At 43.6% G+C, this 574,060-nt stretch overlaps 6 protein-coding genes and 3 long non-coding RNA genes across 20 annotated transcripts; 5 read left to right on the top strand and 4 right to left on the bottom strand.

The window, feature by feature from the left end:
• Window positions 1-7,221: 7,221 nt before the first annotated feature.
• Window positions 7,222-13,854, top strand: LOC116453798. Its single transcript, XR_004243939.1, has 3 exons — window positions 7,222-7,419; window positions 8,880-9,060; window positions 9,270-13,854. It is a non-coding gene; the product is annotated as an uncharacterized LOC116453798 (long non-coding RNA).
• An 891-nt stretch (window positions 13,855-14,745) lies between these two features.
• MED13 (mediator complex subunit 13) lies at window positions 14,746-69,076 on the top strand. Its single transcript, XM_032129654.1, has 30 exons — window positions 14,746-16,773; window positions 18,648-18,882; window positions 28,180-28,348; window positions 39,566-39,711; window positions 40,741-40,938; window positions 41,790-41,984; window positions 42,840-43,002; window positions 43,308-43,418; window positions 45,364-46,047; window positions 48,608-48,824; window positions 49,653-49,737; window positions 50,084-50,205; window positions 51,378-51,468; window positions 51,647-51,861; window positions 52,277-52,473; window positions 53,645-54,561; window positions 55,983-56,150; window positions 57,230-57,453; window positions 58,010-58,199; window positions 58,685-59,150; window positions 59,779-59,998; window positions 60,583-60,774; window positions 60,896-61,119; window positions 61,565-61,707; window positions 61,814-61,972; window positions 62,060-62,245; window positions 62,459-62,607; window positions 62,827-63,000; window positions 64,067-64,167; window positions 64,815-69,076. The coding sequence occupies exons 1-30, from the start codon at window positions 16,708-16,710 to the stop codon at window positions 64,945-64,947; spliced, it is 6,540 nt and encodes a 2,179-aa protein (XP_031985545.1). The 5' UTR covers window positions 14,746-16,707; the 3' UTR covers window positions 64,948-69,076.
• A 133-nt stretch (window positions 69,077-69,209) lies between these two features.
• INTS2 (integrator complex subunit 2) lies at window positions 69,210-84,006 on the top strand. The gene is made up of 24 exons (XM_032130036.1): window positions 69,210-69,577; window positions 70,052-70,190; window positions 70,824-70,926; window positions 71,097-71,210; window positions 71,549-71,679; window positions 71,766-71,939; window positions 72,451-72,677; window positions 73,191-73,316; window positions 73,875-73,946; window positions 74,048-74,162; window positions 74,800-74,868; window positions 75,034-75,168; window positions 75,585-75,761; window positions 76,000-76,108; window positions 76,815-76,919; window positions 77,396-77,560; window positions 77,708-77,909; window positions 78,437-78,562; window positions 79,168-79,357; window positions 80,286-80,528; window positions 81,525-81,632; window positions 82,028-82,133; window positions 82,303-82,479; window positions 82,706-84,006. Exons 1-24 carry the CDS (start codon window positions 69,285-69,287, stop codon window positions 82,873-82,875), a joined length of 3,576 nt encoding a protein of 1,191 aa, XP_031985927.1. The 5' UTR covers window positions 69,210-69,284; the 3' UTR covers window positions 82,876-84,006.
• Window positions 84,007-84,501: 495 nt separating this feature from the next.
• Window positions 84,502-135,199, top strand: BRIP1 (BRCA1 interacting protein C-terminal helicase 1). 2 transcript variants are annotated; one of them, XM_032129992.1, is made up of 20 exons: window positions 84,502-84,575; window positions 85,448-85,575; window positions 86,167-86,278; window positions 86,683-86,877; window positions 87,156-87,283; window positions 88,113-88,247; window positions 93,250-93,540; window positions 93,996-94,217; window positions 94,514-94,713; window positions 97,544-97,676; window positions 98,201-98,352; window positions 98,438-98,609; window positions 98,723-98,860; window positions 99,217-99,378; window positions 115,681-115,840; window positions 116,189-116,310; window positions 126,414-126,526; window positions 127,975-128,057; window positions 129,287-129,604; window positions 130,309-135,199. In XM_032129992.1, the coding sequence occupies exons 2-20, from the start codon at window positions 85,483-85,485 to the stop codon at window positions 131,160-131,162; spliced, it is 3,783 nt and encodes a 1,260-aa protein (XP_031985883.1). In that variant the 5' UTR covers window positions 84,502-84,575; window positions 85,448-85,482; the 3' UTR covers window positions 131,163-135,199. The 2 variants fall into 2 exon arrangements, with proteins under 2 accessions (XP_031985883.1, XP_031985882.1); XM_032129991.1 differs by having other exon boundaries at window positions 88,110-88,247.
• Window positions 135,200-176,609: 41,410 nt separating this feature from the next.
• On the top strand, window positions 176,610-187,994 carry LOC116453963. The gene is made up of 3 exons (XR_004243976.1): window positions 176,610-180,238; window positions 181,822-181,953; window positions 182,269-187,994. It is a non-coding gene; the product is annotated as an uncharacterized LOC116453963 (long non-coding RNA).
• TBX4 (T-box transcription factor 4) lies at window positions 187,989-220,940 on the bottom strand. The gene is made up of 8 exons (XM_032129993.1): window positions 220,674-220,940; window positions 219,741-219,835; window positions 207,934-208,053; window positions 206,178-206,325; window positions 195,169-195,321; window positions 192,533-192,621; window positions 191,957-192,198; window positions 187,989-190,692 (listed from the first exon to the last, which is right to left on the bottom strand). The coding sequence occupies exons 1-8, from the start codon at window positions 220,887-220,889 to the stop codon at window positions 190,070-190,072; spliced, it is 1,686 nt and encodes a 561-aa protein (XP_031985884.1). The 5' UTR covers window positions 220,890-220,940; the 3' UTR covers window positions 187,989-190,069.
• Window positions 220,941-226,263: 5,323 nt separating this feature from the next.
• On the bottom strand, window positions 226,264-248,481 carry LOC116453962. 2 transcript variants are annotated; one of them, XR_004243974.1, is made up of 5 exons: window positions 248,407-248,481; window positions 246,797-247,040; window positions 232,777-232,898; window positions 229,259-229,551; window positions 226,264-227,319 (listed from the first exon to the last, which is right to left on the bottom strand). It is a non-coding gene; the product is annotated as an uncharacterized LOC116453962 (long non-coding RNA). The 2 variants fall into 2 exon arrangements; XR_004243975.1 differs by lacking the exon at window positions 229,259-229,551.
• Window positions 248,482-248,609: 128 nt separating this feature from the next.
• Window positions 248,610-258,996, bottom strand: TBX2 (T-box transcription factor 2). Its single transcript, XM_032129581.1, has 7 exons — window positions 258,140-258,996; window positions 257,148-257,415; window positions 254,466-254,612; window positions 253,248-253,324; window positions 253,001-253,170; window positions 251,090-251,703; window positions 248,610-250,218 (listed from the first exon to the last, which is right to left on the bottom strand). Exons 1-7 carry the CDS (start codon window positions 258,502-258,504, stop codon window positions 249,772-249,774), a joined length of 2,088 nt encoding a protein of 695 aa, XP_031985472.1. The 5' UTR covers window positions 258,505-258,996; the 3' UTR covers window positions 248,610-249,771.
• A 13,189-nt stretch (window positions 258,997-272,185) lies between these two features.
• BCAS3 (BCAS3 microtubule associated cell migration factor) lies at window positions 272,186-572,495 on the bottom strand. Of its 10 annotated transcripts, none has more exons than XM_032129570.1 (26): window positions 572,394-572,495; window positions 570,945-571,032; window positions 568,128-568,182; window positions 566,700-566,772; window positions 565,783-565,889; window positions 558,290-558,371; window positions 551,911-551,983; window positions 538,770-538,877; window positions 536,118-536,194; window positions 525,463-525,539; window positions 523,717-523,800; window positions 518,607-518,777; window positions 509,562-509,655; window positions 498,565-498,698; window positions 490,855-491,119; window positions 475,455-475,605; window positions 468,485-468,529; window positions 462,671-462,795; window positions 461,924-462,089; window positions 460,694-460,794; window positions 448,688-448,788; window positions 445,408-445,604; window positions 444,075-444,172; window positions 293,474-293,641; window positions 287,968-288,033; window positions 272,186-273,073 (listed from the first exon to the last, which is right to left on the bottom strand). In XM_032129570.1, the coding sequence occupies exons 2-26, from the start codon at window positions 571,013-571,015 to the stop codon at window positions 272,925-272,927; spliced, it is 2,838 nt and encodes a 945-aa protein (XP_031985461.1). In that variant the 5' UTR covers window positions 571,016-571,032; window positions 572,394-572,495; the 3' UTR covers window positions 272,186-272,924. The 10 variants fall into 10 exon arrangements, with proteins under 10 accessions (XP_031985461.1, XP_031985462.1, XP_031985464.1 ...); XM_032129571.1 differs by lacking the exon at window positions 572,394-572,495 and adding an exon at window positions 571,135-572,100; XM_032129576.1 differs by having other exon boundaries at window positions 272,987-273,073; window positions 293,427-293,641.
• Window positions 572,496-574,060: the final 1,565 nt, after the last annotated feature.

Below are 574,060 nucleotides of genomic sequence, written 5' to 3'. Positions count from 1 at the left end.
TCACTATATATTAGCTTTCATTGCCCTTTTGATATATTTAGGCTCATAAACTTCTCATTGACTAGACTGAATTTACCATGATGTTGTTACTTTTTATGAACAGAATGAATCAATAGCAGATCTGTTGGTTTGCACTGAGTTGTTTAAGGGATGCTTAAACTTTACTGAGAGAAAATGGAAGGGCTGATGCCCAGTCCTCCCCTTTAATACTTTATTGGTAACACTGAGTACAGCCTGCCTCAACCAGCAAGTGCTGCACACATTATCCAGAGATGCAGGGCCAATAACATTTCCTAGCATTCTTTGAAATGTAAAATATTTTGCAGTGTTCCCAATTTATGGCATGTAATGCTTGCAAATTATTTATTGTTGTAGTGGAAAGCTTTCACTTCATTACTAGGGAATATTCTAGAATAAGACTACTTTTTTTCACTGAAAATAGTAACTTTGTCTTGAAAATGTCTGTCTGATATCTCCTTTTATGTGTACTTTTATATATTTTTATATATTTATATATGAGGAAATAGTAACTTATTTCACTGTACTCCTCAAATAGTCTGTACAAACCAGCTGACTTCACCTATGAATTTGAAGCACAGTGTTAAGAAATATCACTGGGTTCATTTTATCACTGAATTTTAGGGATTTGGTTTCTTGCCTTTTTTGTTGTTGTTGTTGTTGTTTCTGTGTTTGTTTAATAATAATTAAAGCCATCTATTAATCAAGTTCCACATGGACAAGTGCAAAACTGTGCCTGGTGGATCTAAAAACTTGGGAATTCTTACATCAGTGTAGTTGGGTGATAACAGCCCAGACTTTGTGCTTGCTGGAGGGATTTGGATTCACTGTTGCCTCTGTGGGCTTCTTCACCCATTATTTATGCATCTTTATTATTGTATTAAGCGGTTAATTAAATCTGGTCAGGTTAACCTTTCTTGATGATTAGAAGTAGGCATCTCAGCCATTGGAAAGCAAATCATTTTGGGTGGAACATCTTGTTCTTGTTTGAATAATTATCTTTGTTTACATTCACACAGCATTAATCACTTGAACCAGACATTTTTTGGGAAAAATGGGGAGTGCCCAGAGCAGGTTTTCAAATGCTCTGTACAGAAATTATAAAGGAGATACATTTCCCTTCCTTCTCCTCCATGAGCAAAATAGGGAAACATTTTGTATTAATAATCCAGAATTCAGAGTACACAACTGTAATTTGTTGTCGAATAACTTTTAAAACCCAAACCTCCAGGCTGACCACCTGAACTGAGTCCTGTTTCCTCGGTGAGAATTCTTCAGCAGTAGTATTCCAGTATTTTCCTGGTGGAGTATTTCTCATTCTTTTCCAATTATTACTGTTATTTTATAGTTCTGTTTATCGTTGTTCTGTGATCTTTTTTTGAGAGCTAGTGAAAGCCTCTTGTCATTTTCGCTGTCCTTCCCCTTGGTTTGGTATTTTCTGCCAACTCCTCTACCCTAAAGCCTTTTTTTTCCCCCTTTTTCTCCATGCAATGGGATCTTGCCTCCATAAAACCATTGCCTTTATTGCTCATGGGGGGGTGAGTTTATCCCAGAAAAATGCTCTGTATGTTGTGGCTTCTGTCATCAAGGTGGGAAAGACCAAAAGGAGAGATCGCAAAGTGACCTGGCAGATTTTCTGATTCTTCTTTGGGAAGAGCTCAACAGCTCAGTCAAAAGATGTTCATTCTGAAGATAATTTTGTTTTGATCATGAAATACTGTTTATAAACTGTTATTTCTCAGGAACCAAATTGTGGGATCATAGGAGAACTGTAAGCTCAGCGTGGTCCGGGAAGTGGGATGGTAGGAATTATTAGAGAAGAAATAGAGTAAAACCACAACAGATTTCTTGGTACCACTGTAAACTCATCATATATCTGTGTGAATACTCTCTGCTTCAAAAAGATGTTAAAGCAGCAAAAGCTGTAGAGAAGGGCAAAAAATGCAATCAAGGATATGGCAGATATGGGGAATGTGAACCATATTCCCATGTTCCTTCTACAAAAGGCCCCAAAGTCATTTAAAGATGTAACTTTCTTCTATGCAATTCCTTTTCTGATTAAAATGGTCTTCTGTAAGTGATTTTATGATACATATAAATATTATGGTTATCAGTTTTCACAGTTAAAATAAGGCTTTTTTCTTTGGCAGGAGAAAGGCTGTACATGCAAATTCAGGTTCCTGATGCATTCCCACTAACTCTGCCCTTCTGTTCTGGCAGAATTAGGAAAAACTGTGGGTTTTGTATTTTCTTTTATTTGTTTCTTTATGTATCGTGTGTTCTCTGATTCTCACTTATTTCATTATCTGTCCTGTTCTTTTTCTTTTTTATGGCTACATTTGTGGCTGCATTTTTTTCTTTTATGTGTTTATTTTGCCTTGAACTTTCTTCCAAATCCTTAAATTCTTTTCTTTTTAGCCAGACCTGAATAAACACATTGAAGCATCATTTCCCTCTCCTTCCATTTACACTTCCTTTCCTCTTCTACTTCCCTATCTTTTCCCATTTCCCCCTAATATTATCATTTTCCCCTCAGCATTTGTTGATGTTTTTCTTTTCCATGAACTTTCCTGCCCTTTTTTTGGTATTTTATACTTCAGCTCAGGGGAGACTCAACAAGAATTTGGGCCTTTTTTCCTTAATAGTGCGAAACTGGATAGAAACTACCCTAAAAATGTGTGGGACAAACTCTGTCCTGACTGTCCTGTGGCATGAGGATGACTGCGAGCAAATAAATTCCTGTTTAGCAAATTTAACTTCTCCTAAAAATTCAGGCTCCATCCTTCCAGCTGGAAACTGGATCATATCATGGGTTATTACAAGCTGTTAAAATTTGAGACCGAGGAGGGGGAATAGGCTGAAGTTATTCCATGGATTGTTCTGTTCTTTGTGGGAGGCTGTTAAAATAAAGCAACAGTGTAAAAGATGAATTATATACAATTTAATGGAAAGCTGTTGGAAGTCATTATGATATTTCTTCCTTGATTGTCTAACATTTGTGTACTTTTAAAAAGTTTTACATTTTTTGGTTCTTTCTGAACATTATGAAAATTGTACTGAGAGGAGTAAATTCATCTGCATAAAATTGACTGCAAAGAGCAATTAGTCCTTCATTAATATGCAAATTTGGTCCAGTGCAGATTCATCTATATATGAGGCTTAAATATGCAAGTCAGTCTTGCTGTGCAAGAAGCCCAGATGCTTTTATTTACTTTGAAATTGAGGGATTTGGTTAATGATGTTGTTGACAGGAAAACTTGAATAAATTTGATGATCACCATCTTTCATATTAGACGAGGCCCATGGAAAAAAATTACCAAGTAAAATACCAATTTTATTTGGTAATTTCCTATTACCAATCTTGTAATAAAATGTAAGATACAAAGTAATAGAGTTAGATTTCCTAATGTAGTTATCCTGAGACTTAAACTGTTCCCCAAAGATAGAGCCATTTTTCTTAAACTTTGTTTTTCCAGAGGGTAAAGACATCTCCATAAGCTGTATGAATAACACACTGCCTGGAGATTTAATATTGGAAAGTTGGTTCTGTGACTTGTCTCAGTTGGTGAGAGGCTATAAGCCTGAAATGAAAAACAGGAGCTTTGGAAATGGTTCTTTGTCATCTTCCATGATTTATCTGTAGACTCTTCCCAGGAATTAGTGTTGAGGCCTTTGCCCTGAACCTGTGGAACCACCCTGGAATCTGTCTGAACATACAGCCAACTCTATTTGGATCACCTAAGCTCCTTAATAATAATTTTCCTAAATATCTTTAAATCTTTACAGCCCTTGGTAATGAGACTTTCTTCCTGCTGGCACCCACCGTGGGCTGGCTCAGAGAAGCAGGGTTTTTCCTTACCAATAAATCCAAGCTGTGCTGTTTCTTGCCTCTCTCCTCTTTTCCTGCCCCACAGTTCTTTTGGCACATCCAGGATGTCCAGCAGCCATCACTCAGCCACGTATGGGAACAGTTCCTTTGCTCTTGTCAGTCTTGATTCACCTGCAAGGTCCCACAAGTTGTTCCTCCTCGTGTTTCTTCCTTTTTCTTTCTCTGCTGTTCCCTCAGGCCTAAATTTAGCTTTGGCTTAAGCAACCTGGTCCGTGAGTTCAATCATGCCCACTTTTTCCTGGACCAAATCTGCTCTTCTGTCTTGCCTCAGTGAGGCATTGGCAGTTCCAAAATAACAGAGAAATGTAGTTGAAATGGACTGAACTGTGGGGTAATTTATTAAGCTCTAGTTGTAGCTACCTGAGGACAAGTTAATAGATGAGACCATTTGATTCCTCTCAATTCTTGGCACAGCTGTTTGGGATATAAATCCTCACAACAGTTGGTTTCCAAATCCTTAATATGCTGCACTAGGCAAAAAGTTTATACAACCATGTTCATGAAAGAAAGAAATTCAATGAGACCCCAAAATTGTTGATGTGGTCGTGGTGTGGTCTTGCAGGTGAATCCAAAAGCAGGAAAATAGAGATGGAATTGATTATTTGGGGGCAACAGAGGAGAGATCTGTTAGTCTTGTAAAGGGTCTGGTTATCCTGCAAGGGAATCTGTGCTTTTTACCATCAGAATGAGGCACTGGCAGCATCAGAAGGCAGTTTATTTGCAGTGCTTAATAGTTTAGGAGGTGATAAATTGATTAAAAGGTGAAACTTTAAAACCACACCATCTGCTGAGACTTAGATAGCCTTTGCCTTTGAGAACATAGCATGGTTGGACAATTTCTAGTATTTTTCAGTACCATACACAGAAATCTTGGCTTTCTGATCTAGCTCCCAAAAGGAGGAAAATATTAATTTTGAAATACGTAAACAACAGGCATCTCAGCACAACCTGAGGTTGTCTCCTATCAACTATGTAATCTTTATATTCTAGATTAATAAACACTTCAGCCTTGGAGTTTATTAGTCCAAAATATATTTATTACCTCATAAATTCAAACCCCCTCCAGTTACCATCTAATTAAACTCCAGTGCTGTGCATGCTATCTTTGGGTATGTATTAATAATGGAATTATCTTGTGAAACAGTAATTACATACTTTGTGCATTCTTTGCCACACTCTTTCTTCAGTGTCTGTGTGATGAGTGGGGCACACAGTGCTCCATTGTTTGGAGCTCCTCCAAACTCTCTGTGTATCCAAGGATAAGCAGATTTTTTTTCCCCTCTTAGTAGAAGAGGGGAAAAAGTTTGTGCATTTTTTGTACTCAGGAAGAACCAACACCACCAGACTAGGAACAGTTATGAAACATGATTGTGCAAGTGATTTTTAGCTCGTGCTTTCTCCTCAGTCTTTGAGGAGATTACTCTTAGGAGTAAAACCTCCTGGCAGGATATGTTTTGTCCTTATTGCAACTGCCAAAAGGTGAAGACAACCACTTCATCTGCAAGAGAATATTCATTTATGAGGCTTCGCTGGTGACATAGGTTTGAAAAAGGAAAATAGGCTTAAAGCTTTCCTCAGGAGAGAGATTTACTCACAGTTTTTTCCAATGGTAAGTGTACTTGCTGTATTCTAATTTATAAATGTATTGACTCTATCTGTGCTTGTGCTTTTTAAGGTTGTCCCCCATCTTCTACTCTGGATAATTTGTATTGACAAGAATTCTTTTGCTCATTTTTCCTTACTTACTGCAGAATTAGGTGTCTGAATCCTGCCTGGTGTTCCCTTCCCTGCATGGAAAGAGGCACAGGAGGCAACACCTTTTGCACATAACTTCCCTGGAGTTTTGAAGTGCCTTATCTCTAGTTCAAGTACATCTGTTGAGCAGCAGTGGGAGTGTGTGGTTCTTGTTGACACAGGCTCTGCTCTACCTGACAGGAGGGGGTTTATTCTCTGTAATACTTCCAGATGCTGTATTCCAGAAATTGTGGCTTTAGGATCCATATGTTGTGTTTTCTTGCCTTTTATTTGTTCACTGCAATTGCTGGGGCTGTGCAGTGTCTGCATGGAGAGGAAGGGCACTTCCCACCAGTTTCCTCACTAAATCTTTCAGATCTTTCCAGCACGAGTTTTGCCCTCTCCCTGGTTTTCTGCTCCACAAGTTCTGAAGTCTAATGCCAAATGCAATATGGAGCAGTGGTCACTCACTTCATACAAAGGGGTTTAACTGAACTTCCAGCTGGAACTCCATCTCCACTCCTACCCTGTGATTGCAACTTAATGCTTTACTTGCATTTTGCAGTCATTCAGAGGCTGTTTTCAAGTCTTCCAGATTTGGACTTGTTTTGATATCACTGCAGAATCCTGCAAGAATTCTGCCAACAGCAAGGCCAATGTGTTGGAAAGCAGATGGCATTTCTAGTACCTAAAGCCTGGTCAAGTTTGAGTATCTCAGGAGTAAGAGTGACTCAAACTTGTAGCTTTGATTTCCAATAAGGCTCTATTCGCTTTATCCAGTAATTTTCACCTGCCAGCACTCACAGTGATTTAAATCAGAGTTTTCATGGGTGAGTCTTTTTCTTTGGAAATAAAGAATGCGTGACAAGCTCCTGTAGTTTCATGAATAGCTTTTTGTAAACCACAAAATGAAATGTAATTACTGTATGATATATATTTTACAGAATCTAAAATGGCTTTATCAGCCCAATGTCTAGGAATTCACCTCCTGAGATTGAACATCTTGTGCTTGGTGTCTTAGTAAAAATGGTGTCTGATACCACTTGGCCACACTGTAGAATGGAACAGTTTCCATTGTAATGAATAGCCAACATCTACAAAGAATAATTATATTTATGAGATATTGCTCAAACATATATTATTATTGTTACAGCTCAGGGTTAATTACTGGTTTATCAAAACCTGCTGACCTCAGAACTTTTGGTTGTCTAATATTTCTTGTGGCTGCTGATGAAAATGATGGTCTGTTTGTCCCCAGAAGGGTTCCAGGTTGTGTCTCGCCTGTTCTGTCACTCTGGTTTTTTGTCACTGGTGTCTGATTTGGAAACTTTCAAGCTAGGCACCTTTCTGATGTGTTTTTCCTGATGTGAATAAATTCACTGCAGAATACTTGCAGAGCAAGAGATGTTTGTTGTCAAGCAATTATATCAGATGAAACATACAGAAGGGTAATATTTTAGTCTTTTTTTTTTGCTACAGGCATGAATCTGAAGATGAATTCTGGGAATTTAGGGAAGGAAAAAGAAAGGGCTTTTATTTTCTTAACTTTTTTTTCCTTGTCCTCTGTATTTTGCTGTGATTGCTTTGAGTCTGTGAGGTCATCATGGTTGAAGGCATGAAGATGAGGACATTAAAGCCTTTGCCCACTTATGACAATTATTCTGGAGACAAACACAGGTCAGAAGACAAATGTTACGAGCTACCTGTAAGTTCTGGTTCACAAAACAGATGAGAATCCAGACATACTTCTGAACTTGGAAATGAAATTTATTCTCAAGGTAATGGTTGAGCTCATTATCTGCAGCTCTTTCTAAATGTAAAGTAAGGAGTGCAAAGCCCATATATTCTATCTATAACAGCTGACATGTTTTCTGCATTCCTGTGTTTGCCTAAGAAGTCATGGATAATCAATTTGATGTGCAAAATATACTGCATGGATGAATTCTGATACATATCACTTGCCATGGCTGTGCTGTTATGAGAGGCAAAAACTTCCAGAAAGGAAACAGCAAGGAAAATCTGCCTGATAATTTTCTCATCAGTTTTTCTCCAAGGACATATCTGTAGGTGGATTCTATAGACAGTGTTTGGGGGTTTTTTCCCCCCCTGAGTGACTGGTTCGCTGTGTGTCAGTTATTTTCTCTTGCTCTATTAGAAATCAAAGCTACCTTATCACTTCAGTATAAATATATCTGTATTTATATCTCTCTCTATATCTCTCTCCTATAATCCGAACTAGGAAAAGCTAACCTGAAACATTTCATTTTCAGCCTTTGTTATTATTTAAATACATGCTTAAAATGATTTTTTAAATTCCCTACATGTATTACAAATAACTTCCCATCTTACTGGGAAGCAGAATAGGCAGGAACCAGCAGCAGACAGATGTGATTATAAAAGATATTCTGTTTTATAAATAATATTCTGGTTGTAATGAGACTTATGGTCTTAATAAACTCTTAGAATGTTTTCAACACAACCAAGTTAAGTAAGTTTAAAATCTGGTTTTCTAGTTCTAACCCCATCAGATCACTTTTTGCCTTATTTTCGAGGACAATCCCCAAAATTTTTCTTATTTTTAGAGAATTTCTCACAAAATAGAGTAACTCTAGTTCCAGCAAAGAAAAAAGGGAAATTTGTATGGATAAAAAGCATGAATGACAATCCTGATCATGTGGAAAAAATCAATCTGTGAGCTTAGACATAGTTCCATATTAGTCTCCTCCTTTCTTGGAAATCCATATTTTCCCCAGAATATCCAGCAGCATTACGTAGCCTGTCAAAATTTGGCCATAATATTTCATGGAGTTGGTGCATCCTTCTGCTGGAAAGAAACAGCTGGATATTTTGTGTCTTAATGTGACCAATCCACCTCTGTTGTTGTCATTTTAATTGCTGGGGCTGTTTTTTTAAGTCCTCCACAGAAGGTCTTTGTAGTGACAAGCGAAGGGTTCACGCTTCGTAAGCAAACATAAAGAATGCTGCTGCTAATTGGAGAGGGAGTAATGCAGTTATGATTCCATCAACATTTAAGTTACATTGGGAAAGGACACGTTTTTTGTTGTGGTTGTGTTGCCACATAAAATTTTACTCGGGGTGGATTTGGTGGGGAAGGTTTTAGAACAGAAAAGAACTAATCCTAGAATTACAGGGACGGGAGAGATGGAAGTTAAATTGTTCTAAGCTACGTCTACAGTATAAAAATCAGCATTTTGTTACTCTTTCTTTAAAATTCTAGTTCTTAATTGCTGGCTTGTGAAACAGCTTGTCTGTGAAAATGGAAAGAATGGACAGCCTTGAAAAACTCCCTTTCCCCTGCCCTGAAGAACTGCAGCCACAGTGTTTCATGTGGAAGAGGATTCCTCAAAAATCACCAGTTTCCCAAAGGAAGGAGGTTGTTATTTGGTAATTTAGGCCTTGTGAGTGTTTTCTCCTTGATATTCTGCCTGTTGTACCTGTAGCCCTCCCAGTTTCTAAAGTCTGATGGACCTTATGTTAAACCTTGGCTTTTTTCCTGAATTACATTTCCATGGAATATTTGGCTATGGATTAACAGTTTTACAGTTATGTGCCCAAAGTTCTTTCCCTTTAATGCTGATTTTTTTTATATTCACATCTCTCTTCTCAGGTGGACCCTCAGCTTGAGTAGCCCTGGGAGGGCCAAAGGTGCTTCCTTTTCCAGTTCACTGCCTGGATTTTAGAAGATGTCATTTTTTAGCATCTAAACAAGGAAATCACAGCTATTTACATGAGAAGAATCACAGAGATGACAGGGCTTCCCCCCAAAACACTGCCTGTGTAATTGCTGAAGACATTCCAAGCCACTCTAACGAAGTACTGTCTGCCAGTCATTATGTTCTCCTTGGAGGACCATCTGTTGCACTTCAAATATGTAAAGGTCTGCTATCATTTATTGCTCCAAACAAATCCAGGCCTTTGTCTGACGTGCTGGAGCTCCTGAATGGATTCTAAAGGTGGTTTCAGTCACAAAGGGCAAGATACTCCCTTTGGTTGCACTCTAAGTGAAAGGTACTCCTTCAGCTCAAATTTCAGAGCACAGATATACTGATTAAACTGATTTCTGAATGTTTTCAGTTTATTTAGAAATGAATTTTGAACAACAACTATTAAGAATATCTGAAATACATTTTCTCTTAATTCAGCCAGGAGGACATTGGGAGATTTTTGCTCCTGGTGAGCAAATCTTTCCATTGTAGTGGTATCCAGATTTGATATATATTGAGATTGGAATGAAAATTACCTTATTTTAACTAAATTCTTTAATTAGCTTATTTATATCTGAAACTAGTGATTCAAAGAAATAGTAAAAAATAGAGTCAGCAGCTCAAAATGCTCAAACCTTTCTTAGCACATGTCCTTTAAAAGGATGTAATAGTTGGTTGTACAGTCATTATTTATAGGTTAATTAGGATCCTTTCCATGAGTAAAATGAGCAAGATCAGGCATTAAAATATGCTGATTTTTGTTTTTCCTGCTGCACATTTTAAAGAGGCTGTACAATCAGATTGGAGAACATGAGCATTGTATTTCCACAGCAGAAAAGTTCTGTTCAGAGATTTCCAGCCAGAGAAATCCATAACAATTTCTCTCTGATTAGGGAGTGGTCCTATCTTTTTCCCTTTCTCCTCTTTCCCTTCTCCTTCCTGCACAGCAGCTAATGTTCTGGTCAGAAGTAATAATATGTTAGATCTTGAATGTCAGTAGCCCCAGAGATTCTGACAAGACTATTCATGTGCATTCATACGTCTTAAGCAAAGCTGACACTAAAGAGACCAAGAATTCTCATATTCCTCTTTTTATTGCCATGCATTAAACTCAAATCTTCTCTTGGAGACCTCTGCTAGAAATGACATATTCACCATTTGAAAAAGGCATTTTAGCAAGATCTAAACAAAGCAGCTGGACATCAATCTGGCACAGCTCAGAGGCTCCTGTGAAAGCTCCCAGTGCAAAGCTGAACTCTGGTTTACACCTCACAAATGTTGTGAGATAAATACTAATGGGAAGTAAACATTCCTCCTAATCTTTGTAATTTTTTTTTTTTAGTTAAGCTGTTTTTCTAATTTCTTGGAACTAGAGCCCATGTCCTTAAAGGGATACTTGGATTCTGGTAACTTGAGGTAGTTTTTTCCTGAGAAACACACACTGAGTGAATATTCTGCTCTACCTTTTACTCAGGACATATTTTACACACACTTGCAGGATGGTGTACAGCACATGTTGGGGTAATTTTGCAGGGATCTGATTAAGTCATTAAAGCCAGGTAGGCAATTTTGCCAGCAATATTTTTAATCTTCTTTTTTAAAATGGTTTGGTAGTAGTGACTAAGGCAGACTAGGTGACTCTGGGCAGCTCGCCATTTTTAGGTAGTTTAATTTGTTAAAAATTATCTTTCTTCCCACCCAAATCCCCTTGAAACCATTTGGAGAAGAGAACTGTTGAACAGTTGCCAGTAATAAGTCCTGCTGAGACCTCTGTATCCTCCTGACAGAATTGTTGGTGCCAACTGGAGACTGACTGGCACGAGTTTGAACTCTACACTACTTGATATATTTACTGCACATGCACCAATTCCAATAATTACCACCTCTGTAGCTGAAGTTTAAGCACTCGGTCTGCACTTCATATCTCAGGTTGTTGGCAATATGTTCAATCCTATAATCTCAATTTTCTTGGAATAATTAAGTAGAAAAGAAATACTTCAAAAAATTAGGAGACAGAATGGAAATCAGAGGCTGAATAATAGAGTTGTTTGTCATGTTGCTATTGTTAAGCTGCATTTATTTCTAGTTAATCTTTATTTCTAAAAAGGCAGCATCTTCTTTTGCCTGCAGAGATTCACCATGAGATGCTGTAGTCCATTGACTTTTATATTCAACAGCAGAGTATCTCTTGATGTGAATGAAAAAGCAACATGAACTCCTACTTTGTTTGGATGTTTTAAAAATATAAATATTCCTTTCAAAATAAATGCTTTTGACTAGAAGGGGAAATCACACATCCCTTACTTCTTTTGGCTGCATGTTTCCATGTGAGATTGGAGGGATGTAATGCCAGGACTGGCTTTAATTGCCCAGTTTTCCTGGCAATTCCACTGGTTTAAATCTGATGCAATGGGGACCATCTCTCCCCCACCCCTGTTGTCTTTCCAAGAGACTGGTTAATTTTTAAATTGGATCAGCAGCATTTTTTTTAAACTGGTAAAGTTTCTATTACACAAAGATAAACCTTAGACTGAGCACAAACTGACTTGCCTGTAGCTTTCCTAATATGATTGCACTGCACAGAGTAGATACTAAAATTTATATTAAAATTTCTTCATGCAGTTTCCCTCTAGGGAGAGGAAGAGGGAAGGAAAAAGCTTCATGTGACAGATGCTAATTATGCAGCTTAATGCACTTCTGGAAGTTGCAGAGATGAGAACTCTATAAGAACCTATCTATAAAACAGAGCGTGTTTGCAATAGCATTTTTTCCTCTTTTTTTTATTTTTTTATCTGCCTCTTCCCTGTTTTCCAGGAGGTTTTATATCCCAAAGAGTACAAAGGGAAAGCAGTGTCTCAGGTCCAGAATTTGCCAGGCATGGCTATAATTGTTCTCCATTGTGTCTCACTGTTCTGAGGTGCTGTACGTGGAATTGGGACAGCTTCAAGGTTCTGAGTCAGGAAGACTTCTAGTTGATGTGTTAGTTTCCTTTCCTCTTTAGTGGATTATTTTATTAATTCCTTATCCTGTGTTTCGGTTTGCTGGGCAAATTATGTTCTGCACTTGTGCTGGGATCCTATAGAAGGATTTATTGGGATGAATGCGTCAGGACTGATGAACTGGATCCCAAAATGCATTTTATAGAGAAGTGACCTGAGACACACAGAGTTCCTCCAAACTGGGAGGTGCATCCACACCAAACCCAGTGTTAGAAACTAATCCTCTCTTCCAGACACTGAGCTGTGCTGTTAGAAGGAAAATAAATTGATTCCCAACCAGGGAACATTCGATGGTGTCCTGAAATCAGTGGGACATGCAAGAGCCATTGTCCTGGATTTCCAAATCTACCAAATCCCTTTTACCAAATGATTCTTTTTCCTCCTAGCAGTAAATCCATACCAGCTCTTGTGTACTTAATGCCAAATGCTGCTTTCCCTAATTTCCTTCAAATCCTTGGATTTCTCCTTGGGGAGGTGTGACTTGAGAACCTCTCCTGCAGGGACATCTCGGTGGCGCTGGAACTTCCGAGGGGCTTGGCTTGGCCCTGGGCACCCAGGAATGCTCCTCACAGCCCTCGGCTGCAGCCACCGCAGGGAAAACCATCTGTTCCCCTTGGAAAGGGGTTTGCTTCCACCCGGAGCCCTCCCCCCGCATCCCAGCTCCGGCCCCAGCTGCCGTGTTTCGATGAGCACTGAGGGAATGAATCTCCTGCGTTTAAAAATACTCTGCTTCTATTTAGATGAAAAGAAGAATCTTGCTTGCCTACACTGACATACAAAAATAGGCTCAGTGTGAGTAAATCTTCAAAGTTTCTCTTGGTGAATATATCTAGCCTTGCTTTTTTTTTTTTTTTTTTTAAACTTATCATATAAGTTTATTTATAGAGTGTCCTTCTTTCCTCCTACTCTATCAAGACATTTGCAGAAGGTTGTCGCTCGTCTTGTTCAGGAGTCCTGAAATAATTTGCAGGGCCTTTGAAACATCATCGTGTTGCATAGTTGTGATCAACGTGCTGCTGTTGCATGAACATATCATATTTTAATGTGAATGTCAGGTTAGATGAGACATTCAGGGCTTTCTTTTACTTTAGGTGCTTTACACTGGTTTATGTTTTCACTTGAACATTGCAGTAAAAATTCTGCATATAGTAACTTAAAATTTTCCATTCTACATGCAAGGCATTGCCTAGAAAATTATTGTGTAATATGAGAGGATTAGTAAGATGCATACACTTTCCAAACATCTCTTAAAAATAGCTTTCACTGTCACTGTAGCATCTTAATTCTGAATAATCTCACAGTCCTTCTGCAAATCTGTGCATATAGTAACAGAGAAACCACCTACTTTATCCTCTTGAACTGCACAATATGGATCTGGGCATGAAAAAAACTGGGTTTTGGAGTAGGGCTCTGCTTTGGCAGAGAGGCTGTCTGGGGGACTAGTGAGAGCATTAACGCTTGCATTAAATATTAAAGTCAGCTTTCACAATACTTGCTTATCTTTTGAAAAAGGCTCCGAGATCCTTGGTTTGGAATTTGCTCTGTGGTGCAAAGCGCCAGCACAAATCTTGGGAATCCTCTGCCAAGAGGTGGAAGTTGTGGAAGGGGAGCCAAGGCGAGTGTTCCCTGTGCTGGGGGACAGTCTGTGCCCGGACTTTAGCCCCAGGCTGACCAGAGGTGCCCTAGGGTGAGCACAGAATCCCAGGATATCCACAAGGACCACTGACTCCAACCCTTATGGCCCATATGGGGATCAACCTCACATCCTTGGTGCTGATGCCCAGGAATGGATGGGAGCCCTGGCAGGGATAAGGGAAGAGCGAGCCCTTGTATAAATATCTAAATGGGGGTGCCAAAAGAGGGAACAGGCTCTGCTGCGTGGTGCCAATCACCAGAACATGGCACAATAGGCAGAAACTGATGCCCAGGAAGTTCCACCTGAACATGAGGAAGAACTTGTCCAAGGACCAAGCACTGGAGCAGATTACCCAGAGAGCTTGTGGAACCTCCCTCATGGGAATATCCCAGACGTGCTCCCGTGCTCTGTGCTCGGGGCTGACCGTGCCTGAGCAGGGCGCTGTGCCCAGCTGCCCCCACCGCAGCCCTTCCACCCTGACCCGCCCCGCGACCCCGGGAGCCGCGGGCCCGGCCGGGGGCGGGACTCGAACCCGCAGCCTCGACGCCGCCGCCGCGTCGCCGCCCGGCGCAGCCGCTAGATGGCGCCCCCCCAACGAGCAAGGCGGGGGCTCCGCAGCGCCCGGGACTCCCCTGGCGGCCGCGCGCGCCGCCGCACCCGCCTTCCCCCAGCGGCGCCGGCGGCCATGGCGGTGCGCGCCCACGTGACGGCGCGGCGGCCAATGGGAGCGCGGCAGGGGGGCCCCGACCGCCGTCCCTGTGGCCGCCATTAAAGAAAAAGGGTCTCGGAATTACCCGGGAGCCGGATCCGCTCCCGCTCCGGCCATGGGGGACCCGCGCTGAGGCTCCCGCCGCCACAGGATGCCGCGGCCGGGCAGCCGCCGACAGAGGCACCGCTGAGGGGAGGCGACGCGCCGGCGGGGGCTTCGCGGCACCGACTCCGCCAGCAGCGGCAGCGGCGGCGGCCGCCGCGTCCCTGTGTGTCGGCGGCGCCGGGAATTGCGGGGCTCCGACCCCTTCGGGCTGAGCAGAGCCCGGGGCTCGGCCGCCGCCTCCCCGCCCTGCCCAGGAGCCTCGGGGAGGGGGCCCTCCGCCCACCGCCCCCGCGGGGACCCGCACCTGAGGAGAGCGAGCGGTCTCGGGGCTCTCCCGCCCCCCCCAGGACAGACCGCTCCGGCCGAAGACGATCGTTCTTTATATTCCCCCCCCCCCGCGCCTTTTTTTTTTTTTTTTTCTTTCCCCTGTCTTGTTGTTTTTTTTTTTTTTTTCCCTTTTATTTTTAAAGGACCGGCCTCGCAGCTGAGCTGGTCCCTCCCCGCCTCGCCGCCCCCCCGCGCCCGGGGGTCTGGCGGGGGTCGCTTCCCCCTCCCCGCCGTGACTCGGCGCGGTCCGGGCTCCCCTGAAGAGACTTTGCGGGGTCCTCCGGCCCCCGAGGACAGCTGGGGGGGACCAGGCTCCCCGAAGACACTCTGCGATTTACCGCGTCCTCCTCCTCCTCCCCCGAAAAGGCTGGGGATCGGCCTCCCGGAGACTCCTCCATCCTTCCCCGAAGAGACTTCGAGGGTCACCCGCAATTTCCTCCTTCCACCCTTTTCCCCCTCCCTCCTTTCCCCACGGAAAGAATTTTTACCCAGCGGATGATATTTTGGTTTCGCCCTCGCTGCGAAGAGTATTTCGTTTTGGGGAGGGGGGGTTTCCACACGGGAATTTAATCCCCCGCTGGGCTGCTAAGGAGACTTTTGCGGCCTTTCTCTCTCAAGGAATACCTTCCCCCCTCCCCTGCCCCCGCAGATGTTTTTTTGGGGTACACCCCAGGAAATTTTTCTTGCTCTGCCTTTACGAATTCTTCAGACTGGCCTTGCTTCTGGCCCCTGAAGTTTGTTTTTATGATTTTAAATTTTAATTTATTTGGAATATTTTTGGAGCAGGGGAGAAGAATCTGACCCCCCCACACCCTGTTGCCCTCGGACTCCGAAGAGACGAGCCTGGATTTTTCTCTCTCCCACGGCCAATCGTTCCCAGTCATTCCACAATTTGCCCCTTTCTCATCTGATGACTAAAGGAACAGGAGGAAGCGGAGGGGGGGTTCTGGATTAATTGCCCCCGCTGGATTATTTATTTTTTTCCTGCTTCTCTTGCTTGGCATCTGAGAAGAGAGGAAGGAGGGATGTCAACTGATTTTTACCCCTAGCCCCCCTGGATTAATTACCCCATTTTTATTCTCTTGTTGGATCAATTACCCCTTCACCTTACCTCCTCTCCCTCCCCTCCTTATGCGAACGAGAAGACAAGAGGAACAGGGAGGATTTTGATCTTAATCTCCCGTCGTTGGATTACTTACCACCTCCCTCTTTCTGTTCTCCCCTTCCACGGCGGCTTTACACCCCCGTTTGAGCTCCAGAAGACGAGAAAACGTTCTGAGTTCCTCTTTAATTTTTTTTTTTAATTTTTTTTTAAATATATTTTTTACCCCCCTCTCCCATACCTCTCTCTCTCCTCGCGGGTTATTTCCCCTGCCACTATTTCGTGTGCGTGTGTCTGTAAATCCCTTATTTAATTGTATTATTATTTGTGCGTGTGCAGAGCCCCCCTCCCCCTTTCCCTCTCGCTGTCTGTCTCTCCCTCTCTCCCTCTCTCTCTCTCTGTCTGTCTCTTTCTTTCTTGTCGGAGGCTGTGGGATAATGGCGTGTGGGTTGTGGCTGTGAGGATGAGTTCCTGCTTCGTGCCGAACGGGGCCAGCCTGGAGGATTGCCATTCCAACCTCTTCTGCCTGGTGAGTGTCGGCCCCCGGCGCACACACGCCCGGGGCCACCGAGGGAAGGGCTCGGAGCTCTGGGGGAGGGGGAAGGGGCAGTGGAAGCAAAGCAGCCATTTTTAGCAGAGCTTCTGCTGGATGAGCCCTCGGAGTAGGCCCTGCCTGGAGCAGCCAACTCTCCCATGCCCCTCTGGTTCCCCTCCATCGCTGTCTGTCTCGCCTCGCCCCTCCCTCCGCTTTCTTCCTGGATAGTAGCCTCCCTGCAACTCGCCTTTTCCTTCCCTTTCCGTGCCTTCCAACTTTTCCTCCTTTCTCCCTATTCCTGCCTCTGAGCGTGGTATTTCTCGCAGGGGAAGGGATCTGCTGCTCCTGCTCCTCCCAGCCCCACATCTCGGGGAACTTTCTCTTTTCCCTCCCCACTCGTGACATCCCAGGCAAATCCGAGGCGAAGCCTCCCTTCTTCCTCGCTTTTAAACGAATCCCTTTCCCTGCTTGTGTTTATTCTGGAGGGCTGCTTTTGGTGATGCCCTCCCTGTCTTGTGTTTTGATGTGCACCATTTTGTAGTCTTTTTTTAACCCAAGTATCAAATCGTTCACATTGTTGAATTTTGGTTGCTCCGAAAGTAAATTCGATATAACTGGACTGTGATGCAATTTTTTGGTGGCTGTGCTGAGCTGTTTCATCAGCTTTTAATGCAAATGAGCTAATCTTAGCTGCCTGCCTGATATTTATGATTCTAGAGATTGTTACAACAATCCTGTGCCAAGCTGTGGCACTCATATTTTTGGACAGAGGGGAATCTGGACAGCCTGACTGTGTCTGCAGCCTGCATCAGGCCTGCAGCTCCATCTTAATAGTGCAATTTTAAATCTGAAAGTCTTTCTAAAGTAGCAACTGTTGCAGGCAACCTTTCCTCTAAATTGCTCTCCTGCTGAAGGTAGGGAGGCTGCCATGTTAGGTTTAAATGTTGCAGTAATCTTTTGTGTGTTGTCATATTGGGAAGACAAAAAATAGTAACTTCTTCACAAATGCCAGCCTGCCTTGCTCTCCCTTCCCAAAGAGAACCCGGGGCAATGCCTCCCCTACCTGCCTTAAGGTGAGGTGCTCGAGTGAAAAACTTAGTGCTAAAACTTGGTGTTGTGGTGTAGATAATCCAAGAATCGTCTGCTTCCCATTACACAGAGTAGTAACTCTTTCCCTGTGTAAAGTCAAATTAATTTTTGCCTAGAAGGTGGTTTAGTGGATCATAATCAGTGTGGATGCAGGTCTAACGTGTAATTGAATGATAAAACTAGGATTTAAATTCTTGAAATGTGGTGTGAGGAATGAAAAGTATGATAGCTCTCCGTAAAATCGGTGAACATGAGAGCCTTCCTGGGGGAGATACAGAGAATTTTTTACAATGGAGAAACTTATGAATTTTTCCAGAGTGGTAGATGGCTGGAAGAATGTGTGATTTACTGTATCACCTATTTCCATGGAGTAATCTTGGATGGAAAAGGCAGTGTTTGCATAAATAAGCAAAAAGAAAGATGTTCCTTGACAAGGCAAGCGTTCAGGAGATTGGACAGTTGCAGTCTGTGAATAATAACATTGCTCACTTGTCTTTCACTCTTTTACTTTAAATCAAATCTGATTTTTCTCTGTATAACCTTAAAGCTGCAGTGAAAATGAGCAGCTCTTGCTTTACTGCAGTTATTTAATGAGCTATTAAACCAGGATGCCTGATTGTTCCCAGTTTATCTCCTAAGGCACACAAAATTTACCAACATGGTTCCCGTTAAATTCTGGGGGGTTAATCCTCCCTTTCTCCCCGTGCCACCTCCTTGTAGCAGGATGTGCTTGCTTGCTGGAGGTACCTGCAACCTGATTGTTCTTTTCTCTCCCCCAGGCTGATCTAACCGGGATTAAATGGAAGCGCTACGTGTGGCAGGGCCCAACATCTGCCCCCATTCTCTTCCCTGTCACGGAGGAGGATCCCATCCTGAGCAGCTTCAGCCGCTGTCTCAAGGCCGACGTGCTCAGTGTCTGGCGCCGAGACCAGAGGCCTGGGCGCAGGGAGCTCTGGATATTCTGGTGGGGGGATGACCCCAACTTTGCTGACCTGATCCATCATGATCTCTCAGGTAGGAGCTTGGTCGTACCTTCCTGTGGTCACTGAAACATCCTGGTACTCCTGACATCTGTACGAGGTGGAATGTTGTCTCTAGAAAAGAGACATTGCTGTTACCCTCACCAAATTATTACAGCAGTGATCAACCATCGGCTCTGTGTTCAGCTCACCTTGGACTGCTGGATTTTCAAGAAACAGGGGGTTTGCTCCCCACTTGTTTCCTTGAAAAAAACAAAACACAAGCCTGTGAGTTTTGGCAACTACTTCATGAGAAAGCTGTGCTGAAAGCTATGCCTGTGATTCACAAGTGATGGCTTAAACATGTTTTGATAAGATCCCTTTGGGATCTTGGGCAATTAGAGTTTTCAAATTCAAATAGTAAAGTTCATTTTATTATGTAATAACTGTAGAGATCTGGGCAGCTCTTGAACCATTTGGAATTGTTTTGGTTGGAATTCACACCATCAGTGAGAAGCCATCAGTCAGAAGGAGGCACCTGGAACTAACCAGCTGTTTCCATGCAAGAATCTGTAAACCTTCAGTTTTTATGATTCCTCTTCCCCCTTTTCCTGGTGCTCTGAACCTGCTTTCAAACCCAGCCTTTTGAAAGACTGACAATATTTGTATTTCTCAATAATGTTGTAGTTCAAATTTGGCACCTTCCTTTGGAAATGTTTACTTGTTGAGCTCAATTCCCCACGTAGATGGTTTCCAGCTGCTTATCAGCAAGGTGACGGAGTTAGATATTTAAATTGGGTGAGTCTAAAGGTGAGACTAAACTAATTCTAGGGAAGAAAAAAACCAACCAACAAACACATCACTCTAATTTCCTTTCAAATAATGTACAGTATTCAGATTACTGAAGTGTAAAATGAGACCAAGGTTTGGTGACCTGGTAACCAGAAATTGTTAATGCTGCCTGTGTGTGTGGATAAGCTGGAGAACAAACAGGAGTTTAAAGTGCCACTGAGGAAGTTGATTTGAAACAATTTAATAACGTGTGGAATTTTCATACAAAAATACTGTGATCTGGAAAACAATTGACGCACTGAAATGATGTTTACTTCTTTGAATAGTTGACTTCAAAGATTGGGCTGTTGCTCCTATTCCTGTCTGTCCTGGAACTACAAACTTTGCATTTTAAATGGCACTTACACTGGAGTTTGCTTGATGTTTTAGTGCATTTAAGGCTTCCTTATTTTGACCTATAAATAACCTCAGTTTTGACCTGCAGGGAACATCCTTTGTGTGTCTGAGATCTAACTTAGACCCAGTGCTTGGTGTTTTTGGCCTGGGCCTGCCCTGAGCCAAGACCAACACTTGTGTGGAAGGACCTATGTGAATTTTGTGTGCTTTTGGCTGTGGGATTAAATCAAGACAAGTACGTTTTGAATGGGAAATCCAATGAAGTTTAAGCCATTTGGAAAGTGCAATTTTGTGCTACCTAACCATTAAAATTATTTGTTTGAGCAACTTTCTTTGCCTTCTGTTGAATCTGTCTCCTGGTGATTTAGCACAGAGGGACCTTTTGAAAACAGTGGTGGTTTGTAGCTGGAGTTTGAGATCAGCATCTTGTTTGTGCTTGTACAGAATTACCCTTTTGCACAGGCAGATAAGCAGGTATCATCCCAGGGACTTACCAATTCTTAACCTCTCTTAGGGTATAAGGGAGAGATAGTGGAGGATTAGGGTCTCCCAGCCATGTCTTTGGGTATTTTCTGTGTTCAGGTCACCTGTGGGTGCCTGTGCTTCCACAGAGCTGTTCCACACGTGTTCTGTGTAATGCTGGTACTCCTGAGGCTGTCACCTGTGTCTGGGTGTGGGTTTGTCTGACACCTTGGGATTTGCAGACACGTTTTTGTCCTCTTTTAATGGAAAAGAGACATCATAATCTGTGAGTGTGTGTGAGGCTCTTCTGGCCAGGAGTTGATACAGATCCTCATCAGATGGATTGTAGAGGAGGTGGCTGAGGGGATGCCCACATCTGCACTTTTTCTCTTTGCTGTTACACAAAATCTTAACGTGGATCTCATAGAAGAGAGAATTATGGCTGAACCCAAACAATGTTATCTGACCTTTGTCGTAGCCTAATGGATTTTTTCATCGGTGGACAATTTCTACTGGTAATTCACACTGCCTTGTTCTCCCAATGATTGCTTGTAACATTTTCAATGGGAATGATAAATGACTTCTTAGCACAGGCTTGTTACCTGCAAAATTGATTGGAAATTGTTTGCTGCTGGAGGTTGAGGTGTTGCCTCATTTAGAAGTTTGCTGCTGGATAGGTGAAGGATTGTCCTGGAGGATGGAGAGAAGGAGCAGTTTGTCCCTTAGTGCCTTTGGACAGATTTCTCCTGGGGAAGGGGCCCTTGAGAGAGCCCTGGTTAAGAAATCTGCCAGAGCCATGTTAATAACTCTTGGTTCTGGCTCCCTTTGGTATGAAATTCTGCCTGTTAAAGAGAGGTTGGTATTTTGACAGTTTGTGACTTTTTTGGTGATGTGTAGTTCCAGTGAACAATGGGTGTTCAGTGACTGGAACACATCTTGGTTATCAGCCCTGGGGGATTTGAAAAATGTCAGCCTTCCAGAACCCTTTTGTCCCCTTCCCAAGATCCCTCCAAAAGGGGATGTACAGGGTTGTGAATGTACATCTATGTTGAAAAAATAAATGCTATCTCTGTGTTCAGCTGTACCTTCTAGAAGTTCACTCTCTGCCCTGGAGTCGCGTTTGAATCCTGCTCATGGCTGTGTTGGAGCTCTCATTCCAAGCCTTGGCTAAGTGTCTTGTTGATGGTCAGGGATTGTTGTTGCCTGGGGGCATGTCAAAAGGAGACTTGTTCAGAGATGCTGATTGATCAGGAATATTGACTTCACTCAATCATTTTTTTTTTTCCCTTCCCTAGGAACCTACTTACTGTACATACAGCCGAAAAAACAGAGGTCTATTTCTAACCCAACGTAGCTAGAGGCAGACAGAAGTTAGTGAAATGTTATTTTAGCCTCTAACAACCTCAAAGGTTATGTTTTTGTTCTGACGGTGAGGCTTGATTATAGTAATTCTTGCAACTCAAACCTTAAAGTAGGATATCTCTTCCAATTTCAGAAGGCAATGGTCTCTCACTGCTCTGATCAGCAGTTGTTTTATTAGAAAGGTTCTTTCTTATTTTCATGTGGCTACCTCTACACTTGGATTATTTTTTTTTAAATTGACTGTAGATGATTTTAAACCTGAGAACAGTCGGGTATGAATTATGTACAAGACATAGTCCCAAGGAAATGGTCACAATTTGATTAATGCTGGGATAGGGGAATGCTGCTATATGGCTTTGACCTTCAAATTGCATCTTTTAAATGGTGAGCTCAAGATGCATCTTTTTCATTCTGGTGTCTATTAGATTTGGTTAATTTACTTTAAAGAGTTGTCTGTCATATATGAAGATAATCAGTTTTTGTTTGCTGAACAATCTTGCTCATGCTTCTGTGAGGGGGAAATGTATAAAAATATTGCTGGTTGGATGAGATCTTGGAAGAATCCTGATGCTTGTTTGTGTGGTAAAAACAGTCATGGCACCAAAGACTAATATGTGTTGTGTAGTTCTTGATGCATGTGCATTATAGATCAAATCCCTGTCCCCAAAAAATCAGTGAGATTGTGCTGATGTCAGCACTGAGTGTCTCATTACTCCAGGACAATGGAAACCAGAGGATGAGCCAGTTATCATTCCAAGGGGCTGCAAACCCTGCCAGTTGCAAGGAGTTGGCAAAGGCAGCTTGGAAAAGAGTTCAGCCAGTGATGCTTTTTTAAAATAACTATTGCTCCCTAAGATCGTTTAACTCCTACAGGAAAAAAAAAAATACAAAAGGAAAGGATGCTTTTAAAAACATTTTGCACCTGATGTGAGCACGGTGAGCTGCAGCCCCTTGTCTGGGAAGGATCTGTGTGTTCTGTGTCAGTCAGGAGAGGCATTCCAAGTGTTCTTGCTGCATTGATGCTTCAGCATTTCTTTAGTCCTCCATGTTAGAGATGTAGCCACTTAAGCAAAACTGCTGATAAGCATTATGCAAAAATTACTGGAGCAGTTTTATCAAACTTCTGTGACGTGCTGTGAGCTCAAAGGTGACAAAGATTTAACTTTTTTCCCCCCTTTTCTTTCTTGACCAACATGTGTGTGAAATCTCTGTGGAGTCAGGTGAAAAATGCTTTGTCACAGGCAGTGAGGATTTGGCATCATGTCATGTTGGTTGTGTGAACAATGTCACATGCATAATGACCTGGATAAATCAGAACAATGAAATATGTTACTTACACTGTTACATGTACCTGCATATGGAATTACTCAGTGAAGGAGGAGGTTGCTGGATCATTTAGCTGGCAAGTTCCTCAGCTTTTCTTGTGGCAGTGTAGCCCAGAGCAGCCAAACTTACACCCCACAAAGAGTGAGGGAGAGCAGTTACCTTGTTATCCTTTTAAACAGCCGTGGCTACACTCTTACAGAAAGGTTCTACTTTTAAATTGTCAGTTTTTAGAAAATATTCTGCTGGGTAGAGAGCATAAAACCTCTATGTGTGATACTGGTAAAGGGCAAGCAGCACAAAACCTAACCTGGAATGGTGCTGAGTATTTTCAGTGTGGTATTTTGGACAGTTTGGGTATCCAGAGTCTTGTATTGAGATTCTGTTCAATGACTGGAGAAAAGAGATACCACTCTATTAGGAACAAACTTCAGTTGTCTTACTCAGATTCTTAAATTGATATTTTAAAATTGTATTGGTCTCCTTTTTTCCTGCAAAATCTGTTGCTTCTCACTTGTTTCATAAGGGATGTAGGCCCTCAAAACAGTATTTCAGTAGCTTTGCTGTGTAAGTCTCACTTTGAGCAATTTAAGGTATTTCAAAAATCTGTTTTTTAAATAGAAAAGTTTTACTCAAAGTGTTTCTGTCATATCGTTACAATATTGTGTACTGCAGCAATTTCACATTGCTTTGCTTATTTACTTCCCTTGGAATCTGAGGTTTATATAGGAAACTTAATCGTGTATATCAGGTTTGTCAGTGTTTTTATAACTGGCAAAGTCACATAATGGCAAAAAGGGAGCCTGTGAGGTAAGAAATGCTTCCAAAAGACAAGTCTCAATCATGATATGAAAGAATGGATTTTTTCATAAATCCTGTGTAATTGAAGTAATTGAGGGGGATTGTAGTCCAAAGTGGAGGCTTTGTTTCTTTGCATAGTTTATTTTAGAGGTTCATTGAGCATTAGGAAGATATTTTCAATGGTGTGGTAAACACTCAGCCTGTGTGAGAACTGGTGCTTACTGGTGGTCTGTGTGTTAAAGGAAGGAGGGAAATCCATGTTCTTAAAAGTCTTGTTAAAAATTGTATTTTCAAGTCTCTGTATTTACAATATAGATTTGTCATTATATAATATATATATTACTTCTTAGAAATCCTTGATTAATAAATTTGGCTAAAGATCTGTGAATAACAATAGGCTTTAAAAAACTGACATGAATTAAATTGTAAGGTTTAAAGATACTCCTTTTTCAGAATTCACTAAAAATTGCAAGAGTTTTATATTCTCAGGGTGCTCCAAATTTTTTCTTCACTTCTCCAAGAGCAGCACACAGACAGAAGGGCGTAATCAGTAAAAATGAACTTTACTGGTTCAGGTTAACTGTAGGAAGAATGGAAAGGAGAACATAGAAGTACTGAAGGCAAGTGGCCTCCAATAAAATTGGAAATATCAAAAAGGTGCTGACTGAAAAAGTTTATTTATGTGTAGCATGCAAATTGCTTTTTCCTGGCCATTGTTTCCATAAATTCCTCATTCCCTGATAATTTTTAGCTTCATTTGAGGAAAACTGTCTAATATGTGATATAAAGAGAGAGGGAGCAGTGGGATATGGGTATAAATTGTTTAATGGAGTGACATAAAGATAAGTGTGCTGGGGAAGAGTTGAGTGCTTTGGACAGCTGAGAGAACTCATCAAAAATAAAGTACTTGTAACCTTCAGGTTGCCAGAGCACTTTTGTGGATAACACTTGTCCATAGTGAAATTGTGGCTTAGCACCTTTTGAAAATGAGCCAGCAACTTATTTTGGTTTGTTACCATTATCAGATTGAACATTTGAATTTATTGTTTAAGGAAGATTAGAAGACAAAAGTGCCTCTTCCTCTCCCCCTCTTTTAATGAATGGTTTGCTGTGTACAGTTTTCTATTAAGTGGGAGGGGTTTTCTCATGTTGAGAAACAACAGTTTGAATTAAGAAGAAAAATAGTTGGCAGATGTGAGCAGATGTCATGTTTGCTTCTCTCCACCACTAAAAATGGGGGAAGGGGAATGACTAAATAGATTTCAGAAAGTCAGAGAACACTTACTGCTGGGTTTTTTGCATGAATTTGAATAATGTTCTGAAATGAGGGTTTCTTGAACTGACAGCTTCTTTTACCTTCCCTTTCTGTGGCAAGGTGCACTTCAGTCAGAACAGGTGGTCCGGGTTTGGATCCTGGTGAGCAAACATTGGAGTTTTAATTGTGATTTCCATCTCATGCCTTACATTTTCCCCACATAACACACTCAACTAAGGACTCTCTGGTTCAGTAATAATCTAAGGGAGGAGAGCTTTCAAGAGTTACATCTTGAGGCAAGTTCTTGCCTGGAAACTTGCTTGTAACTTGGTGGTCAGCACAGCTGATCACAGTAAATGAAGCACCTGAGTACAGAGAATGGAAACCTCTCCTTTGTTTCCACAGTGTGACCATCAAAACACTGTCACTTCAGTCTCTGCAATTTCGGCATCTTCTGTGGCATTGCTACACTAATATGCCAAAACAAAATTAGGCATAGAACTGGAATTAGCTCCTTCCATTCCCTCTTCTAGAAGGTCGTGGATGCAGGGGATGTGCTTGGAACGATTCCTTGAAATGACAAGAGCCATGTACAAACCAAGTCCGTAACCTTTGAAATGGTGTGGAGTTTATTGTGCAGGTAAAGTCCAATATGACTGAGCTCTGGAGTTAATGTTTGCTCTGCTGAGCTGCTTTTTGGCCCTGCTCTGGAGCAGAGTTGCTGCCTGTGGGACAGGGCTGTGCCTGGGCATCCACCAGAGCTGGAGCTGGGGAACAACCTCTGTGCTTGGCACTGGCACTTTACACCCTTTGACTTTGGACTTTTGTTGCTTTTTGTTACAAGAGTGGTGTATGATGTTTCTTTAGTGAGTTACTGTGTTATCTTGTAGCTTTGCAGTTTTTGAAAACAAGCTTTTGCTGAACTCCAGGCTGGAGTAAGGTGGTAGGGTGGGAAAGGCGTGGTGAGGTCTCTGCTTTGGGAAATGCTGCTCCTTGTTTTTCCTTGTCTTACCCAGAAACTTATTTCATGGAATGATTCATCTGTAATGATGCACACCTCCTCTTTTATAAATGATGGGGCAGGTCTGTTTATTCTTATTCTGTCCCTCAGAGTTACCGGGAGTAACTTTCTTCTACTCACAATACTGCTCTTGTGTGAAAATGTACTTTTGCCTGTGTGGAATATAGCAAAACACAAACATGGTCACCACATTCTGGTTCCAATAGCATTGAAATTCCCTTCTCTGTCATCCTTGTCTTAAATATGGTTTATTGTAATAATCTGTAAGGTTTTTTTCCTAATTAAAACTCTTAGGTGTCTGGTTTTCTAGATGCTCTCTAATTTAAGGATACCGAGACTTTAGTTAATAATATTGCAACCTTTTAAGCTTGTAAGTGGCTTCCAGAGAAAGGTGAAGGGGCTTATTTCCAAGGAGGATTTAAAATGCAAGGACTTGGCTGCGTTGCTGAGGTTTTCTGACCATGGAGCAAAGCAGTGGAGCCAAAATGCTCTGTGAAGGAGAGGTGAGCAGGCAGGGCACTGCTGTCAGACCTGTGGTGCTGAAGCAGAGCTGGACTCAAGCTCCAGTCCCTGGAGATGTGCAGGGACAGTGAATGTGACAGATGAGCAACCTGTTCTCACGTTGGGCTCTGTGTGGAGGTTGGAGCAACGACCTCCACAGGTCCCCTCCGACCTAAATTATTCCATGACTATCCAGAGACTGGAGTAAAAATATGTCTCCTTATCTATGTCAGACAAACTTCTCATCTCTGCTGCTACCTGGAGTATAAAAGCAATGGCATTTGAAGAGTAACTCTGCTAGGTTAGTCCAAGGATACCAGGAGCAGATCCTTAGGGATAGATGTAAAACACAAAATATGAGGAATTAGAGCCATAAAGGTAAGATCTGACTGCCAGTGGTTTAAGGACAATATCTCAAGCTTTATTATATTATCCTCCTTATTAGTGTTGCTGGGGATGAGTGATATCAGATGTATCCTGAGAGACATCCCAGGAACTTCCAGGTGTTCCTTGTTTTACCTGGGTAAGGGAATTCTAGTGCCAGTGCAGCTCTTGGGACCAGTGCTTGTGCTTTGAGGGCCTCTAGACCCCGTTCAAACGCTGAGTAGGAGCCAGAGTGGTGGAAGAGTTTGCAGTTTCTTGTCATAAATCTTGCTTTTCCATTTGGCAAATCAACTTGGCTTGTGCAAGTTGCATTCCATGCCTGTGTTTGATTTGTGGGGCACAGAAGATGTCAGTGTTTGACTTCAGAATCCCACTGGTAGGAACTGGGCTTTGTCTTGCTGATTTTTCTCTTCTGTGTGTACACCAGAAAGTAGGGCTAGGCTGCTTAAATATCTTCATTTTTAATGTTGAATTAAAGAGATTAATGACAGTTTTGAGTCTTCTGAGGAGACTCAGATTGCTCTTACCAATATTCTGAATCTGAGTATTTTTTGTCATCTCTAGTAAATTGTTGATCATTGAGGGTCAGTTGATTGCTGACTTTTGTTCCCAGCTTTCCTCAGTCAGTGCTGCTCAAAAGACACCAGGATATGTTAAAAGTCTGTCTTTGGGAAATTTATTTTTAAGCCTAATTGTCACCTAACTCTGCAGGATGAGTAATTCAGACTACCCAAAACACGAGCCACTTCACAGACAGATCACACAGTGCTTTTGCAGGCTGAAATATGTAACGTGCTGGTGCTACTTGTTTCCTTTTGTGTACAAATAACTTGAATCTTCTTTCCTTGTGGGGGCTGAGATATTTTTATAGCTGATCACTTTTAGCAGCTCTGTTATAAAGTAAGTAGAGTTATCTGAACATTACAGGCTGGTTTTGGTTGCATGTTATGCTGTGAATATCTTAAAAACTTGTGGGAGAGAAAAGGGCATTGTGATATGTCTGAAATAAGAGGATGGAATTCAGTGCTGATTTCTGTTTTCCCTGTGCCTTGCAGAAGAGGAGGATGGGGTTTGGGAGAATGGGCTCTCCTACGAGTGCCGCACTCTGCTGTTCAAAGCCGTGCACAACCTGCTGGAGAGGTGTCTGATGAACAGGAACTTCGTCCGCATCGGCAAATGGTTTGTGAAGCCTTACGAGAAAGATGAGAAACCCATAAACAAAAGGTAGGAGGCTTTATTTTGCTTTATTAGAGAAGTTGGAGGGTCTATTCTTTGTGATAGAAGAAAGGTTTAATTAAGAGACTCCTGTGTATGATTTATTCTGGAGCCTGGGTCTCTGCTCTTTCTTATTTTTCTGCCTTTTTGGAGTTCTTCAAAACTTTCTTACAATGGAAGGAAGTAATGCTAAATGTGGTAAACAATATCCTCTGTGCTGGTGCCCATGTCCAGACCACGGATAATGGGGAGGTTGGGAAAGAAGGTAGAGCCTTCTAGAAAGCAAGAAAAAGATACCTGAATGAAGAGATACCTGCCCTGGACCTGCAGGTTACTGGGACTAATTCTGCCAGCAAACACCAAGAAAGACTCATTGTAGAGAGCTCTTTGCAGATCCCACCTGAGCTTTGGATAAATTGCATCCTATGGGAGATGCTGAGCGTTTGGAATGTCAGCTCCTGGTCAGAAAGAGGGTGGTGTCTGGGAATGCTGGTGTTAAAAGAATCCATGTGGCCTCCACACTGAGGGGGAGGAGGGCAAGGAGAGAATTTTTGATCTAAATTGGAAGGACTTCTTCTCATGGTTCTAATGTGGTTTGACACGGTCTATGTTGCCTAGCAATAAATAATGAAATGAATAAAAACTAGGTTAGCTGGAACAAGTTTAATCGCTGTTCCCAAATCAGCTTTTAAAATCCAAAGTAATTTAAAGCTTAGATGATGGGGTTTTTTGTGTGGCTTTTTTGTGTGTGTGTGTGTTTATGTATGTGTTAAATCTTGCATGCAGGAAATTTTAAGATCAGTGGCTTTGCTTTTTGGGTGTGGAGTTGGCCATTGTTGGCATCTTCTGCAATAAATTTAAACTTGAAAGAAATTTAGAGGCTGTTTTGGAGCAAAAGAAGCAGAAGCACATGTTTGTGTGTGTTTCTATTAGTAGTTGTGAACTGCTGCTTTTAATTTATATATAAACTTGTCCTTTAGTTCCAGGCATTTCTTTCTCCACCCTGGCCAGGGCAAATGTTTCCTCTCCAGGGTGTCCTTGCCCATCCATTTTTTTCCTGTGTGTTGTTGCTATAAATCAATAGTAAGAAGTTTACTTTTAACTATTTTGGCCAATATCGTGTTGGCACAGTCTGGGCTTTCCTCCTTTGAGGAACTGGTTTACCAAACTGCGATTTTAAACTAGCATTAGTTATGTCATGGATTGTCTTGGAGTAATTCTGTAAAGCTCTCTAGAGCAGCTGGAAAAGCTGATGAAAGCTTTTAAAATAAAATAGCAGTGTTTGTTTAATTTGGAGGCTCTGCTTCTTTTTTAAAGAAGGTCAGAATATCAGCATGCTTGATGAAAATAACTGAAGGAATTGTGTGCTTACTCACACAATTTCATAATGTGTAGCCCAGAGCTACTGGAAAAATATGTAAAAAGCTTTGGCAGATCTGTGTAAGATATTTTATTGTTGAGAAATTTCAGTATTTCTTACCAGATAGCTCGATACCATGTGATGCTCCGAGCACTGGCTTTTATGGAATGAAGTGGGGGGAATGGTTAACAGATGTGTATTCTCGTGGCAAATTTGGCTCATCCCTTCCAGGAATATCTAGAATTGGGATATTCTCTGCTCTCAGGAAAGTTGGGCTCTTCAGAGGTGTCACTTCAGGCCTGTGGGAGAAACCCAAACACTGCCATGGGTGCTTTGTGATGCCACCTCTGTAGCTCCAAAGTCTGGAACACTCTTCTAGTAAAAGGAATATTTCTCTCATGGCAAAAGTTAAATGTGACACTGCAGCAAACCCCACATAAAGAGACTTGCAGCCAGCCTGGAAAAAGCTCTGAATGTTGCACCTAGGGTGCTGATATGTTTCCTACCAGACAGTTGGTCTAGAACTAACAGAAACTAAACCTTAATACAACCTCTGCATATTTTTCATTCCTTAGGATCCATTTAATCAGCCAAACCTATACAAAGTTTATAATTTCTTTTGTAGATGTGGCTGACTTAATTAAAAACCAAACTAAACTCCCAACAGCCCCTCTTGTGTTTGTGAGTACTGATGCACATATCTTAAGAATCAGTTTTGAAGCTGTATTTTTGTCTTTCATCTCATATTACTTGTGGTGTCTTTGGGACTGTTCTTTGCATTAAGGTTCAGAAACCCTGTGAAGGAATTCCTGTGCCTGTGTAATTTGAGGTAATTCGGTATCCTGGGGATGTGAAGTTTGCTACCAGCGTGCTTTGGATCATAATTTATCTCACCCTGCACTTTGGGGCTTGGCCAGCCACTCTAGAGACTTGTTCCCCATGTTTTACAACTGCAGATTTCAATCAGGTTGGTTGTTCTTGATGGAAATCTTTAGTTTCAAGGAATTTGACTGGAAATGGAGCAGTCAGTGCCCTTGGTATGGAGGTGACTCCTTCCCCTGGGCTTTCTGGGGCTGTGGCTGAGCGACCTGCGGGACCTCAGCCCTGCTCTGTCCCCCTCTGTCCCTTTGAAGGATGTGCAAATAGAGCTGTTTCTTTCATTTGAAGCTGATCCCGTCTGGATTTTTCCGAGTTCTGTTTAAAAGCATGGGCTTCCAGAACGGGAGATTTTCTGTGCTCTGCTCTCCCAACAATAGCCGTCGGTGGTGGCGCAGCAGCCAGGAGGCTGTGATTCTGATAGGTGTTGGGCTGTGATAACAGCTCGTCCAGCAGCTCTGGCTTCCTGTCTGTTGCTGTGGTGGGGTTTTTTTCCTCCTTGTGTAAGGTTATATTGAAAAAAAAAAAAAAGTCCAGGTCATTGTACATTTAAATTTTAAAAGGTCAGTCCCAAATGTTCATAATTGATGCCGGTGTGGCACATGAGCAGATGACAGGGAAGTCAGAATGAAATAGTTTTGAGTGTTCACTGTTTAATGATGTGAGTCCTAAACAAATAAATTTATTAAACTAACCTCTATTATATGATATCTCTTAAAAGTTTTGCTGTGGGAGCCTCAGCTGTTTGCGTTGTGCAGTCACGTGCTGCGAGGTAACAACCGTGACCTGCTCTTCCCTCCCTCCCCTGCTGCTCCCCAGTCTAAAACCAGCACTGAGGAAAGTGAGACACTCGTGGATGGGCTGAAATTTGATCTCTTAGAACAAGTCACACGGTTACCCTGCCTGGGGAAACTCTCTGAGGTTTTCACGTCTGCTGGTTCCACTCCTGGTTGTAGATGGGGCAGGGATGGAGCAGCTCCCTGAAGGGAGGGGGGCAGTGTGTGCTGGGGTCTTGTTTCCCATTTTTAAGTAGGTGATTTCAGTTTTCCAGATGAATAAAAGACTAAAGAGAGGATTTTGCTAATGGTCTTTGCAACTAAGCAAAAAAAAAAAAATCGTCTCTGTCACAGCCTGTTTTGGTCACTTGGAGACTACAGACGCTCAGTAATGTGGTTTAAATGACTACACATTAAATTAAAATTTGACAAATAGGAATGTCATTCTCTTTTCTCCTTTCCAACCAACTGTGTTGGTATTGCCACTTTCAAGAATACGGTTGTGTATGGTTTATTCCAAAATCCCCTCAAAAATGTGAGATGGAGACTGTGATCTGCTTCATCCCACAGTCTGTCTGCCTGTGCTGGTTGCACTTCCTTTGGGTGAGACTGTTCCTCTTACTCATTAGTGCATTAGTGGGGTATACCTGGAATAAATATGATTAGGAAACCTGTCAGATTAAATACTAGTTTAGATACAATTTAAGTAGATCAAATATGACACTCCTAATGAAGCACAAGTACCAAGTGTTTATGTGAGGGGCATCTCTTGAAGTTTTTTGTAATAATTACAACTTGCTAAACTTTAACACAATTGAAATAGCAGTAAGCAAACAATTGAGTAATCCTGAATTTGTGGGTGGATCTGGTAGACAACTGAAAGTCTAGAATGCTAAAAGCTGCTATATTACTTTCATGGTTGCTTTTTTTCCCCCCCTTGTAATTGGGAAATAATGTAGCCAGTTGCAGTGGGTGGCAAAGCAGAACTTGTGTCTGGTAAGTTCACTTAAAAATTGTGAAAAAGCACCAGAGAAAAACACCACAGACCCAAAACAAAAAACACAAAAAAACACCCCACAAGCCACTTGGAAATTCATAAGTGATAAGGTTATCATAACTTGCTGTACAGGTTTCAGGGTAATTCTGTTTAGCACAAGTCTGGGTTCAGGATTTTAGAAGGCCAGGGCACCATTCTCTTTTTTTTTTTTTTTTTTTCCATGGAAATACTATTTGAGCTATGTAAATAACATGTTATGTAAATAATAAGTATATAACTTCATGGGAAATGACTGCTGCAAAATATTCTAGATGTCAGTTTGGTTTTATTTGACACCTCTGTACATGTAGCTATCTTGTTTTGAAGGTGTGCTTATCATGGTTCTGTAGAGAGGTTTTTTTTTCCCCTCTTTACCTCATCTTGCCATGAGGAAGAGGTGGAAGTGTGGGTGTGATTCCTGAGTGTGGTGCAAGCCTGGTGGCAACCCTGCAGTCTGGAATTGGGATGGCCATGGCTGCACTGTGTGTTTGGGGGGTATTTTTTTAGTTTGGGCCCTGGAAATGGTCCTGCTGTGCCATCAGAAATATCTGTGTTGCCATTGAACAGCGTGGACGGGATCAGCTCTTGCCTGGCTGGTCTTCACTGCCCTTAAGACAAAGGGAATGTTGCTTTTGGTCTTTTTCAACCCACATTTCTGCCTCATCCCCATTTACATCCCTTTTTCCCAGTTCCCATGGTCGTCTTTCCACAGGAACAGAAAATTTTACTTCTTGATCCCCTGGGATGCTGCTGGGAATTATTATTAAGGAATAGAATAAGATTTCTGGGTGCTAAAGCTCAACAATTCCTTCATACTTGAGAGAGTTAACTACCAAAACAAGGTTCATCCACAGGTTTTGGGTGTATTTCTGTCTATTTAGTCTGAAACCAAGTGGCTCTTCCCTGATAGTGCTGGAATATTTTCTTTTAAGGCTGCTCAAGTCTTTGCAGTGTAAATTTCCTCCCTATGTTAATCTTTAAATCAAACAATGTCAACATTTTTTTACAGCAGCTCTAATGAGGCTGTTCTGGCATCATGTCCCGGCAGGAGAGCAGGTGATGTTTTTCCTTTTGCTGTAGACAGCTGGAATTGAGAGCTGCTGTAAGTAGGACAGTGCAGGATAAACAGCAGGAGCTGAGAGCATTGATCACATGATTGTCTCTTTGGAATATTGGGTTGCTAGAGAGACTACAAGCAGACAAATTTAGCACTTTACATCACAAAGCAGTTTTCTCTTATTTAGCTTAAATTACACTGGTAGTTGGTTCATCAGGAAAAAGGAAAAAAATGATATGGCTCTTGGTTTTTAGTTTTCAACCATAAATCTGCTCTTTTTGTTCACTAAACAATAAAATAATACAAAAGCCATACAGATACTTCAGATTTTGTTAGATGACAATTTTATAATGCATTTCCATTTTGAACTTTGAAAAAATCTGGCTTAACAAGATGTTTGTAAATGTTTCAGAATGGGAAAGAGCAATACAGGGAAAGCTGTTCCCCTGACTTTGGGACACAGGGATGTTCAGCTATTATCCTGTTCCCAAATATGTTCTGGTTCCTTATTCTTTATAGCACATGTATCTTTCCCTGTGAAAGCTCAAGCTCAGATAATTGAGATTTGCAGCCTCAAATTAAAGGATGCTAAAATACAAGGTGACAGGTTTATTAGCCTCATTTAAGTTCTGAAATACAGGAACGTGAACAAACTCTTTTTGTAGTATTGTTTGTAGTTGTATCTAGAAAAATTTATACCTTTGTCTGTATATATAACCTTCTTGCTGCCCTCTGAAAAAAATCAGTTTGCTTCCTTTTAAAATATCATGCTGGAGTTTTAGTGTGTATAAAAGTAAAATTGTTTCTATTGGGATGAAGCCAAGCCCATTAATAATGAAGTTAATATAAGTTTAGAAGTCTAAGGCAGCTGTGGCTTATTCTGGAATACAGGTTGCTTGCTACATTTATATTTGTTTTAGTGCACATAACTCAGTTATGGAATAAATAAATATTTTTAACTCAGGTCTAAGTCAAATCAAAACATCCTCAGCCACGAAGAATGCTTTGGAGAGCCTTTTGACAGGAGTCATTAATGATGTGCTTTGAACTGGAAGGGTTTTTTCTACTTTGCTATTAGCTATGTTTTTCTGCTTTGTGTTATCATCAAAATCAGCTTTCTGCTGTATTTCCCTTCCTGGCCATGGGGAATTACTCAGGGATGCTTGGAAGAACATCTCTGCTCCATGGCTTTGTCCAGAGTGAGAGAAGCAGCTGGAATTTCAGCTCTGGATGCTTCATTTATGATACGGAATGTGCAGCTCTCTAGCTGCTGTAGCGTTGCATTTGCTGAGGTTCTTTGCACTGGTTTTAGTGTTTCACTTATTTCCTATTTTGCTGATCACAGCACAAGCACACTGAATTTCCTGCTCCTTTGTAGTCAGAATTAAGACTTGGGGGGGGTTGGCAATTCAGAATTGTGGATGGTGAGTGAGAATTGAAGATGCCCCATTTGAAATGGGATGGGATTTTGGAGCAGCAGAGGAGGGAAGGAGGTGGAGAAGAGGCTTTTCCTCAGTACCTGCGACGTTCCAGCCGCACCTGGAAGTGCGGATAGTCCCAAAGAACTGTTCTGTTGTATCCCAGCTTGGTTAAAGGGCAAAGAAAACAAAAAACAAAAGAAGGGTCTTAGGCCTTTGGGGGGGGGGGGGTGTCACCTTAAACCTATTCACATTTTTATTTCTGTTTAATTATAAGACTGTGTTTTCCAGCCCAAGAATTTACTATAGAAGGGAAGTGTCACATTTTCAAAAGGAGGTTCTTTAATGCTTTGAGTTTATTTAAGTGGCACCCAGAACTTGTCTGTGGTGAAGGACAACTCTTGGGGTGACTTGAGAGTTGGGAACTCTCAGGTCTGTGGCTGCTGCTGGCAATTATTGTCAGCCAGTCCTGGTGTTGATTCTTGGGGAAAATGCCCCAAGGATTCTGGGCACTGGGCAAGATGTACCAATTTTTGGCAATCATTTTATAACAGAATGAAATAATGGTGCAAACTAATTAATTACATAGAGCCTTACCTCAGCTGATGTGTTTGTGCTCCTAAACAAACTGTGTGTTCTGCTCCACTGGAAGGGAAATGGTGGGATCAGAACTGGGACAAGCATTAGTCCTGGGACAGAAATTCCAGTCTGCACTGTCTGTTTCCCTCGTGTAGGGAGTGGCAGTGAGTGTGTGTAGTTTATAAGGATTCAGTAAATATTTTGGTTGGGTTAGCAGTGCTTTGGCAGTGTAAGGTGCTCCCACTTCAACTCAGAAGTAATTCACAAAGACAGTCTAGGAAAACAGGAGATAGTAATTACATAAAACAAACATTTTCTCTTTCAGATGAAACATTTGGATGCCTTTTTTTTTTTTTTTTTTAATTTACTATCAAAATGTGCTTTTAGTTGGAGCCTTCCTTGTGCTGGTGCTGTTGGTGTCGAGGGGAGGTTATTTGAGTGTGGATTAGTGGGGTCCTAATGCAGCCGATGTTTGGGAAGCACTTTAAAGATCTAAAGCTCTACAGAAGTCCTAATGTGGAGACAAAACCAGACCTAATTACCTTTTTATCAAGAAGATATTTTCAGATTTGCTAATGGAAACCTCCTGTAGATGTGGATTTTAGTGTGGTTTCCCCTCCTACCCTTCAGTTATTCTTAAAAAGGTAGAAGGAGAAATTGTATTGAATTTGTCCACAGCAGCCTCTGGTTTTTTCCCCCCATTAAATCATAATCCTTTGTCTCTGAAACTAAAACATCTTTGTTTTGTATGATTAGAGGGAAGAGGGAGCATGGGGGAATCAAATGGTTTTACACAAATGTATTTTAATGGAGTGTAGGTGAGGATTGAAGGTTGCTTCAAATAGTGTTATTCCCAAGGAGTCTCTTTCTTATTTTATCTTTTATTTGTTTTTAAAGTTGCTTTCAGGATTGGACCTCAATCTAACTGAATTCTGGTGTGTTCAGATCAAAAATCATAAAGAATGCTTTTTCTGATGGCACTTCATATCTATTCAGAGATCAGTTGGAAACTGGATTATTGATACTTAAATTCTGTGATGGGGACTTGAATGAAATTAATTAGAAATGTTAATGGAGCAACTTGATGTTTGGGGTCAGACAAGAAAAAGAGGTTTTTTTGAGAGTTAGGATTTTGTTTTCAGAATTTTCTGAATAAAAGTATGTGCAACAGTACATGATGGTAGTGGTAAAAGTACTAAAAAGGGGGTTATCTATGCTGACTTTACCATCAGCTATGTTTTTTTTTTCTATATCTGACCTTAAGGACGTCACTGATTCTCTCTTTAGGCAGAATAAAATTTCGAAGTGTTGAGGTGTAGGGATTTTTTTAATATTTCAGACGTGAGATGCTCTGCACAAATTACCAGTGATCTTCTGAGCTACCTAAAATAGTCTGCAAATAAAAATAGGATGAACTCTCCGTTAGCAGGCAGGAAACCACCAGCCTGATTCTGTTACTGTGTCCTTGACTGACTTGTAAAGATAATTTGCCTATTTACCCCAAAGTGATATGAGGTGGGTTTTTTGCTTGATGAGGATTTTTGGCTGTGAGGTGAGTTATTGAGGAGATTAGAGGCGGACTTAGGGAAATAGTAGAAATATATATATACACACACACCTTTTTTTTTTAGTAGATTATGGTAAGGTTTGGAATATTCCTCCTAAGCTGAGGTTGTACACTGGCAGCCAGGCTCTAGAAACTTAAAGAATTGGAGGATGTTCAAATGTATTAACTAAAAAAAAAAAACAATAATAAAAAGCATGCATGTTTCTAGAGTTTTTTGCTAACTCCATAAAATAATGTGTGTAGGGGCATCCAGTACCATAAAGCTCTGGTTCTTTGTGTTCCTTCCTCCTTTTCTCCACTCCCTCCAAAGAGCTTCCCTGTGGTTTTGATTTTTGTTTTAATTAGGATTCTTTATTTGTATTTCTTGTGATTATTTCCACATGCATTGATATTTCTTAGGTTCTGTAACCTAAAAGAAATTAAATGTGAAGAAGCAGTTTCTGAGCACGACTGGCTCAGAAGAAACAAACTGTGTTTGAGTCCATGAAGTGTTAAGTTTGCATTTCAGGTTAACCTTTAGTTTAAAGCAAACTCCTGCTTCCAGGGGATACTTTTTGTCCCTGGTGGGATGTTTCCCTTATCCTGAGTTTCCCTGTTTCTACTGTGTATTTGTCCTGTGAAACATATTATTCTACTGGCCATAAAGCGACTTTGCTGCACCTCTGAAAGAAACCCCCACGGTGCTGTGCATCATTCTGCTGTTTAACACTTAAATTTATAACCAGGATTAGTGGAAGTGAGGTGATACTTGGGTTTTCCAGGATGGATTGTAGCAGTGGATCCTCTCTCCATGCCATGGATCCAGGGCTGGGAACAACGCAGGTGCCAGCACTGGGTGCTCTCTCACTGGATTATGTTGCTGGAAACCTCTCCCCTGCTGAGCTGGGGGAGAAAAGAGATCTGATTTGGGTGGGTTTTTTTGTTTGTATTTTTGGATTTGGCTTTCGAATGGTGACCTTGAGTTTTCCTTGCTCCTCCTTAGGACTGGTTTTGCAGTGTGATGAATTGAAATGCTTCTGTTATCATGCTGATGCCTCCCTTTGTCTTGGTTTATCTGAATTCCATCAGATTATGCTGTGATTGTCTGCCCTTTATCTGGCTAACAATGGGGTGTTTACAAGAGGTGAAGCTTAATTGCATTTAAAGTGTATATAGGGAATATGTGCTTTTATTTTTAAATTTTATCTTGCTGATACTGAGCTTCTGAATTGTGTCTGTCACTGGGAACCAAGACACTGCCAACTCCTTCACCTCAAAACATCCAATATGGTTTGGAAAATAAAATTCAGTTTGGAAATCAGTCTTCCACTATTTGCATAAGGATTAAAGTTTAATCAGATTTCCATACAGGAATTTAGTGGTGTGTCCTGGCCACATGACTTCTCTTCAACTTGAAATCATCAACAAGATGCTCAGCTCCATCCTCACTGCGTTTTGGAAACTTAATTTTCCTGAGATTCCTGAGCAGTGTGGGATTTCAGCTGTTATGGAGCAGTTGATAATTCACTCTGCTTGGTTTTGCCTTCCTTTCCTCCTGCCCTTTAATTAAAGTTGGTGAAATATATTTCACATAAACCACGGAACTGATGTGGATGCAACATAAAATGTTTTGCTGGTTGTCCTTGCAGGGGCCAGCTGTATTTTTGTAACAACAGCAGGGAGCAGGGCCCCCAAAATTGGGAATTCTGTGCAGCGTGATCTTGGGGAGCTGAAGGTTTCATGTAGGTGCTCACCAATAACTGTGCCCAGCACTGGCAAACAGCATTTAGCCCAGGTGTAGGAAGGAGAAATGTTTATGGTTGGAGATTTTGTTGCTGTTCAAGCCTTTTAGGTTTTTTTCCCTAAAACTCTGGACCATGAGAGACGCTGTCAGTGAAGCATCTGCTATTAAACATTGACACTTGCCTTAATGACTTTAATTAAGAATGTCTTGAGCCTTGGTTTTTTTTAATTGATTGTATCTTCCCTTTTGTGTGTAGGTATGGGATTTCATTTTTAGTTACTTGATTGGCTTCAAGACCATGAAGATAAGATTCAATTTAAAGAACAAAACAAAAGCACTTCTCAAAGCTGTTGCCATTCTTCTTGCTCTTAAATTTAAGTGACTTGTTGGCTGTTATTAAATTCTGCTTAGTGGAGCTGTTACAGGAGAACCTAGACATGACCTCACTAAAAGTAAAATACATTCAGAAATATTTCTAGAGATTTTAAATAAATGCATAAGGTATAAAAATATTAAGTTACAGGTTTTTGTCTCATAAAAGATTGTGTTTTAAATTTCCTCATGACAGCAAAATATAATGTGTCAGGCTGAAGAAATGGAAAACTTAGTGCCTGTTGTTTTCTAACTGATTTTTCTTTGGGTTTGACTCTAATGCTGGAATGCCTTGTAAAGGGAACACATATTTAGCATTTTCTTGCTATTTAGGTATAAGAGTGTTTCAGTTACTTCCATTAATGAATATATTGTGAGGAAATGCCTTCAAACTGCTGAAAAAGAGACCAACTTATTTGAAATTCTGTACTTCAGACTTACTTTCTGCCGTTGCCTTTGCAGTGAGCACTTGTCCTGCTCGTTCACCTTCTTCCTGCACGGGGACAGCAATGTGTGCACCAGCGTGGAGATCAGCCAGCACCAGCCCGTGTACCTGCTCAGTGAGGAGCACCTCACCCTGGCCCAGCAGTCCAACAGCCCCTTCCAAGGTGGGATTGCTGCCAGTGCTGGCTGTTACACCTGGATTCATCCTCTGGGTGCTCACTGAGGGCTTGGGGCAGGCTGGCAGTGGGGGCAGAGCATGTCCTGCTGTCCCCAGCTGTGCCCTGTCCTCACACAGTCAGGCTGCTGTGTCCTGGCCCTTCTGCAGGTGGAGCATTTGCATACTCATCTCTTGGCATGTAATTGAATCATTTGTCCTCATGACACGGTTTCCAAGTACTGTCCTAATGGTGACTTAAGTATTTTGCCGTTTCAACCCTATAACCCCCACATACCTTCACCAACCCTCTGTGAGAAACCCATTTCTGACTCAGTGTATTTAACCTATTCACACCCCCTTCCCTTTTTACTTGGCTCTTCCTTGCCTGTAAATCCCTGTGGTTCCCCCAGCAGATGCAGGTTGTGCTCTGGAAGACAGAGGAGTGCTGGGGCCTGAGTCTGGTCAGTGGGGCTGTGTGATCCCTCCCTGTGTCAGACCCTTGTGCTGCTGCAGAAATCAAAATCACCTCTCCTGCATGACCACACACCTTTAGCAATGCTCAGTGTCCAAACTTGCTTTTTTTTCTGAATGCAATTTACCAGCAGCTGTGCTTCCCTACTATGGACAAGACTAAACATGAAACAGATGATTCCCTGTGTATTCCCTGTTGTTGTAACAAGCTGAATGAAAGGATGAGGAAACACCTTAACTCTGCCAGGATTTGGAAGTGTTTCTTTATCCCACCTGTATCTGAGACTCCTTGCAAGCCAAGATGAAAACTTGCCTGTTGCTTGTTTGAATTGATTAATTTGTAGTTGTTATTGTGGTTCCTCAATTCTTACAGTACATATAAATTTAACAATGTGAGCCTATTGCCAAAAACTCACGTAGTGTAAATCATGATTAGGCTGCATTTTGACTTACCCATGGTAAGTTGTTCATTTGGCGTGGCTGAAATAAGAGTGCTGCTATTTCAGGGGGGAAGAGGGAATTTGGGGTGGATATCATCTCCAATGGATTTTTATTTCTGTTTTAGTTATCCTGAGCCCCTTTGGGTTGAATGGCACACTCACAGGGCAGTCCTTCAAGCTTTCTGATTCATCCACAAAAAAGCTGATTGGGGAGTGGAAGCAATTCTACCCCGTCACATCCAACTTGAAGGAGGGATCTGAGGAAAAACAAGAAGAAATGGATTGGGAGGATGATTCTTTAGCTGCTGTTGAAGTTCTTGTTGGTGAGCTTGATTACCTTTTAATTACTGAAATAAACTGGCTGATTAAGTCTGCAAAATTCTGAATGCAGAAGTGACCCCATTTGATTCCTTTTGCAACAATGGTTGTTGGGTTTTGTTTTCCTGTTTGGTGCTGGGGACTATCTACGATGAGTTGCTGCTCAAAATAGATTTTGCAGACCCAGTAGTAGGAGGTCTTATTCTTATGTGCCCTGAGAGGCAAAATTTTTTAAAAAATAAATAATAAAGAGAATAAAAAACCATCCTGGATGATCACTGTTGACATCTGAGCTGCATCAAAATCAAGTTGTGCTGTTTCAGAGTCTGTGCAAATTCAAACAGAGCACTTGCCTTTTAGTGATGTCTTTAAAACCACAGTCCTGGAGAACCTGATGTACTCAGGCACTGCCTTTATTTGCCATTTTTCCCAAAATCCCAGCCCCTGGATGCAGTAGTTTGCCCTGCTGTGGGCTTGTGACCTTTGATTTGCCAGCTAATGCAATCCCTTCTCTGTGAGGAGCTCGGAATGCAATGAAGGCTGGAGACCCTCGTGCTGACGGGGATGTTGGCAGTGTTACATGATACTAAAAAGGATTTTTTCAGCCTTTATAAAACAAAATGATAGAAGCAGGCAGCAGCGTGTGGATGTCTCTGCCTGTGTATGCAAAGCCCAAATCTTCTGTATAAAGCAAATCAAGTAATGATGAAGGTGACAACAGAGGTCTTTTGTCCAAGGAGATGCTTCAGTAGGTAGAAGAGGGTCTGTAAGCTTAGGAGTGAGTGCTAAAATGATCCATTTGATGACTTTGAGTGTCAGCCTTGGTAAGTAACTGGGAAATGCCCTCTCTTGGCAGCTGGTGTGAGGATGGTGTACCCTGCGTGCTTTGTGCTGGTCCCTCAGACAGACATCCCTGCTCCCAGCTCCGTGGGGGCTCCCCACTGCTCCACCGCTTGCCTGGGGGTCCACCAAGTGCCTGCTTCCACCAGAGACCCTGCCATGTCCTCGGTCACACTGACTCCACCCACGTCCCCGGAGGAAGTTCAAACAGGTGGGAAGGAATTGGCTCCTGCATGAGGGAATCATTTCCATGGCATCTCCTTCAAACCCAGCAGTGCTTGCAGGGGATTCAGGTGCTCAGTGTGCAGCTGGCTTGGTAGGAAAAATCACATTTCTTTAGTCCTAAGTTTGTTGTAGTAAAACCAATGTTGCCAGTTGTGAGCAAAATAAACTCTTCTGTAAGCTACTGAAATTAGAACAGCTGTTGTAGCTTGGGTTGTTACCAGTCCTTTAGATTGCTCTGAGGAAGTTTTGGGGGCTTTTTCCCGTGTGTCTGTCTGTGTTCTGACACAGCTTCATAACCCCCGTTGTGCCCTTGGTCGTTAGTGAGAAGGTGATGCTTTCTCACAGTCCAGGAAGATTGGCTGTAGTTAAGTTTCCAGCAAGGCTGTGTGCCCTCTGCCCTGGGTGTGAGCAGTGGTTATGGGGCGCTGATTTAGGTCACAGCAGGTGAGACTCACAGATAGTTTCAGGTGACTTACGTAAGTTTTATTGTGCAGAAGAGGTTTTGTTTCTTTTCTGCTTCCATGATCTTCTGTTACCCAAGCTTGACCCTTTTTTTTAATCATAATGTTGGCTTTGCTCAAGTTATTTTCCATTTCAGGTGACTTTCATCAAAGATAAAGAATAGCCAGTCCACTTACAACATGAATATATATATGGTGCTTTTTAAAATCTCCTGTAATAATTTCCTACTAGTCCTAAATTTTCTGTGTGTTTTTATTTCCTAACATTGAGTCAAGAAGATACTTTTCTTCCTATCATGCTCCTGTGGTGATTGATTTGGAATAATAGACACTGCATTGTCTCACAGCCTAAATCTGTTTCCTCTGGTGCTGCTTTTCAGTTGATGCTCAATCTGCCCAGAAATGGGTGAAGTTTTCCTCGGTTTCAGACGGATTTATCTCGGACAGTACCAGCCATCACGGTGGCAAAATCCCCAGAAAATTGGCCAACCAAGTGGTGGACAGAGTCTGGCAAGAGTGCAACATGAACAGAGCACAGAACAAGTACGTACTCATCCTCTGAAGCCAAAAATACCAATATTTTGTGAGTTCCTTGTAGCAATTAGTTCTGTTAAAGGTGCTGCTGGTGGAATGTGCTTTACTCTTCTAATAAACCATTTTTAAAGAAGTTTATTTTTTCCTAACTATTTAGGAATGATTTACTTAGTTCTCAGTTTAATATGTCAGGAAAAGGCTATTTATCATTTCTTTGCTGATTCCCATGTCACCAAACTGCTCTTGAGCTTTGCCAGAAGATAAGAGAAGAACATATGTTGCTCCCAAATAACTCTCCTGGTATTGAATCCTAGGAGGAAGTATTCTGCTACATCAAATGGCTTGTGTGAGGAGGAGACAGCTGACAAGGTGGCATCCTGGGATTTTGTTGAAGCCACGCAGAGGACAAATTGCAATTGTTCAAGGTACAGCACTTGGCAGAGGCGCAGCCTCCGATGTTCACCGGGGCTGAAGTGCTCAGGAGAGGCTCCTGATCGCTCCTGCAGGGGTAATTAAGCAGTAGCTGCTCGTAGGAAAGCTGTAACAAAATTTGTATCTCCTCTCCTAAATGTCATTGGAGGTCTTCAAAGTCTGCCCAAGAAGTTACAGCAGAGGTTGGAGTCAAGTGAATCAGCTGAGGGGACCTGCTGCCAGTGCAGGGACGATTCCCGAGTCCTGGGCTGGAATTCTCTATGGATATGGGCAGCTTTCTCAGGGAATGGGAAGCGAATGCTATTTATTTAGGATTTAAGCACCTCTTCTAGAGGGCTGTGGCATTAGCCTTGAAAGGACAAAGCTGTTAATCATGAGCTGGATAAATAGGAATAAAACCCCCGAACCTGCTGTCTAGGAAGGGTGGCATTCCATGGGTGGCTGTGTGGAAAACTACTTCTCTGGGAGTGGATGCCAGTGTATGTTTTTTATATTAGCTGGGGGAAAAAGGGATCAAAACAAAGGGCAAAAGTCTGAGATTAAATAAAAATATATAATACAGCCTTTTTTGAGGCTGCAGTGCCACAGACTGTTAATACAGGTATTTAAAATAAATGGAAACATTAATTTCATTGAATTCTCAATTTTTGTACTTATGGTAGAAAATTAATCTTGAGGTGACTGAAGTGTTGCAAAAGGTTTAAACACTTTCTCTGATTTAAATGTTACACTGATTACCTTGCAGTGAATATTGATATCTTAGAAAAAAATTAATGTCTGGAGGATGTAGCATTTTGAGAGAAATGCATTTTTTAAACTCACTTATTGAAATGGTTGGTTAAAGTTCTGTGGAAATACTTGTGTCCTGAGAAGAGCTGGGATGTGGAGGAGGATTAAATGTTCTTTTCAAGGAGAATTTAGCTATGATAGCACTAGTTAAGAGAAAACTAATCAATTAACTATGTGAGGTGTGTATTAGAGATATGCAATTGCCTAAAGAGAAATTGCAAAGACCTAAACTCCCCTATTATTCCATGTGTTTTGAATTCTAAGTGGAGAAAAACATTTGGATGTGTGAGAGAGTTTGAAGTAAAAATAGATTTTGATACCTCTTACCTTTTATCCCTGCCTAATCCTGTTTTTTCAATACAAGTGCTGCTTAACTTTGCTAATGGAAGAGTGGCAAAGAGTTCCCAGGCACTGAGGATGTACATGCAGTTCAATGGCTTAATCATAAACATTTCATTCTACACTTCAGTATTTCATGTGCCTCATTCTGTCAGATGATCCTGAAAGTTGGCATCTTGAACTTCCAGATGAAATGTTCTAGCTCAAGTGCATTTTCACTGAAAAAACCCAACTGTATTAATGCAGTTGAGACACTGAGTTTTTCATATTCCCACACTTGCTAAACTTGTAGGTAAGCAGCTACAAAAGCCTTGAAATAGCTTGGAAAGAGCTTTTGTAGAACTTAGTGTGGCTTCTTAGTTCTTGATGTTAATTTTCCAGTCAACCCTCTGAGGCTTGGGCAGGTCTCTTGGTTCATGTCAGTGTTTGAATTCCAGAAGCCATTCACTAATTCTTACGTTGTTCTACTGCTTCATCAGTGCTGGCACAAGTTAAAAGTGACAAGGTATTCATGTGACAATCTATTTCTGCTAAAGCAGTTATAAAGCACTGTCTTAATTCTGAGGATAATTTGTGTGTTTGGCTCATAGAACAGATGTAACAATTTTTAAAAATCTTACAATGCTACTCAAGTCACTCAAATTCTGGTCAGAAAGAAGAGGCAGCTTCACTTCGAAATGGTTTCAGTTCCAGACGTCTCTAATGGGCTGTTTAATGGCCTAGAAGCAGGTTCTTATCTAGTGAAAAAGAACACCACAGACATATTTGAAAGATTAATGTGGAGTCTTTTCCCCTGTATTAATTCTGCAGGCACAAAAATCTCAAACCAAGAAATTCAGGTCAACAGGGGCAGGCCCCACCTGTGGGCCCCCAGCAGCCGGCGGCTCCGAAGCACAAGACAAATGAGAAGCAAGACAAAGGGGATAAGCCACAGAAACGCCCTTTGACTCCTTTTCATCATCGTGTATCTATCAGTGATGATGTTGCCATGGAGGCAGATTCAGCGAGTCAGAGGCTTGTGATGACTGCACCAGACAGCCAAGTGAGGTTTGCCAATATCCGAACTAACGATGTAGCAAAGCCCCCCCAGCTGCACGGGGCCGAGCTGGCAAACTCGCCACAGCCGCCGCCGCTCAGCCCCCACCCCTGCGACGGCGCCGACGAGGGGGTGCCCAAAGCTCCCTCCACGCCCCAGAGTCAACACTTCTACCAGATGCCAACGCCAGACCCCTTGGTTCCCACAAAAGCAATGGAAGACAGGCTCGATGGCTTGTCCCAGCCTTTTCCAGCTGCGTTCCCCGAAGTTATAGAGCCCACCATGTATGTCGGCACTGCCGTGAATTTGGAGGAGGACGAAGCTGACACGACTTGGAAGTATTATAAAGTTCCAAAGAAAAAGGATGTGGAGTTCTTACCACCCCAGCTTCCAAATGATAAGTTGAGAGATGATCCAGTAATACCCGCTGGACAGGAAAATGTAACATCAGTTACAGAGTAAGTGGTGCTTGGTACTGGAGTAACACAAGAAGTGAGGGAACAGGAAGGCCAGAGGCAGGAGTTTCTCTGTATAAGGAGCAGTAATGCTGAGGGTGTGAGCACAACTCTGGGTACAAGAAGTTAGTTCTTGTGAAATTGGAGCACAAAGCACAGTCAGATCTGCAGCAAGACTTTCCAGTTTTTTCTCATTTTAGCTCTGATTTAGCTGACAGCAATAATATTTATTTTTATACTATAAAATTAATCTGTAGCCAAATGATGCCTATTTGGGACTTAAGTCCCTTCCCTCCCCCCCCCCCCCCCCCAAAAAAAAAAAAAACAAACCAGAAATAACCTTTTCACTTTAGTGTGTGCTTTCTTCATTATTTGAAGAAAATATGAATGGTCTGAGCTGCAGAGATCCTGTTAAAAGTTTCTTCTCTCATTTCTGCTCTTGTCTTCACTCAGAAGAGCTGGTGTTACAAGCCCCAGCTTGTAAAACATTCTGCTCTGCTGCTTGCTTCCATTGGGATAAAGGAATTGTCTACTTTGGATATTAAGTTTTAATAAATTCTGGAGCTTAAGGGCAGTGGAGGAAATAAAACTCTGGTGGTTTTAGTGTTAAAGCTTAGGTTTGAGCTCTGTTTTACTGCAGAAGGAGTTAAGATGAATTTGCTTTACCAGTTAGAGCAAAAACCAACTCCACAAAAAAGATCACCACCACCAAAAAACCCAAGCCATAAGAACAAAAAACCTGAACCAGAACCCCTTGGCCTCGTGGGCTGTGTCCCTGTGCTGTTGCAGTGAGTAGGAAATTGTTCCTGTCATCCCTGTTTCACAACACTTCCCCGTGAGGACACACCGCCGCAAAAGGACAGCCATGGGAAGTAACAGGTGCTGACAGGGCTGTTAATAGCAGTCAGAGCTTAACAGGATTGGGACGTGGATGAAGAGGTGACAAACTTGGGCTCGGGGCTGTGATCGAGGAATTAAGAACTGCACCCAGAGCTGCCTCTATCCGTGCACTTCTGTTGATTATTTTTGGTCCAAATTTTTATATTCCTGTTCAGGTGAAAGGAGACTCTTACTGTGATGAGGATCAAATTATTGAGAGCTTTGGGTTTTATTTTAGGAGCTAAGGTGCTGAATTTGTGGTGGAAGGCAGCTACTCACAAGACAGAAGGTTGGAGTTGGTTTTTGTCCTGTTGTTGGCAGTGGGAAGCCACTGGTGGCAGCACTGGGATGGCTGTGCAGGAAAGCTGGGAGAAGGAGTAAATCTGTTGTAGCTGTTGGTCTGTGCTCACAACATAGTTTCTTATCTTGTGGTCAGTGTTTAAGAGACTCTTTCAAGATGTGCATTTATAGGATTTTTTAGTGCTTTTTTTTCTGTGCTTTGAATTTACTTCAGCCAAGCAGATAAGGAAAAACGTTTCCTTTTTTCTCTTCAAGACATGGTCTTTCCTAGTTTGGTTTGAAAACTTACCAAAACCAGGTTTTTTCCCCCTAGAATATCTGGCTGTTTAACTTCTCTTCCTCTGGTTGACTCATGCCGGTCAAAAATACAGCAAAGGCCTTTAATTCCCCATTCCTAGAAAGTCGTTCCCATCTCTTTTTTTGCCTTATTTTTTTCTTTTCTGATGGCAATTTTTGCAGGATTTAGAAAACTGGTTTATTGAGCATGGAAGAGCAGCATGGATAGATTTGGCATTGTTGTTGGCTGTGAGGTGTTTTATGGGACAGTTTGTTTCTAGGAAGTGTCTTTGACAAAGTCAAACTGTTTCTATAGTTGAGAGGAATGTGCAGGAACTACTCATCTTGTTTGAGGGAGCACCTTCCTCTCCTGGTGCCTTTTGTATGTTGGGATACAGAAAATAAAGCTGGTTCAGGGGCAGATCTACAGCTCATAATCAGAACAGTTTTCTCTTTGCCAGTATCTTTTTTTCCTGGTGCAATGTTACATTTGTGAAACTAATACTCCTGAGAGAAAACCTTAATTTCTGTGTACTTACCAGCTCCAATTTTGGCTCAGAATGTTAACAAAAGAAAAATGCTGATAAAGGCAAATGTGGTTTGATTTTTCTCATTAGTAAATTAGTTACTGGTGTGCTGCAAGCTTCATTTGTATTGATCTAAGTGATATAAGTGGCTCCTGAGCACAGTGGCATTTGTGTGCTTTACTTGTGATTATTGCTTGGGCTTTTTTTGGGAATGCAGTGAGTAATTCTTTAGCCTGGTGAGTTTCTTTTAGTGGATGTGGAGAGTTGAATCCATTTGTGCCTTATAGTAAATGACAGCCATGACCTGGGATAAATTACTAATCTTTATGTGAATTGACAGTGCTTGAGGAGAGAGGGGCAGGATGAATCACAGGGCTGGGTCTGATGTGTGGAAGGAGGTGATATTAAATGAGTGATGATTTAATCTTCATCCCCAAAAGTTTTCTGAAGCTGAGGTGTGAAGGAAGGAAGTGGGAAGACGAGGTTGTTCTTGTAAAGGCTGTGTGATAGCAGAAATATTTCCACATAATAAATGCTAAATAAATGATTTTGTGATTTTTTTTTTCCTTTCTTCTGTTCAGATTAATGGTGCAATGTAGGAAACCTTTGAAGGTTTCAGATGAACTGGTGCAACAGTATCAGAGTAAAAACCAATATTTAACAGCTGTAGCAACGGAAGCTGACCAGGAACCTGAAATTGATCCTTATGCCTTTGTGGATGGAGATGTGGAATTCCTATTTCCTGACAGCAAAAAAGACAGGCAGAACATTGAGAGGGAAGTGGGGAAGAAACACAAGGTGAGCAAAGGAGTGAGGCTACGAATCAGTGATGAGATTAAAACAAATTGCTTTAGGCACTGGATAGAATTTAAATCCTTCTTTATGTGTTTAGAAGCAAATTAAAAAACAAATTATATTCTAGCAGAAATGATCAATGAAATTAAGCAGCATGTCTCTAAAAGCACCTAATTTTTTTTTGACACACTGGTGGTGCCATTGCATCAGGGTTTATGAGGAGAAAGCTGCTGGATCAGTCTGGCTCAGTGGCCTCCCTGTGGAAATAGGTGCTGGCAGGTGCCTGGGGAGAGAGGAGGAACAAGGCAAGTGCTTTGTTCATGAGTGGAAAGGTCTAGGGGTAGGTGAGGTGAGCCCTGACTCGTTCTCTGGCCAGTGAATTGCAATTTTTATTCTTTTTTTGTGCTTTAGTGCAGCTACATGAGACTTGTACTTAAAGTAAAAGGGCACCTACAGAAAAGAAGAAAATATAACAGCACTGGGGGCTGGTCTATGAAATAAATTTGCTAATTAGAATTAGTTGTGTGTGGATGCATTCCATTCAGGGACTGGCACAGTTAATGTGTAGCATTTGATAGCAAGGGTTTTTCCTTAAGGTGTTGTAGCAAGAATCCACAACTTGCTTTGTAAATTTATCCCCAACACAAGCCCTGTGTTTGCAGCCCAAGCTCTGCTCTCCCTGAGCCAGCACCAGCCCCCAGCCTGCCCCTGCTGAGCTCACAGGGTAATGAGAACCTGATACTTCTCCAGGTACAGAATTCCCACAGGGACATCAAATACCTCCCACCCCACCCATTAATTTAAACAAACTTTTCTCTCTTTTTTTAATAGGCTGAGGATGGGACATCCAGTGTTACAGTTCTGTCCCATGAAGGAGAGGATGCAATGTCTCTGTTTAGTCCTTCTGTCAAGCAAGGTAAAGAGGCTTTTTTTCCCTCTCTCTATCTTAATTGTGCTATATTAATGGTGTCTTGAATAGTCAATAAGTTCTAATAGGCTGCTAAGTTTTGTGTTTTATTGTTTGTATTTCCCTTCAGTCTGCTTGGAACATTTCTTTGTTGCACCTTGCAAACAAATGTTGGCTATAAAATCCAAATGCTCTAAAATCGAAGGGCCCTCACATCTGTGTAAGATGGACGAGTGGAACCAAGGACATCTCACCCCCCTTGGTTTCCATTCCCCCCAGCTGTGGAAAGAGCTCTTTAATGAAGTTTTTAATGAAGATGCATTGCCAGTGTTGTGATGTTGGTCTCTCTCCACAGATGCCCAACGTTTGGCTGCCCACGCCCGCACTGCCTCGACCAGCCTGTTCCACGAGACAGACCTGGTGGTGTCCTACACTGACCTGGACAATCTCTTCAATTCTGATGAAGATGAACTCACAGTAAGTGATGTGCAAAAAGTCCGGGCAGGTGCCAGCCAAAAACCAGCAAGGAACAACTCTTGTCTTTCTGTGGTTTGGGGTTTGATTTTTTTTTTTTTTTTTTCCTGGCATTTGTAGGAGAGGTTGCAAAACATGCACACAAACAAGAGCTGTGGCCCCTCAGTGGCAAACGGACTGTTCTGGTTGACTCATGCAGGCAGATTTTTGATGCAAACAACCTTTTGATCTTACTTCCTTACAATCCCCACAGTATGTGCTGCCTGAACATACCTTTAGTTAGAGTTGTACAGATTCAGCAGGTCCTAGTGTGTTCTTTTCCTGTGGTCTGGGCTCTGTTTAACTGGTTCATCAAGGTAATATTGAAACAAAACAGCAACTTCTGAAAGAGAAAAGGCATTTAAATACTGGACATTCTGCCAAACAAGCTGCTTCTCTGCAGCAGCTATTATCTTGGAACAGTTTCTCATGCAGTCTCTGATGGCTCTGAATCCATTATCTTTCTAGTTTCTATTTCAATACTGTATGTAATCAGTTGTCTTTTCTGAACTGTGCTTTGGTCCATGTTTAATCCTAAATCCCCTTACCCAGACAAAATGCCCATCAACTTTAATGGGAGCTGTAGCTGAGTAAGGGCTGAAAGATCTTAACAGCCATCAAAGGTCATCAGTGTGTAAAGGAAGTGTGTTTGCTCTTAAACATGAACACTTAGTTCTGTAGACATCTGAACTGTTTAAATATGGTAAAATATCTCTTATTCTTTTACTTTTGACAGTTTTTCTTCCCTGTATCTCTTGTTGCAGGATTTGTGTTTGTCTTTTCTCTTCCTGTGGTAACACCAGTGATGTTAATGTGGCTCTGGGTGTGTTATGGTTTGTTCTGGTAGACTGTGGGCAAGCCTAATTTAGCTTCTTTTACTGGCTGCTAACAGGCTGAGGGTTATTTTGTAGCTGCTCTTTCCCTTCAACAACATTGTGACCTGTTCGGAGAGGTCCTCTGGGTTCCAAGAATTAAGAACAAGTGTAACCCCAACCCCAGGCTTCTGAGCTATTTTAATTTTTCTAAATATTATACAATGTCCCAGCTTTGTATGTGCAGGTGAGATTTCCTGTTAGCAGGAAACATGAGCATGTGTTTATGTCTGAAATGATTTTATGACAATACTTCTTTCTTAGCCTGGATCTAAACGAACAGTGAACGGCACCGATGACAAATCCAACTGCAAAGAGGCAAAAACAGGAAATCTAGACCCACTGTCATGCATAAGTAAGATTTATTTGTGTTTTCTTTTTGCCTAAAGAGAATACTAGCCCTAAACATTTGACTCTAATATGTTGTGGCAATTTGGAAATGTTCCCTTCATTTGCCTTTCTGAAATTTTGAGAGTCAGGAAGCACTTCAGAAAGTTTTCATGCTCTAAAGTCTGCTTCTGATCTGAAATTAGGCACTGCAGATCTCCATAAAATGTATCCAACTCCCCCTTCACTGGAACAACATATTATGGGGTTTTCTCCAATGAACATGAACAATAAGGAGTACGGCAGCATGGACACTACACTTGGAGGAACAGTGCTGGAAGGGAATAGCTCTACTGTGGGAGCTCAGTTCAGAATTGAAGTAGATGAGGGCTTCTGCAGTCCCAAACCTGCTGAAATCAAGGTAGGTAGTGCTGATAGTCCTGATCAATGCTTGTGATGAGTATTGATCAGTTTGTTACTTAAATCTGAGTAGGAATGGGGGAAAGATAAAGTACAATCTGTAACTGCATTATTCTGGGGGAGGTAATACACTTTGTAGTAAGTATGTAGTGTTTTACTACCTAAACTTTAAGAGAGAGTAATACCTGAGTAGCCATTAGTGAGCTGCAGAAATTCCTTTCAGTCACTGCAGTTCACTGTTGTGTCTTGGTGTATTGTGAATATTGTGTGTACACATCTCAGCTTTCTCTTGCAGCTGTGTCAGGATTTTGGATTAAAAAGCTGCTGCTTGAACTTAGTCCTGTTTTTTGGAGAAGCATTTAATTGCTGCAGTGATCTAATTTACACACTAATGCTTTCCCATGTCTGACTTCCAGGATTATTCTTATGTTTATAAACCTGAGAACTGTCAAGCTTTAGTGGGATGTTCCATGTTTGCACCACTGAAGACTCTTCCCAGCCAGTGTCTTCCTCCCATCAAACTGCCCGAGGAGTGCATTTACCGCCAGAGCTGGACTGTGGGAAAGCTGGATTTGCTTCCTCCAGGCCCTGCCATGCCTTTCATCAAAGACGGGTATGACCACGGGGAGTTAAGCTCTGTGAGGTGCTCATTTTGCCACCCCTAAATATTTATTTTGTCAAGCAGTAATGGGAATATTTGTATGTACTCTGTGTTTATACAACTGAAAAGTGCCTTTAAAAATATCCATCTGGTTAAACCTACTGCAGGAGACTCTCTTCTCAAAGAGCTTCTTAACTGTACATACATTTTATTTGTTGTCTCCTTTAAAGGTTTCCTGGGGAAGCTTAATGGTGCAAGTCCAGGTTTAATAAGTAATGAAGATGGTAACAATCAAGATAAATGTAAACTTGGGACCTTGTTTTTGCAGTGGTATAGTCGGTACTGGAAGGGCTTAGTAGGTGGTGCTGCTGTTTCTTAAATTATTTTCTTAAGTAGCAGTAAACTCAGCTGTGCTGGGACTAGGAAAACATTTCCTGTGCCCTGTGCGACTGGGCCTGGTCACAGCAGAACTGCAGGGGACATTTCTGTACCCTGCATTTGGTAGGGATGGTCTTGCTGCCAGCTCCTCTTGAGGAAAAGATTTCTTTCTTTTTTTCTTCTGCATTAGTAGCTGGTATAAATGGATTAGGCAGCAAGGAGGTTGTGTATTTCTTGATAAAATTATATGAAGATTAAATCCTGATGTTGCTTCTCTTAAGGCTACTCATAAGCAACATGTTTCCAGGTCTCATTAGCCTTACAAGTCTTTGGAGATACTCAGGTGCTTAGGAAAGAAAATGTTAAACATTTCCAGGTGATACTTTCCTCGTGGATTCAGCTGAATCTGCTGTCAATAGACCTGGTCTATTTTCTTAGTGTGTGTCAACACAACATGTAAATAAAACATGAATGAGAAAGGTGTCCTTTAGACTCCATACAACCACAGAATTTATAATTTATTCTGACCACACTTGTTTCCTGGGAGCTTTGTGCAAAGGAAAAGACAAAAGGAGGCAGAGAGAGATTCCTTAACGGTGCTGTCAGTGGGAGTCCTGCAAAGTCATTTAGAACAAATGCTCTTGAAGTTCCTCAGGGAATGAAAATCTTGCTGTGGATTATGAAAGACTAGCTTAAAAAAGCAAATATTAATTAGGAAGGTCCTTCTTTAGAAATCTGAGTCTTAAACTTCATACCCAGTATGTTGTGTACTTAAAGCCTTTCCTTCTCTTGTGGCTGCTGTCAGTGATGGGAGCACCTTGGATCAGGAGTACGGCCCTGCCTACACCCCACAGACCCATACTCCGTTTGGGATGCCCCCGAGCAGTGCCCCTCCCAGCAACAGCGGGGCTGGAATTCTCCCTTCTCCTTCCACCCCTCGCTTCCCAACTCCCAGAACACCAAGGACTCCCCGAACGCCCCGTGGAGCTGGCGGGCCTGCGAGTGCCCAGGGCTCAGTGAAATACGAGAACTCGGATTTGTACTCCCCAGCTTCCACGCCCTCCACGTGTCGGCCGCTGAATTCCGTGGAACCTGCAACGGTGCCTTCCATCCCCGAGGCACACAGCCTGTATGTGAATCTCATCCTCTCTGAGTCCGTCATGAATCTCTTCAAAGACTGCAACTTTGACAGCTGCTGCATTTGTGTTTGCAATATGAACATCAAAGGTGCTGATGTTGGAGTTTACATTCCTGATCCAACACAAGAGGCCCAGTATAGGTGTACCTGTGGTTTCAGTGCTGTTATGAATAGAAAATTTGGCAACAGTTCTGGGCTGTTTCTTGAAGATGAGCTGGATATTCTGGGGCGAAACACGGAGTGTGGCAAAGAAGCAGAAAAACGCTTTGAAGCTCTCAGAGCTACTTCCATTGAACACGGCAGTGGAGGGCTGAAAGAACCCGAGAAACTGCCCGATGACTTGATACTGTTGCTGCAGGATCAATGCACCAACCTGTTCTCACCCTTTGGAGCAGCAGACCAAGACTCCATCCCCAAAGTTGGTGCTGTTAGCAACCTGGTACGTGTAGAAGAAAGGGATTGTTGCAATGACTGCTACTTAGCCTTGGAACATGGACGGCAGTTCATGGACAATATGTCAGGAGGGAAAGTTGATGAAGCACTTGTGAAAACTACTTGCTTGCACCACTGGTCAAAAAGAAACGGTAAATATTGAAAACAGCTTATTTTCTACTTGTCCCCCTGTTTGGGTTTTTGTTTTTGAAGGGTCGTTTTTGTGGTTTTCCTTTGTGGATTTTGAATGCTTCAGGCTGTTCTTGCCACCTGTGTGCTCGTACAAACTTCTCTTTGATGGTGTTCAGAATAAGCAGCCCTTCTATGTCCTGTGCTGATCACCAAGCAGAGTAAGGCCTTGGTTACCCTCAGTTGTAAATTCCCAATATATATCTAAAGTGTAACATGAGACCAGTGTCAGTGTCCACAACACTTCACCGGGTTTATCCTTTTAAAGAGCTTTTGGTGACTGGCTCTACAGAGGCTCTGGAATGATTGATGCCTGTAGGAAGTGCAGGGGGTTAAAGTGGTGACCGTATTGTCAAGGCCACTGTGGCAGAATTAAACAACAGCTCTGATTCAGTTGGCTTCCCCCCTTCTTTAAGGAGGAGAAGGGGGCAGTGGGTTAATGGCATATGTGGCAAAAAAAGCATTGTTGTAGCCTTCACTGTATGTTGGGTCTGCCAGAAATCCTTGGATTTTTCCTTTGAGGGCCTGATTAATGATGCAGTGTCTCCTGGAGTACCCTTTATTATGTGTATTTGCTTACTGTTCTCTAACAGAATTTTCACGTGGCAATTCTTAACAGGGTTAGGGTGAAAGATAAAGTTATGAATCACAGGTAGCTGCAATTCATAGTTGTAAGTGAAGATGAGGAGAACTCATGGGAGAACACGAGCCAGGCTCCTGTGCCTTGCTGGGGGATTAACTTGGAAAGCCCAGGCTGTAGATAAATTGATGTTTTCAGGCACCCAGGAGAAGACTCCGTGGTACTGTGACTTTGGTATTTGGGATAAAAAGATGTAAAGATACTTTAAAACAGAAGACTTGGAAATTGTAGCCGTGCCAAATTTTGTGTCAGTTTTTCACTCTAAAGCCCTGTACCTGAAATGGCCCGGTGGTGGCTCTGGATGAAATGGGCTGAGTCTGCTCGAGGCTTCCCTCGACTTCTCTGAAATGAGCACTGGGTGGCAGCCTGCAAATCCGCCTTTGTTGGGAGGGACAATCCGGGAGTTTCAGGCTTCTACAACTTGTTTGGGGGTTGTGGGTTGTTTATATTTGGTTTGGTTTTTTTGTTTTTATTTTAGGATGTTTTCCGTTAGTTTAACTCATAAGATGGGAGCCCTTTCAATGGGAAAAGCTCTAGAGCAAAAAAAAAAAATTAGGAAAATAATCCATCTGTATATTTTGTCAGGGGAAGAGGGAGAACTGTAAATCCATGCGTGCTCAACTTTATATATCCCAGCCTTTGGGTGGCCTGCATGTGTTTTTTAGAAGAGAATGTTTAACATGGAGCTGGTTTGGGATTGTGGGCTGTTGTGCAGCTGCCCTGACCACGTTTGTGTCCCCGCAGTGGTGGATGTGAGCATGCAGTGTTCCCAGGACATCCTCCGCATGCTGCTCTCGCTCCAGCCCGTGCTGCAGGACGCCATCCAGAAGAAGCGAACGGTCCGGTCCTGGGGGGTGCAGGGACCCCTCACGTGGCAGCAGTTCCACAAAATGGCTGGGAGAGGCTCCTACGGTAATGGCTCCATGGAATCCGGCGGCTCCATGGAATCTCCTACCTCTGCTCCAGCCACCCCAACTCGGTGGCTGGTGCTGCTCAGCCCTATTGGAATTCTGAACAGCACTTGACCTTTCTTTAAACTAACGAGAGCTATTAGACAGAGGAGAATTCTTCTCTTTAGAAAAACAGAAAATATTTATATTCCTTAAAACAGGCAATGAATTAAAGATGTGCATTTAAAATTTACAACTTCAGTTGCACTGTTTGTATACACCTGACACTTCACCCAGTGAGGGACTGAAATTGCAAAGATGGGTTTAATGTTAAAAATAGAGTAACTGCTCAGGGTTTTATACTCAAAATTCTTCTAGTCACCCCATTTTTATTACTCTAAAAATAGGGAGTTAACAATACTGATTTTGAAATGCTTGACGCAGTGTGCTCTATTGCTCAGTACTGTCAGAACTGTGTTCAAGAGCTGGGGTTATTCAGTGTCTTGTCTCTGATAAATGTTTGGAGTGGCCAACACGTGATGCATTTACAGATAGAAGGTGAATTTTGTGCACTCACGATTTAATGACTTCATTAGCATATGAGATTGATTTACCACTGTGTTACAAGAGTGACCTTTCACCAACAGATCTCTTGTAGCTATATTTAGAACGTGGCAATTATACATTTACAGTACATGTAAATGCGTGTTCTTAAGTTTGTTTCTTTCTCTGGCTCTTTACCCATCTGCTTAGAATATTTACATATTTTCCCTGTCTTTGGTCCCTGATTGCTTTGGCTCTGTGAGAAAAGGCTTCCTGAACAGTGCAGATCTGTTATTGATCGTCTGTGTACTGACAGAAATATAAAACACTGTGGAACTTTTTCTTGAGGCCCTGATATATTTCAAATAAAAACAATCAGCTGATGGGTTTTTTGCAGAGGGTTGGATCCTACACTTTGGATCTGTAAAATGAGAACTATTCCATTGATAGCCAGTGCTCCTTCCTGTGAGATGCTGGGAACACCAGAGGCTGTTCTAGTCATGTTTCCGTGAAGTTAATTTTAAGCTTTCTGCTTAAAAACGTGTCTTGCTTTTCCAGGAACCGATGAGTCCCCGGAACCACTGCCAATCCCAACATTTTTGCTGGGATATGATTACGATTTCCTGGTGCTGTCTCCATTTGCATTGCCCTACTGGGAGAGGTTGATGCTGGAACCTTACGGATCTCAGCGAGACGTTGCTTATGTTGTGGTGTGCCCGGAGAACGAGGCTCTGCTCAATGGAGCCAAAAGCTTCTTTAGGGATCTGACTGCAATATACGAGGTACAGGATTTGTGGCAGTTTGCAGTGAAATGGATTTGGGAAAGGCTGTTTCTAATACGTGCTCATAAGGACTTATCAGGCTTGTCGGAGCTGATAGCGACGCCTGCTCAGAATGCTATCTGGGAAAGCTGCTCGGAGGGATTTTAGGAATGGGCACTTGGAAGATAAGGGCTATTCGTGCTGCTCCCCGTTCCTTTCAGTATTCGCCGTTTCCATCCGATAAACGCCACCCGGTGGCACAGCTCTGCATTGCCACGCTAATTGTGTTACCTCCATTTAATTAATTAATTACATGCTTGTACTGCTTGGATTGGGATGAAGATTGGAGTAGGTGATTATCAACCTGGTTCGCTTGCATTTAGGAAAACGCTGAAAATAAGCCATAAAATCACTATTCAACATTTCCTACTGGTGGAATTCTAGAATTATAATGTTACTTTGGAATACTGTAAATAAACTGAGAATTTATATATCTATATCTATCTATATATATATCTCATATATCCTTTGTGTGATATTTAACAGCTTTTAAGGCTTTTTTTTACCTTTTTTGCAGTCCTGCAGGCTTGGTCAGCACAGACCTATCTGTAAGTTACTGCCTGATGGGATCATGAGGGTTGGACCTACAGCCTCCAAGAAGCTCTCGGAGAAGTTGGTCACGGAGTGGTTCTCACAGACAGCCAATGCCAACAACGAGGCATTCTCCAAACTCAAACTCTACGCTCAAGTTTGCAGATATGAGCTGGGTATGACGTTTTTTTGATGTTCCTTATTTCATATGATTGCCACTTACTCCTTTGTGTTAGAGAAGAAGGAATTATAGCTTGTGGTCTTATTGATTGGGGCAGTTTTCTGGTTTTAAGCTATATTTGAATATGTGCTAAAATGGCCTCTTACCATCCAGCAGTGCCCTTAGGGAATGGCAGTGTGGCTGCCTGACAGGGACTTTGGTTGTCTTCTTGTATTGGTGACTTTGATTCTGAAGCAGTGATTTCCAGCAATTCAACACATCTGGAAAAAAAAGAAAGTTAAAAATAGATTTCTTGATATTTCTGAAAGGCTCTTATGAAAATATTAGAATTTGAAAATTTAATATGGGTATTTTAATTTAAGAGGTAAAACGTATGCTCAAGGTTTGCTCTGTTTTGTTAGAACTGTAGACTTCCATAGGTGACATAAGCATCAAAACAGGTGCAATATAAAATTTATGCTTTTTTTTCCCTGGTTTTAGGTCCTTATCTTGCTTCTCAGCCTTTGGACAATTCTTTACTTTCCCAAACAAACCTGGTCCCTCCCTCCAGCCAGGCAGCCTCTGCTCTGCCCCCAGTGACAGCCCCTGCTGCAAATCCCAACACTCTGTCATCAGCTCCTGCAGCTCCCACCAGCAGCACCATCACAGTGACCTCCACCAGTGCCATGTCCTCTGCAGCCACTACAGCCAACTCCACCCTGACCACCACTGCCCCATCCTCCTCCTCTGCCAGTCTGGGCAGTGGCATTCCAACGAGCAAGCCTTCCTCATTCCCACCTTTCAGCAATATGAACAATACCACTCCTGCCTCCCTGCCCGCCCAGACTGCACCAGTCCCAAATGGGCAAACTGGGGGGCAGCAGCAACAGCCAACACTGCAAACAGCAGGGATGTCTGGAGACACGGCTGCAGCACCTGCACAGCCCCATCCAGAGATTTCTGAAAGGTAGGGAACTGCAATCACACCTGCAGCTGAAAAGTCAGCTCAACTAACGTGAACTTATGAATGCACTTTCACCCCCTCAATAAAAATCCTGTAATTATTTTCACCAAGCTGTTTTTTAGGGAGAATGAAGTTCAGTTGTGGTGGAGCCGAACCTTTTGGTTCCACTTGTAGCTGCAGTTCTAATTGCATCTCAGTGTCTGCTCTGGTACAAAAATAAACTTCCTTTTTTTTCTTCTCTCTCTAAAGAGAGAAAATTCACCAAACTACTCACTTCAATATTTTAAAGGGCTGGGGAAGGAGGGGGAGATGGATAATTGGCACCATCTTATAGTTCTATTTTCTATAATCAAAGTTAGAGTGGTGAAGACAGCTCTTACTGTAGATATTCTTGTTCCCCAGTTAAGCAGTAGTTGAGCTGCTGTAATAAAAAAGGCTAAAGGAAAGAAAAGGGATTCAGAGTTACTGATAAGCTCCCACACAAAAATGACATAAAAAGACTGTTTCTTACACCACAGTTGACTCAAAGGTCTTTCAGATTAATAATTGACAATTTGATCTAGTTTTGAAGTGGAACTAAATCTTTATAAAACTCAGCTGTTTGTAACTGGTTTCAAAATTTCATTTCCAGCACTATGGATCGTGATAAAGTCGGAGTCCCCACAGATGGAGATTCACATGCTATCACCTATCCACCTGCAATTGTAGTTTACATAATTGATCCTTTCACATATGAAAAAAAGGATGAGAACAGTAGCTCATCTAGTTTGTGGACACTTGGACTTCTGCGCTGCTTTCTAGAGATGGTTCAGGTTCTTCCTCCCAACATCAAGAACATCATTTCTGTGCAGGTGAGCCAACAGAAACAAACAGAGTATCCTTGGCTTTGGCTGTGTTTTGGGAGCAATAACACCCTCAAGGTAGAAGTTTCATTTCCTTTGCAAACATTACTTACAGTTCTCCAGCTGTTAAATCATTAGGTTATAGCTTTTAGAGCAGTTTGAGTGCTATTAACCAAAGCTGAATCCTGTTGTACATTCCAAACTCACCAGTCTTATCTCAGAGGAAATGTAGTGCCCACTCCAATGAGGAGTGAAGCAAAGGAAAGCTGCTGGTCCTGTACTGGAATCTGCTGCAATTCTAACCCTGCTGGGCTGTAGGCAGAGCTCCTTCCAGCAGGAGCTGCAGGACCAGTTAATAGAGGGCAGCTTTTTGGAGGGATCATTAAGATTCTCTTCTAAACAAATTATTTTTTCCTCTGAACACAATTTCAATGAGAATAATTTCTTGAAATCCCATGGGGCTTTAGAAGAATTGGAAGAAATTTGACTGCAAAGTAAAATTCAAAAAGCAATGTACCAAGTACTGTGTCAAAAGCCATTTAATGTATTGATGAAACAATGATTTATTTTTTTTCTCCTCTCCTCTGTTCTAGATTGTCCCATGTCAGTACCTGCTCCAGCCTGTGAAACACGAGGACCGGCAGATTTACACTCAGCATTTAAAATCTTTGGCATTTTCAGCTTTCACTCAGTGTCGGAGACCTCTCCCAACTTCCACCAACGTGAAAACCTTAACTGGCTTTGGCCCAGGTTTAGCCATGGAAACTGCTCTTAGGAGCCCTGATGTGAGTATTGTTAATGGGATTGTGGAATTACCCAGATCAGAGAAAGGTCCCTGCTTATCAACCAACCATCTTTCATGTTAGGAATAACCAAACTTCATTATCTGTTCTGTCATCTTTCTAGAGACCTGAGTGTATTCGACTCTACACCCCTCCTTTTATACTGGCTCCAGTAAAGGACAAGCAAACAGAGCTGGGAGAAACCTTTGGAGAAGCTGGCCAGAAGTATAATGTGCTTTTTGTGGGCTACTGTTTGTCTCATGATCAGAGGTGGCTGCTTGCATCCTGTACAGACCTCTATGGAGAGCAGTTAGAAACTTGCATAATTAATATTGATGTACCAAACAGGTAAGAACCCAGCTGTTTAATTCATTTTTAGCAAGTGTATTTTCTTTCACTCCCTTTGAAGAATTGGATTGGGTTTGGTGCTGTAAGAATAACTGACTTTTGTAGACTTGCTGTGTTGCAAAACTGGCTAAAGCAGATGAATATTTTCCTTATTATGTGTATATTGTTTTGAGTTAAATTTTTAGAAGACCGTTGTTTAGTTTCATGTGATTCTTGAGTGTTATTGTGTGTGTCCCCTCCTCGCTTACTGGCTTTTAAGGTCAGTTTTGGAATGTGATTAATTTAAAATACCCAAAAAACCCTGAAGTTGCAGCTGATGGACTGTAATACCAATGGTCTTGGGTCCTGTGAATGTTCAGGTTAATACAAAAAAGTTCTAAATGTGGCATTAAAAATTTGTTGCAGGTGGGTTTTAGCTTTGTTTTCCCTTCTTTTTTAACTTTAGAGCTCGCAGGAAAAAGGGTTCTGCCCGCAGACTTGGTCTCCAGAAACTCTGGGAATGGTGCTTGGGACTTGTGCAGATGAGCTCTTTGCCATGGAGAGTTGTAATTGGCCGCTTAGGAAGAATAGGACATGGGGAATTAAAAGGTAACCGTAGCATTTTTTGGAGTCTAAAGCTTTAATTTTTCAGTAATATCAAGTGTCTATCCCTGCTTCTGGAAGAAAACCTAAATAATGGCATTTCCACCCTCAGACTGGAGCTGTTTGCTGAGCCGCCGGAACCTGCAGTCCCTCAGCAAGAGGCTGAAGGACATGTGCAGGATGTGTGGGATCTCTGCCGCAGACTCCCCCAGCATTCTCAGTGCTTGCTTGGTGGCCATGGAACCCCAGGGATCCTTCATTATTATGCCAGGTATTTGGGAAACTCTCTTTTTTTGGCACGAGAAAGAACAGTTCAGGCTTTGCAAAACTAAGAAAATGCTTGATTTGTCTCCCAAAGATTCTGTGTCCACCGGCTCTGTGTTTGGGCGCAGCACCACCCTGAACATGCAAACGTCTCAGCTGAACACACCCCAGGACACGTCCTGCACTCACATCCTGGTGTTCCCCACGTCTGCATCTGTGCAAGTGGCATCATCCACTTACACTACTGAGAATCTGGATCTGGCCTTTAACACAAACAATGGTTTGTACTTTGGATTTGTTCTTGCCTTCTAAAAACCCCTCGTCACTCCCCCTGTAATAAGAATAAACTGTTCATTCTAAGAAACCATTTCCTTAGAATAATTTCCGAAGAACCATTTCCATTTCTATGGAAATTCACTTTTTTTCTGGATGTATCGTCATGTTCTGTACATAGTGAAACTGTGGGAATTCACTGGTCTTGTTCTTTTTCAAGATGGAGCAGATGGAATGGGAATCTTTGACTTGTTAGACACTGGAGATGATCTTGATCCTGATATTATAAATATTCTTCCTGCATCTCCTGGTGGATCCCCTGTGCATTCTCCAGGGTCCCACTACCCCCATGGAGGTGATATGGGCAAGGTAAATATTGGAATAAATACCGTTTTGTGTGTGTGTTTTGTCTGTTTTTTCTCCATCTGTTAATTTCCTTTTGTGGAATGAAAGGTGTTGAATCACTTGGATATTGGATTGTCATGTCATGCTTGGATATTTCAAAATGTTTTGTGTTTCAGAAGCTACAGATAATTTCTATTAAATTTGTGCCCTCCTAATCCAAAACCATTGCCTGTTGTGTTCCAGGGTCAAGGCACAGATCGATTGCTTTCCACAGAATCTCATGATGAAGTAACAAATATACTGCAGCAGCCACTGGCCCTCGGTTATTTTGTGTCAACTGCCAAAGCAGGTCCATTGCCTGACTGGTTTTGGTCAGCGTGTCCTCAAGCACAAAATCAGTGTCCCTTGTTTCTTAAGGTACTGTACTGGCACAGAGACTTGTGCAGCCTGGGGGATCTGGGGGTGAAAGCTGTTCTGGTGAAACCAAAGTCAGTGCCTGTCTCTGGAAATAGTCCTGCTTTTGCTTCAGGAGAGGCCAAGTGTGAAATTTTTGAGATTTGGCTGTTTGGAAGGTTCTGCCTTGCTCGTGGTTTCTTCTTGGTAGTCTGGACTCTTTTTGCCAACTTTATGCTCCAGGATTTTGTAAGAACAGGCTGAGTTCCTGGACAGAGCTCTGGTTAAGGCTGGACTCCGGTGGGGACTGGTGGTAGAAAAGGAGGTACACAATGCAATGCAGTACCTCAGTTGCACTGGGTAAAATAAGGAATCTCTTTCTGTATTGCACAAAGCATAAAACCTGTTTTTTCAAAGTTGGCTTTGCCAAGTTATGGCCCTTGTATCATCTGTCTGGGTATTGTCTGAGCCCCTTATCTCCTTATGGCACAAGCAAGACATACTGGGCACATTTAAGGCCATACACTGGGATACAGAGAAACTTTCTGTATTAACAAATCAGCATCTCTAATATTGTGCTTTGTTTTCTTATGATACAGATATATCTTCTGCAGCCTTGTTTGTGTCTGGATTAGCAGTTCCTCTTGGCCTAAGCTCAGCTGTGGCTTTGGTATAGGTTATCATTTTGAAGAGGGGATTTATTATTTACACTAAGCAGCTCTATATATGGAATATAAATAGACCAGGCCTATGGAAAATAACTGAACTTCCAAGTCTGTGTGTTATTAGACATCTTGAGCCACTTGAGTTGCTTTTTTAATAATCACTTAATGTAAGAAAGGGATTAAAAAACCCACTAAAATATATTGCACTACTAGCACTGTGCTTTTAGGAGAGATCTGTGTGAGAGAATATAAAGGAAGACCTTATAGTCTGATAATTCCTGAACTTGTTGATGGCCTAAGGATAAGATTTGTTTTGGCTTGTGTGTCAGACAGAGAAGGAGACTGCAGGCTGCAACAATATGGGGGAAGGAAATACGGTGTAGTTGATCAGGCAGTAACTTCTGGCTTCCTTCTTCCTTCCTCAGGCCTCTTTGCACCTCCACGTGCCTTCAGTGCAATCAGACGAGCTACTCCACAGTAAACACTCCCATCCACTTGATTCTAATCAAACTTCTGATGTGCTCAGGTATTTATCATTGATCACTTGCAAAAATATTGTGCATTTAATTTTAAATGCTGCTGCAGGGAAGCTGCATGTTTGTTTTTCCTGCTGTGAGTTTTTTTCTTTGCACAGCTGATACCCTTAGTGCAGATAAATTGCTGTGCTTTAAGTGATTAAGTGTCACAGAACAGTGGAATTAAAACCAAACATTTCTAAGCCCTTCCTTAACTAATCAGTGTTTGAAAATGTTTGAAAAACAATGAGTTCCTCAAACTAGAAGAGAGTTTGAGGTCTAACACAGAAGACAGTAATAGTTAAGCAAGAACATTGCATGGCAATCTCATGGAAAATCAGAAATGCTGAAGGACGGGAGCCCAGACCTATGTAAACATTGGATAGTAATTGAGAAAACATCAGAATTTTTTTTCTGGTTTTTTTTTTAATGTGAACCTCTTGATATGAATTAAGCATAGACTATTACAATGATAGTTTTCCACTGAAAGCAAGTTTAGCTCCAAACTGCTTGTACTAGTTCAGAAGACATGTTATTTCTGAATGTTAACAAACCTATTTTACGTTTTGATGCCAAAGAAAGTGGATTATAGTAAATTAGGGCTGTAAAGTTGTGCTGAGAAAATGTGTTGACCTGACAGAAGGCTGTTTGTTTTCAGGTTTGTTCTGGAACAGTACAATGCACTCTCCTGGCTAACCTGTGATCCTGCAACCCAGGACAGACGGTCATGTCTCCCAATTCATTTTGTGGTGCTGAATCAGTTGTATAACTTTATCATGAATATGCTGTGATCTTCATCTGAATTTTGCAAGACAAAAATGAGGAAAAGGGATATTTCACTGCAGGACTAAGTTATAATTCTTCTCAGTGCAAGTTGTTTGTGATGGGGTATGAATCTTGTTACTTCCAGCAAATATTGTTTTGACTTGTGAGAGGGGCACCCATCGCCCTGCTGTCTTTGAGTCACTGACTATGGGGGACGCTTCAGAATGATGATCAGAAAGTGTATTATAACATTTTTAGTAGCAAAATTAACCATTTTTCCCCAGCCACAGTATTTGTGAAGAGTAATGAGCCATAGTACCCAGTCATGGTTAATGAATTTTAAAAGCATGGAGATGAGAAGAAACATGAGGAACAATTAAGTTTCAACCTATGGCTTCAGAACATCAAGATGTTCTTGTATTGGATTATAGTACTTAGTATTCAAAAATGCCTGCATCTCTTATTTATTGTAAGTTTTTAAATGTATAAATTGTCTTATATTTCTTAACCTCTTTTATAAAAATTTTCCTAGAAGGTTTATACTGCCTTCTTGCTTTAAAGCAATTGGTCTAAAATATATGTAATCGTCTTAATTAAAAGTTGCAGTAGGTTGCTTTTAGAGTATTATTTTTTTGTAAGGGGTGGGTGGGGACAGTAAATTTGTATTGTCTCGATGTACAGTTTAATGGGGATAGAGGGGTTAATGTCCATACCATTGTGTGTGGGGGATTTACAGCTAAGCTGTAGTTGCAGAGTACATGTACAGTAATGAAGTTCACTGTGTTTATATAAATTGAAAAGGTACCGGGTCTTACAGCATTTTATATCACACCTTTAAAGAGTAACAATGGCAATATATAAGTGATATTGTAGGTGGTTTAACTTGTAGTGAGAATAAAACGAATAAACTCTTCAATTGAAGTTTGTGTTATGGTTCAGGGCTGTGGCTAGATTCTCAGATCCGCTTCCAGGACACAAGTTTTAATATCACAAGAATATCTCTTGTGCATTGTTGCTCCCTGGATATTCTTGGCACTGTGCTCATTGCATTGTTTGCTTCCACATTTGTCACAAAATGCGAATCTGAGGCGGAACACACAGAAAACTCTGACCTTATCCAAAGTCTCCTGCCAGGCTGAAATTTAGCCCAGCTCTAGCCATTTTACAAATGCAAAAATAGTCAATCTTGACTTTAAGATTGGTGTGTGTTTAACTAAAATGTGGTGTATATAGATCCTCAGTGAATTCTGGTATTCAGATTTTATTCCACTAGTAAAAAAACAGCACGAAACCCTGAACATTTTCCTTTTCCATGTATTTTTGGCACTGTGGTGAAGGTCCCAGGTATCAGTGTATGGCCTTCCCCATATCCCGTTTCCAGGCTCTGGCTGGGGCATGTGCCAAGGAGGCTTTGCCCTCCCCAAGGAAGGGACTGACAAACCACAAGGCTTTCCTAAATGTCTCCCTCTATCTCCAGTCACCATTGTTTCTCAGTAGTTTCCTTCCTTTTTCCTAGCACATGCCAAATGTCTGGTGCTGCTTTAAAATAGCCCCTACGGGTGCTGAAGAGCAGCTGCAGATGCTTTTTCTGGGTTCCTTATCTGACTGCCAGATGAAAAACTGAACTCCTGCAGCGCTCCTGGGAGCCTGTCACTATAACCCAAGTCCTGGGTCTTAATACTGTCTGTCTCGCTGGTTTAAACCTGTAAAGGAGCAAGTTTTAAGATCCATCTGTGCACCTGCTGTTAGCCCTCTACAAGGAAGACTTTGCTTGCATTTACCAAACTTACTGTGTTCATGAAAATCTCGTTTTGTAAATGCAAAAGACCTGCCTGAGGTGATTTTTTTCGTATGAACAGTCTCACTGAATCGTGTACATACAATATTAGCAACTTTTTTGGTTTTGTATAAAGAAGTTGTACAATTGGTGATGAGAATTTTCAGTCATTTCTTCAGAACAACATGAGTGCAATCAGAAGTTAGCATATTTTGATAAATAGAGTTAAAAACTGGGTCTGTCCATGACTTTATCTCGGTAATGCACCACAGATTAAACGGCACATTATTGTCTTACAGAAGGTTTTTTTCTCATTTGGTTGACATTTTTGAAGTGGAAAAGTGCTCCTAAAACTGGAATTTTCAAAGTGTATGTCCTTTTTATTTTGAGCTTTGTTGCTAAGTGGTTATTTCTAACCCTGGCTCAGTTAACCAAGTTCCAAGGGCTGGGTTTTGGTGTGGCTTTGTTTGTGTTCAATCTGACTTGTATTCCTAAAGGTAAGTGAATCAGCTGCCTGAATGTTGGTGTAACTGTATTCTGTTACCTGGACCAGCCGTCCGTGTGAAACTCCTACTGTGAAAGCTGCCAGTTTCCCACTCCTCCCCCCATCAAATGCAATTAAAGTAAATTATAATATTATAACCACTATAAAAGATTAGAAGGGCCATTTCTGGAGTGATAGTCACAGCCGGCAATGTACATATCGAACCTGCCAGCACCACGGAGCCAACTACTATATTGGGCATACTTTTTTGTTAGCTACTTTCATTTAACTATTTTAAGTGCACATAATAGCTGGTTTATAAATAAAATTGTCACAATCCAATAAGTCGAGGTTGTTTAGCAAGTACAAGCTTAAACAGTTGAAAATTTCAGCTACAGCTTTTCAAAATGGTCTTGCAAGAAAATGTTGTTTCTGTCAGTGCTTTAAGTAGCTGTGGAGGTTTATCTCTTCCAATGAAAGAAGAAGCTGAGAAGCTTCCATTCCAATTAAAAATACATATTTTAACCCAGATATTACTGCATTTAAGCCTTTTAGTCACCTTTGATTCACTACTATTTGAATTAGTTTTCTGAAAACTGTTGCTAGACCAGCAAGGCCACCAGCCGTACTTGTAACAACCCTCACATTTTAAAAGTAGCTGTAACATTTAGATCTTTCTAACATTCTCTGAAATAATTAAAGATAAATGGATTTATATTTAAATCCTCAGCTATGTTCTTACTTAGCTGTCAGTTATGGCGCAGATTATTGTATTTCTATATTTACCTCTGATGGTAATTTTAACTTTGTGTGTTGCTATGAAGACTTGCTGGTGTCTTTAATCAAGCACTATTTGTTAATACTGTAATATCAAAATATTATGTTGCATTATTTTAAGGCTTTCAAAAATAAGAGTAAAACATTTAAAAAAAAATGCTATTGCACCATATAATTTGCTGCACAACAGTATGGCACAGCATATCAGTCTGTTGGGATAGTAATGCTGCATCAACCTTGGTTTTGATCTGGGTTTCTTTGGAGAATTCATTAATGGGGTGACATTGTACAACATTACTGTCTCGCAACCTCCAGCTGGGAAGGTGGTTTTGTTTTATTATTATTTTTTAATTTTTTTTTTTTAAGTAAAGGGCCCAGGACTATGCTTCATACTTAAAGGGTTTTTTTATTATTATTTGTGGGTGTACTTTTTATTTTCAGTGGAGTAAAGCTTAATTTACAGTAAAACTGGATTTGGGACCTACCACAATCCTCAGGGTCACTTTTTCAGGATGCTACTCATCGAGCTTTAGGTTTTTCCGAGTCAACTGGACGTGAGGACCTTGCCGAGCGCTGGCTTGGGATGCCGCAGCCTGTGGCCTCGTGACTGGACATGTCGTCCCTCTGGCACGGCTGGACACACCAGGGAGCCGCTCCATTGCCCCGATGGCGCGGCTGGACACACCACGGAGCTGCTCCGACACGCCGCTGGCATGGCTGGACGCACTGGGAAGCCATTCCAACACCCCAGCTGGACACACCAAGGAGCTGCACCACCGCCTCTCTGGCACCGCTGGACAGGTCCAGGAGCTGCTTCAACGCCACTCTGGCATGGCTGGACAGGTCAGGGAGCTGCTCCCACACCCCTCTGGCATGGCTGGATTTGCCGGGGAGCCTTGCACAGCCGCCGCCATGTGCCCTCGGCCAAGCTGCCGTCGTATTTATCGTGACAAAACACAGAAACAAAAAGCGATTTAAGGAACAAACACTATTGCTGCCGAATGCCATAAACACTGAGTTGTACAAATTGTGATCGAGGAAATGAAGAAAAAAAAAAAAAGGTTTATACTTTTTAAAAAAAAAAAATTCAAATGGAATAAATTATTCATGAAGCCTTGATTGTGATGTGGGTTTATTGAGGGGGCGGGGCGGGCGGTGCCCCTCAGCCTTTCCCGCCCCTCAGCCTTTCCCGCCTCTTCCTTTCCGCCCCTCAGCCTTCCCCGCCCCTCGGCCCTCCCGCCGTGACGTCACTTCCCGCTTCCCCCGGTAGTGGCGGCGGCGGCGGGTGGGCGCGCGGGAGCTGTGAGGGGGCCGCTGCCGCCGCCATGTCCGAGTGCTCGGCGCTGCAGTTCGTCAGCCCCTACGCCTTCGAGGCGATGCAGAAGGTAGACGTGGTGCGCCTGGCCGCGCTGAGCGACCCCGAGCTGCGGCTGCTGCTGCCTTGCCTCGTGCGCATGGCGCTGTGCGCGCCCGCCGACCAGAGCCAGAGCTGGGCGCAGGATAAGAAGCTGATCCTGCGTCTTCTCTCGGGGGTCGAGGCGGTCAACTCCATCGTGGCGCTACTGTCCGTGGACTTCCACGCGCTGGAGCAGGACGCCAGCAAGGAGCAGCAGCTCCGGTAACGCAGAGAACGGAGATCTGTGGCGGAAGCGCTGTGTGGCTTTTCCAGCTCTTCCAGTTGTTGCAGCTGTTTAAGTGCCGGACGAACCCGGCCGTTCGTGTCCCTTGACAATCTCCTAGGAAAGCCCTGGGGTTTAATTGTCTGTCCTAGGGATCTGTTCCCCCGCCGTGCTCGGCGGAGGGTGTGGGGTGCACTGGGAGAGCTGTCCCGGCGGGGAAGGGCTGGGGCGGCTCTGTGGGATGAAGGGACAGGTCAGGTGGATGCGCTTTCCTGACTGTGCTGCTGGGGAATAGAAGCGCTTGAAATTTTGATGATCTACTGATTTAGCCGTCTTGTACTGAATTACAACAGTCTTTACAGGTCTTTGGCGGGATAGAAGAGATCCCTGGAGAACTGCTGCCTTCCTTTAACCGAGAGTATTTCTGTTTTTGCAGAAACGTTTAATAGTTGTTGTTTTGAATTGTGTGCCAGGCACAAGCTGGGAGGTGGCAGTGGAGAAAGCATCTTGGTGTCACAGCTGCAGCACGGGCTGACGCTGGAATTTGAGCACAGTGACTCTCCTCGGCGGCTCCGGCTGGTGCTGAGCGAGTTATTGGCCATTATGAACAAGGTGAACTTCTTCACAGCTGGGTATTTGTGAGTTTTAGGTTGCACACTGCACTGGCTGACACACTGGTTCTGTTTCTGGTGCTGCTGGTAGTGTGAGCACTCTTCTCTAGTCCTTACCTGCTTTATCAAGATTCAAAGTCTCAGTCTGATTAGACAGTGGCTTGTGCTTAAACTCTTTGTGACTTCCTAAAGGAAGTCTTTGCTGGTGTTACAGAGACTCTATAATACGCTGTACTCAAGCATAATGTGGTCTGGTGACCTATCAGTGCAGAAATAATTTGGAAATGAAGTGATGACTTTTCTCCATCCCATTCTTTGCTCCTATTGCAGGTGGTATTAGCCATCATATTTCCCTTTCCCCACTTCCTTGCTCACCCAACATTTTATTTTCCTTGTGTAAACTTAGAATGTCAGTGGGCTATTTTTCTGTCTTCTGAAAAGAAGCAATGATACCATCTGTGTTGAAGTATTTCCAGTAGTAAATATTTCTTAATCTACAAACTTCCTGCTTATTCTGTTTTGATAGCTCTATGCTTTTGGCAGTTTTTAATCTATTAAACATGCTGAATTTAAAGCAGATTTAGATAAATTGTTTCATAAAACTTGTTCAGTGATGATAAATATTGTCTTGCAGGTGTCAGAATCAAACGGCGAGTTTTTCCTCAAGTCTTCTGAGCTCTTCGAGAGTCCTGTTTACCTGGAGGAGGCAGCAGATGTTCTCTGCATTTTACAAGCAGGTGTGGTGTTCTGTATTTATGGTATTCTCTGCCTTCTCACAAGCGCAACAAAAAACTTTTGGAGCTGTCGTGACAGATTTAAGGTTAATCTAAGCTGTGCAGCTCTTGGAAACGGGGTTTTTTGTTTCCCAATGAAACATTGTGACTTTCAACACCTTCTTTCCGCCCAGAGCTGCCCTCACTGTTGCCAATAGTGGATGTGGCCGAAGCTCTGTTGCATGTTAAGAACGGAGCTTGGTTCCTTTGCCTTCTGGTGGCCAATGTCCCTGACAGCTTCAACGAGGGTGAGTTACAGCTGCTTCTTCTCCAGCTTCTGAAATGATTTCCATCAGTGTGGTTAATTCTGGGCTAACCCACGAGTTACACAGATTTGAACTGCTGGATGGTGCCATCTGATCATGTTGATTCCCATTTTTTGCAGCCTGCTTATAGGCCAGGCTCGTTTTGTGTCACAGCTTTTCATCTGTAGGTCACCGTTACAAAGGCTGATTGGGCAGGGAACGGCTGGGGCTAAGAACCTGCTCTGTCCTAGCTAACAGTTCTTGTCCCTTCCACTGAGACATGAGGTGAAAATTTGTATTAGGAAGGGTGGATTTCCTCACAGCTGCTTTCGGATCTTTAGTCTGCAGAGGTTTGATTAAGAATGGCGAGCGGCAGGATGAGGAAAGCGTTGGAGGCCGGCGCAGAACAGAAGCTCTTCGGCACCTGTGCAAGATGAACCCTTCCCAAGCCCTGAGGGTCCGGGGCATGGTGGTGAGTCTGTCACGAGAATCATCATTAAGAACCTTCCTGAAGCTTCAAACCCAACAAAGATGGCTGAGCCTCAGTGTTTTATCTAGGTGGAAGAGTGTCACCTACCAGGTCTTGGTGTGGCTTTGACCTTGGATCACACCAAGAACGAATCCTCAGATGATGGAGTGAGTGACCTGGTGTGTTTTGTGAGTGGTTTGCTGCTTGGAACAAATGCAAAGGTCCGAACATGGTTTGGAACTTTTATCCGAAATGGCCAACAGGTAGGAAAATCTTTGAGTATTCTGCTTTTAAAGAAATATTCTTGTAGCTTGCTGTAACTCTTCTGGATGTGGGCTGCATATTTGTCTGAATGCACATAAATCCTTTTGCACGTCTTGAAGGACCTGTCTTTACAAGGCAGCCTCTTATGGGGCCCTCAGGTCTACAAATAATGTCCCTTGAATGCAGCAGCTGTTTGGTTGTTCCCCTGAGAGATTTTTAGGCACGGAAACCAGGGAATTGTATGTTTGTAATATTTACCTGATATGTATGTTCATCCTCAGTGTTCACAGTAGGAAGATGCATCTTGACTTGCTTAGCTGACTTGGTTCAAGCTAGGATTTTGGTGTAAGAAGCTGTTCTAGTATGGTCACATGTTGCCTGTTGCCCTGCTACTGAAAACTGTTTAAAAAAAACAACCCTCTTCCCTTGACTGTGGAAACTCTTACGTAGTAATGCATTGTTCGATGGGCTGAACTTGTCTTGTTTCTCATCTTTTAACCCCTTACACAGAGAAAAAGAGATAACATCAGCTCTGTGCTGTGGCAGATGAGGAGGCAGCTGCTGCTGGAGCTCATGGGCATCCTGCCCACAGTGCGCAGCACCCACATTGTGGAGGAGGCCGATGCTGACACGGAGCCCAACGTGTCTGTGTACTCAGGGCTGAAGGAGGAGCACGTGGTGAAGGCCAGCGCCTTGCTGCGGCTCTACTGTGCTCTCATGGGCATTGCTGGCCTCAAGTAAGGAACCTTCTCATGTGCTGGGGTTCTGTTCATGGCTGTCCATTTCAGCAGAGGATGAGGGCTTTGGGCACTTCTGCCTTAATGCCACTGTGTCCTCAAAACCTGCGGCAGGACTCACCAATTTCAGTACTAGGGGAGGCTCTGTTGCTGCAAAATCACTTCTGCAGACTTGTTAAGGGAAGTCTAAACCCACATGGTTGGAGCAGTGTGTAATTGTATGGATTTTGAATTTCTGTTCCTTTGCTTTCACTTTTTAGAGAGTACTAATGTAGCATCTTTATGCATTGTTAGTTTCAATTTAAGTAGTTTGTACTAATAGGCAAGATTATATCCTGGGGAAGCTTTCTCACTGTTGTCTCTTAGCAGAGATTTTTACGTCTTTAAGTTCAGAGAGAATGACCAACTTGATAGATTGAATAACAGGGAAAACTCAGTCTTTAACCACTGTGAGAGACTGGAAATCTCTTCCCTGTTAAATCCCAGCTTTGTTTTGTTCTCTGTCCTGCTCAGGCCCACTGATGAGGAAGCTGAGCAGCTCCTGCAGCTGATGACGAGCCGCCCTCCCGCAACCCCGGCCGGTGTCCGCTTTGTGTCCCTGTCCTTCTGCATGCTCCTGGCCTTCTCCACTCTGGTCAGGTACTCTCAGTACAGGAGGAGCTTTGGAAGATCTGACTGTTTTAGCACCATTAAGGCAATGCCCTTCCCAGACCTGCACAGTTTTTTCCCCTCTAATTCTTTATAAATCTCCGTATGTTGATGGAAGGGATTTGTCTCACTCTGCAGTGAGTGAATGGATATTTCACTCTTGTTTTATAGCAAGTCTTTTGAGAGGGGAGCATTAGCATGAACTTAGTTTGAGTGGTTTTTTGAAGACTAAAGTAGGCCCGACTAGTTCACTTTTCTATGGAACAAGCTCATGGCTAAATTCTTTAGAGTCCCTGTTCAAAAGAGAAGCAGTGCAGATAATTCAGGGGGGTAGCTTTCTGTTGGGTGCATTCCAAAAAGGAAGTTGCCTGACAGTTGGACTGACCGTTGTGCCAAATATCACTGCTTCTCAGCAGTTGGATGCTACAGTGAAAGTGACAAAAAGTCTCCTGGTGTAAGATTCCTCAAATACTGGCTTTTCTGCAAGTGATAGTGAAACTAGCACTGGTTTTCTGGGAAAAAGATCTATTACGGATTTTCTTTGTGCAGCACCCCGGAACAGGAGCAACTCATGGTGATGTGGCTCAGTTGGATGATAAAGGAAGAAGCCTACTTTGAAAGGTGAGAGCAGGCTGGATTTCTTTCAATGATTCCAGTAATCTCACATTTATTTATGTCCTGTTTACCTATGTCCTGTATTTCTTGCTCTTTGTTACCATCAGCATTTCTGGTGTGTCTGCTTCCTTTGGAGAGATGCTCCTCTTGGTAGCCATGTACTTCCACAGCAACCAGCTCAGTGCCATCATCGATTTGGTGTGTTCCACCTTGGGAATGAAGGTAAATCCTAAACTATTTCTAGCCTGTACATTTGTCTGTTAAAATCAACTTTTTGCTGTGTTTTGATGCTTTGGTATTTATTTTTGATATAAAGAACTTTAGTTTTGTAATATACCTAAACTAAACGTAACCTGAAAAATGGGTAATAATTCCTCTGAAAGAGCATTAAAATGTGCATAGCTTTTGATACAGAAGTATATTATGATAAAAGTATCTTCAAAAAGTGCTGCCCTGTTGAAATCATTATTTCCAAGAAATGAACTTCTTAGAAGACTGATTGAAGTAGTTTCCTAATGGAGCTACAAGGCTTTTATTTTAAATCATTAAAAGAAATACCTATATATCTAAAAATTAATTTCAGTAAATTACTAAAGGACATTTGCCAGCAATTCACTATTGTGAAACAGTGTCTCACCGGATGTAAAAGCTGGGTAGGGAGTTTTTAGGACAAGGAAGACATGGGGTGATGAACTTGTGACATTTGAAAATATTTCTGTTCGACATTTGGTACAAATGTGAACATTTTCCTGGTATCCCAGTCAAGACAAGTTTTAAAGGGCTAAAAGTTAACAGTTTATAAAATAAATTTAGTTGTAAGAAGTACTTTCAATTCTAAGTACTTTCTTCTGAATTTCAGATTGTTATTAAGCCCAGCTCGCTCAGCAGAATGAAGACAATCTTCACACAGGAGATTTTCACTGAACAGGTATTTTCAACCTAGGGATTTTTTTTCCCCCCTCTGCCCTTTCCTTTCCCTTTGGGGTATTCTGCAAAAATAAAGAGATTCCAGTCAGGACTGTGGCTCTGTGACTTTTACACCTTGTGCCTTGTGCGAAGTGGTGTTTTTCTGTTAATTGTATCTTTCCTTTAGGTGGTTACAGCCCATGCTGTCCGTGTGCCTGTTACAGGCAACCTCAGTGCCAACATCACTGGCTTTTTACCTATTCACTGCATTTACCAGCTTTTAAAGAGTCGTTCCTTCACCAAGCACAAAGTATCCATTAAGGTATGACCTTTGTTTTATTTCTGTTTGTAATTCTGAATGCCGATGAGGTTTTGCAGGCTGGTTCAATTATAGGAGCAGAATTCTTGATGAATTTTGTGCCTTACTACCATGTAATTTAAGAAGGAACTGTGTTTTAAGTCAGGGTGCCCATTTTTAGCTCTGTAATCCAGAGACCACAACTTAGTGAAGTTAAAAATAGTAAGTTTCTCTCCCCCATTTGTGCTTAATCGTAGTCAGAATGATTTTCCAGCCAGGACAAGTTCTGTTTGTGAATCAGGATCCAGGATACAGGGTTCATGACCAATTCAGAACTGATGTTGCACTTTCCAAAGTCAAAGCCTCATTTATTAAAAGGGGTTTTACTTGCAGACAAAGCAAACTGGCAGCTGCTCATGTCATGGGATGTTCTCTTCTAGGACTGGATCTATCGGCAGCTCTGTGAAACCAGCACCCCGCTCCACCCTCAGCTGCTTCCCCTTATTGATGTCTACATTAACTCCATCCTTACTCCTGCATCTAAATCCAACCCAGAGGCCACCAATCAGCCTGTCACAGAACAGGAGATCCTTAATGTTTTCCAAGGACTCTCTGGGGTAATGGACTTGTTTGGATCTTTCATGTACTTTATGTGAACGTGATTCAGGATTTTGCACTTATGTTAAGTTGCCTCACTTTTTGTCTTTACTGCCTGTAAACTGTTTCCTGCTACAGTCATGTGTTTTTAAGTGAATCTTGTTACTCAGGTATTCATCATATTTGTAGGTAAACCCAAATTTTTCTTCACAAGAATCAGGACTGCAACCTGACCTTTGTGTATGGTTTTATGTGCAGGGAGAAAATACTCGTCCCACCCAGCGCTTCAGCATCACCACACAACTGCTCGTCCTCTACTATGTCCTGTCCTATGAAGAGGCACTGCTGGCCAACACAAAGATTCTAGGTAAATGTGAGAACATCAGGGGGGAAACAGATTAACTGAAAATTAGGTGCAAAGAGAGGAAAAAGTCATGCTGCTGTCAGATTCAAGCATAGCATAAAACTTTTAAGAAGTTTGTATTAAATAAAACATTACTGTAGAGATTTAGGACATTAAGTTCCTGCTAAAACTCTGTAGTTGAGTAATTTGTTTTGCAGATTAATAGAGGTCCAAGCTGGCCAAAGAGTTACAAGAAATGTTTATGAGCATCTAATGAATGTAACAAAAATTAACAAAGACTTCATAATTGAGATCTTCCTTTATTCACGTGTCATCAAACTTGCACACACTTTTCTTTGAGTTGGCAATTTTATAGTTGGCAATACTTAATGATCCCGTTTTTGCCTTTGAAATGGAGACTTTAAATCAGTGCTAAAAGACTGCTGTGTATTTTATTGATGAAATTAAACTTCAGTGAAAATTGAGTGTTTATATCTGCTGTGTGTTTTTACCAGCCCTTTTAAAGGTGCAAAACTTCCAGCATTCTTCAGTCTTTTTTCTTCATGCTAATCAAGGAAGCCTGAAACACTGTAAAATCAATTACAGATATTTTCTCGATTTTACCTGGATAGAGACCAGTGCTTTACATTTTCTTTATTGATCCAGTTGGGGAAATACTTGTTTTTAGCTGTAACTGTTACATTTGGTTTCTTGTCCCGTTCCCCTGTAGCTGCAATGCAGAGAAAACCCAAGTCCTACTCTTCAGCATTGATGGATCAGATTCCAATCAAGTACCTCATCCGGCAGGCACAGGGGCTACAGCAGGAACTGGGAGGTAAAAATGTGTGTGAAGGTCTAAAGTGCATGAGAAGGAAGGCTGAGTGTTCTCAGCTCAGTGGCTGTTGCTTTTTTCGTAGCTTGCTTTCATTTTTACTGCTTTAAAAATCTCTCAGGAGTAGCTACTGAGATTGCAGAGATGTTTGAAGAGTAACAGTGAAAGTGTGAGGAAAGCAGTTCCTTTTAGAGTGGGTCTTACCTCCCTAGGGCAGGTTTTAGGGTAGGAATTACATGAGAATGTTGAATATTCCAGGCTGAGTTTAAGAGTTTATACTGTAGAGTCCTCCCACCTTTCCAAAGGGTAACTTCTCCTCTCTGTTGGAGTTAGAAGATCAGGTTATGAACGTGCACCTCACTGAGCTGCTTGGCAGTGATTCACTACAGGTCAGTGGTTGAAATGAAAGGCCCAGATGTGTTCAGGTGAGAGATGCAGCTGCTCAAATCTGAGCTGTGAATGTCCCTGATGTCCCCAAGGGTTGCACTCTGCCCTGCTGAGGCTCCTGGCCACCAACTACCCGCACCTGTGCATCGTGGACGACTGGATCTGCGAGGAGCAGATCACCGGCACTGACGCCCTGCTCAGGAGGATGCTCCTCACCAACATGGCCAAGAACCACTCTCCCAAACAGCTCCAAGAAGGTAAATAACTTCATTCCAAGTAAATTCTTTCCAAATGGGTTGGAATATAGTGGATTTGGAAGGGTCATTATACTGCATTGGTACAGCAGAAATGCTTCAAATATCAGAAGTCCAGTTTTACCAAGGTCCTGTTGTTTTTGTTTGCAGCATTTTCCATGCTTCCTGGAAATCACACCCAGCTGATGCAGATCCTGGAACATTTGACCCTTCTCTCAGCTGGAGAATTGATCCCCTATGCAGAAGTGTTGACCTCAAACATGAATCTCTTGCTGGAAGCTGGAGTCCCACGGGGGATTCTGCAGGCTGTCAATAAACTCTGGATGGTTCTGAACACTGTCATGCCCAGAAGGTATCAAGGCTCAGAATACTGTTTGGCTTCTTGGTGCACATAGGTGGGAGGCCACTTCCCCTTTTAAAAATAATGATACAATGCCTTTATCTGGGAGATTGGAGGCTGTGACTGAATAGATTGTGTTGGAGCTGCATTTCTTTTTGGTTTGTGGACGTTTTGAACCTTTGCATTTAAAAGGAAGGTGGTTCTTGTTCTCAGGGGAAAGGAAGTCACCAGTTCAGTTTAAAATACAGGAGTGTAGTTTTATACTGTCTATTGTTTATGTGAATTACTGATGAAACAGGAACTCACTTTGGTAAAAAAAATGGCTTTTTTAATGAAGTAGATACTCTACTGCAGTGAAAACTGCTGTGAGTCTGGGGAGTGTTAAGTTAACTGCACCTTGGTTAACTTCAAGGGCTGAAAATAGGGATTTTGCTATTTGATAGGCCTAGAAAAATATGGCTGAGTGACCAAATGGTTAGGGAACCCCTTTTCTTATAAAAATTTTCTATTAAAAAATCATAAGAGTATTCTCATTTTAGGTTGTGGGTGATGACTGTTAATGCCCTGCAGCCTTCCGCAAAAATAGTCCGACAGCAGAAATACACCCAGAATGATCTGATGATTGATCCCCTGATTGTACTGAGGTGTGATCAGAGAGTTCACAGGTGAGTGTCTGTGCTGCTACACAGTGAATGCTAAACATAAAGGTGTCCATCAGAAAACTTCTAAAAGCTTTCAGCACTTCAAAACATCTTTGCAAGCTAATCACAGGAGCTTGGCAATTGCATCTGTGTTGTTTTAAGCTTGGCCTGAGGACTGAGGAGCTGGGCCTGCTGTTCCAGCATTTAGTCCTGTCCAGCTGAGTGCCCAGCTGTGTTTTGGAAACTTTGGGATTTGCACATGGCTCATCCATTCTGGATTTGGGTGTGTGAATTTGTGGTAAATGGCTTTGCAGCGTGTTTGGAATGGCTGCTCCATGTGGTGGTGGGTGAGGTTGTAGCTGTAACATCCTTCCAGCTCTTGTGCCATCCCTCTTGGGCCTGTAGGTTTTCCATCCTTTTGGGGAACAGTTTCTGGCAGTGGGTGCTTGATGGATGTGACAAAGGCAGATTTGCTTCATTTCCCAGGGAAGTCTTTGCAGTACTTAGAAATTGGTTCCTCCAGATGTCAGCAATGCCAGAGGAGGAGCTGTGGTGCTACAGCCTTTGGGAGTGCTTTTAGTTTGTTCATGTTACTGAAATGTCTTTATTTTACTGTGTTCCCATATCAGGAGTCCTCCTCTGATGGATATCATTTTGCACATGTTGAATGGGTATCTTCTTGCTTCAAAAGCTTACCTTAATGCTCACCTGAAAGAAACAGCAGAGCAGGACATTAGGCCATCCCAAAACAATGCAATGGGTCCAGAGGCCCCAGAAGTTACAAGAGAAGAACTAAAAAATGCTTTGCTTGCTGCTCAGGTAAGGGAAGAAATGGATATTACGCAATGTGAGGAAAAACAGATAAAAGAGAAATGCAGAAACAGGAAATTAAAAAAGGGGACCTTTTAAATTCATTTGGTTTTTTACCAACTTCTGTTACCATGGAAAAGAAAACTGCCTCTCTATTCAGATGGTTAAATATTTTCTTTTTTCTTGTCTGAAGCATTGTGCTGATTTACTGCTTTGATAGTGGTTGTTCTGTCAGAACAGAAGAGTTCTGCTTACCAGCCCTTTTGCCTTGGTGCTTGTGTGATCCAGAGGCTGTTTCTGTGCTTGGATTTGGAGCAGTAAAACATCAATAAACGTGACAGACCTATGTCTGATCATCAGAAGGATGTTTCAGGGAAGCAGCCAGCACTGGGAAGTGGGAGGCTGAAGGACGGTTCACTTCTTTAACTTGACCTTATGGAAATTCTTGAGTAATCCTGTTTCACAGACATCTCTTCATCCCTCTGTCTGGAAAAATGTCACATAGGAAGTTCCCATTATAACATGATTTTTGAGTTAATAGGAAGTTTTATATTTAAATGAGCAAGGTGGTCTCCCTTGAATACTGTGAATTACATGGCCTTGTGCATATTTTGTCTGCTCTGGATGCTTTAAGGGACCACTGGATATTTATTTTGAAGTAATACGAGATTCCATTGAATTGACTCTTTCTATCTGTGATTATGTTAATCTGTTGGATTCAGCCTTTTTAAATTTGAGTCTTGATTGAGATAAAGTGTTGAAGTTTTTAAAACGTTCTGATTCTACGGCTGAGTCATTTTCATTCTGCACTTAAAAAAACTTGTAGGTAGAAATCCTAATCACATGGCAATCTTCCATTTCTTAAATTGTCCTTATTTTGTATTTGATTTATTTCACTAGGAGTTTTTTAAGCATCGTCTGTGGCTTTTCTCCACAGGACAGTGCTGCTGTGCAGATCCTTCTGGAGATCTGCTTGCCTACAGAAGAAGAGAAGGGCCAGAGCAGCACTGCTCATGATTTACTGAGGGATGTGCAGAGCCCCCCGAGCCCGCAGGGTGCTGAGGCAGAGGAGGAGGAGAGTTTGCTGTGCAACCTGCGGGAGGTGCAGTGCCTCATCTGCTGCCTGCTGCACCAGATGTACATTGCTGACCCCAACATCGTCAAACTCGTGCACTTCCAGGTCTGCTTTGCACTGCTTTAGCTCTGTTTTGGTTTGTCAGGTTGGCAAAGAGCCAAGTGGAGTGGTTGGGGGCTGCTGAATGTTCCTCAGAAATTACAACAACCCACTTTTCTCCTTCCTGTCTCCTCCAATTTGTAGAGCTCACACTTCATCCCTATTTCAGTGCTTGGTGTCTTGGTTGTGGTAAGAAGGCAGCACCTGAACTCTGCCTGTTCCTCATCATTAAACACCTACTTTGTGCCTCTGCCCTTCTTAAATTTGTCCATCTAGGCCAAGGAAAACTGCCCCAATCATCTTATGATTACTTGTTCCACATCTTTTTTGGGTTAGTTTTTTCTGGCCATGTTTTTAAATTAATATTCCCATTATTCAAATCTCATTTGGCTTCAAATGTAAACATCTTATCTTTCCTTTTTGTTAGGGCACAGTTTATCTCTTTAGAGTGGAAGGAGAAAGGTTGGCCCTGCCAAAGCAGCTGAGCACCTTCAAAAAATGAAGAGGGAAAAGATTAGCAATTTTTAAAATAGAAATGTGTTTTTAATGCATATTAAATTACTCCTTGCCAGATGGCAGACTCTTTACAAGGAGTTAACTTACCTTGACCTGGAACTGATTAAGTGATAAAAAAGTCATTATGAGGCAGTTGTGAAATGAGCAGGTTGGGGCTGATGGTGAAATTCAGAACACAGGAAAGACACAGAGGGAAAGGGTCACTGCAGTCTGGGTTTGGTTGGGGGGTGGAGGGAGAGTTTCCATGCAAATAATTCATTGAATATTGAGGGTAAAGAACTGATTCAGACCCTGGGTTTGTACCCAGCCTGCCTCTTGTTGCCTTGGCATTACAGGCCTGCTGCAACCTCTGAACAAAAGGGAGTTACAAATATATTCATTTTTAAAAAAAGCATTAACACAGGTATAATTTAAAATCTTCTTTGAAGCAGGATTTTTAAAACACGCCTGTGACGCATTGGCACATCTGTTTTCTTAATCCCACAGGGTTATCCATGTGAGCTTCTGTCACTGACAGTGGCTGGGATCCCATCCATGCACATCTGTCTGGATTTCATTCCTGAGCTCATTGCCCAGCCTGAACTTGAAAAACAGGTACTGTGCAGTCACCTGGCTGGAGGATCACTGTGGGTGTTAGCCCTGATGAAATACTGGCTGAGGGGAGGGAATAAAATAGTTACTAAAAATGTCCTGTTCCAACTTGTCTGGGGTATTAAGGTAATATTTGTAGCACTTTTACCTTAAATTAAAGGCCTGGCATTGCAGACAACTGGAATTTGTTGGGCTAAAGATTCCCTGTTTCTGTATCAAACCAACTTTGTAGTTGCTCTTATTTAATCCTTTCTAGTATTGAGTTACTGCTGATCAACTAAGGTTAAAACTGGAACATATCAGACCTAAAGATCTTTTATCAGGGTTGCATTGTAAATTGTGTGGTGCTTTGTTGCTCATCTCTTGCTTCTGTCTCTTGCCTGTCCCCTACTTGACAGATCTTTGCCATCCAGTTGCTTTCCTATCTGTGTATCCAGTATGCCCTGCCCAAATCCCTCAGCGTGGCTCGTTTGGCCATCAACGTGATGGGGACCCTGCTCACAGGTATCACCCCAGCAACCCCAGAATTCACTGCTGTGGGAGCCAGAATGATTTCTCTAGGCTGAATGCAGTTTTATCTAAGTGTCTAATTGCTGTTGTAAATGCAACAACAGTTCTTGATTGGATTTCATAATCATTTATTTTTACTTCTCCATTTTCTTCTGCTTGGCAGTTCTGACCCAGTCCAAGCGTTACACGTTTTTCATGCCCACCCTGCCTTGCCTGGTGTCCTTCTGCCAAGCCTTTCCTCCCCTGTATGAGGACATCATGTCCCTGCTGATCCAAATAGGACAAGTTTGTGCCTCCGATGTTGCTACACAGACACGGGACTTCGACCCCATCATCACCCGTAAGTCAAGAACCTTAAAAAACACCCCAAAGGAGTCAGACCTAGGCAACTGAAACAGAAGTGTTGTGGTGTCTCTAGAAATAACCTGTGGGGTGAGTGCTGGTGCCTGGAATAGTGCTGGCTCAGCTTTGCACTCTCATGGCATCCATATTTGTGTTATGGCTGTAAAATAACAACTGTCAATACTTACTTAGATGTATTTTGCTGCTTCTGCTTCATTTGCTAGGTCTGCAGCAACTGAAGGAGAAGCCACATGATTTCTCAGGACTCTGTAAAGATTCCTCCAGCAAAAGCTGTTCCAGGGACACTGCAAGCCTGGACCCCGATGTTCGGCTGTGCCAGTGTGTGGAAAACACCATCATTGAAATAATTAACATGAGTGTCAGTGGAGTTTAGGAAAAACTCCAGGGAAGCTGTACTGTAGCTTTCCCCTCTGTTTATGGTGCCTACATTTGGAAAAAGCTGTGAAAGTGGACTGAGGAACTGGAGCAAAAGTCCACATTTTTCATTAATTTCATTCAGTCACAGCTGAGAAGAAAATCCTTTCAACAGGATTTTGTTGCTTTCAGTGAAAACTTCTGAGGCTGATGGGATCAGTAAATAGTTTCCAGGGAAACCATGATTTTCAGGCTTGCTCAGTTCCTGAAGTGATGCAGCAACACACCTGGAAGGGTTTTATAACACTGAAAAGTGAATATTTAATTTGTTGGGCAAACAGCAAAATGATGGGGAAGAAAAATTTGAGATTGAAGTGCTTTGCTTGAGTTAAATGAGCTGCAGTTCCAGAGCCTTGCAGAGCAAGTTGGAATAAAATACTCCAAGGAATACTTGAAAAAGTGGTGTCAGTAACTTGCACCATCACACCGAGTTCTAAGAAAATGTTTTCACTTTTATTTGTGTATCAAACCATTGGTCAAAGCTTAAGTTCATGAGATCAGGAACTTAATTTAAAGATCAGCCAGCCTTCATTGAGAGTTTGAAACTGGTCTAAAAGTTTCTTTTAAAAAAAAGAAAGTACTGATAGTAAAAATGAGCTGTATAAATGTGATTTTTTTAAAGAATGCACCTCAGATGGTTTTACATTTTTTAACTTAAAAAAGTTGAAAAAGACTTGAAGAAATGAAGAAATGGTATCTTGAGCTGTCATCAGGATAAGATTAAAAAAAGAAATGGATGCTGTGGGTGACTGTGCAGAGGAATAAGGAGAGGAATTACAGGTTTCAGCCATGCCAAAGCACTTCCAAGGCCAAATCCTTTGTGCTCCATCATGGAGTTGGTTGTTCCTTTGCATATAAAGATGGAATTACCACATGGAAATGTAGGAAAACCCCTGTGGATTTGTGTTCCAGGATTCCTGGCTGTAACACCCCATATCACCATCTGCCTACCGAGTGTATTTTTGTCATTTTAATGTAAATTATGTAAATAATCTGAATGTATGTATTTTTTTTTCTCCTCAGTTCCAAGTGTAATTTTATATGCTGTAGTGGTATTTAAATAAAAAAACCAACAACAGTACGACTGAAATTCAAAGGGGTTGCCTGTATTGATCTTAAGTTTTCCAGATTCATCCCAAATTTCACCTGAGGAAAACACCTCGGGGTACAGACACCTGACAAGAAGAGAAGAACTTGGGGCTTCTGTGTGTGGCAGTAGTGAAAAGACACTGGCTTTATGAAAACTATTAATTTTTTCATTGTGTTTTCTGTGGACTTAAAACAAGGATGATAATAATAGTAATAGTAATAATAATAATGATAATGATGCCAAATAATAGTATGCAATGCTTATACAATTTATTTATAATAAATACAAACCCAAATAATAGAATAATATGATAATATAATTCATAATAATCATGATAAAGGCCAATAACGAGTATTCGAGTATTTCACAGGGCGCGCGGTTGCCTAGCAACGCGTACAACCCGGAAGGCAACAAGGCGCCCTGTGATTGGCTTTCGGCGCGCAGAGCTGGGGGCGGGAACGTTCCAGTGTGCGCTTTGCTGAGTGGCGGCGCGCGGCCCTTTCCTGTCAGCTGATTGGCTGGGGCGGAGGCGGGAAGGACGGAGGGCGCTGAGGGGCCGCGCTGCTCAGGTGCGGGGCCGTGAGGGGCGCGGGGGGAAGCGGCTGCCGGCGCTGCCGCCTCGCCGAGCACACAAAGGAAGCGAACGCCCAGGTGCCGCTGCGTGGGCTGGGCTGGGGCGGCCCCACTGCTTCCTGAGCTCCGCCTGCCCTCGGGAGGCAAAACAGCTCTGCCCGGACCGAGATGTCGCTGGGGGGAGTGCCCGGTGCGCTCCTGGTGGATCTGATCACACCACGAAGGGTCTCTGCAGTGTCCCGGGCCTTCCCTCCTCCTCAGGGGCAAACTTAATTCGGAGTACTGCTCGTTTAAGCGAGTCACCCTCCCAGAATGGGTTGGGGAAAAGCCTTTTAACGTGGTGGCCTTTGCTTTAAGAAGGAGGGGTTGGATGTAAACTCATGTCAGCGATCTCCTTTTGCTAGAATTGCTTTTTCCTGTTGAGGAACTCGGTGATGAAGCCGAATCATGCCATACATTGGTGGTCTTTCGATGTATATGTTTAATTATTAAAAGGCAGATGAGGACACACATGTCAGTGAGTTAATTTATCCCAGGGAATCTACCAGATTAAAGTTGCTCTCTTACTTTGTCGGTGCTGAAAAGCTATCTCCAGTCTGACTAATAGAAAACTGGTGTGTGCACTTCATCGTGTTTTTATTTTAATTGCTGATGCTACTCTTTAGCTGGTGACAACTTGCTCTTGCTTGTAATGTGGACCAAGTCTGAAATAATTATGTGTGGTATAAATTCCTGTATTCCAATTCTCTTAATATCCTGAGCTGTTACCAGGTTAACAGCTTCTCCTTGTTTTCATTTGGTGCTGCATTTGTTTCAGGTTTTGCCTGTTTGTTAGTATTGAGTTACTAATTCTGTATTTTAATTGCAGTTCTAAACCTGAAGTAAACAGGAGAAAAACTTGCAATGCCTTCTGATGGGGCAGAATATACAATTGGGGGGGTGAAGATCCTCTTCCCCTGCAAGGCTTACCCCTCCCAGCTCGCTATGATGAATGCTGTGAGTAGAATTTGTACTGGTATTTGCCAGACTAAGAGCTTGTGTTTTCCAATATCTGAAATTCAAAAATCTCTGTCAGCATTTAGAAAACTGACACACATTAAATTCAGAGCCCGCAGTGTCTTGAGAATTTCAGTGGTAGCAACTCAGTGTTCTCTGTGCTGTGCAATATCTGGACCATGGTTAGGGAATGCAGAAGTACATTTTGGATTTGGGAGCATTTATGCCAAGAAATAAGTTCCATGTGTTGTAAATGTATGGTTATTTATCTAGGTGTACTGTAATAACAGTTGTCTATAAATATTCAAGTTTTCAAGGGGGGAATGATTTAGTAAAACACGCTGTTTAAGCAGAATAATTATATATAGCAATATTTCAATGTTTTAATTTTTTGAGAACTTTTTCAAAATGAATTATTGCATTTATATTTAAACATTTTTGAAGAATTTTAACCAGCAGCAGGATAAGAGGGCACAGAATTAAGATGTGCCAGGGGAAGTTTAGGCGGGACATTAGGACGTTATTGCTAAGATCAGCTAGAGACATCTGCTTTGTTTTCTGTTAATTCTGTTTCTTTTATTCTCCTTAAAGATTGTTAAAGGCTTGAATAACAGGCAGCACTGTTTGCTGGAGAGCCCTACAGGAAGTGGCAAAAGCTTGGCATTACTTTGTTCTGCATTATCGTGGCAGCAGTCTTTGTATGGTAAGTGTCTTAGTGTCTGCGTAATTTTTGTTACAAAATGAACAATAGTTAATTATTGTTCATCAGCCTTTAAACATTTGGTTTCAGGTCTTTGTCCACCATTGGACACCTTGCCTTAATGGCAGCATAAAGCAGTAATGCTGAGCTGGATCCATAAGGGAACGTGGCTGTTGGAACTTTGGAAGAAAATCCTTGAGGGTTGTAGTTGTGTGGATTGAATGGAAAGGGGCAGGTGTTTTCCTTTCTGTGCACTGCTGTTCTTCAGAGGGTGACCACAGATTGCTCAGCACTGTAGAGACACCAGGCTTCTAACCTGAACTTCCACCTTCACTGTTCTGCACCTCTGGCTCTCGTGTAGAGTCTGGGGTGGTTTTTAATGACAGACAAATGACTTTGTCCCTCAGAGAAATCAGTGCCAACCTCATCATGTGAGAAGGAAGAGAGGAAGGCAGAGCCGTCCCCACCGTGTCACTGCAAATGTCACTCCCAGTCTAAGAGCAACGAGGCTGCAACGAGCGGGACTCACAGTGCTCCTTCTTCTGCCAATAATCCTGACACGGGAACTTCCAGGAAACCTGGAAGCCCATTGACAAACACAGGTAACTTCATACAGAGGCAGCTAAAATTCTCTTCTGGAAGTAACTGCTGCTTTCAACCAGGAATGTTTTTTTACCATCATAGTAACAGGCATGGTTCTGCCCTGTGTGAAATCTCTCTGGTGGTTGATGTGTCTAGGAATGTCTAACACTGTTTCCTACACCATATATATTCGTAGTAATTCTAGCAGTTACTATTCTGCAGTAATTATACTTTAAAATGTTGCTCTTATTTAATGCATCCCTAGTAATGGACATCCATTTTATTTTGTTAATTACAGAATGTAAGGAAAATGAAACACTAGCTTCAAAACTGTCTGCCAAAAAAAAGTTATCTCTTCGTGACAGTGAGAATGATGACTTTCAAGTAGACAGGAAAAGGATTCGTCCTTTAGAAACAGAGCAGCAGGTGAGCAGAGTTTATTGGCAGCGAAATCACCTGGGTGTAGCTCAACCAAACTCAAATCCCAATTAATGTTACAGAGGAGGGTGTAAGAAATAACTGAGTCATGTCACAGTCACAGTTTGGAGTGACAGGGTTTTGTTCATTTTTATTGTTACTTCTTACGAAGGAGCCCGTTGTTGCACTAAATTGTTTGTTATACCCTGTCCTAAAATCTCTCACATTTAAACAGGTAATATCCCCGAAATATATTTATTCCCAGTACATCTCTAATATGAAGCCAAAGTATGAGAGTCTAGAGTTGAAAGTGCTGTTGTAAATATGTATTAGGAATACAAATACTGTAGAGTTCTGGTTTCTGTCCTGTCAGATGTAGACATCTCTGGCTGATCTGTGGAGCGCGGTGTTTCTTCTTTGTTTTCATCTGTGTCACTGTTGGTGTCACATGGCTGAGGACTTCTGTTCAGCTGTGCCCTTAAATAGCTTTTACATTGCTGCGCAGCTGGTTACTTCTGGTTAAGTTTTTACATCATTGTGGCTTGAATTTATTTCTCGTTTTTGTTATGGAAGTGTTCAGCTTATGATATTATAATTTCTGTGAATTTTGTAACAGTGGGAAAGCAAAGCAGAAAAGCTCAGTAATAACTACAGATTTTTTTAATAATTAAAACTTTATAGCTTTTCCCAAGTTACTTTTGTGTGGCTTAGATTTGGTTAAATTGTTAACAAACAGTGTTGCCCACTATAACAGACATAGCTGAAACAAAACCAGGACTGCCAGTGTGAGCACATCCCTCTGCCCGGTGCATTTTTACATTGTTTCTTTCCCCAGCAGGTTAGAAAACGTCACTGCTTTGCAAAAGGAGTGCAGCTGGTTGATGCTTTAGAAGTTTATCACCAGAGAAAAAACGGAGAGTTGACTGTTCACTCTGAAAAAAGCATGAAAACCACTAGTTTTGCTCCCCAAACAGTAAGTAATACAGTAGTATCTTTTACATCAGGAGTGTTAGTTCAACAGCAATTTTAAACAATATTTTATGTGATGGGATTTTGCATGAAATGCAGCTTAATGAAGTTTCAGCAAACATTGCACGGTTACAGCTAATGCAAAGGTTCCCCAGTGTTTTGGTTTTTATTACCACTTTCTATAGCAGAAATATCACATCAGAAGTTGAAATACAAATTTGCACCTCTTTCTGCAGCTTTGTTAGGCATTTTCTGCATTTCTTACTCTTTGAAAATGATAGATTTTACATAAATGTTTGTTGGAGCAAAAGCAGTCGAAGAAGAAATGTGGGGCAGTAGAGAGCTGAGTGTGAGATGCCAAGTTATGTTAGTGATGTAGTCACCACAAAGGAAACCAAAAGCTATAGGATTACTGTAAGATACTGGCAGCTAAATATTTTCTTGACAAAAGTGAATCTATGTTGTAGGCCATTTGATGGGAGGTAGTTTTTATTAATTTTTGAAAGCTCTGTAGATTTTTGAGTAAGATACGAAATGCATTTTGCCACTGAGCTTCAGTTGGTAGTCTGAAATCTAAACGCCACCAGAGTGTGCTATTGATTTTCAAATAAAAAGGCCTTTCATCCTTCCTGATTGTAAAATTTCCTGTGGTACTTTGGTGTGGGTACATGAAAAATTTGCTTTAAACCTTCTAGAAATTTCTCGTATAGAAGAAAATTGAAAACTAAACTATATACTGTTAGTTACATCTTTAGAAAGATGTAACCTAAAAAGAAAGAGGGGGGGTTATTTCTATTAAAGTTTCTTTCTAAGAATGAAAGAATAAGGTATTACTTTGCTGTGAAGAACTTTTCCTTTAGCAGACTGAGAACTTGTCTGGTATCAAGAAACAATTGCAGGAAGTAAAGCCTTATTTCTCATTTAGTGGTTCTGAACCTTAACTGCATTTAGTTTAGAATAGGAAGGTCATCACAGCATAGGCTGTTAGGTGTAAAAATGCTTTTATAGTGTGGCTTAGGAGATGAAGTCAACAGAGCTTATGTTCAACACTTACCATAATGGACTGTGTATTTAGGGTGATACAATAATGGGATAGCAGCATTGTCTTGTTCACTGAGGTAACCCTGCCTTTGAATAACCTGTGTTTTGCAGTGGTCAGTTCTCTGCTCAAAGCAAATTTAGTTTCTTGTCAAGTCCTGTTTATACTCCCAGAAGAGAATGGGGTGGTTGTTGTAAGAGCATGAGAGGTGCTGCCCAGCACTGCTGCATCACAACACCTGCAGATGTGTGGGTGAGGATCCAAGCCTGTTCTCAGCCACTTTCAGTCCAGAGCCTGGGAATCCATCTCTGGCCCTCTGCTATTAACTCCTGCAAGGGAGGGCAGTTCCAGAGTGGGGTTAAAGGGAAAATTATACCCTCAGGGTACTCTCTTGATTACTGCTGTCAAAGCATATGGCCTGAGAAACTGGGGCAGCTGCGTTAAGGAATCCCCATTTCTACCAGGGAAAGAAAGTAAACAGTAAATGGAGAGTAGTGTAACAAACACTTGGGGTATCAAAAAACAACTGTGAAAAGAATCTGTCTTAATGTGCTAGCCCATTGCAGTTTAACATATTGCTTACAACCTGCACAATGGGGTTTGAGTGACTTCTGTTACACATTCCAGGGGACTGGCAGCCTGTTACAATCAGGGTCTGGACTCCAGAATGGGCTAATTTACCACGATGGGATGAAGAAAGTTGTGGATTTGTATTACATGCTCTCACCTGACACCGTATCTGATCCTTTTCCTGCTGATTGACGTTTTGAATGAGCTCTTTGAAGCAAGTTCCAGCTTAATTAAAACGTTTGCTTGGTTAGCAGTGATCTGTGAAAGCCTATGATAAATATTGAACTGGGTTCACCTGCTGGTGACTGGGGGAGGATAAACAGCTGCTTTGTGTGCTTTAATCAAGAGGCTGCAGCAGCAGCAGAATGCTGGGCTTTCTGAGAGCTTCGAAAGGAGCAGTTGAAAAGCTCTGGTAATGTCACTGCTGATATCTCCCTAGATTGTGCTTGTGTGATATTTCACACAAGAGGCATTCACTGCTGCTGCATTCAGGCAGCTTTGTAACTGGGAAATGTAGATGGAGATATGAAGAACTCCTCTTACCTCTTTGTGTTTCAAAGATCACAGCCCCAGTGTTTGTTTAGCTCTATTTTACACACAGGACAGGGTGGTGGACTTGATTATTCCTTTTTTAATCGGACTTCCACGTTTTTGCCATATAAATATTGATGTGATACGCTGTTTTATCTACCCCTGACAGAAGTACAAACAAGCTGCATTAGCCTAAGGTCCATATAGGCTGATATCTGATCTCTAATGGCATCTGTTACTGGGTGTTTCTGATTAAATACTGCAGAAAGTACAGGAGGATCTCTTTTTGCCCTCTTCCAAATGAAAATCCCTCTTTCAGATTCCGACAGCTGAAAACAGGTTTAGTTCTGAAGCCAGAGGGTATTATGAAATGCAGTTCTGTTGTCTTAATATGAATTATTTCTAATCAGCATGAGCCCCAATTCCTTCATAAATGAATTGAAATATTTTCCAATTTTTTTACAGCTAAACCGGTATCTCTGTGGTATAAGTGTAAAAATTTGTGCTTTGAGGCAACACTGACAAGGAAACCCCTTGTTCAGTGGGGAGTTTGCTTTCTTTCTCCTGTAGGAATGGGAGAGGAACACTACATTAGGTATTTACTATGTGATATCCACAGTCAATTCTTCTCAGAGAAATACAGAATTAAAATAGTTTGTTGTTAATAAAATTTAAAGATGTATTTTAAGAATACAAGTGCAAATCGACGCAGTCAAGTAATGTGCAAAGAACATGAAGAACTCAACTTTTAAACTGTATTTTAACCAATTTTCTGAAGTTATTTTTCATTATGAAGGACTTTCTAAGGAGGTTTTATTTGTTAATGTATTTGGGGCTAATGGTGTCTGTGGCTTTCAGATATGCTGTGACTACTGCAGGCAGTTTTATACTCTTAACTACTTACTATAAAATCAACCTGAGTTTACAACTTTCTCAGTATTGTGGGTTTGAGTGTTTTTTGAACGTGAAACTTTTTTCAAAGTTAAAGGTAACATTTTAGTACTGGAATAATGGCTAAAGTGCTTCTTAATGCCAGTATTATACCAATTCCAAACCTCTTAAACCAAACTTTTAAGCCCCCCTGTAAAATACTGTAATTTATAAGCCTCACACATAAGAGCACTTTATTTCTTTTTTATGAAAAGAATAATATCTGGTGTTTTAAGCCCATCATAGGAGAACCTTCTGTTCATGTTTTTATATATTAATTTGAGCTGCATTTTCCTGTTGTTCTAAGAACTCTTGCAAAACAGCTGCCTGATGGTTCTTAATATTTTTCTATTATTTTTATTTGGCTTAGCATAGCAGTGAAATATTAGTGGTAAAGGATCATCTTGGTGTCCTGTGTATTGTTTTTACCTCTGAAAACACAATCTGACTTGGATTAAAATTAAAAGATAGATGTGTTCTTAAAGGCCCTGCACAGTCACTGCCTCAGTTATATTAATTTTTAGAGTGGTAATGTGGTTTTCATTATTTCCAGGAGCAAACCAGAATATAACTGATAGAAATATCAAGGTACCATTTCCACTGGAGCTTTCTGTGTGAGCACAGAGCTGGGCCTTGCACATATGTAACATATACCATATGTCAGCTGTTTCCTGCTTGCCTGTTGACAAGAGCCCCATTCATAACTCTTCTTTTTATCCTTTCAGTGAATAAGTAATTATTCAATATAGAAGGCAGGATATTTGGAACTGGCTATTTAATGTGGCAGCACAGGGTAATGAAATCTGCTGTTACTGGCAACCTGAGAGGGGAATGTAACAATTCCAGCATGGGTGTAACTTTATCTGCTTTGAGGCCTGTTTATTTGGCACATCAGTGAACCTTTTATCCCAGTGAGTGGCAGCTCCAGAGGGTTACATTTACATGCTTTCTATCATGTATTGTAATATTTAATGGCAGACAAGGCTGAGTGGGCTGAGGGTAACACGAACTTGCTTTTCCTTGGAGTGGAAGCTAAAGACAGCTTGATCCCCAGAATTGTGGTGTAACACACAGCATGACTTAGCATTTGTTTATAATGGATAATCTTACTGATACAACAAAAAGGGAGGGAGCAGTGGGCAGCTACATGTTGTTACCTGCACTACCACCTGGAGCCCAAATACAAACTCTTTGACACTGGAAGAACTCTTTTATTTTTCACGGGAGGTGTGTTAGGACATGGTTATGCTTGAGTTCCTTGTTTCCTATGTGTCTTTTCAAATTCATCATGACAATTTCATGTCATTTGTTCCAGTATTTAATGTTCTGAAAGATGGTGCTTCTCAGGAAGAAAAAGATTGGCTTTTAACAAATATTTTACAGGATTAGGTTCTGTTTAGAATTATTCCCTGTGCTTCTTTTATTCTCCTGGTTCCTCGATGGCCTTTGGCAGAATGGCACAGCAAACATGTTTCTAATGGAGAGTATGTGGTGTAGTCTGTTTTATCTGCACACAGAGCTCCTGAACTGTCTACATTTCTTCTGCTTGCTTTAAGGAAAAAATTTATTTTGAGTGCCTGTTCCAAGTTTTCTTCATTGAAGGTGTTGGATTCTTGCTCTGTAACTGGAGTGTCCTGAGCTGAAGCTTCAATGTGAGAAGCTTTATTTGCATTATTCATGTGTAAATATTCCACTGGATTAATAATTCTTTCTGATTGGGTTATGATAAAATTATGATTGCTGGGAGGTTTTTTAGAGATTTCCAGGCAAAAGGATGTGGTGCTTTAACATTTTAGAACTTTTTGCAGCTTGATGGGCTGCCCTGGTGACTGAACCAGCTATCCCAGAGGGCACTTTCCTACCAGACCAGAAGCAGATTTAGCACATTCATCTCTCAGTGGGATTTTGTTAATCATTTTTTTGTCTTGGTTTGCAGCCTCCTGGCCCTTGCACTGAGTGTTCCTGTTCTTTTGGAAAAGAACCTGATAAAGATCCCAGTCACGCAAAGAAGAAAGAAAATGGAGATCGGTTGTGTGTTCCCAAAATTTTTTTTGGGACACGAACACACAAGCAAATAACGCAGATCAGCAGGGAGCTGAAGAGGACAGCGTATTCTTGTGTCCCCATGACAATCCTTTCCAGCAGGGATTATACCTGTATTCATCCAGTGGTATCCCACAGTAGTAACAGGAATGAAATGTGTGTAGAATTGCTGGAAGGAAAGCAAGTGAGTAGTTTTGTTTGAGAAAATGGGCATTCATTAAACAAAGTCAAATTTAACAGCTGGAATGAGTAACATTTTCTATGTCTTTATATTATGTTGGTTAAATGCCACCTGGTGATTTGGTTAAAATTAAATATTGTTAGAAAACGTTGATACACAGTAGCAATACCGCAAAAAATTATGATGACAGGAATGAGATTTATGACTGCCAGGTTAACACTGTAGTAAGACTTAAATTATCATTGGGTTTATAGATGAAGATGAAAGAAGTGTCCTTTATTGATGTACATTTTAGAAACATGGATTTACCTGACATGATGTGTTATGGTCTGGCATAAAAAGCAGCTGTTAGAAATGTTTCCAAGAAATAGCCAAATGCGTGGAACATTTGGAAGAATTAAGCCTACTTGGTTTTCATTATTTCTTGTACCCACGAAGTCTCTGCACTTTGCTTTCAGGGCAAGTCCTGTTCTTATTACCATGGTGTTCATAAGCTCAGTGAGCACCATGCCCTGCAGTCTGCATCCAGGGTGTACCAGGCTTGGGACATTGAAGACCTGGTGAGCCTGGGCAGGAAGCTTCGTGCCTGTCCCTATTTTGCAGCCAGAGAACTCATGATGGAGGCAGACATCGTGTTTTGTCCTTACAATTATCTCCTGGACCCACAGATCCGGGAGAGTGTGAGTATATTTGTGAGAAACAAGGGAAGAACTGGAGTTAAAAAGAAATTACCCACTGAATATTATGTTTCTATGGTCAACTGATATCCCATTCATGTCCAAAATAGTATCAACAAAATAACTCCTGGGGTTTTTTCACCCTTGGATATTTTCTAGATTATGGAAATTGGCTTGAAACCTGGAAAGCTTCATTTGCACTGTGATGCAGAATATGCATTTTTTAACAGGATCCTGTTAGTTGCTGTTTCTCATGTCTTTCACTCTATTTTACTAGACAATAATTATAATTTTTTTAGATGGACATTAAGCTAAAAGACCAAGTAGTCATCTTGGATGAAGCCCATAACATTGAGGACTGTGCTCGGGAGTCCGTGAGCTACGGGGTTACCGAGAGCCAGCTCAGAGCTGCCCGAGAGGAGCTCGATTTCATGGTCAACAACAACATCAGGCAGAAGCATCATGAGCCCCTCCGAGCTGTGTGCTGCTCCTTGATAAAGTAAGGCAACTTTATTATTGCTTTATATCAATGAATATTTTTTAAAATTACCTTTCGATTCCCTTTGATGGCATAAGTTACTCTGTCACATCAGATAAAATGCAACCAAGATACACTTGAAACTATGCAGTTGTTTGATTTATGTTCATTTGAGGAATCCACAGGGGTTTGATCTATTAAAAAACTACTGGTCTCACATGGAAACATTGAAATTCTCTTTTGAAAAGTGTTACGCTTTTGAATGATGTGCTGCTCTTTATGGGGCTTTTTTGGACTCCTGGTTTACAAAGCTTGGTATGAAAATTTTTGGAAGATAAATTTTTGTATTTTACGCATTTGTTTGCTTATTTGACAAGTAATAATAGCATTGTTTTGTCAAAGAATTAATTAGTTCGTGTTTATAGAATGCCTTTAGAGCCTTGGACAGGAGGTATTTGGAAAGGGTTGGAATCTTTTCTTGGAATCAGATTGGAATCTACCAAATTCTTCCTAGTTGAAAGTGAATTTGTCAGTCATGCCCTTTGTTTTCCCTGGGAAACAACTTCTTGGGAAGAGGGGAACATAAGTTGCAAATCATGAGAGGAGATGGAACAAAAGAAAATGCACAGAAGCCCAGGAGGAAACAAGAGGTTCAGGGCAAAGTCTTTTGGGTGAAGTGAAAGTATCAAAGTCAGCAGAAAAAAGTGAATAATGCTACAAGTGGCTTTGCAGTTAACTGAATTCTGATTCAGTGTGTGAAATATCTTCATTTTGCTGTGATGGACTGTGGAGCACAGCACTGGAGCAGTTCATTCTCCCATCCTCACTCTCTTCTCAGAGTTAATGTTTGTGTCACACAGAGACAAGGGACTTCTGCTTGGCAGAAGCCAATTCTCCTACCTTGGGTATTTCAAATGTTAAACTTTAGTAGAAGATAAGAACAGCATGGCTGGAGATTTGATTGCCTCAAGCTTTTTAACCTTATCAGGAAAACTAAGGTTGATTGTCTTGGCAAATCTGCCAGCAGCATGAAAAGCAGTTGCTGGAAAGCAGAAGACTGGGTGTAATAGCCAGTAATAGGTAAAATGCTCCTGCACAGGGACATGGCTTTGCCAAATGCATGGGTAGCTAGAAAAAAAATCTTATTTCACTTCCAAAGATCCTGGGCGCTCATTCCAGAAAGCACTTAAGGATGGGCTTAGTGCCACAGAGGTGCTGCAGTGACCTTTGTGAGGAATTTGAAGATAGACCAATGGAGGTGTGCTGGCAGGCTCTGCTGATGAGATGCACATTTACCAAGGCTAATCACTTTGTTCAATGGCATATGCTGTGTCAACAGTGGAATTTTCTGGTAGTGAGGGAAGCAGCAAATACACTTCCTGCAACTGAAGGCATGTGTGCAACATCCATTCATTCTTTTCCTGGAAATACTGCATACGGCAATTTTCACCTCAAAACCAGAGATACCTTTCTGGGAATCAAGCTAATTTTATTTATGCTTCCTGCTTAGCACTAAAAATATTTTAACAGGCATTTCAAGTAAATGCTTCAATGTTAGATGGAATTTATTTGAGATTTAGGGTGGTTTGGGGTGATATTTGGCTATTGTGTTAAGTTTGTATTTGTATTTTTTATTTCAAAAGTATGTGAGGGTGTTTGAAGTTCATAACAGGGGAACATTTTACATTTCCTGAAGTGTTTTATCCATTGTAAATCTGTTTAATTTCTGTTGTAGGGGTCTTGTCCTAATTTTGGTTCCAGGTCTTTTTGATATTACATTTGAGAAATTGGGGCCAAATTCTGCCTGTGTTAGTGATCACTATTCCTTAATGAGATATAGCAAATTATAGCCAAAGAAGTGATTGTTGGGGCAGTATTTATGGGGTTTTGTTTGCATTTAACCTGGCAGAAGGGAAGTTATATTTTAATTGTTCCATGGATCAGATTATTTGCGGTGACAGGGCAGGAAATCTAGAACTGAAACAGTCACAGTGCCTTGCTCTTGAGTTGATAATGATGAACTGATTTTGCAGGTAAATATTTTGAGCTGTTGCAGCACTGACAGCTGTCTTTTTGATGCCTTCTGCCTTTTGATGGAGCAGACAGCTCCGGCCTTTCCTGGAAGGGACGGAGGGAGGGAGCTGCCTGCTTTTGCAGACAGAGACAAGGTCTTGTGGTACTGCAGGGACGAAGGAGGACATGGTCACTTAGAGAAAATTTCAGCTCTGCCACAAATTAGATAATCTCCATGTTTAGCTCGTGTTTTTAGCAGTCAATCACATTTTGCATTGTGTTACAATTATAATTCTGCTTCCCCTTTAAGTTGCAGCAGTTGCCAATACCTGTGGGTAGGCTTAAATGTGCACTTTTTATTGCCTCACTTTCCTTTGTATGTGTAAATATTAAAAGTGTTCACTTCATGCCTCAGGATTTGTTCTTAATTGGAAAGTCAGCAGTTGACAGGGATGATAAACCAACCTGCATCAGTTGGAGCAGTGATGAGTGGCTTTAGATATGCAGCAGAAGTCTTGCTTGAATGAGCCTGACATATCATAAGAGAAAATTATATTTTGATTCCTTTTCTTTATTATAAAGGTATTATATAAAGTATAAACATGTGGGGAGACATTTTATTCTCACTTCAATGAGCTGCATTCAGAGCAGTTCTGTAGGAGTTCAACAGTGAAAAGCAGGCATAAAGGAAAAGCAGAATCTCTCTACTTCCATGTAGTAAAACATTTATCATCATCTTAGAAGTCTGGTGCAATTTTTGAGGTTTGGTTTGTATGTGGAAAGTATCTCTAAATCTCTGAAATCGATGCTGAGATGATTGCTGCTTTTTCTTTTTCAGCTGGTTGCAGGACAGCTTTGGGCAGCTGGTAGAGAGAGCCTATGAAACTGCCTGTAAGGTGTGGAGTGGCAAAGAAATGCTCAACTTTTTGCACAAAATGGGAATAACTGGGATTAGTTTTCCCATTTTACAGGTAATGTTGTGTGCTGTATAAACGAGCACCACAATGCATAATATTGGTGGTGTTAAACATCTTAAAATGTGCATAAGTTAAATGCAAACAGATCTTTTAATTTACTGCAATGCTGAAAAGTTGTCTGAAAATGATTCCTGTTGAAAACTGGGAGTAATCCACTCAAGCTGCTGGAATTTGTGGAGAATCAATGTTTTGAAGGATACAATTGATCACATACAATTATTTAAATTGAACCATTTGAGCCAGTGACAGTTTTGCCTGTTTCTATCCAGCATTTTTATTGACTGTTGAAATGGTTTTACCCTATTTTCAAGTTTACCGCTCCTTTCTGTGTAAGCCAGATATGTTAAAGCATTGTTAAGAATTGAGAGCATTTTTCCTTTTCCCTTGGCCCTTCTTTGCCCCTTTCCCTCTGACTTTTTAGGTATTTAAAATGAACTTTTAAAGCAGTGAGCTGACAGTTAACTTTGGTTTTGAGAAGTCACTTAAAATGTTGTTAATATGGAATTTGCCTCTTACAGAAACACCTTGCTACTGTCCTGGAAAAAGAAGAAAAAGTGTCTATGTATGGGAGAGAGGAACTTATTGAGGTGCCAGTTGTGAGCCCTGCAACACAGATAGTGCTCAAAGGCTTGTTCATGGTCCTTTCCTGTCTCTTCAAAGATAACAGCAGGTCAGGTCTAACATTTATGAGCTGAATGCTCACAGTTTGATTGCTTAATTGTAGTTTTTACTGATATTTCTCTATCTCTGTATAGATTTGCAGATGATTACAGGGTTGCTCTACAACAAACTTACACCTGGATGAGTGAAAACCAGCATGATGATGCAGATACAAGTTCCTTCTTCACAAGGCCTAAGCACAAAAAGAGTTCAAGGCAGAAAACCCTTGTCCACATGCTGAATTTTTGGTGCTTGAACCCTGCTGTGGTGAGCTGAGTGTGAAGAAAGCCTAAAATAATCTGAGTGATAACAAATACATATCAGATCTAAAAGTGATTGTGTTGATTTTCTAAATTTCTGCTTTTCTTTCTCCCACCTAGGCTTTTTCTGACTTAAATGAAGTTAGAACAATTGTTCTGACGTCAGGCACACTCTCTCCCATGGATTCCTTTTCCTCAGAGCTTGGTGTGAAGTTTTCCATTCAGCTGGAGGCGAATCACGTTATCCGGAATTCCCAGGTAAACTGGCCGTGGTTTTCCCTCTCCTGAGCTCTAATGCTGCCCATGGTACAAAACCCAAGTAAAAGTGATGACAAACCCCTTCTGTCAGTTAAAAGAAATGTCTAGACTGTTGCTTGGCTTAATGCAATAGAAAAGGACATTTTCAAATGAATAAAGAGACACATTTTCTTGGAAAAGGTAAAGTTATGCTATATTGGTAACAGCCGTCTCATATCAATTACTGCACTTTAAGTACTGAAATGAATTAAAGAAATAGCTCAATATTTCTTTCACACTTAAAATGTCATTACTGAACCTGATGTAATTTATCCAGCCTGGTTTAGAATTAACTTCTTCCATGTGGAACACCCCAGGTTTGGGTTGGCACTGTTGGAGCAGGCCCCAATGGGCGGAAGTTGTGTGCAACATTCCAGCACACAGAGACCTTCGAGTTCCAGGATGAGGTGGGAGCACTGCTGCTTTCAGTTTGTCAGACAGTTGGCCAAGGAATTTTGTGCTTTTTGCCATCCTATAAGGTAAGGAAATCTGAATTCCCATTCTTCCCCTGAAACCACACACCTTTGAAAATGCACTGTGTGATCTTCAGTTTCATGCATCAACATAGAGAAATGTTTATCAAATAAATGTATTGTAATAATGCAGTGGGATTATATTGTTACTTCTTGGCATTCAGGTTTGTTTTCATGGGTGAACATGTTTGGTTTTTCTCAACAGATGTTCTTATTAACACAGATAATTGTTTCAATTAGCATTAACAAAAACCCAGCCAGATCCATTATTTTTCCTTATGTTGTTTCCCTGAAGGTTTGGAAACTGTTTATTAAGAAAAAAATTAAAAATCACATCATGAAATAATACTTTCTGTATAACTCAGCAGCAAGAATGCCTTTGCATGTTCTTTCTATGCTATCAGAATGCAGAATTCATCCAGTTAATTTCTCCTTCCCTTGTTTCTTGTTCCATTTCACTGCATTGGAGATTGGAGTGTATTTTTCTTTAGTCAGGGGAATTGCTCACTGATATTGGCTGAAAGGAATCAAATTTCTCCATTTCAAACTTATGTAATATCTAATTTCACTGACAACAGATATCTAATTATGGTTAATCTGGATCTCCCAGTAGTTCTGCTTTCTTCTCTATTTGTTGTTACTGTTGTTTATGGTCAGGAACAGGAATATAAACCTGCACTATAATTCTGTAGCTCACACTCATTTTTCTTGTAGTGCTTGCCACAGGTGTGACTTCTAAAATTTTAAATATTTATGATTTTTAAAAATCATCTTAAACAAAACACAAAAAACCTCTCAAAAAAACCCCCCCAAAAAAGTCCTACCAAATTATTAAAAACCCCAACATGATGGAAATAGAATTTTAGACTTTCCCCTCATCTCTAAGGTTCCTAAACAGAGAATATTTTACAAAATGAAATAAAAACTATTTGTTCGTTTTTTGCAAACCCTTAATATTTTGTTATTTAGCTGGCAGGCTGCAAAGGGAGGGTTGTTTCTTGCCTGGGTGTCTTTAGGAATTGGAACCACAGTGCAATTCCTGACAGTAACCATTAGGTGACCACATCAGACCGGGTAATGTAAGCCACTGAAAAAAGCAGATTACTGACCATAAATTTATTTAACCCCACAAAACTGTGCACTTTCATGCAAAGGAAATGATCTGACAAGAAATCTCCAATTTATTTAAGAATGTAACTGGAGCATCTTTCAGTTTCCAGTGTTATCTTTCCAAGTGTGTCATGTTGAACAGTTGATCTTCCATATCCAGACCTGACAAATATTTATGAAAGTTTTTATGAGAATAGTAATGTGAATTGCAAGTAGAGAGAGACTTTGTAATGACATTTAATAAAGGAGGAAAACAATTGCTGGCCAGCTCTGGAAGCCTTCCCCCTCCCCTGCCCTTCTGCCTCACTGAAAGGTCACCCCGGACACGCTGAGTGTGTTCTGTTCTTTGTGGGAACACTTCCCTGAGCCCAGCAAAGTATTGATAAATAGAAATTGCAGACAATTGAAGGATGATATTTTAAAATCACATTGCCAATATTTTTCTATGGATGCCCTTTTTCTTTCTACTACTTTTATTTGGGAATGGGTTGCCTTTAAGTCTGAGATTAATATGTTGAAAATACAGAATAATGTAAGTATATTAGTACAGGGAAAACAAGGTATTTTTCTTTCATCATCATACAGAATATTTGCATTTCAAAAGTGATTTTCACAGGAAATTGCTGCCTCTCTTTAAAAAACTGCAGCCTTCAAAGGAATTTTTCAAGGCTGTCAAGATCTGATTAATACACATGGTCATGAACCTCACTATTATGAGTTAAGCAGATTTTTTGATGGCTCAACCTGTTCTATGAATTGAAATTTCAGCTTTGGAATAAGTGAAAAATAAAGGGTTTTTTTCATATCTGGAAGGCTGAGGACAATGCTCTGTATTTTAAGTACCTTCTATCCAGGTAATTTGATGGAGCTGGAATTTAGTTAGGTATGTACGTTGCATTTCAGTTTGGAATTACTAGATGCAATATGAATGTGGAAAAAAGCAGTAGTAGAGAAATTTCCCTTTATCTTAATCAGGTATTTGAGTAAATATATTTTTAATTGAAGAGTGATTATTTAAAATAGATGTATGGCAAATATCTGGAGTTAATAGTGCCATAGAGAAAAATATATGGATGGGAAAACAATTCATTAGCTGTACACCCCCACATTTGATAGGTGTCATGGTTCACTTGGGAAAAGTCACAAACAACATGGAAATTTTTAATGTCACTGTTGGAGTTGGGGCACACTGACTTTTTTAAAAATCAGCTTGATCTTAACATTCACTAAATTCCAAACTTTGATCATTTTTAAGGCTCCTAAAACTGGTGATACTATGCAACAAAAATGCATTTATGTGAAAATCAGTAGCAACTCCAGCAAAAACACTCTATAAAAGAGAATATCAGAAGGTGAAAAGATTGCTCAGAAATCTAAGATGCTTTTAAACAAGATTAAGATAAGGCCCATTAGGGCTCATGTTGCCGACCTGTCTGCATTAAGATATATCTTGCCTGGTGCCTGCATCTTAGATGATTCATTCAATATGTGTCATATCAAAGTCAGGGTATCCAGCAAGGAGAAAAATGCTAATGCTTATAAATTTTAGTGATAATCCATCATGATGAATTAACTGACCTTTCTTAGTAGTTTTGTTGTTTTTTTTTTTTTAACGAAAGCAGCTTTGGACAATGATGTTAATGTCGGTGGGTTTGGTTTGTTGTGTTTTCCTTCAAGGCTTTGTTGGTTAATTCAATCTGCTAATTGAGGAGTCAACACTTGGAAGGAAAATTTTTACAGTTGTTGCTGGAGAGGGTTTGAAATGAGTGTGTTCAACAGGAAAACTTATGAACTGATAAGAATTCTTTGCTTGAAAACCCAAGCTCATTGCAGGGAGGTTGGACTGGATCACATTTAAAGATTCCTTGCAGCCCAAACTATTCCATGATCGTAAATTGTGCCATGTGAGTTAGGAGGGTGGCATAATTTGCATGAATTAGCAGTACCCAATTAATGCTGCATTCCACTGGCTGTTTCCCTTGAGAATTTTAGGGTGAGGTTGTAGTGATGATATACAGCAACTTTTGCCACTTGCAAAAATAAATGCCAAATTCCACATTTGAATTTTTATTTGTCTCATAATTTTAAGAGCTGCTAGTTCAGAGTTCAAGCTCTGTCAGTCTCATCCCATTTTCCTGCCCTCTGGGCTGATCATGTTTTCTTGAGTGGGAACAGCCAGGATTGGGTGACAGCAAATCCCTTTGGACTGGAACTCCTCTCTTTGTTGCTTGGCTCCCTTTCCCTGTATAAGGTATCCACCAAACCTGCAGTGGAGTCTCAGGCAGGTGTTGTTTGCCCTTGTGCTGACAAACCATTCTTGGCACCCTCACACAGCTCCAGACAGGCAGGAATTAACAATATTAATTAACTCTGTGAGCAGTGTGGAGCTCATTTCAACAGATTGAGAATCTTCAGGTTCAGGGAAATTATTTGGAATAAACAGGAGGGACCTCAGTTTAACCTCTGGCTGTATCCACATGGATTTAAACCCTGGCCTGATGTAAATGTGGCACCCTCAGATATGACAGGCTGAGGGAGGGATATCATTTCGTGATTAATTCTCAATGTCTGGCTCTTCATTTCAGACAGAGCCTTTTCTTACTGAGATACATGAGATTGGTAGAAATCCTTTTTTTCAAGAAGTGTTTCAGTGACAGACAATGAATAGAACTCTGAAAAAAACAATAATTTCATTTCTAAAACTTTCCTAAAGCATGGGTTTGTAAATAAATTATAAAAAACCCAGTTTTTCTGCCATCAATAAAACAGCAATGCTGTCTTCAGACAACTTTTATTTATTTAATAAATTACTTCAATGAATTTCCAAAGGATGGTAGTCTGTTTAGCCCAGCCTATTAAAAGCATTAGGATTTGAGCACTGGCTGTTAAAATGAGTAAATGGCAATATCACGAAGTTAAACAAATGCCAAAAAACATTTTCCAGAGTACTGGGATTGTAACAATACCATTAATGAGGGCAAAGAGGTTTTAATGCAATTTGCACATTCTAAAGTTTCAAAAAGAGGTTTTGAGTTAGTGCATTATTAATGTTCTGAACATCTGGAACTATGTAAGAGCCACAGACATTGAGCAAGTGCAGAGTTTCCCCACTAGGTCTGATGCTGACTGATTTCCTCCCTAGCCAAAAGCTTGTTTTTAGAAGTTTGAGACAGTAAAATGACAATATCCAGATAAGAGAAAAACATTCCACAGCGTCTTTTTGCTTGTAATGTGTATGGAGGAAAAATTGGAAACCATTAGGTTTGTGCAGTTAAAAGGTGAAATTGAAATTAAATAGGAAAATAGTTCTTTGCACCACAGATGGGGACTCTGTGGTGCAGGGCTTATGTGAGGAATTATCTACTAAGTTCCATGGAAACGCTGAACTTTTTCTCTTAGGTGTATTTGTCCCTGTACTATATGCAGGGATAGGTGCTTCATCAAGAGTAAAATTCTCCTTGATGTTCCTGTTGACAGCTGTAGGAGTGCTTTGAAGAAGAGATTTACTCCTGTGTGTAAATATTTGCAGGGTGTAGGGATCTGTTCACGTGGTTTGTGACAGAAATTTCTTCTTTAAAGTTACATCAGCCTTAACTTTCTGCATAATTTTAATGTTAGAAAATGTAATTGACACAGTTACAGCCTTAAAATGCTACAAGAAACAAGAATGTTTCAGTGTGTCATCCAGTTTTAGATGTTTTGACTGCAGCTAATGCCCAGCATCACTGGGATGGAAAGGAAAGAGGCCTTTAAACAGGTTTGGCATTTCAGGAGTAAGTTACGAAATAATTGTAAATTAATAATGATGCTCACTTTCTGCCCAGCATTTGCTTTCTGCTCCCAAGGGAGAGGTTTCCTCTTACTCCAGAAGCCTCATTGGTTTGAGCCAAACAGCTGCAGTGGTGCTGTGACAGCAGGTGAGAGACCCCAAAACCAGGAGAGGGCTTTAGGGACAGAGTCCTGGCATCCTTCTGCCTCTGCGTGGAGCCTAAAAGGAGAGCAGACTGAGGGAGCAGTAATTAAACAACCCCTGAAGAGCACTTGGGGCTTGTCCTGGCGCTCTGGACTGTGCAGTGCCTTGGAAGTGCCAGGAGTTGTTTTGGTGGCTGCCCCTGAGAAGGGCTCTGACACCACCATGACCCCTTGGGGGTTTATTTCTCTTTGGAAGAAAAGGCTCCTTGCCAGGTTCTAAAGCTGGGCCTTTGGCCTGCCTCTGATGGAAATCTTAGGGAAGTGATTTCTATCTGATGGGACATGATTTGGGGAAAATGTGCTCTAGAAAAGCTGAATTCTAATGGCTCCCACATTACTCATTTCAACATTTGCACCTAATAAACATAGATAAAATTTCGTTTTACTTGTCTGTTATTATTTCTTCATTGCTTGTTTTTTGCTCTTCCCCTGCACTGGTAGTTTTCTTTTTGAACTTTATCTCAACTTCTTTATGTTTTATGGGGTTTTTTTCTCCCATTAATCATATACAGTATCTACTTTCAGTTTAATTCTCTATTTTCCATCATTCCAATATCAGTCATATAAACTGTCTAGCTATTGAGGTTCTCACAGTCATCCAAAAATAGAATTATCTGAGGTGTCTTCTGAGAGCTCCAAGAGCTCCTGTAAATCTTAATGTGATTCCTGAAGTCTACAGTTTTCCCATTGACTTGGGCATAGAAATGTCTGTAAAACTCCCTGTGTGAGAGGGAAGATTTTAACCATTCCCTCACAACACTTTGCTGTCTTGGGCACTATCGTGAAATTGGTTCAAATAGAATAAAACAGTAGCAGAAGGAATAATAAAGTCCATACAAAAATAATTGGAATAAGAGTTTTTGTATAACCAGGTATATAATATTTATCTTTAATGTCATCAGTTCAATCAAACTCTGCCAAACTAAATTTGCAGATGGAGCTGGCAGTTCACACCCTGGCAGGATCATTTCTTGTGGAATTGCAGAGGCTACAGCAAACTCACAGCCAGAATAGAGCTGGATTATGCAAAGGAATAACTGAAGTGTTGGGTAGTTGAAGTTCTCCTAAACTTTTATAGTGATTTATTACAAGGTTTTCACTTAGAATTTTTTGACCTTGAGTTGTCTGAATTTTGTAATTTTTGGTGGTTGTTTTTTCCCCACTGCTTGGTTACCAACAGCAGGCCAAGGTAAAATTTAGCCTTTGGGGATAACTGACAATCTGAATAATTGCAAAATGTGTTTTCCTTCTTAAATTGTATGACAGGATCATAGATGTACACACCAATTATGGAGTGATTTTCCTGATTTCTGGGAAATTAGAAGACAATCCAAATGTTAGAGATGCTTTGAGACCTTAGAGGAGATGATCCAGGAGCCTGTGGCTGAATGTTTAGGTTCTTCCCCCTTTCCCCGTGACTGTTCTTGTGCTATTCTGTGGATCTCCTGAACAAAGGAAAAGTTTTTATCCTTTATATTCATTTTTTTCCTAGTTAGTTTCCAGGTGGCCTTGTGAACTGAGGTGGCTCATCAGGAGGTCAGAGAAGTGTCAGACAGCTCAAGGGAAGAGATGATATTGCACATTCAAGATTTTTTTTTTTTTTCCCCCCAGTCTCAGGGATGAAACATTTTCATGTTTGTTTTCTTTTAAATATGTTTTCCAGTGGTTGACGGTAATTGGAGAATCTGTAAAGATCCTCCTTTGGAAATTCTGATTTTTTTCACTATGGCTGATGTTCTGAAGCTGTTGGTGTGAGTTTGCAGCATCCTTAACTGGCTCTGTCTGACTGTGAATTAACTAAATAACTGGAGAGGCACTTGGGTGAATATTCTGAGTGACTGGAAATGTGGGTGAGGTGATATGAAAGGAATGACCTGTTGTGACTCCTGGTGCTGTGCAGAGCCTCAGCAGCAATGGGATTGGAGCTGTTTGCTGTCCATGTGCACCTGTCCCTGCCCTGAGACCCTTCCCTCCCACTGTGTTCCTCCTTGTGCTGGAATGTTCTCCTCGGCCCGGGGGAAATTCCCATGTCTGCTTTGGGTCCCACATTCTCTTTGTGAATTACAGGCTGCAAGGAATGAACAAACAGGCTGCTCATGACTTGCTGAACTGCTGTGGTGACCAGCAAGGGCTGTGCAATTATTCAGGTGCCCTGTGGCGCTTGCTTTTTACACAGAGCAGATCCTTGCTGCTGGTGCTGCTCATCAGATAAAGCCCAATCCGGAGCGACAGTCGTGGCAGATTATTGGATATTATGTCTAAAAAAATTATCTGCCATGCTGGCAGATGAGTGTTTGGCCTGCGGATTTCACACCCTGAGAGCTGGGCAGTTTAATATTTTATTACACTGTTAATTTAAATACCCTGAGCAGACAGCATCAGGAAAGTAAACTAAAAATCTATTATTGTTTCTCACTTCTGAGCTCTGACTTGTCAAAGTGCTGCAAGCTGAATTGTTGTAGCTCGTTAACACATGCTCCAATTTCCCTTGTAATTAACACTTTCTACTTGCATATTTTTCCTCCCATTTAGGTAGGAACTGCATTGAAAATGAGTTTTCACTGTCAAGAAGTTTGCACTCTGTGAATGATGGAGTCCTAATAGTAAATAACAGAGTGAACATGTCTTTTTCCTCAGGAGCTTTTAATTAGAGGGAAAGAAGGCGGTTGTGAACAGGGAATAATATCCATAATCAATTATGGTTTTGAGAAGAAGGTGATGTTGCCCTGGTTATTTCTGAACCTTTACAACCTGCAGAGTTCTTGGTCCCTTTGCTATGTCTGTGAAAGATTCACTGCCTGATGTGGGAGAGATGTGACTTCTTCATGTGTGAAAAATACCAGACATGAGAGAAAATAACTGGAAAGGTTATATTTAGGGAGCACGTTCTGCATCAGCAGTGTAACAGCTTATACAAAAATCTGAATATTAAATGTATTGAAAGGAATACTTGGGCCATTTTAAATGCAGAGAAATTCTACATCATTGGGAGGTCTGGGAGCCATCAACTTGTGTCTTAGAAAATTAGAAAAATCATGCCTCAGTTTTAGTTCCTGATTGGGTAAGCAAGCTTCTTGGTGAGAACATTTAATTAGTGAGTGATGTATTCTGAAGAGTATTCGTTGCATTTTGATTCATTTTACAGCTCATTAGTGGCTTGATTTTTAGCAAAAATATTTCGAAACAACCAACTTGCAGTGTGCTATTAAAAACTTTGTCTTCAACTTTTACGATCATGAGGTGAGAAATTATTTTCCTAAGAATTACAAAAGTCTGTTATTTATTTCTAAGTTTTTTTTAGGGTGACAGAAGGGAAGGAGGGAGGAGGGATAAAGTTGGCTACTTGGAAGAAATACCTTACTTATTTATTTATTTGGAATTGTTTAATATATGTGGTAGAGGGATATTAAGCATTTCCTGTTGGGACACGGGGCTTGGGGAAGAGAGGAGAGGCAGCTCAGAGCTGTCACTCTGCCAGGCTGGGGCAGGTTCCCAGTGACAGGAGCTGCCTGTCTCCAGCTCCTGGGGGAGCAGCGTGGCCGTGCTTGGCCCTGGGCTTGGGATTAGGCTGCTCCTCCCTTTGGATCAGTTTTCCCAGGGGTTCTGTGCTTCACCGCTGATGTGCCACTAAGACAACCTTGTATTATTTTTTTTTCCTCTATTCTGAAAACACGAAGAGGTCAGAGATGACTGAGCTTGGCTTTTGGCTGGGGAAGGGCAGCAGTGGAGATGTTGACTTCATCCATGGCCAGTTAATAATTTTCTTTTTTATTCCAGACCAGGACCTAAACCATCCTTTTAAAAATTATTTTTTTTCTGGAGAGGTCTCTTTGCATGAAGGCTTTTCTCTCCCTGGAATGGGAAGGTGTAATGATAGCCTAGGGTGGATGTACAAGCAGTTCCTGGAACACAGAACTTGTTATCTTGGTTAGTTTTAAAACCACAAAAGAAAAACCCTATTTTGAACCAGGTTGTTCCTAAACAGCTGCCACCAAGCTCAAAGACTGGACAAAGACTCTCCAGGTTGTTTGGGGGGCAAACATGTTGGGTTTTTTGGGAGAAGATTTCTATAAAAAAGCTTCTTTAGCTGTAGAAGCAACATATTAACTGTGTTATTCTAAAGTCTTTGGCGTGCAAAACATTTCATTTTTCATTACTGTTGTCGCCGTTCACGTTTTCCATTATTTAAGGGGGTTATTGAAAAATTGATGGTATGTTGGTACCAGAGAGACATCCTGTGGCTGCAGTGTTGATTTATGGCACATGGAACACACTTCAGTGCTTCAGTTTCCTGCTGGTGAGCGGCACTTTGTCATTGTCCCCAAAGAAAAATCCTACCGGTGAAATCCCCCGTGCTGCCCCCAAGTTGAGTGATGCATACTTTGCCTTTGAAAATGATGATGAATTATTCACCTTTTATTGTGCTGGAGTGTGCACATGGTGATCAGAATCTTGTTCATAATACAGAGTTTTTCACCATGGTCAGGGTTTCATTGAATTATGGAGTTGAGTTGCACAGTAGCTTTATCTCTTTTTTTTTTTCCTCCTCCTTTTTTTTCATTTCCCCTGCAGCGTCTGTGTAGACGAGCACAGGTTTTACCCCACATTTCCCACCATATGTGGGGATCTCAACACCATTCTTGGTCCGAAATATTTGGGTTTATTTCATGTTTGTTTAAAATTCTCCTTGAGAAAATAAGTACAGTGCTTCTCAATTTAAAAAGACACCTTTTTCCATGGAAGTTCTTGAAAATCACACTTCCATGGTTTTAAAGTTCTATCCTTCAAACTCATTTTCTGCTGTGGGGAAATAGTGAGAGAGATTAAGTGAAAAATCTCCTGAAATAGCACAGTGCTACGGATTTCCAATCCAGGGCAGCTTTTTCCCAGGAGATGTGGTGAGGACGGTGATTAACAGTGGGAATTTAAGGCTCTGTTTTGATAGTAAATTTTAGTTCAAAAATGAAATATTTTGGCACAGATATTTTTACTTTCTCTTGAAATGAAATTTGTTAGACTTGGAAGTTGAGAAAATGAAATTTGAAGTTTAAAATACCTTTTCTTGTGAAAAAATGTTTACATTTCGTATTGGCTCAGTCGTTCAAATGAATGAACTTTAAATACCTTGTCCTGTGTTAGAACCCTCCCATAACATGAGGAGGGGCTGTGAATCAGTCTCTTGCTTAACCTTTCATGAAAATCTAATTGAGTGCAAACAACTGCTTAAATAATTCAATGGCCTCAGTTATTCTTGGCTGGTGGAGTCCCAACCCAAAGCAGTGCAAATGTCTGGGTGTTGAGCAAAATTGAAGCTTTTCTCTTTTTTTGATGAAGAATATGATTAAAATGACCTTTTGAAAAAGTGTATGGTGTGATCAAGAAGGAAAAAATATGAAATGTAAATTATTTCTACCAGTTGGGTAAATGATTTGTGGCCCAGAGGTGAATATTCTTTTACTCCTTCTCAAAGTGTATAATGTTTTTGGTGATTTTGATAAATGTGATTGGGTTGTTTTGCTTGCTTTCCATCCCTTTTGCTCTTGTTGAGCTTTTTATGGGGCTATTTTTAATAGTTCGAGGGTGCTGTTCCGAATTGATTTGACAGATGGGGATAATGGACATTAGATTTTACTGGTTCGTTAGCCCAAATATTTTCCCTCGTATTTTTGGAAGGAAACTCGGTTTTCCTTTCACACCAATCCTTCCAGGCAGTTTGTTCTTGTCCCTTCAATCTTTTATTCCCATTCCATCACTCTCTTTCCTTTCTTCCTTCTGTTGTTTCCTTTCTGTTCACTTTTAACCTCAAAGGAATATTTTGTTGTTGCTGTTGTTGGCTTTTGTTTTGGGGTTTGTTTGTTTTTTTAACTAAAGATGAAAATGGAATAAATTAGTGATCCTATGACCCCACAGTGGTAAACTCATTGTAAAGTCTTCTTTTTTCCCCGAAGCGAAGAGTTCCAATATTCCTGGAGTTCAGTTTCCTGTAGGATTCTGGGTCATTTGGTACCAAGTTTTGGCAAAGTTTTTGTTCAAGAACTGTCAAATAATTTCTGCTAATTCTCTACTTTTCCGAGCCATCTTAATGCTTGAAAAAGCTAATTTAATAGGTACCTGTAATACCAGAAAAAGTGGGTGAAGTCTGGCCAGATACACTCTCCAGGGTTCCTTTGAAATAACAGGAATTTAGGGCCACTATGTTTAAGCAATGCCTTGATTTAATGACTGAATATGTTTTAGGATTATCACTAATATAGGGACAGTTCCATCCTTTCATAATGGAAGTAGAACATTCATCCAGGTGATTCTCCTGGGACCGGAGGGAGAGGGATTGGAACAAAAACTTCCAGCTGCAGGTAAGCAGCTGACTCAGCAAATATCCTCCTGGCAGCTTTTGAAAGGGAATGCAATACCTCTGGAATTAGAGCCATTATAAAAACATCTGTGCCTTGAGATCATCAGAGGATTACTTGAGTGGAAAATATGATGTCCTCCAGCCTAACAGCTTAAAGTTGCAGAAGGGCCTGTCAGAGTGGATAGGGGTTTTTTTGTTTTTATATTTATTTTTACTGAAAGGAAGAGAGGAGGCAGCTGATGCAGGTGGAGGTTGAGTTGTTCTGTGATACAAAAAAACCTGTACTTGGTTTTTTTGCAGACAGCTCAAATGGTGGGAAACATTTTGTAGTAAAACAAGGGAAGTGCATTTCTTTTTAACAGTCTCTCTGAATTTCTGGGTTTTCAGTAGCTGCAGAGTTAAAAAAAGAAGCCTCTTTGGTTGTGACACCTGTTATTTTTCTGGCAAGATACAAACATTGCAGAGCAATGGTTAGAGCAGCACTGGGAGTCTCTGTGGCACTTTCCATGTTGGTGGGTGGGATGAGAGCCCTGGTTTGTGTCAGTGCTCCCTTTCAGTCCCAGTTGCTCCCTTTTATTCCCAGACGGTGCATGCAGACAAAAATGTTGGCTCTACCAGAACCAAGTTCTCCTGGAGGGAGCCCAGTCTGGAGTAGCTCAGCCACAGCTCCTGTTGCCATCTCTGAAGTTTTGTGCTGCCTGCCTGTAGAACTTCTGTTTGACTCCTCAAACACGTTTCCAGCCCACTGGAGACACGCTTGGATTTGAAGCAGTGCTTATTCACAAAGAAAATCCTGGGAGCAAACGCAGGAAGAGCTCTGCTTGGGAAAAGGCTTTTAGATCAGTGGTGGTCCCTTGGGAAGCTCTGACTTTTTGCACTAACAGTGGTGCCAATACTGTGATTTTTATTAAGACAAACCTAATGGCTCTTCCCTTTCTCTCCTCCAACTACCTGAATATTTGAATAACAATGAAAAGTGCAACTTCATATCATTACATAGAACCAAGATGAAAAAATAGCAAAGTTTGAAGAAGTGGGGTTATTTCAGTGTATAATGGCAGATTTTTAAGAGGGTTACAAGACGTTTGGGGTAAGTTCTGTTCACCTTGGAATACCTTTTGTCCAGTTGCTGTATAAATGTAGGGGAAACCAGACAGCTTGTGGTTTTACAGGTGCACAAGGACACAATGCAGTTGTAACTGATAATTGTTGTTAAATGGTTAAGAGTTGTTAAACTATCCAGTAAAGTCAGAGCTACTTTACTCTGCTGTCAGGTGCTGCTAAGGTCATTATCCTTTTTGTCCTGTACTACTCTGGAGCTTCCTTGGATATTTTTAGGTGTTTTGTTGCTTCCCCAAGAACTTTTTGATGGAGGGATTATTTCTGTGATATCTTTTTTTCTCTGCTGGCAAGGTGTGATCGATGTGAATCAGTGCTAAAATATCTAAGGAATATTTTGTGTAAAGAAATTAGCAGGACAAGAGCTAAAATAAGCCAGAATTTTTCTGTTAGACTTTCTCTCTTCTCAGCTAATTTCTACTTCACAACTCCCTGTCAGGAGGTGATGGATCCTGTAGGAAAAGCACATCCCCAGCAACCTGAAATTAACTCCCCAAGTTTGATCCAATGCTGGAAATTACAGTCAACTTGCCTTAGGGTAAAATACATTAAACGAATCTCTGGGTTTGTTTCATGACCTGGGAGCCCCCCTAATGTGATTTTTGGCACTGTGTAAAACAAAGCAGCAAATGGAAAGGGGCAAAGCTTCTCCTTTGTGGGCACACATGGGAGGGTTTGGCCTTGGAGTGCAGCATAATGGAAGGAGATGGTGAGAAAACAGCTCCCCTCCTCCCCAAACTTCCAGAATACTTCAAAAGCTGCTTAAAAAGGGGATTCTGGCATAGATGGATGGTAGAGCTAAACACTGAGCTCCAGGTTTTTATGGATCAGAGCTTACAGGTGTCTTTAAATTGCAGAAAGGAATAAAAGGGAAAAGCTATCCCAGTAAACATCCTTCAGTGCATGGGAAGATGACAGATTCTTTCTAACAAGATTTTCTGCTCTCCTGAAGGAAGACCATTTGTTAATAAACCATTTGAGAATCCATTTTTAAGGGATTTAATAAAATATACGCAGGCTGCCTTCCAGTGCAGGAACTATTATTCCCTTGGGTAGGAGGAGTGACTGACTGGGGGCATTAATGGTTCCTTCCTGTGATTCCTGGCATTAGATCTTGCTGCCATTTGCACTTTTCCAACCCAAAGTGAAATAATTTTTTATGAGAAACCCGCACTTGGTTCCTGGCTCTTCTGAGGCATGTGTGTGTTCTATATTTTATTTATTTGTATTCAGTCAGCTCCGTAATTCTTGTTGTTTTAGTGTCTGTCCATACCATGGGTCCTGTGTTTTTGTGGATACAAGGAAAGTTTCCATATCTAGCAAACTCCATTAATGGAAGAGGTAATAGCTGTTGTGTGAATTAAATGAATTGCTCCATTCTTGCCAAAGATTTCATGAATAATTCCTATATTTCCCTCAAAAATCATAGATTTTCTGTTGTGATGGTTGCTGTCAATGAAACAAGAAACCTGAAGCTCTTGTGGTCCAAGAGAGACCTGCCTGGAGGGGCTGGGGAACCCACAAAGAGCAGATGTTTTCTTAAGAATTTGGGTAAAGGTTTTCTCCTGCCATCTTTGCAGCTATGAATACGAGTTTCACTTCTTTCAAATATGAGAGGAATACAGTGGAATTGAGGGTCTAAGGAATTTTTGTGAGGGATCTTGCCCTTCTGGCAAGAACATTTCATAGGGGTGCATTGGTGAGAAATACCACTGGGTGGGATGAGAGGAGAGGAGAAAATCAGGGTGAGTGACCCTTAGAAATGAAAGCATGGATAATTTTATTATGAATGTAAATGTGAAATTCAGCTCTACCCAAGTATCTGCTGTCTGTGTTCTCTCCCTGGGCTCCCCTTGGCATGCCTGGCAAGCAGCAGGCAGTGCCAGGAGCCCTCTCAGCAGGGATTGCTGAGTGGGGGCCCAGGCAGCCCCCAGTTCCACAGGAGGAGGAATGAAATCTGGGAAGTTAATGATGTTACAGGCCCTGGCAGATCCCAAATGGATGTACTTAGAGCTGTAATATGTTTGATTCTTTGCTTTCCCAGAATTATCTCCACATCACATCCAAGAACTGAGGCCACAGTGGCAGGCTGGGATGGCAAGATGGACGCTCATTGCTCAGTCACAGTATTACAACCTTTGTAGAAAAAGAGATTACAGACAGGATGCTGCCAGGAAATGATAGAGCTGGGAGGGAAGGGGACAAACAGGAGCACAGACACATTTAGCAGAGATGATTTATTCTGCAGTTACAGCTGTGTGTGGGGGGAAACTGTTCCTACTACTCATTACTTACTCTCTCTATGCTTGCTTGCTAATGGTGTCACATCAGTAGTAAAGCAAGAGTAATTCCCTGAGCAGAGGCTGGGGCAAAGCAGGGAAAATGCAGAATAGCAGACTATTTGTCCCCTCTTGTGAGGAACCCATCCAGATTCTTAATGTCAGAGAATGAGTTCAAATCTTTAATGCTGAGGACATGAAAAATGCAAAGGGCCTTGTAACCAGTTTCCTATAAATTTTCAAATGTGACAACAATTAGTTGTCATTAGTTCTGCTTCACAGTAGCACTTCAACTGTGTATTTGGATGTGGGACAGATTATTTTTGTAACAATTACCCTTTCAAGATCCTGAGATCTTGGCTGGAGTGCACTGGAAACAAGTGGGCTGCAGTGAAGGGATGCTGTGGCTTTTGGAGGAATGCACCAGGGCAAGTGCAGGTTCCAGATGGAGAGTTTATGTAGCCTGGAGCAAAATATGGAAAAGTCTTCAGGAGGGGAGTTGAGGGAAGTGCAGACACATTAAGAGCACAGCCCTTATTGAAGAATCTGTGAATTTAAACCTCTGTATATGAACCTCAGTAACTGCACTGAGTCAGTAACATGCTAAAGATCACTGAACAGCAAAAGGGTGAAAGAAAGGATTTAATCCTGTCCATTGAACCAGATCTCCTTGGTTCACTCTGGAATGTGTTGCTTGCCTTGCTCTTGTCTCAAAGGCAGTGCTGTGCAGCTGAAGGAGGGACTTGTTTGCTCCCTGACTTGATAGAACTCATTGTAGAAATGGATGCATTTGCTAAATGACCCCCACCTAGCTGACTTCAGGCTCTGTGTTAATTTTAGCCTTTGATTTTTATAATGCAGCACACATTTTCACTATTTGCATTAGATGTGGAACATGTTTATTTGCTTGCAAAAATTGAACGTGTTCTGGTTTGGAGTGAAATGTGCACAGTTCAGAGTTTGGTAGGTGTAACAAAGCTGATGAGCTCTTCAAGAAGCAGAGAGGCTGATAAATCCTACATCAATATTTCTTCCCCCAACTTCTCTATGTAAATTTTCAAAAATTGAAATGTTTTGGAAATTTAAGATATAAAGGCTTGTTTCAAATTAATTTGGAATTTGTTCCTGATCTTACTTATGGATCTCTTGGTAATCAGAGAAACAGGTAACTTCCATTTTTTTCAGATAACATTCCTCTGCTTTGAGGAATACCACAAGATGCTCTTTAGTGGCCACTGTCACAGGTTTAGAGAGTTTTTCTTTGATAACTCAAAAATCTGCATTATTTCTAATTAGCAAAATAAGTGCCCCCCCTGTTTCCCAGGTGCTGCACAGCTGAGTTTCTGTGCATGGTAGGAAAACTTGTATTTACAAATTCAAAAGCTGAATAATATAACTTTACTGAAAGAAATATGTTTGTTTGCTTTATTTGAGCAGTTCCAAGGGGTTGGCATGGATTTTTCTGTTGGTTTTCAGATGCTGGACAAGTTAAAGGATCGTTGGATGCACACTGGCTTGTGGAGAAACCTGGAGGATGTTAAAACAGTCATTGCAGAGCCCCAGGGAGGGGCCAAGAGTGACTTTGATGAGCTGCTGAAAATCTACTATGATGCAATCAAAAGTAAAGGAGAAAAAGGTACATTTTTCAGACGTTCAGAATAGTTGATGCAGACTCTTCAAGTAAAATTCAAGGTTTAACATTTAACGTTTTGTTGTAGATGCACATTGTTCTGGCATATTTAATTACCACTGTATTATATAATGTAAAATTATTTTGCTATTTGATAGTCAAAATCAGAATATTATTGATCAAACTGGAGATAATGTCATCCTTCTAACAAGTCTCTATTTTTATAGCCACTCACCTTTTCCAGCCAGTATATTATGCTATATTAAGTTTAGCTCTTTGAAACATTTTTGTGAAAGCTTCTCCTGATCCTCAGCTCCTCCCTGGAATAATCTGTGTGCTCCTGTCCTGTTGCAGATGGAGCTCTCCTGATAGCTGTGTGCAGAGGGAAGGTCAGTGAGGGGCTGGATTTCTGTGATGAGAATGCCAGGGCAGTTGTGACTATCGGAATCCCCTTTCCAAACGTGAAGGACCTTCAGGTGGGACACCAGAGTTGCACTTTATATCATATTTAAAACTCTAAATATGCACAACATACTTTTCCTCTATGTGCACCCTTGAACTTGTCTCAATGCCATTTGAATTCTTTGAGTTACCTTGCACAGGTAAGAGGAGGAGCAGCTTTAAATACTGCTTTAAATAAGGCAGGTTATTGCAGAAAACAGGTGCAAAGATAAAGATTGTTGAATTATGTTTTTATTTTACAATATGACTGTGTATGTCCCACTGCTTGCAGTATCTCACCTTTCTAATCTCATTGCCTTGTTTAGTGTAATTATATGTCCCCACTTCAGCACAGAGTGGAACTGGAAACCTTTTCCAAGCTTGTGCTGCTTTATTAGCTTGCAATTTTGAAGCATGAATTTATGACATAACATAAACTCTTCCTGGATACTGAGGACAGCACTATTTGGAATATTCAAGCTTTGTGTAACTTTAGGCAGAAACTTGTAAGCGCCTTGTAAAAACAGCATTTGGAAATGGCTCCAGTTAAATAAATTTGAAACTATTTGTGTTTTTCAGGAGGTGGTGAAAGCAGCATCCTGTTGCACTGCTGTGTAATTGCCCACCTCAACACTTCCTTCCTTTTGACTTGAGCAGGGCTTGTCTGACAGACAGATGATGTTCCATTAGAGCAGGCACTTCATAGCTGAAAGGAAAAGAAAGCCAATAAATATATAGAAAAGTATTTTTCTAGGCTTTCTGCTTACTGAAAAAAAGGTTTATTATTGGCTAGTTTGTAATACCACTTCCTCCTAGTGGTCTGTGCCACTGAGCTGCTGCCACTACTCCCAGTCACTGTCACTACTCTGTCCTGTGTGTTCCTTTGCAAGCTTTTGGGATCACTCTGTGAAGCCAAGATACAAAGTGAAGAATCAGAGAATAAATAAATATCAGGAGCAGCTGGATTCTGGTTCTGACTAATGCCAAATCAAACAGGAAAATGATAGGTTCGCACTTGAAAGGCCAAACAGAGTCAGCTTTGGTTTGAGAGATGTGTTCTGAGCTTAAGTGAATAAGCAAAGGCTTCTTTGTTGTCTGCAGCATGTGCCTAATTCCAGCCTTGCTGGGAAAAACCCACATCCTACAAGGACCAGGGAGGTTGTGTTAGTGCAGCGTTCTTCCAATGTGTGCAGAATTCCTTGGAGCACTTATTCAGCCACAACGTTTTTTGTCCTTCTGAAATATAATGCACTGTACTGTAGTGTAAAAACATTCGCATTCAAAGGCTACTCTGCACTCTTTTTAGAGTTAGAAGTGCTGTGTTTTAGGGGCATATGCTGACATGGTATTTTGGAAATCCTTTGTCTGTTTTATGGCTGGAACTTTACCATTAATGCCAAATGATTTCCTGAAAGTCAGTGGTTTTGGGTTTTAAATGATACAAAATTAGATAGAAAAGAATGTGTCATGGATGAATTATCTTCACAGTGGATTATGTTTTGATTTTACCTTGAGTTCAACCAAATATTTCATATAACAGAATCACAGGCAGTACAGCCCATTTCAGATACCTATATTTTAAAAATCAGAGTTCTGTTGAACTATTTTTTTAAATTAGACTGAAGAAAATCCCTAAATTTTTCAGTAGGGCTAGAAACAGTAGCTGCCAAATTGCAAGCAGCTCAAGGTTTGAGTGTGTCTATTTAGAGATGGGAATGCCCAAAGCTCTGCAGTGATCAATTCTGGATGAGAGAAGGGCAGGCACCAGTCTCTCAGCATGAGATTTGCAGAGCTGCTGCATGGCAGAGCTCCTTGCAGGATGCTGGAGGAAATGGTTTTTATTTTAAACATCTTTATATTGAACAGGGTTTTGTTTTGCTCAAGGTTTTAGGTTTATCAGATCCCCATAAATTCTGGATTAATGCCCATTTGTTTTACCAGTTGAGTTGCAAGAAGGATAAAGTGAAGGAGGGTCACGCTGAAGAAGGTTATTAGTACCTTTGTAGAAATATAAATGAAAATTGGAAGATGAAGCATCTTTTTCTGCTCAGGAAAGGACTTGGAATTCCCAAATGCAGCAGTTAAAAGTTTACAGGATAGTTACAACTTTTGCTGTTGTGATACAGTTGGTTGGTGTTTCTTTGGATTTTGTAGGTGAAGCAGAAAACTGGGTAAACCCTGGAACTTTTGGAGAGGGACTTGAGTTTTCAGCAGATGTAAAATTCAAAATGCAGTGACACAAGTCAGGTTGGATTTACACAGAAAATGCTGCACACAGGTCCATCTGTGGCTCTCACACAGCAATAGGTGCTCAGTAGAGGTACCAGAGAAGGAAACTGATAAGATGATTAATAATGACATTCCTTTAAAAATAGGAAATGCAAGTGATTAACAATTCCCTTGGAATATCCATGAATTATATCCTTCTGGGATTGGTTTAAATCACTAAAAAGTGCTCAGCTTCTACATGAAAAAACACTTGAATGTCTGCTTTTTGGGTTAATAAAAGTCCTCTTAAGCCTCAATTCCATAACCCCTTACTCCTGCACAGAGCTTTTACTTGTGTGAGTAATCCCTTTAATACTCCCAGGACTGAGCACAACCAGCAGGGTTTGTGGAATTGTACCTTTGGAGACCGATATTTTATGTTGGCAGTTTGATGTTGGCTCATCTCCATTAATATGACTTGTCTGTGATCAACCTGCTTTCTAAATATGTTTTATGATTTGTAACTTGATTGAATAGCAGTGAGCTGTAATATTAGAGAACATAAATAATGTGACAGCAAGAGATGTATAATCCCACATATGTGTTATCTGATGCTAACATACTCTTAATTAACTTCTCTTAGATATTTTGAAGTGTAGTATTTTGGATCCAGACATCAATCTTGGGCAAGAAACTCATTGTCAAGTGTGATGAATAATATCCAATTTTAGTTTTTCCATATGTTTGTGCTAAATATATGCCACAGATCCTGGTATTAAATGGCAAACATTTGGATTCCTTAAGTAACTGTGTGCTTTTATAAGTTACAGTATTTTCTGTGGAGGTTTTAAAGAGAGTAATTTAGTTTCACCTCAACATTTTAGGCACACTGTGTCTTAGGTTCACTGGGTTTCACAAAGAGAAGAATCTAAAACACTTTGTCAGTGTTAGGGAGAAAGAAGTGATTCAGGTTCAGAAGCAGACCTGATTAGAAACAAAACTGATTGAAGAAAGAGGCCAAACCCCTAATTCTGTGTTATTGCAAAGGGTTTCATATTGCTGAAGAATCAGGTTGCTAAAACAAAATAATAGAAATGTTCAAGGATTGCTCAAAGCACTGGTGCTCTCAATGGTAGAGTTTGGCTCAAGTGAAGCAGGAAAATTTATTTCAGAGCCAAAAATGACTTCTTTGGCTGTGACCAGGATTTCCTCTGCCCACCTCTGGGACCTGAAAGTAGAGGTAGGAAAATCTGATTTTGGAGCCAAGTGTGACTTGTTTAGTTCAAGTCATAATTTACTGTTCTTACCTTGGGGAGCTGAAACTAAAGCAGCTCTCTCCGAAATGTTGATAATGGGCAGCTCTGAAGTGCAGGCACTGAGCTCCCCATCCCAGAGAGCATTTCTGCACTTCCACCTCTCCAGATGCTTTTGATCCTGCTACAGTAGAGTGAATTAATCATGGAGCAGCCAGGAGAACTTGACCAAAATACAGCAGAAAATGCAGAAAGTCAGACTCTTTCACATCAGCAGAGGTGCAGGGCAAATAAACTTGGTAAGGCTGGGAGTTCTGAGCAGTGGCATTGCTCAAGTTTGCCTTTAATGGGAATTATTTCCCATGGCTGCCATAGGGGAATATTTCCTTTGTTGTTTCCAGTATCGTAACTTGTAACATGAAGGAAAACATCACTTCAATTACAATTTTCTGGGGTTTATGTAACTTAATGATACAAAAATTTTGCAGCTTTTTGGCTGAAGTTTCTTCTTCTCCTATCTCAACAAATCGAGATATTTCTATCATTTCAGAATAATGGCATGTTTCAATATTGAATTTCTAGTCCTTGTGGCAGTTTTTAAGCCTATATGCTTTGTGTCCCTTGAAAGGAGAAAGAAACTTGTGCTACATAAGTGGTTGCTGAAATAATTAATTTCTTATTTACCGTATTCGAGGAAAAGCAAGATTTCTAAGAAAATTGTTATTTTAATATTTGATTTAATTAAATTATTATTATGCTAAACCAGAGTTGAGAAACATCCCTTGCACTGTATTAATTTCCTCTTGCTTTTGCACCACTTAAAAATGTATTTTCACTTCTTAATAAAAAATACGGGCAAACTGGTACAGAAAACTACATTTTATGGGGAGGTCATTGTTGTGTTATATTTAGTAGAAAATTCCCTGTGAAGTTAAGAATTTTTTAGAGATAGAAGACTTTTAATCTCTTCTTTATTCCAGTACTGTGAGAAAAATTACAAATAGAAAATGGGGAGCAGAAAACCATTTCTGAAACTTTCATGGGTGCTGTGGTAGCACTGAGATACCTTAAAAGCCCTTAAAAGTTCCCACTTTTCTGCAAATAACAGTGGTCATAAACAGTCCAAGCCATCCACACTCTTCTTGCATCCAACAGAAATTGTGTTAATTAAGAAAACAAAACTATTTGAGAGACTGAATTTGTGGGAGCAGCTATAAGATCCTGTGGAGCACAGCGTTCCTGTGGCTGGGAATGGGGACATGTGAGTTCAGTGTGACAGGTAAGACAAGTGGATGGCATTTCTGTTCTGCTGGTGCCAGGCTAATGTCAATATGTTGGCCCAGATCACAAAATCATCCCTGAATATATCCCGAAGTTAAATAATCCTACAAATCAAAACTTTCCCTTTGCGTTTAATAGTTCACTTTTCCAATCCATACAAAAAATTTCCAAGTGATTTTCTTGTGTTTATCTTGTCCTTAGCAAGTAGTGGTGACCTTTAAGTTTTTCCTTTGCTGTCAGAGTGTGTTGAAAGCTGTGAGAGTGAAGCTCTCACCGTGGGGATTTGTAGGGATGAGTGACACTCACACTCCAGCTCGGCCGCAGCATGCGGAGCACAGGCACCAGTGCTGGACCTCAAGGGAACCTCCTGGATTTTTTTCACTTCTGCTTCACTGGAAATGGATTGAATTTTCTCTTCAGAGCGGAGTTTTGGTTGCATTAGATTTTAATCAAGTCACTTGTTCACAGCCCCTCAAAGCCTGTGAGGCTGAGATGAGTAGATGGGCCTGGGGTGAATGTGCCACGAGCTTTGTCAAACCCAAAAACTCCCGGATCTGGGGATGCCGCACAGCGTAGCTGACAATACTAAAAGTGTTCAGTGCTTGCAGTGTTACATAAGCTTCCCATCTCTCCCAGACTGGGATTCAGAGTCAGAGTACCGGGCAGGATATGGCCATGAAATACCTGGTGAGTTCAGGATAAGAGGAATTGAGCTTTGCGCAAAGCAGGAAATGCTGCTTGGCTGCCCTGGGAGATGGGACTGGCCACTTCTGATGGACAGGGCTTTGTCTTTGGCTTGTTTGCCCTTATCTTGAAGTCATATCTCATATTTAAGCTTTTGGGTTATGGGGAAGCAAGCCAGCAGTGTTTTCCCATATATAGTTTATTTGCCACTTTTGTGCCATGTTTTTAATCTCAGTAATTTTGGATTATATCTCCATTCACGTTGCACTGTTCAATCCCAATATCTTTGCATGTCCCCTGTGAGACAGAGCAAGTCTGAGATCTGGATTGCTTCCTTTTTTTATTCAGTGTTACCCAAGGAAGGCAATTTTTAGAAGTGCACATAGAAATTTTCAGGCAGAAAAGGTCACTTGAACAATTTCTGTGTAACAGCATCCTGAGGATAATTGAGCAGTACAAAGTATTGATCATGTCTCATTCACAGTTTGGGGGAGTTGTTGATGTTTCATAAGGAAATGCAGTATTTATCTGTGAAAATAAAAGTGTTATATTTGTGTCTAGTGACCTAATTTAGGTATATGAACTCATTAGAATGACCTTAATAAATTACTGTAATCTACAGATTCTAGTTTGGTAAAATACAGCTAATAAGCATTTTCTTATTCCTTATTATTTATGTATTAATACTGCACTTGGAATACTTGGAGCATTTAAAGATAAAATCCTGCCATAATATCTTTTTCCTGTGGGTTAATAAATGGAAATACTGTGTTTAGAGACAGCTTTGAGTGGGTCTGTGAGGAGTGAGGATGTTTGAAGCTTGTTCTGTGACTCACCCAGGCCTTTACGTGTGCATTATTTGTCTTAAGCCTCACAGCCCTTGTTACTGCTTTTGAAGTGAGTGAAATGCTGCACTGTTTAATGCTGCTTCTATAAAAGAATTTTCAGATGTAAAAGAAAAGAAATGGGTTTTCATGTCTTAACTTTCCTCTACTCACAAACTTTTATGGTTCCTTGGCATTCGTCAGGAGGAAAGTAGATGGCAAGCGTGTTCCTGAAAAATCCTAATTATTGCTATTTCAGGTGGAAGAGAGGCTCTAAGTGGACACGTGAGGTTTTTAGGATGGGAGATTTGCTTAAAAAACATTTAAATGTCTTTTTTGGGGTGGAAGCAGGGAGTGACCACCTGGTATTTTTTCTGCTTGTTTGTTTTTAAGACGTTGGGAATTAGTAGATGTTAAACATGAATGTGGCTTTTAACAATTTTTTTGGATGATGTGAGCAATGGTCTTTGTTTTTATTACTATTTTTCCTCTCATAAAACCAGAGAAACAAGTTAGTGGAATGGCAGAAAGCATTTCTGTTCATTTTCTAGTTTTTCTTTCCGCGGAGGAGAGTTTTGGGGAGGGAAGGGCATGGGCTGATCCGGGTGTGGATGTGCCACCTCTGCCTGTGGCCATGCAGTGACACAGGCCCAGCTTTATTGGCCTTTTCCAGCTGTTTTCTCTTCCTTTAACCTACCAGAGAAAACAGGAGGCAGTTGGAGATGTTCGTGAGGTCATGTTCTGTAAAGAGTAGGCCTGACTTGTTCAAAAAAATTTCTAAACTGTTACTTATATTTGTTCTTAAAAAGCAAAGTTTGCATTTGATTCAATGGAGCAATGTGTTAAAAATAGCCCTCAAAACTTTGCCAGTTGAAGTAATAGCAAACACAGTTTATTTTGCTGATTTAAATGGCACAAAATAAACAAATGGACTTAGTCCCTTCAACCTTCATGTCGTAGTACTGGCAGTGATAAATCAGTTCACAATATTCAGATTAATTTTTCTTTAGAAACAATTAGTCCATAATAGATCTATATTTGTATACCTTGCTGTTAAAGACTGTTAATTCTGAATAAACCTGGTTGAGCCTGGTGTGTTGCTAAAAGGCTGCAGGTTCTGTGTGTGAATTTGCAGGTTATTTTGCGAAACAAAACCAAGCTGTAGTTTTTGAGTTACTTCTCTCAGCTTTGTGCCATGAACTAACTCATATTATCCATGGTCAACAAAATGTAGATCAATTTATGTATTTATATATCACTTGAATCGTGAATAAGTCTGAGTTTCTTCACGTGAAAGAATATCACCACAGGTAACTTATTTTAAAATTGAATGTAACAAATGTCGTTTAATGTTGTTGTCATTGGAGAAAAACCTCTGTTGCTAATTTTGTTTGAAAAAATACACTGGAAAATCCTTTTGAGTTGTAGCACAAACTGCCTCCAAGTATCTTTCCAAGCCTTAAAAAAAAAAAAAAAAAGGTTCATGGCATTTATCTGTTTTCACTGCTATTTCCCAGTTAATATTCCAGAGTGAAAGATGTCGAACTAATTAAGCATTAAAAGCTGGAGAGGTTTGCAGGTAGAACGTGGGGAGATTTGAGTGAACATGGCTGTGCCCATGACCTCCCAGACAGATCAAAGCCTAATCTGGGTGACAGCTACAGGATGGCAGAGCTTGCCAGGGGCCTTGTGCAGCTCTTTGTCTGCAAATCCTGCCTGAGAGCTGGGAGGATGTTTTTAAGGATGAACAGGTAAAAGTAAAAGGCTGTCTTTTGACATTTTAACTAATCCCTTCTAGCCTGTGGTTTCCTGCACATTGTGGATATTTGCTAGCAGGAGGCACTGGCTTTTTCACATATGTAACATGTCAGCTTGAATCTGGCGTGGGGTTGATGGGGGGGAATGCAGCAGTTCCACAATGAAATAGATTCTGATTGCATTAAAATGACAGGCCCTGGCCTTTTACCTGCAGCAGCCTCCCCATGCAGACTGAACTCACAGCAATGCAGGTTGTCATCAGCTCCTGCTGAGACAGGAGCACTGCAGTGATAAAATAGAATGGTTGTTTTCTGGTAACCCTTTCAAAATCAATATATGGGAGTTTTAAAGATATGTTACACACTTAGAGCAAGGGATTTGGGTTAAAAAAACCCCAAACTCATGGGGTTTTATATTAAAAAATGGGTTTTATATGATTTGAGCAATGAAATGTCACTGGTGATGTGCATACAAGCAATAAACACTTGATAGCACTGACATGTATTAGAAGAGTGTGAAAGTAATGTATTTTATTTAGATGATCTGACTGGTTTGCATTTTACTGCTACTTCTGTCCGTTTATGCACATATTTAAAAATAATGTCATTTTTTCAGCGTAAGACACAGGACCACTTATTCCAATACTGTTTGCACAGTCTGCAAGAGGCTGATGAACCTCCATTTGTTCCAAATGGCCATAATCTTACTGATAACAAAATTCTTCAAAAAATGAAATTGTTATAAAACTTATCAGGACTAGAAGACAAGTGCAAAACACATACAGGAATATATTGTCAATGGTTATGTTTTGAAGGCTTCAGTGAACTTTTCCAACATCGTTCCTCATTTCCAAGGGTGAGCAGTACCCTTTTCTTTCTCCAGGTAGTATTTCAGTTTGTAGAAATGCACAGATAAACTCAAGTTCCTTTTTGAGGAATGGTTTTAATGTTCATAAACCATTCAGAAGAAATAATCTTCTGTTTGGAAAATTATAAAGGAAACCTCACATGCCAGTCAGTAAATTCTGAGTGACTGGAGCAAATATTAAATCTGTGAAATCAAACTGAATTTACTTTCTGGCTGTAAAGATTGAATTTGTAAATTTGACAGGCAATTTAAAGGGCATAAGTACATAAAATAAAATTTCTTATCCAAATGCAACTTGAAAGTTACCTGTCAGAAGAGGTTAGAAGTCTGCTGTTTTCTCTCCTGAAGCGTGTCCTTTCACTTGTCAGTTTAGAAAGGTTAATACTGTACAAAAGAGCAACAGAAAGACCCTTTTTGGTGTAGTTTTATGTTTGTTAAAAAAAAAAAATCTTGCTGAATAGTAATGATAAATCTTTTTGATATATGTAATGTTCTAATGCACATTGTTCCAGTTCAGACCAGGCACTGTGTGTGTGGTTATCCATCAGACTGGGAAGGAGAGGCAGGGATTTCTTGGGCAGCTGGTTCCCAAGATTTTGAAGCATCAGGGATGTGTTTTTTAAAAAGGGGAACGTTTTTCCCTGCCTGATCTCCCCATGGCCTGCAGGCCTTGGCTGCCTCTTTCTCTGGTAAAAGATTTCCAAACCACAGGAGGTGATGCCAAGCTGGGAATTAGGTTTGGTGTTGCTGACTTCTGGTCATTGGGAGAGGCCACTCTGTCTCTAAAGCTTTCTCAGCTTCTGTAGAGGAAGAAAAGTTGTATTTGCTTAACCCTCACTTGGGAAAAGTAGGGTCTGGTCCCAGCTCTAGATGAGGAGTCAGTTTTGTGATAAAGGGAAGGATGGAGATCTCCAGTGGGTCATTTCCTTCCAGAAGGGCCAATAAAATGGGGTTTGGAGTCCATCTACCTGCACCAGATGGTTTGGGGTTTTTTGCCTGTGTGAACAGTTTGTCCTTCTCTTGCTGGCACAGATTAAATGAGTGTGTGGTGCTCATGTCAATACATTTAAATTATTGGAGCAGATTACAGCTAAGAGCAATTTTAGAAGCCAGAATTGGTTAGTGTACAAAATACAGAGCTGAAACACCAAAGCAAGATTTATATATTCTCTTATTTAATCAATGTTTGCTTGTTTTCCCTTTTTAGAATATCTCTTTTTCAACATAATTAATAAACCCAATATTTTATGTTTTCTTTCTTAGGTTGAATTGAAGAGGAAGTACAATGACCAGCACAAAAGTACAAGAGGCCTTTTATCAGGGAGTCAGTGGTATGAAATTCAAGCTTACAGAGCTCTTAACCAAGCCCTGGGAAGGTGAGATAAACATAACTAAAACTATATAAATTTGTAGAAGGTATTTTTGGGGAAATCTTTAAGGATTTATTCCCCACTTTTAGGACAAAGGGGATAAATAAGGCCAAACCCCTCATATTGCAGATTTTGTCTCGTGAGCTGTTCTGTGCTGACAACTCCCTGCTTTTCAGCCTGTTGTGTATTTGAACGTTGTTATAATTCAGAGATTTTGTTTTACATTCAGAATCCACTTCAATTTGGTTGAAGTTTTAATGCTCATAGTCCAGATATACAGGGGAAAAAAGCATAAGCAGAGACAAATAGTTCTTGAGCTTTAAAGCAAATGAAAATCCTTAGGACTTTTCCAATACACTGATTGTTCACACTGTCAGTGGGCTCAGAACAGTTGTTTGATATTTAGCCTACAAGTATTTTTGAAGGGGAGAAATAGCAGTGGGGTTTTTCAGACCTTTGCAAAAGGTCAATTCAATTATTGTGCTCACTGATCTCTTCCCAGATTTAGAAGTAGTGGTATAACTTCCCTTTCCTAGATGGAAAAATTCTCCCAAATGTTATTAACAGGGTAGAATTAATTCATCCTCCTTCAACAAAATTTATCATAGAAATAAAGATTAGAACTGTCATCCATATCTGTCATAGGTGCTGTGCCTCTGTCATAGATATGCAGAGCCACAGAAACATCAGCTGGAAAGCTCTTCTTGTTTGAATTAGTCCTAATGCAAATGTGATGACATAAATGAAGGCTTAGAGAGAAAACTGAGAGAAATTGAAACATTAGGAAATCTCATTGTGGGTTCTTGTTGTTACAGGTCTGATTTCTTAAATTCCTCTTTGGAATAGAAGAGCATTAATTAAAATTTCTTAAGAAAAAGCTCAGTTGTGGAATACCAATAGTGAAATAATAACTGTGAAATCAGCTTGAATTTAAATCAAGTTTTAGTGACAATTGCTTATTGTACAATTTATCATTTGAATGGTCTAAAATGGAGAAAATAGACTTCCATTCTGACACAAAAGTACAAATTCCTTATAAAACCAGGAGCCAAAGCCCTTGCTGACCTGAGATGTGGGGAAGGATGAAGGTGTATGAGGAGGATTTTGATAAAACCAGAACATTCCACTAAGCTGGCAGGAATGTCTGTAATATTTACATTGCCCAGTTATGAGTGGAAAACAAATGATGTGGTTTGATTGGCTGTTGAATATTTGTGTGCTTTTTTTTTTTTTAATTTAACTGTTTTCATGTAGTAAATTCATCAGTTGAAAGAAAATTAAGCTTCTGTGGCATCCATAACAATTTTTGGTGCATACAGTAGAAATGCACTTCCTGTATAATTTTGCATGTTCCAGCTGATTTACTGCAATCCCTGTTTCCTAATTCCCACAGATTTTTGCTGTGGGCCCTCTAATTACATAAACACTCTTTTTTTTTTCCCCCTCACTTTTAGGTGTATAAGGCACAGGAATGACTGGGGGGCTCTTATTTTAGTTGACGACCGCTTCAGGAATAACCCCACTAAATACATAACTGGTAAGGGGTAAAATCTTTTGGGGAAACTTCCTAATATTGAAGAATACTGAAAACTCAGAATTACAGTAATATGATTGTACAAATACAGGTGAGTAGGAGGGGTCAGAATGTACCACAACCAAGGAACAGAAATTGAACTGCTGAATATTCAATATACAACAAGGGTTTTCTGTTTATAGTTTTATACTGGGTAGAAATAAATGCAGATGAAGTAAAACAAAACATGTGCTGCATACAGCCTGAAAAAATAACTAAAAATTAGGAAATAAACTGCTTGGGAATGAGTTCTTACCTCTGTTCCTGCCCTTTTTGCTGGGCAGAGCTGAGCTCACTCAGCCCATGCTGGGCGTAGTCAGCAGGTGGAGCTCAGCTGCTGCAGTTGAGTCCAGCTCCTTCTCTGATGTGTTTGTACTAAAAATACATTGAAATTATTGGAGTAAACACAGATAATTCATATAGGAACACAATTGATCTCTATGTTCAAGACTTGGTAAGATTCCTTTCTCTAAAAAGTAAAACTTCACAGAAGAATGAAGTTCTCTGTTGTGGGTTTGGGTTTTTTTGGGGTTTTTAATTGATATTGAAAGGATTTTTAAATGGGTTCAAAATCACTTTCTAAAACTGAGGAAGTCAGTTTTTGCTTCACCCTTGTGTGCTCCAACATTATCTAAAAAGCTGTTATGCTCAAGACATCTCGTATTTGAGAATTTTAAATATTCTTTTGATAGGAGCAGGTTTTATTATATTGTAACCGTGGAGCAGTTGTGATTCTTTCTGAGTTACTGTTACTTAAACTGAAACAAAGTTGTAAAAAGCTTCATTATATTCAAATTTTTATCAGACCCTGTTCATATGATAATAAATAGCTGTACTCTGTGAAGGTTGCTTTTAAATAATTCATGATAACAAGCAGAATGAACACCCAGGCATCAAAGAAATATAATGATGTTTATGCAAGGCAGCAGTTTGACCCTAACAAAAAGACTAGTGAAAAAGGAAAAGGCTCTTAATACAAAAAGAAGGATATTTTTACTGTTGCTTATCAGAATACTGCCATTTCCAGCCCTGGAAAGGAGGAATTGCATTGTTGTAGTTTCATGAGCAAACTCGTGAAATCTTTGAGGCTATACCTACACAAAAATATTTTCACTCTATGGTGCTATTTACTGATGTGAAATACCTGATACAGCTGCTGTCATTTTGGAGTCAGATTTTTTTTTTTCCCCTAGGATTATCTAAGTGGATCCGTCAGCAGATCCAGCACCATGGGAATTTCGGCAGCGCTCTGGAATCCCTGCACGCGTTTGCCCTCAGAAACCAGGGGACTGGGGATGCTTCCTCAGAGCACGGCAGGGAATTCCCTTCCCATTCCAGGGACCTGTCACAAGGCTCGCAGCAAGAGGCAACCATTCATCTGTCACCAGATGTTCCTGCTAAAAGTCAGGGGCAGAATTTGGGCTCAGAAGTTCATTTTACTGCAGCCATCAGCTCAGTTCATCCCACAGCATCAGATCAGCCAAGTTGCAGCACGGCAACAGTGAAACAAAGTATGTTCATTTCCATTGGCAATTTCAAATGTGGAGTTCCATCTTTTGTGGAAGAAACAAATGTTTTTTAAAATTACAGAAGTGCTATAGTGGAAAATGATAATTATTCACAAATGTGGATGAGTTGTGCTCAACAGACTGAAATTAATTCTCGTTCCATCTGGTTGTCTGAAAACAATAATGTTTGATAAGTTTATAGTACAATCAAAAATGTTTTCATTTTAATTTCCTTTTCCATTGAACACTATGAATATAATTTAAAATATATTTGAAACACATCAAGATTAGCATTATTGCAAGTTGAGTGCCCTGGTTCAAGCTACATCTCTTGTTTAGACATTGCTGTGAGACACCTTCCACGTGATCTCCTCTAGCTCCGGCTTCACAAGTAAAATCCATCCCTAAATTTTAGGAAAGCTTACGATTTCATTTCAATCAAGAAAGAGGTGAATAAGATAATAGCACAATAATAAAATACTATAGATTTCAAATCCAGTCATACTCTACCTTTATATGCCTGTTAATCTATTCATTTAATTAAGACAATTCATGTGCAAGGATAGTTGTAACCTCTGTGCTTTTGTTTGTATTATTGTTTTTAATGAGTATTATAAAATCACCGTAAACCTAAAACAGTGGTGATTTTGATGTGCTAAACGTGCTGTAAATCAGATATAATTCATTTGTTTTGTGATTTTTCCCAGGTGACCAAAAAGTTGATGTAGAGAGCCGTTCTCACCATGTAGAACAAAGAAGGAAACATATGGACTCCTCCCCCAAAATGCCAGCAATTAAAATGGAGACAGAAAAAATGAATGGATGGACTAATGCTGATATTGTGGAAGAGAATTGCTGCTCTAAACCACTGACTTCAACTCCTGTGGCCAAGAACTGCAGGGCCACAGTGAGCAGCAGACAGGAGCATGTGAATTGGCCTAGTGACCTTAGTGATAATTTAAATCAATGCCAATCATCATTAATTGCAGAACATAAACCAAGCGGACCAGAATCATGTTTGGAAACAACTCATTTTTCAGTTCAAAATGCTGAGGCTCCAGCTGCTGAAGGACATCCTGATAAACTCCAGCTTCCAGCTGAGCCCTGCAGGGATTTCCCTTCAGCAGCAGGGAGAGCTGAGCCTTCAGCATTAAATGTGGCTGAGGATGAGGATGAGAGCATTTACTTCACCCCAGAACTCTATGATGATGCAGAACCAGAGGAACAGAGAATTGAACCCCACCTTCCAGCCTGCTGTGCTGTTGGGAATTGGGTGGAATGTGGGAACTCCACAGTCCCTGCTGATCTTTTTGCCATCAACGCCGCAGAAACACTGAACGTGACTGAAAAAACTGAGGCTGGCAGGAGAAGTCCCCATGGAATTATGGAAAATGAGAGGAGCAGGGACAGTGCAGTTGATGCTGTAGAGGTGGCTGGTGCAGCAGAAGCAGAGCAGGGAGGATCTCAGGGGATGGACCCCCCTAAAAGGAAAATCAGCCTTTCCAGATCCCGAAATAAAGGTGTGTCATCCTTTCTGCTGGGCAATAGTGGCACCAGGTGACAATTTCTGTGGGAATCATGGTGAGCAGCCCTTAAAACACCACAGGGTAGCTACAGCTTCCTTGTCCTCATGGATCAGAAGCTACCCTCAGGTTCCATTTCTCATTATATTTTTTGGGTTTTCCCTGGGAGAGTTTTGCAATGTGCAGTTTTGTAGAGATACAATGAAGATTCTTCATCCTGACTTCATGGCTAAAGGATATCATGCCTGGAAATTCTAAATGGAAACCCAAGTAGGATCTGACTTGGAATTATTGGTTTGTCCATTATGGATTTAATTAATCCACCATTAAATACAGTCAAATAATTGTGGTTTTCCTCAGAAAGCAAAACACCCATTTAACCAAATGATGGGTTTCTGTACTTGTTAACATTCTTTTTAAATAAAACATATAGAACAATATCTTTGCAGATCAAGTAATAGATAGATTGAGCCTAAATACCAAAACAGGTATATTCTTCAGTACTTTGATTTATTCCAATTTCTTACGTCAAAATGTCCAGCAGGAGCTGTGCACATTTTGATATTTGTTGAGGATGAGAGGCTTCTTCAGAGAAAAACTTGAGGTTTCTTTACGTTTTCCTTTTATGAGAGGATCTAATTTCTGTTGGTTGGATTCTGTGTTTATTTGTGTCAAAACCTGTTATTATTTCTGTGTCCTGTGAGCACATTTTACATGTAACATATAAAATGTAAATTGTACACAAAGGTCTTTGAATCTTGCCCAGTCTCTTTTTTTTGAAGTATTTTAAGTATTTCTTTCATTTACTGCAATGAAAACAGCCAGGATTTTTCTGTAATAAAACATATTGACGTCTCAAGAAAAGATTGTTCATTGCCATCCTAGATTAATATGAAGATGCAGGATTTTTGCAATCTAAAGATTGGCTCATAGGTATTGATATTTTTTGTCTGAGAGTAGAAATGCAGTTATTAACTGTTTATTTTCCACAGAAATTCATCTAAATAACATTTTGAACCCATCTCTACAGAGTTGTGAATGTGCTCATATCAATAGGATTTAAATTGTGCCCTTTCTTTACACAATAAATGCACCTTTATGAAATTGGGCACTGTTTGCAAGAATGGCAAGAACACGTGCATTTCTTTAATTGGCAGTATTTAGCATGAGGCATTTGGTTCCATTTTTGCAATATTGATGATCAAGTTTCCTTGGTTTAGGTTTCCTGGATTTCACTGATGGCTTTGGTTTAGTTGGGATGGCAGAAATTCCAGTATTGAAAACATCTGACCATGTCTAAGGATAAATATTCTTCATTTCTATTTAAATAATGATGAAGTTACTGTTGGTTACTGGCCTCTAGAGCTGTCCTGGCAGCTGTGGCAGGTGCTTTGCAGCCACATTTCCCAGACTGCATTGGCTTGATCCTCAGTTTTCCTAAAGCAAATCTTCTGCACCAAACCACTTTTTGCATTTTGTGTATCTAAATAGATAACAGAAATCACTTAAGCTTTGTGACTTGTCTGCTCATCCAGTGGCCCACAGCCACAGCCTCTTATTTGTCTTTCAGAAGATTGTCTGTCTTTAAATCCATAACACTCAAAAAAAAAAAAAAAAAAGAAGAAAATCCATCTACTTTTTCTTATCTGGAGCAGATTGTTCCTTTCTTGATCTTGTGGTGCCTCTTCCTTTGATCAGAAATCCTTTAAGGCAAGGCCTGCTCTGTGTCAAACCACACTCATCTAACACCTACATTTTGTATCAAATGAACCATTATTTTAAAAATATGTATTGAAACATCACTTGATACCGTGTTTTCTTGAAAAAATTTCTATCCTCTAAAAACTCAAATCAACAGGTGGATAAAACCCCTTTGTGTTCTGCTGGGTTTGGAAGGTAAGGGGTGGACTGTTTCTTTTGGTGCAGATTCATTCTTAATTTATCTTTCTCTTTAATAACTGTGTTATTTGATATTTTAGAGGTAAGGATATCCTTTATGGTTAATATATTTATGGTGATTCTCAGAATTAAATGCTGCCCAGCCTGCAAAATGTGGTCAATATACCAAATTTCCTGGAGTTATTTTTTTGGATTTATCACATCTATCAAGGCCAAAATATTGAAAATTCTTTTCCTACTTTGATATAATTGCTCACTATAATCTCTGTTGCCTAAAATAATAACAAAATCTTGAATTTATTCAAGGATTGAAAGTTCAGAGGAGATGCAGGAGAAGGAAAGCTGCCCTTAGGCAAAGTGGCTCCTCCCAAGAGAGAAAGGTACCACATCCATGGATTAAAGTACCTGTTCTGAGTGGCTGCTGAATGTTAAGGTGCAAGGGAATTAAGAATGATTTATCATTTAATTTTTCAAGTGAAATAATACAATGAAATAGTTTCTTCCTGATCTGCGGATCTCTGATTTTCACGCTCAACAGATACCTTTGTTTCTCCTGGGAAACAGGCACCAATCATCCCAGACTCCTTTGCAAAATTCCCAACAAATTGATAGCCTGCAGTGTTCTAGGCCATAAAATACCTCATATTTTATATGACAGTGTTTCTATTTAAGTGAGGTTAAGCATTTTTAGCATGTTGTATATTGAATTATTAACTAATACAAATGATAAACATTGACCAGATTCCTTTGAGTATTTCAAGTGCTGTAGTTCTCTGAAGCAATTTTAATAGATTTAATTTTATTTATATTTAAATGTTCCAATCTGCATAGTTAGAGTATGCAAACCAGTATTTACATGCATTTGTGCATTGCTTTGTTAGAAGGAAACACACAACCAGCCTCGCAGGAAAGGACTTTATTGTGTTGTCTGTGGAGCTGAAATCCTGCCCAAAGCACAGGGTAAGAACAGTTGTTTCATTGGGAAGGATGGGATTTCTGATCCACCCTTTTACTTTCCCAGCTTTGGATGCTGGAGGGATATTTTAGAATAATTGGTTCATTTCTCCACTGGATAAATGAGTTATCAGGAATGCACCAGAGACCTGCAGAAAGCCTTCTGGCAGGGAGAGAATTTAAAAGAAGTTATTTTTTCTGGCAGTTTTGTTGATTCGGTAGTCCTGCCACACTGACCCGTCTGGAGCTACAAGGGGCATCTGATATTTGGGACTTAACTGGAGGCAGCTTCTCCTGCCATTATGGAAGGCAGGAAGGAATTATGTGGAGCATAGTGGCCCATTCATTGGGGTTTGTTCCTTCTCAGGATTAGGTGTTAATTTGCTACCAGTTGCTGTGAGAAGTTGGGGAATATCTTGGCACAGTAATTCAGTGAATGCAGTGCATGTTTGCATGGAAGTATCAAAAAGCCAAATGATTGCACTCCTATTCTTTAATGTGTTACCTACCTTGTATGAATTTGGTTTTTAGTCTGTGGTTGGCACATTGAACAAAGTGAGGACGAGCTGCTTTTGGAATTCTTTGTGGTTTTGTGAGACACTTTAATTTGGGAAGGTCTAAAGGCTGATAAAAGTAACAGCAACTCTGCTATTTTTTAAAATAAGCTTCATCTTCAGGCCACTGGGCCGTGTGTGATAATGATGTAATTACAAGATATTCTCATCAGTTACATGCAGAAACAATTAGAGCTGCTTCGTGCTTAAACAGTCTTCTGGATATGATGAAACCAAGAAAGGACAAATCTCTTCAGCAAACCAAACCCATGTCTGAGGAGTAGTGGGAGATATTCCATATTCTGGACCTATTAAAATCAGGCCAGTTAGAAAAGTCCACATTGGATAAAGGCAGGCCCAGGTCATGGAGGCCACTTCTTGCTTCCCTGTTTTCCCTAAAGAACCTTTAAGATTTGGGTAATCTCATCAGGAACCTTTTATTCTCTCCCTTAACTTATCAGTATCATCATATCTCTGGTGCAGAACTTGTGAAATGGAACCCCTGTGTTCAGTAAAAGCATTCTGAGGTACAGGAATGTCTACACTTACCAGGGTGTCTGTTGTCAGCAAGAAGTTTTATGTTGTTTAAACTGAATCTCAGATGCCAGTTGATCGAGGAAGGTTAAAAAATCTGAAAACGAAAAATAAATGGCTTTATTCAAAGTGGATTCAAGCTCACTGGTTGATTTGGGACTAATAACAAGGGGAAAATTATCTGTTGAAAAGTAAATTTTGGACACATTAAAAATTTTAAATAAGGCCTTCTTCCAAGGGCCATTTACAGCAATAGAAGTCTTTTCACTGCCTGCAGTGGGTATTGGATCAGGGCCTAAATTACCATCTTGTAAATGTGGAAAGTTTGCAGCGTGGTTGAACAGTACTGTATTCAAAACCATGTGTGTATATAAGTCTTACACCCCACTTTTTAAATTATAGGAATTTTGAGAAAAGCTTGCTACAGTAATAGTGAGCTGAAAATAATCTGGAAACTCTTCAGAAATGCCAATGTAAGAAGTAAAGAACCCATTAAGAATTGTATGTGTAAACTAGATGCCATTTCAGAAGATGATAATGTCATACTGGTCATCTCAGATGCTGCAAGTCTTGGTCACGTTAAAGAAACTTTGAAGATTTATCAGATGCCAGTGAAAGGTAAATTCTTACTGATAAATACCAGCTAACATTTGTCAAACCCTTTTGCTGTAAATGAAATACCACTCACAACACTGACACCCCTCCCTTGGACCTTTTGGGAAGCTCATGATGAGATTTTTCCTTCCTCAAAGCTCTGTGGGCTCTGCATATTTAACCAGACACTGAAGGTGAGCTCCAGTGTCCCCTCCACTCCCAGATTTGTTGGGTCCTTTCATATGATCCTGTTGAACAATAAAAGAAAAGGATAATGAGAACAGAATCCTTTCCATTTCTTACAAGTTAAAGTCCTTGAATTGGCCACATGTGCCCTGTGGTTAAAGCAGAAGTGCTGTGTTTGATGGGAAATCATTCCAGGTGTCAGCCCATGGAATGTGGAACCCTTTGGTCCTTCAGGTGGCAGAGATCAAATATAAAGTACTCATTTTATTTCATATGTGGGCAATTCTTTTCCCATCCAGTGGTGTTACGATGGCACAGTTAATGAGATGAGATTTTTGCCACAAGGACTCATTTTTGGAAGGAATTAATGAGCATTCTTTGCCATCTTTCTGACATTTTGAAATGTGAAATGCAACTTGTGCCTTTATATCTTAAAAATCTCTCTTGATGCCTATATAAATCACTTTTTCATTCTCTTTGAAAGACTCGAATGACAGTTTATCTTTAAATGCTATTTGGAATGAGAAGGAATCTTCTCTGACAAGTTACTTGCAGTGCAGGAGCTGTGTCCTTCAGTCCATTTCTCCATGTCCTTTGATAGGAGCTGAGGTTACTCATTTCAGAAATAAAGTGCAGTCCTGGGTAAGTCAGATTGGTTTGTTTTGTATAATAAAATGCTCATGGAATGATTTGTACAGGAAATATTAAAATACTATTTTTGTAAAAGGTAGAATGAATATTTACTAGATCAATTTTACATGATTTATCTAATTTCTACCACAGAGATTTTAAATGATAGTGAAGAACTGAGTTCAGGTCACTGAATATATTTGGAACTGTCTATACCTAATTTGTTGCAATGTCTGTAGTATTACATCTGAAAAGGGATAGGAAAATAGCAACCATCCATGTCTTACATGAAAGGAAAACCAGAACAAAACATATTTACACAAGTGCTGTAGACTTGAATTTTCAGACATGTAGTTTTATGTTAGTTTTGGCACTAAAAAAAGAAGTTAATCAGCCCCTGAAGGATGAACATGGACACGGTTTAATGGAGTCAACAGGAAGAAATTTATTTGTAAGTATTGTATTTCAGTGGGAGCAAACCGAATTCTCAATAGGACCCGTTGAAATCTAGATGAGAAAACTCTGTATTTTTCCTGTACTCTTAGAAGTGGAGGGTGAGGCTCCATCCAGAGTGAGCCATGCAGATAAGCCCAGGGCACCTCTGCCTTCCCTGCATTTTCCTTCATTTATTCCTCAGATATAAAAGAGTTGAATTCAATGAGAGATTTCCGAGACTAAAACTTTGCCAAGAGCTGAATATGATCCTGATGTTTTGGCCTGTGTGTCATTTTCAACTGTTCAAGCTGTTTGAAATGCAGTGGATGACAGTGTGGTGATGGGACAAGGTTTGTGAAGCATCATTTGCCATGAATGTTGGGATTTCAAACACCACCACAAAAGTTTCATGGCATTTCTAGCATTCATTTTGTATCAAACAGAATGAAATGTTACATTGAGGGAATTTATACTGGCAGAGTATGAAATAAAGGGATCCTCTGAGGTATAATGAGTTGGTTTTTTATCTTCTGAACTGTCTTTTTCTGGCTCTTCCATCAGGTGTAAATATGGGATCAGCTGAGTTTAGCTTAAAAATGTAAAAGCAGTGTTTTGTTCTCAGCCCACCTGTAGATTGAACTTCTGGGGTTTTTAGCTAAAAGGACACTGTTTAATCTTGCAGGTTTTTTGAATGAGTCTCTTCCTTTCCCATTCTTCCCTTATATTCTTTCTGTACCCCCTAGAAAGAAACCTTGGAACCTTGTAGGCCTGCAAGAGGCTAAACCCCCCCATATCTGGCTTTGGAGAGTCATTCTGAGATCTCATGGCTTTGGTAGAGACACATCTTATCTCCTAATGCCTGTCTTTGTTTTGGGAGAGGCTTGGGGGTAAAAAAATATCCCGTCATCTTCCAATGAGCTGGGAAACCATTGTCAGAGCTGGCATCTCTCCTTGGAGCTAACCATGTCTTAGGGGTAGATTAATGTGCCAGGTGACTTGAATGTGGAGTTTGGGGGGGGGGAGGGGGTGAGGAAGGAAACCACTTTTTTGGGGGGGGGGGGTGGTGTTTCTATTTTGTGTGTGAAAATAATGTCATTTATTTAGCAAGGTAGGATGGACTGAGGATGAATGATGGTAGAGGTAAATACAGCTTTAATTTTATCACCTCCTTGCTTTAGATCCACTGGCTGTTGTCTTGTAATTGGGAATATATTCATGTAAATGAAGGCACACAGATCAAGTCCAAGGAGTTGAAAATGATTATTTATTATGTGCTATTATTTACCAGAGCAAACACAGATGCATTAAAGTGAAGAAGCTGTGATTCAGTCAGTCTTAGCTCCCAGTTCTATACTCTTGAATCCAAGCTCCTGCTGTTGCTGAGCAATATATTTGTGGAGATAAAATCAACATTATAGTTTCTACTGCTGCCCACCCTGTGTTAAATCATGTACATTGTCATGAGTTATTGTGTGTCATCTTAAATTACTTCGTGTCATGTGCTGACTATAAATCAAGTACAGTTGGTTCTGGAAGGCAAGGAATTGTTCATTTAATAGAAATCACATTGCTCCAGCAAAGCAAGCTTAAAGTAGAATCCCTGGATTTAAGAGCTGTTATTTACTCTTAGATTTGGTCACTGTTTAAAGAGGCAATGCTGTATTTTCATGACTTAAATTTAAGGTGGGATTAACAAATTGCATCTTGTACATTTTTTGAACCTCCTTTTTTATCAATTATTTCTATTGAAAATCAGATTTTTGAATTTACTGCTACATTTTGACAAATTCAGTCGCATCATGTGTTCCCCATTGACCTAGAAACCTTCATTAATGTGAAATCAGTGGCATATAAATTATTATTTTTTTTTATTATTGCTTAAAATGCCCTAAATAATTGTACATTCCTGTTTGGGAATATAGTTGTGTTTGTGAAGGAATAGAAGGCAGTACTTTGGAATTAGAGAGAATATTTAGGTAGCGTAAATGTAGGGGTGCTTTAAGATGTAGCTTAGCTAATGTACTAAATCGTCCTTCATATGTTAAAAGGCAAACGAAACCCACAATTAAAATTTTAAACTTATTAAGGAGTTGTTGCTATCACTGATTAGACAGTCAGCTGTTGAGACAGTAGCTTTTATATAACAGGATATTGTTTTGTTCATCACGTTACCACATTTGGCAAACTTTTATCTTAATGCGCCTATCGGGAATTCCAGTCTGACCTCAATCTGAGTAAAGCCTCGGAGGGGCCGGAGCGGAGCTGGCGGGAGGTGCCAGGGCCCTGCTCCCAGACTGTATATTTGTTATCACATGTTAATCAGATTCATCATTCTGTTTAATAAAGATTTCAGCTGCCACGCGAATGCATAATCGGCTATGTCTGAGTGCCCGTCTTTTGTCTCGAGCAGATTGCTCAAACTGTATTAAGCATCATTAGACAAAAATGACGACCTTATTAATTTGTCCTTTATGTGTTTTCCAGCAGATTGGGCCTCATTATTATGCAAACACAGTACACAGAGCGGCTCCTGAAGTAGCTCATTAATGTTTCTTTCCCCTTAGTACGTAACAGATTATTATTGTGAAGTGTGCATGAAATAATTGCTAATTATGAGCCTTAAATTGTACAGTGATTGTCTGTCTCAGGGTTTTTCACCAGGTTTAAGAGCACTGTAGAAGGCTGTCAGAAGCTACAGGTTAACAGTGCTGAAGCAAGTAAAGGGGAAGGGAATCACAAAACATGCATTTTATCACACATTTTCCTGCCTGTAAGGAGTAATTAGGACAGCTATGGATTGCTTTGTAGTTACCTCTCACTCCACTGCTTATTGTAAAAGAAATTGCTCCCAGCTGGCAAATAATTTAATAGATCTGTCTGCCCGTGAATAGATGCAGGGGAGTTTGAACCGTGGACTCCAGCAGATTTTGCAGTGGTAAAACTTGAGTTAGTGTGGATCCCTCATTTACACTCCACTGAAATCATCTGGGTTTCCAAACACTGCTCTTTCCACCATACATTTTCCCAGCTCTATTTTGCACTTCCTACAGGCTCTGCATTCAGCATAATTCTCCTTAAAATTTGTAAGCATTACAGAAATTGCATGTCAGGATTTGGCATTGGTCTCTAGTTTGACAACTTTGTGCTAAGTGTGTAATTGGTTTAAGCTGGGAGTGCCTCATACTTATCCATGGCACATCTCCTGTAATCTGGCTGCCACTGTAGCTGATAAGACTTGGCCACAACTGAAGTTTTTGCAGCACTCGAAATAAAATCCTGATCCATTAAGGGTTTGCATGGATTTAGCTTTATAATCTGGTTTAGAAATTGTGAGTGGTCAGATCTTGGATCCAGGCTTTGTTGTTGAAAAGATGCCATGAAAACCATTACATCAGCTTGGGTTTTCCTAACGTTGCTTTTGTTGACAATCTAAACTAAATGAAGAGTGGCTTTTTCTGAAGCAAAGTATTTGTGACTGGTAATTATTTATTATATATGAGCACTGAAATAGATATCTTGGAAGGTTAGGAGGATAATAACATTCATCTGACATTAGTTACATTAAATAATTTTAGTGTCTGACTGCATTTGGTTGATGTTAAATAGTTGCTTATGTCAGCTGATACCACCAGTTAAATGTGGTGGTGGCTTCATACAATATAAGTTAAAATAAATGAAGCATGTGAGCTGTAAAATATTCTTTAAACATTTCACACATAGATTGTAGATCATTACTGAGTATTTATGAAGCACAGACCTATATTACACTTCCAAAAAATCAAAAAGAAATTGTTCTCTGGAAACCAAATTCTCTTTACTGCACTGTTCATTGTTGGGCACATGGATATTGATTAATCACTTGACAGATAAAAATTGAAAATAGTTGCAGAAATAAGTATTTACTGGCGTTGTTTGAAATGAATATATTGCTATGAACAGGCTCAGCTGTGCTATTAATGTACAGGTTCTGCAACCATAATCATCATTTTCTTTCTGAACATCAGTGACAGTATTGCACACTGATGTTTGTCTCTAATAGAACACCAGTGCATATAAACGCTCTAAAACAGTGCTCAAGCATTGCAGCCAATTGTCAAATCTGCTGCAAAGGACTCTTGTCCATGGTGTTTGACACTGAAATTGTCACATTTCTTTTGGACAATTTTCCTTTTCCTTCACAATTTTCCTGTTCTTTTTCTGCTCTGCATTTTGTCTTTCCCTGCTACTTTGAGTTTAACTGATCTGTTTAGTTACCAATTTTAATTGATTAATTTAAATCAAATTATGTTTTTCAGTGTGTGATTGTATTTTGTATGAAGGGCTACGGCCCACACATCAACTCTTGAGCACTTGCCTTTTGAGAATTTCCAGGAGGTGATGTTCTGATGGCCAGGGAATATTGGAACTCACCTAAGTTTGTGTCAATGGATTAAATATTTTCAATGAGTCTGGCTTTCCCCTTCTGATGGTGTGCATCAAGAGATGACCTTGGAAAAGGTTTTTCGTGTTGCTTCTTTCTGCTGGTGCCAGAATCATTTGTCTCCCAGGAATTATCTGTCTGAATTGCTTTCCTTGTGCTGGACACTGAATATAGTTCTTTTCACTCAGCCACAGTGTTTGTTCCTCCTGTTTCCATAAGGAGATCCTCACTGGGATCAGTGCTGTTTTCAACTCTCTGGGAATACTGTTTGCTGAAGCCTTATTAAAGAAGAGAAAATGGATCTGTAACTCTGGGAAGAAGCTAAGCAGTGTTTCAGTAAATGTCTCTATGTGTGTTTGCAAAATCTACCATGTATTTATCTTCACAGCCATGATTGCCCTGTTCTCTGGGAAGGCTGAGAGCTCTAGGTGTCAGCGACTGAATATTTTATTCTTTAATTCCTTGAGGGCTATATTTAAGTGAAACTGAATCCTGCTGAGTAAGAAATACATGTCAACCTTTGAATTCTGTCTTGCAGTTACCAGTGCTTTTGATCCTTTATTTTTTAAGACATGAATTTTCCTTCTCTTGAAGGAAATGTAAAAACATCTTATCTTTCCCACCTGGAAATTTATTTTTGCTTTGTCTGGGGTATGCATGAGATGTGTAACTTCCCCTAAGTATTGTAGGTTTATCCTCAGCATCTGATACAAAACTTTTACCAGGATGGTTTTTATCGCTGGTGCTGACAGACAGATATTTTCTATTTAGATGTACTACTGGGTCTATAATCTTGTGCTTGTTTCACTTTAGGCCTGCCCTGCTAGAATAGACTTGTCTGGAATAAGGCACCTGTGGCAGCAGCTCTGTCTGTGGGGCTGCTGCAAACGGAATCCTCTGAGCAAACCCACACACAGCAGAGACAGCAGGGCTTGGTGGTCATAAACTAATTGTTTTTTAAATTCAGGGCTGGGCCTCCAGAGCCACTTTATGTAGGTTGTTTGGGGGTGTTTTTATAGATTAATTAGTGCTTCATTTATGTTGTTTTATCTCCTACCTCCCTCCTCATGCCTGTCAGAAAAAGCCTGATGTAATCTAGCAGAATTACTTGATTCCACTCTATTGCAATTTGCTTTAAAATATGTAATAATTTCTTTAAATATTCTTTAGAGAGAGAGAGAGAGATTTAAAAATACAGGAACAAAGCTGGTATAAGGCTGGTCCAATGTATATTAATAATAAAGTGCTGGGACAGTCACAGCACTGTGATTTATTGTCTGTCTGATGCTGATAATCAAGTGATCTTTCATCAGGCAAGGCCAGTGCTCACTGAAGCTGTGAGTGGCAAAATGCAGTCATTTTACCTGCTTCCTGGAGAAAAATAAAGTTTGGCTTAAATAAACTCAGGTATCTTTGCAGATGAGACTGGCTTGAAAGGAAAGCCTGAGCTGGGAAGGCTCTGCCTTTTCCGTTCTCCTGTCTCACCCTGTGCTTCAGGCTGTTCCTCTGTTCCATGAGGGCAGCTCCTGGAGAAACTGCCTTTGCAAAATGCATGTCTGGAATGGTTTGGATTAGGAATATTGCCATTTTTGTGGGATTATTTTTATACTGGCTTATATCAGGCATCTGACTCGTGGTACAATCCCACAAATGTTTTTTATCACTAAAATGAGAGCTGGGGTGCAAAGACGCAGAAAATGAGTGCACTGATAGCTGATGCTTCAAAGCTATGGAAAATGTCCAGTAGCAGCTGCTGAAATTCCAGATTCAACATTCCAATTGTTTTATATTCCAATGAGCAGCTATTGTTGCAGGCCAGTATTTTATAGTGATTATGGCAGGCCCAGGGTGCAGCTGCCACTGACCCCTCCAGCAGCCGTAACAAAACCTCTCTTTGTTATCACTCTGGGAAATGTCTTGGCCATTGTGGGGCTGAATTCAAACCAGCATTGCAGTCATGCACAGGGAAATTAAAAGCTCCACAATTCACTGACAGGAGTCTAAATGTCTATATTAATGATTGTATTAGGGTCTTTTTTTAAAATTGTACTTTGGTATCTTGTTACGTAATTAAAATAGAGGTGAAGTTAAAGCATCTAAACTCATCATAAATTTTATATACTGAACTCTCCCTTCTTATAAATTTCTGTGCTATTATAAAATGTAAATCTCAATCAAGGTAAGAACATTTGCAATTTAACTTTTATTCTCAGAGTGAGTGTGCTTTCAAGTAGTTGGACACCAGCTTTACTAAGTGATAGCCATTTTTCACACTTTGGGAGCCAAGTGGCTGTAGAAAAATAAATGAATTAGATTTGTTGCAGATGTTTTCTAACTCTGATACCTCTGGGTTCTGTGAGCCTTTCCTCCTTGCTAGGAAATTAGAATAAAATTGATTTATATAACGTGAATATGGTATTCTAGATTTACATAATTAAACTCCCCACAGCCTGTGGTATGCAGGGATACTCCCTGTAGTAGTTATGTCTGGCTTGCTCACTGTAGGAATTCTACTTTGGGAACTTTTCTACTTCTTAAATTGCAACCATACAGCAATAATATAAGGTAGGGGGGTGAAAAGACAGACAATTACCACCATTCTTCCATATGTAATTTGTATATGGTATTGGTTATTTTTATTGTTGAAGTTCATCGTTTCTTCCTCTTGATGGAATACAAACATTTGGCCAAATTCTTTCCCAGAAGTAAGTGGAGCCAAACATAAATTTGGTTCGTTCTCCTCTCTGAATGGCTTGAAATAATAATAATAAAAAAGAATTGGCTAAGATTTGAAATTTTCCTGGTGTTTATAGAGAGACGTGTGGCTGTACAAAGATTTAGCCTTGTCTTTCTTCAGGGGAGGAAAAAGGCTATCAGATAAAGCAATACCAATACCTCAGCACATTTGAATTCACATAAATCCTACGTGACTCCAACCAGATTTGAGCTTTCTGTCCTACAGTTTCTCAGTATAGAGGTGAAAAAAATCTTCTCTGTAAGTTTAGCCTATGCTCATTAGGTGCTCTGAAATGCTCAGGTTAAAGTTTATATAGTCTGCATTATTACTGAGTAGGGGACTGTGTCACTCTTCTGCCATCTACACGCTTCTGGGGGTTATTTTTAAATAATAATAATTCTTTTAAATGGATGTTTTCCTTCTAATTGATCTGGAATCTTCCATGTATATGCAAGACCTCTTGTATATCTTTTTTTTTTGTTGTTAATACAGTGTAGAGAATGGTGGCTTTAGCTTAAGATAAAAGTAAAGAACTGTTCCTGGGCAGTTTTGACATCGAAGTTTTCTATTTTATAAACCTCAGCTGCAGTTCACACTTGTGGAAACTCTAAGTGTCCCTCTTATTTTTAACAGCAGCCCAGGGTATGGTTGAAAGAGGCATATTTCCATTTTGGCTTTTGTTTGAGCAGCTTCCAAAACATCATTCTACTTTTTTTTTTTTTTCTGGAAAATTTGCCAGGTCTAGCTCAGATTAAGTTTCTTTGTTAGATTTGTTCTTTTAAGCATCTGGATCAGAAATTGTATCCCATACTCTGTAGTAATGAAACATTTGGAAATCATCTGAGAAGTCGTCGTAAGCCATGATAGTCCTGTGCATTCTTTCTTAAAGTAAGAAATATGTAGCTTGCAGAGTAGTTTGGGGTGGGGTTTTTTGGGTAAATGTTATTTTGTTTGAACCACCCCACCAAGAGCTTACACCTCATTCCCCTGGGGCACAAGCAGGTGTTGTTATCTCTGAAATTATTCCCATCCTTCTATCAGTGCATGATACTGATTTGTGAGATGCAGATAGATTCTGTGCCAAATTTTAACATTCTCTGATATTTATGGGTGGAAAAATAAATAAAGGTTGTTTTTATTGTAACTCATAAAGCCACAAGCTGGGGAATGATTTGGTCTGGGTTTTTCTGATGCATTGTGCTATTTATGCTTTTTAAAGATGAATCCACAGTGGATGTGTAAGTTCATCAAGGCAGCTAAACCCCCTGTTTTACTGGTTTAAAATGAATCATTAGAGTTTATAGTAATAGAGAAAATGGTTTTCTCATGTCATAAATGTGAGAGCCATTGTATAAAGCTGGTCTGCTCATGCTATACTTTGAATATAACTTTTATGGAAGAAGAGAGTTTGTTGAAGAGAAACAGATCTGGACTCCAGGGGTAAAGAACTGGCACATCCTCTTAATTAGCTGGAAGGCCATGGAATTGGAGCAATGTTTGTCCATTGAATACAGCCCCTCAGAAAGGATGGGGAAAGGAAGAAAAGGCACTTGGGGAATTTGGAAAGGAATATGTGTGTTTTGCATTACTTTTTAGGGGAATATATTTATTCACTGCAGAGAATTAGTGCTGTAGCCAAAACACTCCTTGCATTCCCCCACAGTCTGCTGTCCACATGATCCACTGGGATTAAGACCCAGGCTTTGTTTTGGGTGGTTTGGGAAGTGCAGATGTCTGACTGTTAATGAGTAGTTCTTGAACTTTTATTAATTTATTTCCCAGCTATTTTGTTGCTTTGAAAGTCATGCAAAGCAACAAGAGAACTGCCATGAATAGAAGCAGAATGTTGCCTTTCTCACAGTCAGATTTCAACTATCAGCTGATAAAACAGACCCCAAATATAAACCACTTGTTGCTTTGGATTTTGTTATGAATGTCACCTTCAGGGAATGAGTCAGAGCCAATTTTCTTTTCAAGAGAGTGGAATTTTTACTCCTGTTGTCTTTTAAACTTGTGTTATCTACTGCACTTTGTTATGCGGTGTCTCTTGTAAAATTTCTTCCCTCACAGTTTGTATTTCAGCCATTGTTTTAGAAATATTTAGCCTGGTGGGAAAGACACTGGAGGAAAGACACTGGAGAGTTATCAAAGGGGACAGGTCAGAGACACTTATCAATAATACAAATTTGTCCTTCACCTCCAGATTTATTCAGCTGCAATCACTGAAATCACATTTGTTTGACATTGGCTGCCATAAACCTTTAGCCCACTGCTGTGTGGGATAAACTTGCAAAAGAGTTTATAGAAATATTTAATCTGTGTGTGTGTGAATAGTCAGTTTTCTCCGTGGGATGTGCCTCAGGCTTGTGGATTCATTCCTTCCCCTGGCACTGGAGGTATTTTGTGCACCAAGGAGTCCTTTCTCTGCTTTCCAAATAGTGGCCTGGCTTGGGTTGGGCTTTGTTTTAAGGGCTGATTTCTGGCACATTTCTGTGTCACCCCAGATCATTTATTTTTCTTTTTTCCCTGAATTTTGGGCCTGTTTGCTCCATTGTGAATGTCCTTGTATTGATGAAGGAGAAAGTAGCCTGGATGGTGGTACAGGACGTGGGGAGCAGGAAAAGGCAGATGGCTGCTCTGCTAATGGGGCTTCTCCATTTGATCTCACAGGGAGAGGGACCTTTTCATTGTCAGAATTTCCCAAAGCTCATTGATTTTTCATTCTAGCAGGATTTGTTTGCTTTTGAACCACTGCTGTGCTTTTATCATTAGATGCTGAACCTTTCACTGGGCTGCACATTTCACTAGTTTTTTTGATACTTGCTCTGTTAGGATTCCAGCACAGAACTTCTTCCTTCCTCCTTTGCATTGAGGACACTCATTAGATTCTAACTAAACCAGGCACAGTCATTCTTTTTTATTGTTTGGAATAATCTAAATGCAATACGATCTCTTTTCCAGTTTTAGCTTAGCACTCCAAAATATTAAAATAAAAATTTACCGAAACAATTTGGCTTTCTAATTCTGCAGCTATGTTTTATTATATACCAGGGGGTTTTCCCCAAAAAATTATTTTAAAAATCATTTTCTTAATTTAAACAAAATCAAACCCACAAAAGAAACTCTGGATGAAAGGTCAGCTGTGTTCTACAGCATTATTCAAGGTCTTCATCCTCTTCTGAAGGAAACCAGGGTGAAATGCCTGGAGATCAAGGTTGCAAAACTGCACAAAGTTTTCTGAAGCTGTGCTTAAGCAGGAACAGCTGCACTCTTGTGTTGCCTCTTTTTTAATTAGTTGAACCCACTTCCTCCACTCTTTACTTCCTTATGGGCTGGATCTGGAAAATATGAAGATAAGGATTTAATAGAGATCCATGTTTACTTACTTCAGCATTTGGCTTTAGAGCACAAAATAATGTTACTAATTTTTTTCTTCTCCTCTATTTATCATCTTATTACTAATATTTTTAGAATAAGCTGAATCCTGATCCTTCAAAGCTTTGTTTTCTGCAGTTCCAGTTGTGCCAGCTGGCTCTGGGCATCAGCCAAGATCTTTAGAGCTCTTCCTCTACTTTATAGCTGATATTTTACTGTATTAACACAGCCCTGCTCCTCTCACGGGAGGGTTCTCAACCAGTTGTTTGGTTTGATTGCAGTTGATTGCTACTCATTAAAGATGCTCTTGCTTTTCTTTTTGGCAGAAGCTGGGAATGTCAGCCTTTAGAGCTCATTTGTCATCACTGAACTGGAGGCTGACTCTCCCTTCATGACTCTTTCAGTGACACGAATCTCAGCTGTGCTGGGTTTATACTGTCACAACTTAATCTGCATCAGAGCCCTTGAAAGGTGGTTTGGAAAGGAGCTGGAAGCAGGGATGTTCTGCTTCTGCACAAGAACACAAATACCACTTGTTTTGATGCTTCATGGCATGCTAAGGAAAAAACTTGAAATGTAGCATTTGAAAGACAGTTTATTCCTCTGCATTCCATATTAAACCATAAGTACCACAGTAGACCTAAAAATTCAAAACATAACCCAGGTCTACCTCTGTTCTATGGCTTTTATACCTACTCATGGTATCTTTTAGAATTATTTAGTATTCTCTATGCCATACATAGAGAATTCTAAAAGCTTGTGGTGGTTGAGGTGTTCAACATTCCCTTAAATCAGCCTTTGTGCCCTGGTGTAGATCAGTGTGTGACAAAAGGTCCTGATCACATCCCATGGCAGGGACAGTTATGGGAACCTCTGGACAAATTGTTGAAATGCTCTTTAAGAGTTACTTCCTAATATCCAGGAGTGTGCATGTGCATCAGGTAGATTGATGGTGGAAAAACCCATGGGGATGCTTGTGTAGGTAAAAATTTTCTAATTAGCAAAAGGTAACTGATGTAGGAAAGGGTTTGAATGAGTAACAGGTATGTAAACAAATGGAGAAATTGCTGCTTATCTTGTCCCAAATTAGCTTAAAAGGCTTCCTCTAGAACTGAGTGATAAGAATTTATGGGAATCTCTGGTTCCATACTAATATTTTTTAGGTATAAAAGTGGAAATACGCCTGATGATATTAATTTGCTGTTAACTAATATAGTACAACATCAGTAAGTGGCAGTTAATCTATCAAACTCATGCCATGACATCTTACTTGTTGTTTTAATGTTATAAGCATGAAATGTGTTTTTCAGGTATGTTTTACATTTGCACCAGGTAATGGAAAGTACAATATATTACGTGCTTGTGCCCCAGAGGAAACTTTTAAACAAAAATAATTGAATGCAATAAATCAGCCCCTGCTCTGCCCTCTGCATTGCATCTCTGAGTCCATACTTATAGGAAGCCTTGTTGGGAGTGACAGGATAACAGTGCTGGTGCAGAGCCCACTGCCCTGGCCCACCAGATATTTGCTTTGTGTTACAAGATTGAAGAATAAAAGGAGAGAGAAAATGAAACCATTTCTTCAATAAGTGACTTCTTTCTTTTCTAAGATTTAGGGTCTTATTACAGATTGCTGTTACCATTGGTAGTAAGCCTATAGTTCTTCAAGTAATTAGGAACATCCACAAGCTAATAAATCTGCCCTGAAATTTTCATTTGGTTGTGGACATTGTATAAGTTTGTATTTAACTGTGTCTCTGCATGGATGATTTATCAGGTGTTTATTCTCCAAAGTTTCCCTCGTAGGCACTGTTGAGATGATTTGATGCACAGTAGGTTTAATAATTGAAATGCTGAGATTATTATTCCTGTTTGGTGTAGGGTTTATTTACTCCCTTATCAGACACTAATCTGAAAGATTTCCTTGTCTTGTGAATGTGCAGCTTGGTTTAGTTGATACTTAACAAGTATGAAAATCTCCTAAGTCACCTTTTATAGCATCGGGTGCAGCACCCTGTGGTGAATAAAAACTTAAATATAGTAAATATTGCCCTCTTTTTTTGTAAATTCAATATCCCAGTTGATCATTCTGTGGCCACTTGGGCTGGGTTTCTCAGAAGGAGTTTTGCTGCTTTAAAAGTGGTGATGTGTTGTACTGAACATTTCCAAGGATATCTCAATGGCAGAGTTTTAGAAAGGAGGAATGGTGTGGATTATAAGTAATCCAGCAAAAATAAATGTAGCCTGGGCTTGCAGCCCTGGTTCATCAGCTGCTTTCCCCACCCAGGTGTTTATTTAGGAATGTGTATGTTTAGGAAGAGATGATGAGAGAGGAATTTCACTCCAAGCTGGTTGGACAAGTCTGGTGTGGTTCCAATGGCAGCAGCAGCCAGGCTTTGTTGTCAACTGGTGCTTTAAATCAGAACTTCACACTATTATTGATCTCAGTACAATGAATGGTCTACTGGGCAATATAGAAATATTAAAAACACTCTAAGCGGGGCTGTAACTTCCCCTGTGCTTTTATCTTTAAGAACTGCAGCTATAGAAATGCTTTTATTCTGATAATAATATGGAATGAAAAATCAAAATTGTTTCTCAAAGTATTGCTGCTGATTTAAACCTGGTTTGGAATCTTCTCCTTTGTAGAGATCTGTTTAAAAAAAAAAAAAAAAATCTCAGCTTAAGACCTACTTAGCTTAGAATTCAAAATATTACCAGCAGACTAAAGCATGGTAGCTGAAACCAATTGCAAACAGATGGGATTTTCTTATTCTGATTGGCCATATGTTGCCAGAGGAAAAAAATTGAAAAATCCAGACAAAACATAACTCATCTAAAGGAAATGACCTTGATAGTTCTTGACTGCTATATGGATCTTTTTTAGAGCTAACACATAGAATATTTCAAGTATTCTGTAAGGATGGCAGTATTTGCAAAATAAGGGGTATGGCGCTTGTTGAGGTGGTTCAGAGGGAAAATGCAGCTTTGGAAATAAAAAAGCCACAAAAACCTCACCAAAACCTCTGCCATAGACACAGGTGTAAACAGAAAGTACAGAACTGGTGCAAGTCTAAGATGAATCGTTCCAAGCCATTCTCCTGGGCATTCCTTCATGGAAATGAATAGTAACTGGAAGTGTCTGAACAATGTAAATCACACTTGCACTTGGAAAACCTCTTAAAATACAAATGTGCTCTCTTTCTAATAGACTGGGAAGTTTATGGCTTTAAAATGTGCAGCTTTATGTGACTAACTTTAAGCATAGTTCATATTCACTTACTTTTTGGACCTTAAATTCCCATATACACAGCGATTATTTGTAACAGTTAAAGAACTAAAAATTGCTTTTGCTATGTAGAAATAGACATGAAACACTTGTAAAGGCAGATGGACTTATAATGCTGTAGGTGCTTGTAATCTCTTATTGTGTCTTTTATCTATAGGGTGTCTACATCCATTAGGACTTGCCTGATTTGTCTACAGATATGATGTATATAATTTTTATGATGTATTTATAAATGTGTACAAGTCATACAGGTACACAGTGTTCCTGTATTTCAGATTCTGTATTATTTCTCTGTCATCTTTAGAGCTGGTCCGTGGTCCTACAGAATGTTTTTAATTGCATTACACATTTGAAACTTGCCATAGGACAAACTCCATACCTTGGCAAATCCATTTAGCCTCGATTTTAAACACCCTTCCCAACATTTGAGAACTGATTGCACCTTGGGGAGCACCTCAATGGGCTTTGGATGGATTAATAACAGAACATGCAAAGTAAGTTGACAGTAAAACTTTCACTGGTGTTTGGCTGAGCTCATGTAAATATGATACTGATGAAGTGTGACCAAATCCCTGGTTAAAAACTTCAACTCCTTTCCTATAGAAGTTTAAGATTATTATGGAGTGGTATCATGCATGCAGAAAGTAATTGAGTATTTCTCCCAGTGGAGGTTTATATGTGGTACACAGGGGTTCTGCTTAGTTTAAATTCTATTAAAAATATGTTCTAGTAACATTGAATGCATTGTTGAAAGTATCAATGAGCTTCATAGTTCAGTTCTTCATTTTGTTCTTAACGTGCCCTATTTTGCCCCCTTGATATAACTGTTAGTTGTAGTTGTCTAAAAATACTTCTAAAAGTGTTTATTGTGATTACGACAATTTCAAAAAGGTTTCTTAAGCAGTTTAAAGCAGTTTCTACAGAGGTAATTGAAATAATCTTCCCATTTCCCAAATCAAACTCTTCTGGTTTTGGGCAAACTTTGTAAATATTGTATTTTCGTTGCTCTCTTAAAAAAGATAAGAGAAGTGACTCTCCCAAGTTATCTCATTTGAAAATTCACTGTATAGATATAAAAAAATGTATGCCAAGTTATAATAATTTAAAACAAACTTCAGCAAGTAGAAGAAGGGAGCCCAGGAAATGCCATTTTTTCTGGAATTAGGTTTTAAAAACTTGTGTCTTTCTAGTGTGTATTGGTCTCTGCCTGAATGGAAAATGAAAGGAGTGTATTTAGATTATTTTAAAAGGAGAATAAGACAAAAATCTGGCATTTTGTTAAAAAGAAAAAAGCCCCGTGATCTGCTGGAGTTGCATAAAACTTTAGACATGGTTATAATTTACTGTACTTGCTTAGGTCTTACGGTGTGTACAGACTTTACAGTCTGATGAATGAGCAGGAGAACGGAGTGGTTTGGAAGCAAAGCGATGTTTGCATAATGCACAGAAGCCAAAATTTGAAAAAGGATCCATCAAGCACAGAAATCAGTGAAGGATGGGACCAGAGAGACGTTCTGGTTTGGGCCCTCACACAGAGAGAAGCTCAAATACAATGAGACCATCTTTGTGAAATGTTTGTCGTCTTAAAAACCTTCCCTGGAAGAGATTCCAGAGGCTCCTTGGGCAGCATTGCTTGAGTGTTGTGCTGCTCTTGGAGCCAGGAAGGGTTTTCCATGTGCAGCCTTAATCTTTGCTGCTGGTTCAGCCCATTCCTCATTGTACCCAGCAGCAGAGGAGGAGAGCACTTATTCAGTGAGGGATCATCAAACACATGTTGAAAGGTTTGGGAGGAGACACCTCTGGTAACAATGCACAGTTAAATTTAGTGCAAACCTTCAGAAGAGGAGAAACATCTGCTGAAAGACAAGGGAGGGCAGCCCTTTATTGTTCTTAAACTCTCTTCTCCGGAGCTGTCAGAATGAGAAATATTCAAAGTAAGAATTGCATAGATATCAAATCCTGAACAGCCATGAGCTTCTGTGTCCAGACCCTGCCCTCCTGGAGCCTGGCTCTGCCACGCAGCAATGAAATGCCTCATCTGGCTGGAGGTGCCTTCTGGTTACAGCCAGACCTGTGTGGAGGCTTGGGAGAGAAAAAAAAAACCAAACCTGAAAAGGACATTTTTATCACTGCTACCTCGGTTCCAAAAGAATCATTGGAAGCTTGATTACATTTGATTACTTTGTTTGAAAATAATAACAAAAAAAAAAGGGTTTCTAATGAGGGAAAAAAAAAAGAGCTCAGCAATGAATGAGAAGTGTTTGATGTACATGAAAGACTCTGGTACTTTTCCTGCATTGTTGGGTTGAATTGTGAGACTCCTTGGAGCAGGTTGTAGCATGTGCCTTGTGCGTTAATGGATTCCAAAAGCAATTAGAAATACTCACGGAAGAAAGCTCTGCAACAAGAATTGACTTAATTATTCCAAGAATTGAAAACAAAATGTTAATAGAGACAGAACACCCTACCAGCTCTGGAAATCCATAAACTGGATGAGCCTGACCTGTGAGTCATCATAATTCTCCTGAATTTTTTCTCTTCCTGGTCACTTATGGTCAGTCTCTGAAGAATGGTCTTGTGGATTCAGGTGGATGTTAAGCCTGGCCTAAAACATCTTGGTAGAGACCTTGGGAGATCCACAGTCCAGCCTCCTGCTCAAAGCAGGGTTTAATTGAGACCAGCTTGCTTGGGAATTTGTCCAATCTCAAAAACTTTCGAGGAAGGGTGGAGATTTCCCTGCCTCTCTTGGCCCATTGCACTGCTCAGTTGCCCTCAGTGAGGACCTTTTGTTTGTTTTGTTTCTTTCAGTCCAGTGAGAATTCCTTCTGTTTCAGTCTCTTGTCCCACACAGCCCATCCATGAGGAGATGGCTCCATCTGCTTGGGAACCCTGGGGGGACCAGGGAGCTGCTTCTGTGCCCCCCTTTAAACTTGCCCTTCTCCAGGCTCAGTGAGCCCATTCCCAGCTCCTTGTCCTGGACTCTGTCCTCCACCTGCCCTCGCTGGTGCCCCTCTGCTGAACTGGCTCCACTTTATCCAGTTTATTACTGGGGATCCAGAACTGTGCCCCTCAATTTTGTCACTCCCTGCCACCTCAGGTGTGACTCTGAATCAAATAATGCTGGACCCTGTTAGAGACAGGGCATGGGATTAAGCTGCTGATTGGATTTACCTAATTTACCTGATTTTCTGGTTACCTGAATCTTTAAATTCTTGTCACCTTAAAGCACTGTACAGAGGCTGCCCAGAACATGCCCATGCAGGTCTGCCCATGGTTTTAAATTATTCAGTTAAAAGGACTTTCAGAATTTGGCCCCTTTCAATGAAAAATTTCCATCTACTTTCTAAACTCCCAAATCCAACTTAGAGGTAAAGGTTCTATATAGAGAAAAGAAAATAAACCCATCAGAGTGAGGCAGTAAAGAAATAAATATACTATGGGCTGTAAAAGAGTGTTAGTATTCCAATGCAGTCTTTAAAATTTTTTTTTTCCTTTTACTCTACCAGCTATTCCAATTAAATTAAGTACTTTTTATGTGTGGTATCAGCATAGAGTGGATATTAATTTGTCTCTTGTGTTTGAATAAAGAATGGAGTTAATATACTAACTTTATAGTAAGGTTTTGCTATAAAATATTTATCTCTGGAATGAATATGATTATTGTAGGGACAGGGTACTTAGATGTTCATTGAAATGGAACAAATATATATTTTAGTAATCCTGCAGTGGTTTGTTTAAATAAATTAAATCAATAGAGGTGTAGGTGGTAGCTTTAGTAAGGTATGAGACTTTCTAGATATCAAATAAGTGACACAAAACCAAGACTGTCTTAATGGAAGGGAATTTTTTATACTTTTTGTAGTGTCCCAAATTCAATGTAATTTTTATTATTCTGATCTTTTTCAAATTTCCATCAAACATCAAAAACATTTGACCTTTGAAGAGAGGGTTTCTTCCCCAACTTTGATTTCAATCATGCTGTGCATTATAAACCCCTCCTGTTCTTTAACCTGTGTTTTGCTACAGAATTACCAAAAGAAAACTTTACTGGGTTATCACAATTATAAAGGTGCCACAGGGTTACTTTAGTTTTAATAAATTCTTTTCCTGCTTTTCCTGCAGTTCTAACCATGGTGGGGAGGGGGCTTTGCTTTTCCTTGGCAGTTGCCAGGTATTTGTCTAAACAATGTTTGGAAACATGGCGTTCTCTGATGTAGCACATTCGAAACTCATAAATAACAGAAATGGAGCTGCGTTGGGCTGGTAGCAAGGAAATACTCTTTTTTAAGCAGCCCAAATGCTTTAAAACCAGACTTTGCAGGGCTGCGGGTCCCTCCAATTTCTTGAGTCTTTCTGTTAAGAAAAGTGGGCTTTTTGCCTTATTTAGTTCTGTGGGCTGGGAACATTCATGCTGTACCAGCACAATGAAAATAATGGTGTGGGGCAAGATTAAGAGGGAGGGGGCCAACCTCCACTGCCTTTCCAGCCCCCTGTGTGTATGTATTTCAAATACAATCATTAGCCATGTTTCATCAGCTCTGTTCCTTATTGTACTTAACCTGGGGTCACTGTAATATTTCTTAGTTTTAATGCTTCCAGATTTATGAAAGGGTTGCTGATAAATTCTTTTAATCCAATATGGCTTATTGATTCATGTATTTGAAAGATCTTTAATATCCTCTTTGTACCTTTGATTCCTTAAGTGTTGCAAAAAGGCAGAAATTGGTAATTGTTGATAACAAGATCTCTGGGCCTCAGAACTGTGTCTCATTCATTTAAAGAGGATTAGGGGAGGCAGGAGCTCACAGAGCAGGAGCCAGGACAGAACAAAACCACAAATAGAATTATGGAGAGAACACACAATAGGTGGTTTAAGCATGTCTGTTGTAACAACAGGACTTGGGTAATCACGTGTCCCACCCTGGGAGAGGGCAGCTCACTTGTAAAAGAGCCCCTGGCTTCAAATGCAGTGATCAAACGCCTCCTGAATTACAGATGTTTACTTTCATCAGTTTATTTGATTAGGGGCACAATGGAAGGATGGCGTGCTAAAGGGAAAAAACACTTTGTGCAGGAAGGAAAAACTTGCTGCTACTGGAGAGCGTCTTAATTCCTATCCAAACGAAAACTCTGCATCTCTCCTTCGTGAACTGAGTCAGCACTGAATTGCATTAAAGCCAGTAAAAGGATGAAGGAATTAGATAAGTACAAAAGCAAAACTTGTCCAGGCACAGAGCATTTTTGATGAACCAATTAGTTCATGAAGTGACCATCCAGGAAGTGCCAGTAGCTGCTACAAGACAGAGCAGAGAGAGCTCAGGCTCTTTTTTCCTTGCTCTTTTTCTAATTTCTTTTTCATGTTTCCCGGAGTTCTAACATTTTTTCCTGTTTTTCCATCAAAAAAAGTTCAGCTTGGCAATGTTCTGCTGGATAATTCATTTGGTCTTATGTTTAGATCCATCCCCAGAGAGAGCTGGGCAGTCTGACAGCTCTGCACCTCCTAATGAACGGCCCAGGTAGTGCTGCCTCTGATGTGAGTGTGCTTTGCACTTCTCAGCTGGGATAAAGAGTCACATCCAGCTCTCCAGGTATACACCTGATCTGGAAAAACTGGCACTGGCAGCTCTTTTTGACCTGTTTAGCAGGTCACTCATTGGAGAGATTCCATGTGAAGAAATACAAAGAAATAACCAAGAGAAAGGAGGAGTTGCACAGTCATTCTGCATCCCTGGGGTATTTTCTGTGTGTGTCAGGATAAGAATGCTCAGATCCACTCTGCCAGCGTGTGGGCATGACTCAGAACATGAAACTCACTTATGGAGGGAAAAGCTTTATTGCTCTTGCAGTGTACCTGGGTAAATTCCTCCTCAGCCATGGATAAGAAGGGTCAGGATAGTTTGAACCTCTCTGGGTGCACAGAATTGCATTACAGGATGGTATAATGCCCAGCTATGATTGTTACCAGACGTGTGCATTTTTTTGCTATCAAGAATTTGCAGTAAACCCAGCATGAGTTCATGTGAGTTGCTGTGGCGTTCAGCCAGAGTGGTTTCCCAGGGAACACCATGCCAGATATTTCAAGCAATAAGGATATCTGCCTGATAAGTTATTTTTCTCTCTGGAATCTAAGGTTCAGATCCTTCTGTCAGCCTGTGTGTTCTCCAATTGCATTCCAGATTTAGTTAATGGTCTTGCAATGCTTCAGACAGAAAGTGGAAGTGAGCACATGAAGTGCCAAAAAAAACTCTAAAAGAAGTCTCGATGTTGCACAGCAATAATTCATGGCTGATGACATTAGCAGAAGTGATGAGTTTCACACACACACTCTGAGAGGAGATGTATTATTTCATAAAATGGAAAGCTGCAAAATAATAGGAACAGCTTTCGGAGAGAGTGCCAGGACCAGCCATGGCATCCTCCTGGAGTTTAATAAGCAAACATTGCCTGATGGTTTTGTTGTTAGAGCACTGTGTTCTCAAACCCATCAGAGCTCCCCGTGATCCACTGTAATTCCCACATTTGGGAATATAGAACACGAATCTCGTTTCACTGGTGTCAAAGCTGTGCTAAGATACTGCTATCAGCTGACTTTGATCACTGTAAACCTGTGCCAGGGTGGTTCTCAGGGACTGATATGGCAATGACAGCAGAGACCCAGGCCCTGTCAGTCACTGCCAGCACGGCAGCCTCCCTTCCTGGGCTCCGAGGAAATGAAAATGCCACGAGGGGCTCACTCCATTTTACAAGAGAAGAGCAGAGGCAGGAGGGTGCAGAGAGCAGCTCTGACACTGGGTGGAAGGAGGCAGCCAGCACTGGGACAGGCAGTGCTGTTCCAGCCTGTCAAATGGGACACCCGGACTGGGAAACACAGAGCAATCCCTGCTCCTTTTTTGGGCCTCACAGGATCCAGGGCTTCCATGCACTGACACCACCTGTCACTTGGTTTGATGGCTGGGCACATTTCTGATGCTCAAACTCATGCTACTGAGATAAAATATTTTTTCAAAAGATAATGCTTTATTTCCATTTCTTAGCTATTCCTCTGGTTTAATATTGACGTCTGTTTAGCTGACATCTAGACCTTCTAGAAACAGCATGTGATAAGTTATGCAGGATATGACCAATTTAATTTTTTTGGCCATTCATACCTTGGATCTGCATTGCTTTAGGCAATACCTTTATATCTTTTATTTTAAAAATAGATGAATATGGGTGCACACAAACACTTGTAGGTATACACACATGCATTAAGACATGGATATGTGTATTTAAGTGACTTCCATTCTATAATAATTCTATATAAATTCTATAAGAATTTAGGCCATTCAAAGCTGGAGATCTGTTACAGAAAGTTTCTGGTTTAATCTCCAGCTTTCCAAGCCTCTCTTGGCAATGGCTTTGTTTATTTTAAAGATTACAGATAAATTAGGAGCATTTTCCACAATGCTGAAAGATCAGTGGGAGGTTGTTCATTTAATTTCTGTGGCTGTGTGATTCAAGTCTTGGGTGACTTCTGGATGTTAATAAATATTTAGAAATAACATACCCAGAGAAAGGGATCAGGATGTGGTTGGAGGCTGTAATAGATCTTTGCTGCTGCCGCATTCCTGGAGGAATGACCTGTAATCTCAGGAAGCTATTTGTATAGATTGTGGTGACAAGGAAAGCACAAGGAGTTGTGACAAGTGTGTTTGTGATGGCTCTAGAAGTATTTGGAGTGTTTTATTAATGAAAGGTTAAACAGATCCAAAGCTTGTAGAAATGATGAGAATAACAAGTAGTGAATACATTGATTTTTGAACATTCACAGGTTTAAAACACAGCATGTTTACTTGAGGTTTATTTCTTTACCCTTTTTTTCTTAATAGCTTGCTCTGAAGAAGCAATTCAGTTTTTGTGTTACCTTTTTTATCATTGCCCACACAGAAGAGCAAAAAATTCTTGTATTTTCTTTTATTTGCTCCTGATTTCCATATGGGAAGACCAAAAGGAGGCCTTACAGCATGTTAAAATACTTTAAATATTAAATAAAGACCAGGTTGAAATATTTTCTGCAAGTATTGAATATTCCATGCTTAAGAGATGCATATTCATACTCTTCAATGCTTTAATACATTTATTCTCCTGAATTACTCAAGTATCTGCATCAGCCTTTTGAATTTCTCACCAGTTTTCTCTTCACTAATGCAAGATAATAAAACTCATCCAGATTTGGGGATAATAACCCTGGATATATAATATTCATTGTTGAGTATAGTATATAACTTCAGGCACACTTGGGTTGCTGCTGAAGAAACGAGGCCTCTTGGTTCAGCTGCAGGTGGCAGCAGAACACTGGTGTTATTTCCACCCAGCCCCAATGTCTAAATGAACTCCTAGCCAATTATTAACATAAAAGTTGATCATGCTGTTGAAAAAAAATGATTTTTTTCGTTTGCAACTGGGAAATACATATTTTTAAAATTATTTTTCAAATAGGAGTGATTTTTCTCTTTGGTATTACAGAGCATTCTGGTCTGCCAGAGTTCAGAGATTTTCACTCTTTGCCTGCAGAAATACAAATATTTACTTAACTCCAAATCACTGATATTCTATGTATAAAGTCAGAACAGAGAATATTAAGCATTAGTAAGATTAACACTGTAACTTTAAATATAAGCAGGTGATTTGCCAGATATGTTTGGACAGAATCCTGTAAAATTTTGTACAATAGACAAATATTTGTAAGTGGCACCATAATACAAAATATAAGCTGCTTGTGAGTGAATATTTTATATTGTTTGCCTTCCTTTCTCTGAAGATTGTGTGAATAATTTGTATTATCAGAGGTAGGAGATGAAAAAATGAATCTCTGACAAACATATAGGCAGCTTCTGCATGTGTTATTTGACAGTAGTTTTACATTCATTTTCACTGGAGCTGCTACTGAGAACAATAATACCGTGTCTATCTTTTATCAGAATTTTTTTTCCCCCTAAAAATCTGAAATACTATAGAAATATTTATAAAGTAAATACAAATTTCTTGTTGATGTGTGCTGTGGATAGACTGACAATGCTGTTATGAGAATTGGATCAAACCTTTCCATGGCATAAAGGAACTTCCCCTTAAATCTGGAGTTATTCCCAATGCAAAGGTGGGGAAAAAAGCGCCGTTGAGGACAATGGAGCTGTAAGTCAGAAAATGGGATTTGTTTGCTCTTTCTCCCCTTTCTCATGTTCTTCCTGGTCACCATTCAGAGAACAGGGGAGTTCAAAGCACACTTTGAGTATGTTCTTCAGAACAAATAAGCAATTCACAGCTTCCCTGGGCTGTTTGAGGTGTTCATTTTCCTCTGCCTGAGTCACACATCAGCCTGGGCTGGGACTGTCAGTGCTGTTATTCAGAGGAATAAACCCAGGGCTTTAGAACACCCTGAGCACTGGAGGGGCTTTTCTGTGCTGATAATGCTTTCCTACAGAATTTATTCCATCAATGTGCAAAGCAATGATACATAATAGTGAAGAGCTGCCAATTTTGGGTCACACCCAGTGCCACAGGAGAAGCTTTCATTTGATCTTTAGTTAAACTAAGCTTCTCACAGCTTCTCTGAATAGCCAGTTGCAAATAACAGCTCCTTTGGATCAGCACAGCAGAACAGACAAAAGCCCAGAGCAGCCCCACAGTCAAATGCTGGTCCTTGAAAGGGAACTACTGAAATAACCTTTTCAAATTACCTCTGCGGTGTTGTCATAGCAAGAAACTGCAACCCCAAACTCTTATTCCCCAAGTAAACATTAACTGAAGAATAATGTTTCAGCAGGTGTGCTTATACTGCTGTTCAAACTGAAACCCTCTGAGCACTGCACAATGCTTGGCCCTTTGAACGGGCCATCAAAACAGTTCCTTTCCCAGATTTCTGTTGGAATATGTTCTTAGGAGGAAGGCAAAATGGGCACTAAACTTATATGCTTTCATCTTTGCTTTAATTTTCATTTCCATATGAGGAACTTGGGGCTGTTCCAAGTAGTTTTACAAATAAATACATTGGATGTGCATTCACCTCTATTCTAAACCATTTGAAAGTTTCTTTTCTGAGGTGCTGCTTTTCTTTCCAGCCATTTCTTTTTTCTGGAGAAGGAGGGGAGCAGAGGTTTAAATTCTGCACAGTGGTGTCAGCCCGAGCAGAGTTGCTCGTACACCGAGGTGATTATTGTTGGGCCATCAAACTGGTAATAAAATTCCTGCTCAGTGTACAGAACTTTAAGACAGAAGAATATTTTTGCAAGGAAATAGTCCTCTTTGACTCTAATTAGGAGTGGTTTTTAGGATCAACCCCAAATTTGCTTTCAGAGATTTCATTTGCATATTCCCTAGGCTGTTTTACTTAAAAGCTTTTATATATTTATCAGATTTTGGAAATCCATTTCTTTACATACATATATATGTCAGCATTTGCCTTGATACGCTAAATTCAGCTCTTCAGTTCTGGTCCTTTGAGTTGGCTGCAGGTTCAGTTTTGTCTTTTTTGTCCTGCACAGGGGTTAATTATGAAATGAAAATTTCAGTTTAACAAAACAGCTTCTACTGGTTTATTGGAGACTTGAGTTTTATTAATTTGGATCAGCTGGTGCTGTTTTAACTGGGCAGAACTGTACTGCAAGTTCCAGCCGATTTGGGAATGCTGAGTAGAGCCTCAGTTAACAGGGGATGGAGCTTGGAGTGGGTGGGATGGAGAGTGGGTCTCTGACGAGGCAAAAGACAAACATGAACCTTCAAAAGCTTGGTACAAATAAATTTATATTTTAATTGAATTGCATAGATCCCATTCCCCTTCTCACCTCCTGATTTGCTCACTGTGAAATTATTTATTAAATCTTTGCTTTAAGTCCTAAACAAAAGGTAGTCTTGTCTTTATCAATGTTTTATGGCTTCTGTAAGGTCAGTCCTACCCTTTTATTCTTCAGACCCTTTGGATTCAGTTCCAAAAGGATGGGGATTTGGCTTCATCATAACAAGAACCACCCCACTTTCTCTTTGAATTTCTGTAAATGTTTGTCCTAATGTATTGAGATGACTCTGTGTTTTCTCACAATAACGATTTCAGTTTTATTTGATTTTATAACATTTTTGAAAGTGGGACAGAAAATCATTAGTTTAAGTCTCCAACACAGAAGCTATAAACTTAACCTTTCAGATCTGTGTTTTCAGTGCAAAATCTGACCATTTTTTCCCTAATAGAAGCTCAGACAAGTCTATAAAGCTTTTATAAGTTAATGAATGTTTCACACCAGCTGCTGATTCCCTAAGTCAGGCAGTCTCCAGTGAGGGAGACACAATCTCTCCTCGGGATTGAAGTTTGCTGCAATCAGATTGAGACTTTCCAGACTTGAGAGTGGTCACATTTTTCATAGCTTAACTGTAAATCATCTTTCACTTAGAAGATTTAGAGACAGACTGAGGAGCTAAATCTTTGAGTTTGCCTCCCTGACTAGTAGAAGCCATTAGATGAGCCTCATTATGGTGTTTCCTAAAGGATTAGAGAAAACAGTTTGGTAATGTTCAAAGTAGGACAAATACCATTACAAGTATAACAACTTTATCCTTCTAATGATTTAGATGTAGAATTAGGCGTGATTACAGGACACTTGGAAATTGTTTGAAGTGACAGGGTTGATAATCAAAACCTTTCAGCTGTGAAATGATTAGGAATAAGTGATATTGGAAATAATTCGTTGTAAAATGTTGTGACTGTGAACTGAAATATGTTTATTGTGCTATCAGTCATTGACCAAAAAGTGCAATTCTTGGTGTCAGCGCTGGCCCTGGCACTGTGTGAGTGCTCCTGTCACTGAGCCTGCTCACATCCTTTATAGAAAATGCCCTTCACTTCAGAATTTGGGCTGCTTAAATATTTGCTGTACAAAGTATATTTATAATTATAGATATTTGCTGTATACAAGTGCAGACTTCATATTTCAATATGAAATAGGAATTCAATTGCTGTTAGATTGTGATAAAAATGAGAATAACATTAATTGCCATCAGCTGCTAATAACAAGTTATTGGCAATTCTAAAGGTGCAATATTTTTCTCGATTAAGTGCAGTTCAATTGACATTTTGATTCCTATTTTTTTAAACACTAATATTAAAGTTGTGTTCCTTAGGCACCTTTATTGCTTCTTCAGCCTGGAGGTTTTGTTATGTCATTTAAATGGTGGAGAGCTCCACACTGAAAATGCTGTTTGTCTGTAGTTTGAATATGTCTGCTTTTAATACTGCATTTGTATTTATAGTAGTATTTAACTAAATCTAATTTAAGTTTACTTTGTTTTGTTAGAGAAATGTGAAGATATTTACCATATAGAAATTGGTTACAGAGCTGTGGATTTTGTATTAACCTTAAAGCAGAACCAGGAATAAATCTTCTTTTTTCCCCTTCTCAGATTTTCCCTTTTGAAATCAAGAGACCTTCATGAAAATGAATTGTTCTTTTCTTTGTCATATAAAACAAACTGAAAGGAAGGTGTAACAGGACACTTCTCACTGACCTTCTTTAAACATAATGCTGTGTAAATGAAATCCATAAGTGAGAAATGCACAACTCTGCCAGATTACACTAGAATTGCTTTATTCTTGCATTTATTATTATTTTTTTTTTGTACAGACTCAAAGCTAAAGCAATGACCACATACCCTTGGTGTTATCTCAGTACAGAAAAAGGGGTATTAGTGGGTGGGTATTTTCCTGGAAAGAACATTATATTTCTGTTTCTTTTAGATAGCAATTTAACCTAAAGGGACAGATCTTGTTATCTATCTAATGACTCTACGAGCATATATTGTTTAAAACAAAAAAGCTGCTTTATGTGTCCTGTATAGTGAGATTTGGCTGCAACCAACTCCAGCCTCAGCAGTGTAAGGAAAAGTCTCTGGGAATATGATTTAATGTTCCAGTTACAAGTTCTTCTGCTGGAAAACAGCAACTAAAAGATAATTCTCCAATGCATGCTTATGGATTTCCCCTCTGTAAAATGGTAGTGTAATTTATTTGAAAGCTGCTTTTGTTTTATTTTTGATAGTATAGAGAAGCTCTTAGCATTATGAGCTTTGTCTGATTAAGTGCACAAAATGACAAACAAGGTTGTCCTGTGCTCATCTTCTTCCTTCTTTAGGCAGATAATCACCTTTAGAAGCCTGGATCCTATTCAGCTACTCTGTCAGTCAGCAATACCAAGACCCTCGTAAGCCGCATTTATCAAACTAAACACTTGATCTGTATCGGCACATCAGCTGCTGCCAGGGCCTAAGACACAAGATGAAAGTTGCAATTAGGATTTAGGAGGACATTTTATTATCTGAGATTTGAAATAGGTTTTCTTAGTTAATCCAAACATCTTTCCACTCAGATATGTTGACAGAGCCCTTCTGTACATGTACTTACTTCAGCTTAAGTGGGAACTGCAGTGGATGTTGCCAAGATTTAATACCTCTAAAAGGAGAATACTTGTCAAGGGCAGGACACCGAGGGAGGGGACGGAGCAGTGCCTTGGCAGCCTCCCTTCACGTGGCATTCAGTAGTGCTGGGGCAGCATTCTGCTGGCCAGCTTTTCCTGAAAAATAAAATCTATTCCTTAATAAAGGAAAATTAGTAGCTTAACCAAGATTAGACTATACCCCAGCTGCTTTTATAAGTCTGTTGATTGTGTATGAACTCTGCATGCCCAGGGCTCACATGTTACACACAGGGGAATCTCTCCAAAGCTTAAAGGGCAGAATAAAGTGCTTACCTTTCTCATGCTCCCTAAAATGCCTCCTTGCTTTAATAGCAAGGCGTTCTTTTCCTTACTGACATTTGTAGCCATAACTTTTCTATTTCTCTTGTACATAAGAGGGATTTGTGTCTGTGAGAGTCAGTGGGGGATGGATCCCAATGGTTTTGTGCCATTTGAGTTGCCTTGGGGCTTGTCCCACTGTCTCCAGCTCTTGCGTATTTTGATTTCTCCCAGAAGATGGAGATTGCTCCTGTGCAGAAGGAACTCTCTGAAGGTTCTCTCTCCAGCTGGATTCACCAGTGTGCAGCTCACCAGGCTGGAGCTGCTGTGTCTGGTGTGACCACACTGGATCTGCTGGATCTTCGGTGCTTTGGTGTCCCCCATGTCATCTGCAAATTTCTTTTCACTCTATTTGAAATTGGGAAAGGAAAATATCCACAAATCCCTAAGTTTCATCGCCAGTGTACAGATTTAAGCAAGTGAAGCAAAATAGTCCTATGGCAGTTCTCAGAGTCTCTAACTTTATAAATGAGAGATGGCTGAGCCACTTTTTTACAGAAGTACTGAGTTTATTATGCTAAATGAACTAATTTTTACAAATTCCCAGTGATTGTACAGGCAGAGGAATTGCTGAAGACAAGGGAAGGTTGTTCCCCGTGGCTGCTGAGCAGAGCTGGTGTTGGGAATGTGTGGCTGTACAGTCCCTGGACAGCAGAGGTCCTCCAGACCCAGCTGTTCATTCCCAAGTGGGAATTTTGCAGCAATTACCTTCGATTAGTCGCTAGAAAATAATTTTGCTCGTGGATTTGTCATGGAGATAAACAAAACAGTCATCTAGTTTGCCTTGATTTTTTGTTGTTGTTGTTATTATTGTGGCATATTTTCTGTTATTTCCTTTGCAGTGTTGCAGTAATAATTAGGGAGACACTTGGAGGGTTTAATTCCTCCGTGGAGTCTTTTGAAGACACATCCAGCAGTATTTTAGCAAAGTAGTTCTTGTGCCTCATCTGTCATTTTGCAGCAGTGCTGCTGTCTAGAAACACAACTTTTTAATTATTATCAGAAAACACACAAACATGTGAAATGTTATGGTTAGAATATAACTGATATCTAGCAATTATCAGGTCACTTTCCAGTAAGATTGTAATTAATTTTTACCTCAGCTTAGAGATTCTGAATTTAATTATTTGAATGCGTACAGCAAATCAAGAGCTGTCAAGGCCTCTTGAATTTATGGGCATGGAAAAAACTTAAATATTTATACACTTATAGAGGTGACTATTATCAGCCTCTCATTAGTCGATTATAAAAATCTTACCAAAAAATGGACATGAAATTATAAATATCGAGGGTGTTTTTCTCCTACATACTCGACTGACTGAGCACCTTAACAAGCTCTGTCTGAAAACCATTCCAACTTTGTTGCTGGTAACTTCCCTGTAACCTGGGCAACTAAGCTTTGAGGAGAAAATAAGAATATAAGTTAAAGTAACTGCAGTTTATTTTAAAATATTTTCCATTATTAACACATTTTTAATAGCAGGAAACGCCCAGATTTTGGCTTCATTATTAAACATGCTGGAGAATGGGGTTTGTGCTAGAGCAGCTGCCAGCTTTGTGTCTCCACTCACAATTATTTCCAAATTGTTACCCTGCTACCGCTGTTAACTGGGTTGGTCATTCACAGGTTTTTAGAAGGCCAAAAAAAAGGGCATTTTACCATTTTACTTCAATTTGGTGCACTACTGTCTTTAACCTGTCGTGTTCTCTGGACAATCTCATGACGGTGCCTTTTTGTAAAAGCCCTCAGAATGATGGATTAAGATCTGTCTTGGATTTTACATGGATTAAGCTTTAAATTAACATAAAAGAATAACAATGTGAATCAATTTGATCAAAGAAAAAGTGTCACTAATTATTTAAACAGGACACTTAGTCCCGAGGTTTAAAGGCAAAGGAGCGGATTTCCCTTGCATGTGGATCAAATCAGAAGTATCCCATAATTGACTCTTTACAAGACCTTTCTGCAGAGTAATGGACTAGATATTAAAGCCTTAAGTATTTAAAGTGAGTTTCCGTCCTTCTCTAAATGGAGCTGCAGCACTAAGAGCTATTTTACAAGTCTGACACATTAGTGCATCCCTGGGAAATCCGCCGGGCTCCGGCTGCTCCGGCCCCGGACTCCGAGAGCTTTCAGTCCTTGCATGGTGTGAAATGGGGAGCGTTGAACCTGTGAGGAGAAATGAGCATCCTAACAATAAATTCCAGATGGGCTGTTGGCAAGGAGTAGAGATAGTGGATGGGGCTATTTTTTATAAGCATTTAATTGGCTTTATCTTTGCCACCTATTTCGAATTTTGTTGATGCCTCTTGGGAAAATTCATTCCCTGGTGACAAAGAGCTGTTCTCCTTTCTGGGCTCTGGAGATGTCCTTCTGCATTTCTGTCTGTTCAAAATGGATGAGATGAATGCTGCTACAAATAAAACACTGGCTTGTACCTGAAGGAGTTCTCTATTCTCTCATACCAGTTTTATTTTGGAAGGGATGCAGTGAAGTCATTCCCAAAAAAGACACTGCTCTCTCCTTGGCCAGTCCTTGTTTGCGTGAGGGTGTTGCAGAGCTTATCCTTTCAAACTGAGATGTTCTTCCTAAGGAAATTAAAGCTAGTACAATTTATCCAATCTTACAAAATCACAAGTAAGACAGGAAAACATGAAAATGTTGTAGGTGCTCCCATTATTTACAGAGTTGAGCCAATCCTTTTTTTCTTTTTTTAAGTATTACTACATGTAAAATGGCATGTGTTATATTAGGGAATATTTCTGTCAATATAAACTTTTATTGATCCTTGTCTAAATTGTTACTGTGTTTCGTCTTAGAGTCCATGAACATCCTCCAGCTCTTTATTTTCCATTAATCTCAACTCTAAGTGTTCTCTCCCACCTTGTACCCCAGGTTTCACCTTTTCAGCCAGCCCCATGTATGTGGTACAATAATGAATTAAACCGATAGGAAAAATCCGTTTCTTTTTGTATGGAAATAATTAATATATAAATTTTGCTGTAGAGGTTTATACTGTATAGACTTCCAGGATAATGTTACTTGGGAAGCAAAATAATCCTTAATATGACACAGAATTTACTTTTAGCCACTTTCTGTCTTCTACGGTCAGGTAGAAGCCAAATCACCCTGAAATCAGTGGGAGGTCAGTCAGGGAAGGAGCCTTGGGAAGGCAAAAATTTTGTCCCACATAGGCACAGTTTAAAATTCCAAAAGATGTGAAAAATCAGAATATCTGAACTTCAATTTGTAACATCTGGGACTTCAAACCAGACATAAACAATATTGAATGAATTATATTTTTTGTGTTTCATCAAAATAACATTGTAAATACTGAAGCCACAAATTATACTTTAAAATGAGAGTGGACATTGACCGTGATTACCCTGAAAATTGAAATATTTCATAGAAAAAGATCAAAGAAATGCTGCTTAACTCTTGCAGAGGAGAAATAATTTATAAAAGTTAGTCTGAAACTTCGGGTTATAGATTTAACTGTTCCTTTTTGTGGAGGTGAAGAAAGAGAGCCAAGTTTTGAAGTATTTATTTTCACAATTATTCCTGGGCTTGTCCTCTGCTCCGGGGAAAGGACCTCCTGTGTTTTGGGAAAGCCAAGTGCTCGCCGTGGGAATGTTGGGGTTTCTTCCCTCGGCTGCAGATGGGGAATAAGGGGCTCAACAAAGCCTCATTTTCTGGCTTTGGCAGGATAGCCTCGTCCCCCCAGGCTGGGTTGGGATTTTGGGCAAACGCTGGTCCTGCAGAGCCACGTCAGGGCCGGGCAGTGCAGCCACAGCCTCGATGCAGTGTGCCCAGCCCTGGACACGGCCCACCTTCCCGGAGTCTGGACACGGCTAAGGAACAGATGCAGCTTTGTCTCAGGGACTTTAGGGCTTCTCTGCTCCCTCCAGATTCTGTGGGACACATTCACAGGCCCTGGATCTGCTGTCTGTGCAGTGCCCAGGTAAATGGGGTTTGCACAGTGCTGTGAGTGGCTGACAAAGCAGAATTCCCAAATTCCCACCACAACCCCGGAGCTGCAGCAGCTCCCTGACTGCTGCACTCCCCCTGCTTGGGGTTGTGTTTGTACTCATGGCTTCCATCCCTTTATTTTCCCCATGTGATTTCAAAATGGAACAAAATGGAGTTCCTATGGCACAGAGTTTTTCCGTTGACCTTCCAACTTTCCATATCCTGCTCCCATCCATAGAGGGAATATTGGAGCTCTTCTGCTGCTTGGACTGTAGGGGTCTGAGTTGTTAAACTTTTACAGCTCAGTGGTGGAAGTTGTGTATCTGTCTTGAAATCTAAATTATTTAAATCTAATAATTAAAATTATTTACAAAAAATCTCGTGATTTAAATCATGCCAGAAAGTGATGCTGAGACCCTCAAGGGTCCTGAGCATTGTTGTACCAAAAAAAGGGTTTGTAGGTTTCTGTTGCTTCCAAAGAAAGTAAACCCAAGAAAACCTATAACTTCTAACTTGGTCTTAAAATCTTACCAGTCTAATTTTTCAGTCATGAGATTTCTGCCTGAAGTACTTTTCTTGGGCTATCTTTGTTTTACACCAAAACAAATATTTTGAGAAATCCAGTTTCCATTGATTTTCTTCCCCAGAAAAGCAGCTAGGAGCTAATAAAAGGAGGGAAGCTGGTCCAAGGAAAGCACTGTGGCTGTTGGAGATCTGCAGAGCTGGGCTGGAGAGCAACAAGAGCTGCTGTCAATCCCCTTCCTTTTCCTCATTTGCGAGGCACAGCTGGGCTTGTACCCACCCTGGGGTTCCTTTCCAATAGCATCCAAACAGAGATTAAACTAATATTAATTTATATTTTAAAATTAACCTAAGTAATCACCAAGAAATATATGAGACTAATCACAAAGCAAAGCCTGATCTCCACAAAAATCGAAGTAAACTCTCCAGCTCTTGTCCCAGACACATTGATGCTGTTCCTCAGCTCACCAGAGCATTAGAGCTGATTTTATAGGTTAAAAATTAGTGTTAATTTCTAACTTTGGGCACCCAAAAAGCTTTACTGAAGGAAATAACCGAAGTACAAAAGGCACCACTTGCTCAGAAGACACAGGATGAGGGCAGGATCCTGTGTTTGTGCTGGTGACAGAAGTTTGTGTTAACGTAACCTCCGTCACCAAAATATTAAAAATACCCTCATTCACCTTTTATCATAAAAGAGCCACTAAAGTAATTAACTTAGAGGTGTGTAGATACACAGATATTAGAGATCCATCAAGGGAACAGTAACGTGCTTTGTGCCGCGTTTTAAACCAACATTGGCTGTGAGTGATAAAAGGAGGGGCTGTGTTACCTTACAACGATCTCCTAATCCAAGGAGGAGCCGGGCCATTTCAGTGCCACATTCCAGCTGTATTTCCAAAGGCAAACGCCAGAGCCCAGAACCACGGAGGTGTTCCTGGTTTGTCTGTCTGGGCAGGGTTTAGCTCACCCTCCTTCGTGTCCAGTGTGGAAAGCACAAACTTGTCCAAGCATTGACTTTCTTCAGAATTTGCAGCCCTTTGAAAGCTTCAAATTGCCAAATTATTGAGGTGTCTCGGGATATCTTTGTTAAGATTCCTTTGTGTGCTGTCTCTCCATCTCCATCCCATTCTTGCCCTGTGTTCCACGTTTTGTTTTTGTCCTGGAGTGGTGTTTCAGTCCTGCCTTCAATCATCACGGCAGCATTTGGTTTTTCCAGGAAGTTCTGTGGGGAACCATGGAGCGTTTCCCGTCTGAGACCAGCAGCCTGCTTGTGATTTCACACACAACAATGGCTTTTTTTAGCTTTGATTTAATTTCTAGGCATGCTATAAATGCCCTTAGAATCCACCAAGCTAAGCCAGTGTACATTTGTGAATAATACCCTCAAGATGCAAGTATAAATGTCTTTAAGCTCTTAGACTCTCCTAAAGACTGCAGCCAGTTAGTGTGCCCCAGGCTCTGCTTCCCTGGATCCAGCACACCCTCCAGAACTTTAATTTAATTGTGTTAAATTTCCTAGGGGTGTTAATTGAAGATGCTGGAAGTAAAGGTATGAATTCTGCTTCATATTCACAAATATTTTAGTTCATCTCCAGACAGATAATTTTTAAGTCATGTGTGATTTGGTTTTCATTTTCTCTTCATTTTATTTAAAAGAGCTTCTGCATTGTTCTTTGCTGCTGTAGTTAATCTGTGCATTAGGAGGGGCAGAAGCTAATTTACAGCATAGAAGGCATTCATGCTACTTGGGGAGTTGAATCCATCACCCTGTGTTTATTTGTCAGCTGTTTAGATTTCCTTCACTTTGACTCCCAGCCTTTTCTCTGTGCCTGCTGTGTGAAGTATGAAATAAGTTCAAGCTGTGTGTGTAAGTGTGTGTACACAGGTCTCTGCTTCCATTCTGGCAATCAAAGGTTGACTCCTTCCTTTCTGGGTTTTCCTGAAGAACATGACTGCAAATCAAGATGTTTGGAATGACAAAAGCATCCAGAACCTCCCTAATTATATTTGGAAACCTCAGCTTCCTACATGGCATACAGAGAGATCAGATCTAGAGCCAGCACACACCATTGTATTGAATATTGTCAACTGGATATATCTAATTCTCCCTCCTGCTTTCCCCATCATATATATTTATATGTTGTAAGTGATTTATTGATGGGAGACTGCTGGTATAGGTGACCTGTTAGAACATTCCTGTGGGAATAAAACTGTCCCTCGTCTTTTCTCCAATTGAACTGCCTTAGGTATAGTATTCATTTGTGTGATGTTTCTGCCTTACAAAATTCATTTTACTCCTTTCTCATAGTGGCAAATATTTTCTATTATTATCACTCTGACAGCTTATCAATGATCTTTCTGCCTGTATAAACTGATAGAGTATCCTAAATATTGCTCCAGGTTGCTTCTTTCTCCAGGGCTCATTCTGATATCAACAAGTTTCCAGGGATGGTTTTTGGTTTTGATTGACAGCTCAGTCCCACAATTCTTCCTGACTTTGTCTCCCTGTGGGAAGTGCCACTCAAAAGGAGCAGTGGCACAGAAAACCTCCCATCTTTCAGCTGCTGAAGGCTGCTCTGCCTGGAGCCAAGTCTGAGCTCCAGCACACTGCAGAACTCTGGGAATCCCAGTTGTTGCTTTTCCCTGTAATCAGCCAGAAAAAGGGGGTTGAAAGGCTCCAGGATGAACGGCTGAGTAGGGCTGGACCCATCTGCCCCCAAACCATGTGACTGAAGCAGGATGAGATAAAGGAGGAATCCTCCCATCAGGATGGATTGTTCAGGCACTGCAGCTGACAGGTGAGTACTGCAGCTGTCAAATACTTACTTGCCACAACCAGTACATTTCTGCTCTTAGTATTAAAAGTGTGTCAGAATTTCCATTATAAACCACTTATTTTGTGGGTTTATAGCTTTGCCATAAAAATACACCTTGGGTTGAGCCCTGGCATGCAGCCATTTGGCTTCTTCTAACACAATATTAATTCAGAACATCCAGACAGTGTTTTTAAACACCAGTATCTGAAAAGTTGTTGCTTCTTTTTTCTCTCTTTTTTTTTTTCTCAAGTCCCTTGTTTTCTGCAGGACTCACTCAGAAATCAAAGGTGGCCAGATGGAATTGCAACAAGAATCTGCAACATCTGGAAGCCGTTTTTGGAAGGACTGAGACCTGTGATAAGAAAGAAAGTTCTGGGGACATCTAGAGAATTCCCAGGCCAGGTGGGAAGGCTGGATACAGACCCCCAAGGCTGAACTAACAAGGTCTGACTGCCATCACCCAGAGAGCTTCCCAGAAAATTGCAGAAAGGAGGAAAGTCTTGGTCAGATGAAGATATAAGCTAAAATACTCATTTTGGAAGCAAATCAAAGAATCTTGGATCGCATTTGAAGCCCACAGTGTAACAAATGCTTGTCAGCCAGTGATCCCTGTGAGATGAGAAATTAGGAGGAAAAACAAACTTCTAATCTGAAATTTAAGAATAATTCTGATGGGATATTTCAGATCAACCTACAAACTAACAAACCCTCTCCATCTGAGCTCTGGGCTTCAGGAGGAGCACATCTGGTCCTTTCAAATCACAGCCCTGATGAATGACTGGAAAGGTGGGCAGAAACTGGAGCTCCTGGCAGCCAAATCCTGTAACTCAAGTCCTGTTTGTAAAATGAATGATGAAAAGGGGCAATCCTAATCTGATCCCTGGCCTCACTGTACAATTAGGAAAAGTGATAATCTTCGTTTGTAAAACAAGGAGAATTGGCAGCTGGGAAAAAAATAAAGGAAGTAGTTCAGTTAAATATTCGACTTATGAAAAAATTGGCCATAAAATCTGTTCTGAGGCTGGCCAGGACAGAGCCTCAGAAATGTCTGGGGAATGTTCTTCAATCAGTTCAGGGAATGTGAGGACATGAAGCTGAAAGTGCTGAGCTCCAGAGGAATAAGGATAAAGCTTATAGCTTTTCTCTAGATTTGGTCAGTTTACTTTCTGAATGTATATTGGAATCTGGGAAAGGAATGGAATAAAGTCCCTTTTCTCAAACTGGAGTTATTGGACAAGGTGGGCTGAAAAAGAATAAATTGGGCTCAAGCAGGGAGAGTGACTGCTGGCAGACATGGGGCTTTCCAAAGGTGGGGAAATTAATTTAGAAAAGTCATCCTCTCTGAGCAAGAAATGTAACTAAAATGATGGATAGGCTATGGAAGGATTTGGAGATCATTATGGCTGGTAATAGAGTGATACAAGCTGGAAGTATTGTCTTACAAATGAAATCCCTGGAAACTTTCTTTAATTATGTGGCTCAGATGAAGCACAGAATTTGCAGATAACTGATTTGGAGTGAGGAGATTTTCCTAGTGCAGCAGGCAACTACTGCAGCAGCTACTTGTGGCATATCTTCACCAAAGTAAAGGCTAAAGTGGTGGGAATTGTATTTTAAGGGCGAAGCATTTGCAGAAACTTTTGCTGCTGGATCTGAGGGATGTTTTTGTCTGGCACTAAGCAATTTACATTCTAAATGCCTTTAAAGGCAGAGCTGCAGCGAGATTTCAGGTGATTTCCCTGCAGCATATGATGCTGTAGTGGGTATACTTGCTCTGGCTTTGCTCCAGCTTTCACAACTAATTGTAACTTTGAAAATACAACAGCTTGGAGGTCAATACAAGTCCTAAAGGTCCAGGAAGTACCTCCAGGATCCACAGAGCTTCCAAGCTTCTATTGAAGGTAGAGGTGCCATCGCTGCTGGTACTTGTGTGAACAGGGCTAAAGTTACCACAGCTGTGCCACAATCCCAGTTCCAGGGCACTGTTTAGATTTCCAGAAGTTTTTTCCAGTCAAAAATCAGTTCTCTGAATCCAATAAACACACAGGCTGCACACAGTGGTGTACCACAGATGGATTCTGAGGGAAACCAACCCATTCCCAGCACCTCGCTGTCAGAAAAGTGCTACTGGGCATCAAGGGAGTGAACTGGGATGGATAAATGAGCTTTCAACAATTTTTGGACCTCACTCACAGTTCTGATTAAAGTCAAATGGTGGCTGGAGTGGATCCTGCAGAGCCAAGTTACAAGAAAAAGGGGAGGGAACAGCTTCCAGGGCAGGACAAGACCTACTGCAACTTTAAAAGATGACGTTTGGCCCAGCACCTGCTGCCTTTTGAGGATGGGGAGGAGCTGTGCTCCAGCCTGCCTGGATCAGATTAGCTCTAGATGGTATCTTGGTACCAAGCACAACACTGAGGTGCGAACTGATGTATTTACAAATGGTCTGTAGTACACTGAAAGCCATCAGCCTGCCATCAGTTCCAAGGGCAAGGGAATCGTTGGAAGCAGAAGTGGTTAATTGTGAGTACACAGCCAGCCAGGGAATGGTTTCACAGACAGAAGGACAATGAAGGCAGGACAATCCCGAGCAGCTCCCCAGCAGTGCCACTCAGGTGAAGGCTTTTTTAAGGATTTTTTTCAAGGATTACTGCTATTTCAGGCGAATTTTTTGTGGCTTTGTTAATATTGTAAAACCACTGCGTGAGTTTGGTGAGAAGGAAATCATTTCAGTGGCTGGCACAGTGTGATTTAACGTTTTCAAAAATGTTTTTAAACAAAACCTCTTGTAACTGCTCCCATTTTCACCTCCCCATGTTCCAAACACCTTCCAGGCTGGACACAGATGCCAATGCTCACGGCCTGGGGGCAGCACTGCCAGAGGGAATCAAAGCACTGGAGGGGATGGGGGGCTTATTACAACAAAATGTTCCTGTTCTCAGGAGAGAAATACATATTCTGCTCAAAGAACATCTGACAGTGGTTAAATCCAGAGAAGGTTTCACTGTGGTTCCTTTGGAGAGGGATGTGTGGGTTGGCCAAACCCTGGCAGGCTGCAGGGACTCTGCAGGATGTGGAAGGCAGGAACTGGGATTCTGTGGTGTGAGACAGGCTCGGGCACAGCTTCATCTAGAGAGCAACCTTGGAGGTTCCTCCCCAACGCTGCCTATCACAGAACATCAGGAAAAGGTCACCTGGGAACCCCTGACAAAGTCTGATGCCCGATTGTCCAAGTGGCTCTCCTGGAAGTCTTCCCTTTGGGACAGGAATTTGGAGCAGTGGGTGAAGACAACAGCTCCTGTTCTGGGATTCCAGCTGTGGACTTTGTTAAACAGCATGGTTGTGTTGGGGAAACACGTGGCTCTATCCTCCACTAGTCTCTCCTGACATAAATATACAGCACAAAATTGAAATTATTAATTTTTTTGTGTTAAGGAAGATTATTCTGCTATTAAATTCTCCATCTCTACTGTTGGATGAAGCAAAGGAAATCTGTACCTTGGTGGAGGGCTGTAACAATACCATGTGGCAGAAACAAATGTGTTTTTATCCCTGTTTATATATAAAATATCATATGATTCCTGGTGTCAATGCATGTGAACTAAGTAATGGACTGATAATTGCTACATTAAACCAAGTGCTGTGAAAATTTGAGGGGATTTTGCTACAGCAGAGATTCAGCTTTTAGATTTTCGTATCTAAGCTGTGCTTTCCAAAATGTCTTATTTTTCTGTACCTAATCTCCCCTGGAGATGTCATGTTACATTTCAGGTGTCTCACTGACGTGCAGCAACAGATACCAGAGTTACAGAACTGAGGGGAAAGGGGTTTGAACACATTTATGTTAAACACTGATATCTCAACTTCTGCACATCAGTGTGGCTGGAAACTGCAAGGAAAAAAGCTTGGAAATTGGGTACTTACAAATAATCAGATTTTAACATCTTTGTTTCATTTTAAAGCTGTTGGAAGCTTTCTTCAACCAGTAGGAAGGGTGAAACACTGGAAAATCAGTCCTGTAAAGATCTTCATCACTTTATAAAACCTCTGTTGAATGAGCTCCCATGTAAATCCATGGTCCTGCTGGGTTCCTCTGGGTTATCCAGGAATGCTGACCTGCATCACAGGGGCACATTTCATGAAACCTGAGGCAGGGATGTTTTTTTCATGTACAAGCTGTTGATGTGGGTTTTATACAGTGTAAGTGCCAGTTAGGTTTTAAAAACAGGAATGGGAAGAAGAGCACTGGATATGGGAGATGGCCCTGCAGAAACCAGCACATTGTCATGAAATAGCAGACTCAGGTGTGACATGTGCCTGATATTGGGGTCTCTGAATCAGTGACCCCACATATATAGGTGTGTATATATACATATATATGTGTATATATATTTGTACTTGAGAGGTGCTTGGGCCCTGTAGTAACACGAGGTCTGAGCACCTACACAGAATTCAGGCAATTTTTGTTTTAAAATTTGACCTGCTGGGGGCTGCCTGCAAGAAGGTTTGAGGTTGCTGGATGTTTCTGATTTGGGTGACTCGGTCTCTGTTCTGATTTCTCCTTTACTGAGCTGCTCAGTATAGCAGCTGCTCCTCAGAGTAGCTCCTCCCCAGGAGCTCACTTTTGTGTGTCACGGACACTGCTCTGTGCCTCACTGAGTGTCCAGCTCACAGGATTTCTTCAGGATTCCTTTAAATCTTTACAAAGCTGGGCCTTGCAGGGCTAATGGTCCATTCCAGGGAAGTGCTGAGCTCCCTCAATTCAAAACATCTTGCAGAATGAGGCCGAAGACTCTGAGGTAGGAAGAGGTGTGAGGAGAGCTTTATTAGTATGGCACATATTTAACCCATAGGAAAACCCACAAATTTTACTCATTTTAAGTGTATTTCACACTTTTCGACTATTTGAAATAACCACATTTGTAAAAACTTCTTTTAATGAATAGAGCTCTTTATGTACAAAGGCAAACCCTTTTTTCTCCCTAAGTACAGTCCTCTTAAAATACTATTTCTTTTGTAGGTCTGGCTGCTTCCCTCATCTGTTCATTATTGCTTGCTGCTACAGAACCCTCCAGAACTGAAACCAGGCAATTTAGATGATATTTTGTCTTAGAAGAGTTTTGCTGATCCATGCCATGCATTCATCAGGACTAATGAGACAGATAAGTAAAGGACTTTAATTAATTAATGCCAACCCCAACCAAGCTGGTGTTCAGCACCGTATTTGTGTGTGAGGGATGGGAAGGAGCTACCTGGGTACAAATTCTGGCCCCATTGAACTCAGTGGGGGTTCTGCCATTTGACTGCAACAAAGCAAAGGCTTCACCATATGTTTAAAAGAAATATTTCACTGGGATTTTCTGAATGCTGGTAGACATATTTTTATCTTCCTTTCCACTTTTGAATGTTTGTTTACCTTACATGCCCTTCAAAGTAATTGAATATAAAAACTTCTCATCAATTCCATTTTATTCCAAGTTTGAATTGCCTCATTTTTTAATTTCTTGTGCATTTAGAGAGCCCACATGGCAATGTCTGGGCTGCAAACATGGTAGGGGGAGCCTTGGCATATTTTGTCTTGCTGTGATTTCAACTGAATTAAAAAAAAAAAAAAACAGAAATGAAAACATTTCCATTTGTTTATGTAACTAAAAAAGCCCTATAAAACTGGGCCCGAGCTAGCAAGAATATCCTTTAATGAACACAAACCCTTTTTGCAAGCAGGCCATAAACAGAGGGACATACACACACATCCATATCCTATCTCCCCTATCAATGGCAAATTAGAGCAGGTAAAAACCTCCCACTATTTGTCTTAGGAAATATCCACGACTTTTACAGGGAATTTGGAAAATATTTCTTTGGCCAGCGTGGAAGGTGAAATCCTGCAGCACAAAGCACAGCCATGGGCACCGAGAGCGAACAGACGGGCTGCTGTAAAACAACCTTTTAATAAGGCATTAAAATGCCATCGACTTGGACACATAAAAAAAAAAAAAAGCTATGAAAACAAATGCCTTTCAAATAATTAGGATCTTATGCCTGAGCCCAGTGTTGATCTCCATGCAGAGATTTTCCTGCTGAAATCAGACCGGTCTAAGGCTGATCGTCTAAGGGAGGAATTAGCAGCGCATAAATCGGCTGCACTCGTGCTGTTCCTGCCATGCACAGCCAACCCTTAAACCATCCTCCAGCCCTTCTAGCTCCTCCTTTCTGTCCCCTAAAGTCTCCTTTCTGTCCCCTAAAATCTCCTTTCTGGTCCCTAAAGTAGCTTGGAATACACTTGGCTTAGGAGGCCAGAATATTTTTTTAATTGAATGTCCGGTTTTTATCATGAGCGCGTGAAAGGGTTGAATTTACTGATTTGTAGGAAATTCTGACTGACTGATTCAGCCAGAAATAGCTGCAAACCCTGTTTCTGGTCTTGAAAATCTACTGTGGGTTTGTTTTCACTTCAAGTAATGTGCTTGTATTCATTTAAAGGTTTAACTATAGCTTGTAGTGGTTGCTGGTGTGTAAAATGCATCCAACTGTTGTATAAATTTATCCTTTAATGCAATAAAATAATTCTTCAAGAACAGTTTTATCACCTGTAATGTAGAAATACAAAAAAGAATTATAATAACTGATCATTTATGTCTGTGTGTTTCAGTCACAACTGTTGTGATAGTTGTTATTAGCACAGCTCAGACAAGCTACAGTATTAAAAAAAAGTATTTGGAAGGATGTGCATCTGTGATTACATCATTAACTTGATAAATTAATAAGGCTGTTGCCTAAAAGTTGGTCAGATTCTCAGCTTTTAGTTGGAATTTAATACATATTTTTACTAAAACAGCCTTAAATGAATATTGGTTTTCTTACACAATAAAATTGCTGTTTTGATCTCTGTTTTACAGAGCACTAACATCAATAATTCAGAGAAATTAATGGATGTCCCTTCTGTATTTCATGTTGTTTCCTGTTTTGTCATTAGGTAACAACTCCCCCTAAGGAAGTTTTTAAACTTCCAATCCCGCTTGTGCCTTTCTTCCACATCTGTAATTGCAGATCCTTTTCAATTTTGTATTTTTCATGCCCAGACCTGTGCCCATGATAAGAGCCCTGTGTGTAACATTCCCAACCATCAGAAGAGATCTTGATACTGTGATTTTATCCATTAATCAGTTTTATATGACCTCCTGCTCGCCTGGCTTTTCAAGGTGTGAAAATTTGCACTGCAGAGGAATTTTATGGATTGCAACCCTAATTTTTGGAGTAAAATTCTAAATAACTGGTCTGGTTAGAAAGCTTTGGGCAGAATTTTCAGGTTGCTGTGAATTGCTGTTAAGCCTGTGTTGCCTTTTGGCTGGAAGTACATCCCAATTAGTGACCCTTCCATTGAGCAGTAGCAGCAGAGAAGGGATTTGGATTTTTTTTTCAAGTCAGTTGTAAATGATTAGTCCAAAAGAGTAGCATAAAACTGCGAGTCCCCTGCAGGAGTCGGCTGGAGGAAATTAAAGGATCAACAACAGAAGGGAAGCACTGAGGTAGGATTGTTCCAGGCTGCAGCCACAGGCTTTCACATGCACTCAGGAAATTGGCTCCATCAAAAGCTGAGGATGCAGGAGTGAGGATGAGGAGGATCATGCAGGTGATGGTTCTAAATCATGGCTCAAGATCCCAGCGTTTTCCAAGGGAGAGGTTTCCTCCCCTCCCCGAAAAAGCAGCGTTTTCCAGGTAAAAATGGAATCTTCTCCTTATGAATCAATGAAAGTTCGGCAGAAATGTGAGCTATAAATCTGATAGAACTCAATAAATAACAAAGATTCGGTTTCCTCAAAATAAGATCAGTTGGATGGGGATTTTTACTGTGCTGTGCACTGTGTTTGTGTGTGAGAGAGCTGTGAAACCAATGACTTGGGAGTGCCTGGCAGCCAGGTAAAGCTTTTCCTTTAAAGTCTAAAGTAAATTCATTCTGCAGAAATTTGCATCTTCTGGGCCTGGGATGAAGCTGAAACCTTGCTGGTGGAGCAGGAAAGGATCACAGGAGGGGAAATGCATAAATCTCCATCTGGAGCCAAGTATGCTGGGAAGGAGATGGGGGAGCAGGAGAGCCAGAGCAGGCTGAGAGAGCGTGAAATTCCAAAGGAAAAGTGGAAGAAAGAAAGAGGAATGTCCCAGGAATGAAGCTCTTCTAATGCTCAATACTTTCATCAGAAGTAAGCCACTGGAAAGCTGTAATCCAAATAAGGAAATTAGAGCAAAAATTAACAATATTCAGCTATTCAGATGTCAAAAGAACCAGCGGAGTTATTGGTGTTAGAGGTTATTGCCAGAGGGGAAAACTCAGCATGTCCTGGGTAATTAAGCTTCATTGGAGAGCATGGATCCCTTCTCCAGGTAAGAAAGGCTTTTATAGAATGGCATCTTTGCTATTGTAATTAAACACCATGGGCTATTCTGCATATGAAGTCTTAAACACTTTAGTCCTTCACCAGGGGATTTTACTGGCCAGGCATGTGTGTTCGTATGGCAAAAAAACCCCGGCTGCTATAAAAAAAGAAACCCAAACATTTCTTTTTATTACTCGACTTGCTGTATTTTTATATATATTGAGCCAAATTCATCCCTTGTGGAGCTCAGTTGAAGCCAATAAGGGCAGATTTGGCCCATGTCTATATGAGAAAGGTGGTGACAATTAAAATATATTGTTTAATAATGAGAGCTATGGTAGTGAAGTGTCTTTGTGTCTATGAAATTATACACCACGACACCCAGCCAGTGTGGAGCTGGGACTAGCAAAACATATAAGGCTGGTTTCTGATGGAAAGGCAAAAGCACTCTGACTTTTATGATTATGATTAAATATCACAAAGGCATTTGAACGAGGCTAATTTAGGTAACATCTCCAGAAGTCTCATTTATAGTGCAGTATTTTACCATTTGAAAATATTTCTTGGCTGTTTTTATATGTGGCTCTCAAGGACAGCACGACTGGCTGTTATTAGCAGTAAGTAAAAGAACAGTTTTTATTTCACTTATATTTGAGGGACTTTCAGCAATATTACAAAAAGGAATGTACCCTATTAAATGAAATGTGAGGACAGCCTTTACTATCACTTTACACTGGCAATTCCCAGTTGTTCCCTGCTCAGGGCATGGTACCAACACATGAAAGGCATTGTTGATACCCTGAGAAGCTGAAGATGTTGCCAGTTCAGCAACAAATACCCAAAGCAGAGGAGCCCTCAGTGTGCAGGGGACAGAGGAGTTGTGGTTGTGGGTCCTACACAGCAGCTCCTCTGTGTATCCCTGTTGTTAAGTTTGGGTGACTTTTGCAAGCTGGAGTTTGCTGTGCTCTCTGCTGACTTCCATCCTCCCGCTGCAGTTCTGGGCAGTGGTTATCCACAGCCAGGAACCAAATCCCTCATTCCAGCTCTCCATCCCTGCTGCCAGGGAGGCTGGCTCAGCTTTGCTCTGCCTTGTAAATGTCCCAAATACTGGCTTGAACACTTTCCTGTTGGGTCTTCACCTTGCCAAGAGGGGAGGTAGGAGGCTGAGAGGCATCACCAGGAGATTTCCCTTGGGGGAAAGGCTTTTCCCCTGGTGGTTCTCTGTCCTGACCCTTGGCAGCTGCCTCTGGCTCCTGGCTTTAGGAACTGAGAAAGGTCAGAGGAATAAGAGATATTCTGTTGAATCAAGAACTAAACTGGCTCTTGATGCCCCTGCCCAGGAGGATGAGGAAGGTGGAAACACCTCCCTGCTTAGCTGACAGACCAGCAGAAAAGGCAGCTCTTAAACAAAACTAAAGTATATCAGTTCTGATGCCACTGGTCTTCTAAGGAGTCTCTGACCCTCAAAAATGAGAGTGGAGGGGGAAACACAGAAGAATAAAAATCCTTTTTGCTGTACTTATTTCTCATTCTGAATCTCTTTCATGGAAATCTGGCCTTTGGCATCGGACTCAAATAATATTTTATTAGAAGAAAGCATGATTCATTGAAATGGTGCACTCCAGTATCTGTGGAAAGGAAAACTGGGAAGGACACAAAAGAAGCTCAGCTGTGGAAAACCAATTCAAGGAGCCACTGCCACACAAAGGATCTCAATCCACAGTAAGAAACAACAGAAAGGAACAAAGTATTTCCAAGGAAACCTTTGAATGTGGTGCTGGAGCCAAGTAAGGAATTATTTCTGTATTAGCCTGTCAGAAAAGGGTCATACAGGATCTGTGGAAGGAGAATATCCTGTCATTTGGAAATTAATAAGATTTTTTTTATTAGCATCAATGTGATAATCAGGACTGGCCCATGTACCTGCTAAATTGAAACTTAACCGAAGGAGTAATAAGAGATCCCAGGAGGAAGGGGATGTTTAGTCTGTCTTAAATGGGATAAAAGTTACTTTTCTCATTTTTTGCACATTTTCAGAGACCTGTTTTTCAAGCTGTGAAAAGCAAGGCTGTGTTACCCATAGGATGAGAAGAGAAGCAGCAAAAAGAAGTGAGCAGAACAACCTCAGCCTCTCTGTATCACTGACGTTTTTGGCTCCACACTCAGTGATGCACTGAACACAACTCATAACCCATCCAACACTGCAACTCCTTTGCCTGTTGCTTTTGCTCCTGGGCAAGAAAAGAGCATTTATATTTAATTTTTTTATTTTTATTCTTCCCACTTTCTCTCCTCCTTTAAGTTTTCCAGCTCATATTTTCCCTGTATTTAATTCCTAGTCCCTGACTTCCTGCTTCCCCTTCTTTTGCTGTTAGTAGGATGAAAACTGATTTTGGGACAATCTAATTAACTACTTCCCAGAGGTGAGGGGATGTTATTTCTGTGTTATGCATGAGAGAAACAAATAATTCACTAAGGGCTGGGTCATTGCTGGGGGTAGGAGCATTTGTAAATCCTGAATTTCATGGAGTCCATAGCCTGCCATGGAAGCTGGTTTGCCCAGCTGAGAGGAATACAGGTCAGTGTGGGGGTTTAGCTCCACATCTGCTGGTTTTCAGTTTTAGTTGGTCTAAATGAGATCTTAGTAGAGACTTCTTTGCATGTTTAACCCAGCATTTGGTAGGGGAGGGGGCTGTGTGCAGCAGACACTGAATACAGTGAGCTCACAGCACTGCTCACTCAGCTCTTACTCCCCTGAATTCTCAGAGCTTTGGGGCATTTCAGTTTCCACATTCTGGATTTAATGTCTCTGCTGCTCTGAGATTTCTGTGTCACCCCGGGGAGGATGGTCAGTGGATCCACAGGGATATCAGTATTCCAACCCTCACTGCCTCATGCTGAATGTCCTGTATGTCTTAAAGGACAGTGTTTGCTTTCCAAGCAAACCCCTCCAGCCCACTGCACTGACACCTCCCAGGCTTGGAGAGCTTGGGCAATGTTCATCCAGAGTTAAAATCCCTTTCTCCCTTCCTGTTACTCATGGGGAAAGGGAGAGGGGCTACAGGCATGTGCTCAGTTCTAATGCTGGGCGTAAATCCAGCCCTGCGCTGTGATCCTGGACAGAAATCCCAGTGGAAGCCTTCCTGCCCCTAACCTGTCTCCTTGCCTTCAGAATGATAAATGGTGGGAAGGAAAGGGTGAGGGGGAGTGGGAGGATCTCTCCAAGCTTTGAACTGGCTGTGTCATCAGAAAGATGAGAAGGAAGAACAGACTCATTTCAAGCAGAATTTTTATTTGGCTAAAATCCTTTTACTCTTCATCGCTTTTGGTGTTCTCTTGAGTGAGGCTTAGACCAAGTCCTTGCCCAAAGATGTCTGATCAGGTGAGCCACTGTGGCTACTTTGATTTTTCTAGTGTAAATGGAAAGGATTCCCTGTTCCCACTGCCATTCCTGCCCTGGACGTGGCTGCTCAGGAGCTGTCCCCTCTGCCTTCAGCCTGGGCAGCCCTCACACACCGACTGTTTCAGATTACTCTGATGCACCAGGCAAGTTCATCACCTTTCCAGGATGTCCCGTGATTGATTCCTCATGTCCAGGGCAATCTGCTCCAAAGTTTCAGGCTAAAATGAACTCTTGGATTTAGAGGGGATAATCAATGGTTTGAGTATTATTCTGTTAGGTTTTCAGCTATCCTGTCCTGTATTTGATCCACAACTGATATTAAACACGACACAGTTTTAGATTCAGACTTTTGTTATTCTCTCAGTAGCTGCTCAGATACCCTGGGCATGAGTAAACTGCAATTTTCAGTGTGGCTGTGTCATCCATCAAACTCAAATACTCCGTGGCTCATTCCTAAACTGCACTGCACAGCCAAGGCTGCAGGCTGGGCTTGCTGAAGGGAAGATTAAAGGGCTGGTCCTGCTACACTGAAGTCTATAAAAGTTTTCCTATTGACTTCAACAGAAATAGGACTGAGCCTTAGGATTTTGGCATGTAAACACAAAAATACTGCTTTTCATCTCTGCTGAACTGGATCAGGCATTGCTGCCTGCCTGACGTAAGGCTGTGTAGGGCAGGAATGGTGTTGCACACATTGTTCTCTGTACATGTTGTTCTCCAGTAAATACTTGTTTGAGGATGTGTCCATCCCTGCTGGCAGGGGCTGAGGATTAGTACACAAATCTGGCCCCATGTCCTGTTATCAGTGTGAACCTCCCAACTAGAAGATACATGTGTCAAATTTTGTCTTTCAGGACTGTTAAAATCGTTGCTGCCCAAGTAGACAGTACTGACATTCCACCTCATTTTTCTTATTAAAAAGTCAACTTTCCACCAGTTTGTAAATACAACCCCACTGAAAATGTTCCTCAAAACTGCAGCAGTGCATGGTTCAAAGCCAAAAATTAGTGTTTCCTGAGAACTAGGGGAAATTAGAACAAAAATAATTAGAACAAAAAAAATATTGGCCTTTACCAAGTATCATTCAAACCTCTTCCCCATCAGTATTTTTCAGTGGAACAAGAGCCTTGTGACCTGTTGTAGTTATTCCCCCTCTTCTCATTCCAGTGGGGTTTGCTTTTCTTTTATTAAATGAGTTTCTAATTAACAAAAGTTGCAATTATCCTGAATTTAACTGAATTAGCATTACTAGCACTTTGCACTAATTAATCTACTTTTTATTTCCTTCTCTCAGGACCCAGTTCCAAAGGTGGGCTGGGGCTCAGGAGGGCAATTTCCATCCTGGAGGTACCTTGCTGCAACTCTTTGTAAATCCACTGTGACACCTGACCTGGCGTTCCCAAAAGGGCTCAGACAGGAACATTTGCTGGCCATGACCAGGAAAAGGATCTTCCTGGCAGGAATGGGGGTTTGGAGGCCACAAACACCCAGCAAGGTGCCACAAAGCCCCAAGGGCACCACTTTCCCTTGCTGTTACCCCAACCATTTCTCAGTGAGGCTGAGCAGCCCGTGCCAGGTTTAAATTTAATTTTGGTTTAAGTAGGACACAGGCTGGGCTGTCCTGGCCAGTGCTGGTGCAAGGAGAGGCTGTGAACCCTGTGATGAAACCACCACCTAAACCCCAGCATCTGCAGGGAGGTTTTATAGGCATTTCTCTCTCGTGGCAGTGTTTTCACAGTAAATAAGGTTCATGTTGGACAAGGTTTTGTGCTTTGTTTGTACCACTCCCAGTATTTTATTTTCTTTCATTTTTAATCTTGATCCTGTTCTTTGCAGAGAGCAATTCAGTTCAAAACGTGATGTTTTCTATCAGCAAGTCACAGGCTCATGGTTTCTCTTCCAGCCTGCTATCACAGGAATAAAACCCCTCCAATCACATTGAATTTAGGCTGTCTCTTGTCACAGTCAAGTGCATGGCACCTCCTTAGAGCAGGTCCTTAAATTAAAATACTGTAGATTTTTTTGCTGTTGAAGCACTACTGCAGAAACATGAGTGGCCAAGGAGAAAGGAGGGGTTTTTTTTCCCTCTGGCTGGAATTTTTCACTATAACCATCCTCAGGGGAGTTCTCATCTTCAAAAGAAACATTCTTTCTATACAAGCTGCAAAAAGAATTATTTAATGACATCATAAATTAATACGGAGAGGCACAAATTTTCCAAAATGTGGAGAGAGAGAAAAATAAATTCATGTTTGCCAAAAACACCCCAGCTCTTCCAGACTTAGGCCCCTCTTGAGCCTGCGAGCTGCCAATGATGCCAAATTGAATGGTGGGGCTTTTGGCAGGACTGAAGTTTAGCTTGTTTAAATTTTGGCAAATTTTCCTATTACTCACATTCTCAGCAAGCTGATACAAATATTTGTTCTATTTAGAGGGAAGTCCAAGCTCAGTGCTGGCACCGAGTGCTGCTGGGCTTGGTGGAACTGAGGCTGCCTGAGCCAATATTAAATTTGGACATCTACCTTAAAGAAAAACAGAATTAAAAAATTCCCTGGGCCTTTTAGTACAGATTAGAGCACATCAATGGAAAACGGTCCTCGTGTGTATTCAGGTTTTTCTCACTTGCTAATTTTTGCTTTAATCTGATTTGAAATGGGCCCGGTTTCCCTGAGCTTGGATTGCCATTCCCGGCTGCAACTCCGGGGCTGGAAAAGCCTCCACACACATGAACCTCCACATTCTTGAGAATTAAAAGCTGTTTAAACTGTAGTAAATCAAACTGGGACACAGTAAGCACACTTGATCTCTTTTAAAGCTGTGCAGGTTGTTGGGATTTTTTTTTAGTGATGTCCCCAGTTTAGTGTTTCTGATTTGAAAAGCAAACAGAGTGGATCCTCCAGGACATTCGGGATTGCTGTGCTCTGGTTCTTCATCCCTGGGAATGATCCTGCTCAGCCAGGATCTCGATCAGGATCAGCACCTGCCGAGCCTTTCCAGGTGGGAAAAGCAGGAGAAACCAAATGGAACCCGGGTGCCTCACCTGGGAGCCTTGGCTTGGGATTGGGACTGGACACATAACCCAGGTTAGAAATCTTGCAATGAAAACAAAGCAAACTGAAAAAGAACAACCTGTTTCCATCCCATAAATGAATATAATCAGCTTTTTTATTTTTCCTGTGCTCAGGTTGAGTAGGATTTGTAATGTAAATAATTCAATATTGCCTGAATGTTTTTGTCAAAGTCACACAGGAGGGGGATCCCACTAACATGACTTTTTTAGTCATTTGGAAATGGGAAATCTGCTTTAAGTGGCTGAACTGGATTCCTCTGAGTGGAAAAAGATCATCACTGGAGAATGATTCATCCCATGTAATCTCAGTGTCTGATCTCTCTCCAGTGCCTATAAAAGGAGCCCAGATGACCAGATTAGCATATGTCCAAATTTTGCACATTTTTATGCTAACTCAGCCTTTCCCAATCAGGTCCTGTGCTCACAAATGTCCTGTGCTATTTTTATAAGGAAAAGCTCATTATTTGGCACAGGGATTCCCGGGGCACTCGCTCAGCTCCAGTGGCTGCTTTGGGACAGAGCCTGGGCCGTGCCCTTTGCAAAGGCTGCCAGGTAAAACTTGCATTAATTCCATGACCAAGCTTTTTCTACACCCCCTGCTGAAAGGTTCGGGGATGATTCTTACAGGAATTATTTTTTAAACTGCCTTAAATCAGTAAATACTGCATGGATGAGCAGAAGGTACATGAAAAATGGTTAAAAATAGCAGCAGTGATTGCTCATTAAAAATGGCATTGTTATTGTGTTGGTCACCTTTGTGAAACAGGCAGAAGATCCAGGCAGCTTTTCCTTTGCACCCTGGGCTGCTGACCCCACTCATTTTGGGGTTACAGTGGCAGCATTTGTCTGGTTCAGTGTTGATCCAGTGTCACGATGAGAAATGAACTGAGCACTTCAGATTCTGGGCCGTGACACCCCCAGACCTCTCCCCCCTCCCTCCAACCTTTGATTCTTTACCATTGTCACTGTCACTGAGCTGCCCCTGGGCACAGGGACGTGGCTTTGGTGCTCTGCTGATCAGTGGTGCTCTTAACTCGGTGCTCAGATCAACTCACGTGTCCTCTAAAACAAACACCAGAAAAATGCCAAATAAACCCAAACCCCTGCCATGGGCACCTAAAATCCGATGGTGGAGCTTTGAGATGGTGAAAAAAGGGTCAGGTGTGCACCTTGGCAAGTGTGAGGTTGGTGAAGTCAGGCAGCAGGAGACAGAAGAGAGACGAGGCATCTTAATTCACCATGGAACATTTTTATACTAATTATTGAAATGCACCCAGAGACAGCTTATAGTAGTAAAATGACTTTATGTTTTGATATGTAAAATAAAATGTCCATGCTATGTAACAAACATTTAAAAATTTCATACTGCCTGTATCTACTGTGGTTTCTAATAAAGATTTATCTGTAGTATATGTTTTTTTTATCTAACCAATTCTTAGTTTTTACATCAAAGGTGTGTAATAAAAAAAAAATCTTAAATAGATGTCTTTCCAAAAAAAAAAACCCCTTTGCAACATTCATTTTTATTAAGTATTTCATTTGTCAAAAGCAAAGCTGAATTGGACACGTGGCCTGCATTTGTGATATATATAATTTTATATATATATATATATATAAAATATATATGTATATAAATAGCTATTCAGCATGCAAACATTGTAGTGATTTCCAAAATCTGGTTACAAAATCCACACCAGTCACACACGAATTCTGCTGAGTGGGTGCAGGGAACTGTCCTGGTTGAAATGTGACCTCGGGGCTGTGTCACGGCCACCCTCATCCAGCGGGCTCCTTCCTGGGATGGATTCACCAAAACACAGAAGCACTTCCCGACTTCCAAACCTGGATTTCAGCTTTTTGCCTTTGCTCGTTTGGGAAGCAGTGGGAAGAATTAAAAAAACCCCACTGTGCAATGACTAAAGCTTGAATATTGTGCTCTTCAGTGGAACCAAACTCCAGCATCACCTCTGTGTCACCGTCCCTTGGCGGCATTGCCTGGGAGCTCAGCAGGATGGACACTGCAGGCCGGACTGGGACAGGAGCTTTGTGAGTGAAGGCAGTGGAGTTTTGTCCCAGAAGGAACGCCACTGCCTCGCCACGTGAGTGTCAGCCTCCTTACAGAGTCACTGAAGTTGGAAACGACCTCTAAGATCATCAGATCCAACCAATGTGACCGACCCCCCTCAACAACTCACAGGGACACTGCAGAGGGCAAAGCCAGCCTGAAGGAATCAGCTCTGGACACTTCCACAGTAAACAAAAGGAGCAATGAATACACTGGTTACAGATTTGACCTGTTCTACAAAGATTTGTACACTGTAGAGCCTGACAGGTCTTGGGAGCTCTTCCTTCCCCACCCCGCCATTGAGAAAACATTCCTCTAGGCCTCCTTTAGGCTGAAAACAATTCTGTCTGAGTTAGCTGCAAAAGAAAAGAACATAGCACAAAAGGCACATTTCAGCTGAATACGAAAGAAATCAAGGACCAGCAAATACAGAAATTGGTTCTGGAAAGTATTAGCGACTTTTTAAGCTTAAACTTCATAAATATATTGCAATAAGCAAGTGTGATTCAATCAAGGGATGGGAGTCTGAAGACACTGGGTCTGTTCCTAACGCTGCAATTAATTTGCTGTTTGGCCTCGGGCTTAACTCTTCACTTCTTCGCTTCCCACAGCCAGGACCGACGGCGGTGTGGGGGCAAGAAGAGACATTTGTGCATCCGTGCCTTCTCCTCTGTGCCCGTGGCACGGACCCTGCGCTGCCTGGGAGGCGCCGGGGCGGCACCGCAGCTCCCTGACCCCGCAGCTCCTGGACCCCGCAGCTCCCGGACCCCGCGCTCCTGCCGGCCCCGTGCTCCCACTGCTCCCTCGCTTCCAGAGGAACAAGGAATCTCTACAGATCAAAAGGGCTACAGAAGTGCTGCCATGGCAGTCCTCGAGTTATGCAACCGATCAAATGGCTTTTTCCTTGGAGTTTTGGGAGATTGTGGCTTCATGAGCCAAGGACCGTAAAAGTGAAGCTCATATTTTTCCCAAATAGCCAAAATTTGCTCACGGATGTTTAACATTACAAGCAAAAGAACATGACTAGCTACATCACTCATTAGTCATGAAGATGGTTTCTACCGGATGAAGACACGAGAATGAATTTATTTGGGAGTTAGTAAGAGCCTGATGAATCCAACCCACTGGGACAGGAGATGGAATTCTCTGTGTGCCTGAAGATACAAGCTCTTCACCCACACAAATCCCTCTGGAAATGCACATGTGTCTCACTGAAGTGCAAGTTACCCACAGGTATCAACACTGATTAAACACTGTCCTGGAGCAGTAACGTTGGCTGAGGCATCGCTGGGCCCTGGGGTCACCCGTCAGTCCAGTTCTCCACAGTCCCCATCCCTGAATGATACTGCAGCGACGACTCCCTGGACAGGGAGAAGCTCTGTGAGTACAGGAACTCGTTGGCCGCGTTCAGGTGCGGGGAGGGGGGTTTCCTCTCGCACACGGACGGGTGCACCCTTTCCCTGGGGAAGGACGAGGCGGGAACGCGCTCCCGGACCTGAGACTGGGACAGCTGGTTGTACACGCTGAAGGGGCCGTTGCCCGGCGGCTGCGAGCCCTGGCCCGCAATGGCCGGGAGCCGCGGCATCATGGTGGTGGCGGTGAAGTGAGGAGGGAAGGGCTGGTAGGGGACAGTCTCCATTGTCTGGACGCTGTAGCTGGTGTAAGGTGCGACTGAAGTCCACATATTGCAGCTCAGGGGGGGCGGCGGGGGCGGCAGATCGTCGACGGCCGAGACGGCGGCGATGTCGGCGCCGGAGCCAGAGTACATGCAGGCCTCCCGCGGGGCCACCTCGCCGCAGTAGGACGGGCTCAGCATCTGCTGCTCGTAGGGCGGCGGCGAGCGGAAATAGTGATCGTCCCCCACCGAGGATGAGGCGTCCAGGTAGGAGCGTTTGCAGGGCAGGTCCAGGTGCCGAGCGCTTTCTGCAAAAACAAATTGAGATTCAGGAGCAGCTCCCGGGTTTGACAGAGCTCTGCTGGAGCTGGGACTGGGGCGTCCCCTTGGAGGCCGAGCATGCGGCCGCGATTATTTCACTCAGCTGGTGCCCTTTCTCAGCTTAATCCAGTTAAACCATTTTAGTTTGGGCAAACAATGTACAACATCAAAAAGACATTGTGCTGCAAATGTCAGGTTAATCCCCCGCCTCAAAGCACTCTGGTGACATTTGTCAGCTTAAGTGAGGGACTGGGCTACTCTTCTCACATCAGGGATTACTCCACGTTCATCCAGATAACAGAGGGCCCTGACACTCCTGCACGGTTCCTCCTGACAAATTCAAGAAGTCTCTTAAAGGGTCTTATCACAGCCTGCCTTCCTGTCACTGCAAAAATGGCTCTACATTTCCCAGATATTCACGTCAAAAGCTGCAGAAATATTTCCAGATAAAGGACCCTTTTCCCACTCAGCAGCCCTTCCTCAGCTTTGCACAGCCCCTCTCCTGTGAGGACCATGGCCCTGTTCCCCAGCAGCTTTCTGTTGCTTATTAGGAATATTCTCTGGATGAATTAGTGAATTCATCTGCACATTAAACATCTGCTAAAATTACACATTTGCCTTGCAGCCTTCATTACTGGTGCTGTTAGATTCTTCATTTGGCCATGATCAGAGGATTCTCCCAGCTTAAATAAATTAGCAGGCAGTGAGACATGCAAATAGAAGGATTTTTTTCTTCTGTGCAAAATTTTTCCGTTTAATTTAAAACATGCCATGATCTCATCTGATGCTGGACTAAAAGGAAGAGAATGCAGTCACAGCTCACTTAAATTTGGGAATTAGTGGATGAGAGGAAAGGGCTGCTTATACCAAGCTCCCACAGTCCCACTGGTCTGCAGACGTTGAGGGAATTGCGCATGGTTTTGCCTTGGAAAGTGCAAAATTTTGGTAATGCTAATGGCCTCCTGCAAACAATTTCTAATTCAGCTGATCATTTTCCACCGGAGCTCCATGCCGTTTGAATTATACATTCTAATTAATTGTTTCAGCTCTGACTCAGAGTCTTAATTTACCTTCTAAGGGACAAACTCACTAAAAACTGCCCCAAACAGCAGCTCTTGGCTCCTGACCCTCCAAATCACTCCAATCAGAGCAGTATTTTTGAAGATCAAAGCCCAAGAGACCAATCCAAACCGAACTCATGCTCTCAGGTTTATTTTCTGTAATATTTTTCTAGCTGTGAACTCGAGTTACCTCTTCTTTTTAGACAATGGTAGAAGAGCCCTGAATCTCTCTGTGCTGTGAAGGTGTTGAGTGGCAGATCTTGAGTATCCGAAGCTGCAAACTGCATGTGAGCACCATTCTCATACTGATAATGCTGAAGGGTCTGGTGATTCCCATGGAGTGGGTTAACATCTGGCTTTGCTGACAGCTGGCCATGACTGGACACCAACCTCTGCCTCATGATGCTTTTGGAAATGACTGGGTATTCTTTGCTAAAAGAGGTGAGAAAAATTAAGACTGGTTAGGCAGCGACCAGCATCATCAGAATTTCATCAACAGAATGATGAAATATTGGTTTGGCTCCCCCAGAGCATCTCCAGCCAATGACTTCACCACCCTTTGCTTCAGACGATGAACTCACCGCACTCCTCTGGGTGTGGGCAAGAACTGACAGCACAGAGTGTGTCACAGCGTTACAGGGAGAGCTTTTGAAGGAGATCAATGGCATTCAAGCACAAGCAAACACAATGCCCGTGGCTCTGGCACCTTTAAGCTGCCTCTCCGAAGAGCTGCAGCCCCTGAGGAGCAGGACAAGGAGTGCAGTACCTTTGGAGCCGTGCCACGCGCAGGTCACTGTCGTCACTGCCCCGGAACCCCTTGGCAAAGGGATTGTTTTCAATTTTCAGCTGGGTTATCTTTAAAAGAACAAAACCAAGAATGAAGTGTTTGAAAGCAAATCAGACCAAAAGTGCAACAGCAGCAGGGCTGAGCTGGTGGGTTCAGTCCCGATGACCCCTGAGAAATGCAGAGTCTGAGTCTTATTCTGGGCCCTGTGTTCTTTTTCTGGACTCCTGATAGAGAGAATGTATTTGTCTGATTTTAAAGGTTTCCTATGTTTCCATGGCAGAGAGCCCTGCTTGTCATGGTGTGGCTCTCCCTAATTCCCATAACAATTTCATCCACCTTTATGGCCACCATTCACACATTTTTCCTCTGTGAAAAGCACCCCAACTCAGTGCACAGCCCCTCTCCCTGCTGTGAGCCCCCTGCATCCCATTTTAGTGCTGAGGAGAGCAGCCAGTTCTGCTTTGGGATGGTTTTGCATGAGTGTTGCTGTTAGTAACAACTACACTTTTAGCAATGTTGAAAAATATCCCTCACCAAAAAAGCTCCTGAGAACACAGCTGGCCGCTATCAGTGATGGAGGGGAAGGTGGTGACATGTGAATTTAAGCAGCCTCCAGGGCTCGGGCTCTTCCAGGGAAGCTCAAGCAGCTGATGAACCACAAGAAGCACAGGACCCTTCCAAACCCACAGCCTGACAGCAGGTTTGTATATCTTCATTTCATTTTGTTATTTAGTGACCGTGGTTTTCCTCTGACGTGAGCAGGATCAGGACTTCAGTCCCTCCTTGTCACCCTCCCCGGCCTCATCCAGCCCAGGAGGGGATTTGGGGTGAACACACACCTTCCTCCCTGACCTATGCTCAGGGGTAGCCTCTATCCTCAGCTTCCTCATTTTTTCTTTAGGAATACAATTATTTACAACCACACTTCCTGCTAGCAGGAGATTTCTGAGCTAAAAATAGTTCAGTGGTTTGTTTCTCCTAAAAGATACCCAGACCAGGTTTTTAATTGTTGATGCCCAAGAGAATAAATAAAACCATTCCGGTATTTTTTTGAGGTTGAGGTTTTTTCAAGACCACAGTGAGGTCATGGTGAGACCTCCTGCCTCTTGTCACCTGCTGCAGGTCCCTGTGTCCCCTGCTCAGGGCAGTGTCCATCCCCCCCAGCCTGCAGATCCCAGGGCAGGAGCTGGGCAGCACCACAGAGGCTCCTCCCAGGATCTTCAGAAAAGAATTTGGGCTCATCTGGGACATTTTCCCTAAATCTGTCAGGCTCACCCTGTGCTCCCCCCAGCCACAAACCTCCCCAGCAGCAGCTGTACAGCAGTGACAGTGCAAGTACAGAGTTTATGGAGCACTTTGGGAAGTTAAGGGATGAAAGGCACCATTGACACCAGACATTTTAAATATGTATTAAATATAAGCTCTTGTGAGTCTTTTTGGTTAACCATGTTTGGGCAATTGGTCATTTTACATCAACAGCTACAACTTTTCTACCTTCAGTGTCCTAATGGGCACTTTTCCCCCACCCTGCCTGGCCACACCACATCCCTGTTTCTGCTCTGAGTCTCTTAACTGGCTCACTAATTGCAAAATTTTTGCAAGGACTCTATGCTTCAGGCATCAAAGGGCACACAAGCATCCTGCTTGGGAGGAAAAGCTCTGGTCAGGTTATTGGGGAGGAAGAATTTCACACTTGTTCCTGTTCCTGCAGGATTTTCCTATGAATGTGTAGGAAAGGAACTGGTACAGTAACATATGGCAGATTTCACATTCAGGGTGACAGGAGGGCTCTGGCAGCACTACCTCACTCTGCACCTTTAGTTATGAATCTGATCCACTTTAAAAATTCCAATTAATTCATTAATTATTCCTCATACAGCTCTGCAATTGCACTTTCCCATTAGGAAAATGCCTGGGAGCAGGAGCTTGTGCAAAGGCAGAGCAGTAGCAGGATAGAATCTGAAGCCTTTCCATTCCCTGCTGTCATCTTCCCCTGTCCCTGCCCTGGTGACAGTGCTCCTGCTGCCACAGGGAGGTGACAATTTACTGTCCCACTGCTGTCAGTCCTGCTGGGATCCAGCCCTCAGACAGAACTCTGCCCACTGCACAAGTAACACCACACTCCGAGCAGAAACCAGCCCCTACAGCACACAGGTGCCCCTGACACCCACCCGGAGCACAGAACTGAGCCCTTTGTACTTTACACCCCCAAAAAACCCTCCCAGACCCCAACCCCCTCCTGCCTGCCCGTGCAAACCACAGAGCCAGCTCCGAGCTCCGTTTTTATGGTTACATTCCTCGTCTGTCTCACTAAACACACATTCTATAATTACTTTTCACTGCAGATTTATGAGCAAGCTTTACTGGTCATTATTAGATGTGCTTTGCTGTTTGAATGACATCTCAGCTCTATGAGCACAGCAAGTCAGGAGAGCCCAGGCTTTGCCAAAATATTGTTACCAGTAATATCCCTGCTCCTCCAGAGCTGCATCCTGGCTCATCCCTTGTGCTTAAAGCCAGGATGGAAACTTGTCTTTTAAAGCAGCAGAACAGGGAGATCCTCTCTCAAAGTTCCTGACCAGAAATGAAGCATTTCTACCCAAAAAGCTGCCTACCTTGTGGTTCTGGTAGGAGGTGACTGAAATGAAGGAGGTCTCTGGGAAAACGTGGGTGCAGAAAGCCGTGTTCTTGGAGCCGAACGCGTTGTTCTCGTCCGCCTTCACAATGTGCAGCCGGGGCTGGTATTTGTGCATTGAATTAAGGATGATCTGAAAAACAATTGATGCTGAAGTGAGAAATCCATTCAAAAAAGAGAAGAGACAAGCCATGGCTGTTGGACACTTTGCAGCAGGACCCAAAGCCCAGCAGAGCTCAGCTTTAGCTTTGCTTGCGAATTAAAAAGGAAAATTGACATTCTAGAAATGCACATGAACCAAGGCACAAAAGGTATCTGCAGCTCTGGCAAGCAGAGCTGAACTTAAAGCTTTCCTGGTAAACCCTCATTTTCCTATTGCTATTGGATAGAATCAGTCTGGGTGGAAAAAATGTCATAATTTTTTTTTCCCAGCTCACGCCGAAGCTGTACAATATATAATTCACCAGCAGACTGGTCTGTAAAGATTCCTAATAAATACTTTACTGAGCTGAAAAATACACAGTTTAGCAGAGGAAAAAAAAACAACACAGAAGCCACAGGGGAAAGAAAGCTAGAAAGCTATTTTTCTTTTATCTGCTGGTAAAAAAAAATAAAACTACAAAGCAGCAGATTGGGTTTTCCTGCTGTTTGTGGAGTGGCTGAGTGTGGGTGGCTGGTCCAGGCACCTCTCCCCTCCTCGAGTCTCAGCCAGTGAAAGGCAGGACTGGCCAAGGGATTTTTTATGGAGGGTGCCAGGGGGGCTGGGGAAGGGCTGAGGTCCAGCAGGGATCAGAGCCTGGCTCCAGCACAGGGCCCCTCTGGTGGAGCTCTCAGGGCTCAGAGGGGCTGTCCAGGCTCATCCCGTCCCAGCACTGAGATTCCACAAAGAAGGGATGTGCCCAGACACTGCAGAAGAAAATGGCTTCAAGAAATGGAATTTCTTTTAAGAAGTGGGATGGTTTTAAGAAAAGCCTTTATTCCTTTTACTGGGCAAAGAAGAAATATTGCTGCCTTGTTTTCTCAGCATAATCCTTTCCAATCTCCTCTTTCCGCTCCCAAATGGGCTAATTGAGCCCGGCTGCTCCGGGGGGAGAGGGATTCCAGCCAGGCTGTCACCCCTGGGGTGCCCAAAGCAAGGAGAGAGACAGGCAAAGAGCCAAGAAGGGGACACTGTGGTGGGTGGGGTCTTCCACTGGTGGTAAATAAACGGGTGGATGGATGAAAAAAGGGAGGGATGGATGGATGGATGGATGGATGGATGGATGGATGGATGTGCACAGTGTAGCAGAGCACCATCAGTTCACACTAATTACGGGTTTAGCCAGTTTTAAATGAGAATTACCAAGAAGCAGAAGGTTTTTGTTCTGTGATTGCTCTTTGTGTTCAGGAACCCTTTCTTCTCCATGATTCCCATGCCCAGGAGAGCTCACAGCAGCAGCTCCAGGTGCTCCAGCCGGGATGGGAGGTAGTGCATGGAGCTTGTGCTCTCTAAACCCCCTCTGCTGCTGCAGGTCCCCCTGCCCACAGTAGCTGCTGCATTATGCACCACTTAAATGCAATTTTTACTGTTGACGTTTTCCAGACAGCCCTCCCTGCTCCCCAAGAGAGAGAACGAGGAATTTTTGGCATTTTATCAGCTTTGCATCAAGCCTCTGAACCACTTTGTGGCTGTTGAGGTGCAGGGGGTAGATCTGAGAGGGTCGGCTCAGGTTTTGGGCTGGAGCTTTTTCGCTGCTTTCATGTACCAGCCACTCATAAAACAAAGTAACGCCCGAGGGACAGGACTGTCATAAGAAGGGACATTTCAATTCTCAGTAATTAAGGGTTGAGCCATGCTGATAAATAATGGTTGTCTGGAGCAAAAGCTGGGGTTTGCTGAGCTCTCCTCACTGTCTGTCCCACACTGCCCAGGACAGGTGACTTCTCCCCAGAGCCAGAGCAACTCAGCCTCAGGATGAAGAAAACAACTTTAAACTGAGATTTCTAAAGGGAAAATAAGGACCCCAAGTTTTGATACACCCTGCATGAATAGCCTGTGTTCCCCCTCCAAAGCAGGATCCACTGGGCTATAATGACCCCTTTAAAAAGGTAAGTGTATTTTTAATAACAGCTTCAAAGCCAAGGAGTCCAAACAATTTCCAAAATGAACAAATGAACTTCTTGGAGCCTGATAGAAGAATTCAGGAAAGGGTTTCTGACAGATGCTCAATGTTTCAGTTGTGCCTGCAAATCTGCCTGGAGGTTCATCATGGAAAAAAACCCTAAATGGCCTAATTTTGCCACTGCATTTACAAGGTTGGGATTTCTGTCCCTTGCACCAAAGTGAGTACTTGCCCACCTGTCTCAGTGTAATTCCTGTCAGAATTTGAGTGTGTGGCTCCCCACCAGCTGCACAGGGGATTTCTCACATCTTTTGGGGGGTCAGCAACAACTCTCTGCATAAAACCAACGTTTCACAGGCTTGAGAACAAGAACTCCACACACCTTCCTCACCTGTGCTTGCTGTAATCCCTGTGCCTTCAAAATCCCTACAAACCACCCCAAAAACAACCTTTAGCCACAAAACACCGCGTCTGTGCAAAGTGAAATGCCAACAATTCAGGCTAAATAGTTTTCAAGGCTGCTTTGGAAAGCTAAAAATACACAAAACAAATGTAAATTCCACTCCAGTGACAAATATCAGTGGAAAGATTAACTTCAAGAATTGTGTCAAAAATGAGAAGTATTTTAATGGATGGGACAGAGCACTGAGCAGTGACGTAGGAGCCCTCAGCCTCAAAGGTGATGCTAAAACAATAACCTTGTGTTCTCCTGCACTTACCTTTCTCATTGCAAGGTCATGGGGAGCTTAATTCAGTGTCAGACACTGCCACAAACATTTTGAAATTGTTTTTGTACAAAATGTAGAGAGTTTGGGATAGGCTGGATGCTAAAAAAGAAATGGTGTTGCCTCATCTTGCTGCTGGTGTGTTGGTTAGAAGGGAATTTGAGCATGATGAAGGACAAAGACAAAATTAGGAAGGGAAATGAGAAAAACAGTTTCCTGAGGAAATTCAGGAACTGAAAGCTTCTCTCTGCAACTTGGTGTTCTTGTGCATTTGTCCACAAAAGAGCAGCCCAGACATGGATAATATATATAAATAAATAATAATATTTTTAATGTATTAAAACCAAAACCAAACCAACAAATGGTAAGCCAAACAGATATCCCAACCAGAATCCTTAATGGATGGACCATGCCTAATTTAGGAAGTATTGGCTCAACAGTCTGCCACAGACCCTGTGGGGATTCCATCTCCCACCACCACCACCCCAACACTCTCTCTGCTTGGAAAACACACATTCCAAGAAAAAAATCAATTTTAAATATGAGAAATGGCATCTTTCATCTCTAAGAGCATCACTGGCGAAGCACCAAAAGGCTGCAATGAAACCACCTGCAGGGACCCAGTAGTGGGGACCCTCCTGGGCTGCACTAAGAGCTCCTGGATATTTTGAGAAATGTTTTGCACCTCTTGGCTGCTCCCCTGCCCCTGGAATTGCCTCAGTGCTGGCAGAGGAGCCAGAGCATCCCCAGGGTGATGTCACTGCTACCCCCTCCATGTCACACGTGCTGACCAGGCTGTGAGACAGCCCAAGCCCAAAGTCCAGTGTGAGCTTACACAAACATCCTTTTAATTTTTATTTTTACTTTCACCCCCATCTCCCTCCTTTGTGCTGCTCACACACTTGCACCTGGAATTTCAGCTGTTAAAGAACTCAACTTCTTCATTTTTTTGTCATTCCCCAATCAGCAAGAAATGTCAAAAAAAAGGGTGCCATTTGCTCCTCTCACTTAATTTTACTTAGGAAAACAAACTCCTCTAACTTCTAATCTCTCACACTGCTGAGTAATGTCAGCTCCAGGGCTCGAGGGCTTCACCCAGTTTGCAGGATGGGGCCCAAAGGCCGGGAGCTGAGCAGGGGAAATGGTGCCACATTCTTTGTCACAAGGCAAACTCGCCTTGAAATCACCAGTAAAATGTATTTACTTTCATATGAAATTTGGGGAGTTGATTTAAGAGCTCCCTGTTTCGCCAAGGTATCAGATGTCATATGATGCAGTGGTTGCTATGGCAACCCCCCTTTTTATATTGAATAGTAAATGGCTACGAAAAAGCCACATAATTTTATGGTTGCTCCCAGGGGATCACATAACTAATATAAAATCCTGCATTTCAATATATTTTCTGCTTCTTTCTTCCTTCCCTCTATTCTTTCAAAGTGAAAAAGCCTTTGAGCTGAGGCTGGCCCTGGTCCCGCATTGGGACTCGGAGCTGGAGCGCGATGGCCCAAAACAAAAACCTGACAATCCCGGTTTTTTGCATGGAAAAAATGGTGTTTTAATCAAGGAGGCTCTGCAGAATCATCTCAATTAATACTTAGAGCATTTAGTGGTATAAGGCATCCCAAACTGAAGGGGTTTTTAGGAGTGAATGGTTTGGAGGTGCTCCATCAGCACCGGAGCTGACCCAGCTGTGCTGCCCGGGATGTGTCCAGGGGGATGCGGGATCACAGCTCCCTCTTCTCCTGCATCCTGGGACTCACAGGGACACCTCACCCCAAAGCCAGCCATGAAAATCACACCATCATTTACATTGGGGAAGACCCTTAAGATCCTCTAGTTCCACCAAATAAAACATTATATCCCACACCCTCTCCAGCAGATAAAACACGAGGTCTAAAATTCCCTGAATCTCATCCCGTGGATTTTCCCTTTCCAGGGAAAGATTCCCTTTGCTCTGCCCCAAGGCAGGGACAGGCTGCAGCCCCCACCAGCACAGGCTGGGCTCTTCCCAGCCAGTCCCAGTCCTGAGTCCAGCCAGGCTGCTCCTGCAGGGCTGTGGAGGAGCCTCCCAAATCCACACGTTTGTCCTGGCCGTCGGCACAGCAGGGAATAAAAGAAAGGCTGGAAAATCCTGGGAAAAGGTTCAACATGAGCTCAGACAAACAGTTCCTCACAAGATGGCCAAAGCTGGGATTTCTGGGTTTTTTCTGTCTCGGTCCTTTTTCATCTCCCATCAGCTGGAATTCATCAGGTGTTTCCTGGCCTTGGGATACAGCTTTGGGGTGGATTCCACCTCCCCTCTGGCACGGGAGGGTTTTTCTGGAGGGACCCCAGGTGTGACATCCTGGGACACCCCAAGTGTCACCCCCACGCTGTCCCCTGCCCTCCTGCCCTGCCCAGACAGTGACCTCTTCCCCTGCCCTTCCCCAGGCCGGCTCCCACTCCAAACTAGACCATTTCAGGATCCGATTCCAGTTAAATTTTACCAAAATCCACTGCATTTGACTCACATAAAGCAGCAATGTAACAACAAAAAGATTTAACAGACAGAAGTAAATCTTCTTTTCAACCACCAACTCCACTGGCCACTTCTTCCCCAGCTATTTAAATGGAAACCCTGGATCCATTCATCCCTGTGGAACACACGCCATTCCCAGTGGCACACAGTTCTGCTCCGCTCCCTTTTTTTCTCAGCAAACAATGTAAAACTTCGCATCAGACTTTGTAATTTATTTGGGCACCACTATTGCTCTGACTTCCTAAAATGAATGGGTACCAAAAGAAAAAAAAAAAAAAAAAAGAAAATAATCTTTTCATGGATATTCTTTCAGCAGAAGGCTTAGTGATGCTCTGAAAAAACTGCCTGCAAATTTAGGGCTGGACAAAAGGGTTTTCCCAAGGTTTAAATGGACTGAGAAAAAAGGTGGTTTAGTACTGGGAGAGATTTTATATATATATATATATATATATATATATATATATATATGAACTCTTATACATCATAAATATAAATATAAATATAAATATAAATACATATTGCATATATTCCTTATATATATATATCAGAAATCATATATACTATTAAAAAGAAATCATATATACACATATACAAAATACATGTCATATATATATACATATAAGCCATTTTTTACTGAAAATAAGGGTGTGAAAGTGCTCTCCTGCTACAAAGACACCACAGCATTGCTCTGAGCAGGACAAGAGGGGTGAGGCTGTGTCCTTTCCCCCCAGGCAGGATTGCCCCTGGGAGCTGCTGTGGCCCCATCCCTCCCTCCCTCCCTCCCTCTGGTGATCCCAGTGCCGGGGGGAAGCTGCTTCCAAGGCAGCACATAAACCTCCCACCAGCACCCGAGAGGAAACTGCTTGGCCACAAGTCATAAAGCAAACAAATAAAAAAATTATGAATCAAAATTAGGGTTTTGCAAGATTAGCAGGACGTGAAGCTAATTAAAAGCGCCTGAGTGCGTCTGACGGGCACAGGCAGAAAAAGGCTGAGATTTAATTAATAGAAAAATGAAAAGGAAACCCCAGGACTAGGGGAAAAATTAAGGCTTTCAGTGATAATCACATAAAACCAAGTGTGCAAATATTAAATCTGAAGAGAAATAACAAACTCATCAGCTTTAAAGAGTAAAGCCAGTAAACAGCCGATTTGGGTCAAGAAAAACAGGAATATCACTTAAAACGCTGTCATGAGTGACAGGGAATCTATAATATCCTGTAGCTTTAAACCTCACTTGGTTACATCTCAGAAACTACAACGAAAGCTTTATTTTAAAAGTAGATACAGTAATTAAGGCAATTAAAAGGCACCAGCAGCAGCCCAGGAGCAAGGTAGGTACAAGGCTTGTAACAAAACCAAGCCCTGCAATGCTGAGGAGGATTAAATTAAATATTTACTTTTATTTGTCACAACCTCCACTTCTAATCTCCATTTATTACTTATCTCCTTATTTGTTTGCTTGTTTCCCTGCAGGAATACCTTTATACATTCCAGAATCTATTCTTCATATTTTTTTCAAGAAAATAATTTCCAATTGATCTGGTCCCAGTCAGAACCTCTCAGGAACACTGATGTGATGCTCCTGCCCTTTCCAAGCTGGCCTGGCTGCAGGAGCTGAGTCCTCTGGCAGAGAGGTTTCATTTCAGTGGAGTCACTGACAACAACAGCACAACAACAGCACAAACCCCTCCTGGGATGCTCTCGCTCCTCTCCCATTTTCCAGCCAGTGAGCGCTGCCCTTACGTGACTCTGAGCGCTCACAGCCTGCCCAAAACCAGGCAAGAGAGGCCTGGGAGTAAGGCTGGAATGTTTTCTCCCAGCTGCCATCCAGCTCATTGTTAACTCCTCTGGGTACTAAAAGCCCCATTCCTCAGATCCTCAGAGAAGGATCCCGGGCTCCTGAGCTGCCAGCACATGTCTGGAGCCACCAGTTGTGGTCAGTCCTCCAGCCAATGCCCAAAAGGCCTCCCCATGTCCTCCCTACAACCTCACTGCAGCTCTGAGCTGCAGCCCCTCGGCCACCCCCTCATGGCCCTTCACACCCCCCTGTGCACCCTTCACCCGCCGGGGCTGGGAGCTGCCCCACAGCTCCATAAGGATGATCTCACGGGCACCTTCCACCCTCTGTTTATGTACTTTAAAGCTCTGAATAAAGTGGAATTCCATTCCTGAGGATTTATCACTGTGGAGAGACACACTTGCTATTTTCCCATATTGCCCTGAATCGACTTTCTAAAGAGGTACAGGTGTTATGTTCCCCTTTCCAGCAGAGATGGGATTTTTGTGCATCCTCTACAGCTGAGATTAGCACAAAAAAACCTGGAGTGATGGAGCAATTCCTGTTTTTTCACCTGGAAAACACAGCTAGGCATTTCCCAGGCAGCATCCACTGGGTAAGGGATGTGCCACCCTTGCTGGCACTTACAAGATAATTTTCACCTCTGCAAATGCCCTCTTACTCCCGTGGCATCAGAGAGCAAAGCACCAGCCCTAGCAGCATCCCTCAAGCTCATAATCACTCACCAGCCCCACATAAATCAGAGGCTCTATCAGGCTGATTATCTCTGCATGTAATGCTTTGAAAATACATAAATTCAGATTTCACTCTAAGCATAGGTGGCTTACAGTGCTTTCTTTGGGATCAGATAGACCTCACTGTAGCTAAACATTACAGTGGCTGCTGATTTCTTAATCCATTCTCAACATGAACGTTCCTCAGTTGTTAAGCCTGCTGTGAAAGAAGCCTTTCATGGATGAAAAATCCCCCCGGAGCAAAATATACAGCCCACGTTTTCAGGCTGTGATGTGTGAGCTGGGCACAGGCTTACCTGCCACAAAACCTGCTCAGCCACAGGGGTTTGAGGCAGATTACAGAGCTCTGAATTTGTTCTGATATAAAACCTGCTCAGTTTTACCTGCCTGTATTGACAAATGCCTCCCATGCCTCTGGCTGTAACTAATAATTTACCACAACAGGTAACAGGCCAGGGGAAGCAGCAGGAGTGAGGTTTGTGAGGCTGGAGAGGAAGGGCTGGGTGTCAGAGAGTGAGGCTTTCCCACATCCCCAGCACGGTAAATAATCTCCAGTCTAATTCCATGGATTGCAGCAAAGGCTTCAACTCCACAGTTTATTAATTAAGATGTTTATCTTACTTATTTTAAGCCTCAAATGTGCCTCCACTTCTTATAAACTCCATGGGGCTGCTTGTCCCTGGTATTAAGCAGCTATTGCAGTGCACAGAGTCAGGGCATGGATTCATTTATCAACGGAATAATGTGAAATTTCTGCCGCCTTTCAGGTGAGATCCTGGGAGCTGGCTCAGAGGAGCTGCACCCCATATAGGGATGGGGACACTGCAGTGGCCAAGTGGCTGGGCAGCCGCCCACACACCCAAAACTGCCCCAGCCAAGGCTGCAGAAATCCTCACTCCACGTGGTTTTGAGATTTGGAGGAAATCAAAGACAAAAGGAAAAGCAGGCAGGCTCCGCTGGCGCATGGGAAGGCAAACAAACCCTGTGGCTTTTCTGACTTGTTTTTCTTAGGGAGCTTTAAGAAAGTGTTTGCAGTCGCTGGGAACAAATTCCTAGAAATGAGAAGCTGTTATTATTCCTAACGTAATGCCTTCGCGGGACAGGCCCTGCCTGGCCCCGGGACATCGGCCACCCCTGCAACAGCACAACAGCTCTCAGTGTGAGTTGATGGGAGCATTCCCCCTCTCCTGGTGCAGGGTCCAGCTCTCCCCCACATGCACCACAAAAAGTGCAGCACCACGTCTCTAAAGCAGATTATTAATTTAGAAGCCTAATGAGGAGCTCTCTGAGAATGGGCTCAATCCCACTTAGGCAGGTTGTCAGTGCCTGAACTGAGCAGCAAACCAGGCACTTCAAATAGATTATTTCAGGCATTTTCCCATTAATGAGAGAGGAAAGGTGCTGGGCAGTGGTACAAGGCTGGCATGGCTCAAGGGCACTGAGCAGGACTCATCTGGAGCCATGGCATGGTGGATATTACCCCAAAACCTCAACTAGAGTCCCTACTGTCTCACTAGGGAAATCTTGTGGGAAGACAAGCAGGCTGTTCATTGGAAAGGGGGGGGGGTGTTTAAAATCTCCCCTGTTAAAATGCAGCATTAAAATCTCAGTTAAAAAATGACAAAGTCAGGAAAAGCAAACGTTTAAAGTTGCAAAACCAACACGGCACATCCTGTTTGTTTTACAGCCACATCGCACATCCTGTATGTTTTATGGTTTACATTTTACAGCATAAACAGTCGTATATTAAGCTGCAGAGTTAACCAAGAGAAAAACAGAGAGCAAAAAGTGCCACGTGCGAAGCCAGGGGGTCGGGATGGCTGTGGCACCGAAACGGTGGCAGGAGTGGCTCTGTGACACTTTTACTGTGCGAGCCCTGATGCAGTTGTTTCATTTCATTTCCGTGGTGCTTCCCCCCTTCAGGGGGAGCAGAGATGGGCTGTGATTAATAACAGCAGCATTAAACGGTGCCGGGGAGCCTTTGAAGTTCACACATGTTTCAGTGGGGTCAGTAGGTTGGGGAGGGGGTCAGGGCCCAGCGCGGGGCTGGGTTATCACCGGGTCCCTGCCAGAGCCCGGCGCGGCCGCGGCACCGGCGACGCGCGGCACCAACGCACGGCTTTCGGAAGCTCAAAATCTGCAAAAAATTACTAACACTGGCAAAAATTCTGGATTTTTAGCAGTGTTTTAAGCTGGTGGGGTCATCCTGCCTATGGAGTCAACCCCCTAAAGCTCCAGCTGATTTAGCTGTTTCAGAATTGCACTTTCTGGACAGCTTTGGGAGGCATCAGGATGTGGACTCCAAATGAAAAGCTGCTCTTTAGAGGCTCGATGCACAATCACTTTAAGCAAGACAGATACACCCCTTCCCACTCTGCACCCTTCTCACAGCCTCCCTTGCCTCCCAAACTGCTGCTGCTTAAAACACCATCAGGTTAAAAATCACATTTTGATGATATAAATTAGATTCTCTTACCTGTGGTACAAAGAGGAGCTGATGGCTCTATACCTAGAAGAATTTTAAACTCTCTTCCCTTCCTCTCACCAAGGACAGTTTATTTTTATGTGACTTTCAGCTCAAATTGTGCAAACCAGACAGGTCTGTGTTTTTATATGCAGTATCTGAGCACTCACTCTCCTGGCAGGCTGGAAGGGTCCTTGGTCTGAGTTATTAAATGCATTGGGGAAGATAACTGTGTGCTCCCCACCTCTGCGTTCCCAATACACATGAATCAAGATTTTCCAAATAAAATACTTCATCTTTTATAGGGCTGCCAAAGCCAGCTTGGAAAATCAGGAGTTTATGCAACCTGTTTCTGTGAGCTGCATGTACCACGTGCCGGGCTCAAAATCCCACAGCACTGCCTGGAAAGTTCCTGGGCACAAAAGAAAATGTCGGTAGCATCCAGCAGGACACAACTGAGCCAGTCATGGCTGTGTTTCCAAGAGCAGGGGGAAGCCCATGGACCCTTCCCTTCGCATTAAACACCTCCCACAGCACAAAACACTGTTGTTCCTTATGATTAAATGAACTGTGACATCCCGCCCAGCAGCCCAGACACAAATACAGCATTGCAGGCCCAAACCCCTTGCAGAGTGTCTCTCTTACATGTCCAAAGGGATCCAGGTGGTTGTTGGTGAGTTTTAGCTTCTGGAAGGACACCAGCTGCCGCATCCAGTGGGCTCCCGTGGCCGGGGAGTCGGGGTGCACGTACAGCCGGCCTGGCATGGCCGGCTCGGCCTTCCCGGCCACCATCCTGCAAACACAGAGAGACAGATGGCATCACCTTGGCACAGCCCAGGCACAGGAGAGCTTTTTGTCCTTGGATGCATCCCAGCGACCCTCTCGCCAGCCCTAGGGGGATGCACTGGGACACGGGGACTGGGGGAGGCTCCTGCTGCCCATGGGGTTTTTGGGATCCTTGTTTCAGCATCACAGGCTGGCAGAGTAACCCCATCCCTGCTCCCACGTTGAATTTCCTTGGGGCAGTGTCTCCACATTGGCACTGGTCAAGGAGGAGATCTTGTCTGGGTTTTTGGAAGCCTTCAAAGAACTTTCTGCAAAGGGAGATGGCCCTGAACAGCTCCCCAGGAGAAAGTACCTGTGGGCAAGAGTGGAACTGGTGTGGCTGCACCCTTCACAGCCTTTCCCAGTGGGAAGGGGCTGCTTCCCACTCTGGGGCTGCTCCCAGTACCCTTTTGCAGCTCCCCTTGCCCCACACCACCACCAGCTCTCATGGACACAAGGCCCAGCCATGAGACATCATTTAGTGGCAACGCCCTCATTACTCCACATTGTTCTCCTCTTATAAAACCCCAATAAAAGTAATATTACCAAAAACAACAGAAACTTTCCACAGCAATAAAAGGAAATGGAGAAACAGCTCTAGGGCTGGCAAAAACTAAATTAAATAGAGTTAACAACTATCCATCATCTCGGGTTCAATGTCTGAAACACATGAAGTGGCCACTGTGGCACAGAGACCCTCATTCCACTCCTCTTCCCCAGCGGCATTCCAGGACAAAAGCACACGGAAAAGGGATTTTGTTTTTAAACTGGAGCAGCCAGTTTAAGTGCAAGTAAATTATTACTGCTTTCTGGGATGTCACCGGCCTCGTTCCCTGTGAAATTTTCCACTGTTTTTCACCAGGCAGCAGCCGGTGGAAGGGTTTGGGGAAACCACAGCGAATAGTGGCAGTGAGGGAGGCTGCCCGGCATTTTGTGGGGGGAAATCAAAAGAGAAAACAACACGTTTCCTTTGTCAGAAAGCAAAAATCCCAGCTGCCTCTTGGGTAAGTAACTTCACTGGGAAAGGAAGGGAAAAATAACAGAAGACAATCAGGGCTCTGAGTAAACCACCCCACATTTCACTTTATAGCTGCTCTCCTAAAAGCAAAATATTACTATAGAAGAAAGGAATTTAAAACTTTTCTTGAGTCACATAGAGACCTAATTTTGAGGGCCAAAATGATCATCCTGTCCAGCCTCTGGTACAAGGCAGGCTGTGGTTTTACCCTCCTACACTGCACGTGTAGGATAACCTGTGCTTGTCCTAAAGCATCTTCTCCAAGAAAACTCCCCAGCCTAGAGCACTTTGGGGATGGACAACTCACCATCCCCAGCAGCACTTTTTTCCAGCAGTTAATCACCCAGCCTGTTAATAATATTTCATTTTCTATTTGTCTCCTTTAAACTTCCAGCCCTGGCTCTTGTGTCCATCATTGCTCCACCAAAAAGAGCTCCAGGATGTTGGCATCCTTCCCATGGGAAGGTGTTTATGCCGGTTTCTAAGTTTGCATGACAGACGGTTGATCCAATTGCAATTTTCCTATGGAAAAGAAGGCAAACAGAAGTGTTGTCTTACCATTTATTGTCACAGAATTTGTACCGGTGGTCGTCGGCCGGGACGATGTCGATCAACAAAATGTACTTGGTCTTGGGGTTCATTCCAGTCACTTTGACCTTGTAACTGGGAAACATCCTCCTTAGGAAAAGCAGAGGGGTATCACGTTAGCACTGGAAGCACTGGTACTCATCACGAAGCACTGGAACGATGGAAGCGTGGAGCAGCAGCCCAGAAAACAGATCCACCATCAAGTGAATTCACGTGAGGACAAATGAGCTACAAAATATTGCTGCTTTTATGTCCCCTGAATTAAACTCTCTCTTTCGAGAGAGTGCAAAAGGGGGCACAAATTTTGATGAGGGTATAGTGAAGGAGGGCTATGGGGCAGTGCCAGAAAAAGGAAAGTGCAGAGAGAGATATGGGGGGATCAACACACCCCTGTTTGTGGGAGGCTTGGACAAGGAGCCCTCACTTCTACAGGAAGCTCTACCTGGCTTATGGCAGCATCAAAATTGCAGATTTCTTGCTGCTGTGGAAGTGTTTGGAAAGTCAGGAGACCTGACTACATTTCAGAGGAAAATGAGACATGCTTTGTCATTCACACGATCCCAATATCAACCAGGTCCCCCACTACTCCCGTGTTCCCTCCAACAAACTGAGAACTGAGGATCAACAAAGCCTGTGGGAGACAAAGGGTTAAACCCTGTGGTGGTGCAGACAGGCTCCTCTTGCCCTCCCAGATTTCCCAAATGCACAGCACGCCCATTAAACCTTGCTGGAGCCACGAGCATGGCAGAACTTCCCACCAAATGTGCCCATCCCACTGGCTTCAGCAACCAACACCAAACCAGAGAGCCACACAAACCAGGGCATCACTACAGAACATTTACATGTCTTACAGACCTAAAGAGTCTTTGTGATACTAAATAATATCTTTTTATAAAGCTGTGGCTGGGAAAACAGCAGATTCCATCACAGTCTGGTCTTGCAATCCAAAGGAGATGGCCCAAAGGGATACTGACACTGCCATGGGCTTCCCAATCCCTTGAGACTGTGTCAGCAGCCAGGATTTGCAGGATTAGGCACTTCACATCCTCCGAGTAACTATTTTCTTGGCTCCATCTTCCCCACCTCCTCCTCATCCAGTAAAAACACCCAAGTCAATAGAGCAAACTGGCTCACCACAGCTTTGCAGCCACCGGCCAGGACACAAAGTTCTCCTTCCCGTCGGCACAAGGGGATGGAGGATGAGAACTGCCTCATCCTGGACTCCTTCTATTTACGTGAATTAAGATGGGCCCAAATCCTGATGCCATTTCTCCATCAGACATCGAGGCCACTTTGTCCCCCACTTTATCCCTCTTTTCCTGAGCTGGTCCAGGTCTGCAGCAGCATTTTGTCGCTGCTTGGGGAGAAGGCAACAAAATGGGCCCTGTTCAAATTCGTTTCAATTGACTCTTTTAACCGCCCTGCATAAATTCCAGATGTTTACCATGTAATTAGCCTGGACTAAAAAGGGGTGGTTTACCAATGTCCCTCTTTGATTTTCATTCATAAACTCTGCACTCCTCTTAACCTTGTCCTCCTACAGGTAAGCACCTGGGTAAATACAGTAGGACATTTCAATTTGTGAATACACAGCCCAATTCACACATTGAAAAAAATTGTATAAGGAATCCAATCTGAATGCCAAGATTTTTTTTTTTCTTAATTAGGTCTTAAAATGGCATTTAAAAATGAAACAAAAAAAGAAAAAAAAGGGGAGAAAATTATTAAAAACCAGAAATGAGATGGACACAATTTGACAGTTTGTCATACCTGCACTGGGGATTTTTATAACATTGAGCTTCTGAATTTCTTTTTTCCTCAATCATTTCATTTACCGTAGAACATCCAAGCTGCTAAAGTAGCTGAACTGATATATTGTAAATGTTAAGTGCTTTTTTAATGGCATTTAAAATTAAGCTTCAGCATATGGAGTTCATATAGCATGGACATGCCTGAGTTTATAATGTTCTTTAGTATAGCCCTCTAAAATAAATACAAAGAGCCAAAGTACTACTATAATATATACAGCTGAAATTCTTTAAGGATAACAAATGGGGACTCACATCTGATTGAAGGCGTTGCTTAACTTGCAAACCACTCACTATCTCGCAGTGGTAGCATTGTACTCAGCAGTCCACAGACCCAGCTACAACCAAGTTTGCCAACTCTCCACATTCTTTTCCAGGAAAACACAGGGTAGATTTTAGTAATTTGGCTGTGCGTGGACATTTCATCATTATTATTAGCTGCTGCATTTTGGCCTTAAATAAAAAATATGCGACTAATGTGCTGTCCAGGGACTTGTCAGTTTAATTTTCTTAATGAAAACATATTTCTCAACCCCTTGGCAGAGGCTCGTTTAGTAAATATCTCTTTGCAATATGATACAAACATGGGTTGTGCATTTCTGGTGGGAAGGCATGACAAACCCGAGAGCTGGGGCCAAGGAAATGCAGTCATAGAGACTGAATTAAAAAGAAAAAAAAAAGCAAGAGACAGCACCTAATATCATGTCCTGGCCCTTATTAAATGTCCCATTTGAAAGAAGGGAGCAGAAAACCACGATGGAGGCACCGGGCTGCACCAGCCCTGCCCGGGAGCGAGGCTGTACCTACAGTGGTTCTATAGAGCTCCCTGTCAGCCCTGGGAAGGGGCCAAAAACCTGCCTGCTTCCCCAAATTTACTACAGGTCAATGGAGCTACTCACAGCCACGAGAAGCTGCAGCTCAGCAGTAGCTTTGCATGAGCAGCCCCTCTGGCAGCTCTGTGCCGGCAGGAGCTCCAGGGCGGATGGGCGGCTCCGCGGAGGATGCTCCGCTCCAGCCAGCTCCTGGACAATAGGTTGCTTCATCATCCATTGCTCGGGGACCAGCAGAGGCACAAGAATCACCCAGTGCTGCAATAAAACTTGCCAATGTCTTGCCAAGCTCTGGGAAAGCTCAGCCTGGCTTTGGTGGGAGGTCTGAAGCAAGACCCAGGCAGATCCGTTTTATCCACCCTCCTTCCTGCATGGCTCCAAACTGGGGGAGAGCTTTGCTGCACAGAAACTGGGGACAAAAAATGGGAATTTGGGGCTTCCTGAGGAGCATCTGCAAGCAGGTGGCATCTGCTCCTCAGGGCACCTCCTGTGCCAAGGGGAGCTGCAGCCCTGCCTGGGCAAATGGGGCAGCTCAGCGAGGTTCAGTGTTGAGCACGAGTGCAGCACAGCAAAACCCAACTCTCTGGTGAAGTTTGAACCACCAATACTGAGGATATTAACTGCAGCAATTCCTGGCTTCATCATCTTTTGTTCCGACCCAAAACCTGTTTGGACACAGGGTCCATGGGCTGGAGCAAATGCCCTGAACAACCAATGCCAATGACAACACCATCCCTGGGGTGGGGACATCCAGCACTGGACCAATTTCCTACCAATTTATACTGCTTTTTTTGAAAGCCACACCAGGTGTGTGTCCAACCCAGCAGCACACCTTAGACAGAGACAGCAGGGCCACTCAGGGAGCAGGGCCCAGCAGCCACCACCAGCCCCACAGCTCCCCTGCCCACCCAGGGACCGGCCACGAGCCCTCGGAACACCCGTGTGACACACAAGGGATGCAGCACAAGCAGCCAAGCACCAGACCCAGCAGCCTCTTCTGCAAAACACCAAATTGGTAGGACCCCAATTATAGGCACATTCAAACCCATTTCTCCCTCCCTCCCTCCAGCTCCAGCCAGAGCAGAAGGGACCATCCAGACCCGTCCTGAGGGCCTTGTGTGCCCCTCAAAGGTCTCTGCTGGGTTTAGTGGCTTGGACAGGCACGTTCCTGTCCTACTCCCTGCACTGCAGCTCTCACTGCCCTTCACAGGTCAAACCTTACATCAGTTTTTATGCTCACAAGAGAAAGGCACCCTCAAAGAAAGCGATCGTGGGGAAAGGCTACGGTGCCTCCTGTGTGAGCAGGACACCCCACATGGCATTAAAATCTCACAGTCTGGCACCCAGTGATGCTCTGGGGAGAGCAGAGGGGCTGAGCCTGGCTTTGGGGACCGTGGGCAGTGAGAGCAGGGTTGGCATCACCAGAGCTTGGCACCACACTGCCACAGCCCCAGCTAAACCCTTCCCTGCAGATGAAATGTAGCAAAAACAGTAAAAGCCAGGAAAATAAACAAGCAGCACAATTCCACAGGCCTCCCAAGCTTCAAAGATGATGTGCTAGTGAATTATTTGTTCTGATAATGAAGCAGTCACTGCTTAGCTAAGTTTATGCTAGGCACATTTTATCTCTACATGATATTCACAAATTGTTTTAAAATGAACTGTTAGAATAAGCATCTCTTGTTTATTTATTTATACTATTACTATCCAATCCCCTTAACCGTGGAGCAGCTGCTGACATGGAGCCAAAGCTTCTATTATGTTCAAACAAAGTTTAATTGATGTGTAATTGGCTGGTTGGATTTGGAAGTGAGCGATAAGAGGAAAGCTTTGCTTTCCTTTGGGGCAGCAGTTCCCAGCCTTTCAAGCTTGGCCTCTTTGTGGGCATCTCACGTGTATTTTAATCCCCATATGAGCAGGTCTGGTTGATCCTGGAGAGATGGGTGGCTGCAAAGCTCCCACGTGCAATAAAATCTTATTTTTTGGGCAGCGGAGAGCAAACCAGAAAAGTGGAGAGGATCAGAGCTGACTGAGGAGCTCAAATACTCATCTGAGCCGTGGCTGTGCTGTGCCACACTGCACATCAGCGACAAACCCTCACTGGCCTCCTGCTCACCAGGATTTAATCTGGCCTTCACTTAGATGCCAACACCATTCCTGATGTCCCTGTGGATGCATTAGCTGGGAAGGGATGTCTCTGACCAGCACAGGGTAAGGAGGGAATTCAAACAGTATTTCCATAGAGGAAACTGCATGGAAACAAAACACCTGAGCAACTCAAGCCATGTCCTCACCATGGACAAGGCTGTCAGTGCTCTCTGAGGCCCATGGGTTTATGGGGACTGGTGCTCATTGCACATCCCTGAATGTGGATGGTCCTTCAGATACTACAGCGTGCTTCTTTCTGTCCTTTCAAGGGGCTAAAAACATCCCCAAGCACTTACTAGCTGAAGTTCTATTTTTTAAGACAGTAAGACAAAGATTTCCAAAGACAGACAAAGATTTTACAGTCCTTGCTTTTGGGGTGGTCAAGTAAATCAGTGACTGATTTTTGGAAGCTCCTGTGTGGTGCTGCCTGGGAAGGTGCTGCCTGTGGCAGATCAAGCTGCAGAAGGATCAGAAAAGTACTGTTCACTCAACATCTTGGCTAACAAGCCATGTCATGGCTGAGCAACCACCTCCTCAGAACCTGCTGGGCATGCTGAGATGCCACCAGAGATGGTTTCAGAACACCGAGGCAGATAACACACCTGCATCCCTGAAAACAACTAATGTGGCCCCAAATTCTTCTTGAGAATTGGCCATGGCTGCTTGAGGATGCTTCTACTTGTCTTCATTGTTAGAAGGGAAAAGAATGGTGTCCGGAGGCTTCAAGAACTATGTCTCCGTCCTGATGACCTTTCTTCATTTTTTTCTAATTGCCCTTCTTTTGACGAGTATTTCTTCCACTGACTTAACGCATCTTTAAAAATAATATTCTCCAGGGCAGATTGAAACAAATTTGGGGATGTCAGCTGTTTCTTTTAGCCTTTTAAATGGCATTTCCTTTTTGATAGATTCTTGCTTTCAGAAAATACTTTAGAGAGATCAAAGAGTTTTTCAACAGGGTCCCATTTTCCCAGTATATCCTAACCCTCAGTCCCTTATTTCTCTTATCACCCACGCCACTCCGTTATGACGCTCTGTATACAAAGTAAGGGCAGTTAACTTTGAAGTGCTGGATTAGCCCATGCCAGATCCTTGCCTCAGAATAACAAACAATACAGGTTCAACAGGAGTTCTCATCAGTAGTTCATTTTTCAGCCCCAAATTCACTGTCACTAACACAAGCAACATTGAACTCTCAGTCTATGGGCAGATAGGAGAGATTTATCTGGTGGCAGGACCATGACCTAGTGATGAGAAGGTCAGACAGTTAAGGGATTTTTATATTTTGGAATGGCGAGGTTGTATTTTTTCCTTCTGGCTAGCACATCTAATTTTTAAATAAAACATTGTTTCTCACATACTTGAGAACTTGGTTAGCTGGATGGCTGCTTTCATGGTCTAGAAACATTTCCTCTCTTTGCCCCATGGTGACTCGAGGCACAGGCAGGCTCCTGGCCACGGGCTGCTTCTCTGGGCTTTCATTTTGCCGCAGCTGAAGGTCCCAACGTGCCTGAGGATGGGAGAGGTGGTGCCAGCAGCACCAGCAGCACAGCACAAAGGTGCCTCAGAGAGAACCTGGGCAGGAGCGTGGCCACCAACAGCAGTTCAGGGCAGGTTTGCTCCCTCTCCACCCCAGCTCCCTCGGCAGTGCAGCCCCTCCTGCTCCATGTGGGCTTCGGAGGAGCCGAGGCAGCCTCGGCACTGGTGGATCCATAGCCCCAGTGTCCAGGAGCCTTTGAGGCAGCAGCAGAGCCCCAGCAGCGGTTGGGACCTTCCCCAGCTGGTCTGGCCTTGACCAAAGCCTCCCCTCACCCTGCCACAGCTCCAGTGTAAGGACAAGCAGGGAAAGCTTTGGGAACACCCTTAACCATGAACATCCCATGTCTTTAAAAAGCAGGGATTGCTGCTTGAAGAGAGAAGTGTATTAGGAACTAAATTCCCATCCCTGCCCTGCTCGGCGTGCACAAGCCCTGTCTCCCTTGCCAAAGCTGTCGACAACTTTAGCAGCACAGCCAAGAGCCATGGGAGTTTGCTCCTGCTTTTTCTCTAAAAGCAGGAGTTTGCCCGAACAGGATAATTCCAGGACCCCAAATTTAGGAGCAAGCAGATCAAACATTCCTCAAATATCTATTTTATTTCTATGTTTTAAATTGACGGCTCACATTCCTTCGTTGATCTTGGATATTAAGGTTTGCTTTTGGATCAAAAACCTTCAGCAGAAATTCTTGTAACTGCCTCAAAAGATTCTGGACAAATATTTCCCTTTAATTGTAATGAGAACTGGGCATCCATATGCCCCACAGAGCCATGGAAAATTTAACTTTTAAAGGATTATTCACACAGGAAAGCTGCACCAGCTTAGCCAAAGCATTTATACTTCTTCAGACCTTGATGTCCTAAAAACTAGTTTTATTTTGGTTTACTAAAGTTGATTAGGAACAGATTTTTTTTCAACTGAAATAAGCCACTTTTAAAATGAAACTTGAACATCTAAAGAGGATTTGCATCTTTTCCACACATGCAAGCTGCTTTATTGATTCTATTTTTTTCCTCTGCAGCATTTTCCTACATACGCTTCTTAAAACCTGCTACCATAGAGACCAAAGCTGTCTTTGTACCTGTGCACATCCTGCACTCCAGCCAAAACTCAAATTCAGTATCTCGAGCCTCCTGTTACATCTCAGGGATGGTTCTGCTACCACAGAGAAATGACATGTTATTTTCTCTTCAGGAACTGCTCACAAAAAAGTGACCAGGCATCCTGTGAACTGGCATTTTTTACTGCTTAGACAAAAGCTTTATCAAACTGTTTGTCCTTGGCAATACCTGGATAGAAATTGCAATGCTGCAAAGACTGGCACCATGGCAAAAAACCTAGGGAACAGCTAAATAAATAATCTAACAGAAAGAAGAAATCCTGAGCCAGGAACACTGTGGAAGCAAAGATTAACTTCCAGCAGAAATAAAGTCTGAAAGATGAGATTTCACAAAGAATGGTTTGCCATGAGCTACAAAAAAATTCACAATTGTTCAGTTAAATAATAGCACATAAAAGCAAGAGAACGAAATCGGAAAGCCAGATTTATAATGAAGTCCCTCATTTGCTTTCTGCTTTCCCCACCCCTTGTACAATTTCACAACTATGGAATTCCTAAAATCCCACAGGAAAGGTGTGCACCCTGCTAGGACAGAGCGATGCCCCCACAGCAGGGCGGCCAGAGGGGAGGACTCCAGATGTGCAGCTGCATCTGCATCCTCTAATACACCCTGTGCCCTTTATTAGCATCTAGATTGATTTGATTAATTTGATTGAACAGGACCTCATCGACTGGAACTTTTCAGTGGTGGTGGTTTTTAGGGTATTTTTTGGTTAAATATTTTTTCTAGGGGGAGGGATTTTTTTGGTTGGTTTGGTTTTGGAAGGTTTTTTGTTTGTTTTAACACACACATATGTGTATGTGCATATATATACACGGGAGGGTTTGTGAACAATTATTTCCAAAACCAGGCATGCACAGCTCGCTGTGGGTGGTGGACTCATTCCCCCATCCCTGGAAAGTGCCCCAGCTGGGTGAGAGCAGGGATGGAACCGGGATGCTGGAGCGTGGACCAGGAGCGGCCGCCCCGCCGGGGTTCCACGGAGAGGGGCTGCTCCCAGCCCCCCGAACAACGGGATTCCCTCTGCCTCCCGAAAAACCTGCCCTGCAAAACGCCCCTCGCCAGCGGGGCAGTGCCTGAAGGGATCACCCGTGGCTGCCGCTTTTCCTCCCGTTCCCCTCCGGTTCGGGCAGCCCGCGGGTACCCAGCGCTCCAGGCAGCGCCGGGGACGCGGCAATCTCTGCACCGCATCCATTCAGCCTTTTAAAACCATCACCGGATAATCCTCTGGAGGAGAAATCCGTAATTAGAGCAAACCTCGAAGAGGAGGAAGGAGAGGAAGGCTCTGAGGGATGGAGCCGGCACCCATCCTGCGGGCGCTGCCACGGGTGCTCTAAGGGATCTGAGCGCTTTTCTCCAAAGTTCAGGAAACTTTGCTAACATAAACTTTTTATCTTTTGATGATCCTTTTAATATAAAATAATCTCTTTTTTTTTCCCCTCCCACAATGAAGCAGTCGGACATTAAAAAGATAGCGAGTGCATTTTAAAGATGTTTCCACTTTATAAATCAAACTTTCTTGGCAACAACATGATTTCTATTTCAATGCTGAGCTTGCTGTGTTCTCCTAGTATCTCCTACAGATCAGTCCTAAGAGGCAGTAATAATCCCGTAAAGTAATTCTCAGCCCTAAATTCTCGATAATTTATAGTTGGCTCGTTCTGTGGAGCTCTACAAAGAATGAAACAAATGACTCCCCCTTTCCCCCCAACTAAGTTATCAATATTTGCCTTGTTTATACAAAAAAGCTATTTTACACCATTGCCATGGAATTAATGCTTCCGCTGAGCTTTACATTTCCTCTCCATTGAGTGAACTTGTCATTAAAGTCACTCTTTTTTTTTGTTGTTTGAAATTTAAAAATCAGGCTTCCATTTCTTTTCGTTTGTGCCCCTTGAGGTCAGACAGACCTACGTTTAAATGATTTCAACTAACGGCATTCAGGGGCATCTCTGTGCCTGCTGGGAAGGGGATTAGAGTCCTAATTAGTGCCTGCAATTAGCCGCTTTCCCTCTTTCCACACCCTCCCAATGCTAAATGCAAGTGCACACAAATCTCCATTAGCCATGGGTTTTTTTAATTGGGTCAAGAGGAGGTTTATTATTGCGACTCTCTGTTTAAATAGCTTGGGTAAAATAAAATCTGCATGAAGTAATAATTTTCATTTTGTCCTTTGCATGGGGATTACCAGCAGATTCCAGCTCGTGGGCTGCCCTGCCCTCAGCACGGCCACGCGCGGCATCGCTATGGACCGAGACTCGAGCCGCCACGGGATTTAAGCTGTTCGCTGTTTCGGCCATTCTCATGCTAATTATTTTGTGTATTTTTGCTGTCGATGCTGCCTCAGAGCCCAGCCCGGGCTGGGAGACCGAGCCCGGTCCTGGCACCGGCGGCGCGGGGGCTGCGGTCCCGCTGCGGAGGCTCCGGGGCTGTGCCTCGCTGCTAAAAACCTGCTAAAAACACCGATAAAAGAAAGCCCTCGCCCTGTATTTTGACACCATTTGCAGCCCAACCCAGTGAAAAAAAAAGGTCCTTTTGTTTCGTATTATTCATCAGCATTTCAGCCATTTCTTCCTTCTTCTTTTTTTTTAAATTCAAAACTGTTTCTAAAAAGAAATTTAAATTTCTCTTAGCTCGATGGCGCTGCACTGATTTTCGCAATTGGAGAATTTGGCTCGGGTAACTTAAAAACCACGAAGTTTTGTACATCTTGTGGTCTACTCCCCATCCCATCCTCCTGAAAGGTGCGCTGCCCGCTGCCAGCTCCACCGGACAAGGAATGTGGGACTGAGCCCTATACATATGGAGTTGTTTAAACAACCCACGTTAAGACTTACGAAGAGATAACATGCACGTTTGGGATGCTTAAGGTCTAGAATTTGGTAAAGATATTACACGTTCCCCTCACAGACACACTCAGATACTATAAATTAAGGGTGAAATATCTGAGGTCTTGATCCCCTCATCTGAGCTGACTCAGGGAGCAGACCTATCCAAATGAATCCGGCTCTTCCCATCAGCAGACGCTGCAGAACAAGCCCTGAGATTTTATACACCAAAATAGGGTGTGATAAGGACAGAGTTACCTGCACAATCACTTCATAAACAGCCACACAGCAAATAAATGGAAGATTCCCGGGACGTACACACCCTCTCCAGGGGGACTAACGGGAATATCTTGCTTATTAGAGTACAACTTCCCTACACCGACCAGCTGCTGCATAGAGCAGCACTGCCGGGACAGAGGAAAGCAGAGGGAGAACGCTCACCAAACCCAAAAATCCAGTGCCGAGGGCTGGGTTCTGGGTCTCACAGTGTGAGCAACAAACAGGGGAGGAAAGTCACACACACACACTCTATGAGCACCCCTGGCTGCCCTGCACGAAGGATCAGAGACAACAGAGAAATAAAGAATGCATAGAAATTATTTGTGGGGTTTTTTCTCTGTTTTCTCCCCCCTGTTTGAGTCTGCCTGCACAGCTCGCTAGCACGGTGTGAAACAAGCAATCGCAGGGCATGGCAGAACTTCTCAGCTGTGCTGGAATTAAATTTTAACACCTCAGTTTTTCTTTCCCAGCAGCAGCGAGGCGAGCCCGCTGCCGCAGAAGCCAAGGACAGATACTTTGGTGCCCACGGTGACACCCGCCTAATTTTCTTGGGAATTATCTGATTCCCGAGCCAGTGATGGTCTGAGGTGTAATTCTGATGCTTAATTTTCTGACATTAATTCTGCTATCTCCCACCAGAGCAGCCCGGGCAGGAAAGGAGCCCTGAGCAGATGCAGGGCTGAGTCCTTTGGGGAACTGAAGCCTCTGTGAGACTCTGGTCTCCCTCCCTGGGTGTGCACACTGAGGGGGCTCTAATTTGGTAAAAATAATAGATTGTTTCCAAGGGAAAACAGATTTTTTTTTTACCCAGAAGTGGCACCCATTTCTCTTTCAGTTTTGAGATTAAAAGAACCTTCGTACTGCTAAAACTCTGGTGTAAAATATCCCAGCACAGGTCTTGATACACGACACAGAAAAGGGAAAGGGGTTTGCTTTGTGGGGAAAAAAAAATAAAGCCACAATTATGCTAATATCCTAATTAAAAAATAATTTAAAAAAAATTACGAGAGAGAATCGGGACTAACTATTCCAAACGACTCCACATTTTCTTGCATCTACAGTCCAATTGCCACACTCAAACATATGTACAGTTTACACTGAGAAAATGATCTTACTAAAATCTGCAATCACAGCTCTGCAAAACCCAGTCTTGGCAATTCAAAACCCAGTCAGGACATTTCATAGAGATCAGAAGCAATACATGTTTGCAGGGAATTTTTACTAACCTGCCTGCTTTGGTTATTATCATTTCTGTGCCAGCTTCATGAAATTTCTTCCATAGCTCCTTCTCATGGAGATAGACTTTGATATTTTCTATTGTCTGTAAAAAAATAAAGATAATGAGAACAGCAAGAAACGATGGAGAAAACCTGGGAGAAGGGCTGGGAAGGGCCGTGGAAGGGCTGAGGCTGGGGACACCCAGGGCCCACGCTGCAGCCGAGGCTCCAGGCAAAGCCACCAGCCTGTGCGGGAGGAGGATGGAGTCTCAAAAATTCCACTGCCCTTTGCCAAAAGTAAGAGAAACAAACGGAGGCCGGTTTTAATTGCAGACTTTCACAACCAGGCAGGACACTGCGGCTAAATGGAATTTTTTTTTTCTTTTTTTTCTTTTTTTTTCCCTAGGGGAAAAAAAGTCTGTTGGGGTAGACTCGCCCTAAGGCTCCCAAAAACCAGGGCCAGGAGCAGCCGTGAGGACACCCACAGGGACAATGGCTCTGTGTCCAGGGCCGCACTTTGTGCGTTCCACGGGATGCTGGGAACATCGCAGAGGCATGGCTGTGCGCGGGGCGAAGTCACAGAAGTCGCGTTTCATTTAGAGATTGGAAAAAACCCCAGTGAATACCCTGCCGAGCCGCATCCCCGGGAGGAGCGGCGGCGGCTCTGCCACCCGTCGGACCCGGCTGCGGCTCTCGGTGCTCGCTCTTTACCGCCCTGCGCACCGACAGCAGGCACGCGGTGGCCTGCTGTGGACAGGGAAAATAAAACAAAATAATAACAACAAAATATAAAAGCAAAAAAAAGTGAAGAAAAATGCGCTTTCCTCGCAATCCCTCCCCGTGTCGTCGCCAGGGTAGATGCGCGGTTACAGGCCGGGCTGGTGGCGGGGGTGAGGGCGCAGCTGGCGGGCAGGGCAGCACGCGGGGCCGGATGGTCCGTACCTGCTCAGGGTCGGGGAGCTGCGGGCTGCTGAGCGGCGTGGTGCTCCCCCCGGCTACGCCGAGGACGGGGGAGCCGGCGGAGGTGTCCGCATGGCCGGGCGCGGGGGCTGTTGGAAACCCTTCCTCGGTTTCAGACAGGCTTTTCTCCTGGAGCATTTCCTTGGGGGAGAGAGGTGCAACGTTAGCTCGCGGCACCAGGGGCCATGTCCAACCCATGCCCCTCGCCCAGCACTGGACACAGCCACCTGCGAGGTCAGGCCCTCCCGATCCGGCCCGTGGTCTTTCCTCGGGCGGCGGCACTCGGCAACACTGGGATGTGACACCGCCGGCCCCGGGGGAAGCCGCTTGCCCGGCAGAGCCAGGCCGGGCCCGCTGGCCCCCGCGGGGGAGCCGCCCACGCGTGGCTGCGCTCCCGCTTGAGGCCAGGGCAGCTCATCTCTGGTGTGGCCGCAGCCCCCCAGCCCCAACTCTCTCTCCTCTGCCCTCCTCCTCTCCCCTCCGGTACCCGTTGGGGAGGGCAGCCCGGCCCGGTCGGTCTCTGTGCCCCGTCCCGTCGGAGCTGCGGGGGCTCCACGATGAAGCGCTGCGGCGGAGACGGACGGTGTAAACAGGGGGAGTGCTGGGCTCCGAGATAAAAGGGCCCCTCTTAAACTTGGACGGAGACTGGGAAAAGCCAATAAAGATAAGGCCTGACAGCTCCGCCGGGGCTGCCGCGCATCAACGCCGACTTTTACAGCGCGGAGGGACGCGGCTGCCCGCCCCGCTTGACGGATGGATGGACAGACAGACGGACGGGCAGCAGCAGCATGGAGGGGGAGCAGCTCCGAGGAGGCTGTGGGGTGCCGATCCCAGGGGCCAAAACCAGCGCTGGCCATGGACCTGCGGTGCCTGAGGGAGCGCTCCTGTCCCCGGCCCACAGCCCCAGTCCCTGCCCCGAGCCGCCAAGGCCGAGCCGCTGTTCAGGACAGTGGTGGTCCCGATGTTAAATGCAGGGGGAGAGCAGGGCTGGGACCCCAAACTCCAGCTCCAGCAGAGCTCCAGGGAGAGCGGGGCTAGGACCCCAATTTCCAGCTCCAGCAGAGCTCTGGTGTGAGCAGGACTGAGACTCCCAGCTCCAGTCCCACCAGAATTCCAGTGAGAGCTCCCACCGAGGAGCCAGACAACCAGCCCGGCTGTGTGCGAGTGGACACACATACCCCAGTGACCAGCCGCAGTCCCCGGGTCAGGGAGCGCTGAGCGGGGAGCACGGTACAGGGCCCGGTGCCCCGAGAGCTCCGCAGGTCCCTCTGCCCGGCTCGGGGTGTCGGGACTGGGTGGCCCCAGCCCGGCCGAAGCGCCGAGGTTTCCCAGCGTCCAACCGCACCGCGGAGCTGGGTGACCGGGAGGGCACAGGTGGGAGGTATCCTCGGCGAAGCCCGAGGGCAAAGCTCCAGCCCCGGACTGGGACCCCGGTGCTCCCGGCACGGAGCAGGTTGGCTGGCGGGGAGCAGCAGGGAGCAGCGGGGCAGGCTGGCGGCAGTGTCCCGGCACAGGCCGGGCTCGGCGGGCTGCAGGGAGCCCCGCACCCTTGGACCCCCGCTCCTTCCCGTCCTTCCCCCCGCACCCCGGGAACTCACACGGCCGGCCGAGGGGCAGGAGGCGCAGAGGGGGGCTCCGGGCTTGGCCTGGGGGCGGCTGCGGCATGAAGGGCATCCGCGGGGCGCTCAGGCCGGGAGCGGCTCCGCGGCCCCCGATGGCAGCGGCGTGCGGGGCATCCCCCGCTGCGCGGATTCACTTTCCCTTGATCTCGGCGGAAAATGTTCCATAAAGATCCAGTTTGGGGCCTTTCGACTCCCTCCCTCTTTGTCTCCCCCCCTCCCTTTTCCCTTCCCCTCCTGTTGCTGACGTTGCCGCTGTCAATCACATCCCCTTACACCGACTCTGTCCCGCTCCGCCCGGCCCGGCCCGGCCCGGCCCCGTGCCCGCCCGACGGTCCGCACCGGGGGGCACCGGCGGGGGCAGCGGCCGCCCGGCCCCCGCGCACCGGAGCCGGCCACGGCCTTCCCCGGCCTGCTTCGGCGCTGCGCCGGGCCTGGCGGCGAGCGGAGCCGCTCGCTGCTCCGGGGGGAGCCCGGGGAGAGGGGACATCCTCGGCACCACCGCCCCCACACAGCCCCGACGGTCCTGGCGCTCTCCACTGCCAGCCGGGGAGCCGGGCCCGGCGGGGGCTGCAGCGGGGGGCATAGGCCGCGCTTGGAAGGGCACCTGGCTCGGCGGGACCCTGCGGCGGGAGCCGGAGTAGCCCGGGAGAGGTGATGAGAAAGAGCCGGGATCAGGCCTGGGCAGGGGTCCCGCCTCAGGAGGGGCCTAAAACTCCTTCGGGTTCCCTGACCCTGCACTGCAGCCGAACCATCCGTGTCCGCCGGTCTACGGCCTGCCTTCGGTTGCGGGTCTCCCTGCGACCCCGGGGACGAGGACAGGACTCCCCCTCCTCCCCATGTGGCGACAGGCAGCCCCGAGCCTTGCCACAAGGCAGGCAGGAGCTGGGCGGCCACAACGGAGCGACGGCGAGGCCAGGCTGTCAGGGCCTCCCCGAAGTGAGGGCGGCAAGGGGAGAGGCGCGCGCGGCCTCTCACACCACCCAGATGGAGCTCCCTCACCCTACGGCACGGGCACCGCCTGCTCGGAGCTCCCACCACCACACTAAACCCCCAAATCAGGAGAAGAACCCACTCGGGAGAGTCCCCGCGTGCTGTCGCGACTGAAAGGGCCACTTCAGCTCGGCTGTCGCGATTACCAAGCCACACACACTCATACCCCCGCAGCGCTGTCCCCCCTGTGCTAAACTGACCCTCACATCCGAACCGCGCCCAGGCCCCCGCGCTACCCCCTGTACATACGCCTGTCGCGACAGCTCCACTGCTGTGCCCCGCGACTATATCGCGACAGCACCGCCAGGCTCTGCTCTGCACAGCGCCCCCCGAGCCCGTGCGCATCCCCTCCGCCCCTCTCCGCGCCCGCGGGCAGGAGCCCTTACCCGAGCCGGGGGTCCCGGGCGGGCGCCGAGGCGCCGCTCGCTCCCGCAGCGCCGGGCTCACAGGGACCCCGCCATGGGCCGGCGGGGCTGCGCGGGGCAGGGGTCTTATCGGGGTTTTCTTGAAAGTGAATTTAAACCCAAACTCACTCCCACCGTCACGTGGTGCCGAAATTGGGAACAGGAGCAGAATAAAAAGTAAAGTGGGGTCAACCTCGTAATGAACCTTTTCCCCACTCCTACAAAAAAAAAAAAAAAAAAAAAAAGAGAAAAGAAAAGAAAGAAGGAAAGGGAAGGAAAAAAAAAAAAAAAAAAAAAAAAAAAGAGGACCCCGGCGGGCCGGGGGATGCGAGCTTGGGAGCGGCGAGCGGTTTCCGCAGGAGCCAGCGGGACGGGGCAGGTGAGACCGGGCCGCGGCGGGCACCGACGGGGCCGGGGCGAGACGGGAGCCGCGAGCGTCCCGCCCCCGCACAGACCGAGCAGGGGCTGAGAAGGGCCTAAGGGTGAGGAGCCGTCCCGGCGAGAGGCAGCGAGAGGCCCGGCGCAGCCGGGAGCTCCCGGGAGCGCTGCTCCCGCCGCTGACCTGCCCCGCTCGGTTCCCCGCTGGTTCCGCGGTCGCAGCTGCCTCTGAGCTACGGGCCCGAGCCCCGACCCCGCCGCCGCGGAGGGTGCGCGCAGCCGAGCACCGCGCCCGCCCCTCGCTTGGACCGCTCCGTCCCGCCGCCGGTTCCCACCTGTGGGCCGGGCTCTCCCCGCGGGCTGCGGGACCGGGGCGGCTGCCGAGGGCCGGGCTCCACGGCAAGGTGAATTTTGGTGTGACTGTGAGCCGGTACCGGGGGCTCGGCTTTGTCTGGGTGAATCTCCCTTCAGCCCTTCCTCCCGCAACCGCGGCAAGGACAGGGGAAATACTGGCCTGATCTTCCCGACCTTAAATGCAGTCTTTTCCCCCTTGAACAAAAAAAAAAAAAAAAAAAAAAAAAAAAAAAAAAAAAAAAAAGGCGGAGGGGGCAATCCCAGGTGGGGAGGATTTAATTAAAGCAAATCCAAAAACTTTCAGGCCTCCTTCCAGTCTCAGACTTCCCCGTCGGTGCGTACGGGGATGCTGGAGCGGTGGGGTCGGGCCCATTCCCCGCCGTGCGGCCCCGGTTGAGTCCAGCCGCGCTCGGTTCACCGTGCCCTGAGCCCGGACAGCACCTGCCCGTAGCGGGCTCCGGGGTCGGTTCCTCCGGGAGGGCACAGATTCCCTCATCCCCCGGCCGGGGGACGGGGCCGCCACCGAGGGGCGAAACGTCCTCGTCGGACGGAGTCCCCGACTGCGGCAGCTCCGTGCGCTTCCCGAAGGCTCCGGCAATTGACGGCGAGGCGAAACCAGCCCGACTGTCATCACCCGGCAGATAAACGGCCGGATCCCCGACGGCAGGGTGGCTCCTATTCACGGCTCATCAACGCCGAGCCAAGGGAGCAGTGGGAGGATAAGCCCCGCTTTCAGGGACCACCGCTCCAAACCACTCATCACTGTCACCGAGCTCGCTCATGCCTTGGCCCTAAACACCGGCGATTAATAAAAGTTTACTGTCGCTTTTTCTCCAAAGTTACACTTAGTCCGCGGGCCGGGGAAACCCGAGTGGGATCCGTTCCGCGGGATGCTCCAGCACTCTTCCAGCCGCCGCAACCTTTCAGCGGCTCCTCTTCCCCCAAAGAAAACCTGCTTCTCTTCCCACCAGGAAAAGCTGCCAACCACGACGGAGACGAGGGGAGAAGCGAGCCCCGAGCCCGCGCCCGACAGAACCGCGCAGCCGGGCGGCCCCGACGGCGGCGCCTCAGAGCCCCGTGCGAGGCGAAGGGCGGCAGGGGGAAAGTCAGGACCGAGCCTCGGCCGCATGGGTTGGCGTAGATTTACTGACTTGAGAGGAAACTCACCGGTTTACACTGCTGAGAAGGGTTTGAATGGATGAGTACAAAGAAAAAGTTGCCGAATTTGGCCAGTAAAAAGACTGGAAGAATGGAAGGCTAATACTGAGATATGCACGGACTCGGGAGGAATTACACAGCATCAGAGACTTGCTTCTAAACAGCGACAGTGCCAAATTTCTAATAACTGTGTAATATGCTTATTTATACCATACAAGGACTTACAAACCTCATTGTGCATAGCAGCTGGGTCATATTTCTTTACCCTTCCATTCCTCAGGCTCTTTTGCCAAGAGACTGGTACCAAACACTTCTAGGCTGAAAGGAAAACACAAAATTTAATCGCAAAGAAACGATGACAAGGAAGCGTGGGTAAGATACTGGCTGACGTGCAGCCCTTTAATCTTAAGCATCTGCCTAAAATAGATGCACTAAGGGGGTATTTGAAATATGCACGGTTTGAAATGCAAGTGATTCTCTGCTCCTAAATCGTTCAGCCCAATTATCCACATGTATTTCCCTGACCTGGGCACGTTTGTGGGCTCTAAGGCTTTGTTTTAAACTGTTAAGTAAATATTTTAACGAATGTTTTAAAACGTTGTAAACGAATGTGCTGCTCAGTCTCGCACCAAGCTCCACTGGAACCGGGTAAATCAAACGAACAACCATATTCCAATTTGTTTTTAAATATTTGGGGGCGTATTTGTTAATTTTATCCCAGCGTACCAAGTGTACTCACCCCTTGTAATTTCAAACAAAGCTATGAGAGTTGCAGCCCGGCAATGTTAATCCTGTGTCCAGCAATAATTAAACTATGAACGAATATTCATGTATCTAGACATTTTTTTAAAGCTAAAGTATTTTTGAAATAAAATCCAACGATTGTGGAATTGGTCTAATTTTTAAAACTAACCCTAATTTTGTCTAAATGCTCTGGATTTTTGTTTTTCAGTATGCACACTTACTATTTTTTAAAGTAGCATCTAAAACACGAACGTTTCAAATCCATTGCACATTTTTTAAAGGAAGAGATTTTACCATGAGCTCGGCAAAATCTTTGTGAGAATGAATAATCCAGAGATCACTGCCCTGGTGAGCGTCAGACTGAGATAGTCCCCAGTGGTATTTCCCAGCCAAAGCTCTGATTTAACTTCAAGATATACATACATACAAAAAAACCCAAAACTGCAATTACTTTTTTGGTTTTTAATTAAAAGAGCCCTAAAGCTACAGCATGCTGGAGGATGGGAGCAGGCAAATGGAGCCACGCTGGAACGGGAATGATGGTTTAAAAAATAAAAGGAGAACAAAGCCAAGTGCTCGGCGCATTGCGGTTTCTCTGCAGCCTGGCTTCCAGTGCCACAGCGGCCCCAGCTCTGCTTCCTGCACCCTCCAAACTCTGCTGTGGGATGGGGTCTGAGCAGGGCCTGCCACTGGCACGGGATGGGGGCCAAGCAGGCTCTGCCACCGGTGCTCTGCCACTTACAGCGGGTCAGTGGCTCTGGTCACACAATCCCCCAGTGGTCACCGGCACTGCTGAGGCCTGGAGGACAGCCTGGGAGAGAAGGGACTCAGGCAGTGGTGTGGGTCAGGGTGGCAGCCAGATGTGTGCATGGAGAGGGGACAGCAGCCCCAGGGCAGCTTGGTGTCCTGTGGGGACGTTGGTGGAGTTGGTGAGGACACGTGGAACCTCCTGGGTGAAGCCGCTCTGGAGCACTGGAGCTGTGGTCAAAAAGGGGAGGCGCATCAATCCACCAGGTGACACCACGGCAAGTCACTTCTCACCAGGCAGGAAGAAAAGAGGAGAGGCTTGTCTCAAGCCTTGCATCCGAGCAAGAAACTGCCTTAAGGTATTGCAAACCCAGCCCGGCACACTGGCAGAGCAATGTGTTGTGGCTCTGCACGGTGTCCTTGTCATCGTCCAACCATCACCGTGCAGGGGATGGGGGACTGGGAGAGTCCTGCCCAAAGTGATTTTTTCAAAATTTGTGCTGGGGATGAGGAGGGGGTTATTACTATGGGAAGTCACTGTCCTCCAGGGTAAACAGAGGAAAATGCTGGTCTGGGTGAGAAATTCCCAGCGGGAGGAATGAAGGCAGCCAGCTGCCAGCTGTGTCTCTGCCCTGGATCTGGGCATAGACACTGTCCAAGCCTCCATGTGGCACAGCATGATGCTCTGCCACAGCAATCGGAGCCAGTGGGGCCAAACAACCATATTCAAACATCAGAGCCCCCTCAGGGGCCAGACCCCTCTGACCCACAGCCTGAGCAAGGCAGCACAGCAAGCCCTCGCACCCCACCAGAGCCTGCAGCTCTCTTTGGCCAGTCCCTTTTGACCACGGTGCTTCCCAGAGGGAATCTTTCCTCTTTCTCCCTCATCCAGGGCCAGACCTGCAGTGTGGCAAGTGGTCAGAGCAGGGCTCAGCCCTGGAACTATGAGGAGGGAACAGAAAACACTAAGCCAGGAGCAGACAGGGGCCCTGGGGATTTAAACCCTTGCCAGATGCCTACGAGAGCCGTGCATCACCCTCCCAGAGATCAGTCCTGTCCTGGGTCCTGGCTAAATGACCCAGAGCAGGTTTAGGGGCGTGAGGCTTTCGGAGCACGGGAAGGCAGCCGGGATTGAAAAGGACAGAGGGGAGCAGTGAGCAGTGGGAGCAGTCGGCCGGAGCGTAGGGGCTGGAGCAGAGGCACAAACGTGCACCCGGATGTGGAGCTGCTGGAGAGGAGGCAGCACAACGGGATGGAGGAAGGCAAGGTGAGAGGTAGATGACAGCAGAGAGGAATGGAGCTGTGGGGGTCTGGGGAACAGGAGGCTGGGGGAAAGGGGCCACCTCTGGGAAGGGTTTTGCCTCCAAGGGCAGCACGCATCACCAGCCAGCCTCTGGGATGTGGCAATTTGCTCCCTGCTCAGTCACATCCCTCCCATGCCTCCATCCCACTCCCGGGACACTGACGTGAAACACATTCCTTGGGCTGCAGTGGGGCAGGGCCAGGCCTGGGACACATGCTGTTCTTCATTTTGGGCATTCTCCTCCCTGCCCAGGGAGAGGGCTTTCTCTGAAAGCAGGGCTCAACCTTAGGGATGCCTTTGCTCCCCAGTAAAGGGACAAGAACTGCACAAAGGCCCCACATTCCCATTCCTGGGGAAGGTTCTCAACAGAAGCAAACATGAAGGGAAATAATAGCCAACTGAGATGGGGCCCAGAAGCTGGGAATTTCTTCCTCGTGGGACATGACTTGCTGTGGGACCCCAAATTTGCTGGAGGTAGAACGAGGGAAACTGGAGAGAGAGGAGGGATGAAATTCTGGAGCAGCATCTGCCCCTGGCTCCAGCAAGGAGAGAAAGGATGGCTGAGATTCATTAAATAAAGAGACAGGAAAACCTTGCTTAAGGAGCTGTCTGGGAAAGGGGCCATTTCAGGCCTGCTGTATACAAGTGCCAGTGATTTGGGGCCAGAACAGACAATTGCTAAAATTTCCTCCAGGCTCTGCTGTGCAAGGAGCTGCTCTCAAGCAAAGCAGTTACAGAAAGTCACGGGAGCTTACTGGTGCTTTTCTGCCTGGGTTGAGGGACCAAGCTGGCTCCGTCAGGAGAAGGGAAGGAAGAAGATCCCCCAAATTAGGAATTTTTTCTCACACAACAGCTCAGAGCACTGACCTGGTGGTGCAGAGAGGACAAGGCAGCTCCAGCTGGAAGGAGGGCACCTCTGCCACACGATGTTCAACCATTTCCATGCTGGAAAATGCTTGCCTGGGCTGGGAACATCAACCTGAGGAAGCACCTTGGCCAGTGGGGTCCAGCACTGGCCATGGAGCCTCAGGGACTATGGGGACAACAGGGCACAGAGCCAGCAGCAGGATGGTCCTCTCTGATCCTGACACAGAGAAATCAGGAGCTGGGGGGTCCCATCCCCTCTCTCCAGTTTTGCCATGTTCCTTGGAAGATCGAACCTCAGAAGTGTAAAAAACATGGATAAGAAATGCTGGTCAGTGCTTTCCATACCAGCATCCTTCATGTACAGCACATTCTCAGCACCTCCAGCCAAGGAGAACGCTGTGGTTTTGCCTCTGTGCTGGTGGCACCGACAAAGCACAGAAAAGCCTCAGAGCTCGAGATAAATGCCCTGAACCAGATGAAATCAGCCAGGAACACCTGATCCTCATTCCCACAAGGTTATGGTTAAGGTTGCAAAACGAAGGAAGTGCTGCACTGGCATGCTGGCAGCAAATCAAAGCAAATGACATTAATTAAAGCATATGTTAGGAATAGGAAATTAAGCTAAAGCAACATTTCATCTGCAGCGTCTTCTCTGGGCACTTTAGAAAGGGTATAAGTTTACTGTAGAGAAAGAGAAATGAGGAGGCTGGTGCAGAGGATAGATGTGCGGGAAGTTAAAAGAATTAGAGGAGAGTTTTAAAAGCTTTAGACTATACACTCAAGGTCATGTTCACTCTCTGTATTTATTTTGAATTGTGAGTGAGGGGGAAGGCTGAGAGTGCTGGCTGGCACTGCAGGAAGACTCAGGCTAACATGGACCATGCATCCTTGACGAGGGGGCTCAGCCCCGAAATCGGGACCCTCGGCACTCCTCCCTGCATGGCTGCACCAGGCACTGATGGACTTCAGCACTGGTTTTGCAAAAATACACATAATTTCCCAGTTTTGCTTTTCTCAGCTCACTCAGCCCAGAACTTAGCAAAGCTCAGTATATTTCTCTGGGCAGCTGGGAACAGGGGCACCACTGTCCCCTGCACAGAGGGGAAACTGAGGCACGGCATGATTAACAGTCTTGGAGCACGGAGCAAGCACAGGGCTGGGAACACTGACCAGAGCTGCACTCCAACCCTGTGAGGAACCACGAGCAGGCCCCCCAGGCCCTCTCCCACAGGTCTGTCTCAGCCATGGGCCCTTCCTCCTGCTCCTGCCTTTGGGGCTGGCAGCAATGCTGCAGTCCCGACCCATCGGGGGCGTTCCTGGGGCTGCACTGACGCACCAGCCACCCGTGTCATCCCAGGTCACCCAGCTTTTTTCAATCAGGGCCACATGCCTCACTGTGCTGGGGCTGTGAATGGGGCCAGCCTGTGGCCACTTCCACGTGGCCTCTGTGCCAGCTCACACGGTGCATGTAGGTGCCTGATGGCATCAGGGCCCCATGTCCCCGACGGAAGGGGCTGACATCCCCACTGCCCAAGCTGTGCCAGGAGCTGTGACACGCAGTGGGGCAGGAGCATGGCAGGCTTTCCACCCAGTGCCCTGCTGCACGTGTGCTCCCCACGCTCCCCTGGGGTGACCATGGCACGCACAGGGAGCGATGGGCAGAGTCAAGGCGCGAGTGAAAGGAACTGGGCAGCCGCCTGACCCCAGGCGCTCTCCTCCTGCTCTGCTCCGCTCCCAGACCGGCTGCCGTGTTTCCCTGGAGCCATAAATTGCTGGCCGGGCCCAGCGCGGCCGCTGCGGCCTCCCCACGGCGGTGTCTCCGCGATGAGTTACGAGGAGCGAGCGGCGCAGCCAGGGCTCTGCTCCAGAGCCCCAACGCGATCGAGGCCACGCCGCTCCCTTCGCCTGCACGCTCCAGAGCCCCTTTCCTCCCGCTCCCACCCGGCCCACGCTGCTGCCCTGGACGGGTTCACCCCATGGGACCCATGTGCTTCCTGGTTTTCCAAGGAGGGCTGGCTGGAGCGCGGTGTTTACCCAGGGCGAGCGGGCAGATGGCTTGCTGACAGCTTCAGGAACACCTTGTAGCAGTTGCGGTGATTCCCGAGATCCGTTGCTTCCCATTTCAATTCACACATCATGATTTCTAAACCTCAGCTTGTACCTTCCCAACAGAGCTCCCCACCTCCATCCTGGCTGCACGCTGTCGCTACCGGCTCGGGAATGACGGGGAAGGGGATCCTGTGGCAGCAGCAGCCACCCTGTCCCCGACACTGCCTCCTTCAGTGGCCTGGGGCAAGTCCCTTAACATGCCAAAGGAAGGGGTACTAGCAGCACAGAGGCTGGAAATTACTTTGAGGATGTAAGTACTTCTTAGGGATGAAGAATTCCTTTTCCACCCCCTTCTCCAGCTGAATAATGGTTGTAAATATATGGGCTGGAAACAAGGTAGTGGGGTCTGAGGTTGGCATGTGTGAGTCCCTCCTACTCATGGTGTGGAACATCGGCACTTGGGATGAGTCCCTGCCATCTACTGCTGGGGACCAGCATTGTCCCCACTGGGCTGTGGGAGCCTGGTCAGCCCCTGATGCCATTTGGGAGCAGCTCACAGAGGCCAAACTGAAGCTGGGACCAAGCTTGGCTGTGGTGGCTCCTATAAGCAGCCTAAGTTTGGTCAGCAGGAGGCTCACACCCAGCTTCCCCACCTGGAATAGCTGCTGGCCCCCACCTTCTCTCGAGGAATTGCTTTCTGGGCCTGGTGGGACCCCAGAGCCAGTTGTGGGGACCTTTGTGCTCCCAGTGAATTCCCCAAGCAAGTGTGAACCAGAGCATCTCGCACTTGTGTACATTCCCCTGCCCTCCTTGTGCTGCTGTGGTAGAGCCTTGGCCTCAGGGTGACAAAAGGTGTATGTTTTTCCAATTAAAAGAGCCAAATGTGTTTTCCTGCCAGTATTTAGTCCAGCCTAACATGCAATGTCTACACTTTAACCTTGAAGAAGCCTCTGGAGACACTGCAAAATAAATCAATACTAGTCCACGAGCTGGAAAACAGAACCAATAAATAACTTCAGAGCAGCTTTTCTGTTTACCCTATGAAATTCCCACTCTTGGCCGTGCGCTTCAAAACAGCATCTCAAAATAAAATAGAAAAGAAAAACAACCCCCTGAACCCTTCATTAGTGGCGCAGCATGAGGCTCTCCAGCCAGGCAGAGCTGGTTTCAGGTTGCAGGTGCAGGGCCAATTCTCCACTGACCTCTGGGCTGGGATTTGGGATTGAGGTTGCCTGTGCAATGGTTTAAAAATATTAAATAAAAAACATTTAAAAAATATATATACACCCTGCATGGTTTCTTATGGCATGGAAGGTGCTGGAAGAGAACAAGCACGTGGGTGCTTGGATATGAGTGTCCCCAGCCTGGTTCCTGAGCCTGATCCACAGCTCCAGGTGCTGCAGCCAGGACCCCTTGAGCCCATTCCAGGCATGGGGATCTGCACCCCACCAGCAGCCCAAGGTTCTTACCTGGTGTCATTGCTGTGTCCCCAAATGAGGAGGGATAACCGTGGCTCTCAACCTTCTCCCTCAGCTCTTTCCAAGTCACCCGCTTTGGGGCCAGCCAGGGATTCACCAGTTCTTCCTCCTTTCTGACAATAATAAACGTGTCTTTAGCATTAGCATAAAATAAGATTTACAGGAGCTATTAAAAGGCAACTGAAAGGCATTTTTCTGCATCTTGTTGAGGAAAAGTTTCATGTGGGAGGCAGGCGAGTCTGTAGGACTGGGCACACGTGTGCAGGGACACACAGGGATGCATGGGCAGCGGGCACTGGGGACCCACCTGTGCATGCAGAGATCTGCAAACCCCTCCTCACACAGTAGTGGGGTGAACTACCAACAGCCAGGGGTGCCATCGACAGCCTGTGCTGCTGGCACCAGCAGTGACACGAACACACAGCAGGGTCAGGATGCACAGGGGCATCCCCCGCACGGGGCAGGTGCCACACGGAGTGACCCCGTGCTGCACTGACTGCCCTGGGATGGACAGACGGACACAGAGCTCCAGGCAGCTGCAAATGGAAGGGTGGCAGGAGGCAAGTCCAGCTCCCCAGCACGGCAGGGATGTACCACAGGGAAAACCCATTCTCCGGCAGGGGACAAATTGAAGCAATTTCCCTCACATCCCTCTCTTTGTGCTCGCCTCCCCTGAGGCTCGCTGTTGTCAGCGTGCATTACGCAGGCAGGACAGCTCTATTAGTCATCCCCTTAACCACTGGAAAAACACACGGAGCAGCCGTGATTAGCAGGGCTGAGCCGCACACGCACGGTCCGGCCGGGAGAGCAAGCCCTGGGGCACGGGGTAACCTGCTGGAAAAGCATCCCGGGGAGCCAATCCCAGAAGGAAGCAGAAGGGGTTTTTTTACGTGGTGATTCAAGAGCAAAATCTCTGCTGTCCCATCCCCACTCGGAGCTGCTCCTCCTGGAGTGGGATATGTGTTTCCTCGGGGGCAGAAGCAGCTGCCACCTCCCTGGGCTGGGCTCTGCCTCTAAAGCACTGACCACATCCCAGGAACTCCAAATCGCCTTCCCTGAGAACTAGCAAGGAGGAGCAGGACCAGGAGTTAATCATGCTGGAAAAATCAGGGCAGCCATTTACAACTTCACACTGGTCTGGCACCCACTCCTGTGGCCGGTTTCTCAGAGCAGCTCAATTTTCACTGAGGCACTGGAAGTGTCTCGGCTCTCAGGGAGCAGCAGACTCGGTATCAATCTCCAAAAAGCTTCAAGCTCCAAAGCATCCACCAGGAGAAGGTGGTGAGCACCTGAAATCACAGCGCTGCACCCACCTGCCCAGATTTATCCCCAAAGCCAAGGTCAGCAGGACATCTCGTGCCTGCTGGAGCACAGAGCAGGAGCAGACATTCCCACCGTGGGGGCAAAAGTGGAACAAGTTCAGGGTCTTGCATCCAGAAGGGTGCCTGTCCCCGCAGTGACCGCGGCAGAGGATCTGTGCATAGGGGTAGGTGTGAGCTTTGCTTTGGGCTCGGCAGAGGAAGGTCTCTGTGCCGTGTAGCAGCTCCAGGAGTTCTGTGGGAAGTGGGACGCAGGCAGTGTTGGCTTTTTATAGTTGGACGCCAGGAGAGAAACACAGGGGAAAAGGGATGCACAAAGCTGCAGCTCATACGAGCTGAACCCCAAATGCATCCCAGACTGCAGCTCACACATACACATCCCTGTCCTGCTTTGGTGCCACTGCTGCAGCCCCAGATCCTGGTGCCACCACTGCCACCTCCCTGCTCCTGTCCCTGTCCTGGACCATGAGGGGAGAGGGCACGACCTCGCCGTGCCACAGGCAGGGTGTGTGTCACACCCATCACTCGCCTGCAAAAACGTGCTTTGGGTATGAACTGGGCAGATTTAGCAACTGTAGGGCCTTCTGTTCTTCCTTACATCTCTGGACCATTTCCCCACCCCTTAAATGCTTTACATTATTTATTACATTTCATTTAACCCCAGCCACGTCCTCCAAATAAAATTTATTTTGCAGCTGTCATTCAGGTTTACTCCGGCCTTAACCTCGTAATCCTATTGATTCCCTCATTATTCTCGGAGCGCGGGATTGATTTCATGCCTTCTGTGTTATGGAGAAGCCTTTGCTCATTAATCTCACACACATTTATAAACAGTCCATCCTTCTCATTCATTATTTTCTCATTCCCTGACTCACGAGGTTCTCAGCTTGTCTGCTTTGCCTCCTGATTTTGGGGTATGGATGGAGAGGGAACATGACCCCTCTCCTAAAGGGCATCCACTCTGCATGGAGATCCTCAAGCCTGGATCTCCATGCCCAGAGGCAGAGGGTGATGGGCTCCCATGCAGGGAATCACCAGAAAATCCCCCAGACTTGTGCTCTGCATCACCTTTGTGACATGCCCTAGGACTGCATCCCGCTCCGGAAATCACTGAAACCAACTGGGCTGGGAAAAACAGAGAACCAGAACAAATCCAGCTCAGAAAGGTCTCCAGATGCACCTCCTGCACACACCAAGGAGTACCCCACAGCCAGGCCACGCTGCTCAGGACCCTACAAGGGCATTGGACAGGTACAAGCAGTACCTGTTGCTGGAGTTTGCTGATGTACACACACGTGCATGCCTCCAAACACACCAGAAGTGTGTTTATAGGGTGTGATTAATCATCCTGAGCATTTCATAGAGCCCCATCGCAGTGCACAGCACTGTACAGTGTATGGAGGAAGACCTGACCCCTGTCATAGAGGCTTAGAATAAAAAAGTAGGCAGACACTATAGTTCAGACACGTAATAAATCCCCCAGAAGGGCCAATCTCAAATATTTCAGCTGTTTCCCCCTCCTCCCCATAATATATGATTGTCTTTGTTGGATCAATACAGAGGGGCTTTGTGGAAGGAGCATGTTTTAAGGGAAGATTAATGTACTGAATTATATACACAGCTAGGAAGAATTCTAATATTCAACTTCCAGGAGGAGAAGGAAGGTCTGTGGCATCAAATCCTCCTTCCAGGATGGGAACACAGCTCCTGGTGGTGCAGGAAGGCAGGGAGGTGTGAGCACCTCTTGCTTCCAAGGATCTGCTCCTGTGGGATGGTGGCAGGAGCCTTCCTGAAGGGATAGATGGATCTGGCCAGGATGGGTGGATTCAATGAGTGCTGCGATTTCAGCATGGCATAAACCAGTGTGCCTGGGCTGCCCCACCTGGGGTTTGGGGCACGTTTTGTCCCACCACAGCTGCCCACGAGGCCATGCACCACCTCACCCTCCAGACACAGCCAGCAGTGAGCAAGCAGGGCCCTGCAGCAGGAGCCAGAGGGATATTTGTCCCTAAACACTTATTATTTACCCACAGCAAAGCCCCGTGATCAGTTCTCTGGGTGCACAGACACCCCCCCCACCCTCTGTTCAGAGCATCCTGCACAAATGGATGCCCCTAATCTCATTAACGTGTAATGACACAGGGTTGAGCCCTGGCTCTGGTGAGCAGCACAGGGCTGGCTGAGCCTCACCAGCAAGGTGTGCATCCTGTGAAGCACAGGGCTATCATATGGAATAAATTTAACTGAATCAAGTTTTGATTAAATGCCATAAACATGATTGATTTGGTTACATACCCTCTGTATGACGGTCTGTTTAATTTATTTTTTCATTCTGAGAAGGGATGTTGCATTGATCCCAAACATTAGCTTTGACTACCACCATAAATTCCCATTTTAGGGCGACCTGCAGCAGCCTTATTAATATTTTTACACTTACCCAGCAGTTGCCAGGGTTAACCCTTTCAACAACGTGCCCAAATTGTGCAGTGCTGTGGGAGCAGAGGGTGACCTCAACCAGAACCAGGGGCTGCAGCCAGCAGAGGAAAGCCACCACCCCTCCTAAACCTGCTTCCTGGACGCCTCAGGGCCAGGGGGATCAGCAAAAACCCTGCGGCAGCATCTCCACAAGCACTTTGGCAGTGGAATTGTGCCCCAGGCATTGCCACAGCATGTCCAGAGTGGGCTGTTTCTGAAATCCCACAAAACCCAGCACACCTCTCACCCTCCTCACCACGCCTGCCTTTGGACCAACACTACCACAGATTTCCTCACAACAGCTTCTATATCTTTCTTTTTATCAAGGGGGGGAAAAACCTGCCCAAATATTTTTTAATATTACTAATAAATTGGAAGAATGCTTTATGTTTTCAATATATTTTCAATTTACTGCCATGGTCAGTATCTTGGTTGCTATGTGTATTTTATAAGCAACGTCAATGATAACCAGATTTAGCTGTTGGTTTCTCCATAAATACTGTGTTATCCACCAGAAGTGATCTCTGGTAACACAGTGTCATTAAAAATAATGCTGGAAAGCGTCAGGGAAACACCAAAAGCAAAAAGAATAAATCACTTCCAAACACGTCTTGGAGATACTGGAATTTCTGAGGGCTTATTTGGAAGATAAACTGATTTTTAACACATATTTTGGACAGATCCTGCAATCCCAGTATCCACAAAACCCTCAAGTAACACATGAGCTCATTGCAGGCTCTCCCTGCCCAAAGCAGAATGGGTTTCTGTGCACTTGCACTCAAGACAGTGACAAAAGACACTTTGAGCCTGTCCAGGTCTCATCCCTGGCAGGTGGGGACTCTCACAGCACACAAGTCCATCAGCTGGAACCTACCTTATATCATTCCTATCTGCTGTGTGGTTTTATATCATTCCTTTCATAAATCCCAGAATGGTTTGGGTTGGAAGGGACCTTAAAAATCATCCCCTTCCACCCCCTGCCATGGGCAGGGTCACCTTCCATTATCCCAGGCTGCTCCAAGCCCCATCCAAGGATCTGAAGAGCTGAGCAGGACGTGCTGTGAGGGTATCTCTAAATCCTGAATTATTTAGCAGAAACATTTCTGCTGTCCTCCCTCTAACCCAATTAAACTATATTTAATTGCAAACTACATTCCCTCTATTTTAATCTCTCACTCACCTCAGCTCTCTTTTAAGAGCTGGACAGTTTGTTCTCACTGAAGTCATGTCCATCTCTCCAGGGTGCTCTGCAGTCAGGGAGGTTAAGGGAAAACATCCAAATCACTCAGCAAATGACCCAGCACAGCCTGAACCACCACAACTCCATGGCACATAAAATCCCACCAGTCCACAGCTCCCCCCAACCAGCACCTGCAGTAGGGCTGTAATTCTTTAATTAATGAATTAATGAATGCTCTGAGGTAAATTCACTAATTAATGAGTGCCAAGCTTCCCAGGACCCTGAAAACATGACACAGGAGTTAAATCACCACATCACCAGCCACCAGATACATGGGAGAAGTGTGGATGGGTGCTGGCACCCAGCAAGTCGCAGTGAGCCTCGTGCTACAGCCCTGGAAATACAAAAACCAACACCAGACCATGGCAGCACGAGGGGTTTGTCTCCCCTCACTCTTGGCAGAAGCCAGGAAAACCTCAGCTCAACAGCAGCAGAGTATTTTCCCATGATATGCCGGCTTTCTTGCTTTGGAAAAAAAAAAAAAGGAATTATTTAAAGGTTTCATAGCCCCTTTTCATCTAATATTTAACGTGCAAGAGTTTCTGCATGCCCAGGTTAGGTAAACGTTAGAGAAGATTGTTTATAGAAATTATATACAGAGCGGTGCTGGTTTAATTTATCAAAAAAGGTTTTGTTGAAATAAATTCATTTTACAGTGAAACCCACTTAAACCTGTTAAAGGAGTGACCTCGTTGCAGTGAACCTGTTTGTGCTTCACCTCCAGGGACAGCTCGAGCAGCACCACGATAGCATCTCCCAGTGTAAATATTCCCTGCTCTCCCAGAGTGTGGGACAGGGCTGGCAGAAACTGTGCCAAGGAGAGGGATGCCAGGTGCCTCAGGGGATGGAAGGATGCGGCCTTTCCCTCACAGGCAAATTTGGCCACCACTGCCAAATTTTTAGTGGTTTAGTGCTGCATCCACCCTGCTCGTGCGAGAGCTGGGAGCAGGGGGTGGCAGTGGGATTCGAGGGCTGCACTGGGATGCTGCAGGAGAAATGCAGGAGAAAAGCAGCTCTCAGCAGGGGTAAGGGATGGGGAAAACCCTCCATCCTCTCCCTGCCCCTCAGCTTCGTCTGCCACTGCTGCTTTGCCATGGCGTCGATTGCTGTTGACACCGCTGCCGTTATCAGCTCGACCGCACCGCTCTTATTTGGGGAAATTGATAGAAATAACCCAGTAGCCATTTTTCCCTTCCCCTGAAATTTATTGCAAAGTGAGGAAAGGCAGAATCTCTGCTCTCGCCTCCCCTCTGCTGGCTCCAGCAGCAGTTGGCTCACGGCTGGTTTCGCTCCTCTGCTTTAAAAGTTAAGCTCAGTGAGGACAAACCAGGACTGCACGAAATAGAGGGGGAAAAGCCCACCAGCATTCCTCCCTCATGGCACAGGTCAGATTAACAGGGGGAAATTAATGCTAGCAGGTTTAATGGAGATGAAATGCTTTAGGAATGAGCAGATGCATTAATTTGTAGCATGTGGCTTTGAGAGTTAATCTCAGTACGGAGCAATACCGGGAAGAACATTCACTCATTCATCCATTCAGGAGGCATCAGCCAGGTACAGGGCTTTGTGCAGTTCCCACAGTCTGGCCTAAAGGTATTTATAGTCTAGAGCTGGGGGAAAGAAAACACAGAAAAAAGGGATGGGATAAGGGAAACTGTGCTTTGGAAGCAGTCTATGCAAAATCCACCAAGGCAGAATTAATATTGTCTCGTTAACAGAGGGAGCAATTTGAAATTATATGGGAAAGGTGGATAAAACCTGGAAAGCATAAGAGCCAGCTCTGATTTCAAAGTCCATGGGAGCATTCCAAGGCAGAGCTTTAAAATTAGAAACAGCATGCAAAGTTACTTTTCCATTGAAATGTCATGTTTTCCTTGAAAAGAGCTTTTTCCATCTCGAGAATGTGTTTTGTCACCGAGCAGTAAGTGCACTTCTCCCGACAGATCTGCTGAAGCAAAAACTCTGGGAGAAAATGGAGAATCACATCCGTGGGCTTGGCAAACAAATAAAACAACAACAACAAAAAAAAGAGATTGGGCAGCACATTTCCATCAGAGAGGTTTGCAGCTCATCCTGGGTTTCTGACACGACTTGGCCCCTCCTCTCTCTGTTGCCAAATTCAGGTGTTGCCTCCGGCTTCTGCCCGGAGCGCTGGTGGGGTGAAATCACTTGTGCGTGATCTAGGAAGGAGCAGATCCCATTGCCAGCCGTCACTTGGACGCAGGAGAATCCCTGTCCTCCAGGCAGTGGTCCCTCTGTCATAGGGGGGATCCACCGGCCCCCCCCGAGCTGTGACAGCCACAGCCACCACCCTGGTGGCCAACACAGTCACAGCTCTGCTGGACACTGTTACCCACCACCCTCTTATTTCCAGGTGGTCCAAATGCCGAACCCCACAAACACACTCTGTGGGACTCCCCTGCATCCCCCCCAACACTGGGTGTGTGACAGCGGTGTCACCAACCACTCCTGGTGTTGTCCCCAGCCACACCACAGGGAGCCGCAGGGGAGAAGAGGAAATTTAGAAAAGTGGGAATGTAAAAAGGGAATGCAAAACTCCAAGAAGTCCCTGGTCCCCGGCTTAGCAGTGACCCCACTCCCCAATGCAAAGCTGAGCTCACCAGCGGGACAAAAAAGGTCTGGAGAAAGAGCCCCTCTGCCATGTCCCCCACAAGCAGCCCGGTCCCACCACGCTTTCCCGAGCGGCCACAAACACACGGAGGGAAGAGCCTGGCAGTGCAGGGGGGTTGCTGCAGGGCAGCCCCTCCCCGTGCCCGTGTCCGGGGCTGGCAGGTGCCGTGGGGACGCGGCCCCTCCCGCGCCGCTCCCTCCGGGCCGCCGCAGACAGCCCCGCTTTGAAGCCCTGCCGAGACTGGCGGCAGCGGCGGGGCTGGAATAAGATGGCTTTTAAACTCGGAGTGAGATGAAAAGCAGCCGGAAACGCATCTAAAGGGTGACTGGAGGGCTAAGCCTGCTTTTCTCATGCTCGTTTATCCCGGGCTGCTCCGCCAGAGACCGAGTCCCTGGGGAGCTGCTTTCTCAAGCTCTGCTGCCTGCTCCTTGCTGCTCACATCCCTCCTCTGCCGAGAGGTGAAGCAGCAACAGACTTTCAGCAGAGATGTAAAAAACGGGTTTTTTGTCATTAAAGATCCCGTGGCGTCTCCTGCCACGACTCCCAGGAGCCCAGTCCTGAAGCAGCAGCCGAGGTGCTTCACCCCAGGAGCACCTATGGTTCCGGAACAAGGGAAGGAAACTTCTGTGTTGCTTCTTGGAGTGATTTGAGAGGAGAAATGGGAGACTGGAGAGTGGCGCTGCCCGGGAGTGGGCAGCATTCAGCAGACATGCACAGCACCAACAGGAGAAAAATCCCTTCCCCAAAGCACTCCAGGCTGAATCTACTATTCCTGTGTTTTCTGGGCACCGACCACCTCTTCCACTACACTCCTAACAGAACATGCTATAAAAACGTGCCCAGACGCCCATTCCCCACGGTGCCAGGCTACCAGCCAGCCAAGAGCAAGAGCCAAAGGAAAGCAGAGCTGTCTGGGGCACATCAGAGCAGAGACATCACCGAGTCCCTGTTGCTTCACAGGGGAGACACGTGGAGCACCTCTGGGCACCATCAGCTGAATCATTGCTCTAACAGAGCAGCCGAAACTTTAAATCAGGTTTAAAATACCCAAGGACCTTGACTGGCTTTTTACCTATTAGATTTCTGCTCTCCTGTCCATTAAGCATAATGGAAATGGTTCTGAGAAAAGCAAACCCAAAATGCCACGGCTCTTTCCTCTTGGAAAGAATTTCTTTGGTCATCGCCTGCACAGGACCCTACAAGAGGCATTAGGAACACAGGAGAAGCACGGATCTAATGAGATTTGTGCTAATTCATGTGATTGTTTATAAGAACTATGCTGCCCTAAGCCTGTTAAGCCGCTCTGGCTGGCCAGGACTATCCCAGCTCCGGGCCGGCCTTGGCTGTGCACCCTCCAGAGGCTGAGGTTTGCTCAGAGCAGCTGGGCACACATTTTGCCTGAGAGAATACAGAGAAATCTTTGCCATTCCTCCTAACTAGAGCCCTCAGAGCACTCTCAGAAAAAAGTCTCACTCTGTTTTGATGAGGATGCCCTCCCTGCACAGCACCAGGCTCTGTGATTCATGTGCTGCACCCGTGTAAGCTCTGCACGTGCAGCCGGGACAGCAAAGCAGGAGCAGCCCCAGGGCTTTTCTGCATCCTGCAGCTGCCAATCCACCACCTCTGGGCTTCTCACTGGGTTCTCCATCAAGAATTTCCAGTACCAAGTGGTTGTTGAAGAAGAACACAGGGACAAACCCTCCCAGTTACTCACTCCCTGGCTCAGATCACACAAACTGGGACCATCTCAGAGCTGTGCCTGAATTTCCTCCCAACACCCTGCTGGAATAAACTGTTGTTGCTGTTGTTGTTGTTGTGTGTTCCCTTCTCTTTTTTTCTTTTTTTCTATCCTTGACTGAAAATTGTCTGAGCCCTCCTCTCTTCTCCCAGCCAAGGAAAAGGTTACCCCAGCAATCAGCCCCGTGGTGCCAAAGAGTCTGCACCGAACTCAGCTCCGGCCTCCCCGGCTCTGGGGGAACCAGACATAAAGAGGGGTCTTTAATCTCAGACGTGCTCGCTGATAATCTGCTCTGCTATTTGCAGATAGGGTAGTCTAGGCTCTCCCAGGCTCCAGGGACACACAGGGAGGGCAGCGGGAGCCAGGACCAGGTCCTCTCCCAAGCCTCGAGCTGGCCGTGCATCTTCCTTCCAAACCACCCACGGCTCATGTGGCCACCAAGGCACCAGGACATGATCCTGTGCCCCCAGAAGTGGGAGTTTTGGCCTTGGATTTGTAGCAGTCACTTGGGAAATTATAAACAGCTTGTTCCCATTCTAGAAGGATCACAAGCATTGCTGGGGTCTCAAAGTGACTTGCAGAGGGGAGCAGTGAGATGGGGAGGGGTGGGATCCCCCTCCCAGTCCTGAAATGAGGGCCCAGCAAACCACCCCAGGCCACAGGCCAAGTGTGTGAGCTGCCAAAGCCATTTTTTTGCCACAAGAAGCCACACTGGGGTGTCCCAGGGCCAGGGTCCCTCCAGCCATCCCTTCCTGGGGTCAAGCACTGAAGCACATTCCAGTGCTCCCCATGGTGAGGGGCTGGCTTGGCCACTCATGCCCTGCCCCACACTTGACCAAGACCACACACAACATTCCCCAGACAGCCTAGTAAGAGGGACTTCTTCCTCCCTGCAGTAGGGCCAAAAGGAGGAAAACATCCATCCTCCTGTTCACATGGGACAGGAGCCTGCCACCCAGCCAGGGAAAGAGCAGTTTCTCCTCATGTCACCAAAGAGTTTCCCCTCATGTCATGGCACTAATTCAACATGACATCTCTCTCAAAAAGAAAAGGAAAGCTGAGAGTTCTGCCCAGTTCTCCCCCATCCCAGGAAAATGGGCATTTCATGCAGGCAAAGGGCTCAGACAGCCAGAGGGATGGTCTGTGCTTGAAAACAGGGGAAAACCAAAACAATCCAGCTGGAATAAAAATCCCTGCAAACGCTCCCTCTCGTGGAGGCCGGCTGCTCTCGTGCTGTCTGGCAGACCAGGAAAGGTCTTGTCCCAAAACTTTCCCAAGGCTCTGTAGGAATGAGGGGAGCTGGTGACACCCTCCCCTGCCATCACTACACAGCATCCCTGTAATGCCAGCCTTCGGTTCCCACTGGGACCTTTGGAATGAGTGAGACACAGCAGGAATGGGATGGGGTGAGCTTGGAGCTGGGGGCATATATATAAACATAGATATATGTATATCTATGTCCATCATCCAGGATCCTGGATGCATTTGAGGGTTTAACAGCCAAATGATTTCCCTTCTTGCTGATGTGGGCAGACAGGAGTACAGGGGGAGTAGAGGGAAACCCCAGGGATACCTGCTGGCATTGACCTTGGCTGAACCCCACACGGAACTGGCCTCTTTTAAAGCCATTTTGAGGGGGTCCCTGAGGCCTGACATGGTCTGGAAGGGGAGGACAGCTGGCCCAGGGACAGCAGTACTGCAGTGTCTCCACCAGCTCATTATTTCCCAGCCTGGGGAATTATTTCCCAAAAGCCTTTAACTGATTCCCCCAAGCCTCACAGGATTTTGCACTGACAACACCTTTCTGCTGGGAACCAAGCCAGGATCTCCACAACGTTATTTTGCAAAGACAATTAGGTAGTCCCTCAACAGCGCTGTCTCATTTTAATTAGATCTTATTTCCAGAGAATTACCGAGCATGCCAGGCCCAAGGCTGGAGGCAAAGGCCATTTACAGGAATCAATGGGAAGCGAAGGACAGATGTACCTGTGCTCACGTCACCAGCTACAGCAATGCCAAAGGGAGAGGAGCAGCCTTCCCCGCATGATTTCATCCCTTAATTCCTCGGGCAATGTAAGACCTTCCGTTCAGAAGACAGAGCATCACTGCTTCAGGCTGCTTGTTGGGCCTCAAGTGCCTTGGAGTGATTATTCTCTGCATTCTGAGGGTCTCTGGAGGTGTAGAAGGTGCACTTTTGGCAGAACCCACAAAACTGGGGAACAGTGCCAGATCCTCGACAATCAGCTGGGTGGCTGCTCACATGAGCACATGACAGGAAAAGTGAACAGACACCCACACAAACGCCCTCAGAAAGGTGCAACATGGCCATGCAGGTGGCAGGACACAGGTGACAGATGGACTGGAGGGTGGGCACAATGCGGGGTACCTGCCACAGATCCCCCACTCCTGAGTCTGTAGGAAGCCAAACCCCTGGGATCACTGACGGTGCCACCTGTACGGGCTGCTGCCTCCGAGGAACCGTCCGGGGACCCCCGGGACTCCCCCCGGGACCCCCGACACGTCCGCGCCCCCGGGACCGCCCCTCGGCGCGGCGCCGCTGTTCCACCTGGCGGCGAGCTCAGGGAAGCGCCGGGATTCTCGGGATTTGGGGCATATCCCAGGCAGGGAAAATTCCGGGTTTAGGTTTGGGTTTTCCTGCGACCCCACAACCAAGCGGTGCCGTTCCAGTGCCACTGCCCTGAGGCGCGGGCTGGGAGCGGTGTGGCCCCGCTAGGAGAGCAAAGGAGGGGACAGCTGGGCTCCCCCCGCCGGGAGCCTCCGCTCCATCCCGTCGGATGTCCCGAGCAGAGCCTCCTCCCTTCCCGGCGCGGCTCCGAGGAAGGCTTGGGAAAAGGCCCGGGCGGGCGCCGAGGGGCGACGGACCTGGCTGTCCCTCGGCATCACCCGCCGCTGTAAACAACCGGAATAAACCGAGAGCCTCCCCTTTCCCCTTTCCCACCCTGCCTGAAGAGCACGGACGGAGCAAACGGTGCCTGCGGCTAAGAACCGGCTTCGTATCAAAATAAACAGCTGCTTTTTCACTGATAATGTTTTTACCCCCCCTTCCCTCCACCCCCCAGACACCCACACGGATCAAAGTGGCTCTGGGAACCTTGTGGCAGGGAACACCCTGGACGGCTGCTGCGTCCTTCCCACAGCCCCGGCCCTGGACAAGGACCGTGCCCCCGCGGGGATAGCGGGCCAGAACCGGATGAGTGGGGCTAAAAGCCTTTGAGATGCCGGTGCCCGGAGGAAGGATCCAAGCAGAGGCTCCGGGGGCTCAGCCCTGGAGCAGGCAGAGGGGACAGTCATCGGCAGAGACCGGCTGTATTCCACACCGGGGCTCAGCCCCGCAGCCGCGCATCCCGCCCCGAGCGCACAGGTGCGGCGGGATGCGCAGGTGCGCAGGGATGCCCGGCCGGGATGGGGGGCGAGGCTTCACGGGGAAGGGGGGAGTGGGTGTGTGCAGAGCCCGCCGGGGCCCCGCCGCTGCCCTTTGTCTATTGATCCGCGATCGGGAGCCGCAGACAGAGCGGCGGCCCCGGGGGTAATTGGGGCTCCGGGGCCGTGACCGCGGCTGCACCCCCCTCGCCCCTGCGCTCCGCGGGGGGCAGGGCCGGCGGTGCCCTAATTGGGAGCCGGGGCCGGGGCTCGGCCCGCTCCGCTTTGTCCCGGGTGCGGAGGAGGCGCGGCGGCAGCACGGCGCCAGCCCGACATAAAGAGCTGCCGCCCCACCGCCCACCCGCTGCCGGTCCCATCGGACCGGGGCTCCCTTCCCCGGCAGCCGCACCCCGCGCTCGCGCAGTCGAGGCTGGCAGATGCTCATTGAAATGTTCTAACGGGAGATTTGGTCCTCTGTGTGGCAGCGACAGGCCTTGGGATTCCCCAGGGCTGGGGGAGCTCCTGATGTGGGGCAGGATCCTGGCACCACGGCATGCCCAGCCCCATGGCATCATTCTCGGCCCTTCTGCAACTTTCAGTACTTAAGGGGGACTTATAAAAAAAGGAGAACGACTTTTTACACAGGCAGATGACAGGTCAAGGAAGATGGTTTAAAACTAAAAGAGGAGAGATTTAGATTATATGTTGCTAGGAAATTGTTCCTGTGAGGGTGGTGAGGCCCTGGCACAGGGTGCCCAGATAAGCAGTGGCTGTTCCATCCCTGGCAGTGTCCAAGGCCAGGCTGGATGGGGCTTGGAGCAACCTGGACTCGTAGAAAGTGTCCCTACCCACAGCAGGCGGTTGGAAAAAGAGGATTCCTCCCAACCATTCTTTGATTCTCTGGGATAACAGATGAACGCAGGGCTGGCAGCCCAGATGAGGGCCAAGGGGTCCTGCAAAGCCCCCCTGGGCTGCACAGGGACAAGAGCTGTGGCAGCGTTCCCCCTCTGCAGGGCCATGAGATGCTCTGGCAGGAGTTCATGTTCCTGTTTACAAACACCCGCCCGTGGAGCCCTTCCAGCAGCACTATTGTGCTGCACGGCAGCTCAGCGGCCAAGTCGGCCAGGGTTTGTCCACCAGGCCCACGAAGCCCTCAGGGCAGCTCTGCTATTTTTAGTGTCTGGCCAAGCACCTCGTGCATTTAGCTGAAGAGATTCAGAACTCACCACTAAACCTAGTGAAAACTTCGGTGTTTGAGGACCTCGCAGCTCTGGTGGCACAGCACCTGTGTTACCTGCTGGTTAAACACCAGTTCATGAAGTCACCGGAGCACCCAGCACTTCACCTTTGTGACTTGATTGTGACCGCAGTGACACAGCCAAGCCAGGTCTTGCCAGGTGCAGAGCAGCAGAGCCTCGGGGGTGCTGTGCTGGATGTGCCTCCGCAGGGCCTCTCACGGCCTTTTCATAGCTGAGGAAAAGAAATCCCAGTACAGTGCGTGACTAATGGGTAGCTGCTCATCGAGCTGCTTGAATAGGGTTTCTCAGAGCCTGGGGATGGCAAGGGCAGACGTGGAGCAGCTCAGCTCCTGCTGAAACACCCTGGCTGGGGGGCCCAGGCCCTGCTCCCTGCCTTTGGGCACTGTTTCTCGGGGTCACTGTCATGAGCCCACAGAACACTATTCCCCTCCTCAGTGAAGAGTGGCTTTGTGCTCAGTGGGTACGTGGGGATGTCCCACTGGCACCAATGCTTGGTCCGCAAGCCGGGATGGATGACAGGGCTGTTCCTGACCCCCTAGGACGGCAGGAACCCATCGTGAGGCTGCCCCACCACGTCCTGCAGCATCGTCACCTTCTCCCCCCTGTGATCGTCCCAGCCACCTTAGCCTAAATCCAGCATGGTTGGATTAGAGAGAAAAGGGCCAGAGGAGCCCCCACACTGGCACACGTTGCGTCCCCTCACTAAAAATAGAGCCCATTAAATTGCTGCACATCCTGAGTGATGTTTATTTGGAAATAATCCTGCAAGCCTAACTTTAGTCACTACACGTCCCTCCTCCAGGGGAAGACTTTCCCACCCTGCTAGTCCCCCCTGCAAGTGGAAATTGTCACAGAGGCAGCATCTCCTCTCCCGTCGCCGAGAAACTCAGCCCCAGCACCTGTCCTCAGTCACTGGGGGGGTTCAAAGCCCCTTCCCCGCCCGCAGCCCCCGGAAGGCCGGGACGGGAGCGCGGGGGAGGCCGAGGAGGGGCCGCGCCCGCCCCGTTCCCCCCGTCGGGGCCGCGCGGCGGCGGGAGCGCGGCGGCGCCAGCAGAGGGCGCCCTGCGCCCGGCGCTGCGCCTCAGCCCGAGGGGGCCGCGCCCCCGCCGCGCCCGCGGCCGTAAATCCCGAGTGGGAGAAGGGTAATTGGTGAGGAAAAGAGCTGCTCGTTCCTCCGCGGCCGCGCCCCGAGACGCCCCGACCGGCTCCGGGCGCCGGGGGAGAAGTGGGGACTTAAAGCCCACGCCCCGCGGTAGCCCCGTCCCTGGCGGTACCCGCGCGCTCGGGTCGCTCCGCCACCGTCCCGGACGGTCCCGGCGTGCCCGGGTCGTCCCTTCCCCGTCATCCCTTCCACATGACCGACGGTGCCGGTCTGCCCCGCTCACTCCATCCCTGTCGGTGCCGGTGTGACCAGAGCTCGCCTGTCGCCGCCGGTCCCGTCCCCGCCGCTGCCGCGGCCCCGGCGGCCCCGGCTTTTCTTCCCCGGCTCGCCCCGGGGACAGGGCTGGCACCCGCGGAGGCTCCCGGTGCCACCTCCCGCCGCACCCGCAGCGCCTCCGCGCCCCCTCCCCGCGCACCTGCCGCGCCCCTCCCGCGGCGGGGCGAGCAAGGCCCTGGAGGCGGCCGCGCAGCCCGGGGTGTTCCCATCTTTCCCCGTCAGCCACGGAGGCTCCGCGCACCGCGGAGGGGGCGGCTCTCAGCACCGCGCACCTGCGGAGGAGCGGCGGGCCCGGCGGGGCGGAGCGGCCGCGGGAATGAAACAGGCGGGAGCCGGCAGGACTTCTCCGAGTAGATTTTTTTTTTTATTGAAAGATGTGAGAATTCATCAAAACTGAACAGACAGATACCCGAGTAACCAGCACGTTGCAAATCATGTATCTTTTTATTTTAAAACAAATATAGAGCACAGTCCTGCCATATTTAAATTTATTATACTTTTTTTTTTTTGTTCTGGAGTGAAAAATAAAAACCTGAGGTTTATTCCTGCATTTTCTATACCCCGCACTGTAGCAATATTTTAGTTACATTTTGGATTCGTTAGTTTATTTTTTTTCTTGCAAAAGTCCGTTAAAGGATTGAAATCTTAGTTTTAATGACTCCAAAAATTGTTTTATCAGTGGCACATGATTGTCCTAGAGAACAGGCGGGATAAACAATATTTTAAAACACAGAGAAACCGATATCTCCTTCAATCACAAAGAGCTAAATAGTTTTCATTTACAATATATATGTTCATGTAAAATGAAAAAAAAAAAAAGAAAAAACTTAAATGCAAGGAGTTAAACTCTAAATATTATGTACACACCAATGTACAACTCTGAATAAATTAATACCAATTTGCATATTCTGGGATCCTTATAGCTTATTTACACAAATTACCATTTATTTCATAAATATCTGCCCAGGTACCCACGAGGCTCCCCCCGCCGTGCCCGCCCTGCGCGGCGGTGGCTGCCGAGGCGGTTTGGTTTCCATCTTCTGTTTCTTATCTCTTTTTTTTTTTTCTTTTTTAATTACTTTTTCCTTCCCCCTCCCCTTGCACAGATGAGGGTTTGGCCCCTCTCACCCCCCCACCGAGGCAGGGGCTGGGGCTGCCCCGTCCATCAGGTGTCTCAGCACCAGCTCATCACCCTCCTCCGAGCTGCCCAGTACCCGAAGCGGGGAATTGAAGGGGTCCTGGGGGCTCCAGGGCCTCGGTGGAGTGAGGGGAGCCGCTCCCAGCCCCACAGACGAAGGGGTGGGCAAGCCCTGCGCTCCAGCTGCTGCCTCCTGGCTCCTCTGGGGTGGTGGGTCCGCTTGGTCTGTGAGGTTCGTCCCTCTGCTCCAGCACCCTGCTCCCTGTCTGCTCCCACCCCTCGCTCCACAATAAATATTTATACTGTGCTGTACAAAATACCAGTGCTTCTCGCCCTGCCGGGAGGGCTCGCTGCCCACCCCGCCGGTCACTTTGGCGACTCCCTGCCGGGTGACAGCTCCCGCTGGCTCTCCAGCCCGCTCACCAGTCTCTGGATGTTCTGCAGTTCATTGAGGGACTCCTTCAGGGAGCCTTTGGGGGAGGCAGTGGGGCGCTGGCTGCCCCCCTTGTGCAGGGGCACCTCGGGCAGGGGACTGGATTCCCGGCTGCTGCCGGCCTTGGAGCCCTCGGAGCTGGGATTGAGGCTGGTGGGCAGGCCGGTGGTCAGCAGGTTGGTACTGGGCGGGATGGTGACCGGGAGCTGGTAGGGGCTGAAGCGCAGGCGGGGCCGGCTGCTGCCCAGGAAAGGGTTGCGGGACAGCGGCCCAGCGGCGGCCGCGCTGGTGGCCGGCATGGCCGAGGCGGCCGCTGCGGCTGCTGCCATGTAGGTGTAGGGGTAGGGGAAGAGTCCGCCGAAGGTGGGCACTGGGATTCCCTGTGGAGAGAGAAAGAGGGGTCAGAGCTGTGCTGGCGCTTTGCTGCATCCCCCCTCCTGCCTGCCCTCCCAGCTATGTTTCCTCAAGAAAGCCAAGGCAAATCTGGAACAGCCAGTGTCATCCTAAAAACAGAGTGTGGGGATGTCCACGTGTAACAGGCTGAGGGAGGTGGTAGAGCCCCATCCACCCCATCCCGACCCAGGCTGGTGACACCGAGCACAAACCCCTCTCTGAGATATACCCTGTCCCCTCCCTGCACGCTGCATGTCCTTGCCTGTGCAGCATCACAGCCCCTTAACCACATTAAAACACATTGTTAAGCAGAATCGATAAATTAGGGGAGTTCAAAGACATCTTTATGTATTTCATCAGAGGGGATGGGAAAGGCAACACCAGCACAGGCATTGTGGGAGCTGTTTCAGAGCTGACAGGAAGACAGGGAGCTGCTGGATGGGGACAGCCAGGTCAGGTAGGGCCACAGCTCCTGACTCTGCCCTTGACTGTGGAGGAGCCATAGCAGCTGCAAAATAATCAAGATTCCTCCTCAAATCAACCCTGAAGCCACCTTCAAAATGTCCCCCACGTTCTGCCTGTGCCACATCTGATAACATGTCAGGGGTGTGTCACTCCCTTGTCCCCATGGGCTGCAGAGGGCCTGGGGGAGGCTGAGGACACCAACAGCTCCTTCCCTGCAATGGGGCCACCCTGCATGTCTCCACACTGGGGGTGACACTGGCCAGGCCTGAACTGCATCCCCAAAGTGCTCCGCTCACTCAGGGAGCTTTTTGGGAAGACACGAAGAGGAGATTCCAGGGCCCAGCTGGGCAGCAGGGATAGGGACAGGGATGTGGGGCAGGAGCAGGGCCTTACCTGAGAGGCCAACATATGCTGGGAAAGGTGGAAAGGGAAGGGGGTGGCCGTCCCTGCCGCGCCCGGGGCGGACGAGAGGGCTCCATTCTCCAGGCTGCCCCCACCGGTCACAGAGGCCAGCAAGTGTCCCATGCCCATGGCAGAGAAGGCGCCGGGGGCCATGGCGAACTGTCCCGGGTGGATGAAGAGGGGCTGCCCAGCGCCCAGCGGGCTGAAGAACTGCTGCCCGTGGAGGCCGGAGAGAGCCAGGCTCTGCAGGTGCCCGGCACTCAGGTGCGGGGGACTGTCCGTGTGCACCATCAGCGGGGCGAAGGCCTCCTTGCCCAGCCCGCCGCCCTCCGTGTCCTTCTTGCCCGGGTCCGTCTCTTTCCTCCGTCCTTCCACCTTGTCCTTCTCCAGACTCCGTGTGCCGAACAGGCTCTCGCCAGGACCCTCCCGGGGGGATGCACCATCCTTGGCTTTCTCTGGGCTGTGCCTCTCCTTGCTTCGTTCCTCCAGGCACCGGGGGCTGCCACGGGGCGTCCCGTCCTCCCCGCTGGGGCTGGCTGCTGCCACCGGCCGCTCCTCAGGCGCCTTCTCCACCTCCGCGTCGCTGTCAGCCCCTGGCTTCTCCTCTGCAAGGGGATGGAGGGGCAGAGGGTCAGAGCAGAAGCACCCAGGGGAGGTGAGGAAGGGGTCACTTGCAAGAGCCCTGGTGTCAGGGAGAGGTTGTGATGGCGAAGCCGTATTGTTATTAATGGGAGAGACACATTTTGGGGGCAGAAATGGACCCTCATGCAATGGTCGCTCTGGGGAAAGGGGATTAACAACAGCAAGTCCTGTGGCTGTGCTAAACAGGAAAGACATGCTTGATGGAGAACCAGACTCTATTACAGCATCGCTCTTGTTAGCTGGAAACTCCAAGCGGGCTGCAGAGCGGGGATGAGGAGAGCAGGCAGCGGACAGCACGGGAGGAAATGGTCCTGCATATATTTAATTACGTGGAGCTGATCACCAATGTGCCGTGGATTTATTCCAAATGTGCAGGTTGAGACAGGTTAAAGAGGCAGTTTTAAAGCAGGGAGTATGGTACAGACTTCCCAAAAAGGGGCTTCAATTTAAAAAACCCCATTGAGCTCTCAGAGGAGGAAGGGGGATACGAGGCGAGGGGCTGGCAAGGGTGAGGGGAGCCGAGGCCCTGCTGGAACGGCTGCACTAAACGAGAAAAGCCTTTTGGTGCGGGTGAGGTGAAGCTCTGCAGGCTGGGGCAAATATTCGGGGAAGCCTTTGAAAGTGGAGAGGGGTGTAATAAACCCTGCCTCCAGCTCGGGGTGGGGGGTTGCAGTTTTGATAAAGGTTTGCAGGGAATCAAGTTGGTGAAAAGTTTAAAGAGCAGATTGATAGTGCGGCAAGACAAAACCCAGCATCGAACAACTGCAATGTAGGAGCTGCTGGTTTATTTTCATTTACCAGCTTGAAGCACTGGAGTTACAACATTTTTTCCTCTTTCAAATGCATTAATTTTTTCTTTTCTTTTCTCTTTTTTCTCTTTTTTATGGGGAAGTGTGAGATTCCCATGGAAGGCAGGGCACGCACCGGTGAGGAGCCGGGCTAACGTGGCAAGCACATGGGCTGCTTTGCCATTTCTTCTTGTATCATATAAATACAAGATGTCAGGTGTATAGAGGATCAAATATATATTCAAGATAAAATATATAAAGAGAAAAATATTTCAACTCGTGAATGCCATTTGCGTTTGCTGTTTTTGTCCTTTCAACCCTTGTGCTTCCCTGCGCGCATCCCCGTCTTTATTTTCCCCGCTGTTTTGCCTCAGTGCCCCCAGGAAATCAGCACGCAGCAGCCCTGAGGGAGCAGAACCGCGACTGTCTGGGGACATCTGGGGACATTTGGGGACCGCGACTCCTGCGTTACCTCTGCCGCTGCCCTTGAGGCGCAGGGGGCTGGGGAGGGCACCCACGGGCGAGTGGAGGGCATCGCGCACGGCCGAGGGCTCGCAGGAGGAGGCGTCTGACTCGCCGCCGTCACGGTCGGTCTTGCAGGGCTCCTCGTACATCCGCAGGGACGGCAGGGACAGCTGCTTCCTGCGGGCGAGAGGCAGCGTCGGGCACCGGCCGTCCCCCCGCGGGCACGGAGCCGGGGGAGCAGGCGCACCCCTTACCTCTTCTCCCGCCGGCCATTGCCCGTGTCCCGAAAGCCCTTGGCGAAGGGGTTGTTATCGATTTTCAGCTGGGTAATCTGTGAGGGCGGAGAAGGAGAGAGAGGGCGGCGTGAAGCCCTGGCCGCTCTCCCCAGCAGCCGTCGGGGAGCCCGGGGTGCGCGGCGCAGGCTGCGGAACCCGCGTTAACACACCGCATGCTTTATTAAAAATGATGCTGAGGTTTGGGCTTGAATTATTAATAGCGTCTTAATGATAGGAAGTTATTTTTCACGGCCCCCCGGAGGGAAGATGGCGACTGAGCTGCGCGGCGCTGGTTAAAAGCTATTCTTATCCCTCCCTGCCACGGGCTGCTGGGGCCGGCGACATCAGGGCGCTCAATAATGCATGGCTCTGAAACACGGCCCCGAGAGGGGTGCTGGAAAAGGCCCGGCTGCCCGGCCCCGCCGCGACCCCCGGCCCGGGCATCCCCCGGCCCGAGCATCCCCCGCCCGACGGGGCCCACGGCCGGCGGCCACCCCGCGCAGCTTGCGGCGGGCGAGCAGACAAAGTGCTCTTTAATCGATTGTGACTCTTCGCCATAAACTTTACGAGGGAAACAAGCCCACCAGGACCCTCAGACAGAGCTGTCAATTAGCATCAGCAGCCAGGGGTGGAGGTGGGGGTCACCTTTTGGGTTAAAACACACACACTACTCTTGGAAGGGGATGGCAGAGGCTCTCTGCTCCCCATCGTGCTCTCCTGGCTCTGCCTGCTTACAGGGTGACACTTGCTAAATCACGAAAGCAACTAAAATTAGCTTATCTGGCTCTATTTTTTGGCTCCTCCAGAGCCCTGGGCACCTTCTCGGTGAGGCTGCCCAGGCCTGGTGCTGCTCTCCACAGCCTGGGCCTGCAGCAAAGACTTCCACAGCCCAGAAAGGTGCAACAAACTCCATGAGGGAATTATTAATAGTAATAATAGAAATACTGACAATAGCATTGATATTAATACTAAAAATAGCAATAATCATACAAGCAGTATGAGGGTGCATCCTACTCTGAGGGCTTGAGGTTTAACCTTTCTCCTGTTGCTGCCTTTTGGCCGCTCTGCCCTGAAATATCCTCACGAACACACACACACACACAAAAATACCCTGATCCTGGGTAGGGGATGGAACAGGGGTGATGGGACAGGGACAGTGAGAGGGCAGGGAGAGGCACAGGGGCTGCCTGGCCATACCTTGTCATTCTGGTAGGCAGTGACGGCGATGAAGTCGGTCTCGGGGAACACATAGGTGCGGAAGGTGCTGTAGGGCAGCTTGAGGATGTCGTTGGCCCGGACTATGTGGAACCTGGGCTGGTACTTGTGCATGGAATTCAGGATGGTCTGGGTGGGCGAGAGAGCACAGCCCGCGGCTGCCATCAGCCCCACACTCTGTGGGACACACGCATCCAGCTCCCTCCCTAAAAAAAACCCTTTTCTCCCGAAAACAACCAAAAAAAGTGCACCCCACAAATTCACTGGCAGATGCCAGAGAGGAGGATTTCTTTTTTCTGTTGTTGATGCCATTGCAGGATCTGTCCCCAAAGAAGGAGGTCAGGGAACGCAGGCACAACAGCATCTTTGCGGGTGTTAAGCACGGCAATAAAGCAGCAAAAGGGATCTCCCTGTTTTATTACAGCCCTGCAAACGCGAGGCGACTTTTTGACAAGTTTCTCACCGCTTTTCATATTTCCGTCCTTAAAAATAAATTACTATCCCTCACCACCACAAAAAAAATAATGTTAAAAGGCTCTGGGTTAGTGTCGGGGGCGGCAGGAGACGGTGCCAGCCCCAACCAGAGCCTGCGACCTGAAAGGAGCGTTTCACCACGAGCCACAGCAAATTTATGTCTCGGAGCAACGTTGCAGAAGTAACAGCCTTTTTTTTTTTTTTTTTTTTCCAACCAGGTGTCTGAAAGCCTCGCCAACACTCAAAGCCGTTCTCTACCCTCTCGTTTTATTTTTTGAGTTTGGTTGGTTGGGTTTTTTTTTATAAAACCCGAATTCCCCGCGATTTGGCTGAGGATTTTTGGAAGCGGCTGAACACCCCAAGCCGCGCCCCTGGGGCCGCTCCGACCCCTTGCCCCTCGCTGCCTGTTTTCCTGCTCGATAACGTTGAAATAATTCCCCAACCTGCTGTGGTCGGATTGAAATGTAGAATTCACTGCCCAGAATTCGTAGAGGAACGGCGAAAGCCTGAGTAATTATTGTCAAATAACGTCGCCCAAATGGCTAAATAATTATCACTTCATTTCGGTTTAGAAGGTAATAAAAAAAATCCCCCCCCTTTTTTTTTAACCCAAGCAATAATCACCTGCTGATGAACTGTCGGATCGCTGTTCTATTGATATAATCTAGACGGGATTTATCATGAAAATGGTGCAAAAAGTCTCATTCAGGCGTGCAAATCTGAATTCCTTTAAAAAAAAATAATCATCCCTCTCTGACCAGATGGGCACTGGCTAAACCCTCGTCTCCCAGATTTAACACAGTCCGGATTTTGGACAACGACAGATACCAGAAATCTTTAACTGAAGGAGGCAAACCGTTAAAAGCACTGAACCAAACTAGTTTTTCACCAGTACAAAAAAAGAGGTATTTTTTAGACTCCTTCTCTATCGATTTACCTTGCTGGCTATAAATAACCCCGCAATGTATTATTTAACAAAGACGCTGTTTCCTGCCTTAAGAGAAAAAAATAAAAGCGAGAGAGAAAAAAATTAAAAAAAAAAAAAAAAAAAGAGAGTGGAAAAAATAGAGAGGGGAAAAAAATAAAAAGAGAGGAGAAAGTTCTCCGGGAGTCGCGGAGCTGCTCCGCGCTCCCCACCCGAGCGGGGTCCCGCAGCCCCCGCAGCGCGGCTGCCCCGGGCTCCGCCGGCCCCGGCTCCCCGCTAATTACCGTATCAGCAGCGCGGCACGATGAACTTTCCCTTTATCGCCCTAAATGCTTGCTCAGAGGAAGGAGAACTGGCTGAGGCGCTGGGATTTCCCCCTCCGTGCATTCCCGCAGGATCGCGCTCCCCTCCCGTTCTGACTCTGCTTTCTGCGGGTCTCTGCAAATGCCCAACACTCTTCGCTGTCTTTCTTTTCTCTCTCCCTCTCTATTCTTCCTTTCTTAGTATTTTTTTTTTTTTTTGGTTGGTTGGGTGGTGGGGGTTTTTTTTGTTGTTTTTTTGGGGTTTTTTGTTAGTAGATTTTTGGCTTATTTTTTTTGTTTTGTTTTGCCACCTTTAGGTGATGCAGATATCATCAACAGGGAAATAAATAGGGGCTTTCAGAGGCAGATGGTCCGGCTGCCAACGACTCCAACGCTTCTCCCGGCTGCGGAAACCCAGCGCAGGTGCCGCCGGCCCCGGCTCCGCTCCCCCCGGCTCGGCCCGGCTCGGCTCGGCCCCAGTGGCAGCGACAGCCCCTGTCCGCCCGCCGCCCCGTCGGGGCTTCCCCGGCTGCAGCCCCCGCACGGCCTCGGCTCCGCACATCCACCTCCCTAAATTCCTCTCCCCACGGAGCCTCGCAGGCTGGGAAGAAGCAGCAGGACCGGCCGTGGAGGCCGGGGATGCGGGAGCCAAGGGAAGCCCGAGGCCCGAGGCAGCCCAACCCTCCTTTTTCCCCCGGAAAACGGGAGCTGCCCCTCGGGGCCGGGCAGGACCAGGGGCTGGGGGCTGAGGGACAGCCAGGCCACCGCAAGGCCCGGCCAGGCCCCGCCGCCCAGCCCGGCCCAGCTGAAGGAGGCTCTGAGGCCCCGCGGTTCCCCCGGGGAGATCACGGGCAGCCTCCGCACCGGGCAAACCCCGCACCGGGCAAACCCCGCGCCTGCCCGGGGTCCCTGCCCGGTGATCCCTGCCCAGGGGGCTCCGCTCTGCCCCGCAGCCGCACTTACAAAGCCATGCTTATCCGAGATGTTGTTGGTGAGCTTGAGCTTGTGAAAGGCAACAGGTTTGGCCATCCACTGCTCCCCCGTGGCCGGGCTGTCGGGGTGGATGTACATGCGTTTGGGCATCTCCGGGTCGGCCTTTCCAGCCACCATCCAGCGGGAGTTGTGGAACTTGTACCGGCAATCGTCGGCCGCCACTATATCCATCAGCAAAATGTACTTGGCCTTCTTGTCCAGGCCGCTCACCCGCACCTTGAACGGGGGGAACATCCTCCTGCGGAGAGACCCAGAGTGCTACAGGGCTGCCCCCGCCCGCCGCCGACCCCTGACGGCTGCGGCCGCACCGAGCCCCCGGCACCGCCCGGCCCCGGCCCCACCGAGCCCCCCGCACCGCCCGGCCCAGGCTGCTGCTCCCAAACCACCATCTTTTAGTTTAGTTCGCTGAGGATTGCCAGTCTTCCTCACGTGCCCCCTCTTCTCATCCCACGGTGCTGCCCACACCGTGGCAGAAAGCAAGGAAAAAGCTCAAAATTCCCATTTCGGGAAATAAGGGGCGAAAACATATCCTTGTTTTCCCCTATTTCTCTGCCCTTCGCCGACTCGCTTGCTCAGCACTCCCGGCTGCCTCCCCCGGGCCCGGGGCCACGGGCAGGGCCGGGGACGACCCCGGACGTGGGGAAAGTTTGGCAGAAGGGAAGGAAGCGGCGGAAACAACGGGAGCGGGGGATTCCGAGCGCTCAATTATCGTGCAAGAATTTAAATTCGGGATCGCGCTCGGAAAAGTAATAATGGGGGGGGGGGGGGGGTGGAGCGGTGACGGGAAAGCTCGGAGAAGGGGTGAAACACCTCCGAAAAACTCCAGGGATCGAAACTCCCCGCGTTAATTCATGGGGACGGATGGGAAGCGGGATGGAGCGAGGGGCGAGGGCGCTGCGCGGCCGCGCAGGTGCGGGGCGGGCTGGGGGGGCTGCGCGGGGCTGTGCGGGGCCGGCTCTTACCTCCCAGACTTGGTGATCACCATCTCGGTGCCCAGCTTGTGAAACTGGTCCCAAAGCTCTTTGGCTTCCAGCGTTACTTTGGGGTCGTCCTCGACCTCCTCCTCGGGCTCCAGGCTTTTGAGCGAGCGCAGATGGGCGGCTTGGTGGTGGTGTCCCAGGGCCGAGACGTGCAGCCCGGCCTCGGCCGCCCCGGCCAGCCCCGGGTCCGGCATGGGCTTCGCCAGCGCCGCCGGAGGCAGAGCCAGAGCCGGGAAAAAGGACGGCTGGGCGGCTGCGAGGAAAGCGGACATGGGGAAGTCAGCCGGCCGGGGTGCGTGGAAGGGGTGGTAAGCCATGGCAGTCCCTGGGAAGGCTGGATCTCTCATCGGTGCATCCACAAATCCAGGAGAAAAAGAGGGATTCCCTTTACAAAAATGCGTGTGTGTGTATTTGTTGTTTTTTTTTTTTTTTTCCCCTCTCCTACCCAGCGAACTCGCTCGAGTCTCTGGAAGAGGAAGGAAAATCAGCAACACACACGCACACACTCTCCAAAAGAAAAAAAAAAAAAAAAAAAAGCATAAAAAAAGAGGCGAAAATCAGCCGATCTAGATTCGGGAAAAAGAAAAAAACAAAAAGAAAAAAAATAAGAAGGAAAAAAAAAAGGAAAAGCGAGGCAGTTCCCGGCTCCAGGGACTCCCGGTCTGCGGAGGGGAGACAGTAGGTCCTTATTTTTTGTTGTTGTTGTTGTTGCAGCGAGGGAGAGCGAGCGAGGGAACGAGCCCTCCCAGGAAAGTCCTTCCCGACACTAAAATAGAAACAAAAGCCGGGTCGGGGCTGCGCGGGGCTGCGCGGGGCGCGGCGGGGCAGGGGCGGCCGCGCTGCCCTCACACCCCCGCGGGCCCGGGCTGCGCCCCGGCGGGGCCGGCCCGGCTCCGCGCTCCGCGCTCGGCGCTGGGGCTCGGGCTGCTCATGGCCAAAGGAGCCGAGTGGGAACGGTGAGATCTTGTCCTGATCTCTGTAAAACTGTGACTATCTCACATGTCCTTCCTGCTCTGATCCGCTCGCTAATGAGCCAAGCCCCCTTGATTGCTGATTTTACGCGTTTCAGACCAATTGTGGATCTGCATAGGCGGGGTTTTGACAGCTCCGGCCAAGCTCCGGGCGCGGGGGGGCGGGGGGCGCGGAGGGAGGGAGGAAGGGAAGAAGGGAAGGAAAAAAAAAGGGAGGAAAAAAAAAAGAAGAAGAAGGTGTCGGAAGCATCGGCAGTAAGAAAACATGTCAACAGAATAAAATATTAACCAATGACAGTGAAAAGTGCTCGAAATCCCACCCCCGGCTCCTTTCCGCATACCGGGTCAGCCCCGGCTGCGCCGCCGGTGCGGGGCCAGCGCGGAGCCACCTCGGCGGAGCGGGGAGCGGAGCCACGGGGGCGGGGGGCGGCGGCAGAGGCCCCCGCCGGTCTCCGTGGGGGCGGCAGGCCGGGGAGGGGGGGAGAGGCCGGGGGAGCCCGGCTGCGGCCGCCTTACGACAGATCCTGGAGAGCGGATCGCGGTGGGGCGCGCCCCGCCCGCCGCTCCGCGCACAACCGCGCACAACCGCGCAGCGCCGACGGGGCGGCCGCCGGGAGCGCGGCCCGGCGGAGAGTTGCGGGCGGCGGCGAGGCCCCGAGCGGCGACCTCCAGCGCGGGTGAGTCGCTCCCAGCCGTCGCCCCCCACCCTGCCGGCAGCCGCCCCGACCGGGGGCGGGGGGGTCCCGCCCGCAGCTCCGCGCCCGCGGCGGAGGCGCAGACCCCGCCGTCGAGGCGCGTCGGTACGCGGCCGAGGGCCGGCGCGGCGGTGCCCGGCCGGAGGGGCTGTTTACCCGGGCGGGGGGAGGCAGATAAGGAGGAGGGGGGGACACTCCGGGGCTGTTTGCTGAGGGATTAGGGCCGGTCCCGCCGCGCCGGGGCCCGGGGGGGGCGGCGGGCGCGGTGGGTGTCCCCTCGGAGAGGCCGGTTTGGAGATCTGCGCTGATTAACTGAGGGCCGCGGTGGCTGAAGAGGGCCCTGGCGCCAGGCGGCTGAGCCCTCACAATAAAGACCCGTCTCTTGTCACTTCATATTTACCCCCAAATCTTCAAAAAGCGCCCTGCCATCCTTCCAAGGCTCCTGCCCCCGCCGCCTGCGCTACGACCAGGCGGGACGGGGGGGTGGCCGCCGGCCCACTCCTCTGCCCGCCGGCCTGTCCCCCCCCGCCCCCGGGCCCTCTCGCTCCACGGATGCGCAGCGAGGCGCGGCCGCAGCAGCTCGGAGCCCTCGTGGTCCTGTGTCGCTGCTCCCCGCGCAGGGTGGGATGCGGGGACCCCCGGGTGCCCCCTTCCCATCTCCGCTTCTCCTCTTTATTCCTCCGCCCCGGTTCATCCTGCTGATAGCGACCCTCGCTCGCAGCCCCCGGCGGAGCCCCATCCCCATCCCCGGGCTCTTCTCGGGGCCGATCTCCACCTGCCCGCGTCCCGCGGCAGGTTCACCTCTGCCCGCACCGCGCCCGGCCTCGCACCGCGCCCTACGGGGCGGGCACCACACGTCACCCCCCGAGGCTGCCCGGGGCGGCGGGGCCGGGGGGGTCCCGCTGACCATTGAACGGGCAACGGGGACTGAAATTTAAACCCCGTTTGGACTTTGCTTCATCGCCGCCGTGGAAAACTGCTGACGGCAGCTTTGGCAAAAGTGGGGCTTGCTTGTATATTTTTTTTTCCAATTTCTCCCCCCTCACGAAGGAAAAGTGGAGCCTTTCATTTTCTCGGGGCGAATCTCCCCACCCCGGGACACGGTTCTCCCGCGGACACCTCGCCCGCTGCTCCACGGGGAGACGCGGGGCCCGGCCCTTCTGGGCCTGGAGCAGCCGTGTCCCCGAGGGGAAAGGTCGCCCGTCCTGCCGGCCCACCGGCACCCCGCCCGCGCCCCCCGCACCGCTGTAACGCCGCAAGCGGCCTCGCCTGCAGAATAAAACCGATCCAGAGAAGCCTCGTCTCCCCGACCTTCCGTAGCGACGGCCGCCGGCGGGGCTGCGGGGATGGGGGGCTAAGGGGGACCGGGTACCATTGGGGACCGGGGTACCCACTGCGCTGCTACCCCTCGCGGCCCCGGTCACGACAGGCGCAGACATGACCCAGGATCCTGCACCGATGGACGGGCCATGCCCGCGCATCGCCCGTCGGTGACCGAGCACCGGGCAGGGAGAGAGGAGCCAGCGGACTCGGTTCCCGTCCCGAGGAACGGTGACGAGAAGTGTTTCCGCGCAGTCCCCTTCCAGGGAAGGTTTTCCAACCTGCCCCAGGGCGCTGCAGCGCTCGGGGCCACCGTGCCCGGCTCCTGGGAGCCGTCCCTGTCGCCCGCGGGCTGGGCTCTGCGCTGGCCAGCGGTCCCCAGGCTGGGCGTATGGAGACCCGGTTTGTCTCGTGGATTCGTCCCGGGGATCCGCCCTGGGATCCGTCCCCGTTCAGCCCGGGGAAATCGTCCCGTCGGGCCGCCCCCGCCCCCCACCCGCCCCGCATCGCGGCCCTGCTCGCTCTTCCCCTTTCATCTCTGCCCATCTCCACTCATCATCCCTTTTCTATTTTTAGCCGGTAGACTTAGGCCTTGGCGCCAGGCCGTTTAAGACCTGTCAAAGTCCTTCATATTTCCCTCATGTCACATGGACCTTTCGCTCCCTTCCCCGCGCCATGCGAGGGCCGTAATTTGGATCTGTGAGCTGGTGAGCAAATGCAATTTGCTCTTCTCCATCGCTGTGTTGTCTCCGTGACCCCAGCCAGCAGGACGGCTGGTGTCCTGTCCGGGGCACTTACACAAATTGCGGGTGATTGATGAAAAATAACAATTCTCACAAGCAGCCGGGCCTCCGCCTTCCCCTCCTCCCGGCTCCACCGGGCTGCGGCGGCCCCGTGCCCCGGGGAGCGCTCGCCCCCAACGGGGTGCGCCGGCCGCGAAAGGGGCTCCAGGCGAAAGGGGTTTTCTTGTGCCCAGGGCGAGCCATCGGGCCCCCCATTCCCGGCGGTGATGCCACGGCCAGAGGAGACCCCCGGGCCCTTGGGAAGGGCGGGCCGGCTGCTCGCACCTTCCCAAGCTGGGGGAGTCGAACGGGGGTGGAAACAGGAGGGAGAGAAACGGTGCCCCAGGGTTGGGCTCCACGATCCTTCCCCGGGAGCTGCCGGACAGACAGACCTGGGGATGTCAGAGACGCCCCGAGCGAAGCCGCAGGTGCGAGGTGGGGGAGCTCCCTCCGTCCCGAAGGGGACCGGGTCCTCGCGGGACTCGATTGCCCCTCCAGCCCCGGGGTGCGTCCCCCGGTCGCCCCTGCAGCCTCATCTGGGCCGTGGGGCAGGCGGGGAGGAGGCGAGGGGCGGCCCCGCAGCCTCAGCAGCTTCCTCGGTCCCTCTTTTCCGCTCCACCTTAGAGAGGAAAAGAACCCCACGTGTGACGAAACTGTCCTCGTTTGATCTCACCCACCCGCGCCCAGGACACCCCTCCTCCGCTTTCCTTCTCCGGGGCGCCGCATCTCCCCTCACACCCTTCGGCGGGGTGGAAATCCCCTTATCCCCGGAGATCCCGGGAAAACGACTCTGCCCCCCGCCGTGCTCCGGTGCCCGCTGGAGGGGACGGGAAGGGGTCACCGGGCACGGGGGCCCGGCTGATGCCCTTTTACCGACAGCCGCCGAGAGATGCTCGGTCTGACACCGCCACCCTCCTTTTCCTCCCGCTGCGCGGCCGCGGAGCTGCGCGCCCCTTCCGTGCGCAAGGAACCCCGCGGAACCCCGCCAGCGCGGCAGCCCCCGGGCCGCCCCCCCATCTGAGATCCCCCTGCCCTCAGACTGTTTAGATTTCTCTCCAGCTTTAAAGAAAATATTTCCAGTAATCCAGATTTCTGGAAAATAACAACATGCGGGGAGACGCAGACACAAACGCCGCTGAAGTTTATCCAGAGTTTGAACAATTTATAAACACATTTCCCAGCCTGTTTGGCAGGGCGGGCGGCGAGTGACCCCGGCCCGGCCGGGAGGAGACACACGCATCCTCCATCCCCCCGTTACTCCGCGCCGCTTGGAGCTGTGAGCTTGCTCAGCCCTGCGCTAAATTGAATTTTAAATTATTTTATTATGTTTTTTAGTTACGGAGCGCTGTCCCTGCGCGGGGGCGGAGTGACCCCCTCCAGCCCCGCGCACCCGGGGCTCTCCACGTCGGAGCGCGCTGCCGAGCCCGCACTGAGCCCGCTGCCTTAAAAGGAGACGGGAGCCCCGGTCCGGGTCGTGCCAGAGCGGGGGGACCTGCCTGGAACCCGGGCTGGCACCGAGGATGGGGATGGGAACGGGTGCGGGGATGGGGATGGAGGGGCGCGGTGCGGGATCATGCAAATCCCTCTGTTTAAAAAACTTCCATTTGAGAAAGTGTGTCACATCCCGGCGCAGGCGCCTAATCCCGGGCTAATGGCATTATCGCCGCCTCATCGCCGTCATGGGATGGGGCCGGGGGCGAGCACCCCCCGCCCGCCGCCACGCGTGACCGCGGCTCGGTCCTGCGGGGAAACGGAGCCGCAGATCCGCCCCGCTCCTTCGGGGTGCTCCTTGTCGGGAGCCCGGGGTCGGTGTCGCTGCCCCTCCCGGGTCCCTTGGTTCCCCCTCGGAGACTCTATCGGCGCCCATCGATAACCGGGGTCCCGCGGTCCTCCCGCGTTCCCCGAGCGAAGCCGGTCTCCGGAGGGGCGAGCCGGGGCTCGTCTCTTAAATCAAACAGCTCCAGCAAACGGCGTTATTTGATAAAATGATGCTGTTGGGGTCCCTGCCCTGCTTCCTCTCCGGATTAACAGCGAGGATTTGGGCTCGTTCTGCTGCACAGTGCCCGGAGTGGCCGGGACGAGGCCGCCTGACTCCCGCAGCCAGAGACGTCCTGGCAGAACACGGGAAAAGTGACAGAATCGGCGGTTCTGGGAGAAGAGAAAAAAATCACTGGGGGGCTCCACACCCGATACAACCTCCCCAGTCGCCACCCCCACAAAGCTGCCCTCTGGGAGGGGACCCTGCCTGTACCTGGGCAACAAAATCCTCGAGGACAGGGGACATCTCAGTTTCTCTCCCTTCTTAGTTTTATTTTTCAAACTGCTCCTGGTGGATGCAGTCCCCTCCTGTTGCCTCTGGGAGGGGGAAGGTGCAGGGTAGCCCCCAGCCCCACGAGGGTCACTCAGCCCTCCTGGTCCCCAGGCCCCCTTGCATCCCCAGAATCCCTTTTCTCCCTGTTTGGGGCCAGGAGTTTGGCAGGAGTTACAGAAACAAAGGAAGGATGAGTGAGCTGGCCCTGTGTGGGCAGAGCTGACAGGGTCTCACATCTTGGCCTGTTTGCCTCAGACGGGATCTGGGAACTTGTCTGGAATCACATCTAAAGCAGGATCTGACGCCGCTGCTCCCACGTCACGTGAGTTGTGGTTTTGGTCTAGGTTTGACTTTTAGAATTGCAGAAAATCACTGTCTCGTGTTTATAGGAGACAGCATTTCACTGGCGAGAGAATAAAACCAGCCAGAATAAATCACGAGCTGGTCTTGGGCAGGAAAAACACTTTTCATTGCACCTGTCCCTTTCCTGGGTGTTTCATCATGGACAAATTTGATGTGTACCAGCACTGCATGGAAGGGCCAACTCTCATAATCTTTATTTACATTTCCTCCAAACCCCAGTGCTCCTCCAAGCCACTCTTTGCCAGAGGCAGAGAGGTGGAACATGCCTTTGCAGGCAGGACAGGCTCTTGCCATCTTTCAATTCTTGAAACCAGTCTGGAAATTCAAACTGCTCTGGGGCAAGGCCTCATCTCAGCCCTGCATCCAGCACCATTCCTGGGCACCTCTCCATTGCACTTAATTTTCTCATTGCCCAGCTTTTTCCTCAGTTCTCTGTAGGTGCTGGGCTCTTGCACTGACCATCCTGGGGAATTTGGGGGTCTTGGCATGGGCACACAACACGCTGAAACCTGCCACCCTCAAGCCCCTCTTTTCCAGCTCCTCGCCCACACGAGCTCTGCAGTGCTGGCAGATTGCTCTCCAGGGCGTTTTCCAGGGATACCTCAACGGAGACAGCACCAAATAACAAGTAAATAACAGCCCCGACGCCGAGCTGCCGGCACAAAGCAAGCAATTGCCCTTCACGTAGGTCACTAATCTCTTGACACATGGTCTTTGAGACCTGGGCCACGGGGAGGGAGGCTGAAAGGGAAGAAAAGATAGTGGGGACAATGGCGGGGCCGCCGGCTGGCTAATAACCCTTCTCCCAGCTTTGTCTGGGTACACTCAAAGTGATGCTGGGATCAATTCACCTCCCCTGGAAAAACCACGCTCCTGCCCCCGCCGTGGTGCCCGGGAGAGTCCCGACTCACCGGGCTAAGTGCAAAGCTTGAGTTGCTGCAGGTATTAATAGCCCCCATTTTGTAGCCAGCAGTAATTCCCTCCTGTGTTTTCCCCTCCACGCTGAAAACAAACCCTTCACTTGATCCGTTTGTTCTCTCCAGTTGCCATCTGTCTTCCATCCTTCAAATCTCACCTTAAAAACAGTGCCTCTTGAGCAAATCCTCCCCGCCAGCCCCGCGTGCCGTCTCGCCTGGCGCAGGCCTGACACTACAAGCGCTCATTGAAGTGAAGGGGATTTGAGAGCACACAGGACACGGCGGGATTAAGGCCACAGATTGTGCTCCCCCGGCTGCAGCTCTGCCTGCCTGGAGCTCTGCTCTCTCCCCTTTGCTCCAACAAGGTGGCCAGTGAGTGGGCATCCCCATCCCTCTGCCCTTCAGGTGCTGGTGGGATGCAGGGAAGCACCTGAGCTGGGCTCCCTGGATGCCTCCAGGTCCTTTGCTCTGCAGGTGGAAGCAGGAGAGGTCACACCCTGGTGTGCCCTGGTGAGGAGGCACAGGGGGCTGCTGTTTGCACAGGTGCTGTCTCATCTCATGGCATCCCACCCCATCTCATCCCATCCCATCCCATCCCATCCCATCCCATCCCATCCCGTCCCGTCCCGTCCCGTCCCGTCCCGTCCCATCCCGTCCCGTCCCGTCCCGCACCACCCAGGGGCAGCATCTGCGGGGCGGCCGCGGCCAAGCCGTGAATCACACGCACATCAAAGCGCCGGCAGCAGCACTGGAGCGCTCACAGCCCCGGCAGCCGCTCCGAGAGGACAGTGCCTGTGCAGATGTCCAGCAGCAGCTTTTCGCAATTACAGAGAGCTGCAGAATTTACCAGAAAACCCAGGGAAGGGAAGGGAAAGAGTCCTTGCTGGTGGAGGGCCGGAGCAAAGAGCCCACACATCCCTTGAAGCTTCAGACAGTACATCACCAATTCCCTCCATTTTAGCCCCAGTACTACATTGCATTACCTCACATTCCCCTCCAGCCCTTGCTGTGGTGGGGGTCACCTGCTCCCATCAAAATCTTGGTCTTCTTTTGGAAAACCCTTCCTTGCTGGGATTCAGGGGCATAAAGAGGAGCTCGGACACCCGATCCAAGCCTTTGGAGCTGGTGAGATTCCTCCTGGAAAATAAACCCACATGATATCAAAGCTAATCATGTGACCCACAGCAGGGTGACACATGGTGTTTTTTGGTTGAGCCTGGCAAGGGCAGCCCCGATCCAGCTCCCACGGACACTGCGGACTACCAGGAACGGGAGTCTCATAGTCCAGTCAGTCACCCGGGCAGGACAATGGCATCACTCCCATGTGACAGCTGGACTTTCCCCTTTCGACAGCAAAAAGAGCAAAATTCAGTGTACCTTGAGAGGTGGCTGCAGTGTGGGCACCCTGGGTGGAAGGAGAGGCAGTGGGATGTGCCCAGTCTTTCCACTGGGAGTCATGGAATGGGTGCAAGGTGGGAAGGGGAGCAGGGTACAGGGCCAGATCTTCACCCTGGGCTGCAGGTGCTCTCTCTGGTTTTCTGCTTGAATGAAGCTGCTGCTCTGAACATGGTTCATAATCTTCAGCCCACGGCAGACCCTTGCCAAAGTCCTCTCCCCAGATTGCTCAGGAAGGAATGCACTCGTCCATCGTTCCCACCCTGCCACCTATGGCTCATCCCAGGAGAGTCTCCTCCTCCTTGGGGGATGCAGGGATGCTGTGATCCCTCCAGAACACATCACGGGGTCCCTCCTCCCACAACCCCACTTTTTAAGTGAAAATACACTTGGTTCTCTTCCTGTCCTGCTTCCCATGGCCCCACGAGCTGACACTTCCCACCTCTCCAGAGAAGGGTCTGGAGGGAGAGGAGCTGGATGGGAGTGGGATTAATGCCCAGCTGGCACTGAGCTGCCACATGGGCAGTGGCACCACCTTTTATTAATGTCCTGTAATAATATTGTAAATACTCACTGGGAAATAATTATATCCTATAAGAGAAGCAGCAGCCTGTGGTTTGAGCCAGGACTGGTTCGCAACACTTGTTTTAAAGAGACGTTTCATGTCTCGTTTATAGATTAGATTTTAACCTGACAACCTTTTAACATTGTATTAAATTAGAAATTAACTTTGTATGACTGCTCACCGTATAGTTGACCCTCTGATAGGCTGAGTGCTAGGGAATATTTCAGATACCTTTCAGACAGCAAAGTTCCCAAGAAAATTCAGAGCCTCCTCCTTGACTTAGACCAGGGTTTTGCTATTCATTAGTATTTATGATCAGGTGGCAGGAATGCTTTCCATGGAGGGAGGGCTTCCAGGGAGCAGCATCCCTGCACTGTGCTCATCCCCTGGGATGTGATGGAGGGAAGGAGATGGAGGCGACAGGGAATGCTGCAAGCCCCTGACTCTTTTGTCAGTATTTTAGTGTAATTTCCTGTGGCAGAAATTCCCAAGAAAGGCAAAAAATTTCAGCCTGGGAACTCACTGACAGATGCACAGCTTCAAATTAGGTCTGAGCCCAGGGAGGGATGGGTGGCAATTGGTGGGACAGTGTCAATGCCCAGGCACAGCCAGGAATGGCCGCGTGTCCCACGGGCAGGGGGGACATGTGGCATGTCCAGCAGTGCCGCTGGACAGGATGGGCTTGGCCTGGGCAGAGTTGGAGGACCTGGGTGCAGCCAGGGGACAGGGAGGCAGCGTCCCCGCCACGTCCCCGGTCCAGCTCCGGCGCTGGTGACTCGTACCCCGCTGGGTCCTGCCCTTCGCTTCCACCGGGATAAAGGCATTTTGTGGGATAATTGAAACCTGTCCCCAGCACGTGCCGGAGGCGGGGGCCGAGCGGGGACAAACCCGGTGACATCAGTCAGAGGAGGTCTCACCCTGTCGGGCTCGGAGGACTCTCGAGCACGAGCCCAAATTTACACTGGTGTTCCATTAATGTCACGGGACAGCGGGAGACCGAGCAGCCCCTGTGCCACGATTTTCCACCGCGGGGACAGAGGGGATGCTCTGCCCGGCTGTGCGGGGCAGGGACAGGTGAGGGGCACAGCTGAAGCCTCTTGTCTCTTCCCAGTTCTGCTCCCAGCAGCTCTGCCCCTACACTCGGGGAGCGGAGAGCTCGGAGAGGGGCTCCTGCCGTCCCCGGGACAGGCGCTGCCGCAGACAAATGCTTGTCCCGGTGCCTTTTCCATCTGTGAAACAGGCCAAGCAGTGGATTCAATTATTTTTCTTCCTAGCACACAAGCCACTAATCATTTATTGCATTAAAACTCCCCCCGTCTCCACAACTTTTGTTCCCGTTTTATCCAATTAAAACTCAGGGTAAAAGAAGTTTCGTTTTCTCCTTTTTGCAATCACAAAGACCCGATCTCAGCCCCATTGACTCGCTAATTGTAAGCACTCAAACGGTTGGGTTTAAAGTTACACTTAGCAGCTGTGAAACATTAGGGCGAAGTGATTACAACCTACTGGAGGATACCGAACATTTTTACAATATCTCAGGAGCATAAGGGAAAGACAACAGGAAATGGCGCAAACTTTCCTACCCTGCACAGCAACAAGCCAGAGCAAAGGAGTGAGAAAATAAATGTAGAGACGTGGCGCAGACGTGGTTTGGATCCTCAAAAAATTACTAAGGAAGCCCTGGTGAGAGCACCATGGATTTACCCTCTCGCTTGGGCGGTCAGAGAGGACGGGGAGCAGCGTTCAGGGATTTGACAGCTGCACTTAGCAGCAAAACTCTGCTCTGGGCTCTCAGCTGAGGAAGGAGGATGGAGAGCTTGGCAGTATTTTGCCAGTCCTTCGCCTTCTGCCTGCCTCGTCCCCAGCAAATGTTCTGGGTCTGGGGAATGCTGCTCAGGGCAGGACACACCAGAGTCTGTCCTCTCAGAGGGACAGGGACAGGATGGGTTTTGCCTGGGCTGGGGCTCAGCAGGGCTCAGCATCCCCAGCAAAGCCACCAGATCCTGAGCTCCACGCGCTCTGCAAAGCACCAGGAAACCCTGATGGTTACACCCAGGCCCTGGACTGGTCCTGAGATTTGATTTCATTTGAACTCCAAGCTGTCACATTTGGAGAACCTTTGACTTCCCACTCCTTTTCAAGCAGCCCAACATCTCCCTCCCATGATTTAAGCCCGCTACACGCGTGTGTTTATTACAGAAACCAGGGTAGGATAAGAAAGCAATATTTCATGTTAATTCATGAAATCTGAACTCAACTTTAATAGAGGAGCCCCACTTTATGCCCAGAATGATATACAGTCCGCCCTGCTTTAAATGAGACGTTTTGCCTTTTGAACTCAGCAGGAGCCCTCTGCTTACGACTACTGGAAACAGTTTAAAAACCTGCAAGTCCCTGTGTCTCTTGGGCTCTTTGGTTTATATCATGGCACAACATTCTTGCTGGGCTGCCAGCTGCTGTGCTTGAGAACCTGGCATGTCAGAAACTCACCTGGAGAATTTCCACAGCGACGGGAGCCGCTCGCCCGAAATCCTGCAAAGACCATGAGCCTCTGGTTATTTTTAAGTGGGGTTTGGATCCAGTCCCTAGACTGAAAACCTGGTTGGGTTAAAGTCAGGGGCAAACCTCCTTTAAGAGCAGCTTCTAGACTCATCAAGGAACAGAAATATTCCATCCTGGTGCCTGAAAATGAGTTCTCACATTGCTGCTGAGGTTGAGGAGGAGGTAAGGTTGTGTGGCATGAGAACACCTGGCACCCAGTTGAAATGGGGGGCTTTTAGGGCCATGGGTGGGAGCAGGAGTGTGGTGTGAGTGAAGAACACGGCACAGGGATGTGTTGCATCAAATAGAATTATTGATGAATCAGACCCCATAGAGTTATTCTTGAACCAAATCCTATAAAATTATCATTAAATCAGACCCTAAAGACCTTAGAATTAGTGATAACTCAGACCCTATGGAGTTATCAACGAATCAGATCCTATACAGTCATCACTGCAACACACTCAGTTTTCTCTGGCTCACAGAAGAGCTGGAACTCACTGGTTATTCTGCTGGGTCATCTGTGAAAGTATCAAATTAAAGTTAAATTAGCCACCTCATAGCAATGCTTATTTTTTTTTTAGGCTCTAGGCTTTCTTAACAGTTTGGCTATGGGGCGATCGACAGCAGGGAATTTAGGACATTCTTTTCAATGAACCAGACTGAAAATATTTTGGTACAGCCCCAGTTTGTAGGGGTTTTTTTAATCTCTCCCCCCCCCCCCCCCCCCCCCCCCCCCCCCCCCACTTTAAACAAAACATCCTGATTCAAAGGAGCTTCTTGCAGACTGGGAATTTCCACATGGCCATATTGCAGCACTTATAAAAAGTGATTTAATGCCTGCCAACAACAAATACATTTGCAATGACACCACTGTGTGTTATGTGCTATCCTACTTTGTGTGCTCAGTCAGAACCAGCCAGGCTGTCCCAGGCAGGAGGGAGAAGAGCCTCCTTCCTTCCTCTGCAAGAACTTTGTCCCTTACCCTGCTCCTTGGAAAGCCTGAAAGGAAACAAGCATCACGGTGACAACACAATCCCTTCTGTATGTGTTAATCTGGATTTTGTTTGAACTTTTGGAGCTGACCTTGGCTTGAACTGTGTGAAAAACCCTGACTGGTGTGGACTGACTTGACCCTGCGGTCCCATTTGTCCGCGGTGCCAGTCCTGCCCTCAATCCCGTACTTCAAGCCTTTATTTTACAGACAAAAAGGAACATAACATTACAGCAGATATAGCCAGCGGGCCGGAGCTGCAAGTACTTACTTAGAGGCAAAACTCTCCTCTGATTTCATCCCAAGGAAGTTATTTTTTTGCTTGAGAAGAGACTGACTGAAAACCAAGCAAGAAACTGAAATTATTGCTATAAACTCTCGCTTTTTATTAGCGGTTTCCAAGCCTGAAGAAAACAAAACCTTCTGAGTGGCTGTGTTACAGTTAAAAGCAAAGCAAAAAAAAAAACCCCAAACCAAGCCCAAGACTGAACTGGGTGTTTGGGGATGGAGTAGGAAGAGGGTGGTTGGTTCTGCATCCCTTGGTGTAGCTGGCTGGAGCTGTAAGATTTGTGGGTTTAGATAGTTTCCTCTGCTTGCCATGACCCAAACGGCTTCTATTAAAAACAAGTAGTGGGAAGGGAATTTCATAAGCTGACAGTCCCATCTCACTCTGCTTCTAGACACAAGTTGGCTGAGATGTAGGAATTCGTGTGGTTATGATGTGTGAGCCCAGGACTGTTTTATCAGCAGGGTTATGCAGTGCTAGTTCTGACTGTGCACGTTCAGAAGGTTCAGGCTGTTCTGCAAAGCCGCTGATCCATGATCCTACAACAGAACGGATGGAAGTGGGTGCCTCTGCTTCCACCGCTTGGTCCTTGTCCACTGAAATCAGTGGGATGAAGAAGCAGTGCCCCAACCAAAGCAGGGAGCTGGGTGCTGGTTTTCAGAGGTGCCAAGAGGGTGCAAGGCACACCACCTAAACACCTTGTTTTTAAAAATCCTGCCTGTGCACACGAGGACAAGGAAATGGGGAGGCAAAACCATGCTAGACTGGCTGCATAACAGCCACTGATGGCTTTAATTAAAGCCCTCAAGTCAGTAAATACGCAGAGTCTGGTCCAGGGAGATACACAAAGCCCACAGTCAGCCCAGTAACGCTCCACGAACATTGCCATTTAAGCAGTTTCTTGTTTAACTTAGATTTATTCAATGACACATGCATTTCTGGACAGATATCTGAGTTCCAATGAACAACTTTTATAACCAAATATGAGAAATCTGTGACTGCAGTTAGTCAATTAAGTACATTTCTAAAATACATGACTAGAAGAAAAACGGAGAAAGAGAGAGAATTCTTCCAAAGAACAAAAAGAAACATTTCCATTTGCAATACTCCTGGCATTGATGAGTATCAGAGGGGAAGAAGGGCAGCAAGGAGACGTGACGAGGAAGGAATAACATCATCAACCCTGTCCACAGAAAGTCCTCCAGTTTCCAGTCTCTCCAGTTCATCCATTAATGCTCGGCACTTTCACGAACGGCGAGAGCTCCTCTGAGTTATGGAGATTCATCTCTCAGCATGAAAAAAGCAGAGAAACCAAGCTGTGAAACCATGTGCTTGACCCAAGACGGTTTAGGAATATTTCTCCTCACCCAACCTCTTCCTGAAGACAGCGAGAAAAGAAGCCGCAGAGCTATCAGGACTGAAGATGGAGCCTCTTCATATTGCACAGGAACACAGAGTCAAGATTTCATGAGTATGTTTCAGGAAGGTTTAAGAGTCGTCAATAATCATCAGCGTAACGAGAACCATCCCATGCCGCGGGAGCTGGCAGGTGACAGACACAGCGGGATTGTTTGGGGGAGAGGCGGCTCGTTACCCTGTCTGGATCTCTCCCTGATGGGCGGCTCGTTTAGGGGAATCCCGTGGGGAACAGGCTCAGGGGCTGGTTCTCGTTAGTCGGGAGGGGTGACCGGTAGCCATCGAAGTTGCGGGGGATGCTGCCGCTGGTGGAGCCGGAGCTGTTACTGAGCGTCTCTATGCTTCCCTCTCGCTGAAGCTCTGCAAGGGAGAGAGAGAGCAGGTCCTGGTTAGTGTTTGGGATAAACCCCCGGTGTCAAGACAGATGCTTTACTGACAAATCCCTTTGCTGCTGCATTGCTCAAACGTTTGCTCATCGTCCTTCTTTTTGGGGCTGATTTGGGAATTGCTCCTGAGGAATGCCAGCTCCTGGTTCTACTTCTCTCCAGCTGGGCTCACAGCTCAGCTGAGCCAAAGATGGAGACATTACCTGCTGCCCTTCCCCGGGGTCGAGGCTGCTGACTGAGGACATATCAGGCCTCCACAGTGGGGATCTCATGGCTGAACTGAGCAGGGTATGAAGGGGACAGGGGCAGAAGATGGAACATCTTCCCTCCCAATGATGCTGGGAAGGGGGATTGGCAGAGTGTGCACCAGCAGTGCATAACCACTGCCATTCCCCACCTTGGGAACACCAGGGACTTTCCACAGCTCTTTATCCTGCCCAAATGGACATAAATAACTGCTTTTTCAAGTCAAAGAGAAAATACCCCTTTTCTCAGCCGTGCCTCACAGCAAAAGAGAAAGCAGCCACGCTGTGGCTGTCCCTCTCCTGGTCACACCCACCCAGACATCTCCCCTCTCTGACCTCCCAAAGCCTTTAGTGCTCCCTAATCTGCAAACAGGAGGATTTTTGGTGTGCAGGGCATCGTTTCCAACCGTGGCCCCTCTGTGAGCCACTTGAACCCCGCAGTTGACTCGGTGGCCACTTGCAGCATCCCCCCAGCAGCACTCAGCAGTGGCATGCAGCAGGGACATGAGGCAGAGCCCCAGGGATGGCACAGGAATCCTCCCCCAGAGTGATGGTGGTGACAGGATACAAGAAATATTCCGGGGAGTTGTGATGTGCGACGCTGAGCAGGACTTTGTGCAGCCTGGGCTGGAGGGGACGGGATGGGGACAGGAGTTTTGGGCAAATTCATCTGCTGCCAAGGGGGAAAGAGGACCTGAGGGGGCTACAAGAGGGCTGGAGAAGGACTAAAAAGTCCTATAAAAATAAGGGCACAGAGTGACAGGACAAGGTGGAATGGCTTTAAATTGGAAGAGAGGTTTAGACTGGATTTTGGAAAGAATTGTTCCCTGTCAGGGTGGTGAGGCCATGGCACAGGGTGCCCAGGGAAGCTGTGGCTGCCTCATCCCTGGAAGTGTCCAAGGCCAGGCTGGATGGGGCTGGGAGCAAACCTGGGATCATGGAAGGTGTCCCTGCCCATGGCAGGGGGTGGAATGGGATGAGCTTTAACGTCCCTTCCAACCCAAACCTTTCTCTGGTCCTATATAAGAATTGGCTGGGGTGGAAAGGAGCTGCAGGAGCTGGAGGAGCAGTGCCTGCTCTGCTCTCTGCTAAATATTCCTGCACCTCCGCCACTTCCACTGCCTCACCTGGGATATTTAACCTCCTGTAAACACCACAGCGGTCCTTTGGCTGCAGTGGGACTCCGTGATAAGGACAGATCTATACACAAAGTACAGGGAACAGCAAAAAGTCAGCTGTTCCCTAAAACAAAAAGCATCCCACTCCAGCATCCTCTAGCACTGCCCTGCTCCCCTCAACACCTGGGCACTGCAGGGCCAGCAGCCAGGCGAGCACACACCTAGCAGTGAGGGCTGTGGGATTTAATCCCTCATCCTGAAGGTAACCTGCAACGGAGATAATCTGCCCAGGATACAAGGAAAACAAATCAGCAGGAAGCTGATCACCCTGAAAGCAGCGCTGGTAATGACCTCAGCTGTATTCATCACCATTTCTTGCCAGTATTTTGTAAAGGAATGTCCATGTCTAAACCTCTTCATTTTCCTCACATCCTTACTCTCCCAAGAGTCCAGGAAGTAAAAACAGTAATTTAAATCAGAAATGAGTGGCGTATCCCACACTAATACTGCGCTTATCCTGTCTGATTTGGGGCTTTTATCTCCCTCAGCACACAGCTGGCTTTGCTTAAAGGTCCCACGTCAGAGCTGGGGGTGCTGGGCAGCATTGCCGGGCTCCCCCAAACCCCGGAGCGGCTCCTCCCGGGGTGACTTCACTCTCTTTTCCAGCTATAATTGATTTCCAAAGCGTTTCCAGCAAAACAAGGGAGAGGGACAGAGAGAGGAGTTTTGTTTTCCTGCGGCTCCTGCGCGGCTGTTCCTGCCCCTGGGGGCCGAGCTCCTGCCCGTCCCTCAGCGCCTGGCGCGGGACCGAGCGCCCCGGCCGGGTGGGATTTGGGGGGGATTCGGGCTCTTCTGGGGTCTGCAGGATTTCTGCAGCCGGCAGCTCCTGTCACCTCTGCGGGGGCCTGCCAGGGGGTGGCACTGCAGAGACTGATGCCAGCCAGGGAAAAAGCAGGGAGCAGGAATCAGGGATGCAGAGCGGCGGGCACAGGGCCTGGATGGAGCCCTGACCTGGCTGCGTCCCACAGCTCCGAGCGCGGCTGTCCCGAGCTCCCCTCGCTGCTGTCCGGCAGGAAAACCTGACAATTCCTGACGGAGAGGGACAAAAGACAGGGTACCGGGGGTGCAGAGGCTCTGGAGGGACTGGAGGGGATTTTCCAGCTCAATCTAGGCGAGGGGGTGTCAGGCTAAAACCCGGGGAACTCCCACATCCAAGCTGCCATCCCGGGGGACACATTCCCCGTGGAATACGAGTCCAGGTGCTCCCAGACAGCTCCAGCTCGCTCTGGAACTAATTACCCGGCCGGGCAGACGAGCGGTGTATTCTGATACCTGAGGAAGCCCTGTAAAAGTGCCGCGGCTGCCGCTGTGCTCAGGAAATTGGGCTCTTGCCCTCACCCTGGGCCGGCTCTGGAGCACGGCTGGGTCACTCGAGGGGGGCAATTAGCCATTACATGGCCACCAGGAGCTACCTGCCCGCACAGCTGACCCCCAGCACCACAGGCAGCACATCTGCCTGCGTTTCCCCCAGTTGGACTGTTTCATTAATAAAAAATAAATAAATAAATAAATAAATCCAGTGTGTACTGTTTTTCTTCCTCCCAGCCCTTAGAGCAGATCAGGGCACGGCAGAGGAACTTCAGCGCCATTCCCATGGGAAGCCTGGACAAGACTGGGAATGGCTCCATGACATGGGGACACCCTTCCTGTTAGAGTGAAAACTGGAGGACAATTTTCTCATAGACCCAGCACCTGGACAGACCAAACAAGTGTAGAAGGAGTTGCATGGTGGGGCTGTTGGCTATCAGGAGAGGCAGGTCCCTAAAGCCACCCCGGGATGGGACAGCCAAGCCCCTGTGGCACAGCTGAAGGAGCTGAAACACTTCCCACCCTAAAAAGACACATCACACAACCGGTCAGGCCACTGATGTCCTCTGTGCTGGAAACATGCTGAAAAACACAAAATAGGAGCAAACCTCCATGGAAAGATGGGACTGGGTGTCAGCAGAGCCCAGAGCAGCAGGATCAGGGAACAGCAGCACTCCAGCAGAGCAGGACAGTGCTGCCCAGGCAGCGATTCCGTTCACGCCAGTGGAGTTACGCCAGGAATGGACGTGGCCCCAGCAAGTCTGAGGGTTATTGTATCTGCATTCCCCCATGCATACACTGTCGAGATGTATTAACTTCCTTAAATGTACCAGTAAAACAACCTCTTATGATACACTTTAATGAACTTGTACAGTAGCCAACAAATTGTGCATCATATAAAACCCATTCGGCCTTATAGACTCTCTGGCTATTTTGTAATAACTGCAATTTGCTTCTGCTGAAGCAAGATAACCAGGGTTGAGAAGTCAGGCTTTGCAGAAACCTAAATATTTGATTTGGGGGGGAGTGGGTGGGAGAAGGAAGAAAGGGGCCTCTGGGAGCTATTTATGGGGTCAAAATAACATGAGACCTGCTCTTCTCGTAGCATTTCCACCATCAAGGAAATGAAATACTGTGAGAAGACCAGCACTTGCATTATTTTGGCCCCATAAATGGTTCCCTGAGGCTTTCAGAAGCCCGTGAAAAACAAACACAAATACAAATAAATGCTAATACTGGAAACGTAAATACTAAAACCTGCCCATGTCCCCGGAGGAAACGATTCACAAAGTCCTGCCTGCTCTAAAATAAAAAAAAAGAAAAAAAAAAAAGGAAAAAAAGACAAAGGAGCTGGAACATCTGCTGAAGCCATGAGGAGAAAGTCACTTCAGGGGAGCTGGGAACAGCCCTGCCTGTGCTTTTGACAGTAACAGTAATGGGCACCGCTGGCATCACCCAGGGTCCCTGAGTAACAGGATTTTCAGGGCACACACACTTTCCACAATGGTGGAGGCAGCAGCAGCAAAAATCCTCGTGGCTGCTGGCGTGGGATGGCAAGTGGCTATCCTGAGTCCCTGGCCCACCCCAGGGCAGCCATCCCCTCTCACAGCACAGCCCCGGGCCTGCGGGAACACTGGGACAGCAATGGGGCACCAGAGGAGCTGGGAGCAGATGCTGGCTGCTCCCCGCTTGGCATCGCTGCCAGCGCTGCCCGCAGCCCTCCTGCGGCGTGGACGGCGTTCCACGAGGAACTGAAAATGAAACCTCCCAGGAAACATTTCCTTCTGCTGACATTCCCGACCACCATGCTGCGGCCAGGCTGTCCTGTCCCTCAGTCCTCTGGTGAGCCACGCTGCTCTCCCTGAGCTGGCTGCCAAGGTGGAAGGAGAAGGAGGAAGAAGAGGAGGAGGAGGAGGAGCTGCTCTGGGGACAGCTCGGGGTCCGCAGGTCCGGGGGAGTGGTGCTGCTTGGGGTCCAGTGGGGCGGCTGCACCCTCCGTTCCAGAAAGCTCCAGGAGCTGTCAAAAGGACCCCATCAAATCCAGAAAGGTACAAAGCCCTGCCAAGCCTAAATGTGAAACCATTTTATAGGGCACATTAATTCAATGCCTGAAGAAAATCTATATAGCCCTCTTTTGCCCGGAACACTCATAAATTATGCTGCCTTTCTCAGCCGTGCTCTCCTGTAGTGGCCCACTCGAAGCCCTGGTATCTCCTTTACGTCTACTCAAAAATCTCCAGTGCATTATTTCTTCTAATGGTTTTTCCTTCCTCTCTGTTTGCCTTCCCCTCTTGAGCACAGTTTCAAAATACCCTCCCCAAATCATTTTCTGGAAGAGCCGACCCCTTCCTCTTACCTACAGAGGGGCTGCCCGGGCTTCGGCGGAGCCGTGGCCGGGATAACTGATACAATGACAGCAGCCTGATGTGTCAGGGCAGCGGGGAAGCGGCAGCAACTCTGAATACAAGAATTATTCTTCATCATCTCAAACTGTCACAACACATTACCCTCAAAGCTGCAGCTCGCTGAAGGAGTGACCCTGGACTGAATGGGAGAGTGCTCGGGGAAAGAACTAATTGTAGCCTCTTTTCACACGTCAGTCACTTTTCACAGCACCGAGCCTTTCAAGCTCAACTAATGTCAAGTTCCCTTTTCCTTTTGCTGGGCTGAGTATTTCTGATTTTTAAGGATGGCATTTTTAAAGGAACAAGGTCTCTGGTGAGGGATGAGGCCCGGGAGGGGAGGGAAGGAAGCATCGGAGTGAGCACACATCAGAAAGTCCATCAGACGCCCGAAGACTCGTTAGGAATTAAGACAATTAACAAGTAGGAATGCAGGAAGTGGGGTAATGGCCAGCAGAGCTCGAATCGCCTCGATTTCATTTCTGTCATTCACAGCAATTATTTTGGGGAACTTCTCAGGCTCTGCCGTGCGCCGAGGGGGCCACAAACGCAGGAATGCACTCGGCCCCTTCCCGAAATGAGGATGTGGGACAGGCATTTTCCAGGCATGGGGAGAGACACAAGGTGCTGCTCACCAAACCTACCCCTCCCCATCCACGGGGGCTTCTGAATAAACAGCTAAAAGGCAAAAATTCAAGCCTCACTTTAAAATCCAAGACAATTCCCTCCCTTTTGGAGAAGTTTCCCTGCAGACAGGGCTCTGGGAATGCCAGCCTGGTCCATGATCTGGGGCAGGCACACATAAGGGCCCTTCATACCTCCTTGTCTTTGACTGAAATCCTGACAGATTCTGTGGCAAGGACTATTTTTTCACCCTTACATCTACACAATGCCCATCACGGGGGACTTGCAGAACTGACTGGGGCTTCCCGAGTGTTACTTATTAACTGTAATGAATAATAATTATGGAGCTTCTGCCATCTGGATTCTCACTCAAAAGGGCCCTATTTAAAGGGAACGCTAAAAGGCAATTTGTATTAACACAATGGAAGTCTTAAGGATCTCTTAAACTGTTTGTAATTTACACAACGCTCCCCAGTGAATGGGTGAGTTAAACATTTTAATTTCACTGATTGCTGCTGAAGGGAGCGGGATGTGCTCCCCGGGAGGAGCTCAAACAGGGCACTTGTACATGGAAACACTCCATCTTTCAGGATTTAGACAACATCCCAAGCTCTGCTGGATGCTTTTGGCACTGTTTCTGCAGGAACACGCACTCTGAGCATCACCACTGGTGCCCAGGGCAGCTGCTGCTGCTGCCTGGGACACACAAGGTGGAGAAGAGCTCGAAAGCTGACGTGAGTTTGGAAAATACACTGAGATGCAGAAATACCGGGATGCCTAGAAATTACATCGCTGCTGCTGCACTTGGAGGTTTTTCTTGAGTATTTCCCTTTATTTTTTGTTATGAAATGCAATTATGCTAATGAGGGAGCTCTAATTATAATCCATCTCCAGCACCCTCGGCGGCTGCTCGGAGCGAGGGGCTCCAGCCCTGCTGGCAGTTCCAGGGACCCGCTGGCAGGGAGGGCACAGGGGGGCACTGCACCCCCGGGGGAACCGGTGCTTTTGGGTATTTGGATGAACAAAGATTGTTAATATTAAATTCCAGCAAAACGAAAGCACCAAGTCCTCATTAAAAATCTTAGTTTTCCAAGCTGGCTTTAATTTGAGATGGCTGAAATTTCCGGGCAAATGTGCGTTGCTCCTTTCCAAAGGGAGCACAAGCAAAAAGACAGTTCTCAGTTTTATATATTGCTATGATTACAATTTCATATGGTTATGATAATGCTTAAAAGTCAATTAAAGCTGCTCTCTGCCCCAAGCCTTGTGCCTGTTCACCTGCACTGACACCCAGTGCAGTGGGACCAACTTCCTGCCGTGCTCTGGGTGGCTGTGACAGACCTGCTCCTCAGAAATGTTTCTTTTTCCTTTTTTCATAAACTCAGCAGTTTCAGAAAACAGATTTTAAACTATTTTCAAATGAGGAAATTAAAAAAAAAATAAAACGATGGCATTTGAACATTGAAAATCAATTCCTGTGTTAGAACTGTCTCATCCTGTCACAACCTGGAAGATGCTGAGGCACCACAAAAGCACCTCCATTAAATTTGCAAGTCAAGAAGACTGGGAAACACTGCCTGAGCAACTTCTGTGAAATCAGGATTCAATGGCCTATGTAAAATATTAGTTCCTGTCAAACTACCTTACAGTAACTCCAGTGCTGAATCCACACAGAGTTGGCTCATGCCATGCACCTGAAGATGAAACCTGGCATCTTGGAACAAAGGTGGCAGGATCCAGCAAGGAGATGGGGAGGTACAGGAGGCAGGAGAGATCCAGGGGAAATGAAGACTGAGCCTTCTGAACATCAGAGTCCCTCTGAGACCCCAAATCTCATTTCTAGTGCCTGATTTCACTGCGGAGACGCCAAACAACTTAACACTTACAAAACAGGGCGGACGCCTGAGCTCACAGAAATGTCTGGGTCTGCTTCAGGCACAAAGAGATTGCTGAGAAAAGGACAGAACGTTTTCCTGCACAAACTTCTAAACAGGTTGTTTACTCCTTTAAAAAGAGAACCCAGAAAGCTCCATGTGACTCCAGCCCATGGAGTGGGAGATCCAAGACTCTGGCATCTTGCCAGACTTGACTCTCAGCATTTTATGGAAGGTTAAAAGTGCACCAGATAAAGGACTGGCATTTAGAGGGAGAATATTCCTCAAGATAGGCACTTTCACAACGACTTCCAGTGCTTTAAAAAAATAATCTCAATTTTCCTAGAGCTGTATATTTTTGTAAAGAGGTTTAGGATGTTTTCCTACATAAATGGCTCTTCAGAAGGATGAGTTGCCGATTTTAGCCAGCATGTGAAAATTTCAAAAGCTATGACAGTCAAACAGAAAATCATTTCTGTAGCCCATCACATCCTGCAAGCCTACGGCTCCTTGTGCAAGATTTACAGATGAGGTTTTTCACTGAACATGCAGCGATGGTTGCTTGGGTTTAAAGGAATTCTCTCTTACCCCATCCTGAAAGTTTCACTATGCTGCTACTATAGATTCCTGTAAGATATCCTATGTGGAATACATGCTTTCCTGTGCCAACCAGTGTGTGTAGACAAGTTTTTTAATGCATTTAGGCAGAACTATCTTGCATCTCCAGTTACGCAAGCAGCACATCTGTGTATATCAGACCAAAAGCATTTGCAGAGAAAACACTGTATTAAAATTCCTGGGTTTGGTCTCTCATTCCCAGGGTTATAGGAGTGCCTCCGATTGCTCAACACTGACCCCTCTGTCAGCCTCTATTGCACGAAGGAAATTACAAATTCAGAGTAAAATGCGTGTTTATGACACCTACCACGTCCTGCACCCACTGAACTCTGGGGATATTGCTCAGAAATGTTGGAGGCAATGCTCCTATTCCTGGAACATTTTCTATCCAAAGCAGGTGTGGATCTGGGCATCCCTCTTCCCTCCAGAGCTGGAGCCACTCGAGTCTCAGGACAGGGGGGTCCTGTCCCAGAGGTGGCTGAAGCAGAGACAGGGATGGTCAGGAGCCCTCAGGGAGGGCTGGGGGTCCCCTCTCCTCCTCCTTGGGCTCAGCCAAACAATCCCAGCAGAAAAACTGGGTAAGGAAAAGCTGCCTTAAGGTCAAACCCACAAACCTGGTGATGACCTCAGGGTCTGGGCAGTGACTGCTGACACTCTGCATGAGAATTTCACACCTGATCCTCCAAATTTCAGCTCCTTTCCCATCTAAGGCCTAATTCTCTCCTCTCTGTGATGCCACCTCAGCACTGGGCCTCCTTAAAGCCTCTCAGGTAGGAAGACAAGCCCTGGGGTGGACTCCAGTGCTGAGTGTGCCTCTGTGCATCTCACACGTGTGCTCTCTGTGCTGCTGACACAAACACACTGCAGAGCTCATTGCAGAAGTATAATATTACAAAGCAAAGTCATTCTGGCACAACTTCCAGTACTTCTGACACAGAGTGGCCTTTCAGGCCAGTGAGAGGCTCTGGGCTGCTCCCCCGGTGCAGATTGATGCTGAGGAGGAAGCTAGACCAGACTGGAATTTGGGTTTGATTCAAAGGAAAAGTTAAGAAGTTTGGGGGGGAGCAGATGCTCAGCTGGTCCAAATCAGGGGAGTTTTGTTGAAGCTCACGAAATGATGTCACCACAGCCTCAGCCCTGTCTGCTCATCTAAACAGTTCAAGGCTCTCGAGTTGGGAGAGCTCAGGTGGAGATCAGGACCAGAGTCTCCTCCTCCCACTTCCCTGGCAGTAGCTCAGTGTCACTGAGAACTCCAAACCCAACCAAATAATCCCAGTTCCGAGTGCAATTTATTTAGTCTATTCACTCAATTATTTTAAAGATTATGTTGACATGGCTGCTTCAAGCAGACCAGTTTTGTAAACACAGCCCTAATTTTACAAAGCACTCGGAGCTCACAGTCATTCCCTTAAAATCACAATTCTACCTTGACTGAGTATTAACCCAGCCTGGAAAAACAACAGCTCTGTCTCGTGGCCTCACTCTCTTGCAGGGCTGCTTGAGGCTCTTAATACACTCTCTCTTATTTATACAGCTCCAAATTCTGATGTTAGACGTAAATATGAAAGAGCCTTGATAAAAATGACATTCAAAGCTTAATTCGTCCCTTTGTTAATGGAGCTGTTGAACACAGCAATTCACATTTGTGCTCCTGAATACAGAAGGCAGCTGGAATAGTAAATTCAACATTTTTCCTTTTTGAAAGTCGTATTTTAAAAATTGTTCTAAGCACTGATTCTCTTACATTTCATCTTTGTAGCTGCACTCACAAACGTGTGGATGAGCTGCAGCTGGTGGAGGAGCTGGTGGAAGGTAACCCTGTGTGAAATCTGAAAGACCTAATGGCAAACCAAGGCATTCCTCTGGTCACATCCCCCAGAAAAGGCAATTTAAGTCATCTCAGGCTGGACAGATTCTGCCTTGGATACGGGCACCTGGCAGTGAAGTTCACATCACTACCTGCTCCTCGTGTTGTGCTCTTGTGCAGACCTTTTGCTCATATTTTGATGGGTGACTAGCCATCTTTTCAAAAGATAAACCAAAAAGACAACACAGTCCTGGCATGATATTATCAAAAGAGTTTTTACCAAAGGGTGTGGATAAAAGTAGCCCTTAGTAGACGCAAAAAAGCACCCCCAAATTTCAGATTAGGGATCTGTCCCTGCACAATTCACCTCCCACTGCTGCCTCCATGGCTGCAGATGAGGGAAGGAGGCTGCAGGGTTAATTTGTCTCTTGATTTATGCTTCTAAATGCCATTTCCACCTGACAAGGTGGGAGCACCCAGTGGGAATAGCTGTGGCATGTGGGAATAGATGGGAGATGCCATCCATGGGAATGCTGTGGAGAATTCCAGCACAGCATCCAAGCATCCTCCACAACACAGGGCATTGGAATCTTTTTAGGAAACTGCCACCATTTCCACGGCACTCATCCCAACCAGATCTCTCCATCCCCAGCCCCTCTGGCTCCTGGATCCCCACTGAGCTGGAGCAGAGGCAGCAGGGCAGGTCCTGGCTGCTGACCCCACCAGCACCTTCCTGCCTGCAGCCTTCCCAGAAAAACATCTTTGGAAAGAGTCAGAGAAGTGATACTGAGCCTTTGTCTTTCACAACACCATCAAATTTTGGTGTAAACACAAAGTTCATGTGTTGGGCCGTTACTGAGAAAGTCAATGACCAAGGGAATAACAAATAAATATCCAAAATAAATAAAGAAATAAATAAATAAATAAAGAAGATGGTGTTTTAGCTGCGGGGGTCTTTTTGGAAAATGGGATAAAATGGGTCACACAGAAAAAGGCAGCAAGCAGTTCATGTCCTGAGGTGGACTCAGGGAGGTGACATGTCACCAGCCAGCCTCACGAGCTCCCAAATTCAGGATCTCTCCACAACAGCACATAGTTGCTACTAAAATTCCCCCCCTGTCTGCATAGAAAACTAATTCCCCCTTCCCCAGGATGCAGGACAGATTGAAGGGAAGCTGCTCCCTGCCTGTGGTGGGAAATGCCTCGGAGGGATCTCCGAGGCTCTCGGTGATGTCTGAGGAACACAGAGCAAAGCCAGAGAGCACCAAAGTGCTGCTACCCCAGTGAAGGAACAGCACTGAAAAGCAGAACAGAAGCAACAGGAGTGAGGGAAAACCTATTTACCTTTTTTTTAGCAGTTTTTACTCTTTTTATACATTACCTCACACATTCCCAAGCACAAAACCACCAGATGTCATTTCAGAGGGCACCAGCAGAAACACAGAAAAAAGCAGCTGCTTTATGATCTTTTTGTCTTTATGTTTTCCCTCAACATCTTTTTCATTCTCTGTGAATGCACAACTTTTACGCAGCCCCATTTTTACTGAAAGAATCTCCCTTTTGGAGGCTCAGCTACCTGCATGAACCTCTGCACGGCCCTGAACCCTTTCCCCTTTCATGGGGAAGCTGCAAACAGGGTTTCTTCATCTTCAAAACGCTTCCAACCAATTTGTCATTTTCCTTCCTCTTCATTTTTTTGGTCAGTGGATGGTACACACGATATTGAGCAATAATAACTAGAGGAGGATGAAAACTGCTGCAGCTTGGGAAGTGAGCTCAGGATATGATTCCTCCTCACCGGATGCCTGGAAGATGTCACTGAAATTCTCTCTCCCTTCGTGCAACCCGTGTGGAGCCAATATGAACTCCCAGCAAAGTGCTTAAAACCCCATTATTTATAATAACTGTTAAATGATGAGACATTGTTTACCCAGATCGCAAGATAAATTCTCACTTACAGAATGCTTGCCTGACCGTCCTGAACGTCATCTGGTTTTTATTTAAATGCAAAATGAAATTAGGCTCCCAATAACACAGCAGAAGAATTCAATAAGATAGGGCTTTTCACTTACAGTTTAATATTAACATTTTCCCATAAATGTTAATGAATAAAAGTCTACTGTTTTATATATTATCCATGGTGGGGAGACAACAGGCTAGGAATGGAAGGAAAGCTAATCTTTTCATACCACAAATTAGGATATATACTTCAAGGAGGACTAAGTATTCCCAGCACTGCCAGGGACCTGGCCACAACCCTCCTTCCTCTGGGGGCAGCCAGTGGAGCTGATCCCATGGGGATGCTCCAGGGAGTCTCCACTGATCACCGAGATCCTCTCCCAGCCAAAATCCCCTTTGGGTTTGTTTCCCTTTTTCTCTGGCCCTCTCTTTCATCCTGACCATACCCCTGAGGCACACTATGAACATCAAAAATCCAACACCATCACTGTCCAGCAAGGCCTGATCCTCTCAGACTCCACCAAGGAGAGCAAGGCAGGATTACTGAGAAAATCAGGTGACTCTTTGTGGGAAATTCTGTCAGAGAAAGGTGCAGGGGTGCTGGGAGGTGAGGGCACAGCTGCAGGCCACACCACAATGACAGGGAACAATACAACATCCGAAGGGAGAAGGACCTGGAGCTGGCAGAGGTGGCACTTTGGAGCTCCCCAAAGGACCTGTGCCTGCTGTGCAAAGCACCAGCAGCAGATCATGTGTTGGAAGAGAGGCTGAGAGGGCTGGAAGCTGCAGGACCAGAGGGTTGGCTCACACTGGAACGTTTGCATTGCTTTGGCTCTTGACTTCCCATTTACTGCAGAGGCTTTGCTGTGTTGATGTGGATTTTGCTGTTTGGTGACTCATACTTCATCCTACCCCTCTAATAAGTGTTCATTTAACAGTTTGACTGCTTAACAATTTATTGCACAAATGTGTTTCCATCCCACAGCCTCCTCCCCCATCTCCCCTGGAGAGGGCAATGCATAGTTTATGAGGGCTTTGTGACGGCCTGTGCTGCACATCCCAAAAATCAGCAAATACTCAATGGCTCTCTGGGGCTGCTGGGCTTGGGAGGAGGGACAGGAACTGTCTTGTCTTTATTCTGCCACCACCTCAGCAGCTGCAAGAGGTTTTGGCTCACAAAACAGCTGTAAAAATACCAGTCCTGGTTCAGATGCTGGGAGATGAGGGCTCTTATACTTACTGAGAGAGATATGCTTGCCATAAGTCATAGCCTACACAAAAACACCATAGAAAGACTCCTAAAAGGAATGACAAGGTAATTATAGGAATTACAGATGGAAAAATCCTGTTGTCTCCTGCCCCCTTCCCAGTGTGGGACCACTCGGTGTGGGGCAGGCTTCAGGCCTCGGACTTTTAAAGGGAAGATTTAATAAACACTGAGAAATATTTCTAAATATTTAGAAAACCCAAAATAACAGATTTCCAAGCCAAGCTGTACAAACAGAAAATGAATTTAGAAAACTTGTTAAAAACCCAACAGCTTTTGCGTGCACCAAAACATATTTGGGTAGCAGGAATCGCCTCCTGGGCAGGATGCTGCAAGCAGAGCTGGGAGGATGCTCAGCCCTGGCTGCAATACCTACCATGGCTCTCCTCTTGTTCCCCCTGGAATCAACAGCAGAACCCTCAGGGATGCAAACAGCTTCATGCTTTAGGAGGGACTCAGCAGACAATCAAATGTGAGCAAAGCCAAGCTAGACAGGACAGAGCTTTGAATTTTCCTGTGAAATTCTGGAGTGCTGCAGTTAATTTGCTTAATCATTAGGAGGAAAAACCACAACCCCAAGCAAACAAAAAAAAAAAACCCCAACACAGCAACAAATCTCTATGGAAAAAGGGAACTGTGTCTCTGTTCACTGCTTTTGAGACAAAGCATGGGAAGAAAAATGTCCAGTTCCAATAATGTCATAACCTGATTACAGCCTGACCAGAAGAGCTAAAACACTTGCAGAACAATAAGTAAGAAATTAAGTTTTAAATTGAGTGCTGGCCCTATCTCGTGTCACTTCTTTATATTCCAGTAGAAAGGACACTGCTGAGCTCATTTCATATCGAGCAGAGTGAGATGCCTGCATGCAGACACCATTTAGTCATCTCCTATATGTTCCTCCCCATTTCTTTCTCTGGGAGGAATGACAAATCCAGAAATGTGACTGCACTTTGTTTTATTATGATATTGATTTTTCCTGCCAAGGGAAAGTGCATTTATCCCCCAGGTCTGTGCGCTGGCAGGGAAGGGTTAACAAAATGTTTATCACAAAGCTGGCTTCAGAGTTGAAAGTAATGTGATCAGTAATGAATTTTGTGTTACATTAGGTTGTATAAATGGACAGACAAGCGCAGACAACAAGTGGCCAGGAGTCGGGGCTAATCTAATGATGTAAAAATAGAGACAGCACCAATTATACTTGGGGCCAGCTCAGAGCTCCTGCAGGGACTGCAAATGAATAGGTACAAATCAAATTACTGACTAATAGACGCACTACAAGAGAGGGCAGTCAATGCTAAATACATTAGGGCCTTGTGACCTCTCTGCTCCGAACAGCAGAATCCTAAATTTGACTTAAAAAAAAAAAAAAAATCAAAGAAACTCTTGTTCATTTAAGGAGAGCAACAGAACAACGTTATTTGTGAAATGACTTGAGACACTTTGATATTTTTTGGTGTGTCCCCCTATGGCCACGTTAGGTATGTGGCTCTTGGAAAGATGAGAGAGGGTTTGCTTTTAGAACAAGGGAAAATACTCTTTGTGCAAAAGTTAAGACCTGATAACAATACAGTTATGTTACATACCAAAACATTTCAAAGCCATGTGCCTCTTTGTGGTGATGTTTTTTACTGCTACTTCACCGGCTGTGTCTGTATCGAAAATAAAATATTTCTTAAAAAAATACCTTGATTTAATAAGAAGAAAAAGAAAAGGAATCTCCCCACACCACAATTGATAAAAAGCAAATGCAGTTGATCAAGTTGTTATCAAATGGCAGAAAGTCAGAGTTGTCTTGTGGCAGCAGTGCTCCCTTTACAATTTTTCTACAAACAGCAAGAACCTGAATTCACACTAGAAATATTCATGGTATCAGCAGTCACACCCCTCCTCCTTAAATAATGTATGACCTGGAAGAAATTCCAGTAAAAACTCCCAGGGCTGGTGGCAAGATTGGATTTGGAGACAAGGGAAATTACCGGGAAATTAAAAATGCCTTTGTTGGGCCTGCCCAGGGCTGTGTGATGGGGCTGCTCAGGGAGACCCTTGGACAGGAGAGAGCAAGAAACCCACACTGAAGTGCTTGATATCCCAAAATGTGTGCAAGGCCAGTGCTCCTCTTATCCAGCACTTCAGAAATGGTGGCTCCTAAAGAGCCTGAATTTTCCTTTCTTTTCAACCAGGCCCATCCAAATAAACCTTTTGTAGGAAGAACTGCACTGAGCTCTCAGACTTATTGGAGGGGGTAATTTAATCTCTGACCCTGGGATGAATATTCTGAAAGTTCAAAGGCTGCTTTTAGCATCGATGTTATTTGATCCACCAGTGGGTTTGCCGCCCAAGCTGGTTTTGCACCGAACGTATGCAGAAATCTCCTGGCAGAAATGCTCTTCAGGGGAAAAATCATTTGCTCTGTGTTCCTGTAGCCCATGTCTGAGTTAGGATGAAAACCAACTGAGGAGAGAGAAGGAGAAAATTGCCTTGGAAAAATTAAAAGGAAGAGGAAGAGAGGAAGAAAGGAAGAAATGAAAGAAGGGAGGGAGGGAAGGAGAGAGGGAGGGGAAGGTACCACTGAAAGCTCTGACTCAATAAAGGGCTAATCCTATTCCTGAAACTGAATGTACAGCTACATCTGTGTCCAGGTGGCTGCTGATCTTTGAACACAGCTTGTGAGTATGCATATTTCCTCCTCTGGAAAAAACCCCAGGAAGGCTGGTCCTTGCATAGAGCCACTGGCTTGCCCTCCTCCCTCTGCTTCCCACCTCAGCCAGGCATGCCAGAAAACGTGTGACTTCCCTTCTCCAACCCCCAAATTTCACAGGAAGATTTCAAAACCATCCCTCTGCAAAGCTCAAAGGTGTCCAGACCCAAGTTAGGCTCGGGCTGGTGTAACAACACAGGTTTGGCTGGGGACCAGGATCCAAAGTGCCTGGAGCCCCAGTGCAGGGTTTCCTCCCGGCCATCCCCTAACAGCACGTCTAATTAGCTCCACTTACTTACATCCCATTAATCAGGTTAAAGAGTTTGCTTCAACATATGAGCTTCCTTCAGTGCATTCTGAGTTTGTTCATGAAATTTGGAAGGAATCCAGACGGTCTCCTCCAAGGGCCAGAGGTGCACCTCACTGTGCCACGGGCTTCCCACGGGCGAGAGCTGACAGACTCGGAGGTTTGCAGGAGTTTTGGAAGAAAGATGCATTTCCAAAACCATCCTGTTGCTCAAGCTGTAATGGCTTGCTCCCCTATTATAGACTGATTTTAAATATTAAGCCTAGAAGTGATCAAAATACATTGGAAAGCTTAAAAAGCCTATTTGCTGAAGGAATAGGTGAATCAGAGGATTTACTAATTACAGTATCTTTGGAGGGAAAGATTTCTAGCCTAGGCTGGCAATTTCCTCCTGTCCAGTTTGAGTGGAATCCTGTCAGAGATATTTGTCTGAAGCAGAGTTTCATAAATCACAGCCCTAGGGTGGTTTTTTGGGGGGGGAGTGCAATATGAAGCTCCAGCACACACTTAGGAACTGCACTGCAAATGTAAATATTGTAGCTGCTTGAAAACAAAGCTTTGCAAGCAAAAGAGGGCACTGACCACTAACATTTGTGTCTAGACTTTCATAATTTCTTCTTTTCAGTGAGAGTTTGACAGAAACTGAAACAGCAAAAGCATCTTTTTGCATCTTTGCCAATTTACGCCTTCCTTGGAATTAAATGTGTATCTGGGCTGACAGCTTATGTACAGCAGACTCCGCTTGAGATAGACATGGGTCGTCTGAATAATTGGATAACAAGGGGAAAAGCTGTTTTCCCAATCAAGCCAACTAGCTGGACGACTGGAGTTATCACTTAGGTCACAAGGAAAGGAGATTTTTGGGGGGGTCACTTTCCAGACCTGGTTCTTCTCCCACCCACTGTCCGACAGCCCTTGGCACCCAGTCGGAGTCGGAGGTGGAAAAGCCTCATCTAATCCCCCTTTCCTGCGAGTGCCAGATTGCTCCTCATGTTTTTAGCACCCTCCAGTTTGATGTTTGTGGTATGACCAATCTCTGGGTCATTTTCTGCCTCTGCCAGTAGCCAGAGCCAGGGTTAGTGTTGCCATCCCTGCTTTGCAAAGCAATGAGGCAGGTACAAAACAAAGATTCTGGGAATATCAGCTCCCCAAAGTGGTCTGTGCACCACGAGCACACACTTCCTCCACACCACTGCAGCCTATCAGCCCTGATTTCTATATAAACCTACGTGTCAGCTATGCCCTAACAGTTAAGGCATTAAAAGAATCTATTTATCTCTTGCCATTAAGTGCATGTCAGGACCAGTTGAGCACTTGACAAAGTCTCACTGTCCACTCTACCGCCCAGTTTTTGTCCACACGTTGGACCCCAGCCTTGCACATGCACAAATCTTCACATTCCCAGTTAGAAATGTTCATTAATTTGTGCTGAAGTTTGAGAAAGACTTTGCAAGTTTTGTTAAATCTCTGCAAAATCTATTTAAGGACTGAAGAGAATCCAAGGAGCACAAACAGGGGTTAAAGCATGAGTAACATAAAGGCATAAATAAATTAAAATAGTTATTTTAGGATTATTAGAAGGATTATAAATTCCACAATTTTGAGTCCAATGTAGAAACATAAACACTGATTTTGAAAGCAGCAGCAAGATAGAAATCAGCTACCAACAAACAAACCTCCAGTGCCCTTTTCTGCTGAACTCTTTGCTGTCATTTCACTGTGGGGAGTGGGCAGCAGAGAACCCAAGGAGGAAAACTGAGTTTTTTCAAAGATAATTCAGTTCAGCCGAGCTTGGTTATAATGTAAGTGGTTTGGGGGAAGTGAAAACCCTCCTACTTGTTATGAGCCAACAAAGACACCTCTTTTTTGAAGTGAGGGTAATGCAGCTCCACACTTATCTCTGCCCATTTGTTAAGCAGCAGACAGATGTGAGCCCTTCCCTGTGCTCCCCAGCCTGAGGAATGGTGCTGGCAGCCAGCTCCAGTCCACTCCCTCGGCAAGAGCAGCTCTCCAGGTACATCTGAGCAGCAGAGAACTTCTCCTGTCTGTCTGGTAAAGAGGAACAGCTCAAGAGCTGTTAGGGGATGGAAGTGGAAAGGGCACGGGAGTTCACTGTCTTATCACCGGGTTTTCTCTGCTGCTCTGAGTCACCACATGCCCAAATCCTGAGAATAAAGGGTGTTAGTGGTGGAGAGAATCCCACGACAGGCAGGGAAACACAGAGTGTTAATGACAGGGAGAGGAGGATGGTGGGATGGGGTGAGTTGGGTCAGTGCTCATGTTACTCATTATTGCTGCGTACAATCGCTGCTCTGAGATGGCATCTATCTTACACTCATTAGGGAGATTTATGGGTCTGGAGCAAGAGCTGGGAGAAATCTCTTTGGATGAATATTAACTCAGTGATGGCATCTCTATAAACAGCTCCTTTCTGTCTTTACACCTGCAGTACTGCAAGCCTCATCTTATGCCAAAGAAGTTGGCACTCGCTGCCATCAGCTGGATTTGGTGAAAATGGAAGGGAAATACAGAGCTCTGTCTCTGACAAAGTTCTTGGTTTACAATATAATATAATATATTCAATATAATGTAATTACAATATAATACACTGTCAAGTCTCCAGGGCAGTCAGTCGCCCTAACCTGGCACATCTGGAAGGCTTCAGCTTTCAGAGGAGGTATTCCACTCACCTTTCCCCTTCCATACACAGCCTGAGGGGTGCTGACCCATTATCAGCAGTGGATACCCTCCCAAAGTTCACACTGATCACAGCATGGGTCAGTAAGTGATGAAATATGTGCCCTTCTCTATTTTCACAGCCTGCTTTTTCTACCTTCCCAGCCCTTTACAGACATGAGCTGATTGAAGTCCACAGCAGCAATGTGAGGCATCTCTATCCTCACTGCACTGATGGAGCTCTGGAGTCATGGACATGTGAAGTGTCTTGTCCAAGGCAAAAAGCTGGTGAGGATTTGCACCAGATCTGCAGCAGACCCACACTTAAGTGTTCAACCAACTCCTCCTGTTAACACCAAATCTCAACCCATCCTTTGATTTCATCTCTCTCTCGATGGAAATCAGAGGGAGGACAGTTGAGAAGGTGACCAGCTGGGTTATGAAGGTGCTTCTGCACTACTCAGCCTGGTTACTGCTGCATGTACCTACAGACAAGGGCTAAAATCCTGCTCCTCTGCATCCTTCTCCTCCAGGCTGTGGGAAGCTGCTGCAGTTTGCTACCTGCTCCACAGTGACCCACCTGCAAAGCAGGATGAGCCCTGATGGGAGAGACTTCTTGAGGAGCAGGGAGAGCTCAAAGCAGCACAAGATCCTCAGTGATACATGAGGGCAAGAGCAAAAGGAAGAGACAGCTCCCGCTCTTCCTGAAAGATCCATAGGTTGGCATTCCCACACCTTTCTGCTGGTTTCTCCTCTTTTGTCTTCCCAGGAAAGCTGCCAGGAGAGTGACAAGTGAGTTGGCAGCTGATGTTAGGAGCCACCATCACTATGAGGAGTTTTTACTGGAGGTGTTTTTTGGAACAAGTGGAAATTAATGGAGACAATAAACCTGCAGTAACCGCGCTTTAGTTTCTGAGCATCTCCTACCACGGGGCCCCTTCTGACAGCCTAATCTCTGATGTGCCATTCCATTTACTTAAACAGATGATACAATTTATCAATATAATGGACACTGATGAAGATGGATTAATTTGGATTACAGAACCAGCGCTTCACAGTGGCTCTATTCAGGACACAAAATGAGGATACGTGTGATTATTGCATTGTTTGGAGCAGGGTGGGCAAGGGCAGCAATCTGCACAAGGATGCTCCTGAGCTGGCAGGAGGGGAGGAAGGAGAGCCCTTGTCCCAGCTATACGATAAGGAAGCTTCATGTGCCAACATCTCAGACCGTATCCATGCGATCTACTGCTTCCATCCCACTGAGATCCCCACAAAAGTAAATTAATCAGAGAGAGAGAGGAGCGTACAGAGAAAAAGGAAAGGCGAAACTAAAAAAAAAAAAACAAAAAAAAAATCACCATTGGGTGAGATGTACGTGATCTCTGATCACACCTCTTCTTTGTACCTGTTCCTGATCCCACCATGTCCCTGCTGGGGGATTCGCACATGGCGTCGGCCAGGCGCTCGCGCAGCCCCTCCTCGCCGTGCTCCATGGAGGACATGTGGCGCAGACCGAAGTTCTCGGGCCAGCTCCCACACACCTCCAGCAAGGTCACGCTCCGGTCGAAGGCACCTTCAACAGACAAAAGGGACACGTGTGGGACACCCTGGCACCAACCTCCTTCCATGTGTGGTGCATTTTGGGTGCCTGAAAAGCTGATTTTTAGCACAGGAGTTAAAACGTTTATGTTACCAGCACAGCACAGCACAGCAGAACCCAAAGTATGGACCAGCTTTGACCAAGCAGCTGTAAGAAAAATGGTTAAATTAAAATACAGACCCAATTCTGGTCTCACACTGGTGAAGAGTCAGGAAAGCAGCGCAACAACACAAATGTGAATGGCATACATTTATTTTTATGTTAGACAAGTAGAAATTATTTTTAAAGTTGGTTAGTCTTCCACTGGGCTGCTGCTGAAATCCTTCTTTCCCCTCCTCATCCTGGACAATGGAAACAACAAAGTTATTTTGTCTTTGCTAATGGGAAGAAACTTTAGCTAAAATCCCTTTCTTGCTCTGCAGCAGAGAAGTGCAGAGCATGGCAGGGCTGCCTCGTTTCTGACAAAGGAACAAATGGATCCCTTCCCTCAGTCTGGGATATCTGTGGGTTTTCTGTGCTCCTGCACTGGGAAATTTTAGGTCAAATGTGCTCTAACAGAGACTCTTTCACCAGCAGCGCCTACTGAAGGCTCTGGCTCCTGTGAGGGAGCGCACGTACCTCCAAAAGATACTTCAAATAATTCCTTGACTTGCAGTTATTACCTCATTCACAGCAGGGTATGATGTTCTGCCGAATGCAAAGATTAGATTCTGAATTCAGGATCACTTCAAAGTACAAATTAAAATTATTCTCCTTTATTATACAGCAAGTCTTCTGCGAAGGCTTACTTAAATCATTCCCACTTGGAACAAGATTACAGTTATGCTTTGTTGCTTCAAGTACATACCATTTACTCCACTATTAGGTAACTGAATATGCAGCGTTTATTGTGCCTGGTTTCTGCCAGCCTACCGAGGGGAAAAAATGCAAATGCCAATGTTTCTCAAAGTTAAAAGTACATGAAACACGTCCTTGTTATCAGGCCTTTGGTTTTCCCCTTTGATCAGCCGTCAGAAACTATCTACACTTGTAGTCTGTGACTGTACAGCTTCACAGCACACTCCCTGCCACTGACAGGTGGTAATAGAAAGGGTGAGAGACCAAGCCCCGCGGCAGGCGGCCCTTCCTCTGATAACGTCCAAAGTACCGGGTGATAACCGTTCGTAAACACTCGGCCAGCCAGTTAATCCATACATCAGCAAAGAGGGGCAGATAATTCTGAACTCTAATGGCACGGACAAAAGCACCAGGGCTGGCATTCAGGGATTTATATGGGCTGCAATGGTGACTTCTGGCTCCTGAATTTCATCGGCGCGCACGGCGTTGATTTATCTCCTCAGCCTGGCTGCGGAGTGGATTCCTGGCACTAGAAAACCATCAACACTAAAATGGACCTCTACAAAATGGGACCGTGGCTCTTGTGTGATACATGCACTTGAACTCTGGATGAATCCCAGTTTAAACCGAGAGGAGGAATGACCAAATATTTCAACTTTTAATGGCTCTTTGGATTTATAAGGTTGCTCCAGTCCACTAATTTGTTTTAAAGCGAGGGTTCTTAAAGCTTGTTTGAGAAAATGCAGGGAGGAGGCAAAGTAATTTCGATGATGTTTAAATCTCTACAACATTTTCATGATGTCAGCTCTCCTAAAGGCAAGAGGAAAAGCAAAATCTGGGGGGTTTTTTGAAGCTTTTTTTCCCCAAGTCATCCTTCTACAGTTTCATGCAACCCTGAGACCCTACAGACTTCAGGTGTTTTTGACAGAGCTCTTAATATACCCTGAGAATGATCAGGGGGACTTTTAAACCCGCTTCCCAAACCTCAGGGAAGCAGCAGGGACATGATGAGCTCCCACAGGTTTGCAGGGCTGCGCCAGAGATGAGAACTCTCCTCTTTTCTGGTGTCAGCCCTTATTCCAAAAGTGAGAAATGGGAGCATTTCTGCTCCTATAAGCAGACATATGAATAATAAGGCAAATGGCTTTTGAAGCTCTGCCAAGATGCCTGCTTGTGTGTACAGGGAGAAACTTCATGGAGCGCCGGGCTCTGGCTCCTGAGATACTTGAGTGAGAGCAAAGGAGACAAGTGCAGCATTACCTCCGCAATCAGAGCCAGGAGCTGCCAAAACTTCTTAGCAGCAACGTGTGAGGCTGCAAGTGTTAATGCAAATGCAGGTTAGAGGGATTAACTGCACTGAAAACTTGCTTGTAAAAAAACTGTAGGGCTGGGGAAGCTGTAGTTTTATCTTTCCTCCCTTTTCACTCCTTCTCTGTGGTAGCAGCGCACATCTGGCAAGATATCCAGACATCCAGCTGGGATTCAGCAGCCACCGCTGTAGCCTGTGGGTGATCACTGCCTGTAACAGGCAGAGGAGGTCCTTGCACCGTCATCTGCTCTGTGCTGCCCTGGAACCCACAAATTCCCCCTTACTTCAACACAGACACTGACAAAGTGCGTTCCAGGTAAAGCTGAACACGCAGAGTGTGACTGAGGTTATTCAGGACATGGGGCTAGAAAAGGGGACCTTGCTTGAGCAGGCAAATCCTCTCCTCCTGTAAATCCCTGGCTCTGTCCCTCTCTGATGCAAAACAAAACTATTTCAGGAAAAACAAGATTAATTGTCATGGACCTTCCTGTTGGTCTCGCCAGTGCATCAGCAGACAGCACACATATCAGAATAAAATAATTAAATAATTTTTTCAAGGTAGAATTAAGTTCTGGGTATTTTTACACCTTGGAAAGTGACTCTGGAGTGTGTGACATGGCAATGGGCTGGTTGCTCCCAGGAGCCTTTGGCTGCTCTGCCCTGCCTACATCATTCCCTATGTACATCATTCCCAATGGTGCAAGGGCTAATGGCATTAAACTTCCACTGATAGCAGCTCACCCTATCTCTGCTATTTATTATATTGTAATCTCTCCTCCTGGCTGCCTGGCTCTCCCCTTTTCAATCCCAGTATCTCACTTGATAAGGTATCAAATTCCCCATCGCCGGCCAGCGAGGAGTTTACAAATAAACCTCGGTGGAGCGTCCTGCTCTCAGAATCGCCAAAGCCAGAACGTAACCACAGAACCAAAGGGCTGAGAAAGCTCCTGCTGATTCCAGGGATTACTGAGGGCTGAGGGGAGGCAGGCTGACAGCCTGCTGAAACCCTACTGACAGCCACCAATATCAGCCCCTGACGTGTGAAGCCCAGACTTTCCCCTGTCCCCCCGGCCCGGATACAGCTTTGGCTGGGGAACAGGTTCCACCTAAAAGGAGCAATTCATTTAGGAACAGCTCAAGAGTGAGCAAAGGACCCATTATGTGAGTCAAGCAATTACTAGTGAAATCCTGGTGAAATTTCATTAAATCACCGAAAAAAAAAATCTTATTGACTTAAAACTGTGTCAATATTTCATCCTATTGCACCATGCTTTCAAGCCAGCAGAGCACTCACTTCTCCTTTATTTATTGAAGATGAAACTGGGTGGGAATGAAGACCACCAGCCTCCCCTGTGTGATGTCCAAGCATCATCCCAGAACTCCACATCAACCCAAAAGCAATGAGCAAGACCCATGGCTTGACCATATAGGTCAAAAATGCTTTGTTTTGCAATTCCAGCCCCAAATGCTCTGAGCTAATTCTGCTCCACACACAGAATTTTTCTCTTCAAACTTCAGTTTTTGCCTGAAAACAATCTCTGACTTCTCTCTTTCCACAGACATTTGCCTCCCAAGGAGCACCACCCTTTTCTCTTGCCACTGCTGATGGAGCAGAATCAGGTCCCCATCTTTCTGCTTAGCATTTCTTGCATTTTATTAATGGCAAAGGCTTCTATCATTACTCACAACAAATTACCTTCCTTAGACACACAGGATTTGTATTCAGCATTGCAATTGTTTCAAGGCTTTTAATATAAAAGCAAAATAAATTCTAGAGAAGAAAGGAAAAAAACCAACACCCTAAACCTTGGAAATGTCCTTTCATTTCACAGCCCCACCAACCAAGAGTGAGAAAACCAGAGAAACTTCTTTTCTTCTCTGAAAAAAAAATCTAGTAGTAAAAAGTATTTTTACAAAATGTTTCAATGCTTTGAGTGTGTTATTTTTCTAAGTCAAAATAGCTAAGCTGAATCTTTCACCATAGCTCTTTAATTCGAAAGCCAGGGGAAATTTTTTTCATTAAACCTCTGGACGGCTTTGTTTTAAATATGAAATCAAGTAGCTCCATTTCCTGTCTTCTAAGGAACAGTAAATCAAAGAGAGAACGTTGTCCAAAAATACAGTAATGGTTCTATTAAAGAGCTTGACAGTTTTGAGCCTCACCTTGCATATTGCAACATACGTGTGAGCAAAAACAACAGAGTGAAGAGGAGGAGAAATGACCTGGCAATTTTAGTTGGTAAAAGATGCATCCTGATCAACGGGATGGGGCTTGACCCCACGTGATGGTGGACCCTGAGGTGCAACCAAGAGGGACAGAATGGTTGCCCATCACCTCTCCTGCTACTCCTGGCCTTTTCAGAAGCAGGAGTGGACTCTGAAGGGAGTCCTGACCCTCCTGGCACTGGCCACGCTGGTGACCACAGGGAGCTGCCCAGAAACTCCTCGGCCGGGAGTGAGAACCCCACAGGCGTGCGAGGAGCCAGCACACGGAAACTCCTCGCCCAAAGCAGTGAGTCAAACTGTAACATACCCCATTTAAACATTAAAGGTTGAACTTTCCTACAGGCTCTGCCAACTCCCCTGCAAGCCCTAACTTTGTGATTCCAGCAGGAATGCCACAAAGCGGCCGCTCTGAACATTTGAAGGGGGATGCGGGCAAATTCCTTACTTGAGTGTGGAGAAGCAATATCCCCCTGACCTGCCCTGGATCTGGCATGTCTGTGCTCATGGCACGTGCTGCTGATCCCCTCCTGTGCATGGCTCACACGCTGCCAGCCCACTCTCCCATGGCACACCAGCTTGCATGGGACAGAACGCGGTTACACCAAGGTGTGAGTGTTAATTATTGCCTTTGGAAACCATGGCAGGAGCCACAGCCTTTGGAATGACTCTGCTCCCTGTCATCTTCCCTCCCACGGAGTTTCTTTTTTTCCAGAACCACTCACAGTTCTCCTATAAACAGGACATTACTCACCAGCTCTGTATCCTGTGAGTGCATTTAATTAATGGAGACTTCGGCCGGGGTACCCAGTCCCACAGGCAACCAACACTTCCAAATCCCTTTGAACTCTTGGCTAAGTGAGGCTGAGAGGTTGCTTGTCCCTCCTCAGCACCACAGACTTGCAAACAAAACCGCTGTTTATTCCTCTGTCAGGATTTCTAAATGAGTTTGGAGCAGAAGTGAAGCTGACGGGAGGAGCGGAGCAGCCTCGGGAGCCCCCGTGCCCAGCAGCTCCATGGATGGTTGGGAAGGAGGTTGCCCAACCACTGCCCATGTCCCACGTGGCCACAAACTCAGGACAGTGGCCCAGGCAATGATGGCAATGTCCAGGATCATGGTGCAGGTCCTTAGTGACCATCCCACCCTCCTGCTGCTCCCCACATCCCGAAAAACTCCATCTCCTCCACTCCTGCACAAGGGGGTAACCAGGGGCTCAGGAGAAGCATTTGGGATGATCAGGAGCATACCCAGCCATCACGGCCATCCTTGAAGGCTTTCAAATGCGAGCAAGGCTGCAATTTTCAGAGCTGGAGCGGCAAGATATTTTTATAAATACATAAATCTTTTCAAGGAAAAACAAATATAGAGAAAAGAATGTAAACATTATTGTAAAATGCATAATAAAATGTGTGTTGTTTGTTAATTTTGCTCCTTATTATACAGCCTATCTGTACCACCGATGTTGAAACATTTGCCTTTTAAATTCTTTTTTTTAAACTCCCTTATTCATTTAAAAATAGTTTCCTGCATGTTATATGAATAAGCAAAACCTAAGGTCCTAAATCCAGGGGAACTTTGAAGTATGAAACCCATGGTCTATGGGAACTATGTTTTCATTAATCAAAGTAGATGTTTCTAAAGCCATCAGATTTATCATGACTGGATTTCATATGTGAAACCCAATATACACACAGACATACACTGCTTGTCCTTTCGGATTAGTCCTGACCTTTTACTCTCCTTTCTGAAGGATCTGCCTTTCCTCAGAGCGGGGCTGCCCTGCTTTGCCAAAGGAGCCTTGACAAAGTGCGTTTCCAACTCTCCGCTTTCTGTGTCTGAGTACGAGTCTGGGCTAAGGTCAAAACATAAATGATTAAGTGTATTTATTAAACCCTGCCTTTGCCTTGAATGCTCCCAGAGCCTGTCAGATGCCATCCAACTGCAGATCCCTGCTGGCAGCACACCTGGCCACCGAACGAGGGGCCCGGCGCTGCCACAGCCCCAGGACCCCAAAAGCTGAATGGAGCCCCTCAAAGCCCCCCTCCCCCAGCACTGCCAGGAGCTCCTCCAGCACTGCCGAGCTCCTGGCTTCCCCAAGGCATGGAGGTTAGTGGAAGGACACGAGATGGTTTAAAAACTGGAGGCAGAATGTGACAGCCGTCCAAAGCAGGACTTCAAAAGAGAAAACGCAACAAAACGCGCGCTCGGTGTCAACGGGGAAATTTATGCCGTGGTTTTGCAGTACCAGAAGCACGAGGCGTTGTCAGCTTGTCTGAAAGAACAACACAGGGGCTGGGGCACAGGTGGGCACAGGTGGGTGCTGCCACAGGTTGCAGCCACAGAGAAGATGCAGCTCATCCACAGCCTGAGGAGCACAGCGCACTGAAAAATCAGCTGAGCGTATTTTTCCAACACTGACTGCCCTTTATTTAGCTGCCCAAAAGCAAGAAGAGATGGAATCTACAGTATAACTGGATGCTATTATGATTTTGAAAACAAAACATCCCTTTGTAATAAAATTAATTTCCAAGAAAAAACTTTAACCCCCCCCCCCCCCCCCCCCCCCGAACAGCAAGATTCGTGCATATTTTAACGCTTCAGAGAATCAGAACGCCTGGAAAAAATCAGGAATGCTACAGCCAGCCCCAAGCCCCCTTAGAGATTAACATTTCTTTATATTTAATCCTGGCATAAAGCAGAGTGTCCTGAAGAACCCAGGGCACGGCACAAGCTGGGCTGGGGGTGAGTTACCAGGTACGAATCTGCACAGCAGAAAAACTTCACCTGATGTTCTTTCAGCCTCCAGGTCTGGAAATTTCATTAAAAAAGGATTCGCAAAAGATCTTCAGCACTTTTTCGTTTTTGCAAGGTTGGAAATGTTTTCTTGTGGTATTCACATACTTATAATTCTCAGTCCTGCTTAAAATTAGAAAATCCAGTAACGTTTTTTTTTTTTCTCCTAGTAAAATTTCCCACTCTCTGAAGATCTACGACTTAGCTAAGCTTACAATAAGATGATTATACAGATTTTCAACAATGCCTAGGAAATTTAAACACACAATGAATTCCATTAAATCTCAGTGGAGGCTTTTTTAGATGAGTCTTTATTTTGTTTGACTTCTGCTCCGAATAGAAGTGGTGATTTTAGGATGCTGAAGCCTTTCGTGTTGGCTTCGGTGAGGAAAACGCTGTGTGAGATGCAGGAAGGATACATCTGGTATTTCTGTGACACCACATAATGATCCTTATTTCTTTATGTGCCAAATCATTTCTGAACTCTTGGGAAGAGGTTTGCAGGCGTACCCTGTCTTAACGAGGTAGAAATATGCCAATTCCACTGCAGGGGCTGGAATAATAGATTACTTCCCTTAAGAAAACAGATTTATCTTGCTTACTATCAATCTCGTGGCATGTGCAAATGCATATCTATATACACATGTACAAAGGACCCATAATGGATTAGAAAAGGCTCATATTTACCCACAAGTAAGGAAGGATCTGACAACTCATCAGGGTTTTCGGGATAACCGAGATCTTATGTTACACTTCGAGATACAAGTGTGGATTTGTCATCTTGCTTGAGACTTAGTGGTGACTGTGTGAGCCAAGGAATTTAATTCTGATTGTTTCATTTGAATTAAAAAAAAATCTTCGTGTTGAAAAAACATTGGAACTGTGCTATGTCCTAATATATCACTCAAATTGTAACAGGAGACTCCTTCTTGTGTAATAACAACAGAGAGTGTGGAAAAGCCAAGTTCATTGTGGGTACAGCTCATCTGCAGCTGAATATTGGGGATACTGGATTTGAAACCTGCTGCAAAGGAGGGGTGAAAGCTTCCCCATCCCAATCCCAGCTGGCTGGAGCTGCACAGCAGGGGGGGATGTGGCTCAGTGCCCAAATCCTGCCCCAGTATCCTCAGCATCCTCCACACAGCATGCCCAGTCCGCCAGAGACACAGAATTCTGCTGGGCTTGGGGTCATTTCTTCTTTTTAAGTAATTTGCAGGCTGAGAAATGTCCACAAACGAGGGGAGATAATGGGCAGTGTCTTGTCAGTCAGGAGAGAGCTTAGGGCAGAGCATCTATGGGGAAGCAGCTGAGCACCGAGGCTCTGGAAACACAGAATTTGGTTTATATCACTAACAACCCGTTAAGAGAGAAACTGGAATATTTTTTGCATTATAAGAGCAAATATTTCTCTGGTCTCATATCACCTTTCCCAGATGAAACATTTCACAACCCATCTGACTTATAAACAGAAACCAAAATATTTTCCTAAGGTGGATCACTGATCCCACTCAGGGCTTCCAAGTTGTAATTTATTTGTCTTACCTCAGTATGAGATAATGTGCATGCTGGTTCCAAGCTACTGTCTAATCACCACTTGGATTTGGGATAAAGAAATCTCATTTGCAAACACCAGGCACTAGCTGGGTGTTTGGGAATTGGTCACAGGGTGACTTTTCCTGCTGGTTTGTGCCCAACACACGGGTGGCAGTGGGTAACCAGCTCCTGCAGCACAAGGTATAGGATTCCAGAATGGTTTGGGTTGGAAGGGACCTTCCAAGACCATCCTATTCCATCCAGTCATTGTCAGGGACACCTTCCATGATCCCAGGTTGCTCCAAGCCCCGTCCAACCTGGCCTAGGACACTTCCAGGGATGGGGCAGCCACAGATTCTCGGGGCAGCCTGTGCCAGGGCCTCCCTACCCTCACAGGGAAGAGCTTCTTCCTAATGATGAACCTTCTGACACTTCTGTAGCAAATCTCACTGAGTTACCATTCAATTTATTAGGGTTATACCCAATAGTACGAGCAGGGCCTGCTGGAATCACAACTTCCCCTCAGTATTTCAACATATTTCACAACCAGCACGAGATGGATTCAAGTGTTAAACCAGAGTGATGGAAATGTTTGTTTTTGGGGCAGCTGAGCAGCTGCCACCAGGATACAGCACCATTAACATCAGGAACTGGCTTGGAAACTCAGCAGCTTCTTAACTGAGTGACAAAGATCAGGGAATGGAGGAGAGGCTACAAAACACACCTAAAGGACTGAGGCAAAATGAGTTTTCAGGGCTGATACAGAGAATTTTATTGTTTACACCACGGAAGAGCCGGAACATTGAGGTTCAAGTAACTCACCAAGGTGACCACAATGAAATCTTCTACCTGACAACAACCCAGTGCAACCCCACATCTTCCTACAAGGTGTGAAAACATGGATGGGACCTCCAGAGCCACCACATCCTGCCCTGGCCAGGCAGCACCTCGCAGGTACTACTCCATCAGCTCCGAGCATTTTGGAAATTGCTCCAAGTCTCTACATCCCCCCAAGAACACTAGAAAAATGTGTTTCTTTAAGGACTACAGAGAAACGTGAAATTTTATGTTTAGAAAGTAATAAAAACTCAACAAAACCTTAAACTTGTTTCCTTGTAAGCTTTCCAAGTCAGGGAAGATAAATTTTTTTGGCCCGATTCTGAATTCATTAAAAGCATGTGCCAAGTTGCACGAGCAAATTTTCTGAGCTCCAGCAACGACTGGACCTACAAAGCACTGAAATCTCTGGTTCTGAGCCAGCTTAAGCATATACTTACTTTTAAGCATGCAAACAGCCCCAGTGACTTCAATGGGAGTATATATATGCTGAAAGTTAAGTGTGTGCTTAAGTGTGCTGCTGGAGCGGGGCCAGAGCACTCGGGAACTCACAGCACCAAGGTCTGATCTCCTCCCAAACCCCATCCAAGGCAGGGATTTCACTCCAGCCAGGAAAGACACAGCTGGGCAGGAGCCAGCAGCCCCTGAAGTTTTCCTCTGCATCCACCGAGGAGGTTTTGCCCTTGTCACTTGTGTTATCCATCAGGCATCTGGTGGCTGGATAAGGCAGAGCGACGTCGCAAGGTGAGATGACGGAGTGAAAAAATGATTGCAGCTGGCACGTCCCAGCCTAAGGCTTTCAGTCATTTAACTCATCTCCCTCTCATCCTCAGCACAGCCTGTACTCAAAGGGCAGGGAATTCACCCTTCCCCAAGCTCCATGCTGGCCGCAGCAACTCCAAGTGCAAAGAGGTATCAGGCAGCCGTGGCTCCCTGTTCGTGGCTGACAGCAAAGCTCTCAGGAACAAGCAAGAACTCCTGAAAAAAAGAGTCACACAAGGTCTTTGACTGCCTTGAGTGACAACACCATTTTAGCACTTGACAACAGCACTGACCTCCTGCTGCAGCAAGCACTAAAGGTGACTAGCAGGGTGTGCCTGTAGGGCATCACCCTAATGGGGATGAATTAAAAGGCAAATTTTCTTACTCTTTCTTACTTTTCTTCCCACAAAACCAGAAAAAAGACGAAAGTGGGTGCACCAACCCAAAATAATGCAAAATAAATCACAGTTAAAAGGAAAGTCTGATAATTCATACTGTTAATTCATGAATCACAGTGAGCTCTAAGTTGGAAGGACAAGAACTGGCTTTGTATAGTCAATTTTTTCTTTTCTTCCTTCAATAAACCCTGTTTTGGAGCACTGATGGCAAGGACGTGTTTTGCTCTGATTTATGATGCAATGAAACCTCTAATGTCATTTGGGATGGACCATTCCACCAGGAGTCACCTGGTACAGAGAGAGGGAAGAAGGAGACATTTCAGTGGAAGTCCAAACCACGACACCCCAAATCCCTGCCTCACCCAACAGGCTGATTTCCTTGGATCTAGAAAGAACCATTCCAGTTTCCACAGCACTGTGGCCCAATCCCAGGATGGTCCAAGCGGGTGTTTCTCACTTTCCACTTCCCCAGGAGGTCCTGATTCAGCTTTATAGCACCTTCAAAATACACTTTATAGCACCGACTGGCTTAAGGATGCCAGGAAATGTGGGATCATCCACACCTGGAGCTGGAGCTGCCCCAAAACACAGGGGAGAGGAGCCCCAGGTCTCTCCTCATGGACCAAAGCATCAAAAACCAGCACTGTGACTTTCTGGGTTGCAACACCTAAATCCTGCTGCAAAATCAGCTTCAACCCACTTGAATTATTTGATAATTATAAAGATGCTGCTTGCAAAGGCAAGATGGATTCTGAGAGCTGCAGTCAACCATTCTGGTGGACAATAAATATTCCACTTAAATCATGGCTTGTACATATTTGAAAGGATAAACCTGCTACTAATAACCACGAATCAAAAGAGAGGATTCCAATTTTAATGCCAGAAAGCTAACAAAAATCTTCAGTGTGTTATAAACAAATATCCATCATTACAAACTAAGTTCAGCATGTAAAAATCCAAAGATGGAGTTTATTGTCTTTAATGGCTGAGAAATGACAAGGGTGTTTGGTTGAAGAGGAATTTAGCAAGAAGTAGTTCTGTACAAGAACCAAAATCTGTCTTTAAACAAGAAAATCACTGTTGACAGTTTTACAGTAGAATTAAGCTGCGGTGAACTCTCAGAAGTGGGGCTAATCACAAGTTTCTGGGGAATTTAATATGGAAAAGAAAGCTGATTATTAGGGAGACTGATATAATTCAGGTAGAAGCTGATCCCATACCTTTTCCAGACTAAAATTATGAGTGAAACCACTGATGTTTTGCAGAGGGAATTGCTTTCTGCAGCCTGCAGAACCGCCTCCTTTGGGGAGGATCTGTGAGCCCATTGGATCCAGTGCTGCTCCAGCTCCAACCATCCTCCCATCAGCTCAAGGCTTCAACAGGAAAAACTTACTCTAAACCAGAGAGAAGCAAATCCAAGGAGGCGAGGAACCTAATGAAGATATGAGAGGGATGCAGCACTCGTGATGATGTGGCTGTGTAAATTCAAGGGGAAGTATTTCCTCCAGTGGGCAAGCTCAAAGGTGGAAGTTGTCCAAGGGGAATCTCTCAAAAGCCCTGGACAGCAGCAAAAAACATGACAAAAAACTTGCCAAATGTTTTAGTGCTGTGCTGAAAGATCAAGGTGAAAGGAGCCTCTGCGCTGGAAGCCTTGGAACAAAGACAGAATTTCCTGGAACGGAGCGTGAAGCTGTTCAAACCCATCATCTCAGCTGTGAACTGAAGAAATAACAATAATAGTTTTATAGAGGGAGAAGGAAAAGGGAAGAGGGAGAAATGAAATAAAATCATTTGCCAGATCCAGGTAACACCGATGTCCCAATCTGCAGATTAATTTAAATCAAGGAATGAGAAAAAAACTGCGGGACACGAGATGAAGGAAAGGAAATATTTCTAAGTCCATTAAGTGACCAGACTGGGAAGGTATCCTGGGAGAAGTCACTTTTCCTAAGCACAATCATTACCTTTGATACATTAAAAGCTCAACAGAGGCACGAGGAGTTTCTTACATGGAGAATAGATTCCAAAAGTCTGTGAAGGCACGTTCAAAGCACCGGGGGAACAGCGGGGCAGCTCTGGTGTCTATCAAGCCATGTTTATTGATGTTCTTGCTAGCTGAGGCAAGGTTTGGGAACACGGATCATAACACCATTTTTATACCCTATAAAATACACTGTGAAGTGATGAGAAATGGGAATTGCTGAGCTGCACCAGGCAGGTCCTTTAGAAAGGAGTGCCCTTTTTCGTGAGAATTTTTACAGTGCAGAGAGCAATTCTCTTCTTGCTGTGAAAAAAAATTGGGAAGCCTCCAACGCATATGTTTCACAAATCTCCAAAAAGTGGAAAACAAGATTCCAAGAGGAGAAGTGTGAGAACAGAAGTTCAGGGTGAGCTTCCTGTGTGTCCCACACTGGGGACTGACGGGGCAGGGACCAGCCCAGGACATTTGCAGCCTCCCCAGGCTGTTTGCCTCATAACTGGTGCTAGGATGGGATTTAGGATTGCACTGGAAGCTGGTTATCCTGCTGCAATCACAGGAGATTTTATTTAATTGTGTTCAAAACAGAAGGCAAAAATTGAGATGTTTAAGCCCACCTGCATTTTCTGCTCCATCGAGCAGAGAACTGCCCTCCCATTCCAGGGAGAGAATTAGCATCTTAGCACCTTGTTTCTCCAGGACATTTGACCTTTGTAGCTCTACACACCAAGACACTGGCTAATTTTCATCTAGTTGGACACTGTTAGGAAACTACTGAGGAAGTGGGAGACATTGGAGGTGTTTTGGTGAAATATTTAAACTGGAGAGTTGCCACTGAGCTGAAGGCACCCTGTCCCCAGAGCCCCTGAGGCCCTGCCAGGGCGCTGTGGGAAGATGGCCTGGAGATGATAATGACCTTCATGGGCATAATTCCATCTTTTCCAAAAGTCAGAGCCAAATCCACGCCCAAAACTGAACACTTCAGTTCATCAGGTGGGACAAGGAAGAGCATCACCTGAGAAGGTTATACCAATATGATCTTTTTTGGGGAGATGCAAATATGGCTGTAAGGATCTCCTTACCGGAAATGTTTCCAACACACCGAATACTGTGGAAACCAGAGCAATGGAGGTAGCAAGATAACTCTCCAGTTTAATTCTGAGTCTTGTTGATACTGCTCTGACCAGCCCAGGGAAGTCACCTGTCCATCTTATGCCTCAGTTTCTCCATCTGGCCAATAGATAAGAGCTACTTCACTTCAGTTTTCCAAAAATAAATATCTGGGAATGCTCTGAGGTCTCAGCAGTAAGTCAGTGCATATTGCTGCTCACAGAAGACCCCCTGTAGTTAACAATATGACTCTGGAACACCTTGAAAATCCAAACCAGATGAGTACTGTGCCCATCTACATCAAAAAGCTGCCTTTTTCCAGACTGTGCTGTTGTTAGGTCAGAAAGCTGCAAGGCCCTGGCTTCTGAAGGCTGAGCATCAAAAGTTTTCAGCAGGTTTAGAGACCCCATCCTAATTCTCACAGCAGCAGACAAACAGTTTAAGCTGAACTGGAAATCTCACTGTTCACACAGAATGCACTTCACCTCTGTGCTGAGAAGGCCAATATAACATTTAAGACCCATTTTCAGGGCTTAGCAAGACTTACATGGTACACACACCTAAGGCCAGCCTTCGGCACAGGAGGGGATTTTACTCCCAATAAACTACCAAGAGCCCACAGTGCAAATTTCTGCAGGACCCTTGACAGGATGACAGCTACAGAAACATAATAATCCAACAGACTTGTAACCACCAAGTCCACCTACCCTTCTCCTATAAATAACAGGTCCAAGACAAAGGAAGTGGGAATTAGATGCTTGTGGTGAATTGCAGAGAGCCAAAGACCTTATACGATACCCAGTACTTACATCTACACTTAATTAGGAGTGAAACTGCAGACATGAGACCTCAACATGTGGTATTCACATGTGGGCTCAAAAATACTGTCAGAGCCAGTTTTCTTAAGGTTGAAACATCGAGGATATGATGCAGAGGGAAAGTCTGGAGATGCCTGATGGACATTCCCTACTGCCTGGGTAACACACTGTGCCCAGCAGCTCCAGCTCTGCGCTCACATCCCCTGCAAGCCACACAGCTCCAGAGAGGTCCTGAGGTGTCTGTTGTATGCACTGATTGAGCAGCTCACCCTAAACAAGATGGAATTTGAAATTCAGATGTTAGTGTCAGAACTAATAGGAAACAGGACGCAGCTACAGCACAGCTCCAGTGGTCCAAATTCTGGTCTCAGTTATGACCTGGCGAGTCCAGTAGGAGCTCAGGCAACCTGCATTCTGTTGTGCTTTAATGGTTTTGTCTTGTAGACTTAAAAATAAACTTGTACCTTTTTTTTGACCCTTTGTGAAGCCCCAGCTAGATTTTCTCCAGGAATAGACACAGATTTGCTTGTTACCCTGACATTACCTGACTTCAGAGATGCCTGCAACCGAGTCAGGGGTCTACCAGTGAAATCCCAGTTCCACCAAAACCACCAGGGGTTTTGCCAAGGCATTCAGTGAAGGCAGGGTTTCAAAGAGAAAAATACATTAAAACACAAACAAAAGCTTTTCTACAGATATTTTAAATAGATTTTAAAGCAGGTATTCTGAGAGTGCAGCTCCATGGATGTCACCATCACGTTGTGTATGAACAATTCATTATTTCTACAACACTGTAGTGAGTTGGACAAGCTCTCTGCAAACAAAACCAGAGACATCTGCAAATCGGATTTAAAACCTTTTTTTTTTTTTTTAAACAAAATGATTAAAAGTTGAAGAAACACTTCCATATGGAAGAATCTTACCCCAACAGGTCACCACAAAGACACTTCAAACACAATAAAACAGGAAGTGCTAAAAAAAGCATAGCAGCTCACAAAAACCCCCACAACCTTTTCCACAGAAAAAATATATGTCACCCTGTGTAGAAAAACCATTTGGCAGCATAATGTGTCTTTAATCTGCTCAATTTGCTTATTATAGTAAAGGGTTAGAGGAATTTTCAAGCAGTGGCCAAAAATACTACAATGATATCCTCCCCTTGAAAACTAAACTTACTTAAAGTGAATTAACTTCTTCAGCTTAAATATTTCAAAGCTGAAAGTGCCCCCACTGAAAAAAACAAAGCTCCTGGCCACAAAGGATGGTTTAACTGCTCAAAGCCAGGACCAGCAGCATCTGTCCAAGCTGGGCTGTGCCAGGCTTTGCTCTCAGACAGCCCTGCAGAACCTGAGGCAGGGGAGCAGCAAACACCCAGCTGAGCTTTTCATGTGCCTCTTACTGGACTTTAGAAAGGCAGATGCACTTTGAGGGAGCAGGAAAATAAAACATCCCATTATTGTCCATCCCTAATCCTGATGGTCGCGTGCATAGGGTTGGGAGCAGAGCTCTGCTGGCACCAGAGCCAAACTCAGGATTACCCCGTGTCAGAAACAAATTGATTTTGAGCCCATTGATCTGCCAAATCACTTATCAGGTTTGAGAGCCTTTAAAAGTCAAGATAATAGTTAGAGGGGATGGAGATAACCCAGGGAAACCGTGTTCCTTTCGTGCCTACCCTGACACAAATGGGGCACAGGGCGATTTTAGTGACCATTGCTCCTGATCTCTGCTCTACTGACCCAAGTGTCTGGTCATGTTAAAGCTGATAATTTATAAAAATGCTATGGCAATTTTCCAGCTTATCTACAGTTAGGAAACTGTGCATGTGACCAACTTGCAACTGCCTGTGGCACAGCTGGGCACAGCACTGACCCAGGGCAAAGCAGCATTCCCTGTCCTGGCACTACAGAGATGACTGGAGGAGGCCAACAAAGATAATAAGAGGAAAAATTAAGGAAATTAAGGCTGCCTGCTCTTGATATTTAATATTCATGAGCTAAATACACAAAGGTGCAAAAAGCTTAATAGTATTTGTGGCTGAAATTAAAACTTTAGAAGAAACTTATAGTGAGCAGTAATGTATGCAATGACATCTGGGGCTGTAATCAGCAAACTCCTTTCAAGAACTGCCAAAGCAAACAGCCAAATAACAAATCCACTTTACAGATCATCAATCTGGTCGGGCACTTGCCAAGGTAAATAGTACAAGGCTGAAGTTTGCTTTGCAAACCAGTGAGCTGGGAGTTTAGCAAGGCCTGCTTCCAGGACAGCCAGGCTGGGGCAGGGTCCTCGAGGGCTGGTGTGGGGAGAAGTTCAACACTCTGATATTCAGCCAGTGATCAGGGGGTGTAGAAAGATCAAATATAACAACATCAGGGATTAAAAAAAATAATAAAAGAGATTCAGGTTATGCTCATAACTCAGTTGACAGTGGTGATTATTAGTGCTGGTACAACTCAAACCCAAAGCCTCAGCTAAAGCAGAGTTGATTGTAATACTGCTCTGCAGATTGGGCAACACTTCATGGGAACTCCAAACCTAACACTGAAAAAAATTAGTAGGAAATGAACCTTCTTTTATTTTCAAATGAGATAAAATCTGGCTCCAACTACCATATTTTACATTTTAGTGAAGAGGATATAAAACATCAAACAGTGATTTTTTTTTTCATTATGAATGCAAGAAAGATAATTTATGGCGGCTGCAAAACATTTATATAAGAAGTAAAGCCTTTATGTTCTGTATACAATTTATAGGGCTGTAAAAGAAAGAAGTGAAACAACTGCAGCCATAACCTGTGCATTTATGAATAATAATTGTAAGTCCATTTTCCTAAATACAATTTCTGCTTCAGAGTTCATTCCCCAGTGGATTGGGAAGTCCTCGAGTGCAACCTCAAATTTTTTAAGCTTATACTCTTGGCTAAAAAGGGAGGTCAAGACAAAATTGCTCAGCAGTTTATGTCAAGAACTGGACAGAATAATAGCACAATGAATGTAGAGTATTGTTCAAGTGGTGAGAGATGGTATATTCCTGGTGGCAATTGCCTCAGCTCTGTCTTTAAGCACAAATATTTTATTTTTGCTGCAGTCAGAGGGTTGCAACACAGACTGAGGAGCCTCCAGCCAGGACACCCCACGCACAGCTCCTCATCCCTCACCTTGGGGCGAGACAGAGATGGACTCATTCCCTCATTGCAGCCAAAACCCCATTGCTTAAGTGCTGTGTCAAACATAAGCCAAATGTGATGAAATGGGCCCAATATTTACCACAGGAAAGGTGACCATTAGCACAGCTGGAACATGATGGGGACTCAGGGGCTGGGGCTATGCCTGCATGTTTCCATGGGCAATTAAAAGCACAGTTGTCCTTTTTTTTGGCATTTATTTGCCATTTCTCCCAGGGAACAACACACAGCATGGTGAGAGCTGCAGGTGGTTTGTCCTTCAGTGCTCAGGAACCTCTAAAGGGGTTGCTTCCAACCCCATCCAAGCTCTGCACCCCAAAGCCCCAGCAGCTCCTTCTCCACACCCTAAATCCCCAAGAGTTCCCACTCCACACCCTGTGGTTTGATCATTGTCACCTGTTTTTTTTGGTCACGGTAAGAGCCTCAAATAGTTACTGCAAGATTTTAGCTAATCAAAGCACGATGAAGCATGGGAACAATTTAGAGCTGAAGTTGGAAATAACTAAGTGGATCCCCCACAGGCACAAAAAAATTTCTGGTGACGAATCTTTCACGCTAATCAAGAGGTCCTGGATCCGTAATGAGTCGAGTCTCACCAACGTCCGTGCGGCGGGGCCAAGTTCCCAGTGGGTTTTTATGACACCGCCTGCTTTGAAGGGCTCAGGCCTCCTCTGCAAGAGAGGCATTTTCCTCCCTTTATCCCACAGACTGTTCTGACCCCAAAGAGCTCCCTGCCTTCTGTCCAGTGGTCATCTCCCAACCATCCATCTCCATGCTTGCCTTAAGCTCCAGCTCCAGCTAATGCTGACCCTCAGCTTCTCTGGGTTTTACTGACAGGGCTAGTTTCTATTTTGGGAATTTTCCCCTTCTCCTTCTGTTCCACTGAAGAAAGCCAGCATCTGGTATCACAAGACAAACAGATATGGCTGCCCCAAACACGGAGCTTTCAGAGGCTTGGCAGGAGCCCCGCGCCGCACCGCAAGGAGCTGCCGGTGGCCAAAAACACTGATAAAAAGGATGTGTAACTCCTCAACACTACCCATGATGGAAACAACTGCAGCTCTCACTGGAGGTCAGGACGCACACGAAAACAAGCCTACATGTGTAGCAGATTACAACAAACACATGGCCCGAGATGGACTCGACAGATCAAATGCTGGAATCGTACGATGACACATGGAAAAGTGGAGTTTAGCAGGGGGAAGAAAGCAAGGGAGAGCCCACATGTTCAATTAGTGAGATACAAAGCTTTTGTTGTATACCAAAAATAGCAAATAAAAGTCTGTTGTCATTTTGGGATAGCCAGATGTGTTTCATTTCCAGCTTCACATCTGAACGTGTGGACCTGCCTGGAGATGAAAGGGAGGAAAGTGTGGCAATGGCTGAAGGGTATAATTACATCAAAACTCTTCCTTCCAAACAATGGGTGATCACGCTCCCCCGCACCTTACGCGGCCCAGCGCCGGCTGCTCGGCATCCAGGGGATTTTACAGGATTTTACCTGCTTCCCAGAGCAGGGACTGCTCCTTCCAGACCTTTTTTCACCAACAGGACCCCTCCTCATGCCAGCAGCTGCACAGGCTGCCTGTCATGTGCTGCCAGCCCATTGCCTTGGCTCCTACGGTGGTGGCATGACATCCCATAGGAGACATAGGCTGCAAGTGGGAATTCTCAGCGGCCAATTCAGACTCCTTGTTGATGGTTGCTCTGAAAGATCCCACCTTTTCAGAGAAAAGGACCAGGATTTGTACCTCCTGAGCAGCCTCTCAAAGGGCAGAAGTGGATGCCAGGTCACGAGCAGAACAAGAGCTACCTGGCCCGTGAGCGTATAAAGCAAACACCAGTCTATAACCAATAAACACAACTCACTTAGGTAGCACTCAAACAGAACCAGATGGGCTCATCTACTGCAGGTTTCCCTTTCCTTTCCTTATTTTCCCCCCTCACTGCCTTTGAATTTAAATTATGTTCAAACAAGGAACGTTTGCCAAGGATGTGACTTCCCGGAGTTCAGGTGTGCTTCCCTGGTTTGACAGACTAATTAAGGCAGGAGTTTATTCATCCAGCCTTTGGAGAAGGAGTGGAGAAACTGAATCCCACTGGCAGTGGAGTAGCATGTGCCCGCAGCAGAGCACCTGGTCAGACTTTTCCTGGTGGTCACCAGCACCATCTCCAAGCCCACACCTCCCACGCAGCGTTTCCCCTCCTGGCACGGCTTGGGGCAGTGCTATTATCTCTCATTCACAAATGGAAAAACTGAAATATGCAGGGATTCAGTTACATGCCCAGGATCACCCAAGAAGCCTGTGGCTGAGCTGGGATTAGACCTTGGAGCTCCCCAGTCCTTGCCCAGCTCTTAACCACAACACCATCCTTCCTGAGTGCTTTTATGTAGTTATATTTATCTTTATGTAGGGTCATCTTGGCTCCCATCATGAAAAGCACATATGGTTTCCAGTCCTCAAATTGCCTGGGTAAGGGTTAAATATTCAAATATAATGTTATTCCTGGCATTTATGGAAAAGTTTCTCAGTGCTGATTCCAAAATCCCATGGCTTTTTTGGAGCTGCTGCTCTGTATCACTGATAGTTATAAACAGGCCTGTCACTTCCATGCCTGTGAATTGATAAAAACAAAGTACTTTATCCAAAGGATTCAAATTAGGGTAAATGACGAGAACGTGGCCACACATTTGCATTTGCTAATGTTCTAACACGAATTTTATGATCACATAACTGGGATCCACAGAACTGCAGGAAGAAGGAAAGCGAGTGAACGCTGCTGCAATAACCTATGCCCACCCAGCTTAATCCAGCTCCAATTCCTCGTGTTAGAGCACTTTATCATAAATTCCCAACTCATAAACCCCCTCTGGATTGCAGTGAACAGTTGTAGTACACAAAAGGTTAATCAAAAAAGAAATCACACAAACACCAAATGCAAACAAACCCCTCTTACCACCCTGATCTCATTGGTGCTGCTGCAAAAAATGATTACTAAAAGAAATCCAAATGGCAAAGCCACTGGTCCCAATCTGTACTTAGGGGATATTCAGGGCATTGCCTCCACCTGGGCCTGTGGTTAAGCACTTTATTCCTGATTCAGCTAAACCAGAACTGCTACACTTCACCTCACAGCCCCTTTGGTTTTACCCAGACCATTCCAGTACCCACCCTGGTGTGGCCACTGGAATGGTCTGGATAAAACAAAAAAACCTTAATTCTCCTTGTGTTCCTACTTGCTGCAGTGCTGGGTGTAAAGACCAGAAAGAAGAAGACAAAAGAAGATTTACTGTCTCAGTCTATCTTCTGGGTTAGTAATGACTGATGGACTCTGTGCTTATATCTGATTTTTGTTTCCACTCTGTGCAATGTATAAAGGAGTAAGAGGAGTGAGCAATAGATCTTGCTCCCAGGGAGCAGCAGACAAGCAAATCCATGATGGGCATTACTGCCAACACTGTGCTGGGGGACTCCAAGGATAGGAGCTCCCCACCAAAGGCCAAATTGCCACCCCAGGGAGGTGGCATTCCATGTCCTCATGTTTTTCAGCTCTTCTAGAAAGGCTGTGGAATGCTATCGGCAGCAGGATTTGGGGAGCACTGATAACCACACCACAGCTGAAGGAAGTTCCCTGTTCCCACCTCATCTGCACCACGTGCAGGTCCAAGATACCACCACGTTGTGTTGCTGCTGCAACTGTTCAGTTCAGTATTTTCACACAGATCAGCCACAAGACCCATCCAGTCAAAACAAGGGGAAAACACATTCCACATACTGAAGGCAGTTGGATAAAAACCCTTCCTGCACTCATTAAATACTGTGTCAGACACTCACCAGGCACCACGCTTTTCAAAGAGCTGCCTGTTTACTCCATCGTTGCTAATATTCAAGATACATTTAAAGTAAATAGGTTAGGAAAGCATTTGATCTCATTGCTGCCTAGTGCAGAGTCCGGGCAGGCTGGATTTCCTGGTAGAGTGAAGTATTCCGAGATTCCTTGAAATCTCCACTCATTCTCCTCTATTCCAGCACTAACACCAGTGCTACTCTGGGGAAAGGAAACTGCTGTGGAGAAAAAAAAATCTGCGTGATTCACTTCATAACTCATAGCTGTGGCCCCAACTCAGCAGAGCTCCAGGAACTGACTGTAACTGTGCTCCAGCTGACTCCAGGAGCCAAAGGGTTCAGCCAATATCCAGGTTGCCCAAGGAGGTGGAAGATGCCCCATCCCTGGAAATGTCAGCCTGGGTGAGGCTCTGAGCAGCCTGGTCACTGCAGGAGCCTTTAAAGGTCCCTTCCACCCAAACCATTCTGTGATTCTGGTGGGGTGTGAGCTGCAGGCAGTGCCCACTCAGCTGCTCACCTGCCTGGCTCTTCAAATAAAGCCCCCAAGGTCACTTGGGTTTAGTGGCAGCTGCAGGAACACCCGTTCTGGCACCAGAGTCCATCTGAAAAATGGCCTCTGCTGCATCCTTCCCAGCCCTTCCCCTTGTCCCTCATGGCTTTCCCTCTGCTGCATCACACCACGTGCTCCATCTCCTACTTGATCACTGAAACAATGCAGGAAACACAAAAAAACACCCAACCCAAACCCACAAACACCAAGAAGTTGCAGCAGCAAAGCTGAGGGGAAATGAAGCGTGGGGTTGGAAGGAGAAGGCAGGGTCAGGGAAGGGCTGGGAGCCTCTTAAACTGGCTTTGCTGCAGGATAAGATGCTCATGTAACTACACCCTTATTAGTGTTATTTTTTTAAAGCTGGATCATTTCACAGATCTGCTTTAAAAACATGTCATAAATGAGATCTGCTGCAATGGAGCAGTAATATGTGCCTACAGCTGGAGCCTCAGCAGAGCTGGGCTAATTTAGCCCAGCTGAAGACCTGAGCCTGCACTACCCCAAACTTTGCTTCACCACTCTGAAGGGGGGAAGAGTCCTAATTGCCCGTGCACTGCTCTTCCCTCAAACGTAACCCCTGTCTGGAAGATTAATTTTCTTGGTACTAAAGATTAAAATAAAATTAAACAACCCCTCCAAGCCATCGATTTAATTTAAGGTTGCATTTCGAAACAGTTGGACAATTTCCAGACCTTCAGAGTTTTGACCAAAAATAGAAAGCATATTCTGCAACTGATTTTAAAGATCTGTTCTGTTTATTTACTTATTCTAATATTACCACAACTGCTCTTTAAAAAAAAAAAGAATCCCAAGAGTTTCCTTGCCATTCAGCCCCTCACAGGGAGGCACCTGTACTCCTCATCCTCGTGCAGGTGGTGATGCCCTGGCAGGGAAATGCCCCTAACTACATAAAGGGATTACCTGGCACTCTTTAATGGGGTGGACGAGAGCCCTTTGGCTTTTTAAATACCTAAATGCTTGAGAAGTGCCTGAGAAGAAAGCCTGGCATCCCTGCAATCCCAGCTTCCCGCTGGACAGCAGGCAGAGAGGCAGAAGGATGGGAGCTGAAGCCGTGGTGCAGCATGGACACGGCTCAGCTCACACAGCCCATGGCATTGATGCTCTGGGACCAGACAGGTCCCTTCCTACACACAGACCCCTGCAGAGGGGGAAGAGAAGAAAAACAACACTCCCAGACAGACTGTCCTGTCAAAGCCTCTGTATTTTCCCTCTGGAAGAGGCACAACTGCAGCTCCCGCCTCTGCCACAGCATCTGAAGCGCAGCCTCGGGCAGGTCACTCCATCTCCGAAGCTGTTCCGCAGCTGTCTCAGCTGCACAGACAGTTAATACCTCCTTGCACTGCAGAGCATAACTCACTAATGCCTATAAAACAGTTGGTGCTTTCCACATGCAAGTGTGAGGAGGAGGCGGGGTGGTGCTGCTCTTTCAAGGAAATGTTCTGCGGCAATTACACTGTGAGAGACACCCCGGCCCTGCCAAGTGACAATATTAGGAAAGTATGTAGACAAAAGCCAAAAGACAAAGCCTTTTTAATTACAATTTTGGCACTTGAGCAAGGATTCATATTTACAAGCCTCTATGCAAGTGACTCGTGCTGCTGCTGAGGGATGCAGCTTGAATGGGGCTTGCACGGGGCTGGGACCCTCACCAGTTACCCTGCTGGGATGGGAGATGAACTTCCCGCTGCACAGAAGGAGGAAGAGGGGATGGGGAGGGCAGAAGAAGTCCTGTCACTCCTGCTGGATGGTTTGTAAGTGGGTGATGGAGTCAGGATCCAGGGATGCTCGGCAGAACCCTCCCTTCCCCATCAGCGTGAAAACTGCTCCTTAAATATTTATGATCCTTGTTTTTCCTGACCTTCTTGTTCATACCCTGGTAGCTGCTGGTCTAACACTTCACATGTTTTTAAAGCCATTCCAGTATTTATAGGTGTTCTGGTACTTCTGAGGGACTGAGCTTCCACTGGGAGAGTCCCATCAGCTGCCATGGGAAGGAGCACTGTTCCCTTAGGAAAAGCAGGAATGTGACCAGAGAGAAGAGCCTGGATCCCAGCTGGTGTCTCTGCCACCCTCCTGGGCAGCACCATGACCTCCCCTGCCTTCACCCACCACAGCAGTAACTTCTGCTGCTCTGCCACATCTGCCTTTATGACACGTTCTGCATAAATAATTTATTGTGGAGACAGAGTAAAGTTACAAGGCATTAAATCTTGCACTTCCAGCTTCACACAAGTTTTCAGAACTGCTGGGCCTGGGGCTTGTTTTGAGTAGCCCAGAGGGGGAAAAATCCACAGCGTTCCCATGATATATGTTAAAGTAAGCTGCTTTTTATTTCAATTTGGGGAAAGTTAAGTAAAGCAAACCCTCAGATCTAAGCTACAGGATTGAAGGAACAGGTCACAAGGAAGCGAGGAAATTCAACCGTATCCACATGAATGACTTAATTTTGGTTTCTAAACCCATATCTGATTAACCAAAGACCTCCATTTTCATCTAGTGACTACATTAAATATAAACAGACATCCATCACAGAGAAAAAACAGTAATTACTATCTGTTGAAGCCATCACTTCCGTGCCATTTGGCAAAGACCTTTTCATGACATCCCCATAATTTCGCATTTTAGGGCAGTGAGAGACACTGCTCGACTCTGCTGCTGTGGCAACTCACTCTACTCACAGGCAGAGCCAAAAGGCATCTATTTCTTTAAACCCCTGAGCATCAGTAGAGTGTAGTAAAAGCATAAAACTCTGGCCAGATGCTTTGAAAGCCACCAAGCCACTTCTTTTTTTTCCCTTTCTCTCTGGAGCAACTGCACCCAGTGAGTTCTCTGCACGCTCAAGAGTCAGGCAGAGATTTTCAGGCTGACTGATGCAAAATATAAAGACTTGTCACCAAAGTCATCCTCTGGGAAGTCTTTCAACACTTGGCTTTTGTGCTTAATATGATCCTTTTCAGACCTACCATTATCTGTGAAAAATCAGCGTATGGAGCAATGCTTCTCAGAGATGTTTAAAAAAGCAAAATCCAAATGGGGAACCTCTAACAGATCAAAATGTCACTAATACAAATATATTCTAAGGAACAATTATACTGGGGTCATGTAATATTCTTCAGTTTTACATTTCAAAAGGTTTTTCACAGTTGTCATTAGATGGCACTTTCATTTGTTGGCTGAGCAGAGACCACCAAAACCCAAAGAAATTACACAGAAACAGGATTTCAGGCTATTTCTCCCTCTAAAACTGGTCCCTGCACACTGGGATGGACCCCTGCACTTGTCCCTCACCCAGACAAAGCCATCCTGTGCACAGGGCTACCAACACAGTGCTCTCCTGACCTCCAAATCCACTTATTTTAATAAAACATGCTACGCCAGCCATCTGACATTTATTATGCTTAAGCAACATAAAATAGAAAAGAAACATCTATGACCAGAAACAACCCTTCGACTCCCTTTTATTGCCAAGGTTCTGAAATTCTTTTTTCCTCTTTTCTCTCTGCTAATAACAGCCTCCCCACTCCACCTTGGTGCTGCAATATTGCAGGAAATTCCCCAAAAAAACCCCTAATGTGGATGGCAGCTGTGCAGTCTAAAGCTGAACAAGGCTTTTATTTCAGGGGTTTGAGCTGGACTGTTCCTGTGTCCCATTCCAAAGGTGCAGACACTTTGCCTGCTCCTCACAGAGCTTTCCTCATGGAAAGGGTGCTCCAGGCTGTGGAAGGTGGTGGAGTTCCCATCCCTGGAGGTGTCCAAGGAATGACTGGACGTGGCACTCAGTGCTGTGGCAAGGTGATGACCAGTCTCAGGTTGGATTCGAAAATCTTGGAGGGCTTTTCCAATCTCAGTGATTCTGGGATTCAGAGCTCCATGAGTGCACAGAGAGCCACTCTGGAAAACCCTGGAGTACCAAGGAGATGGTGCAGGACGTTAAACCTCACTTTTCAAAGCCATCCTGCTTCAAATTTGGGAGCCAGACAGGTGAGCAGAGGAGCTGTGACTTTAAGATCCCAGCCCTTTTCCCTGTGCCCATATATCACCACTCCATGCTGCGGTGACTTTCCTGCCTGCTGCTCAAATTTGTCCAATTAGACACGGCCCCACAGGGTGGAATTCAGTGTGAAATGTGTCTACTGATGTCTGCAAATTAACCAACACAGACATGCTGCTTTAAGGCCTGGAAGTGACAGGCAGAAAAATGCCTGCCCAGGACAAAAGCAGGAGGACTGGCTGTGCAAAAGCCCGGATCAGCCTGTTAAGGGATTCCCAGACTCAGCAAGGTAAAGTGTGTGAGCTGCTGTGGCACTTTGCACCTCAAGCTGTGCTGTCTCACACCACTGACCCCTCCATGGCGACATAAGTCTCAAGAAGAAGCCAGGATTATCTGTCTAAGAGTCTTACATGTGTCATGTAAGGTCAGGTGCCAACTGCAATGTAAATTAGTAGTTAAGAGTATTGGTAGCTAGACAGATGCTGGGAGCCTCAATTAGAAAGAAAAGTCAGATTATAAGTAATTAAGAGATACAAAAAATGCTTCAGGAGCTAAATACCTCAACTGCCTCCAGCGTGTTTTTTTTTTTTTTTTAATAAAGCACACATTCCTGAGCTCTCCCAGATTCTGCTTGGAACATCTCTGCAGACTCCAAAGCTGGTCTCCATGCAGACAAAAATCCCTGGCGTGCTGGTGTCAGAAGGAGCAGGAGGGGAATTCTGGAGGCAGGTGTCTTTATTGGGCAGAGCTCACCACCAGCCACGGCTTTTGCTGCACAGCTGCTGGAAAAGGGGGAGCTGTTCATCCTCTGCCATCAACGGGCCAAACAGCTTTCCAAACACACGTGTAATTCAATAATTTCTTGTTTGAATATCGTTAAAGAGGAAGAGTGACAGCTCTACCTCCCTGGAGAAGAGCTCCTGCTCCTGCTCCCCCTCCCAGATCCAGCTAAATATGGGCACATGCACTTACAAGTTGCTGATGGCCTGGTGATCTGAATCCCTTTTATAAACACCTACAATATCTGCACCACGGGAAGAAACTAAAATCAGGAGTCTCCTTTCAGAGACGTGGAAAGTCTGAATGCCACTTCCAGGGGCCCAGGCAAGTTTGTGGATGAGCTGGAAAAGGTCCTGTAGCGTCCCACCTCCCTGCTTTAGGTACACAACATTTGATTTAAGACCTGTGCTTAAATGCTTTCCTCAGCCTGGAAGAAGCTAAGCAGACACTTAAGGACACTCTGGATGTGGGGGCAGAGCGATGACCCCGTGGCACGGAGCCTGTGGGGACCACTGGCCCCATGGGGTGTGTCTTACATCCAGAAAGCGTTAAAACACATGGAAAACCACACACTTGGGCTCCTTATCGGGGCGCTCCAGCTTTGAAGAAGCCACTCATGATTTTAAAGTGTTTTTTTTTTTTATTTTTTTCCAGGCCAAAAGACTGTAAGGGGCTCCTGAGAGCTCTGTGACACTACAGCAGCACCTGCAAAGGACTAAGGAACACTTATGTCAACAGGGAGTTCAATGCTAAGGCAAGCACTTCAAAACCCTGAGAAAATTCTTCCAGAATAGTTTTGTGTTTCAGTTTGCTGTGTTTTCAAAATACCCCATTGGGAGGGGGGGGGGGGGGGTTGAGGGGGGGTGGGATGCTCCTTGTTATTTTACAAATCATTCTGTATTTTCCCAACCATAAATCATGGAAGGAATTGACAACCTCCTGACGTTGATTAAATGGCAGCTGATCCCTCAAATTGTATTACCACTGTTTGTACAACACCTCAGGATCCCAAATGCTGTTATGCCCTGGACAGACCTATAAAAATCTTCTGGCCATGGACCTCACTCACATTTTCTAGCACAGCAAACGATCAGGAACAAATAAGCTCAAGCAGAAGAGAGTGGACCTGAAAATGCTGTTGCTGCCATGCAGATATAACATGTGAATGGGGTAAAAGAGAATCATGTAAAATATATGGTCCATGTCAAAGGATAACTGGATTTTTTTCTTCCAAAAATAAGCATATTTATGGTAAAAGTATTACAGTGCTACTGTATGACCTTCCCACCAGAGGCAAAGGCCCTGAACTGCCCTGTGATGTCGAAGGATGCCTCAGACAGAAGCATCAATCACTCAGATAAATGAAACTATCTCTGTGTTTTTACTTTTTTTTCCTGCCTGCTATTTAGAATCACAGAATAGTTTGGACTCGAAGGAACATTTAAAGGTGATCTAATCCAACCCCCCTGCCATGGGCAGGGACACCTTGCACTAGACCAGGCTGCTCCAAGCTCCGTCCAACCTGACCTCGAATGCTTTCAGGAACGGCACCAATTTTTCACCAATTTCTTCGTGAAAAGGCCTTTTTTCTCCCCAGATTAAAGCTCTGGGAAAGTTCTCCATCAGCAGAGCCCCTCTAAGAGCCTGGACAGGGAGCAGGAAAGAGGAGACTCGGAGGAAAATCCGTTTGGGAGCCGGCAGGGAGGAGGAGCCGCTGGCACGGGCGCTGAGCCCCCTTCCTGCAGGAACAAGGAGCCCTTGGTTATCAGCAGGGACAGGGCTAATTGAAGACCCCATCTTATGCTCACAAGTTTTGCCATAGGACATGGAGCACAACAAACTTCTTTGTAATTTAGATCACAAGTTACAGAGATATTATCCTGTGACGATAAAACTTCCCTTCTGCGACCAGCCAGGGCTGAAGAAAGGCAAGGGAAAGACTGGGAAGTATTGTTAACATGAACCTTTGGAAGGGCTTCCACATATTTTTGTCACCCTTTTGTCCTTTCAGAAGCTGTGTGGATAGTTATGGCAGGGCTGACTATGTTATCTTATGTACTAAATCCGCCTAGATCTGTAGATGATGTCTTAGGGGGTGAAAAAGATTAATAAGGAATCACTCCAATGGCTTTAGGACAGCTAAGAATCTTAACCCATTTAACCTCCCCTAAAACACACAATCAGATCAGAGGAAGTTGTAGGAAACTCATTTCAAAGACTCCAGGCGACACTTTTTAGGTCAGATTTACAAAGCTCATTAGAATGAAGGTCTGTTACTTTAGATTTTAATACTAAGACACACTAAGAAACCCTCTTGCCCCATTTAGGAAACACACAAAGCAAAGAATGCAAATTTTAAAAAGAAACTTAATCTTAATGCATGTGTTCTGCCACCAAATCTGTGTAAAACCCTCCTAGCTTATGTTCTTATGGAAAACAAGAGAAAACACAGCAAAAAGGGAAAACAAATGCCTATTTATTGACATCTTTTTATCCATTCAAGTAGGATGTACAGAGAATATGATTCTTTGCAAACTATATTTGTTTGGGAAGAAACTGTACTATTTAAGTACTGATTTTTCTGGTCCCTGTCACCTTCCCAAAAATCTGTTTTTCCTAAAGGGGTGAGTGTGGAGGAGCTGGAAGGATGTTCCTGGATTCACGGCCACCTAACTGGACCCTGACTGGAGTTGGGTCCAAACCCAGCTACAAAAAGAGGGGAAAGAATGAGGGTGGTCAAGGCTCCTGCTCTGTTTTGTGCAGAAAGCACAAGAACTGAGGGCAAGCTCTTTCTGATCTTCTTTGTGATACGACAGCGCCTCTTAAGTAGAGGAATTAGGACAGAAAAATGGAAAAAAAAATACAAGAGGAGCCTGTCATTTCATAGCTTAATATAATTGTACAAATCTGGCCAGATTTTGGTTAAAGGGAAATGGTATCCTGAACTTGAAACAAAAAGGAAGAGATTACTTTGTGCAGTATCAGAATGACAAGCCATCAAAATTCTGTGGTTAATTAGGAGGAAAAAGTCCTGTGTAGAATGAGCTAGATGGCTTGGCAAACTTTAATTTTAATCTTGTGATATCTCCTAATAACAAAAGGCCTCCATGATATATCAAACAAATTTATAAATGTATGATCAATGCGTTTGACATGTTATTTAATTAGGATTCTTCGTGACAGAGACAATATGAAAAACTAGTGTCAACATTCTGGCAGTGGAATAAATAAATAGATGTAATTATTTTTCATACTGATCCCTGATGAATTGTAATGTATCAGGCCAGACTGCAGACCAGAGTTCTAAGGTTTCCCTAATATGATAGAGTTTGATGTAAGGGGTGTCATGTATCCAATATTTTGCTGTTTTATTAGAATAAAAAGCTCTCTGGGGATTTCAAGTTCAAATGGTCACAAGTCTCCCCCCCTCCATTGCTATTGTGCTTAATACAAGGATAAGCACTGAAATATGTTTAGAAAAATGCTAGTGCAGCTGGAAAAAGCCAAACATTAGCCTGCAAGAATCTGAGGAAAACCCAAAACACCCTGGGCTTGCTCAAAATTTACCCCTTAATGTGATATTTTGGTAATTTTTCTCTATGCTGAGCCTGTGCCAGTCTTGGAAGAGAGGTTTGGCCATACGAGATAGGGGATGTGTAAGGACAGTTCTCAAGGCTAGGCTGAGAGTTTTTTGCAGGACAAACCCACTCCCTGCAGCAGAGCTGGGCCTCGAAATTCCTTCTGGAGGAGAGCAAGGATCCGGAGTGGCGGGAAGGGCCGAAGGCAGCCAGCACACTTGTGGCCATTATCACACAGACAGGAAAGAATGCACTATCTGTTCCCTTGGCCAAGAGAAATTAGAGTTAACATTTAACATGAGGGAACGGACTTCAAAGGGAAAGCCAGCTGGATTTGAATAATGGGAGATGAAAATGCTAACACCAGCACAAACTTGCAGGTGGTCGTGTTTAGCTGGAGAGAACACATCTGCCGCCGAGGAGCCTGCACGGAGCTGCCCTGAGACAACACTGCTGGAGAGGGAGAGGAGAGGGCTCTGGGGAGCTGCTCTGGGGTGGGACATGAGGGATGGAATCACAGAACATGAATGGTTTGGGTTGGAAGGACCTTAGATAGCGGCTGGTCCATGGGCAGGGACACCTTCCACTAGAGCAGGTTGCTCCAAGGCCTGGAGATAATCGGTATTTCCACAAAATTCCCCACTAAGCCCCACAGAACCACACCTTCCTCATGGACTAAATCCCAAATCCAACTCTGTGCATAGCATCAGATCTGGAAGGAAGGCCTGAGCCTTTCTACCTTGGTAGGAAACAACTTGAGCTGGCAGGGATGGTTCAGCTGGTTTATTTCTGAAGCTGAACTACCCCAGAGATCCTTCCAAGCCTGCTGATGCAAAACCATGGATGTGACACCTCCTTTCCCTGTCAGCTGCTGCTTCAAAGAAATCAACGGTGTTTAAGACAAATACTCACATTCCCATAAATTACATCAATTAACTTCGCTCAATTTAACACAGGTATTATAATGATACAGATAATTACTAGGAGAAGGTGCCAGAAGCAGTGAGATTATGTAGAAATCATCCTCTCAAGTTTTGCTGGATTTTTCATTATTTTTAAAGGCAGCTGAATGCTCTGACATCTCTGTTGACATCGACCTTACCAGAGAACTTATAAACAAATAGCACCTATAAAACTGAAATAAAAGTAACTACTTGCTGCCCATTTATAGTATAAAAACATATAAAATTTAAACAATTTTGTTTCTCTTCTTCAACTTCAGCCTGAATACAAGGGACAAATGGAAAATACAGGGTGGCACCAGCCCCTGAGGGAACATTTCATTCTCAGCCTGTATTGGAAGCCAAACAGACCTAAAATACTGGCTTACAGAAGGTCCTGATAATGGGAAGAACCTGCACATTGAGTACCTGGATTTACCTGTGGAGCATGGGCTAGTCCTGCCCTCAGCTCCCTCCAAAGCAGCCAGGATGCAGATAAATAAATCCTCGACCTGCTGCACGGACAGAGCAGGGCCAGAAATATCTGCAAAGGGAAGGAAAGTGCCACAGTGCTGCATGGCAGGAACTTAAAAAGGACTGTGAATAAGGAACATGAATAAGGACTAACAGAGAATAGCAATATTGCTGCAAAGTGAGTTTTAGACAATCCTGCATGAGGCAGCAGCGGAAGATTTGCTGCGGTGCCTGTTTTGAAGCGTTCCCAGTGTTCCCTTAGTCCCTAAGCAGATGATGCTAGTTTTAACAAATGAAGCTGGATTAATTTAAAGTATTTAAAGTGATTAGCAGACCTTAGGTTAACGAACATATGTAATTTTCTTTTAAGTTTCTGTTTTGATGAAAACATCCTGCCAATCTGGGCTCCTGGGCAGGCAGCTACCTGAAGCCTTGGCTACCTGCCCCGATACCTCGGAGTGGCTGCACCAGCAGCTGCTGTGGGATTAATGGACAGCAACCTTCAGGGAGATGGATTGGGGAGGTCAGGGAGATGCAAACGGCCGTGACACGTGCCATGGATCACTGTCTGCCCTGCCCGCTGCCGCGCCGCTGGGAAATGGCACAGCTCGGCCCAGCGAGCCCACTTAAAAGGGCTAATGGGTAAATGCATAAAACTATTAAATGCATAAGAATCCTCTTCACCAAATGGCAAAATAGAATGAAAGTTTAAACGGTTAATTGAATAAACCTCTTAAAGACAGAGTGCATCAGCGCGGGGTGTTTAACAGTTTCCCCGGGAGGTGGTACGGGATTCCTGAGGATGGAGCATGCCTGGATCACTCTCCCTTCCCAAAAATCAGGCTCAGCACTGTGATTATCACTGTCAGCTGCCTCCCTTCGCTTGCTTTTAAATGCAGAAAGGCCAAAAAATGTTATTAACGTTTAGGTAAAGGCAATGAGCTCTCAATTCCTGCTGCTCCAAGCGCAGCGCTGCATCAGCAGGAAATCCTCCTCCTGCAGCCTGAGTTAAAGACACAACCAAGGAGATAAGAAACCAGGAATTCTCTGCTTGGTTCCAGGAGGATGGGTTGTTCTGGTTGGCTTTGGGGATGCTGGAGTCCGAGGATGCTCTGTGAGCAGAGCTGCATGTGCAGCCCTGAGTAACATCCTGGGATTTCGGCCTTTGCTAGTGAAACAAACTTACTTCAGAACCCTGGGAACTAATTGCAAAAGAATCCGCCAAATATTGCATTTGGGTTTCATTCTGGACTATTTTGGACACAAAATCTCACTGCTGCTGTTTCAGAGGGTTGGAACCTGCGATAATTGATGTTTTGTAGAGATTTCCTGGGCAATAACTGGCTTCTCCAGAGATAAGCACTGCCTTTGGCCTCACGCTTTATCCTCACAGCAACAAGATTACAGCCTCATAAAACAATTGCGAAGCTACAGCACTATTATCCTTTAAACAGTAAAAGAAGAAGGGGAAAAAAAATGATTTATGAAAAATGCCATGATCCTCCCTAACCAGGGCCTGAACGACAGCAATTCCAGCGACAGTAACTAATCTAATGGTGCATTAGGAGAGCACAAAGAAGTAGATTTGGCCACTGAACCGAAGTCATTAAAGATTAGAGCAGCTGGTTTCACAGTTGGGAAGTGCTTTTGCCTATCTGAGCACAGGATACAATGGAAGTTGTCTGATGATTTAATGTCTCCGCTGTAAACAACGTGACTCCTTGGATAAATCAATGGCTGACATCGACGGGACAGAAAACTTATGGAGCTGAGGGTGGCTTTGAAATGCAGCTCTCCAAAGCTCAGCTAAGAAAAACAGTCAGATTCCAGCCCCAAATAAATCTGCATTAATGTATTCTACAATAAATGTATGCAATGAGAGCCCAAAACATTGCATCTTATTTTTAATTGATGCAAAGGCTGTATTTATTTCTATGGAAGGAGAGCGTGCCTGGCTACCTTCTATACTAAAAAAGAAAAGGCAAATAAGGGGAAGAAGAAGGAAATTAAGGGGTAAATAGGAAAAGAAGGAAAAGAAAAAAGGAAAATAAGGAAAAAAAGGAAAAGAAGAGAAAATGGGGGAAAAAAAAAGAAGGGAAAAAAGGAAAATAAAGGGAAAAGAAAAAAAAAGGGAAAAACAGGAAAAGAAGCGAAATAAAAATAAAATCTAATCTCCATCTCTATATTGATACAAAGGAGAGCAGCCTTGAAGGAAGGGTGCCAACACCATGATTCTTTTTCCCTGTGGAAAGCTTTTTGCCTTTTGAGAGCCACATAAAGTTCTCAGTATATTCAAATAGTGCACATATAATAAATCTTTGCCTGGTGGTCAGGAGCCCCACCAAAATGAGACCTCCTGGATGTGTGGAAGAGTCACAGGATAGAAGATAAAATCTGTGAGTATAAGGAGTGGAACTCCTAGTCCTGATAATTATTCTTAGTTCAGATTCACAGTAAGAGGAGCTCCCTACTGAGCAAAAAACGGAAAAAATTGTAAAAAAATAAAGGACAGGAAACTATTTTAGTGCCCAAAAAATAGAGCCCCTGGGATGGAAGGTCACTAAATAAGACCGATTAGTTTGTGGCACTTAAGTGACCAAAGGGGAATCCAGGAAAACAGTGCTGGATCTGGATCAAGATGCTCTGGTGCCAGGAGTACACTGGGATATTGTTAACGGGACACAGGGAACTCAAACATAAATAGTGAGCGGGATTTTCCTTGCGTTGGCTACAATACATATGTTTGTCCAAGAAAAAAATAGCTGGAGCAAGAAGACATGCATGTCTGGTGCCAAAGAAAAGCCTGTTTGTGTCACATACAGTGGAGAAATTGTTCAAGAATAGCTCATCTTTAAAGGAAGATCCCCCCAATAACGTTGCCAAGGTCCGTGGCACTTGGGTTTTTGGCTGTGGAAGTGCTGCAGCACAAGGAAAATCCGCCATGGTCTGGGCTTTAAATGTGGATATCTGACATTTCACTGCCTTTTCAAGGCTTGGTTCAACTCCTTTCTTTGTCACCAGTGGTGCCATTGAGCCTCGTGCTCCCTCAGTTCCCTGGGCTTGGCTGGCCGCCACCTACCCAGGAAAAGTGACCGCGGTAAAGGCGATGCCAGGTAAGAAACCAGGAGTTCAATCCCTGTTAAATAAAGAGCTGGGAAAGAGCAGCATTTGTCAAACGTTCAGAATTGTGTTCTGGGTCATGATCAATGAATACAGTTAGGAATCTGAGAGCTAAAATGTTTCCCATCTTTATCCTGTGTTGACTATGAATCCACTTATTCCTACAAATGTGTCTCTCCCACCACCACCACCACCGACATCTCCTTGGGGCACTGCAGTCCCTAAACCCCTAAACTCCCTGCCACACTCACACTGCTCCAACACCTTTGGAAATAAAAGGGAAAGACTCCCTTCAAAAGCCCAAGTTTTGGTCTTCATGAGACCAGAAATGCCTGTAATTCACTACCAACATTTTTCACTCATGACCTCTTTATTTGGAGTTCCCGATTTTCTTCATTATGTGTTTCTAATTTATCACAACCTCAAGTGCTTCAAAAGCCTTGCACATTCTGACACAACCACGGGCGAAGTATTCCAATGAAATCTCGGAGCTGATTCATTTTCTCTCCCCTCTGACACCAGAGGTTTATGTAATTTAGGAATAACAGAGCTGCTAAAATTAATGGCTGAAGGGCAAAGCATTCTCCTTGTCACACTATATATAATGCTCTGGTTCAGCAAAAGAGTAGCTGGATTATTTTGATTCTTTACTTCTAGTTAATTACAATTAAAAGTAAGACTGTAATTACCTTTCTTGTAAACTTTGGCCTTAACTGCTGAGCACAGCAAAACAGGAGGAGGCTTGGTTAACCTCAGTGGAAAAAAAAAAAAATAGAGGTTTTCTTCTGAAATAGCTGGAGCCTGGGCATTCAGGAGGAACGTTCCTGGGAGGGTGAGACAAAAGGCAAACCGAGAGCCAGTATCAGACAGATCATTTATAAACCAACACAGCTTCAGGTGGGAGGGGGCACAAAGGACTTGCTGACCCCTCGTGGGGACACACCGGCCCCCGGAGTTCCCAATAGCTGATTTTCAGCCAAGGGAGTTCAATACAAAACCTCCCCTGTTTCTACTTCTCACTTCTCATTTATTTGAACAGTTCACTGCTATTGTCTGCCTGGGGAAACCTGCAGGTCCCTGTGCCTACTGCACAGATCTCCAAGGGATTCCCTGCTCCTCTCTGCCTGGAAAAACCCCGCACTTCGTCCTGACTTTGCTACCACAGGACTTCCACAGTCCCCATTTCCCTTATTTCCCCATATGATCCCTTGTTTCTCTCCCTAAATACAGCAGGGACATCTCAAGGTGTTTCTAACTCCAGTGAAAGGATTTCCCTGTGCACATGGAGGAGCTTTCTAGAAAAACAGATGTGTCCACGCTGGGTTGTTCTGAGCAGACCCATGGAGAGGCTCTAAGTGCACTGGCTGAACTGGCAGGCCAGGAGAGAACAATCCATAGGGAAGGGAGACTGTGTTATTCCATGGCTATGTCTGTGCCAGCCCAACCCAGCCGGGATGCCCGAGCCAAGTGCTGGCACCGGGGGCCGGGCGGGGGAACGCTCAGGGGCTGCCATGAACTCCCACCCACGGTGACAAATGTGCCATTGTGGCTCCATCGCCTTGAGACAGAGGGACAGACAGCAGGGAGGAAGGAGGGAAGGAAGGAAGGAAGGAGCTCTTCCAAAGAAGATGAAGTTGTTCTTTGGACAGCAATTATGGATATTTAGAGCTTTGAATGGACAGTCGTAGGATGAACTTTTGATTTCGCAGTGTGTAAACACTTCCCCATCTATGATTCAACACTGAGGATTCTGGGGAGCACAGTTAAGCCTTGGAATAGCCTCTTGTCTTAAGCACCATTATTTTTTATTATTATTGAGAGAATATCTGAAATGTAAGCACATTAAAAACTCCATTTCTCCAGAATTAATTAATTTTTCAAGCATTCCATCTTCTCCAGAACATTTTCCTTGGTGTCTTTTTTTAATCTTTACAATCACTTGTATATAGATTTAGTAATAAGTGTAGGAGGAAAGAAACATAAAATAACCCAAATCCCTGCCCAACAAATGCTGCTAGTACATAAACTTTATAAATACAATGTTGGCAGATTCCGATATATAAAAAGGTAGCTAAAAAAAAGTAAGAGCCATAAATAATGCCAAGTAATAAAGGAGGTGAATGTTTTTGTTATTAGATTCTTTCATTGTATAAATCTGTTTAATAAGCTGGCTAGGAATCACTGATAGAAAACAGACTGCTCGTGGTGTTACAGATCAACCTGTTCTAAATGTTCTTTCCTACACTCCATGCCAAGCAATACTTTTTACAAATACAATTTAAAAATTGAATGTTCTTTCATCATCCAAAGGGAGCAAATAGCACTAAAAGTCAGAATGCACCTTTTGAAGAAGGCATGACACGTGTCTGTACCAGCAAAGCAGAAAATCTTTGTTTTCTAAGTGTTTAAGTCTGCTTTGCTGTGATTCAGAGTAATTAATACCATACATCTGATTCGTCCAATGTGATCAGTGGATGTGTAAAACTCTTGATTTAGAAGTCTTATTTCCCAACATGTGTGTATTTTTGGAAAGCCCTATCATATATTTTTCTTCAGAAGTTCATGTAAAAAAGCCTGCAGTAACATTGCACTGTAATGAAAACTAAATGTTGTGAAATGTTATTGAGGTCAGTGATGGGTTTGTGACGTTAATCTTTGTACACTATTGGTTCTCATTACTGTGGGGTATTTTTGGTTTTCATTATTCCTAGAGGAAAGGAAAGAAAAAAAATGAGATGCTGTAACTAGAAAAAGGAATAAACACTCAAATGCAAAAATGAAGATGATAATAATAGTAAAAAAAAAAAAAAAAAAAAAGAACCCTCTAGGATGTTACTGGTTAATAAATTGCTGAACTTAAAAAAATCACCCACGTTAAAATGTTAAAATGCAAGACAGGCTTTTGTGTATTATTATCCCACAGATATCCTTATTTCTGCTTTACATTTTTTTATTGCTGCATCAACTTCTAGAACAGGTGGTTCAAGTGCGCAGCTTTCAATAATCCTCATAATCATTTCAGGTTCTGATCTGAGGGAATACAGCCCAAAGAGCTCTGGTTTCCATGGCTCCTCAGCTTTGGGAACTTCATTCAGTGATTCACCAAACGGTGCTCAGGAAGACACTGAGCTCTCCAGCAAAGACTCCATTCTCGGAGTACATCAGAGAAATTAGAGAGAAAATGAAATTAAAAGGGAAATACATAATCAGAAACAGAAACATCAGAAACAGAAATGGTATCATCAGAAATAGAAATTCAGACAGGACGTGATCATTATTTGAATTTATGGGGAGTAGATTTGCTCCCAGTGGTAAAACCTCAGCTGAAGTGAGGGCAGGAGAGCCTCTGCCTGCGCAGCCACCCCCTGAAATCCCTGACACGCCCAGGATTCCCTGAGCATCACATCCAGCCAGGCAGGGCAGCTCCCAACCTCCCCAGCCACATCCTCACACCCTGTGGGGACACACGGTCCCACAGCATGAAACAGGCTTTAAAAACTGAAAAGAGCCCTTTTCCAATTCACCTGAGCTCTAATGAGATGGAGAATTATCAGAGGGATCCCTTGGAGAAAGCAAATGGGACAGAAAGGGCAGAAATCGGCAAACACTGGGAATCAAACCCAACTCTGCCCATCAAACTAATGAGGTGTGCCCGAGCACAAACTCGAATGCTCAGGGGCCAGGACACAGAGATTTCAGCTCTAAATCACTGGTTTAAGCCAGCCCGGTTTGCTGTGACTGTGAGCAGCCACCACCTGTGACCACTGTGCCACAAGGTTCCCTTGCCCGTGCCTGGCATCGCCCGTGCCTGGCATCGCCCGTGCCTGGCATCCTCACCCCTGGGCTGGGCTGGCATGGATGGAAGTGGGGGATCAGGGGCTGATCCCGCTCCCCCAGGAAGGGAGAACAGCTCCTTTTACCCTCCTGCAGTGCCCCGGGGAGGCACAGAGACCTCAGGGTGCTCCAGCTGCCACTTTCACAGCTCCCACTGAACTGTTCTCCCCATATCAGTGAGCATTGTTTGTAATACTCCCAGGAATGCAGAGATTTCCTGAAGTGTTGTGCACAAACATCATAATATAATCCTCAGGGCTTCAAAGCCAATCCCAACAACTAATCCCACAGATAAACAAAGCTAAATCTCCATTTGCCTGCAAAAATAATGAGCAAACATTAGGGCTATCAGTGCATGGAGGTCCTCAATCTTCTGAGGGAAGATCTCAACTTTCACCCGATTTGTACAGTGACACTCTGATCTACTGGAAATTGCAAAATCTAATTAAAATCAGGGAAACTGAGGTAGGCAAACCCTTCAGCGCAACTCTGCCAGGATTCATAGCTGTGCTATTCTTCATTTCAGAGAGATGTTTGCAAACCTTGTACTCCTAGCATGGCACATCATCTCTCTGCCTGGTCTAAGTGTTTCTCCATGCTATATAAAATAGATTTATAGCTGGAATCCCTACTTAGGGTGCAACATTATTCATCAGGTTGCCTATGACACATTCAGGCTCCCTCTAAAATAACAGCATTAAACTTCTTTCACTCCCAAGAGACACTGGGATGGGTTTAAGCTCTGTTTGCAAAGAACCCTTCACACAGACACCAACCTACAGATTTACTATGACTTTAAGGCATTAACAGGAAAGAGGAGCCACACTCGTGTGACACTACGGCCATAAGGAACTCCTGGGGAAAAAGAAACTGATCTGCATAGGTGTAACTCCAACTGATGATCACAGCTTCTACAGCAGCAAGGCAAAGAGAAGGTAACTCAGGTGGTTGCCAGAGGTCTGCTGAATAATTAAAAGAAGCAACACACTGCAAAATAAACAAAGTTTTCATTTCTTTCCAGATACTTGCAGTGCAAGATAGCTTAAATCCTAAACCAAAGCACTCGAGCAACTTCATGCATCCCCCTAGGACTCCTCGTGTGGATAATGTTCCTCAGTGGAGACACCACCACTGAATCTGCTGTATTTGTTTCAAGATTTTCCAGCTGATGAGACTAAGAGCCTGTCTGAAATCCAACCAGGACACAGCACTCACCAAAGCATTACTGCACGACTCCCTGGCTGGGAAGTTAATCCTTCGCCTGCGTTACTCCCTGCTCTTACCAGTATCATTCCATCCTCAGATTTTTTTTTTAAATTAACATCAAATTCCAATGGCAACAATAAATATCAATCCAGCTGCAACATCAGGGCCAGAAAACCAGGAGACACAGCAGTACCAGGGCCAGAAAAACATCCAGCATGACAGTAGAGTTCACTCCACACTCGGGTAAAGGTGCACACACTCCTTCATTCCCACCGTCAGCTTTGGGTGGGTTTCTGAAAGCACCCCTTAAAACCACCCATCTTTTGAGGAAGATTCCTTGAAAACAGCAGTTTCCACCATCCTTCACAACCAAAGCTCTGCCTAAAGGCAGCTCTTGGAGGGTCCATGGAAACCCAGCTCTGGCAGCCGTGAGTTCCTTCTTGTAGCAACAAATCCTCGGGGCATGAGCAAACACTGGGAGCTGCTGACGTGTCAGATATATGAGTGTTTTCTTTATCAGTAAATGTTTGCTGACTAGGACTCCCCTGAGTTGGGGTTTCCTCCTTTTCCTCCTTCAGATTTATTGATCAGAGCTGATAATGGCAACTCAACTTTATTTCATCGCCAGCAACCAGAATCAAAAGGGAAAATTCAGTGAACAAGGAAGAAAATTGGTGTTGGTGGAGCAAGGCTTGCCTTAAGAATATGAGGGTGGGAAGTGCCAGTGTGTTCAGGAAATTACATGTCAAAACCAGTAAAAACATGCTGAAGTGGATATTAATGGATGCTTAAATCACCCTGAAATTCTGAAAGAAATACAGATCTGTGTTACTAGGAAAATGTAAACACAGTTGGAGAATAAAGCAGTAAGGAAACTACTTTTGCCTTCCTACTATTAAATGAAGCCTAAACATTCAGTAAAATTAGATACAGAATTATTCTAAATTCAAGGAAATAATGGAATGGAAAGAATGGCTCTGAATAACTTGGTCCAGTGGGAGCTGTCCCTGCCCATAGCAGGGGTGTTGGAATTAGACGATCTTTAAGGTCCCTTCCAAGCTAAAACATTCTATGATTCCATGATTGAAAAGCCTCTATTTTAATTTGAAATGGCAGTAAATTAAAATCTAGGGTTTTCTGCATATTCTAATTATTTACTGAAAAAATGCCCTCAAAAACCCCAAATAAAAACCAAATTAAAAAAGCTTTTTCTGAATCCAAACTGATACATTGAACTTTAGGTAAAAGAAGGACCAGTAGGATCAGTGATGGCAGGACCTAGTCTGCATGGAAAAGGCACATGGACCTGGCAATTACAAATGGGTTTAGAGATCAAATGGAAGGAGTTTTGTTGCTGAGATTCAAGTTCAAGGCTCTGGGAGCTGTGTACAACGCAGAGTTTAACTTATCTCTTCCAGGAACAGCACAGTAGAAGGGAAGCATAAAGTAAATCCCCATTTGCTAATCTGGTAAATGTTATAAAAGAGTAAAAAAAAAGGGAAAAAAAATCCTGATATTTGTCTGGTTTATCTCACTTCAAAGATCATGGAGCAGGAGAAGGGATTTTGGAGATGTAAGAAGAAGCTATTTTTAAAAGCCATCACAGGACTGTGAAATAAGATGTAGTTTTCATGGAAAAAGTGTTACAGAGCTTTTGGCCGCCGTACATCTCCAAACTTGATTATTTCAAAGAATTCTTAAGGAAACTTAATAACAAGTGACCACGAGATTTTGACCAAGATCTGATTAGGAAATGAGACAGAAAAATTTGGCACCAAATGGGCGTTGAGGCTTCAGCCACCATCAGGACTGGCTGGTGCCCCCCAGGTTTCGTCACCCACCTGTTCATGCTCACGTCTGCTTGTGGCACAGAAGGAAGCAAGGGAGAAGGAAAGAGAGGAAAGAAGAGATTCAAAAATGGAAAGGCAGAAGTGGTTTTACCAGGTGGCCCCTCAAATGAGAGCACCCAGCTCCCATCAGAGAGGTTCAATCCCTTTTTTCTCGGCACCAGGAGCTGAGGATGGTGCTCGGGAAGCGCCCGGCGCCTGCCGCGCCTGGCTTCCAACAACATCAACAGCAAAGCTCCCCCGACTTCAAAGGGAACTGAATTAGGCCAATGTCAAGAGCTTTCCAAAGACTCATCCTTAAATCCTTCGTGCTCGTAACTCTTCCTGAAGGAAAGCAGATAGGTCTGTGTATCCACGCAGGCACTGGAGCCCTCAGTTAAAGGGGCTGAACCTGGACGAGCCCCACAAGTGAGTTCACCCTCTGAAAAAGCTTAATCCTGCCCAATTTTTAATCCTGCCCAAGTTTAGAGCGTGAGAAGAACCTGGGAACAGACACACCCATCAGGAGAGGTTGCTCAGGGAGAGCAATGTCCGAGAGTGCTGGCAAAGGGTCCCTCCGGCCCTCGCAGGGTGCAGGCTCCAGCCCCCTGCCTCCCTTGGAGGAAGACACCCATGGAACAAAAAAAGTTACAGAGAAAAGTCATTAAAAACCAGTCTCTCTTTGGAAGATCTGCTGCAATTTAATTCCCACTAAAGGCCCTTCCCCAGGGCTGGACACACACCTGTCCCTGGGGCTGCTTTCTGTGACACATCCAGAGGTGTGTGAAATCCAGCCACGAGCCTGCAGCCAGCGCGGTCTGCAAACAGCAGGAGGGAGACTCCGGGGTCCAGTGAAGAGGCTGCACACATCTGGCCTTTCAGTTTGAATAAAATTGATTTTCTTTAATGTAAAAATCTACATTAAAGCCAAATCAGACATGTAAACATCTGACTAAAAACGCTTCCTCACTCGAGAGCCAATTTGCAGAGAACAACCCGAGCGTGGCTGCTCTGCAAACAGCTCTGAGCCCAGCAAGGCAGCAATCAAAGCATCTCCGCTCCTGAGCAACCTGAGAATCACCACCACGACTTTCAGCACTGAATTTGCCCTATTTATTTCATAAACCACTCTGTTCCCAGCCTGCCAGGGCTGCCGGGCACTCTTCACGCTGCAGCAGAGCAGAGCAGTGCTTAAGTCCCAGGTTCAACTTGAGAACGAGGGCATTTGTTTTCTTGTCTGATCAAGGTCAAAACTATTAAAATACCCTTAGGTTCTCAGTCTAGTGAAATGAACTGGTAATACATTTGGCAAGTTAATCTGTGGATTGCCTTCTCACATGAGACCAGCTGTTGTGTTTCTAAGTACAAGCAGTATTTACCTCCAATAATGAAATGACTGAATGTAATATGAAAAAAAAAATTAAAAACCCCCCCAAAACAGTGTTCCCTTGCCTACTGCACAGCCCTGGGTTACACTTCCAGTCCTAATAAACTGATTTGTCAAACCCATCAGAAGCGAGGATGATCATCTGGATACCAGATGAACTAAAATACATGTAATTATAAATTGCCCATTTGTTCTCTTTTATCTCCCACATATCTCTGCTTTGCTCTCAGCTACGTGTGCATGTTTATGTGTAACCAAGGATTTAGCTACAGGCCTAAAATCCAGGCTTTCATTACCACTTTTACTGTAGTCTAACACGAGAGAGTTCTTACTTCATGGCACACCCAGGCAAAATAAAAATCTGGTGACGTTACTTTTGTATTTTAATGCAGAGCACGTGCACATGGACACACTGTGCATACCTGAACAGATAAACAGTACACCTACAGTCAGATATAACACATTTCCAGCCCCAAATACAGACTCAGCTTGTCCATTAAGCATGTCCATAGCTGAAAATGATAGAATCAAATGCGAATTGATTCTACTTCACTTAATTTCCTGAACAGTAGGGGCTGCTTTTTTCATAATATTTATTATTACGCAGCTGTAAGACCCCGCTGCTGTGCAGGAACTGGTGCTTTCCTTCTACCCTTTGAATTAGGATGGTATAAATCACCAGAGGTGTATTGGTGAATATTTACAAAGGCAAAAGATTCTCTTTTTTATTTCATTGTATGGACAATATTTCATAGCATGTATTAAAATATATACAGGGTAAGGAATAATCTGAACAGACACAAAAAGTCTGACAGGAAAACAGAGAACAGGACATAGGAGCAATGATAAAGGAGGAAGTAGGAGAGATTACAGTGACAATGGAGGAGGATGAATTTCCTGGAAGATGTTAGCTTTAAGGAGGGATTTGAATGAACAGACAGAGAGCTGCTGGAAAAGTGGTGGGAAACCTCCTGCAAACCTCAGGAAATGATACCTGAGGGTGAGTAAAGAATGCCAAGGAGAACACAAATGAAGAAAGATTTGGAAATAAAATCAGGCATGAAAATCAGTCTGGGAACAGACACCAGGACATGACAAATGAGCTCCAATTCTGTGGGACTCAGCCCCTCTCTAATAAGGGATTGGCATGTTATCCCAAGGTTTCCTGCTGCCTGCCCTGGAGAAAGGGGAGGGCTGGAATACTGCTACCAGTGGTTACAGTAATGAAGGGCTTTTGCTCAACTCCTCAGTCAAAATAAGCCGATTTCCATGAACTTGGGGTACCAAGCTCACTCTGTGAGTCCACCTGAAGCAAATACAGACTAAATTGACCCCAAATACTTATGTGCAGGTGGGTTATTCCTCCCATAAAAAAAAAATCTGAACTCTTTGTGTGTTGGAATTGTTCCAGACTGCTTCTAAAAGCGCTGGCTGAAGAGAAATCCTTTTTAACTTTTTTTTTTAACTGATAAAGAAGATGTCTCTATACAGCATCTGCACAGAGTCACCAGGGGTATCCAGCTGGATTATAACATCCTGTTCAGATGAGCCATAAAGATTTCAGTGGCCACTGCAAACAGCATCTCCTTCAAGATATTGAAGATATTCCTACTTATGAAGCTGTTAGAATTGCTCTGAGACACAACTGCCCCGAATTTAAGGCAGAAGTTTTTAATCTCCTCTATTGAGATGCTCCAAAAGCAGAAAAGAGTTTGGCTACTGGAGGAAGCTGGCATTTTGGACAGTGGGATTGCACACCAACTCGTCTAAAAAAGAAATGCCCACTGCTGACAGACAAGAAAATAGACACTTTTTTTGCCTGCCTTGTTTGAGGCACAGAACTGGTGACCAAATTAGGGCAACAGTTCCTGTAAGTTTCTTAAAAAGTCAGTGGAGGTGATAGATCAATTCAAGCTCTTTTTCTCAGGTGCTGAATCCCATCTGGGATGGATCCCGGCCTTCGGGCATTCATCATCACCCACAATTTTTTCCAGATATAGTAACAGTTCACACTTATTGCCTCCCATATGGTCATTTAAAAACACTGAATGGAACTAAGTCTTACTCTCAGTTTTTAAGGGAAGAGTGAGTTCAACCATGTACCATGAAAAATAGTGGAAGAATCACGAACAAAATTCCTTTTTCCTGCATCTCCCTTCTGCCCTCTAGTTCTCTCTTCTTGCCCCACATCTCTGAATTTTAAATTTAAGTATCCACACACCAATTAACAGCCTCAAAATCCAGTTTTTTGTCCATCTCCCTCCTCCCAGTAGTGAAAAATCCCTGTGTTTGTATACAGACTTGGGAAGGTAGTTTTCTAGTCAGAAGAAATTTTCTCTCTCTCAACATCCTGAGTGGGAAGATGGAAGCAATGCCAACAGGAAAGCTGCACAGGGAGCTGAGAGCAGGGCAGGATAAGGCCTGGATACAGCATCTAAAAACTGCCTCCAGTGCAGCTCCTACAGGGCTTCTCTAAATAGATCTTTTCCATGCACGAATCCCAAGTTTCTCCCTACACCTTTCTATATATTTAGCTCATTAGAAAGGCCCTTTGCAGAGGTGCTAAAACAGAAAACCAGGATGGAATACTTCAACCCTGGCAGATAAACTGCGAGACTGAGCTCCCCAAACTTCTCCAGACTTCAAAGCCCTGCAGATATTGTTTAATCAATGATAGAGCTGGAAGGCCAGCTGTGTTCTTCTGTTTGTTCTTACATGCTAATCCAAGTTTACCAAAACTGAGGGATTTTGCATCTGGGGTATTTGGATCCAGGCCCACTCCTCTGGTAACCTGTCCTTGGCCTCTCCTTCCGTCTCCGTGTCACGTTCCACCCCTCTCTCTGCTGTCCCTCGTGCTTTTTTAGCTCTGCTTTCCCTGTCAGGGAGATCAATAATTGCTTTGTCACGCTTCAGGACAAGACCCCTCTGCTCCTGGGTTCCTGTGAGAGCCCACTGTGGGTTTGGACAGGGATGACATTTATAAACAGCATCTGAAAGCTCTGCGGGCTCTTCCTTCACAAATCTCACCACAAATCTCAGCTCTCTGCAGCTTCCTGCTCTGTTTGAAAACAATGAAGTGCTTCTAAGCTAATTATATGCAAAGCTGAAATATATAAAACCTGAAGTTTTTGGGTTTCAGAGACCCTTGTGGGCGTCACCTCTGTCCCCAAAGCAGCATCAATCTTTGCTCTGCTCTGCTTTGCCCTCTGCTTCTTTGTATTTTACCATTTCCTATTTAGTTTGTGAGAGCCTGAACAGACACAAAGCACCACCAGAAGAAAAATAAAGCAAAAGTGGGTGTTAGGTAAACAAGGCACGGGGGTCCAGCGTTGTTTGGGGTTGATCTCCCCAAGAACAATGTTGTTTGGCTGGGTGGCTGTGGGGCAGGAAATAACCTTTGGGAGCCTGTGACCCCACTGCTGCCATAGAGCAAAACAACCTGGTAAAACCAGGTTTTTGCCATGATTTGCCCCAACAAGGAGCTGAGGGCTCTGGTGAGGGCAGGCAGCCTCTGCTCAGAGCCTTCAGCAGAAGTGTGATCGCCAGTTTTGGCTTTTATCCTGTTTTTTTTTTTTTTCTTTTCTACAGAACTAGTCTAGCAGAAAGCAGCTTTTTCTCTGAGTGTTTCACATTTTTCAAGTTTCAGTCAATTGTGTTTCTAAATCCTCTCAGGATCACCATTCTGGGAGCACAGGTTGCCTCTGCAAAGAGGATTCTTTGCACAAAGCTGCTATTACCATTAGAGCATGAAAAAAATCACCAATTTCATGGCTTCTGGAGTCAAGACTGATCTCCCCCCTATCCCACCTCATCTCCTGGCAGAGGAGAGGGAGCAGGGAGCAAGATGCAGCCCTCTGCTGAGCAGGGAGAGCAGTGGTGGCTCGTTTGGAACAGATGCCACCACCACGGCCCTTTCTCAGGGTACTCTATCTGAGAGGAAGGAAATTGAGATTCCACCCCAAATCCCAGCACACAGTTTTGAGGATTCCCACATCTTCCAAGGATTAAGTCACCACATGTACAGCCTGAAGCGCCTCGAGGTCTAGAGCGAGGCACTGTTTTTAGAAGGCTGTGTAGGAAGAACTGCTAAGAGGCTAAAATCCTTCATAGTTTGCCCCAAAGACATTCACAAAGGGATTACAAGAGGAGGAATGAGAGACAGCTCTGAGGTGGGGTGAAGGAAGGATCCAAATGACCTAAAAAGAGCATGTCCTTTGCCTGACAAGCAAGGCGGCTCAACAGAAGTGGAGGGTTTATATGAATTTATCTTAAATTTTGACACCAGGCCTGCTACCTACACTGCTCACAGAGAAAATATTCTGCCCCCTACACAAACACACTGGATCCCCTTCAGCAGGACTCGTGATGATGGGAAGTACAGGAAGGTCCATGTCCACTACACCATGACTCAAAGCTCCATGTGGATTCTAAAACAAATTTCCTATTTTCTAAATAATTTTTGAGCCTCGTGAATATTAAGTTGCCTACAAGAGAGCAGAAGACAAAAGCAGAGAAGAACATGGTATTACTTTAACAGTGGCCAAAATGTATCCCTAATTTAAATCGGTGCTTTTAAGGCAGGGATGGAGTTTTCAGCATTTCTAGGCCATCCTGCCATACCTCTCTCACCCATCCACCCACGAGGGCAGGCTGGGGATGGGCTGGACACTCCAGGAGTCCCTGCCAAGCTGGGTAGGGAGAGGAGAAGCCCACAGGAAGCAGTCGGTGCTACCACAGCAGGATCACGCTCGTAATCCCAACGAGATAATCACAGATGTTGTGACCCACTTAAAAAATGAGTTCATTTTCCACATATCCAATTTCAGTGGCTTTTTAGGACATTACCCCCCTGTAGGTTTATGGGCAAATGAGTGCTCAGCTTATTCTCCATCCATTTTCTGCACCAGTAATGCTATGCCATAGGAAGTGTGAAATTAGTCCATAATCTTTAAGCCCCTTGTTTTCTGGATGACAGATACTTGCTTTGCTAATAACCCCAACCTCCTTGCAGGGCTGCATTCCCTGGGAGCCAAAGCAGCACATGGAATTTTATGTTACCTTGCCAGGCATAAATATGGGGGGGAGACAACAACAGCAAATAACCCCCAACTTTTCACACCCCCAGAAGGGTTTTTTTAAATCAGCCATTCCCATTCGATCCATCTTTGGCATGGGATGCAGCACCTAAGAGAAATCAGGGAATTCCAAAAGGAGGGCAAACTAAGGAATCAAGTGACAGAAGGAGCACAGAACATATATTTTCATCAAGTTGTCCTTGCAATTGCACTCTGTGGTCAAACCATGCCAAACTTCGAGCGCTCAGAAGATGCCACAGAGGGCAAGGAAGCTTTGGAAACCTTTTGCCACTCCAGAGCTCATTTTTTACCTCTCTGTGTCAGTGTCACCAGGTGCCCTATTTAAAGTCAATTCCATGCAATGCTGAGGCTGATGGGGTAGCCTGGATTTCCTAACTCTACCCATGCCTCTGGTTTTTTCAACAAATACAATCAGCATGGAATTTTTTAATAAAAAAAGGAATCCCAAACACTTACTGTAACTATTTTGATTCTGCTCCTAATACAGGTAAATTAAAAATGAAAGATTTGCTTGTTGGAGGGATTTTTTTCACTGCTGGCTACTTCTTCCCCCTCTATAGAAGCATCACAAACCTGTGTGTTAATTCTGAAATTTCCTTTATGCAGTATTTGTGTTGCCCCTGTAGAAGAGAACATGCAGAAATTCCTTGCAATTACTCAGAAAATCCAGTGATATTTGTTTTAATTGTGCTTCTCGTCTCTGAGCTCCTTTCCATGCAATGTATTTTTGTGTGACAGAACCCTCCATAATAACAACTGAAAAAAAAAAGCTATTTATTCCTAAATTAGCATTACCTTCTACCAGGGAGAAGATGACCTTTTCTTACATAAATGACACACTACTTCCAGCCAAAATATCAGTTAATTTCGATTATGATCATAGTTGAGTAGAAATTTGGCCAACTTCTCTCTAGACAGAGACACCACCCTTGCTGATACTGCTGCCCTTGGAAAATCCATCCCTTGCAAAGTCCATCCAGCTGTCAATCAATTCCCAGTAAAGCCACATGAGAACAGGCATAAAGCTTCTCGCAGAATTCTTGTAAAAATGCAAATTTAACAATCTTTAAAAATACAGTCTTAAGCTCTACACACTAGAGGATCCTATTTCCAAATGATTTCAGCTTACCAACTACTTGGGTTTAAGCAGTCCCAAACCAAACCAGTTCTGGCACAGCAAAGTTTATACTTTTAAATGTTCCAGTCTTTGCCTTAGATTTAGAAGGGCTTTGCACCTCTCAGGACTTGGCTCATGGGCTTCAAAGGAAGAGAGATGAAAGGCAGTCAGTGCTGATCATGGAATCCCAGAATTATTGGGGTTGGAAAAGACCTCCAAGATCATCAAGTCCAACCTTTGAACTAACACCCCCATGCCCACTAAACCACACTGGGAAGTGCCACATCTACTGATTTTTTTGGACACTTTCAAGGATGGTGACTCCATCACTTCCCTGGGGAATGTTCCATCCAGCAGAGATGACCCAAAGAACAGTGACTTACTGAACTGCCAGACAGCAGAAAAAATTAAGGGGGGAAAAAAGTAAGATTTTTTTATTTCATTTTAAATTGCATTTCACTTCTTCACATATCGTTAAAAACTCCCTAATTGGAGCACTTTCCCTTTTCAAAATGGCTCCTCTTGGAAGCATCTGCTTACACCAGCAAACCCCCTCCAGAAGGACACGCTCCGCCACCTCGTAGCCAACGCTTCATTCCCTCTCTTTCCAACCCAAACCACCAGACTGGTCATTGCTTCCCACTTCTCCCCAAACCACTTTCAGCAGGAAAAACACACACACAAACACGGGGCGAGAGATCTTTCCCAGCCCTGCCTGTGGGTGGTAAGCAGGGCCCAGCCCAGCCCGGCCTTTCCGTGCGAGGCGACGGCTCCGCTCGGGAACGCGAATCCGCAGGGCTGTGGCAGGTTCTGCTTTTTTCCAAAACGCTCTCCCCAGCTGCAGCACATTACTTGTGGCAACTTTTCTTGGATCTTAAATGGGTTTTGAAGCCATGCTGTCAGCTGCCTTCATGTCACCCCGCTATATTATGATTGAATCTCCTGTTCCTTTTATAGAGTTGTTCTCTCCTAATAAAACACCAACTGCTGGTCGGAACGTCGGGATCGCTGCTCTGGGATGTGATAACCTCCTGCTCTGCTCCCTGCTCGGTTACGCCGTGCTCTTGGGATCCTCCAATGCATCCATCCAGCCCCAGAAACTCGCCCTGTTTATACAAAATCTTGACCCCACCCCCATTTCCAGTTATTTTAAGAGCTCATACTTTGGGACTGGGCAATATTCCTGAACACATGAAAGAACACACGGAGTACAAACAGCTATAAATGAATATCTGCAGTTCATTGCGGCAGCCGCCTACAAAGGTGATACCTTCAAGCTGTTTGTCAGAGTAAAGCAGCAAAAAAGCTGTTACTTGTCAACTTTTGGATAAGATGCATTGCAAAACAATATTCATTTTCCCTGGCAAATGCAAAACCGCATTTTATAGGTGTGAACTATTTCCAAACTTCAAAACTGTATCGTAAATGAACTGTGAACGGGTAGAAAAACACTCCGGGTACGGTGGCAAAGAAGCAAATGACTTCAAATGTAGAGAATTAAAATAATCACAGTTTATTTTTAATACGTTTAAAGACTAAAAATATTTTCACCTTCCATCCTACTGCATTTGAACAGAATCCATCAACAAGAGCTTATAAATCTGTTATTCTTAATGGGTTTCATGCCAATGTTGTGTTTAAAGTCATGAGACTAAAAGAAAAACTACATTCCTGGGGCATAATGCTGCACAGTGAAACAGAAATGCTTCGCTGAAATCTAACTTGACAACATTTGTTGTTAGGATTTCCAGGACTTTCATCAGGGATGTTTCTCAAAGAATCCTGTCTCTCAGAAATTGTTTTTGTCGTGGTAACAGACTCGACTATTAATGAGAAAACAGTAAGAAGCTTTAGTGTCCTAATGGATACTAAATGACCTGGAGGATCTGAAACACTTATGTGCAGAAAAAATACATACGTGCAATTCCTCTGGCTCGGGAGATTTGTTAGGTGGGATGCAATGCACTAAAGGAGGTAACTAAATACATGTGGAAAAATAACAGTGTTTTACATAAAAACAATCCCATTAACCTCACACTTAAAAAAAAAAATCATATCCTGCCTAATGTGACTTTCACAAATCAGAAGAAATCAGGTCATAATAGTAGATAAATATGCAGTGCCTCGAAGCCTCTGAGTGTCCTCAAGACAGCGAGGCTACGAGCAAACACTGACATTTGACACAGATACAGCTGTTTAAAATATGTCTTCATCATACTCAGATGGAGATAGAGACAGAATAAAATTCCTCCAGAATAAATCCAAAGGTTAAAAAAAAGTAATCTAAAACCAGATGCTGCAGAACGTGCAAAAATGAAGATGCAAATTTAATTTTGAAGACCTGGAGGGAAATCCCCACCGGCGTTCACGCTCAGTCCACCTTTACTGAGGAGCCCACAAAAGTTCCTCAAAATCAACAGCAATAAATATTTTGACGGAGGCAAACTCTGTAAAGTCTATTCATTTTACTTTCTGAAATGGTGCAAAAACGTTACCTACTCCCTGTGCAGTTATTAGTCTCTGTAATGTAACATAACAGATACTTTCTAAATCCTTTTAGACCTTCTCCCCCTCACTGGAAAGATCATCATTTTTTTATTTCAAAGTGGATTTAATAAAGAAAAGGAGTGCTGTTAAAGTAATACGTGAGGCTTTGACATTAAGCAGTGCAACCCTGCAGAGTCGGCAAGAACAGGGTCTCTAATCTCCAGTGATTTATAGAGGGCTCTTCCTTCATCTCTGCACTCAGGGAGGGCCAAAAAGTTTAGAGACAGGCTGGCGTCCCCCTTGCTCCACACCGCCAGCTCCTGCTGGCCAGGCTGCCGGCACAAACCTTTAACCACTTCGCTGCTGGCTTCCCCTCACCCATTAAAGGGCCTTTTATTTATTTGTATTTATAGAACAAAGTGATCTCAGAGTTAAGTAATGCCCACGGAGGTAAATGTTTATGTCTGTCATCAGAAATTTATAAGCAGAGGGGGAGAAGCTAATAGGCAGAGAGGAAAGACCAAAACTATGGAGTGTTTGATGCTCCTCTGAATAAGCTCTGAAAAGCTCTGAGTAGAAACACATCTTAATTAAAAACTTACAAATATATACAGTTAATTTTAAAGCTAAATAACTGAATTACAGACACCAGACAGCCTATTACCAACTGAAGAAGAATGTTTGCCTTATACTGGCTGAACGTTACACAAAAGTTCAAAGAATATGTTTCCAAACACAAATGCAAGAAGCTATTAAGCTCTTGTCACAAGACAGAAATATCTCATTTGAATGGATTTCAAATCCATCATTTTTTAGGGAAATGACCAGTTACTTCTGCACTGTAAAACCACAGAAGCCTCTGCTGCTCATCCAAAAAATTAAGCCTGGGTCTAACATGAACTCAGTGCTGGGAGATTTGCATCACCAGCAGGAATTCCATTGGGTCAAGAGGATCAGATGTGCAAAGAATACAACGTCAGGCATTGGTGAAGTCATGCTTGGGCACTCAGGCACCTCCCCCTGCACAGGTGACCCTTCTGAGACCAGGGGAGATCACAGCCAGGTGCCCCTAAAGCCCAGAAATGCTCTTCCCTGTCTCTGTGTTTGTATCTCTTTGAGGTCTCCTCTCTCCAGAATCCCAGCAATCCCAGCACAGCAGGACTCCACATAAGAACACAAAAATCAAACTAAAATTCACCACAATGTTGATAGGTTTTGATGTTCCCATTTGCAGAACACACAGAGAAGCCACGAAACACGTGCAGAACCACCCTGCACTTTCCCAGACCCACTGAGGTGACAGTGGCATCTTTTAGCTGCCACTGCTTGGACTGAAACTTTCTGGCCAGATCAAGCTGCCCTTGAAACCTGAATCCTGCACAAACATGTGCTGGATGTTTCAGGGCTTTTTTTTTAATATTCATGCAAAATTACCCTAAAAGGTTGGAGAATGGACATATTGACATCCTAATCCAACATTCATTAACCAGCATCTTGCAACCTATACAATATAATGGCATTGAAGATGCATTATTTGAAAGTTTGCTGAATTCTCCTTTGAGTGACTGAGCTCATTCCTCACCCCTCCTCTTGCCAGTGAGGCTGAAATTCCTGTGTCTTGGGGACAACCTTTGGGAATAAAATTACTCCTATATGGATGCTCTGCTCACAGGGCACTTTTCCTGTGTTTCCATCTTAGATTTCAGATAATCACAGGATGTTCCTTTATCACCAAGGTTTTCTGTAGGCTGTTTCACAACTCTACATGTTGGATCTTTGATATATCCATGGATGCTCGAGTGGGGTTGTTGAAGGGTGTGTAAGAACACCCAGAATGTTCAAAACCACATGCCACTATGCTACTTTTCTTCCAATTTAGGGAAAAAACAGCAATCTGAGTCTGCTGGGTACAACCAACTCTTCTCATATGAGTATGAGAGGGGTTTAAAGCTTTGGTTAAGATTTGTTTTCACACAAGGAATGGTTTAGGAGCATCCCTCACCCTCTGGAATGGTGTTTAATGAGAATTTATTTTAAGGTTTCTTGGTGTTGCCGCAGACAGCACAGAGGCAGCCACAAGCTGAGGAAGATGGAAGAGAAAAACACCAAGGAAAGAAAACCCCTGTGGGGACAAGGGGAAGGGGATGGACTCGCAAGCTGTGTCCCACACCACCTGCACACACACACACACCTGTGGAGGCTCATCCTTCCCCTCACGTGTGAAACTTCCAGGGAAGGAAGGGTGCTGGAGCTGCCCTCAGATCCTGCCCTCTCCCTCCCATCCCCAGGCACGAGCATGTGCCTACAAAAGGAGTGGAAACTTGGCAGGCTGGGAGCGAGGAGCGCAGTCAAGGGTCGGGCGCGGAGCTGAGCTGCTCCCGTTCTGCTCCGTGGGAATGACACCAAAGAGGTAACAGAGCCTGGGGAACGAGCTGGCTTTTCCTTGGAGCCTCCAGCACCATCCCTGACAGCTGAACAGGGATGGGCCCCATGGTCTGGGCAATCTGCTCCACAGCCCAGCTCTGGGGACTGAGCACGGTCACTGCCACTTCCCTGAAGTGTCCAAGTTCCCTGTGATGGGCAGGGTCACTCCATGCAGGCACCAGATTCTGCCCTTCATTAGGTTCAAAAAGGTGTTTATAGTTGAGAATTCTTCTCCCAAAGTGCATTTTCAAATTACTTAATCCTTTAACACTTCTGCTGCCTGAGGGTGTCTGCGGAGGAGACTCTGAAATGGGAATTTCAGGTCCTGAGCAGGCTGTAGGTGATGGCATTTTGATTTTCCCTGCATGAAACCCTTGCAGCAGTAAGCAGGATAGGTAATCAAGCCTTCAGTCGGCCCGTGCTGATGCTCAGCAGGCCTGGGACAAACTGATGTGGCAGTAAACAAGTCTTATCAGGGCACCCACAATTAACTGCTGTAACCAGAGAATGTAAATCACTCCACTCCAGCAGACTGTGATCCCAATTTGCACCTCATCCAAGTCAGCTCGCCCTACATTATTTACACAGCCTCGGATCTCAGTTGTACCTGCTGGGGGATGAATGTCTGTACTTAATGTAACAGTTAAAAATTTAAAGAAATATTAAAGTGGGGGAAAAAAGAATTTCCTAAGATGCCTCCTAGGGGGTCCCACTAGGTTTTGATCATGACACACCTTCCAACTCCATTCTTGAAGTAATTTTTACTGGCCAGCAGTGAAGGGACAAGGTCCCACATGAAACACTCTTTTATTCCCAAATACAACCTGGGAAGCCACAACTTCCCTCAAGGCTCCTGAAGCAGCAATAATCTTGTTTTCTCTGTACAGCTCCTGGCACATGTGAACCCAGTGTACAGCTGGTGCCTAAAGACACCACTCCAAAATAAATCTGAAATGCAAATAACTTATTTAAACTATAATACAATCACATTTCTTTTTATAGTAATCATAAATCTCTTTCTTTATTATAATCACATCTTATCACATATAAAGTAATTTAATACAAGACCTACCTTCCTACATATTATTGCATTAAAGAGAGCAAACTTTTTCAGTGTTATTTATTACCAGGAGAATCTGCAGGAGGCACTCTGGCTCTGGAAGGATCATGGCCTAACTTATATTTTAGAGGAAATTCTTTAGCCTTCATTAGGTTCAGAGTTGTTAAATGAGCTTTAGTTAGAGCTTTTTGTAAGTGAGAAAGTTCCTGAACACCCAGAGCTATCTGGGAGATGACACATGGGAGAAACCACACAACGGATGGAAACAGACTCCCAAAACGCATCTTTAATTCAGCTGAAATTTCGGTAAGTGTTCACACAACTGGTCTGAACAGGCTACAAACCAGAGCAGCTCCAAGCCAAAGAGAGGTTAAAGGGTAAGGAGAGCCCTGCAGACCTTTCCCCACCAGCTCCCCCCAAACAATCTGCCACGAGAATGAGCACGACAAGCGGCCTTGACACTGCTGTGATTCCATTCCCAGTCCCTGGAGCTGCTGCAATTTGCACTGATTTTTGAAGAGGGGAGGCTCTGGGCAATGGAAGAGACTTGAGCAGAGCCTAACAGGAGCCTCCAGCCAAGCCAAGCAAACGGGTAACGCTGAGGGAGCGGAAAGCAAAGTCCTGCCCTGCCACAACCATCCAGGCTCCCTAAAGGGTGGCCAAGGCTGGCTTGTGGTTACCTGCCCCACGCTCTGTTGCACAACAGGAGATCCCAACAGCCCCCAGTCTCTGTGGCACCACGGGTTAGGTCACCATTAGGAACATATTTTGCAACCCACATAATAAACACTTTATCCAACTTACTAAAACAAGCCTGGAGGCAAAATGAGTGTAAACACAGGCACAAAACTACTGATATGTGGACAAATACTTGACAGAGTGAGGACCAAAATTTGCCAAGAGTCATTCTGAAAAGCCCATGGCTTTCTAAAACAAGCTTTGCTTTTTATCTTTGGTTTACCAAAGATTATGTGCAGCAGCCAATACAGCATCAAAGCTTAAACCTCAAGTCCCTGCAACCTCCTCCCCATCAAAACATTTCCCATGGTTTTATTAGCACTAACAATGAAGTCAATGGGAGAAGAATCTGGCCAAAGCCAAAACAAAAACCTCACACGCCATATTTTGCACAGAATGAGCAACAGACTTGTGAGAAACACAGTATCACCTAGCAGGAAACCACAGATGTAATATTATATATTACCAGTTCCATCCCCAAGGAAAGGGTGGTAAGAAAAGATTTAATTAAAAAAAAAAAAAAAAGCAAGAGAATAAACAATCCCACCCCTTCTGTTGCCAGGAAAGCCAACACGGGCAGATAAATACACTGAAACACTGTGTGTCTGCAACAGGTACCAAGGAGAGAGATTTAATAAAGGTTGGAAAATCAGCTGGTGATCTGTCGGCAAAACCCCAGCACCTTTCCCCTGAAAATCCGTTTTGAATTGAATAAAGGATGGAGATTCTTTTCCACACCCTCCTTTTGTTGGTGATGGATTTGTAGAAGCATTTTTTGTGTCTTTTATGGCAGCAGCTACATTAAGCTCTAGTTGGGCTTTGGCCGTTCTTATGTTCTCCCTCCCCAAATCCTTCATCCTCATCTTGAGATGAGCTGAACCAGCACAAGATTTACTTTCTTTTGTAAGCACTCCAATGTTTGGAGATTGAATTCCTGCCTATGAATGGGTGTGCCTATGTTATCAACACACACGAGTGAGTGCGTCGCACACTTTTATGTAACTGATTTAAACAACATGAATCAGGAATTCTCCAGCTCAAATTCTTCAGGATCTAGGGAAGCTAAAGGCTGTCTCAGCCACTGCTAAAATGCAGGGAAACAGCTGTGGACTTGGGATGCTACAAGAAGTTTGAATTTTCAGCAAAGTTTGCAGCCTTGCTTGTCCTGGCGATCCCAGTCTGCCGTGACGTCCAAGCTCCCATGTTTACAGTATCCATAGCCAGGAGCTGCTTGATGGAGCTTATACTTGTCTAATTACAGCTTAGCAGCCATAAGCAGAAATCCAAAGTATAAAATCAAACATTTTGGTCAGCTACAGAGCGTAGCTGAACACTGAATCAAGCAATAAAGTGCCTTGTAGTCTCCTCCAACAACTCCTTGCTGTCATGCGCGGTGCCACTGGATGAGAGCAGTGCCACCAGCAGCAGGCTCCGAAATACCAACTTGTCATTCCAAACTTTATTTACAAACTCAGCTACAGAGTTTATTCACGGCAAGAAGTGCTCTGAATTTCTAAATGGCCAAGCTGGACAAAATGGTGGAAGCTTTCCCTTTGAATTTCTAAGGAGTTTACACGCTGCCGGGTTTAGAAATGATGTTTCTTCATGAGAAGAAGACGAGAGGCTGCCTGGGGACGTTGTTTATTAAAGCCTTTTGTTCAATTTACAAATTGAAACAAATAATTGTGGAGACATTTGCAGCTATGGAAAAAACGTGTTTACAAAGTGGAATAAAATACAGACTAAATACATTTGGATTACACTGGATCAAAACATATGAGTTTCTAACACAGCATAAAGGGCGGTCGACACTACGAGGACAGAAGGAAAGGCGCCACTGAGTCATGGATTTTATAACAATCTGGTCACTTGAAAGACTTTGGAGAGTTTTACTCTCAGAGTCCTTAACATGCAAGAGTCTCAGAGACACTCTCAGCAGTGACCAGCCCTTGAGATCACAGACAACCCACGCCAGGGACACCCACCTGCTCTTAACACATGACAGAACCTTCCTAGGAGGTAAGGGAGCTCCCCAAGTTCCAGCTAATATTCCACTGGAATATTTCTTGATGCTTTCCTTGGGTTTGCGTTCAGTCTTCCTCATTTGATCTCACATATAAACCCCAAGTGCATTCAGAAATTGCAAAGCCATCTCATCTCTTCCTCCCTCACACACAACACTGTTCTATACAAAGACATCTGCCTCACTTTAAATGTTTTACACGGTGAGGTAGTCACCTCTTGGAAGATTATTCTGTAGCTTAACCCTGATGTTCTTGGGAAAATATACTCTGGATACTGGATAAATAATTTTGATTGCCAATATACAGAAGAATTTCCTCCCTGTGAGGCTGGTGAGGCCCTGGCACAGGGTACCCAGAGCAGCTGTGGCTGCCCCATCTCTGGAAGTGTCCAAGGCCAGGTTGGACAGACTTGGGATAGCCTGGGATAGTGGAAGGTGAGATGATCTTTAAGGTCCTTCCAACCCAAACCATTCTGGGATCCTGTGATTTGGCACAGAGTAAAGGGAATTGTATCAGAGAGAAATCTCAAAGAGCCCAACCAAGGCAGAGGAATTAGATCAGTGGAAAAATGGCACAAGAGGGATGAAGTGCTGTTCCTAACTGTGAGCTCTCAAAAGCTTATGTAAACAGCAATTTCCTCTAATATCTTAATTAATAGCACGATGACAGAATCAAGCGCTGTCCGTAACGCTGACGGGAATTTCCAATAGAAGAAATCTATCACCATTAAAAGAAGGAACAGAATTAATCAACCAAATTGTTCTCCAGTTTACAAACTCCATGCAAAGGAAAAGAGCCATTACTGGCAGTGGAATACCACGACTAAGGATCTCTTAGTAGCACAGAAGTATTTTCTTAACATCAGTTAAGTATGTTAACCAATATTATATTTAGTTAGCCGAACTCCTCCGGGGATTAAAGGCCCACTGTGCCTAACAAAACTTTGTCTTGAAACAGCCTAGCAAATGTTATTTTAGCACAGAGTATTTGATAGCTAATCGTGCTATAAAACTATAAAATAAAGTTGTGTTTATTGGTACAATTAATCCCTCCATAGCCCACAGGGCTACGAAGGAAAATGGGGGGATGAGGGAGATCAGATCAGGGGGGTGGGGTGAGAAAGGAGGGATTATCAGGAGTAGGGAAGGACCAGGATTCAAGCAGTGGTATGACTTCAGGGAACTATTACTATTATTATTATTATTCCAGTTGTAATCAAGAACACCATCTCCATCTGGGAGTGCCTGAGAGACAAAAAAGGTGAATTAAAAAAAACCTCTCCCCCAGCCACAGCTAAATGTGTCACTGCACAGCAGAACATCCCCACCCCATTCCAACAAATCGATTCCCTAAAATAATGCAAATCACAATTCTTCCCCACTGCCTGACTTTGTCCAAAGCTTTTCCAGCTAGGAACAATCTGGAGGAAAGCATGAGAGGAAAAAATCCCCATTCTGTGATAGAAGAAACATATGCTTGAAATCTAGAGAGCACGTTAATTGTGGTTAGTATGTGAATCAAATTAGGAATGTAAACAACACTAACACTCAGAGCCTATGCAGTGACTTCCTATTTTCATTTTTACAGCATTGGCATTAATAACCAGCTATTGCTTATAGTTGCTAAAGGCTTCTCCTGCACTTCCAACAGAGGTTACTGGATACTAATGGAGAGCAAATGTTTCTAAGCCAGAATGTGCAGTGCCTTCATCTTGAATTAAATAAATAAAGTACCTGAGGACAACAAGGAGAAAAGTCTTGATAAAATACAATATAACAAAATACAATTCTATACCCCTTTGAACTTGTCTGTGTAGGATACGATGAGGGAGGATAGCCAGAAGTTTACTGTGAATCCCTTCAGGATGCCTTTGGGATGGACAGTTTATGTACAAACAGCTATAAATCTCCAGTGATTTATACACCGGTCCAGGAAACCCAGAATCACCTGTGGGGTCATGATCTGTGCCCAGAGTCCAAAGGAATTCAGCCCACAGAGCCCTGGTTGGTTCTCCTAAAGTCACGTCAGCACCAAGGCTGGCAGCACAGCCACTGTCACAGGAGAGAGCCTGTTTCCTCCCATGATTTTTCCAGGAAAAAACCCTTTTCCATAGATTTTGCAACAAATACCACTTGCATTTTTAAGGGGGATTAACCACATATACATAATTTTCTCATCTGTAGGAAACGTCCATAGTTGCAGTGAGAAAAAGGAGAAATTAATGATAAACAGCACATGGTGTGTTTGTGCATTCCTTATCTTAAATTCCAAGCTGGATTAAACACAGGAGAACTCTGCTAACCCCACCTCGTGTCACTGTGTGGAATTTGGGATCATTTCGACTATTCCCGTGGCACAGGCACTTGATGGTCCCAGCCCAAGCAAACATTTTAGGCATTTTATTACTACAGACCAAAAATCAGCCAGACCCCAAACACCCCGCTACGAAACTGGGAGGAGGAACTACAGGTGGCAAAAATAACACACAGACCTGCCAAACCCACGAGATAAGAGTGAGAGAGGCACGATGATCAGCCTGGCAAGTGATAGTCACAGACATTTCAGCATCCTCAGACAGCTGCTGGACTGGCCATGAGCTCAGGTTAATATTCGTATTAAGGAAAAGCTCTTGAGTTCAATTGGGATTAGACAAATGTTGTGTGAGGTGCTGTGCAAGCAAGCAGGGAACAAAAGCTCTTCTCAGGAGAGCATCCTCCTAAATTACAGTATTTGTATTATTACTATAAGAAATTGAAATTACGAACAGTATTCCCAGCACAGCATCTCTGAACACAGAAATGCAGCTTCTCAGCGCTGTTGGGGGCATCAGTCTGTGGATAAAGTCAGTGCTAGCAACAAGTAATATGCAGGAAAAATTGATAGATGGTGACTTTTCTAAAATAAATCATCGTTTGATGGAGTTGTTGCATTAATTCAAAAGATAAAAAAATAAACTCTCAGGATGGAAATAAACACAGTGCTTCCAATGAACCTAATAACATGAAAGTAATGAGTTTGGAAAACAGATGTGGGAAAAGGCAAGGGAAGGCTACAATACACTCCACACAATCTGGGAAGGAATGATAAAAAAATTTACAAGCTGTTTTGAGTCCTGAATAAAAGGGGTAATCAAGGCAGGCTGGGCTCTGAGCGGGACGGGCACAGCATCCTGCAGCAGAGACTAAGCAGAACACCTCACCCTCCCGGACTGTGTGCCCAGGCTTTCCCGTGCTGCTGGAACTCCAGTTCCTGCCTAATTCCTGGTTTTGCAGTCCATAACTCACAGCACTTACTGTAAAGTCTTGTCACCCACTCTTTCCCCCTTATTTGTTTGATGTATGACTTTCTGCTGGGGCAGAAACTGCTTGACAACCGGTGGGGCACGAGGGGAAACTGGGAGAAAAACAAAAATCAACCCAAAATGCAATACAACATCCTGAAGAAATATACCTCCCTGCAAGAGAAAAACCCACAGAGATTATTTCCATGCTGCCCAGTGGCCTCTCCTGTTAATCATGATTTATGAAAACATCTAGGCAAGAGAGCCGTCGGTTCACGGAGGACGTTCCTCCGCACAAAGTGGTTCTCAAAATGGCACTGTGAGAAAACTCCCCTCTGCAGTTGTTTTACTTTTGCCTCCGAAAAGCTTTCAAACTGAACTGCTAAAGTTCAGCCAGCATCTAATTTTAACCGTGAGTTCCAGGAGAGAGTAAAGCTGGTGGGAAGATTACAGAGTTCCTTGAAGCTCTGACCTACAACAGGAAGAGAGTTGTCAGCCTTCATGTCTCTCACTCTAAATCCCAAGGGAAACAACACTGGCAGAATGTTTTATAACACGTTCCCACTGTAAAATTTTGTATTTGAGAAATATGATGCTTGCTCACTCCTTCTCCTAGACCTTTGGTGTGTCAGTAAAAACAGACGACCTTAAATGAGTAATTTTAGTTTTGCCTTTACACCGCAGTTTGGGTACTCAGGGTTCACAGGGCTCTGTTTACAAAATCAGAGAGAACTGATACTACACAAGAGCAACACATGCACCCACACCTTTAAAATATTAGCGAGGAGCTGGCAGCTTGTAGCAATGTAATAAGGCCTTTTTTCTGCCTTCTCAGGTTAACTCTATAACTCAAGAAATACCCCCACGGAAGGCTGCAATCTGGGATTTTCATAAGGAAGGCTGAAAGGCTTCTGTCAAAGGGCCAAAAAGCAGCATCTGCAAAAGAGCTCAGGAAAGAGAAATTAAAAATAAAATAATTGGATTATGATCTCTCAGCTAATGAAATCAGATATACTGTTTTTCTCCGAGTCAGGGGTTTTAGACAATGCACAGTGGTACAAGTCTGGATCCTTCCACATTGCTCCTGCTGCCCAAAAGATCACGATTTCAGGTGTTGCACAACATCAGGAAGGAAACCAGGAATACTGCAAAGAAACTGAAAACGTTTTCATCCTGATGGTAATGAAAGTGTGGTGACAAATAACCAGGAATTGGGCAGGATATGAATAATAAATACGGGAAAACTGCTATTCCAGGAGTAGGTCTTTGAGTACATGGACAGCTGAAGGAATCCAGTCACCCTGGAGCAGCTTAAAAAACAGTTTTTCCCTTCTCCTTGCCTTTCCTCAGCTTTTCAGTCCTTGGGAATGATGCCCTGAGAGCTGAAGGCCAGGGAGGGGAACCAGAGGAACCCCAGAGCCCCAAGCAAACCCACATTCCCTGGCTCCCAACGCAGCACTCGGGATCTGAGCACGGCCGGGTGGGAGCAGCGGCAGGAGCAGCTCCTGAACTTTCTCCTCTCCTCCATTCCTGCAGATAATGAAATCCAGAAACACCATTCTGGGACACAGTTGTTACAGACCTCTTGTTATCTGCTGCTGACCCTCAATTGAGACGTCTCTTAGTCAGGGATGATGATTTTTGAGCTCATGAATAATTAGTTTTGCTGGTTTTAAGGAAAAAAAAAAAAAAGGGTATCTTTTAATCAGAATCTAAATGAAAAAAAATGCTAAAAGCTATTCCTCAACATCTGCCAGTCGAGCATAGATTTAGAAATAAAAATCAAGAGGTATAGACTCATCTCAGGGATTTATGTGTTCAAATCCTCATTTATGGAGATGAGAATGGAAGTGTTAACGTTCGGAGTCTTCTGCTGCATATCCGAGGCATTAGGGTGGCTTAATGAGTCACTGTCTGAAACCAAGAACAAGCTGAAGTTCCTCTCTCATATGCACACACTGAATTTTGTGTATAATTACTCAGTTCTGAGTAACAGCAATTTATTAGCTTTTCCCTTCAAACGGACGAGTTGCTAATGTACAACATGTTGCAAACAGCCAGGGCTCTTTCCAAGGAAAGGCCAGAGTTAGTAGGGACCCAAGCACTGAATGGAACCATGCACTTTATCCCCCCTATTTCTCTATAAAAATATTTTTGAGGTGAACTTAGCGGCTGTGAAAAGCAGATTCTTCTAACCAGGGGATCAATTTCTAAAGGCAAAAGAGTGGTTTGAGAGCCCTGAAAACAGCCTGTACAAATGATCAGCATTTACTTATACAGTGAAATGAAGCACAGCCAAAGGACAGCTCTCACAAAGGAGTAACTGGAGAGCAATCGTGTTGCCTTTGCATTTAACATAAAATATACCATTGCAGCATTGCAGAAAAAGAAAGTTTCTCTGTTGTATTATTCTCCTTAACACAGAGCTGGCTGCCAGGGAAAAAGGGGGAAACGTGGACAGCACAGATACTGTAAGAGGGACACTGTGTGCTAGGTCAGCAGTGTACCCCATTTTGACCTTTTCCAAATAGAGAATAGCAATGAAAAAGTCCCCAGGAGTGGCAGAAGTCACGATATCATGAACTAAACTAACTCCAGGCCAATGCTGTCTTCCCTCATTCCAGGAAGAGAAAAATCAGGAAGATACCGCATAGAAGAAACACTTTGGGATGGGAATGAGAATTTGCAGGGTTCTGTGGAGAAGTTCTTGCAGTGGATAAAGCACACTGAGGGCAGGAGAGGAGCTCAAGCACCCGTTTGCCCTGGCAGCCTGTCCACATTGTCCACTATCCCAGGTTGCTCCAACCTGGCCTCGGACACTTCCAGGGATGGGGCAGCCACAGCTTCTCAGGGAACAATTCCTTCCGTATATCTGATCTAAATCTACCCTCCTTCAGCTCAAGGCCGTTCCCCCTTGTCCTGTCACCGCCTGCCCTATTTAATCCGGATCTTGGGACAATATCCTGGTGCTCCTCCACTCCTGCAGCGGGAGGTACAGCTGGCACAGGCCTGGGGAAGGCAGAGGATGAGGATGAGGAGGAGCAGTGCGACAAGGGCCGGCTCCGAGCCGTGCGCCCTCGGCAGCGGGACCGAGGCACCGCTCCATTCCCAGGCCTGCTTTATTTATCCATTTCTATTTTAATAAGCTGCCTGTTCCCTCGGCCCCGGCGTGCCTCCCTCCCCCCGGAGCCCTGGGTTATGTGAAAATGCGTGTGCCAAGCAGCGGGGGCGTGGTGGGGCTCCTGGCTCGCCGGGCCTCGCTCCTGACGTACTGTGTGGTCAAGGAGCCGGGACTGGGGGGCCTGAACGAGGGCCAAGCCTTGCACTTCAGCTTCCTGACCTGGCAGCCATTCAGAGAGACCCTGCTAAGTGCTATTTCCTAAATACACCAGCTTTTCATAACAATCTTACCACATTGCTTTCCTTTACAAGCTCTCTTAAAAGAGAACTGGACTCCTTCTGGTTAATCTACACAGACTGCATTTGGAAGCCATCAGAAACTGAACTGTAAACAAAACGTTATTAATGTGTTGTAATCTGCCCTCAATGTTCCAGATGAAAAGAAAATGTTTTATAGTTTTGGAGTATACATTTTAATTGCCTTTTAAGAGTGCATATACTTTTAGTGCTCTCTGTTATAAAATTGCAGTATCTGTTTCTTGATAACTGTTGAATGATCTCAGCTATTTTTATTAGGTTTTCTCCCCGACCCTGGTTCCTCCCCCCCCCCCCCCTTCTTTAAGCTACCACCACTGGAAGGCTTTTCCAGACTGTTCCTGATACTAGACTGGCAAAAAGTTCCATGCCTAAGATAAACTCCATTATAAACAACTTCTTTACAACATCCTCTCACTATAAAAACACTCGGATCTAGAAAATTAGTTCTTTAAATGAACTTAGGATCCAGTTACTTTCAGTAAAAATCTGAACTAAATAAGGGCTAAACTGAATTTTCCAGATTTTCGGCCCTTCCCTACTTGGTTTGCTCTTGGTTGTGTCATGGCTGAAGGCGCTTGGCCCGGGAAGGGACACAGGAATTCAGCACTGGAGATGTCACAGCTCTCCCCAGAGCTGGCAGAAGGTGCCTGGCAGTGTCCTAGCCCACCAAATGAAGGTTGGTTCATGGTAAGATCCTGCCTGAGCTGAAAGCCCCAAACTCCTCACAAAGCAATTCCCCCCTGGAAGTGTTGAGCAGAGTTCAGGAGGTTTTGTTGTGCTGTCTTCCCTCAAAGCAGACGCTGCCTTGTACAATAAGGGCTTTCAGTACTTCTGGGATAAATGGGAAAGGGATCAGAGTTACCTGGCAGGCTTTCCAGGTATCTCCTTACTAGAAAAGTACTTGGTAAAATAAATAGAAATCCAGGGTCATAAAACTCACCATGGGGTTTGTTGTTCGTTAAGCTGCAGTTTCAGAAGGTGAGGGGAACCCTTAAAATCCTCCATTTCAGGAAATATCAGGCATCTGGACATCACTGTTACCCTGTTTGTACCAACAAATGTGCTAGGAAAGAACAGCTCAGCTATCCAGTTTTAGCTGTGCACTCCTTAAACCCCAAATCCTGCTCTCCTGGCATTTGGTTCTTACACACCTCCACTATTAATTCCTTTTCAGGGTAATTAACTTTCTCAACAGCCCAAACTTCACCTCCAACTCCTCCTGTGATGTCTCTAACACTTCCCTAATACCTTTTTGACTTGTATTACTTGATAGAACACAGGCCAGGATATTTCGCAGTGGGAACTGCATCCAGTGCCTGGAGAACAACCACTTTCCAGTGTTTTCCTCTTATACAATTAAAATATTTGAAGTGGCAAAGCCCCTCTCTCACGCTGGATTGGGATTCACATCATGCAAGTCAACTGCAGTTTATTGTTGCTCTTTCAAGTTCTTTTTATCTTCAGAATTATCAGAGCCCGTAATTTTTTTTTTAATGTTGTTTTTAAAAACATTTTTCAGTATGCAGATGTGCTTGTGAAGATTAATGGACTGGGAACACTGAAATCTTGTATTAATCAACTACAAGGGAAGGCAACTGCTGAGTAAAATTTTCCATAGTGCTGCACACAGGAGTTTATCCAGAGAGCTCCTTGTCTTGGAGGAGCTTCTGTGAGTTCTGCACTGAGACCAGTCATGGGTGACTCTTCCTGAACTGTTCCCTGAGCACTCAACAAGCCACACTATGGGGAACCCTGTCCAGTGTTTATCACGGTCCCTGCTATCAAAAATAGCTGATTTGTTCCATGTGCCAGTTAATCTTTGGGCTTTTTGATGGGAACCATCCCTCCCTGGAGGATCATCACTCCCAAAGTGCAACTGCACACTGACCTCAGGCCACGGGGTGCAGAGCCATGAGAAACCCCAGCCTCAGGAATCAGCAAAGTTCTCCTCAAAAGGATATTCCACCCCATCACCTGGCAGAGAGAGGCTCACCCCAGAGGGGAACAGACCTGGGGAAGGGGCTGGAGCACCAGGAGAGCCTGAGGGAGCTGGGGGGGCTCAGCCTGGAGAGAAGGAGGCTCGGGGGGGACCTTCTCGCTCCACAACCCAGTGAAAGGACGTTTGGGGCAAGGTGGGGTTCACCTCTTCTCTCAGGTAACAAGCAATGGGGTGAGAGGAAATGGCCTCAAGCGGCACCAGGAGAGGTTTAGGTCGGATATTTGGGAAATTCCTTCACTCTAAGGGCTGTCCAGCCTTGTCACAGCTGCCCAGGGCAGTGGTGGAGACGCCATCCCTGGAGGGATTTAACAGCTGTGTGGATGTGGCACTTGGGGACATGGGTTAGTGGTGGCCTTGGCAGTGCTGGGGAACACTTGGACTCCATGATCTGAGAGGTATTTTCCAATTTAAATTATTCTATGACTCTAAATGCTTTAAATACAGATTATATGGAGCTAAATTTGCTTTCTGTAGTAGGATAATGCAAAGAACCCAACCCCAAACCAGGGACTGAGGGCAGCGTGCGTGCACACATTTCATTAACGGATAGGTTAATTACCCCAATTTTGTTACTAATTGGATCAGTTTAAACCTGCTGCATAGGAAGTCTCTTGGCAGACACAAACATCACCATAATTACAAAAACAACTGGTTTCTCGAGTTACGTAATTCCACCAATTAAGTAATTCCTCCACATGTAAAGCAAACCCAACCAAAGCCATTGGGGTAGTTTTGACTCATTTTCAGCAACGTGCTGCTTCCCAGTGCTTGATGCCTACAAAATCCAGCACCATTCCTCATGGCAATCCTTTCCAAGGGCAGATCCATTCCTGCTGCGTGAAAGGACTCGATGGAATTTGCCAGAGGGAAAACAAGTTCTGTGAGAAGGAAAACCCACCTAAGCTTTCAAGTGCAGCTTTTGGTATAAATCTTTGAGGTTTGGAAGGTTTGATCCCAGTTTGAGGGATACCACCACCCTCGCTTTGAGCCTTTCTCCCTGGGATTGCTACAAAGCAAAGATTTCCTGCAGCAGCACAAGGCTCCAAATAGTTTGGGATTTGCCAAAACCAGAGAGAGTTGGATATCTCACAAGAAAAGCTGGGTTTTACTGATCATGTTAAATAGTTTGTCAAGGCAGACTGTGGTGAGTGATAAAGCTGCTGGCCTGTGATCAGTTCTCCTCTCACCAGCAGGTACTACTCAGGTCAACTGAAATTATTAAATCAACAGAAATTACTATCTGGAATAAATGTGAGTAAATTGATTCTATGAAAACAAAAGGCAAAACCAATTTTGTTTTTTACTTTTTAGCTTCCTAAACAAAATAGAAATTCTGTAATTCTTTAGAAAATTAAAAACCACAAATAAATCTCTATTTTTTCATGACTGACATTTGCTATTCAAACCTCAGGGACCTCCTCAGTAAGTATTTCCAAGGCTTGTGCTCCTGACAAGTTGCCTGTTAATACTGATTGAACAGTTCCTATAGGCAGCAGGAGTCCTCAAGTGTTTCCTTCTAGAAGGAAACTGCTGAGCTTGATATGAAACCAACAAAAATTATATTTAGCTGCTCCCTGTACCACACAGTTTTATCTCCAGGGAGTTTCTGCCATCACATCTCTAATAGGAGATTTCATGTGAAGTTCTGGAAGTCAAATAATGTCCCACCTACCAATACATTAACAGAGATCAAAATTAAGAGTCTCCCTTCCCCTACATATAATAATACTGAATGTTCATCTGCTGAAAAAAAGCAGGTAAATTAAAAACCATTGCAGTTTGTAAAAGAGCACAGCTTGGGAAATAACCTTTGGAGCCACTGGAGAAACTCAGAGTTCAATCAACTTTATTTCCAGTACAAAAGCAATTAGATTTTTCCCATCAGAAATCAGATAAAGTAGTAAATTAGGATTTGCTGGTGATGGGAATTCTTAACTTGTGGCATAAATAGAATTGCCTTATTATTATTTTCGGCTATGACCATCTATCTAAACCTCCATTCCAAGAACAATTTGTGAGAAAAAAGCTGCATCACAGAGTTATCACGATATCGACATTTAATTTGAGTTTTCCTCCTTCTTTTTAAGCAAAAGTTACTTTAATTAAGCTTTAAACAACAATAAACCCACAAGAACCAACAGATCTGGCTGCTGTTCCATTCACCCAAGACTCCAACTGCACTGAGAAATCTTATTTAAACAACTCCCAAACCATTTGCATCCCTGCTATCCTCAGAAGGCTACAAATATTTTTGTGTGTTCAACCAGTGCTGAGAAATCAAAGTTGCCCAATGTCCTGGTTCCAGAAGGAGAAGTTCTTCCTTGAGCCATGGCCATGGAAAATGCTGAGTGTTGGATCCAAAGCCAACAGCTCCTGCTCCTTCCCAGGAGCCCACGGCACCCAAATCCCCCTTTCTGGAGCAGCCACCACTGGGAAGGTCACGTTGTAAAGCCACTCCATTAAAACAGTAATTCAAGAGTAAACATTAACTTGCAATTTTTCCTTAGGTCTTTCTTACTTCCAGTTGGTACCATTCCTCCCAGACCAAGCTGCACCTTATGGATCTGCATGTTTATCTTGATGAAAAATCTTTAACTTCTCAGTTTTCAAGGCAAGAACAGCCACGTCCTTCCATTCAGACAGACCCTGCTCCCTGTTCTCCCAGCTCCCACAGCATTGTGGCTGCAGCAATCACATGTTATCCATATTATTTGTCACTGACAGAAGTACACTGGGACAGGGAAGAACTGCCATGAGAAAGGAAATGAACTTTTCCACGCTTTAATGAATGGGAACTTTTATTCTGTACGAAGAAGACCAAAGATAAAACTCCAGGTACAGCCTGGTAAACATTATCTAGCAGGTGGGCTCTTGCAAACACTCTGGAGAGTCTTGATTGCTTGAATTTCAATCCTTATTCCTCATTAAGGTTTTCAGAAAATGCAAACAACAAACAATTTCTTAAAAAAGAAACCAATGCACAGAGCTGCGTCAGGGAAAGCTGTCAACTGGCCCCACTCCATGGGAATTAATGCAAAGGCATTGATTTGTTCTAGGCTAATGATAAGGGCTCTTGGTTTAATTTTAGGAGAAGAACTTTCATTTTCTGACTGGCAACCAGAGCTATTTATTACACAACCAGAAAGCCAAAGTTCAGCTTTGCAAGTGACTAATCAAAGCCAAGCCCTCTCCGTAGGAGAGGAGGGAAAACAAGTCAGGAATGGTCAACAGCAGTTTGTTAAAATGAAACCCAACTTCTGCCTCACACCCCCTGCCTCCTGCCCACCCTGGAGCAGCTCCACCAGGATTTCAAGCCAGTACTGAAGACAGTTTTCCAGAGGAATGAAAATCACAGCAATTCCAGGGATCACCCAGATCCTACACGGAACACAAACCTTTTTCACAGCAACAGGAAACACAAAAAAGAAGAGAAATTCAAATAAAACCACACCAATGCTGTCAGAAAGACAACAGGAAGACAAGGGAGTTCAACAACAAATTGCTGCTGGTATTCTTGCTCCTTATCTCAGAGGAATCCTGGAGGATAATGAACATCCCCTCCAAGTGCCACAGCATCCACCCGAGTGCTGGCATGGATACACGAGCGTGGATACAACTGTTTATCCCATTTCCTGGCCCGGAATTGTGTGTCTGAGCACTAACTGTAATATTTGGCACTTAGTCCTCTGCGTTCAAAGAGTTAAGCTATGTCCTATAAAGATAAAAATCTCCACTTTTATTACTTTGTATGGCTCCTACCAAACGAGGATCCAGCTGTAATTGTAACATTCTAAGCTCGGAAGGTGCCAAGTTTTACTAACTATAATTTAACTGGTCCAGCTGATGCAGTCCAAATTCTTGTTTGGATAATCAGCCTTTGTTTAAATATGGACTTAAAAAAAAAAAAAAAAAAAAGGAAAGAAAGACAGAAAGAAAGAAAGCCCAGGCCAGCATTAGCCTCCAGGCATGTCATGTGAGCTGATTACCCTGCAGCAGTAGCAGACACTCATGCACAAGAGGAGGATTATTTTGCCAGAATTACTGTTACGGTAACACAGAATCAGAGCTTCTCTCCCCCCAGCCCCCACCCTTTTTCTTTTCTTCTCTTTTTTTTTTTTTTTCCTCCCCCCCCTCCACAATTCACAAGTCTTCTTTCCAAGTTCAAATGAAGTTTAAAGGTGAAAAGGGCAAGAAAGTTTCATGACTGGCTGTTGAAAGAGGGAGAAATAACCAGGGTCTCCAAGTTTGCGTTTACTAAAAGCTCAACAATTTTGTATTTTGCTGCAATTCATAACTGCACAAATCCCTTTTGTTGGGTCTGTTTGGACTGAAATTAAACACTTGTTAATAATTTATAACTTAATATCATTAGAAAATAATAATAACTGTCAAGCAACTACAGTCAATACATAAAGCAAATTGAGTGGCTCGTTAGATTATTTGTCAGAGCAACCATTTTTATATATTTTAGCTTATTTCTACTGCAAAGAGTGGTTAAAGAGCCACCCAGCTTGCTTGGAAATCATTTCTCCACCAGCTGGGAGCAATTCCCAAATTGCTGCACCTCACCCACATCCAAGTGATGCTGGCTCACTTTAAAAGCACTCCAGCCTGACTCCAGGAGGTGCCTTAAAAGTGCTGGAGGAGGGATGGCCAAAGCCCTTTGCTGCTCACTGACCAAAAATGCATCCCACACTGCCCATGCTTTGCTCTAAATTTGACATCTGCATGGAAGCAAAACAGTGGCCAACAAACCACCTGTCAAAATGAGGCATTTATGAAAAGAAAATTCTTAATTCTATTTGTTGGTCAAGGACCTGAGCTGCACAAAGCACAAGGGCCAGCACGAAGCTGGTGCTGCCTTCCCCAGAGCTGAGTGCAAACAGAAGAAATACTTGTGTGTGTGTGTGAGGGATTTTGGGAAGTAAAACTCACTTGTAAAATCTCACAGGCTGTGGTTCTTCTTTGGAATCCACGAGTGTGGCTTTTTGGAAAAATAGATAGAAACACAGAATCCCAGAGCAGTTTGGGTTGGAAGGACCTTAAAGCTCATCCAGTTCTACCCCCTGCCATGGGCAGGGACACCTTCCACTAGCCCAGGGTGCTCCAAGCTCTGTCCAGCCTGGCCTTGGACACTTCCAAGGATCCAGGGGCAGCCACAGCTGCTCTGGGAAACCTCTGCCAGAATTCCTTCTCAATATCCCATCCAACCCCACTCTCTTTCAGTTTGACATCAAAGCTCATCAGACATCTGACCTATTTTAACACTTTTCTCTCTGTGTGAGCACCTGTGGCAATTCTATTGTTGTTGCATATTAATCTGTGAAGTTGAAAACACAGCATTTAAGTATACTAAACAAGCAAGTTCAGATTAAAAAAATTAATCTGAGGCAGTCTGCCCCGATCCTGAGCTCGTGTAAACTGATTTAAGTCAGTGGTGCCAGAAGAACTGGCATTAGTCAGGGCTCTACTCTTGTTTTCATCTATTTCTCTGATATGATTTCTAATGTACTTACTGACTAAGTCTTTTCTTTTATTCCTTTCAAACTCCTTCTCCTTCTCTTGACTTTGTCTCTTCTGTCCCCTCTGCCTGCAGACTGAAAGCTGAACAGACACATCCAGAGAGAGCCATCTCCCCCCACCTTTTCCTCTCTCAGCTCTTCCCTTCCTCACCCTGCCCTGTTTTCTTCCCAGGATTTCTTGTCTTATATTCCTGGAATATTTCAAGGAAGCAGAGAAAGCTCCAAACATTGCAGGTTATTTACAGCACAACAGTTCTCAAAATATTATTTAATTTACTGAAGCTGAGGAGCTGGCCAGTGTCCTCATGTACAAACAGGCTTTGGGGTCCTTTAAAGTGACCATGCAAATAAAAAAGGCAATAAAAGAAATGGTATTTTATTCAATTTATTTTTGAAGTCTTCCATGCTTCTCCCCAATATCAAATGGTGCCTACAGAGGAACCAGAAGATTCCACTCTGATTAGTGACAGTAGGTCCTTATGAGTTGTAATTAACTCTTTTAATTCTTCAATCATTAGTTAAATGTGGAAGGCTCCCTTTTTTTTGAAGGGAATGTTCACATTGGAAAAAATATAGGAATCGATAAAATTGATCTACAACATATTTTTACTTGAGAAAGGATTACAAGGTTGAATCTTAGCATTATATACTTAAAACCATTTCTTGTTCCACTGCCTTTACAGTTCCAAAAAAAATGTACATTTTGGAGACAAAGGCCTTTATCCTCTTAAGTGCTGTGGATTTCATGCCAATCTCCCAATATAAAGCAGACTTCAGACTTAGACCCAAGAGAAATGGTCTCGGAAAGATTAGATTTTCCACCACAAAATAAAACCCTTGTGTGGGGAACCACACCAGCTCCAACACCTCCTTCCTCCTAAGTACTTGTCTGACAGGGAGAAACACCCCCAGCCCATCCCAGGCCCCCTCCTCCAAATTGAAGTGGTTTGATTATTCCTCTGCTCTTGTGCCAGCCAGTCTTAACACATGTAAAATTTCCAGAATTGTCACATTTACCTGAATATCCACAGATTCTTTTAGTTTTTTTTTTTTTTAAATTATTCTGTATTATTTTGCAACACAGAGTAAGTTTGCTCTCAATATTATTGTACAAAGTTAATTCTCACTGGTGATGGGAAATAGACAAATTCAGTGTAAGTGGCACATGATGAACATAATGATGAAAAAGTCTTTTAAATCAGCAAGATATTTTTAAGAGTTGCCCATCAAAGGTGTGCACCTTTAATAGGAACAGTATATTATATGGAATTAATGATGCCAAGTACCTGGCAGCTCCATAAATACAAGAGCAAGCTTTCTTAAACTTCTCATGGGGTAGAAAGGTATTTTATCAATCATCTCCATATTAGAAAACACAGATTTTTCAGGATATTTCAAACCCCATTGCCAGTAACAAAGTAGGACAAGCAGGGAAAGGAGAGAAATACAGATTCAATACAATGTAGCTTCTGAGGATTAAATTTTAACACCACCAAAGCCACACAGGAAAGAATGAATTCAAGAATCAGAAGATTAAAACTGCATGTAGTCAGCTTGGGATTGGTGAGCTACAGATGGAAACTTTCTTGACAACACACAGTTTAAATTCTAGTTAGGATATTCTGAGATTAAATGCTCCTACGATTCTTGAGTACATCACTTTTTTTCCTACTGGCTACTGTGATACAAAAGACATCTCCTGCAAACATAGAACTGGTAAAAAAAAAGTGCAAGTAAAAGCCATTTAGGTTTCCAGCAAAGACATCAAAGCAAACCAGCTAATGGACATCCAGGGTAGTCAAATCACTCCTGCAAAATCCATTAGTTACTAAAAGTTCTGGAGGGCTCAGTTTTTACAGTAAAACCTGTAAAAACTCAGTATCCAGTTTCTCTGTTGGGACACTGAGGTGTGAAGATCCAAACGATGCTGGAACTGAACTTGTATATTTGAACCTTTTGAACTCCAGCTGCCCTTCATAAATTACTTTACCACCGGCTTTAACACGTTCCCAACCCACCGTGCAAGAAAAGGGAGGAATCATTAAAAAAACCTGGAAATGGAACTGAACTTTCTAACACTTCCAGTGGAATTTGCCTTGGTTCAAAAGACAAGCACCTATGGCAAGGCTGGGGGATGAGGAAAAGCTTCCAGATAGTGCAGTGAAATAACATCTGGTTTCACACTATGAAAACAGAGTGGCCAATCCCCCTCCCCAACCCCAAAGCCAGTGGAAGTGAATGGAAATGGCCCCATACAGGAACAAGCAGTTGCTCCTTTCCATCTGGAAACGCTGTCAGATGGAAGCAAATTCCACCAAATTCCCAACTGGTACAAGAACTTCATCTTGCACCTCAGAACGGGACGTGCTGCCCTGGATGGACACGACTTTGGGATGCAGGGGGTCCTCACCACACCCCATCCACAGGGAGACAGAGATTCACCCTTCCCTTGAGGGAAGCTCAAATGTTTAGAGTTTAGAAACTAATCCAACTTCAAGACAACGGCAATAAAGATTCTTAATTAATTTTAAGGTGAATTAAACTGCAGACAGCAGCTCAGGAGCTCAAACACAACGTTTCCTGCTTTCCATGGGAAATGAGCACAGGGAGCAGGTCCCTCCTCATTATTTTTCAGACTATCACTGTGTTTATAGACAGTCAGTCACTGGGATTTCGGGGGAAAATGAAGGCTTTAAGTCCAGAAGAATGGTAAGGCTGGTTCCCAAACAGGACAGCACATTATCCTAACCAAACCAGATATTCCTTTCTCCTACCCCTTCCCTGCCTGCAGAGAGCTCAGCATCCAAAGCAGCAATACAGAATCCAAACCTCCACAGGAACTCTTCAGCCCCAGTCCTGCCAGCATAAGGAGTTTCTTTGGGTACAGGAAAGTCACCAATTTTTTTATTTTCCATCTGAGATTTGTCATTTCCAAATGAGGAAGCTGCCCATCTTAGAGGAATGTGCTTTCAAGAGGTCACCTAATATAAAAATACTGCTTTTCTCTTTGGATTATGATGTTATCACATTATATCTGGACACTGCATTTCACTTTCTCTTTAAAATGATCTTGCTAAGCAGCAAAGGGACACAGCAGCTCCCATTTACAGGTCACCTCAGGTCTCCTGAACAAACTATGCCCCAGGGTTTTAGTGAAACTCAGGAATTCCAAAAGCAAAGCACATTGCCCTTAGCACACAAAATGCGTCTGATTCGCAGAATGACACAAATGTACAAGAAAAAAAAAGGATGTCTGATTATTTTTTGTAATGGATGGCTTTCAGATGGGCAGAACACACTTAGGCATTTCTTAAAGCCTCAGACCACGGGTGATTTCCAACAAAGGCCTTGTGTGAAGTGCTGCTGGCTTATCACAAAGACTTGGAAAAAGAATTTTCAGGGGTTGAACTCTGAGTTTTAACCCTGGACAAAGAATCAGATGCTGCCAAGTGTGTGCTCCTTAGTCCTGTGGTGCTGCCACAGCTCTTGAATCCTTCAGATTGATGAATTTGTGTGAAATTATTTGACATTTCAAAAGAAAATAAATAAAAAAGGAAAACGACACAACTTTCTGAGTAAAGTCCATGGCACAGTTTGCCTGTTTAAGGAATAAGATACATGAAATCTTAATAAATGTGGGCTTGCAATTTATGGAATTACCACTTCCATTAATTACGACTCCTAGTGAGACATTACAGTGGACCACGTGGACAGTCCAACCCAGATGAATGAACACAGATGTTAAAAATGATCACTAGAGCTCACGTAACTTAACCTGTTTTACTTCCCACTTGCACGAAGAAAAACTTGTGGCTTCTCCTTCCCTCTCCCCCAGCACAGACTGGCTTTCTTTCCGTGGCTTCCCCGCTTGGAAATGAGCCACGGATCATTTACAGACTTCCGAGGTTCGGTGGGGCACTTTCTGAGGATCCCTTCAGAAAATGGGACCACATTTCAAAGCAGAGGGACGCAGGTAGGAGCCTTCAAAAAACAGGCCAGCAGCCAGAGTGGTCATCAGTAATTTTTGTTTAAATGTATTAACATCATAATTTAGAGCATTCACATAATCCAAGTATCCCCCCACCGTGCACGGGGATCTGCAGTCATTACATCTCACCAGCCAGAAAGGATTCACATTTCTGACATTAAACAAACAGTAGACAAGGCCCCAAACCCAAATCACAGCAACAACCCCCCTTTGCCAAACCCAATCCCACGGAATTCAGGAAGCAGAGGTATATCCGAGCTCTTATCCCTGGGAGCTCAGTGGTTTGGGACTCCCAAGCAGCGTCAGTAGGTAAATGCCCAGGCTGATCTCCTCTAAGAGCCACGGCTTCATCTGCTGGGAGGCCTTACAAACCAGCAGAGATCAGTCCTCCTGATGCAAATGTTAAGTCATAAGAATAACATTACATAATGTACAACGAAATGTTAATTGACGAGGCTCAGGTCAAGGCCTGGATGTGCTACAACGCACCAGCCCCACGACGAGAGGGCACAAATGAACGAGACAGTTCTCACAACACTTCTGCCTGTTAGGCTATTTTTGGTTTATAAATTTTGTTTCACTCATTGATAATCTTACAGACAAGGAAAACCATGCTGCTGGGGAAGGACTAAATCACACCAAAAGAGCTAAGGTTTTTAGATGAAACAAGAAGCTGATTACACATGCACTGAGTATGCCAGTCACTAAGCGTTTCTGGATTGCAGGGATAAGATACTCTCTTTGCTTATTACTGCCTCCTTGATCCAAAGAGATTTAAGCAACTGTTTTCAATTAGATGTTTTTAAGCTAGTAAAACTACATCCATAAAGACATATTTATAGAACAACTTAAAACGAGAAGAATTAAAATGACTACAAAACTGATGAATTCCATTCCCCCACCAACCCCCTCCCCACCCCGAATCATTTACTGACCATTAACGAGCAAAAAGCACTGCAATTTTAAGAATTAATCCAGTGTTGCAAAATTAAATCAGATACACTAGGAGGGATAATGACAAACTGGTGGCTCCAGCGTTGTCAGTTTGCGGGTGATACAAGTTCAAGTCGTCTGTGCTAGTGGCCACTCTGTTGGAACAAACATGAACATAAAAGGGAACATTAAAAGTGCAGCAGCACCAATCAATTCTGTCACTGAGGATGCGGGCTCAGAAGTGGCAGAGGGTAAATATTGCATTTTAGAAAGGAGCTGCCCAGTTCCGTGACTGCGAGACCTCAGCGCACGGAAATAAAGGAAGAGGCAGCACTGGAAGTAAATGAGAGGGAGAGGATCCTCATTTCCCTCTAAATTCCAGAGCACAAGAGCCTGGCAGTGTGGCTTTGCCACACATGACTGCTTTCAGCCCCGGGAACCCATGAGGAATATTCTGAGAGCTCCAGGAACAAAACCGAGCTTTGATAGTTCTCATCCGACAGCTGCTTAAACAAAATTTGCCTAAAACGCTCTGCAGCATGTGACTGGAAATATTTGCAGGATGAGTCGCCTCATCTCTGGCACTGGAGAACACAGAGCCATGGCAGAGGTTTGGGATGGCCAGAGCCACAAGCAGGGACACCCTCAGCTCTGCCAAAGCCAGCACTGATCAGCTGCTCACTGACATCTCTATTTTATACCTGACTGGCCCACGCTGGAGACAAAATAACTCATAAGGAAAGCCCCACTCCAGCCCTGCCCCCTCCTGCTGCTAAATCCATCTGAAGAAGCTCGAGGCATCCTAAATTTTATCTTCCCTAAACTTCCCTACAAGCTCAATTTGTTCCTACCTAAGCACATCATGAAAACACTTAAAAGCACATTAACAGTGGAGTGACTGGGAGATTCAAATACATCACTTAAACATACATATTTTATACATTTAATACCATCCAGAATCAGGCCATAAATACAAATGGATGTTACAAACCATGACCCAGAGTCTCAGTCTGTCACTGTGGCCTTGGCCTGGGCACCCGGGGTGATGGGTGCTGTGCCCTGGACCTGGGAATCTCAGGGAAGCACAAGAGACATTTTGTTTGCCTTTTTTTTTTTAAATTAAGGCCCTGCAGTTTACATTTGCTCCACGTGCTGAAGAAGCACATGCAACATGAGGAAATTTTAGCAATTATTTTGTGTGATTGAACCTGGCGTTACACACAGGGTCTGTTTTTAAGGAAACTCTTCAGCCCTGAAGTAAGGAAGTGCTCTTTGGCTATGCAGCACCTTGCCTGTCCCCAGAAACGTGGGATAAAAACATATTTGGGAATAAAGGGAAGGAGACAGGGAGGATTCAAGTAGTGACATAACCTGTGCAATTGCAGGCTGGTTTTTGTTCCATGATGTTCAAGAAACAGCTGCAGTGAGGAATTCATCCCTTAAATCTCTGCATTGACCCTGCACAGCCCAAACCTATTGGATAGGCAGATCCTCACACACCTACTGGAATCACTTCACACATCCAGATGAGCCACGGGATCATCCAGGTTGGAAAGGACCTCCAGGATCATGGAGTCCAACCATAAGAGGCATAATTACATCTGACTCCCCCTTTTGAATTAATGTGTCTCTGACCCTCTGACTTCTAATTGGGTTTGATCATGCTTAGAATGTGTTAAGAAACAAGATTAAAAGCATTCCATTTTTGTTTATGGGAAATTCAGGAATGACCAGGCCAATCCAATGCCTTTTATTCACCAAGTGTCTTTCTGCAGAGTAAAGGATGGCTGGTGTGAGCAAAAGTTGCAGGATAAAAGGAAAAGCCAAGTTTCATACAATTATATCCAGATTGGCAGAGCAAATCTATGAGATAGAAGTGAACATAAAAGCAAGTGAAGTAACACGGACAGAGAGGCAGCAAACAACCTTGCCTAAGGCACAACACTAATGCCAGACTAACTTCAAAGCAGCCACTGAACCAGCACAGGTGACAAACAATCTGCATAAAAATAAGTCTAAAGCAGCACCAGCTCCTTTTCCTTCCCTTAGTCCCTTCTGCTCTTGCTCATTTAAACTCTTTTTTTAAATTTTAGACATGGAACAATGTATATAAACAAGAATGCAGCATTTTGGCTACAAGTTTCCTCAAATAAACTCTGCTACGAGAAGCCCACCACATCAGAAGCTTTATTCTGCCTATTTCTTTTTGTTTTGTTAATTGTAATTTATAATGAACCTCTTCCCCAGTAAGCTGACTCAGGGAAAAACCACTCTGAAAGGCATCAGCTACTGATGAATTGTTTTTATTTATTAAGTTAGAGAAACAAACCCACAGTGGTTCTCAGCGCTGCAACTTGCAGCAGAACCCACAAGCTTGGAGGCAGAAAGCGTGAAAGTCAGAGCTCTGCTCTGAACAGCTCCTCCATTTAGTTACTGGGGGGCTGAAATTCCAGAGAAAAGGGTTTTTTCCCTCTCTCTTAACCTAAAGATTTGGTCCTTTGAGCAGCTGCTTTGGACTTAAGAAAGCACCACAAAAGCCACTGCCTTTAGTGCATTAAAAACTGAAATAATGGGTATTAAGCAGAAGTAGCTTTTATACACCCTGATATTTGAGAGGTTCAGCCTGCACAGGGCTTTGCTGAAAGAAGAGTGGATGGAAGAATAGAGTTAAGAAAAGCATTTAATCCTGCTGAGTTCCAAAGACCTTTGGATTTTGCTTTTAAGTTTTAGCACACAAGAGATTCACGTTTTACTTTCCCTCAGGATTTGAGACTGAGGACACTGAGGAGAATCTCTCGATTTTGGACACCCCTTGGTCCTGGGACATCACACCAAGTAAGGTGGGGTTCCCTTGCTGGGATTTCTTCCCTTAAACATGCAGTTGGTGAAGAAATTAATAATTTTCAATAATAACACTTCGGGATTCCCTTATTTAAGACAGAATCCTCTTTGAATAGTGATATTTTATATCATGAGCCTCTACCTTTGGCCATCAGCTCTTCTTCTGCTCACCCACTCACCACTGTTTTATTCAATCTCACACAACTTTCATGGAAAGAACCAAAATACCCTAAAATTTGCACATGCAATCAAAAGGAAACTTATTCACATAGTTAGGACATGCTTTTTCATGCACTGCTGGTTACTGGAAAGTTTAACTTTTGTTAGAGGATAGAAATAAAACAGAAACAGGAAAGTGGATATTTGTCTAACTTATTTCAAGTGTACATATTTTGGGTAATTTTATTTTTTCCCTGTGACACAGAATAGAGACTTTTCTTGGAGACTGTAATAGCCCTCAGCGTGTTTTCCACCAAGAATGCAAAAAAGAAACACTTTTGCTGAAGAAGTCACGGAAACTGGTAAATTGAAGACACAAGCCCTCATTGAAAACCTATAATTTTTTAATTAAATTTACATGTCAGTGGATCTTTTGAGCTTGGCCTGTGTGTTTGTTATAATGTACGTTTCTCGTGCTTTTTCCCATGGGTATTTCTGCACTATTTCCAAACCGGGATTACTCAAGTTGAAGTGTGATAAAGGGCACATTATAGTTATATTAAGCAAAATAGGGAGGAGAAAGCTTTTCCATAGTCCAAAGAAAGCTGTTCTCCAAGCCTCATTTCTGGTAACAAGCAGAGCAAGGCAACCACTCAGCTAGAAACTGCTGCCATCAAATCAACGCTTTGTCTTGAGAAAGGGGGGATTTATTCCATCCTATTCTGTTTTCTGCTGAAAAATAAAGGTTGTTTGCTTCAAAACCGTTAAGTCTTGCTCTGGGGTATCATGGAAAGCATGTTGTGAGCAGCAAAACAGGAGGGGAAAGCTCCATGTTGTGCACTGGTGTAAATGTCTGATCGTGTTTGGAGGAGCTGCAGAGGAGGGGATTTGTGGACGCAGTTTGGGTTCCCTGCTCTTCCCAGCGGTTTCACAGCCGTGTTGCTCCTCTTCACAGCTCCCCTGAAAGATGCAGGGACTTGCACGGTGCCTGGCCCAAATCAGGAGGACTTGTCAACAGTGCTGCAGCCACAGAGATGGGCAGCAGCTGGATGGGGAAGGGAAGGGAAGGGAAGGGAAGGGAAGGGAAGGGAAAGGAAGGGAAGGGAAGGGAAGGGAAGGGAAGGGAAGGGAAGGGAAGGGAAGGGAAGGGAAGGGAAGGGAAGGGAAGGGAAGGGAAGGGAAGGGAAGGGAAGGGAAGGGAAGGGAAGGGAAGGGAAGGGAAGGGAAGGGAAGGGAAGGGAAGGGAAGGGAAGGGAAGGGAAGGGAAGGGAAGGGAAAGGAAAGGAAAGGAAAGGAAAGGAAAGGAGGGCACGTCAGCTCAGAGCGGCAGAAAAGCTTTTTCACAGCAGCTATTTGCAACCCTCCAAGGAGCTACAGAGCCTGCCCATTAAAACCCTGTTAAAACACTTCTGATGTTGTCAGCAGTGGAGAGCTGAAATAGCACAGTGATCACTGAGATACTATCTGCCTCAAGCAGTTCAGTGGTACTGTCAATAATATGAGCAAGAAGGTACAAGATGAGCAACAAACTAATTCCTGCATCAAAATTTCATAAACTCCCTCAGCTGGTAAACACTAGAGATGTGGGTAAACACAGGCCAGCCAATAAACCACCCAGAAAAGATGACCTCTGGAATCTTTCCCAAAAGCTTTGAACCTTTAAGTTAATTTACACTTTGACAGCAAAGCAGAGTGATGGTGAGGGGAAGGCAAGAGGGATGAGGTGATGCCTCTCCCATCAGTGCTCCCGAGCTGCTTCTCAGCTCCACATTCCTGACAGTGCCCAAGGAAAAACCACAGCACCACTTTTATGCATACACCCTTCCAAATATCCCAGGCTACAGTTTCTCCCTACTTTCCTCTGCTTTGATTTTTGATTGATCTTCAGTACTAATTCCTTGGGATAATTTTTGCAAGTATATTCTTACCAGGTAGGAAAACTTGCCACTTCTAGAGGAAAGCGACACCTTGCTTGAAAATAGACCTCCTGATGTGCCAGGGTACTAAAACTGTGAGTAATGACAGCAGAATCATCTACTTCTCTGCTACTCTGCTCGTAAGTGCTACTCGCAGTGAGTAATGGCTGGAGAAACAGGGCCAAGGTGAAGTTATTTATAAATACAGTAGCCACTGAGTAAGAGCTTAGCTATGAATTCACTGCTCTGGCTACAATTTCGTGAGAAAATGAACACAGCCAGCTTTTGGTTTTCCAGTTTTAAAAGCTATACACCCACTGTAAAGTGGCAAAAACAATTCAGGAAGGATCGGGATGGTTATTTATAAAGCAACCATGATGGAGATCGTGTGCACCTCAGCTGAATGCAGGGTAAGCAGAGATGCTTTAACTCCTTAGGTGCTTCCTCAGGATGGCTGTGGCAGGCAGGGAAACCCTTAGACTTGACTTCCACCAGTCTCAGATGCTTTCCCCTTTTTATGCAATAAATACCCACTGCAGAGAGCCAAAAGCCAGAGCTTGCTGCAAATCAAGCAAAGAATTAGACTGCCACCTGCTCAGCAGTGCTGGGTTTAGGGGTCAGAATATCCCTCCACTTCTTAATAGGAAGGGACTGTGCTGGGGGTCTCAGAGCAAACTCCTGTCAGGGGCACCCTGGATCTGCACAGATCCAGCATGCTGAGGAATACTTTTGAATTGTTTCTGTCAGCCCAGAATGAAGCAAAGGAATAATAACATTAAAAAAAAAAGAGGACTGGGAAAACACTGGGATAACAGGATCAAGCTCACCACTCTTCTGAAGTTCCTGCACAGGAACACGTGATTTCCCAGTGCACCCTGCAGAATAAATGGATATTTTCCAACTCCCACATTACAGGTCATGACTTCCTGGTGCTAATTTGGATTCTGCTGAGGAACTTTTTATCGACTGGAGTTCAGAGAGCAAGGCACAGCTAGAGACTTTGGGCTTGGCACTGTGTGTTTGAAGGCTGGTTTATAGAAAACTCTGGTTTTTACCCCACAAGGACATATGGCTCAGATTTGGGATGGAAGCAGACACTTGGAAAACCAGAAGGAACAATTCCCCAATTTAATTCTGAATTGCAAATGCAGAAGGGATGGCTTCTTAGGGGATTTTTAAACCAATTGCCAGCTTTACTCTCTGTTATGCTTCCAGTTTGGAGAGTCCAAGGGGGATATTTTCACCTTGACACACAAAGTTACACATCAAACTAAGCTCTCCCATCTTTTGGCGGGGGGGAAGTTGGTTATTTTAGTGCCACTGAGCCCCTTGCAAGTGGCCAAACTTCCTCTTGGACAAACCCTGAGCTCAGCAAGAGCCACCTGAAAAGTCTGATTAAAAACTTACAAATGCTAGCAGTACCTTGTACTTTTTTACACCTTACGATTTTAACAAAGTTGTCTCTCCCCCTCTCCTTATCTAAGGGAAAGTTAAACCCATTCAGCATTAGAGAAAAGGAATATAGAAAGTAATGACAGCCCCATTCCCTCGCTCTCACGAGCCTGAAGTTAAATACCTGCCTTTGTACAACTGTTCCCCTTCTTTTATTAGCTAAATATTGTGGCACCAGAGCACGAAGAATAAAATTACAACCACTTGAGATGAGTGTAACTTTTACAAGAGTCAGATATCCCCAACAACCCGACAGTCAATAACCCAGCACAAATTAACTCTGGCAAATAATAGGTGTGTTGACCCTAAATTCATGAGGCAATAAAACCTACCAACAGCCCGTTGTTTTTAAAATACTCAGGCACTTCTCAAAGACAATATAGTTTTTGTTTGGGAGCAAGAAGATCATTAATTAGGAAAGCTTTTAAAAGAAGTTTTAGTATCATTAGCAAAAGCTAATGGGAAAATAAATTAAGTTACAACATCTGACACCAAGTTTGGAAAAGAAAGGCACTAAAACCCCAAAGCTGCCTAACCCTTACATGTCCCAAGAACTGCACCCATAGATCCCCTTCTCCACAGACCTCCATAACCACAATAAAAAAATTAAATTTCCTCCCTTTCTTATTGCATTTTGAGTTAGAGACATGTAGCTGCCAACACAGTGCAGTCACAGAGATATAATTTGAACCAACTTTGTTCACCCCTCCAACTCCACCACAATGAAAACACACTTAAGATACTCAATCTAACAATCTGTTCTTCCAAATTTGATTTTTTTTTCTGAGAGCTTTTCAAGAATAGTAAAGCTCAGGTAGAGTTGTAAGTTCTTGTGCAATTCTCATTCCTTGAAAGAAAACAAATGTTCTAAATATTTTGAGATTCTGTTTAAAAAAAAAAATTAAGTAATGCACCATGAAAGGTGGCCTAAAACATTTTATGGCTTGGAGGAAAATTCTCTTTTCCCTTGCCCTGGATGCTTTGCTCAGAGACGCCACAATGTCTGTCAAACAATCCTTGCATACGAAGGAAGGCGCATAATGACATTGTCCATTATTTCAACCATGTCAGCGAAGGAATTATGAAAGATTTATACCTATTTCATATTAAAACTATTTAGTAAATGTCACATAGCACAGCAAAAAACCATGGGCACATGATTGAGAGGGCAGCAGGCTCAGCACAGAGCTCTCAAAGATGCCCAGCCAGAGCATATATGGCCATAAAACCCTACAGGGACACGCCACCTTCTTCTGGTTTTCTAGGAAGAAAGAAAATGTAGATTTTAAATACTATACAATTTAAAAAAGAAACAGTACAGAAAGTAAAATTAAATATTAATAACAAATAAAAAAATTTGGAAAATTAACCGAGACAATTAAAGCTGCAACAGCTCAGTACATCAAACCCCCATCCCTGGACAGGCTGCCTAATTTAAGCAGAAGATGCACTTTCCTTTTCCCTTTTCCTTCAAGCTCTGCTTCTATGAGAAGTCAAGTAATTAACTTGCCAGGGGAAGAAATTTTCCTCTTCAATACCTTTACATTTGTGTAAAGCAAAATTATACAAAATGCTGATGCAAGCCCCAAAGGGAAGATCCTCGTGTGTGGAGCCCACCCCTGCCAAGGCCACCTTAAATCCACCCCGAGCTGATGCTGGCCCCGGCTGTCCCTGGGATGCACCAGGGCCCAGGTTCCTCCTGCTGGGATGGAGTTTATCCACAGGAAATACGAAGGGAAAATTCATGCTCAGCTGCTTAATGGGAACTGACATGGCCTCTCCAGAGAGGGAGAAACTTTGGATGTCAGGCAGGTTAGCATAGGGCAAGCAGACGGTCAATAAAATATTCAATAAAGGACTCTGATATGATAGATCTAATATTGTGGAAAAAGCCAGAAGTCCTTTTTTTTTTTGGTGGGAAAACAAATTTAAAATGGTGGTTAAAATCGTCTATACAATATTAACCTCCTAAAGCTTGAGAACAATCGTGGCTGGGTTTTGAGGACTTGTTAGAAAGGTAAAAACAGCTAAATGCTCATGCAGCACATGATACATTTCTGGGGAGAGGCAAAGTGGGTAATTCAGAATGAGGGCACTACTGTTTTTACAAAATCTGTTAAAAATTATTTCAAACCCAATCTTTAATTGTTTAAAAAAAAAAAAAAAAAAAAGAGTATCTACTGATCACCTAATTCACAGGATGCTCAGAAAACAGGCACAAACCTCCCCCAGTCTGGATCCCAGCAGAGATCCTGACTGGGGTCCCAGGGCTTGCTCCTCTCCTCCCCACCAGATCTAACCTGCTGCTCATTTCCCCAAGCAGGATTCCAACTAGGTTTCTTCTCCAAACAACCTTTCCATGACAGCTCTTCCATGCCCTGGCAGTTTTGCCCCCACATCACCAGACTGGAGGGGTTGGTAGGAAACCCCCGAGGGATCAGGAAAGCAGCCGGCCGTGAGCAGGGAATCCCTGCAATCATTCTAATGAAGCTAAATCTTGGAGTTTACATAAAAGGAAAATTAAATCAAGCACTGGAGTGGATTGGACAGAAATACACCAGGAGATGGATAAAGTTAATCACGTTTAGTGAAGGCTGATGCTGACCTACTCAGCCTTGCCTTGGAGATCCCCCAGACTTGCTGGAAGTTTTATTAGATGGGAACACAGAGCACACGGGGCTGTAGCTGCCCTGGATTCCTGCGGTGCTTTACGTGTGCAGAATGCAGGGAAAGTCCCACCTGACCCCTGCAGCATCACTGCTGGAGATCAGGGGTGGGAATGCAGGAGAGCAGGGCTGTGGATTGTGATTTGGGGATTCCGGAAGTCTGGCCCTGTCCTTCAAACCCTGCACTCAGGGATAGGCAAGTCAGGGAAAAACTTCAACTCAGGAAAATAATGAGAGCAGAATTTCACTGTTACATTCTAGCAGGGAATCACTGAGGTTGGAAAAGCCCTCTAAGATCATCAGGTCCAACCCTTCTACTGCCAAAGCCACCAGGAACCCACGTCCCCAAGTGCCACATCCGCACATCCTTTAAATCCCTGCTGGGATGGGGATTCCCCCACTGCCCCGGGCAGCTGTGCCAGTGCTCTGACATATTTACATGAAGCCCCGAAGTCTCCTCAGTGGCCTGGCAAGAGCCAAAATTCTGGCACACATGAGCTGCTGGGTGTTTTGGGGATGTACCCAGCCCACGGGCCCCATGTTGACTACTGGAGTTCTATCTGACATTTACAATTTATGAAATTGAGTTGTATTTCCCAAAATGCAGTGCTGGAGCAAATGTATCCTTTTAACTCCTCCTGCTTTAACCAGTATCAGCTACACAAACCATGCAGTCTCCTGATGAAGGAGCAAAAGATTAGGATATGAATCTGTCAAGTTTGGAATATTTTTTTCTGTATAGCTCTGTTAAATCACCGAAGACAGTAACGCTTCAGTATGTTCTGAGAATAGCTCATTTGTTCTTTATTTCAGTGTTACAAAAAAGATTATTTGCAACTATTCACTTCCTTACAAAATATTCAGATTCTTCAATGAAAAGCGTTTCCCACATTGTGGAGCCACCCACACAGCTCCATTTGAACGTGAATGAAAAGCTCTGCTTGATGCTGCTGAATATGTTAACCTCTCACAGATCCCCAGCCCTGGTGAGCCACTCTGCTCCTGCATCTGCACAAGGAACAGCATGGAAAACAAGCTGGATTCTGTTGATTTCGGACAAATAAAGACGACAAAGGCATCAGATGATTATGACTGAAATATCCGAATCTGTGTCTGAAGTTGTTTCATTTCTGGCAAACTAACCCTGAATTTCAGCTTACTAGGAATTAATTGTCATGTGTAACAGATCATGATTAGTAATGGGATACGAAACATTTTCCCTTCTACTTTGGGCTACTGGTGTCAGCTTTGCCCAGTTTTAATTCAATCAGAAACCATCACCAGTTAATGACCAGTTAGTGGTCAGTGTGGAACAGCCTCGTGGTTGGAGTCCTTTCCCCAATCACACTGTCACAATTAGCACTCATACAGCAATCTCAAACCAAATTTTTGAGGGAACCTCTGTTCCAATCCTTATGTCTTTGTTAGGAAAGTGCAGTTTGCACTGTACTGCTGCTTTCTGAAATGTCACCTCTGCCTACAACCACCTTGACAACCCCATCAAACTCCTGTGTGATGCCCACCAAGGACAGGTGGGGCAGGACACTGGTGGGTACAAGGAACTCAGGCTGAGCAGTGCTGGAGGAACAACAACTCCCAGAGCAGCTCCTTCTAAACCAGTAAAACCTCCTGTTTGCTATTTCCTATTTACTAAAGGGCTTTAAACCTCAACTACATCCCTGGCTTAGTCCTCATTTGCACAAGGACCTCACTGTGGGCACACCAGGGTCACCTGCCCACAGCACACCCAACATTCCGAGCTCCTCCATGTGCAGCCAACATCCAGGCCACAAGCCCGGTACCTCCCCAGCAAACACGGACATGGATTGCCAGGATGAACCCACCCAGAGTGTTCAAGTAACCCAAACACATCAAACCACCCTTGGAACCTGACCAAAACACTCTGCAGTCTCTTGTTCTCCTAAGCACAACCCAGACATCAGCTCTTTAAAACCTGTATTTCCTCCCCAGTTTTCCTCCTTTCTCTACTCACACATTCCTGAACGTGAATCCCAACAAGGTGCACGAGGTTTAGGTATCACTTTTCCCTTCCCATCATCCTGTTTCTCTGGGAAATCTGACCCTTCCATGTGTCCCTCCCTTCCTTCCCCATCTGGTGACATGAACGGGGCCTGACGCTGCAGCACCCGCCCGGCTCCCTTAAGGGATCACTAAAAGAGATGTCAGTGCTCTGAAGAAATTCAGAGGGGCAAAAAAAAAAAGAAAGGGAAAAAAAAAAAGGAAAGAGAGAGAAAGAAAGAGTTGCTCTTCTTTGAGAGCTGGCTGGAGTGCAGAGCTATCTTCATAAATAGACAGGAAACAGAAAAGACTAATGTTGGGCAGATGACAGATCCCTGAATTCAGTTAACTGGCCTTCAAGATATGAACTGTTCTATTAAACATAGAGGCATTATGTTGGTCATCCACTTTAAGCCCAAGAGTGATTAAAATGCTGGCAGAAAATAAAAACTGCCTATTGAAGAGCTTGCCCCGAGGTCCTAATTTCAAATCAAATTTTACAGCGCCGCACAGGAACAATGGCAGCCCAGTACTCCAAGTCTTCTTTTTGTCACTTTGTACAAAGAAACCCCCTCAAACTCTCTCAAAGAACAATGGCCCCTCTAGATTCGCAACTACGCCAAGAATGGGCTCAAACCATACAAAAACACATTTTAAAAATACATTTTACACTGCCCTTGACATTTGAGATAAATAGAAGCCAATGCATTGAAATTCCAAGTATTTTTTATATCCTTTCACAATGTGAATTTTTTATTTTCTCCAGTCTACTTGATCTTTGACATTCTGGCCTCTGCAAGAGAAGGACACAGCAGAGCAGTCAAAGAAATTAATTATGCAGATAATTGCATTTTATTAAAATGATTACTGTAGCAGGGAACACCACAAACGACAGCAACACGGCCCTGGCCCCCTGAAGAAATCAAGAGGACACAAACAGTTCATTTTTAATTGAAAAACTTCTCAGCTATTAACATTTAATTATCTGTTACCGATATATGGCACTAAGTTTAATTAGCATTTTTCTATACGTCAGGTTGGCTTCTCAGTAAAAACCCGTCTCTTTTAAAGTTCCTCTGAGCTGCTGCAGATTCCCCCTTCCTACAGCCCGAGTTTATGTGAATTTGGCAGCTTGGAAGCAGCCAGTTGTTTCCTAGTGAACAGCACACAAGACCATATGTTTCAACATTTAAGCAATTGAGAATCAGAGGTATAATTCTGAGTGTCCTTAGCAGAAATTGTACATTAAATACCCAAAGGATCGGAGCTCTACAAGAGATCCAGCCTTTTTTAGCACTTTTCCCATAGCAACAAAACCACTCCACACTACTTGTATCATCCCCTGGAACCACAAGCATGTGGAGAGCAGTGGTGAGCTGGCTGCAGTGTTCTCAGCAGCAAGGGACAAGCAACTGGGTAATTTTCCCTTTCTCTTTCCTGCACCTCCCTCCCATCAGGATTCATCCCAAATTTCTTCTGAAACACACCTGTAGTCAGGACTTGTACCTGCTTATTTGATTTGTGGACACCTACTTTGAAAGAAGTCATTAATCAATTATTTATTTTGCTAAACACGTGGCTTGGGTTGTTCTCTTCGCTACTAGAGTGATGGACATGATCAGAGCTACAGATTTAAATCCAGATATAGCCAAGGCACATCCAGCAGGATGGTGCTGGTTTGTCTACTCTGCTTCTCCTGGTATGAGGTCACACAGCCTCCAAACTGCACAAGAATATTTTAAAAGCACATTCAGAGAGAGACAAAAACCCAACAAATCCTGAGAGGGTTCACATCAGTGAACCCATCAGTAAGTATTCATTGTTCTAATCACAACAACTGCAAAAAAGAAGGAAAACGGCAATGCAAGATTAAAACTCAGTGATGCTTGCTGCTTGGAGGAGAGGCACAAAGCAAGAAAGGCAGCAGTTTATCAAATACCCTCAGGAATTTGAGTGAAGCCTTGCTGCTGGGCCAGCGCTGCCCGCGATGCCCCTGCAGTCACACGCAACGTTCGGATCACGGGGTGAACACGGGGCCGCCCTTCCTGATCCTCGGGCACACAAACCCAACACTCAGCATTGACACTTTCACTCCCTTCTGCTGGAGCATGTGCTGCCTAACACTCACTTATTCTTCGATTTTTCACACCAAGCTGAAACAGGAAACAGGTTTCTGCAGAGTGGGAATGCAGGAGTACCCTGCTCTGACAGCCAGGGACTGGCACTGCTGCAGCCTCTGTGGGGCTGTGACACACTCAAAGTGACTTTTGTTTCCCTTCTTTCATTTTTTTTTCCATCCCACATATGTCTGGAAACTGAAGTAAATTTACTTAATTTGCATGATGTAAATAATCATTTACTTCAGTATTCAAACCCATTTCCTTCTAGCTTTCACCGTAACACCGGCGTTAAATAACAGACATTAAATTAATAATTACAATTTCTAGACACAAAGTGTTTTCGAAGTATTTTTCCTCAATATCTAAAGGTTGTTTTCCTTTGGTGAAGGTTCTTTCTCTCATTTTGACTTTACCCTGGCACAGAAATTCCCTTCGAATGCCTGAGTGATTCTGAGTGATTAAAACAAGCAAACAAACCCTCCAGAAATAATTCCATTTGTGGGTATTTCCTTTAACAGCATTAATAATCTAATGCATTTAAAAGGAAGATTTAGAATTCTAATTCACTTGTATTTCACAGGATTAAAAATGCAATATATGCAATATAGCCATGGGACAGAAACACAACCAGATCAAGGAGGTATTTTAACAATATCCATTCCTGTTGTGCAGGGGCTCAATGTCAACACCTCTCCAGGTCATTTAAATTGTACTTTACCAATCTGTAAAATGCAAAGAGAACATTTATTATTCAGATAGGTCTGAAAATAACATGTTCAGTGGGATAGAGGTTAAAGAACAAACTGATCAGGACTGAAAATAAAACTAAGTTCTCACTTGGAACTAGATTTAAATCTAATACCCAGTCCTGAGCAACCTGTACACCTAATAGAGGACATGACCTTCCCCAAACTTCCTTACCTTTTGTATCATCAATTGCCAATTAACAACAAAATACTCCATGAAAGATCTCTTTTTATTTCCTTACTCTGAAACACCAGAGAGAAATGATACTTCAGAATGAAGAACACTGAAAGGGACTTTTTGTAGGCCAGGATGTCTGTCCTGATGCTGAAACTAGCAGCATTTTCAATAGAGATGATAAATATGTTAAATAAATGTATGTTTTAAAAGGAAAAGAGAGAACAGAGAGAAATTCCCACTCCTGGGATCACCCAGCTACCTGGGCACGAGGAGCCCCGCATGCCCTTCCCCAGGCAGCTCAGGTTATTCTTGTCCCCTTTTTTCCCTAGAAATTCCACCCTGACCCTGAGAAACCATCATCAAAACAAGGCCATTTCCATGAAACATATCTCCACTGTGAAAACATTTAATAAAAACATTCCCATCCCATTCTAATTTTAATTTGCGCTAAGTTTCAATGCACAGACCAGGCACAGCTGCCTGATTTCCTTCTCCAAAGCGCCCTGAGTTTCAAGTTCCCTGCCCAAAACATGAAATCCAATCTGTGGGACTTCAAGGCACATGAGGCAAATTAGCATTTAGGAAGATTAAGCTTTTAATGAAATAAAATGTCACTTAAATATTACTGGGCTCTTCGGCTATATCTAATAGCAAGGCTACTAAATAAAGCCCTTATAAGAAAAAAATGCACACTGAGGGAAAATAGGACTGTTATTTTTAACACTGATAATTTTGTTTAAAAGAAGATTCCTTCCTGTGTTTCATCATTTTACATTATGCTCTATTATAGAAACTAATGTGGGAAAAAAAGTTCAGAAAAATCCAGGCCCAGAATATTATGGAAAAAAGAACCACCAAATGTAAAGGTCCTGTAATATTTGGTATCTTCAGATTTTTCTGCACTGGTTCACATGACCCCCAATTTATTTTTAGAAAGGCAGCAATTCCCACTTGGACACGGTGCAATACCTTGTACCCAAATGTTGCTTTGCACAAATAAACCATAGAAAGTGTTGACTTAAAAATAAAACATTGGAAAAGGAGAAAGTTTTTTCCCTCTGCGAAAATTTCCGGAAAAGCTGTAAACAAAGGCAGGTTTGGCTCGGTGGTTGAGTGGCTCTGTTGAGCTGTTGAGGATGGAGAACATATCAAACCTCACAGAGTGAGGAAATGTTTGTAAAACAGTTAGTAAATCATAGGCAGCAAGGTCACCGTGTTTAACAGCGGGAATGACACTTTGCCAAAACCCCAGCTGGGAAAGGGTGGGGATGCACACGGCTCCTCGCTCACTTAGGCTTCTTCACATCCCCACCTTCATTTAAAAATCAAATCAAACTCTTGGAAAGCAAGGGAAACCTACAGGGTTTCAAACTGAGGAGCTCTGCCAGGATGACACACTCATACATCGATCATTTCAGTACCCGGTTCTGTTTCACCAAACAGAGCACGAGCTGCGAAATCATCAAGAAATTCTCTGCAGTTGGATTCCCCCACAGACTGATACTGCCTGACCTTTTATCTCAGGGATGGAGCTTGGAGTTCTTGCTTTAAATTCACACACAGAAACAACCCCAAAAATCCGAGAACTGGCACAGCCAGAAGGTGAAATTACACATTTTTAAACACAGACACTACAAACCCACATTTGAACAGCGAGAGTTTAATTCATCTGATGCCAGAAAAGCCAGGAATGGTTATTTGGAGTTGAAAAGTTGTCAGGCAATCACTTCATAATATGGAGAGATTTATGGAATGACTCACCTGCTACCGTAGGACCCAAACCCCCCGTCCTGGTGCTGGCAGCAAATGCAAAGGAAACACTTAAGCACATACTTGACTTCAGCTCTCTCATGTTTGAAGTTAAGCATGGACCTAAGTGCTCTGCTGGACTGTGGCCTATATGCTGCACAACCATGATAAAAAAAAAAAAAAATCCTTCAAAATTTCTTATATATGACATCTGTGTTAAAACGCTGGGGTTTTAATGACAGTTTATGATGAGGTTTTTGAGTGTCCTGTGCCTCTGCTCACCACACTGTCAGGAACCGGGGAGCAAAAGCTGGTCTGCAGTGATGAAAAGAGTTTTTGCTTTTTGAGAAGAACCCAAGGGGCCCTGCTCCTTCCTTTAGGTGGCAGAAAAGGGACACTGCAGTTGGAATAAGCACAGTGGGTGGGGGAGAGATTAAATAAGAAATTATTTGCTCAGCACCTGTTAAACCGTAGGCTGCCCCACAAAGCCAGTGAAGTTCAATAACAAATGTTTTCCTGCTTCCTACTGGAAGAAAAAGTAGGAAGAAAGAAATATTCCATTTGAGGGGGGCAGCTTTTTCTTTTACCTTTTCTGCTTTGTACCATGAATCCTTTCTTTTGGTCTCACTCTGCTGCTTTTTTCATAAAGGAGACGTTTCAGTTAAAATGACTCCTGAATCCAAATTCTACATCTTTTGGACAAACACAGTGTGGTTAAAGTGGTTTTCCTTATCACCAACCCAACCAAACCCTCAAGAATTATTTTTTTTGGTGTGTTTTGGGGCGTTGGTAAACAGCTAAAGATTTAAACTTTGCCAATGAAACTCACACTGCCCTTAAAGGCACTTCTAGTCCTGCAGCCACCACTGGGCCACCAGCAAGGTCCACTGGGCCACCACAGAAACCCCCCTTTGCCAGGGGGCTCCAGTGCAGGTGTGCATTGGAAGTGTGAAGGAAAAGGAAGGAAGGAAGGAAACGACTTCAAGCTACATTCACGTTATTATTTTCACTGGTTATGCTGCTTCAAACCCAAAGATGACTACTAAGGAAAAATATTCACAGTATAAATTTCATCCAGGGAAGTGCTAAAGAATAATTAAGGAGTGAAGTTACATTTATAGGGGACTTGTAAGGATCAAGTTAACAGCAAATAATAAAAAACTGAGGCCAACATTATGTGTATGCACATGGCAAAGCACTAACTCTTCTGACACTACATTTATAGAAACAGGACTTTCTATATGATTATGATCATATTTAACAAGAACTCTGCAATCAGTGCAACAGGAGGAAGAGGAAATTTATCCTAAAGGCAAGGAAAAGGAGAACACTGGGGCCAGAGGTTAGGTTAGTACTACATAAACCTGAGAGTGACTTAAAATAATTAAGTCACAGTAGTGCAACTTCAAGCATTTCACCTGGATCTGTTTTAAGAGGAGAGACTCTTTCTTAAATGGAAAATCCTACAGGGAACTGATGGACCTGACTATTAATTAACCAGTCCTGTATGTTGAACATTTCCATTTGGTTAATCTTCTGGAAAGGAATTACTGTTTCATTTTATGAAATCTTCTTATTTACTCATTCCACAAAGCTTTGGGCACGTCTGCTACTGTATAGTTTATTTTTCAGTCTTTTCTGCCTCTTTGGTCCTTCCTGGTCAGGTTTTGGTCAGTACTATGGATCAGTTGAGCAGTTCAATGAGATTAAATCAACAATATGTTTAAAGCTGCCAGTACATAAGTTAAATTTTACCTCCCTTAATCCATCTTATGTGCTTCAGAATTGTGCTCCAAGAACCAGAGATATTAATTGACAATAAATGCACTACTTAACGACTACAATGTCAAAGGAAAACTCTTGCTGCCTGATACCATTTTGCCACTCTTGTTTAGCACACAGCCCTTCCTTCCACTTCTGCATTTGGGATATTCTTGTGCCTCTCCTGCTTCCAGGATATTTAGGGACTATCCCAACCCGCCCCATCTCCCAGGAACCAGGATTTGTTTATTTGTTACCAACGAGGCTAAAACTGTCCTGAAATACTCTTCAGAAGGAACTGGTGCAGCTCAGACATTCCCATGGAGCCCTGTTGTTCCAGGTGGTGGCTGTTCCTTGTGGAGAAGCTGCAGATTGTGGCCGTGGAAGCCACGTTCTCAGCCCGGCTCCACATTTCCCTTGGCTCGGCCTCAAGGAACATTTCCCTGCTCTCCCTGCTCCAAGCACCATGTTTGTTACAGGGAGAAACTTGCTTAGGAAACAGGAATCAGACTTGCTTAGGTTTTGTAACGCCCTGGAAGAGAAGTTGATTTGACCTGGATTCTGGACTTGAAATTATTCAAGCACATCCCATGGACGTTACCAGTCCTGGACACTTCCTACCAGTCATTTCCTGTAATATACTTGAAATACTTTAAATTTTCTCTCACTTTGCTTTCTGCTTCTATTGAACAGTGCAAAGAAACAAATTTACAATAGTTTTGTCACAGTTGGTCCAACCATTGCTATTTGTGAGGGTTTCCAGCAGTAAAACTGCCACCCTCAGTCAGTGTAACTCCTGCATGTATTAAGCTTCACATACTTTCATTTTTGTAGTCTACCTGAATTATTATTTTGTAAACAGAGAGCCTTCAATGCAGAATTCTTAATGACCAGTTTTGGGTTTCAACACAATGCATGTCTCTTGTTTTTAACTTGATACACCATCACCATCTACTGCTCTAAACTTCTTGTCCTGTTCAGACTCCACACTCAAACTACTGAGCTCTGTTTCACAAAATGAAATGAGTGTGCACTTGAGAAAGTTAACTCTGTCAAGACAGAAGTCCAGTAGAAATCTCCAGAAGAAATGACCCTGCTTGGATTTGATGGAACCCTGTTCACTTTTCTCCTCCAAGGCTGAATCCTTCCATGGAACTCATTGCCTTGTACCTGAGCTCAGCTCAACCACCCAGCTGGGACATCACCCCTGACACCTCATCTTCAAAACCTCACTTCAGAAAGACAAGAGTTAAAAGAAAAAATAGAGAAAGCAACCACAAAAGAAATCAAACAGCTTATAATTATTTCTATTAATCCTCCTGCCAATCCTTTATGGAATTAGAACCTCTCCAAAGTATACTGATTTTTATATTCTGATTTTTATGTGCATTCTTTTAAGCTGTAGAAGTCTCAATGTATGTTTTTCACTTTAAAAAAAGTTAAATGACTGTATCTATATAAAAATATAGAGCCATTTCTTCAGTAAATACATTCCTAACTGGCACTGCAAAGCCAATTCAGCTCCCCCCATACCCTGGGTGCACATTTCTATTTAAAACCAGCCCTCTTGCACCAGTGCTCTTATCTCCAGAGGAGATTGCTGGACAAGCTGGTCGGTGTTTCCAATTTCCTTATATAACAAGGCTCCAATGTCAGGAGGAAGTGGGCAGATACTGGGAAATCAGGGTGGATAAAAAGCACTAGACCCATAACCTCCAGGGTCAGGAGGTTACGACTTCAGGGCCCAGCAGTAAGGTGGAAAGATGTGTTCAGGTAGTTTTAAATTACCTTGTTTTACTGCTCTTTTCCAAGAGGAAAAGAGATAAGATCAAATTCAGAAGATTCATATCGCCCACATGAATACACACACACACAGCCAACACAAGCTTTACTTCTTATTTCCCACTGTAAATAGTCTGAATGTTCAGAGGCTGAGAATTCTTCTCTCCCCAGCAACTGTGGTTTCCCAGTTAGAAGAGCTCAATGCTGCCCAGATATTGAGCGCTTTCTTAACCTCTCTGCAAGTGACTATACACAGAACCAAAAGATGAATTTGTGTGACCCCAGGTTGGTTTCCAAATCCTGACAGGCTCGGGGACAACTGCAGATGGAAAACAGAGCTTTAGCCACACATGAGGGATTTTATGCATCTGCACGTGCAGCAGAAAGGAGAGAAATCCTCTCCCCAGGAATGAAGGAGTAGTGAAATCCCAGTTTGCAACTTGAAGGCTCAAGTAATGACATCATGACCATCAAAGAACTGACACCCCTGGTCAGGATGGCAGGAAACAAAAGGTAGAAGGCAAAATTTATGAGCGCAAAACAGACCAGCAGCAACTGTGGAAAGCCTTCCCTGACATCACCGTGTGGATGGCAACAATGCTGAGGGAAAGAACATTTAATGCCCAGGTTTCTGAACAAATAAAATCTTTGACTGCACGGATCAAAACATGCTAAGAGGACAGGTACAGGTAAAAGCAAATCGTAGGAGGAACAAACTGTATCTGTGATTTAGAACTCAGAGACACGACCAGCAACTTCTCTGTCTCTCCTTCTGTTGAATCTGATGATATGAACACTCAGAAGACGTGAACGGAGCATAAATCTTCACATGATTCTTCAATCTGTCTACAAATGACCATGACATTACATATAAACTATTCCCTGGAATATATCTGCTCCCCTTTGAAAGAGTTAAGGAGTGTATCAGACACCGTGATAAACACAGAAAACCGAGCGTGAATACCAATAAATGCAAGCCTTCCGTCTCGGAAACTCCTCACTTATTTGATTAAGTTAGGTGAAAAACAGAGCAGTCATGCTTGTAGCTTTTCTTCCTTTTTCCTTCCCTCCACTCTTTTTATTCCTAATGCGAATCGGAAGTCTATGTGGAGCAGCCTGGCTACCCCCGGTCTAACCTCCCCATCTGGAAGGGAACTAACCAGCCTTGGGGCTACTTCCAACCCTTCCCAGCTGTTGGCTTTGGGTTTTTTGTTTTTGCGGGCTTGAGAAAGCATATTTATATAAATGATTGCCATATCCTTTGCCAGCTGTTGACCCTGCTCTCGGCCCGGTTGGGGCATGTTTTTTCATTTCTGGCGGCCGCAGACTGGGGCTGACCCTGGCGGAGCAGCGCGTTATGCAAACAGCTTCACGCGCCCCGGCCCCGAGCTGGAGCACAATGGGTGCCCAGTGCTGCCCCGGTGTTTCCCTCTGGGCTAAAGTCCCCCCAGCCCTGAGCTGGGAGCAGCGTTCAGGAAAAATAAATGATGAGATTCACAGCACTGGCCCGAGCCTTCCTGTCCCCGGCAGAAGCGCTGGGCGGTTTCAGACACTCGGATCAGCAAAAAGTTTAACAAAAACACACGTGGAGAGGCATTTTTGTCTCAGATACAGCTCCTATTAGCAAAAAGGTTAATGGAAACACACGTGGAAAGGCAGTTTCACTCGGCCACCTCTTATTTGGTAGCAGAAAGTTTCCCGAGCTGAGCTGTCAAAACATCCTGAATTGTTTTTCCTAGTCTTGGTTTTCCTCCTGTGGAACTTCAAGCTGATGGATCTTCCCTGAAGTTCTCAAAAAACTGCAGCCAAATAATAATAGTAATAATAATAATAGTAATAATAATAATAAATCACAAGGTTCTACTCTAACAATTTTAAACTTTCAGATCAAATGCATCTGAGAAGGAAAACCACCTTCTCCGTGTCCCAACGCACTGCTCCGAGTGCGTCCGTGCTTCCCCGTCACCTGTGGCTATGCTGAAACAAAAGCTTTGAACTCCATTAAAGAAATGCTCTGTAAAGAAAGGAATTCTCTCAACAAACCCTTCTGAAGCAACAGCAGCCACTCACCTTGGCTGGCACCTCACTAACCAATACTGCTGAAGTTAAATGGGACACAGACAATGAACTCCATCCAGCCCTTACAACTTTCATAAGCATTATCAGATTTTTGATAATAAGTAGAGGTGGCATATGTGTTCTGTTTAGTATGCAGAAGAGCCTCATTTTATTCTCAATGCACAGATTTAATTAAAAATAAATTTACTGTTAACGCTTAAAGTGGTGCCAAGATTATCCAAACAGAAGGTTTATGATACTTAATAATTGATAAGGGGAGGGAAATTCACAGATTGCAAGTGATTATTATTTAGTAGGTCTGTTTGCAAAGGTGAAAGTGGCATTACAGCCAGCCAAAAGGAAAAAAAATTCCTTTAGAATTTGTAGAGTTGGAAAAACTTCAATTTATCAAACGTTTTGTGGAAGCATTTGGAATGAAACCGACTACACATCCTGACAGTTTCAGTGACTACTTCGGATAATACCGAAAGTATTCAAAGTGTTTTCTCAAACATCAGCTTCAACCCAAATCCACACAAGGGAGGGGTTATTTTATCTTTTTTTTTAATTTGGGCACATGCAGGAGATCAGCTTCTTTAAGGCGCTGATTCTCCGCTTGGATTTCAAACCAGCTTCAGCACAATGTGCCAGAAATTTCCACAAGTGCTGAGAGAATTAACTGATGGGATCTTTGAAGCCTCTCTATCCCAGATTAACTAATGCAAAATCTGTGAAATCACAGTTCAATCTTCTTTTTTTCCTGGCTGGATGTGTTTGCAGCGGTCAGGATGACAAGATGCTCCCAAGCCATCTGGCCCCTCGCACAGGATTTGATTCAGAAAATTAATAGTAACACCATTGGTGTGCACAGATTGCAGCATTCCAGACACGTAGGCCTGTTACACAACCCGGCCTTTTGTAACTCCCCCGTAGGTTACACTCACTGAGAACGCTGATGGTGCCTCGGAAAAGATTTCCATAAAATCGTGTGAGTAATGAGGGAGTAATTCCACCAAACACCGAGCCCGGGGCTGCCCTGCTCTGCTCACCTCTCGCCAGGGCAGGGAACTCACTCGTTTCGTGGGGAAAAGCTGGACTTCGAGCACTCCCCACAGAACAAAAAAGGTGAAAAAAAATTTTTTTTTAACTTTCATGTATTATGCAAATATAGTGACTATAAATAATGCAGTCCCCTGCTCTCAGTAAGTGCTACCTCGCACGTATCGGCCGAGGAATTAAATCCTTCTTTTAGGATGATCACACTCCACCCGTTTTCAGGGATGAGCAAAGGCTCCATTGGAGGCAGGCTGCAAGTTTTATTTACAAACCAAATTCTGAACATCCAAACAAGAGGGCTGGGAGAATGCAAAGGCAGCTTTGGACAACTTTTTCTGCACAATCCAGAAAACCCCTTATTCTGTATGGAAAAGAAAAGCTTTTTTGGCAGAAGTGCTGCTTCCTGGAACAGACTTGGGGTTGGAAGAAACTTGTATAAATTATCTATGTTAGATAAATTGTGTATTAAAATGTTACTTTAAAAGATTATTTGTGTTTGGTTCAAGCCGAACATTGCACTATATTTTATATAATTCAAAGCTTATTTCCATTAAAATTCATTAGATCTGTGTATTCAAATCCACGAGGTACCTTTGGAAACACTAAGCTCGTGTTTAACTGCAACTGTGAATTTTCAGCTTTCTTTAAAGGTTTCTCAACAGGGTTTTTGTGCTGCAGCAGAGGCTGCCTGGCAGAGGAGGCGGAGAGCTCCCGGGAAAACCCCGCTGTGTCAAACGCATGGAAAAGATGGGAACAGAGGGAATTTCCAAACAGGTACATTCACTCTCCGAGTGCGCCCTGCTGAAGGGATGTTGAGGGCTGTACACGATTCCAAACACAGTGTAACTTGTAAATACAGGCAACATTAATGGGAACAGTTTTGTCTCTTCTACCGGCGCTGATGGATTTCATCGCTGTGTGTGAAAGAGGGGAAGCCTTGCACTCCTTGGCATGAATTTTTAAGCCCCTTAAGGGTTCCAGAAAACACAGTTTACAAAGTATACAATAAAAAATTACTTTGCCTTTGGAGCATTAAAAGCAGCAGCATCTATAAAAGCCAAGGAGGTGAGAGATCCTCGGGGAATTCTCCGCTCCCCTGAAGCCTCGCGGTTGCAGCGGGTGAGCTCTGAATAAACAAGGGAGTAACAGCCATCCCCGGGATATTTTGGGCAGCACTCCCGTGTTTTCCCTCTCAGAGCTCGTTTGGAAACACCTTCAGGGGAAGTGTTTTTAGAGGGCTGCACTTTCTCAAAGGCAGGTCCCTTCAACGTGCCAGGCTGCTCACCCCAACTACTCATCACTGCCGCAAACCCCTATTTCAGGCTCTTCTGGGCTTGCACGTTTCCAGAAAAACCTGGCAAAAGTGGAAAACTTCACTTTTTTTGTTTTATAACAAGCCTCCACCTCATCAGTTCTGAGTTCAGATTTCAGTCACTGCTGCTGATGATCATTTTTATTCTGTGACGTGTCGGATTAGTGCGACTCTGTCCTGCTGAAGCCAATGGAGCACTCCCCCTTCCTCCAAATAGAATTAAGCCCTAAACGAGTAGTTTTTCTTTGGTGCAAAGATCAGGAAGCCCATAAAAACATACAGGGATAGACACAAAATATACGAGACTTCACACTCCCAAAAACCTTAAAATTCAAACCCTAAAAAACCCTTTTACAGCCGAATTCTTTGAGATACAGAAGTTTTCCTAAGTCTGGAAGGTGCTGAGGCCCCGGCATATCCAGGGCTGCACTGTTTGCTGCTAAACTTAGGTTAATAGCTGATGACCCTTTCCATTCTTAACCCCGAGCTCTGACCTCCTGACCCACCCCTGGTGACGGTGTTTATAAGCGTGTTGCCACTGGTGTAAATAAAAAAGGAACACAATGTGCTGAAATTGTTACTGGTGATGACAACTGACACACATTTTACGCCGCCAGTGGGCAAACCCATCAATAAATAACTCCAAATCTGGTGTTAATGCGCTCAGAGCTTCTTGCAGTGCTCGTGTCATTTGTGCTGGTTTTCTTCTTTTCCTCTTATATTTGTGGGACAAACAAAAAGCTTCCAATAAGAAAACAGACCCAAATTAAGGCAGTTGATGGATAAGGTTTGCCATTAGCATCAGACCACAGCTGGATTTTCTACCTTCCAAGGTACTCCTTCAAATATGAGAAAACCCAGGAAAATCTCCTGCACCATAGATCAAGCAGAACAGCCTGTTTTCTAAAAGCTTCCAAGTGAAAAACCATGTGGCTTGTGATGAAAATAAAGGTTTTTGCAAGTCCCTGGCTGTGAGGTACTGTGAAAACTCTTGTTCCCATGCTGTCCACAAGTTAACCCAAACAAACTTTAAAAAAAGCAAAAACCTGTTGGAATGTTTTGTATAAAAATAAGACAAAAGGACAGATTCTAAAACTGCACCCATCTCTTAAAATCCTCTGGGTTTTTTTTTAAATTAAATAATTTATTCCTAAATTTATCGCAAATTAAACTTTAATCCAGATTAGAATTACAGAGCGACAGTTAAAATTTTCAACATATACAGCCATATTTTGCACCAGAACATGAGTTCCTGTGATTGAAAGCTGCATCTTTTACTGGAGATACTGCAATGGCAAATACAGATTTGCTTAATTTTTGTGAATTATTTCAAATTAGAAACGATGTAGGGTATAAGGGCTCCCTTTTGGAGTCCCCAGCCCCACACACAGTGCCCATCACCCCTCACTCTGCCAGCCCCTGGCAATGGCTCAGATGGAAACACAGAGGGGAAACGAAGGGGAAACCACCAATCCAAAAATATCAGACAGATTTAAACATTCCCGAGTTGGAAATCTTCTGATCATCTCCACCAACTTGTCAAGGGACTGTGAAATCCTGCAAAGGCCATGAACAGCACAAAACCCACACACCCTGGAAAACTGTGGATTCCTGAGAAGCACCTCAGGAAAATATAACAGCAAAACGTAAGATTTTCTCAAAGTCCTGTCAACTAACAGGCAGAATCTTGCATTTAATGGTGATCAGTTAAAATATATTTTTTCTTATTGCTGCTGCTACAATTTGATGAGGCAAAAGGTCCATGAACGTGTTCCTAAAGGAGCAAGTTATAAAAGTGATTATAGTAGATGTAACAAACTATAAAATATGGTCAAATAACAGTCATCTGTCTTTCTCCAAAAAGAAAAATCAGATTACGTGTAATTGCAAAATCTAATTTACATTCCCCTATTTTCCATTTAAATTTCCACTTTTAGGAAATATTCCCTTGCTTCCAAGTCGTGCCTGTGTAAAAGATGCTCTGCCATGTTTCTAATTGATTCGTTTTACACTATCGAAAGGATAACAGTGATTTGCAAAAGAATTCTTTCTGCCTTGCACACATCTCTCATTTGCCCATCTTAATTCAATTAAAGGAAGTAAGGACGGTTTGACCGATGAATGAACCATATTTTAACTGAGGACATTTCTATGTAAACTGGAATATACCAAGCACTAATTCTCAGCCAGTTACTTCCGATCTGCAACTTTTATTTTGAAAGGTCACGGCTTGGTCACTGAAAAGACAGAGGATATTAAATGCTGGCAAGCAATGTACAACAGTGCAAAACTGCAGGCTGATATCAAAAGATTTTAAACTCACATGCAATTTATATGCAAACAGTCTGTATTTATTCTTAGCTATCAGTAGCTGGAAGTCAAAACTTTAAAGCAACCCCTCTTTAAAAAACAAGAAATCCTTAAAAAACCCTTTTAAAGCAACCCAGCTCAGTGCATTGTGTGTCTGGTCCTTGGAAGGGCATTAAGGAAAATACAATTTCTCCATTTCCCATAGGATTTATATTATATTGCTGGGAATTGCTACACCCAGGACACTAAATAGATCATTTCTGTGGCTTGTTAAAGGAAATATATACAGAAACACTGAGCCCAGCTACCGAAATTTATTTACAGGTGCGAAGCAGGGACAGGTCCCTGTGTATATCCAGAATTACCTGGAATATAATTTCTGCCATCAAAAGTGGTATCACCCTCTCATTTGTCTGGATTCTCTACACTGACCTGGAATACCCTGGAACACTGGGATGTATTTTAATCTATCACAGAGGTTAAAAGTGGAACAAAAAGCAACAGCTTCAAAGCTTAATTTAAACACACACAACTATTTCCCAAGAATCTAAAGGAAATGTTGTCACCCAAGCCGTGAATTTAATGAGGACATTTGTTTCTACATCAAGTAGGGAAATTCTCCATCCTCATCCTCTCCCCAGACATGGACACTTTGCTGCTCCTGCACCACGAGAGGAGAAAAATTCCTTCAAGTTCAAGGAAAATACAGCAGATTTGATGAGGAGCAGCACAAAACAGGGGTGGTTCGATGGTGGGGAGCATCAACACTTTCTGTGGAGTATTATTAGACAAAGACAACATTTCAAGGAGAAATTGCTATTAATGTATTTGCAGGGTTGTTCCCTCAGCACCTTTTGGCCACTGCTCTCAACCTCACTGCATAACAGGAGATGTCTGCAGATGATGGCAGAGGAGGGGACGGTCCTGTAAGGATATTTTTGAGGAAATACTTGCTGACAGCATGCTGAAATGAGGATAAACACATGCCTACTGTTTGAAAACAGCTGCAAAGGCTGAACTTTTATTAAATAAACACGGCAAACAAGCCAGCTAAAGCCCACAGGCAAGATGCTCTGTCACCAGGGAGGTGAGGATGATGAGGTGTGTCCTTGACCAACTACTTGGAAAGTTCCTCCCAAATCTGTCAGGGAGCACCTGAGGGCTTTAAGTCTGAATTCCCACTGAGAACAAAAAAGCATGGAGGGACACACTTGCACCAAGGATAGGGACAAATTCCAGATGAGTGAGGGGCTCTAAAAGTGCTTTGTCTCACTGCCAAGGTGCCCTCAAGCTCCCTGGAGACCTCTCACAGCCAAGTCCTGCTACCATCCCCTGTGGACAACAGGCTACCAACCCAAACAGCTTCACTCCAGAAATCCAAATCAGAGTTCATGCAATTTGGTTTTGGTTTCTAAGCCAATACGTTGCTGAAGAACTGGTGAATGCTGGTGAGTCCAAAGCCATTTCTGAACAGCCACCAGAGAAGTGCAGGAGATACCAAGGGGAAGGTGCACGTTACCCCTCTGCTTCTGCTGTAAGAGAGGAGTCAGAGACACAGGGCTCTCCTCAGGACACATCTCAGACAAGAGCTGGGGTCTTTGTGGGTTTAATTTCAGATCAGTCTCACACATCTTTAATAAACACCCAGGTTAAAAGTGATGCAGTAAGCTTTAATTAGGATGGTGACAAAATTACTTGCTGAGAATACAAAACCCCTGACAGGTTTTAGATCTCACATTTTAGTGACCAGGTAGAATCTGAGTCACTTCTGGAAAGCTCCCATTTGCATCTAACATCACAGACCACCGTGTCTCCCTGTGACCAAACCCACTGCACGGCAGTGCTGAAACCAGAAAGTCACAACTCCACACCCCGTGGAGGGGGAACTCCTCAGGAGTAGAGCAGCAGAAGGCAGCTCCTCACATTGTTATAAATAAAGGACATCCAGCCTGTGCCACGGGGAAGAGTTATTCCCATTTGTGAGTTTTTCCTGGAGTGAGAGCAAACTCCACTAAATATTCCTGTCTGCCTTGGTGTGCACAAAGAGCCCGGAGCACATAAATCTGGAGGAATATTGCTCTTAGAAGGACCAAGACACACACACACACCCCGATGCCCATATGCTGTGGAGATATTTAAGGAAAACAACGCTGTCCTGGATGCTGGTTTTGGGCTGGGGTCTGGGTGGGATGCCCACAGCCCACGGGGCCGGTGGCGGTACCCGTTGGGTGGCGGTGGCACTGCCAGCGCCGCCCGGCCGGGCCGTGCGTTAATGACCTCGCAGCAGTAGACAGATCCAGTCCTTCTGCTTTTCTTTCTCACTGAATGATTTCCCTAAAGCCAAAGCTGGGCAAAATGCCACTAATGCTGCCGTAAAACTCCCGCTGTGTTAGGAGGGAGGCAGGCGACTGAGGGTTAGGAGGTAATCAAGCTTACAGATTAAGGCTCGCTAAAGCTACAAGATCAGCACGGATCGGGGTGTTTATTAACTCTTTGGAAACCAAGATGCACCATTTCCTATCACGTTCATAAAAATGATGTTTTCTAACCAGCCCTGACAGCTGAACTGTTTTGCAAGATTAGTTCTAATTTGTGCGAAGCCAGGAGTGCAGAAGAGACACACTCGAAACCTGTTTGGAGTGGTTTCAGTATAAATTGTGTTTCAAAGTACAAGATCACATCACAAAAACCTCCCAAAAAATTACAGACAAGGAAAATTTATAATTATTCCTCCAGTCAGAAGCGTTGCTTTTAAAATTGAACCAGGTAACCTGAAAGTCAGTGAGTTCAACATCCTTCTGCCCCCTCGGTGCATCAAAGCTGTGACCTGGGAATTCCTCTTTTTGAGCAGTGCAGAACGGGTTAATTTCTGAATATAAAATGAGGTTGCTGCAATCTGGGTGTTTTTTGTTTTGTTTTGTTTGTAACACAAAGCAAAATATACTCTACAGATGCTTGATTAAAATGCAACAGCTGTTTATGGCAGTGCATTTTCCGCTAATTTACTGGGGCAGATTTTTGAAGGAGACTTGTTTTATTGCATCTTCATTTGCATAAACATTCATATACCAGAGCAGTCTGGCCACTTATCCCTGGCTTGGCTGATATTTAAGGTTTAAATTCAAATCTGGCCATGCCATCCACTCCAGAAGGGAAAAAGAGCTTTGGGAGTAAGGTGTTCCACCTCTGCCCCGGGATCCAACCTGCACTTTGTACATATTGAACTTCTCAATCCAAAATATTTCATTTTTTGGCATCGTACACAACTAGTTGTTAATCTGCTCTTCACATCTGTCTGGGTAGGCCTGGTGCCTCTTTTTTTTTTTTCTTTTAAAGATATATTATTATCGTTTCCCTTTTGTTTATTTGATCTGTTACATTCCTTAAGCTTGATGACTAATCCAAATTATTCCCAAATACAAAAGGGTTTATGTAAATTATTGTGACAAACAAACCCAAATCACAATTAAAACATTGTTAACTGAATTAGACAACAATGGCTGCAGCTTCCCTATCATAGATTGAGGTGCAGGGATTTGAACTTTATTGACAGTAGCAGCAGAAAGCCTTAATCACTAAGCACCAGCAGTCTGGATTTCATAGGGTAATGACCCATCTATATATTCATAACAAGGGTCTCATTCATCATAATTCATATTAAAAAAAAACCAACCTCTTGCAAAAGTAATGGAGGGAATGTGTGAAAAGTGATTGGATGGGTAAAGCTCTGTGGGGCTGGAAAGGCTTTAATTGATTTTATTGTGCCGTGTCTAAGCCTCCTTGCCCAGTACATCAGATCTGTATCTAACTGCATTTCAATTGATTTTCACTGATAGGCTTCTTTCTTATGTCTAGGGCTTAAGTACTAAACTAATAAAAGGATAAAAGACTTTGTAATACAGATTTTGAAAATAATGTGCACACATGATTTCCAGGGAAGAAAATTGTATGATATGTGTCTGTCCTCCCCAGGTGACTACAGCCAAATGTAACAGAAAAAAATGCAACTAATATGAAGGAGATTAATAAGTGTGGGGGATAAAGGGAAAAAAACCAAAGAAAATAAGGAAAAAATGTCCCTTGGCTAAAATCAGCTTGATTGTAAGCAGACTTGACTTCAATGGAGCTGTACCTGCTCACATAGGGGTGATTTTGACTGATACCTCAAACTTGATTGAAAGAGATTATAATTCATTTCAGATGTGGGTTAATTCTTCACCATTTTAAATAATGAATCATATTCTGACAGAAGTACCTAATGTAGATACCCTGATAAAATGACCTAAAGCAAAATGAGCTGGGGTTTAACTGCTTATGGATGATCATTTTCTTGGACCTTTAAAATACATGAATTTTTAAAGCATCTAACCTCTGGCAGTTATATTGTGACAGATACAAAACTCATTTTAATGCAGCTGCATTTACACCCAGGCCAGATTCAGCTTGTTCAAGCCCCAGGACGTTGCTGATGGGGCTTTTTATCAAATAACCACTCAAAGGAAGTGATAACTCACTTTGAATAACTGATTATAAAAGCAACAGGTTCACCTAAAGCAAACACGTATTAAATGCAAATACTCAACCACAGGAGGAAAACGTAAACGTTGGGCAAGTGAAAACATCACCAAAAAGCCATTTTCCCCCATTTTTTGTTCTCCATATCCTGCTGTCATTTGCTAATCTATTGCAAACTGCACTATCTGCTCATCAGATGGTTTGTAACATCTGTATAACAAATGATAATGTAGAATAGTTGTTCTGGGTTTGTGTTCCTTTATGAGGCTTGGTGTTGATAATCTCCAAAGCACACCCATGATTCTTTAAATTAAACATAAGAATCTTGTCTCACAGTACAGCTAGGTTATCCATGTGTAAGAGCCCAAGCCAAGTAATTACACATCCGCTCAAAGGATTAGACACATAAGATTTCTTTAAATTTTTAATAAAAGTGCACAGCTGTTGTAGGGAAAAAACTCTTTTGTTCTGGATTTTTTTAAAAACCATTAAGCTCAAAGTGATTCACAGTTATGCTTCAAGAGAAGTACTTTCAAAGTATTTCTGTTAGGCACTTTTTTAGTAGATTTAACATCACTTTAACCTCATGGCAACAGATTTGAGCCAGGAATAAGCTTATGGAGAGGTATTTGGTCAAGTTTTAAAGAATATTTCTCTGATCTTCCCAGGGTACCTGCAAATGCACTTCCCTCAGCAATACAGGTACACGAAGTGCACATAAAACTGTGTGACATTTGCTTCATGAAGCCAGGCTGTGGGGCAGGGCCTGGCACTGGAGACACAAGCAGAGAGCAGGGGAGTGACACCAAACAGGTGACAGCATCCAGGCAAGCTCTAGCAAAGTCAGGATGAACTGGGAGAGACCAACGGGCCACACTGGTCAAACAGGACAATGAAAAACGTCTTTACACAGCCTCCAAATGTCATGCTTTTGGAAAGAGAGGTAAGAAACCTGGACAACAATAATGAGGATGGACCATCAAGAAGAGAGGGAAGTTCCTGAGGACCATAACCATCAAAGGATGAATTAGCAGGGAGTGCAAGGTGGGGAATGCAGGGGCTGGAGCAGAGCCCAAGGACAGGGGTGGGACAGTGGCTGGCACAGCCATGCTCCTGCACAGCAGGAAACAGGAATATTGTCCTGCTCAGCTCAGCAGTGAGATGTCACCTCAAACACTTGGACCAACACCCCAGTTCCAGCTGGAAACTTGAAAGAGATACAGAGCAGCCTGATGAGGGGAACAGAGACCCTGGCTCTGATAAGGATGGGAGCAGCAGGGCTCCTTCCCATTCTTGCTGGGAGCCAGGACAAGCACACAGCTGTGCTCCACAGACACTCCAGGGAGGGAAAAACTGCTTAACCTAAAGGACAGCACGGGCACAGACCCAGGTGTACCTCAGAAGATTAAATACAAAGTATGGGGGTGTGATGTCTGAGGGACACGGGATGAGTCTCATCACCCGTATCCATCCTGCTTTTTCAATTGAAATATTTGAACTTTGCTCTGCACCTTGGTGTAAATGTAGTACCATAAAGCCTCTGCTATAATGTGCAATCTTCCTAACCAACAATATGCAGGATTTACAAGATAAACTATGGTATGTGGGTATATTTACAGCGAATCTAAATCTCTAAAGGTTTTAATGAACTGCAGCTGACCTTGATCAGTGATTCAAAGCCCAGAGCAGCTTCTACTCTCTCACACATTACTAACCTTTGCTACAACATTTATCAATTTACCTTCTTGATCTCTCAAGCAGGTCATGTTTTCTAATCAGCCACTAGCTCAAAGACCTACATCCCAATTAAATTACTGAATGAAGACATGCTGGAATGTAGGCTTCTTTTGAAAGAATTAGCACAAAATACACTTAAATACTGGATTTGCCATGTCTGAACTGATTTTTTTTTAAACACTTCTATAGAACATGCAAGCACAGATACATATCCTGCTCAGAACTGTTAATGTCATCCCTGAAACACTCTGTTTCCTTGGATGTTTTCTGTTTTTGCTTCCCCAAGTGTTCTGTGCATTAATACTGACCTGAGCTTTAAATCATCTATGCTGAGCCGTGAGCTCCTCAGACATTGGCTTGTCTGAAATCTTCGGGTAGAAAAAAAATACACAGATGTTTATTATTAAGCATAAGAGCAGCTTCACAGACTTAAAACCACTTGCAACTTAAGTTAGATGCTTATTAAAATGTCCCCAACATCTGAGCCTCGGTTTTTTTTCTCTTTCAGTGCAGCATTTTTTTGTCTTCACATACAGTGAAGCAGAAGAGGGAAGGGGCTGGATGTCCAGCTGTGGGAGGGAAATGTCCAGCTGAAAGGGTGAAATCTCCAGCTGAAGGGCTCTGTGCAGCCCCTCAGGGTGGTGGATCCAAGAGCAGAGTGCCCAGAACTCCCTTCCCAAGGGATTTGGGGCAGTGGCAGCAGTGACCCCCAAGATTTCAGCTAGCCTTGCTTTGGTTTAAAAATCAGATTGTGCGAACACTTGCTTTGTGCTGGCCAGTGCAGGGTGCTGACAGAGCCTGGGGATGTGCAGTAGCTCAGGCACACAGTAGCTCTGATGCTCCTGGATGTGATGCACATGTTGGGAATGCCTGTGCCCAGCATGTGCAAAACCAGGCACACAGGAGGGGGAAGGACGGGAGCACGTCGTGCTGAGCCTCACGGCAGCCTGGCTGGTGGATAAATAAATATCCTCCACATTGCTGCTGCTTTTAACAGCATTGCTGCAAACACAGGTGAGAAGGAATCCCCTAAAAGAGAACAAGTCCCCTGGTATTTTTTTTTTATTCCCTATTTTTTGCCACTCTCGGAATTAGCGACAGTAACGACAGACGCTGACAAACCTCAAACACCCAACACTTCCCAGACACACACAAATCCCATCCATGGTCACTGAGACAGATGACAGACGTTCAGAGCGTCAAAGAAGCAGCAGTTTTGATGAAATTTAGATTCCAACAAGGATTCCTCTGATTTTGGAAAGCAGCTTGCTTCCCCTAACAGCCCTAATTTACACACCCTTGTTTCTACCAGACTGAGATCATCCATTCCCCCTCCCTTTATCAAACATTTCACAGGGAAGTCAGACTCATCAATAAGCCACAAAGAAATGTGAAGCCACATTTTATGCAACACGAAGAGTCTGGATTATTTTAGTTTCCATGAAGGTGGAGGAGATGCCAGACCTGCAGGTGCAGCCTGTGAGAGCAGCTTTGGTGCTGCTGAATCCAGCTTGTCCCTGCTGGGAATTCGCTGGGAATTTCCAGGAGGCAGCACCTGGAATCCAGCCCCACAGCCTGATATGGATAAGAAAGCTCAGTAAGGCAAGGGATTTGAGGTATGGAAAAGGGTGAGAACTCCTAAATTAGGGAAATCCAATCAGGATTTGAGAAAGGATCAGCTAGTTCAAAAAGAGATGATGTTTTCAGAGTAAAAATAACAAGCTGGTCAAACACTACTAATTTTTAATTTTCCTTCTTCCTGCACATTCTTCAGTTATAGGATGAACTAAATTTAATGTATAAAATACTTTTCATGGTTAAAAAGGGGAGTGTTGAACCCCAACATTTTGGGAATAAAATGAGATCATACTGGCCCTTTGTCCATCCTCCTGCCCATCTCTGTGTCACTCTGTGCACACAGAAAAACTGCCTGCATAATTAATTGATTTTTTTTTTTCCTGCAATACTTCCGGCAAAGATGATTTCCCTACACTAATGAAAGGGCTTTGCCATGGGGAACAGCTCAGGACCTCTTCCTTTAAGGAGTATTTTAGGATACTTAAACCTCACAGGTATTGTATTCTGATACTGCTGTCACAGGATAACAAAAACATGCTGCAAAAACTGACCCATGGCATGTACAAGAAAACACTCTGTGCTCCAAGTTTAATTTATTTGTTGACAGTGAAGACCTACTGTGCTTAATGCGAAGTTCAATAGAAATACATGTAATACAGATATCCAGAATCATAACTGCAATAAAATAAGCTCCGCGTTTATCTGGCTGTTAAACGCAATCCCAAAAATTTATTGGTAAAAAGGAATCAAATTTGGTTATGGCATAAAATATATTTCTTGCCTTCCAGGAGCAAGCTCCCCGAGCTCCATTCATCACAACAAATCAGTGCTGCTCATCTCTCCCCGGCTCTGCCTCTGCAGCCGCCGTGCCGCGGCACACGGAGCCGGGGATTGCGCTGCCCTCCCCACATTGCCCACATCCCCAAAAGAGACACCAGCAGCTCCAAATATCCCGGCCCACAGCAAACCTCAGCCCTCCAGATGGCTCACTTTGCCCTTGTTGTTGTTTTTAAATGAAGCCATCAGCTGAGGGGTGGGGGTTTGGAGTGGATGCTCTGAGGTTCGTTGTTAGAGACCTTTCAGGCTGATGCTCGGAGCTGATCCACGCAGACCCAGGCACTCCCGCCTCAGCTACTTTTTATAGAGTGGTTTTAAAAGGTGACAGTAATAATTCACAGGCAACGTTTATGACAGAAAAAAAAAAAAAAAAAAGTATTTCATCAGCTCCTCCAGCTGCTGTTTCAGAAAGTTCTCCTTGAGAAAGATCCACGTTAAACACTGAGCACTTGTAGTTATTGTGCATGTCTTCCCTAATTATAAATTCGTAAGAGCAAGAGGATTTCCTTGGTGAGAGTTCCAACATGTGTCTTTTTGCCTTGAGCTTACTACACTGGCTACTGAAAACACAAATATACTAAAAATGAAATAACTTTCCCATTTTAATGTGGCCATAAGCTTCCTGCCAGGCTGCGACCTAATTGAGACTTTTGATCTGAGCTCTTCCCAAACATGTTATTCTTCAGAGTCTGTAAAACATTTTAACTGCAGATCTCCTGCAATCATTACTGAAAGCTACAGGGAATAAAATAATCAAGGAAAAAAGAGAGGTGGGGGGAGAGAATATTCAGTTTATCAAAGTCAATGGAAATACAAGGTATTAATTATGCCAAATGAAGAAATATGGGCATTTTGGTTACTTTTGGGGGTCAGAACTGTTTTAATGTGGCGCTGCCAGGCAGCTGCCTCTGCCTGACCTGCGCATCCCCATCAGCTGCCGGATCACATCAAAGCAGGAGGGAGTGAGGAAAGCGGTGCCAAGGTCACCGGGCTGCCTCCAACCACCACGTTGTTATCAATTACAATCACTGATAAGGACATGACCCCTTTTTGAGGCACAGAAATGGGGGATATCCGTGTGCCTGCGTGCCCCCAAACCACGCTCGCCCCGCTCTCTGCGCCGAGAGGGAGAATAAAACTGCCCAGCTCATTTTAATTCTCAAACGGGCACCGGAGGAAAAATAGGAGCCAGAGTCCAGTGCTGATAAGATCCACTCAGATCCCTGAATGCAGCTCCCTTGATTGGGTTAACTGAGCCAAACACACGACAGAGCACAATTAAAGCAGAGGGGAAATTGTATTTCTCCCCTACAGACGGCTCTTGTGAAGTTTCATCAAAGCAAACCCAAAAATGTCTTTATTATAGTGAGACCTACAGCAGAAGCACATGTAACCCGAAATAAGGGGTGTTATACAGTAGTAAGTCACCTAGTAAAATAAAAGTATATTTTCAATAAAGATTAGCTCTGCATTTTATTTCTTGAAATTCTTTGATCAAGTAATTTTGAACTACATAAAACCAGCCAGACCTCCCTAACTGAGCATTCCTCAAGAGATTGCTCTGCTGCACTCGAAATGCTACAATTGCATCTGACTGTACTTCAGGTGACATTGCCCCTGTTCATTTTAAACACGTAGCAGTTTTTGCTCACATTTGTTGCAGATATATTGTTTTAGAGAAAAGGAAAGCTCCAGATACAGACCATCATACTTCCCAACCAGAATGCAAAATATTTTTACAGTACTCCAGCATTTAAATGTTCTCGAAAGTGCTGAGAAAACGATACAAAAAAGGTGGAACATAACTTAAATCCGTAATGATTTAAAATGCCAAAATTAATTCATTCCCACTGCATTCAGAAAGAACAAGAAATTAAAATGTTAACACTGTGAATCATCTTGGTTTCTGAAAGCCAAAGTTAAACACTAACTAGTTTACTCTGTGTGCCCAAAATATTTACTAGCTCTGACTCAGATTTAAACAGTATAAAATATGATCATTCTGGAGTGCAGAACAGTTCTTACACATACAAAAGAGGTAATGAGGTGAAACTGGAAGGTACAGAGCTGTATCTTTCCAATCTACCTACAGGTTTGGATTTTACAACATTTTTTCCCCCTAAGGGGACCAAAAGGGCCGTATGTGGTGCTATGGAATTAAAGAGCTATGATTATTTCACGTACCTTTGGAATTTAGCATGAAGTTAAGCACAGAAAATACAGTCAAGGAGACTGTTTAAAAGCCTGTGGAAGGGTGAAGGGAGGAACAGTAGGATGTAGCCTTTAATCCTTTAACAAACTTCACTGTCTGTGCCATGAGGCAGAGAGAAAAATACATTTTACATTTTATAAATAGTCGTGAACATAAGCTAAAGCATTTTGCCACTTCTGGGAAATCAATAGGCAAAAACAAGCCACTCATTTGCAAATAATTTATGTGGCTTTTTTTGCTAATGCAGGACAATCTCTCTGTGAAAACGAAGGCAATAACTTTATTATGCTCATAAATGCAATGCAAAGCAAACAGAGACTGATGCCCCTGCTCTATCTGCTGAACAAAAGCACAACTTCAATCAGACCCATCAGACTGTGGAGCTGCACAACTTTGCTTTAAGTCAGGCAAAATTACAGAGCATATGGAACCAAAAAAGCCACAATTATTTAAAATACATTCGATAAGCTGCCATTAGTCACTGCTGAAAGCTGCAGGAACGCAGCAGTGATGTTTCTATGGAGGAAACACCTCCAGAGCCACCTCTCACACGTGCATGGCAGCAGATCTGCCATCCCAAGGCTCTGCTTTTCCTGGGGAAGGAGTGCAGAATGAGGCCAATTATCAGGGAGCCTCCTGAATCCCCACAAATGAATGCCATGGCACAGATTCTGCTGTGGAGAAGGGTGGGGAGAAGGGGCAGCCCCCACGGCTCAATCAGCACTAGACACACAAAGCTCCTTAGTCAGGTCTGAAGATCAGTTATGTAGGGCAGGGAGAAGAAAGACCATCCTCCCACCCAGCTGTGTGGGACACGAGCTGGATAATTAACACACACTCCCCCAACACACTGTGCCCTCCTACAAGGGGAAATCCTCCTTTGGGAAGTGGGAGAGGAGTTCTGGAGGGTTTCCATGGGAGTGGTGCCCTCCCAGCACCCCTTCCCCAGACAGGGCAGCACTTGGGCCAGCCCCGTGGGACACAGCACCAGCACTTTCTGTGCAGTGCCTGTGGCTTGTGATGAAAACAAAAAGGTTCTATTCCTTAAAAATGCCCAAACTTCAACAGAAACTTTGCTCTGAAGGAGAGACATAGCCTGAGAATACATCTCAGGTGTTCTGCTGCTCAGCTACCTGCCAGGAACCAGCTCACAAGTCCATAATTCCATCCAACCTGCCCTATATCCTGCTGGGGATTTTTTAAAGCTTAGCCATTATTTCATGAAAAGAAAGCTAAAGAAAAATAGTAACTTGTGTAAAACTGGTATTTGCCATAGGCTGTTAATGCATCGTGTTACTGCTCTGCTTGCAAAGGTCTAATAAATTACAAGAGCTGCATAAAGCCCTTATAGGAAACATCAGCCCACGAGTCAGCCCTCTCCTGAACAGCACAAAAACAATTGATAAAAAATGTAATCGAAGCAAAGGCGGCTTGAAAGTATTTCAGAAACTCATCCGGCTTCATTATGGATTTGATGGTCTTATTTCAAAGGACAAAATGCTGAACTTCTCCAAGGCTAAAGAGACAGGGGGGAAAAAAAAGAGTTTCCATTTGTGCAAGAGAAATGCACAAAACATCCATGATTAAATAAAACTTCCTGTGATTGAATCTGACTACCATTTTACAATATTAATGCTAATGGATTATCATCCTCTTGTTTGCATGTTTAACTTCGGTTCCCATAAAAGCTGCTTGTACACAGGATCAGAGGGAAATGGCATTTCGGAAACTAAAAACAAAACACACATGCTAAGAAGCAAAGGCAAGTTTAAGAGCTACAAAATCAACAACATCCAGACAATAATCAGTTTCCAATGTCAGACCAGGAAGTCAGGCAGCAAAAAAGAAAAGATGCGCCCGAAAAAGAAAAAGTCTTTTAGGAAACAGCAAAATTAAACCAGGAGTAGATATGTAAAATAGATGAATGAAGACAACGTCTTCCTGCACCGAGGGAGTTGTTTAAGGAGAAACAGTGTCCGTTTGTGGCCAGCGATAATACTTTCCATTCAATAGAGTTTGCAGCTTGCTGATTCATATGATTGCAGGCTGGCGCCCCGCTGGCGAGCCCCCTCCGCTGAAATTAAATCCACTCTCTTCAGTTATAAATTATAATGCTCTATAAACAACACTCCCACTGGGAACGGGGAGAGAGAGAGAGCTCTCTGCATAGTCCACTCACTGTTTAATGCTCTGCTCTTCTGCCACAAACAAGGACTGTATGTCTGCCACAGACAGCACTCTTGCTGTAATTTATAGACTGTTTGATGTTGAGAGCAGGGGAAGGAAAGTAGGATTGTAATGCGAGTCAAAGAGGAAAAGAAGTTGGAAGTGGGTGAGTGTGCAAGAAGGAGGAAGGACAGAATACATTTTACACACATATTTTAGAGATACATCACTGTATATATCTTTGCTGCCCCTTAGGAATTGTCCCCTCCAAAAAAAAAAAAAAAAAAATCTGGAATACCACTTAAAATAAATGAGACGTCCGCGCCGCAACATGCGACGCCAGGATCATTCCATATCCATCAGGAGCCATCTCCACGGCTCTGACTTGAAGTCTGTTATCACAGAGAATATGAACACATTCAAATGGTAAGGATTTAACTAAAACTGACAGCAGCCCAGAAATTCCCAGCCTGGGCTGACGAGCTTTTCCCAGAGCAGCGTGGCCGCTGCGCCTGGATCCTGCAGCCCATGAGGCACAGGGAGCCAGACCCGGAGCAAGGCTCCCAACCAGTGCAGCTTCCCGCTTACTTCCACCTTCCTCATCTGTGCTGGGCACATGGAGATTATTCTGACTGCTCTTCATGATTGTTATGAGTTATTTCTAAATGAACATACAACAGGCACCCAACTGCTCCAAACGCATGCACAAATCCGACTTTTTTTTTAACCAAGTGGATTAAAAAATGCCAGTGAAACTATTTCTGCTGTGGGAAAGATGAAGATTCCAAGTAAAAAGTATATTATTATCCCTAAGAACAGCCTACGTTACCCAGCTGAGAGGGTACTGGGAAATACCCCACAGGCCAGTGAGAGCTTCGTCAGGAGCAGAAACCAGCACGAATTTCAGAGCAGAACCCCTTCATTATTGTCATGGAAATTGCAAACTAAACCGTGGGGGAATGACAGAGTGCTCAAGAAAATGGACACCAGGATTGAGATGTCCATCACTCAAGAGTTTGATGAATGACTACAAGTCAGTGATCCACTGCCTGACCAAAAACCCCGAATCTCCCAAAACTGGCACAGCATAGTCACGTAAAAGTCTCCACGTGATTCGTAAGAGTTACGTAGGACATTGGCCCAAGGCTTTTTTTGGTTAATAGTATTTTTCAATTTTCCCCCAAACCACACCGCTACACCTTCCTCTTCTTTTTCTTCTTTTGAAACTGAGTAGCTTTTAGGTTTGAGGGAGGGAGGGAGGGTAGAAACCTCCTTTACTGTGAGGTTGAGCCCTTGTATGTCAAATCTGGCCTGGAGCAAATTTTCACAGCTGAATTATAAACCCTGTAAACAAGGGTTTATGATGGAAACGCTGACACAACCTTAATTACAAACAGCGTGAAGTGGGGGGAGGCTCTGTAACACACACTCCTTTTCACTGCCAGTCCTCTGGCACGCCAGGCTGCCATCCACAGAAAAACCACTCCTGCTCCTGCTTCTTCCCCTCACTGCTCAGGCAGGAGCACTTATATCAAATCTGGTTGCTCAATACTGTCCTTTAGAAAAGAACAAAAAAAAAAAACACCAACCCCTTGATTTTGTAATAAAAGTATAATGTATAGCTTAAAAATAAATTAAATAAAGGAAACATTAAAAGATAAATGGAGCAGGATGCTCTATGGCTGAGGTAATTTGAGTGGAAAGGGAAGGAGGGAGTTTACATTAATAAATGATTAAAGGCCTTAACGAGGGCCTATCTGGTTGAAGAGAGGAGCATAGTTCTCCACCTCTCCTCCTTCAGCCCAGCTTTTTTACATTTGTTCTCAATGCTGATCAATATGGTTTTCATTTAGTGATTTCCATAATGCCATATGTGATCTGCAAGCCTGACATAATGAAGGCAGAAAGAGAGCTGAAGTCATTTGAACGTTCTCGCTTGCATGTCTGTCGCCAATTTAGAAAATAAATATCTATTGAGAGTTAGGGTTTCCTCCTGTCTAGGAGAATCACAGCAAGATTTGCATATGCAGATTGCAAAGCCTGGTTTTTTCTCTTCTCCCCCTGCCCCTTTCTAAATAAATAAAAATGATGTTGAAGAATATCTTCCCCCATGTGTTGCAATGAGTTTGTGATTTTATAATGAAGAAGAAATATTATTAAAGTTTAAAACTGATGAATGAGGGTTGGCTCCTCTCTGCTCTGGCTGAGACTTGCTTGGCATCCCAAAAAAGCAAAGGTTTGCTGTCTGCTGAGTCACACTGACCTGCTGGATCCCATCAGAGACCACCTTAGTTTAAAATATAGTAAAAATAAGGTCTGTATTAAGCAACATTTGGTTTCATCATGCCATTGTCTTCACGGGCAGAGTCTCAATCAATACTGCAGAGGTATCACCCCTGTAAACTGAGCTCTTCTGCCCCTCAGAGGTGTGAATTACAGCATTTATGTAACACCATTGCTACAAACTGTATGTTTAATAAAAAAGCAGGACTGGCAGGTACCTTTTGGAGGGCTGGAATTGGGGTTCCTGCCACCTGTAAAACATCCCTGGCACAGGAACAGTGGAAGAGCCATAATTGAATTGTAAAAATGTAAATGGTTTATGAGGGACAAGATGGCACAGCAGATTTAAAGGTGTTTGACAGCCAGTTGAGCTCTCAGTCAGATCTCACAGGAAAGGATGAAACTGGAGGTTTCTAAATCCTCACCCTTTGGTTGTAATCACTTCTCACAGATGCCCAACTTTGGGACTTAATTCTGTTTATAAAAATAAGCAACAGGTTAAAAGCTGTACTTGAGAGTGTCATTATTTGGGTGACTCCCCCCTGACCCAACTTCCCAATTCTTCACCAGACCAGGGAGATGTAATCTCCTCAGTTACATCCCAAACATCAGCACACAACATTTCCTGGCTGCTGGGAGGGGAGCAGCAGCATCCCGGGATGCTCCAGCTGGAGCACAGAGTTCCATTTGCTGCGAAAGGAGGATTCTCCCCACAAGAGGTTTTGCTTTTAATGCCCAATATGTAAACAGCAAAACAACACAGGAGAAATTACAGCTTGCATTAAATTTAGGATCCAGGCTGCTGCTTTGGCTACTTTGAGCATGTAAATGGTGTTGTACTACAAAGGTTTCCAAGTTTTGCCCGTGGCTCAGTTGAACACTGAGCCATGAAAGTATTATCTGAGTTGCTGTTAATAAAACTGGCAGTTCATTAAGGGTATCTGACAGAAAAACCAATGTAAATAGGGATTTGTGACTGGTGAGCAAGCTTTCCATCATAAACAAACTTTCTTTGAGGTTCAAAGAGTTTAGTTAACGATTTAAAGATTTTTTTTCTCATTGTTTTCAGCCATTGCCAATTCTTTGTCTACAAGAAAATAGCTTGAAAAAGCTGCTCTTTGTACACATTTTCCAAGTTCCACAAACTGCTATAGATATAAAATGTAACCATGGAAAAAAAACCCCACTGCTGAATTCCGAGAAGGATGTCAAAATTAAAATACCCTGATGATATTGTTAAAATTATAAAGGTTCTCCCTCTCTGGAAGTGCAAAGCAACATTAAAAGAATTTCTTCTCCTTCTGTTTATATCACACTTCTGCATCTCTGTTTACCCAGTGTAACTAATGGTAAGGGATTTCAGCTTCCCAATTATGATATTGCATTGACCTAATTGGGTTTCTGGAGGGCTTCAGGGAATTCCAGCCTTAAAGACTTTTTTCCCACTAAATTAAGAAAGATGTGGAAGTGTGGCCGTTTCAGAAAGGGACAAACGAACCTACAGAGGAATAAATTCTGGAATAAACTGGGCTGGAAAAACACAACCCCCGTGCCTCGAACTGTAAAGGCCTTGCAGCAGCTTGGCTGGGATGAATAAATCAGGAGCCGGGAGAAGGGACGGGAGAGCTCCGAGGGCTGCGGCACTGCCGGGGCTGCCACTGACCTCCCGCCCAATTACAGCCTCATTGGCAAAGCAAACAAGGAATTATTGGGAATTATTGCCTCTTTAGTCGGGCTTTTCTTCTCCCATCCTGGCCCCTGGTTCTCATTCTGGTTTTTTCTCCTCTTTTCCTGTTAGGCGCAAAAAAAAAAAAACAACCAAAAAAACCCCAAATCAAACCAAAAAAAACCCAACAAAAAAAAAAAAAATCCCCAACCCCCAAACAACCCCATCTGCAAACACCTGATATTCATCTGAGTCCTGCAGTTGTACAGTCTTGTTAAATTGTTACCACCTTTTCCACGAGCAGTTTTGGCAATTAACCTCGTGGTCATACACTTCAAAGGGAACAACTGTTGAGTTTAACCTCCTTGAGCTACCACGGATTCCTTTATGATTTTTCTTCAAACACTTTCATCCCCAACAAAAAATGCAGACTGATAAGATTGGTGTTTATTTTTCCATTTTGTCAGTTTATTAGGATGACAAATACCTCGACCAGTCACCACTAGTTTGTGCTCCTCCAAGTCTGTGCAGAAGGAAGCTCTCCTATTAATTCACGTTTCTAAGGCAAGGTCTCTGCTTGCTGGAATCCATGGATTTGATACATCTGACCCCTCCTTGCCCCTGTTTGCAAATCTCTCATATATTTCTCACAATGCCTCAAAGCTCCAAAAACAGAACATACAAGTAGAGTTAATGCTGAGGACACGAGATGCCATTACAAATATATATTTTCTATATATTTATTTTGTAAAACCCCACCTTTACTGAGAGACAGGACTACTCTGCACATGGAAAGGGCTAAGAAGATCCCTCCCCCCTCAATTAGAACACCAGTTAACAGGATCAGGATCTGTGTTAGTACAAACCACGTTAACTTTTCCTTCTGTCTAAACTTCTGCCTACAACATATATTAATTTACCAGACCGTGCAGCTGCTCCTTAAGCAACTGGATAGCAAATGATAGGAAAGTACCAAAGCAAATACTACAGGAGTGTGATCAGGTTACTTGGAATGTTGCTTCCCCCTGCATTTACATTATGGTATTATAGCACATTTTTTCCTCCAAAGTAAGCACAGAAACGTAAAATGGGTTATTCTTAAGAGAAGCTTTCAAGAGAGAGCCAAAGAATCCCAAAAAAAGTGTCTGAATGACCTTTTGGTAGGGAGCGAGCCCAGCCAGCCGTGCCGGTGGCCAGGGGAAGCATCACTTTTCTCTGGCTGCAAACTGCCTTGGGTGGGAGAGGGAACAAAATCCCTCTCCAGGAAAAGAATGGAACAAAAGTTTCGGATCTGTCTTACAGTGCAAGAAGGGGAAGCATTTGGGCAAGCATATGGCATGTGTTTCAGGTTGTGAGGGAGGCAAAAAAAAAAAAAAAAAAAAGAAAATCACGATGTTCCATGCAGTTCAGACCAAATAGAAAACTTATTCTGACTATTCTCATTTGTCAGAGGCTTTTCAAAACTAAGCAGATCTCTGCATGGCTCTGATGTCAAAGGAGGAAAGAAGCGGTGGGTATCGAGTTTACATTTTTAGGTTCTCTTTCAACTGTTCCCACTTTTAATTTTAATGTGCTTGTCAACAAAATGAGAAACTCCTTCACTCAGAAAAAAAAAAAAAAAGGAGAAATTAGCACATTAAATGATACATGGGTCTGGTGCTATGTTGCACAGTTCAGTGAACCCCTGCACAGATCAGCAAGATGGCTGGAAATGTCTCTTTCCGTCTGTTTTTCATCTCGGAAGGCTGTGTACTCAGCAGAGTGTGAAGAGAGCCTCTCTCCCCTCCGACCGCTCCTGCTCACCCCCCCAAAGCCCCTGCAGCAGAGAGCAGGAACTGGAGCAAATGCTTTTGTGAATTAAGAGATCTTGTGAGCGTAAATTTGGTCAGGCTGCTCCTTTCTGCAGGCCAGCCCCGGCTGCTGCCCCAGGATGTGAACTGTCAGTTCGCATAGCTGGTGATGAGTTGCAGAACCATCAGTAAAGGTGAAGACGGCAGAAGCAAGAAAGATTCAAGACTGGTGGAAATCATTTCACAAGGAAAATTTCAGCCATCAGTGGGAGGAAGCTTTGAAAAATGCTGCCATTTCCGAGTCAGAACGAAGGAAAAATTAAATTACTGCCGGTGAGGCGAGCCAAAGTCGCATCTTACCCTAGGGAGAGGTTTGATAATGGTAAACATTTGACAGCTGGCCTGAAGTTGTTATCTTGTTCTAACAGTTGTTATAGTCTGAGTGAACATTTCTGATAAGAGAACAGAAAGAAAAACACTAACCCATTTTTAATTTCTTGCTCTCTGTATTTTAAGCTGCAGTGCCCAAAGCCAAACAGGTTTGAAGCCGTTTGCCACTGTAACTCCGATTAAAGCCTCAGTTTTTATGCCAAGCACTGACCAGGGTTGGGAGTGAACAACATCACTGGGTACAGCAATACCCCAGGAACAATTTAAAATAACTTCAGCCCTCTCCCTCTCAATATCCCTTAAATATCCCTCCTCTGTTTCACCACGAGCAATTACAAGAATTAACCCTAAATTAGAGTGAAATTCAAAAATTAATCAGTTTAAATATTTAACTTCAAGATCTACCACAAAATCTTGTTTCGCTATTACTTTACTTCAAGCTGTTGATGTACAGCCACAAAACTTTAATTCCTTTATTATTCTTTCCTAAAGATTACTTACTCAGACACATTAGAAAGGCAGCAACCTCGGTTCCACCTGAGTGGAGCAATAATGAAAGAAAACCAGTTCTGTTTAAGCAGAAATAGGTATGCTATCTTCACAGGAAATTTAATTATACATCAGATTTTTTTGTGCTCAGTTGTTCCTGACAAAGCACGTATTGAGGAGGGAGCCACGGCTCTGCTCTGTCCTGCCATTAGCAGCTCCTCCTTTAGGAAAACACAGCGTGGATATGGAAAGCACATTACATGTATGTCAAAATCAAACTACCATCCTGGCAGAGAAACATGGGCTGGTTGGGGTGGTTTGTTATTTTTCTTTTTAAAATCAGGAATGAATTTCTGTGCTGTTTAACACAGCTTAACCTCACAGAACACGTACACAAAGCATTTACCTCCCATTAAAAATAATTAAGATTAATATTTACCATGGCTATTAAACTCTGTTTAATAACTTACTGATACGGACTGAGGGTAAATCTTCCTATCCCTGAGTACCTAAAGCCTCCCTGCCCAATGTGCCTCCTTCTGCAGGGGCAGGCCCAGGGACAGCTGACAGATAGGTTTTCCCTGATGGTCATGATCCCAATCCCAACCCCAGGCACAGGATAAAGCCCCAATTAGACAGGCAGCATGTGAAGCTTGTCCCTTAGACACATAAATTAACTCCAAAACTCTTTCTGTATCTCCTGCATTAACAGGTAGAAAGTGTTTCATTACTTTTTCCAGTGACTCTGCCCCACTCTTAAAGCAAGAGTGTATAAATTGATATTAAAGTATGGTATTTTGAGAATGTTTCAAAGTAAGGTCAAACTCGTATTAAAAACCTACTAGTGTAGGCTAAAATAACAGTCTGGCTGAGCAGCCCTCGGTGCATCTGGGTTCAATTACCCACTACATCCTTGCTATGTTTTCTACCAGCAAGAACAACGCAAGCAAGGCTCGGAGTTCACGGATAATGTCAAAGTTAGGTTACTCAGAAGAGGAATGAGATAAATCATCCAAATATCACAGTCATATTGGCAGCCCATTTTTCCCCCCCTTCATCACTGCAAGCAGCACAATGTTGCATAACAACAAATAGAGGACAAAAGTCCTCACCTCGGGAGGAAGAGTGAACCCAGCTGGAGTCCTGCTCTCTCACACACACTGGGAGTGAAAAGCACACGCTGAAACCATGGCTCAAAAGAAGGAGGCAGAACCCAACCTAATGCGCAAAGCAAACAAACACGATTTACCACACTGGCACCCTGACTGAGTCCTTTTTTTTGGTGTTTGACCCTGGAACAATGAGGTGGGATTAACATTCATTATTTCCATTCAACGAGCTGTCATGGGGAGCAGGAACTGCTCCAGCACCAGCCTGAGAAACGAGAGGCTGGGACACTTGTGGAATCATTGGCTCTCTCCTTTCTGACCCACTCAATGGTGCCCCAAACTTTGACCAAATACACACCCCCTGTGTCTTGCTTTCATGTTTCAAGCTGGTTAACAAGGATTTAAGAGCTGGGTGGGTAAACAACAAACTGGGGCTCCACTCAGCAGCGTCCTGGCTAAAACGATGCTGGACTGGGAGCAGCCATCTCTGGGATCCCATCAAAATCAGGCTGCCACATGCTACACAAATGGCACAAGGCAGACTCCAATGTCACCAGTCCTCCCAGGGGACAGCTGCCACATCCCTGCACCCCACCTCGACCTCCCCAACTGGTCCCAAACTGGGAGGCTGTACTCAGACCCTGCATAAAATCACAGCAGTGTCTCTGTCTGCAAAGGCAGACGCTCCTCCAGGGAATGGGAAGATTGTCCTTCGCTTCCATCAAGGCCCATAAAAAAGCAATTGTCAGTAAAGTTGCTCAAAATTATGTATGTTCTGGGAACGCTGCACGAAGTATTTTTAAAGCAGCATGTTTAATTCTGAACAGCTCTATATGAAACATGGCAAAAGGCAGCAATAAATCACCAGCATCAGAACTGCTTTAGTGGTGCACGAGGAGTTAGTTTATCCATTCTGGAATTCTGTTTGCATCAAAGTAATAACGCATTTGCAAAATCATCAAGCAGGTTAAATTTAGAGGAAAACGTGTTTGTCAGAACACTTCCAAATTAGAACATAACAAGATTTTACAATATCCAATGCTCCATTATATACATACATTATAAATTCGTGTCGCTGTAATGTACCTAATTATATAAGGTCATTTCTTATAGAAAAGCACAGGTATAAAAGTTTGATGCCAGAACAGTCTGGCTGTTTATTAATTTACTATTGCAGATGAGAAACCCTCCTCTGACTGTTACAGGGACGGATGCAACACACTCCTGCATTCCAGAAAAGCAACCTGCCCAGCTTACAAAATATTAACCAGCCTCCAGAATGCCAGGCTGGGGGCACCCCAAGGCTCAGCCCCTTCTCCTGTCTGTGCAGGAGCCTCCTCTCCCTCTCCCAGCACTCGCCCTGTGCTTACTTGTTTCCCTGGAGACCAGCATTTACAATGAGGGCTATAAATACACACAGTAATTAGGCACCTTTTGAAGCAAACCTTCCAAGCCATTTGCCATCTCAGGAATGTTTTAACTTCTGGAACAGAGAATTATCTTGGTTGAAAAAGAATATGAATGCAGCCCTCAGATGTGCCCAGAGCAACAGTGAGGGAGAACTGTGAGGGGAAAGTCATCCCTGGACAGGTCATCACTACTGCCAGGGAATGGAAAATTCTGTCAGTGAATCCAGACTTTGCTGCCTGTTCTCCCACAGGGAACAAAGCTTAATATCACTGTGAATCACCAGAGAATATGAAATAGAGATTAAAAACTTACTTCTCACAACCTACTGCTAATGGCCAAGGAAAGGCCCTAAAACATCAGCTGATGCTGAAGGAACTGAGCCAGCAGCTGCTCCAGACCTTTGCCTGCTCTGTCAGCTCCTTGCAAAGGCTGTAGGATTTACACAGTTCCTTTTGCCAAGTTGTGGTGGAGATCTATCAGCATTCAAAGAAGTAATTTACACTTTGTTGAGCTCAAATTATCCACACAGTTCCTATTTACTGAACAGGGAGGTGCAGTTTGTCTACTAAACAATAAATAATTTATTGACTGCATAGGACAGCTAGGACAGGACATGGAGCAGCCTGGTCCAGTGGAAGGTGTCAGGAGTAGAATTAGATGAGCTTTAAGGTCCCTTCCAATCCAAACCAGTGCAGGATTCTGTGATTTGTTGCTTCCAAGGCAAGCAAAGCAAACTGGAAAGATGCAGAGGTGTGTGCACACAGACAGATGCAGTAACAATACCTTTTAACTCCAGCAGATTCTCTCTCATATCCTTTATTTATTTTGACTCTTTCATCTTTTCATGTGAAGGCTTCAAGATTCCCTTTCAAATACTGGCTTCAAATCATGAAATAGTATCTTCAGCAAAAAGCCCTGGTATTTTAGGCTATGATTGAAGATACCCATTTACATCAGTGGAATTTCAACTTTGCCAAGCACTGAGCACTTCTCCAGCCAGGAAAAAGGAACTTCTTTTGCACATAGAACTTAAACAAAACTTTGGCAGGTTGGGCATTAATGACCAGAGAAACAGAAGATTCATATTTAGTTCTCACTGACCCTTAACATCTGACTGGTACAGTGGTAAGTCAAATAAAATTCCATGATGAAAACTAAGGTTTCAGATGCAAACAGTTAAATACAGCCTTGCAGAGGAGAACAGAGTTTCCCCTGGCTGCCTCTTGGAGTCCTGCAAACCATCAGGAGCAGACAGAGTTTTCAGCAGGTGACAGGGAGCATCAGAACCACATTTGGTACTTTGGTACAAACTGGCTTACAAGGTACAGTGACTGATGTCTGCTTTTATGGCTTGATCTCGTTCCACCCGAGTCAAATTCGAAATTCCCAAGGAAAACCAGCCCTCACATAAGACAAGGTAATTAAACATTGAAACACACAATATATAAACCCCAAAGCAGTCACTGCACTGGGAAGAACTCGAGGCCATCAACTGTGCAAGGGGAAGAGATGAGGTCTTCCCTCACAAGACAGTTTTTATGCCTGCAGTGAACCTGTCTGCGGCTGAATTTACTTCCAGAATTTCAACCCTTCCCTTGCAAGCTGGAATTGGGAGTTCTGGCACAAGGGGGCTGAGGAGGTGCATCTCAGGAAGAACAAAGGGAAACAACTTCAATACAACCCTGAGCAACCCTAAGCAGGCAGAATTGTCTTTGGTAAAAATGCTACTCCTCTGGCCACAGGGTGTAAGTATCTGCTCTTATCTAATACAAAGATCCTTTTGAAGTAGGTGGTTTGGGTGCTGGTGCTCCTGACACAGAAGAAAGGGTGGCTGAATGCAGCAAAAGCTGTGTCTGATCTGCATCACTTTGAACCATAAAAGCAGCAAGAGGGAGAACAGAAGGGAAGCCAAGTGCTTAATACTGGACAGCGACTTCCTTTAAACCTCTTCCACTGCCTGATGAACTGCAGCAAACCTCCCTTGTCACAGCAGTGGGTGCTGGGTGCTGGTGCAAAAGCACCACTGAAGCTACTTAGTTCCTTAAAACAGATGTAAAGGGTAAGTTTGTGTAGAATTTAGCCAGCATTTCTTAAGTGGTTACTTTTATTTCTGTAGTGTTGGAACTGCTGAGGTGTCATCATTCACTGAGGAGCAGCCATCACTCACCCTGGTATTTATGAAGAATTCATGGGGACAACTCGTCAGACACTCTGGCATCGTTCTGAAGCACCATGACTTCCACAATCATCTGGGAAGAGTTGGGGACTTCATTTCTGGTGCATTAAGAATGAAGGTAGGGTTTTTATGAACATTCAACTTTCTTTTCTATTGAGCCTTTAGGGATGTGAGATCCTTCAACTTTTTTCAAGAGAGGTTTGTGCATCAGAACGGACAAGTGTGCATCCTTGAGTCCATACTTGAAGACTGTTTGCCCAAAATCTCAGTCGAAGAGGCTACTGAGCAGCTCAGAAATAAGAATCCAGGAGATATCATTTAATTCTGGCACAGCTGAGAAGAGTTGCTGAGATTTGCAGAAGGATCACATCCCCTAACACTGAATTTTACCAGAAGGAACTCAGACCAAGCCATCCCTGTTCTGGATGATCCTTCTGAAGAGCTCCTGCAGATGGAGCACACACAGAATCCCAAACTGCTGAACACAGCTCCATCCTGGAATTTGCAAATTATTTTTAAACACTTTACATGTGATTATGCCTAATGAATAAACAAACACACATTTACGACGGGGAGATGTTACGGTTCAAAAAAGCAATACATCATCTTTCAGCTACCCTTTCTTAAAGCCCTAATAAGCCTGTGCATAAATCAAACCCTTCCTTGCTTGGATAGACTCTCACTGAGACGTGCCCATGGTGCTAATTCAGAGAAGAAAACGCTCTTATTCCAGGCCACTGCAGTGAAGTGACATTTACCTAATGCAGCTATAAATTTCCTGATAATTAGTGGGCAGCTGATGGCGATGCAAACTGACTAGTGCAGCAATGCCAGTCTCAAACTAGCTCTCCAACACCCACAAGTTAATCAGATTTGAACCCAAAAATTTCCAAAATTCTGACTGGTGCAATGGCTCAGGGACAAAGGCTGGTGCCACCGAGCTTCCACCAGTTGCTGTGATCTCTTCATGGTCCAGACACTGCTACTAACGAGATGTAGCTCCCCTAAACACTCAGTTTCTCACATCAAACAACTCACATGACTTTTCACTTAGCCACATGTAATCAGCATTTCCTGAATTCTCTATGATTGTGGAGCAAACAGATTAGTTCACTCGGAACTAAAACAATGGAATTCGGAGGGGTACAAAATGGTGCTTTCAAAAGCAACTTTTAAAACTTTCAAAAGCCACTTCTAAAATTTCACAGCCAGTTTTGAAAGCTGCTGATGTCTATCAGGATTTTCAAAGTTAAGTACGTGAGCAATTACAGTTTTAAAATGAAGTTAAGAAACCTGGCATCAAATCACACAACCCTTCACTCATCACAGTCTCCAGTGCTGCTTCATTTTATGTCACTACCCTAAAAAGTAATTCAGTTGGACAAAAAGACATTAAGGAACCCTGATTTTTGTTTTCTTTTTCCAACCTGATGCTGAACAACGTTTAAATTCTAATACTTTGGGAGTATCAGAATTAGAATCAGTACAAGACTGATTAAAGAGCAGCCTCAGATGCACAGCGAGTTCATTTAACGCTGCAAGAACTACCACGGAAGTTTTAAGTAGCTTCTCAGACAGAGAGAAAACACAGACCCATCCTTTAAAATACTTTCTCAAAACAGTCTTTGACCTTTTGGGTGCATCATGAACAAGGCCAGTCAATCAGAGAAAACCCTTCTCCCTGACTTTTTCTTGGATGAACTGTTCCTTTATCACACTATTCTAGGAAGAAAACAACCCAACCTTTCGGCACAATAGGTCAGAATGTTGTTCTAAAGCAAAGCATGAGCTCAAATTTCATTAGAAAGTTAATTAACATTTGGAAAATACCCTGAAATTCTCACTGAATGCAAAGGGCCATCCACATATTCTCACTGGTCAGGAAGTGTCCAGCTCTGCATGTGATTCCCAGAGGAAGGGAACAAGGACTGCTGGCACTGCTGTAGGGATGGCACAGGAACACGTGCACAGCTCACAGTGTCACTGCTGCTCTGATGAACACTCCTACAACAAATACAGGTCCTCCCTGCATCAACAGCATCCTCACACGAGCACAAATCTGACAAGAAAGTAACTGCAGAGCGGAATGCAAAGACCAATAAAGGCAGGGCACGTTTTTCCACATACTCAGCTTTTAGTTCATACACTAATTATAGCCCAGGCTGATCTCTAAAAGTGGAAAAACCCAAAGAATTAAAACCAAAAAACTACAATAGGGTGAAATAATTGCATTTATTTTTGTTCTGAGTTCCTTGTTAATAGAAGTGTCAGACCATGCAGAACCTACCAGTGTGCCTTTGAGACTTGTCCCTAGTTACACGTCCAGCACTAGATAGGAACTTTCTGACCTCTCTCTGATTTAAAGCCTGGTTTGTAAGCATTACTTTTGTCATTCTTTTTCCTTATTAAAAAGGGCAGTGAGGAAAAAAAGATGATTAAAGATATCAAACAAACACCAAACCTCCTGTGAATGGACTGCTGGAAAATAAAGTACGATTTAATGACGTGAGAAATTAGATGAAACTGTCAAGTTTAAAGAATCTTAAAATGGTTAACAGGTCAAAACATAAAAACTTCTTTATGTATAGAGTGAATATAAAGGGAACATGGTAAGTATCTGCCAAGGGTTAATTGCAACCCTGCATGAAAAGCAGTTAACAAGTGAGAGTTAGAACACCCAGGAGGAAAAGAAAAATTTTTCCAGTGCCATGAGAAATAAACAACAAGGGGGAAATATTTCCTTTGGCCACTGTTACCTCCTCTCCAAAAGCTCAGAGGAGCAGTGGGAATGCCAAGGCCTGGTTTGCTCTTGACTCCCTCCGAAACATTTGTCTTCATTACCACTCTTTTTAATCAGGGCTCCTTCATGAGTGTTTCTGCTCAGCCCCCAAGGGGCAACTCTCAGCTGCGATAAATCAGCATCCATACCGCAAGTCACTAATCAGCACTCTCAGGGAAAGAATAACAGTGAAGTGCAGACCACTAAAGGCTTGGAGGAACCTGAAGGCTCAGTGGCCTCAAGGAAGAACGGCCCACATCAAAATAATCAGCCACTGAACCATCCCTACCTTCTAGGCTTAGCAGGACTCGCACTCGCAGATATTATTTAAAAGCCTTCTGCACACAAATTGTTCTCACTGGATAAAGGGACTTTATTGATAAAGAGGGAACGGGCTCTCACCCTTGAGCTTGGTTCCACTAATTCAGTGGATTGCACTTGTGCCTCCTGCTAGAAAGCATTCAGGGAAACAAACTTGGTAATGGATACCTCGTGCTGCCATCAAACCATTTCTAGAGGGAAAAAAAAAATCAGTGTACAATGAACTGAAAGAGGAGGAAAAGGAAATGGATAGAAGGTAACACATTCCCAAGGCACCTCATGTACTACTGCAATGGAAGAAGAAAGGATTTTGTCCATTTCTTTTGTTTTCAAAGGTTATTTATAAACACAACTAAACAAACATCATCTCAAATGGAAAATATCTGCATAGGTTATCTGTGCTCATACCCACCTTCCTGCATCCAATCCCTTTAAAACTCTGCGTGATGTTCCAACTGCAGAAACAATATTTCAATAGTTGTTATTATTCTTTAAAATTGTCCAAATGCCCAGCTCTGCATCAGTGCTTGCCAAGGACATCACAGAAAAAAGCTGAATGCACACCCAAGCCCTTGTGCCTCCCCCAGCTGCCAGCACCACTGAGAAATAACCCTGAGCTGTAAAACCGAGCACTGGCACCCAAATTAGCAAACTAAGCATCCTCCCATCCAATGGCTGTTGAACAAAAATCCTGGAGCAAGTTTTTCCAAAACCACAATTGCAATCCAGTGTTGGGGCTTTTTCCCCTGTTAAGACTCATCTCTATGGTACCTGGAAATCTGGCCCACGGAGATAAAGCAATTATGGAAAGATCACAGAAAAAAAAAGAATCTTCCACTGTTCCTACATCCAAAGCTCAGGAAGGTCCAGGAATCACATCCCTCCAACGAGCTGACTCCAGCACTGAAATTCAGGTTAGTGTAGGAAAACCTCCAGTCCTAAACCAACAAACCAGAATTATTTACTGTGGTCTACTTTCTTTCCTTGAATTTTTGGGCTATATAAACTGTAGGATGGATTCACTTCGAGCTGGGAGGTGAAGAGGGTCTCCATGAGGGTATTAAAAAGCCTCCTCATGACCCAGAGTGACAGCACTTTGTGCCTGACCTCTGCCAAACTATTCCCAAAGCAACAGAAAGCACCACTGGGATAGAGCAGCTTCTGACTGAAGGTTTAATCCTGAACACCAAAAAGGGAAAGAAAGAGAGGCAACCTTTGCTGTGAACTCATTGTGAACCTTCTGCGGAGTTCCAGGCTCACACTCAGGTTTATTACACTTAAAGGGGTTACCCTAAGCAACATAAAATATTTACTATGGTAATCAAAACACAAGTGAATAATCTGCTAATTATGTTTACTAATTAATACTCATTTGAATTTCTGAGTTATCTAAGTAGGAGCATGGAGTATTCAGTTAAGGGGACACACTGTGCTCCAAAGTCCAATCTTTTGAGCACTATAAATAGGTGGTTTAGGAAAGTTAGAGCCGGGTTCTATTAGAGGAGCTGCTAAACCAGAGCGTGGAATGCAGCAAAAATATTCCCTCCACCAACCATGCTCCGTTACTTCAAAGAATTCAATATACCCCAGCGCTCCTTTCTCAGAGATGAAAATCATCATTTTAAGTTGTCTGGTCCCACTCCACTTAAATGATCCTTTAATTTCCTTTCTGATCCCCGAGCCCTCAGGTGGCTCGCGCGGCGCTCCGTGCCCGGGGTCGCATGTGAAGTTCACAGCTCCTCTGCTGAGCTCCTGATCCTCTCCCCAAGCAGCCCTTTCCTGTCTCGCTCTGCCTTGCGTGCTCTGCTCCCCGGCCGCATCAGCTGCCAGCCTCAATCCCTCTCCTGGAACGCCCCTTCCCCCTCCAGCCTGGGCCTGACATCCGGAACTGACTTAGGAAGTGCTCTAATGGTTACCAAATTTTTGGGAACTGCCTCAGCTTTTCGGAGCTGAACATGTGTTCAGTGCAGGCAGCATCCACCGGCACCATTTGACCTCACGGCAGCCTTCGACTTGCTGATTTTTCTTTTTTTTTTTTTTTTTTTATCCCCCCTCTCCTTGAAAAAACAAGAAAACTTTTACCAGATAACACATGATGTAAATGCAAAATTATGTTGTGAAATGACTGCAAACATGCTGTTTTCCAGATGTTTGACGAGACAGTAAAGAAACAGCACAAAGAAGGGTCAACAGTTTCCGTCAGAGACTCTGCTGGGTTCCACATGAAAAAAAAAAACCCAAACCCCAACATTCAGATCTCATAAATTCAAGGGGCTCTGCACAGCTGACAAGCTATTTAGGCTTTAAAAAATAAAACGTGAGGTTCCTCTGTCATCTGCCAAATTTCACTCCATCGATAGGTGGTTAAAAGCCATTTGACTGTTAACATTCTATGAATTTCCTAAACCCATTATTGCCTCAAATACAAGAGACTGCCTGGGAATTGTTGCTCCTGGGAAAAGCTATCTGAGGTAAGCAGGGCTGCCTCCTCTGTTTGCTTATAAATACAAATCTCCCTGCACAAGCCTAAAACTTTGCAGGAGAAAACGATCAAAAAGAGTTGGAAGAAGAGATGAAAGAACAGAGCAGCTGCCAGGCACTTCCCCTTATCCCCACCACGCCAAGAATGACTGACTATTGCCACAAGGAATATCAGCTTTTGTTTTCCAGCAGTTCATCCCCAGCTGATGCCAGAGGCACAGACAGATCACCACGGCGAGCACGAACGGCACTACCGGCACGGGGCCCAGCAAGCTGGGGAGCAGGGGACATCTCTGCATCAATCCACCAGGATTGGCAGGGCTGGAATTCCATTTCTTTCCAACTCTGCTTCCTCTTGCAGGACATAAACCTGTCCTTTTGGGCCAGGCCAGCAGGAGCTGTGATTATAAGATTCTTGCTGCGCTTTTCTTCCGTCCCCTTCCCTACTCAAGGCATTTTTACAGAGAACACGACTGGGTGATGCTTTTTACAGAAACTCAACAAATAATCTTCAATTTCACATGTTTCTGCATAGGAAAACACCAACCATAATTCACAGACAGCTCTGCCAAAGTGGAAGCTATGGCTCCAGACCCACTCATTTGTTAGTGTGGGATGCACTCCGTGCAGAATCACTTTGGATGCCTTTTAAAGACTCGTGGCTCAGTCCCACCCTGTGATGTTTACATGGCGCCTGCAGCTCAGCGAGGTCAGGCTGCTGCTCTGAAAGCAGCACAGCCTCTGTGCAAGCTCCCACCCGGCATTCCATGAGGTTCAGGATGCAAGGAAAGGGATCCTGTGAGGATTTTCTACACGAGGATACCGGCAGTGTGATTATAGTGAATTATGGTTTGTCTTTATGTGAAAGTAACACCACTGAAAACAGTTTAACTCCAGACAGAGCATCTGTGCCTGTCTCTGAAACTCCTGGTTCTGTTCTAGCTGCACTGATCAATTCCCCTGCAGACAACCCCAAGCCCACAATGAATTCATTCACTGGATTCAGCAGCCAGGAATAGCCAGTAGTTGGCAGCACAGTTCCTCGACCTCAGCCACAAGCCTTGGGGAAATCTCCCCTGGCTGGCAGAAATCTGCATCTGATGGTATGTTAGGAACATATTTGTTCTCCTTCTTTGCAGTAATCAGGATAAAAAGTTCCTGTGCTCTGCCTGCCTCACTGTCAAAGCAGGACATTCCTCTTCCAGGAGCGTCTGACACAAGAGGAGCTGGGTTTCTCTGTTACTGACTCAATAAAATCCCCAGCTTGTCTTTTTCTGCGTTATTACAGCACTAAAATATTGCATGCATTGAAATATATACTTAATTTTATTTACAGTGAAGGAAATCATTCATTGGGTTGTGAAAGAGTTAATAAGGAAGAAAATCACACACAGTGCGTGTTAAAGGTTACAGGAATAATCAGTCATTTGAAAAACACTACATAAACATTTTTCCGGATGCAATTTTCAGTCCAAGGATACATTTCCCAGTAGAAATCAGCAGCTAAAAAGGAAATCATTTAGTCTCCATAAGTGCCAAATTGTATCCTGATTTTTCCTGGTCTGGCTCAACTTTCAAAACTAGTGGTTCAACTTCTGCAATCTTTCACCCAATGACTATATAAACACATCCTTATAAGACAGACATAATCCTTGGGTGGGCCAATTTATGTTGGATTATGAAAATACTTAAAGTACAGAATCGTATAATGACTGTTGTCCTTTGGTTTCCACTAAAAGGAAAAAAAACCCCTCCAGCACAGACAGTCTCTGCTCCTTCCAAGGGCTCTCCGCGACAGTCGTCTCTGGCAACTGTGTCAACATCTTCTGAAAGTGATTAGGTACCACTCCATTTATTATTTAGTTATCACAAGCTCTATTTTAATGACACCTAATGTGACACGTATCTATTTTGAGCTTTCACATGCAGAGGGGGAAAAAAATAATCCCTGGCAAATTGTCTGCACGTCAACGTGGTGAGTCCCTGCTGCACGAGGGGAGGGGGGAGAGTTGTTCCCCACCCCGGCCAGAAGAACAGTTCTCACCCTCAAAAATCCTCTGGCTACTCTCTGTTTGGTTAAAGGTTATATAAACAGTAGCTTTAAGAAGGATAAAACAATCTCCATACAAAGCAAACATATTCATTTGTAATTTATTGCTGCCCGATGCACATATACACATACCCAAGTATAGATGTTAAATCCAAAAAATTATCTGTTCCTGCCCACTTGTACTTCCAGCGATGGAACTGAGGAACAATGGAAACTTTTATTCTTTGTGGAAAGGTAAATTCTGTTTTTTCACTTCCCCTCTGAAACTCTAGAGTTTTTACAGGCAGCTACAAAAGTCAGCGTGTTAAAGCCAACAGTATCCCATCTTCAACACTTACCATGTGGTAGAACAGAACTTTCCTTTCCCTCCAATGTATAAAGTTAAGTGAAAGAAGACATTTTTTCAAGTCTACAGAGAGTAAAGAATAAATTATAGTGATAAGATCTGGAAAAGTTTGGTTGAAGTTAAGAGATTTTCACATCTGTGTCTACACATCCATGTCTTGGGAATAATGTATCTCGAGTACCAGTCACATAAAAATGCAAGAAATTGTTCCTCTCTCAAAGGCAGCCAAATCATTCATTGTACTCATGTCTACACTTTGACTGGTAGCTTCCAGCAGAGATCTGAGCTAGCAAACTACAATGTTTCAAACCCTGACTAACGTGTGTATGCATTAAAAAATACATAATTAGTAACATATACACAACTTAATTCACCATGGCATTATTCCCTCTTTGAGCTGGAATAAGTTAATTTATTCATGCTGTTCAAACAAACTGAGTGATACTGCAGTGACTCTGCCTGTGACACCACGAGCCTGATTTATACCCCTGAAGTCAGTGACCATCTTTCTCTCTGTTTCTGAGAGCTTTGGGATTCACTGCTTTTCCAGGCAATTCTCACATTGTGCTATGAATAATAGTCCAGTGTGATGTCAAAAAGAGCTGAGAAATTACTCATTTATTTAAATAAACGTGGTAGTGGCACAGCCTTTCATGAGCCTGGTGCAGAACACTTGGATGCATCTCACGGCAGGAACAGGAGGAACTGAGCTGTTTGAAATGCTCCTTGAGGCTTTTCTGGGCCAGCTCAAGATGGGAGGACAACCAAAAATAAAGCAAAATGTGCAGCCTAACCCTGTACAGGCATTGCCTCCTGCTCAAGTAACAGAAACATGATGCACACCTTGACACACCATTGCACAGCTTTATTCCCAGGAAAGAAAAAGAATAAAATTATTTCAGCCATCAAGACTTCAATGCTTTCCTCTGGTCGTCTAGTACAATGTATGATTTATTTAAAAGACAGATTATATTATGAACCTCTAATTCATAGAAATAATAGTTTAAAAAAAACCTATATGCCACAAAACACACACTGAGGTCCTCCAACAACGAAGTGCAAGTATCTCACTTCATTCTTATTTTTGACAGGACAAAACATTCCAACAGGTTCAGTGGGGCAGAGTTGTAGCAGACACACCAAGAAAGCCCCAGTAGCTCTTTGAGGCACAAAAGAAAAGTTTTTGTTCAAAATCAAGAATTTCTGGCTGACATATTTCACGTTCCTTTCGGATTTAAAACACCCTGCTCTGAAAGCCACCATTATTTACAAGTGAAGAAAGAAAAGGGAATTTGCCCCATTTCTCCCCACTCCTCACTCTGCTATTGTCCCCTGTATCTATTTCCAGGAAGCCAGATTCATTAGGGTTAATCTGCCTACTAAATGAATAAACAAAGGATTTCTCTGTCACCGAGGGGCCAGGTGAGCCGATATCATCTTCTAACACAGAAAATCATCTGCACAAATACAGCGCAGGAAATTACCTGCTGCAATCCCACACCTGGGATCATTTGGCAAGTGCCTTAGAAATGTTGAGTAGATGACTGAAATCAAACTAATTATGGGGGTTTTTTTTTTAACACAGATCTTCTATCAGGAGGGAAAAAAAGGCCTTTCTGAAAATGTGATGTAAAAAGGGCTCGAATGTCTTGGCTTACCTCACTGCTAACAGTTCACAAAACTTCCTCGGATGAAAATGTTACAGGATTTGTGTAATTAAAGTGTTCTGCTTCTTCACTAATGACAGTCACCTCTGGCTGTCTCCAGCAGTGCCCACACTGCAAAAACATCAAGGTTTACAAATTGTTGCTGTGAGAATCTAATGAAAGATACAGAAAAAAGGATCTAATGAAGCTGACATAAATACAGTTTCTAATACCACAACATCCACCTGCCCAGGTAACGCCTCACACAGACCCAGCTCCAAGGGCTGTTAGTTCTCACATTTCCGGTGTGTGTCACGTATTTGGGAGTTGACACCTGAAGGATGAGTGAATATCTGGAAAAGGTTCAGATCTTACTTTCCAGATCTTTGCTTCTTGTGGAGAAGTAAATCATAGAACCATGGAATGGTTTGGGTTGGAAGGGACCTTAAAGCCCATCCAGTTCCACCCCCTGCCATGGCAGGGCCACCTTCCACGATCCCAGATTGCTCCAAGCCCTGGCCTTGGACACTTCCAGGGATGGGGCAGCCACTTCTCCAGGCAAATACTGAGAAATATTAGGAGTAGGAAGAGAAGTTCAGGGAATTTACCAAAAACCTCCAAAGATAAGACAGGAACAAGAATTCCTTCGATGCAGGGGTGTGAACTGTGCATGTGTTACAGCAGAAGAGGAGCCAACACAGAGATTAACAACTACAGAAAACGCTGCAACAAAGGTGGAAGATGAGCTCAGCAGCTCTGACTTGGGACCATGGAGACAAGAGGAAAACCTGAGGATAAAGGAAACAAAAATGGGAGAGATCCTGGGATTCAAAGAAAGGAGGCACACCTGGGTAGAAACGTAGGCACAAACCCCCAAGTTCAGAGCTTGGCAATGCTATGGAGGAAGAAAGGGCAGGATTTGAAGCTTTGGGACAAATGCTGCTCCCACAACTACACAGCAAAGGGCTCCCTTCCCTCCCGCAAACACGGATTCCGTTTGATGTCCCTTCTACAGCAAGCAAGAAGAGATAAATTAAAATTGTGAACCTAGAAAGGGCTTTGATCCTATTGCCTGGAAATATGTATAAGAATATTTTCTCCAGACGTACTTTTGCTATGTATGGAAACCAAATGCTGACTAATCATACGAACCTTATGGTGCCTGAGCACAGCTGTAATCTGCAGCAGAACGCTGTCACAGCGGCCCAGGAAAATGGGGGAAACCAAGAAGTTTGCTGAGAAAGAGGAGAAAATGGTGATCAAAGGCACTGGAGGCCCGATCAGACAAGAGGGAGAGTTTCTAGTTGGTGAGCTTTTAAGATACAAGCGACACAGTTATGACTTATTCTTGTATTACTGAACTTCAACAGGCCAAGTAATGATTATCCATTTTCCAAGGGTAGAGAAAAATGATTCTCTCTGAGACCTGCTGACTCAGGACAGCAGTAATGGGATGCAAAAGCCTGAATTTTGGTTTATTGGTTTATAGATAGCACCAGCTGGCAAGGATAGAGCCATTTAGAGCTGTTTATCAGGACATGGCCTCATGTCCCAGGCACTGACAGGGATGGGACGTGGACAGAAGCTCTGATGTGGCACTGTCACTCGTGGTGATGGCCAGGAACAGTCAGGGCTAGAATGTGCCTGAGGAATACGAGGGTTTAATTCCTCTAGGTACTCCTTGTCCTCTGAAATGGGAGAAATACCAACTCAAAGAGCGGCATCAATTCTTGCTTTTCACTTAAAGTGCTCATCAGTATGGCATAGCTAATTAATGCTTTCAATAGGTGTTAAAAATTCCTGGGCTGTAAGGCAGCAAATGCATTATGAGCAGGCAAAGGCAAGTGGCTACAGTTTAGAAGCACAAAGGTGAGATAATGGCCTTCCACATCACTGAACTGCCAACCTCATTTAGCACAAAGCCTGGCATCTGGAGATTTCAAATCATACAGCCGTTTAAAAATATATAGAATGTTAAATTAAATGACAAACACGGGACATGTCACCTTTTAGAGGCAGAAATGTAAAACCAAAGCATATGTTCTCCAACTGTATTTGCTTCAGGATCAGCAATATTTTTGTAACCTCATTAGTTTCTTGACTTGGTTTTAAACATGCAAGGATGGATATACAAATAAGTTACAGGTCCTCCACGTGATATCCTCAATTATAAGTCAATCTTCACCAGCAAAATAAATTAAGAACTGTAAGTTTAACTCTTGTGGAAGGTGAAGACAATGAGGAAAAATTTCTGCAAGTTGTTAGGGATGAAAGTCCCTCTGTATTTTGAGCTCTGAATTGAAGAGGCCTGTGCAAATATCCCAGTTTCAAGCCTACATTTACTAGCACACCCTGTGGCTCTGTGTGTGTCAAACTGTCCCTGACAAGCCCAGGGCTCAGAGGCAGGAATGGACCCAAGCTCAGGTACCCTGGACCCAGTCTGGCTGTGTGACAGAGCCCAGGCTGTGGCTGGCTTCACACAGGGTGGGTTTCAGTGTTGACACCGTATCCTGCCACCGCTCCGGTGGGAGAGTGTCACAGCAGGGCAGCTCTGTGGGACGAGGGGAAGGTGACAAACCCCACTCCCCAGCACCATTTGGTACCTCTGTATGGTGCTGCTGCTCTTGAGAGCCCACCTCCATGTCCCCCTGAAAAAGGGGGGCACCCCTCACCTGCCATCCCTGTGCCAGATCCGTGTCCTCCCGTCACGCGCCGTGACCCGGAGCGGGCGTTCGCACTTCACGCCTTGCACAATCCTCACTGAAGGGTTATTAAAAGGCCATAACTAGGCCAATAAAGCTGAATTTTATTTGTTCACGCACAGTAGCGGGGGAGTGCTGCCTGCTGATGGCACTAAGCAAAACATCACACCCCCAGTCCAAAACCTTCTTCAACTCCTGCTGTAGAAGTGCATCAGTTACAAGTTTAACAGAGAGCAGGTAAGGCTGAAAAATCAGATCAGACAGAGCTGGTGCCCCACTACCTTCCCCTCCTCATCCCCTATCAGAAACAATTTTATAGCATGGGAAATATTTGATACCACCTAATGATCACCAATTAATAATCTCACTGAGCATCTTTAAGCTGTGCATCCTCCCAAGGGCCTTCTTCCATAGGGATGGATTATCTTCCTTGGCAGGCACTCTAGGACCAGCACAAACCAACTGCAACATAATTTAATTTTCTTTTTGTCAGGCAGATTCACAAAGTTGCAATCACATTTCATTGTATAGAAAGGAAAAAGCATGAGCCAAACTTTGAAATAAAATCATGAAATAGTGAAGCACTGCTGGCATTTCAGCTTACTGGGCATCAAAGTTTAAACTTTGCTTTCAGCCTCAGTCTTCCAAACACACTGTCATTCACCATAATATGGGTTAAAAATAAGAGAAAGCAAAGATGAAATGTAAATGATTTAAATGCATGCATATGTTCTTTTGTAAAATGCATAATGCAGCTGCAAGGTTTTTCCTCATATTTTGGACACAAATCAAGGGGGAAATGGCTCACTTATGATACAGTGAATTTTTTATCTAACTTCAGGGCTAAAACGTAGCTCCCTGTAAGCATTTCACTGTATATTTGGTTGGGGTTTTTTTAGAGCTTAAATACAAACACCAAAACCAAAGGACTAACACCAGAGCACTTTCTGCTTCTCCAAATTCTTTCACAGCAACTTTCTGCTTGTTAAAAATCCACCAGCAACACAAAAACTTTGCAGATGATCTCTGGCCATTCATTACATTTGACATTCAGTCACAAGTAAAATTATTCTTGCTTTTAAAATGTATTTTAAGTGATGGGCAAACAGTAGAGCACACAGAGGTTTGCTCAGCATTCCTACTGTAAATAATAGAGGTGAAAAGCCTAATTAATGGGAACTGCAAGGAGCTAGCAGGATTCTTACTGCAAGAGTGGCTTCTCCTGCTTTTTTGTATCAAGGCAAAATTAAGGAGGTAGCACCTTTCTGGAGTGGTATAGTCAGGATTCTTTGTAGTGTCCCAAAATTGAAAGAAGCTAAAAATGACAGAGATTGCAGCTCCTGCTCTCTGCCTGTCTCACATCAACAGCACCGAGACTTGGAGCAGAGGAAATGCAACACAAAAGGGGATGGCAGAGCCAGTTACCAAAACTCCCACCACTCCAACCCGTGCCAAAGCCTCACAAATTCCAGGAGTTATCCTGCAGTCCAGGTGGGTTGTAGGGAGCCAGGGCCAGCTGTGCCTGGGACAAACAGCCAGGCAGGCGAGCCCCGCTCCCGAGCAGATGTGAGCCCCAGGGAAAGCAGCTGTGCCGGAGCCCCCGGGGTGCTCCACACCAGGCACAAATGGTTGCCCGCTGCTGCTGGAGGGAAGTATCAGGGAAGAAAGGCTTGGCAAGCCTGGGATTTCAGAAGAGGACAGTCTGCACCCCACTTGACCTGGGGACATGGGATTTTTGATAGGACTATTACAATCGCAGAGCTTATAAAATATATTTGGAAAGGCTTTTGTGTTGGTTTTGGGATAGGATACGAAGGCCCCAGGAATCCACTCTGAGGCCTTAAATCTGTGGCCAAACTCCAGCAAAAACCATATGTTGTTCCTATCAGCACCTTTTGCTTTCCCACTGCTCCATTTTCCAGGCCTGCACCAAGCAGAGACTCGAGGCACCAGGGCTCAGGGACCACCTCTCACCTGGAGAGAAATCCCAGGATAATGATGCCAATAATCCCAAACCTGTTTTCTGTCATTTGCTGACTGCCCTGCTTGTTTTCACCTTCACAAGGGGCTCAGCACCAGGTTTATGCACACATGGAGGGCTTGGCTTCAAGCGCTCCCTCGGAGACTCCATGTTCCTTTTGGAAGGAGGTGAGTCCCAGGTGGGCTGTTCCAAGCAGGAATAAAAGCCCCACAGCTGGAGGTTGGGACCTTGGGGACTCTCCTTGCACACAAGAGCAGCTGAGGAGGAGGATGGTGACAATCAGGGACTCCTTTCACCCCGTGCTCCCACCCCCTGCTCTCTGCAGCAGCCACTTGCTGGCACCAGCTTTGGCTTTTCGGAGCTCTCCAACCAGAGCTGGAGCAGTAACCAGCACCCAATTTAGCCTGAGTTGTAATAAAAAGTGAAAGTTAAAAGCAGTGCAAGCAGCAGATAAAGAACTATTAAAATCTGGCTGGGGTGATGCCAGGGATGGAGTCCAAGGCAGGGGAGGAGCCAGAGCTCCAAGCCAATGGGTATCCCACAGTGTTGGATAATTAAGGAAAACAAAATATTTTCCATCTGTTTCTTTACCCCTTACGTCACCGAGGCAATAAAATATATACACAAGTAAGCACCAACAGGCTGTATTTCAACTTAGATAAAAATATTTATTCCCAGCAGAGAACATCTTTACTCCAGCGAGTAGCCAGGGTGAGGAGGCTGTGATTGGAACACTCTCAAGGGCTAAACTCCACCTTAGAGTAGATGAAATGCCTAAATGGCTAATTTATCACGCCAAATAGCTCAGTTATATGTGTCACACACCTAAATCCACACTTCTGCTCACTTATCCTTATTACACCTTATAATAACAGACAATTGTTAAAACCTGCTCTTTTTGGACTAACAGTGGTGAAAATAAGTGCTTATGCTGATATTACATTGGAAATAACAGCAGGAGGAAAGACAAAAGGAAGAGTCTGCAGAGCCTGAGGACAAGGGCTGATGTTCTGGAACACCTCCTGAAAAGAGGGGAGGACAAGCTGGAGGGTCTCAAGAGGACCAGAACCAGAATCCTGATAGCTGAAACCCTTAACATCTAACACAGACTGCAGGCCAAAGTGGCAACAAGAAATAATGAGGCATATTTAGATGTTTTCCAAAGCAAACATGGGAAATGGTGAGCAAGTACTTCAAAAGATAAATCCTAATTTAGTGAAATCACTAAATAAGGATGTTTCTATTATAAGATGGTTACAAATGAAGCTTTCCCTGAAACAAAACTGACTCCAAAATTCAAATACTCTTCTTTCAACTTGCACATCCATTTTAAGCCCATTTTAAGCAGTCCAGATTAATAGATGAGCTTAGAATATGTTACAAGCTTATAAAAATATAAAGATTTGCAAAACGATTCCTTTAAGCAGGGTAGGAAAAGAGCAGAAATGTCAATGCACACGCTGCCTGCAAATACCAGTGGTGTGTTATTTCTGTGCAATCTCTCAAAACACAAGTACAGACACTGAGGTTTCTGGATCTCTTGTAAGTTTAACAGTAGCTGGGAGCTCTTAGATCTCCAGCTATAATAAATATTGTATCCTACAGGAGCCCATCGGGAATCTCAGCTCATGTGTTGTTCCACAGAAGATTGTGGTGTCAGATATGATTAGAATCAACACTTCCCACTTATTCAGAGCTTTAAAGCTACCTACACACCACATTAACAGCTGTTAATGAAAGATAATTAAGGGGCACATAAGAATCTCATATTAAGAAGGAGGTTTTGTTAACTAGTGCAAAATACCCAGGATAATAAGATTTTTTTTTTTCCCCTAAATAAGCCCAAGGCATTTCTGTGCTTAGACCATGCTCTAGTCTACTGCTATTTTTCAGCTGACATGAACTGAAGGTGGCTTCCCCAACTGGAAGTTAGTAGCTCACACTTAAGCAGTGAGACACTGCAGAGGCTGCATTAATGGAGCCCTGTACACACGTCAGGCAGGTTGTGTGACACGAGAACAACTGTCTGGGAGCAGCAGCACTGTGCCAGTGACCATTATCAGGGCCCCTGGGGGCCCCACTGCAACTTATCTTCCTATGTGAGGAAAAACCCCACTGCCTTGGATTTGGTTCTGATGCTGGGGACGTCATAGTTCAGCTTTCAGGGAGCTGTGACATCAACAGAGGAACTGCTGGGCCAAAAATCACATGGGGGAGATGAACAAGGAGAGCAGCACCTCCAGGAACCTCAACTGCTTAAAGTCAAATTCCACCCAGCACAGCAGGCTCTAGAAATTGCTGATTTTTCACTTTCACCAGTGAAATCAGACACATGTAGCACCATTTTTTGAAGCTGATACAGACTTGTTTTGAAACACAACCATCTTAGAAGAGATCAACTGCTTCAATCACTATTAGACTGCTCAGCTGTACCAGAGGCAAAGGGGGGTGAGGAGTCTCCTCTGTCCCTTGCAGGGTAAAGCTACTCCATATCACCACGTTGTGCTGTGGGGAGTGAGCTCCCATCTCTGCAACTCACTAAACCACCCACAATCATCACAGGGTGGAAAATTAAATCAGTATCTAATGATTCTGCTGCCTTTCACTCACTGCTCCCATGCTTGTCCTCTCCAGTGTACTTCTCCTGCCTCCAGAAAACACCCACCAGTGTTTCAAGACATTAATGCTACTCCATGTATCCCTGCAGCTGAGTCTTTTCCCAGTCCAGGCAATGATCCAGCAGCAAGTGCCCAGTCAGTAGTGTCAGGTCATTTTAATTTCTCCTCACATCTCCCCAGTCTATAGGGCATAGCTGTTTCTAGATGTAATCATGTACACTGCACTGGCATCTTGGAGCCTGTTGGAGTCAGTTCTGTCTTAAGGCTCTCTTCAAAAATCATCAGATAACATTTTCTCAAATTAGATTAAATAAATCAAGTTGAAAACATTCTAAGTACCAGAATTTTGCATTATGCAGCTCATGCACACACACACTTAGCAAGGCAGATGAGCTGGATGGAGAGAGCAGGAGCACATGTGAGTGTGTGCTACTGTACTGAGGAAACAAAGATACTTGAGATATCCCACATGCTGTCACTAGTCACAGAAATAATGCATAAAATGTTATGCAAATAGGTAACATAATAAGCATTTCAAATAGATATATTAACAGGATCAGCACAGAAGTTATTCCAGGAAAGAACCATAACTTAAACTCATGTAAATTTAAGCTGACAGGACACATAACTGCAAACCAAGCAGTGCTGGGTTGGTGTTTTTGTGTTACTGAACAGGTGATGCCCCCTAAGAGCAGCTTGTTCTCTGCCCATTATTAAAACCTCTCAATTGCTGTGAAGAACAGCCCAGGGGCCAAACCCCCTCCTTGCCTTCAAAGCTCAGCATTATACTCTGCAGCCCTGAGTGCAATCTCTATCTGCCACAACAAACCACCTTTATCCCATGCAGGTAATTACAGGTTCAGGTCAAGGACTGCAGCCCGGATTGATTTCATCTCTCTGCAGCCCTGGCTGGCTCCACTCAAGCAGGGCAGCTCGAGCAGCCGTGACACCGGAGCTCCTGGAATGGGAACCCAGCCCTGGCTCAGCCTGGCACTTATTGCCTGTGGCAGCAGGGACAGCCTGGGAATTCACAATGTTGGTGACTTCATCTGCCAGCTGCATTCACACATCTTTACTACCTGAATAACTGATCTCCGCTACTCCGAGGCAGCACTTTGTGGTGTACAGCGTTTGGGAATAAATATTTGATCGTGCATACAACAGAAAGGAGCTCAGATGGTTTAAGGTGTGACAGCAGAAGTGTTTATTAAATTCCAAGTGAGAGCAGTGCTGGACAGTAAAAATTCGTCCCGTGGTCCCTGCCTCACAGGTGTGGTGATGAACAATAAAAGGACAATTCCCTCCCCCACAAAACCCCAGTCAATTCTGTTCATTAAACCCTCTGCAGGCAGAGCTCTCTGTCCACAACCAGCCAGTCACACACAAAAGAAAGGGAAGTACTAAATTACAAGCTGATTTTAAGTGGGCATTGATTGAAGTAACCAGAAGAGAGCTCAGTATTGTCAGAGTTTCATACAACAGTAATAAACAATCTTCATTAAAAAATGATGTGTGCATCCCCCAGCAGCACAGCACTTTCCAGGTTTCAGTTGAGAACATTAAGGCTCCCCCCACCCCACACACAAGCAAAGATGAAAAAAATCCTCAGGATCTTTTTCTTCTACAAAATTAATTTTATTCATTAAATAATGCCGCAGTTCACTGAAATCCTTCCCACTCAATTTCTGCATTTTTCCTAAGCAAGAAAGGAGCAGATTTATGATTCTATTCTGTGATCTCCTCCCAGCAGGAAAGGAAGAGGTTGATGCAAAAAAGAGATCAGACAATTTCTCCGTCAGTGTTCTCATCCTCCACTAGCAATGCAACCAAATCATTACTTGGCTGATGGGTAAGTGCCCAAAACCCCTTTGTGTGAGGGAACAAACAAGGCTTTCCATAGCCAGACACACAGATGCAGCCACTTCTCTTAAATGAGCAGAAGTGAGTCACTGAGCACACCTGAGGGCCTGAGCCCACACCTGGGGTGAAGCTGAAGGGAAACACTTGTGTGTACACTCAATGCAGCTGTGTGGGCAAACTCACTGACCAGCAACCGCTGCAAAATCCTTTCTCTAGAGGTTTTCTAGCTCTGAAAGCTCAGGGTTGACTGTACAGATATCCCAACCTTCCTGCACCTTTAATTTCTGCATCATTCATTATTCAGAGAGTCCTACCAGGTTTAATTTTTAAGGTATGTAATGTGTGCCAGGATGTGTGCCATTCCTCCACAGGTTATAGAATGAAAATTCAGAGAGGTGCCTGGGTGGTTTTGGTGCGCAAAGAGCGTGACCTTCAGCTGCAGCATCTCCTGCACACAGGAGGACTCTTTAAGGTTTCTCTTTCATCTCTGGGCTCTAATAAAGTCTTAAATGGAACCTGAGTTACTAAGACTTAACCTACCGGTGTCAAAGCCAAGCCCACAGCCTGAGGACAGCCTTGGGAAGGATGGACACCTACACACAGCGAGCAGCTCCTACCTGTACAGTGGTTCTGCTGCTGCCTTATCACCAAAGGCTTCCTGCTTTACAAAGATTTAAACTCACTGTTGTCCCTTTAACATTTCCAACTGCCGATCTGGAATAGCATCTGGAATTGCAGTGCATTTAATCCTTGAGGGCATGTTCTCTCTATGATGCATATGACTAAAATGTGTGCATTGAGGGACAAATGTCCAGTAGCTTTAGGTGACTGAATCTTTGCAGATTTTTCTTGAAAAAATAAACCAAAGAAGAGTGTCTTAGGAGAATTTTGAATTGAGAGAACCATATTGAAATACACATTTGTAAAATATATCCAAGCAATCTTTACAGATTCAGCCATCCACCTTGAGAATGCCATTGCAAATTTTCATTATTGATAACAGTATGAGAGTTTTGCACTTTTTAAATGAAGACTTTTGCAAATGATCTTAGGAGATTGTCCTTAGTACACCACAGTTTTACAGATGCATGCTTAAAAAAAAGCAAACAAACTGCTTATTAAATGCAACAACAGAATTGTCACCAACGGGGGAGAAGGAAGGAAGCTATTGAGAATGGCAGAAGGATAATGGCAGATGATAAACATGTACTTGAAGTCTTTTGATAGGAAGGAGAAGTGATGAGTCGGATAAGCAGAGGCGCCACACGGGTTGCATCTCCAAGCAACAGGCAATCAAACCTCCAGATAAGCATCTTCATAGAGCTCAACAGGCTCCAATGCAGGGCCAGAGCTGAACAATCACTTCCTGGTTCAGCTCAGGCAGGAAAAATTTATGACCTACTTAAAAATCCTTCAAACCTAAAAATGCCTTTTCTATAAAGAACATCAGCCATGTAGGGCATGCCGTGGGAAGAGCAGGAAATGAGAATACTTGAAGTGGTGGACTGGAAAATCCAATGCTGTAAAAAACCCAATGCTGTACATGAGTGGTATTTAAAACCAAACCCTTCCCATCCACAGCTGAGATTAATGGAGTTTTCTGCACATCTCAGAGGCAGGAAGAGAAGAAAATAAGCATAAAATACTCTTCTTTCCTTTGCTGGGCCTTGCTACAAGAACAGCTTGAAATCTCCAAACACAGAGTGTGTTTTTAACTTGTGTCTCCTTTACTCTGTAACAACTCACACCATCACACAATCTAGAATTTGAACCCCTAAGTTCTGCATGGGAAAGGAAAGAGGGAGGCTCAAGCAATACAAAACCTGCAAAGAGATGCTAAATCCCTGAATCAAAAATCAATTCCAACCCAACCTGTCTGGGTGAAGTAAATAAAATACTGCCATCAGCATGTCCCTAACAAAACCCACGTATTGTTTATAAGAAACTTATGAGGTGTTATAACCAAACTGAGTCACTGCTGTACAGTAAATACATTTTCAGTGTCCTAACAATGTATACAATGAATTCTGGCAATTTTAATATGGACACACATGCTAAAGGCATTACAAATGGGGCTTCATCACATTCACATGAGTCAGTTCATATTAGAACCCCAGGAGAAGTTGTTTAGCATGGAAGAGGCACAGTCCTGTGCGTCCATTGTTTCTGTTGTAGATGGAGTAACACAGCTTTAGGAAGTGCTACAGTCAAAGAATGGTCACATTTCAGAATTATTGCACATCCCTGTTACAGGTGAAGGCACTGCTCCTACACAGGAGGGAAAAATCCCCACCCTGGTATCTCTGTATCAGCTGATAGTGAGGCACAGCTCTGCCATTAATCACTCTGAATCTCAAGTGTCACATACACAGCCTGAGCACTCCTGTGATTCCAACTTGTAACCTTTCAGGAGCAATAAGCATAGGTGAACTAGGCCAAAAAAATAATCATAACTTATTATAACTTATATAATTACAATAATTATAACTTATGATGCATTGATATTTTCTTCTGTATCACACAATTATTTTCAAAGTTACTTTGTCATATAGTAAACCAAACAAAATTCCCTTTCAATAACCAGCATCAGATGTTTGTCTAAGCCCAACAGGAATTAATTTAACAATTTTTAAGTATCTGAAAATTGAATTTATAAGGACAATTCTCAATAGCCAAAGTAAACGTGGTTACTATTGAACTCAGTTATAAACACATACATGAAATATCCTGTAATACCCAAATAAATTCATTTGGCAAACAATGAAGTATCTTGGACTCAGCATTTATATCAAACAGCAAACAGAGTCTGAAACAGGAGCTTTTATTTTAACTCTCTTTAAACCAACCTTCAGAAACCCCTTTCTGTATGTGTGACTGTCTCTTTTTACAGTTTAACCTCAATCCAATCAGGAGTCTCCAGGGATTTTCAAATCGCTAAAGATTAAAATCCTCTCCTCTTGACTGTTTGACTAATGCTGTGTGTTTAATAATTCTACTTGTGAGAGATTTTATTTGACAAAATCCTGCTGTGTGGACCCTCAGACGCTGTACAGCTGCACTGGAACATAAAGCTCTGCTGCCCTTGTTTCTTTAGACAGGCTATTCCCCAGCACTGAGGGGAAAAGAGAACTTTATAGTAAATCTATTACTCTGTTGATATTAACACAACCACTGTGGTATTAAATCTACACACTCTTCTCAGAGCAGAGCAGTGAAAATGTGCCTGTTACACAAACATTAGATAAACTCTCCTGTTGTCCTGACTGTTCACAGAAATCAATTACATTTATGATTACATTTCAATGAAAGCTACTTTATAAATGAGATGGAACTGTAATATTCTATGCTTTAGGCATTCATTAATAAAAGCATTTCAGTGTTAGTATTTGTCAATGTTCTGCTTTTTAGTTTAGGCAGTTTGTAGCATTCTATAGCTCATGTTAAACTTTACATAAATAGTGTGTCCAGATCTTACCACAACGCTGTGACTTCACATTTGAGTGGTAAGGGGGGGGGGAAAAAATCATCATTATGGTAGGATTGAGTATTTGTATAAGACAGCACTTACCCCATAGTGCAGCTGAAAACCAGGACAACCTTTATGGCAATGATTAGCAAACATGTTACCAGCCAAAACAAAAGCCCAGACTGATGGACACAAATGTGAAACAGCAAAGGAAGGTGCTCCTACCTGAAGTAGCATCGATGACTGTGGAGACTCCCCTGCGGTCGGCGGCGGGCCGCGGTGACCCCGGCATACTGACGGGCTCCGAGCGCACCGGCTGGATCCTGGCAACGAGACACAGTCAGCACCTGGCCACCTCAGCAGGGCCCAATCCCAGCCCAACCTGAATCTGCTGAGACAAGCAGCAGTTTAATTGGGAAATGGCTTGAAAGCTGTTGAAAACTTCCCTCACTTGGTGCAGCTGAGATGGGGATAATCCACCCAGAGACTTACACAAAGTGGGTATTCCCAAAGGATGGCTCAGATGGGAGCTCTCAGGGAGCCTGACAGGAACAACCTCACCCTACTCAAACTGGTTAAAAAGCCTCTATCACCCTCCTCAACAGCAGCCTTTTAAAGACCCATTTGTAATTGTTGATTCCTTTTGTAACATAGATCTGTTTTATTTCTTTTTATTTCTACTTTCTTTCTGCACATGTATACACATATATAATAAAAAAATCAAATATTTGACAGCTATATCCTTACTCGTGGCAGCAATTACACACAAGGAGAAATCACACATTTCAAACCCATGGACTTCCAGTCCAAGGACAATCTGCCCACTTTTAATGGGATTAGTCATATTATCCATCTCTCTTGCTTTACTCCTAAGAGTTTCAGACACAGTCCCAAACAATCCAAGTCCCTACCACAGAACTTTGGACTTCAAATCACATGCAGAGTCGGGAGCATGGAAACTTGTTAAATCCGGAGTTACTGGGCAGGAGACAAACACTTGGAGCATAAATCTCTTCTACAAATCACCAGTAAATATAAACCCACTCCTTCCTTTCCTTCCTTAGGCCCACCCCCTGCCCCCAATTCCAAATCAGCCAATGTCCAAAACCAGATGAATTAAATACATTAAAAAGAAGTACAAGGAAGGAAGAAAAGGAATGGGAAAAGAAAAAAAACAGGGAGGAGGAAAATATTCCAGAAGTTCACTTACTGTTCCAACACACTGACCGCTGTCTAAATTGGTGGCATAAAGCTCCCACTCACGTCTGAGAAAATGAATTTATTAAGCAATGCAGAAACTGTGAAAAGCAAGAGGACACTGAGCAAGGCCACCAGACTTTGTTCTGTCTTTCCCTGTCACGTGCCCAAGAAGGGGCAGCAAAAGGAATCTGAGCTGCTTGGCCTGGATGGATTTTTCTCGTTGGTGCGTCACACGCTCTTCCAAGACTTTCCTCTGGACAAGCCTGATGAAAACTGTGACACATCCCACACATGTGGCAGGAGGCAAGTTCTGCACACAACAAATGTGAGATAGCTGGGAAATGGGTTTTGTTTTTACCTGAGGCTGTTGAGATCAAGATCATCTGTGTCGAAGTCCAGGAGAGGCTGCGGGGTGTCGCTGGGCCCGTGCGACTGCAGCACGGAGGAGCTGGAGGAGATGACGGTGGTTTGGCCTGAGGGGTGGATGGTTTTGAACTGGAACTGAGGGCCCATCCACAGGCGTCGATGAGGCCCAGTGTGAGTCACGATTTCCACCTGTGGGAAGGGGATATCGGAAATGATGAATGCAAAGCTGCAACTTCATATAATGAATGGCTCCTTCAGGACACTGGGCTCCTGGAATACTGCTGCTCCCAAGCGAAAAGAGTGTTCTGAGCCAGGGTGTTTGGAGGAATGTTTAACAAGGGAAAATTCGGGATGTCTTTGCTAGGGAATGGATACTTTAGCCAAAGCCAAGAGCTTCTTGCAGAGACTTGAAAGCTTGTGAACCACCAGTCTCAGGACACTGAACCCCAGTTCTTAAATTGTTCTGAAGATCAACGCTTCATCCTGGCCACCACTTCACCTGATCCTGTTGTTTCCTCCCCTTGCCAGGATGAAATGCACCCCAAAACTCAAAGGCTATGGCCAACAGGGAACACATTTCTGCCTGAGTCTGCATGGAACAGAGAGGAACCAAGAGCCCACATCCCCCAGACATCCCCCAGACATCCCCCATCCTGAGCAGGGTGAGGGATGCGCTTCCAGAGAGCTCGTTCCTGCTTTGTTACAGCTGCTTTGTGAAAGTTCACACCTTAAACTGTTTCCCATGGATACAGTGAGAACTGGATTTCAAATCACAGCTCCTAATTCCTGTTGGCAAATGTGAGGAGAGGGCTGGCACAGAGCATCTTGTGAGAAGCACAAGATCCATAACCAAGAGTGATGGGGAGAGCGCTGGGATGAGCCCAGGTCACGCTCAGCAGAGGAACACAACCGTGGATGTGCCACACACGGGGTCCACACAAATACATCAATTTAACCAAAATTCTGACAATTCAATGGAAGTAGGCTGTTTGTGCTCAGGAAAATTGGGCCTTGTAAATAAAAGGGTAAACAAAGCATAGAACTTCTGTAATCAGAGAATAGAATCATTAAAGCTGGAAAGACCGTGCAAGACAATACTAAAAATCAAAAAGAGCTTTTAAAAATCAGAAAAAAGAAACACAGAATAAAAATATTAAGCTCTGGTGAACTCATACTTTTAAAATAGAAAATAGACTATTGAATTCCTATCAATTTCTGCTAAAACAACAATCAGCTTCACAGCAGAAATGCAATTTAGCAAGGGAATTCATGAAAACAGATTTTTGTGTAGGTATATAGATGTATACTAGTAGTGATTCTCCATCTTTAAGAAGCAATTTGAAACCCTGGATGATGTCAGTTCTCTGCTAATGTCAGACAACAACCACAGCCTACACAGCTCTATTTCCATCTTTGCATTTAGCTCAGCCTAACTCAGCTTGGCTGCAGCCGTTTCTGAGGCAAGTAGCTTTTATGTAGCAGTGTAAATTAGGCCACAGATAAAGTAATCTGTGTATTTTAAGCTTGAAACCATCAGTGTCACAGAGCCGAGAGGTAAACAGATGCCTCTGCAATTTTACTGAGGCTACGGCCAGATGTTCCTATTCACTCTCCTGTCGTGTGCAGGACAAACATATTGTATCTACTTCCCACTGACAGCACACATTACCCACTGTTCTAATTGAAAAGTTGAAGTGAAGGGTGGTGTTTTTTCACTGCTTGCTGTTACTGTTGATAACAACACTTTAATTTTGAAAAAACATCCATGCACTTTAGGCTTAATCTGAAGTGGCTTGCTCAGAGAACGCCAGCATTACCGTGCTCCAAGGGCTATCATCACTCCTGCTCTCAGCAAGAATTAAACATTCCAGGAGCATTCTCGGAGTTATCTGTGTTCTGTGATATCACCTGCGATGGTTTTTTTCCCCTTTATAAATATATTTGCTCTTCTAGAGGGATGGATGTGGTGAAGTTCAAGCAGTCTAAGTTCTGTTGACATCTTACATCTTCAAGAATTGTTAATAAACAAGCACCCATAAGGTGGGTTTACTATAATCTCTTTTTCCTGAGGTTTCACCAGAACAGTAAAACATGCAAGTACCTCCAAACAGTCCTGGAGAGGTGGAAAACTACAGGTAAAATCTGGTCCCAAAGAGTTCAGAGATAAAATTCTGGTTGACTACCCTGACTGAGAAGTTTCATCATCTTTGTGCTCTGAGAAATCAGACACAGCCCAAATAAATGAGATACCTCAATGTGCAGCCACATCTGGAACCTCAGACAGGTAAGTAAATTCACATGACTGGATTCCCCAGTGAATGCTCCTCCTGGACAGGTCCATGTGGAAACCTAACCTCTCATTTTAGGAAAAAGCTCTGTATGATTTATTCACCAGTGGGAGAAGCAAATCCCAGCCATAAATATTTCATATTTATGCCATACACCCCAGCAACACATTTAATGCATCACTCCCATAACAACATTGTTCTTAAACCAGAGGAAACCCACCTAATTTGTCAGGGTGAATTCCATGGATCAGGTACCTTGTAATTGCTTTGGCAAATCCAGAGCATTTGTAAATTTTATTTATTTATTTAACTCTAACCTTTCATTTCTAACAGGAACTAATTCTCAGTGTATTATTCATGACCTACACTCTTACACTGAAGTTCTGTTTTGAGCCAAATGGTCAAGTATTTACTGAGTTCTTACAGAGAAGCTTCATTGACTGAGACAGAGCAAGACTGGATAAAAAGACAAAGATTTGATCTCATGTAAAAGTCCTCCACCAAGCAGGACAGTTCTAAAGCCATATAGTATTTATATCTGGCCATAAGGCAAAGCAATTATCAGCTGGAAATGGTAACCAGGGAAGGAAGGAAGTCAACCAGCTACTGTCCCATGTTTATGTTCAGATGCAGGGAGTCACAGGCCACCACCCAAAAGACACCATCATCCTGCCAACTTCCTTCATCCCTGCCCAAAAAGGACCATACCAGGAGAAAAAGGAAGACAGGTAACTTGCTGTTGCCAGCTGAAATTTCCCACTTGGTGCTGAGCTTCCCAGGGATGGGATTGAGTCAGGAATGATGGGGCTTCATCTGCTTTGACACCAGCAGATTCACACCCCACTCAGGAGTGGAGTCAGTTTCACACACAGCAATACCCAGGCTATTGGACGTTTACTTCCCACTTGGAGGAAAAGTTGTGAATTTTACTCCCAGTGGCTCCCATTCCTCTTTTCCTGAGCTGGAACCCCCCCCAAGGCATACCTGTGACAGCCACTCCTCATCCTCCTGCCCGCTGTGGTCGGAGGCCAAGCTGTCGTAAGACTCGTGCCGGGTGATGGGCCCAGGGCTCCCCGGTGGCACCACTGAAAAAAACCCCAGAAAATTAAAAATCAGATTTACTGTTAAATGCTATATTTTAAAAAAACCAACAGCTTTTAAAATAAGTTAATGGCACAGCAATGTATATGTTTTCCTAAATCTGTGGCAATAGATTTTCTGGAAGTACAGAAAGAGCTCAAATATTGACATTAGAAGGTTGAAAAGATTCCTGCTCTTTGACTTGGATGTATCCATACAGCCACCAGGGTAACCCATTGGCTCTTCTTCTTTTAACCTGAAGTTCTTAAAATACTGAAATATTTTTATATTCCTGCAAAATTTTTAAAAACTCTGTTATTGTAGGGTTGACCTTTATATGTCAAGCTTCCAACCACTACAGATTTTTACAGCCATGTAATAAACCCCCAATAATTGGAGTTTTAATGGCAAAGCAGACACAATGGTAGCCATAAACACAGAATGGCGCCTCTGTAACGTAACTAGCTTTGCATAAATCCATACACTCCATGGAATAAAGGGATTTCCATCCAGTTTTGTGTATGTCAGTACCTGAAGCTACAGAGCCATTTCTCATACCTCTGGATCACAGTGTCCATATTCTCAAACCTGCACTCTCAAATTCAGCTCAGGACCCAACTTATTCCAGAATTATTCAAAGTGCCAGATAAATTAGAACATATTCTTAAAAAGGAAGCTCAGGTTGGATATTAGGAAAAATTTCTTCACTGAAAAAGAATGGTAAAGCATTGGAACGGGCTGCCCAGGGAAGCGGTGGAGTTACCATCCCTGGAGGTGTTCAAACAACTCCTGCCTGTTTCAGAGAGCACAGCTGATCAATTGCAGACTTTCCTGTTATTGAACTCCCTAACAAACTTCATGGCTCCAGCAGATGGTTTTGCTTTCAAACCAACGGGAACTTTATGGACTGTTCTGAATTTTTTTTGTTCTTTCTATCCCAGGGGCAACTACCAGAGCTGTCAAGATTAGGGAAGCTGCAAAAACACAGCCCAGGGAGCAGCATCCCCCCTGCTTGGTCACTGTATTTCTCCCTTGTGGAATACTTTTACATTTTACTGGAGATTCAAGATGGCTTTACAGTGAGAAAGAAATTTGAAAAAACAACTAAAAAGCTGAACAAATGATTAGTTTTGGTGCTACACTGAAAGCCTTTCCCTGAGGAATCAGAGCCTTGCCCAGGTCTTGCATTTCCGCGCAGCTTCCGAGCGCAGCATTAACTCTTTCCACCCAGAAGTGATGAAATGCTGAATTCCATGGAAAAGCTCAGCCTGAGAGTTCACCAGCAGGGCAACAGTGATAAAGCCTCAGCTGAGGTCAGCCCTCAGTCATTTATTTGGCTGTTTAATAAACCAGCATTTCTGTGCCACACCTATCACAAAAGCAGCGTTTAGAGGGGCTGGCTGGGATACGGGGATCTGTAATGCCAGTCCCAGCTCACCACTGGCCCTACTCCCACCCTTCCCAGTGGGAATGTGCAGTGTGCTGGGAGAAGTGACCTTATAAGACAAGAGATCCTTGCTGGAGATCTGCCATCGCTGTGCTGCTTGTTGCACACATATTTATGGTCATATTTTTCCAAGTTAAAAATGCCCTTGAAGTTATAGGAACAAACATGGTGTAAAAATGCAAAGCCCCTTTTTCCTCCATTTCTGGGTCACACACCTCTCACATCGGTATCAAGTTCCAAGACAAGATTAATTTAAGCCTGCAAGGACATTTCCAGGAATTTGAGCTCAGGAGTAATCTTTTATCTTCCAGCTTAATTCTTTGAAAATCTGAACTCACACTGAAAATTACAACAGACTCTCATCCATCAGCGAGGTTATTCTGATGCTCCAACACAGAGTATTTTCAGCTTCTGAGGAATTTCCCAACCATGCAGGATAACAAATAATAAAATTCCAACTCTTGCAAAGCTTTGTAGCAAGTAGTGGTTTTGACTGGTTCTCCTGTAATTTCTCTTTCATTGGGAAAAGTCACAAATGGAGCAGACAGAGCAGGAGCAAGAAAGCCTTGGCTGCACAGACATATTTTACTGCAATTGCAGGTGGTTTGTACCTTTAATAAGGTAAAATAATCAATTCAATGCTTTGTGTCTGAGCTATGCCAACTTTGACTTTTTCTGTTCTTACACCAACATCTGGAACAAACACATCAAATATCAGACTGCAACTGAGTTTGTTTAATCTAGAAATACACAAACATGAAGTGAAAAAGTACAAAGAAAAGAGCGTTTACTAAAAATCTAAGGTGAGAATTAAAACATACAACTTCTGTCTGTGCAGTATGACAGGACATGAGTTTCTGCAGTCTGCTTATCAAGGCATTATTACAAATCCAAAAATAAGTATTCAAGGACACTTCTGAAAAACTGGACTGACACCTATTGCAAAAATCAGAGTTTTGCCATCAATATTTAGCAAGGGGCAAAAAGCATCTTTGAGCTGCTCAAAAGTAATAATGGCACCTTTACTCTCTGTCCTCCTTCCAGTGAAAAGCTTACAGCCTCCCTTCTCTGCACTTACAGGACTGATGTTACCACTATACTGAAGAAAGATTATCTCTGAAAAAAACCCCATTACAAATGAAGTTATTTGTGTGATAATTGTTAGTGCCAGGAAAACTGCACAGGAGGGACTGTGGAGACACAAGTTTCAACACAAGCCAAAGCAAAGGCTGAAATACAGCAGAGCTGGTATCTCTCTGGAATTCCAGGACCTGATTCACACAGTGCCATGAATAAGTATGAAAAAACCCCTCATTGTTTAGAAACTTCTCCATGATATTTACTGACAAGTAAAGAAAACAAACAGTTCGTATTAATCTCAAATGATTTGCATAGACATTCCTGCCACACGACCAAGGCCTAGATAAATACACATTGGAGGAATATTGGAATTAACACGCACTGGGTTTGTTCATGGATGGGCTAATTATACAATAAATACCTAAAGCTAAGACAAATCTTCCTTCAAGGATTATAAATTGTCATCTTTCAGCAGCATAAAAGTGTTGGAACAAAGAACTACTACAGCTCAACTGTAGTGTGTGCACTTATGGCTTTAATTTGGGAACAATAAATCATTAGTTTTACTTAGTTTTGTGTACTTCTTGAACCAAAAGGTTTTAATTTTCTCATTTATAGAAATAAGCTTTGCACAATTCAGTTTAATTGAGAGTTATATATGAAATTCCCAATGTGCTCTTCTCTAAGGGCTGGATGTTTGTCCAAATTAAGAGCAAACAAAGGCATCTGAGCACTACAAAGCCTGTTTGTTTGGTGCTGCCTGCCGTGTACATGCCTGCAGACACCCAGAGAGCTTGCCTTTTCCATTTCCATAATTATAATTTAATATAATTAACATTCATAATGTCAAATAAGTTTCTAAAATGCAGTGGAAACAGGACAATGTACTCTTGACTAACCCATTCAGTCTCTAGTCATGTCTGTGGTGAACAGGTACACAGGATAAAAATGACATATCCCTTGTTTTCATAAAAATCCCACCCTAACACCTGATTTTGAAGCTTTTTCTCTGGTTCCTCAGTTACATCTAGGTGGTCTAGAGACCTGAGGTAATCACATGCTTGTCAACAAACTTCAGGGCTCCTTGTGCTGGAATTCAGCTCCACAATTTGAATGATTTCCTTCATGCATTTGTTCCATGGCATTACCAACAGACTGTGATGGTTCTGGTTTAGGTCTGCATGCAGACACAGTCAATTCACCACACTCACCTTTCTTCCCTGTTAGAGATGAGATTTCACCTCTGTCAGGGGTTGGTACTGGTGTCCCACAGCTGTGTAGGTCACATCCAACACGTGCTTCGTGGGTTTGTGTCAGAGCTGGTGCTCTGTGCCTCTGGCTCTACCTCTGCTCAAGTGTGACAACAAAGCGAAGGCCAGGTTTTCATTTTGGGCAGAACGCTCACAGCCATGTTAACAATAAACTGTCTGTAGGCTGGAGATATGCTCAATGTAATTTTTCTTGTGGCTGCATGTTACTGAATAAAGTTCTGGTTTTAATGCAGTTTTCAGCTTGTAAACTGCTACAGGAGCATGGCACGCAAATTAAAATATCCTCTTTTACCCAGAACTACTCCTTGCTATTTTTTTTCCTGTTAGGACTTTCTGAGATTCTTACATGCAGAAAAATAATAAAATCGAGCTTAAAAAAGCACTATAAATCAGGAGTTTAGCCAGACTGACAGTTATTTCACACCACCAATTGATTAGAGCTGGATTCATTCATTATTTGTGTATTGCCCACAGTTTATTAGGTGCTTTATGGACCATCCACTCTCTATATCAGCACTTTAATAAAGGTATAGGTAGGTCTGCAATCAGGAGCTGAATTCTTCTTAGTGGTTTTTTTTTTTTTTTTTTTGATGACTGCTTTACTTGCTCATTACTCACACTGGTCTGATAGTCAACAGCCTGGATTTTTTTCCCCAAAAAGGTGCTGCTGAGGTGTTTAGACCTCACCATTACTCCTGCAAGACTGGTACACATTCCCTGTGCTTAACTGCAGCTTCCATTTCCAAAGTTCCCTTAGGAAGCCAGTCAAGTACGACGCGCTTTTAAAGCTGGGCAGAGCTAGAACCTGGTATTATTCCCAGTATGGAGCACCTTAAAGCTGCTCAACACTCAGACTGTGAGCAGACAATCAGTTCTGCACCAAAACAGAACAAATATATTCTTTTCTGAGTTAAAGAATAATTTCAACTGCACGAACCCACAGTGAAATCCATCTGATGGCCATCTTTAAAGAATTATGGAAGAGGTAACTATTTCTATAATTCACCGACTTCAAAAGTATGTTTGACATTATTGTCGGGAAAATTATGTTAACCATGGATTACTGTTACAATCAAAGTATGTAGTGAGAAGTCAAGAGGCTTAGTAGTAAATTTTCAAAGCAGTGCGTGGGGATTTACCCGTTTGACTCCCATTAACGGCAATGGGCGGCGCGCGGCAAAATCCCCGTACGCTGCTTTGAAAACTGACCCCTGCGTGCTCACGGACCCCGCTCTAAGGACTTCCAGATGACCATGGAAGAGGAGGAAAGAACCATTTCAGCATGTGCCCTTGTTCATTATTGTTGTTTGTACACATCTGAAAGCATTTGAGTTGCTGTGCCAGCGCTGTTTCCAGCGGTCGGTTTATAAAACACGTATTAGGGCGGGCGAGCTGCGGGTAACCTGATGAAGCCATGCACAGGCCCAGGTGTGTCTCTGCATCAGAACCTCAACAGACACATTCCCAGCAGCCAATACACCTTACAGAGTTCATCTGCATCTTTATTATTTCACAAATAGCAATTATGGCTGGAGAATGTATCGTGATTTACTCCACTGCTCATGCAGTGATGCATCTGCCCCGTTCCGTTTCACCCCAATCACTCCGTGCTCAGTCAGAAATTAAATTTGCTTCCTTTCTCAGTTCTGGTTCCTGCAGGGAGCAGAAAGTGCAGGCTACAGTTTTAGGGCAAGGTAGTTTTCCCTTACAAAAATACCATGGACTCGATTTCATTAGAAACACCTTTTCTGGAAGGGGAAGGGGATGCAGATTAACCTGCAATCTGTCACGCGTCCAAGTGTAAGAAGCAAACTCGAAAATTCCATTTTCACAGTTTGTGACTATTGCCAGAAAAATCCAAACACATTCTGTATGAGAAATGCCTGCTTGGAATCAGTCTTCTCCAGTAATATTGTAACCTTAGTCATAAAAAACCCCATACATACATACATATATGTATTAGATAACATGCATATTTATTATATTATATTTAATATTGTATTTATTATGTTATATTATATTTATAACGTACATATTTAAGATCGGCAACAGTTTTAAATGCAGTAAAAAATTCCAAATTTTAAATCACAAAAATTCTTCTAGAATGTATTTTACCAGTATCACTTACATTATCACTTATATGCTCACACAGATACCTGTATTTCCATGTAATATATATAAAGAATACCTGAGATTAATAATTGAGAATTAATTGTCTGAAATCCTAAAACTCATTTTCCTGAATAGGAATGAATCTGAATAGGAATGAATAGGAAAATCTGAAACTCATTTCTCTCTTCGAAATTTCAAGGAATTATGAATTTTTTCCCAAGGATATGGATTTTTACAGGACATCTGCACAACTCTTTCGAGACCACTGATGAAGAGTCCCAGGAAGTTCTTTTAAGAATATGTTTCATTCTTTTATTATATGGCTATAATAAAGTAGAATTTAATGAAAATTATTTACTGACTAGAGGCAACATCAGGTAGAAAGAATAAAATGGCAAAGCAGGAATCTAGAAAATGGATTCTGTGGCAGTTTTAACCCTGTAGCACTCAACAGACACAACTTTGTGGCACAGCCCTCACCTGTGGCACTGGGATCAGCTGAAGGGCAGGAGTTTGGGCACCATTCACATGATCAGCACAGGAAAATGAGGCAGGTGGAAATGTTCACCCACATCCCATGGTTTGTTCCAGCCCCGCTGTGGCTGCACCCCATGGCAGCTCAGGTGAGCTCAGGTGAAACTCCCTCACTTCAGGGCAAGGTCAGAGCTTGGCTTGGATAAGGATGGACTCCAGAAATGGGTCATGTTCAACTGGCCAAGTGCAGAACCAGCAAAGCCTATCAGAGACACTGGAATGGAGCAACTGAAACTGCCCCAAAGTCCTGTTTGAGCGTGGCCCTGCCACAGAGCCAGAGCAGAAAGGCTTTGAACACCTCGTAACTACACGACAGAGTAATTGTTGTTACTGCACAGGCTCTGCTTTTGATCAGTTTTACTGTTTGAAACCCAGCTCGTTGTGACAGACATTGAACATACCCAGAGCCAGAGCAGCTCTGGCCTCCCCTACATGTAACACCCTAGAGTTACATGTATAATAAGGGATGCACCGTCACCTACATTCCTCCATCCCAGAGATGGCAAATCCACTATTAAAGATGCACACTCAAAAGAATGCAAGGAGAAGGGAAGAGGTACAACACCTAATGTGATTATCAGTCCCAGTTCATTCACCTGTGACCAGACCAGCACCACGCTCTGCTGTGCACAGAGAAGGGCTGGAGGACCAGAATGTCCAGATTCCTCCTGTGGCACTCCTTGGCTGTGATTCCAGGCATCACAGCTGGGTTTTCACAGCGTCTGTGTTCACAGCACATATTCACAGTTATTTAATACACTCTCCATCTTACCCTCAAGACTTTCCACAATACTCACTAGCTCTGTGGATGTAATTTTTATTTCTGTCAATGGAATGTATGAAAGGAATATAAAATAGGCCATAAACAACCACAATGCTGCTTGGAGACAGAAGTCTTGCCCAGGGTGCACAGCTTTCATTAGAGGGAGCAGGAAGTGCAAACATGATGTCAGAGCTACAGAGATTATCTGTATAAATGGTGTTATCATTTAACCCAAACAAACAGTAAGGAAAGGCTCACCCCCTCCCTTTGAAGACAATGGACAGTCACTAAATTGGACTTCTAATGAAAGCCATTTTCAGTGAAACACAAGATCTGTGCAACAGTTGGTCCAGAAATGAAATGAAAATCTGTTGTAACAGCCAAAAGTCAAAGGCAGCTATAAATACAGGCCTTAATCTTTTCAAGAATCCCTTAACGAAGCCTATAAAACTGATTATATCTTCAGGCCTAACTCAAGTGCAAATTCTTACTCAGAAAAATGTAACAGCCCTGCAAGTATGACTTGGAGAGCAGTACAGGAACAAGGAAGGAGAATACAGAGTGCTGGTTTGAATCCTCACATCTTGGAATACAAATTACATTGCATTTAGAATAAACAATTAATGAGACAGCAGAAGCCTCAGCTACAGGTCCATTTTTCTGAGAGAGAAACAATTTCCAGAAGCGGTCAGAGTGGGATGCAGAAACACTGCATCATTCCTTTTAACACAACAGAAATGCTCTTTGATTATTTAAAAGCCAATTGCAAAGATCTGTCTTCAAAACCTCCTATTGCAGGTTTAATAGCAAAGAGGTGCAAGTACACTTACCAGCAACACAGAGTAAAGTACAGACTTTTGTTTTAACAAAATCTATATTTATACGATTACATTTCCTATGGTTGAGGGCAGCTGTAATTAATGGATTTCCCTCCTTCCCCTAATGCAGTCATTTGTCAATTTAAACACAGAATGCCCAATCAATTTTGATGTATTTAGTAAGCAATTTGTCAGAGTACTGCACACCAGTTAATATATTAATTCTTGTCACTGGCCCACTTTTGACAACTGCAGGCCCTGTCCATGGAATTGGTCCTGATGAGCCAAAACTCTTGCCTGGAATGTGAAGGTGCCCTTTGCAGAGCCAGAGGATTAAAATCAGATCTCAATCTATTCAATATCTTTTTGGGGCAGTTTTTGGCCAATTTTAGGAGGTTTATTCATTAATGTGTTAATTGGTCATGTTTCAGATATTGCATCTACTGTGCAATGGAAAAGTGAATTCAAAGTGGAGAGATAAGGAAGAAAGGAAATAAATATGGAATGAGGATGTTAGACTTTCTGGTAATGCAAAGTCACCTATTTCCATGGCAATTCCATTGTGTGCCATGAACGTTGTCTGTGTAAACTCAAACATGCAAAAAACATGTGAAAGGTACAGAAGTCACACAAAGGAAACAAGGGGTAAGTCAATCAAATGTGCAAAACCTCAGGTCCTGGTAAAAGAGAGGAAAGAATTCATTTGAAAGAAACCTGAACACAACCAGGGAATTGTCATGGACATGGAAAGGACATCTTAACAGCATCCTCAAGGGTTTATACAACCAAAAGCACCTTAATTCCTAAGTACCAAACAGCAGGAAGAAAGCAGGATTTAAAGAGCAAGTAATGACAAAACTTGGCAATTCTCCGGAGAAAGCTTTTACATTGCAAGTTCTGTGGACACCAAAACCCTCCTGTGCAGTGCCTTGCATGACTCTCCTCCCACTGCCAGCTCTGCTAGGACAGTTGAACTACACTGCACGATGGTATTTATGTTATAGCAAAAACATCTAGGAAGAAAAAAAAGTGACTTAGATTTCCTTCTGTTGTGGTTAGATTTAAATGTGCTCAGGACACAGGAGAATACAGAGGGAATATCAGAGACACAAATGAGGTAGAATATTGTGTACTGAAAGTGGGGAGTGTAGAGAAATATCTGATGCCTAACACCCAGCACTGAAAACCTGAGGATTGTAACTAATCCAGGGGTTTGTGGGATGAACTCATGGGAACAACAGTGAGCCTAGAATCTGCTCTGTCAGAAGGAGCTCTCAGGACTGGTTATATTCTCTCTGACCAGCCGCAGAGCTTGGAGCAGGATACTGACCAGCAGGCCAGCAGGTTGTGGAATTTACCATACAAGTTCACTTTCAAGCCATGAACTTACAGAAAGCTGTAAATCCCTTGCTTTCCACTTTCTCACCTGTGCAGCAGCCTGAGCTGTGATAATGTGCTCAGGTAGACATGAGCTGCACACACTGATGCAGGTTTCTACAGCAGATGTCACATATGACCTCAAAGCAAGGAAACAGCTGTGCTGATCCACTTATAAATACCCTTGGGATAGAGGTCTTGGACACTTGTTGTACAGAACATTTCTTCCAACAATGGTTCCTTGTTCCTTTCTAGCAGCAAATAAAACTTTCAGATTCTTTTAAAATATTAAAAGCTGAACCATGTGTCAATAACCTATCGCAGGATTTTTTGGAATATTCTGTTTAACACAAGAAGTCACCAGGCTGGTTTATATTTTTCAAAGACTAAGGAAGATTTTGGCCCTGTGTTTTGGCATCAAACCTCTTATTTATGAAAACCTGGCCGTGCAGCCCTCGAAGCAGCCCGCCAGACGTCTCATTGTTCTGCCCGGCTGCTGACAGAGGTACTCTGTGCTAAAAAGCACACTGAGGGTTTTTCAATGACCCAGGGGGCAAAGGTCACTTATTATAAATGGATAATGAGACCTAATGCAATGTTCTGAGTGTGGACAAAGAAAGGGTCTATCCATACCCCCTTGTGACTTGGTCATTCAGGCTTTTATTTCCCCTGCACACTTAATGGAGCCAAACAATTGGCAGAAATGCTATACAGAAACGGAGAGAAACTGCTGCATTCTACCTCCGAGAGACAGATACAAATAGTGACCCTGAAACGGCGCCACGGCTCCTCTCAGCACTGACGTGGCAGACAGATGGAACAGCCCCCCTCAGCCCCGACTTAGCCATTTGCTGGCAATTAAAGTCCCCGACGGGAGCGAGAGCACGGCAAACCCAGGCTGCAGCTAAAGCCAGCCCAGGGCAGAGCTGCAGGTAAGCAGAGCCACGGAGCTGGGCTTAGCAGCTCTTTAACAGGTGCCTTTTGTGGGAAAGTTGCTTTGAGTCCATGTTTGCAGGGACTTCACTGAGGAGCTTCAGACTGAATAAATCCAGAAAACAAATAAAACTTCAAAGACTATCAGACACGAATTTCTCTGTTATTGCCATCTGCACTGTCCTCTAGATACTCTTCTGTCTTTAGTGGTTATCATTCTATTATTCTTTCCATTTCACATCCAGCTTAAAGAATTCCTATTGCGTGAATTAAAACCTGAATTATAAGTCTTAGAAGTCAAGTAACACAAGTTCATTAATTGTTGGAACTTAGCTACCATTCATTCTTCTTTCTTTAAAAAGTTTTCAGTACTAAACCATTTAAAATGTGTATTTGTACACACGTGTCTACTGTACTGGGTAACACTATCTGAGCTGTTAATAAATTGTTAATAAAATACACAAAATGAGCTCCATCTATCCTTGATTTCACTATGTGGGATACAAGTGAAACAAGGCAGGAATCTAGCAAAAAAACCAAGCCAAAATGCAAATCTAATGGTGCTGTGCACTACTAATTACTTTTTCATTTTCTTTTGTACCTTTTGAGTTTTATCCCAATTTTCTATGCAGCAAGGAAGAAGGAAGACTCCAACCTTGCAGGTTTCCATAACACTCACATGCAGCAGATGGACAGGTAGAAGCAACAGATCCAATCTGGCACCAGCGCCCCTTTTACCAGTCCCATCCAAAGTGCCTCCTGTCCCACATGGCCACTTGGTGCATTTGAAATGCCCCTGTCACACAATGCTGCCTGCACTGACAACTGTGCACAGGCTTTTGTTTCCCTAGGAGTACCCTGACAGATGCCAGGAGTTGTTCCCTTGTGAGACTTCAACTGCTGCATCACTTTGATCCTAGACAGAACTTGCTCCTCACTGTTAGTCGTCTTACTGTCAAATAAAAGATAAATACTCATGTTTCTATGAAACCATTATAAACTACATGGGTTTGTGTCTTTATATAATATAGATACACCATATATATATAGCTATAGGTGTATAGATGTTTCTGAATGTGCCATGCCATGAAGTATTTACTCCCTGGGAATGATGTGGCTGGGCAAGACACAGGCAGGTGGGCAACCATCCCTGGAAGCAGTGCCAAGGCTCCTGAGGGAAGCAGCTGTCTGAGACTCTGGCTGGAAGGAGCCCAGCAACCAGGAGTTCCCAGGGAGAGGGGAAATGCAGATGCACTCGCTTGTCACTGAGTATGGAATTCACAGGAGGAAATGGCTAAAAGGATGAGGAGGAATGAGGTGAGGAAACCCTGAAGATTTCATGGGACCTGGTGGGTCACTCTCAAGGCCAGCCAAGCACTCCCACAGCCTCACAACTCTGCTTCATGTCAGAAGTCCCAACACTACATTCACTGCTCTACCCTTACCAACACAGTTACACACAGCCCTACTCTGGGGTTGAACATATACTGAAATTGGCTGAAAAATCAACTCAGAAAGTCACCCTCTGCTTAAAACGTGCACATGAGACAAGACAAGAAGTTGTCAGCTACTCACAGCCAGCCAGAAGATACTGGTAGTACTGCACAGCATCTGCAGCCAGGAGCAGTGGATGGTTTGCATTAAATGGTGGTTGGAGTTCATTCCACTGAGGAGTTCTGAGGTAAAACACAAGACTATTAATATTTAAGCTAATACAGAGAATGTAAATCAGTGTTTCTGTCATCACATGCAATTATCTATACAAGCTCACAAAATGTTTGTAATTATTTAAATTAGCTTGTTCAAACACTGCAATCCACCACAGGCAGTGGAGCAGCAGGGCCAAATCGTGCAGATTGTGAGGCAAAGACAATACTTGGTTGTTGACTGCAGCAGGGATTGCGTAAAAAACCCCAGGAAGGAGGTTTAGATTAAGTTGGTAAATATGTTCAGGACCATTGTATGTCATGCTGACGTTATATAAACACACAAGAGAAACTGGGGAACTTTTTTGTTCAGTTAACTAGCACTGCTTCCATCCTGTAAAGTCATTGAGCATTTCCAAACTGTGAAAATAAAGCTGTGTAAAGTTATGGATTATTGATCCAATTAGAATTTTCAATTCCATTACAACCTACTCATTTCAACAATAATGGTCCTGAAGTCTGTGTTGTAATTTTAATTAGGGTGGGCCATTCCTAAATAGCTGGGTAAATCAAGTATTGATCACTCCAGTCCAGCCATAAGCAGCACTAAGGAATGTAGGAGCCAAGAAAAATCAATAGAAAAATATTTTAAAACGTCAAAAGCACTGACAACACTTTCTCATCAATTTTTCTTTACTTTCTTCTACATGTCAGGAATAATTTCTTCTACTGTCTTAAGAAATGGTACCTTCAGCTGCTCACAGGATAACTCACAATCCTTCATTGGGGGAACCTTGCTCATGTCTCACACCAGAATTCTTTACTTCAACACTACCAAAATAATTGTTTCTAGTCCTTATATAAAAAGAAAATTACAACCTGATCATTTAAAATCTCCAATTACTAAGAATCTCTATTGATTCATAGACATGTTCACGTAGTTCCACATGTAGAGAAGGATTTAAATGCTTAGTTCTCATTGAGGGACATGGACAGTGACAGAACTGTATGGAAAGGAAGGCTTGAATTTCTCTCCTTCAATGCAGAACTTTAAGAGTCTTTAAATGTGTGACAACCACGACGCAAAAAGATCGTTCAAAAAGAAAGATCATGAGCATTCTGTGGACAAAAGGAAAGAAAAGTTCCAGGAATGAGGTACCTAACCAAAGTCCAGCTGGCCCTGGGGCAGGTGACCATCTCCAGCGGGGTGTCATCGCTGATCTTGGGCGCGGTGCTGAGCGGCCGCGGCTCCAGGACGTGCTCCACCAGGCTCCCGTAGCAGCTGATGATGTACAACGACTCCACCACAAACTGCTTGGACTGATCTGGGGGCAAAGAGAGAGAAAATCTCATTGCAACAGCACAGCAGGAACAGAAAAAGCTTTTGCAGAAATAGCAGACTGTGTTCTTTTAAGTCTCTTGCTTGCAGCTAAAAATGTGATTTAAAAGAAGTGAAAGGGCTGGAGAGACAGAGAAAAAATGGTACAAACCACATAATTTTCACACAATTGTATGAATATCTCGTACAAGAGAAGGTGGAACAAATTTCTCACCAAGTTGTACTCAGGTGATTACACATTCCCAAACATATGTTATACAATTGCTTTAGCAAAGGTGTTTCATCTTTACCTCACAATTTTTTCAGTGCCACTTCACACAGTACCTTTGGACTGAACTATCAAAGTTGGGTTTCTGTCACTGCATCATAATAAAAGATCAATTATTCATTTCACTTATTAAAATTTCTTGCAAATTTTACCAAAAGCACCCCAAGCATGTTCCTAAAAATCTCCACTGTCATTGAGTTTAAAGAACAAAATCCACAAACAAGCACCAATTGCTCAGGACCCATCATAAAATAAGAATTTAAGTTTAAATGCAAATCCTAATCCTGTAAGGTACCAACCTTTTTCTCGTTTGAGACCAGAATTGTTGGCAAACCATGACCTTGAAGATCCAAAGACTGCAGCGACACAAAACTCCCCTCCCACAGACTTACTGGGTGAAATCTGTGGAGCTGGTTTGGATTTGCTTTAAAGAAAGAACAAAATAAAATTATGCAAGTTAATTCTCAAAAAATTAAAATATCCCTTGCTTAACAGCAATTTAAAGATACTACTTCAGAAATGGTGAATATCTGCAGTTCCCAGAAGGGCCAGCAGGATTTACAGATGCTCAGTGTTTTCCAATAACAGGTCCCAAACTCCCCTGGAATACTGAACTCATTAACTTGAGGAAGGCACTGGCTCATAACGGAGAATTGAATTGTTTAAAAGACCCAATACTGAATATTTGCATTCAACAGAAACAACTTTTGAAGTAAATACAAAGAAATCCTAAATCCCTTGGGAATGAAAATACAGATTTTGGGTCAGTCATTTCAGGTGGTTGGTATTTCCTTGTCTTTTCCAAAGGAATAACCAGGGGATATGTGTGACAAAGGGAGGGAGGGAATGACATGCAGAGGGTACAGGGCAAGGAAACGATGCATACACTCATGAGCCACGTGTTAGAACACATCAGGAATTCGATCATGGAAAAGCAGATTAAGACACGCTGCCTTGACCCCACGATGAGCATGGAGCAGATCCAGGGGTGTGTGAGGATGTTTATCGAGACATCCTGTCTTTCTCCTCACAGGCACCTGCAGGAACATAACATTCTGCTCTGCAGAAGCTCAGAACTATGGTTAGAGCATTGTCCATGCCTCATTTCATTAAATCAGGATTTCACCCTTTCTTTAAGAGAAAAGCTGTTTGAGAAACCCACGCAAGATTCCTCTTTCATCTTCCCCTTGTTCTAGTCCATTTAATCAAATTTTTTCGTATTTTTCTCTCTACTCTATTTCACTGCTCCCTTCTCTTCCTACCCACCCCTCCTTTCCATTTTTCTTCTCCTAATTTCCTGTTCCACACAATTTCAGCCTGTGATTCGACCATCCCATTAACCTGGTTTTTACATAACAATTTCCAGTTCTGAGAAGTGTGTGTGCATATATTTATGTGCAAACAAAGGAGTGCAAGTGTTACAATGGAATTCAGCACTAGAAGAATATTTTTAAACAGAAGAAATCAATTAAAACACTGTAGAGTTATGATATTTAATTTATACTAACAGATCACACACATGGCAAGCCTACAGTCACATGTATCAATTAGAAATTAAAACAAAAAAACTCTTTCCAAAGGAATTCCATCACAATGACCAGAATCCATGGAAAGGTTCAGACAAACTTCCATGGATGTGGATCAGAGCTGAAGCTCGTACATGAGGGAGAAGCTGGAATGTCCCAAAAGAGCAGTTGGAATTTACAGTCGGTAACTCTGGTATTGAACCACCACAAAGCATTTAATATCCAACTGTTAAACCTCCAGCTACAGATGACTGGGTCAGAAATCTGTGTTCCAAAAAGTTCCTGACTATAAATGTATTCCCTTGCTTGCAGTGGCACATCACACTCTGTATTAGAATATTCAAATGGAGATTGCGTTAACTAACAAGTGTTTATTAGCTACTAATAAAAAATCAGAACAGATTTCTTTCACTTCAAAATGATCATCTGTCACAGAAACAGTATTTTTAATCAAATTGTATATTGAGAATTATTTTAGCTCTCACTTTCCAAGTATTCACACACTCATATTCCTTCAGAAATGAAAATATAAATGTATCCACGAATGAGAGTCGTGCTGCTTACTGATCTATACTTCAATCAGTAAATGATTTGGTTTAATATAGAAGATTGTTCAGGACAGTGTCACCCATCAACCCCTACAAAGCAAACCAAGGGCACAGGTATGACTCAGACATATTCACTTCCTCTTGACAAAAGAATCTTTCTGTACTGTCCTAATATTCTTAATATTCTCAATTTTTACTCAACACAGTCTGAGGTTATTAAAATGATTTTTTGAGGTTAATGAAGTAATTTAAAATGGGAAAAAAATTGGAAGCAAATGCTATTCTCAGCTACAAACTGGAGTAAACTTCTACAGGGACAGAACTGACTTCAAGCCTTGAAGCAGAAGTGAACCTGCGACTCAACACATTTTTCCAGAGTTCTCCACACTCTGAGTCCCAAGACCTGTGTACAACCAAATACAATTATAAACAGCCTTAGAGGAAATGGTCTAAGCTCAGTTCTATTTACATCTTGTCTTTAGGATGTACATCTATCAAGGCAAGCACTTAAATGTTGGTTTCAGTGCCAAAAGCTTTTCCCTTCGAGGACGATGTTTTGTAGACAGAAAGAGCAGCCCTTGTAAAACACGATTACTCATGTGGTTAAACTCAGCCCTGCTAGCAAACAAAGACAAGCAAACAAACAAAAAAGACTTGTGCATCCTATTGGTTTGGAAAGATTTCTGAAAATACTGATGAGATGTCAACAAGTCTATTCTGAACTCTCTTGTAACTGAGGAATCTTTCATTTGACCATCATTCTACTCCATTCCTGAGTTTTCATCAATACATTCCAACTCAAATTTCATTCCTTCAGCAAACCTCCAAAGCCCAGTTATTTTCAGTAACAGTAATGCCATTAGAAAAATATCTTTACATGTCATTGTGATATTTTAACAACTTGGAAACTATAAATCCACATTACTCTGCAGATGCAAACACCCTCTCAGCTTTATAAATGATAACTAAACAATAATGTTGAAGGTAGGTGGTGAATGACTTGTTTCTGCTATGAACTCCTGCTCTTTCCTTGCTCTTGGCTTGTCAGCACTTCATAAATTATTCCAAGAGCTGAAATTTAGGCACATTTGGCCTCACTTTTAAAAACAGTTACTTTGAAAATATCTTCATAATATAGTAACTTCCAAAAGATTGTACCATAGTTTTCCTGACAAGGGATGCAGGAAGAAATTCAGATTGTTGGGAGTCAACGTTCAAACCAGCAGACAGTGAAGCAATTGGGACCAAACATTCCCCATTATAATTTCACTCTTCATTTCTTTCAAAAATTAGGAACAACAGCACTGTATTTAAGACATCAGGAAGATGAAAAGGCAGTTTGCTTTCTCTTCCCTGGATCTACTCCACCTGGAATTCAGCGAGACACGGCAGTAGTTTTACCCCAATTAGGTCTGTGCAGAAATCTGTATCAGGAATACAATGTATCTGGGGAAATTTGTATTATTATTAAATTCTCTAACATAATTTTGGAGGATTATTTCTATTTTAAATGCAGGAGCACTGAGATGTAGATGCAGACGTGGCCAACTGACATTTTCTACTGAAATGGCACAAAAGGAGAAGGGAGGAAATTAAAGAAGAAAATTAAGACATCACTTTGTCAGTACTTAAAAAGCAATGAAGAGACCGAGCTCAGCATGCAAGTTCTTTCATGTTGCCAACACAGTAAGAACAGATTAAGACCTACTGAAACTATTCACAGCTCCCACTTCTTGACTTTGTAACACATCAAACTGCCATAATCTCTGGAAATGCATTGTGTTAGCTCTTTGTAAAAATACTAAATAGTTACAATATTTTAACTAGTTTACATTTTAATTATTATTTTACTAGAAAGAATTAATACTTCCAAAATATTATGAAAACCAGAGGTTGCACAGTTTATGATGGAGCTTTATGTCTCATAAAATTCTTCTGGCTCTTAAATGTATCTTTAAATTCATTGTCAAACAAGTGACATGACTTTAAAACAATAAATAAATTGCATATATATGATATGAAGGAACTGCCTTATTATATATTCAAATATTTATAGTCAAATAGTACCAGTCTGCAAAGACTGAGAATCACATTGATTTCATATTCCCAACAAACAGGCTTCAAATAGATGAGATTCATAAAAACAAAAGCACTTATTCCACACTAAACCCACTGAAATGGAAACATCTATGACTGCTGAAAGAAAAAGTTTTATCTTGACTACACACGCAGCAACAAAAGTATCAGGAGAAAAATATTGCATGAAATTTGCAATTACACATAAAATTACAAAAAAAAATCTGTCTCTAAGTCCATATATTTTAATTATCATTGTGCCTAAAACACGAAAACAAATATGTTTCCAGTTGTCAGACTATGAATAAAGCAAGAAAAAGCACGAAAAGCAATGGTAGGATCCTTTATTCACCAGGCACTTAGCTGTCAAATCAACATTCATTTTGTCTACAGAATTGTAGGTCTCATTAAGACCTTAATGGAAACAACATGATTTCTTCCCTCACCCAAAGTTTGTTTTTTATCCTAATTTCTCTGTAGACTAGTAAGGACCATACTTTTGAGCTAGCACTGGCATTAAACAAACCACAAAAGAGTCTTGTGAAAGACAGGCAACAATTTTGGAGCCTATTTCATATATTCCCCTCTTTAATCTCGGCCTTTTAATCTTGCTTCAGTCTAAAATAATTTCTGGTTGACGTCTCCTGCTTCTTGCAGGGGTGACCCACACAGCCTTTGCTCAGACAATCCACTGCCAAAACTCCTCCTTCAAAGCCTTTGCACTTCTTAGATCACCATCAGGCAAAACTCTCTGGTGCATCATAAACTACATTTAGAAATGGTTCTTAGGGAGGTACTTCAGGAATTAGAAATTCTCCAGGAATAAGGCAAAGGGGCCTTTGCTTCTCCTGGTACAGCTCCCATATCCCTCACCAGCCTTTCTCTAGGAATTCTGTGTCCTACAAAGCTCTTAATGAGTTCTTTTCCTGAAGAGAGTATTTTTGATAGAGACATTGAGGGTGATACATGTGGAGCCAACATCTAGAACAAAACCAAGAGCCATGTACAAATATTCTAAAAGATACTGGTGGGCATAGTTAATAGATATCCTCAGCAAAACTGAAAACAGAGAGAAAATCCCAAACCCACAAAAAAAACCTCCAAAACCCAACCCCCAAAAAACTCCTAGCTGGAAGTTTTAAAATTTTCTAAGATGTTCCTACTTCTTCCATTCTTATTATCCAAAACTTCTAGCACCTAAACCCAATCCCATTACAAAGTGGTGACTGAGGTGATGCAGCGCTGCCCAAACACTGAACCAAGCTCCAACGTCAAGAAACTTGTTCAAACTTTCTTTTGCTCTTATAATACGCAGCAATTTTTCACATTAAAATGAAGCCCCCTTTTATTTCAAATACCCCAATTTTAAGGGAACTGTTTCCCATGTTGGAATGAGATGATCTTGAAGGTCCCTTTCACCCCAGACCATTCTGTGATTTTTTTCTCCAAAGTAATCAGCTTTTCTTTTTTTTTTTCAATGCCCATTTTACTGCTTCACCTCTCACTGCAGTACTTTACTGCCTACTCACTGCTAATCTGGCTTATTTTTCAGAGGTCATCATCGATGTTTTCTGTCTGTAAGCAACTTAGTGCTACAATAATAAAGGAAGCAATATAGGAAAAAAAAAAAAGAGGCTTGTATGGAAAAACATTGCAATCATTTCTGCCCACTTAGAAGTAATTTATTTTTTCAACTTCCCTGCTACTTAAAAATTAAATGCACTCTCAAAGGTAAAAAAAAGAAAAAAAACCAGTGAATTCATTTCCTTGCAATGCTTGCTGGTGAACACGCATCCATAGTTCAAAAGTGAAATTATGTGGGTGGAAACCTATGGATCAGCCATGCAGGTAAACAAATGAAAACAAAAAATTAATCCAAAATTAAAAAGTCTAAGCACAGAGTTATCTTCAGCGAGGACAGCAAATGGAGTATAGGCATGCTGGGTTTGAACTGGGAACTCACCAAGGAGCTTTTATGGAAAAACATCCTGCTCCAAACAGGTAAGGTCTTCACGTAAAGGGGAAAAATGCACAGAAATTAGATGAGAACTCAATTCCCAACAAGTACACTGTATATCATGCTATTAAGATTTATGCAGAAAGTGAACAAATTCTTGTTAGAACCCTTGCTGATACCCTGGAGGAGCTGAGGCCCTGCCAGGGGAGCAGCTCTGCCCAGGGCACAGCCCCGGAGGCGGGAGCTGGCAGGAGGGCTCCGCATGCTGGGACACACGGGGGGGCATCGGTGCAAGCTGGGCTCAGAGTCAGAGCTCGGGTTAGGCACAGCTCAGGGCCCCCGCCTCCAATCTGCTGCCAAAGCTGAGGCTGCAGCAGATACTGAAGTCAGAATTGACGGGAAAAGGGAATTAGCATCGAAATCAATCATAGGTGGGGGTTTTCCATGGAACACGGAAGGGCCGAGTGGGGCAGTTTTACAAAGTTACTGAGAGGAGGTCAAATAAAACCAACAGGTGCAATCACAACCTTTTAGGGACAATTACTCAGCCTTTTTGCTAGGACAGAAACACACCAGGAAATTCAACTGTATAACCCAGAAATCTTCTTCCCCCCTTTCAAAGCTTGCACAGATGCAGGAAAGAGAGGCCTAACTTACTTCAAATGTATTTGATGCTCAAATCACCAGATCTAGAGCTGAGTGCTTTTGGCCACCCAACAAGTTACACCACGATTTGATTTTACATTTTGTTCAAGTATTTTTGCACAGTGGATAGTTTTTAACCCATTAATCCGAGGGCATTTTTAATGGATATCTCCCTTTACAAAGCCATTGCTGTAGAGACATTTGCACAAAATCTGGAAAGGAGCAACAGGAGGCAAATTTAGAGCTCACATGTTCAAGGCTTCTTTGAGTCTCATTTGGAAAGTAACATCATCCACAAAATCTCCGAATAATTGATTTTGTAAATGCCAATGGTTCAGTTTTCTTTTCATACTCTGACTCAGCGATAAGTTCTAGGTAGTGGAAACAGGTGAAACAAGGCAATGAATTACCTGAAAAGGTCCAGCACTGAAGGATGTATAAAGCACTCAGCCATAGACCCACACAATTAAAAGGATACCAGCCTGATAAAAAATAATTCAGTGAGCTAAATCTGACATGAGCATAACATCAATGAATGAAGGGATCCTCTCAAAAAAACACTCACGTGAAGATACAAATCTAAGACATACATTCTTCAACATGCAAAGATGCAAAAATCCAATAAAGAAGAGAATATTACAGAAAAAAAACCCTATTTTTAATTAGTACTATAGGCCAAAAACATTTTTGAGCTCCATATAAGGGACTAGCCTTTAACTTTTTGTATTTAATTAATGTTTGATTAACAATTTTGGGGACAGAGTTCATTTGGTAGAACCAACCACCCTTCTAGACCTAATATATCATCTTTGAACAGTGGTAAAACCCAATTAAATTGTCTGAACTGAACGATCTCCTATAAAGTCAGCACATCCAGTCCCCGAGTCAAAGGCCAGTCTAGAAGATGTCCAGCACTACTGCACTGCTTAAATATTTAATTGAAAGCTAAATCTCCTGCATAACCCAAAGCCAACATAATTTAAAACCTAGAATGTATTGAGTGTAAATTTGAAGAGTCATTGGAGAGTGGTCAGATCTGCCTGAGAGTTTAGAATTCAATTTGTAAATGATGATCACTGATGTTTTGGACACTATTTTTTCTTCTCTGCCTCAGTTGCTCTGTCTGCAAACATCAGGCAAATGACACTTAGCTGAGCCCATTAAACATTTCCAAAGATAACACAGGCTTTTTCTTTTTCCACAACATACTATATTGACCTGATTATACTTGCAAATTACCAAATTCTCTTTATTTTAATTACAAATTGGCCCAGGTGGATCCACGCTTCAACTGAAGCTTTTGTTTGGTTAGTTTTGGATAGCATATGGATGGAAACGGGTAGAAAATCTTGTATCATGAAGAAAATGTAATTACACTTCCAAAGACTACAGCAGAGTCTTATTAAAATGCTTTAAGTGTGAGAAAACCAACTTAGTACCTCCTTTCTGTTCAAAAGACCTAATTTCTTTAAAGATGACCATTTTTTCCCTATGATATTTATATAAGCAATTGTTTTCCACTATTTCCTTCACATAATATGGATGGAATGCTAATTGAAAGAGAGAGAGAATCCACAAATTACAGGATAACCCAACCTTGAAGAGACAGCACCAGATGGCTGTGCTCGGTGACAGCAAGAGAGCAATGCCAAGGCAAAAACTCACCCAGGTTCCCATTTTCCGAGCTAGGGAGAAATTCCAAAGGAAATTATGGAATGAAGATGATTTACCATTCAAAGTTCTGATGGAATTTTCTCAGATTCTTAGCTGACTCTGAGTTTTAGCAAGTTGAAAACTGAAATACTTTGATTTCATGTTGTTATGTTTAATAAAACTATTTAAGCTTTTAATAAGCTGTGCAATAGGCATTTATTCTAACCCTCATCATGTTATGCTGCCATATTGAGAATCCTTTTATAAACAGTCACATCTGAACAAACTTCAGAGCAAATAATTGTATTTATTATCAATTACAAATCATTACACCAGTTGCTTTATTACCAAAATGTGATATAAAAAGTGGAAGTGATATAAAACACATCTGAGACATGCCAGAAAGGGAATGTCTGGCTTCAGACAACTGTGCTGAATTCTTTAGCTTTACTTCTTTTTTTTTCTCTACTTTTTCAGTTATTTTTTCCTAATTAATTGTACCATAATGTGATGATTTTGCACTCCTTGTTTTTGCTTGCTGCAGTAGCTGGCCCTGGGATAAATGAAGCTCTCTGAGACAAAATAAACCCAAGAGATATCAGTGACTTTCTGTGTATAGAAAATTAAAATGATAAAATTGCATCAGACACTTTACCTACTTCCCCCTTCCTCACTGAGGGTGGAATGAGGGATGGGATGAAGAAGGATAGAGTTTCATGTTTAAAAATACACTATCTAAATCTCCTGGCTGGAAAAAAAGCAAGGTTTATCCCTTTCCTGTAAGGCACACTGGATTTCTGTGTTTTGACAAGACCCAGCTAATGCAGGTTCCATCCTGCTGCTCACTCCAGCCAGGATGAACTGGGGAGTGAAGTATGATACAAATATAATGAGCGTGTCCCTTGAGGAAGTTAAAACAAATGCTGCTGTCACAGGAGCCAACTTTGACAATAGTTTTTCTTTTGGGGCAATTATTGTATCTTTTCTTTCCCTCATTCCCATTACAGCTCATCCAACTGGAAACTAACTACAACTCATTCCACAAACACAAGGAACGCTTATGGAACTACTGCAGGGCCCAAAGCTGAATTCTAGAATGTTCTGATTCACTGCCTTTTATAGACAACGAGAAGGATCCTACAACTCTTCCCCTTTCCAATCTATAAGCTCTTTGTAAATGAGCAATGAATTAACCCATTCACCAGCCTTGACAAGGAATGCAGCATTACTATCAAAATGTTGAGAGGGAAACTGAGGCAGGGATAGGGAAAGACTTACTAAATCCAGCTCTTGTGCTGTCTTGCATTCCCCCCTAATCTTTAAAACATCAGAAGCTTCCTTACTCATTAGTGCTAGAGCCCCTTTGGGAAGCCTCCCTGCTCCTCAGAATGTGTCAACAGCACAAACTTGTACAGGAAAGCCAGTCAATGGGATGACAAAATGTAGGGACAAAATTAAGTGCTTGATGAAGGTGCGGAAATTACAGTGGGAGACTTGAAAAAGCAAGGGAAGAAGCAGAGGGCAGGGAAGAAGGAAAGGATAGCGATGGAAGGCGGAGGGGATGCTCCAAGATACTTCATGCTGACAATGGGGCTTGTATTCAGAGCAGTGACTGATCAGAACATGTTCCAAAATCTGCATGTTTGCAGGGGGGAAAAAAGCATCGGTGATGAACAGCACGGTCATGACACAATCCCAGACTCCATCTTTCATTCCCATAGGGCTACAGGGAACACTTTTTTAAAATTTACTGCCATTCCACCTGTCAAGCAACATGACATGCTTTGCAGCTCTGTTCCAGACACATGATATTAAGAGTACTGATCAGTTCTTTCAGTACCTGGAAAATATTTTGCTGTCTTGGATACCAGCAGAACAAACGCCAACTCGACCTTTTAGTTAATAAAATCTACAAGACTTCATCAAGATTTCATATTAAAGCAACTGATGTTAAAAGCAAATAAAATGGACAAATCCCGCCCTCTAATTATACAGTATTTTAGCCTTGCTTTTTCTTTTTAGAAATGTGCTGTAACAGATTAAATTTTTAATTCTTTCAAAGTCACAAGCACGGGAGAGGAATCTTGCTTTGAAGGCGGCTAAGCAGCGACTGTAAAAGCTGAGTGATCCTGAGCCCGGCTCCTTTTCTGATCGCTGCACAATCGCAAGGTTAAGCAGCTGCTCCCAAGGAAGAGCCTTGTTTCCTCGGAGCAGTGCTTAGAGGTGCTGACCATGTAGGTGTAAATACATCTGTCTTTTGCCATTTGCAGTAATACATGCCTCCTACACTTCTCCCAGTGAGGCAGATGGTCCCTGTCCTGTCGAAATATTACACTGCACAGACTTACAGTGCTATGTGTTTGCAGAAATATGAGGGCAGATGTTAAATATGTTAAACACACGCTTTGCCCCCTGGAGGTCTAAGTTAAGGCTGCTGTCTCAATTTGGTCATTTTAGGCATGCCAGGCTTCTTGGATCCTAGGCATTCCTCTTAAATCCCTGCTTTATAAATAACAGCTTTTCATGTTAATTTTGTGTACTTTCATCAAATATTTTGGATGCAGAACAAATGAAGGAAGCTCTCGGCTTAGCATTACAAGGCTACGTGGGCTCTGCTGAAAATTATGATCCTCATTCATGAAAACTCTATTTACACAGCAGGGTATTTCCCATGACTGTTGTTTTCCCCTTTACATAAGCCTCACTGAGCATTTTAAATTTAATTAGTTTTAAAAATTACATAAAATGAAACAGAGACAGTTTGCGAATAGTATAATTTACCAGAAAACTACGAATATGAACACTCCAACTATGTTTTAGATGTTTAAGAATAAAACATTAAATAAAATATTGCAGACTTATTACAATTGTAATAGTTTTAGAAAGGTTTGCTAGTATTGCCACAGCATTAAGGAAACCTTTGTAATGAATTCTGCACTAATTACTACTGTAAACCAAGAGCTTTTTACCAAATCCTTCTCTTCACTGCTCCCCTATCGCCTACCTCCCCTGGCAGGCCCTCAGGTGAATTTTTAATTTCTTTCTCTGCCGTGTCCCATCTGGTTCTAAGTGTCTATTCCAGTTCTGGGAGCCCACATTTACATTTCTGTCCTTCACTGGCCGTATTCTTCAAGTCAAGTTTTTGGTATTTCCCCTCTTTGAGGAACTGTGACTTCCTGCCCTGTGATAACCTCCCCCTGATCCCACCTCCCTTGCCATCCTCATCCAGGATCACACCCAGATATGCTTCCAAAATTCACCTGAGCAGCAGCACAATCTTTTTCCCTCGCCTGTGTTTAAACTGCGAGCAGAAAACTAAAAAGGCAAAAATAAGCAACTGAAATGTGTCTGTGGAGGAAGCTAAACCTCAACATGACCCTCAAACTGTTTCTTCACTGTTTCTTAAGTTCCATTTACAATTATCTGTGAAGTTCAGGAATTTCTCTCTGTGCTTGGGGCAACTGCGTGTTCGTGGTTCATGTTTGGCTCAACAAGCCCAGTGAAATTCCGGGCAAGGGCAGGAGTGGATTGTTGGATAGACACGAATGGATACACACGTGCACACACCCCAGCTTCTGTCAGCATGCACACCCAGGGCACCCAAATAAGGGATTTTACAGTATGTCCTGAACTCAAGCACAGAATATGGGAATTACTCAGGGAGAGAGGGAATATTCACAAGCTCTCGCCTGAAAATTAATTCCCGGTTCATGAAACACAAGGTAAAATTCACCTCATGAGCAGGGTTTGAGCAAGAAAGCACTGAAGCAAGAGAGGCAGTGCCTGCGTTTGCCAAAATGCAGAAGAAGGTTAGGAAGCTGTAGGACTCTCAATTGTTTTGTCCAACCACATGCCATGCTCAATCTACTTTCCTTAAAAATATAAAATCCCTCTGTAAACTAATGGATCTATCATATTTTTAACTGGAAAATATTCAGGAATTCAAACAACCAGAAAATGAGAGAGGAAAAATGTAATCATCGCCCAGCAGCTTTAATTACAATAAAAGAATATTTCAAGTTTAGCAAGAGAAAAATATCAACTATTGGACAGTATAACTTAATTTAAAATTGCTATGGTTTATGAAGCTCATAAAATCTTGTAATAGATATGTTTAGAGGAACTTTTCCCAACAAATATGTTGAAGTGCTTTATCATGGCACAGGAGAAGTACCAAAGTGCAGCTGGCTCTGGAGTGGAAATCCACACATGAATTACCCAGTCCAGAACAGTGCAACAGAGGAAAAATAAGGTCAAGAAAACAGCAGGATTAAGTTTTGCCTTTCTGCTCAACCTGGCTTACTGTCTTTCCAGTTCTGATGGTTAAAAATCATTTCTGCTTGAAAAGGTTGGAAATCAAAATAAACAAACTTGGAAAAAAAAGTAAAACCATATTTTATTCTGATTGAATACAGCTCTGCTTATGTTTCATTCCAATTCCTGGTGTTAAAACTTCTCCTGACCCACCCAAATGAATATTCCTGAATTTACAGAGGTTTGTTTTCAGGTTGTATTTATTTATGTGATGTTTTCAGTCTCCTCTTCCTCCCACCCCCCCTTCTGCTGCCATGAAGTTACATATACTGAAATTAAAATACAGAATAAAACTAATTCTCACTAATAACACAGATGATTTGTACATGAATCATAAAGGCTAAGAAAGGTTTGTGCCACTTACCCTGTGCGTTTGGTGATGGTCCCTAATGTCATTGGCTGCTTGATTTGAGCAAGAGGCAACACCACAGTCAAACTTGGGAGCGGCAGGAGTCGAGGATTCCCGGGATTGTTGTTTGTGAAGTTATTGTAAGTGTCTTGGCTGTTCAATTTACCTTGATGGAATAGAGATGCAATAAAACACATTATTGGAATTTTTTCTTCATTTATCATTTCTACATCTGCCTGAAATAAGATAAAAAAGACCAAAAAAAAAAAAAAAAAAAAGAAAAGAAAAAAGAAATAACAAACTTCTTTTGTAATAAAAGAAAAAGATCTAAAAAATTATTCTTTGTTTCAGATAAAGAATAAATTACAGTGGAAGAAGCAACTACTAATTTTACATATGGGGATAAGGAAGGATTCCTTTCCATGCAAGGGAAATTACTCCTGCTGCTGCTGCTTGCCTGGCAGTTTTGTTCACCGAAAAGTTTTCGAGTTCGATTTGAAGGACAAGCTCTGGATTCCAATTCCCTACTTAAAAAAAGGAGTATCTGGAAGGGAATTATTCTCCTAAAGTACCACATACAGTGTTGGTAATTGGAAGTCCTGAAAAGGTCGCTTTTGTTGTCTCGATGGATAAAGACACGCAGAATAATCATCTGCAGAACTAAGGCTGGAGGAAAATATCAAGTAACTATGTCAAATAAAGCCACACTAAACTACATGTAAAAATCAAGAAAGTATCAAAAAAGTAACTAATTTCATATTCCTTCAAAAAGACGAAAATGAAACATAGGTACTGAAAAAAAGGAAAGAGAAACATAACAAAAAACCCCTCAACAACCCTAAATTTAGCTGGTTTCAAAGAGGTCTGTGCTGGATGGGCGCCCAGTTTGGATACGCTTTCTTACTCGCTGTATCACTCTGTAGTCACAACCTTTCATTCTTCAGTTGGAAAAGGAAACTAGCTCCAAATTTCATGGACAGTAAAGAAAGAAATGTGAAGAAACCAAAGAAAAAAGTTAAACAAAAAAAGGGGCCAGTCTGTTTATAGCAGAATCAAAAGTACTTTAAATAGACAAGCAACCATGAATTAAAAGGTTTAGATCATTAACTTGTTTTTCTGTGTTCCTATAATGCTGTGAAACGCTGGCTTTGTTCTTAATCAAAAGGGAACCATATTGGGAATTAGGTTCCTAAACAACCGATGCATTCTACACAGATATTATACAAATCCCAGGCCAAATCCATACAATCTGCCTCAAGAGCAGCCACCTTTTTTCAAGGAAGAAAAACAGCACAGCAAAGGGTTTCTCACAGGAAGCTGCCTGAAAAGCTTTAATGGTACTTCAGATGGATTGAAAATAGGAAAAGGAAGGCGGAAAAATCTTAATGAATGTCTCATCATCCTAAAGACACTCAATGCTTCCTTCACCCTTCTTTTAATACTATATAACTGTAAGCTTGGGGGTTTTATTTGGGTTTTTCTGCAAAGTCCCCAGACCTCTGTGTCTCAGAGAAGCACAGTAACAGAAATGATGAAATTACAAAGTGTATTTTGAGATAAGTATCTGGCCTGAGCATCCATCAATAGGTTTTAAGAAAAATAGCAAAGCTTTAATGAAGGACAAGCCTATTGAAGTTCCCAGAGAGCAGATTTCATTAATAGCAATTTTCCTGCACCAACTTGGAATAAAAAGAAAAGGGAAAAGGAAAAAAAATCCCAGCTCAGTTTTAAATAAGACCGAGATGCAATTAATTTTTTTAAAGATTAGTTCAATAATGCACTTTAGGTTCTTGCAGGAAGACATATGAATAGTTTTGTGCATTATTGTCTAATTAGTTACTGTTCCTGCAGCCAAGGCCTCCCTGGAAGTGTTTCCCTCTCCCATATTCCCCTGGATCCACACAGGCACAGCAAACACTGACAGTATCTACTGAGGGGGCTCTAAATGTCCGTAATTTGTTTTCTTTTACTTGTTCAGAATATAATGACTAACTCTGAACTACTGATCCAAAGGCTGTGTTGGAACAGCTCCCTCTCCCCTCTCAAGGCACATTTAATGTCTCAGAGCCCTCTGCTCCCAACTTCATGTGGTTTTCCACATGCAAAACCTTCAATGGAATATTTGCGCACAGAGACATGAGGAATTTACAGATGTCCTTCCTACACAAGGATGAGCTGCTTCGCTTCCATACAAGTTGAGGACTCCCAAGGCAGTTTGGGATACTTAGAAAACTACAGGATTAACTCATCCCTTCAGAGTTTTTTATTAATCATAGGAACAACATCTTACAAATTCTAAGGCTCACCTATAAGAACACATAATTAAACCCAAAAAAAAGTACTAAACAAAAAAAAGAATGAAAATGTAAAAGAGATTCTGAAAGGGACTAAAATGTAAGATGATTCTTCTTGGAGAAAGAAACCAAAAAACATTTAGGAGGTCAAGCATTTAATTTGTAACTATGTATTTGGAAGTGTAGCTTAATCTGATATATACAAACCTCAATAAAAAATTAACTAAACCAGACCTCATAACACACAGCACTTCACAGCACAAACATGATAAAAAAATTCTGCTGTGACAAATGGAAAAGCTGTAAACACCAAACATATGTCACAATAACCATTGCCTGCCAACCTGCATTTTCTGCTGCAACAGTCAGTTGCTTAACTGCAAAAAATGTAATTAAAAGTGATACCAGACAAAAATTAAAAGTTGGAATGCTACAAAGAGGAGAGAAATTATTTTTGACAGGAAAGTTGTTCTTGAAAATCTGACTACAATAATATTAAGATGAAGGGGATGATTAAGGTTAAAGAAAACCCCCCAATTTTCTGGTGTGCTGCTGTACCCATCCAGGAATCCGAAAAATTACCCTTCCGTTCCTCCAGCCCTTCCAAGTAGGAAACTCCTGCAGCAAACAGGAGTTGTGTGCACACAGGGCTGTCAGATCAGGCCAAAAGAGCACAAAGAATGCAGTCAAGCATCAACATTATTTCTACAGCTCAAGCCGTTGTTGATTCACTGTCAAAGGACAAGCAACAAATAAGCCAAAGTTTAAGTCGGGTAGAAATATCCAGTATTTTTCATCCAGCAGAATGCTGAACTCAAGTTACCTCCCGACATGTGGACAGTGCATTTAACTGTAAATGGCTGTAGACTGACACACACAGATCACATCCCACAGACTCCTCCAGGAATACCTTTATTGCAATCAATCATCACCAGCACAATTCCATGGCAAACGTGTCCTCTAAAGGATCATTTCCAGTTGAGCATCCCAAGCAAGGGGGCACTTTTCTTTTGGTAATCACCAAGAGCCCTCAGGACCCCGTGCAAGGCATGGGGTCAAGTATTTGTCTTTCCATGGGCTGCCATAGAGAAGATTTTCGTATCAGAGCTGTGCATGGAACATATTAAAGCCAGCCTAGGCTGGTGAATCTCCTACTAATTTTACTACAGGACTTCCAAAAAGCTGAGGATGCTGTGTGGCTCTGGAGTCTGACAAGTTTATTTGCAAGTGCAGCCTTATGTTGGGTAAACATTGCCTACTGAGACATGAAAACCCAATCCTTGGTTCTGGTTTTGGACCCGTTTGCTGAGAGTCTGCAAAACCACCACCATCTCATCCCCACAAAACCTGAGCCACGCTTTTCCAGACATTTTATTCCACTGACACTCAAAGCAGAAATAGATTAAGTTGAGGATAAAAGTGAAGAAAGAAAACAACAATGGGCTTTGTTGTCAGAGGGAGGGAGTGGCTGCCGGGCCGGCCGGGCCGAGCTGTATTCCCAAACTGGCCATCACTAACAGACTCACTTCCAGTGAGGAAAAAAGGGAGGCCTGAAAGTGCCGGACAAAAGAAATCCCAGCAGACAAAGAAAAAACAAATTAAAAGCACCATTATAAAACACAGATGCTATAAGGAAAACAAACTTCACAAGATTTAGTGTTTTTTGACAAAGCTGGACATCTGTGGAAAAGCCATCAGGAGAAGCTCCCAGGTATGGCCAGACAGGCTCGTGGTCCCACGGCATCGCTTCCCTCCTCAACCCCTGGGCAGAGACACCCTCAGCTCTCCACACACCTCCACCACTGCAACGTCAATTTATCAACAGCTAAAATTTTACTTACAATTATTTTATTTACGATCAGTGTTAAATCTGTAAGTTACTCTTTAGGCCTGAATATGAGATTTAAACATTTGATCAAATTACACTTTTTAAAGTTTTCAAACTGTATTTTTGGATAAGAAAGGAAAGCTACATCAAGGGGAATATGTTCAAGACTTGCAAGCTTCTAACACTGTTCAAAAAGCAATCAATCAACTGAAAGCAATTAATACAATTACATGTCCTCTTCTGATCAACTAAGAGCCTTGATGAATTCAGGCCAGATTTCAAACTGGTCAGTGTTTGAGAGGAGCATTTGGGGGCACTGCTGTCAGACATCAACAGAGGAGAGAGGAGGAGAAACACCCTGATTTTTGGCACTACTAATGACAAAAGTATACATCCAAATGCAGCTTGGCAGGGACATTCCCCAGCCCCAGGGACAGTGTTCAGCTGCAACACAGTGTCGCAAAAATACTTCATGGGATCCTGAAAGAATGGTATGGATGCAGCTCCCGTTACTCTGCTCTTTAGTCCAGCATAGTTCCACATTGACGCAACCAAATCACTTCTCACCTGATTTCAACTGAGTTTGAATCTACCAGTACCACAGATCCCATCCGTGTGTGGAAATGGAGCTCCCTAAATCACAGCCAAGTTTAAAACCAAAACTACACCCTCACACCTAAGGGATGCAAACACTAAGTTATCAACAAACTGAAACTAAACCCTTTTACCCGTTACATTTCAGCATGTGTATGACATGTCTCCAAGCGCTACAGGATTTTCTTTGGTGTAAACTGTCAGCGAGGAAAGCAAAAAGGACTCGGCCCAGAGAATTTTTTCTGGTAGGAAAGTAATGATCAGAAGGATTTTAGTTTCTCGATACACTTTATTTGAAAAACTAAAGTGGTATCAAGCACCTCTCAGCCTTATAATAAAATGCTTCTATGTTGATTTTTTTCCATTTTTCTTCCATTACTCCAATACAAAAAGCTTAGTAATGCAGTGTCATTAAAATTCAAACCCCACTTGATTAGGTTTTATATCTTCCAGTATTTAACAGACTCCATTTCAAAGAGTACCACGTAGTCTACTGACATTAACACTACATATAAACATCTATAATTTGGTAAATAAAAACGCAGTAACTCCGGGCTATGCAATCATGTGGAGGCCAAGTTACAGGAAAATGAACTATGTTTGGCCATTATTTCTGTTCAGTGTAACACTGAGGATTCCTCAGCTAAACATTCGCTAATTGTATAATGCAAGGGAAAGAAAATCCTTTCGTACTGCTAGGCAAAAAATGGCAGGAACAACAGGAGTGTCATGGATGTGTTGGTTTATTTTGCTTTGCTTTTTATTCAATACAAAAAGTTTCCCGGATGAGAATGGAAAGCTTCCCAGCTTCAGTTCCAAGACTTTCACCCTCATTTCTGACCTTTCCTCAGACATGTTCCAGTATAATCTGTAATCTACTACAGTCGGAAGAGGAAACAGCAGCGCCCTGGTGAGAAACGCTGCCTTGTGACCCGAGCAGAGAACCCAGCGGAAGCAATGCTGGCTCACGGAGTCCTTGGAAGAGCCTGACAGACAAATTCAGTACTGGCCCGGGAAACACACCCGGCACCAAGAGCCCTAATTACTGCCAAAGTGGGCTTTTTCTTTCATGTTTTGTTTTATTCAGTCCAACATGTGTTATCTTTCTTTGTACAATGTTAGACATTTTCCTAGAAAAAGTCAGGAAACTAATTATTTTAGTTAACGATCGCCTCTCAATTAAAGTTACATTGCCATTTCCTTGAATTGTGTCCTATCAAATTTAAACTCATTTCACACCCTAACCCTCAATATTTCCAGTACAATCAGACCCATTAAAGGAAGAATATTATGATTTAGCTACAGCATATGCACACACATCATGTAGCTACTCAGAGCTAAACCTATCACTAACTTGCTTCCATTGGAATGGATGGGAGAAAATAACGCAGCCGGTTGTTTTTGTAACATTTAAATCCGTTTGATATGGAACCTTTGGAAACACAGCTGCACTAAATCTCACGGCTGTCCTAAGAAAGCAGAGCTTGCTCTCTGTTTGCATCTAGGCAAGGCATGTGATGGTGACAGCTCCTAAGTCAGAGGGCTCTGCCGAGACGCACAAGCGCCAGCCCAAGTGTCCCAGTCACTGCTCGGACAGAGTCCCCTGCCCTCTCACCCGAGCTCCTTGAACTTCAGCATCATCCACTCAAAATCTGAACGTGGCCTAGTAACAGTCCCTTCCTTCTGGAGTTTTTCTGCTATCTTCAGTTTCAGAAACTTTGTCATCAGTTATGAAGTCTCTCACTCACTGATACCCAATAATCTCCTCTTGTCCTCGGCAGAGGAGGAACTCCCATGACCTCTCTGCTGCCTGTGCCTCTACCTGGCCAAAGATGGATCATGAAAGAACAGTTCCAACCTCAAGCTCTACCTGGATTTGAACCTATCCTTTACTTACACAATTAGTGATCTATGGTTGGTCATTTCTATTAGCTCCATGTGTATTTTTTCTTTTCCTGTATGGAAAAGAAATTACATTGACAGTCCAGAGGAACCAAAAGGAGAGGAAACCATTCTGCCAGAACAGCAACAATGTCTTGAGCCCTGTGACACCTCTTACAACAGGTGTGAGGACACCTACAGGGTCAACTGCCTTGTGCAAAGAGTAACTCCTTGAAAACCCGACACAAATACCTGCTGCTTCCCTTGCTGTTTCACCTCCTCGCTTTGTACAGACACTGGTTTGCTGTGCTATAGCTGCTCAAAGAGCTGCAAAATAAAGGTGTCTTGTGGCATTTCCTTAGAAAACAACCCCTCCAGCACCACACACACAAGTCCGCCATAATCATCATTTTTCAGGATTTATTTAACTAAAAATACTGTTTGTGCAAAGCTGAAGTCCATGTATGGGCAAAACTCGAAATAAACCCAACCAAACTGGTTTGCCAGCTGTTGGCTCCAGGCTTTGCACAGGCAGCACTGGCAGCGCTTAAGCTGGGCTATTCCAGATGGTGTTACCAGCCAAATCAGCCAAACTGGCCACCCTTTGCTGGGTCATCTCCAGCAAAGGCCAGGCACAGCCAGGGCCGAGTCCATCCTCTTTGAAACAGATTTTGCACCTTCAGCAATCCACAGATGGGAAGAATGCAAGATGAGTTTCTTGTAACTACTACGGGTGTAGCTGCAGAGTATTTTGCAAACAAACACGAAGGAGCAGTGCCATCCTCCCCTCCATGTGGGTGTAAGCCAGCTGTGGGCCAGAGGCTGTGGCTACCACAGCACTGGACTGGAGTTTGCAAACTCTTCAGAGGACAGGACTCTGTGAGCTCAGACTAACACTGCACTAATGAGGTTATCGTGCAGGCAGCCTCCGGGCGCTGTGGAGAGACTCTGTTGCTCCGATTTCTTGCACATGGGAATTTTGTTAACACTGTCTGCTGGTGAATGATGAAGCGCTTGAGAAAACAAGAATGCACTATTGCTGCCCCTCGTCGTGTCTATCCATCATAATTCAGATCAGCACAGCTCTGAATTCAAAGCCTTCTTTCAGGGATGACTCCGAGACACTTCAGCATTGTAAACTTCGGAAAATTTTGGTGTCTCAGACTTTTCTTCCAAATGATACAGAATAAAATTATCTTTATGAGTTGAATTGTTTTTGTATTGGGACAGCACAGTCAGAAAAACTGATCAGCCTGTCTTAGAAACTACAAAATGAACCGGGCTGGGAATTTCTGAAGGACATCTCTGTGTGCAGATGTGTTCAGTGAGGAGATAGGGAAAGTTTAATGGCAGCCCCTTACCCAAAGGGCTGAGCTTACTCCAATTTAATATTGATGATAAACTACATGTTAACACATCTGTGATTTTTATCCCCACCTTTCCATCTCTGCCTTATTTTCCCTCCAGTTGCAACCACAAGAACAAATATTTTAGCACCTGAATTCAACCCGGGTTGAATACACGGGATTTATCCCGAGTTATGTGGAAAAAAAAAAAGTGCCTTGAGAACCACTGCATTTGAGAACTTGATAATAATATCCATGGGTAATTATAAAAAATGGCTTGTCTGAAACACCCATAGAATAGGAACTGAAACAAACCATAGCAATCTGTCCCCCTTGTACCCGCCACACACCCTCGGCAGCTCTGCTCTTTTACCCATGACCGCTGAGGATGTTTTCTGGCTCCGTGACAGCATCGTGACTCAGGTCATGAGAAGTGTCAAAGATGCATTTCCTTGAGATGGGAAAAAGCAACTGATTTAACAGCCCACAAGGACTAAGCAAAAAAGAATAAGCTCAATCAGCGTATTTAGGGGTAAAGATAAACCTTTTAAAAGATAGAAGTATATTTTATTTCTAATCTTAATGCTTACGTTTCTTTCCATAAAGTGTTTACATTTTTCAGGCTACCAAAGATGCACAGTTGATTAAATGCCTTACTTAAGAATAATAAGCTGGAAAAAATGGAGGGTAACAAGGGCAACACCCATTTACTGCATAATCCATCACCAATCGTATAGACAGGGAGTCTGATTCAGGCTGCAGACATGAGGGAGCAGCCCTGGATTCCCAGAATACCCACTGCCAGGGGAAGCAGAAGGTGTTTGGGCTTGAACTCAGCATGTCCATCAGATAAAATGTTTGTTCCCACCAGCTCTTGTCCCATTCCTTCCCCTCCTTGGTTACTAACACGGAGCTTCACATGCTTTCACCTTCCCTCATGCCAAACCTCCCTTGTCATGCAACACCCTCCATACTTAAACCTCCTCCTTCAGCTGATACCGTCTCTTGAAAAACTCTAGATTCTACTTTCTCACCTTCTGATCCAATATATTATAGGCTTGTATCAGGTGAGCAAAGCTACTTTTTGTCATTTCACTGATGGCAGCTCCCTTGAACCACTTACATTCCTTGACCCACCAGCAAATGTCTGGACAGCAATGTCTCGCCTGTGCTAGTCCACTCTTCTCCTGACCTAATTCCAGCCTTTCCACTTTGTGCCTTGGACACGAACCACGCAGAATCTTTCCTGCATCACTCTTTCAGTGACCAACTCTTTTCAGCTGGACTGTTACTCCAAAGCTCAATCCTAATGATAGGTTTTATGCTGATCACACTCATTTCAGCTGTACACAAGTGTACCTAACTCTGCACTGACACACTGAGAAGACATAAAGTCGAGCACGTTCCTTCTCATGGATCATTAATATCCTTATTTATCAATTTCCAATTAGCAACTGCAAAATCTTATCAAAGTGCTGCATCAGCTGCAGGATGTTGTTACTACTTGCAGTGTATGAGAAGGAAATGCACCAGCCTGCCTTTTATGTACTGGTTAGCTGGGGAGATTTGCAGATGGAAAAACATGGGTTTACTGTAAATTAAGAGGGAGTAATCAAAGGAACAACTGAAATAACCATAAAATTCCAAACTGTCATTCATTAAGTCATTTTCAGATAAACCCTTAAAATTCCAGTTACCACTTCTTGGACTCCCTCAGTACCTGACTCTCACACATCAGCACTTGACCCTCTCAAAATTTCCTTCCATTTGATGTTACCAAGACTGAAATCATCCATCTTGACAGGAAAACTTCAGGGGGACGCTCACATCTGTGGTAATCCCACTCCTCTCTGCCTTCCCCTTTCCTTTCACCTCGCGATCCATCTCTGCCATCGCGGTCTCCTGTGTGCTGCCGATTATTTCCTCTCCGCCTGCCTACCCACAACCTTTCCGAAACAGTTTGCTCTGACCACTGCTACAGCATTTGCTGTGCTAAATCACTCAGTCATAGATTTTTACGTGCCGTATCTCAAGAGCTGCAATTCCCTTCTGATGTCCATCTCCTTCAATTTTCAATCTATCCGTAATATTTGAAACTTCTCTTTCAAATATCAAGGTGAACATGTATTTGCCCCAGTCTTCGATCTATGCTGTTTACTAAAACCTGCTTCTGAAACACTTGATGTACAGACACGAACTTCCCTTGTGACAAAATTTATCACTACACTTCCCTACTTATCTGAAGGGAATGGATCTTTTCCTTCCACTTCAGAAACTATCCAAAATACACCACCCACTTCTTTCACTCCACTGATTCTCTACCCATTACAAAAAAAAAAGTAGGTGGGGGGGAAAAGGCAGCTAAAACACAGCAAACACAGCTCCCTTAGACCTAGTAAGCTGCTGGCTGGTTCCCAAACTGGTGATTCCAGCTCTTCCCATCTCTTCTCCCAGGTCTTCTGGGACCTGGGCTTGCTCTGGGCCCTTCCAAAGCCAGCGATGGGATTGCTCCAGAAAGAAGGAATCATCACAGAATGGTCTCTAAAAGTCACTAGCAGAAAATTCCCACCAGATAAATTAACTTTGTTTTTTTCCCAACTGCCTTAAAACCGTGAAGAGAAACTTCAGGTGAGAGTGTGAAGAAAATCACTGGGTGCTTCAGGCAGCACAGTGAACGTGAAGGGTTTATATTTGCAAATAAATAAATATTTATGATGCCTATACGAGCAGTTCAGTGTCTGTATTAGTGAAAAAAGAGAGGGTTTTATCCTCATCTCCACCATTTGTCCGTGTTACGGCGGTTCCACGCCAGGTCCCCCTCTCGGGGCCGGCCCCGCCTGAGGCGCCATGGCCGGGGGGAGGGCGCCCCCTGCAGGCCGCGGCGGGCAGAGGCGGGAGCGCTGAGGGACCCGGCGCGGGCAGACGCGTCCGGGGCGAAACCTGCGCCAAGAAGCGGAGCTGGAAAAGTAATTATTTGAAATTATCTGAAATGACGCGTAAATAAAAAAAGAGCCGAGTGTGACGCTGTGGAGAAACACGACAGTGACACAAATAGAAATGTTAAAAGCACGTTAAAACAACGTGGGGCGATGCCGCAGCTTGCTTTGCCGTTTCCACGCAAACTGTTTCTATCGTGAGACGCTAAAGAGAAAAATTAAACTTAATACGGAGTTTTCGAAGAAGCGCTTTCAGCTCGTGTTCACAGCGTTTCGTGTTAAACTCCGTGAAGGAACTGCCCTCCAGTGCTTTAAGTTATTATACAGTTAATTTTCTTTGAAACTATTTTTGTCTGCCTCTCTCTAAATAGGTGGTTTCTTAAGTGAGTGTTACTTAAAGGAAACCAATCTGTTTTTCAGGAAGGGCTGATGATGTCAGTCCTTTCAACTCTGCTTTCCCATAAGAATTCTTCTAGTAAAAGGAGTTTCACTCTGGGAAATAGTGAAAAGTAACGTGAAAATATGTAAAGCATCTCAGGCTGCATGTTTATCAAACTTCCAGTTTTATGTTTGGCTTTTAATCATGTTGCGATTGTGACAGATGAAGGAAAATCAAGAGAAAACCTTTTGATTTTTAAACTTAGAAAAGATTTTGCAATGAAAAACGTGTCACACTAAAATATTTATAAAGAGATAAATACAAGCCTGAACACACTGTATCGAGAACAACATGGTTTTTTCATAATTTTAAATTTATATACTCCATCTCAGCATCAGTATTAAATCTGAAACAGAACCATAGCATACTATGAACAGTTTTTTGGCAAATAAATAAATACTTCAATGCCCAATGAAATACAAGACAAATTCAGAGAGAATCATATTATTATGGAATATTTTTAGTAGGTGAGGATGTGTAGCTGTAGATCCAATGTTAACTTACTGGATTATTATTTGTTCTGGTACTGGAAATTCCTGCAGCCAACAACAGAGAAAACCAAGCGAGCAGAGCTACAGAGACTTTATTCACTTACTGGTGATGGAAGAATTAATAACATTCTGTAAATTTTAATTTGCACGATTAAAATAATTGGAGTTATATGTAGTTTTCAACCTTCCAAGTAAAGCACTGCATTTCTACAGCTAAATGCTCCTTGCTATTCACATGTTGGTGTCCTGAAGAGAATAGGGAGAAATTTGAATCACCAAGGACATAGTTCTGCTTTAACTACTTGCCCTTTAATCCTTATGGTGTACCTGTGAGACAGGTAAGGAACCATAAACCCCATTTTATACAAATAAAGGGCCACGTATGGCTGTATTTTACCCTAATGTTCACCCCAACAACCGACCGATGTTGTAACACTTATAACAGTAAAAGCCCATAAAAGGATCCCAACATAACTCAGATATTCGTGACAACACACTCTGGCAATCCAAGGGAATGACAAAAATACAACCTCGCTGGATTAACAGACAGAACAGCCCAAACAAAATCTCTGTCGGCTATAAAAGGTGCAAAGGAAATATCTCTTTATCATCCTCTATTTAACAGTTTACTTCATTCTGCTGAAAAGAACAAAGCCAAACGATGATTCATTTGGAAATGAAATCATCCCTACCCCCAGTAAAGGCTGACATTGTGCGGGTAAACAGTCCTGGGGTGCTCCAACACAATGTAAATAGATTGCCTTGCTACTATATACACAGCAAACAGTTTCATTTTGAAACCAGGAGGCAAAAAAACAAGCGAGAAAAACATGACAAGCCTGAACGCTGAAAATATTTACAAGAACAAAAGCTAATCGCAAATTACCATCAATAAGTTACAATTGCCAATCAAAGGGGAAGATAAGCCACTGCAGTCTTTCGGCCTAAGGCTGTAGCAATGATATTGTAACGCAAAAGGAGTATCAGCAAAAGGATTAAGAGCAGGTTTTTTTTAACGTAGGGTTTACTGAAAATTGGAAAACATGTAAGAGGAAAAATCGTGATGACATGACTCCGCACGGAAAAATCCTCCAGTTTGCCACAATCTTCTCTGAATCAGTCACTTAATCAACACCTTGTCCCAGAGCAATGGTGCTCTCCAGGACATGGTCTTTGGCTTTATTTCCATTATAATCAGCCGCACTTAGAGGGGTGATTAAGGAACATAACAGTTATTCTTCTTGAAAAGAGCTACAAAATTAAAGTCATTCCACACACGGGGAACACAGGGATTATTATTGTTGTCACACAGCAGAAAGCTGACAGACAAAATCAGCTGAATAAAATTCACCAAGGGCTGCAGAGAGAGTGAGAAGTAAAACAAAGAATTGAACCCAGAACTGCTCTTTTCTGTTTCGAGTACTCGTTTACACTTCTGTCACCAGACTGCCGTGACTCCTCCAAACAACAATAATTTAACATTATAATATGGTAAGGAGCTGTTACAATCTAAGTAAACACATCTTAGCTCACAAATTAAAATAATCATCGGTCTCTGGCTAATCCTGCTGCCACACACAGGCACACAACACACACACAATCCCTCTGCTGAAAGTCGCTCTGAACTTCAGGGGTTTTTTACAAGTTGATGATAAATGGCTTTTTATAAAAAGCTTAGAATAGGGCTCAATATCCTGCCTGCCCTCAGCCAGGGGAACTGAAAGATTACTGAAATGAAAAAGCAGCAATAAAATTACTGAAAATATTGCAGTACTTTACCAAATGGACTCTTTCAAACAACTATTTTATTTTTTCTCCTAATTTTTTAAAAGACAACTCTGTTAACTCCTCTATACAATCCCCACAAATTTCTCACGGAAAATGTTCATATGAAGTTTTGCAAGTTACCAACACACAGTCCTAGCACATGTCCAACTTCTGCACTGAGGAAGTGATGAGTACAATCTGCGTGAAGTCCTCCAGGAATCTAAGTCACCTTCCTGCCTTAATTCTCAGCACCCATGTGCAGACTTCCAGTGGAGACAATTGTTTAAACAGTTAATTTTTCAAGCAGTGATGACTGCACAGAGATCTTGAAAGAAATCCGATTTATTATCTTTCAAGACAGACATTTGCAAACTGAAGCCTCAGAACTTTTGAGACACTCCCCTAAAAGCTGCTGCCTTTCCCTCAGTAACTCGTCCATGCATGCCTGTCTCCTACCTCCACCACTGAGCATCCTGAAACTGCTGATTCTTCTTTAAAAGAAGTGTCAAATCTATTCAAAACTTCAAATGTACCTCAGAGTACTGTAAAGGCAACAACTTACTGCAATTTCCCTTGACAGAAAATAGAATTGGATGGGTGATAGCCACACAAACTGACAGTTCCTTCCTCTCCTCTCCATGATGTCCACAGTTAAAAGGGGTTGGATGTGCCATAGCGAACCTTCGGAGCACTCCCCAGCCTGTTTCAGGCTGAGCTGCTGTACAGAGATGAGAGGAAGTAAAATGGTAGATACACAACTGTCTCCAAGGAGGAAGAAAGTTCAGAGCACGTTTTGGGTGCCTTCCAGTGGCTCCAGGCAGAAGAGGATGGCTCCAGAACAGCCACGCACAAACCTTTGTTCAGAAAAGTCCAAAGAAAGGCGAAAATACAGAGGCTGCTTCTGAGGCAAGTCTGGTTCCCTTAATAATCACCAAGTCATAAAACAGTTCCTTTGATTCAGAAATCCCACAAAGGTTCTCTCTATAGCAGAAAGCCCAGCACATAGTTGGGCTTTCACAAGAGCTCCTAATCCTGCTCATAATTAGGGAAGAGGGACTGTTCCTGGCCATTTTTAGTACTCTGAGAGTGGGAAAGGGTGGCTACCTCAAAAAAACTGCTACTCAAACTTCCACTTCCATGGAACTTGTGACTTACTCTCAACAGAAAGGGAGCATAAGGATGCAGCAACTCCTGAATGCAAACAAAATGGCTTCTAGCACAGAAAGAGCAGGGCTGAAATAAAAGACAAAACTGGAAAAGCTGTGACAATGATAATTTTTGAACATTTTTTGAGGCTCCCCTTCACATCCTTCGAGTTTCTCCAAAGCACGTCCACCACAGGAGCACGATAGACAGATCAGTTCTTACAGATCTTTCACCTTTGCACATCATTTGTCACATTGTTCCCACACACACAAAAAAAATGGACAAAAATCTGTGCCATCAGCTTCCCGCTGCCTTGTTCCCGCATTTCTCCTCGAGCAGTATTTATTGTAGATACCCAGATGTGCTTCATGCTCATCAAGGCCGATGAGCAATGAGAATATTAGGCAATAAATACAGAGCAGTTTACTGACTGTGTGCTGCATAGAAACAAAACTTGAAACCTAAAGACCCCCAACCCATCAGTTTAGAGTGGAAATTATTAACACACCTGTGATAGCATCGTTTACTTAAGCAAGCTGCAAAACTAGAACTGTCTTCCTGAAGTGTTTCCACCTTGGCTCATTCCTGTAATATCTGCATACATCACATATTTTTGCACAATGCCTACAGCACCTCATTTTATGAAATTCATATTATCTTCACGATGGAAAGAAAGGAAGAAAGTGGATTTACCATGGAGAGGTGAGCCAGAGGGGCTGCTTGACAGGCCAGGCACGGGGCTGCAGCGTCCTCCCTGCTTCGACGTCAGCTCCTGCTCAATCTCCTCCAGCCCCGCGCTCTTCTGGAAGCGGCTCATGCGATTGACCACCCGTGGGGACATGTGAGTCCTGACACAGGGCTGGCCTCCGTAGGGATTGATGGGAAAAACATGGGAAGTGCCTCGGAGGGTGCTGACCACCACCCAGCGGCAGTCGTGGCTGAAGGAGATATCCTGTACCTGGAAAACAGGGGCGACATGGGAATGAAGCCACCAACGCGCACACCTCCAACAGAGCGCTCATGTCTTAAACGCAAACCTGAACTCAAAATGGGGAAAAAATCCCTCAAGTTTAGGCAATAACTTGAATTTTGGTGCCATTATCAATGAACTTAGTGTTCAGTGTATATTATAAGCTGCACTGCAATTCACAGTTCCAAATTTTATGTACTTTTCAAAATATTCTGAGATTATGCAAACAAACCATGCTGCAAAGTGCTGCAGAAAGCCGCAAGATCTTGGTGTAGTTTTCAAATAGAATTTAGTTCTAAAAAGAGCTGGGAAATTGTTTCAATTACATGTTTTGTATTTGCTTGTTTAATCTTTAGAGATTGCCCAAAAAGGGGAAAAGGGAGGGATGAGAAGAAAAGAGAGAGATCTCACCACTGGGCCTGATTTTGACAAATACTGGCACAAGTCTTATTTTAGCTTAAAATGCTAAGTTTTGAAGCAAATATAAAAATACAGTTAAACATTTTCCACCACAGTTACTCCTTGCATAGATCTCAGATACGAAGTCCAGAAGGATTTAATTCTCTTTTAAGTGTGCTTTACACAATGCTTTGATGGAAAGCAAATTCTTGTTCCTGAAGGAATGCTTTAAAAGAGAGATTAAAGTTTGTTTCCAAGCCCATCCTGGCAGGCAACTCAAGAAAACAAGTAGTCGAAGTTAAAATGATTTATCATAGAGAAAAAAAGTCCTAAAACAATTCTTCCAAAAATGTTTTTAAAGGTAAAAGCTGACTAAAAGGAACCATGGACACAAGTGGGATTTACCACAGCAAACAAACATACAGATGAAGGATTAGTTTTCATTATATTATTAAACAGCATAAACCAAAAAAAAAATTCTTTAAGATCTCACTGAAGCCAGTTTTACAATACACTAGGTACTTAAATTGGAGTAAACACTGATAAAATCTTGACAAATATTCCAGAAATGCACTCCAGCTATTCCAGACAAAAGCAGCAAAGTATTCATCAAAGTGCAAGTTTCCAACGGAGCCCTGAAGCCTCAGAGATAAAAAAAGGATTTAAGTCTTGTGACTTGTGACAAGATATTTGGTTGACGGACTGTCACGACACAAAATGCTTCACCAACGTTACAGAGATAAACTAAAGCCCAGCACTACACACCTGCTCCTTTCAATCCTGGTGACATCCCTAAACGAGCCGCCAACGATGCAGGTCAGAGAGCCCCCCAAAACCTGACAGCTTTTGCACTTCCAGTATTCAGCCCTTACTGACCTACAGTCGCAGCACTCAGAGCTCCGAGTTTGCTTACAAAGTGTTTCACCTTAATAGATTGCTCAGAAAGGATTAGAGACCCCACAGGGATTAGTAAGGGCTCAAAAAAACCCCTAAAGCCGTGGAATCAGGGAAAAATGATGGCATCAAGAGTATTTCAGTACTTGGTGTTAAAGTGGCAAATTCTCCTGGTGAAAATCAAACACATGAACTGTGTACAGAATTGCCATTCTCAGTTACAACAGAACTATGAGATGACAGAGAAAAAAACTCCATCTCACTGTACTGTGTAACAGAACTGTGTGTTTCTACTTTAATACTCAGTTTCCAGTTGGCACCCTGAGGGTCACGTTGTTTCAAAAACTACATACAACAGCCCTGGCAAATGATAATCCCAGCCAAGAAACGGGGAAACAATCACTACAGGATGTTTTTTTCCTCAGTGTAAACATTACACAGAAAAAAAGTATTCCTGATCTACAGGAAGAAAGTGTGGAACTCCATAATCCCAAATGCTCTCTTTAAAACAGTGCTCACGAACACTCGCTGCAGTCAGAGTGGGCATCGTGGCCATGATTGCCTAAAACATGGCTGAAACCACACAGGCAGAAGGGTTTTAATGCTCAGTACTAACAAGGAAAAAAGTTTTGACAGAGGAGTGTGCAATGAATTAAGATTTATAGAACAGCGCTATGAAACCCTACTCAGCAGTGACAAAGAGTATTTTGGAAGCTGCTGTTACCCGTGATTCACCTATTGCTCACTGGTCTCAAACACGGCCTCGTTTGTCTTTGAGATACATGAGGAGCAGCAGAACCACAGAAAGTTCAAGGAGGTGATTCAGAGAATATTTCCAATTCCAAGGGCATGAATTAAACACACTCACATCGAACCAGCAGAAATCCATCTGTGCAACACGAAGGAGCCCAGAACTCTCCAGGAGAACTGGAAGAAGGCATGGACCAGGCTGAAAGGACAATGCTAATCATAGCAGTCTCAGAAACTACTTCAAAAAATCAGCTGTGTCCATGAATAAACCCCTATAAATTATGCCCTGGGCCGTGCTGTTCCCCACCACGTTCCTGTACATTACGCCGAGTTCTTGACTGCTCAGAGTATAAACAAACTGCACAGTGGCCCATTAGTGGTTTTCAAGTTTATGCTAAGTGTTGCAATTTATTGCTGTTCTTTAGGTTAATGTACTAATATTTCATGTATTTATAATAGATTTCTGGATTTGTTGTTAATTGTGATGTAATGTTTAGATACCAAAGATCAATCAAGACCCCATAGTGTTTACAGATATATGTTAATAAAGGACAAAGTACGCCAGATCTCTCACGATGCAAAGTTTATTCTATAGCTCAAGGTCAATGTCACATTTAATATTCACGCCTGTATTTTAAAATTTTATCTATCCTCTTCTGTCTGGACCAGTACAGGGAATTACAGACCTGATTTTGTTTAATTTGGGAACCCTTAAGATATTTTCAAATTCTTTTCAGTCCTAGACTCTCTCCATCTTTCTTGCAGGCTCCCTTCAGGTACTGGAAGGCCACAAGTACACCGTTTCAAAGCCTCCTCTTTTCCAGGCTGAACAACCTCAGTTCTCTCAGCCTTTCCTCATATGAGAGGGGTTCCAGCCCTCTAAACATTGTGGCCTCCTCTGGACTTGCTCCAAAAGGTCAACATGTTTCCTGTCCTCTCCTGTCTTCCTCCAATTACTCTTCTAGGCTTCTCTCTAACTTCCACATTTCTATTTCCCTGTGTTTCTACCACTATGATGTAAAATCCTCCAGCAATGTAGCTACTGCTCAGAGCCTGCCCCGAGTGACACAGTCGGGTAATTTAACACACAAAGTCCTCCAAGGACACGTCACATGTCAACAGCTCTACTGAGGATCAGCTTTCAAGACTGTACAGATCAAAAAAATCATTTCTCATACTACAGAATCACAGAATCACAGAATGGGTTGGGTTGGAAGGGGCCACAGAGGCTCATCTGGTCCAACCTCCCTGCTCAAACAGGGTCAGTACAGAGCCCTTGGCACAGGACTGTGTCCAGGTAAATCAGGCAGCAGCTAGAAAACCAACCTCACAATGCTGAACGTTGTACTTTAATAATAACATCAAGAAATAAACCACATTTTGATCTTCCTGGCACTCTTTTTTTCTTCTTACCACCCCTCTGTCAGTTGTGTGGAGTTACACCAGGTGCAATCTGTATATTCTTGTGCATTTCACTGCATTTAATTAAACATTGAGAGTAGGAGCAGCACTGCTGCAACAGGAACATGACCTGTTCATGATCACTGTGCAGTGTCACAGAGAAAAAACACCCTGACTTGAAGCACAGGACTCAACTAGTTAATTATGCTGTGCAGGGAGATGGCAGAAAGAAAAAGCCAGTATCATTAAACAATGAAAAAGAGCAGCAGTCCTGAGGAGGTAAGGGTCAAAATAAATTAGAAAACCAGTCTGTATGTGAATTTTTTTGGTTGAGAAAATTAAGGAAATGATGTAGCAACAAACATAAATGAAAAAATAATAAAATCATGGTCTACATGATATGATTTATCAGACACACACAGACCCAACTCTGTCTCCGCAAGTCCTCAACACTGATCTCAGTTTTGTGTAAAAGCAAGAGCAGAATGTGGGCACAGTGAGAAATTCACGTGGGGCCTTTAACCAGAGCTGAGCTCTCTACTAATAACTGAGCCTGCAAACACCGCTGCTCAGGGCTCTGTCTCCTCAAGGCAGCCAAACTACTTCTAATTGCAGCAGCTTCTTCTTGTCAGCTCTCATCCGAGACTGATCAACTTCCCCAAATCAATCTTTACTATTCCAAGCCCATCCCCAGCTTCTTCCCTAGAAATAGCAAAGTTTCTCTTCCAGAAACTGTTTCAATAATTGCAACTATGAGCATGTCAAAAGACAGGAAGGAATTCCTCGTGGCCATGGAGGTTCACATCCAACGTTTGGAAGTTGTTCCAACACTTTGCTGCTACCTGGGCACGGGACGTGACACAACCTGGAACAGTCTCTGTGGTCACGTCACCGAAACACTCGCGCGTTCCCTGGAAAAGCGGCAAATCGTGCGTGTTCCGCAGGCTGGAATGTTTTTATCATTCCCTCTGTTTACCCTCTCCGACTGAAGTCAGTTCTAGCTGCAGTTTGGGAGTGGGAATAACAAAAGTCTGACAGAGTAAAGGATTACAGAGGAGCTGGCCAGCAGCCCGCTGATGCTATCGTTACGTTTATTTGTCCTAGGCTGAGATAATGCTGTTTTCAGGGATTTTGTTTTTGCTGTTTACAATTTCAGATCAAAGAGAAAGGATCATCAGGTGACAGGCTAACTTTCATCCGCAAGTAAATGGGCTTCCTCAGTTCAGAACATGCTATGCCTTCATTAAAAACCTTCCAGAATGCTCTTGGGTAAAAATATGAGTGCATTAAATGTCACCTCACAATGCAAGAGCTGGAGGACAAGAAAATGTATCCTTAACCAAAATGTGCAGCAGATACATGTGCACATTTCTCCTCTTTAGAGCTGAACTGTGCAAGCACAGATTCTCTGAGAGGTTCAGTTCTCTCTCTGGCTCAGTTAAACACAACCAGTGCTTGCAATGGACCTTCCTGGTGTTACTCAGTGCTGCTCTTTGTCCTCTCAAGGCAAAAAAATATAAAATCTAAAGCACCAGTGGCACTTAAAAGCTCAAAGATCTTAATCTGATATAACCGAAACAGGGACTTCAGTCTGTGTTTGCGGGAAAGCGACTTTGAACGTTGTGACCTTGGGACTCAGTGAATTATCTGAGCACTTCACATTCTTCCATGGTCGTCGTCTTCACAATTCCCTTCTGAAGCAGTCCACCTTCCATTCCACCCCATCTTCATCCGAATCACATAAAGATTTTGGGAAATGTGGGGTGAAGCTCTGTCAGCCAAAATCTCACATACAAAAGCTGATTTCAGCATGGACATTAAAATCCCACATATAATGGGCCATAATGATGATGTTTAAACAATTTATAATGGGTACTAGCTAAACAAATTCTGACACTGATAATCACTCATGTCCATCAACACAAATTAGAACTTTTTATAGCTCCAGTACAGAAGGTGACCTTTAAGACCATTGGCCTTGATTCACAGTTAGTTTTAAACCAAGGGGAAAAAAAAGAAAAAAGGAAAAAGGGCTGGTAGCAAATGTATAAATACTGTTCTAACCAGAAAGGAGGTACAGAGGCTCCCAGTGTGGGCTGCACTGAGAGTTTTATATTGAACAGTCTCCAAAATTCTTGTCTAATGCTCCTCATACGTGAAATTCACACAACAAAAGAGCAGCACCAGCAAACTCTCCTCTCACTGAACAGCTACAAGTGCTGTTATTCCAAAAGAAAAAAGTAAAACAATCCATCTTACTAAATAAAAATTTCAAATGATGTGTGTTGAGAATCACAGGTACCAAAGCAATATTGTTTAATTATCTAGGGAGTTGTGAAATCCACCAACACACCTCAGACTGGTTAGAATTTTCTCCATTTTATGCCATTCCAAAAGCTATACTGTTCACATCCCAAATGAAAACTGTGTGGCAAACTAGGAAAAAATTTTACTATGTTGATTCTAAGAATTTTAATGCAATGCTTTCACAGAGATGCTAATACTATATCCCAAAAAACCATGTATCAATAAGGGTTTCTTCTCTAAAACATGCTCTGTTTGGTTTCCAATGTGTGCCTTGAAAACAAATTTATCAGCTGTAAAAACCAGAAGAACATCTTTGTTCCTCATGACTGAAGTCCTGTGCTTTGGGCTTCAATATTGAGTCTTTGTATGAAGGGAGAACAAAAATAACTCTAAAACATTAAACACATTATAGAACATGCCCAAGTAGATGGCAGAGTATGTGTATACACACAGATCTCATTGCTCTTTGTAGTATTTATAAAAATTACTTGTTAGTACTATATATATTATCCCAAATGAACAGTTTTTTCTAATTTCCTCTCACTTTCCAGATTGGTTATTCCTTCTTACAGTAAACCATTGCCTGTAACAGCAATTACACTTCTCCAGAATGGTAGCAGGAAAGCTTTAGAGTATTTAAAATATCAGTAAAGCAAATTCACCCAGATCAAAACTTTATCAGCCACTGCTACGTTCAATAAAGCTTTCACATTCTACTTGTTACAAAGGTATGGCAAGAAACTTAAAAGGAAACTGCTCAACTCATAGGGAAAAAAAAAGGTTTGAAGGAACTGTAATCAGGGTACCAGAACCACCCGAGCTCCCAGTGCCAGGGTCATAATCACAGAGCCCCAGGCTCTCCCTGTCACAGTGCTTTACGTCTGCCAGGCTGTCACAAGTCTGTGCTTTCTGTGTGTAATTGCATCAGCAAGTGCAATACTCATTTCTTACCCTGTGGTGACATTTTTATTCCTGTATTTAAAGCAGGTTCCTCAGCAGTTACTCAGTGCTCCAAAGGTGAGGCTCTGCTGGTGCCCAAAAGCGTCGCCGCCAAGGACTCGAGCAGAACGTGCTGCTGCCACAGCCACAGCCACAGCCACAGCCATGGCAGTGAGAGCCAGCTCGCTTTTCCCCCTCCACCAGCAAATCACTTTACTGAACATTGTTTAAAATACAATTGCAGACTTTTCCACCCTTGGATAATATCCTTAGTTTTCCATCTCTGAGAGGGGGATTTTTCAACTGGGAAGTTAAACTGGGAAGTCTCTGCAGGTTCCCCCACCTTGGTAAGAAAAGTTAATCACAGCCTTTTGATTAACTCTTCCTTTCAACTCTTTAATTGTCTGTCTGTGGCTTTTACCATCAGAGTCAAGCAAACGCTGACAGTTCCTTCACAGGCACGAGACAAATGCTGAACATGTTACATGAGAAAAGGTTAAGTGCAAACACAGCCAATAATCAGGGCTCTTTGGAGGCAGTGCCAGATCTGAATAAATCTGACAGCACCTCATTGCAAAGGGCAAGAATTTATTATTGTCCAGGTTAAACGCTCTGCTCTTATCCCTTCTGTGGCTGGAGCACAAGAAAGGCTCTTTGTGTGCTGAAACAAACATTAAAGTGCCAACATACACAGAATGTATAAGGTGTCTGGGGATTATTCTTCAGCAAAGAGTTTAACTTACTTTGGCTTCAGTCTCTCCCCTGTGAAGTGTGTACAAATGATGGACGGCACTTTGTGATGATGACCAAGGATGTGTCAGGATTTGAAAAACATGGAAATCATGGCCTAACGTGTCAGTGGTGACCAGCAACATCCCTGGGTAAAAAAAAAAAAAAGAGAAAAGAAACACAAAAGCACAAGAGATTAATCACTGCAAAAGAAGAGGCTTAAAATGTCTATTTAAAAAACACTGAATGTGGCTTACATTTGGGGTTTGGAAACAAGAAAACACAGATAATTACTGAATTGAAAGGGATTCACCTCATAAAAATGAATCAGAACTTCAACTGAAATCATATTCACAGTACTTAAGTATCATATCACTACTACTTAAGTATTAATATATTATTAAGATAACTTTACAACACAAATCTATAAAAACATCTGAAAAATCTGAATATTCCAACTAAATTTTAGAACTGTGTAACCAATATGAAGCATTGAAGTGATGAATGTTATAGTGAAACCCCAAAATGCTCTTCCCTGGGCAAGAGCCAGTCTAAAAAAAGATTGATGTCTCCACAGTAACAATTTTTGGAAGAAGAGATTATCGAAATCCAGCCAAAAGAGCCCATAGCAAACCAATCCTGAAGAAACATCATGAAAGAAACTGTCTGATTTATTGGTGAAAGTCAGCAAATCAGAGTTGAGAGCTTTCAAATGAAACATTAAATGAGGTACCAACTTCATTGAAAACAGGTCACTGGTGGAGGTACTGAAATGATTCAATTAGAAGATCAGCAGAACCACAGTAACTTATATTTGCTATTTGCTTTTTTATCCCACAATGTGTCAGCCCATAACCCAGTTTTTAAACATTTACAAATGTATTTGAATACCAAAAATCAAGTATTTTTGTACATATGAGGAAAATACAGCATCATGGCAGAACTTAGGACTACAGTTACAAACTACAGATTTATTTTTCTGTTATTAATGAAATTTAATAAATTATCACCCAAACCTCTGACATTTAATTAACATCAGGTACAAAGCAATTTTAGCAGCTTAACAGTGACATTCTGAATAATTTTCAAGGTACCCATGTATTAAAGAAAAACCAGGAGTTCCCACACAGGTCTGTTGCAACAATCCTCCACATAAAGCACAACTGAAATCTTTTATTCTGCAGGAAGAGAACTCAGTTCCCATGTTTTACAGGACACTTATTCACAAAATAAATGGTTATCTTATTTCTGCCATAAATGAGTGTTTGCTGTCTCAGTGAACTCACAGGTGGCACCAGGAATTGTCTTTCCCTCTGCTGCCCCAGATACCAACAGGACACGTTCGAAACTTCTCACAAGTTACCACTGAAGTCCTGCCTTATGACACTTGGAAAAATTTAGAATTAACCTGGAAAAAGTGTACCAAGCAGCAGAGTCCAGATGAAGTGTAATTAGCTTTTCTACTGGACCACCACTACATCACTAGATCAGTACCCTGAGTGTTTTCCCTCCTTGGCAATCCTGGAATCCAAGAGATTGGGTCCTTTAGGCCCAGACAGAAAAATTTCAGTGGCCAGAGGCTTGACCTTGTGGGCCCAACATCCTGACTCCCCACCCAGGGCAACATGGCACCCTGTATGGCACCAACAGGGCACACCTCAGCTTCTCTTAAATCTCCCGAAAGAGGGATCCTGTGAAGGCAAACAGCACTTCCAAGGCGATGAGGCCCACCAGCAGCAAGGTACAAAACCAGAGAAATCCAAATTGCACTTGGAGACAAGACTGCCTACAAGCTTCCCCTCAGCTTGACCACTGAGGCTGGCAGGGCCTGGGCCCGGCAAGGCCACCCACGCTGCACCCAGGCATTTCCTGCAGCTCACACAAACGCACCATCTCACATCTGAGCTCAGCAAGATTCCCTCCAGCAGACACACTTTTACTGTTCCTGGCTGTTCCTCCGGCCCCGAGTGTTAGAAATGAAAGGGAGTTTGTTATGGAGCTGAGAAACCCGGGAGAGCATTGGGGTATTATGTTTGGGCGGTAAGGCATGTGAGCTGAGGTTGGTCTGGATGTTAATGTTGGCTTAACTGGCAATTTCCTTGATTTGTAGTGACTGTGTTGATAGGAAATACAGCTCAAGTTGCTCTGGTGCAAGGCAGCCAAGCCTTTCGTGTGGGATTATGCACACAATTTGCATTAATTCTGTTCTGCAACATCACAAACTACACTTCCCTTCTAGTGAAGTGTGCGGTCCTCAATAATATATAGCATTTCCAGCAGAGAAAGCTGGAAGCAAAGAGGGGTTTGTGTGCTGGAATTAGGCTGCTGCTGTTACTGGAGCAAGGATATTCCAAAAGATCTAATTCAACCCAGTAAGAATTTATCTTCTCTGTTCCCACAGAGAAAATAAATTCTCTCCTCATGCATTTGACAATTTTTCTCTCCTCATGCATTTGACAGCTTTATATGGAAGTGATGGGTACTTTGGGTCCTTTTGTGCTCTTATTCCCAATGGAAAGGACCTTTGGAAAAGGAGAAGCTGGAGGAGATGGATCCATAAGACTTCTCTCAATGCTGAGCAGACAGGCTCTGCAAGCAGATATTTTTTCTTCCCCCAAGGCTTGAGAAGTCTTTTATAAATACAGACCCGCGGCTGAGTGCACCCAGAGACCCCAGCAGAGCGGTCTTTGTGTGGATCCCAGCACACGGAGCACGGAAGATCATAAAAAAACCTCGAAATGCGCCAAAAATCTGTCTGGAACTGGAGATAAAAAGCTGTGTGATAATCCCGAGCCAGTGAAAACACCGGGATCACCATCCTGCGTTGTCCATGCAATCCATGGTGTTCAGCTCAGCGGGATCTGGTTTCCAGCGCTGGCGAGAGCCGCAGGTGTCTGCGGGCGGCACAAGGAGGGTATCATCCCACCCTGCTCCTCACAGGCTTCTTCCCAACCCTACAGCCCTGTCTGTAGGCTGAGCAGGGCTCACCCTGGCCACAGGGCTCACCCTGGCCACAACCACCACAACCTGCGGCACACAAGCCCCCAGAGCCCACGGTGGTCCCTGTTTGTTCCCTCGGTGACACCTCAGATCCCAACGGCCGCAGCCGTGACGTTCACTCGTCTACCTGCGGCTCTGAGCAGTTCCAGATGATGCTCCCAGCTCCTGGTTCCATGTGTGCTTTGCCTTTGGGTTTTCTGGTTTTGGTTTGGGGTTTCTTTTCTCTGTTTTTGCTAACTTGAAGGAGTACTGAGGTGAAAGATAATACATTTGTGGCTGGAAAGGAATTGGCTTAAAAATAGAAAGATGGGTGGTATCTGATTTGGCAGTTTGTGTCTAAGCTAAACTCCTGCTGGCTGTACTGTTTGGAATAAATGCATTTATTAGACGAAAGCCCAGGGAAAACAGGCCTTTGACTTGTATTAGAGACTCTTTTTCAGTAAGTTAAAGAAGGACCTTTCACACCCACATTTGCACTTGAAGTACAAATATATTCTGGCATGACTTGTATCAACACAGAGGTCCCAAGCACAACACCACAGATGGGAAAGAACGTGTATTTATAAATCAGCATTTGAAATCTCTTCCTCACTCCTGTTATTCACACAATAAATCACCCGTGTTTCAGAACACTGGGCTGGGGTTTGTGGTGGGATTTTCCAGCTCTCATTACTTCACACTGAAGAATCCCAGTTTCCCATTATCACAGCTCAGCCATTTCATTTCTCTCTCCATCTCTCTGCAGCATCCCAGCAAGAATACCTAATCCCAGTGGAGGAGTACGAACTGGAATCCTGGTCCTACCTCACTTTCACTTTCACGCGCAGGAAACTTCAACTCAAGCTTTGTAAGCGGCCTTGTGACAGTTTTCCCAAAGAGTTGTTTAGACGGAAATACAGGTTAAAGCTGTGCTAAGTTCAGTCCAAATGTTTTCTCTTATGAGGGACTTTATGGATGAATAATCAGAGATGAAAAGTGAATAATTCTTGAGGATTTCCTGCTTATTTTTCGAACTGGCATTAATCCCTGTTTAACAGATAACAGCTGAAATCCATTGGAAGTCTTGCATACACAGGACCCAGTGGAAACTTACGTGTAAACCAGACTTTATTTAGTGTATATCTCACTGCAAAAATTCTGATTTTGCTTATCCACAGTGCGAGGGTGCAGCCAGATTAAATTAATGACTGTTTTACTGTGTGGTTGTTTTAAATCCACAGCGATTATTAAAATCCAGCTTAAAAGAAACAGATATCCTAGATGGGAAAAAAAAAAATCAGCAAAGCTTTGTTTTACCTGCCCTAATTTACAGCTTCCTACTTTTCCTGCATTCTGTTTGGGAAACAATCAGCTTCTTTCAGGATAGAACTAAAAACACGAGGAATATATGCATAAAAGGAAAAACCAGTACAGATGTAGACTGTGGGTTAAGAGCTATTTATGCAGTATCAGAAGACTAAACCAGACTCTGGCCTGGCCATAAACTAAGCCCACGCCCTAAATGAGGTGCCAAGCCACAAAAAGCATTTGCGTCAACTGGGAATACAAGGAAAAGAAGGACTTCTAATTATAGGGCCTGGAAGCGGAAGCCGGGAGCGATTAGGAGCTGAGGCTGCGCCGTGTTTATCTGGGAGCTTCCTCCCCTCGCTCCCGGCCGCCTCTGACAGATGAGGCTTGGCCTGCAGGGTGGGACTGGAGCTGCTGATGGGACACAGAGTTCTCCGGGCACCGAGCTCCTGGCAGCCCCGTGGGCAAATTAGAGAGTGCTGGGGAAGCTGAGCAGCCCCACCATATCCTATTTATAACACCTCCCTAATTGCAGAGCTGTTGATTGCGTGCATATAAATGAGGTCCGCACAGCTTTGGAGTTTCACCAGGAGCTTCCCTTCAATTTTCCGAGGGACCGAAGGGTTTCCATCTCCCCAAACTGTGTCACCCTGCCAGTACTCACTGAAGGACTCAACACCTTCCAGCTACGGTGGATTTATTTTCAAAACACCAAGGGCACGAGTGTTTTGAAAATAAATCATCTGCATGGAGGAAACGTGTATCCATGGATAGACTGAATTCAGGAATGCAACTCTTTCATTTCCATGCCTGGCCACAGACAGACCGGTCCAGCCACTGCACCAACTCACTGTCTGTCCAAAAAGTGATTCAAAATATGAACTTCTCACACTTCAGTTTTGAAATCTGAACTTGGATGCCACACAAGGCTGGTACTGAGCTTTGGAGGTTCCCAAATTAGAGGCTCAGAGCGCTCAGGGGAACCACAGCGACTTAGAGCCGCTCCTGGTTCACATACGGATTTTTCCTGGCATTCCCACCTTCCACAGGCTCACTGGGACAGGATTCCTGTCCCACTGCAGCTCCCTGGGCTGAGCAGTCGCATTCATATCTCGTGTGACAAAGTTTATAAGGCCCATGGTTTTCTGAAGCATCTGACCCGACCCAGAACAGCAGCTTTATTTATACTCACTTAACTCCTCTCCCAGGCAAGTGAAAATACAGCCAAACATCAGAGCTGCTCGGCTCCTGGATACTCCAAGCGGACCATGTGCTACAGTTACAAAACTGGGTCTCAGAAAACCTTAACTAAATAATGAAATTCTGATTTTAGCAAAATTCACCACAAAATAAACACAAGTACGTAAACATTTAATATAAATATTTTTAAAATCCCAAGAAGTCAAAAGAAAGTGAAGCAAAATAAAATATTATTTTATGAATAAATAACTCCCTATGACTCTTCTAACTCCTAAAATAATCCATGGCTACAGGTCTTCCTTCACAACCAACCCAAAATGCAACACTTGATCAAGCCATCAATCATCAAGGATTCCTCCCCTCCTGGTGACATGGGACACAGGGACACAACATTTATAACTGCAACTCATTAAACTGCCTTAATTTTACTGTATTTGTCTCCAAGGCAATAATTCAAGTTGAAAACCAGAAGAAAATGAACAGAAAAACTAAAGAACTATTCTGTCATTAAATAATTACAGCTTGTTTTACTCTCTCTGTTTTCCTGCTCACTTTCTCTGATCAATGGGGAAAAAACTTGTGCAGAGATGTTCCAATTTCACCCTCTTTAACTATTAACTCAAGGCCACCATCACGTTTCAATATAGAACATTAAAATAATCAGAGCCATTTCAGGTCTGTTTAAGGTGCAGTCAGGCATCCCAAGGGGGACACAGTTTACTCTGTTTTACTGCTGGCCCAACATTAATTTTCTTGTTATTAATGGGTGGAAAATCTCTTTTGTAGCCAAGGAAGCGTAATTATTTTAAATTTTCAATGTCTTGCACTTCACAGCTCTCAGCTGCCAAGCTGGAATGAGCAACACTTCTGGAAAGCAGATCATTTATTTACCACATTTAAAAGAAAAAAAACCCCAGATATTTATAAACCAGCACCATTTCTTAGCTGTTTACTAACTGAGAATCTTATTTGAAAACTTTCCTCTTTGACACTAAAATTGGAACGTACCTGCCCCATCCCATTGATTTAACAGCTGGTCCTACTCCCAAATTGAGTGTGGATGTAGCTACAGCTACAGAAGTGTTTTAATTATTGTATTTTCAGTTTGTTTTAAGGGCTTGTATTGAAGAATAGGGTGTCTTTCACTCCCTCTAGATGGGTGAGAAGCCAGGATCGAGTCCTACAGCTGGAAAACCGCTCCATGCTGCATTTGAGCGTAGAGAAAAGCTTCTACTGGGAAAAGCTGATCCAGTAGGAGAAGACTACCAGGCAGCTTTTGTAACAAAATGTCCTTTTCAGAGGCTCTAAGGCTACTTACTTGCCTTAACAAATTGGCACTTGAAGCAGAAGCTCTAAAAAAATCAAATAGGGGATAATTCTCATCTTTCCTGGCTGCCCACAGGGTTTGTTGTACATATAGTTCTTGGCAGTGCAGCCTGCTGGGGAAACGAGGCACAAACCTTCCAAAACCAGGAAGGAATGATTTAAACAACCTCTGAATAGACATGAAAACTTCTACACTTAACTTGCCTCCCAAACCAGACACAAGGAATGGAGAGGTTTGTATGGATGCTCCTGGAAATCCTGTCTGGAGCCCAGGAGGCCACGTCGAGGTCAGGCTCTGCACTGACCACAGGACACCACAGGAATTGGGATCCCAGCACAATTCCCTGCTCTGGTGGCCTCAGAAGCTCAGCCCAGCTTCCAGAATTATTCACTGCATTGGTCTGCATAACTCAAGGCTCCCATGGAAAGTGGAACTCCAGACAATCATGAAGATGTCCTGGCGTCCTCCAACACCAAACTCAAAGCTCAAACACCAAGGCTCCGCAACTATTGATCATATCTAAAACTTAGGGCTGATTTCTTCACACTTTATTTCATCTATAAATTGTGAAAATGACATCTCCACAGGTTTTTATGTTCCACTTGTTCCCACATTGCATCCTCAAGGCCTCGTGCCCAAACCACGCCCTTCTTGGGGAGCCCAGAGGATCTGGCCCTTCCTCCCCTCTCCCCTCTTCATGGGCTGAATGAACAGATTGTCCATTAGCTGGGGATAAAATGATGTTAGAGACAGCAAAATGAATATGATTTTAAAGCCTTCACTAGAACTGTCCCCAACCATCTAAAATTTTAGTTATAAACCACAGCTGCTGTCCAGATCCTGTACAAAAAGCTTACCAAAAATCAAGATTAATGGGTGCAATGATCAATACCTTTGACATCCAGAAAGTTGCTTTGAATGGGAATAACTACAGGTGATTACGAAATGTTTCCCTAAGCATGAAAAGAAAAGGGCCAAGCTGAATTGGGTCACACATTTGTTGGCTGAAAACTGCAGTGTTGGGGACATCTAAGACTTGGTGACAAAAATCTCATTAATGAAAAAGCACTTTCTTAGGCAACAATCACAAAATACATTATTTCCATCTAAAAATGTGATCATATCGCTATGCTCACTGTTTTTTACTGGAAATAAACCATGGAAAGTAAAAACTGTGATTTATTAGTTCTGCCTTGATACACAATTCAACTTCCTTCTCTCCCTCGGTGTCTGCAGGAACTGGCAGCTTTTGGGTAAAACACTTTCATTTGTTGCATCAAACCCAGTCCAATCAGTAACTCAAGTTAACCTAAAAAGAATATTCATCCTTGTGCTTCATACTTCTAGAAATCCTGAAAAATCCCAATTTTATGACCCTAAACCACTCCAAATAAACAGAATGCATGTGTCAGCTACAACGGTGACTCCGAGCACTCAGAAATAAGCTCCATCTTCCAGTATCAAAAATCCTGTCCCACACCAGCCACGTTTTGTAGACAAAAGATATTAATGTAGGCAACAGATTTGGGCCTTAAAAAAATAATAAATGTAGAGAAAGAAATAAAAATGAGGAGGTTGGTTATTTTGGGGCCTGTTGATAACATTTCTGCAGAGATGAGCAGCTGGTCTAGGCTGAAACATCCATTTCCTGTCCCATTTACAACCCAGCATCGTTCATTTTATGAGGGAGGTAAAAAGAAATTCCCTGAGTTCTACCCCTGTCATCTGTATTAAACCCTTGATCTCTGTAATGTTCAAATTACAAATAGTTCACTTTGCTCCTTTACCAGCTTCTTCCAAATACCAGTAAGAAATACCTAGATATTACAAATATAAACATCCACATTGAACTGAAGAATTAAAATAAAAATACCAGTATTTTCAGCAAAATATAATTAAGCTTGGCACGGCTGTTAACTTTTCTGTTTTCCTGGAGGATGGAGGCAAAACTTACAGGTTATCATGAAATTTGGGTAATAGAACCGGTAAATAAGGTAGAAATCTCTCTGTCTGGAACTGATTTCTGAAGCACTGATCTGATTTCCTTCCTTACAGACTCTGTTTTTACTGTATTATCTATGGCTGTGCAGAACTTGCCCAAGTGTAGACAACAACATATTTAGCAAATCATATTCAGCTTCAGCACAAATAAAACATCTATAATTTGCTTTTAAATGTGGTGGAGTAAAGACAATTGCCTGAAATAAAGCTGCATTTATTCAAATTACTTTATTCAAATTACTCTCAAAAGCACATGCAACAATCCCTGTAGTATGGAGAGAAGGGGATCATTTACACACAAGTTGGTTTTAATTATCACAGTCCAAAAAGGCCTTTATACCTCTGATCTGCCCAAATGAAGGGAGGATTCTGCTTGTTTTTAACACGGTAAAAATCTATAAAGGGATCTTCCCAAAACTCAGACCTGACCACCTGTGCAGCTCCTGGGCTGAGACACGATGGAATTAAGAGGTTTATCAGCCCCAGAAAGTAAAATTTTCAGTGAAACAGAGCAGTGCTCCCTGTTTGCCTCCCCAGCACAGCTTTGCAGTCGCTGTGATCTGGTGCAGACACACAGACACTGCCTGAAATTAGGAGTAAAAGTGGGGTTTCAGAGCAAGCAGCCAAGGACAGTATCAAAAGCCACCTCTTGTTTTGTTCCCTGTAATGAGCTCAGCCTGATTGCCAATAGACCACTAGAGAATGGGCTGGGATGATGTTACAGCCCTGGCTTCAAACAAAACCCTGCCTTGATGTTAAATAAAGAACACAGAACCCTGGGCTAAGTGCTGCTCTCACTGGAGGCAGCTGAGGGAAGAGTCCTCTGCTGGTTTGTCCCCATCCCTCCTGCAAATCTCCTGCAGCACACAGCATTTGCAAGCAGCCAAAAATAACACCACTTAAAGAAGTGTTTTGCCATTAAACACCATTAGATCTAAGTGTCACTCTCTAAATTATTGTCATTCCAGTACCTGAGCAAACCAAAGAACTTCATCATAATACAAGTACCCAGCAATTTGCAAAAATATCCTTCCTTTTGAAAAATAACAAGTTAATTTGGTTTTGCATAGACATTCTGCTGCCCCTTAAATATACACAATCCTAAAAACCCTCTCAAGGAGGCAATTAATTAATATCTATTTAGCATTCTCATTTAAGCAGCTGTATTTATTTCACTTATTTATTTCACTTAATTAGCATTGCTCCACTCTGGGTATCATCCTTCTTCCAGAGCACAAAGCAAAATAACTGTTCTGGAATAGAGGATTCTCAGTTCACTGCGCAGAGCTCCACAAAAAATTCCCTTCCAAGAAAATCCAGGCAGATGAGAATACAGCTTTTCTGTCACAAACTCCCAGTGAACTGCGCTGCACTGTTAAAGAGTTCTGACACAACAGATGGGGTGTCAGAATGACACCAACTGGTCAGCAAAAGTGAAAAACATAAATGACAGACAGTCAGTTCTATTCTCTGAAATGTGACTTCACCCTCATGATCTTCATGGCATTTGCTGCATTTTAGAAATTGTTAATTTAGGCAATGGAAGCTGTTCATTCTCTGACCATTTCCCTCAGTGTTGCTGCAATCAGCCAGAACATTATTTATCTACAGATAATGAAATGTTAATTGTCAGATTAATAAGATCTATTAATACACAAGGTTTGTAGTTGTCCCTGCTGCCCACAGTGACTGTTCACTGATAAAAAGGAAAGAAAGAAATAGGTACTTTTGAGGAGCTTCTTACAAGTATTTTCAGATTATAGCTGATTTCACTCAGGAGAGAGGGTAAGATCACAAACTCTTCAGCAGCAAACAAATAATAAGTTACTTTAAAAACCAGTGAAACGATTTTATTTCTGTATTTATGGAGGACTGCAATTTAATCCATGTGCTGATCCTCTGGACACCTGAGTATCACAACATGTGTGCACCTGGCTGGCAGGATCTCAACACACAGGAATTCCTCAGCAGTGGAAGAGGGACTGAATCTCCTCCCTTCTACCACAGTGAAAGAGTTGCTAAAGTTTGAAATTTCCAGACAAGACAAACTGGACATCCAACCCTCCACAGAGCAGGACAGTCATGGGCACCTGCAGTGTCCCAGTGGCACCAGCAATCCCTCCAAAGCCAAGGGACACATTCCCATGGGATTTACTGCCCTGTTTATCTATCCCAATAACTGGAAAAATCTCTTACCACTGGGGTTAAAAGCCATGCAGCAAATGGGCTTCTCATGAGCAGGGAAATGGGCCACGATGCCATCGCTGTCCGAGTCCTCGCTCACCAGGACCTGGGGAACAGAACAGAGCCCAGGATTAGGAGGGAAAAACACTCCAGGGGGGAAATCCCAATTGACTGACACAGGGATTGGTTTGTAAGGTGTTCACATTCACAATGTAACTGCCTGTCAGCTGAATACCAGCAATGCTCAGGAATTCTTTCAGATACAGAGACATGAGACCTTCTCTAATAACCTGGGAGCAACCAGAAAGGATTATGCACTTTATGCCTGCATTTCCTATTTATTTACCTTACTCAAATTAGGGAAAATAGAAAACTATTCCTGTTTTGCTCCACAAATGATGGCTGACTGCACAGCAGCTCATTACACCATGCTGTGCAGGAAGCTCCAGTTAAAGTTTCCAATAACAAAATCACAAAATCACATCCTAGAAAGAAAAGGGAGTATTTAACCCTTACATAAATCAGCATTTTGATTCTAAGTGCACAAGGCAAATGGGTGGAAAACCAGATCAAACCCAGAGAAAGTGCGCTTGCTTTCCATGAGTCCTTCATTCAGGTGGGAATAGCACAGCTTCCATCCTGCTGTCAGTGGTGCTGGAATTGAGGGATCTGGATTTCCAAAGGATGCAAGGAATGCCAAGGGCTGGGAGTGTGTGTAGAAGCAGCTGCACTGTGGAATTCACAGTTAACATGGATTTTCTCCAACTTGAAACTGCCTCACTGAACATGAGGTAACAGTATTACAAAGGTTGTGACCAAAAAATCATGCCCTCGTAAAATACCTCCTTGTGAACAAAAAAGGAATTAAAATATATGAGAGAGTTTGCACAGCAGAGGGAAATTCAGTGGAAAAGGAAATACCTGGGCTGAGATCTGTGATGTGCAACAGCTTCTGGGAAAAGGCACAAAGAATGAGCTTTTGGGGTCTTAAACAAAAGCCAGTTTGAAGCTGATAAAACTCCTGGGCCAGTCAAACTAAAGCTGAGTGTGAGGACATACAAAGAGACAAAATATCAATGTTTAATTGTATGAAAAGCAAAGATATTCCTAGATTTATAGAAAAGAACCAGAAGATGTGTGGACAAAATCGTGCAAGAGCTGTAGGAGTATTTTATTCCTTGATTACATCCTCTTAAAAGCTAAACTAAGTAAAACAAAAAGAAAGACCTATCAAAAAAGGACTTTAAAAAGGGGGTTTTGTGGTGAGAAAAAACCTCTTCTTACTAAGACTGTGCAAAACCACCCGTTTCAAGTTCTGAATAATTGGTCTGCCTCTTCCAAAATAATCTGCAAGGTTTTTAATACTTCCTATCCCAAACAGATATCAAAATAATTTCAAGATATTTTTCCACTTCAAAAAAACGAGGAATCATCTCCCAGAGCTTTGAGCAGTCACGGAATGGGGCTGGAGGGGCCTGGGCCTGCCTGGCTGTCAGAGCTCAGAGCTTTGGCACTGGCACACAGCACAATTATGGCTTTGCTCTCCCTCGTCAGCATTTCGTGCTCCTTCCAGAACCACGAAACCAAAGGGTCTGGAGATCTTCCGAAGGGCTTTTCAAAGGAGCACAGCTCTCCCTCAGCCCCGAGACACTGCACCCAGGCACTCCCATCCATCATTTATCACAGCTCCCACTCCCAGGGAGCATGGGCTCAGCCTCAGTGTTTTGCTCTAATTAAAGAGAAATGATAATCACAAAGTAACACCACAAACCAGCTTTACGAAGAGTTTTTTTTGCGGGTCTAGCCTGCTAAATAAAAATATTCAATCAGAAATGTGTAGGTATCACAGGATCTAAATCATTGCTAGGAACAGTTATATAGGATATTCCATATGCATCATCCTCTACAGGCTGTAAACTGGATTAATTCAACATGGCTTTGAGAAAAAATAAAAATTATAAATGCACTGCTGTTATCACCCCTGCAACTAAACCCCTGTCCAACAGGAAGGAACACGGGATGGCAACATGACCCTTAAATATTTTTCCTCTGGAAACATGATACAAAGCAAAAAGTCACAACATTAAAAACTGCAAAATACCTTAGACATACAAATCTGAGAACCCAAAAAGGCCAAATCTCTCTTTTTATGTGATGTTAACTGGTTCCATGCTTTCATTTGTTTTTTTGTCATTTACTGCTTAAAAAGATCTTCTTGAAAAAAAAACCCAGCGCAAAAGGAGTTGTTAAAGATCTCCCCCTTTCACTGCAAACGCGGATTTTCAGGTACAGCAGGTCGGCCTTTGCAGATTCAAACTCAAGTATGTACTTGATTGCTTTACTAATCAAGTAAAGCAAAAGAAAAGCCAAAAAAATCAACCACAAAAGAACCTTCATCACTCAAAAATTTGGAAATCTTGGACAGTGGAGAATGTGACATTCAGGGCTCCTTTCTCAGCACCTGATCTGTGTCACTCCCTGTGTCAGAATGGGCATAACTGGCTTTGGGAACACACATGGAAACAACACTTGCTTGTGCATGGAAAGATGAGAAAATATTCTTCTTCTTTTTAAAATCAGCATGAAAAAATAAATCCGTTAGGAACAGAGAAAAATGCTTTTTTTTAAGTCCCCAATTTCCATTGAAATTTGTCCAGTCCTCCCCCTGCTCTTCTGCACTGCACAGCTGGGGATAACAAACATCACTTTTTACAATTCCAACACTACAACGGAAGGAGGGAAAAAAAAATCCAAGGAATTGGACTTAACTACATCATCAACCAAACGTCCCTCCCAGAGATGCCACCAAACCAAAGCCTGGTCCCCATCCCAGTTCAGAGCTTGCACAGCTTTAAATCCCAGCAGGAATTTCCCTTTTTTACAGAACTTAAGGAACTCAAAATGATGCTGATACAACAGCCGGTGCTTTAGGAATATCAAACCAAACCTTCCCAATGTACCACCAGCTCCTCCAGCCAGCTGAGGGTTTCATGCCCCTGAAAACAGCGGAGTTGGGAATTTTTCCTGAAAATCAAAACAGAGGGACAATTTCCCTAATAACACATGCAAGTGCTGTCAGGGAGCTCGAGGGAAGCAGCTCATTCTCCTTCCCAGAGCATGCAGAGCCCACAGGAATCCTGAGGCTGCAATTTTCTTCCTCCCAAACAGGCTTCCTTCTCCAAGGTAGTGGCCTCTAACCACTCTGCTGTTCCGAGTAAAAAACCTTCCAAAGTCTCTCACTGAGAAAGGTTCATAAATCTCAGCATTGCTCTGGTAATCACAGAGTCACTGAGCTTCAGCACGATCCTCCCTGCAGAGCTCCCAACAAGAGACCAACACTGAGACTCTTCTACCAGGACTCTCCTGTGAATGAGCCCTCAGCTGCTCCTGATGCCCAAAATTATTCTATCAAGAGCTGCAACAGGATTTTCCCAAAAGCTGCCCAGCCAAAGAGCCCGGGGCTGGATGTGCCAAGCCAAACCAGCTCCCAAAGCAGCTCTGTTACTACAAAACTCTGAAGTTTATCAAAGATTAATCAAATCCTCTTTATCTCACTCTAAAAGAAGAGACAAAACACCGAGGGCATCGTTACATTTACTACCAGCCAGTGGTGTTTGCTTGGAGGGCAGGAGGTAACAGCAGCCAGAGCTTTTTTCTCCTGTGCCATATTTTCCTTCCTCCGTGGTATTTTCCGTACTGCTGAACAGAAGCCACTCGTAATTATGACTTTAATTATTTTAATCTTTAAAGGCAAATTACACCACTTATCCCAGTGGAGACATGTTTTTAAATAAAACATGAAAGTAACACAAATAAAAATGGACCCAAATCTAATCAGGCAGGTCCTACTCTTAATACAATTAAGAAAAGAGTAACCCCATCATCATAAAAACAAATAGGTTTGGCAATAATTATAAATATGAATATGATATCACAAATATTTGCTGTACACTTGAGATCCCCAATGCTTTAAAGAGCTGGAGTTTGATTCAGTTCCTCCACACAAAGAGCCTCCCCCAAGTTACAGCCAAGGTCAAACTTCAGTGGAAAGGGGCTAAAAGTGATAGATCTGTGGCATTAACTACTGCACTCCTTTTAATAGAATCCAGCATAAACTCAAACCAGCCTCGCGCTCAGCCTGAACCATTTATCTGAGACAAAAATGTCTTCTTGACAAAAACCAGATCTCCTTTAATAAAAGTGAGGCAGACAGTATTATGCTCTGAGGGAATCCTGTAGCTCTTTTTATATTTCTATATAAAAAGAATTCTTCTGTAATACATGTAGATATAAAAAGTGAAGAAAATTGAGGCCAAATATCTGAGCACTGGGACATCAGATCAACCTCTGCCAAAGCTGGTCCTAAAATAAAAGCCTTGGTGTTAATGACCAGTGGAATTATGTCTGTAGTTAAAGCTTTATTATTGAATATGCTTTACTCTTTGAGCTTCTTTTTGCTTCAGACCAAAGTTTCACAACAATTCCTGCTCCTGATAAGCATCTTGATGTGGTTCAATTGCTATCAACTCCTCACCAAATGAAAATGAACTTTGGAAACGGCGGCAGTCGGCTGCTTTTTTTCTGAAAATTCCTCTTTAATGCAATAAAAAGTTAATAGGGAACAGGAAAAAAAAAAAAACCCACCCTGATCACATTTTAAAACATAAATAGATCAACATGTTATCTTGTTTTGCTGAGCTGTTTTGAAAATATTCCCTCCAATATTTGCCTGAGCTGTGGATGAGCTGCGAGCGCGCGGCGAGATCTCATCAATCACAGCCCCGGCGAACGCAGCACCCAGAATCGAGTTCTGTATTTTTAAATGGCCACATCTTTCTCTGTCAACCAACTGTTAGATGTTGAACAGATTTACATTCAGCCCCAAAACTGGTGACTTTTGAGCAAGGTCATTATTGCAGCCTGCACGTGGGTGGCCCAGTGGATGAATTAATTAAGAATACAGAAACAAAGGTCGAAAGAAAATAATTTTTCTTTCAAACCCAAGCCAATAAAGTCTTACACATTTAATTCCAATTACTGAAAAAGAGGACATCTGTACAGCTTTAGGTTTATCCATTTCAACTAATTAAGGGATTCAAATAAATAGTCCTTCCATCTAACTGAAAAGTTTGCTAACACTTCATTAGAAGGAAGTTTAAACAAGCACACAACCTTGTTAACATATTTTGGTTTACCACAAAGTTACTTGGGCATCTCGATAATTATTTTTATTCCTTTTACAAATATCTCCTGACAGCCAACGTCAATAATTCTGCATTCCTCTGCATTTATTTAATTACCTCATAATTCAAATTTTCTTAAAGTATCACCAATTCTGAAAGTAGGAGCTATCACATAAACAACTGCTGGGGATGAGAGTTTCCTACAGTATCTACATTCATAAGGTTTATTAAAAATACTTTCCCTGCATATTTAATCCTGCAAGATTACATTAGGAGAGTTCTTTGGTCTTTAATTGTGTATTTTTCAGTGGTGAGTTTGCATTTCAGCCTCTGCCATGGCAGCACAGAGCAGGGCAGTGAATGAGATACATCGAGCTCCCCCTCACATTCCTTGTATTTGATGCCTTGGAAATGGGAGAAATGATAAAAAATTACTGAAAACTTAAAGCTGTAGTTAGCTCTCCTGGCTTGTGTCCCAAACACGTCCCTTCATCACCCTACTGGCACAGAAATTGTTATATTTGTACACAGGCACAGAGCAGCTCAGTCCATCTTTGAAAGCTGTGTGCTGTGCTTGAAATAACTGAAGAAGTACTTGGATTTACAAGACTTTAGATACATTTATTTAAAAAAAAAAAAAAGCTTCTCCACTCAAACAAAATGCTTATTTCTCCTCCAAAATGATGTGTTTGCCTGCCTTAGATTTATTTCGTTGTCCTCCATTTTCTCTTTTTAAAACATATTTATTCCTTTCTCTTTCTTTACTGTATCTTACTTTACAGATATATTTAACTACTTGGAAAATGTATTCTTTCACTGCAATACCCAAATTCTTAGTCAGGCTGTGCAAGTGATAGAAATCTTTATTGACCTGAAGGAGGTGAGGTGTTTATTTTGTATTAGGAGGGTAGTGATGATAAGAAAATAACTCCTTCCTGCTTCTGCAATTCCCCTCAGTTGTGACAAGGCTGAAACCCATGTGAGCACACACCAATTCCCCAGAGCTGCTACCAAAACCCTGTTGAATGGGATTCAAGGCTTTCCAAGTGTTAATTTAGCCCAGAGATTATTTGACTGGAATTTTTAATTCAGCGTTTCCCAGTGAGCGTAGGAAGAGCCTGACAGGCACAGCCGTGGAACATCCCAAACCAGGCATCTCTTCCCAGCTGGAAGTGTCTGTTGATTCCACCCAGAACTCTTTATTTTCAGGAATCTGAAAACTGAGGTAACTAAGACGAGGAAAAATCCCTTTGCTGAGAGTGGCTCAGCACTGGAAGGGGAGTTCCCCCACAGGGAAGTGGAGTCACCATCCCCAGGAGGGTTCAAAAAATGAGCAGATGTGGCAATTTGGTTTCATGGGAATGGCAGGATTCAGTCAAAGGTTGAACTTGATGATCTTGCAGGTCTTTTCCAAACTTAGTGATTCTGTTAATCTGTGATTCTATAAACCAGTAACTTTCAAAAAACCAGAGATGTTTTTTTTTTTAAATGGAAATCAGAGAATGACCCTAAAACACCAGAGAGGCTGGACTTGGCATCCCCAACCTGCTCCATCACCCCTCCATCTCAGCCACAGTGATGATGGAGCTCAGGTGACCACTCCCAGCAAACTGATTTTCCACAGGAGAGTAAAACAATCTCAGAAATTCCCAGAATGAGGAGCTCACACTTTTGGGATCAGCTCCATGCTCCAGTGTCTGCTGGAGTCCAGGGCAGCCACGATGAGCTCAGTGAGATTCTCGCCTCATTTAAAGGTCAGATGTGCTAAAACACTTCCATGAATTCTGCCTTAAACCCAGCCAGGATTACCCAGCCAGTACAAACAAGTGCCATCCACACTGGCATTCCTTGCAGGAATTCTCCTGCCAGCACACAGCATCACATCCCTGCCAGGCTCCTCAGGACATGCCAAGATCCCTGCCAAAATCAGGATCTACCAGTTCTCATCTGCACAAAAACTCACATTTCCACTGGAAATAGAGCTGGAGGGACAGGAAAAGACTCAGAGGGACTGGGAGCACCCAGGACACTCCTCACATGAGAAGGTTCTGTACTGGGGCAGTGTGGGATGATCAATTACAAAGTGCATTTAGTTATTTTTAATCAACTTTTTTTTTGCCAGAGGGACATTTCAGTAAGAAAAAATCGTCAAAAAATCTCCTGCACCATGAAAATCTAACAATGCAAAAGAAAGGTTATTTTCTTTTTCCTGGAAGAAATATAACCCTAATTCTGAAAGCAAATTGCAGCACTGCAAATAAATAATATAATTTAACAACGTTTAAAAACTTCAGATCACAAAAATATGAATGCAATACATACATACAATTAGGATATCCAACTTCCTAGAGGTTCAAGACAAAACTTATTTTCCTAGAGCTGCTGGCTTATTTATGTTAGAGCAGCAGGGATAGACAAGCGTTATCATTTCTACAGCTCCTCTCCTGTAGTGCCCTTTAGGCCTTGATAGCTCCCTGTATTGTTAGGGTCAGAGGACAAGTTCATAAAACCTCTAAATCATATATAACAAGCCTTAAAAACCTAAGATCTATAATTTTTTCTCTCTAGGCCTATGCAGAAGAATCAAAGCACAGACAGAGACCAGCAGAAATAATGACCACATTAAACAGCTTCATCAGAAATTTATGAAGTAAAATTTGTCTTTTTTTTTTCTTTCCTTGTTGTAGACAAAAAGCCAAAAGATCTTTTTTTTTTTTTTTTTTTTTTCCTGGAAACTCAAACAAACCCCAACAGCCAACAGAATTATTTTAAGACCTGACTCTAAGATCTTAATTTTATTTTCCATTTTCTTCTTTCTTTTATTTCAATTTTGGAAGAAAATGTCTGTTCTGTTTTATGAACAATCCCCTTTCAATGCAACGTTGCTTGGCTAAGTACTTCCAAAATTAATTCTCAGGGAACAACCATAACAAGGTTTTTCTTTGCTTTGGTTTGTTTTCAAGTAAAAGATTTTATTTTCCTGTCAGGAAAGAAAAGAAAATAACTTGGCTTCTGATGTGTCCTTAACACCTCACTAACTTACCTGCAATGAGCATCATAAAGATAGGGGGAAACAAGAAAAAAATAAAGATTTTTTCTGCTTTAAATTCAATAAATGTGACCATGAGGAAAAAAATATTACAGACTAGTTACAGAATAATGAAGTGTGTGGGAGTTCTGCATAAATACTAAATTCAGGACCAGACACTTTAAAATTAAATGAGTGGTAGAAACAAACAAAAAAAGACACGGATATCTTCTCTGTCATAAAGACAGGAAAATCCAGCAATTTAAAAATTGTCTGATAATGGTATGGAGTTTGTAACAAATGATCCTGCCTGAAGCACTGTACTGTGTATTATTATGTACAGTAAATTTATTATTAGTAAAAAAGTACAAATGCCTCACAAAACAGCATCACACTCGATTGCATTTGGGATTTATATAAAATGATAAGCTTTTACACTTCATACCCAACTTCTCTCGTATTTTTTTTTAACCTGGATTTCAACAATTCCCCCTATTCCTAAACAAGCCCATGTTCCAGGCACGTTCTGTATTCATAAATATAATCAGAGTACATCTCCACTTCGACTGATCAGCATCAATCAATGTCAATTAGGAGCAAGTGTTGGGGAGACAAAATGCGACACTTCACACTTGATCTTGTCAAAGTGGCACATAAATATGCTGGAAGGACAATATATATTTTGGCTGCATCTCAAGCCCAAACAGGATTTTATCCCAGTTCTGTGGGTCTGTAAAATTCCTGCCCTGAAAAAAATCTGGTTTATTTCTCATTCCCAACAGCACAAAAACCATTTCCCTGGGATTGTGGAGGAAATGCATGCTGTGTCTGTGTGCTCACTGTTACCTGTCCCTCTGCCACGGTCTCGGTGTCGATGATGGTGACGATCCCAGGCACCAGGGGACTCCGGCGGAGGTTGCTGTGAGCCAGGATTTCCTCCTCGGTGGCTCCCGACGGCAGCGTCCCCGTGAGCTGTGTCACCACCTTCCCCACCATTGTCAGCCCAGTCTTTATTGTCTGCAAAAAAAGGAAAATAAAAACTTTAAAGATGTTTAGGGCTGTACTGTGGGCTCGGCTTGGATTTTTTGTAGAGATGCATTTTTTTAGGAGTGATGTAGCAGCTGCAAAAGGCTGTAACAAAACAGCTTGAAAACTTTGGCATCCTCGCAAATGGAAGAATTCACCTTTATTTTGGAATTCAATTATGCCAAAGCATTATTGAAAAAAGAAGTATTTTAATGTTCAAAATGTTTTCATATTTAAAGTATTCCAGTGTTGGGGGGATTTTTTACTTTGATTTTACTTACTCCAAGAGCATGGATGGTCAGAAGGATCAAAGATGAGGCCACGATGGGTGTGAGGAGGGCAGTGTTCACAAAGAAATACAAACAGTCCCCAAAGCTGACAGAGTTTTGTCTTCTGCACAGTGCAAGAGACCAAGAATTTGGCCTTTGCTACTTCTGACACACTCATTTTTTCCTCAGCAATTAAGTATTAAAACTGAATATGGGACTCAAACCCAAGAAAATTAAAAATGCCACCCTCAAGGTCCTGGAAAGGACAACTCCCAGGCACATCCCAGCATAAGGAATGGGACTTTCCAGGCTCTGCACATTTCCCAGACGTGGCTTTCAAAACACATTCAAAAAAGCACCAGCTTTTAGCAGCTAAAGATGCTGAAGATCGTTTTTATTTTGCTTTATTTTATTTGGAGAAAGAGGCAGAGTAGACACAGTAGGAGAGATGCAGATTGAAAGAAAAACAAGCCCAACTACAACTTTAAATATTTTCTCCTTGAACCAAGGACTGTGCCTTATTTGTCTGTAAAGAATTGAGCAGATTTATTATGCAATATAAATAAGAAATAGCAAAAGAGATCAGAATGGAATGACACTGTAACAAGCCAATTCTTAACTAAAAAGACAAGCTAAGCTGCCTGCTAAATTGAAAAGGAAAAAAATGTCCAGATCCCAGGCTGAAACCAAGAAGCAGCCACAAATCAATTGCAACTGCTTTGTTTAGTGCTAAAATCTCAAACTGCAGTGATTAGAAAACACATTAGTGTTCATCAATTAGCAGCCAAACGTTTGTTTTAATAATTCATGGGAAATGACTTACACAAAGTCTGTTAGTGTGTTGTCAGGAAAACCTCTGAAGGGCCAACAGCAGCAGGCGCCACACAGTATCGATGGCCATGGCCAGCCAGGAAGGCTGATTAACCTCTGAGATGCCTCTGCTGATGGACTCACCCCATTAATGCTAATGGAGATACTTCCACTTAAAATCGAGCCAGGCCTTTAGCACAGGAATGGCTTTGGGGGTTTAAAGTCTTTAGTAATATCCTGCCATTTGTTTCTTGTTATTTCTTTTTATACCCGGCTACGACAGAGGAGAATAAAACGGGTTTTAACAGTGGCGAATTCAGGAGGCTGGGAAAGGTAACATAAAGCAGATATTGATAGCTGAGGAATAAACCTAAAATAGCCCCAGTGCCATCACAGGAATGCATTCCAGCCCTCCTGGCAAAAACTGACAAGGCAGTTTTTTGGCCAGTAGTTAAAATCCTAGAAAATGATTCGTTCTCAGTTTATACAGCAGGGAGGAGAAAGCAGTAAATGCTACACAGCAAAATACCTGTGCAAGGGAAAGGCGAAAAACTGTAATTGACCTGCTTTAGAAAATATCTTTAATATTTATAATGAGAGCAGTGGGATGACAAAGTACCAAACATAAATTTATGGCTCTCTAGAAAAAAAATGACCGTGCTTGTCCAGGCAGCTGAATCCCTGCTCCGTGTGGGAGCAACGTGGGCCTGCAGCAGGGAGAGGTGTGCAGAGATGTGGCCAAGGCCATTAACTCAGAAATATCAGTGCAGAACCATTACAGCACTTACTGCCCTGTGCTGTTGTGTATATTTGCAAAAACTTCTGGGGTAATCTTTAACCTTTCCCATGCCATATCAGCTGTCCCCTCCATCCATTAGGGCTAATGACCTTGCTCTCACATAAGCTGTTAGTTCTCATTAAGAAGTTATCAGGTAACAAGAGAAAACAGATGCAGCCTTTGCTAAATCACTTTACCACTACAGGATTAAAAGATATGGAGAAGGAATCAGGCAAAGGAGTTATGAGGTGAGAAGGACTTGGTTTATAATTTGATGCGAGACATGTGACAGAGCAAATACATTTTAAATGAAATGGGTTGAAGTTTGCACTGTCCCAGTTCCTTTGTCACTGATGGGAACCTGCCAGTGAAGTTTGCTTATAAATAAAATTAAAATATTTGATCCAGTTTCTTTTGTAACCAGTGATTCACAATGCGCAGAAACACACATTATTTATAAGCTCATGTGTACCCTATCTACTTAAAAATATGGCTGCTCATATTCATTTAAATATAAAGAAATACATATATTTAATTAAAATAAATGTATGCCCTCATACCTCATTTAATTGAAAAATAAGTACAACTTTAATTAGATGAAAAGAATTAAAATGCACCATTCAGTGCCTGTTAGGATGCTTTGTTCCAACAAAGGCCTTGCATCCTTTTAGTGACAACACAATATATTGTTCCTGTTTCTCATAATAAATGTATTTTATATTATTTATTCAATTTCAAACGAAAAATCTATAGAAAGCAGAAAGACATATCAAAAAGATCTGCCTTGGGTGTCAACACAGTGAGGCCGAGCCTCACACTCAGTTTGAACAAGGTGATAATGGGGTTTATTCTGAAAGAAATTCCATGTCCATTCTACTGTGTTTGTCCAACTGGACTGAAAAAAACCTTTATCCTATGGAAGGAACCTTCTAGAGAGGATCTGAAAGGCAGTTCTCCAAAGAGACCCTGCTGAAAGCCCTCAGCTTTCCTTCTCTTTCATATGAAGGTTCTTTCACTTCATTAGGAAACTGGAAGCCAACCAGACAAAAGGCTGTAACCTGGCAAAACAAGAACTTTAATGGAACCACTTCTGAACCAAAAAGCAGCAGTGCAGGGAAAAGGAAAGGACACCCACTTCCCAAAAAGCTGATCCTGTGCTGATCAAAGCAAAGGAATTACAAACCCCTGCAGCTGATAGGACACAACAGCAGCAGAGGTTCATAAATGAAGAATTAAATAAGGAGGGAGTGAAGTTGATGGTGAGGCAATGAGATGGACAAAGAGCTCCAAAGAGCTCTTTATCTTTGGAGCATCTTTATATTTGGAGCATCTATTTGCCAGCAAGAAAGTCAGCCCTGCAGTTATCAGAGATGAAAACCTGCTAGATAGCAAGCCAAGACTCAATGAAATCACTAATAAATTAAACATTGCAGATTTACTGTGGCGCACTCGTGGATAACAAATTAATACACTAAGGCTGAGACACTCCTCAAGAGCCAAATCATGCAAATATTTAAAACTATATTAGTATTAATCTTGTCTATTACAGTAACATCCAACAGGCAGGAGCATGAGCAATGTGCTGTGCAAATACAGAGTAGCACAGCGACCGTGCCCTGGGGATTATCCCTTTTCCTAACTCTCACTGGGAGTTTATCTCTGTACAGAGGCTAACAATCTTTTCTTTCCTATGATTATAAACACATTTTATCTTCAGTATCTATTCACATGATGCAATAGCACTACTTCAGTGTGATAAATTCAGCTTAACAGCAGAATTTCTGGATGATGATCCCTGGCTCGTACTACTCAGCAGGGAAGGTCATCAGCTACAGTGATCTGTTTGCAGGATTTTGCCACATCTGATCCAAACTGGGGCTGATCACACTAAGCCAGTCAGTTTTTCAAACTTATCTGTGCTATAAAAAAGATGTTCACAATGCTGAGATTGAAGGAATTTGGGGAGATTTCCCCTCACAAACCTTTTTTTTAACTGTGCTGATGGTGAAAGTACACAGAAATCCAGCGAATCGCCTCGGGAGAGGAGCAATTCCAGTTCCCCTCAACAATGTAAAAAGCTGTGATTTTTCTCCTTCTCCAGCCACACTGTGATTGTGATGGAATATGTTTGTTTTTATATTTTGTTTTCACATGAGCTGGCCTGCCCTGTGTCTCTCTTTGTGGCTTCTCCTAACTGTTGTTTTCTTCGGTGCCACTGAGCCTTCTGTCCTGCGCTGTCATTTCATTCCTATTATTAGGTTTGTTTTGTTGCACATATCAGAAATGAGAAGGCTGGTGGTAACAAGGGAAGCTTGTAATCAGCACCGAGTTCAGCTCACAGTGCCAAAACTCACTCTGTGTGTGTGTGTGTGTGTGTGAAAAAGAAATGGTTGTTGCAGCAAGGAAAGGAGCTGGGAGGGAGACAGTAAAACAAAAGTTGTGCTCAGTCTTGTTTAAGATTTTTCCAAGCCATGGGCTTCTTTTGATACTACAAAAGCCCAGACATTTCTCTGAAAACAGAGGGATTTTATAACATCATCTGAAGTAAGAAAACGAGGCAATGGAACCTATATGTAAACAGTCATTAATAAGCTCTAACCTTCAAAGAAGGTAATTCATTAGCTCCAGTACTGCGCTGTCACCCTTCAGAGAGAGCAAAATGTATAATGGGGGTGTGATGGAGTCCAGAAAGCACCAGGCACTTGTAAAGTCACTTTTCATGATGCTAAAAGACTAATAATTCACAATGTTGATTTCCAATCATATAAACTTGTACCATTATGAATAGCCATTATACAAATCCATCCCACTGTCACTTCCCTCTAATATAAATATCTGTTTCTAATAAATAAAATTTTAAAAAATCAGTTCAGAAACAGGAACACTTTGTGGAAAGCTACAGTCAGAGATTTGCAGGATGGGGAGTGCAGGCACGGTGCTGATGCCTGCAGGATTCTCAGCGTGCTCTCCTCTCTGTGAAGGGAGGGGGGTGATGACACACAGCACAATTCAGCAGGGAAACCTCATAATTATGTTCCACGAGCAGCTCTCCCAGGGCAGATGATGGACTCACTTTGGCAGCACTAATGACTGTGGCAGTGTAAGACTGAATGTTGTCTCCACAGGCTCCACCACGGGATTGATGGCATCGGATCAGCTACAAGAAGAAAGACAGCAACCAAGTAACTACTATTAAACTACACAAACCCATAACCCATTACCAGAGCTCTTATTTATCATGTACAGTGGTGTATTTTTTCCTACAAATAGCAAAAAGCCCTGCTGAGACACTTAACCCCTTTTTATAATCTTCTGGGTGCCACCCAGACTGTCGCGTCCCCCGCTCCAGTTTTCAATTACCAGATGAGTACTCACTAAGAATTCATAAACTTTGAAATGGTGGGATTTTTGGTCTGGCAGCAATACCACAAATAAATTTAAATAAATATAATCAAAAGCTTTAGCCATGTATATGTAACATTAAATATCAGACATTCTAAGAATCCGAGTGTGGCTTTCCCCTCCTTTTTATGACGAGCAAGCAAAGAAATGACAAAGGAAAAGAGTCGTTTGAAACTTTGCATTTAACAGATTAAAGGAATGTACATGGGGTTTGCTTTTTATTGCCTTCCTTCAAAATCAATAAATCAAAACAAGACTCTTGTACCTGCCATCACCCTGCAAAAGTAGGTTTTGCCTTTGAACCCTAGCTAACAACAGAATCTGTGCTTCTATGTAAAATTAGAAAAAAAATAGGTATTTGTTGCTTGCACACAGAACATGCTGCCTGTTTAACTATTTAAGCTAAATAAAACTAAAAATTACTGTAAGATGCATTTGTTTCTAGAGGCTTTTCTGTCCTGCTTATATTTAGATATCTAAATAAAAATACTTAAACTAGGGAAAGCCCACAGTGAAGTTACCTGGGAACACACAAGCCATTTAAACCCCTTTTGTGATACAATTCTTTTGCTGATCAGTGGCTGATGTTCTGGCAGCAATACTTGCTGACAAGGGTTCAAGTTTTCCAGCACCAGCAAGGTGTGGCACTAAAGGAAAGGCAGGCTTGAATTTGGGAAGAAATCAGCTGTGCTGGAGGAGGTGTAACAGCAAATACATCTCTAAAGTCTGATAAATTTCTGGCTCAGCTCTAGAAACAGCTTCTCCAGTCACAGGTGGAAGGGAGAAAAAACATCTGCTTTGAAATAAAAATAAGGCATTAGAAGCTGAATTGAGGCTTCGCTTCAAGCTTTAAATGCACAACCACTTCTCTAGGTAACGGCAGTGATCATTTCTTTGCTTGGGACCTATTTCCTTTGTCTCTAGAAAGAAGAAAAAGTCTTCAAGCATTTTCTTTTTTTTTTTCCCCTGGAGCTTAACTTTTTCAAAGATGTTCAAAAGTGGCCAATTTAATGCTGTTTTCTAACCTACAGAGTGCCCTGCTGTGTTGGTTCAGACAAACCCAGGCTCTATCCAGACTCAGTTTCCCCAAACAGAATTTAGGAAGTGTTTTTTGCCTACCTTCACAAGTGTCTGTAATTAAATGCTTTAAACTTTTAAAGCACAAAATGGGTTGATTATTGAGTTACCTCACTGAAACACATGTTGATGGCTGTCTTCTCTGCCTTCCAAGTTCCTGAGCTTAAATCAAATGTGCAGAGTAAAGATCTGATATATAAAAATACTGAGGTTCTGTCATTTTAATGCAACTCCTCTTACAAACCTTCTTTTGCACGTACCTTTTTCCTGAGACCTTTTCTTTTCCCCCATATATATACAAAAATCTAGAAGTATTTTTTGATATCAAACCCCTCCTTACCTTATTTTCTGCATAAGCAAGCCAACGGCTTCCAAGAGCAATAGGATTCATGTTTGGCCCTGGACAAGGATAGCAGCCTGCAAAGTTTGAAAAAGCAACATTAAGAAATATCTTAATGACTTCTTCCAAAGAATTTTATTTATTGCCAAGAAAACAAAAAGTCTAAACAAAAGCCTTTCAGTTGCTAATATCACTCAGTGGATGCTTGCATTTTAGTTTCTGGAGATAAGGCTGTGGTTAGATGAGCTATTTTGAACACTTAATTATGTGTAAATATTAATTTCTCCTTATGTTTGCATTTTTAATGCCATTTTGATAAAAAAATGGCATTTTGGGGTGAGGGAATATTGATGTTTGACTCGACTGGTTGTGTATCTTCACATTTTAATTCATTTTATTTGATTGCCACCTTTCTGTTGGTGAACAGTTTGTCCACTTCAAGCTCTTCTAGATTTTTATTGAATGAAAGGATGTATTGTGCTCTTGGTTTTGTTTTTAATAATTCTATATATAAGCCCTCAGCCTTTCAAAATGCTTTTGGTTTTGATTTTAACAATTCTATATACAAGCCCTCAGCCTCCCAATATACTTTTGCACAAACTTAACTTTACACAGTGGGAAAATTTGTAATTCCTTTAAAAACAGTGGCAATGTTTCCACTGTTCACCTGCTTTCCATTACCTTTATATTATCATTAAAAATAGATTGATACATATGGATAAAAATGAGTGTAGAAAAGAGAATTATTCCTGAGGATTAAAACATGAAAATACCTATAAGAGAAAATAGCTGCGAATGAAAACATGGCAAGGCTTAAAATGAATCAGGCCCGTATTAAATGGCATTTCATAGATAAAGTCTTTAAAATATGTATTTTTATAAAATGTTGTAAGTAAAATAAATATTTTTATAAACAAAATAAATCATTTGTATTTAAAAATAAACGCTTTTACATGAAAAAATAAGGAGGAGAGAACGGGGGGAAGGAGGAGGCTATCAAGCAAATGGTTAATCTCAGTTTTCATCAGTTCTTAGGCTAATAGAGTCAATTTTGCAATTTAAATTCTCTCACTGATTGGCCAAGAAACAAAACATTGAAGACCTTACAGACATGTGTGTCTGATTTAAAGGAGCCCTGGGCAGCTGCTCCTGTATCCCGGGCAGAAGGAGCGCCGGGCTCAGGCAAACAGCGTTTCAGAAGAACACGTACAACACAACTTTTCTGCAGCTTATTGCATAAAATCCTAACAAAAAAAATAAGTAAAACCCAAACCCAGCCACAGCCAGTTAAGCTTCTATTTCCCCAAAATCTCTTGTATGAGACTCTGACACTGCACCCACAGCGAGGAAAAGCACCCGGATCTCCGCAAACATCCAGCTCTTCTCCAGCAGGCTCCAGAACAGCCCAGAACATTTACTGAGGACAGCAGGACTTACACGAGTGGAATGGGTTCATTTTCCACACCTGCAGAGCGGTGAGTGTGTGTGTGGGAGGTGTTGAGACGTTTCTGGAAGTTTAAATGGACATTTGACAACACTCTGGATGCGTTTTTGGGCCCGCGTAGGCCCCGCCGAGATAAACAACCCTGGATTTCATTTTCCAGAGCAGAGCACTGAGGGTATTGCAAAATTCCAAAGATCACAGCGAGCTGTTTCAAAGGTCAGAAAGCAAGGGAAGGAGAGAATTAATTCATCCAATTAAACCCATGTCAGGCCGGGGAGGCAGAACCCAGTGAGGGTTTTGTGAGGCCTTATCGCCGCCCTGATCTCAGGAAGGAAAACGAATTCTGAAGAGATGATGCCACAATTGTTACTGCATTCCAGGAGTGCATAAAATGTGGGTAGCCAGAGCCTCTTAAGGAACAAAGCAAGCAAAAAAAAGGTTGTAAATACAGGCCTGGGTTGTAAATACAAACGTGTTCTTCCGATGACATTATAGATCAGGACCAGTGAGGTTTTAATACCGACTTCTGCCTCGGCAGCTCTTATCTGGGTCAGGAAAGGCATTCAGGTCCCCCAAACCTTTCTTTTACCTTCCCTTTTATGTATAAAATACAGCATTAAAAGCTGCCAGATGATAACCCTCGTCCTGTAAACCTCTACAGTGACTTTGGAAGCAGTGACTTGCGTTTCCCAAACTCATAACATCCCTGCAGGAGAAAACTAAAGGAGCCTCAGCAATTCAACAACTCACAGCAAAATACAAGTCTTGCTTGGAAAAGGGAGCTGTTCTCAATTACTTCAGTGAACTGAAGTCAATGAAGAACTGCAAAAGAATTCTTCAAATCCAAAATTGATCACTGAATAGAAGAGTCACTTAGAAAAGCTGGGACTGCCCTCCCCAAACCCACTGCCCGTGGTTTGTCCCATGAACTGGGCTCAGTCAATCAGGCTCCACACACAAATCAGCCAATTCTAAGAATAAACTCCACAAAGGTCAACAATTCAGCTCGGTCCTAAACTCTACTCTCCGATACGAAAAACAGCATAAAAAAAGGAGCTATTTCCTCCCTTTCTTTTCTTTGCAAGTCTTTGCATTTTGGAAACTTGCAGCAGCACAAGGATAAACAAAGGGTTATACTTTATGGGAAGGAAAAGCAAATTGTTTTTCTGCTTTCCAAAAAAACAGCTGGAGTCAGCAGAACATCATCTATGAGGCAAATGAAAAGACAGACACAGCGTGACCCATCGAGCTGGGCCATCCAATCCTCACCAGCCCCACTCTCTTAAAGATTAACTTCTATTTCTACTAGACTTCAAAACAACAGAGGAAAAAGCCATTCTAAGCAATAACAGCAGCAACTTTAGTGTGTTTACAATAGGAATGAACATAATGAGAATGCAGAACTAACTGTCAAGAAGACCAAAGTTTCCAAGTTTTAATGACAGCATGGAGAGGTCATCCAAGAAAGGATCACTGAGGGAAAGTCCTTCCAAAAGTGCAGCAAACCAAGCAAGTACTAAAAAACATCTGATCTTAGAACCAGCTTAACTGGGCCTATCACCCACAAAAATATAGGTGAAAACCTACTGGAAACTACTTCATAACTTTTGAGTACACAGTGATCTTCTGCCTCTGTGCAGAGGAAATGAGTAACTTCAAAGCTGCAGAAAAAAAGAAGAAAAATTGCATTTTGAAAATCAGAATCAAAGTCCAAGTTTTTCTGCTAATTTTATCAAGTTCCTACATCCAAAAACTCCAACTGGTGCTGCCCTAAGCAACAGTGAGGAACAAGAAATGGGCTCCAAGATCCTTCTGAACAGGGCCATGGCTAAGGGCACCCTGGGACCTCCTATCCTGTGCCTTGCTTTTTCCACTTCCAAGATGGAAGTGTTGCCTACAAACAGCCCCATAGGGAAATTCTCCAGTGTTACAATTTCTTAGTTTCTTAGCTTTTTTGTTAATAACTGGGTTATAAAATGGTAACTGAAATAAGCACCTGGTTTGTCATTATTTGCATTCGAAGATGATTTTATACATTTTGGTTTGCTGAGGATATAGGAATCCCACGTTACCTGAAGTTCTCCAAAGAGCTACACAAATGTTTGCTTTGTGAGTGAGCAAAAAGAGTTATTTTACATTATTTTTCAATTACTACCCTTGTGGTAACGATGAAAATCTGTACCACCCTTTGGAGATTCATATCCATAATCCCATAACAACCCAAATCACCTCCTCTACTCAGCTCTGAAAATTCACACAAATATCCCCTTCTCTGATTCTGGATCTTTCCATCAGTCTTGAGCTCCTACAGAAAACTAAGGCTCCAGTCCTTTCCTTGAATTGTTTTCCAAAAGCTCATCCTGGATCTTCAGTGATGCCAATGTGAACACAAAGAGAGCAGCCAAGAGGAGAAAAGCAACACATTCCTGTCCTCCCACTTGTCTTTTAAACAAACAGCACATCGGGAAAATGCTGCTCAGAGGAACAAAGTCATTACAAGCCGTGTCAGCTAGATCAGAGCTTGGGCCAATAAATCACCAAACACACCACTAATAAAACTTGAACCATTTCAACTGGGGCAGCTCTTCAGCATCTCCACAGCTTTTTTATAAAATAAAGATTCAAAGGAAATACAGGAATACAACACTCTCTCTAGAAAAATCTGATATGAACAGTCAGAACTTGTCTAAGCTAAGTCAGGGCTTATTTCCAGTTTGCAGAATTCCTTACCCAGAGCACAACTTTATTTCTTTCTCAAACCTCACTAAAACACACTGTAAAGTGACATCTGATAAACCACTGCAAATTAACAATGGAATTAATAAAGCTGAGGGACTGAAAGAGCCGAATCAGAATCATCTAGCATTGCTTCCCTTCAAACACATCCCATCATGTTTACCTTAAGACACTACTGGTTGATTTTTAATTTCACAGCACATTATAAGAACTTTATTCCCTACAACAACATTTATAGTCCAGAAAAAAAAAATCTGCTTTTGGTATTTTCCAGACTTTCATCCCCTCTATCCTGACTTTGTTCTTACTTTTTAATGAAAAACATTTTAAGTTCTTTTCTGTCTTGTTTCAGTCTTTTTTCCCTATCAGTTTAATAGGAAAACTTTCTTTTTCCATTGTTTTCACTGCTTTCTTTTCCCCAATCCTCTCCAGTTTCCTTTGCAGTGGTACACGCTCATCCTTTTTTATAACTAGTTTTGATTTACTGTTTCCTAGGGGGTGGATTTTAATGGATATCTCACAGCTTGTACCTGTGAGGAATCCATACCAGAGGAGTCCAGTTTTATTTCAAGCTGAGAGGATGGGCAGTTATTAATAGAAAATCCTTTTAGGATTCTTTCCCTAATCCCAAAATAAGGCAGAAATGGCATCTTTTGGGTCACAGGAAATGCCATGAAGGCAGAGATTCCCAGGCTCATCTCCATCCTAAGGAAACCTTCCTGATTTCTGGAGACACAAAAATTTTTCTGATCAGTGCCTGGCAAGGTTCATTAAAGATGACACATGTCATCTGAAGTGTCCAGTGGTTTCAAACACAGTTTTCTAAACAAATTCCAAAAGAAGTAACTCATTTTAACTGAAATTCTTTGCCTTTAATCATTCAAAGGACTTGCTGGATTATCACTTCAAAAATCAGTGAAGCAGGGCCATTGTGTATTTTTAAATAAATAGCTCCAAGAACCCACTAAAGTGATGCTACATCCCTAATAATCAATCTGTAATTCTTTTTCTGGGTCTTACAAAACACAGAGCACTCCATAGGAACGAAATTACAAAACTCCATCCTTAATTCTTGCAGCGCAGAGCAGCCAGAAAGCAGATCCATGACAGAGAGCATAGAAAGGGAATATGCAATAAATAATGAGTAGAGTGATACTGTTGTAGCAAAAACATTGTTTATTCCAAGGAAAACAAATTATATAAGTTGTTTTATCTAATATTTTTTTGTTTGGTTGTGTTTTTGTTTTTTGGTTATTGGTTTTTTTTAGCAAACCAATTTTTTTTGTTGTTTATAAACTGTATAAAGCAATACTGTTTACAAATTCCTCTGGGTTCCTTCTAGATGAAAGGCCCTGTGTAAATGTTATTACTCTCACACTGTCACATACTTTCCAAAACTCTTCTATTGTTCTTGTACTTCCTTCTGTTTAAGTATCACCCGTAAAATGGAGTAAAAGAGCAAAGGAGCAGGCTGCACCCCCTGAGAAATCAGGTTTGCCACCTAAACCATTTTTTTCCCTTATTTAATTTTAAATCGTAGTGGCATTACTGCTATTAAAATACTAAAAGGAAAAAAAAACCAAGTAGAAATAAATTGAAACAGTAAAGCCATAAATGCTAGAGAGAGGCTTTGGAGAAGGGTCTGGATCACCAGGATAAGGGGAATGGCTTCACACTGTTAAGGTCCTTCCAACCCAAACCATTCCATGATTTTGTGCTATCCTGCATCAGAAGAACTGAATTCCCTCAGAGAAGCTTATGGAAGGACCACAGATTAATTTTTTTAAATGTTAACATTGCTGTTGCTATTATTATTATTATTATTATTATTACTACAGAGATCTCCTTCCCTGTCCACTCTACCACGGCCGTTTGAAGCATCTGCACTTTGATGGTCCCAGTGGGTCCCTTCCAACTCAGGAATTCCATGATTTTATGTTTTTACTGTTACTCCACAGGTCCAAGCCCAATCCCAGAGCTTTTACTAAAAATATCAGTGGCCTTTCATGTTCATTAGGCCTGGCTGTTTAATTTAGCACCAATTGGACTGATTTCAGGGCAATGTTTAATCTCAGGTTTACCTTCTTTTTTTGTTCAGACTTGGACAGTGACAAATAATAAAGTTGCCACTGAGGTTGCTGTTTCTCTGCAGGACAATGTAAGATGGCTTTGCTTGCCCTTTAACATTGAGGATTTGGGGGCTTTAGATAAAAATAACTTATATAGAAACAAAGAGCACTTCCTGCTTTACATCTAATTTGTAAAGCTGTCAGAGCCAGGAGATATGAAGATACACATCTTGGGGACTAAGGCCTCTGTTGTGGCTTTATGCAGCTTTTCTGTTGTATTTACACTTTCCTGCAGTGGAGCAAAACCTCCTGCAAGCACCAAAGCCATTTGTTCCCATAAATCCACCACGGTGCCCCTGAAGACCTCTCCAAAAAGTGTTCCAGCATTATCCTGGAATGGTGAGACACTGGTTCCCACAGCCAGGAAAAAAACACTCTTATTTATAAATACCACTGTTAAAAAGAATAAGCAAAATTAAATCAACATTTCTCAGGGAAAAATGCTGTGAAGTGGCAGGTGCTCATATAGATGTGTGTGTGTAAAAATTAGAAGTGCTTATAGCAATCCACAGCGACATACTTGGCTCTTCTTCACTGATCAAGAAAATCCTGTGACTCAGGAGCTCCCTTCCCACCTGCCCTGAGGACTTTCGATCTGAGCTGATCCCCCCCAGACACAGGAATCCTGTCAATTATTATCCTGTGTGGGATAACCAGGAGAAATACCCACAGCTGAGGAGTGAAACACACAGAACTTCTTGAAGAATGTGACTCTTCAGGCATTAAATCTCTTCATAGGACATCCAGTGTTTTTACTTCAAAGTCAAGAGCTCAAACTGCTCCCTGTGAGCCCAGCAGGGAAAGGAATTCCAACAGAAATGTCCAAAAAAGCCTTGGTGATTTCCAGACCAGCCCTGTGACAAACTGAAACCACCAAATTATTCCTCGTGTGTCAACGTGAGAGCAAACAGGAATCCCAAATCCAAACTGCAGATTAGAGCATCCAACACCATTTGGATTGGGGGTTTTATTCACTTGGAGAGGTGCAGGGCATTTAACATCCACTGACCGATTTTTGGCTTGTGGTGAGGAGAGCCTTTTGAGACTTTCTATACAATAAAGTACTCTGACTAAAATCTGCAAAATTACCTCTCAGGGCTCTACTGAACAGCATCAATAGAAATGTGGTGCCAGCTAATGGCTGCAATAACTGTCTCCATCCCTGGGGAATAATGGATGGAGAATATATCAATATGAGGAGTGGAAGGGGCAGGGAAGCTGAGCAGGCCCTCGTTATCGGACACAGGGATGATGCCACATGCATGATGTTATCTGTGAGAATCTTTACTCAGGGCCCAGGGGGTGGGGAGGATATTCTTTATGGAGAAGGAAAGTATCCATAAGGCCATATTCATAATCATCAGCTTTCCACTAAGTAAGCAGTTTTGGGGTGAGGGGCACTGATGTAATAGAAATCAATGGAATTCAGCTTTTCTGCAGCTTTTGTTTAGAGCAAAGTAGGGGCAAAAAAAGCCTGAGCATCACTTTGGTTTCCGTGCTTCTGTTTGGTTTCTAATCCTTCAGTCATGTGCAGAAAAGGCTCTGAAGGAAATCTGAAGTGAACCACAATAAAACTCTGAGCTATTTAAGAATCTATTTAAAATCCACACCTTGACACTCACAACCAGCAAAGGAAACACATTCCTAACATAAGCATAACATTATTTTTTTTTTTTTTAGTTTGGCCACAGGAGCACTTAAAGCAGTGCAGGATGTGAAATTCCTGCTTGGCTTTCTCCTCTCCTTGCTGTGAGTTCTTTCTTAGGGAAAAGGAGCTGGCTCCAAGCACAGGGAGAGCAGTGATGGATGGAAGTGACTGCCACGAGACTGATGCTCTGCCTTTTCCTAGCAGACATTTAAAATCAGAACACCCCACAGGGCAGATTAGAGGATATCCTGGTAATTTTTCTACAATAGTTACAGCATGTTTTCCCTCCACGTTTAAGCACCTGTCTTAAATTCCCTCTCCCAGTCTGGAGCACCTGTACCCTGAGGTTTTGTTACAAAAGGCACAAATAAAACATGCTGGCTCCCTGCCATCCAAGTCAAACCAGCACAGTTCCATGTAATCCTAGGCAGGGGAAAACAAAGGTTAGTTCTATGTCAAACTTGCTCAGGAAAAATCAGGAAATGCAGGAGTTAAAACATTCCAACAGCAGCACGAACTTGACCATGTTCTACATCCTGAATATTTTATGGTATATTTATGGCAACAATATATTAAGCTACACATCCAACCACAAAAACAAAAACAGAAAGACAAACACTCCTCATGTGCATGGCAGCTGCATTAGCATTTCTGAGGAATCTCAGGATTCCTGACACTGCTTTTAATTGGACATTCTGCATTTCATTTCTACATACAAATAATCAACAAAACAGACCAGAGATGCTGCTTCATGTTTGTGCTGTCTCAGTGAGGTTCTAAGGCTCCCACACCACTCAGCTGATAGGGATGGAAGATGTGATCTCCACATCATCACCAAATCTTCTTGAAATAAAAGGTTTTCTTTTCCTTAAAAGTAACAGAAAACCCTTCAAAGAGTCAGTGGCCCTCAGTAGTATTTCTGACCTTTATGCCCTCACTCCTGACCAAAGCAGTCAGATTGAGAATCTTTTTCGTACTGACAAATTCTCTGGGCAGGCAGTGACATCCTCACAGCTGAGGTGCACCAGGATGAGCCTGGGCAGGACTCAGGCTGCCCTGCACACAGAGATGCTCCAATAATGCAAACAAAAAGGCCTCTAAGACCTTTTTCTGAGCTTCCTTTTCAAAGATTTCTGCTTTTTTAATTGATACTGGTGCTGTCCTTTAATAAATTTTTAAAAAAAAAGGCACAGCCAAAGAAGCCAGTCGTGGCCAGTTGGCTGCCTCCCAGAAATCCCTGCAGCTAACGAGGGAGCTCATTTACATCCAATTTCAAACACATCAGAGGAACTTAAGCCTTTAAAGATACACTCTCAGGTCGAGGAGATTTCAGCACATGAAATGGGAAAGCTCAGCCAAAAGCTCTGCTGCAGCCCCGACGTGCCAGGGCACGGCACCCGCCTGGGAGTGGGACCCAGGGAATGGCTGAGCTTGGAATCCTCAGGACAGGTCCCAAAAACCCATAAATCCAGGGAAGAAACACAGGGCTCTGCCCACCAAGCTGGGAGGGGACAGGGAAGGGCTGTGGTGGCTCCAGCTCTGGCTGTTGGGGTATCCGAAATGCCCCAAAAATGAGGTTGTCCTTAATTAAACCAGAACAAAGTTTGAGAAAATCTTGAGTTTCTCGTATCAAAAAGCAGCACAGCTGGAGAAATACACTGGGATTGGTGACATTTCAGGAGTTTTTGGATTTTTTAAAAAATAATTTGGTAATTATCGTCAAAAGTTTTAATTTGTCCTCTTTAAATTCCACTGCTGTTCCACAAAACAAACTGCAAATCAGAGTTACAGTTAAGAATAGGGTATCTCTGTTCCTCAAAATTAACTTCAGTGGATTCATTTTTAAAAATAAATTGCAGTATCTTTAAAAAAACAAAACCAAAAAAACCCAACAAAATAAGCCCAAAAATTCTCAAAATACACATTTAACTGAGAGGTTTTCTTTACTTTTCATGTAAAATAAAGCAAGGCTTGTACCCTAATTCTTGCTGCATAAAAAGGAAGTGATGAATAGGACACAAATAAGTCCTTTCCCATTTGGATCTTGTCGCTGAATCCCAGCAGATTCCCAGTATCTTACATCCATGGATAGGAAGAAACTGACACCTATTGGCAACTTTAATATTACTGCATAAAGATGCTTTCCCTCACACTATGACAAGAAACATCTTCTCCTAGGGAGATTTTTTCTATGAATACACAGATAATAGAAAAAAATAATTTAAACTTTTCTAATTGTGACTGAAAATCCATCCAGAAAAATGCAGACTCTTTTCAACAATAAAACTCTGACCTTTCCAAAGTAAATTATGAACTGTAAAGACACATGAAAAAAACCCAGTGTGCCTAAGGAACAACTGAAAATGAACAGAGGGCAGATTGCTGTGGGTTTAATTGCTGCAGATGTGATAACCTGGAACTCACACCTGAGGCTTTTACACACATTTGTGCAAAAAGAACAAAAGAATCAGCTACTGATGGATGGCAGTGTGGGTGCCCCTAACACTTACAGTTACAGCTACAATAAATATAGAAAAGAGTTAAATACTGACACAGTAGCATCTGGATTTGGGTTTTTTTTGAAGCAGGTTTTCCTGAAGCTCCAAACAAAGTCATGAAGACCTGCTTTGAGGATTTAGGAATAAAAGAAACAAACAAAAAAATCTCAGTCCACCTCTGAGGCCAAAATTGTACGTACTGGTAACGAAGAACTTTTTGGTGAAAGTGCAGCTGTCAAAGGCGGCGATTTTCTCCTGCAGGACCACAACAAGGATCCTGAAAACACAGAAATGGAACGTCCACTTTAGACATTAAATGCATTGGTTTAAAGATTCAATATCTAAATGTAATTATTTCCAAAGCATCAATATAAATCCTACAGTGATGAAGTGCCAGGTTACCAATCCCTGGCAGTTATCGAGGGTTCTCTCTCCTCCCAGCCACATAAACTCCACTTCAGGAAGTGCAGGGGTCTGATCCACAACAACACAGCTCATTTGTGATATACCTCCTGCAGTAAAAGCTCCATTAAAAAGCAAGAATGGAGCTGCAAAGACCCTGAATTGCTCTCACTGACTCAAACAACAATCAAATCAACAATCAGCAGAACACGAGCTAAATGTGAAATAATCCCATTGCCCACCTCAGTGCAAATTTATTGAAGCATTTCATTTACTAAAGGCAGAGGGGGTGTAATACCAAGAACATCAGCACACAAACAGAGCTGAGAGAAGCAGAATTTGGGTCAATTAGCAAATTAAAGACGTATGTTTATGTGCTTGCTTGTACATTACACACTTTTATTGTGAAGATCGAAAACCACAGGGTAACTATGCAGGAAACATGGTGCTGCCTCAAAAAAGAGAGCCCAGAGATGCAAATACGGAAGCAGAAGAGCATCTTGGAAGTTTTAGAACCAGGGAACACCTTCTCCCACGCTGATGGCTTCCCAAAACCAAGTTTGTAAAAGCCTGACATGAAAGAAGCACCTGGGAAGCCAACACATAAAACCTACATTTAGCAATATGACATAATTAATAATCTGTTATTCTCTCATTAGGCAGACTGTGAGAAAGTATTTTTAATTAGCTGTCAATATAGATCATTATTAAATATTGTTTTAATAGTTTTAATTGTAAAGATACAATGTGGAAAAAAATTAATCACATCTCTCACTGACTAAAACACACACCTAATGCTTCATGTGAACATTACAATTGTGTATTGCAGCCTGGAACAGTCACCTTTAAAAATGGGATGAATCACCTCAGTCTCAACTCCTATCCTTGGGGAAAGGGTGATGATTATCTCCCAGCAGTGTGAATCAGCCTTTAACCCCCTTTTCCCTATTTTTACCTGTTTTGCTGTAAGAAAATTTCCTCTTACCCCATAAGAGGTCAATACCTGTGAAGGACTACACTAAAATCAAAACATAGACCATCCCCTCATGCTTGCTGATGTTTTCAGATATATAAATAGTTTAAATATAAATTTTTAATACAAAATTTTTAATATAAATTAGTTTTGGACAAATTAGTAGTTTTAGTTAAAAGACATCTTCCAATTGCTGAAACTGCAGGAGAGAAAAACAGAAGAAAATACATCAATTTAACTTTTTCTACATTGCCTAAAGTAAAGGAAACCAATGAATAATGGGGAGGCTTTGACTGCAGGGGGAAGTGTAATGTGTATATACTGAAAACCTATGGGTATTTGATGGGAGTATTTCCCAATCCTGATTATTTTTGTTTTCTCCTCTTTGAAGACACTGTGTCTTTCTGCAGAAATGAACCCCCCAGATGGATGATTCCAGAGGATTTATTCATCTATTTATTAGTTGCACAAGTTTGATGCACACTCATCTACTTCCCATCTGCAACAAAACCAGGCACAAAAAACTTATCATTCTGATGTTTTCAGTTATTTGCGTTATTGTTTACTGAAAGACCATCCATTTTGGCATGGCAATATGTATTTCCAAAGAAAAGCAGTAATTTCTTCACCCAGAGCTCTACCTTTACCCCAGGAATTCGATTGCACCACTTCCCCAGGGCACCTGAGGCCACAGTGACTCAGGCAGTAATGGGAGGGTGAAGCGAGCAGGAACGTCAGCAGAGCTTGGACCAAAGTCACCACTCCAAATTCTCCCATCACGAGTGCCAAGGGATCAGCAGGATCCTCACACAGAGATCCTGAGATTTCTCTTCTGCCTTAAAAAGATGCAGCAAACTACAAAGCAAACCACAAAACTTCAGTTTTGTGTGTCTGGGAGAGATGGGGATTTCAAGTTAACTCAGCAAAATTTGATTCCGTGGACACAACAGCTCCTGTTCTGCTGGAGCTCTGTGATCCTCAGCCTCCAGAGCCATTTTCTCTCTATCCCAAGCCAGAGATGCTGCTTTGTTATTTGACTCACTGGAACATTATTCCCTGCAAACCACAGACTGCACACCAGGAATGTTTTGGATGTGCAGGAAGGCAAAATCCAACAGACCAACACGAAGAAGAGAGACATAAACTCCTTAGTGCTCTGTGCTGTTTAAACTCTCTGTGATCCCATTTCTCCAGCTGTAGGTGGATCATCGAGGATTTCGGCGATTCCTGCTCACTCTTTATCACAACTGAAAGAAGCTTAAATGATTTTTTGGTTTGAGCTTCTTAAACCAAAGCCATGGGGGAAGCACAATGATTCTGAATATACTGAAATACTCCTTGAGAAATGGAGAAACAGAGCTGTGCTTACAGGAAAGTCAAAATAAGAAAATCAGGGAGGTCATACACCAGAAATTGCATTTATTACCAAAATCTGGCATGCCCTAACACACAAGGCATGCAGAATGAGCATCCTTACCTCTTATTACAATGCAGATCATAAATAGGAGTTTTGAACTGGATGGACTTGACCATCTCTCCTGTTCTCAGGGAATACAGATCCACACAGCAGTAGGGTGGGCTGGTGCTGAAAGGAATAAAAAAAAATATTTTAATGGTAATCAGGATATTTTTAAAATTGGGGTTTAATGATTTCATCCTCCTAATATTGCTTAGCACACTAACGGAAAAGTCACAGAACCGCAGAACTATTAAGGCTGGAAAAGACCTCCAAGTACATCAAGTCTTGGACTCAGAATTCCAGCAATCCCAGCAGAATCCTGGAGAACAAAGGGTCAATATAAGCCTTCTACATTAAGAAGGAAAACTGAATTATGATCTCCATGACGGTCCTGAACCTGTATTGTGCAACTGATTATCAAACACTTGGTTTCTTTTACCACCAGTAAGACCTTGGCATAGCAGCAAAAAAAAAGCCATGAAGCTTTAAACCACATCCTAGTTAAAAACTACTCCTCAGAGTAACTCTCTCCTACAGGGAGGACTTCCCCAGAGCAGCAGCTGAGCTGCATGACTTGGGGAGATGGAGACACCTCACCCAGAATTTACATTACGTCCCTGATGGACTTTTGTTTGAACCGTGTAGATCTTTTCAACTGCTTTGTGTCACTTTTATCATTTAAATATAAATAAAAGCCTTAAGGCCATTTCTTAATAAAAAGGCTGAGTGGGAAAAGTGCTGAGTGTTCGATAGGGCTGAGGAAGGCAGTGGTGGAAACCCTTTTAGAGGCTGAGGAGAGGCTTTGATGTGGCAGCTCTGTTCCACAACACCTTTCTCCCCCTCCAAGAACGCATTAAAACCTTGGCTATTTCTAGGTCAAGGAATATGAAGGAGCACAAATTGCCAGCTGTACAAACATATCCTGAGCATTGGTAAAAGAGGGTGTTCCCCCCTGCCCATATCTGTTTTATTTTACAGAGTTTCACACAATTCCTGCCCCAACACTCGCTTGTCTCTTGGATCTGCTCAAGCTGCTCGAGAATTTTCTGGAAAGCTGGAGGACAAATGCCAACTGTTTACCCCCAATGCCTCAAGATAATAAAATGGTTTAAATAGTAATGTATAATATACAGTAAATGCACAGCAAGACAACTGTCAGAAAAATAATAGAAAAAATAGGTTTTGACATTTTGCCCACTGAAATTTTTCCCAAAATATACATTTTTCTAGGCCAGTAACTAGAGGGTGCAATTTATTACTTCAAGCACTTCAAAGGCCCTTCAAAAACACCTTTAAACCAGTGAGACTCAAGCCAGCTCCTTCACATTAAAGTTCACTGCTGCTCAAAAACACAAAAAAACACTGCAAGGTCTATGTACAAACTTTTTAAAATTAAGTAGTTTATTACCTCTAGCAAATTATGATGTTGATAGAAGGGAAATTTCAAAACAGAAATCACCAAAGTAGATATAGCTAAAATTGTATCAACACACTCAATAGTGATTACTATTTCTACATCATCCTGTGTTGAACACTTCTTCCAATTTATGGGTAATAATTCTGTCACTCAAATCCATAATTATTATTATGGCTTAATTATTATGATCTCTTGGCTGATCATGGTAAGACCATTCTACTAATACTTTTTTCAACCACACAGGGTAAAACCTTGAGTTCAAGTGCCAGTAACCAAGAAATATCATGGAATCACAGAATTCCAGACTGGGGTTGGGTGGGAAGGGACCTTAAAGCTCACCCAGCTCCTCCCCCTGCCATGGGCAGGGGCACTTTCCACTGCCCCAGGTTGCTCCAAGTCCTGTCCAACCTAGCCTGGAACATGTTATATGGGTAAGTCAGAAATACCCTGAAATTCTGTCACAAATAAAATTCTTGTGAATTAGTCCCACAGATTATCAACAAATACTAATTACATATCCTGATTGTTCAAACAGCTGCAGAGAGATCAACAACTTCTTAAAGGTAATGGACACAAATCCACCAACAACTTTAAAATGTGGCATTAACAAATGTATAAATACACTCAGGCTTTTGTATCTTCTTCTGTTTGAGTGCTGCAGTGCAGGGAGGGAGGGGAAATAGCAGATGCCTCGTCCAGCTGGCACTTGGTGACATCTGTGCTCGTGCCACACGACAGCATCACCTCCTCCCAGATCTGCTGGGTCCCACCATGGCAAAAAGCTCTGTGCAAAATGTTTGCAGAGAGACAAACACACCACACAAAACACACGTGCTTTTTTATGGAAAAGAAGTTTTTAAAAGGGGAAGAGTGATGGAATCAAGATGAGGCCGAATTTTCTGTGCCTTGAAGGCTTTGCTTTATTGCCAAGGGTTGATTTTCCTCCGCTCTGCCACACGATGAACATCCCACTCAGAGATGGACATCAGTGACAGGTTGGGCTCATGGGTCTAGAAAGGAAAAAAAAAGAGGTTGGAGGTGTAAAACTGAAATAAAACTTGCTGGGAAAGCTGCCCTGTATGAAACGTTCTTTACGTGAGGACTTCCCAGGCAATTGTGGCCTTTAATAAAATCATCTCTTTGGCCAACATCACTGCATTTTATACCACCTTCACAAAGCTTTTTTAAAGCCCAGCCTAAAGCACAGACTTATTTTTATTAATTACTTTTGGTGCCCTTAAGACGAGATAAAAATCTTAAAACTTACACTGAAATCCTATTCAAAATAATAGTTCAACATAATCTCTTACTAGTCCCAGCTTTAACAACTTGTAGAATTAAAAAAGAAATAGATTTTGCTGTAAATATTAAGTTGCTAAGAGCCTGAAATTGAATATAATTTCCAAACTTGTAGAGACAACAGCTGAGAGAAAAGTGACGGCAATTCCAAGGAAGTGGCTGTTCAAGATATATCCAAAGGATTTGCACAGCAAACTACTCCTCCAAGTTTTTTATAAAATTACTACTCTATAAAGCATCAAATCTACCAGTAAGTTGCTGGTAAAAAAAGACTATTTCTATATAGGAAAGAAGAAGATGCTGACAGTAACCCAAGTTTTTAATCAGCAGGGGTGGTTATGATTCTCCAGTGACTGGTTCTACCTCTCTGGTGCTTCAGAGGGGAAGAGAAGCAAAACAAAACCAGAGCACAGAGTTAATTAATTGAATATTGGAAAAATTCCTGCCTGAACCTTTACACTGCAAAGTTGAAGCATGAGATTTGATTATGATCTTTGCAGCAATATTACAAACATGGTGAGACCACAAAGGCAATTCTGTTCTCCTCAAGGGCCCTGAAGAAGGTTTCCTCAGATTAACAGATTTCAATTCTGGAAGGATCATCTTCTCTTTCCAGGCCCTGCACAAAATGTCCCAGAAGCTCAAAGAAATGACTTTTTACCAAGCAATCTAATCTTGTCTTAAAAGACTTTGACCAACAATGAGTCCTCTATTTTTATGGGGAGTGGTTCCAACATTTTGATCCTTTTATTTTTATGAAATGACTTCTTAGTGCCTGATAGAACTTGTACATATTCTGCTTTTTGGCTTCTGTGTCTCTGTCAAGAACACAAAAAGGCTCATTGCCTTCAGTTATCTTTTGTCAGCGATCACCTACAGCAATCCAAGCACCAATAAAGTGAAAAAGACTTTTAAGCCTTAAGTTGTGAGGTTTGTTTTCCAGCCCTAGCACTAAACTCCTCTGAGCCCTCTCCAGCACTGCCATTCTCCCCTCTTCTTTCTGAGGGATGCACACCAGAATGAAAACTAAAAAAAAAAAAAAGAAAAAAGAAAAAAAATTCAATTCTTTATTCCTTAAACATCACTGCAGAAAGAGATTCCACTAGGACTTTCAGCATCTAAAGGCTCTCTGCATCCCATCTTTTCACAATAAAAGCTCGAAAACTCCACGCTAAGTCATTTTCTAATTCATGGTACTTAACAGGTTCATTCAAAATCAGGAAAAGCAGCACAAAATTTCTCAGAAAGTGACACTTCCCCCAAAATGTGTGTGCAGCACTGAATTACAAAGCAGCAGAGACATTTTAAGTGCACCACAAATTGCAAAAAGCACGGAAACATTAATTTCTAAGTAAGAAAAACCTGCACCAACCTTAGACAGACGTTACTAAATCTAATCCTTTAAAAAAAGGGGAGGGAATTATTTGATACAGCACTAAAACAGTTGTGTTAAACACCAAGAAATACAAACTTCACCGTTGCATCTTCCTCAAATGTTTTGATCAAGTCTGTCAGCCCAGGAAAAAAAGTTTCACCTTATCCTTGTACTTCACCATCTTCATTGAAAATATTTTTATTACTTGCCCGTGACACAAAAAGTCACCAACTCTGCAGAAACCATTTTGTAACAGGTAAAATGAGTCAGGTTTCAGGCTCAGGAGTCTCCTTTTTTTGATTATAAGGAGTAAATTTTATTTCTGTTAGTTCATAACTAAGGCATTTCTTCACAGGGCAGGGTCTAACTGCACCTGGAATGACCCAGGAAGGACCTGCTGAAGGATTGATTGAGGGATTGGTTCAAGGACTGGTTTCTGTCTCCTGCATAACTCTGGCCATGATCTGTGAGAGAACCTGAGGTTCCACACAGTTCTTCACAGAGACTTTTCCAGTTTTGAGTACTTTCAGTAACCATTAATCCACTTCTGTCCCATGAAACCAACAACTCCTTCGCTTCCCATCTGTAGTCAAGGTGCCAGACAACAACAAGAGGGGGGAAATTTAAGAGTGGGTTTGTGCAAATATTGATTATTGCAACAGATACTGCAAGAGAAAAGTAAAAGAGGAATCCTTAAAAATATCAGAATACTTAGCAGCCTCCAAATTCCTTATTTTGGCAGCTCTTCCCACATCCAGCAGCACATAACACGTTTCGACTGTTGTGTTCTCTGTTATCCCTCACTCTCATCATCAGAAGAGGCTTTCTAGGTTTGAGGGGGTTTTGCTGGGTTTGTTTTTACATTTCAGGATGCATGGAGCTGATGAGAGCCATCCAAGAGCCCACAGCCACCTTGGTGTCCCCGGCATGTGGCACTCCTGTCGCTGGAGTGTAAAACACAGCACAAGCTGCCTTCTCAGCTGTGGCCTTTGCAGGGAGACCCGAGTGTGACACACTTTCCACTTCACTGAGACGTGCCACATGTTACAAAACAGAGCTGTCCCATCATATTTCCAGTTAGTTAATACAGGAAGATTAGCGGCATCTCCGGAGATTTGTTTATCTACTTGACCGTGGCTATCACTGAGGGGAAAGTACAGCTGGAGCTCCACTTGCAGAGCAGGATCATTTTTTTTCTGGTATATTCTGGACTAGATTTTGCTTGTGTGTAGCTAAACAGTCCTTTCATACACAATTTATGAACCTGCACTGGCTGTGCAGTGATCATTCTATGAACACGCACGAAACTGGAGACATTTCTGTAAATCTTCATGAACACGAGCAAAGATTAAGTTCTGACAGAATACAACTGCATTTATCATACCTCTATCAACAACCAGTATTTCTGTGATCAGCTGATTAAGCCACAATCTGATGTGTTTCTCCAAAAAATACAAAATTAAAGAGTTGTCTTGCCCTTCCTACTGTCAAATGAATCAGAACTCACCACTGAAATAAATGCACATCATTTGTATTGCAGTAACAGCCACACAGATATCCAAGATCATCCAGAATGGATCAAAATCAAAAATGCAGAAATTTTTGCATATCAAGAGACAGCCACATGTCACAGCTTAAGAGGAAAAGTTCACATTTCTGGGAGCACAACTCTGAGGGCAAACTGATGGTGAAATACCTCAGCTCCAGCCAAATTTCACCAAGCACATATACAACACAAACTGAGCATTTTGTGGAGCCACTTACAGCCTCAGCTAGACCCAGATTTTTTAAAGTGCCAATATTTCTAACCCTCCAAAGCAATAGCACAGCTTCTTCCTTTATTCTGAGGCATTTGTACTGACAGTACTTTCTGATTAATGGTGTATCAGGAGACAGCACAGTTAACACAGATGGCAGCTGATTATTTCAGCATATATCCAATTAATTGTATATATTTGAGGCATGTTCCTCTGCAACCTGCGTGCATTAAAAGCCCCACCTCGTGTGTGACTGCACACTCAATAACCAGCACTGCAAAGTCTTTACCTGCTAGTGTTAAAACTATTATGAAGGACCAAATATTTCATCCTGTTGGTTCTTGTAACCAATTTCTTCAGATTTCAGGTTCGTTTTTTCCCTTTCTGTGCTTTCCCTCATGATTCATGAGCCTCACAGGCCCCTTGGCACCCTCTCCCCTCACATGCCATCAGCACCAACAAAGGCCACGTTAAGCCAGCGGCTCCAGGCCCGCCCGCGCCGCTGTCCCAGAGCCCACAGAACCATTCTGGGGCTTCACCACTAAGCACAAAACCTTGCACCAACCTGTCTGAGCTAAAATTCTTTTGCCCTCGGTGTCATTAACAGCGTAAGAAACCGGTGGGATTGTGCAACACTTCATCACCTCTGTATTAAGCAGCCTCTGCCTCCAGTTGCATGACAGAGATCATTAGAAGATGTCTGTCAGCTGCTTAGGACTCTGCTAAACCTTAATTGTTTATATGCCAGTTTATGGCTCAAATTACAATTTTTGAAGAGCTTGAAAACAATCCTGTTTCCAAGAAATAATTAGAGGGTTTTAGAGTGTGTATGACTGAAGCTGAGCAGAAATGAGCTTAGATCTTACGGTTAAAGCACTTGAAAAGTGCTCCGAACAGCAAAGCTGCTCTGAGGTTCTGGTCACATCAGGTAGGCCAGAATTTTCCCAAGTGCCCATTAATTATATGTTCTCAGGTATTTCTTGCTCTGTTTTATGACTTGAATCACAGACCGTGTTCTACAGACGTGCAGAGTTCTCACCGTAGCTGAACTCCCCAAAAGCTGGGTTGAAATGATGAAATAATACCTGGAAATAATTACTTGTGGAGCCCCATGAGCAGCAAAAGGAATATTCTGCTTTTCCTTAAATTGGTCTTAAAGTTGAAACCCTCCATGAATTGCTTAACATTAAAAACAAACATCAGTTTAGGTTATATCCTTTCTCTCAGGGAAGACAACAATGCAGCCACCTCCTCTACTGGAGCACTTTTCATTAAATTTGGAGGAATTTCCTAGTTAAAGGTGGTTGATATACCCAGGAGGAATTACAAGTGCTAAGGAAAGGCACACAGGAACACAGCATTCTCCCCAGAGTCACCTGACACAGCTGATGCTGAAACGGGAGACGCACTTGTTCAAATTGTGCAGGCAGAATTGATTAAAACATTGATTTACTTTATTATTGTCTCACTGTAAAATATGATCATTATACAGCACAAATGTTCTATTAATAATTTGAAACACCATTAGCTTTAAAAATAAGTTTGTGAGCAACCATCCAAAAATGTGTGAGGGGTCTCCTCAGGTGGTATTCTAATACATTTCCTAGTCAGAATCAAAAAAAAGAAGGCATTAAGCAAGATCTTTTTTTAAGCACATGCTTTACAGCTTTTTCACAAAGTAGGAGCCCTCTAAATCTCTATTTTGAATTACTGAAGAAATATTTACTGAGTTATGCATTGAAATTTGCAAATTTAAAGCTACTAAAATATATTCACTCTTAAAAAAAAAAAAAAACAGAACTAAAGAAAAAGAATAATGATACCAGATTTCTTAAATTGTGTTTTAATTGTCTTTTTTCTGTACTTCAGAGTACTGTACTTTAAAAGGAGCTCATCCGTGTATGAATGGTTGAGCTCAGCAAACTCCCATGACATTTTCTCTGTATATTAAACATTTTTGAAGGAAAAGAAAGGAAAAGCACAAGAACGACTTGGGAGAGCCCATGGTAAGGGAGAAAACAGCATTTAGTAACAGATGAAAAGTTCAAATACTGTCAAGTTGTAGGGAATTACTCAAGTGGCAGCAGTTGTGTAACAATACAGATACAAGGGCTGCAAATTGAAGCAGTTTGCAATCAGCTGCTCCAACTGTGAGCAAGAAGTGACAGCACTCTTTTAGGAAAAAACAGATTAAAGAGCATCCTCTATGAACCCACTGGGATCTGATGGCTCTAAGTGTCCTCAGGAAAAGAGAACAACTTAAATCATCCTGAAATTTCTGGTTTCCAACGTCCTTTAAATCCTTCCTACAGTACAGAACACAGGAATAACCTTAAAACACATAAGAAAAGAAAACATAATCCTCAACTGCTCTCCGGGTCTGTCACGTTGATTTATAACAGTTATTTCTAAGACAGACAAAAACACACAGATGCAAACAATTACTCTATTTTTGTAGGCAACAAGTGAGGTGGGTGGTAACTGAGAAATTCTGAAAAATCCTGTCACAATATTCCGTTTTTTCTGAAGTAACCCTCAGCACACAACAAACGCTCGCCACATCAGAGACTTTCCAGGGCCTGAAGGGCCACTTTGATTCCAGACCGCTGCAGGCATTAGTGGGGACGTAATTAGGGTAAAAAGTTCAACCACAGCTCCATGTCTAGAGTGCTGCCAGAAATAAATTTCCTCTCATTCACTGGTTTCTACTGTACCCTCCCTGAGAAACATACTGAAAACACATTTATCTTCGTAGAGTTTGTTCCTCTTCTAATTAACTTTATAGCGTTTACAGTATTTAATAATTTAAAGTGGAATTTAAAGTGGCCCTGGAAGCGGCAGCCCTGCCTGTAATGGCGCTGTGCATTATCTTTTCCCTGTGGTGCTTCTTTTGACAAGTTACTGGGGGCAGGTTTGTGCTCCAGCTGGTTTTATCCGGACTTCCTTCCCTCCATCCCCTCCATCCCTTCATCCCCTCCCTGCATCACTACACAGACAGAGGTTGGAACAGCAGTAAAACAAAACCGTGCCTCAGCTCGGAAATCTGCTCTCCCAAACCTCCACTCCATCCCAAGGATGGCTTGGAAAAGGTTTATCTTTTTACAGCTCCATAAATCAAAGCTTTAGAAGGTCAAAACTACTCATGGTTCTCACCAACTGGTCAAGGTTTGACCCCAAATACTCATTTTCTTCCAGTTTTGATCCAAGATTAACAGTTTATTATAGTTCAAAGGTTTTTTCTTACTCTAGGTTCACTGAGACAAACATTTGGTGTATCAGAGGAACTCCAGAGCTTTCCTGCCCTGGGTATTTACACATGGAAACACCACCTTATTCCACTAAAGCTCCATCTCCTGGCATTTGAATCCATGAGAAAATTCAGAGAATTACCAGCAAACATCACTTCAACATTACAAAAAGTACATTATTATAATCACAGAATCAACTTACAAGGAAAAAACGCTGGGATCTGGAGAGCTTTTTTAAAATGGAGAATATTCCATCTTTAGCACGTAACAACCCCAACCAGCACTGCTAAAAGGAATTTAAACTACTTTATTCAGGGATCTCTCTCAGGCTCTTAAAAGCTACCACACAACCTGCTGAGGCTAAACTGAATTTTCCTGAAAGAAATCAGAGAGGAACATGTTTTTCATCTGCTGGAAGGGAAGGAAATCTTTGCAAGGCAGCTGACACCACACAACTCTGCAGTTAAATGAAGCTTTGCAGTTATTCAGCAGCTCAAGAACCTTTGGGACTCAAATCCTCAAAGGTAACAGAAAAACAGGAGAGTTTTGCCCAACTTTAGAGGTCCTACTGTACTTCTTAGAACAAAACCCATTAAATTAAGTTTGCTCTCTAGGCTTGAGAGTCTTCACAAAATCTGAGTTTTGCGCAGTCCTCAATAAAAGCCCACAAATATTTCACAAACTTCATGAAATCTATTTCATGGTGCCCGATACAATCGAAAATCACAACCATCTGGCCCAGCTGTTTTTCTGAGTGATTTCAGAAAGCAAACTGCATTTTATACCTGGAGTGGCTACACCCTTTGCACACCCCCTGGCAGGACTGAGCCAGGTGAGTCCTCGCCATCACCACTGTCTTTGCAAGGGCATTCCAGGAGAAATATTCCAGGGAGAGTTCCCCTGAGCAGTGTGAGGACTGGGAACAAGAACTTCATTCACCAGAGCTCGTTTCCTCCTCTTGGGAGATCCTTCCAGGAGCTTTGCTGTTTGTGTCTGACAAATCATTTCCCAACCAGCTCATTTTAAGCATTAAAAGCCACGGACACTTAGAAGTGGACACTGGATTTTAGCACTGCCCAGTGACTTTGCCAGACCCAGAACAGGCTCGTGAAACTCTGAAACACTGAGAAAATATTAATACTTTAATTGTGCTGTTACTCATGTGAAGCTGCTCCCTAAACCTGAGCACTCCCATAAACACATTCCTGAGCTGAAGTTGGGTTAAGGTTAGCAGGATTTAATCTACAGTAGCCATGAGAATAAAGCACACGCTTCCTGAAAATCTGCTGCCAATTGATTTGCCTTGTAAACAGATCAGCAGGGGAAAAAAAATGCTGGCTAGCCAAAGTTACACATTTTCTTTGCTCCAACTACTCCTCCTTCTTTAATTTACCCTAATTTCCTCTCTCCTCCCATGATTAATAAAGATTACATTACCTCTTGCTTCTCATGCCCTTGAATGACCTCCATCCAATTCTTCAAGTCATCCAAAATTCTCCACCACTTGATATCATTAAATTAATTCATCTTTCTAAAAATACAAGCTGGAAAGCCAACACAGGCTGCTGCAGGGGCCACTGCCTGAGCTCCTGCACTCTCCCTAAAGGCTACTGGCTTCAAACTCTTACTTTTTAATCTTCTAGTACTGATTGTTCAATTAGTTACACTTGCATCATTAGCTGATTATCATACTTGCCTATGTAAGATTCTGGCATAATCTGCTGATCTTTCAGCAAAATAATTTGTCTATTTGGACACAGGACAAGGGAACCAAAATATCAAATATGTTTTGTAAGGAGGGCTTAGAGGTCCAGTACCTGGAGAAAGATGGACAAAGGCTATTTATAAGAGCAGGCAGTGACAGGACAAGGGCTCAGGCTTCCCTGCCCCTCCTCCCTGTCCCTGCTACTTCACGTGCTTTATTTCCCTCCTGGAATGTTTATTTCTGGGGTTTTTTAAGCTTTCTTGTTACCTATATCATCTACTGAAGGGCAAATTTGCAATGTCTCCATCTATTCTCAACTATGTTTTTAAAAATCTAAAATAAAAACTAAATTATCCTGCTCAGTTTCTCTTTAAATTTCTCCATTAGTTAAAATGAAGTGTTTATTTAATTTAAAGAGATTGGTACATTTACTTATGAAGAGAACAAAAGTAATGGATTTTGGACCTCTCTGGCATATTTGAAAGTGTTTTTACAGATCCAGTATGTTCCAAACTATGGCTTCAATGACCCATGTGGGGAAAACAAGGATATTTTAATGTTTCACCACCAAGAAAATGCATTAATATGCACCAAACCCATCAATTAATTCCGTGTATGTATAAAGATTTGTTTGTCTTATCACCAGGAACAAGCAGGCATGTCTTTGCAAACCTCCACAACCCCAAAATTTAGGCAGATATTCTTTCTTTTTTGGTTTTCCTTTTAATTTGAAAATCTTGTAATATAAGACTGAAGTTGCCTGAACCAACCTCTAAAGCAGCAGAGAAATACCAGCCAAAAACCACAATCTGTTTCCCATTTATGTGTCAGGACTGCACCGTTTTGGGGGGCTGTGAAAACAATTGTTTTGAAAAGATTATTTAGTGAATCACGGACTGGTTTGGGTTGGAAGGGGACCCTTAAAGATCATCCAGTCCAAGCCCCCTGTGAAACATCTCAGTCACTTTACTAGCTGGAAAAATGTGACTTTTAAAAGACAAAAATGTGCATACCAAAAGCCAGCCAGAAAATCAGATATGAGGCAAAAGTTCCACCTTGTTGATGAGTATAAAATGATGACACACGAGAACAGAAAACAAAAACCATTATCAGCAAATTCATCTGGGAATTAATTAATAATGGTAACAACAAAAAATTATTTGGAAATGATATTATGGCATTGAAAACATATGAGGGGCTTTTTTTGAGGAAAGCAGAAACTGCCCATAATCTCTGAATTATCTTCTATTAACTGAGGAATACAATAACACAATGAAAATAATGATCCTCAGGGTCTGTTCATTTCCCAGGTATCTCAGCTTCTAAAAGAAGGGTTTGAAGGAAGATTTTTACCAAACCAACATATCCCTTACATATTAAAATACACTGTTTGGATAAAGGTTGAAACTCCTATGAGAGCAGTATTTGCATTTCTAATTTATAAATAGTTAAACTTACGGGGCAGGGAAGAAAAGGAGAAAAATCACCATAAACTGGGTTTTGCAAGTTGTAAACACATAAAGAAAAAAAAAATCACTTCTCTGCCTTATGTGGATTCTAATTTCAACATTTAAGGCAGGTAACATTAATATTGCAATTTAACACAGTAATAACAGAGAAAGTTAAAGATTTGACAGTTCTTCCTTCACACACACAGTGATTAAACTCTTAATTGAAAAAGGTGTGGCACAGAATTAGCCTTACAACTATAAGAAGATTTACTTCAACTGTTCAGCCATTAAATGGCTGCATAGAGAATTACTCCTGAAAAGCAAATATTTTCCTGTAGGTAGAGATACAAATCCTGTGCATTGTCTGAATCAAACGTAAAATGTCTTAAGGGCCTCTTTTATAAGAGCAGTGATACAACAATTTTGGCCAGAGAGCACAAAACAAGACTGCAAACTGATTTTTCTAACTCAGAGAAGGAGGTTTAACATGTATTTTGCTAATAAACACTGTGTGGCTGCAACAATTAAATGCTTGGTATTTGTAATTCATTTGCTGCTTGAAAAATTATTTTTTAAGACATAGAGATTGCTTTAGACACTTCACAGTAATAATTCTGACCCAGTTTAATATCAGAAAAGGTTAATTATAAAGTTGTGATTCCACTGAGAATAAAATAAACTTAAAATACCCCTTTATTTATTTTATATCAAGAGTCTCTTTTTTATTCCTTTCCAAAAGCTTAAGTCATAGGAAAATGTATGTTGATGCACCAAAAAAAAGTTTCAAACCACATCCTAGTGTTATCCCATGAGGAAAAAAGGAGCAGAGCTTTAACAATGTCATCTACTGGGCTTTTTAGATGACATTACAATTTATGTATTACTTCATACACAAAAATATTCTTACCCAGAAGATCCAATGCTTTTGCACACACCAAGCAGAGGCCGCTTCTCAGCAAAATTATCACATTTCTGAGCACCTGAGAAGAGGGAAACAAGAGAAAAGCAAAAGGAAATTACTATGCACTGTTTGTACAGTTTCTAAGTTCAGGTTGGGGCCCAATATATTGAATATATAACCCAAAACTCACAGCTTGTGCAAGGTGAGGGACAGAAATTCAAATCCCAGGCAGAGCTGTGACCACTGAAGAACTGCTCTTGACAGAGTGAAAATGAGAAACAACACAAGCAGCAAAACGTGGCCAGGCTTTGGGAGTGATTTTCTGTTCATCCCATTTGGGGTTGGGATTCTGGGACTGTAACAAGTGATTCTTGCTCACTTTTCATTGTTCCTTATAAAGCTGTCTGCACTAAGGCCCTCAGCAGCTCTGCCTGGGGTTCATACCTTGGCTTCCAGTTTGTGCAAGTGGAACACACGAGTGCCAACCTCAGAGCAGCCTCTGCAGCCCCTGCCCTGTGCCCAAGCAAACAGGAGATGAAATTCAAACCAGATCCATCTGTTCCACCATCAGGAGATTCCAGCCTTTAAGAGAAAACAACCTCCAGTGGGACTCCAAGTGAAAACACAACTCCTACACCACACCCCAGCCACATTTAGGGGTGGTTTCACCAGGTGACAACTGGGCCAGTTGTCCCTGCCCTGGGATCCATTCCCACACCAGTGGCACCAGCCCTGGCACTAGAACCCAGCCTGTCGTCCCCCCAGGCTCAGTAACACCTTCATCCCAGCACAGGCAGATTGTTAAAGATGCCACACTTCTCAAAATGGGGTTTTAAAGAGTTTGGAGAACTTTGCTTTACTGCTGCATAAACAGAAATAAAACTAAAATTGAGTTTAAGGAAAAACAACAACAGCAAAAAATCTCATTTCTGCTTGTGAACGATGTTTAACTGAATTCCAGGGTATGTTTCTACCCAACTTAAATAACTGAGTAACAACCAACACCACCACTATGAAGTTTCCTCCATTTTCTTTCAACCTTTGCCTTTTTAATGATCTATCTATAGGTCTGCACGTGTGTGGTGAATAATGGAATTTTTTTTTCTCCATTATACACCAAACCCTTTGATCTCTAAAGAATATTAGTGATAGAGCCTGCTCAAAATTTAAATCTCAAATACTGCTGTACAGCCCTAAATCATTTATTCAGAAAGGCACAACAATTAACAATATTCATTTTGACACAGCAGACTCTGTTAATTATTAATAACTCAGGTACATGCACTTAATTTGTAACAAACACTGTTCAGTCCTCTCATCTGTACAAGGATAAGTCTTCCCTCCTACACCTTTGGGTCACATCAGTAACTCCACCATCAACAATAGCTTTACAAAGAACCTAAACCAGCCAGATGGATTTCCCTTTTATTCCTATTATTTCAAGCTCTTTGGTGAGTCAAACCTGTACTGTATGTACTGACCTGTAAATTGATAAATGAAACATAAAGTCTCCTTAAGAGTCTGGCAACCGATTTGTTTCCTTCAACCCAGGTAACAGACGAATTCCATTTGTTCTGTTCCCAGCACTGAGGGGGAAATGCTGACTACCAGCAGTTCTGACACTGATTTAAGTGCAGCCAGGACTTTACCTGAAGTATTTAACTCTACTTTTTTTCTTCTTTTTTCACTAAGATGTATTAGAGACACAAATTCAGATGTTTCTTTATGGTCTAGCTCTCAGTTTAACGAAAGGAAGGGGAAAGAAGGAGGAAAAAGGTGGAGGGGAGTGCAGGGAATCAAGTGCCCAAAATAAAAAGGAATGCCAGTTTTAATACCCACAGCACAGATTCTGCAACAGGTGCTTAAACTTCTGATTTCAGTCTGTAATAACTCCAGTCCCTCAATTTTAAAAAATCCATTTTCTATTTCAATACTTTCAGAATGTAAATATTAATACTGCAGGAAAGGATCATTATTGGGAGGCCTCTGAGGGCATTAAATCAGGTTAATAGCTGTCCCATTCATGAGATTGCACAGAGCGACATGTGTTGGGCTCTGCCATGCTCTAATGGAAGCAGGAGCCTCTCCCAGTTCTGGGGTGGGATTTAATCCCCCAAGTTCTGCTGGATTAATTTTCATTTGTAAAATTGTGTTTATTTGCATGTGCGAGGCGCTGACGTTGCACACACCTGCTGCACACACAGTGTTTAACAAAATTGAAATGAAAAACAGCTCCCTAAATCCCCCAAATACAAAAAGTATTGAAATCCTGTTGCAAAGTCTTTTTCTTAAACTCCTTTTATTCTAAATCCTTTTAATTCTGTCATATAACACTACAGCATTTATAAAATGCTGGAAATCCTGACAAATCACACAATTAAAGTAATGAAAACTGCCCTTCCTGCCAACAAGGCACCACCTTATCTACAGCTCCATTTAGCTAAATGATACGTTTGGTTTTTTAAAAACCTAACTTCAGTTGGTGTGCTTAACATTGAAAAAAAAAAAAAAGAAAAAAAATATCTCTCTGTGGCTAAATGAAATTTCATACAAATCAACATTTAGAAGTTGATGAAGTCAAAAGGTTACCCACATGTAAGCTCAAAGCAGCTTAGGCCCTGTCCTGCTGATGAAACTGTGAATAGAGACCTCGGGCCTGCTAAGGCCTCTCAATAATGCCAATAATAAAAGAGCAACAACAACAACAACAACAGCACATCTTTATGCAGAATAAAAATGAAACCCAGTGATTTTCACAGGAACTCAAAAGCTGCTCAGAACTATGGAAATCACCCTGGTTTCCCATGGGGGGAAACACACTGGATGAATTTCACACTCTGACCTATTTAGCAGTGGCATAGAGGCACAATGGAGTGGATTTTTCTGGTGTGTAAATCCACTGATCAGTCCCATCTAATAATGGAGTGCAGCTCCTGCTCCACTAAACCCCTCTTATTTCCATCTTTTCCTTAGAAATCATGTTGCATCTGGGGTCCTGCCCCAAGTCAGTGCAGCAGCCAAGCAGTACCCGGGAATGCCCTAGGCTGGAATTCCCTCTCAGCCCGACTGGGTGAAAGTTTCAGGTGCACTGGCCTAAAGCACTGATGTGATGTGATGATGGAATACAGGTCAGTCCAAAGCTTCAAAGAAATTAGTATTTTACAGTGTTGCACTCCAAAATTCTCCCTTGTAATATCTCTAAGAGCCTTACTTGGAGAATTCCAGTCTGTAATTTCTGTAATCCACAGACATTACCATTCATTACCCCAAAAACCCCACAGAACAGTGGGAGAACACCAAAAGTCAAACACACACCTGCAAAACCCACCTACACCACCCCAAACCTCGCCTGTCCATCGTGCAGGGCCAGTTTCTCCACCACACAGCCCCTGTGATTATTTTGGCCTTTGGGGATTGAAAACCACTGAGCCACCCAAGTGGCTGAACATACACAAACCTCCCATCTGCCTTCCTTTAGGGAGCAACCTAATATTAGAGCTCTTTAAGTGTACCTGCACATAAACCTGAGTCAGCTTTTGAGGTTCAACTCTGCATTTTACCAACATCAAAGATGGGAGCAGTGGATAACAGGGATAAATCTGCTGCAATATTTCAACTCTCAATGGGTTTTAGTACCTCTAACTTATTTTTAATTTGCTTTTTTTCCCCTTATAAGTCAATCTGAGTGAACAGTCAAATTCACTGAGAGATGTAAGGCTATTACACCATCTTTTCTGCAAGCAACATAATCTAGAAAATGGCAATAAATTAATTCAGCTTGCTGGAGGAATTTATTTTCATAATGCTGAGACATGGAAATAGGTTTTACAGCCAACCACTGATCTAAACTTCACCACACCAGCCTGTCACCGTGTCCCTTTGAGCAGGAATTGCCACACACAGAGCTGCTCCTCTGGCTTTCTGAGTTTCTTGATTGATTTTTAAACTATGCAGCTCCACCTTAACAAATGGGCCAGCAGAAGGCAAAGCAGGTATTTGGCCAGGGGCTTGTAAAATGACCTGGGAGAAGTAATAAAAAATGGGAGACTGTAGCACTGGCTTACCTCAGAAAGCATCAATATTCTGATTTTGTAGGTAAAAGAACAGCAGAGGTAACTGAAATAAATGCACTGACAGCAAAAATCCAGCCCCCAGCACACCTGGGCACATGGAAACACCCCTCAATCCAGCCCAGCACCCAGGTCTGGAAGTGAAGAGCCAGGCCAGCCCAGCAGCTGTGCCAAGGATGGCTCAGCAGATAGCACAGCTCAGAATTCTTGTCCCTAACACTGCCAGAGTCCAGACTGAGATGTTCTCATAGTCTAAAAATTAGCTCTGCAAGCCCAAAATCTGGTCCCAGTGCAAACCTTCAGTCTCCAAAAAGGGCGTTTATATTGTAAACTGTACAGAACAACTAAAGCCTTGTCTATTGAAGGTAGGTATGACCTGACCACAGAGAAGAGCTGGTATCTGTGGGGTTTAGCATTATTTACAGAAATCCCTCAGGGTTTTAAGGACATCTCCAGCAGGCTGCAGAGCAGCCCTGCCACGGCCACCAGGACATCAAAGTGATGCTGCAGAGCTGGGCCAGGCCAGGGCTGCTGGCTCAGAGCAGAGCAGAGCTGCCAGGTCCGAGCAGTTCCAGAGCTGGCCCAGCTCCTGAGCTCACAAACCTGCCCAGCTCCCAGCTGGCAGTGCCCCAGGGCAGCTCCAGAGCCTGCCCAGGCTCCTGCTGCCAGCAGCACCCAGGACCTGCTGAAGGAGATCCTCTGCATGAATTGACCCCCCTGAAACAAGGCTTCATTATGCCATGAGGCACACTATGAGGCAGAGGATCTAACATCAAAGGACTGCAGTTTTTTAACAAAATAGTTGACAAACTATTAAGTTCTGCTCCCGTAAAGTCACCAAGTTAAAGCCATGAGCTTTCCTTTCACACCTGGGAATGAGCTGCTTATCACCAGCTAAGATCTGTTTCTAGGAACGTGCCAAATCCATCCACCAAGAGACTCCTATTTTCAATAATTCCCTTTTTACAGCTTTACAGTAAAACAGTGTTTGAGCCTGCTGATGGTAATCAGCTTCTCCTTTACAAATTCCTTTTATTTTGTTCAGAATCATTAAAGCTCATGAGTTAGTTATCTAAGGCCTCTTATTACAGCTTTACTTTTATCTGATTCCAGATACTGGTCAATGATACATTCATGTACTTTTAATCAAAGATTTATTTAAACCAAGCCATGTAAAAAGAGACCAAAACATGTTTTTAAAAGGTTTGGTTTAATTTAATATGAGCTAATTTGAATAGTTTTCTAATGTAACAACTATCATTGTCAGATGCTAATATATGGAATTTAGGGGCAGAAGGACAGTAACTGCTTGAAGGAGTTCATGAGTGTAATTTACTCGACTGAAAAATCAAAAACCTGTTTTAATACCAGAAAAAAAACAGAACTTCCACGTTCTTCAATTAATTTACTTCATTTTCATTTCCATTTACACTTTTCTTCCTCCTTTTTTTTTTTCCTTTGAGAGAGGAAGGGGCACAGACATCCATTACTCAGTGACACACATAATAGCAAAAGAGCAGCTTGTTGGGAATTATGCCGTGTTCCAGTAAATGGAATAAAGGAACAACAGGCCTGGGAAGTATTTTACTGTAAGTTAGTTTAACCTGTAACAGTTACACAGCCACATACACTTTGTATATTCCTCTGCTCAGGAAATCACCAAAACAATGTATAATACATCCATGAAACCTTTAACTTTCTTCGTTTGCTTTCTTTGAAACACACAAAATTAGTATAATTTACTATGAATAATTTAAATAAGATTTGAGGCTGTGTTTTTTGAGTTAATTAATTCATAAAATATTACTAGAAATTCTAACCCAGCCTAATCCCCAAACACCTTGGTCATAGCAGAAAAACACTCTTTTCATCCACAAAGTAAAACAACTCATTTAATTTAGACCTCAACAGTTCTTGCAGAAGTCTACAATTAGATTGGGTTTGGATGAAACAGGGTAATTTTTTCAGTGGAATTTGCTCATTTATGCACAGTTGCTCAGATTTTGCAGCAAGTTCTTCTGGGGATTAATTCAACTTCTGGAAGAATCCTGTTAAATTAAGCAGCTTGGTTCAGAATTTGATAAAATAGTATTTAAGCAGTGACAGAGGAGCTGCACTCTAAGGATGATAAAAGTTCAGCCACTGAAAGGGTCAAAGTGAGTAAAGTTAATGTAAAATACGGAGAAATTGAACAAACCAGAAGCCAGTGCCACCCCAAAAACCAAATTCTGTTGTCTTGTTAGTTTTACTGGAGTGGAAAAGCAGCCTTTTTGAAAAGCTCTGGTGAATGATGATCTCTTGAACTGTGTACTCACTGATCTGAGGGGCTGGGAGGATCCGTGCGGCTCGAACCGGCCCGTGGCGCACCGAGAACAGCTCCTGGGCTTCTCCACTGATCTGCAAATGTCAACAGCAATGCAAAAAGCAGATATATACTTTCAAATACATATACATTCAGGAGCTAAGAAGGTAGGTAGAGAGGCATTGTAGGGAAGTACACTGGTAAGACTCTGCCTAAGCAACCACTGGCATTTCTGTAAATGAGAATAGGCCTTAGAAGTCTCGAATTAATTGTTCATGACCACCCAGGTTTTGGAAGAAGCAAGACTTGAAGCTGACTAAAATTTACACAAATTTATCCCACGTTTCACATGGTTCTAAAGAAAAATGCCAACTCAACAGAGATCAAGAGTGGCAAACATGGGTGGAAAAAGATGGGAGAATTTCATATATTGGCTCATTTCACACTCACCATGTGTGAAAACCATGTTTAAAAATAGGTCGTCAAGCTACTTAAGCCTGCCACTGATGGCAATGCTGAAAAGATTAAACCAGAAGCAGTCAAGATGAATTCCCAGACTTCCTGCAATGGTCACTCAATGTATTTTCATAACTGCCTGGTAATGGATCCGATATGGAACGTCAAGCTCCAGGAAAATGGCAAACATTATGAAGCTCATTTCCAAATAACCAACAACTTAAAACAGATGTAATGAGCCTCAGAACACAGCCAAGGCTGGCATACAGTTTTGCCAAACAAGCAGCTTACAATATCAGAACAGAACATGATTTGGAATAAGGTTCCTAGGAATCAATAAACTATAAATTCAAGTGAACTTTTGGAAATGTCATTTTAGGGTTGTTTCCATTTCTTTCTGCACTTCAGCTCACACGTCCAAAAAGTTAAAATACTCCTACTGTTTGACCAGCAAATCCCAAGTACAGTACTCCAGGCTCTCAGCTTACATCCAATCCTGCCTGGTTATTTATTATCACTGCTCTAAGTCTTCGGGGAGAATGAAACCCACCCCATGAAGCACAATTATAAATAAAATTACTTTGAAAATACCATTTACTACAGAGCTAACCCACCATCCTGCACACAATATAGAGAAGTACTGCTTTTCCCTGTTAAGCCTGGAATTACACACAAGCTACACAAATGTGGTGAAATAACATTCTAACCCGTTTTAGCCCAGCAGTTTATCAATTAATATCACTTTTACTGACACTATCAGAATTATTCCTGATGAACACAACACTTTTCAAACTGCAATCAAAATGAGAATTAATCCCTGGGTCTACCCTGCTCTTATTTTATGAGGCAGATGTTCCAGTCACAGCAGATTCTTCTCTTCCCTCTGCACACACAACCCTGCAGTACTCCAGCTTTTGCAAAACAAGTTTAATTCTCCCTCAGGAGCAGCATCTTGACCAGATTCTATACAAGACACAGAAATGATGATCAGAAATCAACTCAGCAAAGGTTTGCTGATGGCTTTTAACTGATCGTGAGCTTGGAGTGCAGTGGAGAAAAAAAAAAAGCCTCTGGATGAAAACATCTGTATCCAGAAAAAACAGCTTAGGAAAATGTAAAGCACAGCTAAGCAGAAAATGAGGAAAATTAAAGAGGGACAGAGTAATAAAGAGATTAAAAAAATTAAGACAGCAGCACGTTTTCTGTCCATTGGAACACAGCAGCTCTATGAAAAGGCAAAGGAGGAAATGGAAAAGAAGGAAAATAGAAGGGTTTGGAACTATTATTATTGGCAATTAAAGATTTTTTCCCCCAAATCATGAACATGCTGTTTCACACGTGTGTGCACATCTCTGGCTATGAATGAAAACAAGAGGGAAAGGAACCAGCACAACAAAGGTACGGAAGGAGTGATCCCCATAAAATGTCCCAGCCCAGCTCAGACACCTCCTTCCCCTTTCTAAATCTGCCAGCACACGAGCCCCAACTCCAATCTACTTCAAACAAAGTTCCAGTCCCCAAAGGAAGATACACAGAGAAGGCCAAACCTTCTTAACTCAGGCTCTGCTCTTAAATATCCTGAACTCCAGGAGCATGTTTATCCAGCCTGGGGTGCCAAGACCTGGTAGAGCTTAAACTTGAGACTTGCAAAGAAAAGCCTAAAATGTCCAAGTACAAATGAAGTTTGTTTGTAGTGAAGCATTTAACATGGAAATCCCAGCCCAGCTCTTCTCATGCATATAATGCACTAACTTTTGAATAATTAATATTCATTATGTAAAAGATAATTTATTATTTTATACTGGGGGAAAATTACAGAAAGGTTAAGTGGAGTAACAAAAGCCACAGGATCCAACAGTGACAAAGATGAGATTACAGGTATTTAGCCCCTGTTTTGAGACTACTGTAGGTTAACAGGTCCTTTGCTCAGTCCCTGTAGGACTCTCAATCATGGAATGGTTTGGGTTCAGCCCCTACAGCTCACTTGCTGACTCCTGGGAGCTAAAAAGGAGCAAATTTTAAGATACACCCCCACTGGGGACTTTGCAATGAAAATACAAGATGCCACCCACCACCAGCTCGTTTGTAAAGAAAATTCAAAATTCTCTAACAGGCACAAATAAAGTTTCCAAAAAATCTTGATGTGACACTACAACATGGATCACATTAAAACACTAATATTTAATCTAGCATAGTTTCATAAAGTAACAGCTTTTTTAGGGGATTTAAGTTGTGTGTCCTTAACTGTTCTGTAGAGACAGGGACGCATAGAAGGCATTGCCTGTTGTTGTCTGTCATGAATTAGTAAGAACTTGGTTGTTCCTTGGTTTGCTTGGCACTGAAAAATGCATTAGGGCTTTGAGTTCAAGATTTTCTTTGAATTCCAATGAACTTCTTTCAAACACCACCACCAGCAGAAGCTTCTGCTATCTGCAGTCTTATAAATCCCTGAATGAACTGTGGTTAATGCTAATGCCCTTCATTTATCTGGGGACAACATAAAACTTCATTGCTGAGGCCACACAGATCCAATCTGCCTGCAAGCACCATCTTCAGGGGACAGAGATTGTGTGGCCTGATCTTCCTGCCACTCCAGCCCTTATCTCACTGCTCAGGCAGCCAATCCTCCCTGTGAATGGGACACTTATCCCACTAGGAACTCAAGTGGGACAAGGAATTGCACACTGAGGGGAGAACGGCCAGCCTGGATCAGATGTGGGCTGGCAACTCTCAGCCAAAGGCTCCACATCCCATTACCAGTCCCTCGAGCTCCACAGTCTCACATGCACAGACAAAATATAAATAGAGCTCATGAATTGAAAACAGAGCTCTAAATTCTTCAAAAAGCACCTGTGAGAAACGAGGCTGTGGCTGCCATTTTGGATTGGATCCAGCTAAGTAGCAAGCCCCCGTGGCAGCTCTCAGAGCTCTTAAAAGTTTTTCTTTCCCATTCCAAAAGCCAAGAATATTTCCAAACAGGTTTCAAGAATTGGATATTAAGCTGTAAAAGCAGCACCAGGTACTCGTTGTAGGGAAGAGTGAATCCAAAATGACGGCTCCAAGCTGGTCTGGTAGAACATCTCAGCTTTCCCAAAACATGGGATCGACCACAACTCCCAGACCTACAGGGAGGGCTGGAAGCAAAGGATTCAAATCCCCCAACAAAGTTTTCATTGCTCTCTTCCAATTAAAGGAGGAGGAAGAAGAGCTCTCTCCTCCACTTAAGACATCTTGAGCTATTGCTTAAAACATGACAGCCCAGGAATCTGCAGCACTGGTTAATTTTTGATGACAGAGCTGTATTGTTTGGAGCACACCAGTTTGCACCCACAAAAAAAAAGCTGAACAAAGAAAGTTTTGTTCACACCAAGGATAACTAATAGTTTCCAACCAGAGAAAATGGTTTTCACATGGTGAAAAAAAACTAAAAAAAAAAAAAAAAAAAAAAAAAAAAAAAAAAAAAAAAAAAAGCCAAACACACCAGAAATTTGAGTTTAGAATGCTTGACCTACTGTGCCACTCTAGAAATGGAAACTGGGGAATGTGTAACAGGAAAAGGGAACGATCAGAAGGCTGTTTTTAAATATTCTGCTGTATGTTTTAAACATGAAGACATCATGATATGATGTTAAAATATGATAATAAGCAATTGATAGACACCACCACCAAATATTGCTGTGTAGGGGTTAAAGACAACTTCCAGTCATGGTGCTTCTGAGAAAGCAATGAAGGACTGGAAGAAAATGAACACATTTTATCACTTTAGTTTAGAAATTCACTCAGCTTTTCCATTCAATCCAAATCTCTGTAATTATCTAGAGATTGTAAGAATCTAATGCTCAAAGAATGTTACTCTAGCGACTGGATTGAGGATGAAGTTGCACGTAGTACTTTAAATTACGGCAGTGCTAATGGAATCAGAAGTTTTATAAAACCGTATTTCTCGCACACTGGTGCATCTTCAAGTGTAGAAAACCCAGAGCCTCAGAAAATGATTTGCATAGATGTTTTGCAAAGTCCTCAGGCATTTTTCAGGTTCACTAAGTCAGGCCATTGCTCCATTTTTCCGAGTGATAAATGGAAGTGGTTCCCTCTAGAAAGAGGTTTGGATTGCAGCTTGGGATAAGTTTCTTTTTTAATTGTAACAAGAACCATTAAATTAAGATGATTTTTCTACTTCTGAAATTCCCAGCCTACAACGAAAAAAATAAAAAAAGCAGCCAACGTGCATTCCCTGAACAGGAACATCTAGAACAGATACTTGGAAACCACATCAGGCAGAAACCAGTTCCAATCGTCTCTGAAACATGAAACTGGGAGCGAAGCGAAAACAAATTCCAAACAAAACACAAAGCTCCGCTGCACCATTATCAAATAGGAACTCCTAGTCATATTCCCAGATTCCTCCCCACTTAGCCAGGCATATTTTAAGACCACTTTTAACCTTCCCACCCCCGTTTGAGAGCAGAGATCAAAGCAGAGCCCTTCGCACGGACACCTTCCGCTCCTTGTGCGCCTCCGGCTGCACTTCCAAGGCCAGGCTCCCCCAAACACCACCCCAGCCCTTTGAAGGCGCCCTAATGGTATCTCCCATTTGCGAGCCACACTCGTGCAGTCAAAAGATCTTCCTCCAAGGAGATGTTAATGTGAAAGCACTCAGCCTGCGAGAGACACAGCGCTGGGGAAAGGCTGCGAGGTGTGGGCAAGTCAATGTAACACCATTAGCCCGAGTGTCGGCTTAGGAGCTGTCATAAACACTTCATAATCACTCACACACAAACCCTGCTGCCTGCAACACATTATTAAGTGCTGAATAGAGGGCCAATTGTAGGAATAAAAAAGCACAATGCTACAGATAATAGCCTTCCTGAGGAGATTTGCACATAAATGTCAGATTGTTGCTTTTGCAGATTATGCTGGAGAAGGCAGGGTTGGGGTTTTCTTTTCTTAGCTGGAATAATATTGCTTAATTACAAGCTAAATAGTCAGCAGGGCCAAGAAGAAAGGTTTGTGTAATAGTAAAGGACACAAAAAAGTGTTGCCAAATAAGCTCTTAAATATTTAGTCAATCACATAACTGCCAGGTTTTATTGTGCTCAGGCTAAGCAAGGGAAAAAATGCAAAGAAGAGACAACAATGTGAAAAAAACCCTCCAGTTTATGTTCCCTCCAAATTTGTTGGATATACAAACGCTGCTCTGTAAAGATATTTAAAACTGATGTTAAAGATTATTGTTCTGTGAAAATCTCCACTAACAGAGGAACCACTCCAACGCTGAGGTTGGACTAACACGGAGTGCCCAGGTCCAAGCTGCACCTCCCTGGCTGTGCTCTGAGAATTTCACAGAACACACAAACGAAGGGCTGGCAAAGTGATACAATATCTCCACAGCTGACATTCTGAAGGCGGATGGTAAAATGTTTCCACATTTGGCATTTTCTCCATTTCACTGCACTGCCCCTCAACTCATACTTCTGCAGAAGTTGAACAATACTAAGAGAAGCTGTCCTGCAATTTCATTTTTGTTAGTTTTCCTGAAATAGCAAATACTATCAAAAGCTAGGAATTATGAAGAAGTGAAATATTTCGGGGGGGAAAAAAAAAAGGACAGCCTGCTTGTATGATCCTACTGAAAAGAAGGGAAAACCAGGTATTCCGTGGCCAAACTTGTGGCTCATCCAGACACAAGGAGAAAGAGAGAAAAAAAAGAAAAGAAAAAGAAAGAAAAAGGAAAAAACTCCACCCATGGCAACACGTCTTTTTTTTTCTTTAGAAAACACGCGTTCATTTGGATAAGAACATTCCAGCTGGATAAAACAGGGTGTTTTGTAAGGATTCTTGCGCTCAAGCCGATGTGATACTCAGGGTATCCTAATTAATTAATTAATTAATTGATTGATGAGGTTGTGCTGCCGCTCTTAGCTCGGTGTCCCAGCGCCACCGTGTGGGCGCTTTGTGTAACGCACGCGAGAGAAAATTCCCTCGATTTTGGCTGAAATGTTCCCAAGTTTCAGTCAAAAGTTCCTAAATTTTAGCAAACGGTTACAAAATACTGAAATTTAGTGAAGTATATTAGGTCTCCCTCCATTTCTATTAAACATTCCTTCAAACGCCAAAGTTCGGGAGCTTTCTTATTTCCTCATTCCAGCTAATGAGATGCAATCAAGAGGATAACAAGATGCAAGAAAGAGGGGGCGAAGCTCTACCACACCCATAAAACTCAATTTAACTGAAATTTTGCTGTATAAATTAACATTATTTCCTAAGCTACTGGTATATAAACACATGTTCTACATAGCTACCCAAGAAGTTGTAAAATGCACACATTTCTGGAAAAAACGGTGTATTTTACAAAGGGAAAGAACTCCATCCTCTCTGCTTTATTCTGAAGGACAAGTTGTTGTGAACCGTTTTGCTTTTTCTAAGTTCAGAATTTTATGACCTACTGTATTCAGCTTCATTCTCTCATTTCAAGAAATTTGGGGGAAATTCCCCAAATGAAGACCATGTGCTCATAAGCCACTCTGCAACACAAACCAGGGGGTGGGGATGACAACACGAAATCAAACCCACATGCACACAGAGCCCTTCATAAAATTAGAATTGCAAATCATGTCCATGACAAACACGTGATTGTAAAATGCTGTTAATACTGTCATACTTGAATTCCTGGGACAAACAAATCCTGTGGGTGTTTTTCCACCCTTATTCCTTCCTGTTAAAGAACAAATCTGTCTTTTTTTGGGGCTACAAACTATTCCAGAAAGGCAAACACTGCTCCCAGTTTGAGTCTGGAAGTGTACTTAGCAGGAATAATGTGTCCTGAAATGGGAATGCCCTGAGAAATCTGAAGGCACACGAACTGAAGTGTCTGAGCTATGCTCAGGATTATCTGAAGATAAGCACAGTACACACAATCCATATGACACTGATGGGAAGTGTTGGCTCTTTCCACTCCAATGGGAAAAATTAAAGGTAAAATATTAAAGTTATAACAGAACATAGACCAAAAAAAGGAGAAGGAAGGAGTGAGGTGAGCTCTGTACTCACAGGTATGCTCCAGACTTGCATCCCATCACTGTATCCAATCATCAGCAGCAACGGGGGCTCATTCCCAGTGCTGTGGATTTCATGGAATTCCATATTCCTGGATGTATCTGAATTGGGGTTCAATAGCAGAGCCATTATTAGCAGGTCAGGATCAAGCCCAGCTGCTCTCAGCAACACCAGATGGTGTTTCCTCAGTTGTTAGAACTAAAAGCAACCAAGGTGCTTTACATTTTTATGCTGGACCAATACTGGAATATATTCTTTCATGCAAACATCATTGTTAAAGTTTCACAAAGAGAAAGCTTTAACATTTAAAATGGCAGAGAAAAATTTTCTGGATAGCAACATGGTCTAAGAGAAAAGGGTGATTGATTCCCCATTCAGCCCTGAGCTCTTCCACCTGTTTATCCCTGCTCCCTTTTTTTTAAAAGGAAGGTTAGGGATGGACTGAGAGAGGACCTAAATCAGGGTTATTAGAACTAGAAATTACCTATAATCTGTACATGGCTTTATGGCCATCTTTAGGCCAGTTTTAGGCCAGTTAAGGTTTGTTTGCTTCTGGGTTTGTTTTCTTTCTATTTTTAAAAAAATCTCAAACCATTTTCAGGTTTATATAACCAAACTCTTTAGCATGTTCTTCAGAATCCTTCATGTTGTGTTTTATTTTATGCAGCCTGTTCTGACTGGGCCTGGAAACATCCTCTTTTATCACCCCAAATAATCTTCTCTGTCTCTGATGCTTCCATGCTTTCATTGAGCTTTGTTCATTCTCTTATGGTTGAAAATGTCATTTAAGAGGAGTTTTACTCAAGAAAATCATTATGTTTATGATTCTTTTATTACAGAGAAAGCTGACTGGAATTATTGCACAGGGACCCAACACTCACAAAAACGAGTGAGAGACAAAGAAGCCATACCATTTAAATCTGCATTTTCAAATCTAACCCAGACGATTTTCTCCTTTTCCTCTGGTGGGGTTCCACTGTATGCCTGGACAAAAAGCAAAAGGGTTGAAATAAGGAAGTTTAACACTGTTTTTTCTCCCCCTGTAAGAAGGAATTTAATTAAAAACCACAAACATGATTCATGGATCTTATTGTCACCAGTATTCATACAACATAAGCATGCTGAAAATCAGTCACTGCTGTAGGAATATTTATCACAATCAATCTTCTGGGGCAGGTAAGAAATGCCACATGACTCACAGTGAGTTAATAAAATTAAACACAGTGGCTTCTACAATCTTTAACTTCAGCAGTGTTGGACGTTCTCACATGAGGTGTTTTATCATTAAAATTCTCTTTAATTCACTTAAAAGCACTGCAAGCCAGACTGAGGAAAGAAAGAAACCTTTACTACACAGTTTATGTTACTGACACCTTTCAGTTCTATTTGTGACAACTTTAATATAGTCTTTTAATAGAGAATAAACTGCAATTCCAGGAGAACAGATCCAGGTTTCAGTCCTGTGCTCTACAGATTCCCATAAAAAGATGAGATACAAAAAGAAATTGTGGAGTGAGACTTGCAGTGTTTCCAAACTGGAGGTTTTACAGTCCTCAGGAGAAGCTGTGGTAGCAGGAACGTGAGCTACAGCAGAAATACCATCACTGCCAAATGAATTATAACAAAATACTGAGCACTATTTGGGATTAAATATGAACAGATCTTGTATAATCACTTTATACATGCCAGAAAAGCAATAACACGAACTAAAAATACAAATGTAAAAAATAAATGTGGGGTTTACTTTTCAAAACAAATCACATTCCACCCTTCCAAGGCAAACTGATATGTAAAATAAAACACAGACCGTATCCTTTAACCAGAGAGGGGGAATGGGAGGCTGTTGAATGCAGCAACCTCTTAATTGAAACTTTAAATATGTTTAATTTTAACCCTGAGCCCAAAATTCATTTCACAAATTGATATTAGTGAGGGCATTGTTTTTATATTATTACAGAATAAATGCACTGAGAATTCCTAAGAGAAAATTAATGAGGAAACAAGACACTAACTAACCAAGATAATCCTTGGAATCAGAATCAAGATTATTTCCTGAAGGTACAATCAGCTGCAGTGCTCCTCTACCATGGACTGCAGCTTTCCCAAAGAGTTAAACAAAATCAGTTCCCTTCTGCTACTGGGAGGCCCGTGGGCAACCATGAAGGGACCATTCCAGTGCCATATTTATTATATATAAGTATAAACAAATATATAAATATATATCTTTTAAAATAATAAATTTATTTATTTGATGAAATAATAAATCTACAAAGCAGAGTGAGGATTCCTGACACTGCTTTGTGCACTGAAAGAAGCAGTTTTAAAGATCCACACCCTACCTGTGGCACAACATCTTGCAGGAAGGTAACAACACTTTCCATGTATGACTGTTCCCTGCAAAACAGAAGGAGAATTTCAGCCAAAGAAGTTCAGAAATGGTCATGAATACATTAAATTACACAGATCAGCAAAAGGAAACATGGGCAACCTTTAGCACATAGCAAAATACTAAGTACGCAATGCAGGCACTTAATTTTACTGCCAAATTCTGATAATATAAATTGTGGCTTGTAAGTAATGAAAGGACTAAGTAAAAGTAATAAAAGTTTGTAAAAAAAGCTAAGTGATACCTGCTGATGGAATAACTGCTTGGGGGCAAAGTATAAAATCTAAGTTCAAGGAATAAGCCATGTTCTCCACATCAGAGGGGCCTGAAGTGGTACAGGGATTTGGAAATGATTCCTCAGTATTTTTCTACTTGATTTGGCTCTTACAACATGAAAATGAGGATTTAAACAACGACTGGAGCTCTCCTGGTGGGACAAGCAAACTTCCAGAGCTCCTGTGCACGATGGACAATGCTGGAGTACGTGGCAGTGCTCAGGGGCAGGGGATGGAACAAAACCCTCCCTAAGAATAGCAAGGAGGGGTATTTTCAGATGAGATTTTATAGCTTGGGAAGCTTATTCCTTCTTGGAAGTTCATTAGCAGCATCGATTGAGGATAGTTTATAGTGCAAGATACATTTGTTGGGGCAGCTTTGAACTAATGCTTTGAGTAGCTTACACGAGTGGTGAGTCCCTTGTGTAACTGCTGAGTAACCACAGCGTGGGCTGAGCGCAGCACACACAGATGGCGTTGAAACCATGCAGAAAGTTGGTGCTTTGTGTCATGAGGAGCACTGAGAGACACTGGCAACAAGAACTATCTTCAGAAAGTCTGAAACTATCTAAGGAAAGGCTTTAGGTTTTCTTTAGGCAACAGCTTTGGCAGCCCTGAAATTAATTTTTATGCTGTCACAATTTTTCCTGTGCTAACTCAAGATTTCTCATAGCAACAAAGGAGAACTGAAAATTAGGAACTCTGAATGCCCAACGGTGCTTTTTTTCTGAAGCTGTGCAAGATTGTTTTAATAAAAACAGGTGTGTTTAGCACTGAAAAATGAAGCACTCTGGAGAATTTAGCACTACACACAACTATACAAAAGATACTTGAACCCAAATGCTGCAACAACTCTTTGAAAACAGAGATAAATCTAAAAGATAAAGTTTTACACTCACAAAAGCCTACTCCAGCCCACAACCAAACCAGATTTTGCTCAGCAATCCCAAGATTTCTGCATCCCAGTTTGTCCCACCGCTTTAGGCTGAGGCCTTACAAACAAGCTGTGGTTTCTTCTGTGCTGATTCTTCTCTGATTTATGTAGGTCACCCACACCGCCCCTGCAGACCTTTATTAAAATGCCTGGCCACAGGTAGAGTATTAAACACAGAGTCTGAAGCTGTCCTGGGAATGCCAACCAGCCAGAGTCATGCTGCCTTCATGGTTCAGCTCACGGAATGCACTTTTTTCCCCTCTCCCCAAGCACATCTTGAACCAAAGTTGATGTTTAGGAGGTGTTTTATTCAGAGTGTGTGCTCTAAATCTCTCCTGAAGTTGAAAAACTCCCAGGGAGATGTCTTTAAAGTGGTTAAAAACAACATAACCCACAAAAAGGCCCAATCTTCTTTTAATAATGATATAGAAACTTAACATGAGCAGCAGAATGCTGCTGAGTGCTGAGCACACACAGATCCATCAAAGAGTGACATTTTTGAGGCACGAACAGGTACCTCAAGAACAAGACACCACAGTTAAAAAAAATAAAAGCAGATAATCATCTTTTTACAGTGTTTTTCTATTATAATATTTTAAGCATATTTTGAAGAAAATGTCATTACAGAGAGAAATGCATCTGTTGAGGAATTCTGCCACATTAAAAAAACGGCTGCAAGACAAACCTCTAACACAACTTTTTGTGCTACAACAATCAGTTTCTTGTGCTCTCCAATAAAAATAAAGTGAGTCTTGTTTCTGGAAATACAGAGTTATCTCCAAGAGCACAGCAACACCTCCTGAAGTGGACATTTCCATACGGTGCCATTTTGCAGCAGCATCAGCATCCCAAGGAAGAAAGAAAAACTGCTACAAAACTCCTTTAATAGACAGAGAAAAGACCATAAATCTTCTAGGCTGTCTTACAGCCAAAAAGCTCCTCTGCCATGAGAGCACCCCCATGAAAACACAGTGAAAATCAGGATACCCAAGCACAAAAATTGTCTGTCAGGTGCTCTGACCAAAAGGATGGAGCTTCTTCCTTTTTGCTTGGTTTTGTTCTTTTAAGTAAAAAAAAAAAAAAAAAAAAAAAAGAAAAAGAATCCAAATTCTCCTGCCTGGAGAATTTTAATGACAAGTTTTGTATGTTTTAATATATCCACTCCTGGGACAAGGTGTTATTAAAAAGAATAGCAAGAAAGGAACATGTGTGGCACATCTCTCTGGCCTAAGGAAGAGGTTGGCATCGCTTTTCTACATTGCAATGTTTGTACAGCAAAATGGTGCAAACACCAACACAACTTTGCAGTATATTAGCTTTTAAATATACAGCTTTGGTATACAAGTGCAAAGCATCCCACTTAGGGAGCCAGCTGGCACCCAGGAGACAGAAATGCCACCTGTGTTGACTTTATTGGACAACAACACTCAACGCAACAAAACTGCAGTGTCAACACAAGCTGGCTTTGGGGGGAAAAAGCCCCAAACCAGCTCAGGCTGGGCTCTTCTACAAGGAAATCAAACCCATTTCAGTAAGGGCTGTTCTTCTAGAAGATTCTTACGTGGCAGCTTGTGGGCGAACCACCACTCCTCCAGTGCAGCGACTGGGGCGGCGCGGGGACTCTGTGGCCATCGTTCCTGGGCACACACCTGCAACAAACACAGGCACTTTGAATAAAATCCCCACAGCATTATTGATTACATTACTTCTTGATGTATTCTTCAAGGCAGTAAGAGAGAAACTCCACTTACACAGACCTGTAGGCCTCTTTACAGCACTTTTTTTAATAAGGAAAAGAAAATCATGCACCAAAGTGGCAACTTCAATCACTGGAATGTTTGTGAAAACAACCAACCACAGATCTGCATGATAAAGTGCAAAATTATCTCAAACTGCAGTAGGTGATCTTTAAGGAGCCCTCCAACCCAAACCATTCTATGATAGTGGTACAAGTACACAATTGTCATCGCCATTACATAAACCCACTATTTACTAATGGGCTGCTGTCTTGGAAAATAATTATATAAAAATAACGTGCAATCACAATTGCAGTGTACTGTACTCTTGAAAGTGGGGGTTACACTGCAGCTCACACATTCTACTGCTTGATGTCAGCTTTTTGTGCCATCCTCAAGCTTTCCTTCACACTTCTGTTCTCCAGGGGAAAATGCTGTGTAACATTCCTAAAGGCAGCAGGCACTTGAGGAGCACCACAGATCCCAGCCAGCTCTTCAGTGAACCCCTCGGCTGCTCTGTTGGGTCCCCCCACCCCAAACCTGTTCATAAAGTAAAAGAAAAACCCAAATCCCAAACGTGGTATGGGTTATCACCATCATTTCACGTCAGGGCAGACTTTGCCTGGGCCAGCTCATTAAGGGAGGCAGGATAACCACTCAGAAATTAGTAACGAAATAATAATTAACAACAGAACGTTCATCAACACAACAGCAGCCTGACACACACGCCGAGGAACCTTGAAAGCCGAAATATCACGGAAAGGATGAAATCACCCCACGGACACCTGCGCCTGCCGTGCCCTGAGTACCAACACCCTGTGACACCCCACCCTGAGGGAAAGGAGCACCAGAGCAGATTTTAGCTCCTGATCTGGGCCTCGGCACAGCCGCGCCTCAGCTCGGGACACCCGCGGAGCTGCCACGGCGGGGCTGAGCGGCCCCTCCGGAGCCCTGACAGCGGCCAGGCCGGCCTGGGCACCCTCCGCCGCCGCTATTGAGAAACTCCACACCCAAACACTCCGACCTGCCCGGCCTCTCTCCCGCCGCCGCCCGGTGAGCGGGGCCGCGGCCTCCCGGAGCGCGCCCACCCCGCCGGCCGCCCCTCGCTTTACACCCCGCGCCTTCCGGCCGCAGCTGCCGGGGGTCCCCCAGGCCTCGCGGCCGGGCCCGCCCTGCCCGCCGCCCCCCGCTCCGGCCGCTGGGCTCCCCGCGCGGCCCCTCCGAGCCGCCGCAGCGCGGCCCCGAGCGCGGCCCCGGCCCGGGCCGCCCCTCACCTGCCGGGCTGCCGGCGCCACTGACACTGTTTGGGACCCCCCGGGCACTGACACCCAGCGCTCCGCGCCCGCAGCCAATCAGGGCGCGCCGAGGGCGGGCCGCGCGCCGTTCTCAGCCAATGGGCGACCGCGGTGCCCGGCGGTGGGCGGGACGCGGCCGGGGCGGCGAAAGGCGGGCGGTGCTGCCCCCCCCGTCCGCCGCGCGCCCCGCGCCCCGCGGCTTTGTTTACATCGGAGATCTCGCGAGAGCCGCCGCGCGCCGGGGCCGGCCCCGCGCACGTGGGGCGGGGAGGGGCGGGGAGGGGCGGGGGGCGGGGCCGCGCGCCCGGGGCCGCGCGCACCGGATTGGCGGGGAGGGGGCGCGCGGCCCCGCCCGCGCGCGGCCGTGCGCGGTGACGTCACGTGGAGGGCGGGGCCGTGAGGGCGGGTGGGCGCTGAGGGCGGCTCGGGGCGGGACGGGCCCGGGACAGGCCCGGGGCGGGTGAGCGGGGCCGGGAAAAGGTGGGGGACGAGCAGAACGCTGCAGGCAGAGAGTCCTCGCAGGGGGAGAGGCCGCAGGACCGAGGCGTCCCTCAGCTGGAGCGTCTCCAGGCCGGAGCGTTCATGGACAAGCTCAGGTTCGTGAGGAGAAGGACGTGCTGCGGCTGAGGAGGGGCCTTAGAGCGCCTTCCAGTGCTCAAAGGGGCTCCAAGCGCCATGGAGAGAGACTTCGGACAAGGGCGTGGAGTGACACGACACAAGGAATGGCTTCACACTGATAGAGGGTGGATTTTGATTATAAAAATAAATTGTTCCCTGTGGGGGTGGGGAGGCCCTGGCACAAGCTGCCCCACAAGAGAAGCTGTGGCTGCCCCTGGATCGCTGGAAGTGCCCAAGGCCAGGATGGACAGGGCTTGGAGCAGCCTGGGCCAGTGGAAGGTGTCCCTGCCCATGGGTGACCTTTAAGCTCTCCTCCAGCCCAGAGCAGCCTGTGATTTATGTTTACAGGTGTCCAGCCCTGCACAGAGCCCTCAGGGTGACACATTCGGTCCTGGTTCAGGTTTCCAGACAGCAGCACCAGGTCAGGAGGGGTTGACCTGCTCTGGTAATGCACCTGACTTCTGTGACAACATCATCCACATACCAAAAGAATGAAACAATTACTGAAGAGTAACCCAGCAAGCATTCACAAAGTGGCTGTTACCAGGTTTGCACAGATCAGAGCTTTATTTCGCAAGAAAAAGTTGTAACTCAGGTTTGATTTCACCAAAGGAGCCTCTGTTAAAGTTACTAGGTGTAAAGTCCCTATCTCAGCTTTGAAGATTAATTCCAGAGAAGTCAAATGATAAAGAGGTGGGCACAGTACACCCAGGAGCAAACTGCTGCCAGTTTCTATCAGCAGGGAAGTTTCTGTCCAGTCCAGAGGAGATTTGAATGTTTAACTCTGACCATCATCCAGCAGCTTTCCCAGCAAAAATTGTAAGATTGGGATAATTTATTAAATGTAAAAAAAGCCAAAAGTTGGAGAAGCCCAAGTTTAGAACTGCTTGAGGAAACTTCAGATAATGAGGTCCATTTCTGAGTGCAGCAGAGCTCTATGAACATTTAAATTTTGCTTCTGTGTAGAGCAAAAAAAACCTGAGAAATTCACTACAAATCTTTTTTCTTTCGCATATTTCCCTTATAAG

This window comes from Corvus moneduloides, chromosome 20 (genome assembly GCF_009650955.1).
Source record: "Corvus moneduloides isolate bCorMon1 chromosome 20, bCorMon1.pri, whole genome shotgun sequence".
Taxonomy (NCBI): domain Eukaryota; kingdom Metazoa; phylum Chordata; class Aves; order Passeriformes; family Corvidae; genus Corvus; species Corvus moneduloides.
The sequence above is the reverse complement of the archived record's forward strand: the minus strand, read 5'-3'. Positions and strand labels throughout refer to the sequence as shown.

Bases quoted from the DNA above. Each gene is read 5' to 3' on its own strand.
- BRIP1 (XM_032129991.1), top strand. From the start codon at position 85,483: ATGCCTTCTGATGGGGCAGAATATACAATTGGGGGGGTGAAGATCCTC. The intron at 98,610-98,722 runs GTGAGCTGAGTG...TCTCCCACCTAG, and splicing joins GGTGCTTGAACCCTGCTGTG to GCTTTTTCTGACTTAAATGA. The intron at 98,861-99,216 runs GTAAACTGGCCG...GGAACACCCCAG, and splicing joins ACGTTATCCGGAATTCCCAG to GTTTGGGTTGGCACTGTTGG.
- TBX2 (XM_032129581.1), bottom strand. From the start codon at position 258,504: ATGAGAGATCCAGCCTTCCCAGGGACTGCCATGGCTTACCACCCCTTC. The intron at 253,325-254,465 runs GTATGGCCAGGC...CCGCCCTCACAG, and splicing joins CTGCCTACCAGAATGACAAG to ATTACCCAGCTGAAAATCGA. The intron at 250,219-251,089 runs GTAAGGCCCTGC...CTCTCTCCACAG, and splicing joins AGCATATGTTGGCCTCTCAG to GGAATCCCAGTGCCCACCTT.
- MED13 (XM_032129654.1), top strand. From the start codon at position 16,708: ATGAGTTCCTGCTTCGTGCCGAACGGGGCCAGCCTGGAGGATTGCCAT. The intron at 16,774-18,647 runs GTGAGTGTCGGC...TCTCTCCCCCAG, and splicing joins ATTCCAACCTCTTCTGCCTG to GCTGATCTAACCGGGATTAA. The intron at 40,939-41,789 runs GTGAGCTTGATT...CTCTCTTGGCAG, and splicing joins TGCTGTTGAAGTTCTTGTTG to CTGGTGTGAGGATGGTGTAC.
- BCAS3 (XM_032129570.1), bottom strand. From the start codon at position 571,015: ATGGCCACAGAGTCCCCGCGCCGCCCCAGTCGCTGCACTGGAGGAGTG. The intron at 565,890-566,699 runs GTATGGCTTCTT...ACCCCAATTCAG, and splicing joins TGAAAATGCAGATTTAAATG to ATACATCCAGGAATATGGAA. The intron at 448,789-460,693 runs GTGAGTAGCTGA...GGTTTTTTTCAG, and splicing joins CCAGTATCTTCTGGCTGGCT to TGGTGCCACCGGGGAGCCCT.
- TBX4 (XM_032129993.1), bottom strand. From the start codon at position 220,889: ATGGGTTGGACATGGCCCCTGGTGCCGCGAGCTAACGTTGCACCTCTC. The intron at 219,836-220,673 runs GTACGGACCATC...ATTTTTTTACAG, and splicing joins AGCTCCCCGACCCTGAGCAG to ACAATAGAAAATATCAAAGT. The intron at 195,322-206,177 runs GTAAGAGAGACA...ATTGTTTTTCAG, and splicing joins ACCTGGATCCCTTTGGACAT to ATCATCCTTAATTCAATGCA.
- INTS2 (XM_032130036.1), top strand. From the start codon at position 69,285: ATGTCCGAGTGCTCGGCGCTGCAGTTCGTCAGCCCCTACGCCTTCGAG. The intron at 71,211-71,548 runs GTGAGTTACAGC...TCGGATCTTTAG, and splicing joins CCCTGACAGCTTCAACGAGG to TCTGCAGAGGTTTGATTAAG. The intron at 72,678-73,190 runs GTAAGGAACCTT...TGTCCTGCTCAG, and splicing joins ATGGGCATTGCTGGCCTCAA to GCCCACTGATGAGGAAGCTG.